General features: G+C 43.3%; 21 protein-coding genes, 1 long non-coding RNA gene and 3 other non-coding genes across 43 annotated transcripts; 14 read left to right on the top strand and 11 right to left on the bottom strand.

Annotated features, from left to right (window-relative positions):
• Window positions 1-5,384: 5,384 nt before the first annotated feature.
• LOC106571959 (vesicular inhibitory amino acid transporter-like) lies at window positions 5,385-9,192 on the bottom strand. Its single transcript, XM_014145571.2, has 2 exons — window positions 8,288-9,192; window positions 5,385-7,422 (listed from the first exon to the last, which is right to left on the bottom strand). Exons 1-2 carry the CDS (start codon window positions 8,681-8,683, stop codon window positions 6,235-6,237), a joined length of 1,584 nt encoding a protein of 527 aa, XP_014001046.1. The 5' UTR covers window positions 8,684-9,192; the 3' UTR covers window positions 5,385-6,234.
• An 8,970-nt stretch (window positions 9,193-18,162) lies between these two features.
• On the top strand, window positions 18,163-29,670 carry actr5 (actin related protein 5). The gene is made up of 9 exons (XM_014145570.2): window positions 18,163-18,584; window positions 18,751-18,989; window positions 25,313-25,482; window positions 25,621-25,838; window positions 25,990-26,127; window positions 26,298-26,396; window positions 26,538-26,677; window positions 26,822-26,954; window positions 29,001-29,670. Exons 1-9 carry the CDS (start codon window positions 18,201-18,203, stop codon window positions 29,292-29,294), a joined length of 1,815 nt encoding a protein of 604 aa, XP_014001045.1. The 5' UTR covers window positions 18,163-18,200; the 3' UTR covers window positions 29,295-29,670.
• An 11,131-nt stretch (window positions 29,671-40,801) lies between these two features.
• On the top strand, window positions 40,802-46,152 carry LOC123727294 (uncharacterized). The gene is made up of 3 exons (XR_006759227.1): window positions 40,802-41,143; window positions 41,591-41,867; window positions 45,605-46,152. It is a non-coding gene; the product is annotated as an uncharacterized lncRNA (long non-coding RNA).
• A 1,018-nt stretch (window positions 46,153-47,170) lies between these two features.
• LOC106571957 (NADH dehydrogenase [ubiquinone] 1 alpha subcomplex subunit 4-like 2) lies at window positions 47,171-51,907 on the top strand. Its single transcript, XM_014145569.2, has 4 exons — window positions 47,171-47,372; window positions 49,080-49,165; window positions 49,506-49,566; window positions 50,159-51,907. Exons 1-4 carry the CDS (start codon window positions 47,331-47,333, stop codon window positions 50,213-50,215), a joined length of 246 nt encoding a protein of 81 aa, XP_014001044.1. The 5' UTR covers window positions 47,171-47,330; the 3' UTR covers window positions 50,216-51,907.
• A 21,929-nt stretch (window positions 51,908-73,836) lies between these two features.
• LOC106571970 (neurexophilin-2-like) lies at window positions 73,837-82,875 on the bottom strand. The gene is made up of 2 exons (XM_014145588.2): window positions 82,611-82,875; window positions 73,837-75,732 (listed from the first exon to the last, which is right to left on the bottom strand). The coding sequence occupies exons 1-2, from the start codon at window positions 82,662-82,664 to the stop codon at window positions 74,935-74,937; spliced, it is 852 nt and encodes a 283-aa protein (XP_014001063.1). The 5' UTR covers window positions 82,665-82,875; the 3' UTR covers window positions 73,837-74,934.
• Window positions 82,876-96,138: 13,263 nt separating this feature from the next.
• LOC123727394 (U5 spliceosomal RNA) lies at window positions 96,139-96,254 on the top strand. Its single transcript, XR_006759390.1, has one exon. It is a non-coding gene; the product is annotated as a U5 spliceosomal RNA (small nuclear RNA).
• Window positions 96,255-101,210: 4,956 nt separating this feature from the next.
• Window positions 101,211-101,326, top strand: LOC123727610 (U5 spliceosomal RNA). The gene has a single exon (XR_006759604.1). It is a non-coding gene; the product is annotated as a U5 spliceosomal RNA (small nuclear RNA).
• A 2,161-nt stretch (window positions 101,327-103,487) lies between these two features.
• On the bottom strand, window positions 103,488-108,874 carry stac3 (STAC3 alpha; the record flags this gene model as incomplete). The annotated part of the gene is given in 13 exon segments (NM_001279090.1): window positions 103,488-103,521; window positions 104,907-105,044; window positions 105,176-105,227; window positions 105,349-105,443; window positions 105,574-105,626; window positions 106,398-106,461; window positions 106,583-106,680; window positions 106,774-106,834; window positions 106,966-107,063; window positions 107,169-107,322; window positions 107,754-107,832; window positions 108,102-108,160; window positions 108,652-108,874. Coding segments are annotated over 11 exon segments (909 nt in total), but the record flags the coding sequence as incomplete, so codon positions are not given.
• Window positions 108,875-110,466: 1,592 nt separating this feature from the next.
• On the top strand, window positions 110,467-123,551 carry LOC106571956 (methyl-CpG-binding domain protein 6). Of its 3 annotated transcripts, none has more exons than XM_014145568.2 (13): window positions 110,467-110,687; window positions 111,642-111,843; window positions 112,445-112,584; window positions 112,810-112,912; window positions 113,017-113,185; window positions 113,765-115,930; window positions 116,101-117,038; window positions 117,153-117,270; window positions 117,697-117,842; window positions 117,949-118,608; window positions 118,752-118,804; window positions 120,756-120,822; window positions 120,963-123,551. In XM_014145568.2, the coding sequence occupies exons 3-13, from the start codon at window positions 112,469-112,471 to the stop codon at window positions 121,032-121,034; spliced, it is 4,608 nt and encodes a 1,535-aa protein (XP_014001043.2). In that variant the 5' UTR covers window positions 110,467-110,687; window positions 111,642-111,843; window positions 112,445-112,468; the 3' UTR covers window positions 121,035-123,551. The 3 variants fall into 3 exon arrangements, with proteins under 3 accessions (XP_014001043.2, XP_014001040.2, XP_014001042.2); XM_014145565.2 differs by having other exon boundaries at window positions 110,586-110,787; XM_014145567.2 differs by having other exon boundaries at window positions 110,591-110,814.
• A 457-nt stretch (window positions 123,552-124,008) lies between these two features.
• On the top strand, window positions 124,009-151,236 carry LOC106571955 (kinesin heavy chain-like). 2 transcript variants are annotated; one of them, XM_014145563.2, is made up of 29 exons: window positions 124,009-124,631; window positions 132,206-132,293; window positions 132,562-132,635; window positions 132,922-133,026; window positions 137,571-137,619; window positions 137,733-137,788; window positions 137,922-138,009; window positions 139,245-139,369; window positions 139,654-139,758; window positions 140,245-140,393; window positions 140,903-141,051; window positions 141,373-141,557; window positions 142,179-142,247; window positions 144,115-144,321; window positions 144,572-144,718; window positions 144,914-145,102; window positions 145,547-145,664; window positions 145,764-145,825; window positions 145,920-146,050; window positions 146,196-146,297; window positions 146,419-146,479; window positions 146,675-146,746; window positions 146,864-146,968; window positions 148,064-148,280; window positions 148,440-148,605; window positions 148,717-148,799; window positions 148,956-148,983; window positions 149,144-149,229; window positions 149,358-151,236. In XM_014145563.2, the coding sequence occupies exons 1-28, from the start codon at window positions 124,503-124,505 to the stop codon at window positions 149,220-149,222; spliced, it is 3,138 nt and encodes a 1,045-aa protein (XP_014001038.1). In that variant the 5' UTR covers window positions 124,009-124,502; the 3' UTR covers window positions 149,223-149,229; window positions 149,358-151,236. The 2 variants fall into 2 exon arrangements, with proteins under 2 accessions (XP_014001038.1, XP_014001039.1); XM_014145564.2 differs by having other exon boundaries at window positions 124,010-124,631; window positions 145,920-146,029.
• Window positions 151,237-164,742: 13,506 nt separating this feature from the next.
• pcbp2 (poly(rC) binding protein 2) lies at window positions 164,743-187,988 on the top strand. Of its 4 annotated transcripts, none has more exons than XM_014145562.2 (13): window positions 164,743-164,949; window positions 166,042-166,159; window positions 173,860-173,883; window positions 173,979-174,011; window positions 174,265-174,381; window positions 174,623-174,754; window positions 174,905-175,033; window positions 175,199-175,273; window positions 177,531-177,572; window positions 186,092-186,164; window positions 186,275-186,330; window positions 186,545-186,714; window positions 186,843-187,988. In XM_014145562.2, exons 2-13 carry the CDS (start codon window positions 166,091-166,093, stop codon window positions 186,877-186,879), a joined length of 957 nt encoding a protein of 318 aa, XP_014001037.1. In that variant the 5' UTR covers window positions 164,743-164,949; window positions 166,042-166,090; the 3' UTR covers window positions 186,880-187,988. The 4 variants fall into 4 exon arrangements, with proteins under 4 accessions (XP_014001037.1, XP_045551910.1, XP_014001036.1 ...); XM_045695954.1 differs by having other exon boundaries at window positions 177,531-177,590; XM_014145561.2 differs by having other exon boundaries at window positions 174,905-175,036.
• A 248-nt stretch (window positions 187,989-188,236) lies between these two features.
• Window positions 188,237-203,082, bottom strand: LOC106571953 (mitogen-activated protein kinase kinase kinase 12-like). The gene is made up of 14 exons (XM_014145556.2): window positions 202,848-203,082; window positions 198,634-199,196; window positions 197,362-197,545; window positions 196,943-197,134; window positions 196,406-196,564; window positions 196,152-196,310; window positions 195,821-195,929; window positions 195,414-195,523; window positions 194,902-195,018; window positions 194,488-194,622; window positions 193,595-194,306; window positions 193,422-193,489; window positions 191,505-191,802; window positions 188,237-189,416 (listed from the first exon to the last, which is right to left on the bottom strand). The coding sequence occupies exons 2-14, from the start codon at window positions 199,133-199,135 to the stop codon at window positions 189,249-189,251; spliced, it is 2,913 nt and encodes a 970-aa protein (XP_014001031.2). The 5' UTR covers window positions 199,136-199,196; window positions 202,848-203,082; the 3' UTR covers window positions 188,237-189,248.
• Window positions 203,083-208,268: 5,186 nt separating this feature from the next.
• On the top strand, window positions 208,269-215,766 carry aaas (achalasia, adrenocortical insufficiency, alacrimia). Its single transcript, XM_014145555.1, has 17 exons — window positions 208,269-208,377; window positions 208,578-208,689; window positions 209,244-209,371; window positions 209,497-209,552; window positions 211,198-211,289; window positions 211,416-211,462; window positions 211,663-211,761; window positions 213,459-213,602; window positions 213,720-213,840; window positions 213,996-214,120; window positions 214,232-214,292; window positions 214,385-214,475; window positions 214,608-214,701; window positions 214,793-214,860; window positions 214,965-215,043; window positions 215,137-215,221; window positions 215,504-215,766. Exons 2-17 carry the CDS (start codon window positions 208,591-208,593, stop codon window positions 215,657-215,659), a joined length of 1,545 nt encoding a protein of 514 aa, XP_014001030.1. The 5' UTR covers window positions 208,269-208,377; window positions 208,578-208,590; the 3' UTR covers window positions 215,660-215,766.
• A 1,756-nt stretch (window positions 215,767-217,522) lies between these two features.
• On the bottom strand, window positions 217,523-247,030 carry LOC100286410 (collagen alpha-1(II) chain). Of its 2 annotated transcripts, XM_014145553.2 has the most exons (54): window positions 246,723-247,030; window positions 240,075-240,281; window positions 238,285-238,304; window positions 237,951-237,983; window positions 237,021-237,053; window positions 236,868-236,921; window positions 236,169-236,270; window positions 235,542-235,619; window positions 234,728-234,772; window positions 234,408-234,461; window positions 233,705-233,758; window positions 233,049-233,102; window positions 232,741-232,794; window positions 232,490-232,543; window positions 232,310-232,354; window positions 232,128-232,181; window positions 231,633-231,677; window positions 231,312-231,365; window positions 230,804-230,902; window positions 230,646-230,690; window positions 230,408-230,506; window positions 230,187-230,240; window positions 229,957-230,064; window positions 229,774-229,827; window positions 229,369-229,467; window positions 229,163-229,216; window positions 228,961-229,059; window positions 228,702-228,755; window positions 228,461-228,514; window positions 228,140-228,193; window positions 227,966-228,019; window positions 227,689-227,733; window positions 227,434-227,532; window positions 227,152-227,259; window positions 226,994-227,047; window positions 226,788-226,841; window positions 226,592-226,645; window positions 226,106-226,159; window positions 225,891-225,998; window positions 225,645-225,698; window positions 225,474-225,527; window positions 225,192-225,353; window positions 224,471-224,578; window positions 223,640-223,747; window positions 223,074-223,127; window positions 222,843-222,950; window positions 222,670-222,723; window positions 222,438-222,545; window positions 222,243-222,296; window positions 220,700-220,807; window positions 220,314-220,602; window positions 219,990-220,177; window positions 219,453-219,689; window positions 217,523-219,288 (listed from the first exon to the last, which is right to left on the bottom strand). In XM_014145553.2, exons 1-54 carry the CDS (start codon window positions 246,814-246,816, stop codon window positions 219,142-219,144), a joined length of 4,470 nt encoding a protein of 1,489 aa, XP_014001028.1. In that variant the 5' UTR covers window positions 246,817-247,030; the 3' UTR covers window positions 217,523-219,141. The 2 variants fall into 2 exon arrangements, with proteins under 2 accessions (XP_014001028.1, XP_014001029.1); XM_014145554.2 differs by lacking the exon at window positions 240,075-240,281.
• Window positions 247,031-257,638: 10,608 nt separating this feature from the next.
• Window positions 257,639-284,598, top strand: LOC106571948 (glutaminase liver isoform, mitochondrial). Of its 2 annotated transcripts, XM_014145547.2 has the most exons (18): window positions 257,639-258,118; window positions 262,705-262,792; window positions 269,227-269,348; window positions 273,440-273,569; window positions 273,950-274,029; window positions 274,293-274,456; window positions 277,155-277,213; window positions 279,643-279,675; window positions 280,199-280,257; window positions 280,375-280,441; window positions 280,560-280,610; window positions 280,962-281,138; window positions 281,585-281,716; window positions 281,952-282,044; window positions 282,232-282,293; window positions 282,648-282,724; window positions 282,935-282,998; window positions 283,285-284,598. In XM_014145547.2, exons 1-18 carry the CDS (start codon window positions 257,904-257,906, stop codon window positions 283,439-283,441), a joined length of 1,830 nt encoding a protein of 609 aa, XP_014001022.1. In that variant the 5' UTR covers window positions 257,639-257,903; the 3' UTR covers window positions 283,442-284,598. The 2 variants fall into 2 exon arrangements, with proteins under 2 accessions (XP_014001022.1, XP_045551909.1); XM_045695953.1 differs by lacking the exons at window positions 257,639-258,118; window positions 262,705-262,792; window positions 269,227-269,348; ... (1 more) ...; window positions 273,950-274,029; window positions 274,293-274,456 and adding an exon at window positions 274,761-275,515.
• Window positions 284,148-284,221, bottom strand: trnaa-ugc (transfer RNA alanine (anticodon UGC)). Its single transcript has one exon. It is a non-coding gene; the product is annotated as a tRNA-Ala (tRNA).
• Window positions 284,595-286,368, bottom strand: LOC106571951 (SPRY domain-containing protein 4). Its single transcript, XM_014145552.2, has 2 exons — window positions 286,147-286,368; window positions 284,595-285,659 (listed from the first exon to the last, which is right to left on the bottom strand). The coding sequence occupies exons 1-2, from the start codon at window positions 286,277-286,279 to the stop codon at window positions 285,118-285,120; spliced, it is 675 nt and encodes a 224-aa protein (XP_014001027.1). The 5' UTR covers window positions 286,280-286,368; the 3' UTR covers window positions 284,595-285,117.
• Window positions 286,369-289,506: 3,138 nt separating this feature from the next.
• Window positions 289,507-377,825, top strand: LOC106571949 (acid-sensing ion channel 1). The gene is made up of 11 exons (XM_014145549.2): window positions 289,507-290,820; window positions 295,495-295,690; window positions 372,462-372,612; window positions 372,797-372,924; window positions 373,161-373,311; window positions 373,406-373,462; window positions 373,563-373,716; window positions 373,941-374,032; window positions 374,156-374,235; window positions 374,492-374,590; window positions 376,420-377,825. Exons 1-11 carry the CDS (start codon window positions 290,459-290,461, stop codon window positions 376,513-376,515), a joined length of 1,566 nt encoding a protein of 521 aa, XP_014001024.1. The 5' UTR covers window positions 289,507-290,458; the 3' UTR covers window positions 376,516-377,825.
• Window positions 377,826-380,173: 2,348 nt separating this feature from the next.
• LOC106571950 (glycerol-3-phosphate dehydrogenase [NAD(+)], cytoplasmic) lies at window positions 380,174-391,309 on the top strand. 2 transcript variants are annotated; one of them, XM_014145550.2, is made up of 8 exons: window positions 380,174-380,310; window positions 383,281-383,458; window positions 385,517-385,657; window positions 388,012-388,150; window positions 388,865-388,977; window positions 389,328-389,564; window positions 389,973-390,079; window positions 390,302-391,309. In XM_014145550.2, the coding sequence occupies exons 1-8, from the start codon at window positions 380,267-380,269 to the stop codon at window positions 390,396-390,398; spliced, it is 1,056 nt and encodes a 351-aa protein (XP_014001025.1). In that variant the 5' UTR covers window positions 380,174-380,266; the 3' UTR covers window positions 390,399-391,309. The 2 variants fall into 2 exon arrangements, with proteins under 2 accessions (XP_014001025.1, XP_014001026.1); XM_014145551.2 differs by lacking the exon at window positions 383,281-383,458 and having other exon boundaries at window positions 380,193-380,310.
• A 1,750-nt stretch (window positions 391,310-393,059) lies between these two features.
• On the bottom strand, window positions 393,060-405,531 carry g6pd (glucose-6-phosphate dehydrogenase). Of its 7 annotated transcripts, none has more exons than XM_014145544.2 (14): window positions 405,425-405,531; window positions 404,605-404,643; window positions 403,568-403,689; window positions 400,005-400,042; window positions 399,805-399,913; window positions 399,456-399,673; window positions 399,055-399,213; window positions 398,825-398,950; window positions 398,617-398,710; window positions 398,247-398,433; window positions 395,758-395,993; window positions 395,555-395,631; window positions 394,851-394,943; window positions 393,060-394,747 (listed from the first exon to the last, which is right to left on the bottom strand). In XM_014145544.2, the coding sequence occupies exons 1-14, from the start codon at window positions 405,444-405,446 to the stop codon at window positions 394,657-394,659; spliced, it is 1,611 nt and encodes a 536-aa protein (XP_014001019.1). In that variant the 5' UTR covers window positions 405,447-405,531; the 3' UTR covers window positions 393,060-394,656. The 7 variants fall into 7 exon arrangements, with proteins under 7 accessions (XP_014001019.1, XP_045551905.1, XP_014001020.1 ...); XM_045695949.1 differs by having other exon boundaries at window positions 399,055-399,216; window positions 405,425-405,530; XM_014145545.2 differs by having other exon boundaries at window positions 399,055-399,216; window positions 405,238-405,434.
• A 6,308-nt stretch (window positions 405,532-411,839) lies between these two features.
• Window positions 411,840-413,577, top strand: spmip11 (sperm microtubule inner protein 11). Of its 2 annotated transcripts, XM_045695946.1 has the most exons (4): window positions 411,857-412,079; window positions 412,584-412,802; window positions 412,893-413,031; window positions 413,126-413,577. In XM_045695946.1, the coding sequence occupies exons 1-4, from the start codon at window positions 411,989-411,991 to the stop codon at window positions 413,172-413,174; spliced, it is 498 nt and encodes a 165-aa protein (XP_045551902.1). In that variant the 5' UTR covers window positions 411,857-411,988; the 3' UTR covers window positions 413,175-413,577. The 2 variants fall into 2 exon arrangements, with proteins under 2 accessions (XP_045551903.1, XP_045551902.1); XM_045695947.1 differs by lacking the exon at window positions 412,584-412,802 and having other exon boundaries at window positions 411,840-412,079.
• A 3,120-nt stretch (window positions 413,578-416,697) lies between these two features.
• adcy6a (adenylate cyclase 6a) lies at window positions 416,698-469,440 on the bottom strand. The gene is given in 25 exon segments (XM_014145539.2): window positions 416,698-417,659; window positions 419,490-419,614; window positions 419,836-420,040; window positions 420,236-420,499; window positions 420,611-420,743; window positions 420,921-420,974; window positions 421,076-421,251; window positions 421,388-421,546; window positions 421,633-421,749; window positions 421,845-421,932; window positions 422,047-422,144; window positions 422,274-422,421; window positions 422,618-422,646; window positions 422,943-423,071; window positions 423,548-423,689; window positions 423,821-423,979; window positions 424,140-424,267; window positions 424,389-424,500; window positions 426,675-426,796; window positions 426,967-427,116; window positions 462,653-463,190; window positions 463,192-463,397; window positions 463,399-463,567; window positions 463,803-464,027; window positions 469,154-469,440. Coding segments are annotated over 23 exon segments (3,579 nt in total). The 5' UTR covers window position 463,567; window positions 463,803-464,027; window positions 469,154-469,440; the 3' UTR covers window positions 416,698-417,530.
• Window positions 469,441-478,492: 9,052 nt separating this feature from the next.
• On the top strand, window positions 478,493-509,410 carry cacnb3a (calcium channel, voltage-dependent, beta 3a). Of its 2 annotated transcripts, XM_014145538.2 has the most exons (15): window positions 478,493-478,872; window positions 481,092-481,184; window positions 493,363-493,482; window positions 493,780-493,902; window positions 494,175-494,284; window positions 494,497-494,573; window positions 494,710-494,729; window positions 494,856-494,933; window positions 497,062-497,120; window positions 497,540-497,640; window positions 497,981-498,132; window positions 498,553-498,648; window positions 498,745-498,915; window positions 499,355-499,400; window positions 505,045-505,232. In XM_014145538.2, the coding sequence occupies exons 1-14, from the start codon at window positions 478,792-478,794 to the stop codon at window positions 499,382-499,384; spliced, it is 1,311 nt and encodes a 436-aa protein (XP_014001013.1). In that variant the 5' UTR covers window positions 478,493-478,791; the 3' UTR covers window positions 499,385-499,400; window positions 505,045-505,232. The 2 variants fall into 2 exon arrangements, with proteins under 2 accessions (XP_014001013.1, XP_014001012.1); XM_014145537.2 differs by lacking the exon at window positions 499,355-499,400 and having other exon boundaries at window positions 478,494-478,872; window positions 505,045-509,410.
• A 137-nt stretch (window positions 509,411-509,547) lies between these two features.
• On the bottom strand, window positions 509,548-521,593 carry ddx23 (DEAD (Asp-Glu-Ala-Asp) box polypeptide 23). 2 transcript variants are annotated; one of them, XM_045695942.1, is made up of 17 exons: window positions 521,552-521,593; window positions 518,141-518,316; window positions 517,004-517,129; window positions 516,620-516,713; window positions 516,441-516,506; window positions 516,161-516,299; window positions 514,933-515,066; window positions 514,324-514,436; window positions 513,648-513,791; window positions 513,287-513,512; window positions 513,022-513,167; window positions 512,728-512,905; window positions 512,328-512,570; window positions 512,026-512,177; window positions 511,820-511,928; window positions 511,380-511,554; window positions 509,548-510,363 (listed from the first exon to the last, which is right to left on the bottom strand). In XM_045695942.1, the coding sequence occupies exons 1-17, from the start codon at window positions 521,576-521,578 to the stop codon at window positions 510,140-510,142; spliced, it is 2,472 nt and encodes an 823-aa protein (XP_045551898.1). In that variant the 5' UTR covers window positions 521,579-521,593; the 3' UTR covers window positions 509,548-510,139. The 2 variants fall into 2 exon arrangements, with proteins under 2 accessions (XP_045551898.1, XP_014001011.1); XM_014145536.1 differs by lacking the exon at window positions 521,552-521,593 and adding an exon at window positions 520,081-520,233.
• A 14,656-nt stretch (window positions 521,594-536,249) lies between these two features.
• On the bottom strand, window positions 536,250-545,035 carry LOC106571943 (rho-related GTP-binding protein Rho6). The gene is made up of 5 exons (XM_014145535.2): window positions 544,594-545,035; window positions 543,595-543,682; window positions 539,396-539,505; window positions 539,079-539,213; window positions 536,250-538,972 (listed from the first exon to the last, which is right to left on the bottom strand). The coding sequence occupies exons 1-5, from the start codon at window positions 544,711-544,713 to the stop codon at window positions 538,727-538,729; spliced, it is 699 nt and encodes a 232-aa protein (XP_014001010.1). The 5' UTR covers window positions 544,714-545,035; the 3' UTR covers window positions 536,250-538,726.
• Window positions 545,036-546,108: the final 1,073 nt, after the last annotated feature.

Genomic DNA, 546,108 nt, shown 5'->3' with positions numbered 1-546,108 from the left:
ATCAAATATAGAGTAATGGTTTAAAATATACACAAATAGATATTAAGACTGAGATACAGACCTGCTGGACCTTCAGCATAGGGTTAACCATGTAATGCGTGGTGGGTAATCAACAATGCCCTCCAGTTTGGATGCCACAAACACCAGTGGTTCAGGGTAACTATTTCAGCAGGCCAGTCATTAGGCCTAGGCTTTCACAATGGTTTTGTAGGGTAAAGTAATTCCATGATGTGATTTGACGATGTACAGTATATATGGTCAATATGATCATAGTGGACTAGGGTTGTGGTTTTATTCCTGCATACATTACAGAACTTCCCGCTCAGTCTAGATAACACTGACATCTTCACGACATTTTCCAGGTCTGCAAAAGAGTGATGTCAACATTTAGCATCTCTTTATTTATCCATGCAGGGCTGGTTTCCCAGATACAGATTAAGCCTAGTCCTGGACTAACAACCATTGACTGTAGCAGTGTAGCTTCTGTCCCTCTCCTTGCCCCTACCTGGGCTCGAACCAGGGACCCTCTGCACACGTCGACAACAGTCACCCTCAAAGCACAAGAACTGTTTGTCGGTAGCTTCACGAAATAGATTTCCATGGCCGAGCAGCCGGACAGAAGCCTAATATCACAGTGCGCAATGCCAAGCATCGGCTGGAGTGGTGGAAACGCGTTCTCTGGAGTGATGAATCACACTCCATCTGGCAGTCCGACGGACAAATCTGGGTTTGCGGATGCCAGGAGAACGCTAGCTGCCCCAATGCATAGTGCCAACTGGAAAGTTTGGTGGAGGAGTAATAATGGTCTGGGACTGTTTTTGGGCTAGGCCCCTTAGTTCCAGTGAAGGGAAATGTTAACATTACAGCATAAAATGACATTCTAGACAATTCTGTGCTTCCAACAATGTGGCAACAGTTTGGGGAAGGCCCTTTCCTGTTTCAGCATGACAATGCCCCCGTGCACAAAGCTTGATACATACAGAAATGGTTTGTTGAGATCGGTGTGGAAGAACTTGACTGGCCTGCAGAGAGCCCTGACCTCAACCCCATCGAACAGCTTTGGGATGAATTGGAACGCCGACTTCAAACCAAGCCTAATTGCCCAACATCAGTGCCAGACTTCACTAATTATTTTGTGACTGAATGGAAGCAAATCCCCGCAGCAATGTTCCAACATCTTGTGGAAAGCCTTCCCAGAAAAGTGTTATAGCAGCAAAGGTGGACCAACTCCATATTAATGATCATGATTTTGGAATGAGAATGAAATGTTTGACGAGCAAGTGTCCACATACCTTTGGTCATGTAGTGTATGTCCTTTTGGTCATGTATTGTATGTCCGATTACTTTAAAATCACACACCTAGAAAGTTATAAAGACAATTTAGTTGCTAATGGCAGCCTGCAGTACTTAGGTTGGCCTTCAACTTGAGATACTCCTTGAGAGGGGGCAGCACTGAGCTAGCATGCAACATCACTTCCTGGAGTCGCTCAAACTGTGCATGCAATGTTTCCAATAACTCCTCCATGTAGCAAGATGGCGACACTGAAATTACATTTCTTAATCATCAAACGCACCACTGAGCCTTTTCATAGAAAACAATAGGGTGATGTCACTGATGGCTTCGTCCATATCCAATAGGCATCTAGTGTTGTTGGATGGATGCTTGGAAAGTCACAGTCATAGTTGAAAACACTTTATTTCAGATGCAGCAGGTTTAGCTATTTAGCTAGGCCTAATGTTTCATGTTGTTTGGACTGTTGTTTATAAGACAGCCGCTAAGATGAAACTTGGCTGTTATTGTTGCAAATACTATTATTTCGGATGTAGCAGTCAGGATAACTAGCATGCTAACTGGTTAGATACAGTAACTCTGTGTTATGCTTAGTGTAACTACCTACTTAGTATCTATCTGTATTGCAGTTAATTAATTGGTGACAATGACATTAACATGTATTTAGCATGACATTCATGCAAGATTTATAATATATTTACAACCCAAAAGTAATGTGAAATGCACTCATAACTTATGACATAAGCTTCATTTGGGCTAAGCTTCATTTTTAGACTAAGCTTCATTTGGGCTTCATAGCCAGCTAGCTAAGCTAATTGCAGGCTAACGAGGCAGAGCATTGCATAATGCGTGAAGAAATGCACCCTGGGAAACGTAATATGCTGTAGACAAGGGCAATAAAGAAGCTTCAAAATAACAAAAACAAGGAATCGTGCAGTATTACTAACAAAAACCATAAAACATAAAAATGTATCAAATCTTACGGTACTGCATATATACTAAAAGCATAATAACTGGTTATAAAGTGTCAGAATTATCCTTTAAATAGAACCATGAGGAAGCCTGCGGGAAATGTAATGCTGAAGAACTGAAATTTCCACAGAAGAATATTGTTTCTTAACGTTTTTGGAACAATTTCAGAACATGACTCTAAATAGAGCCATAAGGAAACGTTATGCTGAAGTACTGAAATTCCCTCAGAAGTATGTTGTTCCTTAACGTTCTCTGAAATATTTTAGAGCATTCCTAATGTCAAACCAGTTGGAGAACGTTCTTAGAGCATTGCCAAAATGTAAATGAAATGTAACCATGTTTGAACTTTTAGGAAACATTCTGTTAAAGTAATGAAATGCCAAGAAAATAATGTATTTTTGTTAAGTCCCTTAAATGTGCTGAAAATTTTTCAAAGCCAAACAACTATCCTGCACCATTCCGAGAAAGTTGTGGGAAGGTTGTATGCAAAAATAACTAACCATAGGACAACCACGGTCTCACCAAGGCCTAAGAAACATATGGTTCTCACAACGTTATGTGCCAGCTGGGTTGTTCCTCTGAAATAGCACTGCTTTCCTATAATGTCATGAACAACATTTTAGTTACAATAAAACTATATTCAGAGATCGCAAATAAAACATTATTTTGTTATCAGTGCTTTGCATAAGAGGTATGCTGTATGCAGTGCATTTACAAAGTATGCTCACCCCTTGACTTATTCCACATTTTATTGTGTTACAGCCTGAATTCAAAACGGATTAAATAAAATAAAGAAGCCCACCCATCTACACACAATATCCCGTAATGACAAAGTGAAAACATGTTTTTAGAAATTTTAGCAAATGTATTGAAAATGAAATACAGAAATATCTAATTTACATAAGAGTCAATACTTTATAGAAGCATCTTTGGCAGCAATTACAGCTGTGAGTCTTTCTGGGTAAGTCTCTAAAAGCTTTCCACATCTGGAGAAGAATGTAATTGCTTTGCCCCGTTTTTTGCAGTATTACTTTGGTGTCTTGTTGCAAACAGGATGAATGTTTTGGAATATTTGTTATTCTGTATAGGCTTCCTTCTTTATAGTACTGTGGAGTAATTATAATGTTGTCGATCCATCCTCAGTTTTCTCCTATCACATCCATTAAACTCTGTTACTGTTTATAAGTCAACATTGGCCCTAATGGTGAAATCCCTGAGTGGTATCCTTCTCTCCGGCAACTGAGTTAGGAAGGATGCCTTTATCTTTGTTGTGACTGGGTATATTGATACACCATTCAATGTGTAATTAATAACTTCACCATGCTCAAAGGGGTATTCAATGTTTTATTTTTCATGTTTTACCGATCTTGCAATAGATGCCCTTCTTTGCGAGGCATTGGAAAACCTCCCTGGTCTTTGTGGTTGAATCTGTGTTGGAAATTCACTGTTCGACTGAGGGACCTTACAGATAATTGCATGTGTGGGATACAGAGATGAGGTAGTCATTCAAAAGTCATGTTAAACACTATTATTGCACACAGAGTGAGTCCATGCAACTTATTATGTGACTTGTTAAGCACATGTTTACTCCTGAACTTATTTTGGCATGTCTCAACAAAAGGGTTGAATACTTATTGACTCAAGACATTTAAGCTTTTCATTTTTTATTAATTTGTAAAAAACAAAAAAGTTGAAAAACATAATTCCACTTTGACATGATGGGGTATTGTGTGTAAGCCAGTGCCAAAAAAAACGATTTAATCCATGTTAAATCCAGGCTGTTGATTAAGTTGATTCCTAGCTCTAGTCTAGATGGTTGTAGTTCTGATTTGGGACTCACACTGCGATCAAATCATGTGATATTTATACACTGAACACCTTCCTTATATTGAGTTGCACACCTTTTTTCCCCTCAGAACAGCCTCAATTCGTCAGGGCATGGACTCTACAAGGTGTTGAAAGTGTTCCACAGGGATGTTGGCCCATGTTGACTCCAATGCTTCCCACAGTTGTGTCAAGTTGTCTGGATGTCCTTTGGGTGGTGGACCATTTTTGATACACACGGGAAACTGTTGAGCGTGAATTACCCATCAGCTCTGCAGTTCTTGACACACTAATACCAGTGCGCCTGCACCTACTACCATACCCCGTTCAAAGGCACTTAAATTTTTTGTTTTGCCCATTCACCCTCTCCCACAATCCATGTTTCCATTGTCTCAAGGCTTAAAAATCCTTGTTTAACCTGTCTAATCCCCTTCATCTACACTGATTGAAGTGGATTTAACAGGTGACATCAATAAGGGATCATAGCTTCCTTTTTCATTGTAAAGTGAATCTGTTGAACACAACACCTATCCTCTTTGGTGAGTGGTATGAGAGAAAATGTGAGAGAAAATGTTGCAGTTTTAAAGCTAATTTCCTGCAATTCTACACCTTTTGGCATGAGGCCGAGAGAAATGTTTGCAGTTGTAAAGCTAATTTCCTGCAATTCTACACATTTTGCTATCATATGCTATCTGGGGGCATGTCTTTTAATTTTTGTATTTTTAAAATGTATGCTGATGACTCCTTGGGGTCCACTGAGGTCCCCAAAGTATCCAATGCTGGCCCCTAACTATAAGAGCATCAGAACTTTCACAAGCATCATGTGGGACCCATATCAGTACATCTTCATTCAGATTAGAATTGTTACTATTGTAACTTGCAGCGGTCTAAGGCACTGCATCTCAGTGCTAGAGGCGTCACTACAGATCCAAGTTCGATTCCAGGCTGTATCACAACCGGCCGTGATTGGGAGTCCCATAGGGCGGCGCACAATTGGCTCAGCGTCGTTCGGGTTAGGGTTTGACCGGGGTAGCCCGTCATTGTAAATAAGAATTTGTAAGACTTGCCTAGTTAAATAAATGTTAAATAAAATATATTGTGTGTTACGGCAAAAAAATTATTCAAGTAAATGTTGAATGCATGTTGAGTCTAAGCATACAGGCAGACAATGCACATGTGCATGTGGGGTGAGTGAGCCTATGTTAACTAGCAGAATCCTCCTCCACACAACATACCGCCTTCCTAATCCACAGACTGCTTTCATTTGACCGTTTTACAGAAAGCCCTCAAAACTGTCTATATTCATCCATAAAAACATAGATTTTATTCACCCATAGATTATTTTTTCGCACAAACACGAGCGTGCACAAATTATAGACATATAATGAATCCAAAGATATGAACATAACGCATAAAATATTCGATTAATTTCTCTACTAATTCAACACATACTCTTTTCTTATACGTCATGATTAATTCAATGAAAGCACAATTCACGTTCAACAGATAGGTAGACTACAGAAGACAGATGGTTTCATATAAACATTTAGAGCCACTGGTTTGCACTGGAATAATTCACTTAATCCATAATGACACTTGAAACACCAAAAACCAAGTACAGTTGAAAACGAATCGAAATGTTTGGATTAACCAACTACATTTATCCTATAGCTCCATCCCACGTGGGTGCCCCGAGCGTGTTTTATCTTTAAATCGACAGAATCTGGCATGAGATTGTTATCTAATTCTTTAGCAGCTAGAAACCGTATAATAAAACGCTAATAAACTCATTCTCAATGCAGATATCAACACATCCACACATAAGTGAGGCCTATGCACCGCTCATTTTCACATGGGTTGTGCAACCTTGCCTGATCAAACATTGCATGATATGCAGAGATGATCCATTCTCCAAGGACACTGCATTACCCCCTTCCTAGTTAACACAACATTTCAGCACTGGATACTCTACACTATGATCATAAAGTTTATTATTGCACATTGTCATCAAGAAGGCAAAACCAAAAAACGAAGTAAAACAATTACACAGTATCCCTTATGCGCGGTCAATCAGTCTGTCATTACGCGCCAATGATTGATGAGAGTATGACCAACTTTAAGGTATGGGCTACAGAGGGAGAATGTTCTTATTCTTCGACTCCATATTTGAATGCCTCGATGAGCCCTTCTACTGAGTGAATACCACCAGAAATGCTGCATATGCCTCCTATGACAAATATGGCGACGTCAAAGAACACGTGGTGCCATAAAAGTTTCCTCCACATCAGCTTTAGATGAAAGAGGGCTGGGAGAAGGAAGCACAACCCGGCGCCGGTAAGACTCCCGGTGAGGCCCATGAGGAGTGCGAAGTGAGGGACAAAGATGGCCATGATCAACGTGAACACCACCAGGAGGCACCGGAGGCCCAGTCCCCAGGACTTAATCCTTCCTCCCGGCCCGTAACAGTCAGGGAATATGGCGCGCCCTCCATCCTGGAAAAAAGACTTCTCCAAGACCTCTACAGCAGCGAAGAATGGCAGCGGATATGACAGCAAGGCCTTAGCCACAAGGAATAGGTTGACCACCGCTCTGATGGTGGACGGCAGGTTGTCCGTGATGACCTCTTTGGTGGCATCTGCCCAAGTCAAGTAGGCCACCAGAGCGAACAGGCCCTTCAGGACGCAGGCTCCAATGTGGGTCCAGTCCATCATGCAGTGGAACTCGCTTGGCCTCTGCATGTTCCCCTCCAGCGAGGGCAGGAAGATCTGGGACGTGTAGCTGAAGACGATGATGCCGATGGAGATGGGGAACTTCTTGACATCAATATAGAATTTGACTTTGTCCCAGGCCCAGTCGCGGGCTCTGGAGAGGCAGTAGGCTATTACCAGGATGTTGATGACGAAGTGCGCGATAGTGCAGAGCAAGCTGAACTTGGACACAGCCTTGAGGCTCTTGAGGAACGCGCAAGGCAGGAGGGCGGCCGTGGCGACTACAGACCAGGCCTTCTGCGAGACCGGCAGATTGGGGAAGCTGTTGACCATCAGGTTGCCACTGACCACCACGTACAGGATACAGGTCATGACCAACTCAATGATCTGAGCAACGTTAACGATATGCCCGCCCAGAGACGGGAACCGTGGCTGGCAGCACGCGTTGGCGATGTCCACGTAGGAGTCCCTCACGCGCACCAGAATTCCATCCTCGTTCTCTTCATACAGACACGCAATAAGAATCTTTCCGGTGTAACAACATACAACAGCCGCAAATATGATGAGAAAGAGTCCGAGGTATCCTCCGTGAAGAATGGCGTAGGGTAAGCCAAGGACGAACATCCCCTGCGGATACACAAGCACAGTTGAGTCATAAGGGTCATGGTCTTAACGAAGTGACAGGCTCCCCACCCCACATATACAACAAATGAATGACATTCAAAGTTGCATAATTATAACAAACAACATTTATTTGCATAATAATATGGCTACATGTGTGAAAACCCAAATTTAACGATTGGAGTTGAGAGAAAAAAGTGTAGATCGGTCAGGCCACTAAGCGTGCAGGCTCAGAATTAGAATTTGATTTGAAACGATGCTTATTTTTTGTTGATTTAATTTACAATGTAAAAACGAATATATTTCCTCACGAAGACCGGATTTATTTTATATAATCCACTGTGAAATGTTATCAAGAATAATGAAATGGTCCTTATTGTGCCTGAGGCTAATCCAAATAATTGTATTCATTCCAGATGGAGTTGGGTCTGTTTTTTACTGATAGGAAATAGGCTATCTAGAATAGATCCCTATTTCCCTTTAACATCTCAAATGCTTCGTATTTAATTGACATCCTCGTCTGATGAAATGAAGGCAACTGCCATTGTTTATGTTTAAAAAATATATATTTAGGAATCACTTGTTTTAAATTAGGGATTTTGAAATAAGAAGCCATAAAATAAGCCAATTCATTTATCTAGAAGAAATAAATGAAAGTCTATTTTTACATGTGAATGTGAAAAATTATAGTCGTTTTAAAGGTCTGTTTCGTTTTTTTGTAGAATGGAAATTGGGGTCTTCTGAATGATATAGCGTAATGCATTGCGCTCTGAAATGCTATGTATGGCGTATATTCCAAGGCGATTGTTGACAAAAGGCCTACATTGACATAGTGACAATATGTTCATGTCATTCTTCAAATCATTTCTACCTGAATGGCATTGGTGACGTTCCACCCCGCTTCCCAAGACGTAATTTTGGGTTTGACCTCTGACGCCAACTCGTTACACGCCCCAGTGCTCTTGATGGAGGAGGATGATGGGCCGGTGCCATCTCTCTGGTAGTGGCTGTCTCCCTCCGTCAACTCGTCTCCTCCGTCCATCTCTCCCCCTTCCTCGTCGCCCTGCATGATGTCCATCTGCATCCCCTGCCTGTAGTCATAGTCCAAGTCATCGCAGTCCGCGAACCCCAGACCCTCTTCATCTGTAGCGGCCTGGAAGCCCAATCTGGCGAACACTCCGCTGACCTTGGCCTGCGATTTATTGGACACTGTGTTGGCTGCATTGGTCAGCTTGTTGCCGAGCTTGTGTCGAATTAAGTGAGCCATTGTGAGATAAAATGTGAATCTTCAGATATCAATTGGATCAAATTTGAAAATTGTTGAATAAATACATGCAGTGTGGTTATGAGCTATTTTGGCTGCTGCTGCTGCTGCTGTGAGAGAAAGATAATCATGCCTGTTGCCAAGACGTATCGACGTTGCTCTTAACGGCTGCCCAACGGTTACATCCACACAGGCTGTCGTTTAAAATCCCGTCTGTTGGTCTTGATTATCCATGTCACTCTCAAATCCCTCCTGTCACTTTCTTGGCATCAGAAGAAACGAAGTAAAACAATTCCTCCTAATTCAAATTGATCATGTTGCTTAATGTGATCGAATGTCCCTGTTTGTGACCTCTCCATGCAGTTGTCAGTGTTGGTCTTGATGTTGCGCTCAGTTTTGCTATAGCCGTGACAAGTGCAAACCACAAGCGGTAGAATCTTAGAGGGGGACTAGGCACGTGTCCTCATAGACTGCCAATGCAATGACTTGCTCAGCATGCACAAACCCCTCATGGTTCTGAAGCGGTGTGTGTGTGTGAGAGAGAGAGAGAGAGTGAGTGAGTGAGAGAGAGAGAGAGATTACTTTGAGATTTTGGAAGGAGAAAAGGGTGTTTGTTACCAGAGGCATGGATGCTAGCTCTTACGCTTCATTTATACCAAATATTTAACTTATTCGATTAAGCAAATGTTGCATGTTTGATTAGGCTTAATTATTTTACTTTTTTTTCAAATTAGTTTTTCAATTTGATTCATAATTTGTTCCAATATTTTTCGTTATGATTGTATTGATTCGGCAGAGGTAATATACGTTTCATATAAGTCTAGTTTATAATTGCAGACACTTATGTTCGTTTCAAAATCAGACATTAGGGAGTTACACTGCGCACCATTCATAGGCCTATAACTCACACACACACTGTCTTAGTCTTTTTATTCCTAATGCAAAAACAAATATCAGAGGTGTAAAATCACTTTAATGTTTATGGAGTAAATATGAAATATTTAAATATCAAAGCCTAGTATATTCGTTAGATTATTTATTTTTGTGTTTTAGTTTATTCGCTATACGAATTTGGATCCAAAGTTGGTGTTTCATGCCCCTTTGACCCAAGTAGCCAATGCACTTAAAAAAATATATATTTAATGTAGCCTAATTTATAGCAAAACAAAACTTGTTTTTAATATTGTCTCTTATTTGTTGTCCAAGCATTTTCATTGATAATAGGCTACTTACTACCTGCTACACCTGCGTAGCCTAAGTACAGTTTTGTTCATGGAGTCAGATACTTAAAATGTAATAAATTCCATGTTTTTTCAGCTGCTAAATTAGAATGAGCCGCGTGCATCGGCATGAGAAAATTCAACTCGTTTCAACATTGCAGAACCTTGGACAGGCCTTGCTAGTACCATTCTTTTTAGGTAACGTTTCACTGACTCCTTCGGTGTCATATGCCAAAGAGTAGGCTACAAGGAGTGGAACGTTAGCTAAAAAGACTGGTAGGCCTACCCAGACTAGCGCTTTGCATTTGCGCATGTTTGCTTTAAACTGTCTGTAATAGCCTAGTACATTTTAAATGTACCCTGTAGTTGTACATTATATTTCCAATGTAGCCTACTCAGAATGACTCAATTCCTCATGGTTAGGTGGCCTGGAAACCAAATGGCTAATATATTATCTCGGGTGTCTGGAATACGCATGGCATTTTAGTTTGATTCAACACTCATGTCATGTGCGTCTGCTTTATAACTCCCAAATTACGATATGACATTAAAATGCTGAAATATTTAAGAAAATTAAGAAGAATAGATACATCTCTGAAACATTTGATGCCTCCAACAGTAATCCCACAGATGATAAGAGGCACCTCATATTTTCCTTCGTATTCAGTTCCGACATGTCACAACGCATTGCAGTATTACTGTCGTCAGGTTTTGGTGACTGCGTATGCAAAATGTGCTCTAGCACAGGGTTGAAGAAGAGGACTTCAAAGCATTTCTAATATTTCCTTCTGAAAGACGGAACTGCCATTTTGGTCGTGTTGAATTGGGCATAGGTAAAAGACAAAAAGAGACAAAAACGTGAAAGACAATGAAAGCTCTAAATTTAGCATCAACCCAGAGGACAGGGAAAGTTCCACATATTTTCATGCTTGGCATAGGCTGCTTTGCCATGCTGCCATTTGTGTTCAGGCATGCACAGTGTGTGTGTATGTGTATGTGTGTGCATGTGGCTCACCCATCCTTGTGAGATAGGGCTAATATCTATATGTGGGTGGAGGCACATGTGTGTGTGTGTGTGTGTGTGTGTGTGTGTGTGTGTGTGTGTGTGTTTAGTGGAGGATAGTGAGGAAAGAATATTCCCGGGAGAGTCCTTGGGGCATCTCAGTGACTAAGCCTCCCTCCCCCATCATGTGCAAAACCCTGGGCTAATACTGGGACAGAGGATAGGCTGCAAATGTCACACACACACACACACACACACACACACACACACACACACACACACACACACACACACACACACACACACACACACACACACACACACACACACACACACACACACACACACACACACCACCACCAACTGGATTCACATTAACAGCAACTGCATAATGGAACACGGGTTTGAATTCAGTGAAATGTGCAAACAAATCTGGACACAAAAACATTTTGTTCTCTATCCGTATTTGCACATTTGGAACTTCAGAAGAAATTGATCTTCAGACATATTATTACTGAGATGGCATCAAATTGGTTGTTGTGATGACCAATTTAGCTTTGGGTTACAGAGGCGAGGATTAATTCAGCAAAGATGAGAGAGGGATGTCTGAAGGGGGAAAGATACTGTCGGCGTATAGCCTGCTAACAGCCAACTGGGGGCAAAAGTCTCAGATAGTTGCCATGGCCACAATAATTGGGTGGCAAGACTCAAAAGGAACTCAGGTTGTCTGTCTGAAAATCCCACTGGATGAAGAGGGAAGCCACTCGAACCAATCTAGAGCCCTAACAACAGGGAGGGATCTAAGAAAAAAATATAGTCTCCTGGATTGAGAAAAAAAACAGCATTTTTGTTTAGAATTGAAAACTGCAATCTGCTGCTTATACAAAATGGTTGACAATGACATGCAATTCACATAGGAATAAATAAACACACAGACACACACACACACACACACACATATCATTTTTTATTATTTACTTGGATCCACTATGAAACATGAACACAACTTACACGTATGCACACAGACTCTACACAGCCAGGGACGCATGCAAAGTGACATGTGCATAAACACATTAATCACTCTACGGCCTAAAAATATCTGTTATGCTTACAGGGCTTCAGACTGAGAAGAGAGGTAGTGACAGTCTCTGTGTGTGTGGGGGAGCAGGGATGGAGGAGTGTTTAGGTTTGCTGCTGTGGCTCTGATATCAGAGGCAGCAGTTGGAATCTCCATGCAAGCCTCACCCTATTATGTAAACTGTGTTCCCTTCCACCTCATTCATTAATGTCACAGATAGTTGGAGGTTTTCTCTTTCTATTTCACCAGTCCTGAGTGCACAAAGATTCAAAATGACATTTCACCATTTCATCTCATGATCTGAGCAAAAAGAGTTGCAGCAGAAAACAAGTCTTTTAGCTATTTCTGCTATTGCTATTCTACTACCGCAACTATATTATAATACTGATAAGATTAACGTTGTAGTAACATGACAATAACCCAATAAATGTCATTAATGAGTCTTGCAGGAACACTTGAATATGACAGCCGATGACAAGCTAATTAGGATCTCTCTACCCTGTGCTGCCACTGAAAACTAGTCTTCTGCTCCGACAAAATGGAGGAGCTGCATCATGGCAGTCCCAAAGCGGATGTAGCATATTAATTCCTCTGCTGTTCATCACAGTATGACATGCACAACAAGCAAGAGCTCTCCGTGTTAGGGACAGCGGTACAATGTCACGTCTTGCCTTCTGGGAGCATGTGTGGGAGATGACCTAGATCTGCTCAGTAGCATCAGAGGATACTGCCTGTCTTCGAGCTTTGTGTCTGAGCAGTGAACTGTGCCTCTGATTCAGTGGCACAACATCAAGCTTCAGCCTTCCCTCCTCCCAAACCTGTGGTATCCCACCAATCAAGTCCCTGCCCTGAAATAAATATAAAATGTATCCACCATTTGTTTGATTACACAGAGAATATGCCTGTTGTCTCTAAATTAAATGATATTATGATGCATGCATGCTCTGATAGGTAAGACCCTTGAGCATAATTCTGTGGTTTTAGAACAATGGTGGCATGAAAAATGCATAGGTGAATGTGAAGTACCCCTCTTATTGACTAGCTCATGGTACGGTATTGCTGAAAGGATGCAGCATAGTATATGGGCTGATGCTGATTCAGAAGGGTAGAACGATAGAGGATCTTCATGTGACCCCTTACCATTGGAGTGATAGGGGCCAGAGCCTTTGGTGGTGGAGTGTCTCCTTTCAGTGCCAAGGGTGCCCTATATCACCAGCTGAGGCTCCACTTTGTCTAGTCAATTGACAGTAATACTGCCAGTGCCAGACCAGACTAAATCAAGGCCTTTTCAGAAATTGGGTTGATAGGGATAGTATATCATATCAACCTAAGAATAGATTGATAGGAGGAGCTCATGTCTACTTGGACTTAATTCTGAATGTCCAAAAGACAAATTCATGCTTTATTTGATGCTTATTCATTCAGACACTCTAATGCAGCAGACCAGCTTTCATTGCCCCCTCTGGTGGTAGACACTCATTCACGGAGTCCTTACTGCAGAAGGCCTACTGTAAAAATGAAATGTTATGGGTCATACAGTAGGTTATCAATGATGACTTGTAGACGCTAAATGACTGGTAGGAAGCACTGTGTTGAACCCTGCCTCCATCTTGGCACTCCCCCAAGTTTGTTTTATTCACTGCCTTAGCACACTCTTCCAACCTGGATGTCCTAGCCGTGTCTGAATCCTGGTTTAGGAAGACCACCAAAACCCTGAAATTTCCATCCCTAACTATAACATTTTCTGACAAAATAGAACTGCCAAAGGGGGCGGAGTGGCAATCTACTGCTGAGATAGCCTGCAGAGTTCTGTCATACTATCCAGGTCTGTGTCCAAACAATTCAAGCTTTTACTTCTTAAAAATCCACCTTTCCAGAAACAAGTCTTTCACCGTTGCCGCTTGCTATAGACCACCCTCTGCCCCCAGCTGTGCCCTGGACACCATACGTGAATTGATTGCCCCATCTATCGTCAGAGCTCGTGCAGCTAGGTGACCTAAACTGGGACATGCTTAACACCCCGGCCATCCTACAATCTAAGCTAGATGCCCTCAATCTCACACAAATTATCAATGAACCTACCAGGTACAGCCCCAAATCCGTAAACACGGGCACCCTCATAGATATCATCCTAACCAACTTGCCCTCTAAATACACCTCTGCTGTCTTCAACCAAGATCTCAGCGATCACTGCCTCATTGCTTGCATCCGCTATGAGTCTGCAGTCAAACGACCACCCCTCATCGCTGTCAAACGCTCCCTAAAACACTTCAGCGAGCAGGCCTTTCTAATTGATCTGGCCCGGGTATCCTGGAAGGATATTGACCTCATCAGTAGAGGATGCCTGGTTATTCTTTAAAAATGCCTTCCTCACCATCTTAAATAAGCATGCCCCATTCAAAAAATGTAGAACCAGGAACAGATATAGCCCTTGGTTCACTCCAGACCTGACTGCCCTTAACCAGCACAAAAACATCCCGTGGCGTACCGCATTAGCATCAAATAGCCCCCGTGATATGCAACTTTTCAGGGAAGTTAGGAACCAATATACACAAGCAGTTAGGAAAGCTTAGGCTAGCTTTTTCAAACAGAAATTTGTATCCTGTAGCACACACTCAAAAAGTTCTGGGGCACTGTAAAGTCCATGGAGAATAAGAGCACCTTCTCCCAGCTGCCCACTGCACTGAGGCTAGGAAACACTGTCACCACCGATAAATCCACGATAATTAAACATTTCACTAAGCATTTTTCTACGGCTGGCCCTGCTTTCCACCTGGCTACCCCTACCCCGGTCAACTGCCCTGCACCCCCCACAGCAACTCGCCCAAGCCTCCCCCATTTCTCCTTCACCGAAATCCAGAGAGCTGATGTTCTTAGAGAGCTGCAAAATCTGTACCCCTACAAATCAGCTGGGATAGACCCTCTCTTTCTAAAATTATCTGCCGAAATTGTTGCAACCCCTATTACTAGCCTGTTCAACCTCTCTTTCATCGTCTGAGATCCCCAAAGATTGGAAAGCTGCCGCGGTCATCCCCCTCTTCAAAGGGGGAGACACTCTAGACCCAAACTGCTACAGACCTATATCGATCCTACCCTGCCTTTCTATGGTCTTCGAAAGCCAAGTTAACAAACTGATCACCGACCATTTTGAATCCAACCGTACCTTCTCCGATATGCAATCTGGCTTCCGAGCTGGTCATGGGTGCACCTCAGCCACGCTCAAGGTCCTAAACGATATCATAACTGCCATCGATAAAAGACAATACTGTGCAGCCGTAATCAGCGACCTGGCTAAGGCTTTCGACTCTGTCAATCACCACATTCTTATCGGCAGACTCAACAGCCTTAGTTTCTCAAATGACTGCCTCGCCTGGTTCACCAACTACTTCTCTGACAGAGTTCAGTGTGTCAAATCGGAGGGCCTGTTGTCCGGACCTCTGGCAGGCTCTATGGGGGTGCCAAAGGGTTCAATTCTCGGGCCGACTTGCTTCTCTGTATCAATCAATGATGTCGCTCTTGCTGCTGGGGATTCTCTGATCCACCTCTACGCAGACGACACCATTCTGTATATTTCTGGTCCTTCTTTGGACACTGTGCTAACTAACCTCCAGACGAGCTTGAATGCTATACAACTCTCCTTCCGTGGCCTCCAACTGCTCTTAAATGCAAGTAAAACTAAACGCATGCTCTTCAACCGATTGCTGCCCGCACCTGCCTGCCCGTCCAGCATCACTACTCTGGACGGTTCTGACCTAGAATATGTGGACAACTGCAAATACCTAGGTGTCTGGCTAGACTGTAAACTCTCCTTCCAGACCCACATTAAGCATCTCCAATCCAAAATGAAATCTAGAATCGGCTTCTTATTTCGCAACAAAGCGTCCTTCACTCATGCTGCCAAACATACCCTCGTAAAACTGACCATCCTACCGATCCTCGACTTCGGCGATGTCATTTACAAAATAGCCTCCAACACTCTACTCAACAAATTGAATGCAGTCTATCACAGAGCCATACGTTTTGTCACCAAAGCCCCATATACTACCCACCACTGTGACCTGTACGCTCTCGTTGGCTGGCCCTCGCTTCATACTCGTCGCCAAACCCACTGGCTCCAGGTCATCTACAAGTCTTTGCTCGGTAAAGCCCTGCCTTATCTCAGTTCACTGGTCACCATAGCAGCACCCACCCTCATCACGCGCTCCAGCAAGTATATTTCACTGGTCACCCCCAAAGCCAATTCCTACTTTGGCCGCCTTTCCTTCCAGTTCTCTGCTGCCAATGACTGGAATGAACTGCCAAAATCACTGAAGCTGGAGGCTATCTCCCTCACTAACTTCAAGCACCAGCTGTCAGAGCAGCTCACAGATCATTTCACCTGTACATAGCCCATCCGTAAATAGCCCAACTACCTCATCCCCATACTGTATTTATTTATTTTGCTCCTTTGCACCCCAGTATCTCTACTTGCCCATTCGTCTTCTGCACATCTATCACTTCAGTGTTTAATTGCTATATCGTAATTACTTCGCCACTATGGCCCATTTTATTGCCCTACCTCCCTTATCTTACCTCATTTGCACACACTGTATATATACTTTTTTTATACTGTATTATTGACTGTATGTTTGTTTATTTCATGTGTAACTCTGTGTTGTTGTATGTGTCGAACTGCTTTGCTTTATCTTGGCCAGGTCGCAGTTGTAAATGAAAACTTGTTCTCAACTAGTCTACCTGGTTGAATAAAGGTTAAATAAAAAAGAAATAAATAAATAGTAAAAAATATTTTGGAAGCTATAGAAATGCATTTATTAATGTCTACATTAGTTTTTGCCACATGACACCTAATGCATACTTTTAAATTATATTAAATTATATTATGTGAGCTAAAATATATATCTATATTTTAAAATATATATACTACATTTTCCTTAAAGTATAATTGATTATTATTTATTGTTTTACCCCGTTTTGTCCCCAATTTCGTGTTATCCAATTGGTAGTTACAGTCTTGTCTCATCACTGCAACTTCCGTACAGACTCGGGAGAGGCAAAGTTTTGAGAGCCTTGCGTCCTCCGAAACACAGCCCAGCCAAGCCGCACTGCTTCTTGACACAATGCCCGCTTAACCCGGAAGCACCAATGTGTCGGAGGAAACACGGTACACCGGGCGACTGTGTCAGTGTGCATTGCGCACGGCCGCCACAGGAGTCGCTAGTGCACGATGGAACACGGACATCCCTGCCAGCTAAACCCTGACCCAAACGACGTTGGGCCAATTGTTCGCCGCGCCATGCATCTCCTGGTCGAGGCTGGATGCAGCAAAGCCTGGACTTGAACCAGGATCTCTAGTGACACAGCTAGAGCCTTAGACCACTGTGCCACTCGGGAGGCCAAAGTATAATTTTTTGAGATTGCTAATGTTACTGTTCCCACTACAACAACAAAGATACTTAAATACATGTATTGAAACATTTAATTGAAATACTGTACTGCACCGACTGGGGAGTGCCAATATGGCCGACTGTTGGTTTCAAAGCCTCTCAATGGCTAATATCAGTAATCCAAGGTTTATATACATAACTGGTTATCACACACAGGCTGTACTCACAGTAACCTGTTCTGGAGATAGAGGCAACAAAAAAAAGGTCTGCTGTAGATAAATTAAGCCATCCATATAAAACAATGAAATAAAAATATCAGGAAGTAGACTTCACAATTTATCATTAAATAGTAATATAACAATAGTTGTTAGGGGATCTACTATAATAGAGGATGTACTATATACATATTTTAACATTGAAGGGCCAATCAGCAGTTTAAACAATAACAGCAGGTACCCCGCCACTGTTTCAGTAGAAAACTAAGGGATGGGGCTGGAGAAATGTAATCACTCTCAAATTCATAGACAGGGCTATGGATGCATGGATCCATGATATCAAAAGTATAGTTTAACCATGTTTTTATGCTTTACAGTGTTTGTTTACAAACATTGGAGTAAAATAAGCTTATATTTTGGGTTCTGATGGGGTACAGCAGTTAAACTAAGCTCATGATATTCTTTAAGAATCAATTGGTACAATTATTTTATAAGTCAAAAAATTGATGTACCAACTTCTGACTGCCCCTTTAATAATTGTTACGTTGTCAAAACGTGAACTCTTGGTTTCTGGTACAAGCTTTCTAGTCGGACGTATTTTGTAGTAACACCCTTTCAAAATGACTTCCAAAATAGACACAACATGCAAAATATTTTCTTTTCAAGACTACAAATCCTCTCCCGATCCGATTTTCGAGATTTCTGCCGAATGCTTACAACCATCACCAGTTCCGATAATAATAGATAACGGCTCTTTTCAAACAAGGGCCGGTTGGGCATGCAAAGGGGACGAACTAGGCGCACCGCGGCTTCTGTTCAAGTCCGTGGCGGCGAGGAGCAGAGGGGCAGCGCGAAGTGAAACCCAAATCGGCAATGACATTTCTAATCTCGAGCCGGTGCGCTGGCTCCTGAAAAGCCAGTTTGACCGAAATGTGGTTGTAAACTTCGAGATACAGGAGCTGATGTTCGATTACATATTCAGCCACCTCGGAGTTGTGAATGAGGTAAGGTGTTCAAGTTATGTTGCACAATTTCCTATGTTGCATGTCCTGTTTAGACCGTTCTGCCTTCTCAGTCTTGAATATAACTGACTGATAAAGGTAGCCAGCTAGATAGTTGCTCCTTCAAGCACATCTGATGTGGTTTCTCTCCGTTCTCTCCCCTCTTTAGGGCAGTGTTGAACATCCTATAGTGCTCACAGAGGCGCCCTGCAACCCGCTGCACAGTCGCCAGATGATGTCAGAGCTGCTCTTTGAGTGCTACAGAGTTCCTCATGTGTCCTATGGCATAGACGGCCTGTACAGCCTCTACTACAACAATACTCTCAGCGACCTCACACCCCTACACACCGGCATTGTCCTTTCCTCTGGCTACCACTGCTCTCACATCCTACCCGTTATCAATGGAAGGTAAAACCACTATACAGCAAATCAAATTTTATTGGTCACATACACATGGTTAGCAGATGTTATTGCGAGTTTAGCGAAATGCTTGTGCTTCTAGTTCCGACAGTGCAGCAATATCTAACAAGTAATCTAACAATTCCACAACAACTACCTAGTACACACAAATCTAAGTAAAGGAATGGAATAAGAATATATACATATAAATATATGGATGAGCAATGACCGAGCTGTGTAGGCAAGATGGTATAAAATACAGCATGTACATATGAGATGAGTAATGCAAGATATGTAAACATTATTAAAGTGACTAGGGATCCATTTATTAAAGTGGCCAATGATTTCAAGTCTGTATGTAGGCAGCATCCTCACTGTGCTAGTGATGGCTTTTTAACAGTCTGATGGCCTTGAGATAGAAGCTATTTTTCAGTTTCTCTGTCCCAGCTTTGATGCACCTGTACTGACCTCGCCTTCTGGATGGTAGCGGGGTGAACAGGCAGTACGGGGCGGTACGCAAATTGAAGTGGGTCTAGGGTGACAGGTAAGGTGGAGGTGATATGATCCTTGACTAGTCTCTCAAAGCACTTCATGATGACAGAAGTGAGTGCTACGGGGCGATAGTCATTTAGTTACCTTTGCCTTCTTGGGTACAGGAACAATGGTGGCCAACTTGAAGCATGTGGGGACAGCAGACTGGGATAGGGAGAGATTGAATATGTCTGTTAACGCATCAGCCTGGTCTGTGCATGCTCTGAGGACGCGGCTAGGGATGCCATCTGGGCCGGCAGCCCTGCGGGGGTTAACACGTTTAAATGTCTTACTCACGTCAGCCACGGTGAAGGAGAGCCCACAGTCCTTGGTAGCAGGCCACGTCGGTAGCACTGTATTATCCTTAAAGCGGGCGAAGAAGGTGTTTAGTTTGTCTGGAAGCAAGACGTCGGTGTCCGTGACGTGACTGGTTTTCTTTTAGGAGTCCGTGATTGTCTGTAGACCCTGCCACATACGTCTCGTGTCTGAGCCGTTGAATTGCGACTCCACTTTGTCTCGATACTGACATTTCGCTTGTTTCATTGCCTTGCGGAGGGAATAACTACACTGTTTGTATTAGGCCATATTCCCAGTCAACTTTCCATGGTTAAATGCGGTGGTTCGCGCTTTCAGTTTTGTGCAGATGCTGCCATCTATCCACAGTTTCTGGTTAGGGTAGGTTTTAATAGTCACACTGGGTACAACATCTCCTATGCACTTCCTTATAAACTCACTCACCGAATCAGCATATAAATCGATATTATTCAATGAGGCTACCCGGAACATGTCCCAGTCCACGTGATCAGAATAATCTTGAAGTGTGGATTCCAATTGGTCAGACCAGCGTTGAATAGTCCTTGTCACATGTATATCCTGTTTGAGTTTCTGCCTATAGGAAGGGAGGAGCAAAATGGAGTTGTGGTCAGATTTGCTGAAGGGAGGGTGGGGGAGGGCCTTGTATGCATCACAGAAGTTAGTGACAGTGGTCTAGAGTTTTGCCAGCATGAGTACTGCAATCAATATGCTGGTAGAATTTAGGTAGCCTTGTTCTTTAATTTGCTTTGTTAAAATCCCCAGCTCCAATAAATGCAGTCTCAGGATATATGGTTTCCAGTTTGCATAAAGTCCAGTGAAGTTCTTTGAGGGCCGTCGTGGTATCGGCTTGAGGAGGGATATACACGGCTGTGACTAGATAATACAGTCGGCATTTCATTGTGAGGAATTCTAGGTCAGGTGAACAAAAGGACTTGAGTTTCTGTATGTTGTTACAATTACACCATGAGTCGTTAATCATGAAACATACACCCCCGCCCTTCTTCTTCCCGGAGAGATGTTTATATATGTCGACGCGATACCCAAAGAATCCCGGTGGCTGTATCGACTCCGACAGCATATCCCGAGAGAGCCATGTTTCCGTGAAACGGAGTATATTACCAGTCGATATTACTTACCAAGCCAAGCAGACAGACCCGGCGCCAGGATAAAGTGATTAAGGGTGCAGTTGAAATCGGTGAGGGGGGAAAACATTTTTTGGGGTCTTGCGTTGGAATTATATTGAATCCTGCTTATATCACGCTATACCACAATAACATAAAGTTCAAATTCCGAGAACATTGTGAGCTTTTGAAGTGACAGGTTGCTGCCAAATCTGTAGCCCATCTCCGCTATGCTGTATCAGCACAATGGACAGTGACCTACACACTAAAGAAAGGCCATTTTGGAAATTAATATAGGCTACCAGATAGGTAATTCACCTATTACAAACAGCCTATTGTGAATGCAGCCGTACACAGCTGTCTCACCAAAATAATGCAAACTAAATGCTGAAAGTAGAAACCTAGTTACTCATGCAAAACAAAAAATACTGAATAGCAGTTTGGCTTAGAATACCGACACAACTGCAAATGCAAACAAATGAATGTGAACAGAACAAAACAGGGGTAGGCCTACAATCGGCCTATAAACCAAATATCAGATCGATAAAGGCATAACACAATCTATATTTAGACTAGTTACATTAACAGTAAACAAAAAACACAGTAAACGAAAGGCAAATGCAAATAACCATAAACACAGCCTACCACAGTGAGACACAGTCATGCACTGCTGTCTTGCCAAATAAATAGACCTGTAGGCCTATTTCAAACATGGATGCAGCGGAGTTCAGCAACATGTTGCGATATGGCACAATACACTTCTGTGGATCAAATTCAACCCACCTACTCAATCAATTAAGCAATGCCGGCCCTACCACAAACATGTTTCCAATACGCACAGTTCCATTATCAACCACGAAAAGCAATAGGCTACCAAGAAAGCCTACATTCTATTTTTATGGTTATCTATTTCTATAATGAAACATGCCTATGCATTATAATTATATTGAATTCTGCTTATATCACCCTATACCACAATAAACAGAAAAGTTCAAATGCCGAGACCATTGAGTGCTTTTGACCAAGAAGTGAAAGGTTAGCACCATGACAAGGTTGGTTTTGGCAATGAAAATAAAAGGCTGGCTAAATAAGTCATTTAGCCATTCCTTACCCTAGGGTTTTGCTGAGAATGACACCACTGGCTTTATACTACCAAGATGTTGATCAATCTACCAGCTAAATTGTTTCGTACCTTTTCGGAAGAGTTGCAGCCTCCTTGACGATCTGTTGAACTTCCTGAGTAATTGATCATTCAATTCTCCCCCAAAATCTTCTTGTAAGATCCCCCTCAAATGCCAGTTGGATTAGTTGAGCTTTTCTGGGTGTAGCATGCTTCGTCTGTGCTGACTGGACACATTTGTCAAAGTGGAAAATGAATTCTTAACAGCTGCCTGTCATTAACATGTGCTCACACCTCAGTTTCCAATAGGGCTGTCCATGACCTAGAGCCAATTTATCTGACCATTTCTACCGATGTACATGCCAGTTAAGATTTTTATATGCACATTTAGGTGGAACAGTTTCATTTAATTTATAATAAAGTCTTTGTATCTCAAAATCATTATCATGTGGTTAATCAAAATTCTAAAAGTAACTTCCATTGACAACTTTGTTAAAATAGCCTACGTTAAGCTAACAAATAAAAACATTGCAGCCTGCAGGTAGAAACAATCCGGATTAAAAATAAATATCCTATAAATCACATTGTCTATGCATGGCCTGTCTGCAAGGAACTTGGGTCCAAACTTGCAACATTGCATAAAATATTCTGGAGTTTCCTGCTCCAGTGAGCTCAGGATAGACATAGCTGTAGGTTATTTGTGCAAGGGATAAGAAGAAACCAGGTAGGCCTATTTTATGACGTTTCCACCAGATCAAAGCATTACATTTTTTTCCTAAAATGGGTTGTTAATGAAAATGGGTTGTTTATTAATTACACTACATGACCAAATGTATGTGGACACCTGTTAGTTGAACATCTCATTCCAAAATCATGGGTATTAATATGTAGTTGGTCTCTCCGTTGCTGCTATAACAGCCTCCACTCTTCTGGGAAGGCTTTCCGCAAGACGTTGGAACATTGCTGCGGGGACTTGCTTCCATTCAGCCATAAGAGCATTAGTGAGGTCGGGCACTAGTGAGGCCGGGCACTGATGTTGGGCGATTAGGCCTGGCTCGCAGACGGCGTTCCAATTCATACCAAAGGTGTTAGAGGAGGTTGAGGTCAGGGCTCTGTGCAGTCCAGTCAAGTTCTTCCACACCGATCTCGACAAACCATTTCTGTGTGGACCTCGCTCTGTGCACAGGGGCATTGTCATGCTGAAACAGGAAAGGGCCTTCCCCATACTGTTGCCACAAAGTTTGAAGCACAGAATCGACTAGAATGTCATTGTATGCTGTAGCGTTATGATTTCCCTTCACTGGAATTACGGGGCCTAGCCCGAACTATGAAAAACAGCCCCAGACCATTAACTATCCTCCAAACTTTACAGTTGGCACTATGCATTGGGGCAGGTAGCGTTCTCCTGGCATCCACCAAACCCAGATTCGTCCGTCGGACTGCCAGATGGTGAAGCATTTCCACTGCTCCAGAGTTCATTGGCGTTGAGCTTAACACCACTCTAGCCGACACTTGGCATTGCGCATAGTAATCTTAGGCTTGTGTGCGGCTGCTCGGCCATGGTAACCCATTTCACGGAGCTCCCGACGAACAGTTCTTGTGCTGACGTCGCTTCCAGAGGCAGTTTGGAATTCGGTAGTGAGTGTTGCAACCAAGGACAGACGATTTTTACCCACTACGTGCTTCAGCACTCAGCGGTCTCGTTCTGTGAGCTTTGTGTGGCCTACCCATTCGCAACTGAGCCGTTGTTGCTCCTAGACGTTTCCACTTCACAATAACAGCACTTACAGTTGACTGGGGCAGCTCTAGCAAGGGAGAAATTATACAAACTGACGTGTTGGAAAGGTGGCATCCTATGACGGTGCCAAGTTGAAAGTCACTGGGCTCTTCAGTAAGGCAGTTCTTCTGCCAATGTTTGTGTATGGAGATTGCATGGCTGTGTGCTCGATTTTATACACATGTCAACAACGGGTGTGGTTGAAATAGCCGAATCCACTAATTTGAAGGAGTGTCCACATACTTTTGTATATAGAGTGTATTTAATCACAGTGTGCTTAAAGCATCAGACAAGCTCAGTAGCCTACATATAGTTGATTTTATTAAAACACATACAGTTGGGTGTGTTTATATAGTGAAAAATACACAAAAAATGTTGGTCGAAAGACCAAATGTTTTTTTTTTGTTGGGGACAGCCTTACACTCAATCATTAGAACCTTTTTGCTATTTTGATTTAGGGACACAAAACTTAAACTGAGATGGCACAAGTTTCAACGGAGGGGGCTAAGCCTCCTTTTGCCCCCTTGTGGAGCCCACCAACAGAGCTGTTTTTATCAAGATACAAATATCTTGTGCTTTTTCATTTGGTGCATACAGACACAGCTTGGCTACATTTTAACCGCGAAACATCCACGGTGCGCTCACATATGGAACTCAGCCAGGACTCTTACTTTTGAAACTAATTTGTAAACATTTTAACAATGTGATTTAACCGATTTGAAGTCGGGAAAATAGATGGTAAAAATGCAGAATGGTGTTAAATGCCTGCAAACAGCTTGGTGAGTTAAATTATTTCACAGATTTAATAATGTAATATTAGGCGTACTGATTATTTCTCATTATCTCCTTGCAAGCTACTCATTGACAGTCCATGAGCTACCGGACATGCAGTTTTCTGCTAATGTGCAACATTTGGTAGGCTGATGGAAGGCTACTCAGAGTCAGAGTCTGTGCTACAGAGACGCCTAATCTCAACATGCCGTGCTCATCATGGTTCGTACAGGAAAAGTGAAATGATGCAATGAATTTGCTGGTGGTGCACGCAGCTCAAATGATATCTAACAACACCACAGGACATGAAACAAAGATGCAACAACAGCACAACAAAACGTGTATTTTTCAGATGCCTTTTCAATTGAAAATGGTGCAACTAGTGCTTTCTAACTGCACTGAAACAACCATTCAGCTTGTGGTGATGGGGGGGAATGCGGTCTGTTAATTATCATATCATATATTAGATGGATGTATCTATTTTACTTTACCAATCATTTGACAATGACAAATTACCAAATGGATCATGATCATTTTCTGGTAAAAAAAAAATTGGAGGTGCAAAAACACAAGTTTGCATCCCTATTTTGAAAGTGGGGTGCAGCTGCTCTGTTTGCTCCATTGCTCAGGCGCCTACGTGCCATTTTTAACACATGCCACACACCTTGTAACATTCTTTCCTCTGGTGTTTCCCCAGGCTGGATGCGGGCAACTGTAAGCGTGTGAACGTGGGCGGGAGCCAGGCGGCCTCCTATCTCCAGCGTCTGCTCCAGCTGAAGTACCCTGGTCACCTGGCTGCCGTCACCCTCAGCCGCATGGAGGAGCTGCTCCACGAACACAGCTACACAGCCACAGACTACCACCAAGGTCTGCCTGCCATGAGGCCAGAGATGTAGTGCGACTATATGAAACAGTAATTGTGGTGCTTTACTTTATATGTGATTCATTTCCTGACTCTCTCTCTCTCTCTCTCTCTCTCTCTCTCGCTCTCTCGGTGTCTCTCAGAGCTGGAGAAGTGGCGCAGCGTAGAGTTCTATGAGCAGGAGGTGCACCGCATGCAGCTGCCCTTCTCTGCCAAGGGGCTGGGCGGCGTGGTGAGTGTGGAGGAGAGGCAGGAGAGACGCACCCAGCAGCTGCGCAGGCTACAGGAGATCAACGCCCGGCGCAGGGAGGAGAAGCTACAGCAGGACCAAGAGCGGTTGGATAAACTACTGACAGTGCAGGCAAGAACCATTACCCCTAAACCACCACGTTTCACTTGTAGACCTAAGCTTTCCTTAACATTTTAACCACCAGTCGTATCCATTGAGGTAAACCGTCAGTGTATGTTGCCTGTGTGTGTGCGTGTATGTGTGTGCTTGGTCACGTGCGTAGGAGCTGTTGGAGGACGGCTACCTGGAGCAGTTCCATAAGAACCTGGTACAGCTGAACATGGACTCTGCTGAGGAGCTGCAGTCCTACATCAACAAGCTGAGCCTGGTGGTGGAGCAGGGCAGGCAGCGACTCTTACAGGTGATCATAGGGGCTAGCAAACACGTGCGTTGAATTAGGATGACAACAATGTCCAACAAAATAGTTTTTTTTTCAAAACAGCCTAGACTATGGCAACATATCACAGTGTTTATGTTGGGAATAATGTTGGCGTTAAACTAATTGACAAGTAAGAAATCTCTCTCTGTCAGGCCTCGGAAATGGAGCAGCCAATGGACGAAGGGGACGGGGTGACAGAGATGGATCCAGACTTCAGCGAGGAAAACACAGAGACAGAAAAGCCTGTGCAAGTAAATAAATATTCTCTACTATTTTAATGGTATAAACACAACAGTCTGAACCACATTCACGCAGAACGAAATATGGATTTTGATTAAACGTCTTGTGATGGAGGCTCCACTAGCCCTGTTGACAACGTCCTCTCGCCACAGCCGGTGTTTAACATGGCAGAGTACCATCAGCTGTTTGTGGGTACGGAGCGTCTGCGAGTCTCAGAGATCCTCTTCCAGCCGTCGCTGATAGGAGAAGACCAGATGGGCATGATGGAGACTCTGCAGTATGTCTTAGCCAGGTAATCTACTGCACATTTCCTCGCTATACATTTTTGATTGTACATTTAATAAAAACAACACGCAGACGGCCACAATAACTAGAACCTGATTAACATAGTGGCTGAAGAGGTTGATCATAGTTTGCTTGACTTGACTGTGTGCAGGTATACTCCTGAGCAGCAGGAGGCACTGGCCCGTAATGTGTTCCTGACGGGAGGGAACCTACAGTATCCAGGTATGAAGGAGAGGATAGAGAGAGAGCTGCTGGCCATGAGGCCCTTCCAGTCGCACTTCCAGGTATAGTAAACGTCTGTGTATGTGGTAATTTACTGCTCCTAACGACACCGTTGTGTCATGCAACTTATATTGGTTCATGTTGAGACAAAGTTAGGGCAAGAATATTCTATACCAGCAGTATAAATACTCAGTGACCTTAATTTAAACAATATGGTGATAAGGAGAGAACTGTATTACAACTTACAGTACATTCGGAAAGTATTCAGACCCCTTGACTTTTTCCACATTTTGTTACGTTACTACTTTATTCTAAAATGGATATAAAAAAAGAAAATCCCTCTCAATCTACACACAATACCCCATAATGACAAATCAAAAGCAGGTTTTTAGAAATATCACATTTACATAAGTTAATCAGACGCTTTACTCTGTACTTTGTTGAAGCACCTTTGGCAGCGATTACAGCCTCGAGTCTTCTTGAGTATGACGCTACAAGCTTGGCACACCTGTATTTGGGGAATTTCTCACATTCTTCTCTGCAGATCCACTCAAGCTCTGTCAGGTTGGATAGGGAGCGTCGTTGCAAAGCTATTTTCAGGTCTCTCCAGAGATGTTCGATCGGGTTCAAGTCCGGGCTCTGGCTGGGCCACTCAAGGACATTGAGACTTGTCCCGAAGCCACTCCTGCGTTGTCTTGGCTGTGTGCTTAGGGTCGTTGTCCTGTTGGCAGGTGAACCTTCACCCCAGTCTGAGGTCCTGAGCGCTCTGAAGCAGGTTTTCATCAAGGATCTCCCTGTACTTTGCTCCGTTCATCTTTCCCTCGATCCTGACTAGTCTCCCAGTCCCTGCTGCTGAATAACATCCCCACAGCATGATGCTGCCACCACCATGCTTCACCATAGGGATGGTACCAGGTTTCCTCCAGACGTGACGCTTGGCATTCAGGCCAAAGAGTTCAATCTTGGTTTCATCAGACCAGAGAATCTTGTTTCTCATGGTCTGGGAGTCATTTAGGTGCCTTTTGGCAAAGTCCAAGTGGGCTGTCGTGACTTTAACTGAAGAGTGGCTTCCGTCTGGCCACTCTACCATAAAGGACTGATTGGTGGAGTGCTGCAGAGATGGTTGTCCTTCTGGAAGGTTCTCCCATCTCCACAGAGGAACTCTGGAGCTCTACTAGAGTGCCCATAGGGTTCTTGGTCACCTCCCTGACAAAGGCCCTTCTCCTCCGATTGCTCAGTTTGGCTGGGTGGCCAGCTCTAGGAAGAGTCTTGGTGGTTCCAAACTTCTTCCATTTAAGAATGATTGAGGCCACTGTGTTCTTGAGGACCTTCAATGCTGCAGAAATGTTTTGGTACCCTTCCCCAGATCTGTGCCTCGACACAATCCTGTCTCGGAGCTCTACGGACAATTCCTTCAACGTTATGGCTTAGTTTTCTGCTCTGACATGCACTGTCAACTGTGGGACCTTATAAAGACAGGTGTGTACCTTTTTCAAATCATGTCAAACAATTGAATTTACCGGACTCCAATGAAGTTGTAGAAACATCAAGGATAATCAATGAAAACAGGATGCACCTGACCTCAATTTTGAGTCTCATAGCAAAGGGTTTGAATACTTATGTAAATAAGTTATTTCTGTTTTAAATTTTTTTATACATTTGCAAATGTAAAATTATCTTGTTTTTGCTTTGTCATTATGAGGTATTGTGTGTTGGTAGATTTCTTTTATTTTGTTTTTTATTTAACCTTTTATTTAACTAGGCAAGTCAGTTAAGAACAAATTCTTATTTACAATGACGGCCTACACCAGCCAAACCCGGACGATGCTGGGCCAATTGTGCGCCGCCCTATGGGACTCCCAATCACGTCTGGTTGTGGTACAGCCTGGAATCGAACCAGGGTCTGTAGTGACGCCTCTAGCACTGAGAGGCAGTGCCTTAGACCCCTGCGCCACTCGGGAGCCCTGAGTGATTGAAAAAAATATTTGAATACATTTTAGGATAAGGTTGTAACGTAACAAAATGTGGAAAAACTGAAGTGGTCTGAATACTTTCTGAATGCACTGTAGTTGAGCAGCATAGTACACTGTTTTGACTCTGCTCTCCAGGTGATGATGGCGTCGCGGCCTGCGGTGGACGCCTGGTACGGGGCTCGGGACTGGGCCTTGGACCACCCCCCTGGCGGGGAGGGCTGGATCAGCCGGCAGGACTACGATGAGAAGGGCGGTGAGTATCTGAGCGAGCACTGTGCCTCCAACGTCTTCATCCCCATGAAGATCGCCAAACCAGTCCCGCGCCTTGCTGAACCTCTGTTGGTGCCCATTACCACGATGACAGCAGCTTCCCCTGACAGTGTTTCAGCTTCTCCATCAACCGTCACCTTGGCACCGACCCAAACGTGAACTCTTCCACTTTCTCTCATGAGCACGTATGGGAAAGAGAAAAACTAGGTCGGTGATAAACACTGTATAATTCATGGTGCTGTGCATTTTGGGATTTCAAATTAGCACAGATGATGATGGACCAATGGACCACTCATGTTGAATAGTTACAACTTTAGACCGGTCTGAAGGCATTGGGCTGTTTGGTTGTGTTAGTCCTTTTTATACTTCATCACATGAATGATTTGGGTTTTTACCTGTGGAGTTTTTCTAATACAATCAAGATATGTTTAAGATTCAGTCAAGGATATGTTGTCAACCAAACATCTAGATACCACAAGCTGGCATTTGCTGTCAAATATCACAATAAAAACATATACTTTTTGTAGAGCGACAATGTTTTGTGTAAGACTGTCAAGTTCCTCTTTGTTGTATGCTGTATCTAGAAGAGAGAAATCCATATCCACATGGGTATTACTGCAGTACACCATTATGCCACAGGGTGGTATTAGTCTACAGTACAGTAGATTTTTTTTCCCACACACACCTTTGACCAAACAACTGAATGCTCAGCCAATACAAGTTCTTCAGCAGCTTGTAAAGCACCATTGGCCACATTACTAGGATGTAGGAACATCCCCTTTTTACAGGTGTTTTGTTATAGAGAGAGTTTGATCTCTATTGTAGTATTGCCACACTGTGTCCTGTTAGATATACAGTGCCTTCAGAAAGTATTCATACCCCTTGACTTATAACCCTTGTATTATTATTTTTTTCTCACCCAACTACACACAATAACCCATAATGACAAAGTGAAAACATGTTTTTGGAAATGTTTGCAAATGTATTGAAAATGAAATACAGATATCTAATTTACATAAGTATTCACAGCCCTGAGTCAATACTTTGTAGAAGCACCTTTGCCAGCGATTACAGCTGTGAGTCTTACAGCTGTGAGTCTTTCTGGGTAAGTCTTTAAGAGCTTTCGAAACCTGGATTGTGCAACATTTGGCCATTATTCTTTTCAAAATTCTTCAAGCTCTGTCAAATGTATTGTTGAATCATTGCTAGACAACCATTTTCAGGTCTTGCCATAGATTTTAAAGTAGATTTAAGTCAAAACTGTAACTCAGCCACTCAGGAACATTAACTGTTTTCTTGGTAAGCAACTCCAGTTTATATGTGGCCTTGTGTTTTAAATAATTGTCCTGCTGAGAAGTGAATTCATCTCCCAGTGTTTGGTGGAAGGCAGACTGAACCAGGTTTTCCACTAGGATTTTGCCTGTGCTTAGCTCCATTCCGTTTCTTTTTTATCCTGACAAACTCCACAGTCCTTCACGATTACATACATACCCATAACATGATGCAGCCACTACTCTGCTTGAAATTATGGAGAGTGGTGTTCAGTAATGTGTTGTATTAGATTTGCCCCCAACATAACACCTTGTATTCAGGACAAAAAGTTAATTGCTTTGCCATATTCTTTGCAGTATTACTTTAGTGTATTGTTGCAAACAGGATGCATGTTTTGGAATATTATTATTTCTGTACAGGCTTCCTTCTTTTCACTCTATCAATACGGTTAGTAGTGTGGTGTAACTACAATGTTGTTGATTCATCCTCAGTTTTCTCCTTTCATAGTCATTAAACTTTGTAACTGTTTTAAAGTCACCGTTGGCCTCTTGGTGAAATCACTGAGCTGTTTCCTTCCTCTCCAGCAACTGAGTTAGGTATGGATGCCTGTATCTTTGTAGTGACTGTGTGTATTAGTACAACATCCAAAGTGTAATTTAATAACTTCACCATGCTCAAAGTGATATTCAATGTTAGCTTTTTCTTTTTTTACCCATCTACCAATAGGTGCCTTTCTTTGGGAGATATTGGAAAACCTCCCTGGTCTTTGTGGTTGAATCTGTGTTTGAAATTCATTGCTCGACTGAAGGACCTTACAGATAATTGAATGTGTGGGGTACAGAGATGAGGTAGTCATTAAAAAAATCATATTGCACACAGTGAGTCCATGCAACTTGTTAGGTGACGTGCAAATCTTTACTGAATGTATTTAGGCTTGTCATAAAAAAGGGGTTGAATACTTACTGAATCAAGACATTTCAGCTGTACATTTTTTTCTGAATTAGTAAAAATGTCAAAAAACATAATTTCACTTTGACATTTGGTATTGTATGTATGCCAGAGGCAAACATCTCAACTGAATCCATTTTAAATTCAGGCGATAACACAACAAAATGTGGACAAAGTAAAGGGGTATGAATATTTTCTGAAGGCAAGATAACACCCCTCAGTGTTGCTTTTCTGCCACAGCACGCTTCGAACATGTCAAAGGAGAGTGATAAATATATGATTGATTTGAATGGTTGGGTAAACCTTTGTAGTTATTGTAAAGCTGGCAGCATCATAGGGCAACTCCCCTAGGAGTAACTCCCGGTCTGTAAATACTCATTACACAGGGCATTGGCAGCCAGACATATAGAACCAGTCAAAAGTTTGGACACCTATTAATTCCAGGGTTTTTCTTCATTTTTACTATTTTCTACATTGTAGAATAATAGTGAAGACATATACTATTAAATATCACATATGGAATCATGTAGTAACCCAAAAAAAGTGTTAAACAAAATATATTTTATTTGAGATTCTTCAAAGTAACCACCCTTTGCCTTGATGACATCTTTGTACACTCTTGGCATTCTCTCAACCAACTTCATGAGGTAGTCACCTGTAATGCATTTTAATTAACAGGTGTGCCATGTTAAAAGTAAAGGTGTGGAATTTCTTTCCTTAATGCGTTTGAGCCAATCAGTTGTGTTGTGACAAGGTAGAGGTGGTATACAGAATATAGCCCTATTTGGTAAAAGACCAGGTCCATATTATGGCAAGAATAGCTCAAATAAGCAAAGAGAAACAACAGTCCATCATTGCTTTAAGACATGAAGGTCAGTCAATGCGGAAAATTAAGAACTTTTAAAGTTTCTTCAAGTGCAGTCGCAAAAACCATCAAGCACTGATCTAACTGGCTCTCATGAGGACCACCACAGCAAAGAAAGACCCAGAGTTACCTCTGCTGCAGAGGATACGTTCGTTAGTTACCAGCCTCAGAAAAAGCAGCCCAAATAAATGCTTCAGAGCTCAAGTAACAGACACATCAACATCAACTGTTCAGAGGAGACTGTGTAAATCAGGCCTTAATGGTCACATTGCTGCAAAGAAACCACTATTAAAGGACACCAATAATAATAATAAGAGACTTGCTTGGGCCAAGAAACACGAGCAATGGACATTAGACCGGTGGAAATCTGGCCTTTGGTCTGATGAGTACAAATTTGAGATTTTTGGTTCCAACCGCTGTGTCTTTGTGAGACGCAGAGTTGGTGAACGGATTATCTGCATGTGTGGTTCCCACTGTGAAGCATGGAGGAGGTGGTGTTGGGGTGCTTTGCTGGTGACACTGTGATTTATTTAGAATTCAAGGCACACTTAAACAGCATGGCTACCACAGCAATCTGCAGCGATACGCCATCCCATCTGGATTGCATTTAGTGGGACTATCATTTGTTTTTCAACAGGACATTGATCCAAAACACACCTCCAGGCTGTGTATGGGCAATTTGACCAAGAAGGAGAGTGATGGAGTGCTGCACCAGATGACCTGGCATCCACAATCACTGACCCAAAGCCAACTGAGATGGTTTGGGATGAGTTGGACCACAGAGTGTGGGAAAAGCAGCCAACAAGTGCTTAGCACATGTGGAAACTCATTCAAGACGGTTGGAAAAGCATTCCTCATGAAGCTGGTTGAGAGAATGCCAAGTGTGTGCAAAGCTGTCATCAAGGCAAAGGGAGGCTACTTTGAAGAATCTAAAATCTATTTTGATTTAACACTTATTTGGTTACTACATGATTGCATATGTGTTATTTCATAGTTTATGTCTTCACTATTACTCTATATTTATTATTTTCTACATTGTAAAGAAAAAAAACCTTGAATGAGTAGGTGTGTCCAAACTTTTGACTGGTTCTGTACATCTTCCTCAGCAGAGGATTTATGGGTATTAGCAGACACCAGTGTGTCCAGAGTTCCATGAGCATGGCCTTATTTCTATTACAGCATATTGGATGACTGTCATTCATATTCCATTCACCCAGTTCAATGTAACAATGATAGGTTTAGGCTACTACATGATGCTAGAATTTTCCCTATACCCATCGTGAGGTTGCTACAACCTAGCCTATGAATGAAAGTTTACAATGTAGGTGCACACAGGTCGAGATACAAATTTGAGGTGACAGTGACACATTCACTACCGCCTTGCACACTCTTGTCTGCATCTAGCTGATATAGGGTGTAATCATTAGTCCAACAGTTGCAAACAAGAGTTTCTATTGGTATGTATGGTATGTTTATTCCCGTTTTGTTCCGTTTGCTTCCGTTCATCAGAATCGGCAGAATGAATACACCCCTGATCAAGCATAAACACAGTTCACTTTCATAGCAGCCACGTTGTATTACTTCTTTTATCTATGCGCTCTACTTCTCTCACCTTTTGCTTGTGGACTTCAATGCACAAAACATCAGCTGTATGTGACCAGGCGAAAACAAAACTTTCCAAACCATATCATAACCGCTACACATAGCCTACATCGTTGTCACCATATTAGCTAAAGTAACGCCATAGGCAACATAGCTAATAGAAATAATGCGTTAGAAAACCAGCTACAATCATGCAATAACGTTAGTCAGTACGCAGTTTAGCAGTTACACGGGCAGGCCCGGTTGGCAATAAATTAGTAAAACCAAAAGCTTACCTTGACTTGGAAGAGTTCCAGTGTTGTGTTGGATAGTCATAGCCAGCTAGATAACATATTATCCCGCTGTTTGAGCAGGGTGCTTTGAGTAGGCTAAACTAGCTGGCTGCATTTGCTAGTAAGTGAAAATGAAAATGAAAAACAATTACAAAATCTCTCTCGCTACTCCTTCATTTTGGAAGAAATGTATTTGTTCAAAACTGTTCAACTATTGTCTTTCTCTCTCATTGAGTCAACTACTCACCACATTTTATGTACTGCAGTGCTAGCTAGCTGTAGCTTATGCTTTCAGTTCTAGATTCCTTCTCTGATCCTTTGATTGGGTGGACAACATGTCATTTCATCTGATAGGTTGGAGGACGTCCTCCGGAAGTTGTCATAATTACTGTGTAAGTCTATGGAAGGGGGTGAGAACCATGAGCGTCCCAGATTTTGTATTGAAGTCAATGTACCCAGAGGAGGGCGGAAGCTATCTGTACTGCGACACCACCATGGTGGTAACTACAGAGTGCTGTTGAGGCTACTCAATTATTTGGTGACGTGATTATATAGTATAGTTTTATCTAAGGATAACTTTTTAATGTTTTAAAATATATACTTTTATGAAATTCACTGAGGAGGATGGTCCTTCTTCCTCTGAGGAGCCTCCACTGGCAGACACAGACTGACTTGAATGAACCCAGCCCAAAAAGTGTGTATATGATAAGATTATCTGAGAGGACTGATCTATGGTGGGGAGGAGCAGGTGAAATTATATTTATATTGTCCTCAGAACACACCATGACCAACCTCAAACTATAGTTTTCCAGACTTTTTTTTGTAGAACAATTCCACAATCCCATAGCAAGACATAATCCACAATCTTATGCATGATTAACATTCTTAATCAGGGATATACATATGACATTGACTAGTAGTTCAACAGGAAGTATTACAAATGGCTTTGTCCTGACCTTTGCAGCAGCCGTAAAACCATTGATAATTTAATGTACAAGGCTTTCGGCCAGCCCCAAAGGAGACAGCAGGGAGTAATTTTACCCCATAGATACAGACAATAACAATGGAGCTGTTCCAAGGCAAACATGCCAATAATCCCATTAACAGGGGAGTGATGCAGCGCATCAAAACACTTGTTTCACTAAACTGCTTGATATGACTAAATCATATTCCCTCTGTACCCCCCCCCCCATTCAAAAGTATAAAAGAGAGCGCATTCATTCTATTTTCCCGTCAAGTGGGGAACACTGCAGCTATATTCGAGTGTCATTGGCCACCTGACAACTGGATCATCATCAGTCGGGAGAAAACAGCATTTCCTGCTGTGACCCTGGTGATAGAAAGACATTAACAGAACACATGCAGTGAATTATTTTTATTTATTTCACCTTTATTTAACCAGGTAGGCCAGTTGAGAACAAGTTCTCATTTACAACTGCGACCTGGCCAAGATAAAGCAAAGCAGTCCGACACAAACAACAGAATTACACATGGAGTAAACAAACGTACAGTCAATAACACAATATAAAAAAGTCTATATACAGTGTGTGCAAATGGCGTGAGGAGGTAAGGCAATAAATAGGCCATAGTGGTGAAGTAATTACAAATTAGCAAATTAACACTGGAGTGATAGATGTGCAGATGATGTGCAAGTAGAAATACTGGTGTGCAAAAAAGTAAATCAAAACAATATGGGGATGGGGTAGGTAGGTAGATTGAATGGGCTATTTACAGATGGGCTGTGTACAGCTGCAGCGATCGGTTAGCTGCTCAGATAATAGATGTTTAAAGTGAGTGAGGGAGATAAGTCTCCAACTTCAGAAATTTTTGCAATTCGTTCCAGTCATTGGCAGCAGAGAACTGGAAGGAAAGGCGGCCAAAGGAGGTGTTGGCTTCGGGGATGACCAGTGAGATGTACCTGCTGGAGCGCGTGCTACGGGTGGGTGTTGTTATCGTGACCAGTAAGCTGAGATAAGGCAGAGCTTTACCTAGCAAAGACTTATAGATGACCTGGAGCCAGTGTCTGGTGACGAATATGTAGCGAGGGCCAGCCGACGAGAGCATACAGTTCGCAGTGGTGGGTGGTATATGGGGCTTTGGTGACAAAACGGGTGGCACTGTGATAGACTGCATCCAGTTTGTTGAGTAGAGTGTTGGAGGCTATTTTGTAAATGACATCGCCGAAGTCGAGGATCGGTAGGATAGTCAGTTTTACGAGGGTATGTTTGGCGGCGTGAGTGAAGGAGGCTTTGTTTGCGAAATAGGAAGCCGATTCTAGACTTAATTTTGGATTGGAGATGTTTAATACAAGTCTGGAAGGAGAGTTTACAGTCTAGCCAGACACCTAGGTATTTGTAGTTGCCCACATATTCTAAGTCAGAACCATCCAGAGTGGTGATGCTAGTCGGGCGGGCGGGTGCGGGCAGCGATCGGTTGAAAAGCATGCATTTAGTTTTACTCGCGTTTAAGAGCAGTTGGAGGCCACGGAAGGAGTGTTGTATGGCATTGAAGCTCGTTTGGAGGTTTGTTAACCAAAGAAGGGCCAGATGTATACAGAATGGTGTCGTCTGCATAGAAGTGGATCAGGGAATCACCCGCAGCAAGAGCGACATCGTTGATATATACAGAGAAAAAAGTCGGCCCGAGAATTGAATCCTGTGGTACCCCCATAGAGACTGCCAGAGGTCCGGACAACAGGCCCTCCGATTTGACACACTGAACTCTATCTGAGAAGTAGTTGGTGAACCAGGCGAGGCAGTCATTTGAGAAACCAAGGCTGTTGAGTCTGCCGATAAGAATACGGTGATTGACAGAGTCGAAAGCCTTGGCAAGGTCAATGAAGACGACTGCACAGTACTGTCTTTTATCGATGGCAGTTATGATATTGTTAAATACCTTGAGCATGGCTGAGGTGCACCCGTGACCAGCTCGGAAACCGGATTGCACAGCGGAGAAGGTACGGTGGGATTCGAAATGGTCAGTGATCTGTTTATTAACTTGGCTTTCGAAGACTTTAGAAAGGCAGGGCAGGATGGATATAGGTCTGTAACAGTTTCGGTCTAGAGTGTCAACCCCTTTGAAGAGGGGGATGACCGCGGCAGCTTTCCAATCTTTGGGGATCTCGGACGATACGAAAGAGGGGTTGAACAGACTGGTAATAGGGGTTGCAACAATGGCGGTGGATAATTTTAGAAAGAGAGGGTCCAGATTGTCTAGCCCAGCTGATTTGTACGGGTCCAGGTTTTGCAGCTCTTTCAGAACATCTGCTATCTGGATTTGGGTGAAGGAGAAGCTGGGGAGGCTTGGGCAAGTAGCTGCGGGGGCGGAGCTGTTGGCCGGGGTTGGGGTAGCCAGGAGGAGAGCATGGCCAGCAGTAGAGAAATGCTTATTGAAATTCTCGATTATTGTGGATTTATCGGTGGTGACAGTGTTTCCTAGCCTCAGTGCAGTGGGCAGCTGGGAGGAAGCGCTCTTATTCGCCATGGACTTTACAGTGTCCCAAAACTTTTTGGAGTTAGAGATACAGGATGCAAATTTCTGTTTGAAAATGCTAGCCTTTGCTTTCCTGACTGACTGCGTGTATTGGTTCCTGACAAGTTGCATATTGCGGGGCCTATTCGATGCTAGTGCAGTCTGCCACAGGATGTTTTTGTGCTGGTCAAGGGCAGTCAGGTCTGGAGTGAACCAAGGGCTATATCGGTTCGTAGTTCTCAATTTTTTAAAAGGGGCATGCTTATTTAAAATGGTGAGGAAATGACTTTTAAAGAACGACCAGGCATCCTATACTGACGGGATGAGGTCAATATCCTTCCAGGATACCCGGGCCAGGTCAATTAGAAAGGCCTGCTCGCAGAAGTGTTTTAGGGAGCGTTTGACAGTGACGAGGGGTGGTCGTTTGACCGCAGACCCATAGCGGATGCAGGCAATGAGGCAGTGATCCTGATTGAAAATAGCAGAGGTGAATTTGGAGGGCAAGTTGGTCAGGATAATATCTATGAGGGTGCCCATGTTTACGGATTTAGGGTTGTACCTGGCGGGTTCCTTGATAATGTGTGTGAGATTGAGGGCATCTAGCTTAGATTGTAGGACTGCCGGGGTGTTAAGCATATCCCAGGTTAGGTCACCTAACAGAGCGAACTCTGAAGATAGATAGGGGGAAATCAATTCACATATGGTGTCCAGAGCATAGCTGGGAGCTGAGGGGTGTCTATAACAGGCGGCAACAGTGAGAGACTTATTTCTGGAGAGATAAAAAAATGTAAATCAGAAGCTCGAACTGTTTGGGCATAGACCTGGAAAGTATGACAGAACTCTGCAGGCTATCTCTGCAGTAGATTGCAACTCCTCCCCCTTTGGCAGTTCTATCTTGACGGAAAATGTTGTAGTTGGTGGCCTTCCTAAGCCAGGATCCAGACACAGCAAGGACATCAGGGTTGGCGGAGTGTGCTAAAGCAGTGAGTAAAACAAACTTAGGGAGGAGGCTTCTGATGTTAACATGCATGAAACCAAGGATTTTATGGTTACAGAAGTCAAGAAATGAGAGCGCCTGGGGACACGCAGGGCCTGGGTTAACCTCCACATCACCCGAGGAATAGAGGAGGAGTAGGATGAGGGTACGGCTAAAGGCTATCAAAACTGGTCGTCTAGTGCGTTAAGGCTTCACCTTCAGCCAGGGCCACCGGCAAACGTGTAGAGAGAAGACATTTACCGCAGCACTTTTCAGTTAAGCTTACACAGTATGCTTCTCAGTCTAAATAGTTCGAGCATATACAGTATTATGTCAAACTTTTATGACGTTTTTGTTCGTTTTGGTGTTCGGTAGGTTGTTTTTAGGCTGTTCATGCACACTTAATTTTTTTATTGAGTCAAGTCGAAGTTCGGTAGCCGATGTCTACGCCCCTTCATCAGTGATTGGTCAACAGTACTACAACTCCTGGTATGAGTGGGAACTATGGACGGGATTCTTCAAATAAGTGTTTGTTGTTGTCATTCAACGAGGTGCAACTAGTTTTCATGTACATTTTTTCACTTGAGAAATACTGGACCAAAAATCTTGATGTAAAATTGCGCGACTAATTCGAGATTATGATTTATCTTAGATGAATTCTGACTATTTTGAGGAAGTGATACTGGGTATGTTCTTCCTACGGCGTCTCAATAGGGAAAAACTAATATTGCCGTTTTTTTCAAATTTTTCAAGGAAAGTCTTAAGGGAGTGTGCGAGTCACAGACGTTTGCTTCGCCTAGCTTAGTTCTGCTAGGAGCAAACCGAACCTAGTTTTGCGGACATCTAAAGCTTACCGTATGCTTCCCAGTCGAAACAGTTTGTGCATACAGTATTTTATGATTACATTTGATGTTTTTGTTCATTTTGGTCATCGGCACCTTTTTTCCTCCAGCTGTTCTTTCACACACAAGTTTCTGATGGCAAATCGGAGTTCGGTAGCCAAAGTCTACGACCCTTCATCGTTGATTGGTCAACATTACTACTTCTAGTAGGAGTAGGAACATGTAGTGTTGGTTCTCATTCAATGAGAGACAAGTTTTCATGCACATACTTTTTTGCTTGAGAAATACTGTACCAAACATCTTAGTTCGATGTCAAATTGTGCAGCTAAGACCTCTGCAAAAAGGTCAAAATTATTGACAGATTTCTTGATCTACCTTAGATAAATTTTGACTATTTTGAGGAAGTGTATACTGGCTAAGATGTTGCAACGGTGTCTCGAGGCACAAACAGTAAAATTGAAAAAACATAAATCTTGTTTTTCAAGCGAATGTATTTTAAGGGAGTATTCGCCTAGCCTAGTCGAGTTCTGCTAGAAGCTAACCGAACCTAGTATGCGGACGCCTCACCACTTTTGATTTGGTTTATTTAAAAAAAAATTACGCAAAAGCATTGAAAACAGGGACAAAAAGTATGCCTATTGTTTTTTAGACTGACTTACCTCATAATTCGGCAACTCGAGTACAATTAAGCCACAGAGTTTCTAAACCCAAAGGCGCAACACCGCAAGACTTCCGGAACGCATGTGAAGCAGACCAGACCGGGGTTTGGGGTTTAAGAAGTCAATGAGAGAAGTAAAAATTATTTCTTAGTTGTTCATCTAAATACACAGCTTAGATTCAAGCCAATGTCTTAAGTAGTTGAACATGTTATTACTCCAACCTCGTGAAAATGACAAACTGACATGTTTTCATTTTCTTTAAAAACAGCTTAGCTAGCCAACATCACCATGACATCACCTACAAGTGTGATCAGAGATTTCTATTGTAGAAGCAGTTTCTGCCTGTCATCATACTGTACTGTTTTTGATTCAACCTTGTTCACATTGCCAGTTTGAAGTGACTCAAATCCAATTTTTTCGCATATCCAATTCGAATATGACTTTTTTCTGCAGTCTGAACAGCCAAAAGCACATGGAAATCGGATATTTCAAGCCACATCCGTAGGTGGTTTGAAATCAGATACAAATCTGATTCCTGGCCATGCAACTTGTGACTAAATGGTCAAATCTGATTTATTTGCCCTCAAGTGGATTTTAGACAGTTATTTGGCATATCTTGAGGCTTGCTAGCTACTCTGTTGACAGTTTGACAAGAACATGTGGTAGCTAACTAACTAGCTTATTAATTGTTTACAACAAAAAAATTATGAATGTGCTAGAAAGCTAAACAGCTACCTAGCTAGCTAGTTGACCGCTGTGGCTAGCCAAAAGGTTTTGAAAGTTGGATCATCTTATCCATCGAGGCTGTAAAAGTGTTCTTACACTATAATTTTGTAAGAAAGCATCAGGGAAACCTAGGCAGGCACATAGAATTAGGAATTAGAATACAAGGACTATTGAGAGTAAATATTAGTTCATCAGGAGAGCTGTAGCTCCCCCCACCGGTGATGTGGAGCAGAGCATGCTGGGCGATCTCTAACTGAGGAGAAGGAAGTAACTACAAAAAGTACACAAGCCGTGATAAGTTCCAGCCATCTCCTGTGATTACATTAAGTTAGCATTCTTTGTTTTAGCCAAGGCCAGTGTGCGTCCTTAAGAAATGTGAGTTCATATTTCTTACAATTCATGTGTTGTGGACGCACTCCTTTTGTTATGCTAATTCGCGTTTTTACCGCGAGCTAGCAACTGTAAGCTTGCTAACCCTGTTGTTTCTGTCATCTAATTTCAGACATTTAGCATTTCAGTGTATAGTCTTATATACTCTGTGGTTATATGGATGTATACTGTATAGATTATGTGGGTATTTTGTTAGCAATGAGCCTTGTGGATGCATAATACATTCAAGTTCATGCAGTTGTGTGAGGATGATGGTGCTGTGTAGTTGCACTCTGATTATTCATTAGTGAAGTCACAGCCATGTTGTTAGGTTGTGTTGCCCTGTGCAGCAGATAACCTATTGTAGCCATTTTATTTGTAGTTTATGTAATTGGAGGTTGTATTAAGCCTACACCTGCCATTTACTATTGTATTTCATTTCCCCCTTTTCAGAACCACACACTCTTGTTTAACACGATTGTCAAGCCATACGTTGTTCTGTGCCGTTACTGCTCTATGTGAATCATCGTCATTAAACAACCTCAACTGGAATCCTACCGGTCTGTCATCTGTGCCCTTACAAGCACCTGGAAGAGATATGGGAGAGATATAGTGCTAAGTTAAACCTAAACCTATAGAATATACAGTCCACCAAGTCTTCAACTACATTGTGGTCCATTCGAGATGGATCTTCAGAGCTTTTTCCCGGAGCAAAATGCAAGACCACTATGTGAGTAAAGCTTTCACACACCCAGCAGGTCGTCCGTAGCGTCAGACACGGCCACCACAGCATCTACAAGATAGGCTATGTGAGCCATAGACCGTACGCATCACCACACCATAGCACAGCACGGTATGATGTATATGGGCAGGGAGAGGAGTGGTATTCTCATCATGAAGGAGTGGCCAAGATGACCTCCTTCTCCTCGTCATGTGCAACCTCATCCACTCGCCAGGTTCAATGGGATGCTGCCCCAGAGAGGGTATGGTTCAGAACCCCAGCTAGCACACAGCCTGCAGAGAAAAAGAGAACACATGGAGGTAAGCAGAGAAGCCTCCACACCCTACGCTTACTGGGAACACAGGAATCTGCCAACAGCTTACCAAGCAGAGCTAGAGGAGATCCGGAAAGAGAACGAGAATCTGCGTATCTCTCAACTAGCCGTTCAGAGAGAATTCGCCAAGTTTGATGGAGTTAAACATGAGATGAGGAAGCTTGTGTATAAATAAGGTCTGCATTCTCCAGTCTCCCCTTGACCTGACTAATCAACAAGAGTCTGTCCCGGCTGTACGAATTGAATTGGTTCTCCCAGTCCACCACATTCCCCCACCTGAGCTAGAGGAAGAGTTCAGCGAGGAGTACAGTGAGGAGTACGATAACAATGAAGACGAATGCGATTATGTTGAGTGGACTGATTCACCACCATGGCCTACAGAGGGAAAATCAGAGCAGCCAGAGAAAGAGCAAGTAGTAGACCTCCTGGATAAGATGAGTGAGTTCAAAGTCATGAGGGATCAGCCTACTTCCGCTGCTGCTGAGCAGACCAGCATCAGTAGTCAAGACTCCAGGCCACCCTCCAAGAGAGGCTACACCTTCGCCGCGTCTCAGAGAGTCAAGTTATCACCCAGATGTGGACTATAGCCAACCTCCTCACCAGGCCAGTGCTGCACCTTCACAGCGCTACGTCGGTGCAGGGCTCACCTTCATGCAGCAGCCTATGAGCCACGAAGAGCCAGAGCACCCACTATGTCGCCGAGCAGGTCAGGTTCCATGGATACCTAGGCCAGACCGTTAACCCCATTCTCAGCCCAATAGAGGCTTCGCCGCAGCAGTGCAGACCTACAGCGGGCCTAGGCCAACGATCCCTAACTTCAACAGCCGTGACCCAAGTGAGTTCCCTCGCACTAGGCAACATCCTTCCAGCTGACGGGAACGAGCTCTTCAAGTATCAGATCCTACTACGGCGCACAATTGGCCCAGCGTCATCTGGGTTAGGGTTTGGCCGGTGTAGGCCGTCATTGTAAATAATAATTTATCCTTAACCGACTTGTCTAGTTAAATAAAGGTTAAATAGTGTGTCACTTAAAGCTAGAAGAAGCCTGCCTAGTGGCAGATTCATACCTCAACTCCCCCCACGCCTTACTCAGACACCATGGCAGCCCTGAACGAGATGTTTGGACAGCCACATCATGTTGCCCTGAAGAAGATAGCCAGTGTCATGGACTCTCTCGATGTACGCCGTGGAGAGACAGCTGCCTTCGGGAAGTTCGCACTACAGGTCCAGTCCTTAGTGGGCGTGCTCCGGATCACTGGGTCCAGGTGGCAACATAGAGCTGATGTGTGGGTCTCATGTGGCACGCCTACTCAGCAAGCTACCACCCGAGATGAGGTCAGTCTTCTGCCGTCACATGTTTCATCAGCCAGGTACCACATACACCTTACTTGAGTTCTCAGAGTGGTTACAGTACGAATCCTGGTGCCAAGGGCATAAAGACAGACTTGGGCAGAAGTCAGAAGGGCGCCACGGGAAATGTGCAACATCCATCCTTCACAGAGCTAAAGACACATCTTGGGTGCGTCACTCCTGGGAGTACTGTTGCGGTTCCACGAGCACGCCGTTGGGATCAGTGGCGACATCAAGGGGATGTTTCATCAGGTCTGCATCCTGCCTGAAGTTAGGCCTTCCTACGGTTTGTGTGGTGCGACATGAAGAGAGAAGAGCCCCCTGTTTTTTTGCAGATATTTCTAAAAATCTGTTTTTGCTTTGTCATTATGGGGTATTGTGTGTGGATTGATGAGGAAAAAATACTATATAATACATTTTAGAATAAGGTTGTAATGTAGCAAAATGTGGAAAAAGTGAAGGGGTCTGAATACTTGCCAAATGCACTGTATAGCGCCAGGAATGATTGGGTCTGTATGGAAGGTAGGGTTGTTACTGTACCATGGGGTGAAGAGGTACAAATTTGGGAAATATTAGGAAGAAGAGAGAGAGAGGAGGAAGATGGAAGGGTTGAAAGATGGCAAAGATGAGAGTGAGAGATGAGGAGAGGAAAATTTGAGAGAGGGAACAAAGAAGAAGATAGAGGATTGTATGAGGACCCTTCCGAAGAGGTGTGACTCTACATGGGGAAGCCTAAAACACACTGCATGCCAGTGTAGAGGTTGGGTTAGAGTACAGACGTTGGGGAAGGGTCGCGTCACCACCCCTCATGAATCATGGGTAACGTGGGTGAGTCGGAGTCCATCTCGTTCCCTCTCTGACAAACAAAAGCACTTTCCAGGTTAAATTCCAACCCTGGAAACCATGTGTGAGTCTTTCCCCCTTTGAGGGACCAGGGAACAGCACGCCAAACCACTCAACCACCCGATACAGCTCACCTCAAACACCCCATCCTGATCATTAGGTTCTTTTAAAACAAAATGCTATGGATTATTTTAAAATCACAAGGCCAGGGTGTTACCAAGAGTTGGGAAGTGCGCGATTTGGGCAGCACAAGCAGCATATATTTTTTTGGTACGATTTTATTTTTGTTTTTTTACATTAAAAAACATGCACACAAACAGCCACAACATCACCCATGCCCAGACCCACCTGCTCACACCCCCATCTCCAGCGCCCATATCACTCTCTGCCACATGGCCTCCTACTGCACTATTTTGGTGATCTCCATCGCCCACGAACTTTCAACATTTGGATAGGCCTAATAAACCATTTGACCTTTCCATTGTGTTAACGATAGAAGATTGGTTGATTTCCAGTTTTTCCCCCTCAAGATGATTGATGAGAAAAGTATCATCCAACCAATTGGGTATCTCACTGCACATATGCCAGGTAGCCTAGCGGTTAAGCGCTTGGGCCAGTACACCAAAAGGTCGCCGCTTCGAATCCCCAAGCCGGGAAGAAAATCTGCCGTTCTGTCCTTGAGCAAGGCAGTTAACCATCAACGACTGCTCTCGGGGAGCCGAGGACGTGGACATTGATTAGTAAGGCAAGCCCCGCACCTCTCTGATTCAGAGGGGTTGGGTTAAATGCAGTAGACTCATTTTGGTTGAATGCATTCAGTTGTGCCACTGACTTCGGTGTCCATCCCCTTTCCCATGTCTTGAAATATGCAGACAGACGGATTAAAAATACATTTACATTGTGATACTTCTGACAGCCAATTTTCTAACACCCCACCAATTGGACTTTATTGCATTCCCAGAGGCATGGATTATAGCCGATTTGTTGAGATGCAGTTAAATGCATCTAAAATAGACCTAGGTCTAAAATCTAAATACAAATCGCTGGAAAAACACAGAAGAGAGGAGACGAAGAAAAAAACCTGAATCTGTCTTTAGTTAAGCTATCAAAATTCTCAACTAGCAATAGGCTATTGAGCAAACAGTAGCCTTGTTTATTTTATTGGAACTATAGTGGAGAGTGCGCATATTCACTGTCTGTCTTTTATTTTCTCCCCCAGGCTAGATGGATGTCATAGCCTACAATATGTGTCTCACCTTTTCATAGGCATCGATTAGATGGTTGCATTCAAGACAAGGTCATTTTTGCCCTAAGACTTGTGTAAAGTTGATAGAATATTTTTCAAAAGGGTTCACAGCTGTAATGGCTGCCAAAGGTGCTTCCACCAAGTATTCTGGGGTATGAAGACATAGCCTACACAATCAAGACATCTTAGTTTTTATTTGTTCATTAATTAGGAACACGTTCTATAATTTGTCCTTCACTTTGGAAATGTGGAGTAGGTTGTTTGCATCGGTAGCAAAAAAAATGTAAGAAATGTCTAATTTTAAGGCAGCAAAATGTGAAGACTGCGCAAGGGTTGTGGAGACTTTCACTAGGCACGGTGACTATGGTTTCATACGTTTGTTTAGTTGATTTATAAGCATTTTTTGAATGGCGAGATAAATATTTTTCAATAAATAGGAATCAGTGAAATGTGCCTGAAAAACCAAGATATGATGTTGTCCAACATATTTGGGTTCTGTGAATAAAACGGGTTGAGAGCAACATTGGGTATTACAGTACTAATTTTGTGTTGAATTATTATTTACACCGCAACGTAGGTATTGACCAGCTATAAAAAGAGTGTTTTTGTTGACTATTTCAATGTTTCTAATACTGCAGGGAGGGAAATGCCGCAATGGCCCTAAGAGCAGCAGGAAGTGTGTTTTTGGTTCTCTTGCCTATGGCAAGCACAGCTTTTCATGAGTAGCTACGCTCTCTCTTATCATGATCTCTCATCTCTTAAGTATTTCTCTTAGGTAACAGTAAAAAAAAACTTGGTACACACACACAGAGGGAGAGAGTAGCATCATCGGTCAAATGACCTAAAGCATGACAGAGGTAAGTATTATGGATCCCTCCGTGTGTAATCAGCTTTATCAGCTGGTCATTGTTTACAAGGACACTGTATTGACCATGGTCATGTAAGAATGCTCACATTTCTATGCCTCCATTGTCTTTTTTTCAAATCAAGCTTGTTTAATCAATTTGCTCTAAACCCCAGTTGATGGGCTAGTACATGCTCAATATGTCCCAAGAGGTCAGATATAGTACGAGGACAAGATGACATCTACACCTTCCTGAACTCCTGAACCCTGCGCGCCCCTCCCGGGCAGAGAAGGCAACAGGTCTAATCTTGGATACCAAAAAGCTTGTTTGAGGCTGCCTTTATAACGCGTCCACAATGTTTTAAATTTCAAATGACTTGTTAAAATGTATATACTCATCTTGAAATTAACATAACAATCAAAAAGTAGAGCAACAGCAAATGCCTAATTATATCACACGTGTATTTGTTTGCCTCTGTTTTCGATGTTTGGCCCAAATGACAAGTTGATACTGAGGTTTAGCCTATATCTTATAAAACAACGGGAATTTTGTCATTTGAATTTTACGGTCGTTTTATAATTGAAATGTATATCAGGAATTGAATCATTGAAGTAAGTGTGTCCTGAAGTTGATGGGTCTATTGATCCCCTTGCCACTAGCCTATGTAAATCACCCTTGGGAGTTTCATCAGCAACATGTGACAACGGAGGGCCCTCCAAGCGAGTTTATAAGCTCAGTGGTTGAGGCAAGTGGCTGGTTTGGGATTCACTGCTAATATTGCTTAGTCACAATTAATATAAAATTAATATAATCATTTTGACCTTTATAATAAATTAGAGCAACTGCAATCAAATATGATTAGACTAGCGTTGGAACACGCAAAGAAGCATCCAGGGGTAAGAATACCTACTTTTTTTTTTGTTCTATGGTTTGCCTCAAGTGACTTAGTCGTCTATTGTGTATGTGCTACCAGTTGTTGCTCAATTAAATTATAAAACGACTTAATTGCAGTTTACAACATCAGTTGTCCACACAGACCGGCTGTCATTTGGGTACTTCAAATGAAAAGTTACTTCTCTAAATAAGCCTCACTACTGCATTTTTGGGGGTTGAAAATGTGATTTTTGTCCTCGACGTTGTTGGTGAATGGTTTGTTTAAAAGAGCGGCACAAAACTGTCTATTCGCTTCTGTGTAGCGACAGTGAGATTTAAAGACTGGAGATATGACCAAAATAGTAAGAGAACTTTACCATCTCATAGGCTGCATTAGCCTAGAGGTCCTCAACGCAGATCAGCAAGGATTTACATCGGGTTTCTGTCAAAATGGGAGCTTAGAAACAAGCTCGGTGGATCACGGGAGGTTGGTGGAATGGTATCAAACAGGATGCCATTCCATTTGCTTCGTTCCCGGACACGAACCGTCCTCCCCTCAGCAGCCTCCACTGCCAGGGATGCAAGTTAGCCTAACCACCTTGTACAGCGGGATCAACATTTGGACTGCGTCATAGGATTTGCTACCAGTGTCACGTCTGAGTATAGGCTAGATAGGGCAAACTAGGTCTGCATTTATTTGGCTACATTCACGCAGGCTTGCTAAAGTTATACCAACTTTTTGAGAAGGCAACAGACACGCTTTTTGTTAATGAACTTGTACAACTAATTGGGTCTCATTGTATCTAACGCTGTTGTGCATTATGGTTTCAGTTCCTCCTTAATTAATTAAAGCGCCATCATTAGGCCATGTGTGTCAAGTGAACATTAAGGAAAGCTAGAAAAACTCAAGACATTAGATTTAAGTCAATACAGTTTATCAACGGACTACATTCAGGGCTGCCCAATTCTGGTTGTCAAAAACTTCCGTTTTTTTTTGGTTTCTATCTGGTAGTTAATTGCACTCACCTGGTGTCCCAGGTCTGAATTAGTCCCCGACTAGAAGGGGATGAAAGCCAGAAGCGTTTCGGCCTTTCAGGATCAGATTTGGCAGCCTTAAGTCATAGCTATTTACACTTGATCTATAGCAGGGATGGCAACTCCAGTACCCAGGGCCTGAATTGACACTTTTGCCCCAGCACTAGCAGACACGCCTGACTCTAATCATGATCTCCAGTTTAGAATACAATTTGTTTAATTAGGTGTTTTAGCTAAGGCTGCATGGGTACCGTGTGGCTCAGTTGGTAGAGCATGGTGTTTGCAACGCCAGGGTTGTGGGTTCGATTCCCACGGGGGACCAGTATGGATTATTATTTTTTTTAAATGTATGAAAACGTATGAAATGTATGCCTTCACTACTGTAAGTCGGTCTGGATAAGAGCATCTGCTAAATGACTAAAATGTAATGTAAAATGAAAATGTATGACACCAATCGGGGCCCCTAGGACTGGAGTTGCCCACCCATATAATATGAAAAGGAATTTCCGTGTGTGTGTGACCTAAGGCATGACAGAGCAAAGTCTTATGGATCCCTCCATGTGTAATCAGCTTGATTAGCTGGTCATTGTTTACTGGAAACCTTTTGTCAATACAGTTATCTAAGAATGCTCAGATTTCTATGCCTCATGAATGACATGCTCATGTTATCTCCTTCTCTTCCTACCCTCTCATAGCTCATCCCCCAGTTCCTTGTCATCTTGTTGGGAATAGGAGGAGCCTCCACATATTTGTTCCGTCTTGCAAATGGGCCCCATGTTAAGTAAGACTCATTCACCCTTACTCTCATTCTCTTTTGAATCAATATTGGTTAAACCATTTCTTAATACTATCCAATTAAAACAAAGTAGTGGATCCCCTTTGACATCGTAAAGCCTTGGCTAAATCAGTTCATGATTGACAGCTCTTGGTAATCCCACCTCTTGTGCAGTTCTAGGGCATCAATTTCCAATTCACTACTAAAGGCCTATACCACTGTTGTAAGTGTTTGAAAACTATGCCTGGCTAATGAATAGTTGATCACAGGCAGACTAATACAGTTCCCTCTGATCCCATTTGTCTGTCCTACTTCGGCCTGCTTTGACTGCTGTGTCACTGTACAGCTGGAACAAGAAGAACAACCCTGAGCCCTGGAATCAACTTGACCCTACCTACCAGTACAAGGTACAGTACTGTTTACACTCTAGCACACTTTAGCTCCACAAAGTGAATTAATCACTATCTTAATCGATTCTTGTTTCACGTGACAACAATGTAATAGTAATGCAGCCTATCAATAGTATCAGTTAAGTCAATAATATATTTTTGATCAATATAAGTAGCCAAGAGCATTACTGTGCTTGCCTGGATCATAGACATGCAAATGAATAGAGCAGACTTGGAAGCTCTAACCATGGCATTTGATTGGTAAACTCATGGGTACACTCGCAATGGCTGCCTGTTATTTTGATACAATAATTTCAGTGGGATTTTGGAATGTTCTATCAACTGATGCTGGATTTTCATGGTAATGTAGAATGTTCATTCAAATGATCCTAACTGAATGTAATTTTAGTAATGTTAGTTGAGTTGACAAATCACAGCACAGATTGAAGGGTACACTTTCTGATTTTACTTCCTGGCATGGGTACGCTCAAAACTGCTGCCAGTCCACCCATTATGCCACAACTGACTTGAATGGCGCCACCCTTTCTTTCTATTCATTCTTATTTTTATGGCCTGATTTACATAAATCCTGCCATATTGTCTTCTGCAGTTTTTGGCCATAGACACAGACTACAAGAACCTGAAGAAGGAGGGACCTCAGTTCTGAGTATCTTTCCTCCTGTCCTAATGGCACAAGGTCCAGCCCACCTTACTGCAGTCAATGTAAAAAGCCTTCGGTCATATTGTGCCTATCAGACATGTGCATAGCAGCAGTAACACACATGTTAAACTGCTGTTGTAGTGGGAAAATAAAGTTAACGAAATGTGAACGTTGAAGGCCAGTGCTGAAGGTCCGTCTAACCACTTGCTGACGCCAGCCTGGCGTGTTGATTCAAAATTGTCTTGTTTGATTTGTTTCAATATTTTATAAAGAGCTGTGAATTTTGATTACGTGATTGTACTGTATGAGTTATGGATTTTTTGTTGTTACAGGGAAACTGTTATTCTGTCTGTTTTGACGTGGGGTGACTAGTTTAGAGAATGTGTGTGATGTTTTATGCCTTTTGATTACATGTTTTGGGCCATGCAAAGTGATGTTAATTATAGGCGCGTAGGCCTACTGATATTTGCCGCTCTGGAAATAATACAAGTTTGGTTGAAACCTATGTTAATGGCGACATTGTAAATCAAGCACCTGACAACCTCCAGTTTGTCAGTGTATTTGTATGCTTTTAGACTTACTATTTTGTATTGGTTTTACATTGAAGACTTCTAATATGTAGCCTCTGCCATTTGTATTCTTTATTGCTTAACTGTAATGAACCTGATTACTTTTAATTTTATATTTAGCCTACTGTAGTCCTCATATTTCAATGTTATATTGTATTTTTTTTTTGGTCGAACCGATAGTCGTTAAATACACTACACAGCATAAATGCCTGGCTTCTACTGTGCCTTCTCTGATAGACTCATTTAGTACAATGATAGAAATATGATTGTCAGGACCAGCTCAAGATAACGCTCTCCTTCGACAAATGTAGGTGTACTTAGTGTTTCGAGTGGTGATGCAAGCAAGGCTCGCTACCTTGGCTAGGTGATTTACATTTCCTCCTTTTAATGAGTTGAGATCTGTCGGACATTTTCCACCTGACCTAATTAAAGCGCCCCTGGCCCAGCTGAGCAAGTGGCAATAAATTAAAGGACGATTCCGCCAACTCCGTGGGCCTTTCTACAATTTCCGTCTGTTAACAAGCCTTTTTGTGGGGAGAAACTCATTCTGATTGGCTGGGCCTGGCTCACCAGTGGGTGGGCCTATGCCCAGTCATGTGAAAGCCATAGATTAGGGCCTAATTAATTTATTTCAATAGACGTATTTCCCGTGTAACTCAGTAAAATTGTTGCGTTTTATATTTTTGTTCAGTATAGATCAAAGCTGAATCAATGTCTTGGAAGATCACTTAATGATTAATTTTCACTGGGCACAGACATCAATTTAACATCTATTCCACATTGGTTCAACGCAATTTCATTTAAATGATGTAGAAACAACGTGAGATTTAACCAGTGTGTGCCCAGTGGGTTAGTATTTTACATAACATAACCAAATATAACAGCATAGTATAACAACACTTAAACCAAAGAACACCATGGAATTTCTTATGAGATTTTAGGATGATGAGCTGAATAGTAAAACAAAATGTCATGTGTCCAAAACTCAACAGCACCACTGGGCTTTGATAAAGATATACAGGAAGGCTATAGGCTATAATTTGTTAACACCATCTGCTGTAATTTGCCCACGAAACAGTAATTCAAGAAGATCTTAATGCATATTCCAATTAAAATGATTGAGATCAAATGATTGGCCTGCTTCACTGGTGAAACGAAGAATTATCCTAATTGTTCATGATTGAGCGTGATGATGCCTTGGCCTCTTTTTGAAATTAGGTTAGCCTAACATGGTGTTTGTCTTTTGAAGGTATTAAAAATACAAATGTTTCTTGAGACAATATGTGTGGGCATAGGCAGACGTTGCATTTTATGTATGGGATGTGCTGTGAAATGTTTGTATTCTCTAAAAATAAGTTCCTTTAGGGGTTCCTCAGATTGCAACACCAGCGGAACCACTAAAGGTGCCCCCAGGAACCTTTTCCCTGATGAACCTTTTAAAAAGGTTCCTCAAATATCTTTCTAGGGTTTTACGGTTCTTGTAGGAACCTTTTATGTCCCATGTATTATATTAATAATGCAAATAACATTGAGTGGCAAACTTGTAAAGTCACAAATTAATTTTATTGACTGAAAGTTAGTCATCAAGTATACCAATCAAAATCCCCATCTTACTGATAAAAAAAGCAATGTTTAGATACATGGAAAATATTTCACAGGGTCAATAATAAGATGCATGTAGAGACGCTAACAAAGCATTAGCACTTTCTAAGTGGTTTCTAATTTGAGTTACAACTGATCTCGCATTACTTTGTGCTCTGGTCTCCCTTATCCCTCACCGCAGCGAAAAGTCTGCCATTCAACATTTGTTGGTAATTTACACCCCCCATCAATTCCCACAACATGCATAGCGTAGTGCACAGTGTAGTACTTTTCACTAATGCTGCATACTAAATATTAAAAAAGAAATGGACTCCCATTGCCAATTCCATGGAGTTGTCCTCAGGCTCCTTAGTGAGTAGCTCCTCTCCATCTAGGAAGACTTGACTGTGGCTCTCATCCACAAAGGGATTCCCATCTATTATTATGGTAGGTGATGGGAACTTGAACCAAATAAAAATAAGATTAAGGTTACTTAAGTCATTTTCAAACAGTAAGTTAACAAATGAGCCCACCTTACACAGTATTACTTGTAACTTTGCATTTCTTTATTTGTCTGCTGGGAAATACATACCCTGTCTGTGACATACAGACGTATGGTACAGCCCACTTGGATCTTTGAGGAAGAGCAAAATGGCTCCAGTGACCTTGAGACCTTCAATTGGAGGGTGTGTAATAAAAAGGCTGGATTAGAATCAATAGAATTAGAATGGCTGCATACTGTAAAGGGTACATGCGAAATGTAATGACGGATTATTGGGACATAGGTTAGCGGAGCAGACTTAGTCAATTACATTCCTAGCGATTGTCTCATTATGCTGCTGGAAATGTGATGGAATAAACAATTTGAGAAGAAAATATCCAAGCCGGCACATTATGGTCTAGGTAGGCACAATGTGGTGTACAAAGGTTATTAGTGTGTGAATTAATGTGAGTAGGAAAATAGAATAATTCTTACATATCCCTTCCAAGTGTGGTCTCTCAACAAGGAGTACTTCAGAATGAGCGCTGTGCAGACATCCATGTATATTTGGGTAGTGGAGTACCTAAATCAAAATAGAAACGTACAAGACTACCTTTAGACTAACAATTAGGTTTGGAATACAAATTATGTTGATTGTTGGAGTTTATTATCAAGTAACAGTGGAGTATGTGCTATGCTATCAGTTGTAGTGGTTATGAAAATATATTATGGAGAGAGTATGGAGGACAGAGACAGGAGTAACAGAACACAATAATTACACTGTAAATACATTAATTCACCATTCAGTTAGTATTGGAAAATATAAAGAAATAACACAGAACACACTATAATCACACTTCAAATACATCAGAAGACTTTACAGAGGCTAACCTGTTTGTCGATCCACAGTGAGCTTTAATATTATCTTGCTTTGGTCTGAACTGCAGAGGACAGAACAGGCCGCCCCAATACACCAACCTGAAAGACATAAATTAGAAACAAACACAACTTAAACATGAGTATTCAAAATCAAATGTATCTAACTAATCTGATCTGTTTAATTTATTCTTATTTTTGTCAAGTTGAACATAACCTACATTGGGTCATCTCTCTCTATGTGTGTGTGTGTGTGTGTGTCTATTTTGTCTGTTTGTGGAGGTTGATACATTGCTCTATACATTTCCAAGCATTATGGGTTATTGTGTGTACATGTATTTAATACATTTTAGAATGAACTCTCCACCACTTAACTGGACAGGGGCAGGATGGAAAGAGAGAAAGTGTATCATGGATTTAAATCTTTTTGTCAAGTTTACAATCCTGGGTTGCAAGTTTAACATAACCTAGATTGGGTCATCTGTGTCTGTGTGTGTGTCTTACCTGTTTGTGAAGATTGAGTTTTTCTATGAATGCAGGCCACCCCGACACACCAGCCTGAAAGACATATGCTATACAGTGCATTCAGGAAAGTATTCAGACCCCTTGACTTTTCCCACATTTGCTTACGTTACAGCTTTATTCTAAAATGTATTAAATATATCTACACACTATAACCAATAATGCTTGGAAATGTATTAAAAATAGAAAACAGAAAACCTATTTACATAAGTATTCAGACCCTTTGCTATGAGACTCGAAATTGAGCTCAGGTGCATCCTGTTTCCAGTCATCATCCTTGAGATGTTTGTACAACTTGATTGGAGTCCAACTGTGGTAAATTCAATTGATTGGACATGATTTGGAACGGCACACATTTTGTCAGATGCGCCGAATACAACAGCTGTAGATCTTACTGTGAAATGCTTACTTACAAGCCCTTAACCAACAATGCAGTTCAAGAAATAGACTTAAGAAAATATTTACTAAATAAAGTATAAAATAAAAAGTTACACAAAAATATAACTATGTAAATTGTCCGGGTGGCCATTTTATTAATTGTTCAGCAGTCTTATGGCTTGGGGGTAGAAGCTGTTAAGGAGCCTTTTGGACCTAGACTTGGCACTCTGGTACTGCTTGCCGTGCGGTATCAGAGAGAACAGTCTATGACTTGGGTGACTGGAGTCTTTGAAACATTTTTGGGCCTTCCTCTGACACCGCCTAGTATATAGGTCCTGGATTGCAGGAAGCATGGCCCCAGTAATGTACTGGGCCGTACGCACTACCCTCTAGCGCCTTACGGTCGGATGTTGAGCAGTTGCCATACCAGGTGGTGATGCAACAGGTCAAGATGCTCTCGATGGTGCAGCTGTAGAACTTTTAGAGGATCTGGGGACCCATGCCAAATATTTCCTGTCTCCTGAGGGGGAAAAGGTGTTGTCATGCCCTCTTCACAACTGTCTTGGTGTGTTTGGACCATGATAGTTAGTTGGTGATGTGGACAGCAAGGAATGTGAAACTCTCAACGTGAATGGGGGCCTGTTCGGCCCTCCTTTTCCTGTAGTCCACAATCATCTCCTTTGTCTTGTTCACATTGAGGGAGAGGTTGTTGTCCTGACACCACACTGCCAGCTCTTCGACCCCCTCTCTATAAGCTGGCTCATCGTTATCGGTGATCAGGCCTACCACTGTTGTGTCGTCAGCAAACTTAATGATGGTGTTGGAGTCGTGCTTGGCCCACAGTTGTAGGTGAACAGGGAGTACAGGAAGGGTGGAAAAGGGCAGTGTGGAGTGCGATTGCGTCATCTGTGGATCTGTTGGGGCGGTATGTGAATTGGAGTGGATCTAGGGTTTCCGGGATGATGGTGTTGATTTGAGCCATGACCAGCCTTTAAAAGCACTTCATGGCTACCCACGTGAGTGCTGCTGGGCAGTAGTCATTTAGGCAGGTTACCTTCACTTTCTTGGGCACAGGGACTATGGTGGTCTGCTTGAAACATCTAGGTATTCGGTGGCAACCTGTCATTTTTGTTTTCTTGAGTAAGGCAGCGCCAGAAGGCAGTTGTTTCAGCCTAGCTCAGTGCTTTCTGTGGTGGTGGGGCAAGCCAGCAGAAAATGTCAGTGAAGACACTTGCCAATTGGTCTGCGCATGTTCTGAGTACACGTCCTGGTAATCCGTCTTGCCCCGCAGCCTTGTAAATGTTGACCTGTTTAAAGGTCTTGCTCACATCGGCTACGGAGAGCGTGATCACACAGTTGTCCGGAACAGCTGGTGATCTCATTAATGCTTCAGTGTTGCTTGCATCGAAGCCAGGATAGGCTCACGTCACTGGGCAGCTCGCGGCTGGTTTTCCCTTTGTAATCCGTAATAGTTTGCAAGCCCTGCCACATCCGACGAGCTTCAGAGCCGGTGTAGTAGGATTACATTTTAGTTCTGTATTGACGCTTTGCCTGTTTGATGGTTTGTCTGAGGGCATAGCGGGATTTCTTATAAGCATCCGGATTAGTGTCCTGCTCCTTTAATAAAGCTCTAAACTTTAGCTCGGTGTGGATGTTGCCTGTAATCCATGGCTTCTGGTTGGGATATGTACAGTACCAGTCAAAAGATGAAATCATGTAGTAACCAAAAAGGTGTTGTACAAATGAAAATATATTTGAGATTCTTGAAAGTAGACACCCTTTGCCTTGATGAGGGCTTTGCACACTCTTGGCATTCTCTCAATGAGCTTCATGACAATTCCAGATCATTGCTTCAGTCCAGGACAGCTGCTTTATTTCTGTACATTAGTTTGTTTTCCTTATTAATGTTGTTGTCCCTAACTCATTAGGAAACGTAGTGTGTGATGTATGAACTTAATAACACTTTTTTAAAAACTAGGCCTAATTTCTTTGAAGGTTATTTACACCCTAACACAGTGGTCTGAAACCCCTGGTTTACAAGCCACATCAAGCAAGCAAATCACATTATGCTCGCAAAGTGACATGATCCTATTGGAATACAGCCAGAGTGAGGTTATCCAACAATTTGAACTTTTAATAACCCGCAACCTGCATTGAAAAAAACTGCTGGGATAGTGAAGATGGATTATTGAGACTACCTAAATCATATAAACTAGAACAGCCATCTCAGTAATCTCCAGTGGACATATAAACATAACTGGCACTATAGAATCTGTATGCATGGCATAAATCCATGACTGTTGCATTTAACATGCCACCCACATAGACCTACACATAATAAACCATAGGCCAATACAGTGCATTCAGGAAAGTGTACAGACCCCTTGACTTTTTCCACATTTTGGTTCCGTTACAGCCTTATTCTAAAATGGATGAAATCATTTTTTACCCTCATCGATCTGCACACAATATCCCATAATAACATAGCAAAAACAGGTTTTTAAACATTTTAGCAAATTTATACAAAATTTAAAACAAATACCTTATTTACATAAGTATTCAGACCCTTTGCTATGAGACTCAAAATTAAGCTCAGGCGCATCCTGCTTCCATTGATCATCCTTGAGATGTTTCTACAACCTGACTGGAGTCCATCTGTGGTAAATTCAATTGATTGGACATGATTTGGAAAGGTACACACCTGTCTATATAAGGTCCCACAGTGCATGTCAGAGCAAAAACCAAGCCATGAGGTCAAAGGAATTGTCCGTAGAGCTGCGAGAAAGGATTGTGTCGAGGCACAGATCTGGGGAATGGTACCAAAACATTTCTGCAGCATTGAAGGTCCCCAAGAACACAGTGGCCTCAATCATTCTTAAATGGAAAAAGTTTGGAAACACCAAGACTCTTCCTAGAGCTGGCCGCCCGGCCAAATTTAGCAATTGGGGGAGAAGGGCCTTGGTCAGGGAGGTGACCAAGAACCCTATGGTCACTCTGACAGAGCTCCAGAGTTCCTCTGTGGAGTTGGGGGAACCTTCCAGAAGGACAACCATCTCTGCATCACTCCACGATCAGGCCCTTATGGTAGAGTGGCCAGATGGAAGCCACTCCTCAGTAAAAGGCACATGACAGCCCACTTGGAGTTTGCTAAAAGGCACCTAAAGGACTCTCAGACCATGAGAAACAAGTTTCTCTGGTCTGTTGAAACCAAGATTGAACTCTTTGGCCTGAATGCCATGCTTCACGTCTGGAGGAAACTTGGCACCATCCCTATGATGAAGCATGGTGGTGGCAGAATCGTGCCGTAGGGATGTTTTTCAGTGGCAGGGACTGGGAGACTAGTCAGGATCGAGGGAAAGATGAATGGAACAAAGTACAGAAAGGTCCTTGATGAAAACCTGCTCCAGAGCGGTCAGGACCTCAGATTGGGGCGAAGGTTCACCTGCCAACAGGATAATGACCCTAAGCACACAGCTAAGACAAAGCAGGAGTGGCTTAGGGACAAGTCTCTGAATGTCCTTGAGTGGCCCAGCCAGAGCCCAGACTTGAACCCAATCGAACATCTCTGGAGAGACCTGAAAATAGCTGTGAAGTGACGCTCCCTATCCAACCTGACAGCTTGAGAGGATCTGTAGAGAAGAATAGGAGAAATTCCCCAAATACATGTGTACCAAGCTTGTAGCGTCATACCCAAGAAGACTTGAGGCTGTAATCGCTGCCAAAGGTACTTCAACAAAGTACCCAGTAAAGGGCCTGAATACTTTTGTAAATGTGATATTTTTGTTTTTTATGTTTAATCAATTAGTAGAAATGTCTAAAAACCTGTTTTTTTTTATTTGTCATTATGGGATATTGTGTGTAGCTTGATGAGGGGGAAAAAATGAATTTAATCCATTTTAGAATAAGGATGTAAATTAACAAAATGTGGAAAAAGTCAGTGGTCTGAATACTTTCCGAATGCACTGTAATGAATAGACTATGAGACTAGAACATAATGCCTTGATTTAACAGTAATAATCACAATAGGCAGCCATAGCCTATATATACTAGAACGGTGGACACCAAGCCTTTCAAATCAAATCAAATTATTTTTATTTTATTTGTATTTATTTTCGTTAACCTTCATTTAACTAGGCAAGTCAGTTAAGAACAAATTCTTATTTACAATGATGGCCTACACCGGCCAAACCTGGACAATCTGGGTCAATTGTGCGCTGCCCTATGCGCCTCCCAATCATGGCCGGTTGTGATACAGCCTGGATACGAACCAAGGTCTGTAGTGACGCCTCAAGCACTGAGATGCAGTGCCTTAGACTGCTGCGCCACTCTTAGTCGAGATCATTTTGAGTCGAAAAGTGCAGTTCTCTGCTGGGCCTACAATGTATTGTGTGATTTCAATTAAATGATAAATAGACTGATTATAGGGCCTAACTCTAGTGCATGGGAGGAGAAGCACAGGCTAAAGTTATATTTCCAATTCCTAAAAATGGTAGGCTATTTACATTGATTGGAAATTGTTAAGGGATTTATATGTTTGAATGTAATGATTAAATAATTCTACCCTGAAACTTAACTAGTAGTGATATGGTCTATATAGCATGTAGAATGAGTAACTAAAGGGTTAAGCATAAGTCTAACTAGGTTGGACTAGGATAAGAGAGGAATGGGTGTCTGTGTGTTTAAGTAAACACCAAGAACTGTTAAACTGTGGTTGACCTGCCCTAGCTTGAACTCTGAGGGTTTAAGATATGAGAGGGAGTACCCCTCAAGGTTTCCCTAATCTCAGAGGAATGAAACTGTCGGCTGGGTAATGATGTACAGTGTTAAGAGATCTGTGGCCTTAATGTTTGTGGGTATGTGTGTGCGTAAATAAGGAGTGAATTATAAAAATGATGTCTCTGTACAATGGACTTCAGAACGTTCTCGTGAATAAACACTTCTGATTCTTGTAAGCTGGGCCTCCGTCTGTTTCATTCAACCAGAATCTTACACATTCTGGGTGTGTGACTGAGTATTTTAATTGAAGTTAACATTGAGAACATAATTCTCATAACAGAAATAAATATTGTTTCATACATCTGCTTATTTCCATATATAAAAAGAGAGGACCGATTTTTTTCAGTGTAGGCCTACCCTTTATTATAATTAACGTAGAGTCCCTTATTTCTAAACTCGAGTCTCAAGCTAAGCTATATGATAACTCTGGTAATAGGTCAGTTGTTATATTTAGCCATACTTTTTTATTTTTTTTAATGAACATTTATTTAAATAGGCAAGTCAGTTAAGAAAAAATTCTTATTTACAATGACGGCCTAGGAACAGTGGGTTAACTGCCTTGTTCAGGAGCAGAATGACAGATTTTATCCTTGTCAGCTCGGGGATCCGATCTAGCAACCTTTTGGGTTACTGGCCCAACACTAACCACTAGGCTACCTGCCGCCCTGATACTTGTGAGGCACATCGGAGCATAAATTGAAATAACTTGTTTTTTTATGTCACTGGACTGATAATCATGTCTCAGCGGAGGGAGGGAGAGCGTTTGCGTTCAAGTGGAGAAACATGTTTCATGATTTCTAAAAGTGTTGAAATAAAACATTGTTGTAATGCTGTAGTGTTGTCTCTTAATGTACTGAAACTGTCTTTAAGGCCCTCGATTAGGTCAATGCAATCAGTGTTTGATATAGAGGGGGACTGGAGGCCCATCATGGCCAAATCCCTGATATCAAATAACTTAGAATATTGTCCAACATCCTTTTCAATACACAGTCTCTTGGAAAAATGTTACAGTGAGCTTTGTTTGGCCATTTCACTTGTTTTTGCTAGCCAAGTTGACTAGTGAGTATTAGCTAGCTAGCTAACAGTGACTAGCCTACACAGTGTAGCCTAGCCTACACAGCGATAGCTGCTGTTTACTGAACATGGTATCAGTGCACATGTTTATTTTTACAATATGTTTTTATAGTTTTTTCCCCTGTAAATAATCAAGCATAATTCAAATTCATTAAATATGCCTACATGAAATGGATTTTACGTACAGCACTAGATTTTGTGAAAGATGTCGTTGAGTATCCTGAAAGGCATCTGCAAAATAAAATGTATTATTATTACTATTTATTAGTAATATGTCAGTATATATCCCTTTTGTTTTTCCACCCTCCTCCGTACTGTTTACTATGAATTCTATCTGATGGCCGGTGGTTGACTTGGAATGAAATAGGTGCCGGTACTCATTTTGGGTGCGGGTACTCATTTTGGGTGCATGTACCGTTTATAATTAGATGCAGGATCTCCTCAATAGTTTTGCGCTAATATTCTGTAGGAGGTGGCAGGAAGCCTAGGGGTTAAGAGCGTTCCTCCTGTAAGTCGCTATGGATAAGAGTGTACACGAAATATAAATGTAAAATGAGATGCAGGAACTAAAGCGGAAGAAAATTTGAGGTGCCATATTTAGTTCCGGTGAGCTCCTGACCAAGTCAAGTACTGTGCTTAGACAAAAAGACAAATAATGTCCCATTTGGAACACTCACAAGTAGAGCATCATTTATATACAGTTCAAGTATAGTTTTGGCAAGTCGGTTAGGACATCTACTTTGTGCATGACACAAGTCATTTTTCCAACAATTGTTTACAGACAGATTATTTCACTTATAATTCACTGTATCAGTGAAGATGCTGGAGGAAACAGGTACAAAAGTATCTATATCCGCAATAAAAACGAGTCCTATATCGACAGAACCTGAATGGCCGCTCAGCAAGGAAGAAGCCACTGTTCCAAAACCGCCATAAAAAAAGCCAGACTACGGTTTGCAACTGCACATGGGGACAAAGATCGTACTCTTTGGAGAAATGTCCTCTGGTCTGATGAAACAAAAATAGAACTGTTTGGCCATAATGACCATTGTTATGTTTGGAGGAAAAAGGGGGAGGCTTGCAAGCCGAAGAACGCCTTCCCAACCGTGAAGCACGGGGGTGGCAGCATCATGTTGTGGGGGTGCTTTGCAGCAGGAGGGACTGGTGCACTTCACAAAATGAAGGAAAATGATGTAGATATATTGAAGCAACATCTCAAGTCATCAGTCAGGAAGTTAAAGATTGGTTGCAAATGGGTCTTCCAAATGGACAATGACCCCAAGAATACTTCCAAAGTTGTGGCAAAATGGCTTAAGGACAACAAGGCCAATGTATTGGAGTGCCAGCACAAAGCCATGACCTCAATCCTATAGAAAATTAGTGGGCAGAACTGAAAAAGCGTGTGCGAACAAGGAGGCCTACAAACCTGACTCAGTTACACCAGCTCTGTCAGGAGAAATGGGCCAAAATTCACCCAACTTATTGTGGGAAGCTTGTGGAAGGCTACCTGTGAAGTTTGACCCAAGTTAAACAATTTAAAGGCAATGCTACCAAATACTAATTGAGTGTATGTAAACTTCTGACCCACTGGGAATGTGATGAAAGAAATAAAAGCTGTAATAAATCATTCTTTCTCCTATTATTCTGACATTTCACATTCTTAAAATAAAGTGGTGATCCTAACTGACCTAAGACAGAGAATTCTTACTAGTATTAAATGTCAGGAATTGTGAAAAACTCAGAAATATCCTCTCACTGTCAACTGCGTTTATTTTCAGCAAACTTAACATGTGTAAATATTTGTATGAACATAACAAGATTCAACAACTGAGACATAAACTGAACAAGTTCCACAGACATGTGACTAACAGAAATGGAATAATGTGTACCTGAACAAAGGGACACATTATTAACTGCTGCTGTGCATCTCCTCCTCATGGACTGCACCAGATTTACCAGCTCTGGCTGTGAGATGTTACCCCACTCTTCCACCAAGTCACCTGCAAGTTCCCGGACATTTCTGGGGAGAATGGCCCTAGCCCTCACCATCCGATCCAACAGGTTCCAGACGTGCTCAATGGGATTGAGATCTGGGCTCTTCGCTGGCCATGGCAGACCACTGACATTCCTGTCTTGCAGGAAATCATGCACAGAATGTGCAGTATGGCTGGTGACATTGTCATGCTGGAGGGTCATGTCAGGATGAGCCTGCAGGAAGGGTACCACATTAGGGAGGAGGATGTCTTCCCTGTAACGCACAGCGTTGTGATTGCCTGCAATGACAACAAGCTCAGTCCAATGATGCTGTGACACAACGCCCCAGATCATGACGGACCCTCCACCTCCAAATCGATCCCGCTCCAGAGTACAGGCCTCGGTGTAATGCTCATTCCTTTGACGATAAACGCGAATCCGACCACCCCTGGTGAGACAAAACTGCGACTCATCAATGAAGAGCACTTTTTGCCAGTCCTGTCTGGTCCAGCGACGGTGGGTTTGTGCCCCATAGCGACGTTGTTGCCGGTGATGTGGGGGTGTGGACCTGCATTACAACAGGCCTACAAGCCCTCAGTCCAGCCTCTCTCAGCCTATTGCGGACAGTCTGAGCACTGATGGAGGGATGGTGCGTTCCTGGTGTAACTCGGGCAGTTGTTGTTGCCATCCTTTACCTGTTGTCTTGGTAAATTGCTAGATTATGTTATAATGCTTGTATTGCATTATAATGGTTGTTTTATTCGACAGAATAGAGTATTCTGTTAACTATTGTGTGTGTGTGTGTGTGTGTGTGTGTGTGTGTGTGTGTGTGTGTGTGTGTGTGTGTGTGTGTGTGTGTGTGTGTGTGTTTTACTGAGGATGGGCCTTTATGAGATAGCACTGACAGAGGAGATTTACGATGTCTTTGGTTAATAAAGCCTAAAGAGCATTCCAGGGAACATGAGCTAATGGTTCTGTTCTATACCGTACCAGGGAGGGACGGTTCCAGTTTGGAGTAGGAGGACCAGAAACTGGTCTATACAATGAACACTGTTGATACAGCAGTTGCTGTCTGCTGTGTTTTATAGATATCTTTCATACAAATCTTAACCTTGTGACCATTCTATGTATCTGTGGTTCGTCATGCACGTTGAGAGGGGTGCATCTTGGCTATAAAAGATCTTTGTACTTTGTGTTGTAACTTTCAATGGTTCATTAGAGATAGCGCATCACTGAAAGTCATTGCTAATACAAAGCTATGAATTATTAAAAATGTAGTGTAAGTATAACTCTGACTGGTGTGTGAAGTTTGTTTCTCCTCATTTGGTAATACAGAAATTAGCCACCGCACTGTCCCGCAGGTGTGATGTTCGGATGTACTGATCCTGTGCAGGTGTTGTTACACGTGGTCCTGAAAAAGGGACATTTCTTTTTTTGGCTGAGTTTGTATACAGTACCAGTCAAAAGTATGGACACAACTACTCATTCAAGGGTTTTTCTTTATTTTTAATATTTTCTACATTGCAGAAGAAGACATCAAAACTATGAAATAACACACATGGAATCATGAGGTAACAAAAAATGTGTTAAACAAATCAAAATATATTTTATCTTTTAGATTCTTCAAAGTAGCCAACCTTTGCCTTGATGACAGCTTTGCACACTCTTGGCATTCTCTCAACCAGCTTCATCAGGAATGCTTTTCCAACAGTCTTGAAGAAGCTCCCACATATGCTGAGCACTTGTTGGGTGCTTTCCTTCACTGTGCGGTCCAACTCATCCCAAACCATCTCAATTGGGTTGAGGTCAGGTGATGGTGGAGGCCAGGCCATCTCATGCAGCACTCCATCACTCTCCTTCTTGGTCAAATATCCCTTACACAGCCTGGAGGTGTGTTTTGGGTCAATGTCCTGTGGAAAAGCAAATGATAGTCCCACTTATCGCAAACCAGGTGGGATGGTGTATCGCTGCAGAATGCTGTGGTAGCCATGCAGAAATGTATTTATCAGTTTCCACATGATCCTAAAAATACAATTAAGAGTAATGAGTGTTAATGAGGAATTGACAAAGACATTATTCAAATGATGGGATGATGCCACGAGCTCATGAAAATGTATTAAAAGATAGTTAATCTCATCGATCCATTATCCACTCCAAAAGACATTGGATACAGTCTCTTTGTTCTTGCCCCGAGCCGTTGTGGCCCAGGAGTGTGTAATTGGTAGGTTGATTGTAACATATAGTTGGAGAGTATAGACTGTGCTGCACTAAGTGCTCATGTAAATGGTGACTGTCAGACACAGCTGAGTGTGAAGTCAGCTTGGCTCCATGGCCTCTGCTGCAGCCATCTGTTATCTGTTTCATAGTTGTCAGCTACAGAAATATTACAGCAGCCAAGAGCAACACACATGTACGCACACACGTACGCACGCACACACACACATTTGTGATTTAGAAAAACGACATTGAAGGAGTTCTTGGCGATTTCGTGATCAGTGATCAAGATTAGGAAACAGATAAACTCATGGCCGTGGCATAATATGTCTCTTTTCTTTAAATTGGAACTGGCAACATTCCACCTCAATTATTTTCAGGCTTAAATAGAAAGGGAATAGTGTTCCTCAATTATCTTTGGATGAATCATTTATAATGACACTTACTGAGCTAGAAAGTCTACCACCTATTGACGTGTTCCATAAAAATCCATAAATACTAATAAACACATCAGTTATGAGGATTTTCTATCAATCCAATATTTCTGAGATTAAGTACACAACGGTGGGTTGTAACGTCTGCTACTGTGTACTATATGCCAAGCCCACAGGACCAATATTATACTGCATAGCATGATCCCAATCCCATCCATTGATGGCTAATATGATATATCCTTACTATATACCCAGCACATCTCACTGTATATTAGCCTACACTTCATCAACGTATAGTATAGCTTTAACTACATTGTGTTTTGGGTCATTGTCCTGTTGAAAAACAAATGATAGTCCCACAAAGCGCAAACCAGGTGGGATTACGTATCGCTGCAGAATGGTGTGGTAGCCATGCTGGTTAAGTGTGCCTTGAATTCTAAATAAATCACAGAGTGTCACAAGCAAAGCACCCCCACACCATCACACCACCTCCTCCGTGCTTCACAGTGGAAATCACAAATGCGAAGATCCTCCATTCACCTACTCTGTCTCACAAAGACACGGCGGTTCAAACCAAAAATCTCAAATTTGGACTCATCAGACCAAAGGACAGATTTCCACCGGTCTAATGTCCATTGCTTGTGTTTCTTGGCCTAAGCAAGTCTCTTCTTCTTATTGGTGTCCTTTAGTAGTGGTTTCTTTGCAGCAATTCAACCATTGAGGCCTGATTCACGCAGTCTCCTCTAAACAGTTGATGTTGAGACGTGTCTGTTACTTTAAATCTGTGAAGCATTCATTTGGGCTGCAATCTGAGGTGCACTTAAGACTAATGAATTTATTCTCTGCTGCAGAGGTTACTCTGGGTCTTCTTTTTCTGTGGCGGTCCTCATGAGAGCCAGTTTCATCATAGTGCTAGATGGTTTTTGCGACTGCACTTGAAGAAACGTTCAAAATTCTTGAAATGTTCCGCTTTGACTGACCTTCATGTCTTAAATTCATTAACTGTTGTTTCTCTTTTTGTAACCTTGATGAAGTAAATTAGATAGAAATTGATTGATCAGTTTCCACATGATCCTAAAAATACAATTAAGAGTAATGAGTGTTAATGAGGAATTGACAGACATTATTAAAATGATGGGATGATGCCACGAGCTCATGAAAATGTATAAAAAGATAGTTAATCTCATCGATCCATTATCCACTCCAAAAGACATTGGATACAGTCTCGTTGTTCTTGCCCCGAGCCGTTGTGGCCCAGGAGTGTTTAATTGGTAGGTTGATTGTAACATATAGTTGGAGAGTATAGACTGTGCTGCACTAAGTGCTCATGTAAATGGTGACTGTCAGACACAGCTGAGTGTGAAGTCAGCTTGGCTCCATGGCCTCTGCTGCAGCCATCTGTTATCTGTTTCATAGTTGTCAGCTACAGAAATATTACAGCAGCCAAGAGCAACACACATGTACGCACGCACACACACACATTTGTGATTTAGAAAAACGACATTGAAGGAGTTCTTGGCGATTTTGTGATCAGTGATCAAGATTAGGAAACAGATCAACTCATGGCAATGGCATAATATGTCTCTTTTCTTCTTTCAAAGTTCTTGAAATTTTCCGGATTGACTGACCTTCATGTCTTAAAGTAATGATGGACTGTCGTTTCTCTTTGCTTATTTCAGCTGTTCTTGCCATAATTTGGACTTGGTCTTTTACCAAATAGGGCTATCTGATTGGCTCAAACACATTCAGAAGGAAAGAAATTCCACAAAGGAACTTTTAACAAGGCACACCTGTTCATTGAAATGCATTCCAGGTGACTATCTCATGAAGCTGGGTGAGAGAATGCCAAGAGTGTGCAAAGCTGTCAGCAAGGCAAAGGGTGGTTACTTTGAAGAATCTGAAATATAAAGTGTATCTTGAATGGTTTAACACTTTTTTTGTTACTTTGTGATTCCATATGTTTTATTTCATCGTTTTGATGTCTTCACTATTTTTCTACAATGTAGAAAATAGTACAAATTATGAAAAACCCTTGAATGAGTAGGTGTGTCCAAACTGTTGACTGGTATTGTGTGTATACAGTGCCTTGCGAAAGTATTTGGCCCCCTTGAACTTTTCGACCTTTTGCCACATTTCAGGCTTCAAACATAAAGATATAAAACTGTAATTTTTTGTGAAGAATCAACAACAAGTGGGACACAATCATGAAGTGGAACGAAATTTATTGGATATTTCAAACTTTTTTAACAAATAAAAAACTGAAAAATTGGGCGTGCAAAATTATTCAGCCCCCTTAAGTTAATACTTTGTAGCGCCACCTTTTGCTGCGATTACAGCTGTAAGTTGCTTGGGGTATGTCTCTATCAGTTTTGCACATCGAGAGACTGACATTTTTGCCCATTCCTCCTTGCAAAACAGCTCGAGCTCAGTGAGGTTGGATGGAGAGTGTTTGTGAACAGCAGTTTTCAGTTCTTTCCACAGATTCTCGATTGGATTCAGGTCTGGACTTTGACTTGGCCATTCTAACACCTGGATATGTTTATTTGTGAACCATTCCATTGTAGATTTTGCTTTATGTTTTGGATCATTGCCTTGTTGGAAGACAAATCTCCGTCCCAGTCTCAGGTCTTTTGCAGACTCCATCAGGTTTTCTTCCAGAATGGTCCTGTATTTGGCTCCATCCATCTTCCCATCAATTTTAACCATCTTCCCTGCCCCTGCTGAAGAAAAGCAGGCCCAAACCATGATGCTGCCACCACCATGTTTGACAGTGGGGATGGTGTGTTCAGGGTGATGAGCTGTGTTGCTTTTACGCCAAACATAACGTTTTGCATTGTTGCCAAAAAGTTCGATTTTGGTTTCATCTGACCAGAGCACCTTCTTCCACATGTTTGGTGTGTCTCCCAGGTGGCTAGTGGCAAACTTTAAATGACACTTTTTATGGATATCTTTAAGAAATGGCTTTCTTCTTGCCACTCTTCCATAAAGGCCAGATTTGTGCAGTATACGACTGATTGTTGTCCTATGGACAGAGTCTCCCACCTCAGCTGTAGATCTCTGCAGTTCATCCAGAGTGATCATGGGCCTCTTGGCTGCATCTCTGATCAGTCTTCTCCTTGTATGAGCTGAAAGTTTAGAGGGATGGCCGGGTCTTCGTAGATTTGCAGTGGTCTGATACTCCTTCCATTTCAATATTATCGCTTGCACAGTGCTCCTTGGGATGTTTAAAGCTTGGGAAATCTTTTTGTATCCAAATCCGGCTTTAAACTTCTCCACAACAGTATCTCGGACCTGCCTGGTGTGTTCCTTGTTCTTCATGATGCTCTCTGCGCTTTAAACGGACCTCTGAGACTATCACAGAGCAGGTGCATTTATACGGAGACTTGATTACACACAGGTGGATTCTATTTATCATCATTAGTCATTTAGGTCAACATTGGATCATTCAGAGATCCTCACTGAACTTCTGGAGAGAGTTTGCTGCACTGAAAGTAAAGGGGCTGAATAATTTTGCACGGCCAATTTTTCAGTTTTGTATTTGTTAAAAAAGTTTGAAATATCCAATAAATTTCGTTCCACTTCATGATTGTGTCCCACTTGTTGTTGATTCTTCACAAAAAATTACAGTTTTATATCTTTATGTTTGAAGCCTGAAATGTGGCAAATGGTCGAAAAGTTCAAGGGGGCCGAATACTTTCGCAAGGCACTGTATATACTGTAAATCAAATGTTATTAGTCACATGCGCCGAATACAACAGAGTGAAAGAGGAGGAGGATGTTACAGTAAAAGGAGAGGTGGAAGAGAAAGAGGAGGAAGCAGTATATATACTGTAAATCAAATGTTATTAGTCACATGCGCCGAATACAACAGAGTGAAAGAGGAGGAGGATGTTACAGTAAAAGGAGAGGTGGTTAGTAACAATGTAACAATTAATTAAAGAGAAGCAGTAAAATAACAAAAGTGAGACTATATACAGGAGATTGCATCATCTGTGGATCTGTTGGGGCGGTATGCAAATTGGAGTGGGTCTAGGGTTTCTGGGATAAAGCATTTCATGGCTACAGATGTGAGTGCTACGGGTCGGTAGTCATTTAGGCAGGTTACCTTAGTGTTCTTGGGCACAGGCACTATGGTGGTCTGCTTAAAACATGTTGGTGTTACAGACTCGGACAGGGAGCACTTGAACATATCAGTGAAGACACTTGCCAGTTGGTTAGCGCATGCTGGCAGTACATGTCCTGGTAATCCATCTGGCCCTGCGGCCTTGTGAATGTTGACCTGTCTTACTCATATCGTAAGTGGAGAGGTTGATCACACAGTCTTCTGGAACAGCTGGTGCTCTCATGCATGTTTCAGTGTTATTTGCCTCGAAGCGAGCATAGAAGTAGTTTAGCTCGTCTGGTAGGCTCGTGTCACTGGGCAGCTCTTGGCTGTGCTTCCCTTTGTAGTCTGTAATGGTTTGCAAGTCCTGCTACATCTGATGAGCATCAGAGCCAGTGTAGTATGATTCGATCTTAGTTCTGTATTGATGCTTTGCCTGTTTGATGGTTCATCGGAGGGAATAGAGAGATTTCTTATAGGCTTCTGGGTTAGAGTCCCGCTCCTTGATAGCGGCAGCTCTAGCCTTTAGCTCAGTGCGAATGTTGCCTGTAATCCATGGCTTCTCAATGGGGTTTGTACGTACGGTCACTGGGGGGATGACGACATTAATGCACTTATTGATGAAGCCAATGACTGATGTGGTGTACTCCTCAATGCCATTTGAGGAATCCCGGAACATATTCCAGTCTGTGCTTGCAAAACGGTCATGTAGCTTAGCATCGGCTTCATCTGGCCACTTTTTTATTGATCTAGTCACTGGTGCTTCCTGCGTTCATTTTTGCTTGTAAGCAGGAATCAGGAGGATAGAATTATGGTCAGATTGCCAAATGAAGGGCGAGGGAGAGCTTTGTATGCATCTCTGTGTGTGGAGTTAAGATGGTCCAGAGTTTTTTTTCTCCCTCTGGTTGCACATTTAACATGCTGATAGAAATGTGGTAAAACGGATTTAAGATTCCCTGCATTTGTAAGGGTCCTGTGTGTAGCTGGTGTAGAGAGTCAGGCGCAGGACAGCAGAGTTGAGTAATCAACGTACTTTACTCAAAAAATGCAAATATACAAAGTAACATATGAGCCCACAAAGACGGACCGAATTACAAATAAACAATCACTCACAAACACAACATGGGGAACAGAGGGTTAAAATAATAAACAAGTAATTAGTTGAGTGAAGCCAGGTGTGTGAGATAAACACAGAACAAATGGAAAATGAAAAGTGGATCGACGGTGGCTAGAAAGCCGGTGACGTCGACCGCCGAACGCCGCCCGAACAAGGAGAGGGACCGACTTCGGCGGAAGTTGTGACAGCATTAAAGTCCCCGGCTACTAGGAGCGCCGCCTCTGAGTGAGCATTTTCTTGTTTGCTTATGGTGGAATACAGCTCATTCAATGCTGTCTTAGTGCCAACCTCACTCTGTGGTGATATGTAAACAGCTACAAAAAATACATATGAAAACTCTCTAGGTAGATAGTGTGGTCGACAGCTTATCATGAGATACTCTACCTCAGGTGAGCAATAGCTCGAGACTTCCTTAGATATCGTGCACCAGCAGTTATTTACAAAAATGCATAGGTAGAGAAATGAACATTTAATTACCTGGCAACAGCTCTGGTGGACATGCCTGCAGTCAGCATGCCACTTGCACACTAACTCAAAACTTGAGACATCTGTGGCATTGTGTTGTGTGACAAAACTGCACATTTTAGTGTGGCCTTTTATTTTCCCCAGGACAAGGTTCACCTGTGTAATGATCATGCTGTTTAATCATCACTGTATATATACACTGCTCAAAAAAATCAAGGGAACACTTAAACAACACAATGTAACTCCAAGTCAATCACACTTCTGTGAAATCTAACTGTCCACTTAGGAAGCAACACTGACTGACAATAAATTTCACATGCTGTTGTGCAAATGGAATAGACAACAGGTGGAAATTATAGGCAATTAGCAAGACACCCCCAATAAAGGAGTGGTTCTGCAGGTGGTGACCACAGACCACTTCTCAGTTCCTATGCTTCCTGGCTGATGTTTTGGTCACTTTTGAATGCTGGCGGTGCTTTCACTCTAGTGGTAGCATGAGACGGAGTCTACAACCCACGCAAGTGGCTCAGGTAGTGCAGCTCATCCAGGATGGCACATCAATGCGAGCTGTGGCAAGAAGGTTTGCTGTGTCTGTCAGCGTAGTGTCCAGAGCATGGAGGCGCTACCAGGAGACAGGCCAGTACATCAGGAGACGTGAAGGAGGCCGTAGGAGGGCAACAACCCAGCAGCAGGACCGCTACCTCTGCCTTTGTGCAAGGAGGAGCAGGAGGAGCACTGCCAGAGCCCTGCAAAATGACCTCCAGCAGGCCACAAATGTGCATGTGTCTGCTCAAACAGTCAGAAACAGACTCCATGAGGGTGGTATGAGGGCCCAACGTCCACAGGTGGGGGTTGTGCTTACAGCCCAACACCGTGCAGGACGTTTGGCATTTGCCAGAGAACACCAAGATTGGCAAAACTTGCCACTGGCGCCCTGTGCTCTTCACAGATGAAAGCAGGTTCACACTGAGTACGTGACAGACGTGACAGAGTCTGGAGACACCGTGGAGAACGTTCTGCTGCCTGCAACATCCTCCAGCATGACCGGTTTGGCGGTGGGTCAGTCATGGTGTGGGGTGGCATTTCTTTGGGGGGCCGCACAGCCCTCCATGTGCTCGCCAGAGGTAGCCTGACTGTCATTAGGTACCGAGATGAGATCCTCAGACAACTTGTGAGACCATATGCTGGTGTGGTTGGCCCTGGGTTCCTCCTAATGCAAGACAATGCTAGACCTCATGTGGCTGGAGTGTGTCAACAGTTCCTGCAAGAGGAAGGCATTGATGCTATGGACTGGCCCGCCCGTTCCCCAGACCTGAATCCAATTGAGCACATCTGGGACATCATGTCTCGTTCCATCCACCAACGCCACGTTGCACCACAGACTGTCCAGGAGTTGGCGGATGCTTTAGTCCAGGTCTGGGAGGAGATCCCTCAGGAGACCATCCGCCACCTCATCAGGAGCATGCGTTGTAGGGAGGTCATACAGGCACGTGGAGGCCACACACACTACTGAGCCTCATTTTGACTTGTTTTAAGGACATTACATCAAAGTTGGATCAGCCTGTAGTGTGGTTTTCCACTTTAATTTTGAGTGTGACTCCAAATCCAGACCTCCATGGGTTGATAAATTGGATTTCCATTGATTATTTTTGTGTGATTTTGTTGTCAGCACATTCAACTATGTAAAGAAAAAAGTATTTAATAAGATTATTTCATTCATTCAGATCTAGGATGTGTTATTTTAGTGTTCCCTTAATTTTTTTGAGCTGTGTATATAGAGAGAGATTTTACTGAGTTACAGTTCACATAAGGAAATCTGTCAATTCAAATAAATTCATTAGGCCCTAATCTATGGATTTCACATGACTGGGGAATAGATATGCATCTGTTGGTAGAGATACCTTAAAAAAAAAGTTGGGGTGTGGATAAGAAAACTAGTCAGTGTCTGGTATGACCATCATTTGCCTCATGCAGTGCGACATATCTTGTTCTCATAGAGTTGATCAATTTGTTGATTGTGGCCTGTGGAATGTTGTCCCACTCCTCTTCAATGGCTGTGCGAAGTTTCTGGATATTGGTGGGAATTGGAACACGCTGTCGTACATGTCGATCCAGAGCATCTCAAACATGCTCAATGGGTGACCTTTCTGGTGAGTATGCAGGCCATGGAAGAACTGGGACATTTTCAGTCTCCAGGAATTGTGTACAGATCCTTGCGACATGTGCATTATTATGCTGAAACATGAGGTGATGGTGGCGAATGAATGGCACGACAGTGGTTCTCAGGATCTCGTCACGGTATCTCTGTGAAATTGCAATTGTGTTTGTTGTCCGTAGCTTATACCTGCCCATAACATAAATCCACTGCCACAATGGGGTATTCTGTTCACAACGTTGACATCAGAAAACTGCTCACCCTACACGACACCATACCAGGGTCTGCCATCTGCCAGGTAAAGTTAAAACGTGATTCATACGTGAAGAGCATACTTCTCCAGCGTGCCAGTTGCCATCGAAGGTGAGCATTTGCCCACTGAGTTTCTTACAACGCCAGACTGCAGTCAGGTGAAGACCCTGGTGACGATGACGAGCACACAGATGAGCTTTCCTGAGATGGTTTCTGACAGTTAATGCAGATATTCTTCGGTTTTGCAAATGCAGTATCATCAGCTGTCCGGGTGGCTGGTCACAGACGATGCCGCAGGTGAAGAAACCGGATGTGGATGTCCTGGGCTGGCGTGATTACACGTGGTCTACAGTTGTGAGGCCGGTTGGATGTGCTGCCAAATTCCCTAAAACGATGTTGGAGATGGCTTATGGTAGAGAAATTAACATTTAATTACCTGACACGGATGAACATGCCTGCAGTCAGCATGCCACTTGCACACTAACTCAATACTTGAGACATCTGTGGCATTGTGTTGTGTGACAAAACTGCACATTTTAGTGTGGCCTTTTATTGTCCCCAGCACAAGGTTCACCTGTGTAATGATCATGCTGTTTAATCAGCTTCTTAATATGCCACACATGTCAGGGGGATGGATTATCTTGGCAAAAGAAAAATGCTTAATAACAGGGATGAAAACAAATGTGTGCACAAATTTGAGAGAAATAATGTTTTTGTTCATATGGAACATTTCTGGGATATTTTATTTCAGCTCATGAAACATGGGACCAACACTTTACATGTGTTCAAATTTTTGTTCAGTGTGTATATATATATATATATATATACATATTTTTGGTTGTTACTCAATCTGATTGGGTGGGCCTGGCTCTCCAATGGGTGGCTACGCCCTGGTTCTGGGTTAAATGAGATTAACATCTCAGTAAAGGGTGTAATAAACCCAACTACTAACAGGTTGGATTAGATTGGGAAAAAGTATGTTATTTATGTTTGTGTAGCGTACGATTAATCAACCAGTCAATGTACAAACAACACAGGTATTGAAGCAAACAATTCTGAAAATCAACCTGCAATAGAGCACCCTGGGAAATGTGATAACGATGAGCGTGATTTTAAGTGGTTTTGAGCAAACATACATTTGTAATTTACTCAACAAGCTTGTTGAAATTCAGCTAAAACAACCATCAAAATTAGCTCAAATTATTTTCCTTTTGAAGTCCACTCAACTCACAGACATTAAGCAGTTTGTTAGGTTGACATTTTCTTTGTGTAGATGCGTTGTCTTGCTTGCAATATGTCCCCAAATGAGTAGTGAAAAGGTTAATGTAAGGGCCATCACAGATGGGCAATGTGTGACAAAAAAAGCAGACAATTTACACAAACATAATTACAGTAGTAAAAAAGCAGGAATTATTGTTGTGCTAATACCAGCTGCTTTGGCATGCACATGGAGCATTACTCCAACCAAGTCAATATTTGACCCCAAATACAGTTAGCAAAATGACTAAATATCACACTTGTTCCCAATAACAACCACTACTTGATCTTCTGTAAATCTTCTACCCTTCAGTGGTGTATTTTCAAAATATTATCCAGGTGCTGACGACTTCCATTCTACCAAGCAAATCTCTCCATCTGAATGTCTGTGTTGGGCCACCCAAGAGGTTCATCATGACCTGTTCAAAACAAACCCCTTTCTCCAGTGATAAAGGAGATGAAGAAAAACATGCTTTAATAACCCGCCTAGTTCATCCACTATCCTCGTCTTCCAAAGTGCTGGAGATCAGCCTGGAAGTTGTAGTCTGGACAGACCTTCTGTGCCAGTTTGTAGTCGGTGCTGTGAAAAAAGATGAATACACAGATGACCTTGAAGGGCTTGGCACAGATCCAAGCGGCGTGAGACTGGGTGTGTTCTGAGTAGCAGGTCTGGGAGGGATCGTAGAGGCATGGCTTTGTTTTCTTGGCTCTGTTGGTCCTCTGGTACTCCACCACGCAGTTGAGGGCCTTCATCTCCTGCTGGTGCTCATTGGGGGTGGACTGCGGCTGACTCTGGAACTGGTGTTTCGGGCGTCCCACATCCTCCCATTCCACGGCTTTGGAGGGAGGAACGATGCTCACTGAGATATTCCCCAGGCGGGACGAGTTGTGGCGGAAGTACACACTGAAGGTGCCGTTGATGTGGTCCACTATCTTACCTGTCACCAGCAGGCTGAACTTGATGGTTTTGATGTTGAGGTAGAAATTGCCCCAGCCAAAGGTCTTCTTGACCTTGATAGGTGTTTTTATGGGGGGCTTGGATTTGGAGCGAAACGGTGACTGATCCAAGGGGAGGGAGAGGTTCTGTGACCAGCCATATGGGCCCACAGAGCTATAGCTGGAGGCCTTAGGCTTGGTGGATACATCTTTTGAAAGGTGTTTGACTTTCATTGCAGCTCCAAGGTTTCCTTCTTCCCCCCTCCTTCCTATTTCATAGGTAAGGGGCTGTGAGGTGTGGTCAACATTTGGGTTGAGGTTCAGATAGTCCAAGGTCTTCCCAGCATCCTCCTCCTGCACCTACGGATAGATGAATGAAGGATAAGTTTTTTGTATTTTTTCAGTCCGTCTCTCTCTTTGTCTCTAATGAATTGCTGTCAATCTTCACATGCCTGGGGGCTTGATATGGATGTAACCTTGATAAAGTAAAGGTAGAAATATATTGATCAGTTCCCACATGATCCTAAAAATACAATTAAGAGTACATGAGTGTTAATGAGGAATTGACAAAGACATTATTAAAATGATGGGATGATGCCACGAGCTCATGAAAATGTATAAAAAGATAGTTAATCTCATCGATCCATTATCCACTCCAAAAGACATTGGATACAGTCTCTTTGTTCTTGCCCCGAGCCGTTGTGGCCCAGGAGTGTGTAATTGGTAGGTTGATTGTAACATATAGTTGGAGAGTATAGACTCTGCTGCACTAAGTGCTCATGTAAATGGTGACTGTCAGACACAGCTGAGTGTGAAGTCAGCTTGGCTCCATGTCCTCTGCTGCAGCCATCTGTTATCTGTTTGATAGTTGTCAGCTACAGAAATATTACAGCAGCCAAGAGCAACACACATGTACGCACGCACGTACGCACGCACGCACACACACACACTTGTGATTTAGAAAAACGAAACATTGAAGGAGTTCTTGGCGATTTCGTGATCAGTGATCAAGATTAGGAAACAGATAAACTCATGGCCGTGGCATAATATGTCTCTTTTCTTTAAATTGGAACTGGCAACATTCCACCTCAATTATTTTCAGGCTTAAATAGAAAGGGAATAGTGTTCCTCAATTATCTTTGGATGAATCATTTATAATGACACTTACTGAGCTCATTTATAATGACACTTATTGACGTGTTCCATAAAAATCCATAAATACTAATAAACACATCAGTTATAAGGATTTTCTATCAATCCAATATTTCTGAGATTAAGTACACAACGGTGGGTTGTAACGTCTGCTACAGTGTACTATATGCCAAGCCCACAGGACCAATATTATACTGCATAGCATGATCCCAATCCCATCCATTGATGGCTAATATGATATATCCTTACTATATACCCAGCACATCTCACTGTATATTAGCCTACACTTCATCAACGTATAGTATAGCTTTAACTACATTTCTTTTCTCTGCATGCCTTCTCATAACTACTCTCCTGTCTGTAATCCACTGTCAAACCAATGATCCATTACAGAACCCTCATCAGGCTAATGAACTCTGAGCCACTGCATTCATCTCCTCCACTAGCAGGGTGGTAAGTCAGCCATGCTCCAGCTCTAATTGAGCACCACACACTGACAGTCATGTCCGTGGCTCTGTGTCCGGTTGTCTGTATGTCTGGCCGTGGCTGGGTTAGAATACAATCTTACATGGGGAACATCAGCTCATGGTAATGGGGATGGCAGTGAAAGATGGTGCATGTGTTACACACCACTCCATGGGCAATAATCATTAGTGTACTCACATGATCGTCATGTATGAGAATGGTGCTGGGGGAAAGAAAATAGAGGCTGCTTTTGGTAAATGGATAGATCATCAAAATGTTGTTGTTAAGGCTCACTGTGGTTCTTGCTGAGCCGCCAGAAGAAAACACTCAACCTGAGTTGCGCCATAACTGAGTTAGACCAACTCTACCGTGAACAATGAATGCACTGTATGTTTCTCCAGATTGTGTTTGCTGAGAAAATGATCAGTTTAACCTGGCACAGCTGTCAACCCTCAGGATGATGTATACTGTAAAGGCACATGGAGTTAATTTGCGACCGACGAGGCCAATTAAATGATAACATTTATAGTTATTATTGGTGCATGAATAAAAAAAAGTGATTTAATATAGCATTAATATGGAGACTGTAGAATCCGTAAATTCCGTCTGTCTAATGATCCCAATTCAATAAGAGTATGTGTTCTTCAACTTTTGATAGGATTATTTGAAATGAATACCTTATTCATCCAGTGCATTGATAACAAATCATTGCTAAATGTGGGTAACAGTGTCTTTATTGCAATCATCAGGAGGATTCATTCATGCTGTTACATAAGTGAACAACTTCAGAACTTACAACTGCATAGACACACATAGCATTTGGAATTATTTATCACCATGAGATAGTTTGAGGGAACCAGAGTCTTCTGGGGTATGTTGAATATAAGATCATAACTTAGATAAAGACAAATTAACTTTGAGGAAGTTCTACACTGTAATGGAAAACTGTCAATTATACTGTAATTTTCTTGTATTTTCAGCAGTAAAATACTCAAACGTTTTACTGCAGTATACTGAACATTATGGTGCATTGTGGGAAAATGTTGTCGGAAGGGAAAGATTGCTGTTTTTCGAATGGTGCTGTAATTCCACCCCACAGTTTACAGTACCTTACCATATTTTTGGAGCGCCAAAAACCTTTTGACCACTAGTGGGTGCATGGTTGTTGTTGTTTTTGGCTCAATAACATATTTTGAGGCGTGCCTTGTAATAGGCTACCTTTGTTGCACCCATGAGTGAGAGTGCTGTACCAATTTAACTCCTATCTGGTTATATTAAGTGATGGGCATTCCTGGCTCTATTCAGTGAGCTTGTTTGTTTGGCTCAGCTCAGGCTCCCAAATGGCTCTTTTAAAAAAAACATGTTTTGTATTTTTTTCAACTCAAACAGTTTACGATAGTTTTACTATGATTGGTGTTAAAACAATTCTAATTACATTATTAAATGAAATCATGCTTTACCTTAACCACAATGTATTTAAAAATGCATTGGTTTGTTATGAAAAATAATGCTATTAAACATTTGCATTTAAAGTATAACTTTTTAATGTATATAATCCAAGTGCATATAAATCTAACCATTCAAAATGAATACAATCTGAACAGCATAATAGAATATTGCACCATATCAAAGAAAAATAAATAACAATGTGCAAAACTGCAGCATCCCACTTAAAACTTTAAACTGGTCCCTTTTTTCTCTCTCTCCCTTATTGCCATGTTATAACCAGCAGCACACAGCAATGCTGACCATATTTTGGTTTTATGAGAGATTTGCATTCAGAAATGCAAGCTGCCTCACTTTCGAGGGGCTGATGCGGTTTCTTCTCTCAGTAATTATTTGTCCCGTTTTCGAGAAGACCCTCTCAGAGGGAACGGATGTGGCCACTATGCAGTCTCCCTGTCATGACTTTAGTAAGAGGTCATGTTCTTCCACCAGCTCAGAGGATCTGCAGATTTTTGGAGGAAGGGCTCCTCCAAATAGGATCGGACCTCCATTATGGCATCTGCTGAAGGATTCCTTCGTGCTGCATCCCCAGTTGCTCTCTCGTAAAACAGCATCCAAACAGCAGATGTTTGTGGCACTACTGCTGGTGCTTCTGCTCCATCTGATCCCTCTTCTTCCTGTTGCCCTGGTGCCTGAGCCAGCTGACTGCTGGGACTGTCCCTCCCTGCTGCTGAGGTTATTCTTTGAAGAGCCTCATCAATCGCTCTGGCATCACTGAAGGCTAACTTCTTAAACCTGGGGTCAAGTGCAGCGGTTTCTGATAGCACGTGATTATATTCCATTCTGTGGAACTTTCTGTCCATTGATGAACATAGGGTGTCCATCAACTCCCTGTGGCTCAGTTGATAGAGCATGGTGTTTGCAACACCAGGGTTGTGGGTTCGATTCCCACGGGGGACCAGTACGAAATGTATGAAATGAATTGAAATGTATGCATTCACTACTGTAAGTCGCTCTGGATAAGAGCATCTGCTAAATGACTAAAATTTAAATGTTCTGAGCAGGGAACTTAAACGTAACTCTGTCACATGTCCTGTGGTTACATTTGCTTCTCTCTGGTGGCTCTCTGGATTCGCTGCAGACCCTTACACAGGAGTATCATTTTTGAGGCTGTCACATAGCTGAAAAGAGAGAACAGTATTAGTTCAGGTTAATGTTTTGTCTACTGATACTACATTCTCATCTGCTGTTCATCTACATATATAATACTGGATTAAATAATGATGTAGTAATAACTGCTTACTGTACCTCTCTCCACTGATCTCCACAGTGACCTGCTCAAAGGGTTCCATGACTCTGCACACCTCCACCACCACCTCCCATTCCTCTTGGGTCAGAGCATCAACAGGTGCAATGGCCAGGGTAGAGATGATGGCATCCTTTGACTCAATAAACCGCTTCAACATATAAAATGTTGAATTCCACCTTGTAGTGCAGTCTTGTTTAGGCCTTAGCTCAGGTATCCCCATCTGGCAATGTGTAGACTTTAGTTTTTCAGCACCTACTGTTCTCCTGTGGATGTATTCCATGGCTACTTTCACTTTGTGCACGGTGGGCTTCATCACCTTCAAAGCATCTCTTACAATCAGATTGATTGTGTGGGCAAGACATGGATGATGGGTCCATTTATTAATTTTCATGGCTTTGGTTATGTTAGCTACATTGTCGCTAACACAACAGACCACTTTTCCATCTGCTTGCCATTCTCTGGCCACTCTCAACAGTTCTTCTGCCAAGTTCTCTGAGGTGTGTCTGTCGCTGAACTCAAAGCAGTCCAGAAGACAGCTAGACATCGAAAAATCTTCAATGAAGTGACATGTAACCGACATGTAAGAAGTGATTACCCTTGATGTCCAGCAGTCAGTGGTAAGGCAAACTGCAGTAGCTTTTTGGTCTCTTTCCCGCACTGTAGCCTGTGTGCTCTCGTACAGTTGTGGAATACGTGATTTTGAAAGGGTTTTCCCGCTTGGAATTGTGTACATTGGATTTAGACTATTGCTAGGTTTTAGAAATTATATGTCATCCATGAGCAAAAATGGCTGGAAATCGGTGGCAATCATTTTAGCCAATGCAATATCAATTTGGCCTTGTTTTGCTACAGACATAGACTTTGGCATAAACTGGTCCATAGAAGACTGCGTTGCTGTGGGTCGTGGAGTAGGCCTACTTGACTGAGTGGATACATCTCCACGTGTGGAGGTGCTGGCTCCACCACTATCACTAGCAGGCCTGATAGTTTCTCTAAGCTCTGCTACAGCTAGCTTCACAGTTGGGTGCACAATTCGTATATGCCAGTGTAAAGTTGTGCGTAGAACTGGCTTTATATGAGATTTTGTTTTGGCAAATTCTACACTGTGGTCTAACATTGTCTACATTATTAAAATGCATCCAAATGCTACAGTGCTTCTGACTCATTATCCAGCTGTTGTATTCACAGCTGTCCTTCCTCTCTCTCCTCGGCTGCTGTGTGTGACTGTGAGTGAGTTGGCTCGACCCTCCCTCACGCATCTTTGGTTCATTGGTTGACACTGTGTGTCTGATTGACAGGAACAACAGGTGAGGCTGTTAGTCTGAGCAGACAGTCTGAACAAATGTGTGTGCACTTGAGCATTTAGGCCGATATTTTATTTATTTGTTCATTCTTTGAATTAATTAATTCTATTCATTTAAATCTTTTGATTATTCATATTTTTATAAATAGATTCAGCTCTTCTGATGCGAGCCGGCTCCCAACGTTTACCTACAAGAGCCGACTGATTCGCAAACAACCCATCACTAGTTATATTCCCCGTCAATTTAACATGTATACAGTCGGGGACAGATTTGAGTGGCAGCATCTTTTAAACCTGTTTTTCCCAGTCCCCAGCACCAATCCTCCAGTCCCGGTCCCAGCATGACTTCCAGTCCTGGCCCCAACACCAGTACCAACCCAGGTTTTCCCGGTCCCAGCCACATCCAGCAACAACCCTGTACACCGCACCGACCTAGCACAACTGCCACCTGCTTTCAGCAACTGCCAGCCCAGACAAGACCCCCCCCCCAACACAAAGACACAGACACATTGTGGACTGACTGACAGATTTTTTCTGATTCCTTTTTGATTGATTGATTGCTTTAGTTTTTCTGTTTTCGTTTGATTGGATGACCATTTGGTTTTCCTAATTTGAATTGATTGCTTATTGTCGGAATTGTTTATTATTTGGCATTTGAAATTAATGATAGATTGAATTTGAACTTGAACTGTTTAAACTGTATGACTAAAAAAAAGGTTGGTCTGTTATGCCCTGTAGACGCTGCCCGTTTGGAAGTCTTTGTTAAGGCCTTTAGACGTTCAAGTGATATAAAACACCAAATATTCTGTAATATTCTGTAATATTTGTAAACTAAACACTTTACCAAGCAGCTAATCGGCTTGCACCAATCCCTTGTAAAATACAATTCTGTGAAATACAAACTACAATTGACAGTATAATAGTCCATTTTACAGTTGTGTACTGTGTGTCATTACACAGTACATGCTTTGGTACAATATTTATATTACAGGAAGTGTACTGTAATATGAAATACAGAATTTTCTTGCCACGAGCTGACAGTAAGCTACTTTACAATTCATGATAACCCCTTTACAGTGTACCCAAAGCCATTATTCTATGTTATCAACACATCTCTGCATAGCATACAACTTCATAACTATCAACCTCTACCATAGAGACAGAGAATGTCTTATCATTGATTTCCATCTGTAGCCTATGGCTTTGTGGTAGTGTGAGGACTGAAATACTCCCTCTATGTTCAGCAGAATAATTATTCAGATAATCAATATGATCCTGTTGTTTTCTTGCCCCAGGGATGGATTTGTTATATAATGGGAATTTAATATTTTATTTATAGTTATGCTTTCACTCTCCCTCTCAAATCCGCACCACAATCACAGATTTTTCTCTGCATGTGAATACACAAAATGAAGAAGGCATGAACAGGCACGAAGACGAACCACTTTTGAAATTTTACAAAAGCAACGTTTACTTAAACGGCTACTAAACGCTATACAGAGAGTTTATCTGAAAATTATTGCCAACCCTCATGTGAAAATAATGTCAAATACTGTAGCTTACCGTTGGTAGAAGCCACAGACAGAAGATGGCAAAGCTGATGAATAGTATCCTCATCTCGTCCCTGAATGTCAAACAAATCTGGACACCGTGGCAATCAAAGTCTGAGAGCAATTCACTTGGAAGAAAACTTCAGACTGATTAAAAAGTCATAGAAAATGTTGTTAGTGGCTTCAATGACACTCTGCCGTCAGGTCCATGGCTCTGTGAAAACAGGACAAACTGGGGGGAAGATAAAAGTGTTTGAGAGATTCACCTTACTGATGATATTAGACAGCCCCTGGGATTTAATTTGTGCTCTCTAGCTCTCCCTCGCACACACTCACTCTCTCTCTCTCTCACTCTCTCTCTCACTCTCTCTCTCTCTTTCTCTCTCTTTCTCTCTGTGTCATACATTCACACGTCTGTTTGCCTCTCATCATTTGTACAATGAGAGCAAATTAGAGCAAATGTGCATATGTACATAATTTCACTAACCCCCTACCCTGCACAATTTGCATTGTAGCGGACTTTCTTTTGAATTTGACCATGGTAAAAATAGACCATGGTCAAAGAATACACATTTTGAGGCTAATGATACTCCATGTAGGCTATGTAGCTGTAGGCAGAATGTGAGACCATTGAAATCATAAAGACCCTCTCATCACACTGGTGATAAATTCAAGAGGAAATCTGACAGAATGAAGAGTTGCTCTGCTACTGTCTATCTGTCACCAAACCTCCTGGCTCGTTAGAACTCATCCACAGGGAGGCTGACACAATGAGGAGAACACTCTCCCAGTGGAATATAAAGACAGTAGGCATATAGTGCCGGTATGTGTGGATGTAGTTTCTGTAGCCATTTTGGTTGCTGCTGACTATAGCCGTATGTGTGTGATGGTGTGTGGAAATAGAAAACATTTTTTTACCTGTTAACCGTAACTTTTCATCTGGTGTAGCAGGCCAGTAAATAGACCAATTTATTTGCAACATTTGTTTTTGCAAGATTTACAATGTGTTTTTATATGTCCTACTTTTACCAGATCAGGGCCCGGTTTCCCAACAGCAGTTTAAGGCTAAATGAATCGTTAGAACCTCTGTAGGAGCATCATTAAACCTCAGAGCTGTTTCTCCATACCACCGGTATTAACGTTACACTTGAAATGAATCTCATGCCTCGTACACGTCGTGACCTATTTCATTACACCGTACGTCATCTTTATGCAATCTCGTTCCGCTACTGGACGGTTTCCCGTACACATCGTGATGTATTTCATGACGCCATATGTCATCTTCACACAATCTCGTTCCGCTAACTGGACGGAAAGCATAGGCAAAGATGTGTATCACAAACCCAAGATAGACCACATTCTGTCGTTTCCAATGGGGGGAAAATGAGTCATAGTGGGCAGAACAAGCACGAGCTAGCAAGATCCTATTGGTGCATTCTAGCAGGTATTTTCATATTTCCATTAGAGAACACCTACTCTGTGGAATGTGCACGTGCAATAACTCAATTTGCCCTTGCACTCCTAAACAAAGCCATTTTTGTAAACTTTAGCAAAGGGTAAAGTCTAATAAACTTAGTCCACTCTGTTTGTAACAAATTCTAGTTTTGGGAACAGAAAACTTTATTGAGGACAAATGTTTCATCGATGAATGTCGGCCAAAATCCATCGTTCCATCTTCTCCCACTGCCGGCCGCTATATTTGGTAGTGAGTGGAAACGCCAGGTGGATGCTTCACATTTATACATCCAGTGAAATATCTGTCTCATTGTTCTATCTGGGGCAAAGAGTTTCACAAGACAAGATGGTGGAGAGCCTGACTGCTACTGTAACCAAGCTGCAAGGAATGCAGCTTGTTTGTGGATTGCAGAAGAAGTAAAAATGTTTTCATGAAAATAAATAACAAACGTGGGCCTCCCGAGTGGCGCACCAGTCTAAGGCACTGCATCACAGTGCTTGAGGCGTCACTACAGACCCGGGTTTGATCCCGGGCTGTGTCGTAGCCAGCCGCAACCGGGAGACCCATGAGGTGGCGCATAACTGGCCCAGTGTCATCTAGGGGAGGGTTCGGCCGGCCGGGATGTCGTTGACCCATCGCGCTTTAGCGAGTCCAGAGGCGGGCCGGGCATGTACACGCTGACACGGTCACCAGTTGTACGGTGTTTCCTCTGACACATTGGTGTGGCTGGCTTACGGGTTAAGCGAGCAGTGTGTCAAGGTTAAGCGAGCAGTGTGTCAAGAAGCAATGCGGCTTGGCAGGGCCGTGTTTCGGAGGACGCATGGCTCTTGACCTTCTTGTCTTTTATTGAAGAAGTGAGAAGAAGTCAAGGAGATAGTGCTGCTTCTTCATCCAAGGCAGACATTTCTGCACAAATACACTTACACTCCTCTGCTCTACCTTTTCTGCTCTACTCTACTCTGCTGTACTCTAAATGACTCTGCTCTGTTCTACCCTACTCGCCTCTGCTCTACTGAACTCTCCTCTGGGTGTGACCACTTGGGGAAACCTTAACAGCGACCACTAGCTTCAGCCTGGTCCTGCCTGTTAGCCATTCTTCTCTCCACATCCTCCTTCTCCTCCTACCTCCTTTTCATCATCCTCTCTCTCGTCTACCTCTTCTCCCTTCCTCTTCTCTAGGGAAGTGTTTCCCAACTCCAGTCCTCGAGTACAAGGTGTGCTTGTCCGGGGCTACAACAATAATGTTTCCCAAACTCGATCCTGGGCCCCCCGGTGCACGTTTAGTTTTTTGCCTCAGCACTACACAGCTGATTCAAATATTCTAAGCCTGATAATTAGTTGGTTATTTGAATCAGCTGTGTACTGCTAGTGTAAAAAACAAAACGTGCACGGGGGGGGCCTGTCATGCCAAATAGTGTCCCCCGGGCAAATAGCGTCCCTCTCTACGTCACAATGGGATTCGATGAGTTCTAGCTTCTTTTGCTACGGCTGTTGCTAGAACTTGCAACATTCTGACCGGATTACGTAATGAACCAAGCGTCCGAAGCTATGCTGGTTGCTTGGCTCTATTTCACCTCGTAGGAGGATGCGGGCAGTCCGTGCAAAATTATTACCTCAAAATTGCTCTCCAAGGATGGTGTTTTTGATGGTGACAACCTGCTGCTTACTTGCTGCTTCAGAGGACCGAAAAGACTGGAAAGAGAACACTTTCTTTACCGTGTATTTGTCTTAAGTACATATTGTTAAATAGGGATATGTAATTTAAGCTGTTTTTATAGATTGACGTCGCTAGCTACTGTACTTATATACCTCAGCCTGCCTAAGTTAGCTAGCAAGCAAGCTACTGTAACTGTTATTGCAGCTTTCTGTTTCTATGTAGCTTGCACTTCAATGGCATCCCTCGAGGAGATTTTGTTTTATCTTTCCAACCAGGCAAAGTACTATGAAGACACCACTGATCTCGACAAGAGGCGCAATATTCAGAGAAATTCACAATTCAGGGTAACGTTAAGCAGTTAACTTCAATTAGATAACTAGACAGATTTAGCTGTGTACAACCATTTTCCATTTAGCGAGTTGCTAGCTATACATATAGTTCAGTGGAGGCTGCTGAGGGGAGGATGGCTCATAATAATTTCTGGAATGGAGTAAATGGAATGGTATCAAACTATTGTAGCTGGAAACGGCAGATTTTTTTATGGAATATCTACATTAGCGTACAGAGGCTAACGTGGTTTCCGTGTGGTTTATACCATTCAATTTACTCCATTCCAGTCATTATTATGAGGCGTCCTCGCCTCAGCAGCCTCCACTGATATAATTATGTCTGTCATATTGAGGTGTCTAGCTATAAGTTAAACCTGATCGATCAAATGCATAGGTGTAAACTAGGTGTCTTTGCTTGACAGACAGAGGGGGGAGTGAGAAAGAAAGGATGAAAGTGAGAGAGGGAGAGAGAGGTGAGAAGAGAGTGGAAGACAGAGAAAGAGAGATGGAGAGAGAGAAGCAGAGAGAAAGACGGCAGTGCAAATATATTTAGACTTGAGTATTTCAACAACTCTTCTCTTCCAACTTGTTAGGCAATCATATGTACCTATGGGGGAAGGATGGCCAGCCACACAGGAGGGTGATTTTTACTAAGGAGGAGGAGGCCGTGCTGACCGAGATGCATGCTGGCCATTTCGGAGTGAAGAACATGAATGCCAAAATCAACCTTCTGACGGGGGAATTGTCAAGGAGGTGGACAGCTGGTCAAGTGAAATAACCTTTTGTTTATCAATCACATTCTATTATATCTGAAATTATTATGATTTCAATTAATGTCATATCAGAGGGCACACAATGTTTCAATTTGTCACTTTTTGCTTAAAGGTCAGTACCTTGTCTCGTCTGACAGAAGTTTGAAAGGGCGAAGACTGTGGCGCCGGAGTTGAAGCCCATCAAAGTTGTTTCACCATGTGTCCTATTTCAAATTTTGCCGTGATAAGTTGTTTTGTAATGGTTTCTTTATTTGACCACATCAGAGTTCAATATTATAGAGTGTGTGTGTGTGTGTGTGTGTGTGTGTGTGTGTGTGTGTGTGTGTGTGTGTGTGTGTGCGTGCGTGCGTGCGTGTGTGCGTGTGTGTGTGTTTAGAGCAGAGGTGGTTAGACACAGTGGGTTACCTGACATGGAAGATGAAGATACACTCAATTCCTCCAAAAATGGGGCAATCACCCATCAGCTGATGCAATCCATACATGATGATTTGCGAAAAACTTTTGTTTCCACAACTAATGACTGGGAGAGACAAAACTATGGTGACGTCATTGACATGTTGTCACGACTGGACAGAGACATCAATCAACATAATAAACCGGCTGTTATCAGAGTTGTGCAGTTTCCGAGTGAAACCAACAACATTATTCGTTCAGCAGAAGAGAAACCTGGTGTTCAACCTGGAGAATGTCTGAAAAGAAAATGTGTTTTTATGAGAAGTGGCCAGGAGAAGCAGGGTCCGTCTGAGGGAAAATGGATTCAAGACAACAGCCCCAATGACACAATGTTGATGCAGACATGTAAGAAGCTCTCTCTGTCTCAGCAGCAGAGTCTGCTGGATGCTGTGAAGGTAAACTAACAGACTCCCTCTTACGTCCCATCTCAGCTGGTGTACATATGAAATTGAATGGAATATATGTGAACATGATGTTTAACAACGTTGCAGTAGATGTTTTTGTAGATACGGGTGCTGAAGTCACTGTATTTCCCATATCTTATGCAAAACACATATGTCCTCAGTACACGGGCAAGAAGATGAGAGCAACAGGAGTGGGGGGAGACAGATATGAAACAAACCAAATCATTTTCAATTTCTATTGGTCTAATGAAGATTGATGCCGGAATCTAGAGTTCAGAACCATCCTATTTGGACTACGAAGAAAAATGTGTGTGGAACTTTGCATATGGAACCAGTGTGCTTGACAGGTGTTGCCCCACCTTGCACAAAACAATATCCCAATGGCAAGGAAGCTATGGCCGCTACTAAAGTAGTGATTAAAGATCTATGGTACATGGGTATAGTTGAAAATACACATTCTGCCTCTGATAACCCAGTATGGACAGTGAAAAAATCAAGTGGTGACTGGCGAGTGACTGTGGATTACAGGAATGCAAATGAAGCCATCTCCAAGCTCCTGCTCATTCTGTGCTCTCAGTCATTGATATGGCTAATGGGTTCTGGTCAGTATCCTTACATCCAGAGGTCCGTCCATGGCTTGCTTTTTCTGAGGATGGTCAACAGTATCAGTGGACTAGGACTCCTATGGGCCTTCATAATAGTCCTTCGATTTACCATCGGGCATTGCGGAGACATCTCCAAGCTCTCCCTCAGATGTCATCTGTTGTCATACAATATGTTGATGATATATTGTTGGCCTCAGAAGATGAGGAAACACATGATAAGGATCTAAAATCACTGTTAGACCACCTGCATGCCAAAGGCCATAAAGCTAGCCCTAAGAAGGCCCAACTCATGCAATCACAGGTTATCTACCTTGGTCAACTGGTCTCACAGGGGAAAAAGAGAGATGACACAAAGTCGTATGGCTGCCATACAAGCTGCCATAGAGCCCACTACTATTACAGAACTTCACTCCTTCATGGGCTTGTGTAATTACAAAAGATGCTGGGTGGACTCTTTTGCCGAAATTGCACAATCCCTTAACGACCTCCTCAAAGGAGAGCCTGATTCAAAAGACTATGTTGCCTTCAAAGGAAGAACAGAAAGAGGTTTTTGGCAAGCTCAAACTAGCTTTGTCATCAGTACCGGCTTTGGGCATTCCGGACTCAGGCTAACCATTCACCCTCTTTGTGGCTGAAAAAGATGGCTACATGACCTCAGTCCTGACACAATACCATGGTTATTGTCAGTGTTACGTTCCCCAGTTTCTGTGTTGTGGTTTTGTATGTATGTGTGTGTTTCAGGATGGCTTCCTGAAATTCCCCCAAGCAGCTGATTGGTCGGCCCCCATTGCTAATTGGAGAGCTGACCACGCCCCCTTGTCAGGAACAGCTGTCTTCAATTACCAACTCCTTCTGAAGATGTATAAGCCAGTGTTCTGTTGATCAGGAGAGAGATGATTAGTGTGTCCCGTTGTGGTTGTGGTTGTGGTTGTGGTTGTGGTTGTGGTTGTGGTTGTGGTTGTTGCTGAGATAATAGAGCTGAGGGTGATCGCCTGTGTTGGTTGTTTCTCAGAGAGAGATGAGCGTTATATCCTGTGTTAGTTTGTTGCTCAGAGAGAGAGAGCTTCTTTAATGTCCCGAGTTAGTTGTTTCTCAGAGTTTATTTTGTGAAGTATTTTGTAGTGGTTCTGCGGATATATGTTGATGTCCAAAGGTCTGTTTTGATTATTGAACTTGTTTATATTTTTCTGTTTCATTTGTTCCCAGGGGGGAAGGGGAAGGCACCTAGGGAGTGCTTAGGCAAGAGGCCTGCGGGCATACATAACCCGTAGTATTCAAAGTCTATGCACACTAGGTAAGACCTGAGTGGACCATCCCCTGTATTTTGGCTAGTGCGCCACGTGGTGCTAGTTAGGTATGTTGTGGGTAGGCAGGTAAGGTAGGAGAGGGGGCTTTGATATTTACTTTCTTTACTTTGGTTCCGTCCAGCCCCTTTTCCCAAAAATTACCGTGTGACGGAATAAATTCCCTGTAAACGGTAAATCCTCTGCCTTTGTCATCCTTACTCGCACCTACAGTCCCATACCTCTTTCGCTCCCCGGGGAGTTGAGTTGTAGCAGGGAGTTGTTTTCCCTCTTCCTAGAGGCGTACGTAACAGTCAGAAATCTGTAGGCTACTATTCGAAGAAATTGGATGATGTGGCGTTGGGATGGGGTCTCTGTCTCAGAGCTACGCAGGCTACTTACGTCGCTGTGTCAAGGGTGGCATCGCATGTTCTCGACCAACATCTTACCATCAAGTGTCCACATGCTGTTCATACTCTTTTGAAAATGAATCGAGCTGCATAGGTCACAGCTGCTTGTTGGAACAAATGGTCAACTGTGTTGGAGGCTTCTAACATCATCATACAATGTGGCACACCATGTAATCCAGCTACTCTGATGCTTCCTCCAGATACCACATTACTTGAACACGACTGTTGTGAGTTGGTTTTGGATCAGCTCACTGATGGGTTAATTAAGAGTCATCTGTTGGAAAACCCTGAGCTTATCTTATACACAGACGGTTCAAGCATTGTGGGGGGGGGGGGGGGTGAGGAAGGCAGGCTGGGCAGTTACTACAATGGACAATGTGATAGTGACAGGCACGTTGCCTGCAGGAACATCAGCACAGGTGACGGAATTGGTGGCTTTGACAGAAGCATGTAAACAGGCTGAAGGAAACGCAGCTAATATCTACATAGACTCAAGATATGCTTTTGGTGTTACCCATGATTTTGGAAAAATATGGAAAAACAGAGGATTCATGACATCACTGGGAGCTCCTATGAAGAATGGATCAGAGGTGATGCTCTACTGAATGCTCTCCAGTTACCTGGGCAACAATTTTTAAAATGAAAGCACATAGAAAAATCTTTACAGAGGAGAGTAAAGGTAATGATTTGACTGACAGAGCTGCCAAGGTGGCTGCCAAGAGAACACCTCTGTCACCTAAACTGATTAGGAGATACACCTTGGATACATTGCAACACATTAGAGATATGCAAAGCAGTGTACCAAAAGATGAAGTGTGGGAATGGATGGCTGCAGGATGCAAACTCAACCAAGAAGGTGTGGAAATACAACCTGAGATGTGTAGCTCCAAATGCACTCTTACCCTACTTGGTGACACAGATCCACTCTTTGGGACACATTGGTGTGGACAAGATAGTTTATCGTTTGTGGGCAAATGGTGGAATCCTTGTGTGCGGAAAGAGGCTGAGGCTGTTGTGGCAAATTGCAAGATTTGTATGGAAAACAACACCAAAGGACGAGTGAAAGTACAGACACGATGAGCGCCTGCCCCACCAGGACCCTTCAGACATCTACAGCTTGATTACATCACACTGCCAAAATGTAAAGGACATGAAGATGTGCTGGTCATTGTTGATCATTTCTCACGATGGGTTGAAACTTACCCTACTAAGAAAGGAACTGCACAACACACAGCTAAAATTCTGATTCAAGAAATCATTCCCAGCCGGAACAATTAGATTCTGACCAAGGCACTCATTTCACAGGAAAGGTGTGTCAGGAGGTAGCTCGTCTTCTGAACATTGATTGGAATCTACACTGCCTTATCATCCTCAATTGAGTGGACAGGTACAACGCACAAATCGAGTTTTGAAAGAGAGACTTTCAAAGATGCATCAAGAAGGGATAGCATGGATGACGGATGCATTGCCTACGGTATTATGTAGTATACGGGCAGCACATAACAAAACCACAGGGTTGAGTCCATTTGAGGTTGTCACAGGTCGACTCATGTCACTAACAGACACGTTAGACTTGAGAAAAGCAGACGTTCACTTTATGAGTGACACAATGCTTAACTATTGCATACAACCATCTAATGTAGTAGGGGAAGCAGACAGACAAGTTAGAGGCGTGGGGAATAACTCCCGAGGGGGGACATGACATAGTACCAGGACAGTGGGTAATGGTAAAGAAATATGTGACAGACACATTAGAGCCAAAATGGGAAGGTCCTTATCAAGTTTTGCTTATAACGAGGTCAGCAGTAAAAGTCCAGGGAAAATCACGATGGATACATGTCACTCATTGCAAGGTTGTCCATTTTTGATGACAAAGTGGAGCCTGGAGAAAAAAGAACTGATTGATTAGCAATCGGGGCCAATCTCGGGTGAAGAAGCATAGTAAGATGATCAGAACCTGATAAGCTTCTATGTTGTATACTGCAGTTGTCATATTAGGGATATCTAGGTGAAATGTCCAAAGTTATCCTGAAAATTGGGACATGCTTGCTTAGGGAAATCAATGTGAAATATCAATTTCTCTTGAAACCAGGACATGTTACTTTCACTTTTTGTTTCCTTTGTTACAGGTTATGAGAATCTATCGTCTGAGGCTGCAGCAATATCCTTCGATTCAAGGACTGTACCTGAAACGATACAAGATCACCGGTGAAGTGGAACGGAAGAAGAATTCCTCACTACCGGCAGACTGTCAGAACATAATTTCTAATAGTTATCTATTTGGGACTGATACAAGTGTGGAAGAGCTGGTCACTTTTAAAGGACTTGGTGAATGATTGCCTTGCCAATTGGACGATTGCATATTGTCTTGTAGACAATTACTATTATTTTTGGTGTGAGATTCCTCCTAATACAGGATGTGGTATGAATCGGGACATCATCATTACACCTGTTAATACTTATTTTTCTATAACTTTGTTTGGAATCTATTTCTTCTTCTTAATTTTTTTTATTTTATTTTACCTTTATTTAACCAGGTAGGCTAGGTAGGCTAGTTGAGAACAAGTTCTCATTTACAACTGCGACCTGGCCAAGATAAAGCACAGCAGTTCGACACATACAACAACACATGGAATAAACAAACAATAAACAAACAATAATAAGAAAAAAGAAAAGTCTATATACAGTGAGTGCAAATTAGGTAAGATAAGGGAGGTAAGGCAATATATAGGCCATGGTGGTGAAGAAATTACAATATAGCAATTAAACACTGGAATGGTAGATGTGCAGAAGATGAATGTGCAAGTAGAGATACTGGGGTGCAAAGGAGCAAGATAAATAAATACAGTAGGGGAAGTGGTAGTTGTTTGGGCTAAATTATAGATGGGCTATGTACAGGTGCAGTGATCTGTGAGCTGCTCTGACAGCTGGTGCTTAAAGCTAGTGAGGGAGGTAAGTGTTTCCAGTTTCAGAGATTTTTGTAGTTCGTTCCATTCATTGGCAGGAGAGAACTGGAAGGAGCGACGGCCAAAGGAGGAATTGGCTTTGGGGGTGACCAGAGAGATATACCTGCTGGAGCGCGTGCTACAGGTGGGTGCTGCTATGGTGACCAGTGAGCGGAGATAAGGGGGGACTTTACCTAGCAGGGTCTTGTAGATGACCTGGAGCCAGTGGGTTTGGCGACGAGTATGAAGCGGGGGCCGGCCAACGAGAGCGTACAGGTCGCAGTGGTGGGTAGTATATGGGGCTTTGGTGACAAAACGGATGGCACTGTGATAGACTGCATCCAGTTTATTGAGTAGGGTATTGGAGGCTATTTTGTAAATGACATCGCCGAAGTCGAGGATCGGTAGGATGGTCAGTTTTACGAGGGTGTGTTTGGCAGCATGAGTGAAGGATGCTTTGTTGCGAAATCGGAAGCCAATTATAGATTTAACTTTGGATTGGAGATGTTTGATGTCAGTTTGGAAGGAGAGTTTACAGTCTAACCAGACACCTAGGTATTTGTAGTTGTCCACATATTCTAAGTCAGAACCGTCCAGAGTAGTGATGCTGGACGGGCGGGCCGGTGCAGGCAGCGATCGGTTGAATAGCATGCATTTAGTTTTACTTGTATTTAAGAGCAGTTGGAGGCCACGGAAGGAGAGTTGTATGGCATTGAAGCTCGTCTGGAGGGTTGTTAACACAGTGTCCAAAGAAGGGCCAGAAGTATACAAAATGGCGTCGTCTGCATAGAGGTGGATCAGAGACTCACCAGCAGCAACAGCGACATCATTGATATATACAGAGAAAAGAGTTGACCCAAGAATTGAACCCTGTGGCACCCCCATAGAGACTACCAGAGGCCCGGACAACAGGCCATCCGATTTGACACATTGAACTCTATCAGAGAAGTAGTTGGTGAACCAGGCGAGGCAATCATTTGAGAAACCAAGGCTATTGAGTCTGCCAATGAGGATGTGGTGATTGACAGAATCGAAAGCCTTGGCCAGGTCAATGAATACGGCAGCACAGTATTGTTTCTTATCGATGGCGGTTACGATATCGTTTAGGACCTTGAGCGTGGCTGAGGTGCACCCATGACCAGCTCTGAAACCAGATTGCATAGCGGAGAAGGTGCGGTGGGATTCGAAATGGTCAGTAATCTGTTTGTTGACTTGGCTTTCGAAGACCTTAGAAAGGCAGGGTAGGATAGATATAGGTCTGTAGCAATTTGGGTCAAGAGTGTCCCCTCCTTTCAAGAGGGGGATGACAGCAGCTGCTTTCCAATCTTTGGGAATCTCAGACGACACGAAAGAGAGGTTGAACAGGCTAGTAATAGGGGTTGCAACAATTTCAGCAGATAATTTTAGAAAGAGAGGGTCCAGATTGTCTAGCCCGGCTGATTTGTAGGGGTCAAGAGTTTGCAGCTCTTTCAAAACATCAGCTGACTGGATTTGGGAGAAGGAGAAATGGGGAAGGCTTGGGCGAGTAGCTGTGGGGGGGGGGGTGGTAGCCAGTTGGAAAGCATGGCCATCTGTATAAAAATGCTTATTGAAATTTTCAATTATAGTGTATTTATCGGCGGTGACAGAGTTTCCTATCCTCAGTGCAGTGGGCAGCTGGGAGGAGGTGTTCTTATTCTCCATGGACTTTACTGTGTCCCAGAACTTTTTTGAGTTTATGTTGCAGGAAGCAAATTTCTGCTTGAAAAAACTAGCCTTGGCTTTTCTAACTGCCTGTGTATATTGGTTTCTAACTTCCCTGAAAAGTTGCATATCACGGGGGCTGTTCGATGCTAATGCAGAACGCCACAGGATGTTTTTGTGTTGGTTAAGGGCAGTCAGGTCTGGAGAGAACCAAGGGCTATATCTGTTCCTGGTTCTAAATTTCTTGAATGGGGCATGCTTATTTAAGATGGTGAGGAAGGCATTTAAAAAAAATAACCAGGCATCCTCTACTGACGGGATGAGGTCAATATCCTTCCAGGATACCCGGGCCAAGTCGATTAGAAAGGCCTGCTCGCTGAAATGTTTCAGGGAGCGTTTGACAGTGATGAGTGGAGGTTGTTTGACCACTGACCCATTACGGATGCAGGCAATGAGGCAGTGATCGCTGAGATCTTGGTTGAAAACAGCAGAGGTGTATTTAGAGGGCAAGTTGGTTAGGATGATATCTATGAGGGTGCCCGTGTTTACGGCTTTGGGGTGGTACCTGGTAGGTTCATTGATAATTTGTGTGAGATTGAGGGCATCAAGCTTAGATTGTAGGATGGCTGGGGTGTTAAGCATGTCCCAGTTTAGGTCACCTAGCAGCACGAGCTCTGAAGATAGATGGGGGGCAATCAGTTCACATATGGTGTCCAGAGCACAGCTGGGGGCAGAGGGTGGTCTATATATTTACTTATGTACTTATGATAGCATCAGTGTCAAAAAAGTGGCAATCCCATCTACTATATAAATGGTTTAGGCCAGCCCACGACCACCACCGTGTTCGCTGTGGGTTTCATGGGCTCTCATGGTGTGTAGTACTTAGTATGACCACAGCATGTCGCTAGAATCATTTTTATTATATCAAAACAGTTTGGAGCTAATCGATTTTGAATGTTGCAGTTGCGTAAATTACTATACACAGAATGATGCATTATACACAAAGACTTAGGGTCCAGAACTTATGAAGATGTCTACACAGAGTTTAGAAAACGTAGGCTTTGTTTGAGGACTGCACTGTGGGGATGTGGCAGAGATGTTAGCTGTACTACGAGTGCGTGTGAGTGTGTTGCACGGTGGATCAGTGAAATACAGACGTAAGGCATTTCAATTGATTTATTTTCCTTTTTGACTATGCTTTTTACTAATAGCTATAACATTATTCCCCAGGTATAATTCGATTAAATAAAAGTAGTGGAGTATGGCATATGGCACTCTACCTCGATATATAGATTGAGAAATTAGGAAGTGGTTGCAATAATCCCCAGCATGCATTTCGTGTGGAATTATAGGCTACTACATATATAAATATAATAATAATACAGCAAAATGTTTCCACTACGAATGTCGGATTATTTTCATTTCAATGTAATAAAAACTGTGATTTGCCAACTTTACAGTTTGGGTGATATTGCTATATAAAACGTTACCGGGACTTGTAAGGAATTGAATGCGTTGAGAGCCGGTTCCTTCAATCTACAGTACACTCTGGTTTCTCTTCAGATCGCATAAATCTTTCGCCTTTTACTAAAGATTTCCGTGGGGAGGAACATTATGAGTATCAACTAATTTTTTGATGCCCGGCCTCACGGCTGGGCTTCCTACTCTTGTGAAATAAATATTGAGGTAGTATGGTGAGAAGGTATGGCTTTGGCATAGAGAGGTACAGGTAGTCTGCTAAATCAAGTTGTGACTAGTGACGGGAAATTCGACTATTTGTACTTACTCTGGTTTTTTCTGTTCGTTTGTTCAAATAACAAATATTTCGACTCATTTCCTTCATTTTAGTCAGCAATGCCCAGAGCATTCAGGACCCCTACCGGCGAACGATGACTGAAAACTGAAAGAGATATTACGAGCCTACTGTTCACATGTCATTTACCATAGAGGGCTTATTGGCGCTGTCATTTGTGACTGAGACTTGTGCTTTAAACAATATAGATTTATTGATTGATAAACATGCAAATAAGATTATTTCTTGATACATTTCAAACGAGGTTTAACTGTGGCTGCTAAGGGTATAGTATAAATAGCCAAATCCACTAATTTGAAGGGGTACATACTTTTGTATATGTATAGTGTATGTCAACAATATATATTTATTTTTTATTTATTTTTATTTATTTCACCTTTATTTAACCAGGTAGGCAAGTTGAGAACAAGTTCTCTTTTACAATTGCAACCTGGCCAAGATAAAGCAAAGCAGTTTCACACATACAACAACACAGAGTTACACATGGAGTAAAACAAACATACAGTCAATAATACAGTAGAAAAATAAGTCTATATACAAAGTCAGCAAATGAGGTGAGATAAGGGAGGTAAAGGCAAAAAAGTCCATGGTGGCGAGGTAAATACAATATAGCAAGTAAAACACTGGAATGGTAGATTTGCAGTGGAAGAAAGTGCAAAGTAGAAATAGAAATAATGGGGTGCAAAGGAGCAAAATTAATAAATAAATACATTAGGGGAAGTGGTAGTTTGGGCTAAATTATAGATGGGCTATCTACAGGTGCAGTAATCTGTGAGCTTCTCTGACAGCTGGTGCTTAAAGCTAGTGAGTGAGATAAGTGTTTCCAGTTTTAGAGATTTTTCTGGTTCGTTCCAGTCATTGGCAGCAGAGAACTGGAAGGAGAGGCTGCCGAAGGAGGAATTGGCTTTGGGGGTGACCAGAGAGATATACCTGCTGCAGCGCGTGCTACAGGTGGGTGCTGCTATGGTGACCAGTGAGCTGAGATAAGGGGGAACTTTACCTAGCAGGGTCTTGTAGATGACCTGGAGCCAGTGGGTTTGGCGACGAGTATGAAGCAAGGGCCATCTAACGAGAGCGTACAGGTCGCAGTGGTGGGTAGTATATGGGGCTTTGGTGACAAAACGGATGGCACTGTGATAGATTGTGATATGTGATACACTGTGATATGCATCAAAGGTTTTATTGTATAGCCTGTTGGAGTTCCTGTGACTTTGTTGGCAGATTGTCACATGCCATTTGAACATTCAGGTTCAAATGAAACTAATCCAATCGGGTTTCAGTTGTAACAATAGAAGAGAAGCACGGAGAGGCAAGACATAGCCAGACTTGTAAATTGGGCTAAGGAACTGAAGTTTATGTTGGAGAAACGCCATCAGTGCGTGCTCTGCAAGCAATACAGGGGTATAGAGGGTATAGATTTTGAACGAAATGCATTGCTTGACTGCGGTGAGATTGATGCATTTTTGGAGCAGAGGCTGTGTATGTTTTTGTTCCACAAAGCTGTGTCCATCACATTCAATGATCAATCAGTTATAAACATGTATTTTTCTTCTCTTTGCTCAAGACATAGATAGTGGTCGGAGCACGTCTCTGGAGCCGCTGACCCTGAGGAGCGTGTATTAATCCTGCTGTATGGCTCTAGTGATGGGAATTCGGAGTCTTTTCTGTGAGACGGCTCATTTGGCTCCGTTCACGTAAAAGAGCCAGACCATTGGCTCCCAAACGGCTCTTCGTTCATAATGCTTCGAAATCGACCTAGAACAATGAACAAAATTTCAAATATCCAATGTTATGCCCAAAAAGTAGGCTACCATTATGTCTGATAGTAAAATGCACGTTCAAATAAATGTTTACCTGGCCAAATTATTTGATGGCCTGCAAAAGAATGAAGAAAATAAATCTGCCTGGACCTAATTGAGGCGCTCTCTCTTGTTTCTGCAGTGAAGATTCACCCTCTTTAGATAATTACTTTATGTCTTATCTGCAGAAAAACGTTATCTTGAGCTCAGAAAGCAGTAGTGGCAGCATGTTCACCAAAAATATCCGTTCAAAAACAGCCGTTCGTTAGCGAACGACCCATCACCATAGGACTCATTGCAGCCTGCAGTAACTAGCAGGTCAAACCAACGGTGTTGTTTTTAACACACTGATATCAATGGAATCTCATTTAGGATTTTGAAATGATTCATGCATTATGTTTCTTCCAGTGTGAGATAAAATGACATCATTGTTATCCATGATTGACACAGCAACATAACAACGTATAGCCAGTTCATAGTTATATTTCTAAGAAGAAGAGTAAACAAACAAGAATCAATTGGGAAAACACTATCGACAACACTACAGCAGATATTGAGAGTCTATTTACTTATTCAACATTTTAATTTAGGACAAGGAGTACAAATTTACAGTGCATTCGGAAAGTATTCAGACCCTTGACTTTTTCAAAGTTTTGTTTCAATGCAGCGTTATTCTAAAATTGATCAAATAATTTTCCCCTCATCAATCTACACACAATACCCCATAATGACAAAACAAAAACAGTTTTTTGAAATTTTTGCAAATTTATACAAATAAAAAAAACCGGAAATATCACATTTACATAAGTATTCAGACCCTTTATTCAGTACTTTGTTGAAGAACTTTTGGTAGCGATTACAGCCTTGTCTTCTTGGGTATGACGCTACAAGCTCGGCACACCTGTATTCTGGGAGTTTCTCCCATTCTTCTTTGCAGATCCTCTCAAGCTCTGTCAGGTTTGATGGGGAGCGTTGCTGCAGAGCTATTTTCAGGTCTCTCCAGTGTTCGATGGTGTTCAAGTCCGGGTTCTGGCTGGGCCACTCAAGGACATACAGAGACTTGTCCTGAAGCCACTCCTGCATTGTCTTGGCTGTGTGCTTGTCCTGTTGTCCAGTCTGAGGTCCTGAACGCTCTGGTTTTCAACAAGGATCTCTCTACTTTTCTCTATTCATCTTTCCTTTGATCCTGACTAGTCTCCCACTCCCTGCCGCTGAAAAACATCCCCACAGCATGATGCTGCCACCACCATGCTTCACCGTAGGGATGGTGCTAGGTTTCCTCCAGACTTGACACTTGGCATTGAGGCCAAAGATTTCCATCTTGGTTTCATCAGACCAGAGGATCTTGTTTCTCATGGTCTGAGAGTCCTTCAGGTGCCTTTTGGCAAACTCCAAGCGGGCTGTCATGTGCCTTTTACTGAGAAGTGGCTTCCGTCTAGCCACTCTTCCATAAAGGCCTGATTGGTGGAGTGCTGTAGAGATGGTTGTTTTCTGGAAGGCTCTCCCATCTCCACAGAGGAACTCTGGAGCTCTGTCAGAGTGACCATCGGGTTCCTGGTCATCTCCCTGACCAAGTCCCTTCTCCCCCGATTTGGTACCCTTACCCAGATCTGTGCCTCAACACAATTCTGTCTGAGCTCTACGGACAATTCCTTCGACCTCATGGCTTGGTTTTTGCTCTGACATGCACTGTCTACTGTGGGATCTTATATAGACAGCTGCGTGCCTTTTCAAATCATGTCCAATCAATATAATTTACCACAGGTGGACTCCATTCAAGTTGTAGAAACATCTCAAGGATGGTCAATGGAAACAGGATGCACCTGAGCTCAATTTCAAGTGTCATAGCAAAAATGTATAAAATCCAGTTTTTCCTTTGTCATTATTGGGTATTGTGTGGAGATTAATGAGGAAAAAATCTATTTAATCAATGTTAGAATAAGGCTGTAACGTAACAAAAATTTGGAAAAAGTCAAGGGGTCTGAATACTTTCCGAATGCACTGTACACTACATGACCAAATGTATGTGGACACCTGCTTGTGGAACATCTCATTCCAAAATGATGGGCATTAATATGGAGTTGGTCCACCCTTTGCTGCTTTAACAGCCTCCTCTCTTCTGGGAAGGCTTTCCACTAGATGTTGAACATTACTGCAGGGACGTTCTTCCATTCAGCCACAAGAGCATTAGTGAGGTTGGGCGATTAGGCCTGACTCGCAGTCTGTGTTGCATTTCATCCCAAAGGTGTTTGATGGAGGTTGAGGTCAGGGCTCTGTGAAGGCCAGTCAAGTTGGCATTGTGCATGGTGATCTTAGGCTTCTGTGCTGCTGCTCGGTCATGGAAACCCATTTCATGAAGCTCATGATGAACAGTTCTTGGACTGACGTTGCTTCCAGAGGCAGTTTGGAACACGGAAGTGAGTGTTGCAACCGAGGACAGACAATTGTTACGAGCTATGCGCTTCAGCACTCGGCGGTCCCGTTCTGTGAGATTGTGTGGCCTATCGCTTCGTGGCTGACCTGTTGTTACCACTAGATGTTTCCACTTCACAATAACAGCACTGACAGTTGACCGGGGCAGCTCTAGCAGGGCAGAAATTTGAGGAACTGACTGGTTGGAAAGGTGGCATCCTATGACGATGCCAAGTTGAAAGTCACTTAGCTCTTCAGTAAGGCCACTCTACTGCCATTGTTTGTCAATGGAGATTACATGGCTGTGTGCTCAATTTTATACACCTGTCAGCAACGGGTGTGGCTGAAAAAGGAAGTGGTTGTAATAATCCCCAGCATGCATTTCGTTCGGGAATTATAGGCTACTAAATGTTTAAATATAATAATAATACTGCAAAATATTTCCACTACGAATGTGGTATTCTTTTCATTTCAATGTAATAAAACTGGTGATTTGCCGACTTTACAGTTTGGGTGATATTGCTAAATAAAACGTTACCGGGACTTGTAATGAATTGAATGTGTTGAGAGCTGGTTCGTTTAGTCTGTAGTACACTCTGGTTTCTCTTCAGATCGCATAAATCTTTCGCCTTTTACTAAAGATTTCCGTGGGGAGGAACATTATGAGTATCAACTAATTTTTTGATGCCCGGCCTCACGGCTGGGCTTCCTACTCTTGTGAAATAAATATTGAGGTAGTATGGTGAGAAGGTGGTGTATGTAAGGCTTTGGCATAGAGAGGTACAGGTAGTCTGCTAAATCAAGTTGTGACTAGTGACGGGAAGTTGGACTATTTGTACTTTGATCTTTTCTGTTCGTTTGTTCAAAATACAAATATTTTGACTCATTTCGTTCACTTTAGTCAGCAATGCCCAGAGCATTCAGGACCCCTACCGGCGAACGATGAACTGAAAACTCGAAAGAGTCATGATTTTACGAGGCTCCTGTTCACATGTCGTTTACCATATAGGGCTTATTGGAGCTGTCATTTGTGACTGAGACTGGTAATGTGTGCTTTAAACAATGTAGATTTGTTGATTGATAGGCATACAAATAAGATGTTTTTTTTTTATACATTTGAAACGAGGTTTAACTGTGGCTGCTAAGGGTATAGTATAAATAGCCAAATCCACTAATTTGAAGGGTTGTCCACATACTTTTGTATATGTATAGTGTATGTGAACCATGTGCATCAAAGGTTTTATTGTATAGCCTATTGGAGTTCCTGTGACTTTGTTGGCAGATTGTCACATGCCATTTGAACATTCAGGTTCAAATGAAACTAATCCAATCGGGTTTCAGTTGTAACAATAGAAGAGAAGCATGGAGAGGCAAGACATAGCCAGACTTGTAAATTGGGCTAAGGAACTGAAGTTTATGTTGGAGAAATGGCATCAGTGCGTGCTCTGCAAGCAATACAGCTGTTGAAGGCATGGCAAGAGCGTGGTGAACAGATAGATGTGGTTATGGACAGCGAGGAAGAAGGAGAAGAGCTGAGTGTAGAGGGAAGAAGTGTGTTGAGGAAGAATGGCATCAAGTACAAACCGTATTCTGCTAGCTTTGATGGATCAGACATTTAACCTGAGGATGAATTACCTACCTGCTGTGGCAGGTGTGGTGAAGACCTCTGTCCAAGCTTCGCCCTGATGGTCATGCAAAGGATGATTCGGGCACAGTGGGATCGACATTTTTGAAGAAAGTGAATCCCTGCCTTTTAGCTGTTCTATATGTAGTCTCAGGCTGGGTAGGAAATAATTTGGGTACTGTTAAATTGGGGAAGGTAGCTTGAAGTGGACTTGTGAGGGTTTTCTGTGTTTCTTCAGTCCAGAGGGAACAGGCACTTCATGTCACATGACTAGTGACAAGACCTGTGACTTGCTTTGCTCTCCAGAGCAGGGTGCCTTTGAAAGGAGTGACAACGACACCCCAGTAAAGTGTTGAGGTGGAGCAACTGAAATTGAAAGTTCCCTGCGTCTGTGACGCCAACCGTTTGGTGCGACGCAGACACGGTGGTGAGCGTGGTGAAACTGAGAAGACAGTGTCTGTCCTTTAAGCAGAATCTTTACCTGATAAAGTCATGTTATGATATGTCAGTTATCCAGTGAGAGCTTTTGTGCCGAACCCACTAAGGTGTTTCAAATGCCAAGCTTATGGTCATATTGCAGCAGTGTGTAGGAAGGAGATTTGGAGATGTAAGAAGTGTGAAGGAGGGCATGGGACAAAGGAGCGTGTATATCTGACATTTTATTAGATATAAGGAGTAGACATGCTCCATATACACATTTCCTCAATTTCATATATGGAGCTAGGATATTCTCCATAATTGGACAGTTTTTACATGCATTTTTTATGATAAAAAATAGAGTGTTATACAAATAAGTGTAGGGTTAGTTGTTGGTGCAAATTTAGGTAGGTAGCGGCATTCACAAACAAAATGTGTGAACGACATGATACCGAAGAAGTAGAAGAGGGGGAAGGGGAAGAAGAAGAGGAAGAAAGTCAAATGAAGGACTAAAATTAACGAGTCACTCAACAACAACAAAAAGTCTCTCGAGTCGGTAAAAAGAGTAGTTAAAAAATAACGACATAAATAAATATAGTTTGCGAACTGCACATCACTAGTTGTCAACATCAGAGCCATGTATTTAGAATAAATATATGGCTCTGGTCCCCATCACTGGATCAAGATACATGACATGAGTACCTGTTATGACTATTTTGTAGACACAAGCTGAACTGATAAGGTCTAGCTGTTTAGGTTAGGCATATGAGTCCTGAATTATAGTAGACACACACAAATCAGTGAATACAAAATACTGCTACAAAAATAAAGTACATTATTTCTAATTGTGAATTGATTTCATGTTTACACAATGGTCAGTCATTCAAGTTTACTATGACGGTATCACAGAGTTCTATAGGTTTTGAAAGGATGCATATCAAGAAAGACAATACATGGGATTAGCCTGCACTTGGTACTGCACTGTTGGTATTTCAATAGAACATGAATTACAAATGGCTGTACTGTAATGTTACAATCTTGCATCAATGATAGGCCTACGTTAGTCTGGCAAAAGCATGTGGGTCTGTGTGTCAGCATACGCTATTGCTCTATATAAATTCCTCAAATACAAAGCACATTGTTTTGGCAATGATTATAAAAGACGGGCCCATGCAAAAAAAATGACAGCATGCACTTTAACAAGCTCCCTTTAACATTGACATCAAGGGGAAAATAAGGCACTAGTATTTCAGCAGCATATAAAAACAAGGAACTACTACAGGGACAGTAAGCAATAGCCTCTAAAAATATACATTTGTTTGAATGAATAACAAAAATGATGTAGAAATCCTAGCTGCTTACAGTAGTTACAGCCATTGCCTTTTGAACCTTGCTGAAGATCTAGTTTAAGGTTGTCCAGTTTTAATCACGTTAAAATGACACAAACATTTAACGTTTTAAATTCCCACCACACACATTTACGATCTTAGCTAACACATTTCTCCATCCAGCTCGGATTGCATGGCCAGCTGACCCAGTTCAACAGGCTGGGGAGGCTGCAGTATTAGGTTACACTCAATAACCTTGCCCTCTCTGAGCCTTTACAGCCCTCAAACAGCTTATAGACTCACCAGATCAGACCTAGGCGCCTACAGGTGGAAAATGATAGTGGTGCTAGATTGGTAGTATAAAAATGCGGTGCCTGGTCACGTGTGTTCACTGGAACTGGGTTTGATGAATTGTGTGATTATGGTCCTGGTGACGGTGTGACCCAAGTCCTATGGTTGTGGTTGCGATCCGGTAAGGTTCAGATCTCCTGGAGCAGGTCAGCGGGGAAGAAGCCCAGCTTGCGGCCGGTGCTGACCTTCAGATAGCCATTCACCTCCTCTCCCTTCTTCACCACGATCTGCAACACAACACAAAGAGGATGGAGGAAGGTGCTGTGGCTCCACAGAGGTACAGTAATCGTTGCAGAAGACCAGGCACACACACACACACACACACACACACACACACACACACACACACACACACACACAGTAGCAACCGTCATTACAGTCACTGTCCACATGCACACACCCATCCATACTGATCATGATCATAAAGCTGAAATCTGTTTCGTGTACAAAGAAAAACTCAACACGTTATTTTCATAGAAACATAAAGCACAGCTAAATTACAGTACTTTCAAGTATGTGATAGTATTTGACTCAGGTCTGACAAACAGCGACACATCTGTTTGTTACCTGGTCTTTTTTCAGAGTGATCTGTCCCATCTCTCTGTTTCCCACGACGGACCGTGTCACCTTGAACACCCTCTCCCCCGTTTTTATTCGAATGATGTAATTGGTGGGGAGGTAACCTGTCTTCTCACCAATCTTCCCCTGAGAATAGGAAATAGGCCTTATTTACGACGTCGACAACAAATTAGAAAGTACAGCCAAAGAGTTGGTCGAGCCATTGCTAGTTTTTATCGTTGTCAGCTTGCTTGTTCATTTTTTTCAGGAACCCTTACCCTCCACCATTCTTCATTGGCGTCATCAATTATAGTGATTCGATCACCAGGACTGAAAGACAAACAAAGGTTTGTCTATTTGCATGAAATTGGATTAAAAACGTTCACGAGACTGAAATATTGGACATAAAACGGCATTCATACAATATAAGGAAATATTTTTGTAAACTCACTGGAAGTCAAGGTCGTCTTTCTCAATGGCCTTGAAGCGGTACAGAGCCAGGTAGTAATGTGACTGATTTCCCATGTTTCCCATCTCCTTCTTTTTCTGCAACAAACATACACCGATGTTTGTCTACTAATTGTATTGATGTACCAAACAGGGTGTTATTGTTGATGTGGACGTGGTTAGTTGTATACATGACGTCAGGGAATGTCAGGCGGTTAAAGCCCCTTACCTTGTCATCTGCTTTGTCAGCCTTGTCTCCCTTCTTATCCCCCTCGGGCTTTCCTACGAACACATCACACCAGGTCTTTGTAGAGTGTTAATACAACAATGGTGAACTCCTCAACGTTAGACCCAGTATTACAAGTATTTTATGTAGCTCCTTGACATTCAGTGTAAGAATGTTTGGATTTGTTCTGTACTGTATGCCATTCTGTTTTGTCTGAGAAAAGGTTGACATACATACACAAAACATTAAGAACACCTGCTCTTTCCATGACATAGACTGACCAGGTGAATCCAGGTGAAAGCTGTGATCCCTTATGGATGGCACTTGTTAAATCTACTTCAATCAGTGTAGATGAAGGTAATGAGACCGGTTAAAGAAGGATTTTCAAGCCTTGAGACAATTGAGACATGGATTGTGTGCGTGTGCCATTCAGAGGGTGAATGGGCAAGACAACAGATTTAAGTGCCTTTGAACAGGGTATGGTAGTAGGTGCCTGGCGCATCGGTTTGTGGCAAGACTTCAACACTGCTAGATTTTTTTCACGCTCAACCGCTTCCCGTGTGTATCAAGAATGGTCCACCACCCAAAGGACATCCATCCAACTTGACACAACTGTGAGAAGCATTGGAATCAACATGAGTCAGGATGGTGCGACTCAATATTAGGAAGGTGTTCTTCATTTCAATTTTTTTTTTTATTGAACCTTTATTTAATGCTGCTTAACAACCGCACAGTTAGTTTACCATTCCCTTTTATGGGCTCCAATATCAAATCACCTTGAATTATCACATGCGTCAATATGGACATCCTTCATCCTCTTTCAATACCTTCTGCCTGCTCGTCTTCTTTGGGTTGTTGTGATTCCTCTTCCTCCATCATCATCATCATCATCTTGGAGGGGGAAAAATATGGTTAACATACAATTTATATTCCCTATGCAAATGTCTGTCAGTTAATGATCCCGTTATTGTGACTTATCATTTCTCTTTTGGCTAATGTGTGCCACACTCACATTCTTCTTGTCTTCAGACCCCTTCTTGCGCTCCTTGTTTGCCATGACAACCCCAACCCGCAGGGTGTCAAACACAGGGTCGTTACGGTTGGAGTGGGCTGGACAGGAGAAAGCAGCAGAGGGAACACACAGTTCAAAGTATGTTGAACACAAGTTGAACCCTTAGCTTGTTGAGATGTTTAGTGTCTTACCTGCATCTGTCTGGTCACTACTGTATAGAGGTGAACTGTATGCTCGTCTGAAACCTGGGGGCTATAGGATAGACAGCAATATCAATATGTAGAGGAATTGATGTGATTCTGGCAACCACACGCAACATGAACTTGATCACAATCCGACTTTATACAGATCATGGCCTAAATTATGAATAGAAAACGTCTTACAATTTTGCCAAAGCACTTCTGATACTCAACGTAGGACTGGCACGAGTGGTGGATGTTGGTCTTGCAGTTTTTGCACGTTAGAGCAAACTTGTTGTTGACTGAAAGGTTGAAAATATGTACAGTAAGAAGAGAGTCGGTATGATTAAGCTTTCCATGTGACATGAATCAATACAAGAGCGACTCCTGGTCAGTTTTAAACTTACGGACTATCATACGAGCACAGACGTCACAGAACTTGGGTGTCTTGCAGTAGTGGTCTTTGAACTTGTGTGGTTTGTCATTCACCAATATAACAACGGGCTCCGGCTCGGGCTCCTTCTCCTCTACTTCCACCTCCTCCTCGTAAACGAAGTATACCTGCAGAGAGAGTGGCTGTGTCTCAATACTATTAGTGGTAGACAGCTTTTCTGTCCTTCCCCCTAGTGACGACTGTTTGCATAGGTAAGAATCAGTCTAGTCGAAATAATACTTTCCTGTCATTGACAAGTCCACACGGTCGTTCTCTACAACGTGCAAATGTTTTTGCATCAGTTAAGTAAATCGGTGAAGTAAAAGTAGCTTTTCATTTAACAAGCATTTTAAATATTATTTTACTTCTGGCGAGTATGTGGTCAATGGAAGAAAAAAAAAGCTGTAGGTTTAGCCCATAGTGTCACCTAACTACAGAATAGAAATAGGGGACCGGAAAGCCTCACATATATTAAACTAATGAGCGTCCTAGTTGGCTGCTATTTGAATCTGTTTGGGGGATGGTGTTACCAACAGTGGCAGATTGACGTGCTACTCACAGTATTGTCTTCCTCTTTTACAATATTGTCAGGGGTGGTGGGGTTGTCGTGGATATCCACAGAATGTTTATCTTCCAGTCTAACGCAGACAAACAAACAGAGAACATTAAGCAACATCGAGCAACAAGGACATCTGAAATGTATTTAAGGGTGAACATTGCAGTAGAATTGTTATGGTGGCTGAGCTTTCAAATTTGACCAAGTTTAGCATGATTATTGCAATGAATAATATAGTTCCTAAAGCTTTGCCATATTGTGTTATTTAGAACCAGGGGTAACTGTTAAAAAGGACTATCCAAATTCTGTATATAGAGTGTATTGAGTTCAGCAACATGAGAATAGACTCACTGGTCATATTGGGCCATGGTGCTCTCACGCTCTCACACTCGTCCTGCAGTGCTACGCACCTGAGACATAAGACAGTTTAGAGAACAGAAACACTGGCTTTCAATATCACCTTCAATCTGAGAACCATTTGAATGGAACACTTGACTACTTTGGTGTACTCTGTGGGAGTTTTAAAATGAGTAACAGAACAGCTAGGTATGGGCAGGATGATTTACCCACACACACAAGCATACATGGACATACACACACATACCCCCCCCCTCAAAGATACACTCATCCACTTTACTATTTTGGGGAAGGGTAACTCAATCTCATCATAGCTACATTTGGGCATGAGCTGAGAAGTTCTGGGGAAAAGTACAACGACATAAGACCAGAAGTCTTCTTGAATATTTTACATTTCAGTCCCTTCTCAATGAAAACTTAAACAATTTGCTATCTAACTAAAAGCTGACTGAACAATTAAATATATGATGTCTAGTTAGAAAAAAACTGAACAGACCACACACTAAAAACAGAGAAATGCAATATAGTTGAAATTGAGACATACTTGGTCCCACTGGTTGCTAGTCCAGTCAATGAAGAAATTGAATCTGGTATGTGGATGAATGGCAAAGGCTTTCTTCACCAGTTTGGATTCAGAGATGTTCCTTTCGTGTGTGATGAGCAACCTGTCACACTGGAGACCTCCGAAACCCTTCCAACTCTTGATTGGTACTTCCCTTTTGAGCTATTCTTTATGCATGTCATTTCCTAGCAGTGATCCAATGGTTAGTGGTTAGAGCAGAGGGGTGCGTGAGTAAGGGACTGTGAGGGCAGGTGTCATTGTGAGTGAGTGAGACAGCTGGGTAACTTTCAGGGCGCCGATGACGAGGGGAAATCAGACCCCTCTCACAACCTGAGAGGGCAGGCCAAGACACACGGCCTGCTGTTGGCTTACTGTACAAACTGCAGGCATCATCAGAATTGCTGTAGTTTCTCGCATTTTCAATACACGGTGAACACCACCTTATACTATCCCATATAAAACCTTTAACAGTTAAAATCCTTATTGAATAGGAAAGAAATTGTAAAACAGAAAGAAAAAAAGTGTAGTTTTTATGTAAGAGAGGATCAAAATAATAGAATGAGAAAATGTATTCATATTGTGGAAGACTGATATGGGAGTAGCCAGAGATAGCTAATCCATAGATGAAAACATGAGATTTTACAAAGGCCTATTTTTGGCCCCAGCACAGTTGAACAACAAACTGGCTAGTTTATTGTATTTTTTGCGTCGGCTACCACAGAGAGATAGCGCGAAGCAAGAGGTTTTACTCCGCCCAAAATCTGTCCATTATATGGTGGTCAACGAGAGTGTCGAATTTGGTCCACAAAAAAATGTAATTGGTAATTTGCTACGTGTGGCTTATTTGATCAAATAAACGTTTCGTAATGTTTAGGTTGTTACAATGCACCGATGTAAGTGGACGCACGTGGCATTTCGATATACTTTGAAAAAACTACCTAATATTGAGTTGTGTTTATTGTCATAGAGATAGATGGAGGACTCATCAAGCATCTAACCTGTTTGAGCATGGACATTGCCACTGAGGGCTTCCACCATTTTAAAGTAGTCAACTGGGTGGGGATTCCTATGAGTTTGGAGCAATCAGTCAATGAGGAAGAAGAAAATGTACTACTTTAAATGGAGATGGCATTGGCACTGCCCATGCTGTCTCAGACACTATAATAGCACAGATACAAAGATGAGTCCTCTATCTCAGTAGTTCCCAAACGGTGGGTCGGGACTCACTTGTGGGTTGCGGCAGGGGTCCAGGTGGGTCGTGGGATTACATTTTTGGTAATAAAAAAATGAACATTTTAGGGATGTAAAAACGCTTTCAGTGTAAACTTCAACAACTAAAACCAAATAGAAATAGCCTAGAATCTTTAAATACTTACAATCATCAAAACAAAAACTAGACAATCAGGCCCCCATTGATTTTGTTATAATAAGAACATAGCATTAGCCATATGGCAAAAGGTATTGCAGACAAATGTGCTTTAAAACGGCAACATTTTATTTCAGCTCCATTACAAAATGTGTAGATTTGCATGAAATTACAGCTTTAAAACGGCAACATTTTCTCTCTGCTGCCAAGGTTGTATTTTTTTAAACTTATTGTATGGTCTGTGTATGTTTTTTCACCGCCCAACCCATATGGTGGGTCAGGACTCAAAAGACACCTCCATTGGTGGGTCACGAAGCAAAAAAGTTTGGCAAACACCGGCTCTATCTATCTCCATGGCTTGTTGTTCACACGTGTATCTGCCCTCTCATTGGCTGGAATGGTTCCACCCGATGTCGCTTCCTCCCGCCTGCCTTCCATCTTTGAGGACGTGTATTTCCATTGTTAGAGAGGTTACTTGACTATCTTGTCAATATAGTACACAATCTTTGGCTACCACTACAAAGGTCCCATTGCATTGTGGGTACAATAGTCTCTCGCATCCCAAGTGCGCATGCTCCTTAGAAAACTCCATTATTTTTTTTGCACGGAATCTGCAAGAAAAAAATTGAAACCGTGAAATAGGGATTAAAAGGTGCATCAGCTACGCTAACTTTTTGCTTAACATACACCGACCTGATCGAACAGTGTCTGGAGATAAGAACTGAATAATTTGACGACACGATCGGACATCGGTGGGTCTTGGGACACTACAGAATCAAGTAAATGTCTGTCAATGCTAGCGAGCTAGCTTCGCCCCAAGATCATAGGCGCAGTAAAATGAAGCATTATTGCCCTTTGTTTTTAACCCGATGGGCAGATGTAGCTATCTAATAGACAGACGGAGATTTGATTGGTGGCGAAAAGACTGCATTGAAAGATTGATCATCGTATTGGCTGTCTAGATAAGGTTAACATCCGAAATAGTTTAGCGTTACCAAGCCAGTTAACTATGTGTTCTCCCGCGAGCTTACTGGAGAAGACTCCAAAAACTTAGAGCTTGTTTTAGAACAGAACGGTTGAATGCAATTCGCTCAATTGTTCGTTATCTAGCTAGCATGCATGACTAGTTATAAACCACAATTTTTCCAAGTTCTCATTATTAAAATGCTGCTATTTCGCACTGTGTCTATCAAGCTGTCACGAAACATCAGACTGCAACATTGGCTAGTTTACGTTAGTTGGCTAGCTAGTTGGGATAAGGCTAGCCCAACGTTGGATATGGGACCTTCTTCGTTGTGCATGTGATTTCGCTACTTTGCGTGTCGCTTTCTCCTGTAATATATTAGATAAGTATAGTGTGCATTTAGCTATTTATTATCAGGTTACAAATGCTGGGTTTCCCCTTCTCATTTCAACATCCAGCTAGCTATTTGATAATTCGCCACTGACTCAATTGAAATACAACTAGGCATATCCAAATATGCATTCCCTTCTATGTTTGTGTGGGTTACTGTAGCGATCAGAATTGAAAGATTCCTTTTGCTCAACATTTCATGTGTTTATTTAAGGGCTAACTAACGAGGTATATCTTTATCTTCAATTGCAGACATACAGTGGGCCCTAGTGTGAGCTGCAGCGTTTTGGAGGGGCTGACTTCTTGAAGTAGGGTCAGAAGACTTAGTTCTTGGAGAGTTCTGCGAGGCGTTGGAAGGGAGGTTGGCAGAGTCTGTTCTTCTCAGCTGACACCATGGCCTTCAAACGGTGGATACCATAGCCAATACTATCTTTGGCTTTTCAAAGATGACAAGGTATACCGGAGAAAACATAATATCCTTCCTCACTCATCAGGCATTCTCTGTTAGACTTTATGTTGGTTTCTATGAGTTGGACCTCTGGTTGTGTTTTTGGTGGGGAAACATTTGAAATCAGAATCTCAGTACAGTTGTCGTAATAGTTGTTCATTAAAGCTCTCATGCATTCATACTAGGGCTGGGACAGTACCAGTATCGTGATACTCGTTAGTACCGTGGCAAGGAAACAAAACATGAAGAGGGTTTAACATTTCACCATTATTTAACCAGGTAGGATAGTTGAGAACAAGTTCTCATTTACAACTGCGACCTGGCCAAGATAAAGCAAAGCAATGCGACACAAACAACAACACAGAGTTACACATGGAATAAACAAGCGTACAGTCAATAACACAATAGGAAAGAAGTCTATATACAGAGTGTGTAAATGGCGTGAGGAGGTAAGGCAATAAATAGGTCATGTTGGAGGTTTATAAATGACTAAAGAGTTTGATCTGCTTCATGTTTCAATTTTTTTCCATGGAAGAAATATTGCCATTTTGGGATCGTCACAGCCCTAATTCATACGACATTTGTTCCCGCCACTTCTATCCCAAAGGTGCTGCAAGGCGGTTTTTACAAAATGATGGGAGGCAGTGAGAGTGGCAGTGGAGACACGGATGGAGTCCAAACTGTGGCAATACAAGTCCCCATTGGCTGGCAGAGGAGAGTGGAGGACGGGCTTGTGGTGTATGTCAGGTAAGCAAGTTCAGTAACCGTTATAGTACTTGCTTTATGAACATTTCATCCATTATTCTATGTCTTATGCTATGTTATTCCATATTATATATTCAGACTAGTCTGGGTGTGTGTTGTCTTCATTTCCCAAAAGCTGGGCTAGAGCAGGGAATTGTAAAACCTATCTGATTTCCCTTCTCTTTTATTTAAAAAACGAATCTCCTGCATCCCTGTCCATTCCCACAGTCCAAGTGGCACGGTCCTGTCTTCACTGGAGGAAGTTAAGTCTTATCTGTTGACCGATGGCACATGCAAGTGTGGCCTGGAATGTCCGCTGGTCATCCACAAGGTAAAGTAGACCCTAACTTTTCCCTCTGCATCTCACTTCCGTTGTGTCACGACTGATTTTTGACTGCGGTTTGCTGAAGGTATGTCCCTTTATTGTCTCGGCAGGTGTTTAACTTTAGCCTAGGGGTCAAAGTTCAGCAGCGCAGCCAGCTGGTGGGGAAGGCAGAGCAGGACATGACAAAGCTCTGTAACCATCGAAGGAAAGTGGTTGCCATGGCAGCGCTCTGTCGCAGTATGCAGGCTTCACAGCTGCCCTATGTTTCCTGTCACACAGGTAAATATGAAAAAAATTCTAGATCTAATGTAACAGAAGTACTTTTAGGATATTGTACTGCTATTACCGGTTTTCATGGTGCTTTTGAAAAATTGCTCTCAGAAATGTAACTAATCGTGTTGGCTAGTTCTGTGACAATTATGGGATTTTGGGTAGCGATTAATTGTCATGCCAATGACCACAGTTATTATCACAGTAGTTTTAGTTTCTAGTTTGTAACGTATTATAATGCATCTTTGAAAATTTGTTACGACAAACCTAATGATTACAACACAGCTTTTGTGAAACCGTCTTAAAAACGAATGGTTTTGACTGCTTGGGACTTATTCAAAATAATCTTCTCCTCCCGACCATGCCATTCTGCTCGTAAAATGATTAGGCCTGCCAACTTTACCCTCTACACTTAAAAATGAATGAAAAAAACAACAATTGCTTTTGGGTAAACTAAATCTACTTGAAAATAAAGTTGAATTGAGACCATTATGACAATGTGTTTTTGTTTTGTTCATGGTTATTGTCCGTCGTTGTCAACTATACGACTATTGTGCCAGCCCTAATGTAGGTTTTTTTTGTTTGCAGAGGTCACCAGTGCCATTATGGAGAACCGAGATCCAAAGAGGATGAGAGTGGACAGGGAAGAAGAAGAACGTGGCACTTATCCCTCTAAACACCATCTAGTCCAGTCCAGGCCCAACAATAATCTCAACCACAACCCTTGTGGCAGTCCTAAATATTCCACCCAACTTGTGTATTCTTACAATGGTTCCTCACCCCTCTCACACGCTAGCACTAACTCTCATCACTCTCCTGAGATTCTGAAGAGACTGCCCCCTCCTCTCCATTTCCCTCCCACCACCTCTCAATTCTCCAGCTATGGGGCACCTCAGAGGTCCCCATGCACCCCCACGCCTCAGAACTTCAGTCAGGGTCAGAGGACACCCCAGACTCCGGAAGCCCCCAGATCTCCTCATTTGGGGCCCCTCTCTCCCCTTCCTCCCTCCTCCCCTGGGACACTGGGAAGGGGAGGGCAGAGCCACCCACATGGTATCATCATTGGGTCTCTCCTGTCCCCCTCATGTTCCCCCTCTCCCCGCCAGCGCTTACGTCACCCCTCCGCCTCTTCCTCGCTTTCTGAACAGGGGGTGGGAGGGGTGGTGCTGGGCGGCTACCCCCCCAGAAGGATATCCTCTTCTTCCCCGCACTCTCCTCTACCCGGGGGGTCCCCTAACCTCCATTTCCCCAAATACAAGCTCGAGGACATCTTAGAGCAGTTCAGGAACTCAGGCAACGCTAGCACTAATAATCACATCCTTAACCCGAACTCACTGAGCAACCAAAGCAATCCTCAGATCCTCTCTCTAGCTCTTGAAAAGGGTGAGAAGCCCACAAAGGCACCTGCTTCCGCCACCGGCTCAGGCTCAGGCATGGGGATCAGTGCTGGTCCTTCTGGGTTGCCTCTTGGACAGTTCTTGAACCACCAGAAGCAACCACACACAGCCTCGTTTCCTGCCAGTAGCCTCCTCTCGGCAGCAGCTAAGGCTCAGCTGGCCAGCCAGATGACCCACGACCACAGTTCCAATTCGGCCAGCGTCCTTAGCTCGGCCACCTCTCTGGAGGTCTCGAAAGAGTCTCGGCAGTCAAAGGTAACAAACAGCACTTTACACAACAACAGCCATCCCTCCGTCACTAGGCCCCTCCCTACAGCCTCCCACCTGCTTCTCCACCCCTGCGACACCCTCTCTCAGCCCCTAGCCTCGAGTCCCCTGCACCTCTCCCCTACAGACCGGACGTCCCATAGGAAGCGGCAGCGCCGTTCGCCCACGGTGCTCAGCATGCTGAAGGACTCCCAGGTGAGCGCTCTCAGAACCCCCGGCGACGTGCTCAACCTCTCCGCCTTGCACTCTCAACCCTCCTCTACCTCAGGCTCGTCCCACTCTGCCACGTCGGAGAACCACCTCCAGGGTCTGAGGCTCTCAGTCCGGCACTCCTGCCCGCTCACAGGGCCCCAGAAGCAGCCTGACGGCACCCTGGACTTCACTACAATCGTGGCGGGTCAACCGGATCCTCCCACCCAGCCTCTCTCCGCTCTGCTTCACCTGCTCAGTATGCAGAACGCCCAAGCCGCCGGAGCCCAGCCCGGCTCTGGACACGGTACAGGAGGCACGAGGCAGAGCCCCAGACAGTCTCCCTCTCCCTCCCATTTAAACATTAGACCGTTCCCCATGCAGTCCCCCTCTCATCCCTGTACCATGCAAAGCCTGTCACAGCCCCTGTCTCCCTCTCAGTCATTGTCCAGGCTTGGTAGCGCTAGTGCACAGTCTCCACATACGAAGGCCAGTCCCAAACAGAGACTGTCTCCCTCTACGGCCCTGTCCAACGCTCAGTCAGCACACCATCGCAGTAGCCCCTCGCCCACCCCACACACCCCTGATGGGCTACGGCAGGCCCAAAACCAACCTATGGATGCTGCCACCACCACCACCATACAGTCTCCCATGTGCCAGGCCTTGCCCGACGTCAGTGCATCAGTGGAGATTGAGAGCATATCAACACTAGGCCCTGGTCTCAGCCTGGGTCATCCTCCCAACAGCAACCATAGCACCACCGTCACCAGCTGCAGCAGCACCACCACCTCCCCCAGACCCCTTGATCTTAGTAACCACGTGCTGGCCCTGCTGGCAGCCTCCTCCACCACGCCTCTGGAGGAAGGGGACCTGGACACAACCACCGGCAACAACACTGCAGGTGAGGATGAGCCTTCACAATCTGTCTCTAACTAGGTGGAATCCACAGAATAGGAAAATTGATTCATTGTTCATTCGACTTTATTCATGTTAGTTGTTGTTGAGCACTGTGCGTTTTGAACAGTCCTCTCCCTCGCTCCTTTCATCCTGGTTCTATTTTATCCTCTCTAGGGGTGCAAGAGCCTGAGAGTGTTGATCATCGTAGCTCTACAGTGAGCAAACCCCCAGGAGGTTGCAGCCCCGGGCCCTGCAACGCCCCTTCCCTAGGGGACTCCTCCGGCTCCCTACCCTTGGCCGAAGCCTTCCCCTTCATGAGCCAGGAGCAGCTCCTCCAGCTTCTGTCTGCCACAGCCGGCCTGCCCTCCCTCCTGGACCCCACCATCCTGGGCTCCCTGCCCCTGGGCCTGTGGCTTGGTGGTCAGCATGGTCACCTCCCCACCTCTAACACCTCACAGCAACACCATCAATTGCCCGATCATCATCAACAACAATCGGAACATCAGCAACTACTGTTACAGCATGAACAGCACCAAGAGCAACACCAGAAACAACAACAGACTGCCCATCTGAACCACAACTTTCCGTTTAGCTTGCTCCCCTCTCTAATGGGAGGTCAGGGAGAGCTGCCTCTCAATCTCCTGGGTCTGTTGAACCCACTTCTACCCCCCTCTGCCACCCTTACCCCAGGCCAGGAGGGTGATCTGGGTATAGGGGAGAAACTGGGCCTCCAGGCTCTCCTTATGGCCTCCCTGCTACTTGGCCAACAGCAGGCTGCCATGTTGCCCCTGTCTGGGCTGGGCCAGCTGAGCCTGGACCTCCCCCTGCAGCAGCAGCACATCCCAGCCTTGTTGGAGGGTTTGTCTCTGGATAAAGGCTCTGGACTCCTGGACCTGTCGTCCCTCCCCGGCCCTGGGCTCCTTGAGGCCCTCCAGGGCCTGCTGCCGCCAGCCGAGGGGCCCCTCCAGGCCCTGCAGTCGCTCCTGCTCCCCGCTCCTCTCCCTCCCCCGGGCTTCCTCTCCCTCAGCCCCACTCTGCTAACCGCTGCCCTGGGTTCTACTGACCTCCCTCCCACCCCTCAGCTCCCCCCACCCCAACAACCCCCACCTCAGGTAGGCTCCCTCCCTTATCTCAGTGCTCATACTCAGTAGTTTGCCCTTGTGAAAGAGTTAGCACTATCTGTATTAGAGAGGTCAGTTGATTGTTTTGGTCCCGTCTCCATCCAGGTCTCAGCTTCAGGCCCTGATGGAGGGGTGGACACCCTCATCCCCCTGTCTGTCCAGGGGAAGGACAACCCTGTCCTCCACCAGTTACTGCCCACTCTCCTCAACCCAAGCCTACTAGGTTAGTCACAGCACCGTTCATTTCCATTGCTGTTAATATCAAGCGGTTTTGTTGCCTATTGATTCTGAAATAATTGGCTTTAAAAGTTCTGAACCCTCACCGGTTTGAACAGTAATTTTTATCTTGGATTCTTTTGAACTTAACACCATTATTTTGGGGCTGTTTAGAGTACTATATAGTTAGAGAATATTGAACAGAACAAGGCTATGTCATTAACTCATTTTTGACAAAAATGTTAAAAGAACCTCATAGTCCCAAGCCCTCGCTATGCTGAATCATAGTTAGTATTGTCTATTACATGTAACTCTCTGAATAGGGAATTATGTCCAACTGTGGGGAACAGCTACAACAAAGCTATATCTTGTAGATTACCCACATATTGATCATTCGGAAACCGTTTTGGTGATGACCCATGTGCCTCTGTAGGAGACCTGTCTGCTCTGACTAGCCTCCACAGCCTGCTGGGGCTAGGTGCAGGCCCTCTCCTCCTCCCCACCGTACAGACCTCTGCCCTGGGCATGCCTCTACTCCAGGGCCCTGATGGGGCCATCAACCTCCTCAACAACATTCAGGTACTTGTTGTATTCCGCTCCTGTCACAAGCCTTGTCCTGTGATTTTTTTTTTTTAATATCACTATTGGATGTTGATCACATCATCCGTTCCTCTTCCTCCTTCAGCTCAACATGGCACCGCCCTCAGAGGGAGAAAAGCCAATCTCCTTACAGGAAAAAGACAGCCCCGCCCCTCAGGAGGATATTCCAGCCAATCGGCTTACCCCAGAGGCTGCGCCCAGCCCCTGTCCCGTCCGTACCCCCGTGTCCCAGCGTGGTGAGGGCTCCGTGGGGAGCGTTCTGGACCCCTATGCCTCCTTCATGGACACCATCTACACCTCTTTCCTCCAGGTCAGTGCTAAAGAGCAAGAAGCAGCTCAGACTGGGGCGGACGTCCTCTGTGCCTTACCCCCCTCCTACCCTGGGGAGCACCCTTCCCCCTCCGCCCCCCTGTCCCTGAGCCCTCGCCTGGCCTGCTCCCTGAGGAACCCGGAACTGTCCCGGCTCAACTTGGAGGTGGCCCACTCCCCGGCTCAGGGCACCCCCAAACCCAGCAACGACGGCTCGTCCACACCCCTGCAGAGCAAGCCAGGGGTCCCAGAGGGTCGCACTAACCCCCCTCTGCCTCCCATCTACCTTGAGGAAGCCAAGACCGAGTCGTACAGCCAGGCTGTCACAGATAGGAATGGGGACAGACCCCAGGCAGGGGATTACCTGAGCCCCAGAGATGGGGGCAGCTGCCCCAAAGAGGAGACTGTGGGTCTGCAGCACATGGAGCAGGGCAAGGTGAGCCATAAGGATGTATTGTTTTACCACTGCATTGCTAAAAATGCCCTTCCTCCACAATATTGCATATTACATAACATGCAGTGAAAGATTTGAGAGAGAATTTGTGCCTTATTGACTTCAGTGCCATTTTTCCCTTTCAGAACCAAACTGCACAAACGGTAGGAGCCAGGAGGGGCAGGAAGAGAAAACAAACGTGAGCTCATTTTGATTCTGTACATTAATCTTTGATAACGATGAGCACCGGCATTCTTTTCTGACTATCTTCTCAATGGTACTTATAACACTACCATTTTTTATTAGAACAATTAAATTGAATACCAGTAAATATGTATGTATGTGTGTGTATACAGTGCATTAGGGAAGTATTCAGAGCCCTTGACTTTTTCCACATTTTGTTACATTACAACCTTATTCAAAAATGGATTAAATATTTTTTTCCCTCATCAATCTACACACAATAGATAGACAAAGCAAAAACAGGTTTTTAGAAATTTGTGCAAATGTATTCAAAATTAAAAACAGATACCTTATTTACGTAAGTATTCAGACCCTTTGCTATGAGACTCGAAATTGAGCTGATGATCATCTCTAAGATGTTTCTACAACTTGAATGGTGTCCACCAGATTGTAAATTCAATTGATTGGACATGATTTGGTAGAGTGGCCAGATGGAAGCCACTCCTCAGTAAAAGGCACATGACAGCCCGCTTGGAGTTTGCCAAAAGCCACCTAAAGACTCTCAGTCCATTAGAAACCAGATTCTCTGGTCTGATGAAAATAAGATCGAACTCTTCGGCCTAAATGCCACGCATCACGTCTGGAGGAAACCTGGCACCATTCCTACAGTGAAACATGGTGGTGGCAGCATCATGCTGTGGGGATGTTTTTCAGGGACTGGGAGACCAGTCAGGATTGAGGGAAAGATGAACAGAGCAAAGTACAGAGAGATCCTTGATGAAAACCTGCTCCAGAGCGCTCAGGGCCTCAGACTGGGGTGAAGGTTCACCTTCCAACAGGACAATGACCCTAAGCACACAGTCAAGACAACGTAGGAGTGGCTTTGGGACAAGTCTCTGAATGTCCTTGAGTGGCCCAGCCAGAGCCCGGACTTGAACCCAATCAAACATCTCTGAAGAGACCTGAAAATAGCTGTGCAGCAACGTTCCCCATCCAACCTGACAGAGCTTGAGAGGATCTGCAGAGAAGAATGGGAGAAACACCCCAAATACAGTTGTGCCAAGCTTGTAGCGTCATATCCAAGAAGACTCAAGGCTGTAATCGCTGCCAAAGCTGCTTCATCAAGGTACTGAGTAAAGGGTCTGAATACTTATGTAAATGTGATATTTCAGTTTATTATTTTTAATAGATTTTCAAAAAAAAATGTTCTGAAGATTTCAAAAAAACAGTTTTTGCTTTGTCATTATGGGGTATTGTGTGTGTGTGTGTGTGTGTGTGTGTGTGTGGTGATGGGGGGGAAAAACAATTGAATCCATTTTAAAATAGCGCTGCAATGTAACAAAATGTGGATGAAGTCAAGGGGTCTGAATACTTTCCGTATGCACTATGTGTGTGTTCGACACCTTGTAGAGCATGCATCAATGAATTCAGGCTGTTCTGAGGGCAAAAGGGGGTGCCACTCAATATTAGGAAGTTGTTCCTAATATTGATTTGAACCCCCCCAGCCTCAGTTTGTCTGGGCATGTACTCTACAAGGTGTCGAAAGCGTTTCACAGGGATGCTGGACCATGTTGACTCCAATGCGTCCCACAGTTGTCAAGTATGACTGTATGTTCTTTGTGTGGTGGACTATTCTTTATACACACGGGAAACTGTCGAGCGTGAAAAACCCAGCAGCGCTGCGGCTTTTGACACGAACCGCTGCGCCTGGCACCTACTACCATACCCTGTTCAAAGGCACCTAAATCTTTTGTCTTGCACATTCACCCTCTGAATGGCGCACATGCGCATGCGGATTTAACAGGTGACGTCAAGGGATTGTATTGTAGCTTTCACCTGGTCAAGCCATGTCATGGAAAGAGCAGGTATCCTTAATGTTTTGTACACTCTCTGTGTGTGTGTGTGTGTGTGTGTGTGTGTGTGTGTGTGTATATATATAGTGATATTAATTTCTTTGTGTGTCTTAGGCTACAGAATGTGCTGGAGGATTTCCGAGATCTGGACGCTCCAGCCCTAGAGGAACCTAATCCCACGGTAAAGCACTAGACCTTCTCGCAACTCTCATTTAACACAATTGGACCTTTTTATATCCGTGTGCGTGATATCAACTCAGTTGCCACGGCCTGTTTCTAACAGCAGTGCAGTTGTAATGATGACGTGTGTCTGTGTTGTAGGTGGTGCTGCTGAAGCCTGAGAGGACGGTCCGGGGCAGGAGGCGGCGTGGGGCCAGGTCCCAGAGACAGTGACTGTTTCCCCCTCACTGCCAACACCACCCCCTATCACTGCTTTATATTCTCCTGGCTCCCCCACTGTTTTTCAACTGCACTACTATATCGTCATGCCAACCTCTTACCTTTTTGAACAGGAGTGATCTAGATAAAACAAAAAAAAAACAATTCTGTGGGTACTTTCACTTAGGAGAACGCCTATCTTAAGTCTGTGGTTGCTTGGCGTTATTGGTTGAGATCCGTTATGATGTAAGTGTTAGAATTATGTCTACAAAACAACTGTACTGTTTCTCAGTGTGTTTACTGTGAGTCAGGATAAGAGTATCTACTTGAATGACCTACGTTTGCTCTCTGTTTTGAGATTGTGTGGTTTGTGTACGTTCAAGAGTGTTTTTGAGACGCTAGATGTTGTCCCTGACCACAGATCTAGGATCTGATAACTTAACCCCAAATCCTTATGAGGATACAAAATATATCTAATCCTGGACCTGAGTTGTGGGGCAACTTATACCAACGCCTAGAGATGCCTGCTGTTGCTGAGCCCTTTCACTGTGGTAGTCATACAGTATGTGTACCCAGAGAGAGAGAGAGACCATGCATCTGTGCCAGACAGTCTCAGGCTTCTCTGCAGACAGACACACGATTACCCAACACATAGCCTAGGTGTGGAAACAATGCAATGGCAAAGTAATAATTCCCAATCAGGGGGTGTATCACAAAGCAGGATCAATGATTTAGCCAGCAAACTCTCCAGCCTAAATCGTATGAAGCCATATTTTCAAGTTCATGAAGATAATGTGAAATGGGCTTGACTTGACACTACTAACAACCCACATTCAAGATAAGCTTTCAGGGTAGGAGGCTTTTTTCCCCCCCCAGTTTTCTTCTAAAAATGACACACCCAAATCTATCTGCATGTAGCTCAGGCCCTGAAGCAAGGATATGCATATTATTGATACCATTTGAAAGGGAACACTTTGAAGTTTGTGGAAATGTGAAAGTAATGTAGGAAAATATAGCGCATTAGATCTGGTAAAAGATAATACAAAGGGAAAAAAACATGTTTGTATTTAATTGTTTTTGTCTTTGAAATGGAAGAGAAAGGCCAATAAATGACTTAGGAATCTAGGAGCAATTTAGATTTTGCCCACTAGATGACAGCAGTGCATGTGCAACATTTAGACTGATTCAATGAACTATTGCATTTCTGTTCAAAATGTTGTATCAAGACTGCCCAAATGTGCCTAATTGGTTTATTAATACATTTTCAAGTTCATAACTGTGCACTCTCCTCAAACAATAGAATGATATTATTTCATTGTAATAGCTACTTTAAATTGGACAGTGCAATTAGATTAACAAGAATTTAAGCTTTCTGCCCATATCGTATGTCGTGGGAAATGTTCTTGTTCCTTACAACCTCATGCTAATCACATTAGCCTATGTTAGCTTAACTGTCCCGCAGGGGCACACCGATCCTGTAGAGGTTTTAATGTATGAGCTCGATCTGGTGGTCATGTTTTGTGATACACTCCTCAACATATTCTCTGTGTGATGTTTAGCAAACAATGTACATTTCAATTATTTCCTTTCACGGGAATGACTGAAGAAATAGTGTGTTGAGATATACATCCAAGTCAACAATTATTGGCACCCTTGGTAAAGATATGACAAAAAAAAATCCTAATCCTAATACTGAGCTATTGTATGCTCCAAAATGTTTTAAAATTGTATTATTTTATACAATTGGAAACACAGAGATTTTGTTTGGTAAGAAATGTTTTTTCTCAAAGATATGGGTCAAACTTATTGGCACCTCGGAATTCAATTGCCTTTTTTAAAAAATATATATGTTTTTATGTGATTGGAGAACACATTGGTTTAGCCCATTTCTCCATACATAATCTTTCCAGATCTTTGATATCTTTTTGTCTGTTCTCATTGCCTACCCTCTTCAATTCAAACCACAGATTTTCAATGGGATTCAAGTCCGGAGACTGAGATGGCCATTACAATATGTTGTGACGTTTGTTCAACAAATTCTCTTTCTCTGAACAATTTGTATTAGTATAAAAGAAATATAATTTCCCATGTTTTTTAGCATACAATATTGCTCAGTATTTGTATTTATTTTATACCTTATTTTTTGCCCATCTTGTGTGGGTTTGTAACGCAGTGTTTTTTTGGTGGGATAGAGTTATACTTTCTTTGTCCTTCAAATCGCTTTGCTCTGTACACTATCTGCCAGCCCAGTAATACTGGCATCTCTTACTGTATTTAAATAAAATGAAAAGAAGCAGATTATGCAATTTCTACACTTGGAGATTTGTAAATATGTACAGTTAATGTGTTTTATTTTGATTTTATATTGTTAGAGAGACAACAACGAATTGTGAATTTTGGGGGGAATTGTAATTAAGTATTTTCTCATACCCTTGCTTTCAATACTTATGTTTAAAGATTAAATTGTGGACTGTGGCTTTCTTTTTATATGGGAGTCTTTTTTTTATTTAATATTAAACTATTTACAGAAAATGGGCCTTCTTTTGTGTTGGTATTTGCAACTAATAGTAGGCTTCATCTACTGAATTGTGTCTAGCAAACATCTTATTTGCAAATTCATGCTTGACACAAGTGGAAAAGGGCCAGGAGCCCAAACTCAGCATTTGATCAATAATTTCAATTGCTTCCCATCGGTGATGTGACGAGCTTACATTCCAGTAAGACTTCATGAGGGAGAAAATAAATGAAGGTGCTTTTAGGGCTACACTTCATTAATGCATGCAAGTGGGGGTAAACACGTTAACGTCAATGAAATTGTACGATTTAGGGAACATTATTCAGTCCTTTAATAAAAACATAGAAACAATTCAACCTTTCATCCATAAGACGTTATAGGCCTATGCAAAGAAGGTGGTGATGCTGATGATGCTGATAGGCTACATCCGGTGTCTGGATGATGTGGATGCTGAGGCGGGTACCATCAGGGAAGCGACAGACCACTCCCTACGCTCTACACAGTGAACCCAGCGCAAAACAGGCGATCCACTGGCTTACCTCAGTCTGCCTCACCTTCAACCGGCCCGACCGAGTGGTGCCATCATCTAAACAACGACAACATCTAAGAAAAACATCCGAGACTACGTCCATCTTTAAAGATTTGGCCAGAGGATGAATTCGACGTTATAATATATTCTTTCAATGATGTAACCCACTGCGATTTTAACTAGAGTTTCTATGCATAGGCAATTTTTGCTGCGACATGCTCGAAGCATCATTTTTGGTCTCTAAATTGTCATTCATCCGTAGTTAACTGTCAAGCTTTACCTCTGGGCTGCAATATTTTTCAGCCTTGGAGACATAAGAATTAAGGACGTATCTTTTAGTATCCAAGCAGATCTGTCATTACTTATTTTACAGTCGACTGGGCCTGCAAATTGTGATTCCCGACTAGTTTATTCCAACCCCGTCAATTGAATTTGCGCAATGGCGGATGCAACCTCCGAATGTAATATTAAGGTGTTGTGTCGCTTTCGCCCTCTGAATCAATCGGAGATTCTGCGTGGGGATCAATTTATTCCTACATTTCTGGGAGATGACAGTGTCAGCGTTGGGGTAAGGTACTTTGTTTCTGATGTGCTCATTAATAAATTATTAACTTTTTGTCTTTTCGATTGGACTGCCAATAGCAATAATTTGTGATTAAAAATGAGGCTACTTGACTGTAATAATTTCTGTAAAGTGCGTAGGCATCAGTTGAGCATTCAGTGCAGTAGGCTCTGATTTCCCCTCCAGTGTATAGGCCTACACGTTTTATTTACTGCGGCTACATATCAGGCCTCATATCCTATAACCTACCAATGTACATTAACCTTGTACTTGCTTAGGTTATTGATAACAGAAATGAACCCCTTTCAATGGAAATGGGCTCAAGATATTTATTTATTATTTATTACAGGCCTCCGCCTATATGGATAGTCTACATAGCCTGCCAATAGCTGATATTCCTCGAATGTTATTTTAGCAACAATGTGCTGTTGCTATTCTCATTGTAATGATTTGGTTCGTATATGTCATGGAAATGGTACTTTAAATGTATAGGCAGGGATTGTATTAGGCCTATGTAATAAATGCCACATACATATTGTACGCCACAGTATCACATAGTTTAATCATCCCCTCCTCAGACAGGCCTACTAGTCCGTCGGGTTCATCAGGGCCAGGACAGAGTGGAATGAGAGAGTGGATTTATTTAGAGTTTAACTGAGGACGTTAAGGGACACACCTTTGGCTGACCTTCTCTTCAGTCATAATTCTTTACAGCGGGCCAAGAATCTGTTCTCTAACTGCATATGGAGGAGAGGATCAATAATCATTCTCCTGTTTAGAACTGACTCACTCTACCTCTGTGCCAGACTGACACTCTGGACAATGATTTTTGTTCGCGATGATGCATCTGCATTGCTAGTGATGTGAATGGGTCAGCTTCAGGCTACCTTTGTTATGTTTTTCTAAAGGGAGTGATATTCAATGTTGGCCTATTGAGCAATGGACATGTGAACGATCATCCTTTAACTATTACAATGCATTCTGAATGATTTCCCCATTTCAAGACCAGCCATGTCAAGCTCTTGGCCACGTGTCATCTGCTTCAGAAAAGTAAAACGTAGTAATAGATACACAATGAGCAACGATAACGTGGCTACATACAAGGGGTGCCTGTACCGAGTCGATGTGCAGGGGTACGAGGTTAATGAAGTAGATACAGTGCCTTCAGAAAGTATCCACACGCCTTGACTTTTTCCACATTTTGGTGTGTTACAGCCTGAATTTAAAATGGATTAAATGTCGATTTTTTTGGTCAATGACCTACACACAATAACCTATAATGTCAAAGTGGAATTAGGTTTTAATTTATTTTTATTTTTACAAATTAATAAAAAATTAACCCCTTTGTTATGGCAAGCCTAAATAAATTCAGGAGTGAAGATTAGCTTAGCAAGTCTCATATTAAGTTGAATTGTCTCACTCTGTGTGCAATAAGAGTGTTTAACCTGATTTTTGAATGACTACCTCATCTCTGTACCCCACATATACAATTATCTGGAAGGTCCCTCAGTCGAGCAGAGAATTTCAAACACAGATTCAACCACAAAGACCAGGGAGGTTTTCCAATACCTCGCAAAGAAGGGCACATGTTGGTAGATGGGTAACAATAAAAAAAACAGACATTGAAAATCCCTTTGAACATGGTGAAGTTATTAATTACACTTTAGATGGTGTCTCAATACACCCAGCCTCTACAAAGATACATGCGTCCTTCCTAACTCAGTCACAGGAAAGGAAGGAAACCGCTCAGGGATTTCACTATGAGGCCAAACAGTTGCAGAGTTTAATGGCTGTCATAGGAGAAAACTGAGGATGGGTCAACAACATTGTAGTTACTCCACAATACTAACCTAAATGACAGAGTGAAAAGAAGGAAGCTTGTACAGAATACAAATATTCCAAAACATGCATCCTGTTTGCAACAAGGCACTAAAGTAATACTGCAAAAAAAAATGGAGCAAGCAATTCACTTTTTGTCCTGATTACAAAGTGTTATGTTTGGGGCAAATCCAATACAACACATTACTAAGTACAACACTCCATATTTTCAAGCATAGTGGTGGCTGCATTATGTTATAGGTATGCTTGTAATTGTTAAGGACTGGGACATTTTTCAGGATAAAAAAGAAACAGGATGCATCTAAGCTCAGGCAAAATCCTAGAGGAAAACCTGGTTCAGTCTGCTTTCCACCAGACACTGGGAGATTAATTCACCTTTCAGCAGGATAATAACCTAAAACACAAGACCAAATCTACACTGGAGTTGTTTACCAAGAAGACAGTGAATCTTTCTGAGTGTCCGGGTTACAGTTTTGACTTAAAACTATTTGAAAATCTAGGCAAGACTTGAACATGGTTGTCTAGCAATGATCAACAACCAATTTGACAGAGCTTGAATAATAAAAAAAAAATAGTAATGGGCAAATATTGTACAATCCAGGTGTGGAAAGCTCCTAGAGACTTACCCAGAAAGACTGCCAAAGGTGCATCTAACAAAGTATTGACTCAGAGATATGTCTGTATTTACTTTTCAATAAATATGCAAACATTTCTAAAAACACGTTTTAACGTTGTAATTATAGGATATTGTGTGTGGATTGATGAGAGAAAAAATCTATTTAATCCATTTCTAATTCAAGTTGTAACACAACAAAATGTGGAATAAGTCAAGGGGTACAAATACTTTCTGAAGGCACGGTATGTAGAGTGCATTCGGAAAGTATTCAGATCCCTTGACCTTTTCCACATTTTGATACATTACATGCTTATTCTAAAATGGATTACATAGTTTTTTTTCTCTCATAGATCTACACACAATTCCTCATAATGACAAAGCAAAAAATGTTTTTTAGAAATGTTTGCACATTAAAAAAAAAAAAAGAAATATTACATTTACATATGTTTTCAGACCCTTTACTCAGTACTTTGTTGAAGCATCTTTGGCAGCGATTACAGCCTCGTCTTCATGGGTATGATGCTACAAGCTTGGGACACCTGTATTTGGGGAGTTTCTCCCATTCTTCTCTCCAGATCCTCTCAAGCTCTGTCAGGTTGGATGGGGAGCGTCGCTGCACAGCTATTTTCAGGTCTCTCCAGAGATGTTTGATCGGGTTCAAGTCCGTGCTCTGGCTGGGCCACTCAAGGACATTCAGAGACTTGTCCCGAAGCAACTCTTGCGTTGTCTTGGCTGTGTGCTTAGGGTCGTTGTCCGGTTTGATGGTGAACCTTCGCCCCAGTCTGAGGTCCTGAACGCTCTGGAACAGGTTTTCATCAAGGATCTCTCTGTACTTTGCTCTGTTCATCTTTCCCTCGATCCCTGCCGCATGATGCTGCCACCACCATGTTTCACCGTAGGGATGGTGCCAGGTTTCCTCCATATGTGACACTTGGTTTTATCAGACCAGAGAATCTTGTTTGTCATGGTCTGGGAGTCATTTAGGTGCCTTTGGGCAAACTCCAAGAGGGCTGTCATGTGCCTTTTACTGAGGAGTGGCTTCCGTCTGGTCACTCTACCATAAAGGCCTGATTGGTGGAGTGCTGCAGAGATGGTTGTCCTTCTGGAAGGTTCTCCCATCTCCACAGAGGAATTCTGGAGCTCTGTCAGAGTGACCATCGGGTTCTTGGTCACCTCCCTGAGTAAGGCCCTTCTCCCTCGATTGCGGCCAGCTCTTGGTGGTTCCAAACTTGTTCCATTTAGGAATGATGGAGTCCACTGGGTTCTTGGGGACCTTCAATGCTGCAGACATTTTTTGCTACTCTTCCCCAGATCTGTTCCTCGACACAATTCTGTCTCGGAGCTCTATGGACAATTTCTTCGACCTCATGGCTTGGTTTTTGCTTTGACATGCACTGTTAACTGTGGGACCTTATATAGACAGGTGTGTGCCTTTCCAAATCATGTCCAATTGTCCAATTGACTCAATGGATCAATGGTAACAGGATGCACCTGAGTTCAATTTCGAATATCATAGCAAATAGTCTGAATACTTATGTAAATAAGGTATTTCTGTATTTTATTTTTGATAAATTTGATAAACTGTTTTTGCGTTGTCATTGTGGAGTATCGTGTGTAGATTTCTGGGGATTTTTTTTATTTTTTAATCCAGTTTAGAATAAGGCTGTAACGTAACAAAATGTCTGAAAAAATAAAGGGGTCTGAATACTTTCTGAAGGCACTGTACATATAACTAGGAATAAAGTGTCAGATAGTAAAGAGTAGCAGCAGTGTATGTGATGAGTTAATATGTAGTTTGTCAAAAAGGGTCAATGCATATAGTCTGGGTAGCTGTTTGGTTAAATATGTAGTTTGTGCAAAAAGGGTCAGTGCAGATTGTCTGGGTAGCTATTTGGTTAACTATATAGCTAACTATTTAGCAATCCTATGGCTTGGTGGTGGAAGATGTTCAGGGTCCTGTTGGTTCTGCTACCGCTTGCCGTGTGGTAGCAGAGAGAACAGTCTTAGTTGGCTGGAGTCTTTGACAACTTTTAGGGCCTTCCTCTGACACCGCCTGGTATAGAGGTCCTGAATGGCAGGGAGCTCGGCCCCAGTGATATACTGGTTGCCAAGCAGTTGCCATATCAAGCAGTGATGCAGCCAGTGAAGATGTTCTCAATGGTGCAGCTGTATAACTTTTTGAGGATCTGAGGGCCCATGCCAAATTTTTTCAGCCTTCTGAGGGGGCAGAGGCGTTGTCGTGCCCTCTTCACGACTGTATTGGTGCGTTTGGCACATGATAGATCCTTAGTGATGTGGACATCGAGGAACTTGAAGCTCTTGCCCTCCTCCACTACTGTCACGTCCTGACCAGTAAAGGGCCTATTTGTTATTGTAGTTTGGTCAGGACGTGGCAGAGGGTATTTATTGTACATGTTTTTAGTTATGTGTTTATATAGAGGGTTAAACACGAACCAAGCAGCGGAGAAGGGAGCAGCAACAGTGCCCAGTAGAATCATGGACATGGGAGGAAATTCTGGACAAGGCTGGACCATGGCACCAGGCTGGGGAATATTGTCGCCCACCTGAGGAGATAGAGGCAGCCAGGGCGGAGCGGCGCTGGTATGAAGCCTTGTACGCGCCGAAGGGGAAGCACGAGAGGCACCTCCAATAATTTTTTTGGGGTGGGCACACGGGTAGTTTGGCGAGGCCAGGATTGAGCCGCAAGCCAACTCCCCGTGCTTATTATGGGAAGCAACTGGAGGGGAGAGCGCCGGAGTATGCGGAAGTGCGCACGATCTCGCCTATGCGCACGCACAGTCCGGTGCGAGCAATCCCAGCCCCTCGCAAGTGCCGTGCTAGAGTAGGCATCCAGCCTGGAAGGAGGATGCCTGCACAACGCATCTGGCCACCAGTGCGCCTCCTAGTCCCAGGCTACCCTACGCCTGCTCGACGCACGGCAACCATCAGGCCTCTGCACAGCCCAGTTCGCCCTGTACCAGCACTCCGCTTGTGCAGGGCTGCTATTTCCATTCAGCCAGGACGGGTTGTGCAAGAGGTGCGCTCCAGACCTCCAGTGCTTACCCCTGTCCCGGTGTATCCAGTTCCTGCTTCTCGTGCTGACCCTGAGGTGTGTAGTCTGGTGTCTCCTGAACCAGCACCACGCACCAGGCTTCCAGTGCGTCAGCCCAGTCCAACTCGTCCTGTTCCTGCTCCCCGCACTAGCCCTGAGGTGCGTGTCCCCAGTCTGGTACCTCCACTACCAGCCCCACGCATTAGGCTTCCAGTGCGTCAGCCCAGTCCCAGTCCAGAGTGTCCGGCAACAGTACCTCGTCCAGAGTGTCCGGCAACAGTACCTCGTCCAGAGTGTCCGGCAACAGTACCTCGTCCAGAGTGTCCAGCAACAGTACCTCGTCCAGAGTGTCCGGCAACAGTACCTCGTCCAGAGTGTCCGGCAACAGTACCTCGTCCAGAGTATCCGGTAACAGTGTCTAGTCCGGAACAGAGTGAAACGGCCTACTGTCCGGAACCGAGTGAGACGGCCTACTGTCCGGAACCGAGTGAGACGGCCTACAGTCCGGCACCGAGTGCGACGGCCTACAGTCCGGCACCGAGTGCGACGGCCTACAGTCCGGCACCGAGTGAGACGGCCTACAGTCCGGAACCGAGTGAGTCTGCCTACAGTCCGGAACCGAGTGAGTCTGCCTTCAGTCCGGAACCGAGTGAGTCTGCCTACAGTCCGGAACCGAGTGAGTCTGCCTACAGTCCGGAACCGAGTGAGTCTGCCTACAGTCCGGAACCGAGTGAGTCTGCCTACAGTCCGGAACCGAGTGAGTCTGCCTACAGTCCGGAACCGAGTGAGTCTGCCTACAGTCCAGAGCTCCTAGAGTCGGTCTACAGTCCAGAGCTCCTAGAGTCGCCCTACAGTCCAGAGCTCCCAGAGCCCAGTCCAGGGTCTTCAGTGACTGGCCTCAGGCAGAGGTATGCAGTGGGGGTGGTTTGGTCCGGTAGGGGATTAAGGCCTGAGCCTAAGCCACCTCCACTGTAGGAGGTTTGGGGAGGGGGGTGTTAGCACAGGTGGTATTTGTTGTACATGTTTTTGGTTATGTGTTTATATAGAGGGTTATTTTGTGTAGAGTATTTCTGGGTTTAGTGGTGTATCTATGTAGAAAGGGTATTTGATTTAAGTGGTTCGGGGTATATTAGATATGTATTTATGTAAGATGGGGTGTTTGATTTAGGTGTTCCGGGTTGTTGGGTATGTTCTTGTATTGTATTTCTAGGGGGCTGGTCTAGTGTTGTATTTCTGTGTTGGCCTGGTGTGGCTCTCAATCAGGAACAGCTGTACATCGTTGTTGCTGATTGAGAGTCATACTTAGGTCGCCTATTTTCACCTGTTAGTTTGTGGGAGATTGTGCTGTGTATAGCTTTGTGCCTTACCGGCCTGTTATTCGTCGTTGTGTTTTCGTATACGTGTTTGTTTTGGGTTTTCCTTCTTCACCAAATAAAAGAAGATGAGTGTACATTTTCCCGCTGCGTCTTGGTCTTTACCCTACGACAACCATGACAACTACAGGCTGTTGATGTGGAAGGGGGCGTGCTCGGCCCTCCGTTTCCTGTTGTCCACGATCTGCTCCTTTGTCTTGCTGACTTTGAGGGAGAGGTTGTTGTCATGACACCACACTGCCAGGTCTCTGACCTCCTCCCTATAGGCTGTCTCATCATCGTCAGTGATCATGCATAGTGACTGTGTAAGCACTGGATGGATTAAACAGTATTACCTACACTCTATATCCTAGGTCACAGGATTATTTTGCTACAGTTTTGGTTTTTGTCCTTATTGTCTCTGAGCATATTTTTTCGTCTGTCCCATTAATTTATTCAGTGATTGACATACATAAATCATCTATCACTATCCATAAACAAGGAACTAAGAACAAACTTGATTGCATTTCCATGGTTTGTTTGTTTGGGATATATAAATGAAATGGCAATGCTAGTTGGAAAGACAATTGGAGACAAGAAAATGTCCCTCATTATTTTCCACTCCAGTATGTGTTTCATGGTTTATCTTGGTCTGTGTATTGTAAATAATAGCCACAGTATTTGGTTTACAAAACTGACCTAATGTCTTTGTGTCTCCCAGGGACGGTCATACGTGTTCGACCGGGTTTTCCCCACCAACACCACTCAGGAGCAGGTCTACAATACCTGTGCTAAACAGATTGTCAAGGGTAAGGAAAAAATACTGCCAACAATGGCAGAATGAACATCCACACACAGTCCGTGGAGGTGTATTAGAGAGACAAAAGAGAAGTCAATATGAAGTTCTGACTCATCAAGTGATTAAATCAGTCGGCGAAGTCACACGTTAGTAGCCTGCTTGCTGCCTTTGTTTCCCATAACTGTGTTCATGTTAAAGGTTATTGGTGTCTTTCTTATTTTCAAACTTGAAGGCCTGAAGACATTTTATCATTTCTGTCATTTCCTCAAATTATCTAGATGTTCTGGGTGGATACAATGGCACTATTTTCGCATATGGACAGACCGCCTCCGGCAAGACTCACACCATGGAGGTACTTGAAATGATATGCATAATACAGTATTTTGAAATACTTCTGAAAAATTGATGATCTCCCATTATGAAATAACTCTATAAATCAGCATAAATGTGGCTCCCGTTTGGTTTCAATCTAAATGTAATACCCCGGATGTTGCTTTGGGGGCATTTGCACCCCATCTAATACATGGTATTGGAAAAATACTGCTAGTGATGATATGAGGATTTTAATATTCATACAATATATAACAGGTATTAACATCTCAAACTCCTGAGACTGACTGTACAGTATGTCTTTATAGGGGAAGCTGCATGACCCCAATCAGATGGGCATCATCCCCAGGATTGCGGAAGACATCTTCAACCATATCTTTGGCATGGACGAGAACCTGGAGTTCCACATCAAGGTTTGGATTCATCTCCATCTCCTCATCCATATATAGGATGGTTCGTTTTTTTTTTAATCCCTTACACTTTTAGAAAAAAGGGTTCCAAAAGGCTTCTTTGGCTGTTCCCATAGGAGCACCCTTTTGGTTGCAGTTAGAACTACAGCTGTTGTGGTGACCATATTACTACCACACCAGTAAGATTCCATGTGACTATGGTCACGGTAATCTTTCATGCACTCTGGACATTGGTACTACCCAAACTCGCTAACAATCATCAGGTCGCTAATGGCCTGGTACTCAGGGTTCTGTTGTTTCCTCTAACCACTCTGACATCAATGCAAATGCATTTGAAAATCTCCTTAAACAATTATCATCAAAGCAGTATGTGCTTTTAAAAATCACTCCACTGTGATTAATCAATTTGAAGAAAGAAGTGCGGCAACATGGTCGTTGTGGACGTTGTTTCAAAGACTAACAACGAAATGGACCGCACTTTGATTCATTCAAAACACCCATACACAATATTAGAGCTTATGCATACGAGCCCAAGCTTGGAAAAAAAAGGATTGTGCTGTTATACAGTACATAGCCTACCAGATATTATGAATGGCAGAAAAACATACACAAAAACTGATTTAAGATTTAAGTCAAAACTGATTTGGTCTAGCCTATACTCCAAAATGTAACAAATTCTGGTAATCGCCTTTGAGTGTGGACTGTATTATTATGCATACTAGATGGACTGGTTACATGATGCCTTACTCCAAACTTTCTATCTAGTCTAGGAGAGAACGTAGGCTATTGGCCTAGGCGACGCTGTTGGTTCATTGATTGTGCAGTGCGGCTTACAGACTCCTACAATTATAGTGAATTTGTATTTGATTTTGAGTTTAGTTTGAGTTTATTTTATTTTTACAGGGACAGTGCACATTAATCAACGTTTCAGTAAAAGTGCCGGTTTTAGCCAGCCGGCTAATTTTCAACCGCAGTCCCTGGGCAGGTTATTAAAAACAATTACAATATAGACAATCATTGAACAGTGAGCACACGCAGAGTAACATAGGACAAGCAAGACATAGCATACAGACAGAGCAACATAGGACAAGCAAGATGTAGCATACAGACAGAGCAACATAGAACAAAAAGCAACAAGACAAAATCCATAAAAACAACAAAGTGTTTCCACACCTCACAAGCTACAGACAACAGACAACATGGAAAGTGGCAATACACAGCTAGGGATTATGTTCACAAGTCTGATTGACCTTTAGCCATGTCTTCATGCATTTTGTGAAAGTGTGATATGTGGTGCAGTTATGTGTGTCTGATGGCAGTGTATTCCAGACATGGGAAGCTCTCACAGAGAAAGCAGATTTACTAAAGGTGCTTTTCCTTAAGGGAACTATACAGTCACCTCTCATGGCAGACCTTGTGGATCTGCTGCCATATGTTTGGGTTTTCTGTTTTACAAAAATACTGAGTGGAGGGGGAGCTAGGCCATTTAGGATCTTGAATACAAGACATGCGTCGGTGTATTGCACAAGATTTTCCCAACTCAGGAGCTCATGCTTTCTGAGGATGTAACAGTGATGATGGCTATTGGGCTTTCTATCGAGCACTTTGAGAGCCTGTTTGTAGACAGACTGAATAGGTTTTAATGTTGTATAGCAAGCTTGGGTCCAACTAGTCAAGCAGTATGTTAAGTGGGGGAGTATTTTGAATAGCGTAGTAATAGGCTACACATTAGGCTACCGTTAGCTATAGAATATCTCATCACCGTGCGTTTCCATCTCCTCCCCTCTCTCCTTCATTACTTTCTCAAGCATGCAGAGAGAGGAGCTGTCAACAGTTTAATGAAATATGTTTAGTTGTGAAAACATTTTACTATCCATTTTCCAGGACAGATTTCACTTAGTTTCCCAAATTAAGCACAGGGTAGCTGCAGGAACAGGGTTGGAGAGCCCATGGCATACAGAGTTTGGGAGGAATATAACCTGTCATGCTGAAGTGAAATAACCGGAGTAGCTTACCCGGCATGAGTCAAAAACGAACCTGCACGAATGTGGGCTCCATTTGCTATTAGAGTGCATACAGATTACGTCTTTTTCCCCGGCCCATTTGATAACGGGCCATTCAAAATCGAAACAAATTTTACATATTAGTAAAGACGAAATTAAATTGAGACTAGACAGATGGGTGAAAATAGTATCACTTGATGAGAGAACAGCTTGCGCAGCCTGAGGCAAGGAACAGAGCGCAAGCTTTCTCAAATCAATGGCCTATAGTCGCATCATGCCCCCCATATATGTTTTGATTTCTAAAACATTCTAAGGTTTGCATCATTCACAACTAAAGTTGCCAAATAATTTGAAACTTATAGGACCTGTTTCAAATGATCATTTTTACGCTCAACACAGCCACTTCATATTCACATTCGCTACGGACTGGGAAAAATAACATTTCTATTTTATTCAGCTAAGCTCAATTATATTCTTCTTACTATAAAATCATATAATGTCAAATAACGACACGGGACTTAGAAGCATATCTTGTCTGCTAAAGGAACAAGCCTACAGCCTATGGCACGGCGTACAGCTGGATAACATACAGTAGGCCAACTCATATTCTGTTCATCTGAAATACATTCTCTTCATATCCTAATGTTTCTTTAGACCTGGAGATGCTAAACCTGTTTATGTTTATTAACGGCCAGTTACCATGACACCAGCAGTCTTTTGCAGTACAATAACTGGCTGACAAAATGTCATGACCGCCACAGCCCTAGGTAGAACCCTTTTGGATTCCATGTAGAACCCTTTCCATAGTGGGTTCTACATGGAACGCCAAAAGGTTCTACCTGGAACCAAAAAGGTTCTAACCGGGAACCAAAAAGGATTCTTCAAAAGGGTTCTCCTATGGGGACAGCCGAAGAACCCTTTTAGGTCCTAGATAGTACCTTTTTTTTTCTAAGAGTGTATGAGTAATCATCCATTTGTATACCGTGTCGTGTCTTTGGGGTACCATTAAACTGAAGACATGTTTATCAATTAACTCCCTGTAATTATTATCACGCGATTAAACTGATTAATCGTTTAACTATAAGTAACTAGGAGATCGGGGCACCAAGGAAAATATTCAGATTACAAAGTTATAATTTTCCTAATATAACTTTCCTATGTTATAACATTATATATTATATTCTATTATAGTATAGGCCGATTATCTTCTGGTTTAAATGGTGTATTTTACCTCGCGTCCAGTCTAATTCCAAACGTCGTAAATTGTTGTATCTGCACGAACCCAGTCTTTACTAAGAGTCATCCATACATCAATTGTCTTAAAATCATTTATTTACTAAACTAAGTAATTCACAGAAAGTATACAAACAGTAATTATTGTCACAAAGAATTGGTAGAGTAATGTGCCCTAGTGGGCTAACAGGCATGGCTGGTGTCTTGTTCAACAATGGGTCATAAAAGTTCAGCTGAGGAGGTACACAGAGTTCATTAATATTAACAATTGATATGCTAATCCTTTGCACATGAACGCTCACTCATTCGGGAACAATTGCAATCAATATATATTTATGCTCAGTGTGTCGTCGGGATCCTTGTTGGAGTGTCGTTCTGTTGGAGAGTTTTGTCCGCGTTCTCTCTGTCTCGCTCTCTCTCTCTCTCGGTTAGAATGGATCTTTCAAAGCGACATTCATTAATGTCGTCATAGAATAGATGTTTCGTCGGTCTTCGCGTACAATGATATAATTTCTAGCTGCAGACTATTAATTAATATCAAAGACTTGTTCTTATTCTGTCGGTATCAATAGTCTAAAAGTTAACCACGTGGCATAGTTCATTTTCAGTAGAGTACTTGGATGGTCAAACCTATTGGCCAACTCGCAATGGAGTGGAGGCCTGGTCTATTAGAAAGTAAATCAGGGTGGGGTTTTATAGTGAACATAGAACAGCTTGTCACATGACGCCTGGTCCTGTCTGTGTCCCTGGGGGCGTGCCGATGACTGAGTTAAGCTTGGTACGGAAATACAATTCTATCACATTAACATCAGTACATAGCATCTCAATGTATTACAAATAGCTTTATCCTTATTAATACATTCTATACAACCATTTGGATGCAAGTCCCATTGCTGAGGCTATTATATAAAAAGTTTTATGGAAATATGGCTATATTGTCTCTTCTGAGTATCACAAAATTGTACCAAGCGGACCAGTTCATAGCTGGATTCTTCACCAATCTTCCATACCTTCTCCAGAACATAAATGCCGTTCGGTTCCCCAATTCTGTGAGTTGGAAGAATTTCCTGTGTCTCTCTATGGGCCATGTGGCCAGAGATTCTTCTCTGGAATTTTACCACCCCTTCACACAGGGACTGGGTGGGGGAAGGTAGGTTGGGGGATGGTGCAAGGGGGAGGGGGTCAACTGTCCTCCCTGTACTCAAAGAGGCCAACGTCATGACAACCGCAATGACTTGGTGCTCTTACATGGAGCCACAGTATGTATGACTTGATTGAGGTTATCTTCTCTTTTCCCTTTCCTATGCTTAGGTTTCATATTTTGAAGTCTATATGGACAAAATTCGGGATCTGCTGGATGGTTTGTGCATAGTTCTTTCTTTATTCTCTTTATTTACCACATCTAATGCCATTACAAAGCCAAATCTTCTTCCAAAAATGGTCTGTCCTAAAGGTTGTTCGTGTATCTTTTAGTGACCAAGACTAACCTGGCTGTTCATGAGGACAAGAACAAGATCCCATATGTGAAGGTGGGTTCTGACGAGGCCCACTCGTCACTAACTACACCTACATCTGTTTCTAACGGTGCCTAACGTTTACCAAGAAAAAAAGAGTATGCATATTCATTATTAACCCTTTATCATCGCCCCCCCCGTGATGTAGGGCTGCACCGAGCGCTTTGTGTCCAGCCCTGATGAGGTCATGGATGTCATTGACGAGGGGAAGAACAACCGCCATGTTGCCGTGACCAGTAAGTCTTCAGAATGTTCTCTCCATTAGTCCGTTCCATTTCATTCCCACCGCTCTCCTTTTCAGCAGTGAATCCAGTGCCCTGTCTTTCAGCTAGCAGGAGAGTTGCACGGTTAGTCAAGTGTCTCATGACAGTTGGGTCATGTGGCTTGTTATATGGCTTATATAACAGGACTTCCTCTCACATGTATGCTGCTTACAAGCAGCATCTCTATTTGAAGGACGTTCACAATTACAATGGTCCAACTGGGTGTCTGCTGGCTGGTGTAATACTCTCACTGTAAAATAGTGATAACACAGTAACGGGCCCGGCCCAGGTCTGGTGCAATAAGATAGGAACACATAAGTAACATGAGCCCTTATTCTGGGGACTGTAGGTCACATCAGGTGTCACGTCCTGGCCAGTATAAGGGTTAATTAGTATTGTAGTTTGGTCAGGACGTGGCAGAGGGTATTAGTTTTATGTGGTTCGGGGTGGTGTGTTTGTTAAAAGGGTGTTTGATTTAGTATTTCCGGGTTTTGGTTTATGTTTAGGTCTTTCTATGTTTAGTCTAGTGTGTCTGGTTCTATGTTGAGTTAATTGGGGTTGGACTTCCAATTGAAGGCAGCTGTTTGGTGTTTCCTTTGATTGGAAGTCCTATATTAGTTGGGTGTGTTTGTCTTGTATTTTGTGGGTGATTGTTCTGTGTTTAGCCTAGTGCCTTACCAGACTGTCAGTTTGTCAATCGTTCGTGTTTTTTTTGTTATTTTTGTACGTTTGTGTTTTGGAAGTTAATAAACAAGATGAGCATACACATACCTGCTGCGTTTTGGTCCTCAATTTCCAACGACAAGCGTGACATCAGGAGAAGGATTCAGGCATGAGTTCTGTCCTGAAAAAGGTTCGGTAGGGTACATACCGATCATTTGAATCTTCTATTTTACATTTACATTTTAGTCATTTAGCAGACGCTCTTATCCAGAGCGACTTACAGTAGAGTGCATACATTTTATTAAAAACATTTTTAAATACTGGTCCCCCGTGGGAATCAAACCCACAACCCTGGCGTTGCAAGCACCATGCTCTACCAACTGAGCTACAGGGGCATTATATCAGTGAAATTCACCTTATGCGTCCGGAAAAAGCATTCATTAAACAATCCACATGTAAACCATCCCTGTAAACACTAGATTAGACGTTGTGCATATTGACATGAAGATGCTCATTCGTCTCCATGTTGTTCTGTCTCCTCGTAGACATGAATGAGCACAGCTCTCGCAGTCACAGCATCTTCCTGATCAACATCAAGCAGGAGCACGTGGAGACGGAGCAGAAGTTGTGTGGGAAACTCTACCTGGTGGACTTGGCTGGTAGTGAGAAGGTAAGACTTCATTTCCTTGTCTGACTGGTTTATCTAGCTGGGCTGAGGGAGTGACACTATGGGTCAGTCTACTCTGCATATGCCATTGTGACAGAGCTGACATTATAAGCACAGTGACACTGGGGTTTTTGACCTTTCCAAAGGTCATTGAGTCACAGTCAGTAATTTAGTCTCTCTCTCTCGCTTTTTTGTTCTCTCTCTCTCTCTCTCTCTCTCTGCACCTGTCTCTCTCTCTGCACCTGTCTCTCTCTCTGCACCTGTCTCTCTCTCTGCACCTGTCTCAGGTCAGCAAAACGGGCGCTGCGGGTGCCGTTCTTGATGAGGCCAAAAACATCAACAAGTCTCTGTCAGCCCTGGGCAACGTAATCTCTGCACTGGCTGAAGGGACGGTGGGTCCAGGACAGTGAAGCCTTACACACCTGTCACCCTAATGTCGATCCAGCCCCTACACACATCCATCAATACCAACTCACTGTACAATCATCTCCATGCCATCCATGCCATAACCCATCTGAAGCCTGGTCAATGCCAACTCACCACACACACACCTATCAATGCCAACCTTCTCCTGGCCTTACTCTGCCATCAACTGAAAAAAGGTGCTATCTGGAACCTAAAAGGGTTCTTCGGCTGTCCCCCATAGGAGAACCCTTTGAAGAACCCTGTTTGGTTCAAGGTAGATCCCTTTTGGTTCCAGACAGAACCCTTTTGGGTTCCATGTAGAACCCTTTCCACAGAGGGTGATCTGGGAGACCTGGAACAAAAAAAGGGTTCTCCTATGGGGACAGCCGAAGAACCCAATTTGGAACCCTTTTTTTTCTTCGAAAGAGTGCACTTACTCACTTCATCCCTTCTTCCTCTGTTTTGTTTGGTAGAAAACCCACGTGCCGTACCGTGACAGCAAGATGACCCGTATCCTGCAGGACTCTCTGGGTGGTAACTGTAGGACCACCATGTTCATCTGCTGCTCTCCGTCCAGCTTCAACGACGCTGAGACCAAGTCCACCCTGATGTTTGGACAACGGTAACAAACACTTTGCCCCCATCTTGTCTTCTCCCTGCATTGACAATGTACCATGTGAGCAGTGCCAGCTGTCAATTCTGCACAGAAAGGGCCAATGTACCAATATGTCCGTAGTCAAATGATTTTGCATGCAATATTTCCTTAACCCGTATTCATATTCACTTGTTCCAATATGAATATGCTGATATTACTGGCATGATGAGTATAAGCTGTTGAATATGCAGATATTACTGGTGCGATGAATAGAAGCTGTTGAATATGCAGATATTACTGGTGCGATGAATAGAAGCTGTTGAATATGCAGATATTACTGGTGCGATGAATAGAAGCTGTTGAATATGCAGATATTACTGGTATGATGAATAGAAGTTGTTGAATATGCAGATATTACTGGTATGATGAGTATAAGCTGTTGAATATGCCGATATTACTGGTGCGATGAATAGAAGCCGTCGAAGCCACCGCTTCAGCACGTCATGAATGTCATTAACGTTCCCCCTGCCCTCCAGTGCTAAGACCATCAGGAACACGGCCTCCGTCAATCTGGAGCTGACGGCTGATCAGTGGAAGAGGAAGTACGAGAAGGAGAAGGAGAAGAACAAAACCATGAAGGAAACGGTTCAGAGGCTGGAGGCTGAGCTCAACCGCTGGAGGAACGGTGAGATGTACTGTAAAACACAGAACTGGAGAGCATTTATCATGGTTGAGGATTCCTAATTTATTACTTTGCTTTATTGTTAATGACAGTTTTCTTTTCCTAAATGTTGATTGAATTTATACTCTTAACATACTTTAAAAAGAACATGCTTGCCATGCATATTCTTGATATGCCTTGAACTCTGCTTGAGGTTGGGAGCAAGGCACACGGACATTTCATTTCCTGGAAAAAGCTAGACCGATGAATAGGAAGTCAATTCTCTTAAGAGCTGACGTAGACCGCTGACACATCACCTCCTCTCCACTCCTCTTGCTCCTCCAGGGGAGAATGTTCCTGAGACGGAGAGGACCACTGCTGACGTGGTGCGTCTGGAGTCGGTGGAGGAGCGGAGCCCCGTGATGATCCTGGACAACGACACTTCCTCCATCGTGGTGCGCATCTCCGAGGAGGAGCGTCAGAAGTACGAGGAGGAGATCCGCAAGCTCTACAAGCAGCTGGACGACAAGGTCAGGGCCTGTTGAAACACACCGTACACCACACCATACACACACACATTGAAGGGTATTACATACACTGAGTGTACAAAACATCATGCTCTTTCCATGACATTGACTGACCAGGTGAATCCAGGTGAAAGCCATGATCCCTTATTGATGTCACTTGTTAAATCTACTTCCATCAGTGTAGATGAAGGGGAGAAGACAGTTTAAAGAAGGATTTTTCAGGCTTGAGACAATTGAGACATGGATTGTGTATGTGCGCCATTCAGAGGGTGAATGGGCAAGACAAGAGATTGAAGTGCCTTTGAACGGGGTACGGTAGTAGGTGCCAGGCGCACCGGTTGTGTCAAGAACTGCAACGCTGCTGAGTTTTTCACGCTCAACAGTTTCCCGTTTGATTCAAGAATGGTCCACCACCCAAAGGACATCCAGCCAACTTGACACAACTCTGCATTGGAATCAACATGGGCCAGCATCCCTGTGGAATGCTTTCGACACCTTGTAGAGTCCATGCTCGGAAAAAAATGGAGGCTGTTCTGAGGGCGAAAGGGGGTACAACTCAATATTAGGAAGGCGTCCATATTTCCACTAGCAGACCAAGTGACCATAGTGTGTGTGTCTCCACAGGATGATGAGATCAACCTGCAGTGCCAGTTGGTTGAGAAACTAAAGGAGCAGATGCTGGATCAGGATGAGGTGAGGACACTCACTCGGTTCCCCTCTCTGTATGAATCTCTGTCCCAGGCATCTCTTGTTCATGCAAAGGTCTTAATAACAAATATGTTTGCTTTTTATTGTGATACAAATCTTGATGATCCTGAATCTATAAGTGCTGGTATAATACTATCGTAGTATATAGTGCTTTTTGTGTTATGGGCACTAGTGGGAGTAGTGGTAGAGGCAGACCCCAGGAAAGAGGTCTCACCTTTGTATATCTGCCATTATAGCACGGGCAGCGCCGTGCTTCTTTCACATGCTTTGCTTGCTGTTTGGGGTTTTAGGCTGGGTTTCTGTACAGCACTTTGAGAATATCAGCTGATGTACGAAGGGCTATATAAAAATAAATTTGATTTGAAATTTGATTTGATTTAGGCAGTCATGGGTAGATGGCATACAGCTTATGTCAAAGTGACGTCAAAAGTTGCACGTTCAGCAAAAATGTGGGGATTTTCGCTAAGTGTAGCCATACCTCGAAAGCCTTGTCGTCACACCTCCTTGAGGTCTCGAGAATTGTTAATTAGCCGAAACGGCTACAATGGTCCGCCGGCTTCCAACGGTTGCATTTCTATTGGATGTTACATTTACCCTCCCCACACATGCCCGTAGAAGGGTTGCTGAGTGTTATGTTAGTCACTGTTTTCCGACCTCCAGTGTGTTGTCCGGTTGCAGTAATGACGATTAACCTCTCAAAAGGTTACATTTGTTTGCTGTTAGAGTCGTAGGGTTCGCCACAAAAATGATGAGGTTTTTCATCTGCGATTTCCTGGCCGTCCTCACGCGCCGTCGCTCCTACGATACTAATCTGCTGAGCACCTTTGGAGCTCCGCCCAAGCAAGGCGTTTGATTGGCTTGAAGTGTTGCGAAGCGTCACTGTTTTACACTGGGTTTTCCACCCCTTTGAGCCAATGATCTCACCAGGCTTCACCAGGCTTTCTGATTAGGGAAGACTGGTTCTCGACGAGGCTAACCCTAACTCTAACCCTTTTCCTAACCTTAACCTAATTCTGCTAGCCTGCTGCATAAGTTCTCCTAACCTGCTACGAAAAACTCACTTCTGACCGTAGCTGTATAATATCTAGTCAAAACCCATTGAGGCTATCTCCATTTTAAAGTAGGACATTTTCTTCTTTTGTGTTTGAAAAATGTGTACAGCTAATATTGGTGATGTACTGCCACCTGCAGTGCTAGAATCCTGAACCAGCTCTTGTGTGTCATTCATTTATTGTGACCCCCCAGATGGCAGTGATAAAGCTTAAAGCCATTTACAGACCATAGCACCCAATTTCAAGATGAAGACAATGCTCTGATCATTGGCTGATCTCTCCCAACCCATAGGAATCCCCACCCTGTTGACTACTTTAAAATGGTGGAAGCCCTCAATGGAACTGTCCATGCTACAACTTGGGTTATATGCAAGTAGAGCCCTTTAATTATCTTTATTGGTAGAGGTGACATCTTATGGGGATGTACAGTAGGCCTATACAGAAGATGTTGTAAAATTATAACCAAGCAAACAAATAACCTGGAATCCTCTATATATCTACCCTAAATATAGTTAATAATCTGATACATTTGGCTGTAGCTATAAGCCATTTCCTACCCTTTCAGTTAGGCAGCAGATCTCTTTCAATTGTGAACCGTTGTCATAGCAACAACAGGGGATGACTCAAATGCCAATTCTAAATCTAGGCCATCTGTGTGTGTCTTGTGTCTGGTTGTACTGTGTAAAATATGAATATTACAAATATTGTGTGTTGTCCGAGTATGTGTACTGTGTTCCTACATATGATCATGTTTGTGAACCTTGTGTTCACGTGATCGTCTCTCTCTCTCTGTCTTCTAGCTGCTGGCGTCATCCCGTGGGGATGGGGACAAGGTGCAGGCGGAGCTGGGCCGCCTGCAGGTGGAGAGCAACTGTGCCAAGACAGAGGTGAAGGAGGTGCTGCAGGCCCTGGAGGAGCTGGCCATCAACTATGACCAGAAGAGCCTGGAGGTGGAGGAGAAAGGCCTGCAGAACCAGCTGCTGGCCGACCAGTTGGCCCAGAAGATGGTGGGTTCAGCAGGGCATATAAATACAAGGCGTAGAACGGACATAAAGTCTACAATGCTTTTCTATGAAGTGTTGTATGAAGTCTATGTGGGCTTTATGGATTCATTGCTGTGCTTGAGATTACCAGCGCTTTGCCAATGTGGCGGCATCATTTTGATTCGATTTTTGCACAAGTAAATCTGTAGCCTATCATTTTTGTTTTTCTGCCCTCGTTCAATCATCTCGTCCCACTCTCCTGTCTGCTGTGCAGGCCAATCTGATGGAGCTGGAGGCGGAGCTATCCCACATGCAGGAAGTGAGTGGTCAGCAGAGGAAGCGCATCGCTGACGTCCTCAACGGCCTGATGAGGGACCTAAGTGAGTTCAGCACCATCGTGGGCAACGGGGAGATCAAGCTGGTGAGTTACTTCCATCTCCTACTGCCCCTCTGGAACCACTGAGATAGAATAGTTAGATAGATGGGCAGAGAGAGAGAGGTTTTATATACAGTATGCGCTTCATCCCCCTTCCCCTCATCCCTCCATCTCTCTCCCTCCCTGTGAGCCTTTCTCTCTCTCTCCCATCCTTCTCTAATCTCTCTCTCTCTGCTGTAGCCGGTGGAGATCAGCGGGGCGATCGAGGAGGAGTTCACGGTGGCCCGTCTCTACATCAGCAAGATCAAGTCGGAGGTCAAGTCCATGGTGAAGCGCTGTCGCCAGCTGGAGAACCTGCAGCTGGAGTGTCATCGCAAGATGGAGGAGACGGGCCGCGAGCTCTCCTCCTGCCAGCTCCTCATCTCACAGGTCAGCCTGGGCACCTCGGTGTACGCAAATGCAGACATCACAACCAGCTAGAATGACTATACTATACACAGCATATGTATATAAATACATATGGTATGTTGATACCATGTATACCAGAGGAGGCTGGTGGGAGGAGCTGTAGGAGGACGGGCTCATTGTAATGGCTGAAATGGAATCAATGGAACGGTATCAAACACGTCAAACATATGGAACCCACACATTTGCCTCCGTTCCATTTATTCCATCCCAGCCATTACAATGAGCCCGTCCTCCTACAGCTCCTCCCACCAGCCTCCTCTGATCTATACACAGACGCACTTTACCACCGCACACAATGAACACATTCGTCCGTCATGTCGTTGACAAAATGTGTCGACATTTTAGAAGCCGTGTAGACGGGAATGTGTTTGTGCGCTCAGTGGACTGTGTGTGGGCTGTTCGCAGCATGAAACGAAGATCCGCTCTCTGACGGAGTACATGCAGAGTGTTGAGCAGAAGAAGAGGATGCTGGAGGAGAGCCACGACTCCCTCAGCGAGGAGCTGGCCAAGCTGCAGGACCCGGGTAACGCACCTCCACACACCATCCACCCTCACATCAGCCAGGCTACAGGCCCCGGGTGGGAAACCAGATCTTACAGATCTCTCTCTCTGTGTGTTACAGATAACTCTCTGCTCGAGGAGAAGGATGGAGAGAAGGGTGAGACCGAGGAGGGTAACGTCAAGGTAAACATCGATTCCAATCATGCTAATTATGTCACCTGTTAATGAGCAAAATGGAATGAATCTGACCATGTTCTTTTTCCTTATGGTGGTTCAGAAGGTTCCTCGGCAGCAGGGGGAGTCTCACCGTGGCCTCCAACAAAGGCAGATGGCCCGTCTGCGGGATGAGATCAACGAGAAGCAGAGGATCATCGATGACCTCACTGAGTCAGTGTCATCAAGACTACTGTAACCCTCTCAGTTTAAGTGCCGTTGATGAGATAAAAAAATTCAATATTCACTTCACTTTAAAAAGCATTACATTTTTTGTCTCTCTCTCTCTCTCTCTCTCGCTCTCTCTTATTAAACATGATCCTCTCTCTCTCTCCCTCAGTCATAATCAGAAGCTGCAGATTGAGTTGGCTCAGGTGCTTGCCGACTTTGACCGTCTGAAGAGCGTGGACAGCAGCAAGAGCGAGCGGCTGGAGGAACTGTCGTAAGTCTGAACACAGACAACCACACACACACACACACTGACACAACGTGAAGTCACAAAGTTAAGAAATGTATTCTGATTTGGATGTTGCTGATGACGATGGGTTTTCTCTTCCTGTCAGATTCCTGCATGAACGCCATGAGCAGACCAAGCAGGACCTCAAAGGGCTGGAGGACACCGTCGTGAGTGGCCCTCTCTCTGTCTCGCTCTCAGAACCCTCCTCTCTTCCTCTTTCTCTCCCTCCATCGCCCCTTATACGTCTCTTTTCTCGCCCCATCTGCCTCGTTCTTCTCTCTGTGCTCTCTACCTCTCTTTTCTCCACTTTCTCCCTCTTTTTTTCCTTCCGTTGACTACTCTTCTCCATCTCTGTTTTTCAGGCCCGGGAGCTCCAGACCCTCCACAACCTGCGAAAGCTGTTCGTTCAAGACCTCACGTCGCGGGTTAAAAAAGTGAGCGAGAGATGGCGAAAGACAGAAGATGCCCCCTATTAATCACTACGCAGGCCACTAAACCCCCATCTCTCGTCTATTTATTTCTCTCTGTTCCAATTATTTTCTTTCTTCCAGAGTTCCGAAATGGAGCCTGATGACAGTGGGGGGTCTTGCACCCAGAAACAGAAGATTTCCTTTCTTGAGAATAACCTGGACCAGCTTACAAAGGTTCACAAACAGGTGAGAGCCTCACAGGATAGTTGTGTCGTTTTGACTTGTTTTGACGAAGTGAAACCTTACCGGTCGCACCAGGAACGTCTCTCCTGCTCCAAGTGTGAACACTCGCCGTGATCCTACGTCGCAGCCTAGCATCGCCCCTTTCCCTTCTCACCTTTCCCCCTCGCACACTCAGCTCTCTGCCCTGGGCTCCTCTTGTCTCTGTCTCGCTTCTGTTCCTTTTTCACCGCTTGTTCTTGTGCCTTTTAGTGTGTGTGAGCATGGATGTGTATGTGTATTGTGTTTCTGTTGTTGTTGTTGTGTGTTAAAGAGCACACCCTGCAGATGATGGAGTGCCACCGACAGGTACAGGACCTCACTTCTCCTTTGCTTCCATCTCCCAGCAGGCTTGGCATCCCCTTTTCTTCTGTATATTTTTTGTACCTAAAATGTCCCTCTGCTTTTGGCACTATGCATAAGGCTTCTAAAGGGACACACACGGCTCGATGCTTCCTTAACACTCTTTCTTGGCATGCAGTTTTGTTGTTGTTGTAAATCAGAGATGTTTGAAACAGAGAGAGATGTTTGAAAGAGAAAAAGAGCGAGCCGTATGTGTGTGTTTGTGTGATGCCATACTCACAGAGACGTTACCGCGTGTTATCTGACAGGTTCTGAGCGGTTTTAGTCTGGCATGAACCAAAAGAGGGAAGGCTACACCGTATATTTATCTTTGAATGTTTACATGATTTCATGCTATGGGTTATGAGAGAAGAAACATTTCCATTCAAAATACGTCCGTGATACAAGATATTCAGGGGACACAATAACATTGAAAGAAAACGGGCGTGTGTGGCTAAATGTCGCTTTTGATGAGTCATAAAACGCATCGTTTTATGTCAAGGTCAGTGTGCAGTCTCCTCTCCTTCCCTGTTGTTCATACAATCTCCCCTCATCTCTCTCAAAATGGCGTCACCCAGTCTCACCCCGCCCTCTCTTACCTTATCCACCCCTGATCAATCAGTATTCCCTGCTATAAATCTCTCTTCCCTTGTGTCACTCTTGTATTTCTTCTCTCTCTCCTCCCTTCCTCTCTCTCTCTCTCTTTGTATTTCTCTGTAGCTGGTTCGTGACAATGCAGATCTGCGTTGTGAGCTTCCAAAGCTGGAAAAACGTCTTCGGTCTACTGCTGAGAGAGTTAAGGCCCTGGAGACGGCACTGAGGGACGCCAAGGAGGGCGCCATGATCGACAGGCGTCGTTACCAGCAAGAGGTGGACCGCATCAAAGAAGCCATGAGGACCAAGAACGCTCTGAGGCGCCCCCATGCTGCACAGATCGGTAGCGCACCCACTCCCAATATAGTTCTACTGACTGTGATTATGCGCTATTTATTGGATGGAGAGCTACATAGGCAGTCATTGATAAACGGAATAATAAATGAGTAATGATCGGAATAGTTATTGATTGATTGACCTCAGCATTAATGTCATCCTGCAGCCAAACCAGTGCGACCGAAGCAGCTGCCGGTGTGCTCTCCCACCAACCCATTCTACATGCGTGTCAGTGAGCCAGCCAACACCTACAGTAATGCCCTGTTCCAGAGCTCCATCACAGAACAGACCACAGCATCTGTCTCTCAGATCAGCTCTGTCCCGACCAACACGTGAGTCCCATCTCACGCTCCTATTAAGTTCATTTGGCTTGGAATAGTTGACTTGTATCGGTGTGTTGTTAGACTTTGGAGTGACTGTGTCCTATTGTCTGTGTTGAGCAGAGTGTCCACAGCGCTGGGCTACAGAGCAGTCAATCCCGCAGACATGCTGGAGTCCTACCCGCTCAACATAGACAGGGATAACGGTGAGTCCCAGAGCCATTCAGTTCAACCAATCACCCACATCACCAGTTGTATTTTTTTTACTGTACATTATATGTTACACTAGCTAAGAGCTAGTGTAATTTTTTTTACATTTATCCACACCAATGTTCACTCTTCCCTGTTATATTCATGAACAGGAAACACCGTAGACGTCAATGACAACAGGTAAGCATATCGGCACCTCAGCTGTATATTGTACGAGCATTACAATGAGACTAATTGCTACTACTACTTCTAGCTTTTGTTACTCTATTAGTACTACTACCAGGGCTGTTTCTCCCACACTACAGTACTGAAGTGTGTGTGTGTGTGTGTGTGTGTGTAGGAGTGATGTGCACTGTGGCAGTAAGGTGGACGACCCAGGCAGACTCTACATCATTCAGCAGGAGACCGCCGCAAGTTAATGACATGGTAAACAACACACACGCACGCGTTATCTCGCAACAAATGATGTCATCAGTACACATGCCCGAAGGATGAATTACTATTCCCTGTTTGAAACATGTCTGCTAACGATCAATTTCCTTTTCTTTCCACAGATGGCCGAACACTGTGTTCAGTACCTCTCCCATATATATGCATGCAGCCGTCTAGCGTCCCTCCCCCTGCACCCGTACGTGGCCGACACCCCCCTGTAGCCCGAGTCTTACTGTATAGCTCAGCCCCATGCTCCCAATGGTGACCACCCACTCATACGCTCCTGTGATTAGAACACATAGTAGTGTATACTCCTGTATGGGTATTGACCAGCACTGTGTCTGTGTATGTACTGTCCCCACTTTACTCGACAGTGGCATCATAATGCTGACCTAGAGCGTCGTCATAACCATGCCCCGGGGCATCTCTCCTATAAGACGTTTTCTCAGCTTACGAACAAAAGGATCTCACTCTGCATGTTGCCCAGCTAGCCAATTAGCCAACCTAAATCTGCATGTTGCCCAGCTAGCCAATTAGCCAACCTAAATCTGCATGTTTCATGACAGCGTTGCTCCATTTTTCTATGAACTGGGAATAAAGCGCTACAGATGTCATGCACAGTTTATGATGCTTTTGTACTAGCTGTATGATGTCATTGTCCAGTCAGTACTGAGGCATGTGTAACTCAGCCGTGCTCTATGGCCTTTAGAGTCTAACCCAGCCTTAATGATAAATAACAACAGCTGATTTCACATGATCATAACATGCAGTCGTGTGTGTACACATCGATGTGTCTGTGTATTTCCTACCTCTCGTTCTACTGATACAACTTGGCGTCACTTCCAGAACTGATTCCAATATGTTGTTATATTCGTAGATTGTAGGCAGTGAAGCGAGCTGTTATGTTGTCCAGTGAACTCGTTTGTTTATACAAAGATTCCTCCCCATGAAGTAAAGCATGAGGTTATTGATCAGATATTTTAAAATAGTGGCCCTTCTACCTGCTCCTCAAAAATGCATTTTGACAAACGTTTCTCTCTGTATTCTGTTATAGGCAACACAATCATGCCAAACGTTTCTCAACCTCTATAAAGAAAAAAAAAAGTTATTCAGTGTACCACAAAACACCATCTGAATGTGTTTTCAAACTTCTCCCAACTGAGCTGCCACCAGAAATGGGTTTGAAAGCATTTCATTTTATAGTCATCGTGGCATGTTAGTAATATCAGCTTTACATTACTCTCCAGTGTTTAGCTGTGTTTTCTCAGTCAGAATCCCGATCAGCCAATCGGGACAGAGAAAACCAGCGGTTGCTGGAGCGGTGTTGGTCTTTTGATAAGTATTGCACTGCAGAGTCGGCAGACTGACTGTAGTCTGACTGTACAGTGTTGACTTCAGGTCTATCTAACAGACCCTTCGACCCACATCTTGGCCTACTAATATCAACAATATGACTGGAACCTACAGCATCTCAGGATCTCTGATTGATAACAGTGTGTAGTGGGGCCACCTATGTCTTATCTTTTGAACAACAAAATTGCTAAGTGATTGAAGACTCATAACCTCCTCCACTTGGATACATGAAAGACTGAATGATTTCGAACCAGGCTTGCCCCTGATGATTGTTTTGATTCCCGTTTGAGGTCGTTTTTGGATGTAACATGTTTGAGAAATTGTACTACAGTCTATAGTACAATAGTGTGTCACTGTCTTGACTTTAGCATATCTAACATATGTGATAATATTGTTCAACTTGTAAGTAGAACTGCATATCAGTATGATTTAATGAAAGGAAATTAGCCACTTAATATGACTTTGTTAGGGAACCATAATGTGTACTGTATGTATTCATTTCTGTAGGCCTATATGCTCGTTATGTGATTCATCGTGCGACATGCATATTTCTGTATATACTCATTAAAATGTGAATCATTGTGTTGTAGTTTGGCAGAAATAAACCCTTACCGAAATAAGTTATTAAAGACAATCATGTCCAAAGAATCATTGTGTTGTGAAATGTATTGTGTGAGTGAGGACTGTCCGAATAGTTACTGGTTACACAATATGTGCTGGGCATATAGTATGAGTGTACAGTGCATTAGGAAAGTATTCCATATTTTGTTACGTTACAGCCTTATTCTGAAATGATTAAATACATTTTTTCCCTCATCAATCTACACACTTTTTTGAAACTTTTTTTTGTGCAAATGTATTAAACATAAAAAACATAAATATTTTATTTACATAAGTATTCAGACCCTTTGCAATGAGACTTGAAATGGAACTCAGGTGCATCCTGTTTCCATTGATCAACCTTGAGATGTTTCTATAACTTGAGTCCACCTGTGGTAAATTCAATTGAATGGACATGATTTGGAAAGGCACACACCTGTCTTTATAAGGTTCCACAGTTGACAGTGCATGTCAGAGCAAAAACCAAGCCATGAGGTCTAAGGAATTGTCCGTAGAGCTCAGAGACAGGATTGTGTCAAGGCACCGATCTGGGGAAGGGTATCAAAAAATGTCTGCAGCATTGAAGGTCCCCAAGAACACTGGTCTCCATCATTCTTAGCTGGAAGAAGTTTGGAACCACAAAGACTCTTCCTAGAGCTGGCCGCCCGGCCAAACTGAGCAATCGGGGGAGAAGGGCCTTGGTCAGGGAGGTGACCAAGAACCCGATGGTTACTCTGACTGAGCCACAGAGTTCCTCTGTGGAGATGGGAGAATGTTCCACAAGGACAACCATCTCTGCAGCACTCCACCAATCAGTCCTTTATGGCTTTATGGTAGTGGCCAGAGGGAAGCCACCCTTCAGTAAAAGGCACATGACAGCCCGCTTGGAGTTTTCCAAAAGGCACCTAAAGGACTTTCAGACCATGAAAAACAAGATTCCCTGGTCTGATGAAACCAAGATTGAACTCTTTGGCCTGAATTCCAAGCGTCACATCTGGAGGAAACCTGGCACCATCGGAATGGTAAAGCAGCATCATGCTGTGGGGATGTTTTTCAGCAGCAGGGAATGGGAGACTAGTCATTATCGAGGGAAAGATGAACGGACCAAAGTACAGAAAGATCCAACAGGACAACGACCCTAAGCACACAGCCAACACATCGCAGGAGGGGCTTCGGGACAAGTCTCTGAATGTCCTTGAGTGGCCCAGCCAGAGCCGGACTTGAACCCGATCAAATGTCTCTGGAGAGATCTGAAAATAGCTGTGAAGTGACGCTCCCTATCCAACCTGACAGCTTGAGAGGATCTGTAGAGAAGAATGGGAGAAACTCCCCAAATACAGGTGTGCCAAGCTTCCCAAGAGGACTCGAGGCTGTAATCGCTGCCAAAGGTGCTTCAACAAAGTACTGAGTAAAGGGTCTGAATACTTATGTAAATGTGATATTTTAGAAACAAATGTATATATACATTTACAAAAAAATCTAAAATCTTGTTTTTGCTTTGTCATTATGGGGTATTGTGTGTAGATTGATGAGAAAAAACAAATGTTAATCAATTTTAGAATGAGGCTGTAACATAACAAAATGAGGTAAAAGTCAAGGGGTCTGAATACTTTCCAAATGCACTGTACATATTCCTTTTGCTGTGAAAAGGTATATGGTGGATATTGTGTGAAACTCTGTGAATTATTTGCTGTAGTCATTCTGCTAGTGCTGCTGCAATTGTTCTAAAGATGTCTTTACCTGCTGGTGCTCAAACAGGAAAAGGAAATTCTCAGAACTGCTCTGGAAAGCCAGATCTATAAGCTTTTAATTGGATTTTCAGGAACCATTTAAGGAACCCTAATACACTTCTGCATGGAATAACACACTGTAGGAATCAACCCATGTCCAGCCCTGACACCAAAGCAAACAGAGAGGGAAAGCCCTGTCATCTAAGTTTTTTAAACTACTGAGTGGCTGCGGGACCAGATTCTTTGGAGGCCTCCTTCCAACAGCTAAACAACCGTACCTTCTGCCCATGTGATAGTTAGGCTGCTCTGCAGCCTTGGCCTTTAAACTATTTACTTCCTCCTCTGTGACACCAGTGGAAATTACAGTTTGGAAGTAAATTAGGCTTAGAGCATGGGGCTGGAGTGAAAGTGGTATTTATTGGATGATGGTTGAGATAAGTATTTGTATTTTTGTATTTATTAGGGATCCCCATTGGCTGCTGCCGAGGCAGCAGCTACTCTTCATGGGGTCCAAACACATTAAGGCACTTACATTACATATAAAACAAAGATAAAGCAGTTCATTATATAACATTATTAAAGGGTTGTTTGATTGTTTTCAATGCTTTACTGGGATGCTTCAGTATATCACTTCTACACATCTCTAGCAAGCAGCAACTGTCCCCTGCCCATCCCGAGACAGAAGAGATGAGAACACACTCAATAACTCAAACTTCATCTTAGCTTCTCTTTAGATGTTTGTGCTGGGGTACACTACACACAGAGGATAGAAACCAGTTCCCTTGCTCTCTTCATGGATTGCACAACCAATCACTTTCAGTGAGTTGGTTTAGGACAGCGAATGGGTGGCAAGGCTTGTAAACCCCAGTGTCATATCCAAAATCACTGCAATAAAACACAGAGGTCAATTTTCCACCTCCAGCGCTCATGAAGTGCAGTGGCTCATCCCGAGCTAAATCACAGTGTTAACACGTCACAAACCAATGAGAATTTAGAAACTCTATCACAAGCGGCCTACTCCTTTCACCAGGGGAAAGGAAATAATACTACGATCTTGCCATGTATTGTCCACACATTGCTGCTCTCTAAGCTTCTAACCGCACCACACCATGTCCATTGATACCATTGATATGTTAGCTGATGCTGAAGTGTGTGAGCCCTTACCTGCGCGGAGCACAGTGCGGTGGCTCGGCTGTGGTTGATGTCCATCTCCATCAGCAGGGAAATGGAGAAGAGGTTGCAGGGGGGAGCGGACATCTTCTTGGTCACCTGCATGTTGTTCATGGTCAGATAACAATTCCATAGTTTCTGCAGCTGGCCCCGAAACAGCTCCCTGAGAGAGACAGAGCGCTGAGTTGCTGTATCTGTACCAACTAGGAAGAGAACGGAGAGTTGAGGCTGAACATTGCAGCATGGTACATGAATGCAGCAACGTGAAGGCTATTGTTTGAGTTCACAGTACTAGGGGTTTTACAGTGGGTTTCCCTGTACCTGACTCCACTCAGGGGTCTGGTCTCTGAAGCGGGCATCACCAGGTGGGTGGCCTCGGCTGGAGGGGGCAAGCGGCGGCGCTGGCGGACAGGGTTTTGCGACCACATCAGCTTGTGCGGCTCGATGGTCCGGAAGTGAAGGAGTCGCTGGAGCAAGGGAACGAGTTTAGCAGGTGCACGTTACAGTCTTGTCTTATCTGAGGAAATTTGGGGAATTTGGTTGATTTCTTTATTTTAAAGGTGCTGGATGGTAAGCATTTCGTGGCATTGTTTACTAATCTAACCATCTTAATGTCAAAGTATAGCATAAAGTATGGTTGTACAATACAAACAATACACTGTGAAGCCTGCCGAGCCAACCGAGGCAAGGAACCCTCTCAAGACAGCTAAGGCGTGGAAGCCCGACGAGCCAGCTGAGGCACCCCTGGTTCCATCGGCAGCGGCACCCGGACCTGACGTCACCAACAAAAACAAAAAACAAAAACTCCCTGATGCTTCAAATTGTGGTGTCAGCATTCTGTAAGGACAGATGCTTGGAGACGAGAAGCAAGTACAGGGAGTGAACATTTAATTAATAAACAGACATGAAACAGGACTTACAGCTGACACGGGGATGAAACAGACTAACAGAAAGACACAGGGAAAGCAATCAAAACGTGATGGAGTACAGGTGAGTCCAATGAATCACTGATGCGTGTAACGATGGGCAGCCTGGCACCCTCGAGCGCCAGGGAGGGGGAGCGGGAGCAGGCGTGACATGATGAAAATAGAGTTGATCTCTTTTAGCATGTCCCCTGGTGACTTGGTGGTGTTATCCCAGAACCCTGGCCTGTCCAGTTTGTCCTCCTCAAGCAGCATGCACAGGATGTTGGAGATTGGAGGTTATCTTGTTGAAGGAGTCTGATGGTTTTCTGAAGGACGATGTAGAGTTTGATGGCGTCGTTGTAGGTCCATCCTGTGGAGCTGGCCAGCCATCTCTAACCCCACTTGCCCCAGGTTTAACACTGAGGGACATTTCAATGATGTTGAACACAGATAACTGGAAGCTGGTTGGTGCTCTTCTTCTCCATGGCCTCAAAGATGTCCAATTCATCAGGTGAGGGTTCAGGCTTGATCTCCTCTTCAAACATAGGGAAAAGTGTGTGAGGTATCTCCTGTTCGTATGTCTCTTTTTCAACATACACCTCCTCATTGGGCTCATGCTCTGGCATTGGCTCTGGCCGTGGCTCTGGCTCGGCCACAGCCTTGGGTGTGCTCTTGGGTTGATCTGTTTCCACCACTGGTGGGGCTATCTTTGGCTTCTGCTCCTTCTTAGGCGGAGGGGGCCGTCTGGAATACTTAGGCTTGGATGGGGCTGGGCTGCTTTCTGGCTGGGGTTGGCTCTGAGGCATGGGGACTTCCATCACCTGCTCAATCACCTCAATTACAGGACCCTGTTGACCTGACCTGACCATCTTTTGCAGCTTGTGGATCTGGAACATGTGTGCTGCGATCTCATCCTGAAGGTATAGTTCTCTCTCTCCAGCTTGGTGATCCTCCTCTTGCCCCCTTCCAGTTCTGCTTTGGCATGGGCCAGGTTGGCACGGTAGTTGTCAGCCTTCATCTCTTCCAGCTGGACCCTGGGATTTGTGGGTGTCGCGTGTGCGCTCCTGCAGAGCCTCGTTCAGGTTGTGGAGCCCTGTCTGAAGGAATTTAAAGGCCATGCTCATGGCCTTGTTGTAGGACAGGGACCTGGCGATGTCGCCCAGCATGAAGGAAAGGCCAGTGGAAGACTTGGTGGCCAGGTTAGGGCCCACCAGCATGCCGTCCACTGTGGGCGGCTGAAGCTCCTGGATCTTCAGTATGCTCCTGGCGTCGACTTTTGTCTCCCGCTACCAGCGCCACACACCTCCCTTGTTGAGTGCTGCTTCTGTTTTGGTGGTTTTCTTCGTGTCGAGTTCGAAGAGAAATCCACAACGCTCTTGAAGACATATAATGCAACCTTGGATGTCCAACATGGACCTCTGAATCTTGTCTTGCATCTTCTCAACTCACTCCTCAATGATGTCATCCACCTCCCGGATGTCCTCATCCTCCTCCATCTCCACCTCCCCACCAGCTCCTGTTCTACAGCAATCAACCAATGAATCACGTTTTATTAATAAAGCCCTTTAAAAACCAATTGTCACAAAGTGTTTTACAGTATCTAGGCCTAGACTCCCAAAGAGCAAGCAGCAGAGAGAACAGCATCTGGTGACTTTGATTATAAAAATACATTGTATAGAACAGATTTCACCACTATGGTATCAGCATCAATTTCTGAAGCGCTTTGGTCCAATTATAAAGTACTTTGAAGAGCCTTTTGCATTGTGTTACTCACTCATGTTTCTGAGCCACTGGAGTACGGCACTGAGGTTGTTCTCCTTGTCCAGGTTGGACTGTAGGAATGCTTCAATAGCGATGAGCAGCTGGCCACGCTTCTGCTTCTCGTCCGGATGCTGTGATTGTGTTAGCAGGTCATCAGCCTCCTCCTCTACAGTGGAGGCCAACCGCATGCGGTACAGTGCCAAGTTAACAGTGTTCAGGATCACGTGCAGTCTCTCTGCCATGTCCTGTAGGCAGAGGGGAGATACTGAATATATGGAATACTACTACAAAGACTACAGAATGGACTATTGTGTACCAATTGAAGGGGGGAACAGCAGTAGAGGGACTTGAACTTGACTCTGAGGTTTCAGTGAGGCCAGTGCACTACTACCTGTGCCATAAAAGCCTGGGCCTCGTGGCAGAGGCAGTAGTACAGTACTCACATACAGGGATTCCACACTACTATGAAGTGATTAGATGAAGAAGTATAACACAGTAGGAAAAGTGCTTCTCTGCCATATGACCTACAGGAAGTGAGGGGATATTGGTAACTATGCTCATATCTCATATGCTCTTGTTAGAGACATATTTCTATGTCAATTCTTCAAAGCAATAATTGCAAATGGTGTGAGTTTCAAGAAGAACCCTTTCTGGAATGTGACTCACTCGTTTAGCCCGACCCATTTCAGCAATCTCCACTTTCCTCAGTACCACCTCAACGGAATATGGTACTTCTTGAGGTGTAGAAAGGATCTTGTCCAAATTGATATCAGTCATAGGTGGTTTCTCCTCCATTTTCCCCTATGATATATAACTCTTTCTCAGAACATTTTGTAAAAATAATTAACATTTTGAAAGAAAATAGAGGTTATATAATTGACTAACTATCTCATGGGCTCTTTAAATAAATAAAAAATTAAGTACCAAAAAATGTACATTTTTGAGGACGCCAAGGTGACCTCTCATTCTTCCAAAGCTGAGAACCAAAAACACACCAATAAAATAAAAATAAATTACATAATTTACTTTGTTACATCATAGACTCCCTTCAGTTCTGGAGAATGAAATTCGATTTTACAAGGGAAGCCGGTAACACTTTACAATAAGGTTCCATTTGTAAAGTGTTTATAAAGGGTTTATAATTATGTTCTTAACTGTTATTTAATCATTTGTAAATGCATTATAAACCATTAATAAATGGGTTATAACAAATTGGTCAAACTAGTGCGACAGCCAGTCAGTGCTTGCCAAATAGTGAGCCACTATTCACCTCCAGCTATTAATCATTTATAAATGCACTTACAAATGCATATAACATTGAACCCTTATGTAGCATCATGCAACCTTATTTTCAATGGTTGCACAGTTAAACTATAGTTATTTTCTTACTTTTTGTTGTGATGCATTGTTGCTCTGTCCCCAGAATAGAAATGGTTGGTTTTTAGACCATTGGTCAACTCCCATGATGTGTCTTGCCCCACATGTGAAACCCTCCAGATGCATTGGTACACATCTTTATTCTAGGAATGAAGGCTTCATCTTATGGAGGACCAAACCTGCCATAATTAGAAATAAATAAATGCACACATAAATAGATAAATAAATTAATGAGTAAATCCACACATAATTAAATAAATGAGCAAGGAAATACAAAAATACTGACTAAAATGAATTAATTTTCTCTACATATCTTTATGTATTTAATTATTTATCTATGTATTATCTAATTATTCAAACTTCAAATCAAAGTTTATTTGTCACGTGCGCCGAATACATCAGGTGAAATGCTTACTTACAGGCTCTAACCAATAGTGCAAAAAAGGTATTAGGTGAACAATAGGTAAGTAGAGAAATAAAACAACAGTGAAAAGACAGGCTATATACAGTAGTGAGACTATAAAAGTAACGAGGCTACAAACAGACACTGGTTAGTCAGGCTGATTGAGGTTTATGTACATGTACATATGGTTAAAGTGACTATGCATATATGATGAACAGAGAGTAGCAGTAGCGTAAAAGAGGGGTTGGCAGGTGGTGGGTGGGACACAATGCAGATAGCCCGGTTAGCCAATGTGTGGGAGCACTGGTTTGTCGGCCCAATTGAGGTAGTATGTACATGAATGTATAGTTAAAGTGACTATGCATATATGATAAACAGAGAGTAGCAGCAGCGTAAAAAGAGGGGTTGGGGGGGTTGGGGGGGGCACACAATGCAAATACTCCGGGTAGCCATTTGATTTCCTGTTCAGGAGTCTTATGGCTTGGGGGTAAAAACTGTTGAGAAGCCTTTTTGTCCTAGACTTGGCACTCCAGTACCGCTTGCCATGCGGTAGTAGAGAGAACAAACAGTCTATGACTGGGGTGGCTGGGGTCTTTGACAATTTTTAGGGCCTTCCTCTGACACCGCCTGGTGTAGAGGTCCTGGATGGCAGGCATGCTATATATACGATACCCATAAAATATATATATATATATATATATATATATATATATATATATATATATACATACTGCTCAAAAAAATAAAGGGAACACTTAAACAACACATCCTAGATCTGAATGAAAGAAATAATCTTATTAAATACTTTTTTCTTTACATAGTTGAATGTGCTGACAACAAAATCACACAAAAATAATCAATGGAAATCCAATTTATCAACCCATGGAGGTCTGGATTTGGAGTCACACTCAAAATTAAAGTGGAAAACCACACTACAGGCTGTTCCAACTTTGATGTAATGTCCTTAAAACAAGTCAAAATGAGGCTCAGTAGTGTGTGTGGCCTCCACGTGCCTGTATGACCTCCCTACAACGCCTGGGCATGCTCCTGATGAGGTGGCGGATGGTCTCCTGAGGGATCTCCTCCCAGACCTGGACTAAAGCATCCGCCAACTCCTGGACAGTCTGTGGTGCAACGTGGCGTTGGTGGATGGAGCGAGACATGATGTCCCAGATGTGCTCAATTGGATTCAGGTCTGGGGAACGGGCGGGCCAGTCCATAGCATCAATGCCTTCCTCTTGCAGGAACTGCTGACACACTCCAGCCACATGAGGTCTAGCATTGTCTTGCATTAGGAGGAACCCAGGGCCAACCGCACCAGCATATGGTCTCACAAGGGGTCTGAGGATCTCATCTCGGTACCTAATGGCAGTCAGGCTACCTCTGGCGAGCACATGGAGGGCTGTGCGGCCCCCCCAAAGAAATGCCACCCCACACCATGACTGACCCACCGCCAAACCGGTCATGCTGGAGGATGTTGCAGGCAGCAGAACGTTCTCCACGGCGTCTCCGGACTCTGTCACGTCTGTCACGTGTTCAGTGTGAACCTGCTTTCATCTGTGAAGAGCACTGGGCGCCAGTGGCGAATTTGCCAATCTTGGTGTTCTCTGGTGTCATGGGAATTCTGTTCCCAATGTTCATAAACCGAACTTCAATGAAACTACTCAGTCTGCCCCCCAGAGGGTGTAAGATTCTGGTTGAATGAAGCAGACGGAGAGCCAGCCTTTACAAATGCCCCTCCTCTTCTTTAACACTGTCAATGCTTATTTACAAGTCTTCTCCATCACATACATTGCTTATCATATCCTGCCCCATGTTACATAATCTACTGCAAGCCTAAAGGTTTCTCCCCTCCCTGGGTGGGGAGGGGAGAAAATAGGCCTACATTGCTAAATCATTAAGCTTAAACTTTTCCAACACACACACATTAGTACATTCATCTTATAATCACTCGGTTATACCTTTTCAGGGTGAAATCATTTAGTCAAACCTTTAATCATATAATTTCCATTACATCTGGCAAATGCCAAACATCCTGCACGGTGTTGGGCTGTAAGCACAACCCCCACCTGTGGACGTCGGGCCCTCATACCACCCTCATGGAGTCTGTTTCTGACTGTTTGAGCAGACACATGCACATTTGGGGCCTGCTGGAGGTCATTTTGCAGGGCTCTGGCAGTGCTCCTCCTGCTCCTCCTTGCACAAAGGCGGAGGTAGCGGTCCTGCTGCTGGGTTGTTGCCCTCCTACGGCCTCCTCCACGTCTCCTGATGTACTGGCCTGTCTCCTGGTAGCGCCTCCATGCTCTGGACACTACGCTGACAGACACAGCAAACCTTCTTGCCACAGCTCGCATTGATGTGCCATCCTGGATGAGCTGCACTACCTGAGCCACTTGTGTGGGTTGTAGACTCCGTCTCATGCTACCACTAGAGTGAAAGCACCGCCAGCATTCAAAAGTGACCAAAACATCAGCCAGGAAGCATAGGAACTGAGAAGTGGTCTGTGGTCCCCACCTGCAGAACCACTCCTTTATTGGGGGTGTCTTGCTAATTGCCTATAATTTCCACCTGTTGTCTATTCCATTTGCACAACAGCATATGAAATGTATTGTCAATCAGTGTTGCTTCCTAAGTGGACAGTTAGATTTCACAGAAGTGTGATTGACTTGGAGTTACATTGTGTTGTTTAAGTGTTCCCTTTATTTTTTTGAGCAGTGTATATATATATATATATATATATATATATATATATATATATATATATGTATGTATGTATGTATGTATGTATGTATGTATGTATTACGGGTATCGTCCCGTGTCGTTCAACGAGGTTTACCCTCACTCTTTTGTTTGAGTACAGCCCAGTATTTTTGTATACGTGTTTGTTTTGGGTGTATTAAAAAACCCTATTGTGTATTCCTGCACTGGTCTCCAAATCCTTTATAACAGCGTGACACTTAGGGCAAAAACCAATACGTACACCCCTTGGAGGACCGAGTTTGGGAAACGTATTAGTCAATGCTTATGAACTGAATATTGTATGTACATTTCCATATATCAATGACACTAACAAAAGGTTTGAATTGTTGTGCAGTAAATGCTAACATGACTGGTGAGGTACATAATGCATGTCATATCCTCATTAGGTCACTGCGTGCTGTGACATGGGCCTGGATAGTGACATCTTCAAGCTGCCTGACTGTGGCCTTCGGTGGTACCAGAAGCAAGGGCCTTACCTGCGACTACAGCAACACTCTTTCTGTCTCAGCCGTTCTGTCAACATGTATTGTTAACCACTCAAATTCATACAAACTGCTACGGATGCAATCACTTTGTCTACTTGTCCCAATCTTCAATCTTGTCTGGGATATATATTTTAGTTGACACATCTGTGTGATGTCTGATTTACATGAACAAAAATGTATTCGCCTGGACATGAGACTTCAATTTACTTTAGACCTTTTGAATCATAAGCTCTAAATGTTATCTTTAAGTTACCACAGAAGGTTGTCTGAAGACCACCTTGACATTAAAAAGTTATTGTTCTGTAATCTAACAAAAACATGAAAGAGTTTTATACAAAACTTTATTGCAATTGGTCATCCCCAGAATGTGGCCTTTGAAAGCCAAAATAGTTGCAGGGAACTGTCTGCAGATAGCTGACAACACAGTGGCAGGACTTTTGATGTGCTGCTCTAGAGTTCCATGGCCCAGCAGACTCACATGAGGATAAGAGGATGGACACATCCGTTTTGATAAAAGTCTAGGATACTTTTACAGAGAGGAGAGAGCATGAGTTTGAGTGTGTGAGTAAATCCAATCCAACCTGTGGCCCTGGATAATATGCTATGTCACGCAGGCAGACTGCATAGACTGAAAATATATATTAAACACTACACGTAAAGTGTTGGTCCCATGTTTCATGAGCTGAAAAAGATCCCAGAAATGTTCCATGCCCACAAAAAGCTTATTTCTCTAAAATGTTGTGCACAAATGTGTTTACATCCCTGATAGTGAGCATTTCTCCTTTGCCAAGATAATCCATCCACCTGAAAGGTATGGCATATCAAGAAGCTGATTAAATAGTATGATCATTACACAGGTGCTGGGGACAATAAAAGGCCACTCTAAAATGTGCAGTTTTGTCACACAACACAATGCCACAGATGTCTTAAGTTTTGAGGGTGTGTGCAATTGGCATGCTGACTGCAGGAATTTCCACCAGAGCTGTTGCCAGAGAATTGAATGTTAATACATCTTCCATAAGCCACCTCCAACATCGTTTTAGAGAGTTTGGCAGTACATTCAATTGGCCTCACAACCGCAGACCATGTGTATGGCGTTGTGTGGGCGAGCGGTTTGCTGATGTCAACGTTGTGAACAGAGTGCCCCATGGTGGCGATGAGGTTATGGTATGGGACAACGAACACAATTGCATTTTATCGATGGCAATTTCAATGCACAAAAATACAGTGAAGAGATCCTGAGGACCATTTTTTAAAGGTATTGGTGGCCAACAGATTCATATCTGTATTCCCAGTCATGTGAAATCCATAGATTAGGGCCTATTGAATTTATTTAAATTGACTGATTTCCTCATATGAACCTTAACTCAGTAAACTCTTTGAAATTGTTGCATGTTGCGTTTATATTTTTGTCAATGTATTAGTCTGGTGGACATTTGATTAATTGTTCAGCAGTCTTGTGGCTTGGGGGTAGAAGCTGTTAAGAAGCCTTTTGGTCCTAGACTTGGAGCTCCGGTATTGCTTGCCGTGCGGTAGCAGAGAAAACAGTATGAAAACAGGGTGACTGGAGTCTCTGACAATTTTATGGGCTTTCCTCTGACACCGCCTAGTATATAGGTTGTGGATGGCTGGAAGCTTGGCCCCAGTGATGTACTGGTCCGTACGCACTACCCTTTGTAACGCCTTACGGTCATATACCAAGCCGTTACCATACCAGGTGGTGATGCAACCAGTCGATGCTCTTGATGGTGCAGACAATAAAAAGCCACTCTAAAATGTTCCGTTTTGCCATACAACACAATGCCACAGATGTCTCAAGTTTTAAGGGGGTGTGCAATTGGCATGCAGACTGTAGGAAAAACTCATTCTGATTAGCTGGACCTGGCACCCCGGTGGGTGAAGCACTCCTGCCCAGTCATGTGAAATCTAAAGATTAGGGCCTAATGAATTTGTTTAAATTGACTGATTTCCTTATATGAACTGTAACTCAGTAAAATCTTTGAAATTGTAGCATGTTGCGTTTATATTTTTGTTCAGTATAATTTGAGTGTCCCGGATTTACATTTACTATGTTACGTCTAGTCTATGAAACCAGGCTGGGTAGTCTGGTAAGGGGTAATGATGATTGAAACATTTTCTGGATGTACATTTTGCCAGGGGATAAGGGTTTCAAACCAACCTCTTCTGTTCCTCGGACAACAACAATGCACCACACCCAAAAGTGAGAAAATAACTATTGTTCAACTGTGCAGCAATTGAAAATAAGGTTGCATGATGATACATAAGGGTTGATTTTATAAGCATTTGTAAGTGCATTTATAAATGGTTAATAACTGGAAGTAAATATCGGGTTACTATTTGGCACTGACCAGTTATTGCAATATACAACTGTTTATTCCTGGTTTATAAGGCATTTACAAATGATCAAATAACCGTTAATAACGTAATTATAACCTTTTATAAACCCTTTACAAATGGAACCTCATTGTAAAGTGTTACCTGGAAGCCTTTGTAGATTTTTGTCCAACACCATTCTGAATAACAGCTTTTGCCCAGACATACTCTGCTATTTTTCCAGTAATGAGCTAACTGTGCATGGCCATCTGGTGAAATTACTCTCACATCAGTGGCTTTGCTACATAAAGCCACAAACCTATATTATATTCCCTGCTCTCTTTTAACACAAATGTAAGACCCTTCTTTACTGTTAATTCACAACAAAATAATAAGATACCAAAAAAATGCAAGAAAAGTAAAAAATATATTTGTTAGCTAAATGTGTTTCTTGTTGTTCATATGGCCGTCATATAGTCACTCAGCACAGCCAAAATCTATATTTTATATTTTCAAAAATGGCTTGTAAAAACCTATCTATTTATCAGCACCAATGTGTGGGACTGTGCCCTTTACCTCAGTGTGTTTGCCAACTGAGAAATATTATGACGAGGGCCAAGGTTTTAGTAGGTGGGGTTAAATCGTGGGGGAGGATCGGGTTAAAGGTAAAAGTTGAACGATTTTCATTTTGTTGTCTTTTGTGCTAAGCAGGAGAGTGGAGCCCGATCAAGCAGCAGCGTCTCTTCCCTCTTCCCCGAATCCTTTTAAAATTCCCTCCCGAACCTCTCCCCTTCTACCCTACCCTCCCCCTAAACACACCTCACGGGACTGTTCAGGTAACGCTGCCCTAACTACTGAATTTTCTTTGGAGTGTGAAGGACAGAGCTAACTGCGCCTGAATGATTCAGGACCTAGGCCGCAGCATTCAGAATAGCGGATTATCGTCACATGCTAGGCTAGCTTGCTAGCATTGCGCTCATTCTGATTTGATTAGCTACGTTAGCTGCTACTATCCGTTTCTAGCTAGCTATTGAGCAGTAATATTGATGAAGCTATCCATATTCTACCAAGACTGAGTAGGGACCGTTTTCCATTCATTGGTTCATCAACTTTAGGTTTTCAAACTTTAGGCAACTAGCCAATGTTACTAGCTAGCAATGCTGCTAGCAGGCAAGCTAACGTTAGCTAACTAATTATCATATTACATACAGGCAACTGGAACTAAATAACGTCAGTTGGCTTTTTTTTTGACAATGTATTTCCGCTATAACGAGCAATCTGGTTATCCAAAAATAATGAACGTACAATTTTTTTTTGCTATGCTTAAGTAATTTGTTAGCGTTACGCTGTCTAGCAGTTACAGACTAGTACTAGCTAACTAGTAAGCAAACGTTAGCTTTGTTAAATCGGTGTTATGTATTTTCATGGTGTAAATAAATGTAGCTAACTAGTAACTACGTCTGGTTTCCTCGCTGCATAATCATTAGCTCCACTATATCTGAATCAATACACTGCAATATGAGCAGAGTTAGTGAACCTTGGGTTTAATGAATCAAGTTCAGCAATGGGATTCACTTATTCGATGAACTTAGTCTTAGGATGCTTTTATTAAGGAAACGATGCCCTGGTCAGCACTCTCAGTAGCTAGTTTCACTGTTTTTAGCAGAACCAATATAAGAAAATTAGCTAAATCTTGTAAAATGTACTTATTATGACTGAAATGTGGTTGTCTCACCTAGCTATTGTAAGATGAATGGACTAACTGCAAGTTGCTCTGGAATCTGTTAAATGGTAAATTACTACTTGTAAAAATGTGAGTCAGTAGTACTGGTTGGTTTCTTGCTTGAATAGATTTTTTAAATCAATTGTTTGCCATCTGTAACTTAACACTAATGTTTTTTTTCTCTCTGCTCCCTCTTGTCTTGAAGACCAAATACTACTTCTTGGCAAATATAGACTTCAGACACTACAACAACTATGGACACCGGTGTGATTGAAGGAGGGCTCAATGTCACCCTAACCATTAGACTCCTTATGCATGGAAAGGTGAGTGTGCACAGGAGATGGATGATAAGAGTTATGACCATTACACTGGTTGTTCCATTCACACACCTCATTAATTACTGTGTAGTCAGCATAAACAGCATCGTCATGAACCAGGCTTCCCTAAAACGGGAAGCTTGTGGAAGTTCCATTGCAAAAATCGGCTAGACGGGCCGGAACCCGGTGTATCAGACTCCTCGCAACACGTCAAACTAATGAAATGCCATTCTTGGGCGGAGCTCCAAAGGTGCGCACCAGATTAGTACCGTAGGAGCAACAGTACGTGAGGACTAAAAATATAAACAAAACAAGCACTGGTCACAAAACATTTTTGAACATTTGCAGCACGCTTGTTTTCACAGCATTTCTGTTATTTCGAGATGAGCTAAAGCTGCAACCAGAGCAGAGAAATGGTCTACAATGGCCATATCAGTATATTTACTATGGACTTTTCTGAAGTGATATATGGCTGTAAAGGCTAGCATGAGGGACAAGAAGTAGCTGGCCACAATGGGGTTAGTTTTGAGAAAAGTCAGTTAACCTTGTAAACTAGCTAGTTAAATTCCTCTTAAGATTATGAAGCCAACTACATTTTCATAAAAACGGCATATTATTGACCTAAAAGGTTAGTTGTGTTAGTAGAGTCGAAACCTTATCCAGGGTCAGTGATACATAGACTGTACATGGTTGCTCCATCTATGGGAACAACTGCAATCACGATGGTGTTCTCCGTTTAGCTCTATGACCCCTACGAGTGTCAGAGGACTCGTCTGAAGTCGGTATCGTTGATGTTAGAGGTCGACTGATTATGATTTTTCAACTCCGATATCGATTATTGGAGGACCCCAAAAAAATCCGATACCGATTATATATAAAAAATAATAATAATTAATAAAATAAATACTATAAGAAAAAACTAATATTATATAGATATTTAGCTTTTTTTTAAAGTGTGTGTGTGTGTATATATATATATACTGAATGAACACTTATTTTAACTTAATATAATACATCAATAAAATCAATTTAGTCTCAAATAAATAATGAAACATGTTCAATTTGGTTTAAATAATGCAAAAACAAAGTGTTGGAGAAGAAAGTAAAAGCGCAATATGTGCCATGTAAAAAAGCTAACGTTTAAGTTCCTTGCTTAGAACATATGAAAGCTGGTGGTTCCTTTTAACATGAGTCTTCAATATTCCCAGGTAAGAAGTTTTAGGTTGTAGTTATTATAGGACGATGCTCTCTATACCAGTTGTATTTCATATACCTTTGACTATTGGATGTTCTAAATATAGGTCGACCGATTAATTAGGGCCAATTTCAAGTTTTCATAACAATCGAAGTCGGTATTTTTGGACACCCATTTGGCCGATTTTTTTATTTATTTTTTGTTATTATTTTTTTACACCTTTATTTAACTAGGCAAGTCAGTTAAGAACACATTCTTATTTTCAATGACGGCCTAGGAACGGTGGGTTAACTGCCTTGTTCAGGGGCAGAACGACAGATTTTTAACTTGTCAGCTCAGGGATTCAATCTGGCAACCTTACGGTTAACTAGTCTAATGCTCTAACCACCTGCTTTACATTGCACTTCACGAGGAGCCTGCCTGTTACGCGAATGCAGTAAGAAGCCAAGGTAAGTTGCTAGCTAGCATTAAATTTATCGTATAAAAAGCAATCAATCAATCATAATCACTAGTTAACTACACATGGTTGATGATATTACTAGTTTATCTAGCCTGTCCTGCGTTGCATATAATCGCTTAGGTACACGTTGCTCCAACCATAAACATCAATGCCTTTCTTAAAATCAATACACAAGTATATATTTTTAAACCTGCATATTTAGTTAATATTGCCTGCTAACATGAATTTCTTTTAACTAGGGAAAATGTGTCACTTCTCTAGCAACAGAGTCAGGGTATATGCAGCAGTTTGGGCAGCCTGGCTCGTTGTGAACTGTGAAGACTATTTCTTCCTAACAAAGACAGCCGACTTCGTCAAACGGGGGATGATTTAACAAAAGCGCATTTGCGAAAAAAGCACAATCGTTGCACGAATGTACCTAACCATAAACATCAATGCCTTTCTTAAAATCAATACACAGAAGTATATATTTTTAAACCTGCATATTTAGCTAAAATAAATCCAGGTTAGCAGGCAATATTAACCAGGTGAAATTGTGTCACTTCATTGCACGCAGAGTCAGGGTATATGCAACAGTTTGGGCCGCCTGGCTCGTTGCGAACTAATTTGCCAGAATTTTACTTAATTATGACATAACATTGAAGGTTGTGCAATGTAACAGGAATATTTAGACTTATGGATGCCACCCGTTAGATAAAATACGGAACGGTTCCGTATTTCACTGAAAGAATAAACGTGATAGTTTCCGGATTCGACCATATTAATGACCTAAGGCTCATATTTCTGTGTGTTGTGTTATAATTAAGTCTATGATTTCATAGAGCAGTCTGACTGAGCGATGGTAGGCACCAGCAGGCTCGTAAGCATTCATTCAAACAGCACTTTTGTGCGTTTTGCCAGCAGCTCTTCGCAATGCTTCAAGCATTGCGCTGTTTATGACTCCTGAGATTACACTGGTGTAACCCATGTGAAATGGCTAGCTAGTTAGCGGGGTGCGTGCTAATAGCGTTTCAAACGTCACTTGCTCTGCATGGGTAACGCTGCTTCGAGGGTGGCTGTTGTCGATGTGTTCCTGGTTCGAGCCCAGGTAGGAGTGAGGAGAGGGACGGAAGCTATACTGTTACACTGGCAATACTAAAGTGCCTATAAGAACATCCAATAGTCAAAGGTATATGAAATACAAATCGTATAGAGAGAAATAGTCCTATAATTCCTATAATAACTACAACCTAAAACTTCTTACCTGGGAATATTGAAGACTCATGTTAAAAGGAACCACCAGCTTTCATATGTTCTCATGTTCTGAGCAAGGCACTTAAACGTTAGCTTTCTTACATGGCACTTATTGCACTTTTACTTTCTTCTCCAACACTTTGTTTTTGCATTATTTAAATGAAATTGAACATGTTTCATTATTTATTTGAGGCTAAATTGATTTTATTGATGTATTATATTGTTAAAATAAGTGTTCATTCAGTATTGTTGTAATTGTCATTATTACAAATAAAAAATAAAAAAAATCGGCGGATTAATCGGCATCTGCTTTTTTGGCCCTCCAATAATCGGTATCGGCGTTGAAAAATCATAATCGGTCGACCTCTAGTTCTAATAGGTACTTTAGTATTGCCAGCCTAATCTCAGGAGTTGACAGGCTTGAAGTCATAAACAGCGCAATGCTTGAAGCACAGCGAAGAGCTGCTGGCAAATGCAGGAAAGTGCTGTTTGGATGAATGCTTACGAGCCTGCTGCTGCCTACCACTGCTCAGTCAGACTGCTCTATCAAATCATAGCTTTTTTTTGTATAATTAAGTCTATCTAGCTCATGGATGCAAACAATGTTCTTCCCCAAAAACATGGCAAAACGACATGTTTTTGGGGAAGATCTGTTTCAGTAGCTATCGTTAGCTAGCTAATTATATAGCTAGGTGTCATCTAAAATAACCCTAATTTATAAAACAGTTGTTATTTGATTCATGGTGGTCGGAAACTAGCCACAATAAGGATTAGCCACAATAGTGGACTTTGCATTTAGCCTTCAAAATAAAAGTATGCCATTGACAGTGATGCAAATGAATACAAATAGTAGAATTATGCCATAATTGAATAGATCATGCTAAACGAGGTTGGAATGTTATATAAAATCAACAAAAGACAATCATTTGTTGAAATCATACTGGATGTATTATACTTTTGAATTGTGTTGGGGCCATACTTATTTCACTGTACAGCCTTACACCCAGAGAACATTGGCATCGTAGCTCTTATTGCGGGACTCTGAAACAGCTGTGACTTGAGCCACATTTATTTTCAACCTAAGTGTTTTGAACACTAATTCTGAGGAAAAACAATACTGGGGGGGTGGGGAGGATATATTGGGTATTGAGAAGACTGTTACCCCATATCATTGATCCCCAATCCTTAGGTAAAGCTGTACAGTGCAATATGAATGTCAATACACACAATAGGCTGACTGGGGAGGTGATTTCACACAGTCACAGTCCCGCGATAAGAGCTACAACACTAATATTTGCGTTAACTCTTCACAGTTGTGTTCTGTGGGTGTCACCGAGTAGACTGATACCCCATTTCATTGCTTCACATTCCAACCTTGTTTAACATTATCTCGTCTAAATATGGCATAATTCCACCAATTTGTAACCTTCTGTATCACTTTCAAAGAGGTACTTTTATTTTGAAGGCCAACCGCAAATTCCACTATTGTGCCTAATCCTTATTGTGGCTAGCTTCACAACACATAACCCGGTCAGGTCGAGTCTCACAAACCAGATGAAGCTAGCTGGCTGCTTATAACTTTCGCTTTGGGCAACAGGGTTAAGTAGCTGGTTAGCTATTTATTTTTCATGAACTGAAGATCAATTTCAATAGGCGAACAACAAGTGGCTACCTAGCTAATAATTACTCACAAGGATTCCTAAATCATGGCTAAGAATGGTGAAAATGACTGCCGGTTCTACTGGTTATTGTTTTCAGGCTGGTTGTATTGGTGCTAGCTAGGTACCCCAGAAGTTGCGGTCGAACAAATAATGCTTTATTACCGACACAGTATTGTAAACACATCGTTCGTGGCCGGTGGTTGCTTGTTTGCAGACTTTTTTTGTACAGCTTTGACAGTGCTACTGATAGTAGTGGTGGCGCTTGGCTTGCACGTTCAAATTCAGAACAAACAACATTCTATAATAGAACTGTTATTTGATGTGTCAAATTTAAAAGCTTATTTAATGCGTCAAATAGTGTTATTGTCAAATATTGTTATTTGAAGTGTCATTTTTGGCATGCAAAGACCCAAACGGCGTTCCATAGTAAACTCAGCACACACAAAAAGAAACGTCCCCCTTTCAGGACCCTGTCTTTCAAAGATAAACGCGTTTTTTACGAATTATCGTCCAAGGAATGAGCGTTAGACCGAGGCCTGTACTCAGGAGCGGGATCGAAGTGGAGGGTCCGTCATGGTCTGGGGCGGTGTGTCACAGCATCATCGGACTGAGCTTGTTGTCATTGCAGGCAATCTCAACGCTGTGCGTTACAGGGAAGACATCCTTCTCCCTCATGTGGTACCCTTCCTGCAGGCTCATCCTGACATGACCCTCCAGCATGACAATGCTACCAGCCATACTGCTCGTTCTGTGCGTGATTTCCTGCAAGACAGGAATGTCAGTGTTCTGCCATGGCCAGCAAAGAGCCCGGATCTCAATCCCATTGAGCACGTCTGGGACCTGTTGGATCGGAGGGTGAGGGCTAGGGCCATTCCCCCCCAGAAATGTCCGGTAACTTGCAGGTGCCTTGATGGAAGAGGGGGTAAAATCTCAAGAACTGGCAAATCTGGTGCAGTCCATGAGGAGGAGGTGCACTGCACCTCCTGACTGTTACTTTTGATTTTGACCCCCCCCCCCCCCCCTTTGTTCAGGGACACATTATTCCATTTCTGTTAGCCACGTCTGTGGAACTTGTTAAGGTTATGTCTCAGTTGTTGAATCTTATGTTCATACAAATATTTACACATGTTAAGTTTGCCCTACACAGTTGGCAGTGAGTTAATGTCGTGAAGCTAATAGCAGTGACGCTATTACTGTGTAACTCCGGTAGGGCATCATCTGAACAATAGCGCACTTGGTAACGTTAGTGTGTACTGGTGCTCGACCAGTCGCGAAAGCCAACGTCACCCACGACAGAGAACGGTTGATTGTCAAGGGCAATGAATCCCTTTAACTTGGCGTTTTAATGGATTTTGCCTTTGAGTTGTGTCGCTGAAATGTTCTTACTCTTTCAAATGAGTGCTCGACTTGTTGACGGCTTGATCCACATAGCAGACATTGTGGGCTAGGTTAGGAATGCTGTGTTGCACGTGTAGCGCTACATTTTACGTGGCGTCTTTACGTCGTCTACCTACGTTTATATAGGTATGCATGTCAGCTTTGACATCGGTTTTTCACATCGGCGTCAAACTAGACATCGGGCCGATACCGACGTTGGCATTTTTAGCTAATATCGGCTGATTCCGATATATCGTGCATCCCTAATAAATATATAATTTTTTTTACATTTTCATTTGAGAATGTAACACGGACGCATTACAGACAGAACCCCTTCCCCTCTTTATTGGGATTATGACTAAAGCCTCATTTCAGGTGAACAAAAAAAACTCCATACCAGCGGTGGCCGTGTGTTTGCTCCACTGATCCTGGGTGAGCAGATATCTATTCCATCCCAGCAATAGCACAATTGATTATCACATAACTAGATTTGATAAGTTGAGTCAGGTGTGTTATTGCTGGGCTGGGCCCTGTACACCCAACCCGAAAACATGACAAAGAAACGGGCTTCATTCTACTCAAATTAGACAACCCTGAATATTATGTTGCTTTTATCTCTCTGTCCTCAAAGGTTTCCCCCCTAGGGACTGGAACTGGAGAATCTTTTCATAATGTCTCCACAAAATGACCTGCCCTATCCAGTAGCCTACAATCTCTCTCTTCTGACAGCTGGAGCTGTAATTTCACCCTCTTCTGACAGCTGGAGCTGTGATTTCACCCTCTTCTGACAGCTGACAGCTGGAGCTGTAATTTCACCCTCTTCTATGTCTTTTTATCTACAAATGCAATTGGAGACAGTTAGCTAGCTGATGACATTTAATTCACTTAGCTAAACACTGTGTAAAGTTAGCAAGCTAGCAGCTCAGTTGAGTTAGCCTACAAAGTGGCCTACTGTCGCCAGCTAGCTTAGCTAATAATACGTGGTAAAACATTATTATTATTATTATTATTTTACATGTATTTGTTTATTGAATACGTTCAGCCGCCATGTGGACGAATGGCAGAAAAGGTCTGTCACCAGAGCACAATCCACTTGAAATTTCAATAAATATAAATCGCAGACAATCGGCCACCCTTGATAACTTTAAAACGAGCACTAGCGTAGGCAACAACTACCCGGGCGGAGAACGGTGACGCACATAACACACATCACCCCTTCTACGGGCGTGTGGGGGGAGGGTTTTTTATTTCTATTTTTAACCTTTTCTTTAACTACGCAAGTCGGTTAAGAACAAATTCTTATTTACAATGACGGCCAAACCCTAACCCGGACGACGCTGGGCCTATTGTACGCCACCCTATAGGAGTCCCAATCATGGCCGGTTGTGATACAGCCTGGAATCGAACCAGGGTCTAGTGACGCCTCTAGCACTGAGATATGCCACTCGGGAGCTTCTTGAAATGTAACGTCCAATCAAAATCTTCAAAAACATCAAATGTTTGAAATAAATTCTGTAGACCTTCAACGGCGGCATGACGACAACGTGATTTTGGAGGTATGGCAACGCGAGACTAATATAAACCTAATCTTTTGCTACAGCCACTGTCTTGAGTCGGTCACCCGGGACTAGCATAAACCTTACCTTGCACACTACATGGATGACTTGCATATAGTAGAAAATACTACAAAATGGGGTTATTTCAATCTTGAGTAAAGCTTTTGTAAAGTGAATATATATGGATTACTGATTTTAATGTGTTATGGTTTTCTTGTCTGCAGGAAGTTGGAAGCATTATTGGCAAGGTAAGTGTGCCTTCCTGATGTTTCTCACTGTGTTTGGCTTTGCACTTTTCATTCATGGCTGTGACTGTTGTTTAAACATTGTGCTTTCTGTGCAGAAAGGAGAGTCTGTGAAGAAGATGAGAGAGGAGGTGAGTTGTCCGTCATTGCATGGATTGACGTATTGAAAGGAGTTTGAGAGAAGTGGCCAATTCTAGACATTTTCTACTGATTCTGATGACTCATGCTTGAGGGTTGACAGATTGCAATTTTACAACCAAAATCAGGCCAGGGCTGAATGTGTAAATGCAATTAAATATATTGTCTTAATATTTTAGAGTAAGATTTTAATAAGCAAACACATGAATAACATGTCATGTCCACGTGACTGTTTGTCTTGTGCAGAGTGGCGCTCGTATCAACATCTCTGAGGGGAACTGCCCAGAGAGGATCATCACCCTGGCAGGCCCCACCACCGCCATCTTTAAAGCCTTCTCCATGATTATCGAGAAGCTGGAGGAGGTTTGACTCCTAACTACAGATTTCAAATAAGCCATAGAACATTTCAATCAGGCTGGAAACCTATTACTAAGAAACTGAAATATTTTTTGCGCACCCATGAACAGTACACCATTTTAGAGTAAGATGTGTAGCAATTCACATTTTGCGTAGTAAAGATCCTGAAAAAAATCTGTAAGTCCTAGTCTTTGGACTGAAGCCATCCTCAGCAGTGTATCTTGTTTTTCCGTTCGATTCCCTACAGGACATCAGCAGCTCGATGACTAACAGCACGGCCACCAGCAAACCGCCAGTCACCCTGCGCATCGTTGTGCCTGCCAGCCAGTGTGGCTCCCTCATTGGCAAGGGCGGCTGCAAGATCAAAGAGATCAGAGAGGTACGTGCAGTACACCCACACAAGTATGTTATTATGCTAATTAGAAACGATCACCCCCGGTCTCTAGATGAACTGTGCCACCAGATATTCTAAAGAGAACTCTGAACACTTAATGTTGACCCTCCCTCCTACCTGTCTCTCTTTCTCCAGTCGACAGGAGCTCAGGTACAGGTGGCAGGGGACATGCTGCCTAACTCCACAGAGCGTGCCATCACCATTGCAGGGACCCCCCAGTCCATCATCGAGTGTGTCAAGCAGATCTGTGTCGTCATGCTCGAGGTAGTAGTATGGGAACCATTTTTGTCTTGTCTTTCTATTTCATCAGAGATGTTGCTTAGCTTCCTGATTTTTTTAATTTTTTTGAATATATATATATATAAATAAATAAATACCGCTTATGTACATTTTCCAGTTCCTAATGGTTGATTTTGTTTCTCTCCTCAGTCTCCGCCTAAGGGTGTAACCATCCCTTACAGGCCCAAACCCTCAGGCTCTCCTGTCATATTTGCGGGAGGTCAGGTAAATAAACCAACCTCATTCATCTGTAATTAATCAATTAATTAGTCTGTAAGTCATGTGTCAGTTGTTTTCTAATTAAGTGTCCCTTTAAAAAAAAAAATGGTAGCATTGTCAGTTGTTTAAGGGAAGTGGAATAACACTGCATTTTTAAGTCTGTTTCTACATTTCAGTAGTGTGTTATTCTGCACTGTGCAGATGTCAGCACCATTGCCAAATGGCCTCCAGAGTTTCTATGTTAGGGGAGAGAAATCCCCTCCAGTAGTTGTAGAGTAGCTGAGCTGTCAGATGGGTTGAATACTAGCTGGAGGGCGCATATTTTTTATTTAACTAGGCAAGTCAGTTAAGAACAAATTCTTATTTACAATGATGGCCTAGGAACAGTGTGTTAACCTCTATGGGCTAGGTGGGACGCAAGCGTCCCACCCGTGGTGCACTCCATCAACAGCAGGTGCATTTCAAGAGCGGCAAATTTGAATCCAAATAAATGTCAAAATTCAAATTTTTCAAAAATACAACTATTTTACACCATTTGAAAGATAAACATCTCCTTAATCTAACCACGTTTTACGATTTCAAAAAGGTTTTACGGCGAAAGCATAAATTTAGAGTATGTTAGGACAGTACATTTACAAGAGTTGTGTGTAATGTTTTGTCAAGTCAAAGACAGGGTCACCAAAACCATAAAACCAGCTAAAATGATGCACTAACCTTTTACAATCTCCATCAGATGACACTCCTAGGACATTATGTTAGACAATGCATGCATTTTTAGTTCTATCAAGTTCATATTTATATCCAAAAACAGCGTTTTACTATGGCATTGATGTTGAGGAAATCGTTTCCCTCCAATAACCGGCAGTCAAGTCAGCGTCACAAATTAAATAATTAAAATTAGAAAACATTGGTAAAATATTATATTGTCATTTAAAGAATTATAGATTTACATCTCTTGAACGCAATCAACTTGCCAGATTTAAAAATAACCTTACTGGGAAATCACACTTTGCAATAATCTGAGCACTGCGCCCAGAAAAATACGGCGTTGCGATACAGACTAGACGTCATGTTGGGGAGATCTAAAATCGAAAATACTATGTAAATAATCCATTACCTTTGATTCTCTTCATCAGATGTCACTTCCAGGTATCACAGGTCCATAACGAATGTAGTTTTGTTCAAAAAAGCTCATCATTTATGTCCAAAAATCTCCGTCTTGTTCGCACATGATCTAAGCCAGCCGGACTTCTCGTCATGAACGAGGGGAAAAAATATATTTCCGTTCGTTCAAACATGTCAAACGTTGTATAGCATAAATCATTAGGGCCTTTTTTAACCAGAACATGAATAATATTCAAGGTGGACGAATGCATACTCTTTTATAACGTATTGGAACGAGGGTACCCAACATGAACTCGCGCGCCAGGTGTCTAATGGGACATCATCGTTCCATGGCTCTTGTTCGGTCAGATCTCCCTCCAGAAGACTCAAAACACTTTGTAAAGGCTGGTGACATCTAGTGGAAGCAATAGGAAGTGCCAAAATATTCCTAAACCCCTGTGTTTTTCAATGGGATAGGTTTAAAGTCAATACAACACATCAGGTATCCACTTCCTGTCAGAAAATGTCTCAGGGTTTTGCCTGCCAAATGAGTTCTGTTATACTCACAGACACCATTCAAACAGTTTTAGAAACTTTAGAGTGTTTTCTATCCATATATAATAAGTATATGCATATTCTAGTTACTGGGTAGGATTAGTAACCAGATTAAATCGGGTCCATTTTTTTTATCCAGACGTGCAAATGCTGCCCCCTAGCCCTAACAGGTTAACTGCCTTGTTCAGGGGCAGAACAACAGTCTTTTACCTCGTCAGCTCATGGATTCGATCTAGAAACCTTTCTGTTACTGGCCCAACGCTCTAACCACTAGGCTATATGCGTCACCTATATGTCCATATCCTTGTTGTGTATGGTGTTGTCTGAATTACCCCATAGCGTTCTCATTCCAGTCATCCAAGGACTTGGCTGCATTTAGACAGTAGCCCAATTCTGATATTTTTTGCCCCACTAATTGGTCTTTAGACCAATCACATCAGATCTTTGTCAGACCCGATCTGATTGGTCAAAAGCCCAATTAGTGCCCAAAAGATCATAATTGAGCTGCCTGTCTAAATGCAGCCATGGGTCTCCAGGATACTACAGCCTGTGAGTGTGCTTTTTGTGCCCATGCACCCTCTTAAGTGCTTTTCTCTCATTGCAGGCATACGCTGTCCAAGGACAGCACGCCATTCCACAGCCTGACGTAAGTGAAGGTCATTCTGTAAGTGAGCCCATATATCTACACATCAACCCTCCTGGGTAGTCATGGCACCCACCCTCTATTACATGCTGTACCTTCTTTCTTCCCCCCAACCACTCTAGTTCCATTTTTAAGTTTCAATCAGTAAATGCACTGCAGTGATGCATCGCTAAGGCCTACTGGTACTTTTACATTTTTGGTTTATTGCCATGTGTATCGTTTAATATCTTTGCAGCCTTGATTATATTTGGGAGAAATTCTGAAATTGGGCTTTGTCAAATTTGTTTGTGATGCTAGCCTTAACTGTCAATCAATCTATTGTTTTGTGTTGACGTGCACAATTTCTTTGGGACTGCACATTTTTTACTGTTGCTGTGAAGTAGGGCTGCACAGTATTTCAGCCTTTGTATCGGTTGATAATTGCCTAAAGAAATATATCAGTATAGGATGATTTCATAGCCAGTATTTTGTCCATATATTTCAGTGTTAAATCTGAGCCACAAATAATTTATCGGTGTTGGACAGAATTTGAAGTTGGAAGTTTACATACACCTTAGCCAAATACATTTAAACTCCGTTTTTCACAATTCCTGACATTTTAATCCTAGTACAAATTCCGTTTTAGGTCAGTTAGGATCACCACATTGTTTTAAGAATGTGAAATGTCAGAATAATAGTAGTGATTTATTTATTTCAGCTTTTATTTCTTTCATCACATTCCCAGTGGGTCAGAAGTTTACATACACTCAATTAGTATTTGGTAGCATTGCCTTTAAATTGTTTAACTTGGGTCAAACCTCACAGGTAGCCTTCCACAAGCTTCCCACAATAAGTTGGGTGAATTTTGGCCCATTCCTCCTGACAGAGCTGGTGTAACTGGGTCAGGTTTGTAGGCCTCCTTGCTCCCACACACTTTTTCAGTTCTGCCCACAAATGTTCTATAGGATTGAGGTCAGGGCTTTGTGATGGCCATTCCAATACCTTGACTTTGTCCTTAAGCCATTTTGCCACAACTTTGGAAGTATGCTTGGGGTCATTGTTCATTTGGAAGACCCATTTGCGACCAAGCTTTAACTTCCTGACTGATGTCTTGAGATGTTGCTTCAATATATCCACATAATTTTCTTCCTCATGATGCCATCTATTTTGTGAAGTGCACCAGTCCCTCCTGCCAACAAAGCACCCCCACAACATGATGCTACCCCCGTGCTTCACGGTTGGGATGGTGTTCTTCGGCTTGCAAGCCTCCCCTTTTTCCTCCAAACATAACAATGGTCATTACGGCCAAACAGTTTTATTTTTGTTTCATCAGACCAGAGGACATTTCTCCAAAAAGTACGATCTTTGTCCCCATGTGCAGTTGCAAACCGTAGTCTGGCTTTTTATGGTGGTTTTGGAGCAGTGGCTTCTTTCTTGCTGAGCAGCCTTTCAGGTTATGCCGATATAGGACTCGTTTTACTGTGGATATAGATACTTTTGTACCTGTTTCCTCCAGCATCTTCACAAGGTCCTTTGCTGTTGTTCTGGGATTGATTTGCACTTTTCGCACCAATGTACGTTCATCTCCAGGAGACAGAACGCGTATCCTTCCTGAGCGGTATGCCAGCTGCGTGGTCCCATAGTGTTTATACTTGCGTACTATTGTTTGTACAGATGAACGTGGTACCTTCAGGTGTTTGGAAATTGCTCCCAAGAATGAACCAGACTTGTGGAGGTCTCCGATTTTATTTTGCGAGGTCTTGGCTGATTTCTTTTGATTTTCCCATGATGTCAAGCAAAGAGGCACTGAGTTTGAAGGTAGGCCTTGAAATACATCCACAGGTACACCTCCAATTGACTCAAATAACGTCAATTAGCCTATCAGAAGCTTCTAAAGCATGACATAATTTGCTGGAATTTTCCAAGCTGTTTAAAGGCACAGTCAACTTAGTGTATGTAAACTTCTGACCCACTGGAATTGTGATACAGTGAATTATAAGTGAAATAATCTGTCTGTAAACAATTGTTGGAAAAATTACTTGTCATGCGCAAAGTAGATGTCCTAACCGACTTGCCAAAACTATAGTTTGTTTACAAGAAATTTGTGGAGTGGTTGAAAAAATGTGTTTTAATGACTCTAACCTAAGTGTATGTAAACTTCCGACGCTGATTATACAAAACATTAACACCTGCTCTTTCCATAACATAGACTGACCAGGTGAAACCATGATCCCATATTGATGTCACTTGTTAAATCCACTTCAATCAATGTAGATGAAGGTAATGAGACCAGTTAAAGAAGGATGTTTAAGCCTTGAGACAGTTGAGACAGAGATTGTGTATGTGTGCCATTGAGGGTAAATGGGCAAGACAATATTGAAGTGCCTTTAAAACGGGGTACGGTAGTAGGTGCCAGGCGCACCAGTTTGTGTCAAGAAGTACAGCGCTGTTTTTTTACGCTCAACAGTTTCCCGTTTTGCATCAAGAGTGGTCAATCACCCAAAGGACATCCAGCCATTGGGAAGCATTGGAGTCATGGACCAGCATCCTTGTGAACCGCTTTCGACACCTTGTAGAGCCATGTCCCGGCAAATTGAGGCTTTTCTGAGGGCAATATTAGGAATGTGTTCCTAATGTTTGGTATAGTGTATGTATCAGTCAAAGGTTTGGACACCTACTCGTTTAAGGGTTTTTCTTTATTTTCACTATTTTCTACATTGTAGAATAATAGTGGAGACATCAAAACTATGAAATAACACATGGAATCATGTAGTAACCAAAAAGGTATTAAACCAATCAGTTTTATATTTGACATTCTTCAAAGTAGCCACCTTTTGCCTCGATGTCAGCTTTGCACACTCTTGGCATTTGCTCAACCAGCTTCATGAGGTAGTCACATGGAATACATTTCAATGAACAGGTGTGCCTTGTTAAAAGTTAATTTGTGGAATTTCTTTCTTTCCTTAATGCGTTTGAGCCAATCAGTTGTGTTGTAACAAGGTAGGGGTGGTATACAGCAGATAGCCCTATTTGGTAAAAGACCAAATCCATATTATGGCAAGAACAGCTCAAATAAGCAAAGAGAAATGACAGTCCATCATTACTTTAAGACATGAAGGTCAGTCAATGCGGAACTTTTCAAGAACTTTGAAAGTTTCTTCAAGTGCAGTCACAAAAACCATCAAGTGCTGTAATGGAACTGGCTCTCATGAGGACCGCCTCAGGAAAGGAAGACCCAGAATTACCTCTGCTGCACAGGATACGTTTATTAGTTACCAGCCTCAGAAATTGCAGCCCAAATAAATGCTTCACAGAGTTCAAGTAACAGACACATCTCAACATCAACTGTTCAGAGGAGACTGCGTGAATCAGGACTTTATGGTTGAATTGCTGCAAAGAAACCACTACTAAAGTATACCAATATGAAGATGAGACTTGCTTGGGCCAAGAAACAAGCGCAATGGACATTAGGTCTGTGGAAATCTATCCTTTTGGTCTGATGAGTCCATATTTGATTACATTTTTTTATATATATATTATCTGCCTGCCCTGTCTTTATGAAATGCAGAGTAGGTGCTCTCTGCATGGAGGTGTAATGGTGTGCTTTACTAGTGACACTTTCTGTGATTTATTTAGAATTCAAGCCACAATTCAAGCCACACTTAACCAGCATGGCTACCACAGCATTCTGCAGCGATACGCCATCCCATCTGGTTTGCGCTTGGGACTATCATTTGTTTTTCAACAGGACATTGACCCAACACACCTCCAGGCTGTGTGAGGACTATTTGACCAAGAAGTGACAATCAGCCGACCTCAACCCATTTTGAGATGGTTTGGGATGAGTTGGACCGCAGAGTGAAGGAAAAGCAGCAAACTAGTGCTCAGCATATGTGGGAACTTCTTCAAAACGGTTTGAAAAGCATTCCTCGTGAAACTGGTTGAGAGAATTGCCAAGAGTGTGAATCTCAAATATATATTTTGATTTAACACTTTTTTTTTCATTACATGATTCCATGTGTTATTTCATAGTTTTGATGTCTTCACTATTATTCTACAATGTAGAAAATGTTAAAAAATAAAGGAAAACCCTTTAATGAGTAGGTGTTTCCAAACTTTTGACGTGTGTGTTTAAGCAATAAGGCCTGAGGGGTTGTTGTATGTGGCCAATATGCCACAACTAAGGGCTGTTCTTAGGCGCAAGGCGGAGTGCCTGGAAATATCCCTTAGCCGTGGTATATTGGCCATATACCACAAACCCCCGAGGTGCCTTATTGCTATTATAAACTGGTTACCAACATAATTTAAGGCAGTATTTTTGTCATACCCATGGGATGCGTCTGATATACCATGGCTGTCAGCCAATCAGCATTCCGGGCTCGAACCACCCAATTTATAAATATTTATCTATCACACACACAAATATATGGACACCCCTTCAAATAAGTTGATTCTGCTAGTTCAGCCATACCCGTTGCTGACAGGTGTATAAAATCGAGCACATGGCCATTCAATCGCCAAAGACCAACATTGGTAGTAGTATGGCCTTACTGAAGAGCTCAGTGACTTTCAACCCTGGCACCGTCATAGGATGCCACCTGTTAAGCTCTCCGCCATTGGACTCTGAAGCAGTGGAAACACATTTTCTTGAGTGAGGAATCACGCTTCATGATCTGGCAATCCAACGGACGAATCTGGGTTTGGCGGATGCCAGGAGAACGCTGCCTGCCCCTATGCATAGTGTCAACTGTAAAGTTTGGTGGTGGAGGAATAATGGTCTGGGGCTGTTTTTCATCGTTTGGGCTAGGCCCCTTAGTTCCAGTGAAGGGAAATCTTAACACATTTGGGTGAGGTTTTGTTTTCGCCCGAGTAGCCTCATTTCATTGCTAAAAATAAAATTAAACCATTCAGCGAAATAACAACCCAATGTCAAATACAGGTAGCCTAGTCAAATAAGTAACATCCAATCACATTAACCGTTACTCTCTCGCGGGAAACCTTCACTCTCGCGCAGACATTTAGAAACGAAACATGACAATTTGAAAAATAAGCCACGGGAGTTTTTTGATCAAGAATAAAGATGACTTTCGAGTAGTAAGACTTAGAAAAGCAACAGATACCATTAATAAGAAGGGACTAGAAGCATCTTATATGGTGAGCTACCGAGTGGCTAGGACAGGCAAGCCCATACTATTGTGGAAGACTTGATTCTTCCTGCTGCTGCTGATACAGCTGGGACAATGCTGGGGGGGAAAGGCCAGAAACTATACAGACAGTGTCTTCATCAAACACTGTTTCACGACGCATCAGTGACATGGCATGAGATGTTTTGAAACAATTTCTGCTTCGCATACAAGCGTTACAGCTGGATGAGTCAACATACGTGGCGGGCCTGGCACAGTATATGTCCGTTACGTTTATGGGGGGTCAATTAAGGAAGATATCCTCTTCTGGTAACCAGGACAACATGAGAGGATATTTTTAAAGTACTGGACAGCTTTCTGACATCAAATGGACTTTGGTGGTCAAGATGTGTTGGTATCTGTAATGATGGCGCAAAAGCCATGACAGGGAGACATAGTGGAGTGGTAATGTGCATGCAAGCAGTTGCTCCCGATGCCACTTGGATACTCTGCAGCATCCACTGAGAGGCTCTTGCTGCCAAGGGAATGCCTGACAGCTTGGAAGATGTTTTGGACACTACAGTGAAAATGATTAACTTTGTTAAAGCAAGGCCCGTGAACTCTTGTGTATTTTCTGCACTATGCAATGATATGGGCAGCGACCATGTAACGCTTTTACAACATACAGAAGTGCGCTGGTTATCAAGGGGAAAAGTATTGACACTTTTTTTAAATTGAGAGACAAGCTTAATTTTCTTTTACTGACAATTTTCACTTGTCTGACCGCTTGCATGATGACGAGTTTCTCACACGACTGGCCTATCTGTGTGATGTTTTTTCTCGCCTGAATGATCTGAATCTAGGATTATAGGGACTCTCACAACTATTTTCAATATGCGGGACAAAATTCAGGCTGATTAAGAAGCTCTTTTCTGTCTGCATTAACAAGGACAACACACAGGTCTTTCCATCATTGTATGATTTTTTTTTTTGTGTGCAAATGAACTCAAGCTTACGGACAATGTCAAATGTGATATAGTGACGCACCGGAGTGAGCTGGGTGCGCAAATACACAGGTACTTTCCCGGAACGGACGACACAAACAACTGGATTCGTTATCACTTTCATGCCCTGCCTCCAGTCCACTTACCAATATCTGAACAAGAGGGCCTCATCGAAATTGCAACAAGCGGTTCTGAAGCCACAGCCAGATTTCTGGATAGGGCTGCTCTGAGTTTCTTGCCTTGGGAAATCACGCTGTTAACCTCTCTGGGCTAGGTGGGACGTTTGCGTCCCACCCTAGTCAACAGCCAGTGGAATCCCGTGGCGCGATATTCAAATACCTTAGAAATGCTATTACTTCAATTTCTCAAACATATTACTATTTTACACCATTTTAAAGACAAGACTCTCGTTAATCTAACCACAGTGTCGGATTTCAAAAAGGCTTTACAACGAAAGCAAAACATTAGATTATGTCAGCAGAGTACCCAGCCAGAAATAATCAGACACCCATTTTTCAAGCTAGCATATAATGTCACAAAAACCACAGCTAAATGCAGCACTAACCTTTGATGATCTTCATCAGATGACACTCCTAGGACATTATGTTATACAATACATGCATGTTTTGTTCAATCAAGTTCATATTTATATCAAAAACCAGCTTTTTACATTAGCATGTGACTAGCATTCCCACCGAACACTTCCGGTGAATTTACTAAATTACTCACGATAAACGTTCACAAAAAACATAATTATTTTAAGAATTATAGATACAGAACTCCTTTATGCAATCGCGGTGTCCGATTTTAAAATAGCTTTTCGGTGAAAGCACATTTTGCAATATTCTGAGTAGATAGCCCGGCCATCACAGGCTAGCTATTTTGACACCCACCAAGTTTGGTACTCACCAAACTCAGATTTACTATAAGAAAAATTGGATTACCTTTGCTGTTCTTCGTCAGAATGCACTCCCAGGACTTCTACTTCAATAACAAATATTGGTTTGGTTCCAAATAATCCATAGTTATATCCAAATAGCGCCGTTTTGTTCGTGCGTTTAAGACCCTATCCGAAGGGTAAAGAAGGGTAACGCACCCGGCGCATTTCGTGACAAATTTCAAAATATTCCATTACCGTACTTCGAAGCATGTCAAACGCTGTTTAAAATCAATTTTTATGTGATTTTTCTCGTAAAAAAGCGATAATATTCCGACCGGGAGTCGTCGTTTTCGTTCAAAGACTGAAAATGTAAACATGGAGTCGTCTCGTACACGCGTGCGCCCGTCTCATTTGTTCTCAGATCGACCACTTACCAAATGCGCTACTGTTTTTCAGCCATGGCCTGCAAAGTCATCATTCAACGTTCTGGCGCCTTCTAAGAGCCTATGGGAGCGTTAGAAAATGTCACGTTACAGCAGAGATCATTTGTTTTGGATAGAGATGGCAAAGAAGGCCAAGAAATGGTCAGAGAGGGCGCTTCCTGTTTGGAATCTTCTCAGGTTTTGGCCTGCCAAATGAGTTCTGTTATACTCACAGACACCATTCAAACAGTTTTAGAAACTTTAGGGTGTTTTCTATCCAAATCAAACAATTATATGCATATTCTAGTTACTGGGCAGGAGTAGTAACCAGATTAAATCGGGTACGTTTTTTTTATCCGGCCATGCAAATACTGCCCCCTATCCCCAACAGGTTAAGACACGGATGCCCTTTGCAACCACGTACCTATGTGAGAGTGGATTCTCGGCCCTCACTAGCATAAAAACTAAATACAGGCACAGACTGTTATGTGCATCCTTTCAAGCACACCCTTCTCATTAACCAATGAGTTATTCACAATTTTTGATGAACAAATAAGGTTTTATATGTAAGATGGCTAAATAAAGAGCAAAATTATTGATTATTATTATTATTTGTGGCCTGGTCCTATAAGAGGTCTTTGTCACAACCCGGATTGTGGGAAGTGACAAACTCACACTCATTCTTATGTTTAATAAATGTATTGGTGTGTGTGTGTGGGGGGGGGGCAGGCTTACAATGATGGCAAAAAAACATTTGAGAGTGCTGACCCTGGTGCTAGAGAGGGTATGCAGCTGGAGGTTGAATGTTTTGAAGGGGTACGGGACTATAAAAAGTTAGGGAACCACTTATCTAGTGGAAAGCCTTCCCAGAAGAGTGGAAGCTGTTATAGCAGCAAAGGGGGTACCAACTATATTAATGCCCATGATTTTGGAATGAGATGTTTGACGAGCAGGTGTCCACATACTTTTGGCCATGTAGTGTATATGTGTGTTAATGCAGAACATAACCATGTGTATCTCCTGGCTTATAGTTCCTGTCTTTCTCCTTTCATCAACCCTCCTCTCTCTTCCTCTCCATCTCTCCCTCTCCATGTATCCATCTCTCTCTCCACAGCTTACTAAACTCCACCAGCTCGCCATGCAGCAGAGTCCTTTCCCCATCGCTCCCAACAACCAGGGTTTCCAGGGTAGGTCAACAGAGGAAGAATAGAGATGGGAAGCATTTTATTTATTTCTATGTTGCATTGTGTGCAACATTTTTTCTTTGTAGGCTCTGACTTGTGTTTTCTCTCTTTAGCTGGGATGGATGCTTCTGCACAAACTGGTTCCCATGAGTTGACCATTCCAAACGATGTAAGTGTCCCCGTCCACTCTGGAATTCTCTTCCTTACTTGTTCTCAATACTTCAGCCCAAGATTAATGTAAATCATTCAGGAATTTGTTTAGTGTTAGTTGTAGCATACTTGTCTTATCTGTGTTTTTAGTTTCAAATCCATTACACTCCTGAGAAGAGTGGTTGAAATGTCTTGTATTCTGAAACTTTCTCTCTTGCCTTCCTTGGCCTCAGTTGATTGGCTGCATCATTGGCCGTCAGGGGGCTAAGATCAATGAGATCCGCCAGATGTCCGGGGCTCAGATCAAGATCGCCAACCCAGTGGAGGGCTCTTCTGACAGGCAGGTGACCATCACCGGCTCCCCTGCCAGCATCAGCCTGGCTGAGTACCTGATCAACGCCAGGTGAGGGTCAACACGCTGGAATATGGTCTTGGTTCAGAATAAGAGGACTAATACGACTAGGAAATCAAAGCGGCTTGCATTTAAGGCTAGTTTTTGAATCTCCTCTTGTTTTTTTTATGTTGCTGTAGGCTGTCATCTGAAGCTACTGGACTGGCAGCCAACTAACCTGGAGGATCTTCATCAGCACCTGACGTAACCCCCCCTACTTTTTACCGAGAGGTCCCTCACTAAAGTTAATGCAAAAACCAATCCTTTGGTTAAACACCTACCTACTCAGCTGTAATTACATCAAGGTATTTTATTTATTTATTATGTTAAAATCCCTTTGCATATAGTTTTTTAAAGATATTTTTTTTGTGTGTATTTATGTTTTGACCTTAATAGCCGGGGAAGAAACATTTTGGAAAAATCTGAAAAGGAATATGTTTTTTTATGTCAGATTTTTCTTAGAAAATGTAAAAAGAAAAAAAAGACCCAATAATAGCAAGCTGTTGTGGACTGTTCCTTCCCTGTATTTGATGATTTGTATTTATTGTTTATTTAATACACACCAGTCCTCCTGTTAGAATTCACTGAGATTTACCATTCTTTAAAGCTGAACTTCCTAAATGAGGCATTGTGGGTAATGGGTATACGTGGGGTGTAAATGATGTACTCTTAAGATGTAACGAAAGACAAGATCAGGAATTAATTGAAACGTCTCTGAAGTGAGACTATGAGGAGTGTTTTTAACCGAATTCTGTCACCTCTTTTATTTGCTGTATAATTATTTTGTCATTCCTGTTTTCATCCGTTTTAATTTTTTCCTTATTCAGGACATTTGAGTGTTGTTATTGTGTACTGGATTCTGATAGGGTGGGTGGGGCATGGTAACCCAGAGACATCGGGCCAGAGGGATGAATTTCTTTTCTCTGAAATTATTAAGAAGATAAACATTGATAATGTTGGAATATTTGTTTTGAATATAGAAAATATTTTTTTTAACTGCAGGGGTGGGAGGGTGCTGCAAGGGGCAAAACAAAACAATTATTGTGTGTCTTTATATGATACGACTTGAGGTATTCATTTAAAAATAACTAGAAGGAAGATTCTAAAATTAACACTAGTTTCCTGCTATCTCCTTTGCCTGGATCAGATTTTATTTTGTATTATTCTTTGCAGGATGAAGAAACTCACGTTTTTGTGCACGTTTTCAAACTATTGTAGATTTGGGTGCAACTGAATTGTTGAAGAACTTCAATACATAAATAAAAAGATGTGAAATGCTAAAACTACCCCTGGATGTACGCTGTCATTTTTCCTGGGGTAAAAATGAGGAACTTTCCTACTACTAATGTAGAAATCAAATGGGATTAAAACAACTGCCTGAGCCCACTGAATGAGAATGGAAGAAAGCAGTTATACTGCACATTTCAGTTTGGTTTTCTTTTTCAACTGTATTTTACTTTTGTCATACAGGGCCCTCACCTAAGTTCTATAAGAAGTTTACAAGTTCACAATAGAACACACCAGTCACACCTCAGAAGATTTACCAATACAGTATTTATTTTCTTGCTCGTATTTTGATATAATTCCTATGTTACAGTACAATGTGCAATGCTGTATAAAAACAAAACCTTTTGAAATTCAAAGGATACTTACTATTCCACTACTACCACCAGAGAGCAGTATTCTATCTTTGTTCTGGCTAGTTTCTCTGTGATCTTAAAGGGTTGTGTATTCAAAACTCTGTGGTAGGAGAGTTAAGATAAAAGTATGACTTTAACATTACCAGCTGAGGGACCTATCCATGAAAGTTCAAACATTTTACTGAGCTATTCATTCACCTTTGACAACCTTTTAAGTGCCAACCTCAATTCATTAACAAAAAATCTTATGGAAATTAATACTTTCAGGGTAAAAAAGTGTAAACCTTCTCACAAAATATAAAACGGACACATCCAAAACTTAATATAAACGTGTAGTCATGCATTTGTTAATTGGGCTGCATACTGCTTTATTTTTTTTTTTATACATCAGTTCTTATCTTGCATGTAAAATATATTATTTTTGTAATGTGATATGTGAATATCTACATTATTTATTTGCATGGGAGAAATGAGTGAATCGGACATTAGGCTCCTCCAAGAGCTGTGATGGTAAAGTACCAGTTGGCAAGGGGACAGTGTGTGCGCATGTCTGTCGGTGTGCACGGGTTTTTTGCTGAACTGGAGCAGTGTCTAAAGGTACCTGTATTAACACTTGACCTAAACTCTCTATAAAATGAAATCTAAACAAGTCATATCACAAGCTGTCCTAACAACTGCTGTCAGTTTATAACAAATCATCTGTGTTATCTTATGAAGATATGCTAACTAACAAACCCAAATTGCTGCACGAGACACTGGTAGTTAACTTGTCATAGCCTGAGCTCAGTTGATGGGACCACTCATCACATTCAGTGAAGTCCTGCTTTAGATACTGGCGTAGGTAGGCTCTGTGATGGTTGTTTACTGTAAGGTAGCTGTAGTTCTATAGTGTCCAGTGTGTTGGCTCTATGGAGGCCCTGTCTGGGGCCCCTGAGGAGACCCTTGTTGGGGCCCAGAGGGGTACCCTGATGGAGGTGGCCAGGCCCCAGCGCTGGGTGGACGACTGGGCTCCCCACTTCCTGACTGGTCAAGCTCAGCGCTGTCGCAGTCCGAGTCGTCGCACAGGGCCCGACTCTGAGGTAGAGAGAGAGAAGAGAAACATTATACTAGAGGTTGAAGATAACAACTGAAACCTCAAAGTTATGGGAGGTGTTAATGGTTCTCATCCATGGAAGTAGTGGAGATTAGAACTAGTGGTGGGGAACAGATAAACTACACTGAACAAAAATATAAACGCAACATGTAAAGTGTTGGTCCCATGTTTCATGAGCTGAAATAAAAGATCATTTTCCATGTGCACAAAAAGCTTATTCCTCTCTAATTATGGTCACAAATTTGTTTACATCCCTGTTAGTGAGCATTTCTCCTTTGCCAACTACAGACCACGTGTCTGGCGTCATGTGGGCGAGTAGTTTGCTGTTGTCAACATTGTGAACAGAGTGCCCCATGGTGGCAGTGGGATTATGGTGTAAGGCATAAGCTATGCACAACGAACACAATTACATTTTATCGTTGACTATTTCAATGCTCAGAAATACCGTGATGAGATCCTGAGGCCCGTTTCTTTTAAGGTATATGTGACCAACAGATGAATATCTCTATTCCCCAGTCATGTGAAATCCATTCATTAGAGCCTAATGAATGTATTTAAATTGACAGATTTCCTCATATAAACTGTAACAAATTGTTGCATGTTGCCTTAATATTTTTCTTCACTGTAATTAAAAATAACACGAAGTATACAGTGCATTCGGAAAGTATTCAGACCCCATGACCTTTTCCACATTTTGTTACGTTAGTCTTATTCTAAAATGGATTAAATTTTCTTTTTTTCCTAATCAATCTACACTAATTACAAAGCGAAAACAGGTTTTTAATATTTTTTTGCAAATATATAAAACCCTAAATAAAAAAAATACCATATTTACATATGTATTCAGACCCTTTGCTATGAGACTCGAAATTGAGCTCAGGTGCATCCTGTTTCCAATGATCATCCTTGAGATGTTTCTACAATTTCATTGGAGTCTACCTGTGGTAAATTCATTTGATTGGACATGATTTGGAAAGTCACACACCTGTCTATATAATGTCCCACAGTTGACAGTGCATGTCAGAGCAAAAACTAAGCCATGAGGTCGAAGGAATTGTCCATAGAGCTCTGAGACAGGATTGTGTCGAGGCACAGATCTGGGGAAGGGTGCCCAAAAAATATTCTGCAGCATTGAAGGTCCCCAAGAACACAGTGGCCTCCATCATTCTTAAATGGAAGAAGTTTGGAACCACCAAAGACTCTTCTTAGAGCTGGCCGCCCAGCCAAACTGAGCAATCGGGGGAGAAGGGCCTTGGTCAGGGAGGTGACCAAGAACCCAATGGTCACTCTGACAGAGCTCCAGAGTTCCTCTGTGAAGATGGGAGAACCTCCCAGAATGACAACCATCTCTGTAGCACTCCACCAATCAGGCCTTTGTGGTAGAGTGGCCAGATGAAAGCCACTCCTCAGTAAAAGGCACATGACTGCCCGCTTGGAGTTTGCCAAAAGGCACCTAAAGACTCTCAGACCATGAGAAACAAGATTCTCTGGTCTGATGAAACCAAGATTGAACTTTTTGGACTAAATGCCAAGCGCCACGTCTGGAGGAAACGTGGCACCATCCCTAAACCTGCTCCAGACCGCTCAGGACCTCAGACTGGGGCGAAGGTTCTCCTTCCAACAGGACAACGACCCTAAGCACACAGCCAAGACAACACAGGAGTGGCTTTGGGACAAGTCTCTGAATGTCCTTGAGTGGCCCAGCCAGAGCCCGGACTTCTCTGGAATATCTCTGGCGAGACCTGAAAATAGCTGTGCAGCGACGCTCCCCATCCAACCTGACAGATCTTGAGAGTATCTGCAGAGAAGAATGGGAGAAACTCCCCAAATACAGGTGTGTCAAGCTTGTAGCGTCATACCCAAGAGGACTCGAGGCTGTAATCACTGCCAAAGGTGCTTCAACAAAGTACTCAACAAAGTACCGAGCAAAGGGTCTGAATACTTATGTGAACGTGATATTTCAGTTATTTCTATTTAATACGTTTGCAAAAAAATCTAAAAAGTCAAGGGGTCTGAATACTTTCCGAATGCACCGTATATCCAGTATCAGAGAGAGAGAATTGTGTTACCTCATTAGGATTCTGTGAAGCGTCCAGCAGGGCTTTGCCCTGGCCCAGGGCTCCCTCCCTCTCAGACAGCCCGCCAGAGGCCTGCACCGGGTCAGTGTTGTCTGCTGGGATCTCTGACCCCTGCGACAGGAGGTCATCGCTGCGGTCGCCCAGACGGTCGTCCGTGTTGGTGCTGACGACGTCCGGCGTGCCGCTGTGGGAGTGGTCGGTGGTGTGACCCTCTTCGCCATCCGACACAGAGAGGTTCTCCGAGCTGAAGGTAGACACCAACTGGCACTTGGTGATGCTGGTCGGACGTCTGGGGAGGATGAACGAGGGAGAAGAGGGAGATAAAAGAAGAGAGGAATCCAGTTTCGTTTCAGTTTTGATTCATTCATTTGATTGATATTGAATAGTCATATTTAATAGTCATATTGAATAGACACATTTGAAAGTCATATTGAATAGAAACATTTGAAAGTCATATTTAATAGTCATACTGTACAGTCATATTAAATAGTCATACTGAACAGTCATATTAAATAGTCATATTCAATAGTCATATTGAACAATCATACTGAACAGTCATATTGAATAGTCATACTGAACAGTCATATTGAATAGTCATATTGAACAGTCATACTGAACATTCATATTGAATAGTCATATTGAACAGTCATACTGAACAGTCACATTGAATAGTCATATTGAACATTCATATTGAATAGTCATATTGAACAATCATACTGAACCTTCATATTGAATAGTCATATTGAACAGTCAGTCATATTGAATAGTCATATTGAACAGTCATACTGAACAGTCATACTGAACAGTCATACTGAATAGTCATATTGAATAGTCATACTGAACAGTCATACTGAACAGTCATACTGAACAGTCATACTGAATAGTCATATTGAACAGTCATACTGAACAGTCATATTGAACAATCATACTGAACAGTCATACTGAATAGTCATATTGAACAGTCATACTGAATAGTCATACTGAACAGTCATACTGAATAGTCATATTGAACAGTCATACTGAATAGTCATATTGAACAGTCATATTGAACAGTCATACTGAACAGTCATACTGAACAGTCATACTGAACAGTCATACTGAACAGTCATACTGAACAGTCATACTGAACAGTCATACTGAATAGTCATACTGAACAGTCATACTGAATAGTCATATTGAACAGTCATACTGAATAGTCATACTGAACAGTCATATTGAATAGTCATATTGAACAGTCATACTGAACAGTCATATTGAACATTCATACTGAACAGTCATACTGAACAGTCATACTGAATAGTCATACTGAATAGTCATATTGAATATTCATTGAATAACCACCTATACCTGCTACACAGAATCTCTGATTAGAATAGTAATATTTTACAAATGTGCTGTACTCACCTTCAGTGTTGGGGAGTAGTGAACTACATATAATTCAACTAGTGATTTAACTACATTTTGCAGTAGCTTGGTGGTAGTTGAGCTACATTCTAATCTTGGTAGTGCTTTCATTACTTTTGACATATAGCAGTGTAGCTAACTACTGGAATTACACACTACCTTTTTTGCTAAAATAAAATATGGGTAGGCAAGAATTTTCTTTCTTTTTTGGCATCAGACCTGCGTAATTCTCACTTGAAACACAGTTTTCGTGTTTAATAGGCTAAATGACACATTCTGTTAACATCCGAGTCTAGAGTGATCTGTTCTTGCAATTTGTAATCTATGACGTTTCAGATTTACATATGAAAATGTATCATGATGTAGTGAACTACTTTTTCAATGTAACTTTAATTAAGTAAACTATATGTTTCTAGCTTTAGTGTTGCTTAACTTCTACCAGTGTGAAGTAATCGGTAGCTTGGTAAACTATATTTCCCGAGTAGCTTCCCCAACACTGCTCACCGTCTCCGTGGCAACTCCACCTCGCTGTCAACCTCCCCCTCCTCCTCCTCTGAAGACACGCCACGCCTCTGTGGACACAGCAGGGAAAACAGAAATGGGTTAGCTAACACATTCACAGAGATGAAAGGAGAGAGTACATACTGAACATGACTAGCTTTTCATTGGGACTGTACCTGTTTGCGTGCGATGGCCGCCCTGTACAGGATAGCTGAGGGGGTGAGATGCCCTGATGCCCCCCGGGGTAGCCTCACACCACTCACTCCCTCTTCCTTATCGTCCCCATCGTGGGGCAGGCGTGGGGCGCCCAGCACAGACCCCCTCCCGGCGGCCGCCCCCCTTCCACATGGCGAGTCCGGGCTGCTAGAGAAAGGGAACGAGGCCGCATCCTCGCTGGGCGTGTCGCTGCGTGGGGTGGTCTCTGTGAGGTCATCCAGACCCCCCGCGCCCCCCTCGGACCCCCCCAGGCCCGCGGAGGCGCTCAGGCTGCCGCCCCTCTCAAGCCCCCCAACGGTGGGTTCTCCTTTCCCTTGACCCTCAGCCGCCAGTGTGGTGCAGATGAGGTCCGGGCTGGAGGAGGACAGCTGCCTCTGCTGCTGCTCGTGGCCCAGGGCCCGCAGGGCCACGCTGGGGTCCTGGAGCTGCTTGGAGGGGCCCGTGCTGGAGCTGTTGGCCTGGGCAGGGTTGTCCCCGTCGGGAGAGGGTTGAGTGGCCTTCAGGCCGGCAAGGTCCCCGCTGCTGCCCTTACCAGGCTTGCGGTGGCGGGTCTTGACCCTACGCGAGCGGCTGGGAGACGTGGAGCCCCTGTTGGAGCAGGAGGGGATGGTGACCTGCATCACGGAGGAATCCATCTTGGGAATGATCACCTCTGACTTGAGGATGTCTGGCCTATGAGAACAGAATAGAATAGGAAATGATGGTCAGATGTGAAATAATTGGATAACAAATCTTCAGCTATTTATAATGGTTTCAATCGAGTATTTAGTTTTGCATGATCCACCTCCTTATAGGGTTCACATAAGAACTACGCTTGTCTCCTATGCTTTTGGCTCTCGGAATGAACTCTCACCTCTTTCCAGAGGGCAGTTTCTGTGGGACGTTTCTCTTCTTGATGAGTTTGTCCATGGAGTTGGAGGAGCTAGTCTGTCTGGAGCTGTGGTGCTTGAACAGTCCTGGGTACTTCTTATCTAAAGACTGCTCTCTCCTAGGAACACATCAATACCATTCATGTTGAATGCATAAGAAATCCAGAAACTAGTCTGTTCTACATATTCTATTTCTATGACTTGTATCCTCTATAAACTCAATTACCAGAGACTATTTATCAACTCATTTTCAAACACTGCATGTTCAGTATGTCTATATACTATAATAGCTGACATGATTCATGTGATAAATTTGACTTTTCTTTATGCAAATGATCTGAGAATTAGCTAAACAACTAAATAAGCATCGAAGTGCTTTGATTGAGAGAGCCACCTACTTCTGCAGCTCTTTCTCTTTGAGTTCCAGCTGCAGCATGACAGCGTTGAGCTCCATGTAGAGGTTGTTGGTCCTTTCCAGCTTCCTCTCATAGTGCTCCCGGATGTCCAGAGCGTGCCTGAATAGAAAAGAACGCACAAATGACATCATGCTCCGCATGAAAGGATGCAAGAAATGTGCCCTGAGACTATTATTTTCTATCTCTTTCTTTTTTCTGTCTTCAAAGATAGATAAAGGAAGGGCATTGGATAAAAAGGAATTAGACATTTGATGTTAGTGAAACTGCCTGTCGACATGACCATGCGATTACTGTATTATAGTTTCACAGCTCATAACAAGGCACTGCCCACTGGGCACACACTGGTTGAATCAATGCTGTGTCCATGTCATTTCAATGAATTGAGTCTGGGCCTAGTGGGTGGGGGTTTTCTCTTACACTATCCTGGCATAGCATCACTTCCTGCATCTCAAAGAGAAGAGTAACTCTGCCTGTCAGAGTGTCGTGGTACAGACCTTAGCTCCTCTCTGCGTCGGTTGATCAGTTCCTCGTCCAGTCGGTGCAGACAGGTCCCCTCAGACTTAATCTTCTCAAAGTGCTGCTTCACCTCCTCCCGCCACTCAGCCTGCGCAACACACACACACACAGACACACAGACACACACACACACACACACACACACACAGACACACACACAGACACAGACACAGACACAGACACACACACACACACACACACACACACACACACACACACACACACACACACACACACACACACACACACACACACACACACTGGGTATGTGTGCGAGTGTACACGTGCATGCACATATTTGTGCACTCATATGTGTCACCTGTGAATGTGTTTGCTTGTGTATAAGTTCATCAGGTTGTGTGAGACATAGTGTAGAGTGGGCTACCTGAGACTTGAAGTATGTCTCCTGTGGGGTGGAGAGTACATCAGCTGAGGCTATATCCAGATGGAGGAGGATCTGACGGAAAGAGGGTCTATTTCTGGGTTTACAGTTCCTGAAAAGCCAAGGAGATATTTTCAGTCAGAGACAACTTTTGTATATCTACTGTATAATCAATATGGTTCTAAGTGAGCCAAGTCTATCTGGGAAAGGTTTAAAAGGACACAATTTCCCGCTATCTATTTCCACCGCCACCTCTCACCTCTCTCTTCTCTTTTCCACCATCCCTCTCTTTCCCTCCCTCCCTCTTTCCCTCCCTCCCTCCCTCTCCACTCACCAGCACTGCCTCAGGAGGATTTTGAAGCCGTCTGGGCAGCTCTCTGGGATAGGGAGGTTCAGGCTGTTGTTGCCCACCCCCCAGATGATGGCAGAGGAGTCCACATCCTTATAGGGGACCTCCCCGGTCAGCATCTCCCACAGCACCACTCCGAAAGACCTGCAGTTCACAACACTCCTTATATTAGTGATCACTGAGATGGGATTGCATTGGTCATCTTTTATATGGCCAAGAAGTTGGAATCCTTCACTTACCAGATGTCCACCTTCTCTGATACGGGTTCATTCCGAATGACCTCTGGGGCCATCCAGGCCACCGTACCCGCGAAGGACATCTTCATGCTCTTATCAATGAGCTCCTTGGAGGTGCCGAAGTCAGAGATCTTCACTAGGTCATCATGGGTAATCAGCATACTGACAAGGATAGAAAGAAAACCACTATTATTGTAGATGTTCTTAAGCCAGAAATGGAAAAATATTTTTTCGAAAGAGCTCATTGATTCAATTTGGAGACTTCTAATCTCTATAAGCCAGGGGACATACAGCCCGCCGACCGGATTTGGTCCGCGAGCCCATTCAATCCAGCCCGCGGGTGGAATTATAATGTTTCGGGTTAAATAACACTCCGGGACACTCTTGAACGGACTTGGTTTTGACTAACAAATCGGTCATAAAAAAATATGTACGGCCCTCCGCTGAATTTGGAAATTGCGATGTGGCCCTTGAGCCAAATTGATTGCTCGCCTCTGACATAGGTGGATGGTTTTGATAATATCGAGCACATGGACTCACTTGGGGGACTTGAGGTCTCTGTGGATGATCTTGTGGAGGTGCAGGTAGTTCATGCCCCCGGCGATGCCCATGGCCCAGTCTATGAGCAGGGAGGGGGTGATCTTCCTGCCTGCTCTCAGCACCTCGTACAGCTGGCCCTGGGCACAGTACTCCATCAGGATACAGTAGCAGGGAGCCTGGGTGCAGATACCCCTGGGGGACAGAGAGGGAGGGAAGAAGGAATGGAGGGAGGGAGGGACAAAGGAGAAAGAGGAGAAAAATAGAGTCAATGTCTGATGATGTCATAGTCTTGATGGTTTGCTTGGTCTAGGCTACAATAGCTCGGACCAACAGTTGGGAATATGTTTATACGTTCTACTACTATCGTCATATACATCTCTACTGTTCTCTTGGGGTCAGGGTCAGGGAGTTTTTCTCACTTGAAGGTGATGATGTTGGGGTGCTTGAGTTTGCGTAGGTGCTTGATCTCCGTCTCCTTGATGTCCCGGACTTTCTTGACGGCCACATCCTCTCCGTGGAACTTCCCCAAGAAGACCGCCCCCTGGGCCCCGCTGCCAACCCACTGCAGGTCCGAGATCTCTTCAAATGGAACCTCCCAGGATTCTAAGAATGCAACATCAACACAAGGAAGCAGTAAGTGACAAGCCGTGGGTGGCAGACGGCTCTAAGCAAACCAGCTGAGATGTGTCATATAAACGACATCATCTGTTGCATTTTAATGGTCCACAAGGGAAAGACATCTACGTATATATGACTTTCCTATGGAAAAAGTACTTAATATCGACACATTAGTAGGTGTTTTCCCCGTTATAGCATCATAGCTCACGATTGGATCAATATGTGCAGTGTACAGTAAGATGGCAGTTGGAGAGACATGTAGAGGCAAACAGCTGCACATCTCCCCAAAGTTAATCTCTCATCTCCCATAATCTGTCATAAGAGCTGCCTTCTCATACAATGTGGTGTGGATCTGTTTTTTCTAAAGTATTTCTATTTACCTCGGAACTGGAAACCCTCAATCTGGAATCTGTCATAAGAGTACAGTAGATAGATGAATAACTGAGAGTTTGGTCACTGTGAGAAGACAGATGCCAGTAGGCGGAATAAGAGACACAAGCAGATTAATTCTGCATGAGGTCCACTAAAGTTTTGTGGTCTCAAGGGACCTGCTGCTGTAGAGGCAGCTGTTCTTGTTGTCTCGCTAACCAGCTGTGAATCCGCTACCGTAGATCAGACTGTGAATGAGGCTAGTGCAAAGGTAACATCAGCCGCATTATGGTGGAGAGTAGGGGATGGTGGCAGGAAGGCAGGAAGGCATAGTGAGAGATATAAAAAGAGAGAGAAATGTAAGCCATTTTAGTGAATACCCTCCAAAATGAAAAGTAGCAAGGAGGAGCAGCATCTCGAAGTTTAACCTTTTTATTGGATATATAATGCATCACCATGGTTACGGATTTACCTCAACACCTTTACACAGTGAATGACTAACATTTCAAGTGACAATAGATTCAGTATCCTACATGACATCTCCATGTATTTCTGTATTGGTTAAGGTATTCAGTATCCTACATGACATCTCCATGTATTTCTGTATTGGTTAAGGTATTCAGTATCCTAAAAGTATACAAAAGTTGTTATTAAACACAGAAGACCTTGTGCTGAAGTGACAAAGAACTGGCCGTTATACTCACTCCACACACCTTCCTGGTTATGCTTGTGTTCGGGGGAGTATGCTTTCCCGATCATGGTCCAGACGGGTTTCAGGCAGCCAAACAACCCCTCCAGGAACCCTCCACCTCCTTGCTGCATCCGGATGTTGTCTGATTGGCTACGGACGGCCCCAGCCTCCGAGCTAAGCCCCGCCTCTGCCCCGCCCCCACACTGGCAGGCCTCATGCTCGTGTAACTTCAGCACACTGTTGTCAAAGTGGGCCGGGGGCCCGTCACTAGGGGTGGGGCTGCTGCCACAGGTGTGGGGGCACCCCTCAACCCCGCCTGGCACCCCTGGTGCCCCACCGGTGTCGATGGACAACACGTTGCGGAGGACACACTGGGTGGGGGTCAGGTCGGTCTCTGGGGTGCAGGCGGGGGTGTCTGCATCCAACCTGCGGAAGGGGGGCTCTGAGATGGGGGTGCTGAAGCCTGAGAGAGAGGGGGAGGGGGCGCGGGGCTCATGGAGGCAGGTCCCACTCATCAGGGGGTCCCACAACACAGTAGCCAAGGATGGATGGGAGTACAGAGGGAGAAGGGGAGGCCTGGATGGGGAGAAACAAAAATGAAGAGGGAAGAAAAAATCTAATGAATCACTATAAATCAGCATAATCCATTAATACCTGCTCTTTTGGCTGTTTTGGAGCTGTCCAGTGCTGAAATATACCCGTATCTCGGTTTTTCATTCAAAACAGTGTTTTCTGAATGTTTGACCTTGTCAGTATGATACATATACTCTCAGAAAATAAGGTACAGTTAGGGTCAGTGGCGTACCACAGTTTTGCAAGCGCGCCCCCCCAAGGTTCGAGCAAGGCTATAAAATGTGCAGTTTTAAAACTAATTTCCTATAATTATAAACATTTTCCCATGTCTTATGTATTCATACAGTGCATTCTGAAAGTATTCAGACCACTTTACTTTTTCCACATTTTGTTACGTTACAGTCTTATTCTAAAATTGATTAAATTGTTTTTTTTTCTTCATCACTCAAAAACAGGTTTTAAGAAGAAAAAGAATGTCAGGTCTTAAAAATGAAAAACGGACATATCACATTTACATAAGTAATCAGACGCTTTACTCAGTACTTTGCTGAAGAACCTTTGGCAGAGATTACAGCCTTGAGTCTGACTTGAGTCTTACGCTACAAGCTTGGCACACCTGTATTTGGGGAGTTTCTCACATTCTTCTATGCAGATCATCTCAAGCTATGTCAGGTTGGATGGGGAGCGTCACTGAACAGCTATTTTCAGGTCTCTCATCAGATGTTAGATTGGGTTCAAGTCCGGGCTCTGCCTGGGCCACTCAAGGACATTCAGACTTGTCCTGAAGGAACTCCTGCATTGTGCTGGCTGTGTGCTTAGGGTCATTGGAAGGTCATTGCAAACTCCAAGCGGACTGTCATGTGCCTTTTACTGAGGAGTGTCTTCTATCTGGCAACTCTACCACAAAGGCCTGATTGGTGGAGTGCAGATTGATGGAGTGCAGAAGGAGTTGTCCTTCAGGAAGTTCTCCCATCTCCACAGGTGAACTCTGGAGTTCGGCCAGAGTGACCATCGGGTTCTTGGTCACCTCCCTGACCAAGGCTCTTCTCCCCCGATTGATCAGTTTGGCCAGGCGGCCAGCTCTAGGAAGAGTCTTGGTGGTTCCAAACTTCTTCCATTTAATAATGATTGAGGCTATTCTTCTTGAGGACCTTCAATGCTGCAGAAATGTTTTGGTACACTTCCCCAGATCTGTGCCTTGACATAATACTGTCTTGGAGCTCTACGGACAATTCCTTCGACCTCATGGCTTGGTTTTTGCTCTGGCATGCACTGTCAACTGTGGGACCTTATATAGACAGCTGTGTGCCTTTCCAAATCATGTCCAATCAATTGAATTTACCACAGGTGGACTCCAATCAAGCTGTAGAAACATCTCAAGTATGGTCAATCGAAACAGAATGCACCTGAGCTCAGTTTCGAGTCTCATAGCAAAGGGTCTGAATACTTATGTAAATAATGTTTGCAAAAATTTCTAAAAACCTGTTTTTGCTTTGTCATTATGGGGTATTGTGTGTAGATCGATGAGAGAATTTTTTTCAATAAGGCTGTACCGTAACAAAATGTGGAAAAATGGAAGTGGTCTGAATACTCTATCACTGACTGTATAATCTCACATGGTACTGTTCTGGACCTTTTAGGATACATTTGGGGATAATCTAGTATAATGTAAAAATACTGTACCCGATATTTGGAATATAAAGGTACAATCATAGGAGGCATGGCTGAGTCGGGGTGGCATTCAGTTAGTTATTTTTGGCCACCTGTGATTGAAAGTGGTGTACCAGTTTAAGTAGTCTATGGTTGTTAATTGTTGTTGTTAATTAAAGTTTGAGCATGTCTGCTGCTAGTTCTGAAGTCTTTATAAAGGCTTACATAAAAGCATGTGACAATAAAAAGCTGTAATTAATATTTTAGCAACATTAACCCAACACTGATCAAACTAGTCAAGAGGTATGGACCTCTTAGCGTAATGATTAACGTGTTGACTTGATAGTTGCTGGACCCAGGTTCGAGTCCCAGGCTACCCACACGAATTCCCTACACTGGTGTCCGAAGCGGGATGGCGGAGAGGTGTGAACTCATGAGGAGCTTGGTATAGAGAAGAGGTACATTTTTGTCACTTAAAAGGAACAAACGGCTTTGTCACTGTGGTGGTACTCTAAAAAGGGAAATTTGTACAAACTGCAAGGATATATGCCTATAACTAACGATACAATGGATTTCGCTTACAGGTACCACTACAGTGACAAGCGTTTGGAAGCCTTTAAGTACAATTCGGTACCTTTTTTAAGTTTAAGTAAAGTAGAAATGATTGTAATCAAGTCAACTACATAGGTGTTGTTCACTCAGCAGAAAGACTGTCTGTAACAGACGAAACATCAGACAGATGGGCCTTACTTTGTGGGAGAAGAGAGGGAGAGAGAGAGAGAAAAAAATGACTACAGGGAATCAATAAAATCTTGCTCTACCTTTCTTAAAAAAAAAACACTCCTGTGAAAACAAGTCAACCATTTCATGCAATTTCTCCTCAATAAAGACTCAATTATTCAGTGAACCACATTTTAATATTTATGAATCTATGAACGGGATTGAGGCAGTCAAACAGGGCCAAATCATCTGGAATGGGAAATAGTTTTATGAATGAACCAGGAAGATAGCACTGACTACAGAATAAACCTGACCTTTATCCCCAGGGTGATTCCCTTAGGAGTGTCACCATAGGGTAGGCAAGCCTATATATTTGTTACATTATGGATATGGATAGTACTCTGTTGGAATCAATAAGAATGAGTAAGCTACTATGTTTCTTCTGGTACTGTATGTATTGAATGGAACATACGGTCCTGTTACATGCTTGGCTTGACAGTGTTATGCTGCAACCTATTCATTTACAATACTGTACAAGTCATGGCATTGTATCTCTGTAGAATATGACGAAATTGCATAACTAACCCATTGAGGTGTGTGTGTGTGTGTGTGCGTGCGCGCGTGTCTGTGAGCGTGTGAGCGTGTGTGTGTGTGTGTGTGTGTGTGTGTGTGTGTGTGTGTGTGTGTGTGTGTGTGTGTGTGTGTGTGTGTGTGTGTGTGTGTGTGTGTGTGTGTGTGTGTGTGTAAGTAAGAGAGAGAGAGAGAACTGCCACATGTACCCAATTTACATTATACGGCAGCCCCTTACTCTGTACTGCACCACCGCATGAGAATCGCGACGCTCGAGCGAATAGAGAGCGTTAAATGGGAAAAACACTGGGCCACAGTGGGAAGGAGCACTTTCGCTCACAAATGCAGGGAGATCTATCTTTAAATAACCAAGGATGTGATGATGACACTCACTAGCATCACAGTCGACGTGCATGAATTAAAGCCCGAACCGTACGAGTCCATCCATGCCAAGTCTAACTGCCGCATCGTCTGTAGATTTACTTAATGTTGGCACCAACACAAACATATTTCGTAATAGATTATCACGCTGCTACACAAATATGATCTCTCGCATTAATCAGCGATTATGCTTTTTCTCCTAGATTGACGTGCTGGTACGCTACAATGTGAACAGAGTACACTGCATGAGGCAAAGGCAAACCTACATGAACATCTCATAATACCTGATTTCCTATTTGATCTATAACACTTGATAGCATGACATTCCCATACCTTTCTGCCTGGTTGATGTCGCGTTGTCAAGTACGGGATGGGTTCAGCTTGCTACATGCGATAATTAAGAACAATTGTCGTTTTTCCTCTCCGGACTTACAGTCGTTTTATTGCGTGAAAGTCCCTTTCCACGAGTTCACGTTATCAGAACGAATCCCAGCGGGCAAATTGTGTTATCAATAACCGGGGAACCATGGAACGTGAGTCGCGCGCTGGGTTGGGGGAGGGAGCTGTCTCCTTCCCAGTGCTGAATTGACGTCACGGAGTTGCAAGCTACCCACAAGGGGGCGCGAATATCGCCCCCATAAAATTATACAGTGGTTTCCATCTTTTCAGCAACGTTTCATAAACTGTCTTCGAGTCATGTGGGTCCCACTGACTTCTTTGTTCTTTGCTTGAGATGATGCCTTTGGAAATGTTTTGCACACACAATTAATGGTTCAGGTACGGAAGGATAACGTGGGGTGACTAGCCCTCCCCAAGAACGATGTCCAATTGCTGACACAAGAAAAGCAAAGTTCGGTAAAACATTTGGAATATGGATGATGGTCATGCTTAGAAAAACTAACTATGAAGGCAAATGAGTGGCTACAGTTTACACTTTTTTAATCAAATGTTTTTTTTTATTAAATCTTTTGGGGTAACTTATGTTAAAATCTATCTTTAAAAAATGTGTTGAGTGATTAACTAAATTAACTAGTGATTAAGTTAAAGTCTAAGTATCAAATATTCAAATAAAATGGCATTGTACATCTCACTATAAATATCCTCACTATGATGAGGTTTTGATGTAAGGTCCCTCTTTTCATTGTCCCATCAAATCATCTCCACATCATTCTAAAGTATCTAAAAAATGACTATGTAACTGATTTAAGTTATTTGTAGATGATTTGGACATGATTTGGAAAATGCTAATTTAGGCACTATTGACTTACATCGGATCTATCTTAATTAGATTATATATGTCACGTCCTGACCAGTAAAGGGGTCATTTGTCATTGTAATATGGTCAGGGCGTTGCAGGGGGTGTTGTTTTTGTGTGTTTTGGGGTTTGTTTGTTTCCTGGGGACATGTTCTAATTTTCATTTTCTATGTTCGTTTTTCTTTGTGTGGCCGAGTATGGTTTCCAATCAGAGGCAGGTGTCGTTAGTTGTCTCTGATTGGAAGCCATACTTAGGCAGCCTGTTTTTTCCTGTGGGTTGTGGGTGGTTGTTTCCTGTATAGTCTGAGAACCTTACGGAACTGTTGATTGTCGGTTTGTTATTTTTTAAGTGTTCACTTTATTACTATAATAAAAGAAGATGAGCACTATACCCGCTGCGCCTTGGTCTGTCCCTTTCGACGCCTATGACAATATATACACAGTACCAGTCAAACGTTTGGACACACCTACTCATTCAAGGATTTTTCTTGATTTTTTTCTATTTTCTACATTGTAGAATAATAGTGAAGACATCAAAACTATGAAATAACACATATGGAATTATGTAGTAAGCAAAAAAAGTGTTAAACAAATCAAAATATATGTTATATTTGAGATTCTTCAAAGTAGCCACTTTTGCCTTGAAGACAGCTTTGCACACTCTTGGCATCCTCTCAACCAGCTTCACCTGGAATGCTTTTCCAACAGTCTTGAAGGAGTTCCCACATAGGCTGAGCACTTGTAGGTTGCCTTTCCTTCACTCTGTAGTCCAACTCATCCCAAACTATCTAAATTGGGTGAGGTCAGGTGATTGTGGAGGCCAGGTCATCTGCTGCAGCAATTCATCACTCTCCTCCTTGATCAAATAGGCCTTACAAAGACTGGAAGGTTGTTGGGTTATTATCCTGTTGAAAAACAAATGATAGTCCCACTAAGCGCAAACCAGATAGTATGGCATATCGCTGCAGAATGCGGTAGTAGCCATGCTGGTTAAGTGTGCCTTGAATTCTAAATAAATCACAGACAGTGTCACCAGCAAAGCACCCCCACACCATCACACCACCTCCTCCATGCTTCACGGTGGGAACCACACATGCGGAGATCATCCGTTCACCTACTTTGCCTCTCAATAGGACACGGCGGTTGGAACCAAAAATCTCAAATTTAGATTCATGAGACCAAAGGACAGATTTACACCAGTCTATTGTCCATTGCTTGTGTTTCTTGGCCCAAGCCAGTCTCTTCTTATTATTGGTGTCCTTTAGTAGTGGTTTCTTTGCAGCAATTCGACCATGAATGCCAAATTCACGCAGTCTCCTCTGAACAGTTGATGTTGAGATGTGTCTGTTACTTGAACTCTGTGAAGCATTTATTTGGGCTGCAATTTCTGAGGCTGGTCACACTCTAATTAACTTATTCTCTGCAGCAGAGGTAACTCTGGGTCTTCCTTTCCTGTGGCGGTCCTCATGAGAGCCAGTTTCATCATAGCGCTTGATGGTTTTTGCAACTGCACTTTCCACGTATTTGAAATTTTCCCCATTGACTGACCTTCATGTCTTAAAGTAATGATGGACTGTCGTTTCTCTTTGCTTATTTGAGCTGTTCTTGCCATCATATTGACTTGGTATTTTACCAAATAGGACTATCTTCTGTATGCCACTCCTACCCTGTCACAACACAACTGATTGTCTCAAACGCATTAAGAAGGAAAGAAATTCCACAAATGAACTTTTAACAAGACACAACTGTTAATTGAAATGTATTCCATGTGACTACCTCATGAAGCTGATTGAGAGAATGCCAAGAGTGTGCAAAGCTGTCATCAAGGCAAAGGGTGGCTACTTTGAAGAATCTAAAATCTAAAATAGCTGGGTTGTTGTGCTGTGCTCACTTGAACAGGAAGGTGGCACGGCGGTCCTTCTTGTGCAAATTTTGTCTTCAAACTATCAGTCTGCCATTCTCTGGATTTATAACTTGAAAAAAAAGAATCATGGATGATGTCAGTGATCTTCAGGCCTTAGCTCTAGAAAGAGGCATGAATTACCGATTTACAATTCCGTTGGATGAAAGTTCAAAACGTATTTTCCCAGTCGTAGCTCGTTTTTCCCGAGTTCCCAGTTGTCTTGAACTCACCAAAGTCAGATTTTGCAGTTCCGAGTTAACTGTTTTTTTGAGCACGGCACAAATCATGCTTCATTGACAGCATGGCCAATGTTGAATGTTTATAATTTTAAACTAGGAAAAGAGACCCTTATTCTTAGACTTTGGACCATACGGACACTCCATTGAATAGCAGTTAGCCACTGATTCCTTCCCAACCACTCATTGTTGAATTTGCGATTTCCAACTTGTTGTGTAATGTTTATGTCCAATGGCCGATGAGCACCAATACATTTTATCTATAATTTCTCTTCATTATTTCCCTTCATATGACAAGGATTAAAAAGGATTTGCCAGTAGATTGTCGACTTGATTCATGATGATGACTGCTAGCTAAGATTTTGAAAGTATGATGTTGACATGATCAGTCCAATCAAAGCTACTGTAGATAAAAAGTGATTTGATGTCATTTTATCTGTGGCCAGTGACCTTGAGCCTTCTTGGATGGGCTCTTCTAATGTAACTCTGTGGCAGCACCCAAGGGGCTAGAATTTTTTATGTCTACCATTAGACTTGGCGGTGACGTAGTGTCCCCATGAGTGACAGAACACTGAGCCAATCACAGTGCAACTCTCTGCATTTTCTGCTGGCTTGCCCCACCACAACAGAAAACACTGAGCTAGGCTGAAACACCTGCATTTTGGAGCTGCCTTACTCAAGAAAACAAAAAAAAGACCATGTTTGTATGCAGCTTTATTAACTCAGTGATATATATATATTTTACATTGTTTGCAAACTGATATGTGATATGTATTAATGCCTAAATAACATGCAGAACAGGCAAAAAAAACATGTGGGGCTCAAAACCGGTGGGGCTCAAAACCGGTGGGGCTCTGCCCCACCTTCCCTGAATGACAAGTCGCCACTGCCAACATTACATTTCTACAATTCGTTTTTACAATTTGTTTGGTTCATCCAGGCCATGTAACAAACAGCATCAGTGTGAACCAGAGTATGTGAGCGGAGTTGAGCGGTTTGAAATACCGCACTGCTCAGGTGCTCCAGGTCCTTTTCAACGTCTCTGCTAAAAACCGCTCTGTGCTCACAGAAAAAAAAACTTCCGCTCGATATTTTCTCCATTCATTAATATCAAAATTTAACCAACACCCATCTATTTTTGTGACTACCTGGATCTACCATTTGGTTTTATGGTATTGAAACCAAATCATATGATTTGAATGAAAAGTATTTGAATAAACATGAAAAGGTGAATGTAAGAAGTGCACATGTCATATTAAACAGCATATAAACACTCCAAATAGGTCAGGAGCCAGACAGGAAGTCTAAGAAGGAACATAAAATCATTATTTAGGCTATATTATTTATATTATTTCAAAGCTATAGCCTACAAAGAAATACATTGTGAAGCATTTGCGAGTGTGACACAATAGGCTGGCAGGGACATAAAGCATTCAACATTTTGTTGTATTAAATCATTATAGTCTAAACATTTCGTATATATGCTGTGACTAACTTAGAATTAAATACAAATTAAACGAAAAATGACATTATGGCCTTTGAATTTATTTTTAGAATTCATTTTTAGGAACACGAGTTTGGCCAGTCTGTGGCTTCAGGCTCATGTGATGGTGCCTGGAGAGCAGGCCAGCAGCAGAGAATACCCTCTCTACACATGCAGAGCCACTGGGGATGTTAAACATTATTTTCGCCATTCTTGACAGGCTGGGCAGTGACCCTGAGTTTTGTATTTATTTATATAGGTAGGCCTAAAGGTTTTTAGGCAAAATAACCCAATCAAAACGGAAAGCTTCTTGAACATGGGCATATACCAGGCCTATTGGGCCAAAATCAACTATGGCCTATTGTATAGATAGATAATAGAACAAACATGAACGAAACGTTTAAGAGATCAGTTTTTTTGTTGTTGTATAGAAATACTTTGCTCAATGACAAAGTTATCTATCCATCCCATTCCTTTCTTTTAGCATGTGCATGAAGTACACCACCGTGCCTCAGGACACGTGTCCTTTCAGATTCCATTCTGATTATTTAGTTGTGGACAACTCCCTCTCTTGCTCTTGGCTCTCATCTTTGTAAGTCACCTTGATTTTGCACCTGTGTGTTTTAGCAGTTTCTTTATGAAAAATATTTTGCTAACTCCAGGTCAGTAGCGAAACCAAGGGGCTATAGCACTACAGAAGTAGACTACAAATACATGCTGGGCCGGGCGGGCCTAAAGTCGTGAAGTAAGCGCTACTTGGAGCGGGCGAAAAGGACGACTTCTGTGTGAACAGAAGTAGGATGTAATGCTGCTATTTTTCCGGTAGATGACAGCAGCGCATGCACCATTGGGCAAAGTAAGTCCGCGTTGTGGAAATTCTCCGTATTGTATGCCTTTTACAGGCCTCCGTAGTTTATTCAACTTTCCTGACGGACGTTGATCTGCGTTTTGAAGCAAACTTAGCTACATTTTACAGGAAAAGAAAGGTAGTTAAGAACAGCTACATGGGCAACTGAGTAATTGTATTTAGTAATTCTCCGTCTAGCTTGCTTGCATGGCTAAATTGCCAATCAAACTAAGCTTACTAGCTAACGTTTATGACTAGCTAGCAATCTGGCTAACTTCGCTAGCAGCTGCATGTGACGGCTGAATGTTGAGCTTGCTAAATGTGATGTGTCTTTTTCAGGAGGAATGTGGTTATGATGTGTTCTTTGGCTCTGTTCCCCCCACCGCTGTCCGGCGACGGAGAGACTTCTCAGTACGACGAGTCCAGCACAGATCCATCCGTCTGGTTTGGGGTGGGTGGGCGGGCTACCGTATCATTGTCAATCCCCTACTACTGTTAACCGGGTGGGTATAATTTGTGGAACGTTCTTACAGTAATCTGTTCCAAAAACGTCGCAAATAACAAGGTTGCCAACAAACAACGCATACAAAGTTGTATAGCGGCAGAATAAGATACCGGGTAGAGAGTGGGCTATTTCATAACGTTTTTCACTCACCACGTTTATTCCGAAAAATGTCTTTCCTCACTCTGTTAACCTATGGACAAACTTTAAGAATAAGCTACGTGGTGAGTTGATCATGCTACTTTGTATGCGTTGTTTGTTGGCAACCTTGTACTTTACGTTTTTGGAACAGATTCCTGTTGGAACGTTCCACAAATTATACCCACCCCTGTTAACCTACTAGTCACCACTAGCTATAGTGTAACTTACCGAGTTGCCACAAACTTTCTGTCACTGCATTGCTTGGATGTTTAATGTTGTCACCTAATATTAGGCAAAGGTGTGTGTGTGGAGAGCAAGACCTACAGTATGTATAATGTTGTATGTGTTTCCATTTGCTGTAGGATTCACCTGCTCTGAATCTGTACTTCCCGCGAGAGTCACTGAAGCCTCACAGCCGGCCAGAGAGCAGCAGCAAGTCAGCCTTTAGGGACCACTGTGAGACGCTGTACACAAGGAGTGCAGGGGCTTGGTGTGTCTCTCTCTCTCTCTCACTCACTCACTCACTCACTCACTCACTCACTCACTCACTCACCTCACACACACGCGATTCTGAAGCCCTGTTCACTAATCCCCACCTCTGTGTCTGTCTGCTAGGCGTGATGCAGGCCTGTCTGGACTCCTAAATGAGATTGCCAACTCCAGTGCAGAGGGTGAGTGCCATGTTATCGTCATTCTTCCACTGTCATGAAAGTGTTTACATGCAGCGTGCGCTTTAGATAAGAAACTGTCATGCAAGAGTTTGTCTTTTTAAAGATGATCTGAAACATTTTTGTAAGTCAAGGTCATTTTGATAACCAAATGTGATAAAGAAGCATATTCCTACACCTAAAACTGCTGAGAACAAATTTATGTTAAAACATTTAAACGTTGCCTCAGCTGACTACTGCATGCCGCCGTCTTGATAACTTATCATCAATGACATCACTTGAATGGTTGGTCTGACAAGCAGCCCAGATTACAATGCGTGTTAGTAGCCTCATTGAGAGTTTTTTTTAAATTTTGACAATAAAAACAGAAAAATAAGAGCCATTTTAGAAGGCTATTTCGTTAGAAACTAGTCAGGTAACGTGGCATGAATGATAAATTGACACAAATATACACCCTGTAAGGTGGGCTATCATAGCTAGCCAGCTAGTCCAAACCCCAGCAAGCACAGCTATCATTGATGGATATTTTGCTATCTAGTGATGTTAGCAGAACGTCTTGCTACAGTTATTTTACTATGGACATTGGCAGCATCATTTAAGTCTCACAACTAGCTGCCATTGATTTAATAGGAGTGGACACTGTTAACAACCCTGCTTATCTGTAGCTAACTCTTTCAGAACAGACAGACATCTAACTAGCCTGCATTGACTGATTACTCGTTTTTCTAGCCCAGGTATCTAGCTAGCCTCTCCTAGGTTTGGCACATCTGAAGTCCCTCACTAAAAACCATATTGAATACCGTTTTAATGCGTAATGTACATGATCTGCCAGCAAAAGTGACTTTGTTATTGTGGACTTTACCGTGCAGTTAGCCTGTTGGCTAGCTTTGGCTAACGCAGTACGATCCGTTACCCATGTCAAAACTACTGTAATCTTTAACACAGCTAGACCTTACCCTCTGAATGAACACAAAAACATGTGTAAGTGGGTTTTTGAATGGACACTAGTCGCTTATTCGATGCTAGCTACCTGCTTTGAATGTTATTGTGGACATCATGCATTTAGCTAGTTTACTAATGTCGGGTAACAGTAGATCAGATGCCTCTGCCCATGTAATGTAGCCAAGTTGAATGTGCTCATACATATGCAAATGCATTTTTGACCGGACTATACAGGCTTGTTAACGTGGTTGTGAGTATTTTGTTGTTTTTCGATCTCAAATTGGTTGTTTTAGCTTTTCGTTTATTCACTTGTTTGATTATGGCTGCTCCTGAGTGGCACAGCGGTCTAAGGCACTGCATCTCAGTGCAAGAGGCGTCACTGCAGTCCCTGGTTCGAATCCGGGCTGCGTCACATCCGGCCGTGATTGGGAGTCCCATAGGGCGGCGCACAATTGGGTCGTCTGGGGTTAGGCCCGGGGTAGGCCGTCATTGTAAATAAGAATTTGTTCTTAACTGATTTGCTTGGGTAAATAAAGGTTACATTTAAAAAATTAAAAAATAAAAAAAATTCTCGAAAAACGTATGTTCTAAAAGCATTTTCATACCATCACGTTCAACAAGGTTACCTAACCTGGACATGTAAACCAATGTTATAGGTTGATTTGAGCGTTTCAGTCCGTCACTTAATTGGTGTGTGTGTTCCCAGTGCCCAAGTGGCTAGGGGTGAGCTCGAGCTGTGTCCTGGCCTTGCTACGCTGGGTTTCCTCCTTCCACAGCTCTCTGTTCCCTCACCTCACAGTAAGTGGCCCAGCCTGTCGTTTCACCTGGCTAATTCTCAGGCAGTTCTAATCAAACAATACAGGGGTGGGTTTGGATTCTGCAGGCTTCTCTAATTGACTGTTGTTATCTACCCTTTGTCTTCAGTTGAGCAGCGAGGAAATGACCGCTGAGTTTTCCCAAGTGCTGGACTGGTAAGACTACCTTTTTTTCTTTTTGATGAATCCCAAATCGGATCCTTAAATATACACTTATGTTATGTATGTCCTTGTCAAATATGAGCTATTTGTTTACTTTAGGGATATATGCTCACAAATGCATACTCTCTGAAATCATGGCTGAAGTGGGATATGTATCTGTAATTGTCCTCCTGTTCTTGCTCCCTGTGTCTCAGGTCGGACTGTGCGGTGCGGAGCTTTGCCTGGCACCCACACACACAGAAGTGTGCTGTGGCCCTTTCAGACGATTCCATCAAGATCTACAACCCCAAGAGGTTAAGTCTGTCGCAATGGTCCTCTCTCTCTGTGTGTCATTGACTATCAAACTCTATGAGCTGGCTTCGGATGAAACCTACAGTGCATTCGGGAAGTATTCAGACCCCTTGACTTTTTCCACATTTTGTAACGTTAACAGCCTTATTCTAACATTTGATTAGGTAAAACATTTTCCTCATCAATCTACGTACAATACCCAATAATGAGAAAGTGAAAATGTTTGCTACTGTATAAAAAAACAGAAATACCTTATTTCCGTAAGTATTCAGACTGTTTGCTATGAGACTCGAAATTGAACTCGGGTGCATCCTGTTTTCATTGATCATCCTTGATATGTTTCTACAACTTGATTGGAGTCCACCTGTGGTTAATTCAATTGATTGGACATGATCTGGAAAGTCACACACCTGTCTATATGTTGCTCTGACAGTTGACAGTGCATGTCAGAGCAAAAACCAAGCCATAAGATTGAAGGAATTGTCCGTAGAGCTCTGAGACAGGATTGTGTCAAGGCACAGATCTGGGGAAGGTTACCAAAAAATGTCTGCAGCGTTGAAGGTCCCCAAGAACACAGTGGCCTCAATCATTCTTAAATGGAAGAAGTTTGGAACCACCAAGACTCTTCATAGAGCTGGCCAACCTGCCAAACTGAGCAATTTGGGAGAAGGGCCTTGGTCAGGAGGTCCAGAGTTCCACTGTGAAGATGGGAGAACCTTCCAGAAGGACAACCATCTCTGCAGCACTCCAATCAGGCCTTTATGGTAGAGTGGCCAGACGGAAGCCACTCCTCAGTAAAAGGCACATGACAGCCCGCTTGGAGTTTGCCAAAAGGCAACCAAAGACTCTCAGACCATGAGAAACAAGATTCTCTGGTCTGATGAACCCAAGATGGAACTCTTTGGACTGAATGCTAAGCATCATGTCTGGAGGAAACCTGGAACCATCCTTGCAATGAAGCATGGTGGTGGCAGCATCATGCTATGGGAATGTTTTCCAGTGGCATGGACTGGGAGACTAGTTAGAATCGAGGGAAAGATGAACAGAGGAAAGTACAGAGAGATCTTGGATGAAAACCTGCTCAGGACCTCAGACTGGGGCGAATGTTCACCTTCCAACAAGACAATGACCAAAGCACACAGCCAAGACAATGCAGGAGAGGCTTCTGGGACAAGTCTCTGAATGTCCTTGAGTGGCCCAGCCAGAGCTCGGATTTGAACCCGATCGAACATCTCTGGAGAGACCTGAAAATAGCTGTGCAGCAACGCTCCCCATCCAAACTGACAGCTTGAGAGGATCTGCAGAGAAGAATGGGAGAAACTCCCCAATTACAGGTGTGCCAAGCTTGTAGCGTCATACCCAAGAAGACTCAAGGCTGTAATCGCTGCCAAAGGTCCTGTTTTTACATTGTCATTATGGGGTATTGTGTGTAGATTGATGAGGACAAAAAAAACAATTGAATCCATTTTAGAATAAGGCTTTAACGTAACAATGTGGAAAAAGTCAAGGGGACATACATTCTGAATGCATTCTATGTCCTCAATCATATTGTCAGACCAGCCAAGTGCAGTGTTTAAACTATGGCACCATTCCTACAGTGTTTATGTACTGTTTGAGTGAAATTGTCTCTCTTCTCTGTCTCTCTGCCTTGGTCTCCCTGTCTCTCTCTCACACACACACACACTCTCTCTCTCCTCAGTGCTACTACTCCCACCCTGAAGCACCGTCTGCAGCGCAGTGTGGCGGCTCTGCAGTGGAAGCCTCTGTGTGCGTCTGCCCTGGCCGTCGCCTGTCACAACTGCCTGCTTGTCTGGCACGTGGACCCCACCTCACTCTCTACCAGGTATACACACACACCCTTGTGTACATTATTGAGTCATTTCTATGTCTTGAATGTTCCTTTTTTCTCTGCCCTCCCTATTTCTCTCTCAATCTTTTTGGGTCTCCCTCCCTCCCACAGGCCCTCCTCTGGCTGTGCCCAGGTCCTGTCCCACCCAGGCCATTCCCCCGTCACGTCCGTCGCATGGTCACCTAACGGACCTCTCCTGGTGTCGGCCTCCCCCAGGGACACTGCCATGCTGGTAGGAACCGTCTCAGTCCACACACACACACACACACACACACACAGCGCCTCTACTGCTACTTGGCTGTGAAAGTATTTTACTGTGACGTCGTAAGGGCTTTGTGACTCTTGTCTGTCTGTCTCTTTCTCGCCGTCTCCTCCTCTCTCTGTCAGGTGTGGGACGTAGCTGTTGAGAGCTGTGTGCCTCTCCACCGCGTGGGAGGGGGAGGAGTCACGCACCTGTCCTGGTCTCCCGATGGCAGTCGCGTGCTGGCTGCTACGCCCTCCTCCCTCTTCAGGTCAGAGACGGTAGTGCAGGAGAGCTTCATGCTTCGTGTAGTGTTGGTGGGCTTGATGTTTCTGTATTACTGTGTGTATGTGTGTTGTTCATGTGTTTTGTGTTGCTGCAGGGTTTGGGAAACCAGGATGTGGACTTGCGAGCGGTGGCCTAGTCTGAAGGGACGCTGTCAGGTGAGACCCCTGGTAACACTCTCTCTGTCTCTCTCTCTCTGTGTCTCTCTCTCTCTCTGTGTCTGGCTAACTTTCTCTCTGTAACTGTCTAGACTGGCTGTTGGAGTCCTGATGGGAGTCGCCTGCTCTTCAGTGTGCAAGGAGAGACTGTCATCTATGCCCTGACCTTCACTGACAACCCAGGTACACACACTCACTCACACACACACAATTCCATGTACAATATGAGGCACATCAACCTTTTTATAGTTGTTTACACTGTGCTGTGTGCTTGCGTTGTTTGTTTTGACATTAGTTCTCCTCTTTGTCCACTAGGGGTGCCCTTAATGATGTCAGGTGGGCCGAAGGCAGCAACAGTGGTGGCTGACCTGTCTGAGACCACCTTAAATACACCAGGCGGAGACATCACGTAAGAAAAGGCCCCGGGTTAATGAGTCATTTACTTCACTAGTTGTTGATTCCCCTCACTGATTGGATTGTTGCGTTTGTCTATGTGTCAGGGTCGGAGGAGAGATCCAGTCGTTGGCGTGGGATCCCCGAGGAGAGCGTCTGGCCGCGCTTGTCAAAGGTCAGGCTTGTTCTCTCTCCTCCTCTTTCTCCGAGTTGAGCGGGTTGTGTGGTTTGACGTCTTCTCTCCTCCTCTCACTTCCTCCCTCTCATCGGCTCCGTCAGGAGATGCTGGAGCGGGCCGCCCTGCCATGATCGCAGTGTTCAAGACTCAAATCAGCCCCGCTTTTAAGCTTCTGCCATGGTATGTGCTCTAGTATATTACATTGCCAGGAAAGTATCTCAGTGGTAATCAGTTGTGTGTGTCTCAGTGATAAAAACTGTGTGTGTGTGTCAGTGGTTTTGTTCAGGGGGAGGCCGGGACAGAGCCCAGACTGATGCAGTTTAACCCCAACTACCAGCACGGAGCCCAGCTGACTGTGGTTAGTCTACTCTTTACATTCGCGGGCCTCCAGTCATTTAGACGTTGTCTCACAGTGCTGCTTAAACCGGTCTTAATAACGCTAGAGTTCACTGATAAACTTGAAATTTAGAGCGGTTTTCAATGGGCAACATGGGCAACATAAAATGGTTCCTGGCCCACACACTAATTCCCCTTTTACATGGCTGTTGTTGTACAGTAGTGCATCAGTGACTAGAGCAACAGGTGTAGTGAGGCGTAACTTAACCCATCCTAGTGACTGTAGTGAATTCTCTCTCCACAGTGTTGGTCCAATGGGAAGATTACCCATGTGCCTTTCTGCTTTATGAGTGCTGGGAATCCCCAGCCTGGCCTAGGAGGCAGCCCATCTCTCCCCCTGTCCCAGGGCAGACCAGCAAACTACAACAACCAGACTCTCTACACAGAACTCATCTCCTGACCACACACTCAAAACTAACACAGAAACCATATTTCAGTACAATTTATACTTTTATTTTTGGAACGCTTTGTAAATAAACGTGCACAAAGTGTTACGCAAATTGTGAATGATTTGTGTCTTTTCGAATTCCTAGTCCAAGACATGGCAAGGGGGTTGGTGGAATGGGGTTAAGGTCTAGGCAGCGCCGGCCCGTTCTTTCAAAAGAGATAAATAAAGTGATTGGGAGTTTGGAGAGTGTCTTTTATTGGAGATTTTCATTTACTTACTTAAAGAATCTTCAGTTGGGAAACCCTGCCTTAGAGCATGGATAGTCTTTAAGTAAGACTAATGAAAATCTCCATTAAAACACTCCAAACTCCCAATCACCTTATTTATCTCTTGTAAAAACTGGCTGAATTATAATCCCACCAAGTTTTTTTGGACAACGGACGTAAAGGACTGTATAAACAAATCTGTTCAAAAGTATTCCCATGCACAATAGAAAGAGATATATTAAACTTTCAGGTGAGTGTAAGTACACCCATCTAGTACCGAGTCAGACTCCCCTTTGGCCCCAGAACAGCCTGACTTCTTCGGGGCATTCTACAAGGTGTCGGAAATGCTCCACAGGGATGATGGTCCGTGCTGACGCGATGACATCACGCAGATGCTGCAGATTGGACGGCGGTACATTCATGCGGCGAACAGCCGTTCAATCTCATCCCAAAGATTTTCTATTGAATTAATGCCAGGGGACTGACCAGGACACTCAAGTAAAGTGAACACGCTGTCATGTTCCAGGTGGTGTTTTTCCACTCCTCAATTGTCCAGTGTTGGTGATGGCATGCCCACTGGAGCCGCTTCTTGTTTTTAGCTGATAGGAGTGGAACCCGGTGTGTTCGTCTCCTGCAAGAGCCCATCCGTTACAAGGATCGATGAATTGTGTGTTCCGAGATGCCGTTCTGCACACCGTTGTACTGCGCCGTTATTTTTCTGTGTGGCCCGCCTGTTAGCTTGTGCGATTCCTGCCATTCTCCTTCGACCTCGCCTCAATAAGCTGTTTTCACCAACTGGACTGCCGCTGACTGGATGTTTTTTGTTTGTCGCACCATTCTCTGTAAACCCTCGACACTGTCATACGTGAAAAGCCCATGAGGGTGGCCACTTCTGAGATACTGGTTCCGATGCACCTTAGGTCACTCGTTTTGCCCATTTTAACATTAAATCGAACAGTAGCTGAATGCCCCGATGCCTGTCTGCCTGCTTTTATATAGCAAGCAACATGACTTACTGTCTGTAGGAGCGATCCATTTTTGTGAATGGGGTGGTGTACCTAATAAACTATCCGGTGAGTGTATATGATCGAATACAAATGGAATCAAGGTTTGAAATTATTCCGTTCTTGTCATACTGCATCTGTTTGGGGTTCTTGCGGTCAATTTGCAGTCTATAAATGATTTATAATAATGTTCTGGCCTCCTGACTTCGCTCAAGAAAAAATCATCCCGCGGCTGAATCTATTTGAGGATCCCTGTCTAAGGTAATTAAGTCTACTGTATATTCTCTTAATCTATGTTTATCTTGGCAATAATGTTTTCAATCTTAAGAAAAAAACAATCTGAAATGAATGGTATAGCTTTGCTTTAAATCGAAAAGATGTTAGGTCAACATAGATGATACTTGTGATTTTCAATGTAGGTTTGTAATAAGAATCATTTCCCATTAAATAAGAATATGTCACTGTTTAGTCTTCAGTCTAATTTGTATTTCTCAGCAGAAAGATATGGAAAGGTTTTGTGGAGAAAGCACACAACGGCAAACACCTATGTGAACGTGTTGATGCATCAATAAGACATTACTGTTAATAAACAAAATACTTCACAATTCCATTCAGCACATTTTCTTTATTTATGCTTATTAATTCAAACAAACAGAAGCCAACCCTGAAACCGGTGAATGATTACAGACTGTACTTTCATTCCTGTGTAATGAGATTTTCTCATAGCTAAAACACACACTCACACACAGTCTCGCATACTCACACACATACCATGCACTCACAAACATAAAAAAAAGTTAACTGAACTCCCAAGAAATACAACTACAACAAAAACCTTAAAGTATACAGACCTTGTGTTCAGTTAACAAAAAAAAGCCATTCAACTCCCATGCCATTTCCGTACTTACTCAAAAGAAACGCAATTAAAAATCAACTACATTGTTACTTGGTTTTTCCTTTTTTATTTCCAATTTACATCAATTAAAAGTGTAACAAAATAAAAACAAACAAAAAATGATCATGATCATAATAAAATTAATAACAACAAAAGAAATGACACACCCTCACACACACAGAGACAAGCCACCCTGGTTGTTTTGGGTAGCTCTCCTTGGACTCCCGTGATTCTATTTGTGGGGCGTAGACTCCATAGGAGAATATCCAGAGCCACTTGGTTCCCTGCCTTGATTGGCTGCACCTGTCGTCCAAGGTGGTGTGTGTGTGTGTGGTGTGAGGCTAGTGGGGGTTTGGAGGAACAATGGCAGAGACTGAATTCTAGAACTCATAGCACCTTCTGAAGACAGCAACCCAAAGCAAAGATGGCTGTTCAGCACCAGTTCCACCCGAAAGCAAAAATTTTTAAGGTCAACGTTTTCACTTTGTTTTTCAGCGTGAGGTAGCTTTAAACAATCAGGATGACTACAACAAAACAAAACTGATTTAATTTCCCAAATTTGATTAGATTTTTTGGGGGGTTGTTTGTCAACTGAGTAAGACATTTTCCTCTAATGGGCAATCAAGGGGTAAAGGACAATGAAAAACATATCCCAAATGTAACCTCACTTTCCAAAAAGTGTTGGTGTGCATATAGACACATGTACACACATAATGTGGAAATATATAGAAAAGCATCTGGTTGTTTATAAACACAGACTTTTACAACAATAGAACCAAGTATTTTTAATACACAGTTAAAGTTTAGCTCCTGGTCTTGATGGTAAAAAAAACCATTTTGAGCACCTTATAATTACTGAAAATATTTTTTTGGTCTACATTGATTCAAAATGGCGTATTTGTAGCTAGGTCGGAGAGGGAGGTGGTGTGGGAGGTTCTAGGTGTTCTGTAGTGGGAGGAGTTTGCGGTTCTTATGGTGAAGCCCCCCCCAGTCCCACTGTACCTCATCAATAAATAAGTGACATCGAGTCATGTTTCTGTTTCTCCATCACTCGTCCCTTGGCTTGGTCCCTTTTCCTTCTGGCTCAAACTCATTCCCGCCAACTGTGGGCCACAGGAAACATGACTGGGGAATGGTGTAATTACATACGGATATTGCTGGTGTCCTTCAGTGCTAACATCCAGGGAGTACAACTTGGAGAGCACTTCTTTGTAAGAGAAAGTATCAATTATTTATTTTTTTAGTTCCGGTCTTTTTTTTTGGAGTGTGTATTGTTTCATAGTTATTTCTTTCATGTTTTAGTTTCTTTGTCGTCTTGTTTATTCCACTTTACAAGAAGCAGACTGCGCCCACGTCCACACCGAACTCCTGGTCCGCTCCTCCGATGTCCATGGGAGCAATGTCCACGATGGGCAGACGGGAGGTCTTCTGTGTTTTGTACTCGAAGACAGTCTTGCCCCACTGGCCTGTGTGTTTCTGTGGGACGACAACGGATATGTGTTGAAACAGTGTACATTCCGATAGGCTACAATGACAGATTTTATTTCACTGTGTAACTGGACTGTGCCTTCCCCAATAGGTCATACTTTACTATGTCCATCTTTTCCCTGTCCCTACTTGACAGTGCCTATTCCCCTCACCTTGCAGCCGTCCTCCACCACGCTGTAAGTGAAGCGGCTGTTGCCCTCAGCTCTGATCTCCACGTCGTTGGAGCCCTGGAGCAGCAGAGCCTTCTTCAGGTTGCCAGTGGACGCGTCCATGTAAGCCACGCTGTCCTTGCAGTGGTAGGTGAGGTTCTGAGATGCTTCCGTGGACAGCAGCCTCAAGAAGGTCAGCTGGATACTGGCGGCGTTGGTACCGTCCTCAGCGTAGCTGAACTGTAGAGGGAGCCAGAGAGGAAGAGCGTAGGGTTAAATGAGACACGGGGTAAGGAAGGTGGCAGCAACACACATGGAGGTCACAGACAGGTTTATGGATGGTAGGATTTTATGTGATGTCTATAACTTATCTGCAAGGCCGAAATATATGTTCAGTCTGTAATTCATAAAAGGAAACACTGAGAGGAAGCGCTTTACTTGATGATCAGGGTAACCCTTGAAATGAAGTTATCCTACTAAAGCAGTAGCCATATTTCACTCAAATGTGCCAGTGAAATGATTATTCATGTAGAGACTCACGTGGAATCCTCCGTTCATGGTCTCTCCGAACCAGACGTGTTTGCGGTCCTTGCTCTTGCTTGTCCACCAGTTCTTGTGCGGTACATTGGCTATGCTGGGGTACACACAGGTCTCGCCAGTCTCCATGTTGCAGAAGACCTTGATGGCGTCAGCTGTGCTGCCAATGTTAGGATCCACCCAGTAGTCACCTGGTGAACAGGAAGGGGAGAGGACAAATGGTTCAAACCTTAGCATGGTTTGGACTGATCATGTTCTACACATCTGTGTTCTTTCCTTTCCATTCCCTCTCTCTTCTCCCTCTCCTCAAACCATTCCGCCACTCACCACTCTTCCACTCGGGGTGGGACAGTTTGATGTCTCTGCAGGTGCGGGCGGGGTTCTTCTGGCTACCGTCGGGGCTGCGCAGGTTCTCGATCTGGTAGTTGAGGGACTTGAGTGTGGAGTCCACCTCCACGTCATGCTGCCTCAGGGAGCTGGATGCCTCATCAGCCCTCATGTACCTCAAGGGATCCGGAGACTTCTCAGGCTGAGACAGGCCAGCGAAGGCAGACATGTCGATGCCAGGGCCGGGAGGACCAGGAGGACCAGGGGGTCCGGGGTTACCAGGAGGACCCTGAAGGAGAAGAGGAGACGATTGTTACATGGTGGGACAACATGAAGACTAACATATTTGCTGCTATATGTTATAAAGGTTGCCAAGCGTTACTCACAGCAGGACCAGTCTCTCCAGAACGACCACGAGGCCCAGAGGGTCCGAGGGGTCCAGGGGTACCGTTAGATCCATCCTTACCAGCGGGACCGACTGGGCCAGGGGGTCCCTGAGGAGATAGATAGAGTGGGGTCAGTCACAGCTCATAGACATTGATGTTATCATAGCACGTATGAATGGGAGTCTCTTTGTAGAGTGGCTGGATTCACAGTAAGTTTGAAACTTTTACCGGATGTAACATTGTTCATGTTCAATTGTCCTACAGTGTACACTCTTTAATTCAAAAACAACCTGCTTATCGGACATTACAAACCTAGCAGCTACACTACATGACCAAAAGTATGTGGACACCTGCTCGTTGAACATCTCATTCCAAAATCATGGGCATTAATATGGAGTTGGTCCGCCCTTTGCTGCAATAACAGCCTCCACTCTTCTGGGAAGACTTTCCTCTAAATGTTAGAAAATTGCTGTGGGGATTTGCTTCCATTTAGCCACAAGAGCCTCAGTGAGGAGGGGCACTGATGTTTATCACTTAGGCCTGGTTCGCAGTTTCCGTTTCAATTCATCCCAAAGGTGTTAGATGGAGTTGAGGTCAGGGCTCTGTGCAGGCCAGTCAAGTTCTTCCACACCGATCTTGACTAACCATTTCTGTATGGACCTCGCTTTGTGCACGGGGGCATTGACATTCCTGAAACGGGAAAGGCTGCTCGGCCATGGAAACCCATTTCATGAAGCTCTCGACAAACAGTTATTGTGCTGACGTTGCTTCCAGAGGCAGTTTGGAACTCGGTAGGGAGTGTTGTAACCGAGAAACAGACGATTATTATGTGCTACGCGCTTCAGCACTCGGCGGTCCTGTTCTGTGAGCTTGTGTGGCCTACCGCTTTGCCGTTGTTGCTCCTAGACTTTTCCACTTCACAATAACAGCACTTACAGTTGACCGGGGCAACTCTAGCAGGGCAGACATTTAATGAACTGACTTGTTGGAAAGGTGGCATCCTATAACGGTGCCACGTTGAAAATCCCTGAGCTCTTCAGTAAGGCCATTCTAATGGCAATGTTTGTCTATGGAGATTGGATGACTGTGCGCTCAATTTTATACAACTGTCATCAACGGGTGTGGCTGAAATAGCCAAATCCACTAATTTGAAGGGGTGTCCACATACCTTTGTATATATAGTGTATCTCTCTATGGGTGATAATTATTCACATCTCTTTCCTCTTCTTTATCATGTAATTAATCTTTATGGGAACAGGTTTTAAGTAGTAGCCTCTCCTGTCTTGTCTTCCTCTCTACCACAACATGTGGTCATCACAAAAGCATTAGCCTTCCCTGTTATCATAGGACAGACTAATTAAAACACAGTGGCCATTCTCATCCTCTATCTTATCACGGTGTTGGGGGATTATAAAAAAAAAAACTAGCCTTTGACCCTCATTATCATATCAAGGGATAACTACTGTATAGGGGTAATTCATTTGTCTTATCATAAGTCTGGAGGGATTAGAGAAGTGTTCTGTCCTCTCTCGTCTGGACTCACTTTAGCACCACTAGGTCCAGCAGGTCCAGCAGCTCCCTGGTCTCCAGCGGAGCCCTGTTAGTTTAGACAAAGACGACTGGAAGTCAGGGAACAGAACTTATTCCACGTGCAGAAGTGTCATGAATACAGTTCCATAAAGATGGAGAAGTATAATGGCTAGAGGTCCAGTGTGGCCAGAGGACTTGGGTGACTTACGGGTGGTCCGGGAAGACCCTGCAGACCAGTGAAGCCACGGTGTCCCTTCTGTCCCCTCTCTCCTGTCTCGCCAGCCTCTCCCTTGTCTCCACGGGGTCCTTGGGGTCCCTGATTTAGAGAGGCAGAGAGTGTCAATCAACTCAGCAAAAAAAATGGTGTGCCAATGCAGGTGCAGCTACTAAAATTGTATAGTTGGTGTGTGTGTTTCAAAATGAGGGATGTTGAAACTCACAGCCATTCCTCTAGCGCCAGCTGGTCCAGCGGGTCCGGCAGGTCCTTGAGCACCCTAAAAACAAGAGTGAGGTTCTTCCATTAGACAGGCTAACAACAACCAAACTAGTATGAATTACATAACACCAACATGTATCTCATTCATATTGCGTCTAGTTTTGTATGAGTACTCACTCCCTCTCCTCTGTCTCCCTGCTTGCCCAGGGGGCCGACAGGGCCGGGGGCACCGGGAGCGCCTGGGGCACCAGGAGCACCAGCAGGGCCAGTGTTACCACGCTCACCCTACAGGTGGAGAGAAGATCATAGGATATAAGGCCATCAAAGCGCATATGATATCTTATCCATCAATTGGATTGATTGGTTTGGACTGATTGGTTTGATTGGTGTATAATGCAGGTGTCTCACCTTGACTCCAGTGGATCCATCTCTACCAGGGGGTCCATCAGATCCAGCGTTGCCCTGTAAGGTAGAGACAGAGATTTAATCATTCATTGAAATGTATTGTTTCCAGTCATGAAGAAGTTGCCAAAGCAACACAATGTTTGGGATCCATGGGTTAATGGTGCTGTAGAAATGCAGATGGTTGTGATTGGCTATGGTAGTTGTGCTCATGTCTTCTGTTGCTGGTGTCGTTGTTGGTTGTGGTTGTTGTTGTTAGTGCTGTGGTCATTGTTTACAATTCTGCTTTGTGGTTATTGTGACTGTGTGGGGGAGGGAAGTTCTTGTTTTTGGAGGTTGCTGTTGTTGTGGTGATTATTGATATTTATGTTAATGTTGTTCTTGTTTATGCTGCTGCTGTCGTTGCTATGGTTCTTGCAGTGGCTCAATCCAGAGGTGTAATTATATTGGCCAGCAGGTGGCACTATTGTGCAGCTATGGCCTATACCTCTGTAATTGCTGTGTGCAGCCTCAGTGGCCTATATTTGTTGTTGTTGTTGTGGTGGCCTTTGCTGTTGTGGTTTAGTTCTGACCTCTCTTCCGGGCTCTCCTGCAGGTCCAGAAAGTCCAGGGGGTCCCACAGGGCCAGGGGGTCCACGGTCACCACCAGCACCAGAAGCTCCCTGCTTACCGGGCTCTCCCTGGGACACACAGAACGTGGACATCAGACTCACCATCAAGGAGTTAAGTGTCAGATGTCACCACAGTCCAATTATATATCTAATGTCTATAACTGCAACGATGTAACATGTGACTGACTAGTCAATGGACTCATGGACTTCATTATTGATCCGCATGGTAAGCAGGACACCAGCAACTGTCTAAAAGCCCCTAGGTGGTAAGAAAAGCATCAAAACCCCAATGTGAAGTAGTATGATGGACACTTAGTTCTGAATGCATCTCAGTTACAGCCAATTGGTCACTGAGTGATCGACTTCTTTGTGAGCGTTTTAAGGAGAAAGAAGTCTGGGTATAGATCTGTCATTATTGAATGTATGTGGATATCAGGACTCCGTGATATTACACAGGCAATCACTCCAGGCGTCCCATATATGATATTAGGGTAAATATGTTGTTTAGTTACCGCTCAATGGTGCATGAGTAGTGGGGGTTATATGAGCCTGGACTTAAAAGGTTCTTAGGCCAATTGTCATTCATATTTTCTATCAATATAGCTAGGTATTTCATCTTATAAAGAGACCTTAACTTACAACTGGACCAGTAAGGGCAATGGTTCTATAACACTGACCTGGCTTTCAAAGTTCAGCTCTCTTCATGATTCAGAAAATACAGTGACAATTTTTTTTCTTCTCACTAATCATAGCCTAATCCAAGTGTGTCACTATCAGGGGTGAGATACTCACAGAAGGTCCAGGAAGGCCTGGGAAGCCCCTCTCTCCACGCTGCCCAGGCAGACCAACAATACCACGAGACCCAGCCAGACCATGGGGACCTGAAGGACCATCTGGACCCTAGAAATGGAGGAGACAATTAGGTCAAAGTTTACTACATTGACTTTACAGCTCCAGCTCATCGAGTTCATAACTCCAGTTCCAGAAAATCAGGCACATTTTAAATGAAGTGATAGACTATCAAGGTGGCTGAGTTGGTGTTACTAGGCCTACCAGGTACGTCCATAAAGCTTAAAGTAACTGTTCAGTGAAAATCGCACTTTTAAAAGTTTCTATTCGGTTAACTCATACCCAAATAATGTTGCTGACTCGTATTTGTGGCCAAAGCATAAATTGGAGAAAAGACACTTCCAAAACCCCACCTCAAACTTGTATCGTAAACAGACCATTTAAAAAATGCTTGCTATTTCCTCGTAGAGAATGGCTCATTGGCTGAGCTGGCCAATCAGTGGTCTACTCGCATGAATATTTTTTTATGACCGGTATACGCCCACACCATTCCAAGAAAAGCTGCTTTTTAACATACTTAATAAAAAGTGTTTGGAAGGAAAGTATTCCACTCATTGTAACTAATTAAAGGTCCGATTTCATAGAAATCTGGAAACACTGGACAGTTACTTTAAGAGCTGGGTGGCATTATCTCCATGAGATTGAGTGGATGAGGAAGACTCACAGGGGGACCATCTTCTCCAGCATCTCCCTTCTCGCCAGGGGCTCCAGCAACTCCACGCAGCCCGGCGTCTCCCTGTCTTCCTGGGGTGCCAGCGTCACCGCGAACTCCCTTAGGACCGTCTTTACCAGCAGGACCAGCGGGGCCAGCAGCACCAGGGTTACCCTGAGAGAGGGAACAGAGAGATGCAGCATTTTTTTCAATCACACACATATACACAGGTCATCTGAATGAAAAGGTGACTTTCTGTTGTCTATGGAATACTTGTGAGGATGTGATACTCACGTTGGGACCGGGAGATCCAACTCTTCCAGCAGCACCAGGGAAACCAGTAGCACCCTACCAACAAGAAAGCGACAAGACCATATTTCAGTGAGAGCCATTACAGAACATAGCATGTGATATTTTCACTTACTATTGGGTAATAATCTCTTATCATTGGAACTGTTGACTTACAGCGCCACCCTGGGCACCACGGGTTCCTTTAGATCCAGAAACACCAGTGGGACCCTGGAACAAAAAGCAACAATAAACACAATTAGACAAAGAAACAAGAACAATGAAATAAGAAGTGCATCAATTGTATTCTCAAATACTCTCCATTTCTTTTTCTCCGAATGGTAATGTCTTAGGTCATAAGACATCTCTCTCAGGGACATACAGGTTTTTGGTATCTCAAAGTGCATTTCGATGGGTACCTACCACAGGTCCAGGGGCCCCAGAGGGTCCCTGAGGTCCAGGGGCACCACCATCTCCCTTCTGTCCAGCCTCGCCAAACTCTCCCTTGGCTCCAGGCTGACCATCTGCACCCTGGAGTTTGGTGGATGGAAGATACAGGTCAATAAAGATCCAACATTTTATATGGATGATAGGAATGTTTTCATTGAAACTTATGTGATTGCTGTGGTTCTACTCACAGGAGGCCCAGCGAAGCCAGCAGGCCCAGGAGGACCACCCTCACCACGGTCACCCTACAGGAAGAGAGAGATGGACTCAAAACAGGTGCAGATGTATGTGGCCCTGTCCGTCATGCTGCAGGTGGATGTGGAGGAGGCTGTACTCATCAGAGATCAAACCTTTAGTGGGATTTAGTTTACTGGTAATTTCCTTTATTATTTATAACTGTTGCCGGGCAACTTGGGAAGTGAGTGGTCTTGGAATCAAAATGAACAATATGTTGACATCAAAATATCTGGTGACTTTGAGTAAGTGATCTTATCCTTTGATATGTAGAGCTCATGACAGGGTCTGCTTCCTCTCTAGTTTCTTCCTGCTCTCTGTATTGGAGGGGAGTGAGTTTGCACGTTGTACATTTCAAACCTCAGCATGTCGACAACGTGGCTGATTCAATACAAATCTAAAAACGGACGATATGACACTGGAGGTGGAGAGACCCAACTTACAGGAGCACCACGGGCACCAGCAGCACCAGTTGGGCCAGAAGGTCCACCCTCACCCTGAGAAGGAAGGAGAGAGAAGAGTGAGAAACCCATACAGTACACACGTTTACCAGCACTACTACCTTACAACCATCTGTCAAATGAATATTAGACCGTACACATAATAACAGGTGTGTTTGATCAGTATGGTAATTCTTACCTTCACGCCGTTGGGACCAGCTGGGCCAGGAGGACCAATGGGACCAGACAAACCCTGAGTGGGAGGAGAGAAGAAAGATGGAAAGGAGAGAGATGGAGTTATTATCAACCTCACTTGGTCATTGGATCATTGTATTTCCATCGGGCCTTTGGTTCAGAGTTGCCACAGAAGAGTGTGTCTATTTTCTCTGCTTCGGCGGTACTCACTCTAGAACCGTCCTTTCCAGGAGCGCCCTCAGGTCCTTTCTCGCCGTTGTCACCCTGCAAAACACAGAAAACCATGACATGTATCATGATATAACCTTGCAATCCGCCGTCGAATTTTCTCCAACAGTGATTCAATATTTTTGACAGTTGTTACTCACTCTGTCACCTTTGGCTCCGAGGATACCACCAGCTCCTCTCTCTCCTGGCATACCCTGCAGGCCGGGGGGTCCCTGAGATCCAGCACCACCAGTTGGCCCAATGGCTCCCTGTCAGAGAGGAGGAACGTGGAGTTAGAAGATGGCCGATCACACTGTTTCTGATGTTTCTCTCTTCAGTAGTGGCACTGTGATTGCCAGACTATAGGAGCTCAGGACTCCGTATCCAATAGCAACGGAAACTCTTATTGAAGACGAGGTTGGCTGAGGGGAGGGGCTCCTAACCTTGGGTCCATCGGTTCCGGGAGTTCCAGGAAGTCCACGAGGTCCCTGCAGACCCTGAGTTCCTGCACCGCCCCTCTCACCAGGGAAACCACGCTCGCCCTATCAGGGAACAGAGAGACAGGAAGTGAGAGGCAGAAACAGGAAGGACTACAGACATAAAGGTTTGACAAGTAGATGGTGGTGGCTAACTACATGATTATGAAAGTAAGTGAGAAAATCATCTAAATCAGACTTATTGTAGAAATGAAAACTCACTCTGGGTCCCGTAACGCCAGCAGCACCAGCCTCTCCAGGAACACCCTACAGAGAGAGGAGAGAGACATTATAGCTGCGTACTTTTACAGTAGATAAATTATACCTTGAGAATACAGCAAGTTCTTGTGTTTGCTAGAATTACATGATCAGGATAAAGGCCTGAGGTGTGTGATGACAAATGTGATGTGAGTAGCAGGGTTAGATGTTCCTAATGTGTTCAATCAATAAGGGACCTGGACAGGCGACCTGGTGTGTTGCTGTGACAGTGGACACTCACCGCATCACCAGGCTTGCCTCCCTCTCCCGGGGGGCCAGCAGGTCCAGGCAGACCCTGCACAACAACAACAGGACAATCAGTGACTTCCTATGACATCATCAAAAATGGACATCAAGTTGTTCGGAATAGAATCCTTCCTGTTCCAGCCATTCCAGAAAAGTAAGGTGAACTCACCTGGAAGCCAGATGGCCCAGCAGCTCCCTGCTCTCCTCTCTCTCCAGCAGGTCCCTAAGATGAGAGCAAACACAGGTAATCAACACAGGTGATCAACACAGCAACAGCACTCTGTGGAGCTGTGTGGAAGTTTGGGAATGCCATTGCATCCTCAAGTGCTCAAAGGGAGACGCTAGCTTTTGCAAATACCATGGCTCCACGTATTCTGTTATAGGTGCATCACAGAAAGAGATTCTATTACTATGGGGTGCAGTTTCACTCCTTAAGAACTGTCTGCTGTATATTGTCTTTTACGACGTCTGTCAGAGGTTGAACACTTACAGCAGGGCCGTTAGGTCCAGCAGCGCCAGTCTCACCATCTTTACCAGACAGACCCTGTTCAGAGAGAGAAACATTTATCAGTTCATGGTGAACCACCGCTGCAAAGGGATGGCGATCGATATCCGGTTCTCTTTCCTTGAAATTTTGTGGAGCTGAAAATACCCAAATTGCACAGAGGTGAACTCAACTTTGCTAAGACCAAGGGTTACAGGAAGGTCATCTGAAAAGTTGATCAACTTACTATCAGACCTTGACGACCCACAAGACCCTTCTCTCCTGCCTTGCCAGGCTCACCCTGTTGAAGAAAAAACACACTGGTCAGTCACAGGGAAGAAGAAAAGACAAGTGCAAGGGGACTTAATGGGGACATTTCCATACACTTACTGTACTGTGTGTGTCTGCACTGTCAGATACTCTGTATCTAGAGCTGGAGGCAAATCTATTGGCAATATCTTCCCTCTGGGTATCACAACTTTATTGGAAACCCCTGTGACACTTACATTGGCTCCCTTTGGTCCGGGGAATCCCATCACACCAGGCTGGCCACGTGCTCCCTGAGGACCAGGTGGGCCGGGGCGACCGTCCTCACCAGCAGAACCCTACAGTACCACACACAGAGGATAGAAGGTTTAATTGTATGGCAAAATGTTTGGTAAGAGTGAAATACTAGACGGTGCTAGACGGTTAACGAGGCATACTTACACCAGGACCAACTTTGCCTTGAGGACCAGCATCTCCAGGGCGACCAGTGAGACCCTGTGAGCATCACACACAATGACAGTGTCAACATTATACATGTAGATGGACACCGATTTAAAGCCACGATGAGCCCCAGCTCGTATCGATGACTGTTTTGGCTGGTTGTGGTGGTGGTGGTGGTGGTGGACACCAGAGACACTACTACTCACTCTGGCTCCGGGAAGACCAGGCTCTCCTGCGCGGCCGGGGTCACCAGTGCCTCCCTTAGGCCCACCCACGCCGGGAACACCACGGTCACCAGGGGCTCCCTGAGGAGGAAGAGGGGAGAGAAAGAGAGAGATTAGTATGGTTTGCTTTCATCACTCACGTTTAAACAACATTGTTTATGAACTGTGACTAGCTAATTGTATTAATCATAGCCGGTATTGGACAATTTATTTGGATTAGTTTTTTACTCATTGGTCTACATGACCGTCTTCTTACAGTTAGGGACTCCTTTAGTAGAACTAGTTGTTATAGTGATTTCGCAACTACTCCTGTCCATTCCTGTCTCTCAGGAACGAGATGTGGCTTTGAGAACTGTAAAAGTGTCAAATCAGCATTGTGAGACCCACCTTAGCACCAGCAAGACCATCCTGACCCGGGAAACCACGGTTACCGGGAGCTCCCTAGAAACAAGGACAGAGAGGACATTTCCATGATGAGGAATAGGATGTGGGAAGAACTGATATGACCCAATGGCACAGAACAAAAACAGAACAAACTGCAGCGAGATCTGTGATGGTTCAGATCCTTACTCTCTCGCCAGGAGGTCCAAGTGGTCCAGCAGCACCCGGCTCTCCTCTTGCTCCTCTTTTGCCCTCCTCGCCAGCGGGGCCAGGGCCGCCTTGGGGACCAACAGGGCCCTACAGGGGGTGAGCAAGAAGATGCCAGATTAATCCCAAACATACTTCCAAGTCCAACTCAGTTAAGTGAAAATATCCATGTGTAGTTAAGATATTATATGACCCATCAAAACAGAACTCACAAGCTCTCCCTTGGGTCCAGCCTCTCCTTTGAAACCAGGAATACCGGGGTCTCCCTGTAACAAACACAGGGGCAAAGTCATTTTTCTAGAAATCACTCAGAACAGTTGAGATAGGAATGACATGACTCACAGCACATGGGTTTCCCCCTAAGTAAAACCAATAAGCACCATCAACATAATATTAGGGTGTCCAGGTTTTGGGGGGAACATGGGGGACCTACCGACTGGCCCTTGGGCCCAAGAGGTCCTGTTGCTCCCTGAGGTCCGGGGGGGCCACGGGGTCCTGGGAAACCAGGTGCACCAGCAATACCAGAAGCGCCCTACAGAGGGCGAGAGAGAGAACACAACTGAGCGTTACTGACTGAGTAGTAGACCGATAATGGTGACCAGGAGCACTGTTTATTTCATGCTGAGTGTAGAAGGTACTTTCTAAACCATATAGTGTAAGAGTATACTTACAGCAGATCCTTTAGCTCCGGGGATACCATCAGTACCAGGGTTGCCCTAAAGGAAGAAAGTGAAGAGATGAAAACAATGCATCAATTTAATTATGAGAGATAATCAGTATGAGATAATGCACTTCGGACTGTATCAAACAGAGCCCGGGTGTTACGTACAGAGGCGCCAGCGGGACCGGGAGATCCGGGTGTGCCAGCCTCTCCGCGGGGTCCCTGTGCGCCTTCAGCTCCACGGGCACCAGTGGGGCCAGCTTCTCCCTGTAGGATGGAAGCGATTCAGAGGACCATTAGGACTGCAGTTGGTTCTCCGTGTAACTGTTCTATCGAACTGCCCTCGGTGACGAAGTCAAATGGTATGGTGATTAGAGCTCATTGTCTCCCTGTGATAGACCGACATACAGTAACGGTTCAATGTGACTCTTCTGAGTCCTTGACGTAAAGTGACTGAGAATCTCACCTCGTCGCAGCTTATCATTATTGATCATCTCGTCAGAGTTTATCACCCGTGGTCTAGTGAAATGAAGTGTCTGAACGCCATGATTGGTGGGAATTGAATTCCTTTATCGCTCCAATAGGCTTCGATTTGGTTCATGGCTGACATGATGCATGGCAGAAAGAAATGAAGTATATCCAAATTGTACATACTATAATTGTAAATAGTACAAACCTTGGAACCAGGGGATCCAGGGAAACCAGGTGCTCCAGCAGGTCCAACAGGCCCCTGTAGGAATCACAGTTCAAAGGTCAGAGTTCACAAACTCACTAATTCCTGGTTTTGTTATTATCGCACAAATACAACATGGACTGGGAGAAACAGACAAAGCGGTCCAAATCTATTTGAAAGTATTTGAAAATATGCACAATTGTGATTGTGCTGTAATAAGTGAAGTGTATTATTGATTTCTGCATTATGGTATCTTGTACAACAATAATAAAAGCTATATGTCTTTGAAACAGTGAGGAACCAATATGAGGAGCTCATACGTACAGGAGGACCAGCAGGGCCAGGCAAGCCATCATTACCACGGGCACCCTGAGGAGAGAGCAGACACAGGAGACATTATGATGATGGTAGGACTATGAGGTGTTTATGGATGAACACATTTACACCATTGTGATTTAATATGCCGTCTTAAAATGCCTAAGGTCGGCTTCACGAGACTACCATTAGGCAGGTTTAACATAATTATAATTTTGACTGTAATTGATTTTGCTCTACAGCCAGATTGAGAAGGTCTTTATCGGGTGGCAACATTAACCAAAGAGAAAGTCCCAAACTTTAGGCTGGGATTGTCTGGTAGGCAAGTGTACAGAATATGATTGGGTCTGGTTAGGATTGATTGGGATTGGGGACATAAATGGTCGAAACTATATGGCATATCATTCAGGGCTATACTTAACTTTGGTGTATTACTAGCTTGTATTGTTCAGGAGTATATAGTTTAATCAGAGAGTGTTAAAGGTAAATGTCTGTGTTACTCACAGCAGAGCCAGAAGCTCCGGGACGGCCTCTCTCTCCGGGCAGACCACGTGGTCCCTACAGGAGACAAGTGATGAACACTCAGCTTGGTAACATCCAGGGAAAAGTTACAGTTGGCGAATAAAAGCTTTTTACTTTATACACCCTTTATATTCAGGTAATGCACAGGTGTAACGTTCTCTTACCATTGGTCCAGGGGCGCCATTCTCTCCGGGAGCGCCACCCTCACCCTATAGAGAGGAGACAGTCAGTCAGTTAGCCAATCAGACTGCTTCTCAGACAGTCCGTCAGATAGACAGACAAATAGACGCAGAAATAGAAACTCAAAGATTTGATGAATAGAAGATCTAGGCCAGAAGTCTTACCTTGGCTCCGGCAGCACCACCCTCTCCCTTAGCTCCATCAAGACCAGGATGACCCTACACACACATACGGACGGACAGACAGCAGTGAGCCACTTCATCAGGACTGATTAGTCCTACATCAGCCCCATTAGACTGATTAATGAACACTAATTAGCTAATCTATTGTGTTGCTAATCATGCTGGACGTGTAACATCATAATATCCTTGCTGATGGAGTTGTGATTGTAAATGAAGCACGATGAAGCACCCACTCTGTGTCCTTTGATTCCGGGAAGACCAGGAGTTCCGGGGAATCCACGAGCTCCCTGAAATAAAGAGATAAATGAGGAAGTTGGATGCTAAAGGATTCTGTGTGGGATTCATCTGTAAAAGGAACTCCTATCTTAAGATATTGAACGTTGAACTGATCCGTATATAGTAAGATGTAACAAAGGAAATTGATGATAAAAACCTGTCTGTAGTACATTAGAGATCGGTTATCCATGGCATTGTGCTCTGATGTTGTGGACATGGATTTCTGTATTTTTTTTCTACTTTAGTCTAATCTTTCAGTGTTTACCTGAGGTCCTGCAGGTCCACGTTCACCAGCCTTTCCAGGTTTGCCAGCCTCACCCTAGCAATAAAGAAAGGGAGACATTAATCATCATGATTGAAGATATGATTCAAATCAGGAGTTCATCAACTGAATAGTAAATGTCTTAACGTTTTACATTTTAGATTCTAATTAGTGGGGGGTTCAGTGTGGGAATGTAAATGGCTAGGAGTTTAGGATTTTCTAAAGGGACATTCAATGAAACAATTGTATTATAAGTTATAAATGGTAGGTAAGTGCTTTGTGGACTGCTTCGGTGGTACTGTGTCGAAGAGGATCATGCTTGTGTTTTTTAAACAGTGGGGGAAGAAAAAAGGTCCGCTCTTCATGATGGAACGAGGTGCACTGGAGTCTGGCCTGACTAACTCAATAAGATAATGATAGTTTGGGCAGGTGGCAAGAGTTTTTTTTTTCTATAGGAAAATACTCTCTATTTACATATGAGGAAATTGAAGTAACAAAGCATGTTCAGAGCTCTGCATCTGATAGAGCTCGCGCTCTACTTGAGCATGGCTTTGACAACAGAGCTCAGGCCTGAGCCGTGGATCTGGTTCAAGCCTGGCATGGTTCTGGTTCAAGCCTGGCATGGTTCTGGTTTTGTTGCTGAAGATGGCAATACTTACATCACTTCCTGGTTTGCCAGAAGGTCCAGGGGGTCCTTGGGGTCCCAGTGCACCCTGTCATGAGGGCAGAGAGTTTGTTGTCATTGATGTGTAGGCCTAATTGCTGTGACTAAGAACAGACTAGTGCAAGAAGCTACCTTCCCACAGTAAACTAAAATGAAATCATTGCAATTTCGCATTCACTTCATGATTTCAGGGCCTTTCACCTAGTCTTTGAATTCTCACTGCCAACGCTAATGAAAATGTTATGTCGCAGGCAGTCATGTTAAAAAGGTACCCTGTCTATTCCTGTCTATTTATATCTGACATTCACAGCATGTCGAGGAAGGGGGGATTTTCCTGTTGCTAGTGGTTTGATTTTAATGACGGGTAATGATGTTGGTGATTTTCACTTGAGCTCTGAGGGGGACGGAGCTCCATGTGATCCTCACATGGATAGACATTCCTACCACTTCTAGGGGTCAGGGGTTAGAGGTCAAACTGGGTTGAGTGGGTTTATGAGACACTTTCACAATAAACACTAATTTCTCTATACTTCATGTGGTTAGTACGCAATCATATAGCCCTCAATCGAATACGGCTCCCTAGGTAGCCAACACTAGAATGCTCTGGTGCTGCTGCCAAGCTCTACATAATATAGTTCTATATTGGCGTTGTAGCACAGAGATGTATGGTGCACCCTGGGATAGTTTTGGCTACTCACAGCAGGGCCTGGCTCTCCAGTCTCTCCGGGGTTACCTTGGAAACCTTGTGGGCCCTGGAATTGATTAGAAGGAACATCAAGTCAAAGACATCCTAATAGTCTGCATATTTCTATAGGCACATGGGTGTCCACATTACGGATCAACATAGTATATTAGGATACAGGTAGACCATAAATGTATCTCGTTTATCCATCCTATACAAAAGGTCAAAGGGTCAAGCACTATTCCACAGCACTGTCCACATTCTCCTTCTGTTGTGATTATTACTAGGGCTTAGAGAGGTGTCCAACCCACAGTTATGAAGGTGGTGTATACTTACAGGGGCTCCAGAAGGGCCAGGTGGACCACGGGGACCCATAGGGCCCTACAGAGGAAGAGGGAGAGAGATAATGAGAGGAAATGCATAATATTGATAGCAATTCATAGCTCAAAGACTGTTGGGGTAATTGCTATTTAGTCATGTCTTAGGCGGAAAAAAACACTTGAATTGTCAGATGTCCCATTGTAATTCAAATAACATGGCCTGTGGGTCTTCTGATGTTGTGCAATAATTAGTTAGAATTGTGGTGTAGAAAGGTTTTAGGCCATGGTTATCTGGTCGTATGAGAAAAAAGAAGGAAAAAAATAAATACAGTATATTTCAATGAGTCGTCGGGTAGCATAACAGACTGTAGGTTGACTCTTATTTGGGAATTGGGAGAGGGGTCATATGCTTCCAAATGCTGCAGGGCGTGTCCATAGATACGTCAGTTCATAGTCCATAGATAATATAAATAAAATATGTTTCATGATCATTTCTATGTCTTTGTTACCGACTGTCGTTATAATATACCTCATATCCCATACCAACAGGACAGCATTAGCTATCGATGTGCTGGCATACAAAAATCTATACTACATTATGTTCCATTCAGTGGTTCATTTCCAGCACAAGATTGCAGTCTGATGTCAATACTGTCTTCAAGTCTGTAACACAGCATTCTACTACCGACCTACATTTACCATATACCATTTATCTCTTTAGCTTACCACTATGATTTTATTTGTTTCAATAATTCATTTTGAGTCTTTTTAACCCCTCTGGATTCTGTTAAGTTCATGTAACGTTACAGTAACATCTCTTGTTCTCTAACCATAGGTCCTTGCATCACTCCCATCTGTGCGCCTCCAGCTTTCTCATCGAATCCACCGGCCATCTGAGCAGCGAAGTTCTGCAGAAACACAACACAGGTAAAGAGACATTGTTCGTGAGTTGACTGTGTCTACAGTAGATACACTGCCCCCTGGTGTCCACCAAAGCTTTCACAGCCTGTATTTCTGCTATACAGGATATATGACCTCACCAGGGCTCTGAGGAAACAAAAAATATGGTGGCACATTCACTTAGCAGTTGTCAGGAGGGATTACATTGGTGATATTGACTGTGGTACAGTAGCTTACCAATGTGTCGTCCGTTCTTCTCTCTCTATTCTCTCTCTACTCTACTAACTAACACATAGAGGAACAAATAGGCTTATGGCTTAGTCTCTTTCACACACGTGTGTGTGTGCGTGCGAATACACACACACACACACACACACACACACACACACACACACACACACACACATCTGACGATGAGAATATAGCGATACTGTACTGCTAGTGCATCAACAGGGAGTGCTTCTCTGCATCACAATGACATAAACAGAGATTATGTGTGGTGGTGACATCCTCTCTTATCTATTCTCCTGTCCTCTCCTCTGTTTTCTACCACATACCCCGCCAAGACCTGGGGGTCCGTTGGGTCCTGGAGGGCCAGGGGGTCCGGGGTTCCCGGGGGTTCCAGGCTCGCCATCTCTGCCTCTGGGGCCAACATTTCCCTAGGGAAAAGGCAAGAGGGACAAATGCATTCAACAACGGGTTCAATACATAAACATGTTCAGTATTATCAGCTTTTATTGGGAAAAGTGAGTGATCGCTATTGTTGCATGGCTTTGATGGTTTTGTCTGCCTTAGGAGACTATGTTACTGAATGTAATTCTGTTCTCAATCAATCAATCAATTAATCCATGAATCAATCAACCAACCAATCCATGAATCAATCAACCAACCAATCCATTAATCAATCAACCAACCAATCAACAAATCAGTCCATCACCCAAACAATCAACCAATTAACCAATCAATCAACTGGAATGCATCAATGAACCTTTCAATTTGCTGCTTTACGGAGCATGCCACTATTTCGTTACAATCTTATTGTATTATTTATAAATTGGAATATATTGGATTTTCCACAATAAGGTAGCGTATACTGTATATCTTACTATCGTGGATCTAAATTCAAAGTCTCATACATGATAAACTAGGCAACAATTGGAGCTGTTGAATGGTTAGCCCTTATTTCAGTCCATACCACAGACAGATTCCTAAGCATAACCTACCTGCACAAAGGTGACTGGGATTTACTGTCTTACCTTATCACCCTTAGCTCCAGCTTCTCCACGTGGTCCCTGCTCGCCCGAGGGGCCCTGCACAAACAAACATATTAGGATGAGCAAGATGCTTGACAAACAGAGTACATTATTCATAAAACAAATGAGCAAGTAAATATTTGAGAATATGTTTACCATAGGGCCTGCTGGTCCATTCGGTCCTACAACCTGGACAACAGAACAGAAAGAGAGCTTGTTCAGTTCTCAATACTTAGTGGGATGAAAGTAGCCTTTTCAAAGCCCTGATGTCTTTGATAAGGTTTCGGGTTGCACTGATTTGAATTGCTAAGATGCTGGGAAAGTACCTTCCTGAAATAGCAGGAAGTCTATTGACAATTTACTTTAGCTGAAAAAACATCTTCCGCTTGTCAGGGTTTGTTCATTTCCCAAGAAGCCTTGCATACCAATGAATAAAAAAGTTACTAAATGGATGTAAGAGGATTGGTTTCGGTCCATTATGTCCTAGGAATGTCGGCTTCCTTCCATGTTTTCACAACAACAAAAAAAATCTGTCTCAAACCACCAGGTTCAAAGCATGGTAGCTAAATCACTTATCATCTGGAGGCCTTGGCTCTCTTGGAATCATATGATTCCCCAAAAGAAGAAGAACAAAAATTGCCAAATTAATAGTCCGTTACACTCCAGAGAGTCAACCCTGATAATGACTTCAAACTGACTTGGATAACTATCCTGCATGTATGTGACTTTTAAGTAAGGCTATTATAAATACGTGTTAAAGTGTTATCATTCTAAGTAGACGTGCCATAGCCTCTTGTTGACTAATGCTTGGCAATGGCATGCATAGGTACCTAAAAAGGAGCGTCAGTGCCTTCATTGACCAAAGATCCCTATATCACTCTGATTTGATGGACAAACAAGTCTTCTGATCTCTTTCTGAGTGAGCGTGAGCTGTAGTGCACGCCTTTGCATATAGCAGCTCATAATTTACTGTATGCTTGAAGAAGACGGAGAAGAAATTAGTGCATGAGATAACAAACCCCCCGTGTCCCCTGAATACTAGCCCAATTATTTGACTATACAGTAAATCTGAGTGTGCATACTTACATCTGCAATCTCGCCTGGTTCCCCTTTCTGGCCCTAATAGGACAAAATGAAGGTCAGTGGTCTTAATGAAAGTCTGTGGTCCTAATGAAGACTTTACCAGTATAAAGACACATAATATTCACATCATGTAAGTCTGAAGTATTTTGGAGCCTGAGTGTGTGGATGGTTCTACACACTGTTTAGATGATCATGTGGATGATAGTCTGATAAGCATTGTCTGAATGACACATTGTTTGTCCAACAGAAAATATTATTGCATTTTGCCAAGTTATTGTTATTGGTTCATGACAGCTTTCAGGGTGGCATATCAGATCATCGTTTCCCATGGTCTCACCTTAGCACCAATCACCGCCTCTGATGTTGCATATGAGGTGGATGAGGAAGAGAGAGAAAACAACATTAAAAAGGGTGAACTTCAGACTGCTGATAGCTGTGTGGGGGGCTAAACCTCCAGAGTTTGAACACTCCAGATTAAAAGGAACACCTGTGGAAACCAATGGAAACCAAAGACCATACTCCAAACTCCAAGACCCTGCCAACCCATCCAGAGTGGGTTTGAGGTTTAGCTGTAGTTCCATGTTGAGGGGATGGGGCCAAAAGCAAGCAAAGCATGGGGGTGGGACAGATGTTTGGATCAAATCCTCTGTGTGTAAAAAAATATTTGTCAATATAGCATATTTTGGAGCTAACAACCGAGTTCATTGAATAAATGGCTTTAGCGAGGAGCATATCATGCTATGAAATGGCACATTGCATACATGGTTATTATGATAGCTTGAAGATGGATTGTTAGAACCAAAATGTAGATCTCCTCAAAAGTTTAAAGTTTAGTATATCTAACAGAATAAAACATGACGCATGGAAATGTTTCGTTTTTGAAGACACAATTTTCAAAAATGCGTGAAAATATCATGTCTCAGAATATATACGCATTGTTCATTCATAAAACATGAACAATGATTGAAATGTGAAAGCAGCTTTGGTTTATTTGTGTTGTTTGGAAAGCAAGTATGACTGTTCTATGTTCAAAGTGAATATAATGTATCTTTTGAATATTGATAGTAATAGTACATTGGCACTCTATATTATCATATGTTTGCCTTTCTTCTCTTTGCATATGTTATCTGCTGTGTGTTGAGCCTGGGAGTACGCTCTTAGAAAAAAAAGCTGCTCTCTAGAAGCTAAAAGGGTTCTTCAGCTGTCCCCATAGGAGAACCCTTTGTAGAACCATTTTTGGTACTAGGTAGAACACTTTTGATTCCAGGTAGAACCCTTCCCACAAGAGGGTTCTACCTGGAACCCAAAAGGGTTCTACCTGGAACCCAAAAGGGTTATCCTATGGGGACAGCCAAAGAACCCTTTTTTCAAAGAATGTAGGTTGGCGCAAGTCTGGTAAAGTGAAGTAGAATAATGACTCCCACATGCGTATGTCACTGGAAACAGGATCATATCCACACGTGATGGGAGTAAAGTGTGACCGGTGATGATAAAGAAGGCAAAGCAGTCAAAATGTTCACGTTTAGACACTAGTGATGGAGGAAATGAGACTTCAGAACCCCAAAGTGGGTGGGACTATCATGTCTTGTCAATCATTGTCTGATTTCACCCAATAGGATCGATTTGATGTGGTGGGAAAAGAGCTTCCATTTGGACAAAATGACACAGTGATTGGCAGCTCAGGATAGCTTCCTAGCCACCCGCCACTAGTTAAAGCAAACTAAGAAGTGTCTTGTTTTCAAGACTGACCGTGGTTGTTTTAAGTGGAAACCAGATGCTACAACTGTAGGATTAAACTCCTCATGAAGTGTACATCCATAGAGAGAGATTATCCAGAGGATGTTGCAGGTCTCCAACCCAAAACAAGCAGGGAAAAAGTGCACACTTTTGAATAGGGAACACCTAGCTACTTATAAATCCCTTTAATACCAATTTATGAGCCACAAAATCTGTCCTGACTCCTGTCCAGACTCATGTCTGCACACCAAAGTCATGAACATAAGCTGCTGAGGACCTGTTAAGCCCAGTGAACATCTTAACTACCATTTAGTTCCCCATTCAAAAGTGTTGGCATGATAAAAGGGCACAGTAATTTATTCATGATTGTGTGAATAAATAAATTACAACCAGTGGGGGCGCTGGCGTCCGCAGGGCAGATGGGGCAGCACTCTCTAGGTTGGATGATGGGGTTGGCACACTCTCTGATCTCCTCGCAGATGATCTCATCACACAGCACTGACCCGCTGTCACACACACAGATACGACATGGCTCCGGCTTCCACACATCCTTATCGTTATAGCGATGGGCATCCTGGATGCAGCTGCCTGCCTCCTCTGTGACCACCGGCAGGAGGTGGTACAGAGGGCAGGGGGCATGCAGGGGGCAGAGACGGGGTGGAGGGTGGTGGTGGATGTGAGAAGTGGCAAAAGAGGGATAAATAGGGATGGGTGGGCGTCAAAGAGGGCAAGACAGTGATCATAGTGTATAGGTGCGGGGGAGGAAGCATGAGGGGGCGCATGTGTAAATGGCAGGGTAGGGTGGAGGGCAAGCAGGAAGAGCATTGAGTGCAAGATGGGGTGGGGGTCAGAGTGAGACGGGTGAAGGTGAGTGGAGGCAGGTGGGAGGAGGGGGGGGAGAGACAAGTTATCAGCTTAGCATGAGGCCTCATTTACACCACATGCACAGCACATAGCATCACAGCACTCACACTCACGACTACACCCACAGCTTGGGACAATCAACAGGTTTCACATGTAATTTTTTATTTTATTTAACCTTTATTTATCCAGGTTAGTCTCATTGCGATAGAATCTATTTTTCCAGAGAGACCTGGTCAAACCAAGACAGCAACAGGGTGGAACAATATTTGAGACAAATGTCAGACAGACTGTAAGAACTTACACAGACACACCATACAAAGTATATACAGTACCAGTCAAATGTTTGGACACACCTACTCATTCAAGGGTTTTTCTTAATTTGTAAAATGTGTTAAATTGTAGAATAATATTAAAGACATCAAAACTATGAAATAACACATGAAATCATGTAGCAAGCAAAAAAGTGTTAAAAGAAATGACAGCTTTGCACACTCTTGGCATTCTCTCAACCAGCTTCATGAGGTAGTCACCTGGAATGCATTTCAATTAACAGGTGTGCTTTGTTACAAGTTAATTTGAGCCAATCAATTGTGTTGTGACAAGGTAGGGGTGGTATACAGATTTTACCCTATTTTGTAAACGACCAAGTCCATATTATTGCAAGAACAGCTCAAATAAGCAAAGAGAAACAACAGTCCATCATTACTTTAAGACATGAAGGTCAGTCAATGTGAAAACATTTCAAGAACTTTGAAAGTTTCTTCAAGTGCAGTCGCAAAAACCATCAAAAACCAAACTGGCTCTCATGAGGACCGCCACAAGAAAGGAAGACCCAGAGTTACCTCTGCTGCAGATGATAAGTTCACCAGCCTCAGAAATTGCAGCCCAGATAAATGTTTCACAGAGTTCAAGTAACAGACACATCACAACATCAACTGTTCAAAGGAGAGTGTGTTAATCAGGTGTTCATGGTCAAATTGCTGCAAAGAAACCACTACTAAAGGACATCAATAATAAGAAGAGAATTGCTTGGTCCAAGAAACACGAGGTGGAAATCTGACCTTTGGTTCCAACCACTGTGTCTTTGTGTGACGCAAAGTAGGTGAACGGATGATCTCCGCATGTGCGGTTCCCACCGTGAAGCATGGAGGAAGAGGTGTGATGGTGGGGGGGTGCTTTGCTGGTGACACTGTTGATGATTTATTTAGAATTCAAGGCACACTTAACCAGCATGGCTACCACCGCATTCTGCAGCGATATACCATACTATCTGGTTTGCGTGGGACTATCATTTGTTTTCAACAGGATAATGACCCAACACACCTCCAGGCTGTGTAAGGCCTATTTGACCAAGGAGAAGAGGGATGGATTGCTGCAGCAGATGACCTGGCCTCCACAATCACCTGACCTCACCCAATTGAGATGGTTTGGGATGAGTTGGACTGCAGAGTGAAGTAAAAGCAACCAACAAGTGCTCAGCATATGTGGGAACTCCTTCAAGACTGTTGGAAAAGCATTCCAGGCGAAGCTGGTTGAGAGAATGCCAAGAGTGTGCAAAGCTGTCATCAAGGAAAAGGGTGGCTACTTTGAAGAATCTCAAATATAAAATATATTTTGATTTGTTTAACACTTTTTTGCTTACTAAATGATTCCATATGTGTTATTTCGTAGTTGTGATGCCTTCACTATTATTCTAGAATGTAGAAAATAGTACAATTAAAGAAAAACCCTTGAATGAGTAGGTCTGTCCAAACTTTTGACTGGTACTCTATGTTTTGACGTTGACGCAAATACATTTCAATTACAGACATATACAAACGTCATAGATTTTTTTTATCTATCATATGTACAGTTGAAGTCGGAAGTTTACATACACTTAGGCTGGAGTCATTAAAATTCGTTTTTCAACCACTGCACAAATTTCTTGTTAACAAACTATAGTTTTGGCAAGTCGGTTAGGACATCTACTTTGTGCATGACATAAGTCATTTTTCCAACAGTTGTTTACAGACAGATTATTTCACTTATAATTCACTGTATCACAATTCCAGTGGGTCAGAAGTTTACCTACATTAAGTTGACTGTGCCTTTAAACAGCTTGGAAAATTCCAGAAAATGATGTCATGGCTTTAGAAGCTTCTGATAGACTAATTGACATAATTTGCATCAATTGGAGGTGTACCTGTGGATGTATTTCAAGGCCTACCTTCAAACTCAGTGCCTCTTTGCTTGACATCATGGGAAAATCAAAAGAAATCAGCGAAGACCTCAGAAAATAAATTGTAGACATCCACAAGTCTGGTTCATCCTTGGGAGCGATTTCCAAACGCCTGAAGGTACCACGTTCATCTGTACATACAATAGTACGCAAGTATAAACACCATGGGACCACGCAGCCGTCATACCGTTCAGGAAGAAGACGCGTTCTGTCTCCTAGAGATGAACGTACTTTGGTGCGAAAAGTGCAAATTATCCCAGAACAACAGCAAAGGACCGTGTGAAGATGCTGGAGGAAACAGGTACAAAAGTATCTATATCCACAGTAAAACGAGTCCTACATTGACATAATCTGAAAGGCCGCTCAGCAAGGAAGAAGCCACTGCTCCAAAACCGCCATAAAAAAGCCAGACTACGGTTTGCAACTGCACATGGGGACAAAGATTGTACTTTTTGGAAAAATGTCCTCTGGTCTGTTGAAACAAAAATAGAACTGTTTGGCCATAATGACCATCGTTATGTTTGGAGGAAAAAGGGGAAGGCTTGCAAGCTGAAGAACACCATCCCAACCGTGAAGCATGGGGGTGGCAGCATCATGTTGTGGGGTGCTTTGCTGCAGGAGGGACTGGTGCACTTCACAAAATAGATTGCATCATGAGGGGGGAAAATTATGTGGATATATTGAAGCAACATTTCAAGACATCAGTCAGGAAGTTAAAGCTTGGTCGCAAATGGGTCTTCCAAATGGACAATGACCCCAAGCATACTTCCAAAGTTGTGGCAAAATGGCTTAAGGACAGCAAAGTCAAGGTATTCGAGTGGCCATCACAAAGCCCTGACCTTAATCCTATAGAATATTTGTGGGCAGAACTGAAAAAGCGTGGAGAGGCCTACAAACCTGACTCGGTTACACCAGTTCTGTCAGGAGGAATGGGCCAAAATTCACCCAACTTATTGTGGGAAGCTTGTGGAAGGTTACCCGGAACGTTTGACCCAAGTTAAACAATTTAAAGGCAATGCTACCAAACACTTATTGAGTGTATGTAAACTTCTGACCCACTGGGAATGTGATGAAAGAAATAAAAGCTGAAATAAATAATTCTCTCTACTATTATTCTGACATTTCACATTCTTAAAATAAAGTGGTGATCCTAACTGACCTAAGATAGGGAATTTTTACCAGGATTAAATGTCAGGAATTGTGAAAAACTGAGTTTAAATGTATTTGGCTAAGGTGTATGTAAACTTCCGACTTCAACTGTACCACTGCATCAAGTCCTAATGACAATCACATTCCTCAATAGCATGTGAGCCAACCAAACTTTTAAACTCCTCCTAGCTAAGAGGATCCTGGAGTTTCAAGCTGGTCTGGAGAGAATTACAAGGCCACAGAGCCGAGTAGCTAAAACACTTTTTGCCATGATCCGATCTGCTCTTTAAAAGTAAGTAGGAGTGACCTTATCAAAGAAGAACAGAGATGTCCAGAATCACACGAAAGCATTTATAATTAACCACATTAAAGACAGAAGCATATCAGCATAATTTATAATGATGTATGGCATCATTATGTTCATCATATCCAGGTATTAGGCCTAATAGACTCATCTCAACACGATGCATCATGGATTGGCAGTATGGCAGACTGGATCATCCAAGGTACTGGTCTGGGTGGGTGATGATTCTACCTGTGGGCCGCAGTCTCACAAAATCTAACCACCGGTCTGTGGTTTAGTTTAACTTAGCAGCATACCACCATGCATCCCACTGCTGGATGGCTTCTGAAGCTAAGCAGGGTTAGTCCTGGTCAGTTTCTGGATGGGAGACCAGATGCCCTGTGTAGGGTGCTGACTTTCCAATGGCATGTTAAATGGGTGTCCTGACTCTCTGCGTCACTAAAGATCCCATGGCACTTATTGTAGGAGTAGGGGAGTTAACCTTGGTGTCCTGGCTAAATTCCCAATCTGGACTACATGGCCACCTAATTGTCTCATTCATCCCCTGTAACTATTCCCCAGGTCGTTGCTGTAAATGAGAATGTGTTCTCAGTCAACTTACCTGGTGAAAAATAAAAGCTCAACAAGCCTCACCCAGGTTTATTTCTCCTGCACTCAAACTGCTAGATTTGTGAACTCCAAAGGAAGATAAAGCGTCCATTCAGATCAAGGTAATCATATGCAGCCGGATTCTGAGGCAGCCGACCACGAATATATTTAACGGTGCCATTTCCAGTGGAAATAGGTCTTTTGCGTGGTGGAGTTAGTATATTTAACCTGTATGCCTACTGCGCTCCCTTGTGACCGGTGGACCTGTATGAATGAGTCCCTCACACTGGGGGACTGTGCCCAATTGACAAGCTGCTGCCTTAAGTAAACAGGGAGTCCTTCTAAAATTCTCCATCTGGATCGCATAGCTGTGTCGGGCGCCAGTTCAAACACATTGGACAATTGAGAATGGGTAGCTTTCATGCACAGGGTCTAAGGTTGGGCCTACTAGGCTAAATGCAGCTATTTCTTTATGTAACATTTATGTGAAAGTGGTTATTAGCACATACCTGCTACCAAACTATACTATATAACACGTGAGTAAACCATTTAAGCTTTCTCCACAAAAGGTGGGGTTGGTTGGTGGCATGTTGTTCCACAACTTTTCCTTGAGTTGTGGCAATATGTATACGGACGCACAATCCCTAATTCCTTACTAAATGCTTAAAACTACTAGCACAATGGACATGTGGCCCCTAAAATCTATTCTTTGGAGTACTTCAAGAGACATTTATCAAACATTTTAGGCTATGTAGAACAAGCCTATGAATATGGGGATTGTAAAGCAACACATGATACATTACACATTGCATAATGCGGTGTAGCTTATCTCTCTAGCGACATATCTTGTTCCATAGTTTCTTCATAAAATAAAATCTCTTATTGAGTGACCAACTGCCATTCACTTCCTGCTACCCTTTGAGCCTTCTAGTCTGGGGTCAAGCTGTGTCTGACCCTGTCTTTTTAAATTATGAATATAATTAACCATTTCAAATATTTCAGCCACAGCACGAAACACAAACAATTACACTTAATCACCCTAGTCTAACAAATAGTCACCTAAACAATACAACTATTCTTTTGACATCAGAATGTTTTCTCGGGGGGGGGGGGGTAAATGCCAAAGTAAACGTTTTCTAAATTGCCCAATAAGCTCTTGAACTTGCCAAAGCATCTCAAGTGAGCCACTGTGTCTCGTCTGTTGTCTCCACCAAATGGATTTGTGTTGTTAAACACTGGCACCACAGCTAGAGAGAGCACACTGAAGTGTGCTTGTTCAGAGACAGGATCCACAGTGAGTATCCAGGAGTGAAACAAACGGACACTTGTTCACCTGGTTCTCCATCCCACACAGGTGTGCCTTGATAGCCTCACCTATCCTCCCAAAAGGAAGGTCAACTCTTTCATAGGCCCCTTATATCTGCAAACACTTACAATCTAACCGAAATGTAGCCATGAACTATGTCAATATCAAACCAGTATTAGGATGGTAATGTTCAATTCAATACCATTATTTAAATAGTTAAATAGTCATTTCTTAAATTGATATCATGTACAGTATAACAGTCCAGATAATGAACATTTAATCTCTGAATTGTGTCTGCAAGAATTCTAATTCATAATTGTGCAATTCCTCCAATGACCGACAGATATATGTGTATGAGTTTGTGCCCCTCCATCAATGCTAATGTACCCAAGTGGTTCACAAAATCATATCCCATTCTCATATCTTGTTTGCTGCTGTTTTACCAACACTTGCCCTATTCGTTGTGAAGGTGAGAATTGCGCAGAAACTTTAGATGCCAAGGTAGTGTGCCACAGAAGCGCAGAATGTAAAATATAAGTTGATAAAAAGGCATCATCAGAAGAAACTAAACTTTTGCAAAAGACAATTCAACAGAATTATGTAACTTACGGTCATCCTCTTCCTGGCATCTGGCAATGGATATTAAAACAACTTGGGATGCTACAAGTAGCAGAACAGTCCGTGAATCCACAAAGCTAAACATGTCTAAATATTAGACATGCAGGACCTTGGGTGAGGAAAAAGATGGGACGGATCAGACGCAGCTCTCTTTTAATGGAGTGTATTTGTGTGTTCCCAGAGACTACAACCGAACCATGCAGTCAACCTTCCAAAATCGAAGTGGAATCCAACGCGGGGCCCTAGCCGGCACTTAACACCCACCGCGTCAGAGCAAGAACCGCGGTTTTATGTCCACGGTACCTTCTACGAATCTTCGTATATTCCAAAATACTAGACCTCCCCCAGACCCCCAGTCAAGCTTGAAACCCAACCCACATCTCCCTCCCCTCAGCACCACCAGAATCTATTCTCCCAGGGACCTCTTTCTCCTATTCCTCCCATGCGCTGCGAGGACGAGGTAGCCTACCTAAAAATTACACTTATTGGTTCTCTCTCTCTCGAACCCCCATTACAATAGCGTGGAGTATAGCCACTCACCACAATTTTGCATTACAATACTTGAAGTAGACCTTTTTAGAATGTTGCTCAATAGGCTACAATAACCAATAACAGATTTGCCATTTTACCATTTGTCAAGTGGATTTAGGCCTTCACTGATAGGCCTACATTCATATTCACCTCATGTTTATTCATATACTTTTTTTATTGGCACTTAAAATAGGCAACTCTTTTATATATGGGTTTATAACAACTGTGTAATGCAGTTACTGTATGGAAGTACATGGATTCCCCCAAGAGGAAACAGATCTCCTCATTGAGAGTGAATGACACTGTCGACCTGTCCACCTATACAGGTGCCCACACTTGGCAAATGTTGTAGGCCTATATTTAGAAAGTCTCTACAGTTCAATATTTCTCTCTCTCTCTCTCTCTCTCTCTCTCTCGCTCTTACTCTATCTGTCTGTCTCTCTCTCTCTCTCTCTCTCTCTCTCTCTCTCTCTCTCTCGCTCTTACTCTATCTCTCTGTCTGTCTCTCTCTCTCTCTCTCTCTCTCTCTTTCTCTATCTCTCTGTCTGTCTGTCTGTCTGTCTCTCTCTCTCTCTCTCTCTCTCTCTCTCTCTCTCTCTCTCTCTCTCTCAATTCAATTCAAAGGCTTTAAGTGGACCAAGTGGACCATGGTGTGAACTACTGTAGGGAGCACTGAGGGCATGGGAAACGGCCAGCCTGTCTCTGAGGATTAACTCAATCTAAACCTGTCTGACTCTACAGAGATTCTTGGATTATGGCTTTATGGGTGTCTAATTATTGCAGGATCTGAGGCTACTTCTGGGTGTGTAGAGCACTCCAGTCGATGACAGTGTTATGTCATGGTCACGTTGCATACTTAGGGTCAGTCAGAGTTTCGTCAAGAGGCCTGTCTGTTTGAGCAAAGACCAGTTGACATGAGACTGTGAGAACCAGCTAAAAGAAGATGTCTGCCATGACTGTTTGCAATGGATATTAAGGGGCTGGAAACTGAAGGCGTGTTGTAGGCATTTCCAGTAACTTTCCTGCATATGCAGTAATAGTATTGGCTTGATTCAATGTAACTGTGAACAGAAATACACACCAACTGTAATTACTCAGCAAGCAGCACCGCACTGTCTATTCTAAACCAACAATGTATCCCTTCAAATTACAGTAATGTCCACCGGTACATGGAGCTTGTTGCTATTGCTAATGTTATACTACTTACCTGTCACAACAGTTCAGATGCCCAACAGTCCCCTCCAGGCAAACAAAATGGGCTTTGACAGGGTTTCCTGTCTCTCCAGTACCATAACATTCCTGATCGAGACAAGACAACACTTATATCAGACTCTCTTCATTGTGAAGCTCAGAAGTTGTGAACCAGGGGATGAAATGCCTCTATGATCTTTATCGTGTATCTTTCTGAGGCAGATAGGGCCAGGTGAGAGGGTCTGAAAGCGGGTCTTTGTTGAGTGGAGAGGCACAGTCACACCGGGGCCATAACCTTTTAGAGAGCCCTGTCAAACAGGGAAGAAAGAGTCTGAACCCTCCATCACAACCCTGATCACTTTCTGCAGATACAGTAACAACTGGTCCAGGGACAATTGTATTATTTGTTGCATATTGGTTAAGGTTAGGATTGGGGAAGGGAAAGCTGATCCTAAATCAGTTGATTTGGAAGAACATAGGAAGCATCTTGACCGATGCAGTCCTCATATCTGTTCCTAAAGCAACTAGCGAGCTCTGAATGTCTGTCAGAGTGTTTTCTTAAATGACCATCATGCCTGTCCTAGCTGAACCAATAATATGTTCTATTGAGACAATAGACCACATCACACTCTCACCCTCTCCAATTTACAAGGTTAAGCTGGGTTAAAGTTGCCTGGTTATTTTATTTGACTTTTATTTAACTAGGCAAGTCAGTTAAGAACACATTCTTATTTTCAATGACAGCCTAGAAACAGTGATTTTTATATTTTATAAAAAAAATTGGGGGGGGGGTTAACTGTTCAGGGGCAGAACGAAATGATTTTTACCTTGTCAGCTCCGGGATTCGATCTTGCAACCTTTGGGTTACTAGGACAACACTCTAACCACTAGGCTACCTGCCGCCCCAGAAAATGGGAGATTAATAGATGGAAGATCTGACAGGTTTAAGAGGACCGTGTCTTGATTTAAGGGCCAATCTTATTGGGCAGTTACAACAAGAAGCTGGACTAAAGCAAAATGTGCATAGCCCCAAAGCATGTTTATTCTGCTTGAATAGAAAATTGGATGGTCAAACGCCCTTTTCTTGCAATATATCTCATTATACCACTGTACAATAACTTGCTCTTTGAACCTGTGTAGTAATTCAGTAATTACTCCAGTAACTGTAAATTAATTCTAGTAAATTGTTAGGTAAACTGATGAGGTACTGATCACTTCTTACCGTACTTCACAGCAGGGTTTTATGATACATGCAGTCATATATATAGGTGGTGGTCCACCTACACCGGCATCCCTCTATCGCTTAATATCCCATCAACAATATTCATCGATTTTTCTTCCTCTCAGAATACAACCCACACCCTCACATTACCATTCATGTAAAGCAGGTGGTTGATAAAGACTGCAACGGTGGTTTTAATCAGTTGCCTGTGACAGATTTCCAGGAGAAACATTGTAGGAGAAAATGGGAGATTGATAGATCCTAGGACCGACAGTAGGTACATACACTAAGTGTACAAAACATTAAGAACAGCTGCTCTTTCAATGACATAGACTGACCAGGTGAATCCAGGTGGAAGCTATGATCCCTTATTGATATCACCTGTTAAATCCACTTCAATCAGTGTAGATGAAGGGGAGGAGACCGGTTAAAGAAGGATTTTTAAGCCTTTAAACAATTGAGACATGGATTGTGTGTGTGTGTGTGTGCCATTCTGAGGGTGAATGGTCAAGACAAAATATTTAACGGGGTACGATAGTACATGTCAGGCGCACCGATTTGTGTCAAGAACTGCAACGCTGCTGGGTTTTTCACGCTCAGCAGTTTCCTGTGTGTGTCAAGAATGGTCCATCACCCAAAGGACATCCAGCCAACTTGACACAACTGTGGGAAGCATTGGAGTCTGCATGGGCCAGCATCCCTGTTGAATGCTTTCGACACCTTCTAGAGTCCATGCCCTGACGAACTGAGGCTGTTCTGAGGACAAAAGGGGTTGGGGGGGGCAACTCAATATTAGGAAGGTGTTCCTAATGTTTGGTGTACTCATTGTAGAACTGGAATATACTGGTAACTGACAAAATAAAGGAAATAGCAACATAAAGTGTCTTAATTGGGTGTAGGTGTCTGGAACTCTATCAGAGTAATGTGACATCATTCTTCCATGAGAAATTCCATCATTTGGTGTTTTGTTGATGGTGGTGGAAAACACTGTCTCAGGTGCCACTCCAGAATCTCCCATAAGTGTTCATTTGGGTTGAGATCTGGTGACTGAGACGGCCATGGCATATGGTTTACATCGTTTTCATGCTCATCAAACCATTTGGTGACCACTCTGTGATGCCCTGTGATGGCGGCATTGTCATGCTATTGGGGCATAGGCATGGTAGCCAAAATAATGGCCTGCCCAGCATTTTTATACATGACCCGAAGCATGATGGGATGTTAATTGTTTAATTAACTCAGGAACCACACCTGTGTGGAAGCACCTACTTTCAATATATTTTGTATCCCTCATTTACTCAAGTGTCTCCATTATTTTGGCAGTTACCTGTACATAGAACTGCAATCTGCGCCGAAAGCATCACTCAAATGCATGCCTACTAGACGGCCATCTTGGGGACTTATTTGGAATGTTCTGTTTTACTGATAACTTCTGCTGGATTACTCAGTGTACCATGCCTTATGATCACAACAGTAGATCAATTGAACTGCACCTTCACAATGGTAGCCAAGGTCCATAGAACTTAATGTGAGATAGAAAACTGTCCATTCTAGACATTTCTCTCGTTCCCCTGACTGTACGCTGCCTCCGTCTCCCTGAGCACACAATAGGCCTCTGTGTGCTGGGCCCACGGAATGCTGTGAGATGGCAGGGCAGTGGGGATCGCTGCCTGATGAGGATGGTGGCTGGGGGGGTTGAGGAATGGTGGGGAAGGTGGGAGGATGGAGGGGTTGGGGGGGGGTTGATCATTCAGGACTGTATGACTGCAAAGAGGCTCCATGGGTCTAGAGGGTGTCTAGGTTTCAGCACGGTGGCCACTGTGGAGGGGTGGCTGAGGTTTGCTGAGTACACAGAGCGGAAGGGGGGGGGGGTCTGCTTCAACGTGGGGAAGTCGAGCAAAGGACAGGGCCATTCTCAGTCTATAAAATATTTTTCTTATTGTATCCATTTTCTATTATAATTTCATAAATGGTGCAGGAGGTAATATTTGTAAAGTTGGACAGCTTACCCAGATTACCAAATAGTAGATAACACAGAGACCATGGGACCAGAAAGGTGATAGAATATAATCTACTTTTTTTTCTCAACGCTGTACAATTGCACTGTGTTTAACTAGAGGAACTCTAACTTCTGCTGAAGAGAATGAGGAGAATCTGTGGAATATTTGGATTTCAGTGCACATCTCTGGCGTAAAGATGTCTTGGTGAAAAAACTCCCCCCAGTGGAAGTAAGGTAGTACTGTCTGGCTACTTCAGCTTTAGCGGTGTGCCTTGTGTGTGTGTGTGTGTGTGTGTGTGTGTGTGTGTGTGTGTGCGTGCGTGTGTGCGCCTGTTTGCACTGTAAGGCCTGTATGTCTGTGTCATTATGGGGAGGAATGTGGGAGAGAGTAAAGTTGGCAATGAGTGAGAATTCCATTCACGCTGGGTGGTAGATGTTCTTTAATGAGAAGTGAAATGAATGATGCATCAAATCTCTACAATTCTCTAATTATGGAGTTTTGTTTCACCACTCCGCACACAATTAAAATGTTCCTCTCGCTATGATCAATATCAAATTAACGTCTAAGAAGTCATCTAAAATTGAAAGCAGAGGATATGTAGAGATTGGAAAGTAGCAATTCCCTTTGGATAGTAAAAGCATAAAATGAAGACGTCACAGACACTTCTTTCCTCATTGGCTTTTCTTCCAACATCATTCTAACCTTCTGTCCTACAAAGTAGAAAGCATGCCTCTCAGACCCAAGAGAGTTTAGTGAGGGTCAGAAAAACAAACCTTTCAAACCAAGACGTTTTTTCGCCAATTTTAGCATACCGGCAACTTTTTGCAGACTTTTCTTCATACTGTATTTGAACGATTTTGCCAACAGCAAAGCCTGTACTTGTATTTCCACCAACCGACGTAGTCATGATTGTGGTAATATGTTGAAAAGTCCCGCCAAACCCTCAGTATTAATACAAACAAACAACATCCCCCTCTTCCTCAGAGAACACCAGCGTAAATGGAGAAAGATGCCAGTGAGAAGTAGCCTGACTGTGGACAAAACACTTCTCTTTGTTCTCTTCTTTAGCACTTCATGAAGTAGTTGTGATACTGGGGTTGTGTGCACTCTGATATTGTCAGGCGTGTGCGTACTTGTGGTGAAGTCAGGTGCAGGAGAGCGGAGAATTGTGAACAGGCGCACACTTTATTACGGCAGGAGAGATATACAGATGGATGCAGCTGTGTCAAAAAAACCTCCTCCAGCCAACAAGGCAAAGTGTATAGCGCGCACAAATGTCACACAACATAAATGTATTGCAATACAAATAAGCTTTGTGAAAACACATGGAAAATAACAAACGCATAGCCTAGTGCGTAGAACACGTAACACACAAAAATGTCACACAAAGACATGAGGGGGAACAGAGGAATAAATACATGTAGTGTGATTGGGGAATGCAAACCAGGTGTGAATGGAACAAGACAAAACAAATGGATAATCGAAGAATGGAGCGGCGATGGCTAGAAAGCCGGTGACGTCGACCGCCGAACGCCGCCCGAACAAGGAGAGGGGCCGACTTCGGCGGAAGTCGTGACAGATATGTGCTTGTGTGAAATCGTCCAATGATATTAGCTGAGTACAAGGTTGTGTAGGTTACTTTCTAAATGTAATCCGTTACAGTTACTAGTTACCTGTCCAAAATTGTAATCAGTAATGTAACTTTTGTATTACCCAAACTCAGTAACGTAACCTGATTACTTTTTGTTACTTTTGGATTACTTTCCCTTTAACAGGCATTTTAGGTGAGTCTGTTAACTACTATATTTCACCAGAATACTTTTTCACCCATAATCCTGTCCAAATACAGAATCTCCAACCCCCAAGTCTTTCAAACTGACTGTCCATTGTAGATTCTTCTAAGCTCCAGGGCTTTATCCAGGCTCTCAGACTACTGAGGCTGAATCAAAGCAGCAGGCACCGGTATATTTCTTTTCCCATGTGAGACGACGGGGGGGAAGTTAAATTTGTGCAGGCAGGGAGGGTGGGGCATGGGGGCTTCTCACACAAGATGGAGGCTGAGGGGACAAAGCTGGCATTCATGGGCTGAGGAATGGAAAACATTTTCTCCTGAAAACAGAGAAGCTACAACCCGGGAGAGGTAGTGTAGGGAGACCATTGGTTAGCGTGTGGCCCTTTGGAGCAGTCACATTCCTAGCGAGGCAAATCCAAAGGCTCCACCAGTACCGGGTGAGGCCTCGTTTATTTGGTAATGCAGGTAATATTATGTCACCTCGTAGAGTCAACCTGGAAGTGGATACTATAGCATTCTACCCAACAGCTGTACAGACTACACAGTCTAAAACCCACGTAACCTTATACGGGTGGGTGCAGAAACGTTTCAACTACGAGGACGTTTGGATGGGGAGTCTGGGGACCATTGGGGGCCTTGACTGTCTGCATGACAATAATGTCTCCTGAAAGAATTCCTTGAAGTGCCTTGAAGTGAGCTCCTCTTGATAGAATCTTGGTAAATGTAATCCACCAATTTATTCCTCTCCGTAGTGAGGTTTTTCATACTACATGAGAGATAGATATCCGATAAGGTACACATTGTAACTGTTTAAAAATATGAGAAAAAGTTGATAAATGCACCTGTGTAGGTTCCTATTATCTTATGTTTACTGTAATAGCCCGTAATGTCTTAACCAGTCAAATAATTTCCCCTTAGCAGGAGAGGCTAATTTATACCAGTGTGCTGATAATGCTGAAGAAAAGGTCAGTTAGTGTGTTGCACACAAACACTGAGCACATGAAGGATCAGAGAGGTGAGGAGTGATGTGTGGGCAGGCTGCCCAGACAGAGACTGAAGAACAAGACAGGAAGCCTGTCCCCTCACTCAGAGGCTTGTGGGTAGGAACACTGGGCCTGTGTGTGTGCGTGCATGCGTGCGTGCGTGCGAGAGAGAGAGAGTGTGTTTGCGCGTGATGGACCCCTGACAGATGCCCTCTCATGGGATACAACAGACACACAGACAGTGACACAGCCCGGATGTGAGGCGCTAGATCTGGAGTGAGTCTGCCACCTGCAGGCAGAGACGTAAACAGACAGCAGAACAGGTCTTCTAGGTTTATGATGGAGTAGCATCGAGTTGCCTCAGCCTAGAAAGGTAAACCGCTACCTGCACTGCCCTACTGATCTTAAAACGGTTGTGTATTTACTGTTTTTCAAGGTTGTGGATTTGAAAGGGTTATTTTAAACAAACAATAGAGTAACAGTAATGACGTCTTTTTTAGGCACTAACTCCAGCATGGCTCATTGGCCAAAGCCTATGGCCAAAGCCTATGGGGAACTGGATAAACACAGAGAATAAGATCTGTGGTAAACACTGGCTTGGGCGTTCTTATACGTTTTGTTCTATGAGATTTTCATCAGCTAGCATCACTTTTTGGGACATTTATGTAATCAAAACAAGCACATGAATCACACGAAAGCTTCAAAATTCATAAAGGTTAAGTTAACTGACTAATATCAAATCAAATCAAATCAAATTTATTTGTATATAGCCCTTCGTACATCAGCTGATATTCTCAAAGTGCTGTACAGAAACCCAGCCTAAAACCCCAAACAGCAAGCAAAGCATGTGAAAGAAGCACGGTGGCTAGGAAAAACTCCCTAGGAAAAACTCCCTAGAAAGGCCAAAAACCTAGGAAGAAACCTAGAGAGGAACCAGGCTATGAGGGGTGGCCAGTCCTCTTCTGGCTGTGCAGGGTGGATATTATAACAGAACATGGTCAAGATGTTAAAATGTTCATAAATGACCAGCATGGTCAAATAATAATAATCATAGTAGTTGTCGAGGGTGCAACAAGCACGTCCGGTGAACAGGTCAGGGTTCCATAGCCGCAGGCAGAACAGTTGAAACTGGAGCAGCAGCACGGCCAGGTGGACTGGGGACAGCAAGGAGTCATCATACCAGGTAGTCCTGAGGCATGGTCCTAGGGCTCAGGTCCTCCGAGAGAAAGACAGAAAGAGAGAAAGAGAGAATTAGAGAGAGCATATTTAAATACACACAGGACACCGGATAAGACAAGAGAAATACTCCAGATGTAACAGACTGACCCTAGCACCCCGACACATAAACTACTGCAGCATAAATACTGGAGGCTGAGACAGGAGGGATCAGAAGACACTGTGGCCCCATCCGATGATACCCCCGGAGAGGGCCAAACAGGCAGGATATAACCCCACCCACTTTGCCAAAGCACAGCCCCCACACCACTAGAGGGATGTCTCCAACCACCAACTTACCGTCCTAAGACAAGGCCGAGTATAGCCCACAACGATCTCCGCCATGGCACAACCCAAGGGGGGGGCGCCAACCCAGACAGGAAGACCACGTCAGTGACTCAACCCACTCAAGTGACACACCCCTCCCATGGACGGCATGGAAGAACACCAGTAGGCCAGTGACTCAGCCCCTGTAAAAGGGTATACATACAATATTACATCATTGAACAAAACGTCTAAGATCTCCTAAGCGTGTGTTAACTTCAGACCTTATTTTCGGCGTTTATCCCAAAACCCCATTCTTTCCCCATTTATTTCCTGGGGCGGCAGGTAGCCTAGCGGTTAGAGTGTTGGGCCAGTAACTGAAAGGTTGCTAGATTGAGTCCCTGAGCTGACAAGGTAAAAATGTTGTTCTGCCCCTGAACAAGGCAGTTAACCCACTGTTAAAAGTACACATTGTTACAACTGTAGTTTCCATCTCATCCAAGGAACCCTGTAGTTCTGTCAGAGTGGTCATTGTGTTCTTGATCACCTCCCTAACAAGGTCCTGTTTGGTCAGACAGCCAGCTCTAGGCAGAGTCTGGGTAGTTCCATATTTTTACAATTTCCCAATGATGGAGACCACTGTGCTCTTGGAAACTTTCAACACTATAGAAATTGTTTTATACCCTTCCACAAATATATGCCTCATCACAATTCTGTCTCGTTGATCTACTGGAAGTTCCTTGGACTTCATGGTGTAGTTTCTGCTCTGACATCCACTGCCATCTGTGGGACCTTATATAGACAGGTGCGTTTCTTTCTAAATGAAGTCCACACAATTGAATTGGCCATAGGTGGACTCCAGTCAAGTTGTAGTGACGTCTCTAGGATTATCAATGAAAATTTGATGCAACTGAGCTCAATTTGGAGTGTCATAGCAAAGGGGTGTGAATACTTATGTAAATGAGATATTTCTGTATTTCATTTTCAATAGCCTACATTTGCAAAAATGTCTAAAAACATGTTTTCACTTTGTCATTGAGGGGTATCGTGTGTAGATTGGGGAGAAAAACAATTTAATCAATTTTCAATTCAGGCTGTAACACGAGAAAATGTGGAATAAATCAAGAATACTTTCTGAAAGCAATGCATGCTACGTGACACACTACCATATGGTGTCGCTACACAAGCTACAAATGACTAGAAAATCCACCAATGCCATCTCTGCTCATTGGTATGCTTCATTTCACCATAGCCAATGTAACCATGAAATTGTAAGTAGTTGAATTAAAAAAAAGGTAATTGTATTATTTATTTATTCACATTTATTCACAGGTTCACAGGTGACAATACAACTTCTTGTTCAACAGTTGCAAGAAGGTTAGATCATATTGCATCTTACAGCAAGGTATTTAAAGGTTTTGGCAACGTTTTCCATAGAAACTGCTCAGAAAAGTAGCCTATAATTAGATTTGTACTGTGCCCCTAGCCACTGAATCACGTAACTGAAATCATACCCATACGCGTGCCAAGGATCGTACATTTCTCACCCTCTTCCCGGGGAAGAGTCTAATCTGGATCCTCGGGACGTACAACTCTGACGTCACCCCATTGCGGTTGACAGCTCTACCCAGGTAAGAGTTAAGATTGGGTTTAGGTAAAGGTCGGGGTAATGGTAGGGGGTTATGTTAGGTTAGGTTAGGGGTTTAGGTTATGGACGTCCCAAGGATCCCGTAACAGCACAGCCATCTTCCCGTTTGGATTCACTTGTCATTGGTCACTGGCCCATTTCATCTGTCGACCAACTTCTGCCAGTCACAACTCCACCCCCCACGCGATAGTATCAAGTCCTCAAGTGCATGAAAACTGACATAAAGCCTCCGAGGAACGAAGCACTGGACACAGATCTGATTCCTCTACAGTGTTTATTATATTCTAAGTGTATTGTTGTTTTGGTTGCGATCCACACCTTTAATAATGCATTGTCTGAAACGTCTGCGGACTACTAATGCGGGAGTTTTACAACTGCTCAAACACGCTGTCAACTCCGCACGGGTTGGGAGCGACAGCAATGGCTTATCCAGGATCGAGCAACAATCTCAGCTGTTATGCACAAGCGCAGCGTCACACAGCCAGCGTCAGCAACCCTTCCATCATCAAGCTGTCAATGACACAGACGAAGCAGAGTGCAGGTAAATACATACTCTTTCCGTAATTGGTACTGTAGAATAATGTGACTATGCAGTGCCTACAGAAGGGTTGCCCAACTGGCGGCTCATAAGCCAAATTCGACCAGCAGGTGATTTTATTGAAACCCCCATTTATTAAAATACATTTTCATTGTTGGACATAAAATACTTTAAAATCACCAAGATATCAATTTCAATTGAAGAAATATTTTCCCAAGTATTCCCACCCATAAATATAGACATATGTTATCGTATCCTAATGTAATACAGGTTTGAAATTATAATTTTTTTGTCAATTACTATATCATTGTGCTTCTTGATGTCAAGCTGAAACAATTGATATAATTGTTCCAGCCCCCCGACCATCTGCTCAAGAAAGAATCGGCCCACATCTGAATTTAGTTGGGGAACCCTGGCCTACAGTGGTGACAAGTTGTCTCAAAGAGTGAAATGATATTCTTCAGTTGAGATCATATAGGGTCGTTCCATTTAATTTCAATCACTTTTTGACCGCACCCCTTTTTGATTTGAACGAAACTTTCTATACATATTTGCCCATGGTAAAGTGGACAGAAACTAACTTTTTGAACCTGAATGCCAAAACATTTCGAAAAAATGGAAGTGCACGAAGTTGACCCATTTTGCATACACTAACCTACCATGAGACATTCATGTGTTTATCACTGGAAAAGATCAACAGTCGAGTTTGATATCATTGAAAAGCTTACAAACAGGGTTGTCAAACTATTTAATCATTTATTGAAACATAAGACAAATATATATAATCATGTCCTTTTTAAACCTTTAACTTAAATTATCAAAAATAATCTAATTTTCGCATATGTCATAATTTTACATAATCGGCGGTGTTTGTGTTGTGTCCATCATCAGTTAAGACATAGCATGCTCTTGAATACAGGGTGGGTGTCATGTTGCTGTCTCGACCTCTGAATGCTCGGCTATGAAAAGCCAACTGACATTTACTCTTGAGGTACTGACCTGTTGCACCCTCTACAACCACTGTGATTATTTGACCCTGCTGGTTATCTATGAATTTGAACATCTTGAAGAACAATCTGGCCTTAATGGCTATGTACTGTTATAATCTCCACCCGGCACTGCCAGAAGAGGGCTGGCCACCCGTAGCTTGGTTCCTCTCTAGGTTTCTTCCTAGGTTCCCTGACTTTCTAGGGAGTTTTTCCTAGCCACCGTGATTCTACATCTCCATTGAGTACTCTCTAGGGTTTTAGGCTCGGTTTCTGTATAAGCACTTTGTCACAACTGCTGACCTAAAAAGGGCTTTATAAATACATTTGATTGGTTGGCTGAAATGGGAATGAAATGTACATTTTAACCTTAATATGGTAGCACAAAGATGGTTGGAGGTCCAAACATCAGAGAATGTTGAATTGAATGGGTTATATATATATATATATATATATATATATATATATATATATATATATATATATATATTATACTGTCAATCCTCCATAGGAAACCTAATGAAATCATAGAAAGATACATAATACAATAGACATTTGCATTTATGATGATATTCCACGATGAATTGTATTTATATGGTTGAATGACATGCACCCTTATTCAAGAGCATGCTGTGTCTCAACAGATGGTGGGCACAACACAAACACCTCAGATGTCAAATAGGGTCTAAGCTATAACATTTGCGAGAAAAATAAAATCAGTTAAAAAAAAAAGTACATAATTGTCATTAAAAGAATTACAATTCAAGAAATTCTAAAATAGTCTGTCAACCCTGTTTTGTAAGCTTTTAACTGATATCAAACTCAACCGTTTATTTTTTCCAGTAACGAAGACATGGATGTCTCATGGTCGGGTGGGGTATGCAAAATAGGTCAACTTTGAGCACCTTTATCACCTAAATGTTTTGGCATTCAGGGCACTTTCTTACCACTTCTCCCATAAGCAAATATGTATGGGAAGTGCTGTTCAAATTAAAAGGGGTGCGGAAAAAAAGGGATTGAAACCAAATGGAACGACCCTATAATAATGAGTTAGTGATTTTCAGTGATGGGGAGTAGTGAACTACATGGCCATCAGCTAGTCATTTAAATACATGTAGCTTGGTGGAGGAAGTTGAACTAACTTCAAATCTTGGTAGTGTTTTCAGTAGTTACCCACTGGGCACAGACGTCAATTCAATTGGTTCAACGTCATTTCATTGTAATAATGTGGAAGCGACATTGATTCAACCAGTGTGTCCAGTAGGTAAGAACTTGTTTTGCCATGTAGTGGTGTATCTAACTACTGGAACTACACACTAAATTTTTACAAAAATAACAGAAAATATGGCTAAAGTAGGCAAGATTTCCTTTCTTTTTCGCCATCAGACTTGCCTAATTTTCACTTCAAACAGTTTTTGTGTTTAATAGGCTAAATGACATTATGTTAACTTCTGACTCCAGAGTGATCTGTTCTTCCAATTTGTATTTGATGACGTTTCTGATTTAAATATAACTTTTCACGAAGTAGTTTGGATGTAGTAAACGACTTTTTCAAAGTAACTTTAAGTAAACTATATGTTTCTAGATTTAGTGTTGCTTAACTTCTTCCAGTGTGAAGTAATCGGAAGCTTGGTAAACCACACTGAGTGTACAAAACATTAGGAACACCTTCCTAATATTGAGTTGCACCCCATTTTGCCCTCAGAAAAGTCTCAATTGGTCGGCGCATGGACTCTACAAGGTGTCGTAAGAATTCCCCAGGGATGCTGGCCCATGTTGACTCCAATGCTTCCCACAGTTGTGTCAAGTAGGCTGGATGTCCTTTGAGTGGTGGACCATTCTTGATACACACAGGAAACTGTTGAGCGTGAAAAACCTAGCAGTGTTGCAGTTCAAATCGGCGTCATGAATTGTGTCTCAATTGTCTCAAGGCTTAAAAATCCTTCTTTAACCTGTCTCCTCCCCTTAATCTACACTGATCTGAAGTGGATTTAACAAGTGATATCAATAAGGGATCATAGCTTTCACCTGGATTCACCTGGTCAGTCTATATGTCAGGGAGAGAGCGGCTGTTCCTAATGTTTTTTACACTCAGGGTATATTTTCGGAGTACCATCCCTATAACTGCAGATTTTTTATTCAAATTAGGCTTGTCTACAGGAAATTAAATTAAGCTATTATTTTTGATTCAGACATTTTGTTATGCATACAAAGTGGACTTCAAACGAAATTCCCAATAATACTCCATCCAAACAACTACTTTAATCAATAATACTCCATCCAAACAACTACTTTAATCAATAATACTCCATCCAAACAACTACTGTAATCAATAATACTTCATCCAAACAACTACTTAATCAATAATACTCCATCCAAACAACTACTTTAATCAATAATACTCCATCCAAACAACTACTTTAATCAATAATACTCCATCCAAACAACTACTTTAATCAGACTAAATGTAGGAACATGGAGCTGAATAGTCAGTGGAATTGGTTTGAAAGCAGATGTTAAGATGAACTACACTTCTACACTACACTACTGTGCATTAGATCTTCACTACACTACTGTGCATTAGATTTTCACTACACTACTGTGCATTAGATTTTCACTACACTACTGTGCATTAGATTTTCACTACACTACTACTGTGCATTAGATTTTCACTACACTGCTACTGTGCATTAGATTTTCCCTACACTACTACTGTGCATTAGATTTTCACTACACTACTACTGTGCATTAGATTTTCACTACACTACTACTGTGCATTAGATTTTCACTACACTACTACTGTGCATTAGATTTTCACTACACTACTACTGTGCATTAGATTTTCACTACACTACTACTGTGCATTAGATTTTCACTACACTACTACTGTGCATTAGATTTTCACTACACTACTACTGTGCATTAGATTTTCACTACACTACTACTGTGCATTAGATTTTCACTACACTACTACTGTGCATTAGATCTTCACTACACTACTACTGTGCATTAGATCTTCACTACACTAGTGTACATTAGACCTACACTCCACACACTACTGTACATTAGGCCTACACTACACTACTGTACATTAGGCCTTACACTACTGTACATTAGGCCTTACACTACTGTACATTAGGCCTACACTACTGTACATTAGGCCTTACACAACTGTACATTAGACCTACACTACTGTACATTAGACCTACACTACAAACACTACTACACTCTCCTTCTGGTGCTGGGGAGAAAAGAAAAACAGAACATTGTTCATACACACTTGTCTTTAGTGGTTAAGTGCTCTTTTGCACATGTTGTATGTTTTGAGAAAAGTTATGCAGATGAGAGTGAACTATCAAAACACAGTGTACAACGTATATGCACTGGTAATCTTTAACAATGACCCTGTCAGACCTACAGTAGTATTGACATCACAGGAAGTGGTAATGGCTGGAGCGGAAAAAGGGGAATGGTATTAAATACATTGTTTCCATATGTTTGATGCCATTCCATTGGCTCCATCCCAGCCGTTATTATGAGTCATCCTCCCCTCAGCAGCCTCCACTGATTGATATGATGCACTGTGTTGTCTGGTCTTAACAGGAGCAGGTTGATCTCTGGGATGGAGGACCTTCTCTTCTACACCATTACAGAGGGCAAAGAGATGATCCCTGTCTCTCAGTTCATCTCTGTGAGTCTCCATCTCATCACATCCACCCTCACTGTGTGCCACCAAACAACACTAACCCATACAGTGTATTTTTTTATTTAACCTATTTATTCATTATTTTGCTGGAATGCGCATTGATAATATTGACAACTACTCCGGCTTTCCGTGAGGTCCTTTTAAAGTTGACCCAACATGTACTGTACCACAACACATTGTAGTTCCTAAAGCAGCCTTTGGGCTTGCTGTTTTCACTTGAGCTAAATGCACACCGAAGGAATCCCAGGAAGTGTAAGACGAGCCAAGGCAGGAATCCATCACACCATGTCACAAGCCCAGGCTCAGGTTTGAAAAGTGTTGGGGAAATGCCTTATGTAACTTTATGACTAATAGACAGGTGTAGCTGTTGTTAATGAGGCTAGAAGTGAATTCTCTTAACCCTTTACACTCGTGGCAATTGGCCTATATGGATAGGGCAAAATTGAAATGTTTCTTACAGAATAAATATGAAATGCATAAGCATTGTAGCAATTGAAAGGGAACCGTTTGGAGATTGTGGGAACATTATTAGACCAAAGTGGAGGACACAACAGTTCAGCTGACACATGACTTAATCCAAAAATGACACTGTTGATTTTATGTGCATTTTATATTTACTGTACCTTTCGCCGCATTTGTTGATAACGAAATCTAAAAATATTTTGGATCAGGAGCATCAAGGGGGTCCAATCCGGCCTGAGTAAAACATTTTTTTGGGGGGGGACTCAATTTACTTTAAAATGACTAAAACCAAATCAAAACTGTGTAGAAATAATAATGTGCCTATATTCATACAGTTTCTTGACTGTCCAGTTCATTAATACTCACTAGACAGTCAGGTCGCATCGATAATTCCATAAACTATGGTTATGGGACTATTATTAGCACATTTTGAAAGCAAGGAAATATAACACATTTTCAGTATGGCCCTCATGGGATTTTTTTATTTGTAATTCTCTTTTTTTTTTTTACACAATAGACAACAGGCAATTTCTGTTCAAAACAACCCAGGGTATGACACCATGTCAACTGTACATCAAACATAGTGATCATAAACACTGTATACAGTATGACATGGGCTTTTATGATATGGAAATGTGAAGTGCACATTTGGACTCATGGGCGTTTGGCTTGCTTTTATGACATCAAAGCGGTATTTGTTGTAATAATCAACGTCTCATCTTTCAAAAAATAAATAGAGCACTCAAAATGTACAGCATTTCCCTCACTCAGACAACAAAACATTTGCAAAAGTTTCCCAATTCGCGGGAGGGATGTAGGTCTCTTCTCGCCGCGTGCGGTGCTCAGGATCCGATGTAGTGCGTCTTATTTTGTGTGAAGTGGTCAAAGGTAATGCAGTAGCAGGGGAGTGCGCAGTGCTTCTCAAATGTACATTTCTATGCGTTCTCCACACTCTTGTTGTCACGTTCGTCGTAGGAAGGAGACCAAAGCGCAGCGTTGGTATCGTTCCACATCTTTTATTTTAATGTGAACCTTTGCAAAACAAACAAACTACAAACAAAACACAAACCGTGACGAAAGAGGTGCAACATGCACTCACTCAAAATAATCTCCCACAAACACAGGTGGGAAAAACAACTACTTAAATATGATCCCCAATTAGAGAAACGATAACCAGCTGCCTCTAATTGGGGATCATACAAAAACCCCAACATAGAAAAAAGAAACTAGAACCAAACAACATAGAACTAGATAACCCCCCCCCCAGTCACGCCCTGACCTACTCTACCATAAAAAATAAGAGCTCTCTATGGTCAGGACATGACACTTGTCCTCACCAGAACGTACTCAAGAGAACTTCTTCGAACTCGGAGCATGAGAGTGTGGAGCGCGGAAGTATGCATACTGAGAAACACCTGCTGTGTTCCCTCCCAGGGCTTTTACGACACAATTTAGAACAGGGATGGGCAACTCCAGTCCTCGAGGACTGAGTGGTCACACTTTTCCCCATCCCTAGCGAACACAGCTGATTAAACTAATTACATTATTAGTTGTTTTAGCTGGGGGCGAAAAGTGTGACACCAATCAGGCCCCCGAGGACTGGAGTTGCCCATCCCCTGATTTAGAACATCATAGAAGTCTCAGCGCAGTTGGTGAAGAAGTCATACAAGCACAGTCATCCATAGCACCATGCATGCTAAACTTGTGTGTGAAGAGACTCTGTGTCCCCTCCCAGTGCTTTTACACCATAATTCATACCTTCAGAGCCTTTCTTGGTGCCCCTCATATGCATATTCAAATGAACTCTGAACAGTACAGGGTACCGGGGTCTATTAAAAGATTGGGTGGTGTTGTGGCACGGCGTGACATTTGACAGGCCATTGTCTCATGAACTTTGAATCATCATCAGCATGGCTTTGAATCAAAGAAACACTGGTAATGGTTTTTAGATGGCTCTAACCAATGACTGTATATGAATAAACAAAGCCATCACTCACATGACACCATTCATTACCATGCGAAGACTCATATAGCGCATTTGAAGCCAAGGAAGTCGGTTAAAGGCCCAGTCCAGTCAAAAACGTGATTTTTCTCTGTTTTTATATACATTTCCACACTGTGAAATTTCAGCCTGTTTTGGTGGGATGGAGTTTTGGCCTGCCTGGTGACATCACCAGGTGGTAAAATTAGATAATAGACCAATAAGAAATAAAGTTCCAAACCTCTCTGCCAATAACAGCTAGTTTTCAGTTTTCTCTTACCCACTATGAACCACTCCCAGACAGTCCTAGCTAAATTCTTTGCTAAGAAGCTATTTTTAATTCTTTGTTTGAAAACAAGCACAGTAAGGTACTTAATTGTTACCCAGAAATGATTTGAGTGCTGCCACCATTCATTTAGAATCTCAAGTTGAAAGCCGACCGGGGTATGGCAGGCTGCCATTAGCGACTAAATTATCCTTAGGGATGGTTCTAAATATACAGAATGGTTACCTGGAGGAAAATGGCGGAGGGTCATGCTTTTTCAATTTCAGTCATGGGGAATGTTTAGTATTTTTTAAATCCAGTCCAGGGAAGGGACATGTCATTTTTAATTGATGACATTTCTATATTTCTCTGTGTTTTAGAACTAGTTGCTTATTAGGCTATATATTGATGTGTGCCCGATGCCGCCTCTCATTTCTGAATCTCCACTGGGCGCGCAATATCAAGCGCGCCTATAGGCCATTTTAGTGTGCTCTCAATCAAATGATCCATAGCCTTTAGGCTATGAAGTGCATGCTCGGAGAAGCACAGAGCAAAGTTACATTTCTATGATGATGATGTAAATAAAACTAATCTGCATTACACACTGCAATGGCTATTCCAACCCTGAGCCCCTGCTCTGATCTTGCTGATCCAAACCTTTTGTTGTGCTGTCTAACCAAGGGCTGTGCTGTGTAGGGCTATGGTGGCAGTTCAGGAGGAGAGTCAAAGGCTTCTTCCGAATGAATGAATGAATGAATGAATGAATGAATTATCTTGTGAGCGGACTAGCCTTATAGCCTATGTTCTGTTTGAGAAGCGGAGAGCGAAGGCGAGGAGGACCAGAGGTCAACTTTGATAGCTTGCCCATGATGTATTTATCAGAGTTATTGAATCTCACAGTAAAACCAGATTAGAGTAAATGACGTTGTGGTGCTGAAACTTGAAGCAGCAGCTACAGCATAATCAATGGGAAATGGACAGTTCATGGTGCTGAACGTAGGCAAATTATAGTAGGCGTAATTCATTTCAACGTCTTCATTTTAATTAGACTTTACTAACCACAAGGGGGCTTTGTGTTGGAGCCTATTTCTTCCTATTTAAGAGGTAGGCGTACCAGTTTGACAGATGAAATTAGGCAATAGGCTGCCATATTCATAATTCCTCCACCCACCATGTACTCTTTAAATAGGCTACCTCCGTGTCAGTGAATGGCTGTTAAGTTAAATCCAAGACTCGAATTGAGGAGGTATGAGAGGGTATTGCATAGGCCTACCTTTCATTTTTTTTAAAAGCACAGGCCTAACCCTTGTTAGCTTAAGATTTTGAAGAAAATAAAAACGCATCCGATTATATAAAGTGATCTGTAACCGTGCTTTGGTCAGCTAGCTTTGCTTTATGCTAGAAATAAGATTTAAAATACCTGGGAAAGGATGCAACACATTATCATAGCTTATTGTGAAATAGACACAAATTACTTATTTGAAATTCGTGACAGGCACACGAAAAGTAAACATTTTTGTTTGTATTATGCGATTTTCATCACAAAGCATTTCATGCATATTACACCATTTTCTTTCTTCATAACACATTTGTGTACATTACACAAATTCCAATATGTTGTGGCTAAAGTTAACTAGGCCAGCTAGTCGAGGTCCAGAACCCGATGGGTTAGGCCAGAGCCAGAACACACGTGGGTAAAGCGGCAGTTTGAAAATTCGTCACTGGCTTTCATACTCTAATTGTTTAGAGACGATCCAATCGCTAATGACTTTGTTTTGTACAACACCCATCGTGCCCCTCATCCCCACAAACAACTTTTATGATGGCAGTCGCGACTGAAGTATGTAGCGTGCGACAGAGCAGTGGAAGAATATACTGTGTGTCGTCAGGCTACACTTTCTCTGCTTCTCGCAGTTTTTTTTTTCGTGCTGACAGATTTTGGGGCAGAGTCAAGCCTCTCGCTTTGCCTCTTCCTCTCTGAGCACTGTATTATCTTTGTGCATGTCACATACCAACATGTCTTACCATCTTGTATTTTAATATGGTGCAATGCTTGATATTCTTACATAATGATGACATCTGCTTTGACCTTATATTGATCTGCCAGTTTAGAGGAGGGAGATGTGCCATTTTGTTATGTTATTCTGTATATGTTTGGCATGACAGGGAACAGTGACATGGCAGAGGACTTGGCTGTAACACACAGTGATCTGAAAGGACTGTCACTGAACTGTAGCTGTGGTTACCCCCCTTTTTCTCCCCAATTTCGTGATTACGATCTTGTCTCATCGCTGCAATTCCCCAACGGGCTCGGGAGAGGCGAATGTCGAGTCATCGAAACATGACTCGCCAAGCCGCGCTTCTTAACACCCGCTCGCTTAACCCGGAAACCAGCAGCACCAATGTGTCGGTGGATACACCATCAACTGACAACCGATGTCAGCCTGCAGGCGCCCGGCCCACCACAAGGAGTCGCTAGAGCGCGATGAGCCAAGTAAAGGTCCCCTCCCCTAACCCGGACGATGCTGGGCCAATTGTGCGCCGTCTGTGGGACTCCCGGTCACAGACGGTAATGACACAGCCCGTCACTACAACCCCAGGCTGTAGTGACACCTCAACACCGCGATGCAGTGCCTTAGACCGCTGTGCTACTCGGGAGGCCAGCAATTCTGTTTCTTAACTAGTTTCATTGAAGTACTTTCTCTCATTTAACTTCTCAGTATCTCAATAGCTGTACAATTCTGTCATCATTTCTTCTGCCATAAATTACAGATACACTGTACTTCCCCCAGTAAATATAGCTTTGAATGTTGCTGTCCTATACAGTATGTCTGAATATGATATCAGCCTCTCATGAAAGCCACTGCCCAATGTGAAGTATTGACATGTGATAATTAAACACAACAGTTCAGTGAAGCAGTGTGTGTGTTGCTCATTAATGCATTGATCAGACACTCAGGCTTGAAAATAACCTTCCGGACCCTCCCAGGAGGCAAGTCTGCTGTCACAGCATATGATGCCCCAGAAATAGGCACACTTGTTGCATATAGATGTCAGAATGACTTGAAGTTGGCTTAGGGGAGGGATTTCAATCAGTGATGTACTGGTGAAAAAAAATAAAGTAGGTGGATAAACTCTGATCGCTGGTTGCGGTGAAAAAAGTCATGCTCCCGTTTTAATGCATTTTTCCGCCAAAGGTGGGCAACGAAAACCTCTACACCACTGATTCCAATACAGCAGGGACAGTATGTGCCTTCCTCCATTACAGAGTCGTTTACAGGACTGCTTGAACCCTTGTGGCTGCTCACTTAATGGGAAACAGGGTTGGATCCAATTCAGGTATTGAATATGACACACTAAAACAATTATTGTAGTCCTGTATATCCTCAGTTTTCTCTAAAACGAAATAAAAGTAATTATATTATTATTAACCTTTTAATGTACTACACATGTCCTTATCATTATGTACAAATATATATATCGACTCTATTAGGCCCAGCATCTGCAAGACCAGCATGGGGGTTAGCTCAGCAGTCTACTGAGAGAGCTCAAATATGGACCTCCCTACCCTAGAGATGCTGTGTCAGTGTTGATCAGCTCACCACAATCCCATTCCCCTTTCTCCCCCCCCTCATTTCTTTCTCATTTCTCTCGGTCTAATTGTCTCTTTCTCACTCTCATTTTGTAAATGTTCCTCTCTCCTTCTTCCAGGCGTTGAGGAGCACAGGTTTATTGACATCGGATCCCAGGCTGAGTGACTGTATGCGTCAGCTGCGCCAGTCAATGCAGGACTCTGCCGGAACAGTCATGATGGACCAGAAGCTCTTCAGGAAGTGAGCAATGCTCTATTTTCACGTTAACCCCTTACACTCATGGAAATTGGCCTATATGGATAAGAATATGCATGAAATTGAAAGGGAACCCTTTGGAGATTATGGGGAAATGATCAGACCAAAGATGAGGACACAAGACTGAATCCCCCAAAAATTACACTGTTGATTGTATGTGCATTTTACACGTACGGTACTTTTCACAGCATTTGTCAATAACAAAATACTTTAGATGCATTCAGTAACATACATTTTGAAGTAGTTGCAAGATAAGGAAAAAAGATGACAAGGGTTTGAGTAAAAGGTCTAACTGGTGTGGCCACTCACCTCTCCAAACTTTGCACAGTTCCTTAGTAATTTCAATGCACTTTTATGACTCGAGGAAAGAGCCTTCAACTAGAAGGTGCTTGTTTGAGCTCTCCTAGCTTTGCCGTTGAGGAACTGAATCAAGCACACTTGTACTTTTTTATTTGTAATACAGCACTGCGTCCCCACTCTCACACAATTACTGTTGTTGTTTACACAATCCAAAAAACGGTCCATTTGAGTCAGGTGGGAATAATTTGAATGTTTATTCTATTGCCAACATGACTAGCTAAGTTATAAAATACGATCATACATGGTTAGGCTTTTAAAAGGCACTTCAGACTAACAGATTGTACCTTTTTTTTTGTGCATAGAATGGCGTGCGTTCAAGTGCGTGTTCTGCTGCAAATTTTCTTCACAGTACGACAAATGCCGGCCCATTCTGTCCAGGGTGTAACGCATGTCATCCTTGTAACTGTGGATCAAACCTAGCAATCATAAACGTTGATAGTGTAAATTACATGTTTTCAAATATAGAAATGTGAAGTGTACGTTTGGACCATATGGGTGTGCGGTTTGCTTGTGTGACATCAAAGTGATATATTTATTGAAATCTCATCTTTCAGAACACATCGACTCCTCTGCGTTTACAGCATTCCCCTCACTCAGACGACAACAAATGTGCAAAAGTTAGCCCAATTTAGCGGGAGGGATGGGGGAATCTTTTTGTTGTGCGCGGTGCTCAAGTTTAGAACCGCTCAGTCAAAACCCATACAACGCTGTTAACCGGAGAACCTAAGCTCTGACGTCATGTATAGTATTTTACTGTACAGCCACTGGGTTCCAATTTGGGTGCTTATCAATGGCAAAATCGTTTTCAACCCGTATACAGGATGACAGGAGCTGTGAGTGAAAAGGGCTACTATTCTTACCAATGTCCCAACCACTCTCTCTGAATGACCAACCAGTGGAGGTGGTTGAGAGTTTAAAATACCAAGGGACACAAATTGATAACAATCTGAGTTTTACAGAGAATGCAGGTTGTATTTTTATTTATTTTTTAAAGCAAGCCAACACCTGTTCTTAATCAGGAAATGAAATGGGTTTGGGGTCAGCCAGGATGTCCTGGAGAGGGTGTACAGCAGCTTGGTGGAGAGCATCCTCACATTCAATATGACAGTCTGGTATAGTCATCTGAGCGTGAGGGGCAAAAGCAAACTGACCAGCATAGTAAACACAGCCAGCAAAGTAATTGGTTGACCGCAGGCACATTGTGGAACATTCTGTTCCACAAGGCAACCAAAAAGAAGGCACTGGCTATCATTGGCGACCCCTCCCACCTTCTACACCCTCAGTTTGAGAGGCTTCCCTCTGGCCAGCGCTTCAGAATGCCCATGGCCAAGAAGAACGTGTTCAAACATTTATTTGTTCCTTGTGCTGTTGGACTACTAAATGTAAAGTAAATTGTATCGGTATATGTACTTATCTATCTAGTGCAGTTGGGACAGTGGCTGTTTGTGAGTGAATGTATTAATGTCCTCTGTTGTTAGTATACGCAACATGGTGGACTGACTGGTTTAAATGTGTATGATGTGAGAATGTATGTGATTCTTTTAATGGAAAAATGTCCATCCTGGATGGACAATAAAGTTTTTATTCTATTCTTTTCTCTAATGATTTGGGATAAGATGGAATGGATATATCCTTACTTTGCCATTTTATCATATATATTCTCTTGTGAGATGGTTTAGAGAGAGTATTTACTAGTAAACACTATGATTATTTAATTCAGAAAGTTTGAATGATGTATTGTGTCTCTCTATCCCACATCGAGTATTCTCATTCTTCTGGCTGATTTGGCAAAACACACACACACACACACCAAAGAAACTTCCAAGACTATTGTTTTCCACTCTCTCTGTCTGTATCTGTGTCTGCTCTTCATACCTCTACAGTGGACAGGTGGAGATTTGTTATGGAAGGGATGTTTTGATTGTGGGTGTATAGTAGTGTTTCTGTTGCGGTTAATGTAAGGCGAAGACAGATGGACCGCGTCTGTCGTTTTAATGGACGACAGCTGCCTCTGATCCTCACTGATGCACATGTAAACGTAAAAAATGCAGAGAGAGAGAGAGGGAGAGCGATAGTTCTGGAATTGTTGGCGAACAGAGTATGACATTTGTGCAGGGCTTAAGGCTAGACAGGAGCTAATGAAAGGCCAGCGCAGTGGGTGAACTGCAGACAGTGCTGGTTGTATTAGCTCAGCTTATCAGCGAGGTCTGATGGGCTCTAGACTGCTGTCCAAACAGTATTACTTCCTAAGTGGCAAAGCTAACTTAATGAATGCAGCGATGATTCAGACACTGGCCTGCTACAGTAGCGGGTCACTGAGTCCTGTCTGGTAGACTTCTTCTTACATTGAATTACTATATTCCAGTGATTGAATACTGCATATCTACAGTCCCTTTGTAAATCTTAGATTGCGATTTGGTATTGTGCTTGGTATTGTTTCTAAAGTAGGGCCAAAGACACAGACACACACACACACACACAGAGAGAATGTCATGTAGAACAGAATAAGAATGTGTTGTGATGAGACATTGGTCTTTCCTTCTGTGGAACACTCTGAGGTGGTCACTAGCGATAAGCCACAAAAAAAAATCCAATTTCTATAAATGATGCGATCCTTCTATTCGCCTCCCCAGTGGCCCAAACTCTAAACCAAGTTGCGTATTAACAAGCCCCGACGGATCTTTCAGCTCATCACAGCTATGAGAGCAATTTCAATGCCGTTCTTTGGGATCACGTCAGTGCTTACTAAACTTAGCGCAATGTTTGTCTAGTGCTAAAGGCAGGTGTGTATCTACAATATGATAGGCTGTCTATTCTCAGCGTCTAATTTGGTCACAGTTGGGGTCCAGTTTTTTATTAGGATTTCATCATAGGATCAGTAGTGTATCTGTTCCACAGTTACAGGTCACTTAGCCGTGATACATGGTTGTTGACTCCTAGACACTGCATAACAGTCAACAGCCTTGTATTAGTGCTATAGGTCACTGACACTGTGTGTGCTAATACAGTAGTTATACTATTAAAAAAATAATCTAAAGTGACTGATCATAGTGTGTGCATACATTTGTACGGCTGACCCCAGCAGGAATCGAACTCACAACTCTAGCGTTGCAAGCACCACGCTCCACCAACTGAGCCACAGTGAGTATAGAAATCAAATCAAATCAAATGTATTTATATAGCCCTTCTTACATCAGCTGATATCACAAAGTGCTGTACAGAAACCCAGCCTAAAACCCCAAACAGCAAGCAATGCATGTGAAAGAAGCACGGTGGCTAGGAAAAACTCCCTTGGAAAAACTCCCTAGAAAGGCCGAAAACCTAGGAAGAAACCTTGAGAGGAACCAGGCTATGAGGGGTGGCCAGTCCTCTTCTGGAAGGCCGGGTGGATATTATAACAGAACATGGTCAAGATGTTAAAATGTTCATAAATGACCAGCATGGTCAAATAATAATAATCATAGTAGTTGTCGAGGGTGCAACAAGCACGTCCGGTGAACAGGTCAGGGTTCCATAGCCGCAGGCAGAACAGTTGAAACTGGAGCAGCAGCACGGCCAGGTGGACTGGGGACAGCAAGGAGTCATAATGCCAGGTAGTCCTGAGGCATGGTCCTAGGGCTAAGGTCCTCCGAGAGAAAGAGAGAATTAGAGAGAGCATATTTAAATTCACACAAAGTGTATATATGTGATGTGTGATATTTATGTATGTGTTTCAGGTGTGTGGGCGCTAACATCCTGCTGCTGACCCAGGCGTTCAGGAGGAAGTTCATCATCCCAGACTTTGAGGCGTTTGCATCCAACATCAACCAGCTGTACTACAGCACTCAGAGGCAGATTGGGGGACACGTGAGTTCTGCTTTCAAACCTTTGGTCCGTGGGCTACACTATACACACATTAATTCCCACGTTAATAACGTTCTCTCACATACTGTACACATACACACCTTCACGTTCACATATGAGGACATGCTAAAATTAGCACACCACCAAACATTTGCTTGCACGCATTAAAAAAAACATTCGCTTGGACACTGTGAAAAGGTTACATCACTGCACCATGCTAAAGTAAGCTCACTGACAAGCGCGCACTGAATAAAAGCATGCACACATTGTACATTCGTAGATGCATGCATATACTGTACACACGTACTGTACATACCTGCCTTTGACATACATGACACGTGACTTATCCACTCCATTCCTTTGTCTGTGTGTCTTTTGCTCAGGTGGCAGATTATATTCCTCAACTGGCTAAATTCAGCCCTGATCTGTGGGGGGTGTCACTATGCACCGTGGATGGACAGAGGTGAGATTACAGCATTTGTGTTATCTGCTCTATGCACCGAGTCTCCTTTTATCCCCACTGGTTTCCATCTTAAGACACACATCCCATGTCACTGAAATGAAGAGCATTGTATAGGCAGTCCGCATGTCGTCGTCCCCCCCCTCTTGCCTTGTCAGTGTCTGCCTAACTTGTTCATGTAGAATCCTCCTCTGTATCTGCTTTCACCTCAGCCTCCCTCTCACTGTCCCATGATCTCTCCCCTGTGCCCTGCTGGCGTGATGCAGACATTCTGCAGGTGACACCAAGGTTCCATTCTGTCTTCAATCATGTGTGAAGCCTCTGGAGTACGCCATCGCTGTGCACGAGATTGGCACTGAGCATGTGCATCGCTACGTGGGCAAAGAGCCCAGCGGACTCAAATTCAACCAGCTGTCACTGGATGAGGAGGGTGAGAGACTGTTACCGTAACCCTGACCCTGACCCTGTCTGTCTACACTCTTAGAAAGGTGCTATCTAGAACCTAAAAGGATTCTTCGGCTGTCCTCGTAGGAGAACCCTTTTTGGTTCCAGGTAGAACCATTTGGGGTTGTATGTAGGGTTCTACATTGAACCCAAAAAGGATCCTACCCGGAACCAAAAAGGGTTTTTACCTGGAACCAAAAATGGTTCTGCTATGGGGACTCTTAGAGCGTATTGCTAGACTCAGACACCTAGAACGTGGATCTTTCAAAAAAATATTGGGGCCAATGTGTGACATTGGGATCAACCTTTTTAAATGCGTTGTTTTAAAGCAGTTCCACATGTGAACTTAGAGGAATAAAAGTGAAGATATTCAAATTGGCCCATAACTCCACCTATCCAACAACATAGGCCTAGGACTAAGGATCGTTTAAGCTGGGTTCATACAGACATTGGCAAGTCAAATTCAAGGACTTTCAGAGACTTTGTCAAGCACTTTCTTCTAATTTTCAAGGACCTCGATGTAATGCAGTTGTATAATGTGTATAATTGTACAAAAAAAGCGTTAAAAGACAATAGGCCTAGCATTGATATTCAAGCTACTATTACATTCTAAAATATGTGAGAATAATGTGGACATTGCCTGACTTAATAGATTGGATGTAAATTTGGCGATTTTTCTGTAGCTTATGTAGCAGTAGCATTCATCTCACCATTTGAATCTCACCATCGCTGTTTTTATAATGAGAAAGTTACCAAAAACCAGATTCCTTTTTTAATTGAAGGACTTGTATGGAAAGTCAAGTTGAATCCTACATTAGATGTTGTCGTTCTCATAATAACCGCACGTGGTTTTACCACAACAGTGTAGCGCGACACCCTTCAATTGAAGCCGCAGGAAACAAACGAAAGTGGCCACATCTCTCACAAAAACGGATACAAAATGAAATTACGGATAATTATAAGGGAGCAGGAGAACTTGTAAATTGGATACAATAATTACAAGGACTTTTCAATCACCAAATTGAGGAAATGTCTGATTTTCAAGGTAAGGCCTATTCCAGTACTTGCATTTCTGAGCTCCAAATTCAATTTCAAATAGGCAACATCAAGCCCCTGTGTTTAAAATTGCAGTTGTAACATGAATAAAAGTATGTATCTGTCATGTTATTTCATTACCAGATCATTTTGTCAATAAACCCACTAGGCTATGTCATTTGTTGTCATTATATCCAGAACAATCCATAGAACTAGTTTTGGGTGTTGCGCAATAGTCTATCCTACACGATTGCGCACAGTAGACTTGGTGTCCAAACCAAGGCACAAAAACGTGAACACATTACCTTGATGCTTTCCCTGTTAAATCTAACGAGACCCTGTTGTAAATCAAGCAGACGACAGATGATCAACCTCAATTCGCTAGAGATATTAGATCCAACGTGGATCCAGGCACAACTGTCTTCACCAATTGAACAAATGAGAACCAAAATATTCTGGACGTTCCTTGCGAACAGCTTTTTTTTTCCAGCACTTGGGCTGTTGCTGCATCGCATGCACTATCACAACAGCTGTTCGTCACTCGACTGTCATTCGGAAAATTCCTTCCTAGATCAGATGACGATGTTTGAAAATATCACAGCATATCTAATCACCAAATGCTCAAGAACCACGTGAATGACAGTACCGATTTTAGGTTTTAATTATCAGTGTAAGGGGACTTTCGGTTAGAAGGATTCGATTTCGCGACACATTTATTATTTTTGGACATGTGTACCCATGAAAACTGTTTTCAGCCCCATAACATGTAGTTACGCTGCATTTCGGAGATCTCCTATATTAACAACTGTGACAGCTAGATCCAGGATTCTTACAGGGTTCAAGTTCAATGTCAAATTTAACTGATTAATGCTTATATGTGATATAATGACAACTTACACTGTCATAACCCACTGTTCCTAGGCCTTCATTGTAAATAAGAAGTTGTTCTTAACTGACTTGCCTAGTTAAATAAAGGTTAAATATATATTTTTTAAAGCCATGATCCCCCTTATATCTCAATGAAATGACAAGAAAAAAAAAAGGAAATTATTATTAATGACTTATCAACAACTGTAACAAGTTGTCCAGTGTAGGAAATCCTCAGTGGTACCCTAGTTCATAGAAAGACCCATGTCTCTCTATCCACTTCTATGTAGATGCTCCACACTTGAATGCATCTGAGTACTGAGGGAAAAACTTCCTTACGTTGAACCCTCAAATGATAACATTGACTATCGCCTGATCTAACCTAACTCAGTTGTAAGGGTAGTAAGTAGTTAATTCCAATGTTACACCGTGGAAGCAAACAATTACACATTTCAGTAAACAATTGTGGCAAGACGAGAGCCAACCTCTCTGCAACTACAGGGGAAAATATCCATCAGCTTGACCAATGATTGCAACAAGCTGTAGGTACAGTCAATAGAGCAGGAACAAGCAAGAACAGGCCATCTGATCATAAGCAAGTCAATACATCTTATCTGCAGGTTCCCTCTCAGCTGGCTAGGTGCCGTTACATATGTTCATCTCTGGCACACACGTGCATGTGTTAACTTTCTTATTGGAAGTTATTTTAGTGGACATATCTTTAGGTTATATGGTGGTGGTGGAGTGTACGACAGTGACAACATTGTCCTCTCTCTGGACAGATAAACCACACAACCCTATGGTGAATGCCGGGGCTATTGTCATCAGTTCTCTGCTCAAGGTAAGAGGATTCCTGGGTGCACTGATGTTTATAATTAAGTGATAATGCCCTCGAAGCCGGTGTTTGGAGGATATATTGGCACTGGTGTTAGGCGTTTTACTCTAAAAGAAATGTGAGATAATGTCTTGATACTTTTTATAGTGGAGATCAAGTTTATAAATTGCCTGGCTGGGCTGATGAGACAGTAGATTGTGCAGTCAGATTGAACAGAGGAAATAGGCATTTTAACATCATAGATTTAGCCGGTGGTAACTTGTGGAATAGATACCGGCTGTAATGCGGTTTTAACCAATCAGCATTCAGGATTAGACCCACCCGTTGTATAATCTCTTATAAGATTTTCATGAGGTTTTGGAATTAGAGCTCTACTCTTTGCTCGCTAACTGAAACAAAATCAGTAGTACATTACATTCACACAGATTAAGCATTGCTTTGCATATACTGTATGAATGCAAACTGCTATACACCAAATCCAGTCCAACAAGAAATCAGGAAAACTGTCGTAACTCGTACAGCCAAGTATCACGGTCAGACTTTACAGTCAATCATTGACCAATTCCCCCAATTGCTCAATTTAGTGTGGACAGAGGTCAATAAGCTATCACCAGCGGACTCGCTATCAATCAGCATAGCCCTCATTCTAACAGCTAAAGCAGTGGGGAAAGAGGGCTGGCCTCTGCCTTATGTAGACATGTACCTCTATTCTACTGTGTTTTTCTCTCCCTGCCTGGCTGCCTGTCCTTACCAGCTGACTGGAGAGATATGCCTCTTGGCTATGCGGGTCACGTACAGTAGTGGGGGAGGGGGTTACTGTCGGGGGGAGTCGGGCCAATGAGACAGCTGGGAAGAGAAGGTGTGTTTGTTTATTTTTTATGTCTTTGACAATCATAGGGTTCTTTAATGGTCTGATGCAGACGGTTTTATCTCAATATCATATCATTTCTGGGTAACAATTACAGTGCCTTCAGAAAGTATTCATAACCCTTGATTTATTCCACATTTTGTTGTGTTACAGCCTGAATTCAAAGTTGATTAAATATTATTTATTTTTTCACCCATCTACACACAATACCCCATAATGACAAAGTGAAATTAAAATGTCTACATAGGGTCCTTTAAAGGTCCAATGCAGATGTTTTTATCTCAATATCATATCATTTCTGGGTAACAAATAAGTACCTTACTGTGATTGTTTTCAATTAAAATGGTCAAAAAGAGAAAGAAAATGCTTATTTTCAAAGGGCAATTGACCCTTCCCTAAGCCACGCCCCCCTTGTTTACTGTTGCAACCTCGGACAACACATCACCATTCAACCAATGGTGAAATCCCCTCACAATGATCTCAAACTGTGTTTCTAATAAACAATTAAATTAAACACAGACCACCCCTGGCTAATCAAGAAATGTTGGGCTGGGCTTAACGAAGAGTCAATTTCTCATGCAAGAAGTTTGCTAGGTTTGTCTGGGAGTGGTCTGAGTGGGGCGGGGAAAACTGAAAACTAGCTGTTATTGACTGAGAGGTTTGGAACTCTCTTTCTTATTGGTCTATTAACTAATTTACCACCTGGTGACGTCACCAGTCAGGCCAAAACTCCATCATACCAAAACAGGCTGAAATTTTAAGCGATCTTTTAAAATGTACACAATTTCACAGCATTATTCCAACCTCATAGTGTGGAAATATATATAAAAACAGAAACATCAACTTTTTGACTGCACTGGGCCTTTAAGTACATGAAGCAAGAACAGATAGAGATGGCTGAAAGTTATTTAATTGGCTAATAGTCGTTTACTCATACTGTACTACTTGTACTCTTCCAAGTCAGTGTAGCACCTCTAGCACGTTTTATTTAGAGTTTATTCAATTGATTTATAAATGTTGTGCAAATTTCAGTTGATCTTTCAGAGAGAGCAGAACTCTCAGAAGTTATGAGTGGAAAAACGTGTCCCTACTCATGAACACTTCATCAGAATATTACTAATCAGTAAGCCATGGGTTGCACCACATCAGAAGAAACCTATTCCTTGTGGACAACTCAACTAGTCACAGTAATGTTTCAGATCATCTCTGACCTTTCAGGACAGGGTGGCTCAGAGCAGTAAGGGGAAGTACCAGTCTGTGCCCTTTTTGGTGACTTAACGACTTGGCGCTGATTTTTCACTGGACCCTGAAACCTAAGCAGGGCAATAATCTGCCTCTGAGCTGCAAGCCCATGTCATACTCATCACATTACCACACGTGGACAGACAGGCGGACAGACAGACACCGTGACTAAATGTACCCCACACGCCCACCCAGAATCTGTCTGACAGGTGCCAGAATACACAAACACTGCCACCTAGGGGCCGAAAAGCTCTCTGCATAGTGTCAATACAGAAATGCTACAGCATAAGAACACTGTACTAAAATGTTTTTTTTTTTTTTACAGCCTAACTCGAACAAGGCAGAGAGGTTTGATTATGTGAGTATCCTTTAAGATTTCAGACTTCTGACATGTCTTATTAGTAACAATGTACATGTTATACACTGAGTGTACAAAACATTAAGAACACCTTCCTAATATTGAGTCGCACCCCCTTTTGCCATCTAAACAGCCTCAATTTGTCGGGGCACGGACTCTACAAGGTGTTGAAAGTATTCCACATGGATGCTGGCCCATGTTGACACCAATGCTTCCCACAGTTGTGTCAAGTTGGCTGGATGTCCTTTGGGTGGTGGACCATTCTTGATAGACACAGTAAACTGTTGAGCATGAAAAGCCCAGCAGTGTTGCAGTTCTTGACACAAACTGGTGCGCCTGGCACCTTTTCCTTCACCCTCTGAATGGCACACATACACAATCAATGTCTCCCAATCAATAAGGGATCGTAGCTTTCAGCTGGATTCACCTGGTCAGTCTATGTCATGGGAGGAGCAGGTGTTCTTAATGTTTTGTACACTCGGTGTATTCTTTCATCTCACAACTGACACATCTTTTACCGTAGGTAATGGAGTACTTAAAGAAGATGGCCGGCACAGAGTATGTGGGCTTCAGCAACGCTACGTGAGTGTCGAATTGAACGTTATAATATGCAAATGCAATTATCCATTATTGCAGCCCATACAGTAACTTCACTTTGTGGTGCGATAAACTGCTTGTAATATGTATTTGCCTTCACAGTTTCCAATCGGAGAAAGAGACCGGAGATAGGAATTTTGCTATTGGTTACTACCTGAAGGAGAAAAAAGTGAGTCTGGGTGTTTGAGCTTCACGGAGTCTTACCAATAGTTGTACCAATTCCTAAACTCTTAGACTATGTTGATTGTGATCTAAAACTGTGGCCTCTCTCTCATTTTGCCTGACAGTGCTTTCCTAAGAATGCAGATATGATTGCAGCCCTCGACTTCTACTTCCAGGTGAGACAAAACATTTTTAAAGAAGTTTGCTGTTGAATCCAAGAAGGTCTTTAGCTTTTTCCTAGGCTTAGATTCAATCCGTAGCGCTGAAGGTCTGTGCTGTAGCGCGATGGAAATTGAAAGGTGATTTTTCGATTGAACCTACATATGCAGCGTTTACCATGAATGCAGTCTCTGCAAACGCGGGAACATTGCCTTTAAATTTAAATCAAGCTATAGCGCAGACCTTCAGCGCTACGGATTGAATCTATCTCTGAGTTTCTGTCCCTGGTGGAAACACTCTGTATTCGACTAAAGTACTACCCTGTACAGTAAACCAGAGGTCTCAACTATTCTCTGTTTTCCTCTCAGCTGTGCTCCATCGAGGTGACGTGTGAGTCAGGCAGTGTCATGGCTGCCACACTGGCCAACGGGGGCATCTGTCCGATCACAGGCGAGCAGGTGCTGAGTGCGGAGGCCGTTCGGAACACCCTGAGCCTCATGCATTCCTGTGGAATGTACGACTTCTCTGGCCAGTTCGCTTTCCATGTGAGTTATTGAGAAACAGAGGTCAGAGGTCAATGACCCGAGGTGATCTTATTCTACTATAAAGTATGTGGTCAATTAGAACATTCCCCTTTATCTCAGATGTGCAATATTGCTTTCACCTATCCTATGTTGTCAGATAAGTAGTTAAATGAAAGGAGACAAGTTATTGTTATTTTTCAGAATTTATTGCTTTTGTTTTTTGTTTCTGTTATTGTTTATTTGTTTTGTACTGTCTTGGTGTGATGCGTTGGTGGGGTTGGGTGGGATGGGTGCCGTGGGTGTGGGTTGATTAAGGACTGGGGATGTTGTATTGTTTTCAATGTCTCTTATGTTCCCAACTGAATTGTATTGCTTTTCTTAAAGATAAGAATCTATTTTAGACTATTTGAGATGCACCTGGCTGTAAGTGTCCTACTAACCTTCATTCCACCTGTTATTTTTTCCAGGTGGGTTTACCTGCTAAGTCTGGCGTTTCTGGTGCAGTACTACTGGTGGTCCCTAATGTAATGGGAATAATGTGTTGGTCTCCTCCGTTAGACCGTGTCGGAAATAGTGTCCGAGGCATTCACTTCTGTCAGGTACACAGACAAGAACAATTTCTATCACCTATGACTTACGTTTTTGGCAAACCCAGCAGTCGACATTTATTCTCAGTGATGGCCTTGTTTGTTTTTTTTACATTTAGAAAGTATACTTTGTAACTGTATGAGACATTGTAGAAATGGAAGATTCAAATGGAATAGAATGTTGAATAGTAGAGTAATCGGTTATTTTCCTGTCTGAATTTTCCCATTCTATCTGCTGATTGATCAGGAGCTGGTTTCTCTCTTCAACTTCCATAACTATGACAACCTGAGACACTTTGCAAGGAAGCTGGACCCTCGCAGACAATCACTTGATGATAGAGTAAGTAAGGGATAGAGTACACACTAAATACTTATTTTCATTTTTTCTTATTTTAACATTTTAAACTCTTTGGAAAATTCATGTTTTCTGTTGTCTCCTTTACAACACTTGAAACACCTCTGCACTTCAATAGCCTTCTTCTATGTTGATCGCCCATCATTGAGATGTTTTCTTCTGCCCCCTTCAGAACAAGTCAGTGGTGAACCTGATGTTTGCAGCTTACAGTGGGGATGTCTCTGCCCTGAGGAGGTAAAGACTGCATCCTGGAAGACTAGTTATATAAATTCAAACCATTATAGTCGGTCCTAATGATTTTATAAGAAATTATAGTTTGCCTTTTCATGACCAAGTGCTGGGCGCCAGACAGACGAGAAGAAACTTGTGAAATGATTCCCATAATACATTTAAATGTATGTTCTGCATGGAACAGACGACCCCTCGTATCAAATCAATTTCGGTTAACTTCAATATAATTACTATAGAGCTTTTCAGAAAGTCATTTGTCTCAAATCCCTTATCTCTTAGTCTCAACCATCTGTCATTCCAATTAACCTTTTGCTATACTCTTCTTTTCTTCCTAATCTCGCTCCTGTCCTTCCCTAGGTTTGCTCTCTCGGCTGTGGACATGGAAGAGAAAGACTATGATTCTCGTACAGCCCTCCACGTGTCGTCAGCTGAAGGTGACACTATAATTTATGATAGTACTGTACTCCCACATAACATGTACTTCACCTTATCGTTCACATTTGGAATTCAAGTGTGGCTGATATGGTTTAATTTGAGTGGATGGCGTCGCTGTGTGGACAATAGATATGTAAATGCATCACTGGTTAGTTGCACAAACGCATTACCGTATATTGAAGTTGAATTCTTCCTTCCTGTTTCTTCAGGTAATGTGGAAGCGGTGATCTTCCTAACAGAGACGTGTAAAGTGAACCCCCATATAAAGGACAGGTAGGGACACCACTGCCTCTGCCTGACACTTTTAATAACTCACACGTCTCTGAGAAATGTTCCATAATAAAGGCCCTTTTGGCATGGATAATGGAGACTTTTTAAAGTGTCCAGATCATTAAAATCACTCTGCTACACCAGAATAGTTAAGGGCTAGAATGATATCTTCAACTGAGTCTCATTTGTCACTTGTTTCCCTTTGCCTCGCACCACATTTGCCTCAGTAGCTGTAAGCCCATTTCGAAAGCTTTTTCCTGGCCGCTCATATCTTTCTCTGTGTTATCAGGTGGGGAAACACACCCCTGGATGACGCCAGGCAGTTTGGTTGTGACGGGGTGGTGTCAGTCTTGACGGAGTACCAGCGGCTGTACCCACGCAGTAGTGAGTCCCAGTCAGAAACAGAAGACCAGAGAAAGTTAGACACATTGAAGGTGGTGGTTTAAGCCAGACGGACTGGATGTGTCTAACCATACGAAATGCAGCCATTAGTGAAGAGGTGTAAGCGAGTATATTTGATAGGGTCAAACATCACTGTGTATAAAGGTTGGGGTTTGCCGCAGCATATCGCACTCCGCTGTGAGAGATTGTGCTGTCCCAAGCACACTTTCTTTGTCCATGTTGCTGCACATAAAAGCTTCAGGAGTCTTCAGGAGTGGACAGAATCATTGTAGCACTGTTTTATGTTGACATGGCACCAACAAGTGATCAGTTGCTAGTTCAGGTGAACTTGGCAATTTTTTTTATAAGTACACACACACTTTGTCCTTACGCGTCACTTAAAAATGCCAGTGTGATGCACATGTTATGTATATATGCTGCCAGTGTTTGTAATGTATTTATTTATACAATGGTTTGTGATGGTTTAATTATGTATGAAGCTACAACGTTAGTATTTAGTTAGTGGATTTTATGCCACTATACATTCATTATAACTGCATAACGCACACAGCATTGTAACGTTACATATTGGCAGGTTATAAATATACTGTACAAATCTAGAAATATATTAATCTACCTCAATAGGAAGTTTCATAAGCAGGTCAGAAGATATTTACATTTTTACATTTTAGTCATTTTAGCAGACGCTCTTATCCAGAGCGACTTACAGTAGTGAATGCATACATTTCATACATTTTTTCCCCCTGTACTTGTCCCCCGTGGGAATCGAACCCACAACCCTGGCGTTGCAAACACCATGCTCTACCAACTGAGCCACACGGGACCAGATATGAGTGAACTATGCGCCACGACAATCATTTTGCTTCTGGTCTTTTCTCCTCTTTGGTGTGAATACTCATTGGCCCAACATAAGAGAAACACAACTGTTATGTAACTATAGAAATGGCATGTCTAAATGGGATCTTTTGAGTGATTGAGACTGATGAATATTCATGTATGACAGTGTCCCATCAGCGTTTCCTTTTTAAACATGTACATGAATCTACTGATTTCAGATGACTGTTGTTTTGATATGTTATAAAACCAAAGACACACACATCCAGGGGTTTCTTACTGGGAGTAAGTGATGCTGTTTTTAGACTGCTTCCTCAGGTTAAACTGTCAATGTAAGCTTGCTGCTGTCAATAAATGAGTGAAAATGTCTAACGGTTTTTATTTCAGCATGCAATCTCAGCACACAATTGGATTATATCAAAAGGTTCAAAAGGGCGTGGTTTTGGTTAAATTCAAGTTTGACAAGATAATGGAGGATGTCAAGACATTAAGCAATAGTAGCAACATTCCCAGTACCTAATGATCTCTTGTTACACACAGGATGGCTACATATTGTTGCCATTTATTCCACATAAAAATAAAAAAAGAACACGAGAGGTAATAAAAACACAACTTATTGTGCTGTGTCTGTATGGCAGTGAAATTACAGATTGGATCAACTCCTTGCTTCCCCTGTTGAAAATAAACTTCAGCTTTACATTCAGATGGAGAACATTGCTCTTCATGGGAGATTTGAAAGACATGTTCAAGTGCTGCCCGCTGTAAGTGTTCAGTTTACAAAAACCAAGTTGGAAGAGTTAATGCACATCGCCGCTCCTGGGCCCCCTCTCGCCTTGCCATCCACTTGCCTGCCATATTGCCATCAGAGTCCAGAGATCCTTCTGCTTCACTTCAAGCCTTCAGGCTCCTCCAGACCTGAGTGTGTAAGCAGCTCTCCATCCCACAAGCCAAACGCTGGGCAGAGAGGCCCCCTGAACGTGGCCCTCATGCTGTGGATCACCTTGGCCTTCGGGATATCCACCAGGCCTATAAGGCCGGCCTCATAGTCTAACAGGATGCCCACGCGATCAGGCTTACCCACCAGAGGCACCGGCACCCTCTGGTTGGTTGTCATGGCGAACCACTTGCGCTGTACGTAGCCGAACACCCAGGAGGAGCGGTTGGTGCCTACGCAGTCGTCCCGTGACATCGCCTCCTCAGCCACGCCTAAACGGAACTCTGAAGACTTCTTCACTGTCACCTCCCAGTAGTGGCGGCCACCTGTGATTCGCCCGTCTCCGAACACCACGGCCCAATCACGGAAGCGCTCAGGGTTCTGTTGGACATGGCTGGGGTCTAGGCCCAGGACCCGATAGATGACACCTGTATCCTTCTTAAAGAGGTCCAGACTGCTGTGGGCTGTCCTGTCGTCCAGCTTAAACTGCACGTCTTTAGCGAGAAGCAGAATAGAGAGCAAAAATGATTAATAGATATTGGCAACTGCAGAACGTTCTCTAGAGGGGCAAATACATATGCATGGTGAAAGTGGAGACATACATGACGTAAGACATGTTAAAACGTTGTGATTTACTAGCAAATCGATTTAAGCTACTAGGGTATTTAAGCTACTAAGGTAAGAAAGCTGAAATGCAGTTTACTAGTCCTTCCAAACACGATGTAACCAAACTTTTCAAAGCTTGTAAATTCTGTAAACTTGGTGAAATGTCAGATTTCAAAACAAAAGTTAATTTACGCATGGAAACTTTCAAAAATAGGTCTACACGTTAAGATTTACAACACAAGCAGCTGGTCGCGAGCGCACTCAGAATTCGTATTACGCAATCTCCCCTGCTCTGACCTCTAGTTTGCTATGAGCTGAAACTAAGGCAAAGGGCGCCTCACTCAGTGTCCACACGCAGTTCAAGTTTCTACTCACTATTGCCCGCCGTTTGGGTAATATACCATCTTATCGCTGGAAGAAGTGTCCCACGCGTTTGTCTGCGGGACAATGCGCCCCTAACTCGTCCTGCCAAGCGACAATAATGCCCCAAGCCAAGGGGCATCGCCATCTTTACTCACACAACAAAGCTATTTCCTTCGTGGTAAATCTTCAAACTATGATTCTTGCTAAATGGCGCCATCTATGGCACCGGAGAATGCATTGAACATAACCATACTGGACTTCATTTACCATTGAAACCTGGTTAGGCGCTGTCCATGGTGCTAATTTGACTTTTGACTGGCGAAGGAACACTCAACACGTGGGCTCTGTCCGGTGGTAGGACCTCCACTTTGTATTTTTAAATTATAGAGTACCACAGTATGAGTCATAATACCCATAAAACCTAACGGTCAAACAGGGAAATGGTTCCAATCGTTTTTCCACCATTCATTTTTCTCATAGGGGATTTCAGAAACACTTAAAATAATGTCTGTGTTTTGCGTAGGCTTACCCTGGCGTGACATTTTCATAACCGTGTAAATCTCTCTAGGACAAGGTAACTTTTATAAATATATTCGCCTGTATTTACCCCCCAAAAATGAAATGCTAATTAGCTGCTAATGTGGCTATCATAAAGAACTATAAATGCCATGATGATCTGGACGAGTCTGCCGAATGGCGGCAAAGGTAAGAATCTCTGGATTAACTATCTAATGTTAGATACATGTAGTAATGAATAAATTGTCTACATTTCTTTAAATTGACAATTCTGTGAACTGTCTTGTGCAAGTTTTAAATTGCCACAATATCTGTTTGCAAAGGTGTCAGCTGGAGATGACGTGCAGGAGCTTGCAGAGATTTGTAGATTTGCATGATGTCTACTTTGATGATAATTAGCAGTTTCGAATCTGAGAGTAATTAAAGCCGAATATATATATATATTGATAAAAGTCACCTTGTCCGAGAGAGATTTACATGGTTATCAAAACGTCATGAAACACAGCCCTTATTTGAAGTGTTTCTAAAATCCCCAATGGGAAAAAGTAATGGCGGAAAAACGACTGGAACCATTTCCCTGTTTGACTGCTAGGGTTTATGGGTATTATGATACTTCCACTGTGGGGCTCTATTATGGCTCTGACTATCTTGTTTCAAATGTTTGTTTAGTCATCCTACAGCCAACACATTCAAATGTTTGTTTAGTCATCCTACAGCCAACACATTCAAATGTTTGTTTAGCCATCCTACAGCCAACACATTCAAATGTTTGTTTAGTCATCCTACAGCCAACACATTCAAATGTTTGTTTAGCCATCCTACAGCCAACACATTCAAATGTTTGTTTAGTCATCCTACAGCCAACACATTAACATGAAATTAAATTTTTTCTAACTTTTCTTTGACTACCATGCGGCCTACGTCACAAAGGGGGACAGGTGTTTCATTCAAGGAAAAGAGGAAGATAACTATTGGCTTAATATAGGCCTAATGTTTTCTTGGTGTGAGGAAATTGTCTTTATTTTTAAGAATATGCAGCCAGTCAATGACTTACAGGTGACAGAAGAGCCTCCTAAAAACGTCTAATGTAGGGCAATATCTAACCTTAGGCTACTTTGAATACAGAAATAGCTAGTCTGTATTTTATTTTGAAACTCAAGCACCTAGTCCTGATGCCGATGATAGAGGTAGCTAGGACTGTCCCTTGATACTTTGTACCAGTGTCAAGTGAAACACTGATTGAGCAAGGTTTTAAAAAGTGCTTGTCCATATCCCCGAGCGACTCTCGCATATCTAATGACACATAATATATATTTTGTTCTATTAGTAAGGCCTGAATTACTCCCATGTTACATAACTAGATTCATTTTTTCATGCATAAACAGTGCCTTCAGAAAGTATTCATACTCCTTGACTTGTTCCATATTTGGTTGCGTTACAGCCTGAATTCCAAATGTTTTGTCACCATCTACACACAACACCCCATAATGACAAAGTGAAAAAAATGTTTGCAAATGTATTCAAAATGAAATGCAGAAATATCTCATTGACATAAGTATTCACACCCCTGAGTCAATACATGTTAGAATCAACTTTGGTAGCAATTACAGCTGTGAGTCTTTCGGGGTAAGTCGCTAAGATCTTTATACACCTGCATTGAACAATATTTGTACATTATTATTTTTTAAATTCTTCAAGCTCTGTCAAGTTGGTTGATGGTCATTGCTAGACAGGGATATTCAATGTCTGCTTTTTTTTTTACCCATCTACCCAGTGGTGGTTCTAGCTTGTATGGCTCCCTGGGCCAACCCCCCCCCCCCATTATGAATGATTTGTGGTTTATTTGGCTAATTGCATTAGTACTGTACAAAGTTAGAGGTGTGCTATTTGATAGATTCCTCCACTCCCCCTACCTCGGGCTTCCAGTGGGGAGACCCGAGGTCAACATACCCCCCCCCCATCTCATACTTCTGAGTGGGAGACCTTTCCAGGCAGTAGCCTGCCCAGCTCACAAACTAGAATCAGGGCGCCCACTCCGACAAGGTTAATTGACCCACAGTCCCACACGGTGACATGATATCATTGACATGACGTGCAAATGAGCGATAGAAAACCGATCGTGCAAATGTTACCATTCCAATTATTTTGTGCGGGCGCCCCCCGTGCCGCCCCCAGCAAGATGCCGCCTTGGGCGGCTGCCCTTGTCACCCATACCTAAATCCGCCACTGCATCTACCAATAGGTGCCCTTCTTTGCGAGGCATTGGAAAACATCCCTGGTCTTTGTGGTTGAATCTGTGTTTGAAATTCACTGCTCGACTGAGGGACCTTACAGATAATTGTATGTGTGGGGTACAGAGATGGGTTAGTCATTCTAAAATCATGTTAAACACTATTATTGCACACAGAGCCCATGTTTACTGCAGAATTTATTTAGGCTTGCCATAGAAAATGGGTTGAATACTTATTGACAAGACATTTTAGCTTTTCATTTTTAATTACACTTGTAAACATTTCGAAAAACATAATTCCACTTTGACATGTTGGGCTATTGTGTATAGGCCAGTGACCCAAAAATATGAACGTAATACATTTTAAATTCAGGCTATAACACAACAAAATGTTGAATACTTTCTGTAGGCACTGTACCCGTTGGGAGCTAAATGTGTCTTGGTTTATTGATGAACGCATACAATACATACAATGTAGGCCTACAGTTGATTTCTTTAGTGTGTATATCGTTAGAGAGAGATTATAATGTTGATATGGCGGGTGCGTTCTTTAGCGTTCTCCTATCATCTGTTTGCATGATTGGAGAGTTAACTCAGATCACAACTGCATGCCACAGTTCACATCTCTCAGTGTGGCGCAGGACTTGTTCTCTCGCTTGCACTCTGCTCTCACTGCCTCGCTGCGAGTGCTAGACAAATATGCATGAAGAAAAAAAACGCTCACGAGTCACGACCGACCAATGCAAAAGCGAAGCCCTCAGTCCCACAGAACATCCCTTCGGACCTCTCCCCTGCGGATATAACCGCGGTTCTGCCAAAAGACAGACACAAAGGAACGACGGGTATGAATTCGTTTTCAACAGGGAGCTGAAACTGGACAGTCAACACGGATGAGCCCTGTCTCACTCACTCCTCTTCATGCCTTCATGACGTGCGTTTCTCCTTTTGTTCAGTCAACAATTAATCTGAGACCAACGCTCGATGACCGAACGTGGTCCATATTTTTCACAGCTGTAATTGCTTTACACGTTTTGAGATCGGCTACCTGGACTTGACAAGACAGCACAGAAGCAGTGTTTCCGAACACCGTCCAATGATCGAGACTTTTCTTGGGGAAAAGAGAAGCATCTTGGTGACTCATAGGCTACTCTTGATTTATTTGCTTTATGTTGACTCTTACTGAGAATTCGTGCGCGCCTGACTTCAATGTGGGAATCCTGCGTTTTTTGCATTCCGCCTTTTGGATGGTGATAACCACGCGACAGCAAATCCCGCGCTGGTTTCCCGCACGTTTGGGCAGTTAGTCGTTAAATTGCTATTACTTGCTAATGCCAGGTGTATTGGAGATGCCACAGGTGCATGGTATGGGTTTTATATGAAGCAGATGCTCAAAGATCACATATTATTCAGTGTATGAATATGAACGAGTACATGATTCTTTTGCGTGTGTTTTTTAATCAGCTTGGATAGATAGTTGAATACGGTTGTGAGGTGAAGTAATTTACCTGCCTTCTGAACTGCAAACAACTTCAATGTCCCTCCGCATTCTGTATAGCTATTAACCCAGACTGTAACACAATGGACCTCAAAGTAGAATCTGAAGAAATGGACTGCAAAAAGCCACCCGCTATTGAGATTTTTGCTCACAACTCAACGCTGCACGGAATTTCGCACATCTTCACCTATGAGCGAGTCTGCGTCAAGCGCAGTCTGTGGGTCGTGTTCTTCCTGGGCTCCTTGACTTTATTACTGTTTGTGTGCGTGGACCGAATACACTTCTACCTGGAGTATCCGCATGTCACCAAACTGGACGAGATCTCGACCCCGATGATGGTATTCCCCGCTGTCACGTTCTGCAACCTAAACTTTTTCCGCTTCAGTCACGTGACGCGCAATGACCTGTACCACGCAGGGGAGCTGCTCGCGCTGCTCAACCAGAGGTGCGTTGAAACGTGTGACAAAATGGGGATTTGCAGTGGCACTCTATTCCCTATAAAAATGCACTAGGTTACGTTTTGTCTAGAGCCCTGAAATGCTACCTTATGCTCATGTGGCCCTGGACAAAACTACACAGGGAATAATGGTGCCGTTACAGATGCAGCCAAACATTTGAACTTATAACCATAGATCAGAGGGGAGTCATCAGTGGGAGTTTATTAGTCGTAGTTAGGCAGTAGCCCTAGTTCCCTTCGACTAATAATCACGTTCAGACTGATTTGCTATGTGTACTCAAGAAGAGGATGTGTAGTGTAGAGAGATGTGTGTGACATGATCTCCTGTGCAGAGCACATAGCCCACAGGTGTCACCAGTAGCCACCAGTTTGGTGTAAGACATGTAAGTTCAATTGAACAGTGCTGTAGTGCAGGTCTATATTGTTAGCTTATTGATTTACAGATCCTCTCTGTGAGACATTCAGCCTTTACAATAGTCATGACAAGTCAAAGGCAGAACCGAATCAGTCATAAGTAAGAAGAATGGTGAACCTGGCAAGGTGCTCCATTGTCTGTAACAGTGTTGTGCCTCACATCCTCAGGAAGCACTTTGTTTTCCCTCTGATGCTTTGATTTCCTTATTGTTGGTGAGTCATGCCAGCCCCGCTTAGAGAGAAATCCCCGATTTGTCTGCCTTGGATGGATGAGCCGAGAGGGCTTTACTGTCACAAAACCCCAGAGAAGAGCAGCTGCAGCAGCTGTGAGAGGACGGTATTACCGCCTCGCTCACTGGTGCACAGCTCCATGCCATCTCCAACTTGGAGTAATGTGTGGGGCTTAAGACGCTAGAGACAGGCTTTGCTTGCTCTGATTAACAGGAGCCACAAAACCATATTGTAAAGAATGCATTTTGCAGACTCTCCAGACTGCACTCCGTAGTCTTTACTAAGTATTGTAATATTAGTCCCTACATTCCATCAAACCCTTGGGATTCATTATTACCCAATTCCAAACCTACACTCCAAAAAGGGTTCTTCAGCTGTCCCCATTGAAAGCGTTCTACATAGAACCCAAAGGGTTCTACCTGGAACCAAAGATGATTCTTCAAAGGGTTCTCATATGGGGATAGCCAAAGAACCCTTTTAGGTTCAAGACATAACCTTTTTCCTAAGAGTGTGTGGTTCCTTATTGTTTCTACCAGGGATGACAGATAAGGTATAGTTATCTTAAATAAAAAAAACGGTTTATATTGTACAACACCGTGTGCAACCAGACATTGGCTTTCTAAGAGTGCGAGGAGGGAGTGGAGGAGGTGTATCATATTTCCATGCAGACAGAGTTTGACTAATACCTGCCGGAGACTGTGTGATTAACACACCGCTATCCCCCGTGGTGTTTTGATTTGATTTGATAAGGATCCCCATTGGCAACAGCTAGTCTTACTGGGGTCTGACACATAGTGAAAGAGACATTACAGACAACAATGCTTTACACTTTACATACAAAAACATAAATGTGTAAACATCACAGACTTAAAAAAAACAAAAAAGACAACTAAAGACACACACATTTAAATAAGAACAGTACAACTGGAGAATAATAATGTGTGGGTGTGTGTGGTGTCGGTATCGTCTCACAAATGTCAGGGCCGATGGCTGGTGAGACGATCACAGCAGGCATGTCTGGCTCTCCATCCCCTCCCTGTTTGATCGTGTTGCTGCCCTGCCGGACTCCGCAGCGACAGCTGATGCATTTCATCAACACACACAGCATCTGAGGTGGAGCTACGGGAAAGACACAAGTGGTGGCAGGAAGAGGAAGGACTGTCACTGGACCGAGAGAAAATACAGCAGAGAGACGGAGAAAAACCATGAGGGAGTGGAGCGAAGGGATAGAATGAGGGAGAAGATGAGAGATGGTTGCGAAAGTGGGAGAGAAACACAAGAACTGACATAATTAAGGATATAAAAGAGGAAATCCAAAATAGTATGTTATAGGGCCCCGTAGGCACCAGTGGGTTTGGTGGTCTGGTTTTCATTCAGGGGGAAACGTCCCATTTCATCATTTATGACAATTCCACGCTGTCACTAGAACTGGTATTTACGTCACGGTGGTATGACTGATGAATGCTTTGTACAATGTACCATCTGATATAGGTTTCTGCTTCTTGATTGAAATGGTCAGTCTTTGTGAATTAAGCTTTATGAATGAATACATTTCCTTGTCCTCGCTCTCAGGGGAAGAAACGTGTGTCACATTATCAAGAGGGCGCATTTCCATATAATATCACATGACAGCAGACCCAGTAGCTGTTTGAAATGGTAGACCGACATTATATAATCATGTGGGCACTTGTTCTGAGGCAACATTTATATTGTTATGTTAAACCCATAGTCTTCAGAAAAGAAAACGCTTGAGAGATTAGATTTTTTTTTTAAAGGCACGCTTTTCAATTTCAAACAGGGAGAATTTAAGAATTCTGTTTCCAAAAAGTATGAACTTTGTCTATTCAGGGAGTCAGTGAGAATGGCTGCTTAAGCAGAGAGGGAAATATCAGGTTTTCTTCCCCATTTCCACAACTTTAAAACCACTTGACTTGTTTGGCGAATTAGAGTCGGTGCTTATTCACTTATCCGGTCTCCCATGGTAGAGAGGCAATGTGGTTATTTCCTCATTTGTTAAGCCCTCATCCAGAAATGAAAGTGCTGGTGGTGTGAAATCCAATTGAGCGTCTCTCTCTCTCTCTCTCGCTCTCGCTCTTGCTCTCTCTGTCTCGCTCTCGCTTTCTCTCTCTCTCTCTCTCTCTCGCTCTCTCTCTCTCCCTTCCTCCCTCCCCTCTCTCTCTCCCTTCCTCCCTCCCCTCTCTCTCTCTCTCTCTCTCTCCCCGCCACCTCCAGTGTTTGCCATGGCTGCTCTGGGGAAATGTCTCGTGGCGGGATATTAAAACTCCATCCATACTGTGGGAAAAGTGTCAGCTCGTACTGATTCTGTCAGGCTTGTGTGCGTTTGGGATTTTTATCTCATAAGTACACACTTGACAGCTTTATCCACTGCAGCAACATTGGGGAGCAAAGGCCTCAACTCAATTAAGTCCTCCTTTAATCAATGGAAGGCTCTGTTTGAGATGGCACTTAGCAACAGCCGTAGAGAACATCTAAATTGGATCAGATAGGTACCTTCCGAGGTACTGGGCTGTACTCTCACCTCATTGGCATAATGAACCAAATGTGGGAGGTGGAATAGTAGGTGGGTAATTCAATGTTTAATGGCTTTCAGTTTGATGAGTCTGGCTTTCTATTAAACTTAGTTTACTCAGGTGATTTGATGGCTCTGTAACCCCTAGACTTTTTACATAGATTGGCCACAGACTTTAATGCAGCACATGTATTTTATGAGAATCATTGTGTGCCCGTTTACACTCTGCCAAGACCAATTGTTCCAGACCACACATCTGATTAAAAACCACTTCTTATGAGTCAAACCTAAAACGAAATCACACTCATTCCTTTAAAGTTTTGACGTGTTTGGTAAAGCCATGTAGTGATAGCACAACACGGCACCACCAAGTCAATATGGAGTGTGCCAGCGGACGTTATGCTGCTATTTATTCATGCTGGGCAGCAGGCAGACATCACGGTCAGATTTAGCCGGCCTCTCAGCTGCTCTATTACAAGAAGATCTCCCACTGATTATGTTGTGTGCAGTGAGTGGGTTGACTCTCCCTTCCCACTCTGTGACTCGCGCGCAATTATTATTGTGTAGATGGAATGAAAACATACACACATGAACACACATGCTTGTGCAAACACACGTGCACAATCCAACTCACATGGACACCCACAGATGCACGCACGCATGCGCACACACACACACAGTGTGTGTGTCGTGAGTGAGTGAGTGAGTGAGTGCATGGGTGCTAAGGTGCGGAGAGTCAGTGCAGGTGGTCAGTCCAGTTCAAGTGTTCAGCAGTCTGATGTCTTGCAGATAGAAACTGTCTCTGAGCCTGTTGGTATCAGACCTTATGTTTCGATACCGTCTGCCCGGCAGTAAGGGAGTGAACAGCTCGTGGCTGGGCTGTGTGGGGTTCTTGATGATGCTGCGGGACTTTCTCAGACACCGTTTCAAGTAGATGTCCTGGATGAGTGGGAACATGGCCCAAGTGAAGACAGTTGGTTTTCCCAATAGTTGATAGAATTCTCTTCTTATTAGTAAACCAAAACTAAAGGGATTCACAATAAATTTTTTCAATGTAAGATCACAATGTGACATTGTCTTAAAAAATATCTATATATATATTTATTTGTGTTATGCCATTTCCATAAATGTTTCACATCTTATTCTTAAAAGCTCACGTCTGCCCAAGCTAATTGTCATGCTTTGAAATATGTTTTTTTTTTGTGGGAAGAGGAATAGCAGGAGGAAGGGCATCAATTGACCTATTTTTGAATATGTTGAACAATTAAGTTTGTGACTAAACTATTTTTGATGCCTTCCTTCCTTCCTTCCTTCCTTCCTTCCTTCCTTCCTTCCTTCCTTCCTTCCTTCCTTCCTTCCTTCCTTCCTTCCTTCCTTCCTTCCTTCCTTCCTTCCTTCCTTCCTTCCTTCCTTCCTTCCTTCCTTCCTTCCTTCCTTCCTTCCTTCCTTCCTTCCTTCCTTCCTTCCTTCCTTCCTTATCTCTCTAGGTATGAGATTAGGGACACCCACCTGGTGGAGGACAGTGTTCTGGAGGCCCTGAAGGACAAAGCTGACTTCCACAACTTCAAGCCCCGCCCATTCAACATGCGCGAGTTCTATGACCGCACAGGACATGACATCAAGGACATGTTGCTGGCGTGTCACTTCCGGGGGGCCGAGTGCAGTGCCGAGGACTTCCAAGTGGTAAGTTACCTGAGGGCCTTGGATCATCTTTCAAGACAATAGTTGTATTTATGTACCAAAGACAAAAAAAAAAAACAGCATCTACTACTAATGCTTTCAAAAACGGTATGATCCAGTATGTGCATCTCTGCTCTGCTTCCTGAGTCTGTTTGTAGTACATCTGACTGCACCTCAAAGTCAAAATTGACCTATATCTAATTTAATGCTGTAATGAGCGTGGTGGCTCTACTGTGCTATTTGACTCAACCAGGCAGGAATGCCTTCTTGTGATCACCCACCATGCCCACATGTTTGAGAGCTCTGGCAACAAACAGAATCCTTTTTCGTAATTTGTTTGTTAATTTATTCAAACACCGTTTGTAGTGTAATCCCTCAAACTCAGGTTGGAAGCTAGTCTTTTATCTTTCATTATTTGGGATTTATCCCATCAAAACAAGAGAGCGGCTGGCATGGCATGCTGTGTGGAGCTATCCTCAGAGACTTGGTGTTCAACGCTGCATGTGGGAAGTAGATGTGGAATATGCGGTAGAGATGGGATGAAAGATTCATGTTTAAGGGAGACTGTGGGTGTCACGGTCGTTGTAATAACATGCAGACCAAAGCGCAGCGTGATATGGGTTCCACATGTTTATTGAATGAAACGCACAAAAAAACAATAAAGAACAAACGAAACGTGAAGCAAATGAAGTGCTCACAGGCAACTACACATAAACAAGGTCCCACAAAACACAGTGGGGAAATGGCTGCCCAAATATGATCCCCAATCAGAGACAACGAAAAAACAGCTGCCTCTGATTGGGAACCATACCAGGCCAACATAGACATAAAACAACCTAGATAACCCACCCTAGTCACACCCCGACCTAACCAACATAGAGAATGAAAAGGCTCTCTATGGTCAGGGCGTGACAGTGGGATACTGTATGTAATGGACAACATATGTGGCTGGCACTGTAAACGTTTGTTTTGTAGTTACTGCAGCTAGCTGATGCTACTTCATCATAGGGTCGCTGGTGGACTTACCATTAGGCAGAAGAGGCCATTTCCTTAGGCCTCACATTATCAAGGGGTCTGGGCATATAAAAAATACCTTGGCAAGAAAAAGTATGTGAACCCTTTGGAAATACCTGGATTTCTGCATAAATCGGTCATAAAAGTTGATCTGATCTTCAGCTAGGTCACAACAATAGACAAACACAGTCTGCTTAAACTAATAACACACAAACAATTACCCGTTTTCATGTCTTTGTTGAACACACCGTGTAAACATTCACAGCGCAGGGTGGGGAAAGTATGTGAACCCTTGGATTTAATAACTGGTTGACCCTTTTGACAACAATAACCTCAACCAAATGTTTTCTGTAGTTGCAGATCAGATGGTCAGGAGGAATTTTGGACCATAGATCTTTACTAAACTGTTTCAGTTCAGCAATATTATTGGGATGTCTGATGTGAACTGCTCTCTTGAGGTCATGCCACAGCATCTCAATCGGGTTGAGGTCAGGACTCTGACTGGGCCACTCCAGAAGGCGTATTTTCTTCTGTTGAAGCCATTCTGTTGTTGATTTATTTCTGTGTTTTGGGTCATTGTCCTGTTGCATCACCCAACTTCTGTTGAGCTTCAATTGGTGGACAGATAGCCTGACATTCTCCTGCAAAAATGTCTTGTTAAACTTGTGAATTCATTTTTCCGGCGATGATAGCAAGCTGTCCAGGCCCTGAAGCAGCAAAACAACCCCAAACCATGATGCTCCCTCCACCATAGCTATGTTAGCATGTTACAGTTGGGATGAGGTTTTGATGTTGGTGTGCTGTGCCTTTTTTTCTCCACACATAGTGTTGTGTGTTCCTTCCAAACAACTTAACTGTAGTTTCATCTGTCCACAGAATATTTTGCCAGTAGCGCTGTGGAACATCCAGGTGCACTTTTGCAAACTTCAGACGTGCAGCAATGTTTTTTTTGGACCACAGTGGCTTCATCCGTGGTGTCCTCCCATGAGCACCATTCTTGTTTAGTGTTTTACGTATCGTAGACTCGTCAACAGAAATGTTAGCATGTTCCAGAGATTTCTGTAAGTCTTTAGCTGACACTCTAGGATTCTTCTTAACCTCATTGAGCATTCTGCGCTGTGATCTTTGCAGGACGGCCACTCCTAGGGAGAGTAACAACAGTGCTGAACTTTATCCATTTATAGACAATTTGTCTTACCGTGGACTGATGAACATCAAAGCTTTTAGAGATACTTTTGTAACCCTTTCCTGCTTTATGCAAGTCAACAATTCTTAATATTAGGTCTTATGAGATCTCTTTTGTTCGAGTCATGGTTCACATCACACAATGCTTCTTGTGAATAGCAAACTCAAATTTTGTCAGTGTTTTTTATAGGGCAAGGTGGCTCTAACCAACATCTCCAATCTCGTCTCGTTTATTGCACTCCAGGTTAGCTGACCTCTGACTCCAATTAGCTTTTGGAGAAGTCATTAGCCTAGGGGTTCACATACTTTTTCCTACCTTCACTGTGAATGTTTAAATTATGTATTCAATATAGACAAGAAAAATACAATAATTTGTGTTATTAGTTTAAGCACACTATGTTTGTCTATTGTTGTGACTTAGATGAAGATCAGATCAAATTTGATGACCAATTTATGCAGAAATCCAAGTAATTCCAAAGGGTTCACATAATTTTTCTTGCCATTGTAAAAAATGGTTTAATTCATTTTTTCCACGGGGCGCTGTTGGAAACCAAGGATGTAGAACGCGTTTCCCTATCGCCCCTGAGTTAGTGACCAAATGTATATACACTGATCAAAAAAATAAAGGGAACACTATAACAACACATCCTAGATCTGAATGAAAGAAATAATCTTATTAAATACTTTTTTCTTTACATAGTTGAATGTGCTGACAACAAAATCACACAAAAATAATCAATGGAAATCCAATTTATCAACCCATGGAGGTCTGGATTTGGAGTCACACTCAAAATTAAAGTGGAAAACCACACTACAGGCTGATCCAACTTTGATGTAATGTCCTTAAAACAAGTCAAAATGAGGCTCAGTAGTGTGTGTGGCCTCCATGTGCCTGTATGACCTCCCTACAATGCCTGGGCATGCTCCTGATGAGGTGGCGGATGGTCTCCTGAGGGATCTCCTCCCAGACCTGGACAGTCTGTGGTGCAACGTGGCGTTGGTGGATGGAGCGAGACATGATGTCCCAGATGTGCTCAATTGGATTCAGGTCTAGGGAACGGGCGGGCCAGTCCATAGCATCAATGCCTTCCCCTTACAGGAACTGCTGACACACTCCAGCCACATGAGGTCTAGCATTGTCTTACATTAGGAGGAACCCAGGGCCAACCGCACCAGCATATGGTCTCACAAGGGGTCTGAGGATCTCATCTCGGTACCTAATGGCAGTCAGGCTACCTCTGGCGAGCACATGGAGGGCTGTGCGGCCCCCCAAAGAAATGCCACCCCACACCATGACTGACCCACCGCCAAACCGGTCATGCTGGAGGATGTTGCAGGCAGCAGAACGTTCTCCACGGCGTCTCCAGACTCTGTCACGTCTGTCACGTGCTCAGTGTGAACCTGCTTTCATCTGTGAAGAGCACAGGGCGCCAGTGGCGAATTTGCCAATCTTGGTGTTCTCTGGCAAATGCAAAACGTCCTGCACGGTGTTGGGCTGTAAGCACAACCCCCACCTGTGGACGTCGGGCCCTCATACCACACTCATGGAGTCTGTTTCTGACCGTTTGAGCAGACACATGCACATTTGTGGCCTGCTGGAGGTCATTTTGCAGGGCTCTGGCAGTGCTCCTCCTGCTCCTCCTTGCACAAAGGCGGAGGTAGCGGTCCTGCTGCTGGGTTGTTTCCCTCCTCCACGTCTCCTGATGTACTGGCCTGTCTCCTGGTAGTGCCTCCATGCTCTGGACACTACACTGACAGACACAGCAAACCTTCTTGCCACAGCTCGCATTGATGTGCCATCCTGGATGAGCTGCACTACCTGAGCCACTTGTGTGGGTTGTAAACTCCGTCTCATGCTACCACTAGAGTGCTAGCACCGCCAGCATTCAAAAGTGACCAAAACATCAGCCAGGAAGCATAGGAACTGAGAAGTGGTCTGTGGTCACCACCTGCAGAACCACTTCTTTATTGGGGGTGTCTTGCTTATTGCTTATAATTTCCACCTGTTGTCTATTCCATTTGCACAACAGCATGTGAAATTTATTGTCAATCAGTGTTGCTTCCTAAGTGGACAGTTTGATTTCACAGAAGTGTGATTGACTTGGAGTTACATTGTGTTGTTTAAGTGTTCCCTTTATTATTTTGAGCAGTATATTTAACCTTCCAAAATGGTATATATTTATGTTTGGTCAGGCGTCTGAAGAGGCTTCTAAACAATTCAGATCAAGTCTGAGAAATGTAAGTTTGTGATGTCGTCTACCTGGCCAAAAACGGAATCTGCAAGAGCAGGCCGCAGCAGATTCCGTTTTTGCCCTCTCCTGATTCACCCCCGCCACCGGATGCTGTGGCTAATGTCGGCCCCATGGGAACACTGATTGTGGAGCTGCTACAATCCTTGATGGGCACCCTCAAAACCGATATTTTCGGTAAAATTGACTCTCTACCAATTTCTGGTCAGAGATATCAATTGTCAAAGACAAGCTTAAAAAAATCTATTGAGAGTATACAGAATAAGCTCAATGCACACGGAGCAGCCTTGAGACCTGGAGCACAGTGCTACAGACCACAGCTCTCGCATTAGCGAGCTAGAGGCTAACATTGGCTCAAGAAACAACTACCTCAATAATAGATGCCAAGATATGGAAAGTAGAATGCAGAGGGAACAACATTCGTCTTCTGGAAATACCGGAGGGAGTGGAGGGCCCAAGACTGACAGAGTTCATGGCCCAGCTGCTTCAGGAGCTGCTCGGCCTGGAGGAGAAGCCGTTGCTAGACCGGGCCCACCGCACTCTGCGTAGCCGACCCCGGGATGGAGAACCCCTTGACCATTTGTCATCAGGGTGCATTTCTTTCACGTCCGCAATGACATACTGAGGAGATCAGGAGAAGCATCTCCTCTCCTCTACAAGGGTAAAAGAGTCTCGATATTTGCGGACTACACCATGGCTGTGGCTAAGAAGCGGGCTAGCTTCGGAGCTGTGAAGCGCCAGCTATGCGTCTACCCTGCGGTTCTGAGACTGACTTTATCGGACGGCTCCATGCACAGATTCGAGGACCCGGCTCTAGCCACAGATTTCATCAACAAGAACGTGAAAGCGGCTGTTGTACCGCATGGTGTGGAACAAATGGTTGGTTAGCTGGTCTTGTTAGCAGGCTAGTTAGCAGGCTGGCAGACTGGTTGGCTAGCGAAGCCAACTTTGCTGGGTTCATTGACCCTTGAATGTCATTATTTTTTTAATTTTCATTTCCAACCCATGTTGGTGAGTATACAGTTGACTCCCAACTATAATGTGATGCAGTGCAGATATGTATATATATATATATATATATATATATTCTTTATTCCACTCACATTGTTGATTTTTATTTGTATCATTACTATTTTATTTTGATCTAAGGCGCCTCTAATGTCAACATCTGTCTGTTTTCATGGTTCAGTCGCAGTTTTACCACTTTTATTGGTCTTAAACCTCTCTTAACTGAGGTTAGGTTTCCTTAGACTCTACTGGGGACCAATATGTGCATGTTTGGTTTACTCTGGTTAAATGGTCACACATCTCAGGTAGCACAGAGTAAGCGTTATCATGCTTTGCTCGAAACTTTTTTGTATTTAGGGTTTTGCTTACATCTCAGTTGAGGAGATGCTTCGGCAAGGGAGGGTGTGAGGGAAGGGGTTTTCCCCTCTTTATTTGTATATAGTTATATGTTTTTTGCACTTCGTCGCTTGTCTTTGTTTTTTAAATCTGTGCTATTAGGGTCAACTAAGATCTTTAGTTTACATTGTACCTTGTCCTTAACACATCCTCTCTCTCTTAAGACATGACTCAGCCTAGTGTAGCCCATCCAGCTGGAGGGAAAGGTTTGAATTTTCTTACTTGGAATTGCAGGGGCATCAAGAACCCAGTTAGTAGTAGTAGTAAGGTACTACACCACCTTCATCAATTGAAAGCTCACATCATCTTTCTCCAAGAAACTCATCTGAAGGTATCACAACACTCAAGTCTTAGGTGCAGATGGGTAGGTCAGATGTTCCATTCCTCAATTCAGAGTAAGGCAAGAGGGGTGGCTATTGTACTTCACAGATGTTCTAATGTGATCACAGATCCCCATGGTAGATACATCATTTTCAGTGGTAGGCTGGTTTTCTCTCCACTCCCTGATATGTCCTCCCATATGTTGATCTTAGGTGGTGACTTTAACTGTTGGTTAGATCCACATTTGGATCGATCCTCCACTAAACCTACTACCTTGTCAACCTCAGCTAGAGTTGTCCGAACCTTTGTCTGAATTCGCAGTTTCAGACCCTTGGAGAATGTTTAACCCATCTGGAAAAGCATCCTCTTTTTTGTCATCGGTTCACCACACTTTTAAACGCGTAGACTACTTCCTTGTAGATGACAGACTTCTCTATTCCATATCTTCATGTTCATATAATCCAATTGTTGTATCTGACCACGCCCCTGTTACTATGGAAGTGGTCTTTCAAACCGTTGACAACCTGTGACCGCCTTGGCGGCTAAATACTCAACTGCTCTGTAATGAACACTTTTGTCCATTTTGTTGTGGGTCAAATCGGCTTTTTCATGAGTACAAATAGAACCCCAAACATCTATGCGTCTACTCTCTGGGAAACTTTGAAAGCTTATATCAGAGGTTAAATTATTTCCTACACCGCACATGAGAGCAAACTGAAAAAAGATAGCATGTTAACATAGCCTGTATTGCCTAATTAGATGACATCTCCAGATATTTATAAGGAGCGTTTGACTTTGCAAGCAGAATTTGACACACTATTAACAGACCAGGTTGCTGAACTGCTTGTCAAGTCTAGGAGCACTTACTACGAACATATAGCGTTTCAGGTAAGACCCAAGTGCAGACTGTGTTGATGTACCAATGTTTATTACAGCAACAGGGGCAGGCAAACGACAGGTCAAGGCAGGCAGGGGTCAATAATCCAGAGTAGTGGGGCAAAGGTACAGGACGGCAGGCAGGCTCAGGGTCAAGTCAGGCAGAGGTTGGTAATCCAGAGTAGGGGCAACGGTACAGGACAGCAGGCAGGCTCAGGGGCAGGCAGAGTGGTCAGGCAGGCGGGCTCAGAGTCTGGACAGGCAAGGGTCAAAATCAGGAGGGCGAGAAAAAGAGTGGGGAAAAGTAGGAGATGAGAAAAACACTGGTTGACTTGACAAACTGGCAACAAACAAACAGAGAACACAGGTATAAATACACAGGGGATGATGGGGAAGATGGGCGACACCTGGAGGGGGGTGGAGACAATCACAAGGACAGGTGAAACAGATCAGGGTGTGACAGAACACGGAGATAAAGCCAGTAAATGATTAGCTCACAAGTTACGTCAACTATCATCATCACACCAGATTCCTAAAATTCGTACATCGTCTGGGATATCATTAGACCCTAGGGGGATCAATGAGGAGTTCAAGAGATTTTACCAGTCTTTATATACTTCTGAAAGTAAAGCGGATATATTGGAATTGGATAATTTCTTCCAAAAGCTTCTCTCCCCTATTCTAATTGAAATGTACTATGAGGCATTTGTAAATGGTGCTCTCCCACAGACTCTCACTCAGGCAACCATTTGTTTTATTCTTTAAAAAAAACAAAGACCCTCGTGACTGTGTATCATACCATCCAATTAGCCTGCTAAATGTCGACTATAATATTCCAGCCAAACTTCTGGAAACGTGTCTGGAAACAGTCCTCCCATCAATTATCAAACAGGATTTATTAAAAATAGACACTCATTCTTCAATCTTCGATGATCATTTAATAGTATATATAATCCCTCTGTCACCAATGCCTTTGAAGCCATTATATCCCTGGATGCGGAGAAAGCGTTTGACCGGGTGTAATGGAAATACCTTTTTTACACTCTAAATAAATGTGGCTTTGGATCCAAATTCATTACTTGGATAAGACTTCTGTACTCATCCCCTCAAGCCTCTGTCAGGACTAATAACACTCAATCAGGTTGCTTCCCTTTGCACTGATCGACACGCCAGGGTTGCCCTTTATGTCCCTTACTGTTTGCCCTCGCCATAAAACCCCTTGCAATAGCACTTCGCTCCAACCCCCTCATCAAATGTATAGTCAGATACGGACACCAACACAAACTGTCTTTATATGCAGAGGATTTATTATTATACACATCCAACCTTTCTGTTTCTGTTCCTGCTGCCCTTGCCACTTTCACATCTTTCAGTCACACATCCTTCAGTATAAACTGAATCTCAGTAAAAGCAAATTGATGCCGCTTAATGTGGCTGCAAAAAAAATCCCTTTACATAACTTGCCATTTAAAATTGCTCAGAGTAGTTTTATTTATCACAATCAGATTTGAAAACCTTTTTCAGGCCAACTTTGCTCCTCTTTTAACTCGTACTAAGGACGATTTGGAATGCTGGTCTTTTCTACACCTCTCCTTACAATGCTAGACTTCATGTGGCTGGAGTGTGTCAGCAGTTCCTGCAAGACTAAGGCATTGATGCTATGGACTGGCCCGCCCGTTCCCCAGACCTGAATCCAATTGAGCACATCTGGGACATCATGTCTCGCTCCATCCACCAACGCCACGTTGCACCACAGACTGTCCAGGAGTTGGCGGATGCTTTAGTCCAGGTCTGGGAGGAGATCCCTCAAGAGACCATCCGCCACCTCATCAGGAGCATGCCCAGGCGTTGTAGGGAGGTCATACAGGCACGTGGAGGCCACACACACTACTGAGCCTCATTTTGACTTGTTTTAAGGACATTACATCAAAGTTAGATCAGCCTGTAGTGTGGTTTTCCACTTTAATTTTGAGTGTGACTCCAAATCCAGACCTCCATGGGTTGATAAATTGGATTTCCATTGATTATTTTTGTGTGATTTTGTTGTCAGCACATTCAACTATGTAAAGAAAAAAGTATTTAATCAGGTTATTTCTTTCATTCAGATCTAGGATGTGTTGTTTAAGTGTTCCCTTTATTTTTTTGAGCAGTATATTTCTATCAGTGTCTACTGTTTTTTCTTCCCAATACGTTTTTCAAAAAGATCGACCGGCCTAATTCTACCTTTTATATGGTACAAAAAGATCGACCGGCCTAATTCTACCTTTTATATGGTACAAAAAGATTGACCGGCCTAATTCTACCTTTTATATGGTACAAAAAGATCGACCGGCCTAATTCTACCTTTTATATGGTACAAAAAGATCGACCGGCCTAATTCTACCTTTTATATGGTACAAAAAGATCGACCGGCCTAATTCTACCTTTTATATGGTACAAAAAGATCGACCGGCCTAATTCTACCTTTTATATGGTACAAAAAGCCCCATAGGATACGAACACAGCTTTTGCAGAGGCCCAAACATCATCTATACCGACATCTTCCCTCGCCCACTCCTCCGTTACGGTCCCTTACTCCTCCTTCACCAAAAATAAATGTCAAAACAACATTGAGTATCTGGAATCAATTTAGACGTGACTTTGGGTTTCAGACAACCTCTTCTTTGGCTCCGGTAGCCTCAAACCCAGCTTTTCCCCCATCTATGGTTGATGGTGCTTTCTCAACATGGTCTAGTCTCGGTATTAAAAGATTTATATTAACAATACATTTAGTACGTTTGAACAATTATCAGCTTAATTTGGTCTCCCCAGACATAATTTCTTTAGATTCTTACAAATCCGGATTTACGTCCACAGCATAGATATCCGATTCCCCATCCTTCCTGGTGAAACCCAGTTTGACACATTTCTTATCCCACTTCCTACTCTGAAAGGCACCTTGTCAATAATCTAGAGTCAAATTTGCTCACTACAAACCACCTCATTAAACAATATTAAATCCTCATGGAAGGAAGAACTGGGTGAGGAAATATCTGATGAACTATGGGAAGGGCCACTCAAAAGGGTACATACCATTTCTATTTGCGCTCGGCACGGACTCATTCAATGCAAACTCATTCATAGGGCTCACTGGATCAAAGCAAGATTATCCAAAATGTACATGGATGTGAACCCTAAATGTGTACGATGTAACCAGTCTCCTGCTAATTATGTACACGTTTCGGTGTTGCCCATCTCTTGTTGGTTTCTGGAAAGACATCTTTAACACACTCTCAGAATTAAGCAGCACATAGATCGAACCAGACCCTTTTATTGAATTATTTGGGGTTTCCTTATCCACAATACAACTGACCAAAATGAATACCGGTGTAATTGCCTTTGTCACTTTGTTAACGAGACGATTCATTTTACATAGATAGAAATCCTCTACACCCCCTTCTCATGCTCTTTGGATTAAATCCGTTTTGAATTGCATAAAGTTGGAAAAATTTAAACACACGCTCAATGTGGGCTCCCTTCTTTTCTTATGTTAAACGACTACATTTCCCTGCAGTTCCTGAGTGATGTTTATTTATATTTATATATCGGTGATGTAAGAGGCCTGGTATGTGTATACACGGCATCTCAGATGTTAAGGAGGACTGTATTATCTGTGCTAGTTGACCTGTAACAACTGTATCAAAATATATATATAATTTGTCTTTGTTTTTTTGGTGTTATATTTCTGCCTCACGCTTTGTTTTGCTGTATTGTTGTCTTTGATGTATTGTTTTATATTACTACCAAATAACTTACAAGTGCAATTATTTTTTAAATGCTGGTGTTGAAAACCCAATAAACAAAGTAAAATAATATATATTTTTTTTCTTCCGCTTGAGGCTCCCTCTTGAGGCATAATAAAGAAATAATAAAAAAATCCCCATCAAAATGTGTGTTTAAGCTAGAGATATCATTGTTTTGCATGGGCTGCGTCTCAATCCACCGCATCCACCGATGTCGGCCTTCCGCATCTGTGTTGGAAGGTGGCCGAGCTACAGCAGTGTTTGTCAGACCAGGAGACATCCCGAAAATCTGTCTTCTCACGAAAACATCTGTAGTGTCCAAACGGTTTGGGATACACACTAATATGACCCTATATGGAAAGATGAGACTCTCCATTTTGCTCTATGAAAAATGAATGGAAGTGAATAGGGCATTTCCACATAAAAGGCATACGGGGAATTCCACTATAAATTATTATACTTTTTTCCTGAGTTTTCTTATATCATATATCTCTCACATACTTCCTTTTTATTTTATTTTTGACTATCTGTTTTTCCATGTATGATTCTCTTATTAAATGCATGTCTATCTGCTAGTAGCAGTAAGGCCAAATTCAATGTTTCTTCAAATAATATTTTGAAATGTATATTGTTTATACCGACAGGGGTGCTAACATTCAAAATCAAATAGCCAATTGATCCTTGGTATGACCATCTTGAAACAATTCCATATGTTAGCTAAGGAGAAACAGCCCCGGGCCCTTAGACTAGCGGCAGGCACGTGCACAGATAGGGCTCTACCTCTACCTAGGGGCAGGCACGTGCACAGACTCCAGTCTTGCCCTTCCAGACTCCAAAGTGCCCTTTTGGGTGGTGGTATAATTTTCCCCCTAAATGATACTTTTTTGTATACATTTGTATTCATAGTTGTTCAGAGCCCACTGCCCTGTACGGGGCTCACGCACGACCGGTTGCGCCTTTTCCCCCCAGTCTGCCCTGTATGGAGATTGCGCGCGCCCGGTATCCAAACATGCATGGCTTGAGAGATGTGCTTACCGGTTGAGTCTGTGTAGCTACCTAGTTTAAAAATACACAGTACTGCCACAGCAGCATATCATTTGATTAACACTTTGATAACACGTGAGTTAGCCTACATCATCATCAATATTTGATCTGGTTGGCTGATACACGGAGCAGAGAGAGGCAGAAAGACAGAGAGGTAAATCACAATCAGTAAAAGAAATCGAGCTAGCCAACAAGCAGATGTACATCAATCATCCACATCAATGATCAGCTGATAGCCCACCCTCTTTTCCCGATGCCAATCATGCCTTTAAGATAAAACAGTAGTTTATCAATCCCCCAGAGGGGAAATTTGATTGCACCAGCCAAAACATACATTACCAGTAAATACACCATAAAAACAGAACATAGACACGTTAGACATTAAAAGCATCATCATCAATATTTATTACAAAAAATGAAGTGTCCGTGTTAAAAAGCCTCATATCTTATGGTAAGAAGGCTCTGTGGAAGGTCATCACACTGTCTGCCATCACACTGTGATGCTCCAGGCAGGTACTATGGAGTGTTGGCTTCTAAACTTCTACGCTTTATGAGGATTCTCTTATCCAACATGGTCTCTAATTTGTCCTGGTTGGTGCCGATGCTAGATCCAGCCTTTTATGATGATTTTGTTTAGCCTGTTTGCTTCCTCCCAGGAAGATTACACTGTAAAGCAGGACACTAGCCACAGAATGGGTGCATTTCTGAGCAGACATCGAAGGATCTGAGCTTCCTTAAAAAGAATAACCTTTGCTGAGCCTTTTTAAAAACCATGGAGGTGTTCTCTTTCCAGTGAGGCATATCGTCAGTCACATTTAGCTCCAGGTGGTTTTGGCTGCCCCATGCCACAAATTAGGATATGTCATCTCTGTATAGGGAATCATCATCCTTCATGATGCAGCCTACAATGGCTGAATTGGCTGAAAACTTTATGTAGGTGACAGGTGGCTTGGGAGTGTCGGCAGTCTGCTGTGTAGAGAGAAGAGGAATGGTGACAAAACCGTCCCTTGTGGGGGACACCTGTGTTAGTGATGATGTTGTCTGAGACCAAGTGGTTCAGTAGTCTGACGACCCACTGCAGCCTGTCGGTGAGGTAGTCCATGACCCAGGTGATGGTGAAAGGATGTACCTGCAAGACCTGGAGTTGGCCGGGCTCGAACATGGGGCTGGATGCAGGCACTGTAACTAGCTTGCTTACAGTTTGTGATGATGAGTGAGTGTGTCGTTGTTCCATTCATGTTCAGTCTTGGAGAGAACACAGCCTTTGTACTTTGCTCCATTGATTTAGTTTTGATGAAATGGTGATTTTCCTGGACACTGTCGTATCTCACCAGAGGACAGTTATGGAGGATTTTCTCTTTAATGCATCTTTGAAAGCCCTGTCCGGCCATCCCTCTCCTGTTCCACTCCCCTCCTGTCCACGCAGCACTCCTCAGAGAGAGAGAGAGAGAGAGAAAGAGAGAGAGAAAGAGAGAGAGAGAGAGCGAGAGAGAGAGAGAGATCTCCTCAGAGACTTGGCATTCAAAGCTGCATGTGGGAAGTAGATGTGGAATATGCGGTAGAGATGGGATGAAAGATTCATGTTCAAGGGAGACTGTGGGATACTGTATGTAATGGACGACATATGTGGGTGGCACAGTAAATGTTTGTTTTTTATTTTTCTGCCGCTAGCTGATGCTAATTCATCATATGGTTTTACTCTAAAATCTCCCACTGGGTTAAAGTCTCCTCGCCATCAATCTGCTGCGTTGGCTAATGATGGACACTCCGCCAGTTGCCAATAGTCTTAGCTGTCTTCCATTCATTTTCAGTCTTGGAGAGTACACTGCCTTTGTACTCTGCTTACTGCCCCATTGATTTAGTTTCAATTCAATTGGGATTTTCCAGGACACTATCATATCTCACCAGAGGACAGTTATGGAGGACAGAGAGGGAGCGAGAGAGAGAATTGAGTCAAGGTGTTAAGATATGAATTGTTAACTATTTACAATCTTTGGTCATACGCTGGCATGTGCAGGTGAGGCTGGAGGTGAGGTCTTTGCCAGCGCCCCATTGATGGGCATAGCAGCGTTGATCAGTTCCTGGCACGCACAAACACACACTGCAGGATCTACAAGCTCTAGATAAGTGGAAAATCTGTTTGCTTTGAAGATCTTCTGGTCTTTGATGTTTTGCAATACACTGTGAATGCTAGCTACCATATTTATATTTTTCACAAAGAGTTGTTGATTATTTTTCAGGTCAGCAGGTCAGCGTGTGTGGAGTAAGATTGTGTTTTCATATTGGTCTCATCGCGACAACGTCCGTTGAGATCAAGTAAGATTTTCTGATCGCATTATCCAATCATTACGGTGAGTAAGATGATGTCGAGGATGAGTTGGATGAGATGTTTCATGTAACAAGCCTCAGCCATTAATTCTGAATTATATATTCCATTATGATATGCCAACCAATGGGATGGAGATGATATATTGCAGAAAGTGCCTGGGGTGATGGATGCTTGTACAATTTAACAACCAATCCAATGATGTGGAATAAGTGGAAGGCCCAATTGCATCTGATTAAAAACTGATTGGTGAAAAAAAACACTAATTTAATTAAAAGATTCGAAAAACATCCTTCCTAGATTTCATTATGATATCGGCCTCATTCTTAGACCATTGCTTTTTTTAAAGGGTTGTCTTTAAAGCAGTAGCCCGATGTGCATGTAGGGAGAGAAATTACTGTCCACTTGATCTACACTGAGTACTTTTTGAATCATCTACTTTCGGCTGATTAGCGTTATTCAGGTACTGTACCAATACCCCTAGCGCAGAGACCCCTAGAGGGCGGAATTCTTCCTGATGTCGTATTACCTCTAGTTGTCAACGCAGTCAGCCCAGCCGGTAATACACCCGAGTCTCCCATGGACTGGCTCATATACACTGCTCAAAAAAATAAAGGGAACACTTAAACAACACAATGTAACTCCAAGTCAATCACACTTCTGTGAAATCAAACTGTCCACTTAGGAAGCAACACTGATTGACAATAAATTTCACACGATGTTGTGCAAATGGAATAGACAACTGGTGGAAATTATAGGCAATTAGCAAGACACCCCCAATAAATGAGTGGTTTTGCAGGTGGTAACCACAGACCACTTCTCAGTTCCTATGCTTCCTGGCTGATGTTTTGGTCACTTTTGAATGCTGGCGGTGCTAGCACTCTAGTGGTAGCATGAGACGGAGTTTACAACCCACACAAGTGGCTCAGGTAGTGCAGCTCATCCAGGATGGCACATCAATGCGAGCTGTGGCAAGAAGGTTTGCTGTGTCTGTCAGTGTAGTGTCCAGAGCATGGAGGCGCTACCAGGAGACAGGCCAGTACATCAGGAGACGTGGAGGAGGCCGTAGGAGGGCAACAACCCAGCAGCAGGACCGCTACCTCCGCCTTTGTGCAAGGAGGAGCAGGAGAAGCACTTCCAGAGCCCTGCAAAATGACCTCCAGCAGGCCACAAATGTGCATGTGTCTGCTCAAACGGTCAGAAACAGACTCCATGAGGGTGGTATGAGGGCCCGACGTCCACAGGTGGGGGTTGTGCTTACAGCCCAACACCGTGCAGGACGTTTGGCATTTGCCAGAGAACACCAAGATTGGCAAATTCGCCACTGGCGCCCTGTGCTCTTCACAGATGAAAGCAAGTTCACACTGAGCACATGTGACAGACGTGACAGAGTCTGGAGACGCCGTGGAGAACATTCTGCTGCCTGCAACATCCTCCAGCATGACCGGTTTGGCGGTGGGTCAGTCATGGTGTGGGGTGGCATTTCTTTGGGGGGCCGCACAGCCCTCCATGTGCTCGCCAGAGGTAGCCTGACTGCCATTAGGTACCGAGATGAGATCCTCAGACCCCTTGTGAGACCATATGCTGGTGCGGTTGGCCCTGGGTTCCTCCTAATGCAAGACAATGCTAGACCTCATGTGGCTGGAGTGTGTCAGCAGTTCCTGCAAGAGGAAGGCATTGATGCTATGGACCGCCCGTTCCCCAGACCTGAATCCAATTGAGCACATCTGGGACATCATGTCTCGCTCCATCCACCAACGCCACGTTGCACCACAGACTGTCCAGGAGTTGGCGGATGCTTTAGTCCAGGTCTGGGAGGAGATCCCTCAGGAGACCATCTGCCACCTCATCAGGAGCATGCCCAGGCATTGTAGGGAGGTCATACAGGCACGTGGAGGCCACACACACTACTGAGCCTCATTTTGACTTGTTTTAAGGACATTACATCAAAGTTGGATCAGCCTGTAGTGTGGTTTTCCACTTTAATTTTGAGTGTGACTCCAAATCCAGACCTCCATGGGTTGATAAATTGGATTTCCATTGATTATTTTTGTGTGATTTTGTTGTCAGCACATTCAACTATGTAAAGAAAAAAGTATTTAATAAGATTATTTCTTTCATTCAGATCTAGGATGTGTTGTTTAAGTGTTCCCTTTATTTTTTTGAGCAGTATATAAAACAACCTCCATTCAGTCTGAAAAGGAGTCAAGCTCCTCCATAACTCGATTTAAGTGCTCAACGGTGGGAAAAAACCCCGGAAAATATGCAAACCTTTTCACCACCATGCTTGAGTGGCAAATGCTACTTCCTGATGTTGCGGTGCGCTTTCAGCCAGGAGTAAACAACAGACTCACGGGGTGTGCAACATCCGGAAATTATGTAATTAACAGCCAATGTTTACTTTTTAATGTGGGGCTATTACAGTCAATTGCAAATTAGTCTGACATAATGTATCTTACCTCACCACCACCAATGAGATGGGTGTGGTTGATGCATGTCGAATCGGAGCTTCTCAAAGTTAGGGGGCGTGGTCGACAGTGCGGACCTCATCTTTGCTCTCACATCCAACCTGGATCAATATTTGGTTTTAATGCAGACGAGAGCACTTGATAGTGCTTTCAAGACAACTGGGAATTCAAAAAAAAAATTGTGGTCAAATCAGGACGTCTGTGATCTTCAGGTCGGAAAGTCGGAGCTCTAGAAAGTGGCCAGAGTTCCCGAGTTTGATTTCCAAGTTGGATGACCGTTAAACATTTTTTTTTATCCCAGTTGGAGCTGGATTTTTCTTAGTTCCCAGGCATCTTGAACGCACAGAAGTCTGAGATTTCACTTACCGGCATGTCAACTGAGCCAGGATCACAGTAAAATGGATTGGGAAGTAGGTCCCAAAGTGCTCTTCCAAGCGTTGGAGGTGAGCAGTCGTCACTCGTGTGGGACACTTACTGATGCTGTTTTCTGTTAGCAACATGCACAGCCGAAGAAAGGTGGCATGGTTCGCTTTTGTGAAAGATCTCTCCAATAAGAATTCTTCCCTCTGAATCCACTGATTCGGTCACTCATCTGTAGAATGTTTTTGTTACACAGGCAAGGAGACACATTTTATTTTCATTATCTAGAAAGTCAACCAAGTCTGTATTTTTTTTTTTACATCCATTGTGAATGACAACAGTTCCTCTCTCAATGTGAAAAATCTTTCCAACACATCCCCCTTGACAACCACCAAGCCTCTGTGTGAAATAGAACATTGTCATACTCTGATCCCATATCTCCACATAGTTTCACGAACAGGCGTGCACGCAGTGGATGTGGTTTGATGTAGTTTACAATCGGAGTTACCTGCTGCAGTATATCTCTGAGTTGTGTGCTCAGCTCTTTTGACGCCAGTTGCTCTTGCTGTATCATATGGCAGAGGCAAATACATTCACAACTAGAGTGCAGAGGCCTACCCGCCATAGATGGGGCCCCATCTGTGAAAAAGCCCACCATTCGATCCCATGGAATCTGTTTTTAGTCACTATAGCACACTGAACATCCTCTGTGCCGTTTCATGCTCGGGAATCTTGAGACAGAACAATAAGTCCTCATGAATAGCATCCCCCAACATGTATATCGAACAGAAGTCAAAGCATGGGCATCTCAGCCCTCGCAGCCAACGTCCATTTGGAGAGCATAAGCTGCGTAGTTTTTGATTCGTTCAGTCAAAGTTTACTCTTGATTGATAGCAATAGCATAAATTCCTAATTTAACAGTGGTATCTGACAGTTATTGATGTGAGTTTCTGTGCCTCTGCCTCCCCAATCATTGTTTTCACCATAGCAACTGCAGCCGGTAATATCAAGGCCTCTGCAACAGTGTGGGGTTTCATAGTGTAGCAGGCCCAGCCATTCACCGTGGGAATGATTCAAGTGCAACGGTCAAGGGCGGCCTTTTCCCACGATCTAAGGACATTCTCTAGTTGAATTTTATCTTTTAGATTTGAATAGCGAACCACATTACAATGGTTTTGAGATACAAAAGAAGATATTATAATATATCGTTTTTATTATTATTCTATTCAGGGTCCCACATGGGGTTGCGACCCTTAGTTTGGGAACCTCTCGGTTATGACACAATGACAGCGAGCTAGTGCAAGAAGCAACTAGGAAACATATTTGTCTGAGGTATTCGTATCAACAATTAAATCAAATGTTTTGAGAAAGAGGGAAAATGACGAAGTGATTGCCAAATGAATAAGCATAAATGATAAAGAGACAGCAATTACAGAGTCATTGAGTGAATCCTCCACCCCCTTGCTGCCTCTCAACGGCTGATGGATGGAGGGAATGATCAGGGATAATTGGCCTCTTTAAATATGGCTGTGGGACAAAGAGATGGAGCTGGTTCAAAAAGCCTCCCAAATGAACTGAGGGAGAGAGCTGCCGAAAAATTAGAAAAATGAGAGACAGAGAGAGATATACAGAGAGAGACAGACGGAGACAGAGAGGAATAGAAAGGGTGAGAAAACACCTCTAGGGACCTCTGCATCCTGCACTGATTTTCTGCCCCTCTTTCCTGTTTGTCAAATGCAGGCTTTGACAAGCCTACCCAGGGAACCGGGCACAGCAGCTGTTAGGTTACTGTGGGTTTCTTCTATGTTCCCTGCTGTACGCTGTGCCATGACAGCTGTGCTATTACTTCCTTCCTCTGATCACTGTCTGTCTGTCATGTCGACTCCGGCAACTTCCTTTTCCTTGCGGGGCTTGGTGATAGACAAATGCAAAGCAACAAATCGCCGGCTTCCTCACAAAAAAAAACTTTTGATCTTTGCACGTTGCTACCTCATTTTAGCTGTGAAGGCAATGGAAGATAGAAAGCATCAAATTGCATCTGAATTGGGCTGAAACAAAAGCACTCTGTGTGACGATTAGACGATTAATGATTAACAAAACGAAGTCAGGCTTAACTTCAACTTTGTGACCTGTGTGGGTGTTCTTTATTGGAGGCCTCTCCAACGTAATCTAGGAAGAATCAGGAATTGCCCAAGGCAACTGTCTAGGCCCCTTACTTTTCTCATTCTTTGCTAATGACATGCCACTGGCTTTGATTAAAGCCATTAAAGTGTGTCTATGTATGCGGATGACTCAACACTATACACGTCAGCTACTACAGCGACTGAAATGACTACAACACTCAACAAAGATCTGCAGTTAGTTTCAGAATGGGTGGCAAGGAATAAGTTAGTCGTAATTGTTTCAAAATGAATAGCATTGTTTTTGTGACAAGTCATTCACTAAACCCTAAACCTCAACTAAATCTTGTAATGAATAATGTGGAAATTGAGCAAGTTGAGGTGACTAAACTGCTTGGAGAAACGCTGGATTGTAAACTGTCATGGTCAAAACATGTTGATACAACAGTAGCTAAGATGGAGAGAAGTCTGTCCATAATAAAGCGCTGATCTGCCTTCTTAACAACACTATCAACAAGGCAGGTCCTCCAGGCCCGAGTTTTATCGCACCTGGACTACTGTGTGGTCCGGTGCCACAAAGAGGGACTTGGCTCAGAACAGGGCAGTACGGCTGGCCCTTAAATGCACATTAAGCGCTAACATTAATCCTATGCAGGTCAATCTCTCTCTTGACTTCATCACTACTTGTTATTGTAAGAAGTGTTAACAAGATGAATGTACCGAGATGTCTGTTTAAACTACTAGCACACAGCTCGAACACCCCATGCATACCCCACAAGACATGACACCAAAGGTCTCTTCACAATCCCCAAGTCAAGAACAGACTATGGGAGGCGCAAAGTACTACATAGAACCATGGCTACATGGAACTCTATTCCACATCAGGTAACTGATGCAAGGGGTAGAATCAGATTTAAAAAACAGATAAAAATACACCTCACGGAACAGCGGGGACTGTGAGGAGACACACACAGGTGCAGACACATGCAAACGCACACACACGCCTACACACGCACTCCACACACACATACATTGTAATATTGTTGTATGGTGGTATTATACATTTTGTATTGTAGATATGTACTGGTGTAATAATGTTATTTGATGTGCTGTTTTATCTTTTGTTTTTTGTGTGACGTAAATGCCTTAATGTATTTGGATACCAGAAAGAGTAGCTGCTGCCTTTGCATTAGCTAATGGGGATCACTAATAAATGCAAGTACAAATACCCTCAGGTCCTCGAGTGGTGTTTATCCAACCATTCTCCCGCTTTCTTTTTCTCTCTTTTTTTCTCTCTTTTCTCTCTTTTCCTTTCAACAATTTCTCTCATCTCTCCTTCATTTTGACCACAACATCTCCTTCGCACCACCCCCATGGGCATGACAATTCTCATTATCTTTTCATGCTGCACTCTCTCTATCCTCCACTCCTTTTCCCTTTCCCTCTTTCTCCCGTTCCCCCGGAATCCCTCTTCACCCCTTTTCTGTGAGTGTCAGGTTTTCTAGAAAAGACAAGAGAAGTGAGGCGGAAATTTAAGGAGCATGTGAAATCACTTAAAGGGCAGCGTTGAAGTTGATCCCTCATGCCGTTGTGATGAGGCATGCATGCTGTACCAAATGAGTTTCATTCCCTCTGCTGAATACAATGTATTTAGTGCTGACCATCTCAGAATTTTGATCAATGGTAAAGATAACCACTTTACCTAAAGCAGTGGGTGAATACTCGTAAAGCTTATGAAGAAGAGTGATACAGTAATGTTATAGGCTAGCCAATGCCCAGCTGTCAGCACTGGACCTTCCAAATAGAGCAGGAGACTGGAGGTGATGGGAGAGTACATTGTAGAATAATAGTGAAGACATCAAAACGATGAAATAACAAATATGGAGTCATATAGTAACCAAAAAAGTGTTAACCTCTTACATCTAGATGTTCCGCTAGCGGAACACCGCTCCAATATCCAATGATAGGGCGTGGTGCGAATTACAAACTCCTCAAAAATCCCAAAACTTCAATTTTTCAAACATATGACTATTTTACACCATTTTAAAGACAAGACTCTCCTTTATCTAACCACATTGTCCGATTTCAAAAAGGCTTTACAACGAAAGCAAAACATTAGATTATGTCAGGAGAGTACCCAGCCAGAAATAATCACACACCCATTTTTCAAGCTAGCATATAATGTCACAAAAACCAAAACCACAGCTAAATGCAGCACTAACCTTTGATGATCTTCATCAGATGACACTCCTAGGACATTATGTTATAAAATACATGCATGTTTTGTTCAATCAAGTTCATATTTATATCAAAAACCAACTTTTTACATTAGCATGTGACGTTCAGAACTAGCATACCCACCGAAACTTCCGGTGAATTTACTAAATTACTCACGATAAACGTTCACAAAAAACATAACAATTATTTTAAGAATTATAGATACAGAACTCCTTTATGCAATCGCTATGTCCGATTTTAAAATAGCTTTTCGGTGAAAGCACATTTTGCAATATTCTGAGTAGATAGCCCAGCCATCATGGCTAGCTATTTTGACACCCACCAAGTTTGGCACTCACCAAACTCAGATTTATTATAAGAAAAATTGGATTACCTTTGCTGTTCTCCGTCAGAATGCACTCCCAGGACTTCTACTTTACACCCAATGTTGTTTTGGTTCCAAATAATCCATAGTTATATCCAAATAGCGGCATTTTGTTCTTGCGTTCAAGACACTATCCGAAGGGTGACGCGCCGGCGCGTATCGTGACAAAAAAATTCTAAATATTCCATTACCGTACTTCGAAGCATGTCAAACGCTGTTTAAAATACATTTTTATGTGATTTTTCTCGTAAAATAGCGATAATATTCTGACCGGGAGACGTTGTTTTCGTTCAAAGACTGAAAATGTAAAAGGGACTCTTCACGTGCACGCGCACGCCCGTGTCATTGTTCTCAGATCGACCACTATCCAAATCCCCTACTGTTTTTCGCCCAGGGACTGCAGAGTCATCATTCCCCGTTCTGGCGCCTTCTGAGAGCCTATGGGAGTCTTAGAAAATGTCACGTTACAGCAGAGATCCTCTGTTTTCGATAAAGAGGCTATAGAAGGCCAAGAAATGGTCAGAGAGTGCACTTCCTGTATAGAATCTTCTCAGGTTTTGGCCTGCCATATGAGTTCTGTTATACTCACAGACACCATTCAAACAGTTTTAGAAACTTTAGGGTGTTTTCTATCCAAATCAAACAATTATATGCATATTCTAGTTTCTGGGCAGGAGTAATAACCAGATTAAATCGGGTACGTTTTTATCCGGCCGTGAAAATACTGCCCCCTATCCTAAACAGGTTAAACAAATCAAAATATATTTAAGATTTTAGATTCTTCAAAGTAGCCACCCTTTGCCTTGATGACAGCTTTGCACACTCTTGGCATTCTCTCAACCAACTTCACCTGGAATGCTTTTCCAACAGTCTTTAAGGAGTTCCCACATATGCAGAGCACTTGTTGGCTGCTTTTCCTTCACTCTGCGGTCCAACTCATCCCAAACCATCTCAATTGGGTTGAGGCCAGGTCATTTGATGCGCAGCACTCCATCATTTTCCTTCTTGGTCAAATAGCCCTTACACAGCCTGGAGGTGTGTTGGGTCAATGTCCTGTTGAAAACCAAATGATAGTCCCACTAAGCGCAAACCAGATGGGATGGCATATCGCAGCATAATGCTGTGATAGCCATGCTGGTAAAGTGTGCCTTGAATTCTAAATAAATCACAGACAGTGTCACCAGCAAAGCACCATCACACCACCTCCTCCATGCTTCACGGTGTGAACCACACAGCGGAGATCATGCATTCACCTACTCTGCGTCTCACAAAGACACAGCGGTTGGAAACAAAATTCTCAAATTTGGACTCATCAGACCAAAGGACAGATTTCCACTGGTCTAATGTATATTTCTCGTGTTTCTTTGCCCAAGCAAGTCTCTTCTTCTTATTTGTGTCCTTTCGTAGTGGTTTCTTTGCATCAATTCAACCACGAAGGCCTGATTCGCGCAGTCTCTGAACAGTTGATGTTGAGATGTGTCTGTTACTTGAACTCTGTGAAGCATTTATTTGGTCTGCAATTTCTGAGGCTGGTAACTCTACTGAACTTATCCTCTACAGCAGAGGTAACTCTGGGTCTTCCTTTCCTGAGGCGGTCCTCATGAGAGCCAGTTTCATCATTGCGCTTGATGGGTTTTGCGACTGCACTTGAAGAAACTTTCAAAGTTCTTGAAATTTTCCGCATTAACTGGCCTTCATGTCTTAAAGTAATGATGGACTGTCATTTCTCTTTGCTTATTTGAGCTGTTCTTGCCATAATATGGACTTGGTATTTTACCAAATAGGGCTATCTTCTGTATGCCACCTTGTAACAACACAACTGATTGGCTCAAACGTATTAAGAAGGAAAGAAATGCCACAAATTAACTTTAAAGAAATCACACCTGTTAATTGAAATGCATTCCAGGTGACTACCCCATGAAGCTGGTTGAAAGAATGCCAAGAGTATGAAAAGCTGTCATCAAGGCAAAGGGTGGCTACTTAGAAGAATCTCAAATATAAAATATATATTTTGATTTGCTTAACACTTTTTGGGTTACTACATGATTCCATATGTGTTATTTCATAGTTTATGTCTTCACTATTATTCTACAATGTAGAAAATTGTAAAAAATAAAGAAAAACCCTGGAATGTGTAGGTGTATCCAAATCTTTGACTGGTACTGTATGGGTGTACATGTTCACATACACTTAAGCTGACAGGCATGCACACACAAGCACACACAGGCAGACACCAGACGCATGGATACACACACACACACACACACACACACACACACACACACACACACACACACACACACACACACACACACACACACACACACACACACACACACACACACACACACACACACACACACACACACACACACACACACATATGCAAATGTGTACACACATTCACAGGCATATGCATACCACAGGAGGCTGCTGAGGGGAGGAGGGCTCATAATAATGGCTGGACTGGAGTGAATGGAATGGTATCAAACATATGGACACCAGGGGTTTGATGAGTTTCGAAACCATTCCATTTATTCCATTCCAGCTATTACTATGAGCCCTCCTCCCCAATTAAGGTGCCACAATCTCTTGTGATGCACACACAGGCATAGGCACACACACACACTTCATGGCTCACTCTCCACACAAAGCACATGATCTTGTCTGAGAAACCAACCCAGAGGGACAAGAGGAACTGACCCAAAATAAATATTTTATTTGTTTTGCCATTTCTCCACAAAATACAGCAAGATAGATTACAGGCGGCATAAAAAAATACATTGAATGAGATACAGAAGTTTAAAGTGGATGAATGCATTTCTCTACCATCAATTCTAAGCTTCCCATGTCTTAGTCCAGTCTGATAACCCTATCCAAACCCCTCATTGAAAGCGGCCTCCAGATGGGAGATAATGCATCTCCGATTGTTCTGGGAATGGAGCGTCACCGTGCATCACTGTGACTCCAGTTGGCTCCTAGACGGATCAGTGGCGTTGCTCAAACGCAACCTATTTGCCCAGACCTGAGAGAGAGAGCGAGGGAGGGAGAAATGCTCTTTATGAATACATTTCAGACGGTGTAGAAAAACATTGTGTCTGAAAATAGCTCTATGCTGGCTGCACAGCTTTTCTCTACGCATGGTTTATTTATCCTGAGGATTAGTGCAGGTGAATGGAGGGCTGGCTTTCTGTGCTGTGGGGGTTTGATGCAGGCTTGCATGGGCATGGACCGCCTCTGACTCAGACCCCTTTAATGCCGCTCTGAGGGAATGGCAGAGACAGGAGTGGGGAGTAGGGTTGAATATTTTCCCGGTATTTTACAGATGTTCCATCTAAGAATAAATCATTTTTCTCCCAGGTAACCCGGTATTTCCCGCCAAAACCGGAAGTGTCATTCAAAAGCATTATAAAGCGTATAAATAGGCCTATGTCTGGATTTGATTAGAGCTTGGATCAAAAATTCAAGCCCGATACTACCTGAGCCTGATGAGCCATACATTAAATACATTTGATGAGCCCTACAGTAAAGAAATGCACTGAGCCCAAGCCCAAAATAGCCCAAATTACATTTACATTACATTTAAGTCATTTAGCAGACGCTCTTATCCAGAGTGACTTACAAATTGGTGCATTCACCTTATGATATCCAGTGGAACAACCACTTTACAATAGTGCATCTAAATCTTTTAAGGGGGGGGGTTAGAAGGATTACTTTATCCTATCCTAGGTATTCCTTAAAGAGGTGGGGTTTCAGGTGTCTCCGGAAGGTGGTGATTGACTCCGCTGTCCTGGCGTCGTGAGGGAGCTTGTTTCACCATTGGGGTGCCAGAGCAGCGAACAGTTTTGACTGGGCTGAGCAGGAACTGTGCTTCCTCAGAGGTAGGGGGGCCAGCAGGCCAGAGGTCATTATCCAATACATATATGATATAGACTACTGCACATTACACACGACAGAAACACATTAAAGCCGATAGATGTAGCTAGCTATATGCTCTCTTTGGTAAATACTGTAATGAAACTAGCTCCAGTGGGCTAATCTTAATGAGTGTGAACTGTATTAATGTACTGTATTGTATTATGCTGTATTATATGGCTGGAATTATGAAACTCATTCAAACCATGATAAAGCAGGAAGATATCACGGGATTCTGGTGCAGCACATGCGGCCAACAAGTATAGGCTAGTAAATTTGATTTTAATTTTGAAATATAATCCAGCCTATAGGTATAATTAGTAGGCTGACACATATATACCTTTCATAATATTTCCCCTAATGTTATTAGCCTTCCTCCTCTTTATCTATTGTTGCTACATTCGTGGTTGTAGTTTTCTCCGCGGCTCTAGATTGTGTCTGTTCTAATGGATACGTCAGGTGTACAGATGGTCGTTGCATAGATAGATGCTTCCGCAGTTGTCGGTATTCTCGTACTAGACTTACGTAATTTCAAGCTGCAGACTAGTAATTCTACATCTAGGATTTGCTCTTATTCTGTAGTGATCGATTGTCTCAGAGTTGAACCATTTCCAGCCGTGTAGCCAACGCTACACGCTGTCTGGTCTCCGTGGCCTATGGAGTTGTAGTTCTTAACCATTTCAACATGTAGCGTGAGCTCTTCAACATGTAGCGTGAGCTCCTGTCCTTCATGAGATCACCGAATGAAGCAGACTCGTCATGACTGTCCCTTAAGTGTCCATGGACCACTCCCACATTCTCCAAAATAGAAATATTGTTTAATTATTCAAACTTTTGATGTCCAAGGGTCTCTCTGTGTTCCACAGTTTACATTCCAATCTGGAACACTACAGAGCATAGAGGCAGCGTATTTTATGACCGACCATAATACAGCCGACTTCCCGCTCTCCCCCTCTACAAGAGAGAGCATGCTGTAGAGCGGACCCACTGTAACCTGATCCTTCAGATTGTCACAGGAGAGTAATGACAAAATGTGGCCTACCTGTCACAAGAAAAAAAGTTACCATGATGAGATGATAGGTCTACATACATAGTGAACTGCGCTCCATACTGAGATGGGCTGTCTTTTCCCACCCTGAGAGTTGATGATTCATCATGCAGAGGTCGTGGAGAAGCCAGATTTAGACATTGCATATAATAATTTAACAGTTCCATTTCACACCATGCTGTTCATATAAATAATTTATTATAATTTACCGGTTTCTCACAGTTATTTATCCCATGAAAAGGGAGTGGTTTTGGGCGGTAAATCCTGGTAAACCTGCCATTCAAACCTAGTGGGGAGCTGTGGTGGTGGAATTTAGACTGGACTGTCCTGACCCCAAATGTGTGTCTCAGGGGGTTGTGATGGTAAATATGTCTGTAAGTGGGTGTGTGTTTGGATATTATTTAGTCGTTGACGCTGCCTTTGTTTCATTTCATCCAGTGTCACCCCTTTAAAGCCTCCCCAGGGAAAATGCAACATGAAAAACACAGACATAAACAGACACACAGACATGCACACACAGACACACACGCACAATCCCTTGTTAGGGAAAATACACAGAAAACAGGGCTAAATTTCAAATAATGGCAGACAAGGAACAGAACCTGTAAAACAGCAATTGTGTTGAAAAATAATCCAGGCACAAAAGCAAGGGAATGAGAGAGGAGAGAGAGAGAGAGAGAGAGAGAGAGACTGAGGAGGTAGAGCGGTGGGGAGAGGAAGGATAATGAGGCAGGTGCTGCAGGTTCTGGTTTGTGTCTGTGTGTCTTGGGTGTCTTTCATGTGAACCATTCCAAAGCCACAGTCTCTCTCCTATGCATATGAATGCAGGGGAATTGTAGAAGTAATGTACTGTAATCACAGCAGGAGGCTTTGAAGTCCTAATAAGTATTCACTTCATCTTCAGCACATCCTTTGGCAAGGTCGGACATGCGGACAACTCAATATTAACCCCATGCACTGTTACGTGTGTTTGGATGGGCAGGGACAGACTTCTTGAATAAATGTATCCACAGCACAAAGTGGGTCTGTGGCATGTCATTGTCACAGACTGCTTAAACTGTGTATTTAAATGTTTGGCATGGGCCTAATATCTAAAGATAAACTCTGAAGTATGCAAGCCCTCTGGGTGGAGGGAAGGGCGTAGGGCGGAGAGGGGGGTGGGTGCAGGGGACAAGGGAAGGGGAGAAATGAAACAGAACAGATGGACAAAGTGAGGGGAGAGAGAGGCTGTAGGCAGTGGAGCTGTCAGACACAGACACCCATTGACATCCCAGTATGGGCAGGAAGCTGATCTAAACTACACAAGCACACAGGGATGATGAGGGGAAAGGAGGGAGGAGGTAGGGGCAGAGTTAAATGAAAATAAAGATATAATAGCCTAGGAGAAGAAGGAGGCTAGGTTAGATTGAGGCGTAAATGGGGGGGTGAGATAGGACAGAAATATATAATAGTCTAGGAGAAGAAAGAGGCTAGGTTAGGTAGAGGTGTAAATGGGGGGGTGAGATAGGACAGAAAGATATAATAGCCGAGGAGAAGAAGGAGGCTAGGTTAGATAGAGGTGTAAATGGGGGGGTGAGATAGGACAGAAAGATATAATAGCCTAGGAGAAGAAGGAGGCTAGGTTAGATAGAGGTGTAAATGGGGGGGTGAGATAGGACAGAAAGATATAATAGCCTAGGAGAAGAAGGAGGCTAGGTTAGATAGAGGCGTAAATGAGATAGAAAGATATAATAGCTGAGGAGAAGAAGGAGGCTGGGTTAGATAGAGGCGGAAATGGGGGGGTGAGATAGGACAGAGTTAAAAGAAACAGAAAGAAAGATGACATACACAGTAATTGTTGAGAGAGGAGGTTGAGTCTAGGATAGATAGAGGCAGAGGGCACATGCAGGGACAAAGCAGGGGGATGTAGACTAGAGGAACAGGGGGATTTAGACTAGAGGAACAAAGGTTTGTAGACAAGAGGAGCAGAGGGGTATAGACTAGAGGAACAGAGGGATGTAGACTAGAGGAACAGAGGGGTATAGACTAGAGGAACAGAGAGATGTAGACTAGAGATATGTAGACTAGAGGAACAGAGGGATGTAGACTAGAGGAACAGAGGGGTATAGACTAGAGGAACAGAGGGATGTAGACTAGAGGAACAGAGGGATATAGACTAGAGGAACAGAGAGATGTAGACTAGAGATATGTAGACTAGAGGAACAGAGGGATGTAGACTAAAAATATGTAGACTAGAGGAACAGAGGGATGTAGACTAGAAATATGTAGACTAGAGGAACAGGGGGATGTAGACTAGATGAACAGAGGGATGTAGACTAGAGGGATGTAGACCAGAGAAACAGAGGGATGTAGACTAGAGGAACAGAGGGATGTAGACTAGTGTCACGACTTCCGCCGAAGTCGGCTCCTCTCCTTGTTCGGGCGGCGTTCGGCGGTCGACGTCATCAGTCTTCTAGCCATCGCCGCTCCACTGTTCATTGTTCCATTTGTTTTGTCTTGTTTCCCCGCACACCTGATTTACATTCCCTAATCACACTACATATATATTCCCTCTGTTCCCCCCATGTCTTTGGAATTGGTTTTGTTACATGTTTCGTGTTATGCGCCAGGCTGGTTTTTCCCCGGGTACCGTGTTGTACTCGAGTGTGTTTGATGTTTAACTTATGCATTATTGTGACTGTTGTCGCGCTTTGTACTTTTGCCATTTGGCTGGAGGTTTTTTGACGCAGTTGCGTCCGTCTGTTGTTACTTCTGCCAATTAAAATGTGCGCCTGATCACAACTCTCTGCTCTCCTGCACCTGACTTCTTACCAGTAGCGCACGCTTGACAGAATTCCACACCACCCATGGAGTCAGCAGGAGCAGGTTCCCCGGTCCGAGGGATTGAGGAGCGCGTCCGAGAACACTCGGCGATGCTGCAACATCTTGGCACCACGATGGATTGCGTTGTCCAGACCATGGACCACTGGGAGAGACAGGGAGTCTCTCCAGCGCCTCGACCAGCACAACCGGGGTTACCACTACCCGTCCCTCCTGTATCCGGTCCCAGTGGGATACGTCTCGCCCTTCCCAGGGAGTATGATGGGACGGCAGCACGGTGCCAGGGGTTCCTATTACAGCTGGACCTATACCTGGCCACCGTTCACCTGGCTCCCTCGGGAAGGGAGAGGGTGTCCGCCCTTGTCTCGTGCCTCTCGGGGAGAGCTCTGGAGTGGGCAAATGTCGTGTCGGGAGAAGGAGATGCGGCATTGGACCACTTCAACGAGTTCATCCGCCGCTTCCGGGCAGTCTTCGACCATCCGCCCGAGGGTAGAGCGGCGGGTGAACGTCTCTACCACCTGAGGCAGGGGACAAGGAGTGCCCAGGAGTTCGCCCTGGAATTTCGGACCTTGGCCGCCGGAGCAGGTTGGAACGACAGGGCCCTCATCAACCACTATCGATGCAGCGTGAGCGTGGACGTCCGTCGGGAGTTGGCCTGCAGGAATGCCACCATCCCCTTTGACCAGCTGGTGGATCTGTCCATCCGGTTGGATAACCTGCTGGTCATCCGCGGACGTCCACAGAGGGCTCTGTCGGTTTCAGCTTCCAACACCCCTGCTCCAGTGCCTATGGAGCTGGGAGGGGCTGCGCTCAGGGAGGCCGGAGGAGGGGCCTTCACGTGCACCACCTGTGGCTGCAGAGGGCACACTGCTGGTCGGTGCCGGGTTGGTGCCTCTGGGAGTCGAGGCAGCAGGCAGGGCTCTCTGGCGTCACCCCAGGTGAGTTTGCACCACTCTCATCCAGAGCCCTCTGTTGTCCACCTGTTTGTGCATGTTGTTTTTCCCGAGTTTTCCCCGCATTCCCAGCATAAGGTGCTCGTCGATTCAGGCGCGGCTGGGAATTTTATCGACAGAGCATTCGCCCTTAGTTTAGGGATCCCCATTGTTCCTGTGGTTAGACCCTTCCCGGTACACGCTCTGGATAGTCGACCGTTAGGGTCCGGGTTAATTAGGGAAGCCACCATCTCTCTGGGTGTGGTGACACAGGAGGGTCACGAGGAGCGAATCAGTCTCTTCCTCATTGACTCCTGCATTTCCCGTGGTACTAGGCCTTCCCTGGTTAGCTCGTCATGACCCCACTGTTTCATGGCAACGGAGGGCTCTCACGGAGTGGTCACGAGAGTGCTCAGGGAGGTGTGTAGGAGTTTCCGTTGGAGCTACCACAGTGGAAAGTCCAGACCAGGTCTCCACCGTGCGCATCCCCCCCGAATATGCCGATTTGGCTCTCGCATTCTCCAAAACGACTCAATACCACCCCATCGACGGGGGGATTGTGCGACAAATCTCCTGATAGACGCCGCACTTCCCAGGAGTCACGTGTATCCCCTGTCGCAAGCGGAGACGGCGGCTATGGAGACATATGTCTCCGAATCCCTGCGTCAGGGGTACATTCGGTCCTCCACTTCACCCGCCTCCTCGAGTTTCTTTTTTGTGAAGAAGAAGGAGGGAGGTCTGCGCCCGTGTATTGACTATCGAGGTCTAAATCAAATCACGGTGATTTGATAACCTCTACCTCTCATCGCCACGGCGATTGAGTCACTGCACGGGGCGCGCTTCTTCACTAAACTGGATCTCAGGAGCGCTTACAACCTGGTGCGTATCTGGGAGGGAGACGAATGGAAGACAGCGTTCAGTACCACCTCAGGGCATTATGAGTACCTCGTCATGCCTTACGGGTTGATGAATGCTCCATCAGTCTTCCAGTCCTTTGTAGATGAGATTTTCAGGGACCTGCACGGGCAGGGTGTAGTGGTGTATATCGATGACATTCTGATATATTCCGCTACACACGCCGAGCATGTGTCCCTGGTGCGCAGGGTGCTTGGACGACTGTTGGAGCATGACCTGTACGTCAAGGCTGAGAAATGCCTGTTCTTTCAGCAGGCCGTCTACTTCCTAGGGTATGCATTTCCACCTCAGAGGTGGAGATGGAGAGTGACCGCATTTCAGCTGTGCGTAATTGGCCGACTCCCACCACGGTAAAGGAGGTGCAGCGGTTTTTAGGGTTTGCCAATTACTACCGGAGATTTATCTGGGGTTTTGGCCAGGTGGCGGCTCACTGCTGAAGGGGGTGTCCTGTACGTTTGCAGTGGTCGGCTGAGGCGGACAGGGCATTTGGGCACCTAAAGGCTCTGTCTACCTCGGCTCCCATGCTGGCCCATCCGGATCCTTCTTTGGCGTTCATAGTGGAGGTGGACGCGTTCGAGGCTGGGATAGGAGCCGTGCTCTCTCAGCGCTCGGGCACGCCCCCAAAGCTCCGCCCCTGTGCCTTCTTCTTGAAGAAGCTCAGCCCGGCGGAGCGAAACTATGATGTGGGGGACCGGGAGCTGTTGGCTGTGGTTAAGGCTTTGAAGGCGTGGAGACATTGGCTTGAGGGGGCTAAACACCCTTTCCTCATCTGGACTGACCACCGCAACCTGGAGTACATCCGGGCAGCGAGGAGAATGAATCCTCGTCAGGCAAGGTGGGCCATGTTTTTTACTTGTTTTGTGTTCACCCTGTCCTACAGACCAGGTTCCCAAAATGTGAAGGGGGACGCACTGTCCCGGCTGTATGACACAGAGGAGCGGCCCATGGGTCAGACTCCCATACTCCCGGCCTCCTGCCTGGTAGCGCCGGTCGTATGGGAGCTGGACGCGGACATTGAGCAGGCGTTACGTACAGAGCCCGCTCCCCTCCAGTGTCCCGTGTTCCGTCTACTGTCCGTGACCAGTTGATCTATTGGGCCCACACATCACCCTCCTCTGGTCATCCGGGGATCGGTCGGACGGTGCGCTGTCTGAGTGGGAAATACTGGTGGCCTACCTTGGCAAAGGACGTGAGGGTTTATGTTTCCTCCTGCTCAGTGTGCGCCCAGTGTAAGGCTCCTAGACACCTGCCCAGAGGTAAGCTACATCCCTTACCCGTTCCACAATGGCCATGGTCACACCTGTCGGTGGATTTTCTGACCGATCTTCCTCTCTCACAGGGAAACACCACGATCCTGGTCGTTGTGGATCGTTTCTCTAAGTCCTGTCGTCTCCTCCCTCTGCCCGGTCTCCCTACGGCCCTACAGACTGCGGAGGCCTTGTTTACGCACGTCTTCCGGCACTACGGGTGCATGAGGATATAGTGTCTGATCGAGGTCCCCAGTTCATTTCGAGAGTCTGGAAGGCGTTCATGGAACGTCTGGGGGTCTCGATCAGCCTTACCTCAGGTTTTCACCCTGAGAGTAATGGGCAGGTGAAGAGAGTGAACCAGGATGTGGGCAGGTTTCTGCAGTCTTATTGCCAAGACCAGCCGGGGGAGTGGGCGGCGTTCGTGCCCTGGGCAGAGATGGCGCAGAACTCGCTCCGCCACCCCTCCACTAACCTCTCCCCCTTTCAGTGCGTATTGGGGTACCATCTGGTTCTGGCGCCTTGGCATCAGGGTCAGACTGAGGCTCCTGCGGTGGACGACTGGTTCAGGTGCGCGGAGGAGACATGGGAGGCCGCCCATGTTCACCTCCAGCGGGCCGCGCTGCGCCACAAAACCAGCGCGGACCGTCACCGCAGTGAGGCCCGACCGGGTCTGGCTCTTGACCCGAAACCTGCCCCTCCGCCTGCCTTGCTGGAATCTGGGTCCGCGGTTTGTGGGGCCGTTTAAAGTCCTGAGGAGAGTGAATGAGGTGTGTTACAGGTTACAGCTTCCCCCCGATTACCGAATTAACCCCTCGTTCCATGTGTCTCTCCTCAGGCCGGTAGTGGTTGGTCCGCTACAGGAATCTGAGGTACGGGAGGTTCCTCCGCCCCCTCTGGACATCGAGTGGGCCCCGGTGTACTCCGTTCGGTCCATCCTTGATTCGAGGCGTCGGGCGAGGGGCCTTCAATACCTTGTGGAGTGGAAGGGGTACCGTCCGGAGGAGAGGTGCTGGGTTCCGGTGGAGGACGTGTTGGACCCTGCAATGCTGCAGGAGTTCCACCGTCTCCGGCCGGATCGCCCTGCGCCTCGCCCTCCGGGTCGTTCCCGAGGCCGGTGTCGGCGCAGTGCTGGAGCCGCGCGTCAAGGGGGGGTACTGTCACGACTTCCACCGAAGACGGCTCCTCTCCTTGTTCGGGCAGCGTGCGTTTTTTGATGCAGTTGCGTCCGTCTGTTGTTACTTCTGCCGATTAAAGTGTGCGCCTGATCACAACTCTCTGCTCTACTGCACCTGACTTCTTACCAGTAGCGCACGCTTGACAACTAGAGGAACTTGAGGGATGTAGACTAGAGAAACAGAGAAATGTAGACTAGAGATATGTAGACTAGAGGAACATGAGGGATGTAGACTAGATGAACAGAGCGATGAAAACTAGAGGAACAGAAGGTTGTAGACTAGAGCGATGAAAACTAGAGGAACAGAGGGTTGTAGACTAGAGGGATGTAGACTAGAGGAACAGAATGATGTAGACTAGAGGAACATGAGGGATGTAGAATAGAGAAACAAAGGGATGTAGACTAGAGACACATGAGGGATGTAGACTAGAAGGATGTAGACTAGATGAACAGAGGGATATAGACTAGCGGGATGTAGACTAGAGGAACATGAGGGATGTAGACTAGAGGAACAGAGGGATGTAGACTAGAAGGATGTAGACTAGAGGAACAGAGGGATGTAGACTAGAGGCACTTGAGGGATGTAGACTAGAAGGATGTAGACTAGATGAACAGAGGGATATAGACTAGCGGGATAAAGACGAGAGGAACATGAGGGATGTAGACTAGAGAAACAGAGGGATGTAGACTAGAGGAACAGAGGGATATAGACTAGAGGAACAAAGGGATGTAGACTAGAGGAACAGAGCGATGTAGACTAGAGGAACAGAGCGATGTAGACTAGAAGGATGTAGACTAGAGGAACAGAGGGATGTAGACTAGAGGAACATGAGGGATATAGAATAGAGAAACAGAGGGATGTAGACTAGAGACACACGAGGGATGTAGACTAGAAGGATGTAGACTAGATGAACAGAGGGATATAGACTAGCGGGATGTAGACTAGAGGAACAGAGGATGTAGACTAGAGGCACTTGAGGGATGTAGACTAGAAGGATGTAGACTAGATGAACAGAGGGATATAGACTAGCGGGATGTAGACGAGAGGAACATGAGGGATGTAGACTAGAGAAACAGAGGGATATAGACTAGAGGAACAAAGGGATGTAGACTAGAGGAACAGAGCGATGTAGACTAGAGGAACAGAGGGATGTAGACTAGAAGGATGTAGACTAGAGGAACAGAGGGATGTAGACTAGAGGCACTTGAGGGATGTAGACTAGAGGATGTAGACTAGATGAACAGAGGGATATAGACTAGAGGGATGTAGACTAGAGGAACAGAGGGATATAGACTAGAGGAACAGAGGGATGTAGACTAGAGGAAGAGAGGGATGTAGACTAGAGGAACAGAGGGATATAGACTAGAGGGATGTAGACGAGAAATTTGGTCAAATGGATTAAAGTCCCCGGCTATTGGGAGCACCGCCTCTGGGTGAATGTTTTCTTGTTTGCTTATGGCAGAATACAGCTCATTCAATGCTGTCTTAGTGCCAGCCTCTGACTGTGGGGGTATGTAAACAGCTACGAAAAATAGTGTGGTCTACAGCTTATCATGAGATACTCTACCTCAGGTGAACAATAGCTGGAGACTTCCTTAGATATCGTGCACCAGCTGTTATTTACAAAAATACATAGTCCGCCGCCCCTTGTCTTACCAGACGCCACTGTTCTATCCTGCCGGTGTAGCGTTTAACCTCTCTAGTGGGTGTGGGACGCTACCGTCCCACCTGGCCAACATCCAGTGAAAGTGCAGAGCACCAAATTCAAAAACAGAAATACTCATTATAAAAATTCATGAAACGCACAAGTGTTATACATCGGTTTAAAGATTAACTTCTTGTTAATCCAACCATGGTGTCAAATTTCAAAAAGACTTTACGGCGAAAGCAACCTATGCGATTATCTGAGAACAGCGCCCAGCAGACAAATCATTACAAACAGTAACCAGCCAAGTAGACGAGTAACAAAAGTCAGAAATAGCGATAAAATTAATCCCTTACCTTTGATGATCTTCATATGGTTGCACTCCCAAGACTCCATGACACACAATAAATGTTTGTTTTGTTCGATAAAGTCCCTCTTTATATTCAAAAACCTCCGTTTTGTTGGTGCGTTTTGTTCAGTAATCCATTGGAACAAAGCGGTCACAACAGACAGACGAAAAATCTAAAAAGTACCATAAAGGTTCGTAGAAACATGTCAAACAATGTTTATAATCAATCCTTAGGTTGTTTTTGTCATAAATAATCGATCATATTTCAACCGGACAATAGCTTCGTCAATAGAAAAGGAAAAACAAGAAAGGCACGCTCCCGGTCACGCGCAAGACTCATGTCTGGAAATTTCCACTGTCCTCTCATTGAAAGTGGCCTTTCACAATGCCTAAAGACTGGCCACATGTAGTGGAAGCCATAGGGATCGTGAACTGGGTCATAAGTCTTTGTATGGTGGATAGGCTTTCAATGGAAAAACAGGCATTTGAAAATAATAGCACTTCCTGGATGGATTTTCCTCAGGTTTTCGCCTGCCATATCAGTTCTGTTATACTCACAGACATTATTTTAACAGTTTTGGAAACTTTAGAGTGTTGTCTATCCAAACCTACCAATTATAAGCATATCCTAGCTTCTGGACCTGAGTAGCAGGCAGTTTACTTTAGGCACGCTTTTCATCCAAAATTCCAAATGCTGCCCCCTACCCTAGTGAGGTTAACCAGCCAGCTGTATGTTGATAGTGTCGTCGTTCAGCCATGACTCCGTGAAGCATAAGATGTTACAGTTTTTAATGTCCCATTGGTAGTTTAATCTTCCCCGTAGCTCGTCGATTTTATTCTCCAAAGATTGCACATTTGCTAGCAGAATGGAGGAAAGTGGGGGTTTATTTGATCGCCTATGAATTCTCACATGGCAGCCCGCCCTTTGACCCCTTTTTCTCCGCCTCATCTTCGTGCAAATCGCGGGGATCTGGGCCTGTTCCTGAGAAAGCAGTATATCCTTCGTGTCAGGCTCGTCAGAGTCGTGAAAGGAAAAAAAGGATTCTGCTAGTCCATGGTGAGTAATCACAGTCCTGATGTCTAGAATTTATTTTGGGTCATAAGAGACGGTAGTGGAAACATTATGTACAAAATAAGTAAAAAAATAAGTTACAAACAACGCAAATAAACAAACAAAAAAAAAACAATAGGTTGGGGACACGTAAAACGTCTGGCTTCTCCCCGACGCCATCTTACATCATCTCCAGTGAATAATATACTGTGCTTTCTACTATACAGTGACAGCAGTGGTATATTCACTATATTGTAATGTGGTGGTAAATATGAAGTATACTTAGTATACAGTATTATGGATTTGATCAATATTCAGCAGACAACAAACCGTCTCCCACCCTGATGTACTCTACATGTAGTCTAATGTAATGACATGTTTTCCATCTTACATTAGCTAGTACTGTAGGCCCTTGGGGACCCAGTCATCCATACACACATTACACAGTACACAAACCCACAGATCCACAGTCACTGCATGGCTTAGCACAGTTTCTCTGGACCCCAGCAAAGTCGGAGGTTTCCTCCCCTCCCTAAAAGAAATGATCTAATGTGTCAGCCACTCACAAAGTATAGATTACTGATCGCTGTCCATGGTTGTGAAATTGCAACGTCTAGGCAGCTGCCTATCAATCGGCTTTCAGATTATGTGGTGCTAGTACTTGTAGTAGCCTATAGCTTTGATTTAATTACATTTACATTTAAGTCATTTAGCAGACGCTCTTATCCAGAGCGACTTACAAATTGGTGCATTCACCTTATGATATCCAGTGGAACAACCACTTTACAATAGTGCATCTAAATCTTTTAAGGGGGGGGGTTAGAAGGATTACTTTATCCTATCCTAGGTATTCCTTAAAGAGGTGGGGTTTCAGGTGTCTCCGGAAGGTGGTGATTGACTCCGCTGTCCTGGCGTCGTGAGGGAGCTTGTTTCACCATTGGGGTGCCAGAGCAGCGAACAGTTTTGACTGGGCTGAGCGGGAACTGTGCTTCCTCAGAGGTAGGGGGGCCAGCAGGCCAGAGGTGGATGAACGCAGTGCCCTTGTTTGGGTGTAGGGCCTGATCAGAGCCTGAAGGTATGGAGGTGCCGTTCCCTTCACAGCTCCGTAGGCAATCACCATGGTCTTGTAGCGGATGCGAGCTTCAACTGGAAGCCAGTGGAGAGAGCGGAGGAGCGGGGTGACGTGAGAGAACTTGGGAAGGTTGAACACCAGACGGGCTGCGGCGTTCTGGATGAGTTGTAGGGGTTTAATGGCACAGGCAGGGGAGCCCAGCCAACAGCGAGTTGCAGTAATCCAGACGGGAGATGACAAGTGCATGGATTAGGACCTGCGCCGCTTCCTGTGTGAGGCAGGGTCGTACTCTGCGAATGTTGTAGAGCATGAACCTACAGGATCGGGTCACCACCTTGATGTTAGTGGAGAACGACAGGGTGTTGTCCAGGATCACGCCAAGGTTCTTAGCACTCTGGGAGGAGGACACAAGGGAGTTGTCAACCGTGATGGTGAGATCATGGAACGGGCAGTCCTTCCCCGGGAGGAAGAGCAGCTCCGTCTTGCCGAGGTTCAGCTTGAGGTGGTGATCCGTCATCCACACTGATATGTCTGACAGACATGCAGAGATGCGATTCGCCGCCTGGTTATCAGAAGGGGGAAAGGAGAAGATTAATTGTGTGTCGTCTGCATAGCAATGATAGGAGAGACCATGTGAGGATATGACAGAGCCAAGTGACTTGGTGTATAGCGAGAATAGGAGAGGGCCTAGAACAGAGCCCTGGGGGACACCAGTGGTGAGAGCGCATGGTGCGGAGACAGATTCTCGCCACGCCACCTGGTAGGAGCGACCTGTCAGGTAGGACGCAATCCAAGCGTGGGCCGCGCCGGAGATGCCCAACTCGGAGAGGGTGGAGAGGAGGATCTGATGGTTCACAGTATCAAAGGCAGCAGATAGGTCTAGAAGGATGAGAGCAGAAGAGAGAGAGTTAGCTTTAGCAGTGCGGAGAGCCTCCGTGACACAGAGAAGAGCAGTCTCAGTTGAATGCCCAGTCTTGAAACCTGACTGATTAGGATCAAGAAGGTAATTCTGAGAGAGATAGCAGGAGAGCTGGCCAAGGACGGCACGTTCAAGAGTTTTGGAGAGAAAAGAAAGAAGGGATACTGGTCTGTAGTTGTTGACATCGGAGGGATCGAGTGTAGGTTTTTTCAGAAGGGGTGCAACTCTCGCTCTCTTGAAGACGGAAGGGACGTAGCCAGCGGTCAAGGATGAGTTGATGAGCGAGGTGAGGTAGGGGAGAAGGTCTCTGGAAATGGTCTGGAGAAGAGAGGAGGGGATAGGGTCAAGTGGGCAGGTTGTTGGGCGGCCGGCCGTCACAAGACGCGAGATTTCATCTGGAGAGAGAGGGGAGAAAGAGGTCAAAGCACAGGGTAGGGCACTGTGAGCAGGACCAGCGGTGTCGTTTGACTTAGCAAACGAGGATCGGATATCGTCAACCTTCTTTTCAAAATGGTTGACGAAGTCATCCGCAGAGAGGGAGGAGGGGGAGGGGGAGGAGGATTCAGGAGGGAGGAGAAGGTAGCAAAGAGCTTCCTAGGGTTAGAGGCAGATGCTTGGAATTTAGAGTGGTAGAAAGTGGCTTTAGCAGCAGAGACAGAAGAGGAGAATGTAGAGAGGAGGGAGTGAAAGGATGCCAGGTCCGCAGGGAGGCGAGTTTTCCTCCATTTCCGCTCGGCTGCCCGGAGCCCTGTTCTGTGAGCTCGTAGTGAGTCGTCGAGCCACGGAGCAGGAGGGGAGGACCGAGCCGGCCTGGAGGATAGGGGACAGAGAAAATCAAAGGATGCAGAAAGGGAGGAGAGGAGGGTTGAGGAGGCAGAATCAGGAGATAGGTTGGAGAAGGTTTGAGCAGAGGGAAGAGATGATAGGATGGAAGAGGAGAGAGTAGCGGGAGAGAGAGAGCGAAGGTTGGGACGGCGCAATACCATCCGAGTAGGGGCAGAGTGAGAAGTGTTGGATGAGAGCAAGAGGGAAAAGGATACAAGGTAGTGGTCAGAGATTTGGAGGGGAGTTGCAATGAGATTAGTGGAAGAACAGCATCTAGTAAAGATGAGGTCAAGCGTATTGCCTGCCTTGTGAGTAGGGGGGGAAGGTGAGAGGGTGAGGTCAAAAGAGGAGAGGAGAGGAAAGAAGGAGGCAGAGAAGAATGAGTCAAAGGTAGACGTGGGGAGGTTAAAGTCACCCAGAACTGTGAGAGGTGAGCCATCTTCAGGAAAGGAACTTATCAAGGCGTCAAGCTCATTGATGAACTCTCCAAGGGAACCTGGAGGGCGATAAATGATAAGGCTGTTAAGCTTGAAAGGGCTGGTAACTGTGACAGCATGGAATTCAAATGAGGAGATAGACAGATGGGTCAGGGGAGAAAGAGAGAATGTCCACTTGGGAGAGATGAGGATTCCAGTGCCAGCACCCCGCTGGCTCGATGCTCTAGGGGTATGCGAGAACACGTGGGCAGACGAAGAGAGAGCAGTAGGAGTAGCAGTGTTATCTGTGGTAATCCATGTTTCCGTCAGCGCCAGGAAGTCTAGGGACTGGAGGGTAGCATAGGCTGAGATGAACTCAGCCTTGTTGGCTGCAGACCGGCAGTTCCAGAGGCTGCCGGAGACCTGGAACTCCACGTGGGTCGTGCGCGCTGGGACCACCAGGTTAAAGTGGCAGCGGCCACGCGGTGTGAAGCGTTTGTATGGCCTGTGCAGAGGGGAGAGAACAGGGATAGACAGACACATAGTTGACAAGCTACAGAAGTGTTGTTTCTTGTATTATTGTCTCTTGTGTCTTTAGAGAACTGTTTCACTTTGATATCCTTTTTCTTCTGTCATGATTTTCTCTTTCTTTTCTTCTGTTAACTAGATATTCTTTGTTGTTCTTCGTTAGCTAGCTAGCTTCTTCCAAAAGAGTCCCTAGCAACTGCTTAGCAACTGGTAAACAATTCAGCTAGCTAAGATAACTACAATTTTATGAAAAATAGTTATTTTTCAAAAGCCTATCTTCTTTGTTTGTTGCTTGTTTTTTCTCCTCTTCATTCTTGCAGTTTTCTTTTGCTTTTTTCCGATGTACTTCACTCTAAAAACCATGTAAATTTCAATATTTGTAGGAGCTCATTTTTCAGCTGCTGCTGCTCAAATATTTAATATATATATATATATATATATATATTTTTTTTTATATTTGAGCAGCAGCAGCTGAAAAATGATATATATATATAATTTAATGGATACAGTGGCTTGTGAAAGTATTCACCCCCCTTGGCATTTTTCCTATTTTGTTGCCTTACAACCTGGAATTAAAATAGATTTTTTTGAGGGTTTGTATCATTTCATTTACACAACATGCCTACCACTTTGAAGATGCAAAATATTTTTTATTGTGAAACAAACAAGAAATAAGACAAAAAAAACAGAAAACTTGAGCGTGCATAACTATTCACCCCCCCCGAAGTCAATACTTGGTAGAGCCACCTTTTGCAGCAATTACAGCTGCCAGTCTAAGCTTGGCACATCAAGCCACTGGGTTTTTTGCCCATTCTTCAAGGCAAAACTGCTCCAGCTCCTTCAAGTTGGATGGGTTCTGCTGGTGTACTGCAATCTTTAAGTCATACCACAGATTCACAATTAGATTGAGGTCTGGGCTTTGACTAGGCCATTTAAAGACATTTAAAGGTTTTCCCCTTAAACCACTCGAGTGTTGCTTTAGCAGTATGCTTAGGGTCATTGTCCTGCTGGAAGGTGAACCTCCATCCCAGTCTCAAATCTCTGGAAGACTGAAACAGGTTTCCCTCAAGAATTTCCCTGTATTTAGCACCATCCATCATTCCTTCAATTCTGACCAGTTTCCCAGTTCCTGACAATGAAAAACATCCCCACAGCAATGATGCTGCCACCACCATGCTTCACTGTGGGGATGGTATTCTCGGGGTGATGAGAGGTGTTGGGTTTGCGCCAGACATAGCGTTTTCCTTGATGGCCAAAAAGCTCAATTTTAGTCTCATCTGACCAGAGTACCTTCTTCCATATGTTTGGGGAGTCTCCCACATGCCTTTTGGCGAACACCAAACGTGTTTGCTTATTTCTTTTCTTTAACCTCTTACATCTAGACTTTCCGCTAGCGGAACACCTGCTCCAATATCCAATGATGGGCGTGGCGCGAAATACAAACTCCTCTAAAATACAAAAACTTCAATTTTTCAAACATATGACTATTTCACAGCATTTTAAAGATAAGACTCTCCTTTATCTAACCACACTGTCCGATTTCAAAAAGGCTTTACAACGAAAGCAAAACATTAGATTATGTCAGCAGAGTACCAAGCCAGAAATAATCAGACACCCATTTTTCAAGCTAGCATATAATGTCACAAAAACCCAGAAGACAGCTAAATGCCTTCCCTGTAGCTCAGTTGGTAGAGCATGGTGTTTGCAACGCCAGGGTTGTGGGTTCGATTCCCACGGGGGGCCAGCACAGAGAAAAAAATAAATAAAAATAAAAAAAAATGGGAAAATAAAAAGTATGACATTATATGAAATGTATGCATTCACTACTGTAAGTCGCTCTGGATAAGAGCGTCTGCTAAATGACTAAAATGTAAGTGTAAATGCAGCACTAACCTTTTATGATCTTCATCAGATGACAACCCTAGGACATTATGTTATACAATACATGCATGTTTTGTTCAATCAAGTTCATATTTATATCAAAAACCAGCTTTTTACATTAGCATGTGACGTTCAGAACTAGCATACCCCCCGCAAACTTCCGGGGAATTCGCTAACATTTTACTAAATTACTCACGATAAACGTTCACAAAAAGCATAACAATTATTTTAAGAATTATAGATACAGACCTCCTCTATGCACTCGATATGTCCGATTTTAAAATAGCTTTTTGGTGAAAGCACATTTTGCAATATTCTAAGTACATAGCCCAGGCATCACGGGCTAGCTATTTAGACACCCGGCAAGTTTAGCACTCACCAATATCAGCTTTACTATTATAAAAGTTTCATTACCTTTTGTTGTCTTCGTCAGAATGCACTCCCAGGACTGCTACTTCAATAACAAATGTTGGTTTGGTCCAAAATAATCCATCGTTATATCCGAATAGCGGCGTTTTGTTCGTATGCGTTCCAGACACTATCCGAAATGGTAAAGAAGGGTCGCGCGCATGGCGCAATTCGTGACAAAAAAATTCTAAATATTCCATTACCGTATTTCGAAGCATGTCAACCGCTGTTTAAAATCAATTTTTACGCCATTTTTCTCGTAGAAAAGCGATAATATTCCGACAGGGAATCTCCTTTTCGGCAAACAGAGGAAAAAAATCACAAAGGCGGGGGCGGTCGGGTCACGCGCCTAAGCCCAGAGTCCCTTGATCGGCCACTTGAGAAAGGCGATAATGTGTTTCAGCCTGGGGCTGGGATGACGACATTCTGTTTTTTCCCGGGCTCTGAGCGCCTATGGACGACGTAGGAAGTGTCACGTTAGAGCAGAGATCCTTAGTAAAAGATAGAGATGGAAAAGAAGTTCAAGAAATGGTCAGACAGGCCACTTCCTGTAAAGGAATCTCTCAGGTTTTGACCTGCCATTTGAGTTCTGTTGTACTCACAGACACCATTCAAACAGTTTTAGAAACTTTAGGGTGTTTTCTATCCATATGTAATAAGTATATGCATATTCTAGTTACTGGGTAGGAGTGGTAACCAGATTAAATCGGGTATGTTTTTTATCCAGCTGTGAAAATACTGCCCCCTAGCCATAACAGGTTAAGCACTGGCTTTTTTTCTGGCCACTCTTCCGTAAAGCCCAGGTCTGTGGAGTGTACGACTTAAAGTGTTCCTATGGACAGATACTCCAATCTCCGCTGTGGAGCTTTGCAGCTCCTTCAGATTTATCTTTGGTCTCTTTGTTGCCTCTCTGATTAATGCCCTCCTTGCTTGGTCTGTGAGTTTTGGTGGGCGGTCCTCTCTTGGCAGGTTTGTTGTGGTGCCATATTCTTGAATTTTTTTACTAATGGATTTAATGGTGCTCCGTGGGATGTTCAAAGTTTCTGATATTTTTTTGTAACTCAACCCTGATCTGTACTTCTCCACAACTTTGTCCCTGACCTGTTTGGAGAGCTCCTTGGTCTTCATGGTGCCGCTTGCTTGGTGGTGCTCCTTGCTTAGTGGTGTTGCAGACTCTGGGGCCTTTCAGAACAGGTGTATATATACTGAGATCATGTGACACTTAGATTGCACACAGGTGGACTTTATTTAACTAATTATGTGACTTCTGAAGGTAATTGGTTGCAACAGATCTTATTTAGGGGCTTCATAGCAAAGGGGGTGAATACATATGCACGCACCACTTTTCCGGGGTTTTTTTCTCTAATTATCTGAAACAAGTTATTTTTTTCATTTCACTTCACCAATTTTGAATATTTTGTGTTCGTCCATGACATGAAATCCAAATAAAAATCCATTTAAATTACAGGTTGTAATGCAACAATATAGGAAAAACACCAAGGGGGCTGAATCCTTTTGCAAGGCAATGTACATGTTTAGTCTTCTCATGCTAAGCCTAAAGTTTATGTTCCACGAAACTATAAGCCTACGGTGTTGCAATGCTGCTATTTAGAATGCTGACTGGTGGTAATAATGTATTTACTTGTTCAGTAATTAAAGTGTGAAATTCAAACATTGCCGATTGTAAATTGAATTTTCGTGTCAACAGCATACTAATCAGTAACAAATAGATTTTTTGTCCTGTATTAGCCGTCCTGTCGCTCTCTTGCAGTTTGGATACAAAGTTTGTGCTGCTTAAAACCTGTTGAGGACAGACGTTCCGCTAGCGGAACCCCGTTCTGCCAGCGGGACCCCTAGCCAACAGCCAATGGAATAGCAGGGCGCGAAATACAAAACAACAAAAATACCATAATTCAATTTTCTCAAACAATCAACTATTTTACACCATTTTAAAGATAAGACTCTCGTTAATCCAACCACATTGTCCGATTTTAAAAAGGCTTTACAGCGAAAGCATAACATTAGATTATGTTAGGACATCAACTTGACAAGAAAACCACACAGCCATTTTCCAAGCAAGGAGAGGCATCGCAAAAATCAGAAATACAGCTAAAATTAATCACTAACCTTTGACGATCTTCATCAGATGACACTACCAGGACTCAATGTTAGACAATACATGTATGTTTTGTTCGATAAAGTTCATATTTATATCCAAAAACCCTATTTTACATTGGCGCGTGATGTTCAGAAAATATATTGCCTCCCAAAACTTCCAGTGAATGAGCACATCAATTTACAGAAATACTCATCATAAACGTTGATAAACTTTACGACAGTTATTGAAAGCATTATAGATACACTTCTCCTTAATGCAACCGCTGTGTCAGATTTCAAAATAGCTTTACGGCAAAAGCACATTTTTCAATATTCTGAGTCCAGAGCTCAGCCATCAAAGCAAGCTATACAGTTACCAGCCAAGTTATGGAGTCAACTAAACCCAAAAAAGGTATTATAAATCTTCCCTTACCTTTGCTGATCTTCGTCGGAATGCACTCCCAGGACTCCCACTTCAACAAGAAATGTTATTTTTGTTCGAAAAACTCCATATTTATGTCCAAATACCTCCTTTTGTTAGTGCGTTCAGATCACTATCCAAAGGCATAACGTGCGAGCGTAAAACCAGAGACATAAAGTCAAAATGTTCCATTTTTTCCAAACATGTCAAACGATATTTACAATCAATCCTTAGGGTCTTTTTATCATAAAACTTCGATAATATTCCAACTGGACAATAGCGTATTCATTACAGAGGAAAAAGAAGCAGCGGCGCGCCAGCGTGCTCGCGCAGTAAACAACTCACTGGTCCCAGGCAGTCCACTGATCGACTGAGCTCCTATTCTCTGCCCAGTAACAGTAGAAGCATGAAACAAGGTTCTAAAGACTGTTGACAGCCAATGGAAGCCTTAGGAAGTGCAATATGACCCCACAGACACTGTATGTTTTGATAGGGATTAGAAAGAAAAACTACAAGCCTCAGATTTCCCACTTCCTGGTTGGATTCTTCTTAGGTTTTTGCCTGCCATAGGAGTTCTGTTATACTCACAGACATCATTCAAACAGTTTTAGAAACTTCAGAGTGCTTTCTATCCAAATATAGTAATAATACGCAAATATTTGACTCTGGGCCCGAGTAGCAGGCAGTTTACTCTGGGCACGCTTTTCATCCGAACGTGAAAATACTGCCCCCTATCCCGAACAGGTTACTAAAACCAGTATTTAGCTGAAAACCTATTTATATTACACATTGGTACTCGGACTCCACCCAGTCGGGGCTATCCGCCTCATCACTCGCAGACTTCAATCCGTCTGCACGCTTCTTCTATAAAGTCTTTGTTGTCATTAAATGAGACGGCTCATTTTCATGCATTTTTTTGTTGTTGAAAAATGCTGCACCGAAGATCTTAGTCAGATGTAAAAATGCACGACTGAGATCTCTTTGGCAAAAACGTCAAAATTAATAACACATTTCTTATCTTAGATTAATTCTCAAAAAGGACAAACGGTACAATTGCCGCTTTTTTTCTAGTTTTTCAAGCAAAGGTCTTTTAAGGAAGTATGACTTTACCAGTGTTCACAGAAGGCGAGTCACGCTCATGAGCGCTGCTGGGTCTCTGCAGTCACCAGATTGTTTTCTGGGAGAGGACGGTGAGGAGAAGAGGGCCGGCACTCTCACTAGAGGAACTGTCACTATTCTCGTGGAGAGGAAGAAGAGGAGGAGCAGGGCCACTGTCATTGTCGGGCTCGTGCAGTGAGATCTGTGTCGGGACTGGGTGGCTGCCTACAGTACTAGCGTCCACCTGCGATGGTGTTTCGTCAGTCGAGGACAAGGTGGTAGCTTTGCTGATGTAGCCATCTTCGGTAATTTTGCACGAGCTTGATCAGATAAAGCTTTTTTGCATCGTTTTTGTGCACCTCTTGGTATGTTCTTTTGTTCGTCCATCTTGAACAACGCACTCACTCTCCATCCGAGTCCGACCTGATTTACCTAACTGTTTAAAAACTTGATAGCCCATTAGGTGAAGAGGCAGAGGAGGGCTGCATCCTGCGCCGCCGAGTAATAGGCTAATTAGATGCATGAAAACAATATTGTCTGTCTGACTCACCTACTACCCATGTAGATTGGACAACAAACACTTTACATTTACATTTACATTTAAGTCATTTAGCAGACGCTCTTATCCAGAGCGAGTTCACTTCCCTTGCTACATTTGGAAATGAAACAGGGCTACTGTCAAAATTATTTTTTTAAATAAAAAAAATTATAATTTAGACATAGGTGTGAGATGAAGGGCCCATGAGCCCGCCAGCCTTGCGGGGTCTGCGGGGTTCCCCTACTCCAGTGTCCACGGTCCTACAGGCTATAACAGGATGCAGTGACATTCTGCCAACAGTGTCTGGGGAATGGTAGCCTCATGCTACTGAGGCCCTGAAAGCTGATTCATATTTCCTCGATGTTCATGTGCAGTTTTATGTCAGACTCAGACTAGCATTTTCTCCACCTTCACTGAACTATTCAATTAACAACCGACGGCTCTGTCTTGGCCTGCAGGGCTGGGTCTCAGGATCATTTATTTGGTTTGACTTTATTTTGGTTTTGTTGGGTGATTTGTGAAGAATAACAGCCTCGGCATCCGAGGGGGTGGAAAGGGAGCAAGATGGTTTGTGTATGTGTGTGTGTGTGTGTGTGTGTGTGTGTGTGTGTGTGTGTGTGTGTGTGTGTGTGTGTGTGTGTGTGTGTGTGTGTGTGTGTGTGTGTGTGTGTGTGTGTGTGTGTGTGTGTGTGTGTGTGTGTGTGTGTGCGTCCTCCCTCCTCCTCAGGTTGCAGATGTTATGGAGATTTATGAGCCATCATCCTCCAGGTATTGATGAGGAATCACGTTGAATTAAGTGTGTCTGTGCGAGAATGTGTTTTTGTGTACGTGTGTGCACAAGTGTGTGTGTGAATGCATGCGGATTCGTGGGTAAGGAAGGATACAGTGAGTGTAAAGTGTGGGTGTGTGACATGTGAATCTAACTGTATGTGACGTCCTTTCGTACCTCATATCACTCATTCTGAGGATATGTCTCCTGTTGCATCCAAAACATTGCCAAACCGTGTCACCTGTGGCAATGCAAGCATTAACCCACAGAGAGCTGCACGGCTATAGTACTCATAAGTCAATGTGTCTTTTGAGTGGCCATTCCCCACTTGTACACCTGATGAGTGGACTCTTAAGCTGAACAAGGGCACAAAGCAGAAGACAGTGTTCCCCACCAACTGTGACTGTTCACCCCAACTCTAATGTGTTAACTGCTAGTGTTTACCACCCACACACACACTACAAGGGTAAATGTGATCCGTCTTTTCTCTTCATACAAAGGGATGAAATTAAACTCATCGCTCACATAGACCGAACCATTACACTCATTGATTACCAAACAGACCCAGAAAGGGGACATAATTCATCTCCCCAATCTGCAGCCTAAACTCTTGTTTCGGAATGACAGCTATATGTGAAATTTCTGATACAGAATCTTAATTTGACCAGTATTTTCTACTATACAGAAAAAAAGCAGGAAGGGAAAGGAAGTATCTAGTCAGTTTCACAACTTAATGCGTTCAACCGAAATTTGTCTTCCACATTTAACCCAACCCTTCTGAATCAGAGAGGTGCGGGGGGCTGCCTTAATCGACATCATCTGCGCTCGAGGAGCAGTTGTGGTGGGGGTTAACTGCCTTGCTCAAGGGCAGAATGGACCATTTGTCCACCTTGCTGGCTCAGTGATTTGAACAAGCAACCTTTCGGTTACTGTCCCAACACTCTAACCGCTAGGCTACCTGCCGCCCCCAAATTCAAACTTGTAGTGTATTTGAGTTTTGAAAAGGCTACTTAAGTTTGTAGTTTCTACTTTGAAACTTCAGACTTGATTTGCCCTTATGAAAAAATGTATCAACCTCTACAGAAATGTCCATTTAAAGAGACATTTCTAAAATGTTCAACTCCATATTCATCATCTCCAGCAACACCTCAACATCAACATATGTGAAAACTGCACGTTTCAATGTTTTGTAGTAAAAAAAAGATAAGAGGAAGATAAGTGTTTCCAATGGCATCATCGGTGTGCATTGTGTGATTTTAACCAGTTATGAGTAGGCGTTGGCTACTAATTGCCTGCTAATGATCTACTAATTGGTGATCACGTCATTGGACACACTTATCTTCCTCTTATCTCTTTTACTACAAAACATACTGTAGAAACACACCATTTTCACATATGTTGATGTTGGGGTAGTAATGGAGATGATGAATATGAAGTTGAACATTTTAGACATTTCAGTTGATAATAATCCACCTAATAATTCACATTTCCTGTTGCTGCAGGATTATTTCCTGCTGTAGCAAACTGGTTCAAATTAAGATTCTACATTTGTAAGATGTATTTTTCTTCTTCTTTATTTTTTCGTCATTGGTTTATTTCTTTATGCTATGCTGATAAGTCGAGTGGCGCTCCAGAGTTGGACGGCGTTGTTTTCTCCACCACATCTCTCTCTCTCTCTCTCTCTCTCTCTCTCTCTCTCTCTCTCTCTCTCATTGACCTTCAGATGACGGGGACACACCTGCGTAATGTGGCTGGCTGTGTTATCTCACTATGCTCCTCCAGCCGACAGCTTCTGCTTCCTCTCGCTGCTTATGGCCCTGCAGGAGCCGCCAGGCCCAGGCTCAACCACTTCATTCCCCTCCCCTTGTGCTCAATTAGGAAAGAGACTATTTGTTCACATCCAGAAGGGTACACACAACAGCAGCGTGGAGCTCTGGGAGGGAGAGACGAGCGAGGCCCACCGGACTGAGGAGAAGCTTAGCTCAGATCACATACCCTGCCTCGGGTCTTAATTAATCTGTCTCTTTATGAGGAATCTAGTTCCCCTCCTCTAGCCCTCTTATCATGCAGCCTTGAGCTTGGCAACATTAGGAGAGGACGGTGAGTGGTTGATGGTGTTTGGGTGGCTGGGGTTATTAAGACAACAAGCATCACCAGCTGTTCTCCAGATCGCAACTGTCTCCACTGTCTTAGGGTGTTTGTAGCACCCGCCGCGTTGCACAACCACAGTTACGACCGTCATCATAGCCCTCGTATCACAATGCAAACGCTCTCCATACGACATCTTCCCGATGGATCGTGTATACATCGTGCCTACGTTGAGCAGACGCGCGCGTGTGTGTGTGTGTGTTATCTGGGATGTAGAGATGCGACCTGCCCCATTTATTGAATGTGACTCAAACAATAGAGAGCATTCATTTCAGCCATAATCAAACGCACAATATGCAATATACTGTATGCAAATAAACGACGTCAAGAAATAACACAGAGGAATTACAAGGTGTATTACCAGCAGCTCGGCAGGCGTATTAAGAGACCTGTGTTGTTTTAATTACAGCCAGATAGCAGCAGGCAGAGATAACTTTGAGTGGCAGTCATCCCCTGTGTCTTATTACACTTCTGAGACTGACATTCACAAATGACTTCATGCTGTGGCCGCGGGCTGGATGGGTTCAGATTATGGATAGACGGGGGAAAGCTGGCATCCATTGACTTGCACAGAGAGTAGCGGAAGGAAGATAGCATTGAGAGAGGAAAGAGGGGGTTTACGACGCTGTGGTTTGGAATTAAAGAGAAAGTGATTGCTCTTACACTTGAACACTCCGGGAATGTAAATGATGTCTTTGTGAAGAATATGAGGGCATAAGTCTCAACGAATTATAAGGCTGCCAGTGGAGGCTGTGCAGTGATGGGAAATATTGATCCCATGGAGGATAACAGTATATTACTAGAACTGTGAAGTCATTGGTGGAAAACAACAGATTTGTTTGGGTCATTCATGGAAATTCATGCAGTTTCAGACAAAACTCTGTCTCTCTTTTTCACTGCTTGTCTTTTTCCTTGTTCCAGGAAACACGTAATAAAGCCATCCTATTCCCCAGTACTGCTCTATTCCCCAGTACTGTTCTATTCCCCAGTACTGCTCTATTCCCCAGTACTGTTCTATTCCCCAGTACTGCTCTATTCCCCAGTACTGCTTCCCCATTACTGCTCTATTCCCCAGTACTGCTCTATTCCCCAGTACTGCTCTATTCCCCATTACTGCTCTATTCCCCATTACTGCTCTATTCCCCAGTACTGCTATATTCCCGAGTACTGCTTCCCCATTACCGCTCTATTCCCCAGTCCTGCTCTATTCCCCTGTACTGCTCTATTCCCCATTACTGCTCTATTCCCCAGTACTGCTCTATTCCCCATTACTGCTCTATTCCCCTGTACTGCTCTATTCCCCAGTACTGCTCTATTCCCCATTACTGCTCTATTCCCCATTACTGCTCTATTCCCCATTACTGCTCTATTCCCCAGTACTGCTCTATTCCCCAGTACTGCTCTATTCCCCAGTACTGTTCTATTCCCCAGTTCTGCTCTATTCCCCAGTACTGCTCTATTCCCAAGTACTGCTCTATTCCCCAGTACTGCTTCCCCATTACTGCTCTATTCCCCAGTACTGTTCTATTCCCCAGTACTGCTCTATTCCCCAGTACTGCTCTATTCCCCAGTACTGCTTCCCCATTACTGCTCTATTCCCCATTACTGCTCTATTCCCCATTACTGCTCTATTCCCCAGTACTGCTCTATTCCCCAGTACTGCTATATTCCCCAGTACTGCTCTATTCCCCAGTACTGCTCTATTCCCCAGTACTGCTCTATTCCCCAGTACTGCTCTATTCCCCAGTACTGCTCTATTCCCCAGTACTGCTATATTCCCCAGTACTGCTTCCCCATTACCGCTCTATTCCCCAGTCCTGCTCTATTCCCCTGTACTGCTCTATTCCCCAGTACTGCTCTATTCCCCAGTACTGCTCTATTCCCCAGTACTGTTCTATTCCCCAGTACTGCTCTATTCCCCAGTACTGCTCTATTCCCCAGTACTGCTCTATTCCCAAGTACTGCTCTATTCCCAAGTACTGCTCTATTCCCCAGTACTGCTCTATTCCCCAGTACTGCTATATTCCCCAGTACTGCTCTATTCCCCAGTACTGCTTCCCCAGTACCGCTCTATTCCCCAGTACTGCTCTATTCCCCAGTACTGCCGTTCGCACTAAGCAGACCTCCTAACTCCTTCTCCTGTGGTATTGATGGTTGTCCTGTTTGATGCTAATGCCTTTTAAACCCAATGTCCACTTCAAATGTCCCCACTTTTCTTCAAATCCAGCTCCTCATTTCTCTTAATTACAATCATCACTGGATCGGCTACGTTCAGGTCTCAGTGTGTGCTTATGGTACTATGGTTGGTTTTCACCATAGCAACTGTTCCAATGAGTCAATTACTCCTGCACACACACACACAAGAGAGAGAGAGAGAGAGAGAGAGAGAGAGAGAGAGAGAGAGAGAGAGAGACCTGTAGGACTTGACACCTGTGATTTGTATTTGTATTTATTATGGATCCCCATTACTTCCTGCCAAGGCAGCAACTACTCTTCCTGGGGTCCGGCAAAATTAAGTCAGTTATACAATTTAAAAACATTACAATACATTCGTTCCATAATTCACAACACACTAATAAGTGTGTTAGTAGTGGGTCAGGTGCTGTTTGGATTCTAGTTACTCCCTCAGGCATCTGTGAATGAGCTGCTTCTCAGGTCAGTCTCCTCTTCAACTCTCACACCAGTCTGTGATCCACACTATCAAAACCAAATGGGACCTCACTATGATGCATTTCTGGGTTAATAGAGGAGTGAGATATTCTGTAGCTACTGACAATGTCAGTGTTCATTAAAGGTGTCGAGCAATTATGTTTCTACGGTTGAATTAGAAAAGAGGAGCGCATGTTCTCTAAGAGCCAGCCCATTATGAAGGCAGTGCTGCCAACTCACAGAAATCTATTTCATAATTATTTGCCATGGAGTGGTAGGCCTCAGTGTTGATCAGTGTTAACTCATAGACACTATTTTAATTGTTACATTTCTCAATCATGCAAAATGTGTTACGAATGGAACCGATTATCCAATTCCAAAAACCATTTTCATATTCATCTGTAATACAACAAAGAGAGATTGTTCACACTGCCTGCCCTATTAGTGTGACTTTCACAATGTGGCAGTTTTAAAGCTCAGAGCTACAACCCGTCTCAACCTTTTGGTCAAAAATGTGTGTTGCATAAAACTGTCCTAATTAATTTTTCACCCTGAACCCTTGGCCCTCTACCAACTATTAGAGCAGTGTTCTTTTGGGAGGGTTTGTCTCTATGTTTTTGAGGGCATACTTTTGTGTGTGTGTGTGTTAAGGCCCCTGTGGCGATCGTCATCCCCTGCTGTCCTTTTCTCTCTGGCAGAGCGCAGCAGAGAGGCTGGGGCTTCAGCCCTGAGCGTTCATTTCACTGGGCTGTCTGGACCAATCACAGCCAAACACCATCCCCCTAACCAAACACACGCACAGAGACAAAAAGAAAACAATCGATTCTCTATTCAAGCTGTGTCTGTGTTTAAACTGAAGCCTTGTGCACAAAGCAAAGCACTTTCCCTTAGCTTTAAACATAACAGTATGAATTATTCCCTGCAGAGTTATTAAAGAATTTTCGATTCACATTAAATCATCATAGCTGGCCAGTGGCTAGATACTGTATGAAATTGTACAATGATCCAGCTACTTCTGTCTGTTGAGGTGAGCACTTCAAGTGTTGTGTACTGAATCCGTTATGATGTCCGTTCTCACTCACACCTCCTGCTTGGTTCCCTGTGACCAGCCAAGCGTTGAGTTATCTTGAACTCCCAGCTTCCTGTCACTCTGCGGTTCAGCAGGAAGTGATGGTGTGAATGCCGCTCGTTGAGAAGTCAGAGTTGCTTACATGCGCTATCTGAGAAACGTATTAATCTCTATGTGCTCAGGAACGCCAAGCGACAGCCTGGGAAATCTGGAACCTCAGTGGATTTCCGTCAGCAGAGTGTAACATTTGTCACACGAGGGAGGGGGGTTCGCTGGTGGGGGAAACTGCCAGCGTTTCATTCCCCTCAGTCGGTCCTTTCCCTCCTGACTGCACCAAAGGCAACACGAGTCCCACGGATGATTAATTAGTTAATTTATGAGGCCATTCCCTAGTTCTCTAAAGAACTTTGTTGGAACCCTGTTTTTGGCTGATAATGGCTGATTTTGGAGTATCAAAATGATAGGTGTTACATTAAAGAGGACCTCGCTACTTAAATCTTAGTTTCAAGCTGACTGCTGCGAATCTGATGAAACAGAGACTTTCCTGATTAACATCTTATACAGAACAGAGCATGCAGATGAATAAAGAACCTTCTTATCCCTCACCCAAACCCTTTCTTGTCATTGCCCTTTGTTTTGAGCGTACACTATATCTAGGCCCGTAGAGACATCTACAGATGGGAAATGAGGATGAGGAGTGGAGAGTTAGACAGTAGGGAAGCAAATCTCAAACAGGATTTATCCACTACAGCAGTGGCTCTGCCCTGCATCTGCATCATGGCTTCTTCCACTTTCTCTGCCTCTTTTCCCAGTGGTCAAACAGCCCACTGCACAGAGCTCTGGGCAAACTGCCATGGAGCCTCACTGGAGGGAGTGTCAGAGGGCAGATCTACAGTATGTGACCTTCTACCCGAAATTTTTACACTGTCTTGACTAGGGAGGTACTCAGATGTTGTATAGTGGACCCCACTGTGTGTGTGTGTTAGTGTTGCGCGGGTCAGCTGTTTGTTCACCCGCACCCGTCCACAATTGCTCATGGCACATCCGTAACCGCCTCACTATGTGATTAAGTGAAAACCTGAGGCCTGCACTCGACCCTATGCGCTGTAGCCTATACAGTAAGAGACAACAGATTATTTTTTTATTTTTTTTACAGGGGTGCAGGAATTTTTTTTGCCTAATTTTGATATGTTTCTGCTTAATTTCCAACATTTTGGTAGGCTATTTGTTAGTTAACTTGCCCATAATTAGATACATGCAGCTTCTCTCTTTAATTGCTTGTTACCCTATAAGAATAAATAAACCCTTGCTCACAAGAATGTCATAAATCGAATGAATGCTTCAATCTAGTTGACATCGGTAAAGTTTTCGCTTTCATCTCGTCTTGCTCCTCTCTCGGAGCAAAGACATTTAGGGATTAGAGAGTGTTACGTGAATTAAGTTATCAATGTTCTTAAACCAAACTTCAATTGGACTACTCAGTCTACCCCACCAGAGTGTGTAAGATTCTGGTTGAATGAAGCAGACGGATAGCCAGCCTACAAGGGTCAAAATGTTTATTTATGAGAGCTCTGAAAATCCTTACAATGTACAAAGCCTTTTATATTAACACACACACACACACACACACACACACACACACACACACACACACACACACACACACACACACACACACACACACACACACACACACACACACTAGCTTACATCAGTAGAGAACTCCACCCAGCTTTAGGCAGCTGTATTTTTCCACAGTACCCAGACCACCTGTCTCCTTATCTTTTGCCAGCCTAGCTGTTCCCAGGCCGTTGTTTCTCTCCCTAACTTAAGGAGGCCTCTTCTCCTGTTCCTTTCCCAAGGTCGTCTTATCAACTCTGCCTCCCTCGTTTTGATGTGGTACCAGTGTCTTACTCACACACAGTATTGCAATATAGTTTTTAACCCATTATTATAGCCTTATTTCGAATACATTTCAACAGGTTATAAGGTTTCTGAGTGAAATCATTTAGTCAAACCTTTAATCATATAATATCATTACAGAGAGAAAATTCAATAACAAAAACAAAAATGGTAAGATTTTTGTGCAAATTGTCCAAATGAGTTTGACCGATTTTAAGGAAATTAAAAGCTGTGAAAATGACCCAACATTTTTCTGATAAGATTTCAGTTCAGCTTGGATGCATATTTGATGTAGTTTAAATACTATCAGCTTTAATGATGCTGATAAAGTTAGCACCTTTACAGACGATCCCTAGCCGTCAATTCATTCTCTCAAGATGCTAAAAGAAATCATATTTCTCCAGTCCTGTTTCCAAGTCAAATTAACATTTGGTGTATCATAATTCTTTCAGTTAGGCTACTATTTCATTTAACCCATCTGAACAGTACAGTTCCCTTGAAGTGTGTCATATTTGAAGTCCCCGTCTTGTGACTGTCGAATCTCTTTGTATGGCACCTCACAATCATCACACATACAGTGCCTTCAGAAAGTTGACTTTTTCCACATTTTGTTGTGTTACAGCCTGAATTTAAAACAGATTAAATTTAGACTTTTGGTCTCTAGCTACATAAAATACCCCATAATGTCAAAATATATATATATATATTTTTTTTACAAATTAAAAAGAAATGAAAAGCTAAAATGTCTTGAGTCAATATGTATTCAACCCCTTTGTTATGGCAAGCCTAAATAAGTTCTGGTGTAAAACATTTCTTAAATCTGCTATATTTAACTTTTTGGGCGACCCAATCGAATTCATATAGAATTGTGAGTTATAGATTTGTCATTCTCATTGAAAGCATGTCTAAGAAGCTATATATCTGTTCTGTGTGCTATTTTTATGCTTCCCGGTCTTAAGTTTAGTTTCTGCATCTTTTACTTTCAGTTTTGTACATCAACTACAAACAGCTAAGAAAACAATATTTTCGGTTAAGTAAAATATATTTCACAGCAGTTTCGATGGTAAAATGATTCTTTACACTATACTGTACATGCTTGTTTTGTCACAAATTAATATGAAGTGAATTACAGAAAGACTCACAGCTGTAATCACTGCCAAATGTGCTCAGGGGTGTCAATACTTATGTAAATGAGATATTTCTGTATTTCAAAAACATGTCTTCACATTGCCATTATGAGGTATTGTGTGTAGATGGGTGAGAATTATTTTATTTTTTTAACCATTTTGAATTCAGACTGAGTAACAACAAGATATGGAAAATGTAATGGGATAGGAATACATTCTGAAGGCACTGTAACAAAGCCGGCACTGCTATCATCCTCTTTTACCACTTCACCAAATCTTACCCAAACATTTCTGTCCCGGGCCTTCCCTTCTCTTTATTTTCAACTTTCCATTTAACCCTCCATCCAGGAAATGTTTTCTGCCCAAGTTCCCAAAAGTATTTGGCGATTGGCATGTATTTGACTGGCATATACCACACGGACACATGGTGAAAAGGGCGTGTCAGCGACTCTTCAACCTCAGGATGCTGGAGAAATTCGGTCTGTCCCAGAGGGCCCTAACAGTGTTCTACAGGAGTACTATTGAAAGCATAATGTCGGGCTGCGTCACGGCCTGGTACGGCAACTCCACTGCAAGGCACTACCCAGGGTGACTGAGCGCACCATTGGGTGCGCACTGCCTGCCCTCCAGGACAGGCCAATAAGATCATCAAGGACCCCAGCCACTTGAGCCATGGCCTGTTCTCCACACTTCCTTCACTCAGATGCGGGCAGTACAGGAGCATCGGGGCGATAACTGGAAGACTGGCCAATAGCTTCTACCCCCAGAACATCAGGCTGCTGAATAGCCGATAGGCAGCTACCTGCTCCCCCTGTCCCCCTCTTGCCCCCCCCATGGATATGCTACCCGCCCCCAACAAACATTTACCCTGCCCACACCCACCCCCCAATGGACATTAAATCCTTGTTACAGCGTAAATATGTTTATATTATATATTTTTTTATTAATGTTCCATTCACTTCTCACTTCCCCCCTGCTGCTCCCCCTATGGACATTCCACAATGGACTCTTCCCCTGCCCCCACCACCCAATGGTCATTTAACATTGCTACAGTTGTAAATGTAATAATATTAATAAATATTATTATTATTTTTGTTATTATTATTATTCTTACTATCCATATTTTATCTCATTCACTTCTCTTTTTATTTGATATTTTATTTTGACCTGCACTGTTGGAGCCCAGAGCATAAGATTTTCACTGTACCCTGCAATTACATCTGCGTCCCTGTACATGTGACTAATAAACTCAATCTAATCTAATCATAGGCTACAGTTAGGCCCTAAAGCTTATAGGCTTTCGCACTAATATCAGATACAAATAACGAAAGAAAAACCTCAATGCAGCCTATAGATATGAATTGCACAAGAATTACACATTCTATGCCTTTTATCTCCTTTCAATATGTATAGAGGCGTTTCTGTGGATGCATACAATATGTACATGGGCGTTTCTGTGGATACATACAGTATGTATATAGGCGTTTCTGTGGACGCATACAGTATGTATAGAGGCGTTTCTGTGGACGCATACAGTATGTATAGAGGCGTTTCTGTGGACGCATACAGTATGTATAGAGGCGTTTCTGTGGACGCATACAGTATGTATAGAGGCGTTTCCTCGCAGCCTGAAGGCTTGTCTGCCTGACTTAATGTGTCTCTTTTCTCCTGTTCTAGAGCGATGTCAGAGTGAAACAGGGAAAAGCACACATCAGCATTCCCTGGTGTAATACCCACTATGCGTTCCTCTATTTCCCCGACACTTCGCTATGGATGCACTGCAAGTAGCACAGAATGTCCTATGTGTTGTAAATTCAGGAAAATGGGATTTGAGTCTGCTTATTTACCTTTGTAACGGCCGTCGTGAGAGAGAGTAGACCAAGGTGCAGCAGAGTTAGTGTTCATCATTGCATTTAATAACAGAAAGAACACTATACAAAACAAAACAAGCAGACCGACAGCCAAACAGTCCTGTCAGGTGCAAAACACTAACAGAAACAACTACCCACAAAAGCCCAAAGGAAAACAGGCTGCCTAAGTATGATTCCTAATCAGAGACAACGATAGACAGCTGCACCTGATTAGGAACCCTACTCGACCCAAAACAAAGAAATACAAAAACATAGAAAAAGGAACATAGAACGCCCACCCAATGTAACACCCTGGCCTAACCAAAATAAAGAACAAAAAACCCCTCTCTATGGCCAGGGCGTTACAACCTTAGGTAGCATATCACAAGTAAATAAAATGCATGTAAGTAATTATATTATTAAAGAACTGAAAGGGCTACTGATTTGAGTATGCCCAAATTATTAGGATACAATGAAAACAGAGAGAAGGAAGTAAATTGAGTAGATTTCTCTATAATGTAGCTTTTCTTTTCTGTAATTGTCTTCTTTTCCATTTTTTAGGTGATTATGGTTGCTGCAGATATGCGTAGTTTTTTTCTGAGCGCTCCCAATTCACGTGCACATGCATGCACGCACACACACACACACACACACACACACACACACACACACACACACACACACACACACACACACACACACACACACACACACACCATTCCCCACATGGGGCCTTACCACACACAGACACACATAGGCTGACATACACTGACTAGACTGACCAGGTGAATTCAGGTGAAAGCTAGGATCCCTTATTGATGTCACTTGTTAAATCCACTTCAATCAGTGTATATATGTCACGACTTCCGCCGAAGTCGGTCCCTCTCCTTGTTCGGGCGGCGTTCGGCGGTCGACGTCACCGGTCTTCGAGCCATCGCCGCTCCACCTTTCATTTTCCATTTGTTTTGTCTTGTTTTCCTGCACACCTGCACACCTGGCCCTCTGTTCCCTCCATGTCTGTGTGGGGTATTGTTTATTGTCAAGGTTGGCACGCTTCCGGCTGGTTTGCGCCGGGTTTTGTTTTTGTACCCGTGCTTTGTGGCAGCCGGTGCTTTGTACTTGGTTGTTGTTCTTTGTGCTGCCTCACTTGTTCTGTGGGCATTTGTTTTTGTGACGCGGTTGCGTTCTGTTCTAATAATTGCGTCAGTAAAGTGCTTTGTCCACTCATCTCTGCTCTCCTGCGCCTGACTTCCATGCACCAGCTACACCCACCGTTTGACAATATAAGGATTCTTTTCGAGACATGGATTGTGTATGCGTGCCATTCAGAGGGTGAATAAGCAAAACAAAAGTGCCTTTGAACAGAGTATGGTAGTAGGTGCCAAGAACCGCAACACTACTGGGTGTTTCACGCTCAACAGTTTTCCTGTGTGTATCGAGAATGTTCCACCAGCCAACTTGACAAAATTGTGGGAAGCATTGGAGTCAACAATGGCCAGCATCCATGTGGAACCCTTTCAAAACCTTGTAGAGTCCATGTTCTGACGAATTGAGGCTGTTCTGAGGACAAAAGGGGTGCAACTTAATATTAGAAAGGCATTCCTAATGTTTTGTACACTCATATATATATATATATATATATATATATATATATATATATATGTGTGTGTGTTCTGATAGTTGGTATGGATGTGAACATATACACACTCATGCACACATACTGGCACACACACCCCTCTCCTCATTATCCTAAAATACATTGTCAACTCTGATCACTGATTAGTAGTAACTACGCAGTCTGCATTAATGAATGAACCTCTTCACTCCCTCTCAGCGGGGTGCAGGGTACCAGCTCGAGAGGCAATCAGCCAGATCTGAAGCACAACATGTACCTACTCACAACAGAGTCCCCCAAACCATTGATGAATATGTGTTTGGAGAACAGAATTCTCTAAAACACAAGCTACTGACTGAGCCTTGTTACAAAACAGACACATGCACGATCGTGATTGACAGCTCCTCAACTCAAGAGACAACAAAGCACCCTTTTAACAATACCGTGCCGCCCGAAACCAAACTGTGCTCAGTACAGCTTCGTTTGGCTCAGTAGTGTGTAAAGTCGAACATTTCCCTTATTAAAGCGGGCCCAAATAGACCTTTAAATGAATCTTCTCATGGCAAAGGTTTTTGAGAGAGCCAGGGTGTAAAACAGGATCCCATGTACCCACTTGATTCAGTCAAGCTCACAGATGAACTCTGCAGAGACTCTCGTAGCAATTATCTTCTAGAAACCCTTCTGCTACAGTAGGCGACATAAGGCCATTGACTTCCCTCAGGCTGGTTATCCATTGATGTTTACTCAGCTGTGTATGAGAGGACACAGCACTCTGGAGTTAACAGCTATCACCTCTGTGCCCAGCAGAGCTCTCACAGCACAGGGAGCGTGGGTATTGTAGGCGGCCGGCAGAACCAGTCGGCCGATTCGTAGTCGCTAAAAAAAAAAAGAAAGAAACTGACAGGTTGGGGTTGGAAGTCTGCTTGTGCATGTTTTTATGGTTGACTTTATTAACAAGATGAAGGGTATCACTGGAGGAGAGCTGGGGAAGCACAGCGGGAAACAGAAAGGCTGCCATTGGTCAATAGCTGTGCCTATCTGTGCATAGGTAGAGAATTCACTTTAATTGGATGAAATTACCAGATATAGCTGCCTTGCCTCACTGTTGATGATATCGTCTACGGTTTTGTCCACTAATATAGAGATTCAGGCACAGAAATTGAGTACTATGTACACTATATATACAAAAGTATGTGGACACCCCTTTAAATTTGTGGATTCGACTATTTCAGCCACACCCGTTGCTGACAGGTGTATAAAATCGAGCACACAGCCGTGCAATCTCGATAGACAAGCATTGGCAGTAGAATTGCCTTACTGATGAGCTCAGTGACTTTCAACGTGGCACCATCATAAGATACCACCTTTCTAACAAGTCTGTTCGTCAAATTTCTGCCCTGCTAGAGCTGCCCCGGTCAACTGTAAGTGCTGTTATTGTGAAGTGGAAACGTCTAGGAGCAACAACGGCTCAGCCGCGAAGTGATAGGCCACACAAGCTCACAGAACGGGACCGCCGAGTGCTGAAGCGTGTAACGCGTAAAAATCGCCTGTCTTCGGTTGCAACACTCACTACCGAGTTCCAAACTGCCTCTGGAAGCAACATCAGCACAAGAATTGTTCGTCGGGAGCTTCATGAAATGGGTTTCCATGGCCGAGCAGCCGCACACAAGCGTAAGATCACCATGTGCAATGTCAAGCATTGGCTGGAGTGGTGTAAAGCTCACCGCCATTGGACATTGGTAACGCGTTCTCTGGAGTGATGAAACACGCTTCACCATCTGGCAATCCAACGGATAAATCTGGGTTTGGCGGATGCCAGTTAAATGCTACCTGCCCGAATGCATAGTGCCAACTGTAAAATTTGGCGGAGGAGGAATAATGGTCTGAGGCTGTTTTTCATGGTTTTGGCTTGGCCCTTTAGTTCCAGTGAAGGGAAATCTTAACACTACAGCATAAAATGACATTCTAGACAATTCTGTGCTTCAAACTTTGTGGCAACAGTTTGGGGAAGGCCCTTTCCTGTTTCAGCATGACAATGCCCCCATGCACAAAGTGAGGTCCACATAGAAATGGTTTGTCGAGATCGGTGTGAAAGAACTTGTCTGGCCTTCACAGAGCCCTGACCTCAACCCCATCGAACACCTTCAAGATGAATTGGAACGCCGACTGCGAGCCAGGCCTAATCGCTCAACATCAGTGACCAACCTCACTAATGCTCTTGTGGCTGAATGGAAGCAAGCCCTCTCAGCAATGCTACAACATCTAGTGGAAAGCCTTTCCAGAAGAGTGGAGGCTGTTATAGCAGCAAAGGGGGGACCAACTCCAAATGAATGCACATGATTTTGGAATGAGATGTTCGACGAGCAGGTGTCCATCCACATACTGTTGGTCATGTGGTGTATCTTTATGGGTTCAGATCTATTTTGTATGTACTGTAGCTATGTAGAGTTACTTCCATATTCACTGTAGATACTACACATGGTTGGAAAATGGAAGTGTATAAACTAAGGCAGACTAACAGGGAATAGCCCAGTCTCCTTGCTGTTTTCCACCTCACTCAAGCCTTGTTTGGCTCACTCTGGGGGGGAATCATGGCTTTACTGCTGCCTGTGAGATTGTATAGCAAATTGCATGTCTCTGATAGAGAGATTGTCTGCAATCCAACCACATTCTGTATCTAGTGTTGATATCCAAATGCCCGCTTTCACCATTCACCAGGGGAGGACTATAAAAATGGCTGATAAAGTGCCCGTTTTCAATAGTTATTTAGTATGCCCTTGTTTAAATATGGAGTTATTTTCTTCTCCATTTAAGAAAAAGCCAGCAAGAGGGAGGGTAACTTTATTTTTCCCACCTGCTTTTTTTCTGTCTTGAAAAGGTCGTATTTTTTCAGCATTTTGGGCAGTTTTCCTCAAACCATAGACGACAGGCATGGCTTCAAACTACCAGTTTTAGTCTCCCCTGGAGAAATACCGTACAGCAGATTCTACCCAACAGTGTTATTCACCATTTGATTGGACCCCATGCAGTTTTTACTAGTAGTTTTGGATCTCAACACTGTTGTTTTTTTATGCCTGAGTACTAGAGGCTGAATACAAGAATTAATACATCAGGGAATGGCCAATCCAACTGCTGTTGTTCATTGCTTTTTAAATGCTTTTTTGCAATTATTCTCCAAATATGTATCACAAAAACATCATAATAATGCATCATCCAATAGATGCAGACATGCAGCCACCTAAACCCTGCTAACATCTGGCATATTTGGTTCCTATCCTAATCTGAATTCTGGTCTGATATATTCAACAAATTCAAATCCTAACCTTTGACACAAATCCACTCTCCGTAATATCATTAATGCCACCTGACATAAACTCACCCTAAAGTGAGGTCTGTTACTTTCCCTCCTAGCAACAGGCTTTTTACTTATTAAGTGGGAGCGTACTTCCCCTTCTTTATATGATACGCTTTCTCTACTCTCTCTCACTCCCTCCCTCCTTCTGTTCCCACTCTCTCCCTCTCTTTTTTAAAATATTTTTTAAAAATCTTTCTCTCTCTCTCTCTGTCGATGTCTTTCGCGCCCCATGCTATGATGCTATCGACTCTGAAGGTGATCGGTACTGAGAGTCCTGGCGGTGTCTGGGAGTGGGCTCATGAGGAGTGGGCTCATGAGGAGTGGTGGTGGCCTGTAAAATATTCATCAAACTGAGTGGGAGGAGGGGGAACGGAGGGAGGAGATGGAAAGGAGTCCACTGGGAATATCACGTCATAGCTCAGAGTAGACGGCGAGGAGAGGCAAGGAGGGATGGAGTGAGGAAAGAAGGGAGCAGTGAAGAGAAAGAAAAACTCATTGTGTGGGAGAATGTTTAAAACCCGGTGCTCGCGAATGAAAGGATGTGGGTTTGTGATGGAACGGTAAAAGAGAGGATTCGTCTCAAGGATATCATATAAACCACACAGCTAATGATTGTAGTAATAAATCATGTGATTCTGACAGGCAAAATGTATTTGAGGATTTAACTGAATTGCAGAGCATCAAGGCATGTAGTGCTGGATCTCCCCTGCGAATCCACTAAAGTGGAAAAATACAAGTCAACAGCGCCTGTTCTATTCACTCTCTTTCTCCGTCGTTGTTAATTATGTATGTCTTAGGTCTTGTTGTCCGTATATCCATTAACTGATCATTAGACAACTGCTTACAGGCCTGTCTGGCTCAGGGTGCTATCTGACAGGAAATCCATTGGAAGTGGATGGTATTGGGTGATCAATTCTGTCTCATTACTCTGAACTGTGTGGAGGTGGTTTAAAGGCCACACAGACATGTCTCCTTTCCTTACTGACAGTTGAATGTACAGTGTTTTATGATGTTGAAATAGAAACTGCAGTAGGTAGTTGACATCTTTATACACCTCTTCAAAAAGGCAGGGTGCACTGTAAACATTTTTTTCTTTGGATGAAAAAAAAACATTTTTAGCTGTTAGAATTTTTTACACCGTATTATCCACATCTTTTTTTGGGTTGTAGAATAACGATTGCTGGTGACAGTTTATGGATCTCTCTTTTTACTGCCTGAACACAAATTAAAGGAAAGACTTAGTGTGTGGCAGGCTTTCATTTAGCCATCTTCCCCGCAGAGGCCTGTGGTTTACTTCAGTTCACTTGTTCCCGACAGTTGTTTGTTTGTTTCGTGACAAAATTTGACAAGCATCTATTGAGCCGTCATGCTTTTCAGCCGTCATTAACACACTCAGCTTGACACACACAGGCACACGTACACATTTGAAATCCCCTAGCCTTGGTATTTGAAGTCCTCCCTCTGGGAAGACCTTCAGTTGAAGTTTGTCATTAGTTTGGTGAGTCAGCAGCCGTCGTCCAATCACACACAGTCAATAGCAGAACAGAGAGCCATGATGACAGAACAGGGTAGGACAGTGGATTGTTATTGTTCCATCCGGACTCGTTATCTATCTGTGTTCGGACATGACGGATTAGGGCTCCAAGAGCCTTTGAGCTGCAATCTCTCTCCCTCACAGAAGTCAGTAGTCGACAGTCTCCCTGTTCTTACTGTTCTTGGTTTGCCCTTCAGTTTGGGCGGGAAAGACAGATGTTAGCTAGATTAGGAGAGACAGGTCTCAGGTTGGTGAGACTCTGATCGGAACTATGGCATTAAAAAGCTGTGTCCTTTTTTTAATGAATTTGAATAGACATACTTTTTTTAATGAGCCCAATTAACAATGCGTAACTTTGTTTACCCTCTTCCCCGTTCAATCAAAGTATTTTAAAGTGTTCTGTCTACCGCATGACAACTACAGTTCAACAAAGTCAATTTGTCTGTAAAGTTGGCATGGGAGTTGTTACAGATTTTCCAGATGACTTAGAATGCCTGCTGCATCAACAAGCAAATAACAACATTAGCACGACAGGGCTAAAACCACTGTCTGGGAAAAAGATGATGGGTGCCGACTGGTCACTGATGCCTGTCGCATGGCTGCTACCACAGTTTAAATCACAATCTCTCTGCCAGTGCTATGGCTGTTTGAGACAGAAGATGAATAACTGAGCTGGTTTACGAAGGCTGTTCTAAGTCTCTGGAACATTCCCTCATATAACAATGTTAATGGGTTGAATTCACCCTGCAGAGGCATCCATTAGCCGATCAGGGACGGCTGGGGCATATTAGGGGTCCTCCAACAGCTAGGAGTGTGCGGATTAGTGATTTAGGACTTGTTCTCCACTGTCTGGCCTGGAAGGAAGGAAATGCACATTGATGTATGATTAAACACAGGAGAGCGTTAAGTGCTTTCTAATGGTGGGGAATGCACTATGACTGACTGTCAGTGATTGACTAGGGAGCTCCAAAGATTATAGAATGTACAAACTCTTTAAGATGTGTTTTTAATCATTAGGGTGGTTAAAGAGGATTGATTCCCTTAAGTGAAGTGGCAACAAAGAGACTAGAAAGTAAAAGGAAAGATGAGCCCAGCAACCCTGGAGGAAAACTAAGTGAAACATTTAGATACTGTATTCAAAAAGTAACTGTAACCTTTCTTCTTCTGGTATGGTGGTGTTCACCTGTCAATGAGTCCTGTCGTCTTATAGTCAACAGTGCATTAGGGGAGCCGTCCAAACCCACTGTCTGGTCACGTAGGCAAACTGCAATCTGAAGTAGATAGCAATGTACACAGACACAAACTGCACGCCACACCCAAATGCACTCATTCATCAGGAACATGCATTACATTGTAATACATCAAATCGAATTCCTAACTTCAGAAAAGAAAACATGTTCATTCATGACTGTATTCGTAAAGCACTTGCTGACATCACACACTCATTCATTGATTCATGTATTAATAACGAACATCTGGCACTCTAACCTTACACAGTCATTAAAAGGTTCAGTGGGAAGGTGGGAGGGTAGCATGACGGAGAAAGGAGTGGGGTAGTGTTTATGTGGGATAAATAAAGTAGGAAGGAAGTAGGAAAACACATTTCTGGGATCTTTTATTTCAGCTCATCAAACATGGGATCAATACTGTACATGTTGCGTTCATCGTTTTCAGACCCCTTGACTTTTTCCACATTTTGTTACGTTACAGCCTCAGTTTAAAATGTATAAAATACATTTTTTCCTCATCAATCTACACACAATACCCCATAATGACCAAGCAAAAACTTTTTTGGGGACATTTTTGCAAATGTATTAAAAATAAATCCAGAAGTATTCAGACCCTATACTCAGTACTTTGTTGAAGCATCTTTGGTAGCAATACAGCCTCGAGTCTTCTTGGGTATGATTCTACAATCTTGCCACACCTGTATTTGGGGAGTTTCTCCCATTTTTCTCTGCAGATCCACTCAAGCTCTGTCAGGTTGGATGGGGAGCGTCGCTGCACAGCTATTTTCAGGTCTCTTCAGAGATGTTAGATCGGGTATAAGTCCGGGCTCAGAGACTTGTCCCGAAGCCACTCCTGCGTTATCTTGGCAGTGTGCTTAGGGCCGTTGTCCTGTTGGAAGGTGAACCTTCGCCTGGAGCAGGTTTTTATCAAGGATCTCTCTGTACCTTGCTCCATTCATCTTTCCCTCGATCCTGACTAGTCTCCCAGTCCTTGTCGCTGAAAAACATCTCCACAGCATGATGCTGCCACCTGTCACGACTTCCGCCGAAGTCGGTCCCTCTCCTTGTTTGGGCGGCGTTCGGCGGTCGACGTCACCAGCTTTCTAGCTACCGCCGATCCACTTTTCATTTTCCATTTGTTCTGTCTTTGTCTTACACACCTGGCTTCACTCAACCAATTACTTGTTTATTATTTAACCCTCTGTTCCCCATGTTGTGTTTGTGAGGGATTCTTTATTGTAATTCGGTCCGTCTTTGTGGGCTCGTGATGTTACTTTGTAAATTTGTCTTTTAGAGTAAAGTATGTTGATTACTCATATCTGCTGTCCTGCGCCTGACTCTCTACACCAGCTACACACAGGACCCTTACACCACCACCATGCTTCACCGTAGGGATGGTGCCAGGTTTCCTCCAGACGTGACGCTTAGCATTCAGGCTGAAGAGTTCAATCTTGGTTTCATCAGACCAGAGAATCTTGTTTCTCATGGTCTGAGAGTTCTTTAGGTGCCTTTTAGCAAACTCCAAGTGGGCTGTCATGTGCCTTTTACTGAGGAGTGGCCTCTGTCTGGCCACTCTACCATAAAGGTCTAATTAGTGGAGTGCTGCAGAGATGGTTGTCCTTCTGGAAAGTTCTCCCATCTCCACAGAGGAACTCTGGAGCTCTGTCAGAGTGACCATCGGGTACTTGGTCACCTCCCTGACCAAGGCCCTTCTCCCCCGATTGCTCAGTTTGGCCAGGTGGCCAGCTTTAGGAAGAGTCTTGGTGGTTCCAAACTTCTTCCATCTAAGAATGATGGCCACTGTGTTCTTGGGGACCTTCAATGCTGCAGACATTTGTTGGTACCCTCCCCCAGATATGTGAATTAACACTGACGACACAATCCTGTCTCAGAGCTCTACAGACACTTCCTTTGACCTCATGGCTTAGTTTTTGCTTTGACATGCACTGTCAACTGTGGGACCTTATATAGAGAGGTGTGTGCCTTTAAAATCATGTCCAATCAATTGAATTTACAACAGGTGGTCTCCAATCAAGTTGTAGAAACATCTCAATGATGATTAATGGAAACAGGATGCACCTGAGCTCAATTTCCAGTCTCATAGCATAGGGTCTGAATACTTATGTAAATAGGATATTTAGCAGTACAAAACCATCCCTAGACTGGCACATTAGACAGCACATTCCTCACTAGCTAAATGCAGCAATTTACAGGTCAGATGCACAATTAAAGGGGAATTCTATATAAAAAATATATATATATTTTCTTCCAGACCCCCAAAAAAAGTATTCTGATGGGATTTAAGCATTGACAATGCCTCAGAGCATCCAGTCTTGCTGTTTCTCTATGAACAATTGTAATTTTGAGAGTGAAAAACTAGGAAAAATAAAACTGAGAAAACAGAATTTGGGATAATATAAAACATAATTTTTTGAAAAAATTACAGATTTTATTGGGGCCCCCTTAGAGTTGTAGGGGAAAGGGAAATAAGGTGCCTATTTGAATACTAGAAAAGGTTGGAGGCCCCCTGCTATAGCCTGTTCTGTTCAGTTTGAGAAGGAAAGCGCAAAGATGAGAAGGAGGACCGGAGGTTAACTTTGATAGCTTGCTACTACTAGGCTATAATTGATTTTATTGAAAACAATATGTTTCTTGCCCATGATGTATTGACCGACCTCACAATAAGCCAAATTCGCATAACTTACAATATGGTGCTGGAACAATCAATCGAAATGGACAGCTCATGGTGCTGAAAGTAGGCAAATTCGAGTAGACGTAATTCATTTAAACATATTTATTACAATTAGACTTTACTAACAAAAGAGGGCTTTGTGTTGGAGCCCATTTCTTCCTATTTAAGAAATTAAAGGTAGGCCTACCTGTTTGACAGACGAAATTAGGCTATTGGCTGCTATATCCATAGATTTGTTGGTCAATTCCTCCACCCACCATACAGTCTTTAAATAGCTTACCTCGTGTAAATAGTGTCGTGACTGTCCTGTGAGGATCACAATGGATCAGATCAACTTGGCAATGGCTGACAATAACCAGACCCTCTCCCAGGGGGGAAGGGGGGGAACTGCCCGTTAGACAGCTCACACTCGGTTGTAAATTAAGCCAGAGAGGGCTCTCTCTTGCTCTTAAGTATCAATCAAAGGAATGTCTTTGTTCACAGACACTTTTTCCCGCCCAACACTCTAACGTCCAAAAAGTGAATAATTAAACAATATTTCTAACATAACGATGTGGGAAATGGTCAGTGGGGAACTATGGGAAAAAAATGTAATATTGCTTTTCATTGTGTGATGTTATTAAAAACTGTATGGACCAAATACTGTAACTTGGAAAGGTTACCACCTATATCTGTGAAGTGTTCATCCAATATATCATGCATAGGATTTGATAAATGATGAACGTATTTTTGTTAAGATATGAATGTGATTTTAGGAGTCATACGAGATAACTTCTAATCATATCCTTTGCACATTAAGTAGCCGTGCCCCGAGTGAGGTCAGAGAGCTTGTTAGCATGATGGAATGCCCCTTTTGACTAAGAGTGCAAAAAGGCTTGGAAGAGGAATCAACCTTTAGACTGGGAAACGTGAGGCCAGAGAGCTACACGTTTGAAATGGTTGAAACTCTCAACCTCAACACGAGGTGAAGAAAATGAACTTACCAGACCAGGACATTGCCAGTCTGCAGCTGCGCGTGTAAAGTGTTTCAGACTCTGATTATCCACACGAGATGGAGAAAGGAGAAAACTCCCCTCTCAGACAATCACTGGTACGGCTAAGAGGAAGTTCTGAGGAAACATCCCATATAGACCGGACAACTAAGAAGAAGGACATTGTGACCTTTGGTGGACAATCAGAGCATGTACAAGTCACCCACAGGAAAGGCCCACCAAACCCTTTCCAAGAAGGCTTGGTTCCGACAGAGGAACGAACAAAGGCATTTCACACGTAAATACATTCATGATTTCCTACTCCAAACGGGCGGCAGTTCGTGAGCAAACTATATGATAAACATTACTGTAAGAATAGTTCTGAAATGTCTCGACGATAAGTCCATCTATGTTGTAACAAGCCGTCATATCTTGTCAGTCCACTAGGAACCTTTGTCTCATGTAAGTTTGTGTATTCTGTGTTATTATTTAGTTAGCTAGTAAATAAATGATTAAACCAATTTGTGTAGTACTGAATAATGCGCAAGGCTGGGGGTTTTGCAGATCCAAGAAGGTTAGGATTGTTCAGAATGAGCATTTGACAAGAGGTAATGATTAATAAGATGACTGTTTATCGATGAAATAGGTAAAGACCTCATAGAGTTGAATTCGGGAGATGGTAAGTCTCTTGACAACTTATTCTGTGGCGCCCCAAATCCTAATGAGTTAATTGCTACATGATGTCACGCCCTGACCATAGAGAGCCCTTGGTTCTCTATGGTGTAGTAGGTCAGGGCCTGACTAGGGGGTGATCTAGTATGTTTATTTCTATGTTGGTGCTAATATGGTTCCCAATTAGAGGCAGCTGTTTATCGTTGCCTCTGATTGGGGATCATATTTAAGTAGTTATTTCCCCATCTGTGTTTTGTGGGATAATGATTGTTAGTGTGTTTGGGCACTATGTCCTCATGGTCTTTTTAAGTTTTGTTATTCTCACTTAAATAAATATGTGGAACTTTACTCACGCTGCGCCTTGGTCCGATCATTTTCAAGAACGTGACACATGATTAATTTAATCAGGTAACAATTAAACATAGTTAGGGGATTAAATAAATAAGTCATCAGATTAATTAAAGTAAAGTCACAACAATAGAATGCCAGTGAATGGCTGTTAAGTTATAATCAAGACTGGAATTGAGAGTGTATGCCATAAACCTACCTTTAATTAAAGAAAATGGCAAAAAGCACAGGCCTAACCCTTGTTAGTTTAACATTTTGAAGAAAATAAAACAGATCTGATTTATATAAAGTGATCTAGAACTGCGCTTTGGTCCGCAATGCTTTATGCTAGAAATTGTTTTGTTTCTTTTACATTCAGAGGCTGACTTTGCATGGGAAGTAATCTAATTCTGCCACTATCAATTGATTAAGCTATTCACTTTCAGTACAATAGATGTTTAAACTCAGACAGCTTTTAGGGAAACACTTGTGACCTTGTCCCATTGGGTTAAGTTATGGAAGAAGAGCAGCCAGCAGTTAAGCTTACATTTTTCTGTGTCGGTAGGCCTACTGTCTGGGGTGGAACGGTACGCCTCACTTTTGAACGTACCATGCTCAGATTCATGATGACGTCTCAGTTTTAATTATTTACAAACAGGGACAGTTTAGTTGAAAACAAGACGCACTGATTTGGCATTGGAGAAATAGGATAAGAGGAACACATAGGCATATCAAGGGTTTAGGTAAATAAGATTTTGCTGAAGGGAGGGCCATCCATATTCATTTCAGAGAGTTCCGATTTTCTCCATGAAACCCCTGTTATAAATAAAGTTCACTCCCTTACTCCAATGTCTCTCGACCTGTGCATCTACGTTAGAAACGTTCATTTGTAGGCTAGGTTGTAGCAACCTCATGATGGGTATAGGGCAAGTATCGTGTAGTAGCCTAAACCTATTGATGTTACATTGAGCTGGGAGAATGGAATATGAATGACAGTCATCCAATATACTGTAATAGAAATAAGGCCGTGCTCATGATTTTATTTGACAAAAATTGTCCTCCCTAATCTAAAACAGTCCCGACCACCGCTGGTGTGTGTGCGTTGAAAGATGGCAAGGCTGAGCCATTTAATTGCCCTTAGCATGGCACAAATTCAGTCGTCAATCATTGTGTGTGTTTGTCAGCCCTCTCTCTAATCGCAGATGTGTCCTGTTGTACCATAGCGCCGAGCAATGGTCCGCTCCCAGCTTTGCACAGTGAGAATGGAGCTCTCTCTACTTCCTTTTCTCTCTTTACCTCGCTTAACTTCTCCCTCTCTTTCTATCTCGTTCTTTCCCTCGTTCCCTCTCTCACATTTGTTTCTCCCGTCCCCTCTCTCTCTTTCTTCATAAGTAGGCTGTGACTCAAATCGCACGCCTCAAGTTACTGTATAGTTAGCTATTTAAACACAGTGTCAGCCATGCTGATGTTTGTAGTTCTTTGAAACACTTACTGCCCTTTCTGTGCCCTGCATCACCAGATGTGCTCTTTCTTTACTCAATTGAGTTTCTCATAGCATTGCTTCACTCCTCCATCTTGGGGGGCCTAGCATGACTTCTGACATGCTGCGACAGCTTCTTTCTTAAGCCATCATAACAGCTGATGAGTTCATACAGCAACCATACCATTCTGTGTGATTCTTTCTGTGTTGTTTGTTCCCTTGACCAGAAGGCAGCTTCTTCACAGGCATGTTTGGTCTCCATGGTAACAGCAGGTCTATTTTTATTTTTTTATTTAACCTTTATTTTTAACAGGGAGTCATGCTGAGACCAAGTTCTCTTTCACAGATGAGCCCTGTATACACATAAATACACACTATACATACCAATATTCACATCAATACACGACAACCAAAACACAAATCATAGAAAACAAACACACTATTTAGTAAGAAATTGCCCTAAGAGGCCCCCAGTTCATTCTATTTTAGAGAGCCTTGGAGATCGTTCCACAAGTAAGGTGCAAAAAAAACTCAAAGCAGATTTACGTAACTCAGTGGCGATCGAAGGGATATCCAGAGTTAGCCAACCCTGAGACCAGGTCTGACATCTTGTACGTTTTTTTTTTCTTCTTTTTTTACGTCTGTAAGTAAACAATGAAGTAAGGTACAGCGTTTTTGAAGGAATGTTTTAGAAACAAAAAGCGTTCAGCGCATCGATCTACCAGACATCAAAGAGGGTCAGCCTACTTTCTGATACAGAATGCAGTGCTGGCTTTTTTTCAATCCAGATACCCCGATATTTCTAAGCGGGGACACGATCAACAAAGGCACCATCCAATGTATACTGAACAAAAAATAAACGCAACATGTAAAGTGTTGGTCCTGTGTTTCATGAGCTGAAATGAAAGATCCCGGGAATTTTCCATACACACAAAAATATTATCTCTCTCAAATGTTGTGCACAAATTTGTCTAGTGCACAAATTTGTCTACATCCCTATTAGTGAGCATTTTTCCTTTACCAAGATAATCCATCCACCTGACAAGGGTGGCATATCAAGAAGCTGATTAAACAACATGATCATTACACAGGTGCTTGGGACAGTAAAATGCCATTAAAATGTGCAGTTTTGTCACACAACACAATGCCACAGATGTCTCAAGTTTTGAGGGAGCGTGCAATTGGCATGCTGACTGCAGGAATGTCCACCAGAGCTCTTGCCAGAGAATTTAATTATAATTTCTCTACCATAAGCCGCCTCCAATGTTGTTTTAGAGAATTTGGCAGTACGTCCAACTGGCCTTATAACCGCAGACCATGTGTAACCACGCCCGCCCAGGACTTCCACATCTGGCTTCTTCACCTGCGGAATGGTCTGAGACAAGCCAACCAGACAGCTGATGAAACTGTGGGTTTGCACAACCAAAGAATTTCTGCACAAACTGTCAGAAACCATCTCAGGGAAGTTAATCTGCGTGCTTGTCATCCTCACCAGAGTCTTGACCTGACTGCAGTGGACAAATGCTCACCTTCGATAGCCACTGACACCCTGGAAAAGTGTGCTCTTCACGGATGAATCCCGGTTTCAACTGTACCGGACAGATGACAGCGTGTATGGCGTCGTGTGGGCAGGCGGTTTGCTGATGTCAACATTGTGAACAGATTGCCCCATAGTGGCGGTGGGATTATGGTATGGGCAGGCATGAGCTACAAACAATGAATACAATTGCATTTTATCGATGGTAATTTGAATGCACAGAGATACCTTAATAACGATATTGCACAGCCCCATGTCGCAAGGATATGTACACAATTCCTGGAAGCTGAAAATGTCCCAGTTCTTACATGGCCTGCATACTCACCAGACATGGCACCTGTTGAGCATGTTTGGGATGCTCTGGATCGACCTGTACGACAGCCCGTTCCAGTTCCCGCCAATATCCATCAACATCGCACAGCTATTGAAGAGGAGTGAGACAACATTCCACAGGCCACAGTCAACAGCCTGATCAACTCTATGCGAAGGAGATGTGTCGCGCTGCATGAGGCAAATGGTGGTCACAACAGATACTGACTGGTTTTCTAATCCACGCACCTACTTTTTTTAATCCACGCACCAACAGATGCATATGTATTCCCCGTCATGTGAAACCCATACATTAGGGCCTAATGAATTTATTTCAATTGACTGATTTCCTTATATGAACTGTAACTCAGTCAAATCTTTGAAATTGTTGCATGTTGTGTTTATATTTTGTTCAGTGTACATATGCATAAATTATACATCATATATTTTTACATGATTTGGAGAATATATAGTTGGTTTGACCTGCATTAACTACCAATTTCAGTTCAACAAAGGCTTTCTGCAAAGAAATGAAGGCAGATTGAAGCTCCGAAAAGAATCTGGTCAACCGTGGGGGCCAATAGCACACACAACAGTGTCATCTGCATACAGGTGTATGTTAAAAAGAATTGCAACTAGACCAACATTGTTAATATAGACAGTATTAAGTACAATACCTAAAATTGATCCCTGTGGGACACATTTCATAATATCAAGGAAAACTGACTTAACACCATCAGAAAATTCTATCGAGTCATTTCAAAACAATGGCACATGGTTCATACCGATTGCACACAATCTTCGAATCAACAGTATCGAAAAGTCAATAAAAAGGACAGCATAGTGCTTCCTCCTATCCATGAACTTTAACACCAAGGGCGCAGCAGAGATGAGGATATACCCTGCCTGAAACAAGACTGGTGAACACTTAGAAGACATTGCTAGGAAGGATCGAAGCTAAAAGGTGATTAATGATTTGAAAAGTTTTGCTAGGCAAGACAATTTTGAGATAGGAAGATAATTATTTAGGTCGGAAGGATCACCACCTTTGTGGAGCGGGAGCACATGGTCCGCCTTCCAAACCCTGGGATTAGCACCAGAGATAATCACAAGTAGGAAGTTGTTGAAATGAAAACAAAGATTCACTGATCTTCCATCGAGCCTGCAAGGGGAGAGCAGTCGACTGACTGACCAGGGTCAATACATTTTTTAATTTAACTAGGCAAGTCAGTTAAGAACAAATTCTTATTTACAATGACGGCCTACCGGGGAACAGTGGGTTAACTGCCTTGTTCAGGGGCAGAATGACAGATTTTTACCTTGTCAGCTCAGGGATTCAATCCAGCAACCTTTCGGTTACTAGCCCAACGCTCTAACCACTAGGCTACCTGCCGCCCCATTAAACCACCATTAAAATAAATAAAAATGTAAATCCTGCAGAGATAAAATCCTGATTAAAAGCATTACTTATCAAATGTTTCTCATGCATGATGTCAGAGTCTGATACAACGTGCTTAGGCAGGGAAGGAGAGGAATTTCCACGCTTCAGTGCATTAACTGTTTTCCAAAATGTAGAAGGATCACCAACAGTCTGAGATAGAACTCAGGAAGTAGCTTGATTTAGTGTTCTTAATTGAGGATGTACATCTATTTCGCTATTGCCTGAAACAATGCACAATCAGCTACCGAGACAGTTCTTCTAGGCTTGGCCCAGATCTGAAGGTTCTATAGAGAACCAAGCATTTGATCTATTTCTAACTCTAAGGCGTTCAAAGGGGACCTGTTTGCCTGCCAGAGATATACAAATATATGAGAAAAGTTCTAGAGCCAATTCAGGGTCAGACATGCAGCTGATAGAGGAAAGCTCAGAGGAATACATATAATGAAAAAACACCTGGGGAGAATTTTCAAAAAACATGTATCTTCATAATGTTTTTCTGTTTGTTACCTCTAATCCATGCAAAGGGACAGTGATCACTGATGTCATTATCAAAGACACCAGTCAACAAGTACTTGTGAGCGCTGTTTGTCAAAATTAGGTCAATCAGCGAGGAGTTAGCTAGGTTTCTTAAATTAATCCATGTAGGTTTGGAGATTAGTTGAGTCAGGTTAAAATAAAGACAAATATTCTTCAAATTATCAGAGCCCGGGGTAAACCAATCCAGTTTAAAATCTCCTAAAATAACTACTTCAGGTGACAGAAAAGGTTTTAAATATTCAGAAATAGTATCAACAGCATCCTATTATAGCTGCTATAGCAAAGAGGTTGTGAGGGAATGTTAAATCCCTGGCCCTTTAGTCTCCATCAGCCCCAAACCCAGAGGAATACCCTCATCACTCGTGGCACTGTGGTATCTAATGTAGATTAACACTGACCCCCAGTGGCAAGTTACATCTACTATGGCTCTGCTAGTGTGATGGATTGTTCCAGGACATCTGGTCTTGCTATCTATTCATATTTCATATTTTTCATCTTTCTCCTCAGGTGTTCACTCGCTATGGGAAGTGTTACACATTCAACGCGGGGGGTGAGGGCCGCACCCCTCTCATAACTACCAAGGGAGGGATGGGTAACGGGCTGGAGCTCATGCTGGACATTCAGCAGGATGAGTACCTCCCAGTGTGGGGAGAGACGGGTGAGGTCAAAAGTGTGTGTGTGTGTGTGTGTGTGGTTTGATTCCAGTTCATTACACAGCTCACACGTGTGTTGCTCTATCAAACAGACTACTCTAGCTGCTCGCTGGAGCCAGTGGGTTCATTAGTTAAATAAAACATGCATGGATGGTGCAGTGACCCCTGCCTCTGTTCCCCTCCCCACAGATGAGACCACGTTTGAGGCTGGGATCAAAGTTCAGATCCACAGTCAGGAGGAGCCTTCCTTCATCGACCAGCTGGGCTTCGGGGTGGCACCTGGGTTCCAGACCTTTGTTTCCTGCCAGGAACAACGGGTAGGGACGTTACCCTTATTTGTAAAACTTTATTTCGACAAAGAAGTCATCATTTTACAATATGCCGTCAGCACCACCTGTGTAACTGTTGTAGTGCTGAACACCTATGCAATTGTAGTTGTAGCTTATGTGTGTGTGTGTGTGTGTGTGTGTGTGTGTGTGTGTGTGTGTGTGTGTGTGTGTGTGTGTGTGTGTGTGTGTGTGTGTGTGTGTGTGTGTGTGTGTGTGTGTTCTAGCTGATATACTTGCCCCCACCCTGGGGGGACTGTAAGGTGACACGGATAGACTCAGAATTCTTTGAGTCCTACAGCATCACCGCCTGCCGTATCGACTGTGAGACGCGCTACCTGGTGGAGAACTGTAACTGTCGCATGGTACATATGCCTGGTAGGTGAACCCTCACATCCAGCCGTTTACCTAGTCTGGACTTTTTACCTTTTCAAGTTCAGCTTATATTGATTGATTTTCTCTCTGTGTGCAGGAGATGCCCCATACTGCACCCCTGAGCTGTACAAAGAGTGTGCTGATCCAGCTCTCGGTAAGGAATAGATCCAGACTGTTGTTTCTTAGACCATAGCAGCTCTATTTTGGTCCCTATATCACTATCACAATGCTGCGGCCTTTCTCTTTGCCCCCAGACTTCCTGGTGGAGAGAGACAATGATTTTTGTGTGTGTGAGACACCGTGCAACATGACCAGATACAGCAAAGAGCTGTCCTTTGTCAAGATCCCCAGCAAGGCCTCTGCCAAGTATCTGGCCAAGAAATACAACAAGTCAGAGCAATACATAGCGTGAGTCTTGTATTACAAACACCAGATAAAAACTTTACAGTGATTATGGAGTACCCCGGGCAAGAAATGGAAAATACATTTGCTTTGGGCTTTGGCCCTTGCATCTTTTACCCTCCAGTTCCATTTCCAATACACAGCAACAAAATAATGATTTTCTCTATCAGAACCTTCATATGTAAACTGTTTGCTGTTTAGATGTTGAATATGGTCTCTTTCTGTAACAGTGACAATATCCTTGTTCTGGACATCTTCTTTGAGGCTCTAAACTATGAGATGATCGAACAGAAGAAAGCCTATGAAGTAGCAGGACTTTTAGGTATTTCAATGATGATGGAAAAAAAACATGGATTTTCTTTTAAAGGACACTTTGTTGGAAATGTGTTATCTTTCGGAGAAGTTTATTATCTTTGATAATCTTGTCCTTCTCTGTTCTTCCCAGGTGATATTGGTGGTCAGATGGGTCTTTTCATTGGAGCCAGTCTCCTTACTATTCTGGAGTTGTTTGACTACATCTATGAGGTAATCTTTTAATTATTTCTAGTACTCTACAGTGACAGAAAACAACCACATGTCCATTATGCTTTCTGCCTGACTCATTATTGTAAGCTCTTAGAAAAGCAGAATGAAACATTTATGGTTGCTACACATAACTCTCAAAGAGAGAGGCACGCACACAGGAATGACTCTAAAAATGTCCACCTTTTCTCTTACCAGCCTTTGTCTCAAATCGAGAGCATCACTGACCTTCATATGGGGTATCTATGTTTCCTTACAGGTGATAAAGTACAAGCTCTGTCGAAGCTCAGAGAAGAAACACAAGCACAGCAACAACGACCAGGGAGCTGTTCTGAGCCTGGACGATGTGAAATGTCACGTCAGTAACTTTCACTAAGCATTTGTAGCTCTCAGAAGAAGGCAGCCATATTGCTTCATGTCTAAACATCTAAATTAAGAATTTCATGTGCATGAAGCCAGGTTGTTTTTGTAAAAGAAAATGTGTTCTAAATGAACGTACCTGGTAAGGTTCATGAATGTGTGTGGGGGGATATTCCTAGTTTAACCTTGCACACAGCAGGATACAAGACAACCAATCCAATGATCCACATGTATCCCTTAGATTTCATTGGCTAATGTAAATTGCTTTGCAACAGAACAATGGAATACCAAATCAAAGATCCAAATATAGAAAAGTATTATCTCCAAAACTTCAGTTGATATTTTTTTCTGAGCAACGGTATAGTTAAAATGGATATCAATGGAGGTTGTGGTGTTGTGTATCAGCTTGAGAAACATGTCTTCACCCCATCAATTTCCATCAAGTTGTCTCATCTATATTTTTTGAAAAATCGGAATCTTAAAATCTTAGTGTGTAATTTAAAAGGGTGCTTTCTAAAAATGTTTAAAGCATATCTACAAACGGATACACTTTTAAATGCATGACTATGTTGTCCCTTAACTCTGCCTAACCAGTAATCAAAATAATGTTAGCTATACAGTATGAAGTTATCTTAGCCAGCCAGGTAACGATAGCTATTAAGCCAACTAGCTATTAGCCCAGCCAGCCTAGCCAACCACCACAAACACATCACAACTATAACCGCAGATCAAAAGCAAAGAAAGAGCAGAGACTTACAGATTCATGGCTGGGGCCCATCCGATAGTAACACTTTTAAAAGAGTACAAGCTGAGTTAGCTACCAAAGCAAGGGGGAGGTGGGCACTTCACCAGGGAGGAAGAGTCAGGAAAATCCGATAGCTATATAGTAAGAAAAATCCAAAATAGATAGATTCCAGATGTCAGTCAGCTAGTGGGCTAGCACCAAGCCAAGGTGGAAAAAGTTACAAAACTCCTGTAGCCAGAGAACATGCCAAAAAGTTGACAAAACAAAAAGGAGAACAGATGCTGTACTACACAATTAGAGCAAGCAGGTATGATTTTCTCTTTCTTTTTGAGCCCACAGCAAGAAGGCACCATAACACAGTCACAAAGTCCATGGAGAGCATCATGATGCAGCATGGCCGCACAATCTGTTCATTGTTTACATCACACTTCCTTCTGATTGGTGGATTGTAGCTCACCACCATCAACACTTGGTCTGGAATGTAATTACATGCTAGCATGGCTAATGGCTAATGATAGCCAGTTTGAGAAATAGTGCATTGTGGGTAGTTTAGAAGATATCAGTAAATGAGTTTATAAACATGTAATAACCCAAATATATAACTATGTTTGTACTTATAGGTAACCAGATCGTGACTACAACTAAGTTACTTAAGCAATAAGACCCGAGGAGGTGTGGTATATGGCCAATATACCACGGCTAAGGGCTGTTCTTAATCACGACGCAACGCGGAGTGCCTGGACACAGCCCTTAGCCGTGGTATATTGGCCAAATATCACAACCACCGAGGTGCCTAATTGCTATTATAAACTGGTTACCTACATAATTAGAGCAGTAAAAATAAATGTTTTGTCATACCTGTGGTATACGGTCTGATATACCACAGCTGTCAGACAATCAGCATTCAGGGCTTGAACCACCCAGTTTACAATAAGTCTTTGATCACACTGTGTTGTTACATTGGTGAGTAAAAACTCATGCTTCCTACCCTTTAAGTTTAACTTGTCTTTTTGTTTTGTTATTGGCTCATACTCCCACTCTTTTTTTGTCACCAACTATCCATTTCACATTATCCAACCCAGTCTCTCCGTGACAATTCTCATCCACCTCCTCCATACTCTGCCAATATGCTACCTTATCACACAGAGCGGAGCAACTCAGAGGACTTCACCTGCTGAGCCAATTAGAACACAAGGTAGTAAGGAAGTGGAGCATTTCAGTTTCATTCAAAAGTAGACAGATGTCAGAGTATAAAGCTTATTTGTACAGAATCTTGATGATGGGTAATGCGTAACACTTCAATAGCACTTAGATCTCCACTGGTGCAAGATTAGTGATAGCCACGTGTAGCTTGCTTGATGATAATTACTGCAGCCCACAACGTCATGAAACTGGCTATTTCATCCCATGTATACTGAGCAAAAATATAAACTAAACATGCAACAATTTCAACGATTTTACTGAGTTACAGTTCATATAAGGAAATCAGTCAATTGAAATAAATTTATTAGGCCCTAATCTACAAATTTCACATGACTGGGCAGGGGAGCAGCCATGGGTGGGCATGGGAGGGCATAGACCACCAACTTGGGAGCAAGACCCAGCCAATCAGAATACAGAAATACTCCTCAGTTTCATCAGCTGTCTGGGTGGCTGGTGTCAGATCATCCTGCAGGTGAAGAAGCCGTATGTGAAGGTCCTGGGCTGGCGTGGTTGCACGTTGTCTGTGGTTGTGAGGCCAGTTGGTCGTACTGACAAATTCTCTTAAACAACGTTGGAGGCAGCTTATGGTTGAGAAATGAACATTCAATTCTCTCGCAACAGCTCTGGTGGACTTTCCTGCAATTAGCATGCCAATTGCATGCTCCCTCAAAACTTGAGACATCTGTGGCATTGTGTTATGTGACAAAACTGCACATTTTAGTGGCCTTTTATTGTCCGCAGCACAAGGTACACCTCTGTAATAACCATGCTTGTTTAATCTGCTTCTTGATATGCCACACCTGTCAGGTGGATGGATTATATTGGCAAATAAGAAATGCTCACTAAAAAGAATGTAAACAAATTGTGCACAAAATTTGAGAGAAGTACGCTTTTTGTGCATATGGAACATTACTGTGATTTTTTATTTCAGCTCATGAAACATGGGACCAACACTTTACATGTTGCATTATATTTTTGTTCAGTACAAAATACAATGGTTCTTGTATCTTCTGAGAATGTAATTTTACTCGGGCTACATGTAGATATAGAAACCAGGACTAAGGGATTTTGGCTTTGGGTGTGTGATGGTGGGAAATGTCCTCTGATCGACTTGTAGATATTGGTTGAATGTGTGATGAGATCTTCAGGCTCACCACTGGGTTGCATGTATGTCAACATAAACCGTGTGTTTTCTGTAAGCAGTATATTGGCATGTTTGTCCATGTTACATCTGTTGTCTGTTTATGTGTATGGTTGTGTGTGTGTGGGTGGGGGACGGGGGACGGGGGGATGCATGCTTTATTTGAGTCTGTCTGTTTGTGTTTTGAATGTACGTGTGTGTGATACTTCAAAAGTAATACACTTTCTCAAGTTGATGAATAGCAGTCATGAAATTGGCCCGTTTTCTAATTTACTCCCTCTGTCCAATTGGTCAAGTTGACACAATTCAATGAAGTTACATTTTCAGAATGTATTATAGTGTAAAAACCAATACATTTTTAAATTGAAAAGATTGTTCACCATTTTCTAAGAAATAAAAGTCCAAATGGTGCTTTCCTTGTTTAATAGTTTTAGAGCTAAATGAATAGACTAGCTAGAACTATGATGACAGATGTCAAACCAGCTCTTCGACAATGGTAATATTGCTTGATTCCCCAATGTTAAACAACTGGACCACTGTTACTACAATATATTTTAGTATGAACCATTGGAGGTAGTTAGGAACACCTACAAATGATGAAGCCAATCTCTTATCACTCATGCCTCATATAACCACGCTAGATGTCTTTCTCATAGGAAAAGGGGAGTTATATGATAGTGTGTAGCTGTGTGGTGTTATTCTCAAGCACAACAGTATCATCAACATGTAAATTGAATGTAAATAAAATGCCGCAAGTAAGGAATATGGATAATGTTCTGATCGTGATTACAGAGTCTTGCCTATTGTTGTTGATGTAATTAATGTAGCTACAGTATGTGTATGTGATCTTACCTTTGTTTTTCTATTAATACTATGCTTACCAGTTTACATGTTTTCAAATGTTTTATTTATCTCAAATGCAACAATAAAGTATAACGACATTTCAATTCAGCGGAATCTGGCTTCATTTTTGGCAAGATCGAAGACAGTCTTTATTATTTTTTATGATGGCCCAAACTCCTTACAACTGTTTCATATCCATGCCAGCTGTACCTTTCCTGTACTACAAAGAAACAGAAAAGCATGTACGATACTTCCCAGAACTTAATCTTAATAAAAGGAATTACCATACCAAAATATATGTTCACAACATGGGGTAAAGGAAGTTTACAACCAGGGTCTATGTAAACCATGTCTGAATAGGCACTTTCTGTGTAAAAAACAACTGAAAACTTCCTCTATTTGACCATATTGTAGAATCTAAACTGCTGAATATATTATTCTATTGGAATGTCTGCCTTCCCTTGTGACCAGTTCCTCCCCCCCAACAAGGTCCCCTTTTGTTACAACATTTCAATAGTGTCTCACACAAGACTCCCTCCTTCTGCCAGTTAGTGTTGGTTATGAGATTATGGTCTGTGAAATGTACAATTGACACAATGAACAACACCCATACCCATCTGAGGACAGCAGAGGAGATTAATGCTGCATGCACGACTTCTGCACGAGGCACACCAAACCCATTGAGATTAGTCACAGTTTTGGGAGGATAGTTAAAGATGGTTAAAATACAAATGGGCAGGGTAGTAAAAATGTAATTGAAGGAGAGATACATCCCTGCCTGAGGGAAAGGTGTAACAAAGTAAATATTTAGCCCTCTCCTTTTACATCTGCTGAGTTGCATATATGAAATCATTTGAATTGAGATCAGTGGAATGTTGAGTATGCCAGCCCTGCTAAACTATTCGGTTTAACAAAGGCAGATTTTTATTCAAGGTGTATATATATCCAAGGTCATCCAAGGTTATGATGCAAGTCTCAGCGTTGATTTAATAGTTTCTCAGTAAGAATAATGAAGAGCCTATGTCCATCACAGTTGTGTTTTTTCCAGATGGTGATGTGTTTACTTCATGAGAAAAAGAAATCATGAAGTGTGACTCTTAAATTTCATCAATTAAAATTGTCCCACATGGATCCGTTGGCCAAGTTACTTTTCAGCTAGGTTAGGTAACTTTTCAGCCTACTCGACAACGACTGACAGAGTTCGATTAAGCTGAACCGTGGAGCACCGGTCTATGGCCCGTGACGTGAACTGTGAGGGAAGTGCCGTTCTCAAATCGAACAGTATTCTGCGCCGCTCGGTCATGTTGTCAACAAGGGAGCATCGTTCAGAAACATAACATCTCTTTTCCATAAAATATATGTTCGAATTAAAGCATATTTATCATCAGCAAATCCTTTTGCATGAAAAACATAGAATCCTGCTCATCATTAATCAACGTGTTTAAGCGCTTAAGCTATGTCACTTTTGTTTTGAGACGACTTCGCCATGGCTCACGCCTAGTAGGCAGCCCGGTTACAAAACGAATGCAATTACTTTTCACCCGGTGTAATCTCCTTTCACCGGGGTAAAACGGACCAGATAATCGAATGCCCTCAGTGATAGTACTGGGCTGAAAATAGTGGGCGGGACTGTATCTACCTTAGACTAACCAATGAAATAAGAGCTAGATCTGCCAAGCCCTCTACGCTGCCTGTATTTACAGTTCACATGACAGTTTTGTTCGTCGGCAAGGGTCTTTTCAATGGCAACTCCCAAGAAAGTCTGCATTATTGGCTCTGGCAATTGGTAAGAAAATGTATCTATATCGAAGGCTTTGTGTGTGGGTGTACTGCAGCTAGCTAACATAGCTTGGCTTGACTGACCGGCTAATTCTAGCCGCATTTTCAAACAGGTCGCTCGAGCGATAACTTTAGCTAGAATGGATCATCGATAGTGCAGGGCGCCCCTGACCATCTGTGCGTTACGGTTTGGCCAAACTGGTTCTGCATGTTTAATTTTGGTTAATTGTCACCAGATGCGTTCATGACACACAGGTTAAAATACCAAAGCCAACTATATTAATTTGACGACCGGTCGAAACACATGAGACGTTCATGGGCATTGTATCTAGCTTTCTGTTGCTAGGTAATTTGTCCTGGAACTGGAGATAAACATTGGGTTGTTGTGTTACTTGCCAGAAAATACAGACCCTACCATTAAGCTTGTTTACACTGAGCTGCACTGAAGTCAGAACGCACAACGCACCATCACAACTTATTGTGAAATAGACACACGATTTATTCAAAATTCGTGACAGGCACATGGAAAAGTCCACTTTTTGTTTGTACTTGATTTATCACAATGCATTTTGTGTGTAAACACTTTTCTTTCTTCATAATTGAGGGCCTTATTACTGATGAATGTTTTTTTTTATGACCATGTTCTTTCTGCTTGCATTTTGAATTTATATTGATGTGTGTATTTTCTGTCTTTATGTAATTCAAGGCTCATCTGTAAATGAGATCTTGGTCTCCGTATGAATCCCTCAATAAAATAAATAACACATTTGTGTACATTACACAAATTCCAATTTTGTTGTGGTTAACTTTAGCTAGGCCAGCTAGGTGGCTAATGTTAGCTAGGCTAGGGGTTAGGGCTAGCTAAGTAGTTAAAGGGTTAAGGTTCGGGGAAGGGTTTGCTAACATGCTAAGTAGTTGCAAAGTATCTCAAAAGTAGTAGTTAATTAGTGAAAATGCTGAAGTTATCCATAATGAGATTCAAATATTCAACCTTTGGGTTGCTAGACATTAGCGGTATATGCTCACCGACTGGAGTGCGGACCTCGTTCATCTTTCAATTACCCACGTGGGTTAGTATGCTTGTAAAAATCAATGAGTCGATGGGAGAGGTGGGACTGCGGTGTCCAAGTTCTATTTTAGCACCTGGCTATGCAGACAGCTGTTGACGTGCGCGAGCAGGGTGGATGACATGATTTAATAACATGCATGTGTACATTTTATTTTGCAACACTTGTGCACACAATGCGGCTGGTTTAGTTAGCATGTTAGAGGTTGACAATGAATATGATGGGTCTAATCTTTAATGCTCAGGAAGCTGTGACTCAAACTCCCATTAGACACCTATGCAAGCTTTATGCCAAAATATGTTCCTTACTCACCAAATTGTTTTATTTAACCTTTTTAACTAGGCAAGTCAGTTAATAACTAATTCTTATTTACAATGACGGCCTAGGAACAGTGGATTAACTGCCTTGTTCAGGGGCAGAACAACAGATTTTTACCTTGTCAGCTCGGGGATTCGATCTAGCAACCTTTCGGTTACTGGCTACCTGCTATTGAGCAATTATCTTCATTTACTCCAGCTAAGGCCGATATGTACTTCCCAAAAAAGCATAAATAAATCTGCAAGCAACCGAGAGGAGAAAAAACAAACAATTTTTTTAATTTTTATTTTTATATTGGGTATTCTGGTTTTCTCTCGTAAATAGCTATTGAACCAAACATGCCATGACAATGAAAATGTTATATTCTGATTCAGGGGAGGATGGAGAACAATCAGCACCTTTTTTCGTGTGAATTATTATAAAACTATTTTAAAGATTGAAAACTGAATAAAAAATCCACACAAGAAAAGGTTGATTGTTCTCCATCCTCCCCTGATTCAGAATATCCAATGTTCATTGTCATGGCATGCTTGGTGAATGCAATTGACGAGAGAGAACCGACTATCCAATATGAAACAAATTTGACCTCTGTGCCGAACCAAGCCATACCTACCTTCTCTCTAAAAAGTCAGGTAATTAATACTTTCCTGTTGATATTTTGTCTGAAATTTCGAGCAGCTGACGAACAAACCGCACAGACAACCGGTAGAGTAAGTTTACATATTGTATTCCACCTTCTGAATTATAAGAAACATTTACACTAGTTTGCAGGCATTAGTTTCAGACTGTATATACCAGTTAATTGTGTATTACAGCCTGATTTATCAGACTAGAAGGACATTTTCTTTAAAACTGCAACATTTTCTCTCAGCCTCATGACAAAATGTGTTGAAATGCAGGAAGTTAGCCGTTTTCCCAAAAAATATAGATTTTGGGGGGGGGGCTGGAAATAATTATATTCGACCCTAGTGCCCCAAATGAGTTAGTCCAGCCCTGTTGTTCATGAATCCATCAGTCTCCAACTCTGTATTCCCCACCTTAACTTTTTTAAATATATATTTATATAAATGCAATTAATAAAAAATAAAAAAATCTAAACAAATAAATAAAAACTGTTGCTGTGCGATGTCTCATTACCAGGTGGATTATCATTAATCCAAAATTGCCATGCCAATTTTAAAAGTGAAGCTGCTTTTGGCTTGAAATGACATGCACAGTTTCAGGTGGAGTTTGCAACATTTGTAATCTTTCATGTATCACCACAGGTATTAATCCAGTTATGAGATGAATAGTGTTGTTGCATTATGTAATGTTAGCCATAATTGGCCATTGCATGCAAACAAACTTTAGCTGGGTGACCATCAATCCAATTACCCTTAACCATAAAATAGAGCAACTACCATTTGCCTAATTAATAGGATAATTAAGGGTCAATCTGGCAAGTTGTACATTTGCAATAAGATTAAGTTGTTTGGGCTCCTTTCTGTCAAGTATTTTTGGCACTTGCATTCTTCAGTCTAGGGTGCAATTGTTCTTGTAGAAAACCACAGAGCAAATATAATAATTTACATTGCAATTTCTCTACTACACAGGGGCTCTGCCATTGCCAAAATAGTAGGCGCCAATGTTGCTCACAACTCCAAGTTTGACAACACTGTGACCATGTGGGTGTTTGAGGAGATGGTGGACGGTCGCAAACTGACAGAGATCATCAACACTGACCATGAGAACGTCAAGTACCTGCCTGGACACAAGCTACCCCCCAATGTGGTGAGGAGCACATCGCATGCTGCTATGTGTTGTAATCCTGCTCAGAAATGTGAAGAAAAAAAAATATATATATATATATACAAATTCTATAATCCATTATTCACATAATGGAAATTGACCTACCCCTCAACCAATACCCTTCATGCCTGGTTAATTGTTACCCTCATCACATCTTTGCCTAATGCTATGTGACAGTTTGTTCTGTCACAACTAGGAGGTCCTAAACCGGCTGAGTAATAAACTGCTGTGGGGAATGGTGTCAGCTGCCTTCTGCTGGACTATATGTGTAAAGGTTCAGCCCTGGCTCAGTTATGTGTTGCAGCTGTCCTTGCAGCTCTCACTACAATCCACAGTACACCCCATAGCAATTTCCAGAGAGGAGTTCTCCAAGGATTAGAATGAAACTGAGAATGCTGTTTAATGACTACAGCTCAGGGTTCAACACCATAGTGCCCTCAAAGCTCATCACTAAGCTAAGAACCCTGGGACCAAACACCTCCCTCTGCAACTGGATCCTGGACTTCCTTACGGGCCACCCCCAGGTGGTAAGGGTAGGCGACAGCACGTCTGCCACGCTGATCCTCAACACTGGGGCCCCTCGGGTGTGTACTTAGTTCCCTCCTGTACTCCCTGTTCACCCACGACTGCGTGGCCAGACATGACTCCAACACCATCATTAAGTTTGCTGACGACAACAGTGACATGATCTCCGACAACAATGAGACAGCCTATAGGGAGGAGGTCAGAGACCTGGCAGTGTGGTGCCAGGACAACAACCTCTACCTCAATGTGAGCAAAAGAAAGGAGCTGATCGTGGACTACAGGAAAAGGCGGGCCGAACATGCCCCCATTCACATCGACTGGGTTGTAGTGGAGCGGGTCGAGAGTTTCAAGTTCCTTGGTGTCCACATCACTAACAAATTATCATGGTCCAAACACACAAACAGTTGTGAAGAGGGTACGACATCACCTTTTCCCCCTCAGGAGACTGAAAAGATTTGGCATGGGTCCCCAGATCCTCAAAGGTCTACAGCTGCACCATCGAGAGCATCCTGACCGGTTGCATCAACCGCCTGGTATGGCAACTGCTTGGCATCTGACCGTAAGGCTCTACAGAGGGTAGTGCGTACGACCCAGTACATCACTGGGGCCAAGCTTCCTGACATCCAGGACCAATATAATAGGCGATGTCAGAGGCAAGCCCAAAAATTGGTCAGAAACTCGTGTCACCCAAGTCATAGACTGTTCTCTGCTGCCGCATGGTACCGGAGCGCCAAGTCTAGGACCAAAAGGATCCTTAATAGCTTCTACCTCCAAGACTGCTGAACAATAAATCAAATGGCCACCGGACTATTTACATTGACACCCCCTCCCCCCCTCCATTTGTTCTGTACGCTGCTGCTCGCTGTTTATCTATGCATAGTCACTACACCCCTACCTATGTGTACAAATGACCTTGACTAACCTGTACCCCCGCACATTGACTCGGTATCGATACCCCCTGTATATAGCCTTGTTATTGTTATTTTGTTACTTTTTATTTAAAAAAAATTACTTTAGTTTATTTGGTGTATATATTATCTTAACTCTTGAACTGCACTGTTGGTTAAGGGCTTGTAAGTAAGCATTTCACGGTAAGGTCTACACTTGTTGTATTTGGCGCATGTGACAAGGTTTTGATTTGATTTGAACCCCTGGCTTGCAGTCAACAGATTTGGCAGAATGAGTCATGCTGTCTTAACTGATTTAGCACAGACCAAGCAATCACTACATTATGTTACACAATTATAAAATAACCGTTTTTTTTTTATACCTTTGATGTACTGTAGCTTTTTGGACCGTGGCACCCACTATTTAGAATCAATAACACATTAATTTGACAATGTACAACCTAACAAAGATCCTTGCAGGATCGAAATGTTGTTTGTGAATAAAGGTGCATGATGGAGCTTATGAGTGTGCAGGCTCTTTCTTTTATATTTACAATGTGCAAGGACTACATGAAACCAGCAGACCAAGACCAGTGCCTCTAACTATCCTCTCCTGTTTCTTCCCCAGTTGGCAGTTCCTGAGCTGGTGGATGCTGCCAAGGAAGCAGACATCCTAGTGTTTGTGATCCCCCACCAGTTCATTGGCAGAGTGTGTGACACCATGAAGGGGAAGATAAAGATTAATGCACTAGGGATGTCACTCATCAAGGTTTGGCTAATACCCATGCTCTCTTCAGCAGACCTATAACAGTAGCCCAGTTGGTAGAGCATGGCATCATAGAGTTTTGATTCCCGGGACCAACAATATGTTAAAGTAACAATAATACATTAAAATGTATGCACGCATGACACTAAGTCGCTTTGGTTAAAGGTGTCTGCTAAATGGCATGCATTACCTTCAGAATGTATTCACACCCCTTGACTTTTTCCACCTTGTGTTACAGCCTGAATTTAATGTGTATAAAATTGAGATTTTTTTTTGGGGGGGGGGGGTCACTGGTCTACACACAATACCCCATAATGTCAAAGTGGAATTATGTTCTGGAGTAAAAATGTGCTTAACAAATCACATAAGTTGCAATAATAGTGTTGCTTTTTGAATGACTACGTCATCTTTGTACCCCGCACACACACATATCTGGAAGGTCCCGCAAACACAGAATTCCAAACACCGATTCAACCACAAAGACCACAGAGGTTTTCCAATGCCTTGTAAAAGAAGGGGACCTATTGGTAGCTGGGTCAAAAAAATATCTAATATTAAGCAGACGTTGAGCATGGTGAAGTTATGAATTACACGTTGGGTGGTGTATCATTACACCCAGTCACTACAAAGATACAGGCATCCTTCCTAACTCTGCTGGAGAGGAAAGTAACCGCTCAGGGGTTTCACTGAGTCCAATGGTGACTTTAAAACAGAGTTGAATGGCTGTGGTAGAACTGAGGATGGCTCCACAACATTGTAGTTACTCCACAATACTAACCTAATTGTACAGAATACAAAGATTCCAAAACATGCATCCTGTTTGTAACAAGGCACTAAAGTAATACTGCAAAAAATGTGGCAAAAGCAATTTACTTTTTGTCCTGAATAAGGTGTGTTGGGTCAAATCCAATTCAACACATTACTGAGTACCACTCTCCATATTGGTGGTGGCTGCATCATGTTATGGATATGCTTTTAATCTTTAAAGACTAAGGACTTTTTCAGGATAAAAAAGAAACGGAATGGAGCTAAGCAAAGGCAAAATCCTAGAGGAAAACCTGGTTCAGTCTGTTTTCCATCAGACACTCGGAAATGAATTTGCCATTCAGCAGGACAATAACCTTAAACACTAGGCCACATCTATCAAGAAGACAGTGAATGTTCCTGAGTGGCTGAGTTAGTTTTGACTTAAATCTACTTAATCTACGGCAAGACCTAAAAATGGTTGTCTAGCAATGATCAACAACCAATTTGAGAGAGCTTGAAGAATTTTGAAAATAATACTTGGCAAATGTTGCACAATCCAGGTGTGGAAAGCTCTTAGACTTACCCAGAAATACTCAACAGCTGTAATTGCTGCCAAATGTTCTTCAAAGTATTGACTCGGGTGTGAATACTTAAGTAAATGAGATTTCATTTTCAATAAATTTGCCAACATTTCGAAAAACATGTTTTCACTTTGGCATTATGGGGTATAGTGTGTAGAACACATTTTGAATTCAGTCTGTAATACAACAAAATATGGAATGCGTCAAGGGGTATGAATACATTCTGAAGACACTGTATATTGTGATGTAGGTCATAGCTCCACTGTAATATATTGTGGGGTCTGAAATTATTGACAACCTTGGCCCTGATAAAGACGAGCAATAAATTCAAATACTGAGCTATATTGTCTGCCCAAAATAATTAGGAAATTATATTTTATACTAATACAATTTCACAGAGAAAGAGATTTGGTTTAACAAGTAATACTTTTTTCCCCCCTCAAAGGTAGGGGTCAAAATGATTGACACCCCTAAAGATTCTTATTAAATAAAGTAGTCAAGTTTAGTATTTTGTCCCATATTCCTAGCACGTACAAACTTGTTAAATGTATTTGCAGTTCGTTTTGGTTTTGTTTCAGATTATTTTGTGCCCAATATAAATGAATGGTAAATAATTTGTCATTTGGAGTCACTTCTATTATAAATAAGAATAGAATATGTTTCTAAACACTTCTACATTATTATGGATCCTACCATGATTATGGATAATCCTGAATGAATTGTGAATAATGATGAGTGAGAAAGTTACAAAGGGTCAATGTATGCTCACCTCTGTTATTGGTAATGATCAACAACAAAAAATACTTGTTTAACAAAATCTCTTTCTCTGAGCAATTGTATCAGTATAAAATCGTTTAAATTCCATTTTTTTTCAGCATACAATATAGCTCAGTATTTTGAATTATTTATTTTATACAGTCATTGTTGCTCATCATTATCAACGGTGTCAATAATTTCAGACCCCGCTGTACGTCTTTTGAATTGCTTTACTGTGTGTACTGTGTACTCGTGCTACGTATTCGACTCCAGGGTGTGGATGAGGGTCCTGACGGACTGAAGCTCATCTCTGATGTGATCCAGGAGAAGTTGGGCATCGCCATGAGTGTGTTGATGGGGGCCAACATCGCCAACGAGGTCGCCGATGAGAAGTTCTGTGAGACCACTATCGGTTAGATTCCACATTGTAATGGGCTTGAGTTATCATTGTCTTACATACTTCTGAATGGTGTGCTGTCCAGCATTTTTTATTTTTTTTCTTCCCCTTACTTTTCAGTTTGCACTGTATACATTTATCCAAACCAAATGTTCAGTAAGGCATTCATTTCATTCTATTTTGTCAATATGTGTGGAGACATTTAGTAAAGGTATTCACTCTCAACATATTTCCAACCTCCAAACAGTGGTGAATGGAAAGAGACCTCCGTTACATAAAAAACCCAAAAGTATAATGACGTTTTCCAATTGCCATTAGGCCAGAATTTATCTGTCTACTGCAGTTCGCGTGTGACTCTGCCTTTTCATAATGTCAGTGTTCTCGTTGAACCACATCACATTTTAGAGTGTAGGCTATACCACCCGTTTTCAAGTCCATTCGCTCGTTTCATGCCTCTGACATGTGGTAATGATAAAAAGTGGTGTAATAGCCAACTTTGAGGACCATTAGTGCTTTTTTTTTTGCATGTGACCTTACCATGAAAACCCTGTGCCCTAGCCAGTAACGAGAGCCTGGTAATTAGGCCTTTAATTAGGGCCTGTACCTTGAGTTTTCCTCGTTATGTCATATGGTAAGTGCTAGAGTTTTTCATTAAATATTTGAAAGATAAATATATGTTAGGATTGAAAAGGGTTAACTATTTCTCTCTCCAATTCTCCCTCTCCCAAGGATGTAAGGATAAAGAACATGGGGCTTTGCTGAAGGAACTCATGCAGACCAGTAACTTCCGGGTCACTGTAGTGGAGGAGTCCGATGTGGTTGAAATCTGTGGAGCACTGAAGGTGAGCGAGCACTCAACCATTAAGGCTGTGTTTACATAGGCGGCCCAATTCTGATTCCTTTTCCACTAATTGGTCTTTTGACCAAACAGAACAGCTCTTTTGCCAATAATTGGGCTACCTGTGTTAACGCAGCCTTATAGATTCTCCCTGGCCTCGCCTTGCTTAATGTCTAGTCATGTTGTCTCGACGTCTGAATCTCAACACTCCTCATTTCCAATTGTATACTTTCTACTTTCCCTTCATCGACTTCTTAGATGAAGGGCAGACTGGAGAAAGTGTGCTTGTAAGAAAAAGGGCTGTCCTTATGTGTTGAAGCCGTTAAACCCTGCCCTCCTCTCTGTGGCTGTCAGAACATTGTGGCGGTGGGGGCGGGCTTCTGTGACGGCCTGGGCTTCGGGGACAACACCAAGGCCGCTGTGATCCGACTGGGGCTGATGGAGATGATCGCCTTCGCACGCATCTTCTGCACCGCAGGACCCGTCTCCTCGGCAACCTTCCTGGAGAGTTGTGGCGTGGCCGACCTCATCACGACCTGCTATGGCGGCCGCAACCGTAAAGTGGCCGAAGCCTTTGCCAAGACGGGGAAGGTGAGACGGTGACTTAATTGGCTTTTAGATAAAGACAGGGCGACGTAAAAATGAAAAATGGTTTGAATTATAGCCTTTAAGATTGGAACGGGGAAAATACAGAAGATGAGAGCTTTAAATTGATTTTTTTAAAAGTTTTTTTTGTCAGATGACCTCATGGATAACGTTTGTATGTCTCTGCATCCAGTATCAAGGAAGTTGGAGGTAGTTCCGTTAGCCAACGCAGAGAACTGAAATGGTATCCATTATTTCATCTGATAAAGTGCATAATTGCCAAAAATATCGCACTATCCCTTTAATGATAAGCTTTGAAAATAAAAAGGGGGCCAGAGAGTGAATTTTAGTTCAAATGTAATTTTGGGGTGAGAGTGGCCTTGACTTCAACAGCCATGTTTTTATTCTGCTCAGTCAATTGAAGAGCTGGAGAAAGAGATGCTGAATGGACAAAAGCTCCAGGGACCAGCAACAGCAGCTGAAGTCCATGTCATCCTAAAGAGCAAAAATATGCTTGACAAGTAAGTTGGCACAGACATCAAACAGCTCTTTCACCCATGAAGAAACTGATGTTACTTTGCATGTGGTGATTCCCTTACAAATAACCTCTGGCTCTGTCGAGTGAATCACCTCGGTTATATGCAAATAAAAAGGATACATCTGAAATAGTTAAAACAATGGAGTTATTCTTAAAGGCCAAGGATAATGACTGTGACAACTCCCCCCCCCCTCTCTTGTCCCAGGTTCCCACTGTTCAACGCTGTGTACCAGATTTGCTACCAGGGTCATCCAGTCGCAGAGTTTATCAAGTGTTTGCAAAACCACCCGGAGCACATGTAGGCTAGCAGACTGGCCAAGTGACTGGAGAAGCAGGATCAACACCACTTTCACTTTGTACCTGTTAGAAAATAGATGGGAGAATACGCACAGTCCACAGCTCCGATGCAGCAATCAGACTCCAACGGACAACGTTGAAGTAAGGTTAGCTTGCATTGGACTTGTGGTGTATGCTGCAGCTATTCTACTGTGTACTGTCTTTCGGATTTGTACGTACCTCCTATATTATAGAAGTGGTTTCCTGTTCTTGTTTTCTACAGGAGTATGCTCACCCAGCATGTACTTGTTGGCGTCGAATCAAACGCCACTCTCCGTCCTCAGCTGTTGTTGGCACATCCATTGTGATACCTCACTTCGTTATCGTTTGGCTTATTCATGTTAATTGTGGTTAGGCTTTGTGGCAGATGCTAGGCTATTTGTGTCCTTTTTTTGCTTGTGTAATTCTGTTTTTCTCTGCATCCTTTGACGTTTGATTCTTGACTTGTATTGGTCGTTAGGCTAGTTGCTCGATTCAATCCATGTTGCGGATGTTCAGCTCTATAGCACGATTGGAATTTAAAGGCAATGTTCCTGCGTTCACTGCGTATGTCCGCTCAATCGGAAATGACCTTTAAATTTCAATCAAGCTATAGTGCTCAACTTCTGTAATACGGATTGAATCGAGCCCTAGATTTACATAGCAACGGGTAAGAGAAAAATGCAAGTGCCTTACAATGCCACATTGCTGAAAAGTCTTGGCTGTTGTGCTTTGTGAAACCAAATACCTTTTACCTCTTATCGTCCTTCCATTTAGCCATTCGTAACCATGACGCTGCCTTTGAATTGCACTAACATGTGGCTTATGTTTGAAAAGGGTGTATTTTAAAAATAAGATTTGCCTTTTGAAATAAATGTTTTATTCCAGTGCCGTCAAATGGCTGGCCTTTTCATTTGGCTGCTTGTTCACAGCTCTAGAGGGCAGTTCTATTTCAGTGATGTCAACTGGAATCTCAGCACTGTAGCTCGTGGTCAGAATAAATAGTTGCTATTTACATGGACAAGCACATGTCAGAGCCAGGGAATGGAGATTCGAAGAAAAATGGAAACTCTTTAGGTTAACAGCCAAGCCACTGTGAATAAAATGGGTCTACAGTTACTGGCTAGCTCCTGGCTGTGGGCTTTGCTCCAACCTAGCTGGAACTATCTTTTTTGAATGAAATCTTTGTACTTAAATATACGACAATTGTAATACAAAGCTTTTTCTTTGTGAATCATATATATATATTTATATATACATACGCACAGTGCCTTCAGAAAGTATTCAGAACCCTTTACTTTTTCCACCTCAATGTACACACAATACCCCATAATGACAAAGCAAAAATATTTTTTTGCTAATTTATTAAAAATAAAAAAAATTAAAGATTACATTTAGGTAAGTATTCAGACCCTTTACTCAGTACTTTGTTGAAGCACTTTTGACAGTGATTACATCCTTGAGTCTTCTTGGGTATGACGCTACAAGCTTGGCACACCTGTATTTGGGGAGTTTCTCCCATTCTTCTTTCCAGATCCTCTCAAGCTCTGTCAGGTTGGATGGGGAGCGTCGCTGCACAGCTATTTTCAGGTCTCTCCAGAGATGTTCGATCGGGTATAAGTCCGGGCTCAGAGACTTGTCCCGATGCCACTCCTGCGTTGTCTTGGCTGTGCGCTTAGGACCGTTGTCTTGTTGGAAGGTGAACCTTTGCCGGCACTTTGCTTCGTTCATCTTTCCCTCGATCCTGACCAGTCTCCCAGTCCTTGCCGCTGAAAAACATCCCCACAGTACGATGCTGCCACCACCATGCTTCACCGTAGAGATGGTGCCAGGTTTCCTCCAGATGTGACGCTTGGCATTCAGGCCAGAGTTCAATCTTGGTTTCATCAGACCAGAGAATCTTGTTCCTCATGGTCTAAGAGTTCTTTAGGTGCCTTTTAGCAAATTCCAAGCGGGCTGTCACGTGACTTTTACTGATGCGTGGCTTCTGTCTGGCCACTCTACTATAAAGGCCTAATTAGTGGAGTGTTGCAGAGATGGTTTTCCTTCTGGAAGGTTCTCCCATCTCCACCATCAGGTTCTTGGTCACCTCCCTGACCAAGGCCCTTCCCCCGATTGCTCAGTTTGGCCAGGCGGCCAGCTTTAGGAAGATTCTTGGTGGTTCCAAACTTCTTCCATTTAAGAATTATGGATGCCACTGTGTTCTTTGGGACCTTCAAATGCTGCAGACATTTTTTGGTACCCTTCCCCAGATCTGTGCCTCGACACAATCCTGTCTGTTTCTGAGTTCTACGGACAATTCCTTCGACCTCATGGCTTGATTTTTGCTCTGACATGCACTGTCGAAGTTGTCATCAAGGCAAAGGGTGGCTATTTGAAGAATCTCAAATAAAATATTGTGATTTGTTTAAACACTTAACTACATGATTCCATATGTTATTTCTTAGTTTTGATGTCTTCACTATTATTGTACAATGTAGAAAATAGTGAAAAGAAACCTTGGAATGAGTAGGTGTCCAAACTTGACTGGTAGTGTGTACACACACACACACACACACACACACACACACACACACACACACACACACACACACACTTCGAGACCAACCCCTTAACACAAAATACCTGCATCAATGGAGAATGCACACTGAAGAAATTACTGGTTTATTGCAAGTTGTGGAAATATAACATGAATGTTCGGTCTATAGCAATACAGTACGTCATTATAAAGATGGCATCATATGTTGACCCTGTGACAGACCTTGCTGTTTCTAAACGAACATCAGTAACTTAATAGGCCTGAAAAATGTAAACAAAAAGGAATGAAACAGCAGAAAGGTCACAGCTCTTTTCTTGGAATTAAGCACACTAAAGCCTTGTTCTAGTACAATTTTTGCTTTGTAAGAAATTGGAGAGGAAACTGCCTGCAGAAAATATTGACCCCTGCATTCAACCACCATGTTTTAAACCCACTTCAATACATCAATTATTATTATGCAATCATGATTTTGCTTGGTCCAAAATAGCATAAGAAAAACAAAGATTACATTCATAGAAAAAACCGTAATCTGTTAAAGGGATACTTTAGGATTTTAGCAATGAGGCACTTTATTTACTTCCCCAGAGTCAGATGGACTCATGGCTACCATTTGTGTCTGGGTCCAGTATGAAGGAAGTTAGAGGTAGTCAGGCAAGCAAATGTTAACTAGCGTTAGCGCAATGACTGGAAGTCTATAGGTATCTACTAGCATAATAGCAGATACCTGGTTGATCCTGCCAGTAGCATATGCCTGTCTCAAAGATTAAGCCATGCCAGTCATTCGTGCTAACACTACAGTAGTTAGCATGGTCTTGCGAAACTACCTCTGTCTCTGTGTCCAGTATGGAGGAAGTTAATGGTATCCACGAGTTTTGGCCTCATTGCCAAAATCTCAAAGTACCCCTTTAATACAGGTGGTAATAGCAGAGGATGGTAGACATTCATTGTAATTCCCACCATTAAACAGGTTATCCATGTTTTGTTCTCAGTCTCCATGTAAAAACACCCAGGTCTAACTTTTGGTAGCTATGATCACTAGCTGATCACAGAGCTGTAGAATGTTTTGTCTAAGATTAGCCAAATTCTGTTTCTCGCCCTTCTGCCTGAAGTGTGTACTGAAGTGGAAACCTCTCCAGCCCTCTGCTCAAACCTCTCTGCTTACACCCATTCAATGGTGCCAGTCCTATTCTCTACCACTCTCCCAGTCTGAAGTTTGCACTTGTACCCCCCCCCCCCCTTATGGGATGGACTGGTGTGATGAGTATGTTGGAAAGAAGTGCACACTTCTAGGTGAAGGGTAGAGAATCGGAGAATCGGATCAACTTTTGAATCCATGACGAGAAGTAAAAGCTGAAACAGAATTGGGCTAGTGTTCGCTCGCTCTTCCCTTGTTCCCCAGAGGTTAAGCACCTCCTCCCTCCCTAGTTAAGACCTGACGGATACAAGTGACACCAGGTCACTTGTACAGAGCATTAATGTAGTACCTGAGACCTAGGCTATGCTCCAATACTATTAAATAGCTACCTTTCCATATTTCCTTGTCTTTCTTGACTGTTGCCGTGACAGGTCTGGAAAGGAAAGAGCAATAGTAGGAACCGCCAGACCCAAAGAAGACATTCAAAAGTATTGCAACGTAACGCTACTCATTTACACCACTCTGCCTCCTTCCTCTACCCATCCCTCTTCTTCCTCTCCTCCTCCCTCTCTCACAGTCGGTGGGGGTTGACCCATTTGTATGTTCCTTCGTAACGGAAACCGACCCTCTTTGAGAGCTCGTCCGCTTCCGTTGGACCCCGGCTAGGAAGAAGGAAAGGAACAAATCCATCACAAAAATAACAATATCGCTGACAAATGAATGTGATTATATGAGATAGTTGTTAAACTGAATGGTAAATCTTACCTTCCATATTTGTAGGGTGTGGGGGGAGTCTTCTCGTTCTCTATCTGATGAAGGAGAGGCGTAAAGATCCTCCAGGCTTCCCTCAGCTCATCACTAAGAGAAAAGAGAAGATATAACGTAAGGGAGAGTACCACATGCAGCCAATGGGGGAAGCAACCCTATGGCACCATGTAGTGGACAGAATAATGCTTGTTAGGGTTTTTACCCTTAATACCGTATACTGTGATATTTCAAAATGCCAATGGTATGATTTTCAATACCACAAATTTGGGGGGGGGGTGAGGCTTGGTTTAATCCAATCGTTGCAGCAGGCTCAACCAACACCCTGCCCGTTTTCTTAAGACAGACCTTGACAATAGTTGTTAGGATCACACAGCGCTTCACACGGTTTGAGTGAGAGATGCGTGCTGGCAGCAGAAGATAACTTTTTTGCGATGACAGATAATTACAAAAAAAAATACTTGTCATAATCGTATTCGGAAAATTCGCCATATCTGTTACGATACTTGTTATGTCCGATTACTCTGCACACCCCTACCTGGAAGTGCATCCCCCTTGTGTACACTTCCAGTAATACTATAATACGGTACAGAAACAGGGTGGGAAATCTGGTTACGGCACAACCCTAATGCATGTTCATGGTCTTATTTGCATAACACAAACATTATGGCAACAGAGGGAACTTCCGAGACAGACGGACTGACCTTCTGACAAAGTGCATCTGGCTGCCACAGAAGACGTCCAGGATGAGACGCTCGTAGGCGTCTGGCAACTTCACATCCTGAGGAGAGAAGATTACAGTGAAAACGGGGCAAACATGTTTGAATGTTTGTGCCTGCATATGGGTTGCTAAAATGGGTGTACCTTTTCAAGGAATGATTGGGTGTGTGTTCATTCAGTATCTCACCTTGTATCTGCTCTTGTAGGTGAGGTCCAGCTCCGTCTCCTCGGGGTGGAAGTACACTCCTGGTTTCTTGCTCATCATCTTGGCGTAGACGGCCTCATTGGGCTGTACGCGCACCACCAGCTCATTCCTACGACACTGCGCACCAAAGATGTCCCCCGGGACGTCGGTGAACTGCAACCGCACCTCCGCTTTCCGCTCATTCAGGGCTTTGCCGCAACGCAGGATGAAGGGAACACCTTTGGATGAACAAATAGTTATTTAAAAATGTCCAATGCAGCCGTTTTTATCTCGATCAAATCATTTCTGGGTAACAATTAAGTACCGTACTGTTATTTTAATTGGAAAATGGTCAAAAAGAAAAAAAATGCTTCTTAGAAAAGAGCAATTTCTCAAGCAAGAATTTTGCGAGGACTTTTGGAGGGTTTTGAGCTGGGATGGAAAACTGAAAATGTGTTATTGGCAGAGAGGTTTGGAAGTCTTTATTATTGGTCTAACTAATTTACCACATGATGTGACATGGAAGGCCAAAACTCCCTCCCACCAAAACAGGCTGAAATTTCAGGCTGTCTTCTCAAATAGCTCTTATACTAAGGGCATTATCATAACTTTCAGTTTTATTTGAACCTCCGTGTGGAAATACAGTACTAATCAAGTTGACACCTACTCATTCCAGGGTTTTTATTTTTACTATTTTCTACATTGTACAATAATAGTGAAGATATCAAAACTATGAAATAACACGTATGGAATCATGTAGTAACCCAAAGAAAAGTGTTGAACAAATAAAAATATATTTTATATTTGAGATTCTTCAAAGTAGCCATCCTTTGCCTTGTTGACAGCTTTGCATTCTCTCAACCAGCTTCATGAGGTAGTCACCTGGAATGCATTTCAATTAACAGATGTGCCTTGTTAAGTTAATTTGTGGAATTTCTTTCCTTCTTAATGCGTTTGACCCAATCAGTTGTGTTGTAACAAGGTAGGGGTGGTATACAGAATATAGCCCTATTTGGTAAAAGACCAAGTCCATATTATGACAAGGACAGCTCAAATAAGCAAAGAGAAACGACAGTCCATCATTACTTTAAGACATGAAGGTCAGTCAATCTGGAAAATGTCAAGAACTTTGAACATTTCTTCAAGCGCAGTCACAAAAACCATCAAGCGCTATGATGAAACTGGCTCTCATGAGGACCGCCACAGGAAGGGAAGACCCAGAATTACCTCTGCTGCAGAGGATAAGTTTGAGTTATCAGCCTCAGAAATTGGAGCCCAAATAAATGCTTCAGAGTTCAAGTAAAAGACACATCTCAACATCAACTGTCCAGAGGAAACTGTGTGAATCAGGGTTTCATGGTCAAATTGTTGCAAAGAAACCACTACTAAAGGACACCATTAAGAAGAAGAGACTTTCTTGGGCGAAGAAGCATGAGCAATGGATCTTAGACTGTCGGGAATCTGTCCTTTGGTCTGAGGAGTCCAAATTTTTTATTTTTGGTTCCAACCAATGTGTCTTTTTGAGACGCTGAGTTGATGAATGGATGATCTCCGCATGTGTGGTTCCCACCGTGAAGCATGGAGGAGGTGGTGTGATGGTGCTTTGCTGGTGACACTGTCTGATTTATTTAGAATTCAAGGCACACTTAACAAGCATGGCTACCACAGCATTCTGCAGCGATAAGCCATCCCATCTGGTTTGCGCTTAGTGGGACTATCATTTGGCCTTCCCTGTGGCTCAGTTGGTAGAGCATGGTGTGTGCAACGCCAGGGTTGTGGGTTCGAGGGGGGCCAGTACAAAAAAAAAAAAATGCATGAAATGAAATGTATGCATTCACTACTGTAAGTCGCTCTGGATAAGAGCGTCTGCTAAATTACTAAAATGTAAATGTAAAATTTGTTTTTCAATAGAACAATGACCAAAGACACCTCCAGTCTGTATAAGGGCTATTTGACCAAGAAGGAGAAATGGAGTGCTGCATCAGATGACCCGACCTCCACAATCACCCAACCTCAACCCAATTGAGATGGTTTGGGATGAGTTGGACCGCAGAGTGAAGGAAACACAGCCAACAAGTGGGAACTCCTTCAAGACTGTTGGAAAAGCATTCCAGGTGAAGCTGGTTGAGAGAATACCAAGATTGTGCAAAGCTGTCAAGGCAAAGGGTGGCTACTTTGAAGAATCAAAAATATATTTAGATTTGTTTAACACTTTTGGTTACTACATGATTCCATATGTGTTATTTCACAGTTTTTATGTCTTCACTATGATTCTAAAGTCTCATAGTGAAAAGAAAGAAAAACCTTTGAATGAATAGGTGTCCCTAAACTTTTGACTGGTACAGTATAGATAAAACACAAAAAAATATAATCCTGTTTTTGACTGCACTGGGCCTTTAAGAGTTATCACTGAGTAGTGAGCTGGTTTGACCAGACAGTGAAAGCACAACAAGCAACACCATGCAATGGAGAGAGAAAGCAGAGGTTCTCACCATCCCAGCGCTCGTTGTGCACGTAGAGCACAGCTGTGGCAAAGGTGGCCTGGGTGGAGCCTTTGGGGACAGTGGGGTCATCAAGGTAACCCAGCTTGGCGTCCCCCTCTCCCTCTGGGTCGCCCACGTACTGCCCCAACACCACATCTGACATGGTAATGGGGGCGATGCACTTCAGCACCTTCACCTGCAGGGGGAGACAGTGGTCAGGGAGAGTAAGTAAGAAGTGATAGGTTTGAAGACTAATTGTTGATTCCGTTGTTTGTTTTTTTACTAATAAAGATATCAGTAGTTTTCTAGAGGAGCCAATGGTAAAGTCAAGTAAAGATGTGTTTTGGGCTTTAGCCAGGTTGTGCCCATGTTACTGTACCTTTTCATCCCTGACATCATCAGAGCTGGTGGAGGCCGGCTTCTCCATGGCAACCAGAGAGAGCATCTGGAGCAAGTGGTTCTGCATGACATCACTAAAGAAAATACGGAATTGGTGGTGAGAAGTTAGACGGACTAGTAGAACATGGCAAGAATAAATGCCTTCATTGAGGTTTGATTTCATTAAGCACTAAGCCAGTTCCCCTCACCGGATGATGCCAAAGTCGTCAAAGTAGCCGCCTCGGCCCTGGGTGCCGAAGGGTTCTTTGAAGGTGAGGACCACACACGCTATGCTGTCCCTGTTCCAGATTGGCCCAAAGATCCGGTTCCCAAACCTGGAACATTTACCACTGTTTAACCTCAGCCTTATTGACTTGGACATAGCTGAGAGACATAGCTGTCTGTGACAAGGTTTATTCATGTTCTCTCATCTCTGTACCTGAGGACCATGAGGTTCTGCACCATCTCCTTGCCCAGGTAGTGGTCTATGCGGTAGATCTGATCCTCAGTAAACAGGGAGGAGAGGTGGGTGGACAGCTCCTCAGAGCTCTGCAGGTCACGACCAAACGGCTTCTCCACAATCACCCTGTTCCAGCCCCTACTAAACACACAGATAGGAGGGGAGTTCAGCATGATTTGGTTATTTAACAGCAGAAGAGGGGAACTTTCATCTCATGACCAACCCTTCCCAGACAATACCAATTACATATATAGCAAGTGGATGAAATATGACCAGGCCTGTCCCAGTCCCTACCAATAGAGAAGGATTCAGAGGAGAGGGAGTCTGAGACTAAACAGTAAGACAGACAGAACTACAGTAGACATAACCGGCTCACTGACTTGGTGCTCATGCAGTGGTGCTTAATGTTCTTGGTGACATCGTGGTAGATGCTGGGCGGCAGGGCCAGGTAGAAGAGGCGGTTGGCCTCACCACCCCCGGGCAGGGACAACAGGTGGGTGTGGAGGTTGGAGAAGGCACTCTCATCCGCGTACTTCCCACTGACGTAAGAGTTACGGCTGAAGAACACAGACAACCGCTCCGCCTCAGAGTCTGCCACCTGGTACCACGGAGAGATAGGAATGTTGTCATATGATGTCATTGGTTTTAGCACATGCACAAACGCATTAACTGTGTCAAATGTGGGTCATTGTGTAATGCTAGATGATGTGTTAATGGGGAAAGTCTTACCTTCAGATAGGGCATGCAGGCAGTTTTGATGGCATCCACCGTGAGGTCAGAGCGGGCAAAGCCCACAAAGTGAGTCTGTTCAGGAAGGAGCCCATCTCTAAACAACCACCTGAGTGAGACGGGGGAGAAGAATAGAGAAAGGCTCATAATTAGTCTTATTACATGACACCTCACAACTGCCCTGGGCTACACATACTCACCATAGAGTTGGGTAGATTTTCTTTTTGGCTAGATCCCCCTAAAGAGCATCGTAAACACAAGACCAGATTAGTCACCTCTAAAATGTTAGTTGAAACAGAGGCTATAAATAAGGGTTCCTTACTTGATACTACTGCTGGTTGCAGTTTGGACAGTTAGTAGTAGGCTGTAGTGGCCTATTTAGGATTTATGCAATAGCAGTAATCCAACTGGGAGCACTGCTAACTACAGAGAGGCAGCAGCAGCGACACAGCTTGAAGAAAACTGGCAGAGTACAAAGCCAAAGAATATTCTGAACGCAATAACCCTTACGAAAGCTAGTATGGAATAAATGAGAGATTACCTATCATCACAGAGAATAATAAAAAAAACATAAATGACAGAGCTACACTGTTAAACATCTATACTGAGGAACATAAAAAAATGTTTTAAAAAAATCTAACAAAGCATTCCTCACTAGTTTCAGCACCACTATACCACGGGTCCCTCAATAATGTTTTTTTAGCAGATGCTGGGTTATCTGATGTTTGTCACTTGAGGAAATGCTTCAAAAATAAATCATTCATCCGAACGGCCTTATTGACTATTATTTGTGAGCTTATCTGTTTCCTATTCCAGTGAGGTGTGTTGGTTTGCTGTGTAATACTGAATCATTTGTTTAGTGTGCCTTTAAAATGACACATTGAGTTACACCTTTAAAACTGATGTGCTATGAAATGCTTGCCTACTGTCCCGCCTCAGCTGAGAGAAAAATGCAAATACAGGGTGACTCGACAAACATCTCTTCACTCTTCCGTTCATGATGAAGAGGCATAAACACCGATCCCACTATATTCCTCTCTCTCCCTTTCACAAAAGGAGACTCACACACACACCATCTCAATAACCACGTTTTCATCCACAGTTTTTATGCAAGTTAACTCATACCGTAGAAAAGAAAATCACGACAGCTGTGATGGAAACAGGAAGTTTCCGTACAATTATATAAATCGTAACAGATATTTTTTGGGTTCGACATGGTGGGATCTTTCTGTGTTAACGATGCAAGAAATGGTTGTGGAAACGTGTTTATGCACAAATATTGATATAATAACCCTCATATCGAAGTAAACTTGGAGTCACGTGATGAAACATAAGCCTTATTAGATAGTCATGGTGAGAGAAACCTAGGCTATGTTTTCATTGCTTCAGTGAAGTGAAAATAGAGATTACCTTCAATAATTGGAAATGTGACCATGTTCCTGTGCCATGTATCAACAGATGTATATTTGGCCTACAATCTTACATCACCATTAGGCTAAGTACAGTCCCATTTAGCAAGCCTGTATGGTGCCTTGTACCAAGGTAAGCGTGCAATATTTACTGAACCGTTTCATTGGCACAGCAACTGCAATGAGGCCATGTTGAGTGAGGTGGTGTGCACGTGCAACTCCAGCTGGTGATTGGTTTAGCTGGTGATTGGTTTGTGCTTGTGGAGTGACAAGGACAGACTGCAGCATTGGAAACAAAGCCTATTTTACAGTAGCCTATGCATAGCCTTTTGTAGTACAATCACTGTTCCTAAAAACCACAGCTCTGCCTTACCATTGCCCCATCCTGATTCCAGACTTGCCTCTATTGCTATGACAGGAAACTGCTGACAGACAGTGACACTGCACTATTCAGCCCTCGCTCCACTCCTTTCAAACAAAAGTAAATGGAGCAGGAGAAAGTAGATGGAAGAGAAGTGGGCGGAATAATTAAATATCAGAACTACTCTCCCACACTTTATCAGCAAACGAGGCAGGTCTTACAAGTCAGCAGAGAACAAGGAAACAGGAAATAAACCATGTAGTCCTAGAGAGGGTGTCATTCCTAGAGAAGGAAATAGTATAAGAAAATGCAACTTCAGAGTGACTGGACTTTGTCACTGGATTGATAATCCTAGTAGGTATTGAAAGGAGAATAAATTATTATAGGCTGTGGGAAATATGAAATTCTGGCTCGTTAAACTCGCTCTAAATGACTGGGTAACTTGGACATTATGCTGAGCTCTCAAAGCAATTGGTCAACAAAAGATCAGTTCTTAAACCATGATTGGCCAACAAACGGTCTGTGCCCAAATGATTGCCTAACAAATGGTCTGAGCTGACCATGATTGGCTAACAAACAGCCTGTGTCCAAACCATAACCAACAATCAGGAACCTTGACATGTTCTCTGTATCAAGGCCAGTCTACAGAAAGCTCAAGTGATTCTGGGGTTACTTAGTTACACAAGCGCAGTTATGTCTCAATGAAATTTAGACATTTCCGAAAAACAGGTCATGTGCAACCTCTCTTTTCCGTTTTAAATTTTCTACACACCTTTCTCACAAAATGTGTTCCCTTCTATGTCCACAAAAAATCTATTATTAAGTGTTTATAAAATAGGTATAACAGATTCTGCAATTTGGTAGCCTACATTTAGTAAATAGCTAGGCTAATCCAGTGCTTTACATTTATCTTGAACTTCCTCATTAAACAACCTTTTTATGCGAGTAAAGTACATGTCGGATTTGTTTTTAAAGTCATGACAAGCCTGATGGTAACAGAACATTCTTCGGTAAACTTTCCAAATGTCGACAAAACAAAACACGCTACACAAAGTCGGATATTTCTGTGTCGGTCAAATTAATATTGCAAGAAATGTTGGTGGAAACACTTTTACACGCAAACATCGATATAATAACCATCATATGGAAGTAAGCTTGGAGTCACACGATGACATGTTGTGTGGTCCTCCCACTACAACTCATCAGGAAAGCAGGCAGTTTATTAGGCTACTGATGAAATAAGTGATGAACTTCAGGGTGGTGAAAGTGCAAGGTGATGAGTTTGATGCTCCTTTTCAATAAATATCAAGGATCTTATTCTAATAATCGATGCTTGGCTGCCATGACATATAAAAATAATATTGCTCTTTTATCCATAATAACCTCATCATGTAGGCTATACATGTGCTCCAGCCAACAGAGTGCATGTGCAAATGACAGAGCAAATGACATTCGCTATATACAGTAACAAAACAAATTCGGTGACAAAACCATCAGTAGATTTGAAAATGCGTTGGAAACCTCTTTAACTTTATTTATTTGGTACATGGGAATTTAACCGCTAAATTAATTTTTATGTGCACTACGTCATCTCGCACAGCCTTTTATATGCAACAAGTACATTTTATGGAAACAACATTATGGAAAATATTGTTTTTATGCAGATTTTAGAATATTCGCATGAAAATCTGTCGCCAATATAACAGAAACCTAGCTAAAGAATGCATTACAGGTTTAATTTCATAATCACTCATACATTTTCTGAGCATTTCATAAATGTCCACAAAAAGGTTAGATGATGTTCACAATTTGATTCACTTATTTTGTCAGTCACTCTCTCCAGTAAGCATCCAACACACACACACACACTCACATCCATCATTCCATTTACTCAAACAACTTTTGTGACGATACAAATCATTTTGACAGTGCTTCAAAAGGTCTAAAACGTGCAGGGTCATTGATCAATTATCAAAGTACCCCCCCCCCTCACCGATGCTCCCATGATGATGAAGATGTGAGCGTCGGACTGACGGAACTCCTCATCCTCATGCAGCTCCTTCCGCAGCTCCCCGAACACCTCGGACCGAGAGAGGGGAATGGAGCTCATTTTTCCTTGGCAAAGGTAAATGTCAAAAGACAAGTTATTATCAAGAACAGGATTGATTGGCCTAACATTTATGAGAACACTTGTAGGAGGAACACACACATGTTCACACAATAACAATACAGTGTAGTCCGCTGTAATCTAGTTTAAAAGCATAGGCCTATTGATGGCGTGATTTCAAGTAAAAACTATTTGTAGAATATCACACTATTACGCAAATAGACTAGAGCACTGCCTGACACAATGATTCATACCAATGGAGTACAAACAGCCACAACCACTTTTCAAACACAAAACAAGTTAAACACTGCTTTCTTTCAAACAATGGACTTTCTAGACATTCAGAGAAACAGTCTTGGGATAAACAGAGGAGGCTGGCACCAATAAGTGAAAGAGAACAATAGATTGAAACATTCTTAGTTGTACCTCCTTGTGTGCTATAGGCAGTAAGATTGGACATAGAGGAACAGATATTTGGAAAATGTAGATCTACTTTCAGGAAGCACTTGTCGTTTTCTTTTCAGGAGAACAGTTTTAGCCCTAAATATTTTTGACAAATTTCACTTTATTTGAAAAGGACACTTAACAACACTGCCTATATAGAGAGTCTATAAAACTACCATAAACACAAATCATATAGTAAAGATATTACACCATTTTAGGCCAAACTTTTCTTCTCATAAGGCTGATAAGAAATCAAGACATTGTGTGCCACCTTCAAAAATAATAATACTCTTATCTTACCTACACGGAAATGGTGTAGACCTAAGTCCTTGTTTAGTACCTCTTCTAAATCGATAATTTGTCACATAATATGTAAGTAGAATAGACTAAATAAGTCCACTTAGAAATACACAAAATCTACATGCAAGACGACACAGTTACATCACTATTTCTGTATGCGCCAGTAGTCATAATCATACCGGGTCCTTGTTGTGCAATGGCACCACCGGCAGGTCTCTCTTGGGTCAGGGAGAGAGAGGACCCACAACAAGAGCAGGGAGAGAAGTCATTAAAACGGTCAATGTAATATTAGCTAGCTAGCTACAGTTTACAGAATGTGCAACTCTCTCGGATAAGCATTCTCCACTTTGCAGACACAAATAGTCACAACACACCATCCACTATAATGTTATTAGCAAAATCCTCAACCCAATCCCGTATTTAAAAGGGCTCAACCCACCTAGCTGTGACCACAAATAACACGGGGTACGTTTAGCTAGCCAAGCTAGCTAACAGACGAATTTGCACCTGTACGCGGTAACGTTAAGTTAGCTAGCTAGCAAACTAGTCGCGCTCTGTACAAAATATTTGGACCTTGGTTACCCACCAAAGTAACTAGCTAACTATAAATGACACCAGTTTCTTTAATAACAAAACACCAAACAGACACTAACGTTAGCTAAAACATCCCAGCATCATATTCGTGGCTGTTTTGACAAAATGACAAGCATGCAGTCAGCAGTAAAACGACCCGTTAGCGCGCAGCTAGCTGTCAATGTGTTCGTAGTAGGCAGAGGAATATCTTTATTTTATTTTTAAAAAACAACACTTACTTCCAGGCATTTCCAATTCAAACGATTAACTTTAACTGAGAATGCGGCGATTACAGCGCGAATCTTCGACTGACACTTCTGTAAATTACCAAGCTACTTGCAGCGCATCACTAACGCAGTTTCCTTCTTCCCTGTTAATATGACACAACCGAATTCAGTGATTTTATTGGTTTAAAGAGAAACTCACCGGCGCTCGATGCACTTCCCATTACTGATGGCTTCAATAACGGCACATTCCCAAAGACAAAAAAAGATGGGCGGAGATCTAGTGTGCACTCTTCAGAGAATAATACACCAATCAAAGTGAAGAACTAGCCCACTGACATGTACATTAAGTAGATCAGTAGTAGTAGGCTACTAGAGGCTAATACTGCCTGGGATTATCAATACAGTGATGTATTAAACCGCATGAACGAACATGGAAGAGATACCAAAAGGCAAACACTTCAAATTCTAAGTACTAAAGGTCAACAGGTCATCATCTGGTATGGAAGATGTCCTTAGTCCATTATCTGAAAATACTTCATTTCGGAGGGGAATATTAGAACGACGTATATGCTTATGCTTGATTTAATTCTTCGTGATATTGTAGAGAACGGCGGTTCAGGGAAGCGAATCCGCGTCGCTGGGGTGAAAAAAGCAAGCACCCTATGCATCGCGCAAATAGGGTTAAACCACTTGGTAGAAATTGTAACATAGCTCATATAGCGAGGATAGCTACAATATATACCACACACAGTACACAAAAACTTGAAGCAAAACAAATGTCGTTTGCGATGGTGAATTGTAAAGAATCTCACAAATTCAAATTTGTATTTTGAAAGTGTATAAAGCACTAGTGCCAAAACAGAAACTATCACACATTCCTCTAATTGGGATCCTCTACAAAAGATCTTCAAAAGCCTCAACATTTTCAACTTTTCCTTTTAATAAATAAATAATACAAAACATTAATTCAAACTGGGCAGTGTGCCATATTTCATAAATTCATGGGTTGTAATCAAAAAGTTCAGGGCTCCCAAATGTAATGCATAATGGAGATGTCCACCTTCCTCCATGGATCCCATTGCTCAGCTGGCTGAGTCACAGCTATTCATCACCACTTTATCTCTGTCTACTGTCAAGCATTTGCCCGGAAGAGGGATTCTACAGAAGAGAACACCATATACACACATATACAACATAATTAGAACAATGTTGAGCAGAATAAAAGGCTATTGTGCACTGCAAGTGACCACAATGCTCTGTTCTGCACTTGCCTCCTAAAATACTGTATATGGAACCAACCCATGGACAAGAACCACAGTAAGACTTCCAGAGCAGTGAAGAAGAGATGTATTTATTATCATTGTGTAACTGTGTAATAAACCAACCCTAATAAAAGATTTCTTGACAGGTTAGAATGTCATGGTTACGTACAGGTGTGAAATGCCACACTTGCGCAGGGTCCACCGCATTTCTAATCCCTACAGGCGAGAGAGTTCAGTGACAACCAGCGCTGCCCCAGGGGTCGCATGCAGACACAGCTTAGTGGGATGTGTACTCAAAAATACTACACACAGAAATGTTATGTTAGGAAAAGAAAACTGTGTGGCAATTATATGGAACCTGCATGCACATGGCTCTGTATATTGTACATGATTTAGACTAAAGTACCTGGTTTCCTCCCATGTTGTGGCATGTGTAAGATAACTGGTTTCCCACCCTTATTATTTTCTCCCACATCTAGGCAAGTCTTAGAGCCAGAGTTCTTGAGCTGATAAAATAGCTTTTTGGCAGAATATAGGTTAAAAAAGTAGATGAGTAATTATAAACTGCCAATCCAAATTCTAATGAAAGTGAAATAAATTGAACATAGACGTTGTGCAAGTACCATGTGACATTTTTGCAGTTTAGCTTCTCTTTAAGTTTGAGGCTTTCTGAGATGTCACCATATTTCTTCTGAGTGAACAGGAAGAAGAAAAATAAGGCAAAGATTGCTGTATCATTTTTTTGTTTTTTTTGTTACATACACCGGATAGCTGCAGTGAAATGTGTTGTTTTTTACAGGGTCAGCCATAGTGCAAGTTAGGGTTAAAGGGCAATTCCACCACTTTTCATCATCATTTTCACTATCTCCAGCACAATACGAGTGTCAACATATGTGAAATAGCACATTTCTAGAAAAAAATATAATGTGAAAAAGTTCTACCCTATGACATCACCAAAAGTTAACAGTGATTTTCAAAAAAGTTATTTTCAAACACCATGAGATTCGGGGTGAGCAAGAAAATACCCTCCCTTGGGCTAGAAACCCGTTGCAGGTTTTGAAAATGGCTGTTTTTTTGCTTTCAAGCCTACCCTGTAATGTCACAGAGAAGCATTTTAGGACCTTTTTTCTTATCTTTTTACCCACAGATCATAGAAACGCACTGTTTTCAAATAAGTAGACACTGGTTTGGTGTTGAAGATGAGGTTGAGAATTGAGAATTGCCCTTTAAGTGCCTTGCTCAAGGACACAGCGACATATTTTTCACCTTGACGACTCAGGTATTCAAACCTTTCGGTTACTGGCCCAACATTCAAAAATCTAAAATATATATTTTTTAAATTTGGTTACTACATGATTCCATATGTGTTATTTCATAGTTTTGATGTCTTCACTCTTATTCTACAATGTAGAAAATAGTAAAAAAGTAAAGAAAAACCCTTGAATGAGTAGATGTGTCCAAAATTTGGACTGGTACTGTATATATATATATATATTTAACTGAAACAATGATGAGACTGGTGGTGGGGAGAAGAGGGCAGCGCCGGAACCTTTGATGCATACAACTGACGACAACAAAGACAAGTGATCTGCTACATAAGCTTTGATTATACACATATCATCCATATAATATTTATATGGGCACACATTTGGACAGCCCATCCTGCTTCTCTTTAATCTCTGCAGGGGCCATCCTGCCCAACATAAAGGGTTGACCATAGGCCCCGGGGCCCTCAGGGTCCTGTAGGGGCCTCTCCAGGTGTAGAACCCATGTAGACAGCATCAGTCAGGGGGGTTAGTCCCAGGCTCTGAGGGAGGGGGCAGGGGACCACCGATCTGGAAGCCCATGTTTGACACGGCCCCTCTGACCACACCGATTTATCAAACAATAAAAAGAGTCTCCGAAGCACTAACCTTAAGACTTCCTTATGCTGAACTGGAGTCCAGAGCAATCTCACTCATATCTCTACATATCAGAGGATTAGGCTACGACGTCATGTCTCAGTACACAAGTTCCTCATTCATTTATTATAAATAGCTGGAACAAATATGTTTACTGTAAGAAAAACAGTTAAAGGAATGCATGCCAGTCATAATACTGCTCAGAGTCTGAAGACACTGATTTCTTTACAGACATAAAGCCAGTGTGTCTAACAGCATTATTGTAGGAAAAGAGACCCAAATGTCCCATTATGCACCAAGTTTGTATTGGAAACATCTGTTGTCTAGTTATTGTGTGCCTTCTGAACCACGATAAATCTTCTTAGGGCTAGGCGTCCCGCTACCGGGACAACTTCAGGTGAAACTGGATGTCGCGCAATTCAAATAAATAACCATAAATACTATGGATATTAAACATTTAGGTACATACAAGTGTCTTATATCGGTTGAAAGCTTACATTCTTGTTAATCTAACTGCACCGTCTGATTTACAGTAGCTATTACAGTGAAAGCATGCCATGCGATTGTTCGAGGACGGCGCCCCACATCAAAATATTTTTCCACCGGCACAGGTTTCATAAATTCACAAATAGCGATTAAATATTTGTTACTTTTTGAAAATCTTACTCTGATCTGTCATCTAAAGGGTCCCAGCTATAACACGTAGTGTCATTTTGCTTGATAAATCCTTCTTTATATCCCAAAAAGTCTGTTTAGTTGGTGCCATCGATTTGAGTAATCCACTCGTTTAACCTGCTGAGAAAGGAATCTACCAAAAATCTACCACTAAACATTGTTTCAACAAGTCAAATACGTTTCTATTTACTCCTCAGATACTCTAAAATGTAATCAAACTATAATATTTCTTACGGAAAGAAGTATGTTCAATAGGAAACCGATTTTAGCAGGTGTGTCTTGTCTTCATGGCGCGACCAAACACAAATTTCCAAGACTACTATTACTATTTCCCTGTACTAAAACTGATATTTGTTATTCGTTTTGGAAGTTACAAGCCTGAAACCTTGAACATAGACTGCTGACACCCTGTGGAAGCCATAGGAATTGCATCCTGGGAGCTCAAATTCAGTATGCCCCTATACTTTCCATTGTAAGAGCATGGTCTCTCAAAAAACAAAAAATCCGGTTGGTTTTTCTTTTGTGTTATATTTCATATCTATTTTGTTATATTCACCTACATTATTTTAACATTTCTACAAACTTCAAAGTGTTGTCTTTCCAATGGTACCAATTATATGCATATCCTGGCTTCAGGGCCTGAGCAACAGGCAGTTTACTTTGGGCATGTCATTCAGGTGGAAATTGAGAAAAAAGGGGCCTAGTTGGAAACATTTGTGGTCTATTTATTGTGTGCCTTCTGAACCACTATAAAGAACGTTTGTCACAGTGCCTACAATAAACACAGTACATGCATTATTTGAAATAAGATGTTAAACTGGCAAATAGAGCACAATGTTGATTTTTTTTCTTTATTTTCTCTTTCTTCTTCTTTTTTAAAATAGTAATATGTTTCCTTAGTCATTGTGGTCTTAGTTTAAATTTGTGTTGCTGTTCTTGTCCATTACTGTTCAGTATTTTGTCATGTTCTACACTGCTGCTTCTTCAACAGATGATTTTATTTAACTAGGCAAGCCAGTTAAGAACAAACTCTTATTTAGAATGACAGCCTAGGAACAGTGGGTTGTTCAGATTATTAACCTTGTCAGCTCATGGATTTGATCTGGCAACCTTTCAGTTACTGTTCCAACACTCTAACCACTAGACTACCTGCCGCCCCAGCTAATGGGGATCCGAATAAGAACTTCTCACCATATCATCATTCTTAATGTGCCTGTTGTTACATCTTCCCTGCTCACCTTTTGTCTCAAGCACATTGTTCGATTTTTTTCAATAACGGAGCTAGAAGAGCATCTGTCAAAATGCAATTATATCTGGACGTTTTGTAACGTCTCAACCTTTTGAACAGACCCCTGCTTCTTCGCCCAGGCTCCACGGCAAAGTCTAAATGGGATACGTGGGACGGTTAATGTAAGGGTTATGTAAGGGTAGGGTTGGTTAAAACCTATTAAGGATCCGCCCCTTTTTTCAATTTTTGCCTAAAATGACATACCCAAATCTAACTGTCTGTAGCTCAGGACCTGAAGCAAGGATATGCATATTCTTGATACCATTTCAAAGGAAACACTTTGAAGTTTGTGGAAATGTTAAATTAATGTAGGAGAATATAAAAGATTAGATCTGGTAAAAGATCATTCAAAGAAAAAAACATGAATTTTTTTGTACCATCATCTTTGAAATGCAAGAGAAAAGCCATAATGTATTATTCCAGCCCAGGAGCAATGTAGATTTTGGCCACTAGATGGAAGCAGTGTATGTGCAAATATTTAGACTGATCCAATGAACCATTGCATTTACGTTCAACATTTTGTATCAAGACTGCCCAAATGTGCCTAATTGGGTTATTAATACATTTTCAAGTTCATAACTGTGCACTCTCCTCAATAGCATGGTATTATTACACTGTAATAGCTACTGTAAATGTCTTGTTACCTACAACCTCATGCTCATGTGACAAAGCGAAAATGAAGAGTTTCCATCAACCTCACCCGCAATGTAGATATCGAAGAACTCCGCAGTTCGCGGGTAGAGTAGTGGGTCAAACCATTCACATCAGGAAAAGGTGTGATATAAATAAAGTTTCCTTTCATTATGTGTTGTTGAATTCATAAGAATATTTGCTGCCATTGTAGTAAGGTTGGCATACGAGAGGTCTTCAGACATCATTTATGTATTATTTTCTTTGAAAGAACAACTAGTGGGTTTTGAGTGCTTCTCCCTTATTTGGGAAGTTGGTCTGTCTGCTCCTCAGTCTGAGAGAGATATTCTGAGAGCAGGTTTGTGTCTCCTTTCTCTGTATATAAAAACTGTTTAAAACTGTCACAATAGTGTCTTTGGAAAACGGGTTCATATTTCCCAAAGTCAATAGCGAATGTGATTTTCTTACAACCTTTAAAGGTTTATATAAAAAGGGTTGTGCTTGTGCTCTGTATTTATGGATTAATATCACTTCACATTGAGGGCATATATCATTACTTTTGCTCATATCTAAAATATATATTGTGTCCTACCTAACCAGTGAACGTGTGGCTGTGACCGTCCTGTCATCACTGTTTGATATCTTTTACTGCAGATCAAAACCGAGTCAACCTGAAGTGTGGGTGTCCGTGTGCCTTTCTGAGGGGCTATGTGACGTTGGTTACACTAATCACATTAGCCGACGTTAGCTCAACCGTCCCGCGGGGGACTCACCGATCCTGTAGACTGGTTGGGTTTAGGGAGGATAGGGACGTGCCAAGGATTCAAAATAGCGCTAACCCCGGCTCCACCCACTGATAGCCGGAAGTCCAGCTGATGGGTGGCACTTGTTACCATGGTTCCGTGTAAAACAGAACACATTGTGATTTATTTACAGAGCGCTTGCTTGCCTTGCCCACGTTTTTATGCTATCCTGGACATTCAGACTGTTGCTGGCGACGGTACTTGATGGCTTTCTTCGGGATAACAAATTTGGGCTATCAAAATCCCATCGGAGACAAGATGCTAGTGAATCCACGAGCGTCTGCTTCCCACCGCGGTGAGTGACAAGTGCTTTGTTAATTCTATCTACGTTAACGTTAGCTAGCTATTTAGCTAAGAGCCTTTGGTTTGGGCAATTCCATAGTAACGGAATTACGCTGAGATTCAGACGTATCACTTTAAAATGTAGCCATACCAAACAAAAAACATTGATTTCAAAGTTTAACAAACATTATAACTCTACTATGCACAAGGATTACTTTTAACAATTTCCAAAGACATTTTTACAAAAACACATTTACCGGAAGAACTGTGCAGATAAATGTAGTAACAGAATAAAATTGAGGGACATTTTACCGTAATTCTGTTACCAAGCTGTGCATCTGCATTTATTTTTTTTACCTTACTTGGTTATTATTTCTAAATAGGAACATTTTAGCTAAATGTTCAATTATTATAACAAGCAAAATAATTCCACATTTGTCGGTCTGTAAATTGTGATATAAGCTTTTTTTCATAACTGTGTTAGTTAATATGTGCTGACATGGATAATCATTTGAAGGTAAAAGCACGCCAGACTCCCTGACCTTTACAGATGAGGTTGATTTAAGGAGCTGTACCAAACAGTCAAGACTGCCCCCTATACAAGCCCAGAGGGGACCCCCAAAATGCACTGATACCTGCAGCATCTACAACCAGCCACCTCCCTTCAGCTCAGACATACACCAGGGGAGCCAGGAGCGATACAGAGAGATGCTCAAACGGGTTCAGACACCCAGATGTCAGTTTATGTGACTTCTTTTTGCAGTAATTGAATACACTTATCATCCCTAGGATCAGTATTAACTGACATGGGCTCTCTCTTCCCTAGCCCCGAACCAGCTGTACTCAGTGCCCCTGACAGACAGCCAGCAGTGTGGATGGTGGATGCCCAATGGAGGCCAAGGAAATACGCAGGAACGCTGGACCCAAGTCAAACGATTCCCCCGCAAGAACAGTGAGATGACGAAGTGAGTGTCATGTCTGACTTTAGCTTTACAATTTGTTTCTTGAAGTCAGATGTGTCAGTGGCCTGTTCTCACTCTACCTACTGTTTTTCCTCAGGTTTGTGAAAGAGATGTCAATGACGGACCGGGAGTTCAGCTTATTCTGATTTCCTGTGGTTTCCTGTGGTTTGATAAACAGACACTTTTGTCATAGCATGCTATTTGTTTGGGAGCTACTGTATCATGTTGTCAATTGACGTCTGCCTTTCAACTGGTACAATTGAGCTGTTACCTCCCTCCAGAGGAATGAAATGGTAATACCCACAAGGAAAGAATAGAGAGTTTTGTTTCAGTAATTAGCTACTGTCACTCAGTAAGACCATTCAGTAGACCTTAGATCATTCAGGAGACCTTGGGGATAGTAACTGAATATCTGGGATCAGGTATATTGTTACTGAATAGTGTCTAGCTGCCAAATATTTGATAGTGTGTTTGTATTTTTGGTAAAACTGGTATTTTGCATAATTTCAGTACATTAACTAAAGCAATAAAATTATAACACAAGGAAAACATTTAGTTACCTTTAAAACTGTTTTCTAAATTAGCTAACGTTACAGTATCATTATTATAACATATGAGGTCAAAGGAATATCCAGATGTTTTTTTGATATTACTGGAACATTATTAGGCACAAGTCATTTTTTACTTTCTGTCAGTACACTTTTGGCAGCACAACTGGCCTTCAGACATTCATTATCTTTACCCTGTCCTAAATCCTCCCTCACGCAGTAGCATCCGTCCCAATTCTCTCGTATGCAGTGCGCTTTAACTTGCTAGTCCCTTTCCAATATGCACGTGTAAATGTAATGATCTGGGAGCGAGCCACTCTACCTGAGGAGCGATGCTGTTTCCGATTACAGGGTCATTGAGTGAGTCAGTCAACACACGCACCCATCTCAATGGTGGCCTTTAAAAATTCAGAGGACGTGGCTGTAGCTAGCAAGTTTCTGTATGTTTAGCACTGTAACTCCTTCATGATAGTGCATGGAGGAACAGAGCTATTAATCCTCTCATGTATGAAAGTTTGTGGGTATTTGTGGCTGCTCGCTCTCAACATCATCTAAGGCATCAACATCTGCTCAATGACAATCAGCCAATGGTAATCCCAGTTTTTACAGCAGGTAAAGACAGCTGCACTAATACCACATAAAACTAATTAAAACAGCCATTGATTTTAGATTTTTTTTTATTCAATGGGAAATATTATTTTTCTCTTTGTCAAAGTCCTCAACTCTTGTCCTTCAACTCAGTGGTAGAAAACAAACTAACAAAAAGCAAAGGGTTCGAAAAGGGTTCATTAGGCCTGAACAAACCACTGTTTCAGTAGTACTGGGACAACCCTCTTCCTCCCCTGTCCCCTAAAAACATCCCAAGAGTCAACAATCAACCTCCACCCAACCCAAAGACAGGACAGCCCATAGAAATAGAATGGACACAACGTGCATAATCTTACTTACCACATCCATTCTATGTATTATATTTCTATGTGAATCACTCTTAGTTGGTCACCTATGTCATTTATCGACCCCATGACCTTTACTGTTGCCTGGCGGTCCCACACGCTCAAAGCCAAATATCACCGCACTGGGAGGGACCAATAGCATGAGGCAGCATTAGCTTGCTTTGGTACGAACATGATCAACTGTTACTGTAGTTGCCATAGTTAAGTATGGTAGAGAGAGGAACGATGACTTGGGTGTTTTGAGGATGTTATGGGGAAACGTGAAGTCAAAATGAACTAAATGAAGTCAGTGTTGTGTCAATGCTAAGGTCAGTAAATGATTTATATTAGCTTTCACAGGCTCTCTCTACCCTTCCCTCTCTTTCTCTCCCTCACTCTCTGTATAACATCCTGTGAAACTCAGATGTAGCAATCAGGCACAGTTCCTGCTAACACTATTCTCCAGTGGCTTGTTCAATTAAGGCCGAGTTCAAGTAGGAAATACCACTCACACTGCTGATTGTGTCCCGTCTCTCTGCCCTGAAGTCCGATAGGAAGGGGATCAGCTCACAACCTGACTGAGTTGAGTCTTGAAGTAGTGTTTGCTCAATAAAAAGGTACAGTGTATAATTTGTTTATCTGCGTGTAAACACTTCAGTCCTTCGCGATTGGGGAATATGCACCACTTTGATGCAAAAGCGACAGCTAATGGGTATGTGTCAGCAGGTCTAGAGCCAGTGTTTGAATACTGTAGGGTGGTGAGGAAACAGCGCTGAGTGAGTTGGCTGCAGTTGATCAGTTGGTGCCAATGAGCCTGAGCTTACGTCTGGCATTTTAAAAGAAAGCGTTCTGCTCTTTGATCCTTATCGTTGGAATGGAAATATCATAATAAGCATAATAATGAATCATAATTCTAATCATAATAACAGCCATAAGAATAATGCAAATGATGAATACAGAGGTGATACAAGATACCCAACGTTAAAACAAAATGAAAAATGAAAAGAGGATAGTACAATCAGACATGCTTTAGAGAAGCTAAGTTTGGCAAGAAAGCAGTTTGTCGTATTATAAAAACCTCACAGCGAAAATAGTTATGGGCCTTCAACATGACAAAGCATAGTATTCAGTAATAATTATTTTCCTCATCAATCTACACACAACACCCCATACTGACAAAGCAAATACAGGTTTTATATTTTTTAAATGTATTACAAATTTAAAAAACGATCACATTTACATAAGTAATCAGACCCTTTACTCAGTACTTTGTTGAAGCACCTTTGGCAGTGATTACATCCTTGAGTCTTCTTTGGTATGACGCTACAAGCTTGGCACACCTGTATTTGGGGAGTTTCTCCCATTCTTCTTTGCAGATCCTCTCAAGCTCTGTCAGGTTGGATGGGGAGCGTCACTGCACAGGTATTTTCAGGTCTCTCCAGAGATGTTTAATCAGGTTCAAGTCCGGGCTCTGACTGGGCCACTCAAGAACATTCAGAGACTTGTCCCGAAGCCACTCCTGCGTTATCTTGGCTGTGTTCTTAGGGTCGTTGTCCTGTTGGAAGGTGAACCTTCACCCCAGTCTGAGGTCCTGAGCACTCTGGAGCAGGTTTTCAATCAAGGATCTCTCTGTACTTTGCTCCGTTCATCTTTCCCTCGATCCTGACTAGACTCCCACTCCCTGCCGCTGAAAAACAGGTGGACTCCAAGTTTGAGTCCATAGCAAAGGGCCTGAATACTTATGTAAATAAGGTATCTGTTTTTTTCTAATTACGAAATTTGCCATTATGGGGGATTGCGTGTTGCTTGATGAGGATTTTTATGTATTTAATACATTTTAGAATAAGGCTGTAATGTAACAAAATGTGGAAAAAGTGAAGGAGTCTGAATACTTTCTGAATGCACTGTATATATGCACCACTGCATCTAATGTCCAGATTTTCCCCTCGATGGTTCTGGGACATCTTTTTTTAGTTTTGAGTCTTTTCATTTCCACATACAGTTGACCGTATATGCCTTTATGGCCACGACGTATACAGCTGTGCCTTGGGTGCTCAAGCTCTGAGCTGTAATAGCTGGACTGAGCCATGGAGCGGGGAACCAATCTGACAAGGGTTTAGGAGGAGGGGGACCATCATCCTGGGTGGAACTGCTATTTCCTCTCATTTTGTTGAACCTTCTCCCCGGACTTAAAAATGGCTTCCAGGCCACTATTTACTATTGAATTACATGTTTTAGAGATGGGGCAGAGTAATCCTACAGATGTCATCGATGATAAACTGTGCTTGACCTCAAAATGAAAGTTGTTACACATTTTGCCCATACTGAGAAATAGCCTTTGACAGCACTGAAGTACAAAGACTGAGGGTATTGCCGTGCAACAGATTGAGTTAGTGATAATGGCAGACTTCTGCAAGAACATAACAGACAGGTCTTGCCTTGTTTTTTGTAAATACTTTGGTCTTTGGTCAATATTTTCCTTCTCAATTATACACACACAAATATGCATGTACATACACACTTGTAATAAACTGGATATTTGTGCACGTATGTATTCACACTTTTTCATAAAGGACTTTTTGCACAAAACATCAAGATTAAAATAAATAAGTAACCCAGAAATAAAACATGAGTACCTGTTTCATAGTTATCCTGAAATAAAAAATGACAAAAAAAAAATCACACAAAATGAATAAAATAAAAAAAGTTGTCTTATATACAGCTTTTTCCTTCTTTTGACACAGGCTAAAGGCGTTGCTTTAAATATACACACTTTGCAACTTTCAAGTAGCCTGAGAGAGAGGCTAGACATGAGAAAAACACTCGTCCTTCCAAAACATGGCTGCCACACAAGAACACTTTCCTTCTCAAGTCCTGGAGTCTCACAGTCTTTTCTCTTTGCTCGGGTTTCAAGTGATGGCGTCGCTAGTTGTTAGCCGCTAGCTCGCGGTGCGAGTCCTCCCTCAGTAGTGCTGCCGTGTCCTTGCAGTGGGAATGGTCCCGGCTAGCGCTGCCACGGCTGCTAACTATTGGGCGGTCCATCATTCAGGAAGTAGGTCGTCATTTCCCCTTTACCCTTGACCTTAACGACCCCACGACACTCCAGAACGTATCCTATATCTGAAAGCACCTGGTGGAGGTCCGTGGTCACCTGAGGAGAGAGTGGAAAAATAAATAACAGCAATAAAAAGTTGTTGGCTAAAATGCCAGGTGAGACATTTTTTTGTACTATGCCCATGTGACCTACTTGTTGTGTGTACAGTCATGGCCCAAAGTTTTGAGAATGATACAAATATTAATTTTCACAAAGTCTGTTGCCTCAGTTTCTTTGATGGCAATTTTCATATACTCCAGAATGTTATGAAGAGTGATCAGATGAATTGCAATTAAGTCCCTCCTTGCCATGCAAATGAACTGAATCCCCAACAAACATTTGCACTTCATTTCAGCCCTGCCACAAAAGGACCAGCTGACATCATGTCAGTGATTCTCTCGTTAACACAGGTGTGAGTGTTGACGAGGACAAGGCTGGAGATCACTCTGTCATGCTGATTGAGTTCGAATAACAGACTGGAATCTTCAAAAGGAGGGTGGTGCTTGGAATCATTGTTCTTCCTCTATCAACCATGGTTACCTGCAAGGAAACACATGCCGTCATCATTGCTTTGCACAAAAAGGGCTTCACAAGCAAGGATATTGCTGCCAGTAAGATTGCGCCTAAACCAACCATTTATCGGATCATCAAGAACTTCAAGGAGAGCGGTTCAATTGTTGTGAAGAAGGCTTCAGAGCGCCCAAGAAAGTCCAGCAAGTGCCAGGACCGTCTCCTAAAGTTGATTCAGCTGCGGGATCGGGACACCACCAGTACAGAGTTTTCTCAGGAATGGCAGCAGGCAGGTGTGAGTGCATCTGTACGCACAGTGAGGCGAAGACTTTTGGAGGATGGCCTGGTGTCAAGAAGGGCAGCAAAGAAGCCACTTCTCTCCAGGAAAAACATCAGGGACAGACTAATATTCTGTAAAAGGTACAGGGATTGGACTGCTGAGGACTGGGGTAAAGTCATTTTCTCTGATGAATCCCCTTTCCGATTGTTTGGGGCATCCGGAAAAAAGCTTGTCCGGAGAAGACAAGGTGAGCGCTACCATCAGTCCTGTGTCATGCCAACAGTAAAGCATCCTGAGACCATTCATGTGTGGGGTTGCTTCTCAGCCAAGGGAGTGGGCTCACTCACAATTTTGCCTAAGAACACAGCCATGAATAAAGGTTTTTCCAGCATGATGGAGTACCTTGCCATAAGGCAAAAGTCATAATTAAGTGGCTCGGGGAACAAAACATCGATATTTTGGGTCCATGGCCAGGAAACTCCCCAGACCTTAATCCCATTAAGAACTTATGGTCAATCCTCAAGAGGCAGGTGGACAAACAAAAACCCACAAATTCTGACAAACTCCAAGCATTGATTATGCAACAATGGGCTGCCATCAGTCAGGATGTGGCCCAGAAGTTAATTGACAGCATGCCAGGGCGGATTGCAGAGGTGTTGAAAAAGAAGGGTCAACACTGCAAATATTGACACTTTGCATCAACTTCATGTAATTGTCAATGCCTTTGACACTTAAGGAAATGCTTGTAATTATACTTCAGTATTCCATAGTAACATCTGACAAAAATATCTAAAGACATTGAAGCAGCAAACTTTGTGGAAATTAATATTTGAGTCATTCTCAAATATTTGGCCACGACTGTATGTACTCACATGTATATGTAACTGATTGATGCACACACACGCACACTACGTGTTTAATGATTATAAAAGTATGTAAATTGTAAAGTATTTTGTCTGTAATGTCTTTTTCGTTGTGTCGGACCCCAGTAAGACTAGCTGTCGCCATTGGCGTCGGCTAATGGGGATCTTAATGCAAAAAAACATTAGGGACTGAGTATGAGCTACTGAGTGTTAACTGATTGACATCCTCCATACCTGAATGCGGTCGGGGACTCCTGTGCTGTCCATGCGACTGGCCACGTTGACCGTGTTCCCCCAGATATCGTACTGTGGCTTCCGTGCTCCAATCACCCCTGCCACCACTGGCCCAATGTTCAGACCTGAGAAAAGAGAGCTGGTTATAAACATAGCGGTTATTCATACCAAACTCATGCACCCAACTATATTCTACTCCATGTACTATCAACCAACTCTCTCTTTAGTCTGCCACACCGGTTTCGATCCCACTCAATTCCTGTCTGTTTCAGAGGTTCATGTGAACTTCAACCTCACCTAGCTTGTTTAAAGCTTTGTTTCGCTTTTTCAGACTGTTTCCCCTTACCTATCTTCATCTGGAAGTTGTTGAAGGAATGCTCGTTGATGTACTTCATCTGCTCCCTCAGTCTCATGGCGTAGTCGGCCAGTGCTGTGATGTGGGAGCGACCCTTACGGTCGTAGGTGGAGTCGTTGAGACCTGAGGCGGCCATGTAGGTGCTGCCGATGGTCTTGATCTTCTCCAGCTGACGGAACTTCTCCTCACTGATGATCTTGGAGCAGGACAACACACACAGGCTCAGGTTTGAGACAGACCAAAAAAGTATCCTGTTTAAATGCATGAGGCCAAAGATGATAGCACCGAAAATTCACCAAAGGGCAAAAGACACTGAATGAACAATGATACTTAGCGTCTAAAATCCCATAGGCTACCCTCCCATATCCTCTCCTCTGCTCTCCCTCTTTACCTCGTCAAAGTCGGCGATGATCTCGTTGAGCAGCCGGAGACACTCCACTCCCTCGTTGTTGGCTTCCAGCTCCACGTAGAACTCAGAGAAGTTGGAGATGGAGGCGAACATGACGGCCACACACTCACAGGACTGGTAGTAGAGCTCGTCGTTCCTTCGCTCTCGCGCCAGGAAGTGAGCGGCCACGTCCTTGGGCAGGATGTTGTGGAGGAGGCGGCGGTTGTACGCCTGCAGCTCCTCCATCTCCTCCTTCTCTTCTGTGGCCTGGAAGGAGGACGTGAGGGAGCAATGTTAAGATAGGTGGGGGGGCATCTTACGTTACACTGCTCTGCTGTAGCCAAGGAAGTGGAGTGCTCCCCTGTAGGCTCATGGTACCTGTAGTTTCCAGAGGAAATCGAGGCGTGATGTGGACTCCACCTGCTGGGCGTGGAGGTAGAGCGCCAGCACAAACACAGTGAGAATCACAGGAGTCATGACCCTCAGGGATACTTTGGTCTCACTGAATGGGCTGCAGAGAGACGGAAGAGGAGGTCAGAGAGAAATTGCTAGAAAGAAAACAAAGAAAGACACAAACCAATCCGCAGACAGACGGAGTTAGTCAAAGATAGAGAAACTGGGTCATACACACATCCCTACACAGATCTAAAAAAAATGATTTCAGAAAAGCTTTTGAATCCAAACGTACCACTCGTCTGTAGTTTCATTGAAACTGGACCATTGAATAGTTTCATTGAAATCACTAGAGGTGAAAGATAAGAAAAGGGTTTAGTCAAATCCACATTCAAAAGAAAACATGTTACGACCACGTTGTGCCCTCCTGAATGCAGCCCCAGTACTCACAGGGCATTGGAGGTGACGAAGAGGTCAGCGTTGTCAAACAGCGCCACCTGTGGCCACTCCACCAGCAGCAGGAAGGTGAGCTGGATGAGCAGCATGAGGGCCAGCTTCCCTATACTGCTGATCTGTAGGAACACTGAACACGCCAGCAGGGTCAGCAGCACACTGTAGCTGAAATACTGAGGGAGAGAAGGACAGAGAGAATTTGTCAACTTTTCGTCTTCATTGATTGATTATCAGATTGATCTGTTATTACGAAGAACATAAAGGCAGTTTCTGGTCCATATAATCGGCATCAGTGACACACCCACTCACCTCTGGGAAGGGACATGAGGGGCCCTGGCTGGGACAGATCTCTAGACCCCCGTCTACAGACACAGACAGGTTGCGGATGAGACATGGCGTCACCATGGCAACAGAGATGTTCAGCTCCCGGGAGATACAGACCACCAAGCTCTCTGTGTCACAGGCAAACTACAACAGAGGAGACACACACAAACATGTTAATTTGTGTGTGTGTGTATATGTGTGTGCGTGTGTGTCAATCTGTTTAGTCTCACCATGTTGACAAAGGCAGAGATGAAGACGAGGATGATGGTGAACACCCCCATCAGAGTGCTGTTGGTACGAGACTGGACTATCTTCTTTGACACTGTCTGCATCGCAGCTGGAAACTGCTGCAAGAGAGGAGGAATAAAGGAAAGAAAGTTTAGTGTCCGGAATGCACGTGGGTGTGTACACGTGGTAACGTGTGTGTTGTGGAGGTTCCTACCTTAACGCAGGAATATATGGCACAGATGAAGAGAATGTTGGCGAGGATGATGAAGATACTGATGTAGATCCCTAGCATGACCGGGGTGCTGCAGGAGAAGACAGACAGACGGAGGACTCAGAAACGTGTACGCGTGTGAGTGTGTGTGTGTGTGTGTGTGTGTGTGTGTGTGTGTGTGTGTGCGTGTGTGTGTGTCACTCACTGTGGAAATATGACAATCTGGATGAAGGAGATGAAACAGAAGACCAGGAGAGTACAAGCTACGTAACCCCCAAAGCGATCGTCCACCTTCTTCGAATACTACCAGAGAGACGGATCAAAACCCATTTAAAAACGGACTCAGCAAAAAGCATCAGCAGACTTTGACTGTGGATAGGGACGACACAATGCTCCAGGGATTAACTAAATAAAGCCCAGAGGCGGACAAACCTTTTTTTCCAAGCTGGAGGTCTGGAAGGTGAGCAGGAACTTCTTGACGTGGTCCTTCCTCAGCTGGTCGATGCTGCGGGCGTCGATGGCTCGCCCCAGAAACTCGTCCACCTCGTCCTCGGGGTTCATTGCCTCCTGTGCACCACGGCTGGGAAGGGGGAGAGTAGCGAGGGAGGAGGAGCGGCGGGAGAGAGAGAGCGAGGGAGAGAAGAGATGGGTAAAATGGTAAGACCTTTAGAGTACGTGAAAGTGTATCTCGGCGCGTGAGCCTGTCTACCTGGGTGTGTATATAGGTGACTGTATGTGTGTGTATCCCAACAATCATCAGAGCAATAACCACTCACTTGTCTTTGCTGGATGACTCGTCAATCCCCTGAGAAAGAGAAAGGAAATGAGGATTAACCAACATACAAAAACCCAGAGGAGAGATGTAAAATAGAGGGATTAGGCAATAGATAAAACCCTGGCTGTGAGAGATGCAGCTGGCCCTCAGGAGACAGGAGAGGAGAGAGAGCAGAGACAATTGGTAGACACAGAGCAACATAACGGAGAGACCAGTGAGACACAGAGCTCTCTCAGGAGAGGTGACATTAATGGGTGAGACGATTGAGAGACTATAAGTAGAAGCAGGGGAGGTACAGATAAGCCGAGAGAGAGGTCTCGTCTCACCATCTGTCTGAAGACTTTGGAGTCCTTGGTCCTGGAGAACCTTGTGTCGGGCACCCAGCGAGGCATCAGGCCCTCGTTGGAGTTGGACCGCGTCCTCTGCATCTTGGCCATCATGGCCTTCTCGTCTTTCTACACATAGGAAAGCACACACAGAGAAAGAGGTTAGACAAATTGATCCGGTGAAACCCTGGTGTGGATTAAAGGGGTGCAACCCAACATAAAAAATACAAAGGTTATTCCTGCCCACTTTTTAAGGCATCCCCAAGAGTTTCTAACCCTGGTGGAAATGTAAAGCTGATTGGAATGGGTGAGAAACATTACTGATCTCTAGTGTCCTGTATAATGGTTGTGACTAAATAGAGTACAGCTACGGACCAAAAGATGAATGTTCAAGTCGCGTCGGGGACAACTGTAACATTTTAGCTAACCCTAACCCTTTTCCTAACCTTAACCTAATTCTCCTAACCAGCTATGTTAGTTGTCATAACCTGCTACATAGTCACTTTTGGTCCATAGCGGTACTCCATCTTGCCAAAACTCTGTATACTGTAACAGAACTGTATGTGTGGTGGTTGGCAGGTGTAGGAAATAGTTTTGTTACTAACCCTTTTCTGGCTGCAGCCCAGCACCAGGAAGGTCTCGATGCTGTTCTCCTTCAGGTAAGCATTCCTCTCCCCTCCGAACCCAGGCTCCACCTCATAATCCCCATTCAGATACTGCAGAGTGGCCTTGGTGATGTGGATCCTCCTGGAAAAGGGACACGAGGTCAGTCTCTGTGTGTGTGTGTGTGTGTGTGTGTGTGTGTGTGTGTGTGTGTGTGTGTGTGTGTGTGTGTGTGTGTGTGTGTGTGTGTGTGTGTGTGTGTGTTTTTCCCTCACCCTGCCTTGCCCCCAGCCTCCATATGGTTGGCTAGTGTGACATCATTGGACCACACATCAAACTGCCACTTCCTGAGTCCCAGCACCCCACAGTGCACACGGCCACTGTGGATACCCACACGCATGTTCACGTTGACTCCTGTCACCTCTCGCACCAGCCTGCACACACACACAGACACACACACAAGATGTATGTTCCATTTCTTTCCAAAAAACACATGATACAACAGGCCGAGGCAATACATTATATACATTTTCATGATTTTTCATGTCTAGAAAATATGCCATCTCCCCACACAAAGACGTTCCTCATACTCACGAGATGGCCTCTATCATGTCGACGCCCATCTCCACACAGCAGTGGGCGTGGTCAGCACGGGGCTCAGGAAGCCCAGACACACAGTAGTAACAGTCACCCAGGATCTTGATACGGAGACAGTGGTTCTCCTACAGAGAGAGAATCAGCAGTAATGACAGAGAGAGATTAACACAGGATACTGAATGGAGGAAAATGAACAAAATGGGGAGAAGGTGAAAAGAGAGAGGTGAAAGAGAAATGCTTATTTACCGATGCTAGTTTGTCGAAGCGGGCGAAGAGCTCGTTGAGTGTCATGACCAACTCCTGAGCCGTACACTGAGATGCCAAGCTGGTGAAGCCCTCAATGTCAGCAAACAGAATACTGAGGAAAAAGAGAAAGATAGGCTTGATTATTGATTGATTGAATTATCAGATGATCCTTTATCCGCCTGTCTCTGTCTGTTTGTCTGTCTGTCTGTCTGTCTCTGTGTGTGTGTGTGTGTGTGTGTGTGTGTGTGTGTGTGTGTGTGTGTGTGTGTGTGTGTGTATCTGAGACTTAGTGTGTATAATCAGTGCTTTAATTGAATCTGGGCTGGAGCTTCCTATCTTTGGGGATTATCTTATATTGGCTGCTGGTAATTAAGTATTCCCTTACTATCCTTAATTAGCCTGCTCTCTATCAAATCCTAAGTGTGTGTGTGTGTGTGTGTGTGTGTGTGTGTGTGTGTGTGTGTGTGTATGAGAATATTGATCTGCAAGTAACACTTCGTTTTTTAACTAATTATTCTGAGATCGATAGCACTAGAAAGACCATATTTTAGGACAAATAACTTATATATGTCCTCTACCATTAGCAACTATAATTTCATTTTTAGGGTAAATTAGTTGAAATTAAATAGACCAAGAACAGAAATACCACAATGTTACTTTTGTACTTGCTGGCGGGGCGGGAGTAACACAGTCTTGGGGCGGAATTAACAGCTGGCGAGAAGTGCACAATATCTGTCTTATCTCCCTGTTTCTGGTTTGTAATGCTTGTTACTTTCAACAAATGTACTATCAGCCATCATTTCATGTTTGTGTCGATTTTAATAATTAATGCTATCGAAATTTATGGAAATGAACCATGCATCAACATCGCAATGTTGCGCAACCACAATATTTTGCCTTAAAATATTAATCTGACTAAAATAGATGAAATAAATATTAACCATCATTTTCTCATCTCACTTTAATGGTATATGCAGTAGATGTTTTTCACAATTTTCAGTGACTATTCATGCTTAGCCCTACCAATCAGGTGCGCTACAGCTGTACTTGTCATGTGCGCTCCGTGTGTCTTGATAGAATAAACATTTGAATTCTCTTCACAAACTGATCATGCTTATCACATGTCCATGGCTTGACACAAGGTAACTGACCCCCAGAATCATAAATATATATATTTTGAACCACGAACCTGTTGATAAAAGCTTGTGAGAAGCTGATCCTTCAATTCAATTGATTAAGGCATAATTCTAAAAATGACATATATCATTTTCAAAAATTCAGTCACTTGTTGATATTTTGCTAACATTATAAAAGCAATATGAACTAGAGACAATGGCCTGTGCTTAAACGTTTATTTTATTCCAGGTCATCAGGTTCTTCGGCTGTCCCCAAAGAAGAACCCTTTGAAGAACCCTTTTTGGTTCCAGGTAGAACTCTTTTGGTTCCAGGTAGAACTTTTTGGGGTTCCATGTAGAACCCTTTCCACAGAGGGTTCTACCTGGAACCAAAAATGGTTCTAGCTGGAACCAAAGAGTTATCCTATAGGGACAGCCAAATAACCCTTTTGGAACCTTTTTTTCTAATAGTGTAGCTAGCATGATACTTGAAACCTATGCTGTCATTTAGTCACTAGATGGGTTAAGAAAATGACATATTTTTGGAACCTTAAACTACTAAATACTCTACAATCCTCAAAACCCCTTTTTGTTGATAACATGGTCGGACAGGGCTGCTTTTTTAGCAGGGAGCTCGTCCTCCGTATTAGGAACGAGCTGAGTTCACTACGTCATTCTAGCTTCTGTGTTAACTTAGAAAATGGGTGAGCTACTTTTGCCTGTGTTACTTTCATCCCTGCTCTCCCCTACTGTTGAATATGAGGCACAGAAATGCTAATAGTAGTTTGCCTAGAGCCATTTTTTTTAAACCTTTATTTAACTAGGAAAGTCAGTTAAGAACAAATTCTTATTTACAATGACGGCCTACACCGGCCAAACCCGGACGACGCTGGGCCAATTGTGCGCTGCCCTATGGGACGCCCAATCACAGCCGGTTGTGATACAGCCTGGATTCGAACCAGGGTGTCTGTAGTTACGCCTCAAGCACTGAGATGCAGTGACTTAGACCGCTGCGTCACTCGGGAGAGTGATAAAAGCGTGACAAAACCCATGAACATTGTGTTAAGACGTTAGAAGTCATAGCTCTTGTCAGTTTGGCTTGTTCAAGTAATGCTGTGATTACAGATGTGTTGTTGTCAGGGGTTATAAGGACGAAAGTGTCTATGCTGACCTGACGTTGTCATGTTTTTGGATGTAGATCTTATGGAACATCATGTCTTCCTTTTTAGCGTTGATGTCAGCCTTCATCTCCATGGCAACATGCCTTGGCAACACAGAGAGCAACAGGCGCTCCTGAAGTGTTGGGAGAGAAAAAAAAAAACTGTCTTGGTTAGCAGCTGCATGTAATACTTATGTCCTTCAAAATTCCTGCTTTCTGTCAGTCAATGGAGGTGTTTACAGTGTGTGTTTGTGTGTATCTGTATTAATATGTCTGTCTGTCTGTCTGTCTGTGTGTGGTGTACCTGCTGCTGGTTCTCTCTCTGCAGGTGCAGTCTGGCCTGAATGTATCCTCTGGTCTCCTGGAAAGCCTGTCTCTGAGACACCTCGGCAGGGTAGTGGGTACATATCCCAATGATGTTAGTGCACAGGAAGATCAGCACATTGGCGTTCAGCTAGAAGAGAAGAGGATAAAGAGAGGGGGGACATTTAGAGCCTTGACCCCACATTTAAAAATGATCTGTTTTTCCCGTAGCCCTTTACACTCGTACCTGTATACAGGTTGAAAATGGCAGATTTGGACACTGATAAGTTCCTAGGTTGGAACGTAGTGGCTGTACAGTAACACGCTGTACATGCTGTCAGAGCTCAGGGTCTCTGCTTCACAGAGCTGTATCGGTTTTGACTGACAGCCGTTCTAAACTTGAGCTGTAAATGAAGAGGATAATAAACACCGCTTTGATGTCATACAAGCAAGCCAAACGCCCGTGAGTCCAAATGTGCACTGCACATTTCCATATCATAAAACTCTGGGATGCAGGGCTGTGTTCCAAACAAAACAACTACAAAGTCTGCTTGCTCTAGCTCCTCAACGGCACAGCCTGGAGAGCTCAAAAAAAGCACCTTATTGTTGAAGACTCTTCTTTGAGTCATAAAAGCAAATTGAAATGACTTAGGATCTGTGCACACTGTGGAGAGGTGTGTGGTCACATGGAGACAGCAGTTTGACCTCTCACCCAAATTTTCCAAGGCTATTATTATCATGTTACTGAATGTATCCAGAGTATTTTCAGATGTAGTTATCAACAAATATTGCAAAAAGTACAGTAAATGTAAAATGGACCTAAAATCAACAATGTAATGTTTGGATTCAGTCGTGTCAGGTGAACTGTTGTGTCCTCACCTTTAGTCGAATCATTTTCCCATAATCACCAAACGGTTCACTTTTATTTGCTACCATGGTTATGCATACGCTTTCCATATGTCTTGTGTAAAACATTTTAATGTAGCCCTATCCATATAGGCCAATTCCCACTAGTGTAAAGGGTTAAAGGCCTAATGCGTTCAAACATTTGATTTCTCTGTGTTCTTTGAGAACACTATGAAAATGGGATAATACTGTGAAATTGTGAACATTATGAGTGTAAGAGCTGTTTGAAAAGGCCACCTGAAATTTCAGCCTGTTTTAGTGGGATGGAGTTTTCGTCTGCCTGGTAACATCACCAGGTTGCAAATAGTGTTAATAGCCCGATAAGAAAGAGCATTTCAAACCTCTCTGCCAATAACAGCTAGCTTTCAGACCACTCCCAGACAGTCCAAGCTAAATTTTTGCTTAAGAAATGTATCTTTGCTATGAAGCTATTTTTGCTATATTTGACCATTTTTATTGAAAACAATCACAGTACGGTACTTAATTGTTACCCAGAAATGATTTGATATGGAGATAAAAACAGCTGCATTGGACCTTTAACATTCTGTGCTAGGGGGCGGAGTAGAGTCCTGTTGTGGGTACCTGGATAGGGGTTCACAGTACAGAATCAATACAGTAATGAAATACACAAGGAATCTGATACTGAAATGGTATTTTCCTTGCCATGCATTAAAACAGTGGCACAGGGCTACTGACATTTCTACGGTTGACAACATCTCCAGGAAATGCACCTAATTCTCTAGTGGGAATTTAAAGTATACGGATACCTCACAGTGGCCAAAACTATACCGTAATGAACACGTACCGATATCATAAAATCTACCCTCCCCATCTTTATCTCTCTCCCTACTAGAGATGAAACAGTATGAACATTTCATATCACGATTAGTGACCAAAATTATCACGGTTATTAGTATTATCGTGGTATTGTTAAAATGTGCTGGAAATGTTCAAAAAGTACTGATACACACACTGAAATCATTTCACCAAATTTTATATTGAAAACCAACAAACAAATAAAATGAGCAGCACTATGCACTTTTTGTGGGCATAAACATTAAACTAATAACATTAAAGATGGCACCATGTGGCCATGAGAGGTAAAATTTTCCCTAGCACAGGTTTAAATGAGCACAACCTTAAGCAAATCAAATAAACAAACAACAAATACAATTAGCAGCACTCACTTTGTCGTGAGGCACGGCAACCTCCATCAGCCTCAGAAAGACAGTCCTCTCAACAATTTGAAATGGCATCATGTCCCTTGCAATGTAATATAAAAGGGGTCTTGAGCATTTTTTAATGGGTGCATAAGCAGCCTGCCTTTTTAAATGCTTGCTCGAGTGTCTGTGTCACAACTGTAGATGAGGGACCAGTAGCATCACTGGGTTTGCCTGCTGCACATCCACTCTGTAAACAAGGGAATAGCAAATGTATTATTACTACATTATAATTATTGCGCACACACACACGATTGTATATACTCACACAATAACCCCATGCACAATTGACAAATACAAATGAGTCTTAAGAAGACAGTGATAGTAATTGCAATGAGCCCAACAATTGACATAAATACAGGAGTCTTGTATAGGAGCCTATAGTGTTTCTCCTGCTGGAACAGTTGTAGAAACAAGTCGTCTACCGGATTTTAAATGAACAAAATATGTTGGTTGGGTGACTAAAACTACGTCACGTGTTATCGTGTGCAATGGGCGAATAGTGTCTGCAGACACGACGCATGTAGCAGCAGAACAACGTGTCGTGGTTTTACAAGAGTAGGTAACACTGACAGCTTCAGTTTACATCATTGACAAGCTATTAGCAAGTTAGACAGACAAACCATGACATGTTCCCCCATTCCGAAGTCCCCACATCATGCATTTAGCTAAAAGTTAACTTACCTTGCATTCGCTATAAAGTGGTGGGTGGTGGTCATGAAGATGACCCAAGAGATTTGAAGTGTCGCCCCCTTTCGCAGCGATTTTTGATTGTTGTTGCATGTTCTGCAGACAAGGTGATCATCTTCGATGAAGTTTCCCTCAGCACTCTTGTAAAAACCCAAAATACGACCACACTTCAGATATAGTCCTCTTGGAAGGCTGAAAAATCTCCCGAGCGCTGTCACTGCCTTCCTCCATGTTTTCACACAAAACAAAACCCACGTTGCATGCTGCGTCAGACTGTTGCTACATTTGGTTGATGCTGGATAGTATTTACCGTGAGTTTTTCAAACCGTGGTAATCAAACACGGTTTTAATGATAATTACAATTTGAAAGGGTAATACTAATCGTCGGGAGTTTTACTGTGGTTGATCGTGAAACCGGTAACCGTTTCATCCAGGGGCGAAAATCTGATATCCACTTTGGAGGGGACAATTACATTACATTTTCTCAAGAGCAATTCCTGAGGGGTACACCAAAAGTAGTGCTGTAACACATAGCCTACATTGTAATATGGTAAATGTATATTGAGGAACCAAAGAAATAAGGTGTTTGCCGTACTCCTAACTACCGGTACCCAAAACTACACAACTAATCACAACAGCAATACCATTGCCTTTAACAAATCTTAGTTCAGTCACCAGTTTAAGTTGAGAGTGGGGGTATCCATGGCATTTTCCAATTATGTTCCTATTTTACAAGTCAAAAAAATTAGAACTTTTCATAATGTTGCCAAACAAAGACTCAACAAACTTACCTGAGACTCCCTGTCTCTGCCAGTCTGTCCCTGCATATCTGTCCCCAACTCTGCTGTCTGTGTGCCATCTGTTGCCTGCTCTGCCTAATGACATCATTGTGAAACATACCATTAGCATTTCACTTCTTTCTTATGAACATTTTATCAACTAGTCTTTGAGATATTAGGCTACTAGGGTTCTTACTATGCGTTTTGGTGTACTGAAAAATACTCTGATGTCCGTCTTTTATTTTTCTGCCATTTTTCTACCTGGCTGGCTACACACACAGTGTGTAGGTTATTTACAGTAGGAGACGGGCTTCTATCATCTTCAATCATTCTATATGGGCTTCGATCTAAAAGGTAGCTAGCAAATGTGAAACGGATTAAAATGACAAGAGTTGACAGCTGTATGAGTTCACCATTTACACAACATATGCAGCAACCTTTTGTAATTTTAATAGTCTGTTTCATATTGGCTGGCTTCCAACAATAGCTGAATTTGCAAAGCTAGCGAGCACCAATTCAGTTTCAGTGGTGTTTGCTATAATCTTTGCTACCCGGGTTAAATAAAAGGTGAAATTAAATAAATAAAAGTTCCCTTGCGACAATTTAGCTTTTGCAACGAGACCATTAAATATATTTAAGACAATGGTAGATGAGAGTGTAGTTCTGTTCAGTTTGGACTTCAGTTTATCGCTAACCTTATCACAGGGACTTTGAAGCACTAACTTACATCATCTGCATGCTGATTCCATCTTTGACGACGCCACATAAATGGAATAGGTACTAGCTAGCTTAATAGTTAATATTTGCGCGCTAGCTCTGCATATTCAGCTAGTGTGTGTGTGCGCGATTGACTGGATGAACCTCACGGCAGTTACGTAGCAAGCTAAGGAACTGGCAGTGGATCAAACCATTGTGAGGCAAAGGGCGGGGGGATCGCAATCTTTTGAAACTTAAAAACGCGCTATTAAGTGTCTATAATCAGCACAATTGCTTTCATTGCGTATTATTAATATTATTTAAATGACATAGTTATGTTTCAGTGATATATTGGGGGGGGACAAATCATATTTTTCCCAGGATGGGGGGGTCGTGTCCCCCCCGTCCCCCCCCGGGATTTCCGCCCCTGGTTTCATCCCTACACAGCTCTCTTTCTTTTATTCTATGATGGCTTACATACAGATTCACAGGTCATACTGTGGTCAAAGACAAAGTGTCCTTCTCATGGGCTGAGATGTACAGGTACATCATTATAATACCTTACTTACACCTGACCTTGTATGGAAACACACAGTAGCCATGCATTCACACATACACTCCTGCAAACACACAAATTCACACCCACGCGCTTCCACACATGCACACGCACACCAACAACAGCAACATTAACATTCCCTTTGGAGGCATGTTGATCCTGTTTGTGAAATCGTGTTTCCTCCTGTTCTCATCCCCTCATTGACCACCTCATGTTTTACAGCTTGCTTTCTGAACTCGTTACACTTTAAACGAAACAGGCATTTTTTATGTGTCCTGTGCCTGTCACACTGTCCCCAGAGTGTCCCCGGCTGCAGTGTGGGAAAAACAGCTGCCCTTTGACCCGCCGAGAAGCAGTTTCCTTTTAAGATGGCCTCTTCTTTACAGTATGCTGCGTGAGAGAGAGTAGAAACCCTCCACTGCTTTTGGACACAAACACAGGCTGGCCGCATGCCAACAGGAAACACTGTGATGTCACACCCTATGTGGAGACCCTAAATTAGCACAGAAAAGTTGTTAAGGGGCTAATGTGCCAGAGAGGGTTAACCAAGGTCTTCCCAATCTATACCACATCTTTCCATGGAGGTATAAGATAATGTATTTTGCCAACCCTCACCGTCTTTCTTTCTCTCTTATGCTCTCCCTTTACTTAATATGAAAGTGATTCTACCCTTCTAAATATTTGAATCATCCTGAAATAGACAGTTGAGTGCCACATCATTATGCAGGTGAAGCCTGACTCCTACTGGGCAGAAACAGTAACACAGGTAGGATTGGTTTGAATGACTTCAATTGATTTCAGTTTACAGTTTACAGCAAACATACAACCGTATTATTTTCCACACTTGAAAATATTCCTCCTCCCAAGAATATCTGAGTTCCGAAGATACTCGCACTCAAACCAAAAAAGAACAAATCCAAGCAGGCCGAGATGCAAAGATATACTTAATTTAATCCATGCTCGAAACAATACAAAGCTGAAAGTGCACAGTGCTAAAAAGTACTACAAAAGTGAGAGAAAAAAAGCACCTTTAGCACTTTTTTGCAATGTGCACTTTCAGCTTTGTATTTTTTTAAGCACGGATTAAATTAAGTATATCTTTGCATCTCGGCCTCCTTGGATTTGTCCTTTTTATGGTTTTCTCACGCACCTGCTGCCATTCATTCTAACCCTCATACAGGCTTCCTCCCAAGATTATTACACAGAAAGGGATGAAATCCCACCAAGCCCATGATGTGTGCATTTCGTCAAAGAAAGTCAGTTGGTGGCTAATACCCCCTGATCTCCTAATCCACATCTGACCCATGAATGAACTTTGAACTCTCCCTGACTTGCACAGGTGGATATGCAGTTTTTACACCAAAGAGGGAAAAATAAAACAGGAAGAATAAAAGAAAAGAGAAATATACATGGGGCAAGGGGGGAGCAAGAGATATAGAATGAGAAACAGTAATAAAAAAATTGAGAGACAGGAATATATGTGACCTAAGGGAAGGGTTGGAGACTGGGAGGGGTGAAGGGGGGTGAGAATAGAAAATAGAATAGCATACAATGGACGACAACAGATAACATGGAAGACAGGGGGATGTTGAGGGGAGGAAGGATGTGGTGGTAGTGGAGTGAGAGAGGGAGAGAGAGATAGTAAGGGAGGGAGTGAGGGAGAGAGAGGGTGAGAGAGAGATAGTAAGAGAGGGAGAGAGGGGAAGGAGTGAGGGGGAGAGAGAGAGCTGGAGAGGACAGATATGGGCCACAGTGACATTAGGCAGATGGCTCCTAGCACTCAGCTCTGTTTACATTACTCTCACAGTTCAAGCAAAAACAGCCCAGAGAGAATAATGAAACCTGGTATGTGTGTGTGTGTGTATGTGTGTGTGTTTACTTAAGTGGTCTGTGTGTACAGGTGAATGTATGCTGCCTGTGTGTGTCTAGAGAGTACTGTATGCATATACGTGAGGGAGAGTTTACATTGCCTTTGTGTCTTCTTGCTTGTGACAGAGTGTTGTCTGTGTGTAGTTGTACTATACGGTATGTATGTAGGATCACAGGCCAAGCCTAATTGCTTGTTTTTCTCAAGAGGGAGAGAGCCTGCAGGTTTAGGCGACAGCACACACACGTACTGTTCAGGCGCTCCACTCAGCACCATCTACCTGTTGTGGGCCTACACCTGTCCCAGTCTACAGTCACACACACACAAACACTAGTAACCTTATATTGTCCACGCCACAATACAGTAGGACATACTACTATTGTCCATTAATAATTTCCTGTAGTCAAATGACCTAGTGGCCTCATGTTACTCATATTCTTCATAAGTTCATAATTAATAAACAATATGTCTTTTTTTTTTATGCCGAAAATCCAGTGTTTCTATGACAAACAGTTTTGTCATATTTCAGTCTTCTGTGATGTATTTAAAGTGTAATATTGGGGATGCAAACTCAACATTGAATACATTCCAACTCTATATCTGACATGGTTCAGGTGTCTGTTTCTGTTTTATAAAGCCCATCACGAGATCCATACTTTTGTTTGAAAGTAGATTTCTTCAAGGCGACCGAGAAACACTCTTTGTGAACGCGGATTTAGCCCACTGCGGTAAAAGGTTAAGTCTATTACATAGTGATTATGACGACCCTCTAAAACAATAATAGTTGTAGTATCTCAGGGGGTACAGTCCAGATTTCCCTCAGAGTGACACACTGGGGGCAGCCAGCCACTCTGTAGACAGAGAACCTAATCCTTGGTTATCAAAATGGAGTTACGTAAACCAGTAGTCCCTGATTTAGACAGGGAAAAGAACAGCAGCAGCAATGACAAAACAGCACAGGATAAATTAAAATGCATTTAAAAGACCTCTAAAAGGCTTAGAGTGGATGGGCAGGCTCCATCAATAAAATGACCAAATGACTCAATGAATACGCAGCGGAATAAAAGACTGACGGACTCACTCAGTGATGACCTGAGATGCCTAAGAGTCTACAGTCTATACTTGTCAATCTAAAACCATACAGAATCTGGTACAACTTTGTTCCTCACAGCAAGAGAACATTCCAATTGATATGCAGTTCTGTTTTGAATCAGTGCATATTGTTTTGTTGAGTAAACAAATCCAAAAATGCATTGTTGCAGCTCTCAAATATTATTTTTTAACTTATCCTGGAAACCTCTTAAATCTCGTTTGATTGAATTGCACCTAAATCTCTTTAAGCATCGTGGCATAAACAAGAATGTATTCTTATGTGGACACACTGAAACATACACAATCAACCACTAGCAATTTACCCCCAGTCCCCCAGCCCAGGCCATGCTCCACCAAGCTGAACTCCTCTCCTCTCCTGTCCTATCCTCCTTGAACCCCACCACAGCTCCCCCTGCTCTACATCTGCTCTCCCTAGCCATCATCACCCTGGAGGGCCAGATGAAGATGAGAGTGAGTTAATGGAATATCCAGGGGGTTTATTTATAAGTTCGGCTCCTTTATGATGGATTTAGCTCACCGGTCATTTACTTTAGCAGGAAGTCTATGCTCTGGCCCTGGTGTCTATAAACATTGTCTTTTAAGGCCAGAGGAGATCCTTTCAACACGTCAGTCCCACCAGGGAAACAATTGTGCTTAGAAGGAGAGAGAAAGTCAGAATGTATTTGGAGAAAAGAGACAGCTGGGAGAAGAGAAAGACACAGAAAGAGTGAGCTCCTTTACGTAGCATCATCTTATGCTAAATAGCATCTTCAAATAGTGCCACAGACCACATTTGTGTCCAACATACTTTGCTAATTTGTCTAGAATCCCTTTCTAGTTGCCCATTACAAGTCAACCAAGCATTTCCCAAGCCCAACATCTTATACCTTATATGATTTATATTCAAATAGGTTTCCTTTGGGGAACGCTGGCGGTGACCTAATCTCAGAACCCAGAACCAAATCTTACACACGCTAAAGCTAGTAGCTGACTATTCTTTTAACTTCTGTCACCAGAGATTATGTGTGACCTAAAACTGTCCTGAACTGAGAAGGAGGACAGGGTCTATGTGGGGCCTCGTGCTGCTTATAAAGGCTGTAGAAGCACATATAAGCATTGATATAAGCAGAGTTAGGAAGTAGTGCTGAGTGATAATGTTGTTTATTTTTTGGTTATTTAATAAATAAAACTAAACAACTAAACCACAACCGACCGACGTCCCCTCCATTTTTTCAAAAAAAAATTGTGAGCCCACGTGCCGTTTCTCTAGAGAGAAATCACATAATTAATGAGAGAAATCAAGTCAATAACTATGTGGGACGTTGGGCTTAAGCAAATATTTAACCTAGTTCAGCACAGAAATGTGGTAATGAACTACAATGACCATGATCCATTACGCCTGTTCTTTCCTGCTTGGACAGAGACGAACACAACTTTAGTAACTGATTACATGTAATCTGATTACAAAAACTGTAACTGTAATCTGTTACATTATCTGTTACAAAACATTGTAATCGGATTACAGATACTATAGAAAAACCAGATGATTACTTCTTGGATTACTTTTATATTCAGAAAGGATGTTTGCAAAAAAAATACATGACACCTTTATGTTTTCTCAATGACATTCAATTCATTCCACTTCTATTTTACATTTTAGCAGACACTCTTATCCAGAGCGATTTACAGTTCCCAGCAAGGACACATATGGTATAGTAGCACTGCAGCAGGCTCATTCCTCCCCTCTTCCTCCCATCCTGCCCTCCTTCTTCCCCCTTTACAATATTCAGCCAACACCCAACACTGACGAACCGATCACAGCAGGGTGCTAGGAGCTCAGAGTGCGTGTGTGTGTGTGTGTGTGTGTGTGTGTGTGTGTGTGCGCGTGTGGATGTGTTTGGACCAGAAGTCCCCACAAGAATAGTAAACTAACAAACATTTTATCAACTGGGGAAATGTTGTTAGTCCCCACAAGGTCAAATGCTATTTCTAGGGGGTTTAGGGTTAAGGTTAGAATTAGTGTTAGGGTTAGAATTACATTAAGGGTTAGGGTTAGGAGCTAGGGTTAGTTTTAGGGTTAGGAGCTAGGGTTAGGTCTAGGTTTAGGTTTAAGGTTAGGTTTTTGGGTTAAGGTTAGGGTTAAGGTTAGGGTTAGTGTAGGAGTACGGGTTAGGGTTAGGGGTTAGGGAAAATAGGATTTTGAATGGGACTGAATTGTGTGTCAAGGTTAGCTGTACAAGACTGTGTGTGTGAGTGTGAGTGTGTGTGTGAAACCAGCAACCAGTGGAATCATTTGACAATTGAGCTTGCTTCTCCGAGCATTCCATCTCACACCAACTTCCCTTGGGTTACTAGCTGTGACTGTGAGCATGTTTGATGTTGTTGTTTACCTTTCAGTTACAATCCCATACAGTAAATCCATTCATTAGCTCCTCCCATGCTCTTACACAGACTGAGGTATACAATATTCAAAACAAAGGCCAAAGAAACATGGAAATACTGTGTAGTTGACATTGGCAGGAACAGGTCCTTAATCATTAATTTAGGTCTAACAGATAATAGACCTTGATGATACTGATGATGAGGATTTTTAATCAATATCCCTCTGTCCTCTCCCCTTCTCTGTAACCCCAGGGCTAAAGGGTTGTGGTTAGCATTAGCCCTTGGTGTGTGCGAAGGCCAGTGCCTCACACCTTGGAAGACTCTGACCTGTCAGAGAGGCTGTCAGAGAGGCTAGCACCACACAAGGTGTTCACTTAGCGGGCATTGCCCACATTCCACCGGCTCCCTCCAAAGACCTGCCGTCCACTACCCAGGAGGGGTCACTGAGGGTACAGACCTGGACCTAGAGAGTTAGGGTGGAGGGTACACTGGAACAGGAAAACTGTCAACTATACGCTAATGCTGATTGTTATCAACAGTAACTTTGTTGCCAGGTATAAAACACAAAATATTCATTGATATGCTGTAATGTGTAAACACATTACTATAGCAACCAACCTGCTAGCACCAATCCCATTAAATTACGGTAAAACACTAAAATCTCCCATCAATGAATTTAATTAATTTATTGATTCATTACAATTACGGTAGCATGTACTTGTTTACAGTACAACACAGTCAATTATATGGTATAATACTTTGCGTCATTACACAGTACATGCTTTGATGCTATATTTAGATTACAGTAGTGTACTGCAATATGAAATACAATAACTTACTTGCCACTTTACTGTCAAAATTACAGCAACCCCTTTACAGGGTACAGGCTAGGGCCCGGAGAGGGAGGGTGGGTGATACAGACCTGGGTCTAGAGAGGGAGGGTGTAGGGGGCTCAGGCTAGCAGCTAGCTATCCCTGTTCGGGACCCAATCACTGACTTCCATTCACTGTTTGTTCACTGTACCCAGAACTAGAACTAATCACTGTAATCCAGAACCAATCCTTCTGGAACATCAGCTTCCTCAATCCAAAGCCACGATCATGCATTTTCGTACATTCTATCCACAACAATCTGTGCAACCAGGAAAACAACAGGGCTGTCTCCTACATGCAGAAACCTGAGGTGTCTTAGAAACCTAACAGCATGGCTTTACAGTAGGAATTCTATTACGATTGAGGTCATTTCAAGACATGGATTAAGACATGGTAGCACTAGGTGGGAAAAGTCATTTAGTGGGACATAACTATACAGGAAGCGGAGAGGAGAGCTGCAGTGAATTTATAAGTCAATTTTCCCAGTGGGAACCGTGACTGATGGGATATTATTGCTGAAATGGGGACAGGGAGAGAGCAGTCGGAGCGCTATGGCCTTTCTGAAGCTTCTGGAAGTCCTTCAAACATCTGTGTTAGATCAGTCTGAGAGGGAACTAGTGACAAAACAGAACATGAATCATTCTCTATGAGCTTTGCCTCATGTCTACCTGTATATGTGTGTGTGTGTGTGTGTGTGTGTGTGTGTGTGTGTGTGTGTGAGCGCGCACGCACGTGCACGTGTGTACGCGGGATTGTCTCTCTTTTTCTTCAGCTATTTCTCTCAGTTTTTCTGTTGCAGTTTCTTCATCTTCCCCTTCTTTTTTGTTTCTCATTGGCTCCCTTTTTCTCTCCCTCTCTCACTACCAGTCTCTCCCTTTCCCTACCTCCCTCCCTCCCGCTGTCGTGCTAGGAAGGCATCTGCTGGGTTTGTGTACTCAGCCTGGACTCCATGTCTACACAGTTCTCTCCCTGCCCTTATCTGAAATGACCAGAGCTGTATGGACAGATAGAGGGAGGACCTGCCTATTCCAGTTCTGCTAGCCTGCCTGTCTTCTAGTGATGGGGAGAACAAAATCGATACAGTTACATATCGGGATATTATGTTTAACAATATATTGTATTGTATCGTTTTGACAATATCGCAATATTATGTTTGCGCTAGTTGGCTGTAACTGCACCAAAACTCCTTTATAGCTTGTTCGCCATCTTCTTTTTAAATAGGGAGTCAATCTGTTTACAGCACTTATATTTCCATAACTGATCAAAACTCATTTTCTAATGGCTGTCTCATCGAATCGCAACAAAATCCCAGTATCAAATCACAATACCTATTGAATCGAGAGAATGGAAAATACATATTGTATCAGTATCGTGTCGTGAGGTGCCTGGCAATTCCCATCCCTACTGTATTCTGTACTACTGTTTATGGGTGCAGACTAATCTGTCCACAAGAGATTAGCTGCTGACTGACTAACTAGTTGTCACGTGTGCTCCCTCTCCGGCCTCTAGGTCACCAGGCTGCTCGTTATGGTGCACACCTGTCACCATTGTAACGCACACCGTGTGGCTCAGTTGGTAGAGCATGGTGTTTGCAACGCCAGGGTTGTGGGTTCGATTCCCACGGGGGACCAGTACGGAGAAAAAAAATGTATGAAACGTATGCATTCACTACTGTAAGTCGCTCTGGATAAGAGTGTCTGCTAAATGACTCAAATGTAAAATGTAATGTCATCAGACTCCATCACTCCCTAATTACCTTCGCTATATATATGTCACTCCCTTTGGTTCCTTCCCCCAGGCGTCATTGTTTCATGTCTGTGCGTTATTCGCGTTTTGTATTACGTTCCGCTTATTTTATTAAAATACTCACCCCCTGAACTTGCTTCCCGACTCTCAGCGCACATCGTTACAGCAGTTAATTATTACCCCTTTCTATCAAGGCCTCACAAACTCTCAGCACCATCATTCCGAATCTGAGCCATCAAACAGGTCTGATAATAATAATACTAATGGTGGAACGCCCAAACAAAACCCCAAGCCAAACCACTATCAGAGTGAGGGGATCGGGTTATAGGCTTACAGCCTCCCACACAGTTCCTACTCCTCGAGGCTTGAAAAAACAGTGAGCTTTCACTACGCCCGGAAGCATCCAAAACGTACAGCCTCACAAGCCCCTCAGCTGGCCGACCGCAGATAAGCTTCTCTGAACCAGACGGGTGACGGGCAACAACAAGAAAAAACACCCTGTGTTTCCCTCTCCCTCCCACACATTGCCCCCAATCTCCACTCAAGTGTCCTCTCTCCCAGCCATAGTCCATTCTACATTGGGACTGTGCCACATCGGCACAGGTTGTTTACAGCACAATGTACTGTTCCTATGGTCAGGCCTGTGGATGGCAGCCGCATTTAGCCGCCGTTTTGTAATTTGTGTTAGAGAACAAAGTCGTAGAACAGCCCGACCACTAACGTAAACCATTACCCTTGTCTTAACCTTAACTCCCTAATTCTGACATTCGGATGGTGAAAAACTGAGGTCACCAAACAAGAATGGTACAGGCTCAGAATTTGTCACCAGGCAGGTATGTCTATATGGTATCCTTTTCCACAATCTGATGGAAAGGGGAGAATTTTTTCCCCCCCATGCTAAAACGCAACAGCAACTCAACTGTATATACCGACACAGGCTACTGCGTCTTGAATACTTGAGTTGTAATTGTTTCCATGGCAACCGCGGGACTGAACTGAACACAAGCGCCGAGAGAGACACATGATTGGTTAGTGGTGGTGGTGCTTTTTTTTGTTTTGTTGTTCCAGTCATTCTCAGAAGTGATGCTAAAACGATGATTCCTTTCTCATGTTGCTCATTGGTTCTTGTCTGCTCTAGGGGGGTTGTTGCAAAGATCCTAGAAAACCTTGCTGCTCCAAAGGAAAGAAAACAACAACTTTCATAAACAGCAAATATAAAATGTGTGAAGTGTAAAAACGAGACACTAGGTGTATTCTCACCAGCAGAAACCCTGTATATCTGTGTATATGTATAGATCAGTGTGTAATATCTCTTGTAGAATCCCTCAACACCCCTCAAAATGACTAACCACAGTCAGCTCAGAATCCTGTCCAGGCAAAAGGAATTAAACCTTTTCCTCAAACCCTGATAAAACCCCACTGTTGTGTTCTTGTGATCCCAGAAGACGTGCTGGTAAGGATGACAATCTCAGTGTGACAGGTAGCCTTGTTAAAATGCCACTGTGGCGTTAAACGCACAAATAATTTATCAGGGTGGCTGCGTGGGAAGAATGTCGTATTCTCCTCCTTTGATTGCACAGCCTCGCTACCTTAACCTCCTCAACCTCCTCCTCTTCCTCATCCTCCTCCATCTCCACCTCCTCCTCACCCTCCTCCTCCTCTGCCTCCTCCACCTCCTCCTGCTCCTCTTCCTCCTCCTCTACCTCCTGCTCCTCACCCTATTCCTCCTCCTCTACCTCCTCCTCCACCTCCTCCTCTTGCTCCTATTCCTCCTCACACTCTACCTCCACCTCGTCCTCCTCCACCTCCTCACCCTCTTCCTCCTCTTCTTCCTCACCCTCCTCCTCTACCTCCACCCCGTCCTCCTCACCCTCTACCTCCTCCTCTACCTCCTCCATGAGGTATCTTGTTCTACACCCGAATGGCTGTTCAGGGGTTAACACCTCTGATGACCTGTTCTACACTGCTGAATAGGATGCCATGGGTTAAACAGTGTTTCCTTTAATGTTTCCCTTGTCTCAGGAAACATGGACCTTGGCTTCCCCGTCAAGGTCCAAGATCATACATGTAGGCCTGCTGCTCAAGACCCATTATCGAAAGCTTAATATGGGAATATTCAACAATATTTGTGGGTCATATATTATGAAACACTTAAAAAACACTCACTTATACAATATCTACAGAAAAACAATTACACTTGAGACATCCAGAAAGTTGTTTACACAGTGAGACGCTACAAGTACTCATTTTCCACTTCATTTGTCTAATGAAAGAAATATACTTTTTTTAACCATGTCGTGAGAAGTCAAACAGGCCTGAGAAACATTCTGTCTGTCTGTCCGTCCGGCTGTCTGTCCGTCTAAGTGCCACGGAAAAAATGACCAGCATGTTTGACTTTGTGTGTTTACGTGTAGTACCTGTGTATGTGTGTGTGTGTGTGTGTGTGTGTGTGTGTGTGTGTGTGTGTGTGTGTGTGTGCGTGTGCGTGTGCGTGTGTGTGTGTTTGTGCATGTGTGTGCTTGTGCTTGTGCATGAGGGAGAGTGTGTGTTAGTGCGTGTGTGGCGTGCGAACGCACACATTGCTGTGAGTGGGAGTATACAGAGCGGGATAGAGTGAGTGGCTGATATGACGCAGACTCTGATAAGACTGTTCCATGTGACGCAACACAACGGTTAGCAGAAACACCAGGGGCTGGTTATTTTTAGGAACCAGTCTCTGACCTCTCTCAAGCCCTATATCAACAATGTCCAACCGCTACAATACACCAAACCTGCTGTGTCATGGACTCCTGGACCATCAAGATATATGTATTACAGTTTCAACCACAACACCGTTCTTAAAAATAAATCAAAACTACAAAGACCAACAAATTAGCTTGTAAGGGGGCAAAAATGCACATGGCCAGTTTACAGTTCCACTTTGCCTGTGGTGGCGGACACACATTGACAAGAACCCTGCCAACTTTTCCAATGTTTACATCACAACAATGAATCACACAACTATTACGACAATGTCTCAGTGAGATGGTTCCCATTAATGAGCTCCAAGAGGTTACACACACCACACACACACTACACACACACACACACACAGAGGAAAATGTGTTGGCCGTCATGTTCCTAAGGAAAAACAAAGAACAGCATTTCTGACAAAGCCCTTAATGAGAGCCCTGAGGGAGGGTGTCAACCAACAGAAACCAGGGGTTGTGTTCTGTCCCTGTGTGTGTGTGTGTGTGTGTGTGTGTGTGTGTGTGTGTGTGTGTGTGTGTGTGTGTGTGTGTGTGTGTGTGTGTGTGTGTGTGTGCAGTTAATTGATTCCAGCTGGGAAAAGAGAAGACTGGGGATTACTGAGAGAGAGAGGGAAACGGGGGGGGGGTATTTTGTAATTGACTGAGGCTTACTTCCAAAATATTTTATTTGGTTGTTTACAATAAAAAACACAGAGAGAGGAGGAAGAAGTTTAGGCCTATTTCGCTGGTTTTGACACCAAAAATAGTCAAACATAAAAACCAGGCTACACTATACACAGAAGCGATAGATGCTATCCAAGTGACACTGCCGGCACGTACCGAAATGTTATCCATAGGAAATGTTTGGTTCTAAATGCAGCATCCTTCAGGTCTACATTTAGACCTCTTGCCCTGTTACACAATGTGGATTTACGATGCCCCACCGGTAGCAAATAGCATCAGTGGTTATAATGTGCTCTCTCTCTCTCACTGACGTCTCATTCACAGGAGGTTTGTCTTAGTTCATTTGAGTCTGCTATCAACAACAGCTGGCTACAGTGAGCTTTATGACCTACTACCCATAATACTATTAGTGAAGCTAGACTCTCTCGGACGGCCAGTCAGGTTACTGCGGTGGGCCTTTCACTCCGCTACAGTATGCTAGCTGTTACATCATGATCGGTTAGAAACTTAACTGATCAGTCGGGTCATCTTCAACTCCCAGAGTCTATGGGCCATGGTCACTTCATTGTAACAGTTTTTTGTGCTACAAGGTTCAAAGACTTAAGGGCCATATCCCATCCCTAAGCCTCAACCTTTGTCCTATGTCTCCGAGTCTGTCCAGACGATTAGCCCTGAATTTAGCGGCTATGATGCAGCTAAAGGTACTAGTCTAGCATAGGGTTGCAAAGCTACCTGTAACTTCAGATAATATATGGCAATGTACACTATATATAAAAGAGTCTGTGGACACCCCTTCAAATTAGTGGATTCAGCTATTTCAGCCACAGCCGTTGCTGACAGGTGTATAAAATTGAGCACAATCCCCATAGACGAACATTGGCAGTAGAATGGCCTTACTGAAGAGCTCAGTGACTTTCAACGTGGCACCGTCATAGGATGCCACCTTTCCAACAAGTCAGTTCATCAAATTTCTGCCCTGCTAGAGGTGTAACTGTAAGTGCTGTTATTGTGAAGTGGAAACGTCTAGGAGCAACAACGGCTCAGCTGTGAAGTGGTAGGCCACACAAGCTCACAGAACGGGACCGCCGGGGTTGCTGAAGCGTGTAGTGCAATAAAAAAATTGGGTGTCCTTGTTTTGCAACTCTCACTAACGAGTTCCAAACTGACTCTTTAAGCAACGTCAGCACAAGAACCTTTTGTCTGGAGATCCATGAAATGGGTTCCATGGCCGAGCAGCCTCACAGATCACCATGCGCAATGCAAAATGTCGGCTGGAGTGGTGTGAAGCTCGTTGCCGGTCTCTGGAGTGATGAATCACGTTTCACCATCTGGCAGTCCGACGGTCGAATCTCGGTTGGCGGATGCCAGGAGAACGCTACCTGCCCCAATGCATAATGCCAACTGTAAAGTTTGGTGGAGGAGGACTAATGGTCTGGGGCTGTTTTTTTATGGTTTCGGGCTAGGCCACTTAGTTCCAGTGAAGGGAAATCTTAACGCTATAGCATACAATGACATTCGAGACGATTCTGTGCTTTCAACTTTGTGGCCCTTTCCTGTTTCAGCAGGAAAGGTCCATACAGCAATGGTTTGTCGAGATCGGTGTGGAACAACTTGACTGGCCTGCACAGAACCATGACCTCAACCCCATAAAACACCAATGGGATGGCCTGCGAGCCAGGCCTAATCGCCCAACATCAGTGCCCGACCTCACTAATACTCTTGTGGCTGAATGGAAGCAAGTCCCCACAGCAATGTTCCAACATCTAGTGGAAAGCCTTCCCAGAAGAGTGGAGGCTGTTATAGCAGCAGAGGGGGGACCAACTCCATATTAATGCCCATGATTTTGGAATGAGATGCTCAACGAGCAGGTGTCCACATACACTACATGATCAAAAGTATCTTAACTTTGGTTTGTTTATATTTTATTAACTACAAAAATTGTATTTGTATTTAATATAATTGTTTTATATCAACAATGGCATTATTTTCAACTATACCGCTGCAACTCGTCCAACTATAAACTTTTTTCACAACGGCCACCAGCTTGATGGCAAAACATTTACAGCAAGTACACGTTGGCCTAGTAAGATAAATAAAAGTGTGTAAAAAATAAATAAAGGATATTTCATCCTGAAACCCTCATATTAAAACACCAATGGTATTCACTAAGTTGATGGTTTATATTTAGGATAATATTTTACAGCTTTGTCATTCCATTTGTTATTTAAAAATCATATTTTTATTATTATTTCATATATTTTACATGTGATAAGGCCACACAGAGGGCCAGAGATAATTACAGACACCTGTGATAATTGGATCCGGTCTGTAATACCAATTTGTTTCAAGCAGACCACCATAGTCCCCGTGCTCAAGAACGCCAATGACTATCACTCGCATTATATAGCCATGAAATGCTTTGAAAGACTGGTCATGGCTCACATCAACACCATCATCCCAGACACCCTGGACTCACTCCAATTCGCATACCGCCCCAACAGATCGACAGATGACGCAATCTCCATTAAAGGTCGACGGATTAATCGGCATGGCCGATTAATTAGGGCCGACTTCAAGTTTTCATAACAATAGGTAATCAGCCTTTTGGATGCCGATTATGGCCGATTACATAGCAATCCACGAGGAGACTGCTTGGCAGGCTGACCACCTGTTACGCGAGTGCAGGGTAAGTTGCCAAGGTAAGTTGCTAGCTAGCATTAAACTTATAAAAAACAATCTTAACATAATCACTAATTAACTGCACATGGATGATGATATTACTAGTTTAACTAGCTTGTCCTGTGTTGCATATAATCAATGCGGTGCCTGTTAATTTATCATTGAATCACAGCATACTTCACCAAACGGGTGATGATTTAACAAAAGCGCATTCATGCCAGGGTATATGCAGCAGTTTGGGCCGCCTGACTCGTTGCGAACTGTGTGAAGACCATTTCTTCCTAACAAAGACCGTAATTCATTTGCCAGAATTTGACATAATTATGACAAAACGTTTATTCTTTCAGTGAAATACAGAACCGTTCCGTATTTTATCGAACGGGTGGCAACCCTAAGTCTAAATTGTCACGACTTCCGCCGAAGTTGGTGCCTCCCCTTGTTCGGGCGGCGTTCGGCGGTCGACGTCACCGGCTTTCTAGCTGCCACCGATCTACGTTTCTTTTTCTATGTTGTTCTGTCTTGATTGTACACACCTGGTTCCCATTACGTTATAATTTATTCCCTATTTAACCCTCTGGTTCCCACATGGTTTTGTACGTGTTTGTTCTTTGTTTAGTGTTCAAGACTTCTGTGAGCTGGTGTGTTTTTCCCTGCGTGGAAATCATTGTTGTTTATTTTCGAGTAAAGTACGTCTTTTACTCAGTTATGTGTCCTGCGCCTGACTCTGTCCTAACCGCTGCACACTGACACTTGACAGAAACACGCACCCTAAAAATGGAGTCAGCAGGTGCACCCAGTCCTCCGTTACCAGTGGAGGAGCGCGTCCAGCAGCACGCGACGATGCTCCAAAATCTTGGTACAGCCATGGATCGCGTGCTGCACATCATGGAGTGATGAGATTGAGGGGGTTTTCCCACTCCCCCATCAACTTCACCCCAACCCACACCGCTATCCACCCCTCTGTCACCTGGACCCAGTGGGATTCGGCTCTCGCTCCCGAGGGCATATGATGGGACGGCTGCCGGGTGCCAGGGGTTCCTGCTCCAGTTGGAGCTCTACATGGCGACCGTCCACCCGGCTCCCTCGGGACACGAGAGCGTGTCCGCCCTCATCGCCTGTTTGTCGGGGAAAGCGCTTGAGTGGGCCAACGCCGAATGGAGAGGAATAGACACAGCGTTGGTCCGCTAAGAGGATTTCACCCTCCGCTTCAGGGCGATCTTCGATCATCCACCAGAGGGGAGAGCGGCGGGGGAACGCTTTTTCCATTTCAGACAGGGGATGAGGAGCATACAGGACTTCAGGACCCTGGCTGCCAGCGTGGGATGGAATGAGAGGGCCCTGATCGACCATTACCGGTGTAGTCTATGTGAGGACGTTCGTCGGGAGCTGGCCTGCAGGGACACCACCCTTACCCTCGACCAGCTGGTGGATTTATCCATCCGGCTGGATAACCTGTTGGCCACCCGCGGACATCTGGATCGGGGTCCGTCCATTCCATCCCCCAGCACCTCCGATCCTACACCTATGCAACTCGGAGGTGCTGCTCTAAGGGTGACTGGAGGGGGGGGCCGTTTCCTGCACCACTGCTGGTCGGTGCTGGAGAGGTTCCCCAGGGAGTCGAGGCAGCAGGCAGGGCACTGGTGGATCGCCCCAGGTGAGTAGGCACCCGACTCACCCAGAGCTCCCTGTTGCGCACATGTGTGTATGTATAGAATTTCCTGAATTTTCCCCGCATTCCCAGCATAAGGCGCTTGTAGATTTAGGCGCAGCTGGGAACTTTATTGACCGTTCATTTGCACTTAGATTAGGGACCCCTATTGTTCCTGTTGATGTGCCCTTCCCTGTACATGCCTTAGATAGTCGTCCTTTAGGGTCGGGCCTGATTAGGGAGGTCACAGCTCCACTATGTATGATAACGCAGGAGGGTCATGAGGAGAGAATTAGTCTCTTCCTGTTCGATTCTCCTGCGTTTCCTGTGGTGTTGGGGCTTCCCTGGTTGGCCTATCATGACCCCACTATTTCGTGGTAACAGAGGGCTCTCAAGGGATGGTCACGTCAGTGCTCAGGGAGGTGTATAGGTGTTTCCATAGGTGCAACTACGGTGGAGACTCCAAACCAGGTCTCCACCATGCACATCCCCCATGAATATGCCAACTACCACCCTATCGACAGGGGGATTGTGCGATAAATCTCCCGGTAGACGCAGCACTTCCCAGGAGTCACGTGTATCCTCTGTCACAGGAGGAGATATATGTCTCCGAATCTCTGGGACAGGGATACATTCGGCCTTCCACGTCACCTGCCTCCTCGAGTTTCATTTTTTGTGAAGAAGAAGGATGGAGGTTTACCCCGTGCATTGATTATAGAGGTATAAATCAGATCACGGTTAAGTACAGTTACCCACTGCCTCTCATAGCCAGTGTGACCGAGTCATTGCACGGGGCACGCTTCTTCACCAAATTGGATCTCAGGAGCACTTACAACCTGGTGCGTATGCGGGAGGGGGATGAGTGGAAGACGGCATTTAGTACCACCTCTGGGCACTATGAGTACCTCGTCATGCCATATGGGTTGATGAATGCTCCATCAGTCTTCCAATCCTTTGTAGACGAGATTTTCAGGGACCTGCACGGGCAGGGTGTAGTGGTGTATATAGATGACATTCTAATATACTCCGCTACATGCGCCGAGAATGTGTCCCTGGTGCGCAAGGTGCTTGGTCGACTGTTGGAGCATGACCTGTACGTCAAGGCTGAGAAATGTCTGTTCTTCCAACAGTCCATCTCCTTCCTAGGGTACCGCCTGTCCGCGTCAGGAGTGGAGATGGAGAATGACCACATTTCAGTCGTGCGTAATTGGCCGACTCCAACCACGGTAAAGGAGGTGCAGCGGTTCTTAGGGTTTGCCAACTACTACCAGAGGTTTATCCGGGGCTTTGGTCAGGTAGCGGCTCCCATTACGTCCTTGCTGAAGGGGGGACCGGTGCGACTGCAGTGGTCAGCTGGGGCGGACAGGGCTTTTGGTCACCTGAAGGCTCTGTTTACCTCGGCTCCCGTGCTGGCTCATCCTGATCCCTCCTTGGCATTCATAGTAGAGGTGGACGCGTCCGAGGCTGGGATATGAGCTGTGCTGTCTCAGCGCTCGGGTACGCCACCAAAGCACCACCCCTGTTCCTTCTTTTCAAAGAACCTCAGCCCGGCGGAGCGAAACTATGATGTGGGGGACCGGGAGCTGTTGGCTGTTGTCAAGGCTCTGAAGGGGTGGAGGCATTGGCTTGAGGGGGCTAAACACCCTTTCCTCATTTGGACTGACGACCGCAATCTGTAGTACATCCGGGCGGCAAGGAGAATGAACCCTCGCCAGGCAAGGTGGGCCATGTTTTTCACCCGCTTTGTTTTCACCCTCTCTTACAGACCAGGCTTCCAGAACGCTAAGGCAGACGCACTGTCCCGGATGTATGACACAGAGGAGCGGTCCACGGATCCCACTCCCATACTTCCGGCTTCTTGCCTGGTGGCACCGGTGGTACGGGAGGTTGAGGCGGACATCGAACAGGCGTTATGCGTTAATCAGTATTGGCTTTTTTTGGTCCTCCAATGAATCGGTATAGCACTCTCCATAGCACTCCACACTGCCCTCACCCACTTGGACAAAAGGAATACCTATGTAAGAAGGCTGTTAATTGACTGCAGCTCAGCATTCAACACCATAGTCCCCTCCAAGCTCATCACCAAGCTCAGGATCCAGCAACTAGATCCTGGACTTTGGGACGGGCCGCCCCCAGTCGATAAGGGTAGGCAACAAGACATCCACCACATCAACACGGGGGCCCCTCAGGGGTGTGTGCTTAGTCGCCTCCTGTACTTCCTGTTCACCCACGACTGCGTGGGTGAACGACTCCAACACCATCATCAAGTTTGCTGATTATACAACAGTAGTAGGACTGATCACTGATGACGATGAGACAGCCTATAGGGAGGATGTCAGAGACCTGGCAGTCTGGTGCCAGGACAACAACCTCTCTCTGTCAAGAGGTGAGTGTAGCTGGTGCATGGAAGTCAGGCGCAGGAGAGCAGAAATGAGTGGACAAAGCACTTTACTTAGGCAATCATGTTAACAGAACGCAACCGCGTAACAAAACAAATGCCCAAAGACCAAGTAAGGCAGCACAAAGTACTAAACCCAAGTATAAAGTACCGGCTGCCACAAAGCACGGGTAATAAAACAAAACCTGGCGCAAACCAGCCGGAAGCATGCCAACTTTAACAATAAACAATCTCACACACAGACATGGGTGGAACAGAGGGTTAAATACACGACAAGTAATGAGGCTAAATGAAAACCAGGTGTGTGGGAAAACAAGACAAAACAAATGAAAAATGAAAGGTGTATCGGCGATGGCTAGAAGACCGGTGACGTCAACAGCCGAACGCCAGCCCGAACAAGGAGAGGAAGCGACTTTGGCGGAAGTCATGACAGTACCCCCCCCCCCCCCTGATGCGCGGCTCCAGCAGCGCGCTGACATCGGCCTCGGGGACGACCCGGAGGGCGAGGTGCAGGGCGATCCGGACGGAGACGGTGGAACTCCCGCAGCATTGAAGGTTCCAACACGTCCTCCACCGGAACCCAGCATCTCTTCTCCGGACCGTACCCATCCCACTCCACGAAGTACTGAAGGCCCCTCGCCCGACGCCTTGAATCCAGTATGGAGCGAACGGAATACGCCGGGGCCCCCTCGATGTCCAGAGGGGGAGGAACCTCCCGCGCCTCAGACTCCTGGAGCGGGCCAGCCACCACCGGCCTGAGGAGAGACACATGGAACAAGGGGTTAATACGGTAATCGGGGGAAAGTTGTAACCTGTAACTAACCTTGTTCAGTCTCCTCAGGACTTTAAATGGCTCCACAAACCGCGGCCGCAGCTTCCAGCAGGGCAGGCAGAGGGGCAGGTTTCGGGTCGAGAGCCAGACCTGGTCCCCCGGTGCGAACACCGGGGCCTCACTGTGGTGACGGTCTGCGCTGGCTTTCTGGCGCAGCACGGCCCGCTGAAGGTGAACATGAGCAGCATCCCATGTCTCCTCCGCACGCCTGAACCAGTCGTCCACCGCAGGAGCCTCGATCTGACTCTGATGCCAAGTCGCCAGAACCGGCTGGTACCCCAGTACGCACTGGAAGGGGGAGAGGTTAGTAGAGGAGTGGCGGAGCGAGTTCTGGGCTATGTCTGCCCAGGGCACGAACGCCGCCCACTCTCCCGGCCGGTCCTGGCAATAAGACCTACCCACATCCTGGTTAACTCTCTCCACCTGCCTGTTACTCTCGGGGTGGAAACCCGAGGTGAGGCTGATCGAGACTCCCAGACATTCCATGAACGCCCTCCAGACCCTCGACGTGAACTGGGGACCCCGATCAGACACTATATCCTCAGGCACCCCGTAGTGCCGGAAGACGTGCGTAAACAAGGCCTCCGCAGTCTGTAGGGCCGTAGGCAGACCGGGCAGAGGGAGGAGACGGCAGGACTTAGAAAACCGGTCCACAACGACCAGGATCGTAGTGTTATCCTGTGAAGGAGGAAGATCGGTAAGGAAATCCCTCGACAGGTGCGACCAAGGCTGTGGAACGGGTAAGGGGTGTAGCTTACCTCTGGGCAGGTGCCTAGGAGCCTTACACTGGGCGCACACCGAGCAGGAGGAAAACAAAACCCGGCGCAAACCAGTCGGAAGCGTGCCAACCTTAACAATAAACAATCTCACACACAGACATGGGAGGAACAGAGGGTTAAATACACGACAAGTAATGAGGGAAATGAAAACCAGGTGTGTGGGAAAACAAGACAAAAGAAATGGAAAATGAAAGGTGGATTGGCGATGGCTAGAAGACCGGTAACGTCGACCGCCAAACGCCGCCCGAACAAGGAGAGGAACCGACTTTGGCGGAAGTTGTGACACTCCCTCAACGTCAGCAAGAAAAAGGAGCTGATCGTGGACTACAGGAAGCGGAGGGGAAGGCACACCCCCATCCACATCGATGGGGCTGTAGTGGAGCAGGTCAAGAGCTTTAAAATCCTCTGTGTCCACATTACCATTGTCCAAACACACCAACACAGTCGTGAAGTGGGAACAACAACGCTCCTTCCCCCTCAAGAGGCTGAAAAGATTCGGCATGGGCCTTGAGATCCTCCAAAAGTTATACAGCTGCACCATTGAGAGCATCTTGACTGGCTGCATCACCGCTTGGTACGGCAACTGCAAGGCATCCAACTGCAAGGCGCTACAGAGTGTGGTGAGTACAACTCAGTACATCACTGGGGCCGAGCTCCCTACCGTCCAGGACCTCTATACCAGGCGGTGTCAGAGTAAGGCCCCAAAAATTGTCAAAGACTCCAGCCACCCAAGCCATAGACTGTTCTCCGTGCTACCGCATGGCAAGCAGTACCAGTGCACCAAGTCTGGAACCAACAGGACCTTGAACAGCTTCAACCCCCTCAGGAGGCTGAAAAGATTTGGCATGGGCCCTCAGATCCACCAAAAGTTATACAGCTGCACCATTGAGAGCATCTTGACTGGCTGCATCAGCGCTTGGTATGGCAACTGCAAGGCATTCAACTGCAAGGCGCTACAGAGGGTGGTGAGTACAACCCAGTTACAGCTCCCTACAATCCAAGACCTCTATACCAGGCGGTGTCAGAGGAAGGCCCCTAAAATTGTCAAAGACTCCAGCCACCAAAGCCATAGACTGTTCTCTCTGCTACCGCAAGGCAAGCGGTACCAAGTCTGGAACCAACAGGACGCTGAACAGCTTCAACCCCCAACCCAGCAGACTTCTAAACAAGACTGCTAAATAGCTAATCAAATGGCTTCCCGGATTACCTTGCTTCAACCTTTTTTTGCACTGACTCTCTTGCACTAACTCTATGCACGCACACTGTATTCTACCCACACACTCACACACACTGACAACCCAACACACACATACGCAACATGTGCACACATGCATACTGTCGCCACACACAAACACACTTTCACACTCACCACATACGCTGCTGCTACTGTCTATTAGCTATCCTGTTACCTAGTTACTTTACCCCTACCTATATGTACAGTACATACAGTGCATTTGGAAAGTATTCAGACACCTTCACTTTTTCCACATTTTGTTACGTTACAGCCTTATTCTAAAATGGATTAAATAAATCAAATCTACACACAATACCCCAATAACGACAATGCGAAAACAGGTGTAGAAATTTTTGCAAATGTATCTAAAAAAAGAATACCTTATTTACATAAGTATTCAGACCCTTTGCTATGAGACTCGTAATTGAGCTCAGGCGCATCCTGTTTCCATTGATCATCCTTGAAATGTTTCTACAACTTGATTGGAGTCCACTTGTGTTAAATTCAATTGATTGGACATGATTTGGAAAGGTACAAACCTGTCTATATAAGGTCCCACAGTTGACAGTGCATGTCAGAGCAAAAACCAAGCCATGAGGTAGAGGGGAATTGTCCTTAGAGCTCAGAGACAGGGTTGTATCGAGGCACAGATTTGGGGAAGTGTACCAAAAAATGTCTGCATCATTGAAGGTCCCCAAGAACACAGTGGCCTCTATCATTCTTAATTGGAAGTTTGGGACCACCAAGACTCTTCCTAGAGCTGACCACCTGGCCAAACTGAGCAATCAGGGTGAAGGGCCTTGGTCAGAGAGGTAACCAAGAACCCAATGGTCACTCTGACAGAGCTCCAGAGTTCCTCTGTGGAGATGGGAGAACCTCCCAGAAGGACAATCATCTCTGCTGCACTCCACCAATCAGGCCTTTATGATAGGGTGGCCAGACGGAAGCCACCACTCAATAAAAGGCACATGACAGCCCGCTTGGAGGCACCTAAAGGACTCTCAGACCATGAGAAAAGATTCTCTGGTCTGATGAAACCAAGATTGTACTCTTTGGCCTGAATACCAAGTGCTATGTCTGGAGGAAACCAAGCACAGCTCATCACCTGGCCAATACCATCACTACGGTGAAGCATGGTGGTGGCAGCATCATGCTGTGGCAATGTTATTCAGCGGCAGGGACTGGGAGACTAGTCAGAATCAAGGGAAAGATGAACAGCGCAAAGTACAGAGAGATCCTTGATGAAAACCTGCACCAGAACGCACTGGACCTCAGACTGGGGTGAAGGTTCACCTTCTAACAGGACAACAACCCTAAGCACACAGCCAAGACAATGCAGGAGTGGCTTCAGGTAACCAAAAAAGTGTTAAACAAATCAAAATATATTTTTGATGACAGCCTTGATGACAGCTTTCAACACTCTTGGCATTATCACAACCAGCTTCATGAGGTAGTCACCTGGAATGCATTTCCATTAACAGGTGTGCCTTGTTAAAAGTTCATTTGTGGAATTTCTTTCCTTAATGAGTTTCAGCCAATCAGTTGTGTTGTGACAGGGTAGGGGTGGTACACAGAAGATAGCCTTATTTGGTAAAATACCAAGTCCATATTATGGCAAGAACAGCTTGAATAAGCAAAGAGAAACAACAGTCCATCATTAATTTAAAACATGAAGGTCAGTCAATCCATACAATTATTCTAGTGCAGTTGCAAAAACCATCAAGCAGCATGATGAAACTGGCTCTCATGAGGACCTCCACAGGAAAGGAAGACCCAGAGTTACCTCTGCTACAGAGGATAAGTTCATTAGAGTTAACTGCACCTCAGAAATTGCAGCCCAAATCAGAGTTCAAGTAACAGACACATCTCAACATCAACTGTTCAGAGGAGACCGTGTGAATCAGGCCTTTATGGTCAAATTGCTGCAAAGAAACCACCACTAAAGGACACCAATAAGAAGAAGAGACTTGCTTGGGCCACACCTCCAGGCTGTGTAAGGGCTATTTGACCAAGAAGGAGTGTGATGGAGTGCTGCATCAGATGACCTGGCCTCCACAATCACCCGACCTCAACCCAATTGAGATGGTTTGGGATGAGTTGGACCGCAGAGTGAAGTAAAAGCAGCCAACAAGTGCTCAGCATATGTGGAAACTCCTTCAAGACTGTTGGAAAAGCATTCCTCATGAAGCTGGGTGAGCATGCCATGAGTGTGCAAAGCTGTCATCAAGGAAGAAGAATCTAACATATAAAATATATTTTGATTTATTAAACACTTTTTTGATTACTGCATGATTCCATATGTGTTATTTCATTCTATAATATAAAAAAATTGTAAAAATAAAGAAAAACCCTTGAATGAGTAGGTGTGTCCAAACTTTTGACTGGTACTGTATGTAAATGGATAATTTCAGTTTTTTATTTTTAATACATTTGCAAAAATGTCTAAAAAACGGTTTTTGCTTTGTCGTTATGGGATATTGTGTGTAGATTGATAGGGGAAAACATAACAAAATGTGGAAAAAGTGAAGGGGTCTGAATACTTTGTGAATGCACTGTAGCTACCTTAATTACCTCGTACCCCTGCACATCGACTCGGTAGTGGTATATAGCGTTGTTGTTTTTACTCGTTATTGTTACTCGTTATTCACTGTGTATTTATTCCTTGTGTCATTATTTTGAGTATTATTATTTATTTATTTTCATCTTTAACTCTGCATAGTTGCATTTCACTGTTAGTCTACACCTGTTGTTTACGAAGCATGTGACAAATAAAATGTGATTTGATTTGCAGCACCCAAAAGGGCCACTAGATGTCTTGTGATAAATTACATAACATCTTTGAAAGATACCAAAATTCTGGTAGTTTATTGGTAAACTTCTAAAGTTTCCAGTAATATAACCCCCCTTTGTAACCGTAGTCTAGCATTTGGGGATAGGGTTTGGCCTGGAGATGCACACACACATTACATTTTTTTATCACTTTGGTACAAGTATGTGGTAAAATTTCACAACTCTTAGTACAAAACTCAAAACACATCATCAAAAAAGCCTGTATTTTCAAAACTCTAAGCCATTTTCAATTGACTAAGTACAACACACAAAATCACACAGTAACTTTTTCACCAAATCTAATCAGTGTTTCATCTAGAAATACCTTTCATATAAAAGAATTGCCTTTCACAATGCAATGCTCACAATGCTTTTCATATGATTTTCTTCTCATTTGTTTAAATACATTTGACCATCACTTAATCCAACTGTGCTTAATGGTTAACCACTTAACTGTTTGGTAAACCTATAGACTTTCAACTGGTTTGTCTACTATATATGGATTTTGAGAACTACAGAAATAGAATGCGTGTTTGTAAAGTTCTCTCCAAAACTCTTGAGCGTGCAGTCCTTGGCCAGCTCTCTTGCTATCTCTCTCAGAATTACCTTCTTGATCCAAATCAGTCAGGTTTCAAGACTGGTCATTCAACTGAGACTGCTCTTCTCTGTGTCACGGAGGCTCTCCGCACTGCTAAAGCTAACTCTCTCTCCTCTGCTCTCATCCTTCTAGACCTATCTGCTGCCTTTGATACTGTGAACCATCAGATCCTCCTCTCCACCCTCTCCGAGTTGGGCATCTCCAGCGCGGCTCACTCTTGGATTGCGTCCTACCTGACAGGTCGCTCCTACCAGGTGGCGTGGCGAGAATCCGTCTCCGCACCACGTGCTCTCAACACTGGTGTCCCCCAGGGCTCAGTTCTAGGCCCTCTCCTATTCTCGATATACACCAAGTCACTTGGCTCTGTCATATCCTCACATGGTCTCTCCTATCATTGCTACGCAGACGACACACAATTAATCTTCTCCTTTCCCCCTTCTGATAACCAGGTGGCGAATCGCATCTCTGCATGTCTGGCAGACATATCAGTGTGGATGACGGATCACCACCTCAAGATGAACCTCGGCAAGACGGAGCTGCTCTTCCTCCCGGGGAAGGACTGCCCGTTCCATGATCTCGCCATCACGGTTGACAACTCCATTGTGTCCTCCTCCCAGAGTGCTAAGAGCCTTGGCGTGACCCTGGACAACACCCTGTCGTTCTCCGCTAACATCAAGGCGGTGACCCGATCCTGTAGGTTCATGCTCTACAACATTCGCAGAGTACGACCCTGCCTCACACAGGAAGCGGCGCAGGTCCTAATTCAGGCACTTGTCATCTCCCGTCTGGATTACTGCAACTCGCTGTTGGCGGGGCTCCCTGCCTGTGCCATTAAACCCCTACAACTCATCCAGAATGCCGCAGCCCGTCTGGTGTTCAACCTTCCCAAGTTCTCTCACGTCACCCCGCTCCTCCGCACACTCCACTGGCTTCCAGTTGAAGCTCGCAACTGCTACAAGACCATGGTGCTTGCCTACGGAGCTGTGAGGGGAACGGCACCTCCGTACCTTCAGGCTCTGATCAGTCCCTACACTCAAAGAAGGGCACTGCGTTCATCCACCTCTGGCCTGCTCGCCTCCCTATCTCTGCGGAAGCACAGTTCCCGCTCAGCCCAGTCAAAACTGTTCGCTGCTCTGGCACCCCAATGGTGGAACAAGCTCCCTCATGACGCCAGGACAGCGGAGTCAATCACCACGTTCCGGAGACACCTGAAACCCCACCTCTTTAAGGAATACCTGGGATAGGATTAAGTAATCCTTCTACCCCCCCCCAAAGATATAAAGATATTGATGTACTATTGTAAAGTGGTTGTTCCACTGGATATCATAAGGTGAATGCACCAATTTGTAAGTCGCTCTGGATAAGAGCGTCTGCTAAATGACGTAATGTAAATGATTGCTAAATGATTTGGTCATCATATAAAAGAAGGTATGTGAACACTTGCAATTTCTTTCAACATGGAACAGGACAGACAGCATGGGAGAGGAGGAAATCAAAGAGCTCGTGTACAAGGGGCCCGTCAAAGAGGTGTGCATGGGTCCTGTCAAAGAGGTCAAAGAGGTGGGTATGGGCCCTGTCAAAGAGGTCAAAGAGGTGGGTATGGGCCCTTTCAAAGAGGTGGGCATCAGAGAGAGGGAGGCAAACGGCGTGGAACTGTTGTGTCTAATGAAGTCCGGGCCATCTTGGTTGACCATGGGGTAAACAGAGGGTGCCAGATTAGTTCCCCCCCCCCCAATCTGAAAAGATCATTTGTCAATTCGATCGTGAGAACATTTCACCAAGAAGTCTGCAGGATATGCACTATGCTTTACCATTATATTTACAGTAAATAACATACTGTAACGCATGTAAATTCCCAAAACATGTTACATTATTCTTCCAGTATGATCTATTGACAGTATACTCTGTTCTAACCTCAGAATTGACAGAAGAACCCATGTTGGTGTCCGTGGCCGTGTGCTGACCGACCAGCAGGAGTGGGCAGTGGTGAAAATGGTAAGGGCCAGGAATGACATATGGCTTCCGAAATAGAGCAGGCCATTGAGGAGAATGATGACACCTTAGGCCAATGTGACATCCCTCAGCCTACCAACAATCACCTGCCTTTTGAAGAGGCAGCAGGTATCTATGAAACACATTTACCTGGTGCCTTTTGAGAGAATCAACAACCGGGTGAAACAATTGCGGGCCGAGTATGTTCAGGTACACCACTATATACTGTATTACAGTTACTGTTTGATGCACATGCTACTTGACAACTCCATATTAGAACTATATTGTAAAAAATAAATAACCAAAATATATTTTTAGAAGGTGATGGTGCTTGATGCTGCTGTGAACCATCACAAGTATATCTTTGTCGATGGAGTGGGCTTCAACCTGGCCAAAACTCGTCGCCGTGGGCGGAACCACATCGGCCAACGGGCGACCGTCCAAGTGCCTGGACAACGTGGGGGAAACATCTCCATCTGCGCAGCTACCTCTGAAGATGGTGTGGTAGGACGTAGGCCACTACTTGGATCCTACAACGCTGCAAACCTCATTGTTTTTCTCAATGAAATTGAGCAGGCCTGTCAAGGTGAAGGGGTCACCTATGTCATTGTGTGGGAGAACGTCAGGTTCCATTATGGAGAGGTGGTTCACGCATGGTTTCGGACTCATCTCCGATCTGTAACCCAATCTATACCTGCCCCCATACTCTCCTTTCCTCAACCCTACTGAGGAATTTTTTCAGCATGGAGGTGGAAGGTATACAATCGCCATCCCCATGAGCGTGTCACCCTCCTTCTGGCCATGAAAGAGGCATGCAACGACATCAATGCAGACCAATGTCAATCTTGGATTCACCATTCCAAAAGGTTTATCCCGCAGTGCATGAACAATGAGGACATTCACTGTGAGGTGGATGAGAATTTATGGCTAAATGCTCAAGACAGGCTTGATGCAAATGTATGCGTGCTAAACATTGTTTAATTTTCATTAATTTCATTTGTTTCATTTAATTTCTTACATGTGATTACATACAGTACACCAATGTTGCAATTATATCTGAAAAATAACGTTTTTTTTGCATTAATGATTGAAGAGAATGTCTTCCTTGAGCACACTTTTGATTACACATTGGATAGATATTATTGGGTAATGTAAGTGTGTTGCCTAATGTGAAAACTGTGTAATTTACAGTACTGTAGCATATTACTTTCAGCACTTCTAAGGGCGATTTGCAACACGTACAGTATCTTACATTGTTTGCTATTGGATTAACTGGTAGTTAAAACGACTAAATTGAGAAGATATCCTTATGTTGTGTTTGGGTGATTAAACCCATGTTCTCATTACATTTCACAATAAACTTATGTTGAATAAACGGTGGTGTGGTGAGAAATGTTTACAATCCAAATTAATGCACAGTGACATGTTTTGAATGAAGGACTGGCTGCGTTACAAATGTGAACAGTTTGGAGTTTTGTACTAAGAGTTGTGAAAATGTACCACATACTTGTGAAAACACTGCCAAAGCGATTAAAAAAAATTGTAAAAAGGCTACAGTGCCAGTGAGTGAAGAAGAGGTCTTATTTCCACATAGACCATGGCAGAGCAAAGGCCCCAACACATCCTGGGTCTAGATTTCTAATCCAGCCCATGTTCTCAGCAGGGGGGGCTTGGATCAGTGACAGGCGGAGTGAGGCCAGCCACGCAAGTGGCAGGCAGGCAACATACCCTACATCCTAGTTATACCACAATGTCATTCCACTGTGTGTGTGTGTGTGTGTGTGTGTGTGTGTGTGTGTGTGTGTGCGTGCGTGCGTGCGTGCGTGCGTGCGTGTGTGTGCGTGCGTGTGTGTGCGCGTAACGATTTCACAAATTCATTATCTGTAGCTAACGACGCCAACAGAATCCCAGCAAGGTTAATGAGTTATCGGAGAAAGGGGAAATACTTGCATAAAAGTGATGGATGGCACTTTATTACTGTACAGCCATGTACACACATATACGATGACATTCAGAGGGAGCCTCGTTCACTTTAGCACAGCAAACAAAACACTATGTGCTTTGTGTCACATGCATGATGTGGGGGTCATTGAGAACACCATCCCATTACGCACATACCCAGTAGCCCAGTTCTCACCATATAGCACAATAGAGACGTTACACAGATGCTGGTGGGCTACCATATTCTTGAGCAGTGATCTTTCCTTACACTGGCTTGAGTAATACAATCAAACATCTGCCTCATCAATAATAGACATTCGTCTAGTCAGAGGTGACAGCTTAGTATATTTCAGCCTCAATATATGACAGGTTGTAAACTATCTCTTAGCTCTCTTTCATAGTAACCAAAGAGGTTCCCTTTTCCTCTTCCTAAATAACATCCTTTGGTAAACAATGACGCTTTCTACAAAATATAATGTGTATGGAGTCTATAGTGTCTATATATCAGGGCTGGGAATTGCCAGAGGACCTCATAATACGATATTATCACCATACTTAGGTGCGGATACAATGTATTGCGATTCTCATAATTCTATACGTATTGCAATTCGATACTGTGATTTTATTGCGTCTTCGTTGTTCCAAACATATCGCTCATCATGTTTGCTGCAGAGGGATAAGAGACAGCCAATTAGAAAATCAGTTTTGACGAGTCGTGGAAATCAAAGTGCTGAAAACAAATTGGCTTGCTATTTAAAAAGATGATGGAGAACAAGATCTGAAGGGAAAATACTAGAGTATTGAAGCAGGTACAGCTGACTAGCGCAAAAAAAAAGATATTGCGATATTGTCCCCAAAAATACTACGATATATCATCAAAAATAATACCCTGATATGTAACTGTATCGATTTCCCCCCCGTCACTAGTATATATAAAGCCTAGAATTCTGACATGAAGTCATTTCATGTACAATTGCCTTCTGAAAATGTGAACCTTTACAGAGGCTGAGCACTCTCCCAGTGGGAAGAAATCCTGTTGTTTTAAATCAAGGGGGGAAACAACATTGTAACGACTAATATTCCAACATGAACTAGGCCAAACATTCTTTTGTGTCCCCTTATTGTTTTCGTGGAATGGTCTCCCCATTATTCCTTTCCTATACCTTCCCCCAATGGTCATAAACAGTTACACAACAGTTACAGTAGTACAGAATGCACCCAGCCTCAGCCTCCATACAGCACCCCCACCCTTGTAAAAATGCACAAAGTGTCCCTTGTGTGGGAGCACAGAGACCTGAGTGATACGGCTTAATAGTATTATGGGCTATGGTATTCTCTCTCTGGCACACACACACACACACCCGCCAGTGTGAGCATGTGCACGCAGACACATACACACAAACACGCACACATCCGGCCGGCCGGCCGAGGTGGTTCATTCAGCCCATTGACCTTCAGCTAGCCCCTGGGTCCTTGGCATGACGCACAAACAACATACAGTAGGCCACACACACACACACACACACACACACACACACACACACATACACCGACTGCCTACAAAACATTCAGAAATCTACTGGCAACACAGCGACAAACACAGTGTTCCACCCACTGAGCAAAACACAGTGAAACACATTCATACAAGCTGCCAAAAAAACGATGTATTGTCAGTAGGGAGGGGCAGGGTTATTAGAATATTCCAATATCCGAACGGACTTTAGTATTGGATCTACTTTTGGAGAGTATTCATTTTTGAGATCATTATATAAAATGTTGCGTTTTATGAAGAAAAAAAAGTATGCGGTGGCCCATAAAAAAAGTTGCACAGGTAGCCTACACACGTTTCACTCATGTAGCTTGTTGTTATTGTTGGTCAATCAATGCGGCGCTACAGTCAGAGGCTCCATGTGTAGCAAGTGAAGTGAGTTGTAAGCAAGGACGCCTCAAAATAGCCTCAGTTAGCCTCAATTAGCCTTGCAAACTTTAGCTAGCTAGCTGGCTAACTTAGCTGGCGACTGTAGCTAGCTAGCTTCTTCACAACAAGTTGACGCAGTCAAGACAGTCACTACCAGATGGTGTGATAAGATAAAACTTGGCGGCAAAAAGTTTGTCTAACTAGCATGAGTCGGTTTGGCTACTTTCTATCTCTCTCTTTCCCTCCGTGCCACACACATAGTCACACACACCGGCCCCTGCTCCTCTCTCACCCTTCACCCACCCTTCCAAGCAGGTTCTCTCTTGAGTCGAGCGAGCAAGTCTCATATTTTTTTATACACATGTATTTCGACTATCCAGATATCCGAAAAACTACTGTGTTATTTTTCTAATAGTGAAATAATTTCCAAATGCCTATCTCTACTTGTCAGACTAGAACCACATGGTCGCCTGCACTGACACAATAATAATATTGTAGCCTGTGCTGTAGGCCCAAGAGGAAGGCCCAGATACCACAAAGTCTCAGCGTGCAGACACTCACTGCAGCCTTAGGAAAATCTTAATAAATGAATATAACACACTGTAGGCCAAGAAGCCTACCTGTTTCCAGAGGAACACGTCTTCCTGGTTGAACTGCCAGGTGGTGACCAGGTGAATGGTGGAGAGCACCCCTCCGCTCAGCACGGCTGCCCTCATCCTGACAGGCAGCAGCGTGTAGATGATGTAGATGAAGAACACAGACCACCAGATGCCCTCAGATGCGCTCCGAGGCGCCACCATCAGCACGCCGAACACCTGCATCAGCAACAGGACCCCGATAACCAGGTAGCTCACCATCCACATGTAGTCCTGGTGGAAGCCGTTCCGGTTACACACAACCATGAGTGCCATGAACAGCGCCATGGCCACGGAGAGGGCCGAGGAGTAGGCCACGTCCGGGGTTGCGTGGACACAGTGGAAGGTCAGCATCACGCCGCACACGATCACTAGCACCCCCATCAACATGGTGAGGGAGCTCTGGTTGAGCCTAAAGAAGTAGCGCTGGTACAGAAGCTCCAGCTTATGAGACTGGAACTTCTTGGACTGGAACACCCGCACCACCCGCAGCCAGCAGTCTGCCGCCGTCACCACCCCTCCCCCCATTGAGGCCCTCGTCACCCCCCTCCCCGCCACCCCCCCCATTCCTCCCCTTCAGGTCCCCGTCCTCAAAGCCCAGGTCGACAGATTTGAGCCCCACCCCTTCACCGGTGACGCCGCCTTTGCCGTAGTGATCCTCTTGCCAGATGCAGCGCACACCGAAGTTGCCCCCCCCGCCCCCCCCTCCGCAGTGGTGGGGGTTGAGGGGGGGCTCCAGAGGGGGGCTCCATGGCGTCCGGGTCCCTCAGGCAGCTCATGTAACGCGGGTTGCAGAGGGATGAGCCTCCCTTCTGCTTGGACTTCTTGCCATTGCGCTCCCCCCACACGGTCTTGCGGTTGTCGACTCTGGCCACTAGGAAGCCGCTGAACCAGGACATTCTGTGTAGGAGGGATGGGGGAGAAGCACAGCGTAGGGCAGGTGGGGCTGTTAAGAGTTTGAATAATCATTCATAAATCCGTCAACTTTAACTAGACATGCAACAGTCTTTCTGAAAATTCGACAGAAAAACCCCCACAAAAGACAACAATCTTGACTTGTCTTATCCTAACCTAATGTCCTATAAAAACAGTTCACCTGTTATTCTACGGACACCAGTATGACTGTGGACTTTACCTGTGTGGGTTCTGGTATATATCCCAGCCCTATCCTCTCCAGCAGGTCCACTCATTTATTCCAGTGGGCAGAGGTTTGAAGAAGTGAGGGGTTTCAGACGCTGTTCTGCAGGGGTGTGGTTGGGTGGGTGGGTGTGGTCCAGGGGTCTGTCAAACCAGAGCTTCGGACCTAGCAGGTGGTGTGAAAGGTTTAGGGGATACTCTATGATCTCCAGGGCTTCTGAGTCTGGGAGGAGAGACACAAAACACACACAAATAGAGGTGGAATTAGAAGGGCAGTAGAAGTAAGAGTTGTGTTTGTAAGAAAACCAGAAATCCAATTAACCCTACAATTATGTCATGAGTCAGTGCCAGCAGCAAAAAACAAGTCATACATGGAAGTTATATAATCATCATTTGGAGATGCAGAGCGACTCTCAACACATGTCTTCAAAGAAATGTCAGACAACAACACCACAATCATCACAAATTAAACCTTTGTCAAGGTTTAGTCTATCATTTCATCATAGACCAGTCTGGTGGCTTGACTCGTTAGATGTAAAGAGGAAGGAGATAACAGGTGGTGGGAGCCTGGCATCACTGGTAGGAAACACAGAAGACATTAATATTATCACTGACTCATTCTCTCACTGATGAAGACAAGATCACAGGAAACTAATCAGATTGGGCAACCATCATGGACATCCTGTATCACTACCCTCCTCCGTCTGTTTACCAATACAGATTAGGGTAGGACAAGCTGGACCTAGATCTGTGGTTTAGTGGCAACTTTGATTCCGAGCAACTAACCCCTTACAGTGGCTTGCGGAAGTATTCACCCCCCCTTGGCATTTTTCCTATTTTGTTGCCTTACAACCTGGAATTAAAATAGATTTTTTGGGGGGGTTGTATCATTTGATTTACACAACATGCCTACCACTTCGAAGATGCAAAATATTTTTTATTGTGAAACAAACAAGAAATAAGACAAAAAAAACTGAAAACTTGAGCGCGCACTATTCACCCCCCCCCCACTTGAACTATTCACCCCCCCCAAAGTCAATACTTTGTAGAGCCACCTTTGGCAGCAACTACAGCTGCAAGTCTCTTGGGGTATGTCTCTATAAGCTTGGCACATCTAGCCACTGGGTTTTTTTCCCATTATTCAAGGCAAAACTGCTCCAGCTCCTTCAAGTTGGATGGGTTCTGCTGGTGTACAGCAATCTTTAAGTCAATCCAATTGTGAATCTGTGGTATGAGGTTTGGGCTTCGACTAGGCCATTCCAAGACATTTAAAGGTTTCCCCTTGAACCACTCGAGTGTTGCTTTAGCAATATGTTTAGGGTCATTGTCCTGCTGGAAGGTGAACCTCCGTCCCAATCTCAAATCTCTGGAAGGAAAACTGAAACAGGTTTCCCTCAAGAATTTCCCTGTATTTAGCACCATCCATCATTCCTTCAATTCTGACCAGTTTCCCAGTCCCTGCCGATGAAAAACAACCCCACAGCATGATGCTGCCACCACCATGCTTCACTGTGGGAATGGTGTTCTCGGGATGATGAGAGGTGTTGGGTTTGCGCCACACATAGCGTTTTCCTTGATGGCCAAAAAGCTCAATTTTAGTCTCATCTGACCAGAGTACCTTCTTCCATATGTTGGGGGAGTCTCCCACATGCCTTTTGGCGAACACCAAACGTGTTTGCTTATTTCTTTCTTTAAGCAATGGCTTTTTCTGACCACTATTTCGTAAAGCCCAGCTCTGTGGAGTGTAAGGCTTAAAGTGGTCCTTTGGACAGATACTCCAATCTCTGCTGTGTTCTGGGTTATCTTTGGTCTCTTTGTTGCCGCTCTGATTATTTCCCTCCTTGCCTGGTCTGTGAGTTTTGGTGGGTGGTCCTCTCTTGGCAGGTTTGTTGTGGTGCCATGTTCTTTCCATTTTTTTATAATGGATTTAATGGTGCTCCGTGGGATGTTCATAGTTTCTGATATTTTTTTATAACCCAACCCTGATCTGTACTTCTCCAGAACTTTGTCCCTGACCTGTTTGGAGAGCTCCTTGGTCTTCATGGTGCCACTTTCTTGGTGGTGCCCCTTGCTTAGTGGTGTTGCAGACTCTGGGGCCTTTCAGAACAGCTGTATATATACTGAGATCATGTGACACTTAAATTACACACAGGTGGACCTTATTTATCTAATTATGTGACTTCTGAAGGTAATTGGCTGCACCATATCTTATTTTAGGGGATTCATAGCGAAGGGGGTGAATACATATGCATGCACCACTTTTCAGTTTTGTATTTTTATATAATTTTTTGAAACAAGTTATTTTTTTTCATTTCACTTCACCAATTTGGACTATTTTGTGTATGTCCATGACATGAAATCCAAATAAAAATCTATTTAAATTACAGGTTGTAATGCAACAAAATGGGAAAAACGCCAAGGGGGATGAATACTTTTGCAAGGCACTGTACACCATCAAGGCTAATGACCCATCAGACTTACATTTCCTGAATCAATTAGATAAAGAAGGGATTCTCCTCAATCCTGTAAATTGAGGTCTATTTGGGCACAAGCACAACAAATCTAGCCACTGATATAAATTGCACATTGAAAGAGAATCCCCATTATAGGCTTTTCTAACGTGTTAAAGGTGCTTTACCTTACAAATCACTACTAGTGATTTACCATCTGTGAAGAGCTATAGGCCTACCCATCCACGATAATAGTAAGACTAGTTCAACCTCTAGCTAAGGCATATATGCGTATGGTTTACATAATTATTTATTATTACTATATGGTTATATATAATTATTAGGCTACTGTATGTCTAGTTCTCCCTAAATCAGCAGAACAAAAGAACACATTGCCTTTAACATCATAAAAATGATCCGAATAATTAGATTGATCACCATCACGACTCTTCAGTATCAAAGCTGATGTCGTCCCATAAGTATTACCTACATTAGGCTAGCATCAGCTGAACATAGCAGGGACAGACAGGCCTCAAAAAAACCCGAGCTCTTGAATGTGCAGAACGGCTTCTATCAACTTAACGCAACGCTGATGTGCTGCTGTCGCCTATCGTTGCATATTTTTAGTGGGAACTGGGAACATGAGCAGGCGCTCATGTCGGAAGGCATGTTGTGTGGAAGGCATGTTGTGTTGTTGAAGCAAAAATAGAATTTATTCCTGATGGCTAGTATGCCTTCTCTGGCACGTATCCGTCCAGGCTGCTGATTGTGGCTTCTGGTGGATCAAGAGAGTTCAATGAGATTTGCCTTCAGTCAATGGACGCTACTACAGCCCCTCCAGCTCCGAAAACTCCGTTCTCTCCCGTGCACAAGGTCGTCCAGTGCCCCCATTGCAAATGTTTTGACTTTGCCAATCGTTACGGCGTTCAAGAACTACAATTATCTCTGATTTTATGTGGCTGTACACATACTGCGTGAATCCTTTCCCACCTCTCTAGCGCTTTTAGGACAGAATGTAGAGGGGGCTATGGGGGGGGCTATTCCTTAGGGACGTTTGCACGACATACCGACCGGACAGCGACACACTGGCGTTACATAATGCAAACAGCGTGTGCATTGAGATTGGCATCTATTCGTAATTGTTATTAATCAGATCCTTATTTCAGTTTTTCTATTACAGCTTATATTTCTATTCGCTTAGTCTACTGTGCTGTAGCCTATGAGGAGCGCATCAAAGTAAATACATATTTGATAATCGCATCATCAGCCATATTTAAGCAATAATGCACGAGGAGGTGTGATATATGGCCAATATACCACGGCTAAGGGGAGTGCCTGGATACAGCTCTTTGCCATATACCCCAACCCCCGAGGTGCCTTACTGCTATTATAAACTGGTTACCAACGTAATTAGAGCAGTAAAAATAAATGTTTTGCCATACCAGTGGTATACGTCTGATATACCACGGCTGTTAGCCAATCAGCAATCAGGGCTCGAACCACCCAGTTTATAATGTCTGTTATAGACTATTTTTTATTGCAGACTGGTTAAATGAATAGCCAATGTAAAATGTAAAATGTAATGTCAGCATAGACTAAATGTTTTATAAATGGTATCTAGGCCTAACATCCGTGTAGCCTAATAACATAGAATAAGAGTGTATCCAAAGGCTATGTGAGGGCTATATTATCGCCGGCATTCACACACTCGTTACATAACTGTCCAGTGTTGCCTATGTGACAACCATAACAGAGATCACAGCTATTACCATTTTGACGGTGTGTTTTGTACAGTAGCGGTGTGCGACTAGTTTACTTGTAGGCTACAGTGTTGCATGTCACACCCGCCCGCCAAGTAGTTTTATGTGTCTTGTTGTTCAACCAGAGAGGGGAGAGGAAATTCAAGCATGCCTCAGGCCCTGACAAAACAAATGCCATGAATCAATAAACACATGACAGGCAATACAAACTGTGGACTGTCATGCCCGAAGTCCATCAGATGCCTAAGTGTTTTGTTTTGCCGGATGTCTAGCCCACATTCGCCGTACTTGAAGCACGTGCTTCGCTTTTCAACTAGCTAAAACCAAGCTTCCGTTAGTACCACCGCACGGTAAAGCAGAGCACGAGTTGAAATTGTTGAGCGGCTGCGGTACAAGGAACACACTGCATCCATTGACAATGAATCACTTCTGCCAGAATGCAAAGAGTTTGATGGATCTGGTGGACTTGAGGGGCCACTATTCCACATTCCAACGCATCACATCACCTTATTTGTTGTTTTGTAGGGCTGGCTCATCAGTAGGCTAACCTACAAAAACATTAGCCTATCATTAATTTTTTTTTAACTTCCTACTATGATGACCTAGCCTATATTTCATTTTAAATAACTCGAACATGGCAACAAACAGAAGTGCTGCGGTTGGTAATTCATTCTAGACGTGTACCTCCTGCAGCTGCGACCTTTGAGTTAGTGGCTATGACAGCGATGCCTAGACGGCAGCAGTCATTTTAGTGTGCTTCTCTAACCTGCAAACTCATCGATTTTAAAAATCAAGATATTAGAGCCTATAACGTTAACTGTATGTTTTTTTTTTTTGAATATCAGTGCTTATACAGGGCTATTGACATTATTGAGCCGTAAGAAACACTGATCGATTAGCCCACTGGGCCACTACTGCGAAAAACAGAGGTATCAGGCGCACAACCCCTATATTAATAAAATACAATTCTGCCGACTCCCCTCAATTACGCACTGATGGAATTGCAATAATCCCGTTTCTCAAATCAAATGGGTGTACGATAGCATTAGTAAGGTCTGGCCTTCCCTAAACAGCATAAAGAAGCCTACATTATTAAACATGCGCATACTCGGCCGGATCACGCTGGAAAGAGGACTCACCGTGATCATCCTTCTCGCTTCTTTCCCTCCAAACTAGACCGCATGAGACAAACCAATATTGGGCAGGATAGGCCGAATTGAAGTCACTGGTACCGTTGACGGTTTGAGTGGTCAGAATGGGGGATCAGTCCAGTGATGACAAACAGACATAAACGCACAATATCGCTCTCGTTGCGCCTCTTCTGATGTTTTCTTTCTCCTTTGCCTGCCTCTCCCCCTCTCTCCAAGCTTAGAAGCACCACCGCTCACACTCTTCAGCTGTCTTCCGCTCAGCATCTCGCAACTCCCTCTAGAGGCGCAGCTCTGTATGAAACAGTGCTTGGCTCTGTAGGAACCATAACACAGACTACGAACTCCATTATTTTTCTCACCTGTTACTTTGTGTGTCGAGGAAAGGTCGTGATGGTTAGTTCCAAGCCAGATGCCAGATAAACCACCATCGGATGCCCAACACCAAATTATTTCAAAAACCCTGTACACCAGACAGGCCAATGCACATTTCAGAATTCCTAAAAGACAACAAGATTGTTGTTGGAATTGGATGCAAAACAGTGAATAATGTCTAAAATGTAGTTGGAAAAATGAAGCCTACTGTGATTTAGTCTACTGTGATGTAGCCTACCGTGATGTAGCCTACTGTGATGTAGCCTACTGTGATCTAGCCTACTGTGATCTAGCCTACTGTGATCTAGCTTACTGTGATGTAGTCCCTGTGATGTAGCCTGCTGTGGTACAATAGACTTTCTGTCATGACCAACCTGTTACCTAAGAGTTCTTACCAACAGATTACAAAGTGTGATAATTTACCAACAGAAGAGAAAGAGGGCGTATAAATCAAACCAAGTCGTGATGTTGGGCTGTGTAAGCATACAGTAATAAAGAGATAATAGCACACAACAGTATGACAGTAATAGGCAGTGTTACAGCAACCAATCACAAAGTCCTGATTGCAATGTTTATCTAATGATCATACCACACACCAAATTTTGTCTGGTTAAACTACAACAGGTCCGGTCCTTGGGGGCCGCAGTGTCTGCTGGTTTTCAGAGTCTGATTTTGACCTGGGTAGCCAGGTCTATCTCATGAAGATTTCTTCTCTTTCTCTCATATATATACACTGCTCAAAAAAATAAAGGGAACACTTAAACAACACAATGTAATTCCAAGTCAATCACACTTCTGTGAAATCAAACTGTCCACTTAGGAAGCAACACTGATTGACAATAAATTTCACATGCTGTTGTGCAAATGGAAAAGACAACAGGTGGAAATTATAGGCAATTAGCAAGACACCCCCAATAAAGGAGTGGTTCTGCAGGTGCGGACCACAGACCACTTCTCAGTTCCTATGCTTCCTGGCTGATGTTTTGGTCACTTTTGAATGCTGGCGGTGCTTTCACTCTAGTGGTAGCATGAGACGGAGTCTACAACCCACACAAGTGGCTCAGGTAGTGCAGCTCATCCAGGATGGCACATCAATGCGAGCTGTGGCAAGAAGGTTTGCTGTGTCTGTCAGCGTAGTGTCCAGAACATGGAGGCGCTACCAGGAGACAGGCCAGTACATCAGGAGATGTGGAGGAGGCCGTAGGAGGGCAACAACCCAGCAGCAGGACCGCTACCTCCGCCTTTGTGCAAGGAGGAGCAGGAGGAGCACTGCCAGAGCCCTGCAAAATGACCTCCAGCAGGCCACAAATGTGCATGTGTCTGCTCAAACGGTCAGAAACAGACTCCATGAGGGTGGTATTAGGGCCCGACGTCCACAGGTGGGGGTTGTGTTTACAGCCCATCACCGTGCAGGACGTTTGGCATTTGCCAGAGAACACCAAGATTGGCAAATTCGCCACTGGCGCCCTGTGCTCTTCACAGATGAAAGCAGGTTCACACTGAGCACGTGACAGACGTGACAGAGTCTGGAGACGTCGTGGAGAACGTTCTGCTGCCTGCAACATCCTCCAGCATGACCGGTTTGGCGGTGAGTCAGTCATGGTGTGGGGTGGCATTTCTTTGGGGGGCCGCACAGCCCTCCATGTGCTCGCCAGAGGTAGCCTGACTGCCATTAGGTACCGAGATGAGATCCTCAGACCCCTTGTGAGACCATATGCTGGTGTGGTTGGCCCTGGGTTCCTCCTAATGCAAGACAATGCTAGACCTCATGTGGCTGGAGTGTGTCAACAGTTCCTGCAAGAGGAAGGCATTGATGCTATGGACTGGCCCGCCCGTTCCCCAGACCTGAATCCAATTGAGCACATCTGGGACATCATGTCTCGCTCCATCCACCAACGCCACGTTGCACCACAGACTGTCCAGGAGTTGGCGGATGCTTTAGTCCAGGTCTGGGAGGAGATCCCTCAGGAGACCATCCGCCACCTCATCAGGAGCATGCCCAGGCATTGTAGGAGGTCATACAGGCACATGGAGGCCACACACACTACTGAGCCTCATTTTGACTTGTTTTAAGGACATTACATCAAAGTTGGATCAGCCTGTAGTGTGGTTTTCCACTTTAATTTTGAGTGTGACTCCAAATCTAGACCTCCATGGGTTGATAAATTGGATTTCCATTGATTATTTTTGTGTGATTTTGTTGTCAGCACATTCAACTATGTAAAGAAAAAAGTATTTAATAAGATTATTTCTTTCATTCAGATCTAGGATGTGTTGTTTAAGTGTTCCCTTTATTTTTTTTGAGCAGTGTATATATATATATATGACCCAACTCATCCCACGCTGTGTAAGGGCTATTTGACCAAGAAGGAGAGTGATGGAGTGCCTGATCAGATAACTTGGCCTCCAGAATCACCTGACCTCAACCCAATTGAAGGAAAAGCAGCCAACAAGTGCTCAGCATATGTGGGAACTCCTTCAAGACTGTTTGAAAAGCATTCCTCATGAAGCTGGTTGAGAGAATGCCAAGAGTATGCAAAGCTGTTATCAAGGCAAAGGGTGGCTACCTTGAAGAATCTCAAATATAAAATATATTTTGATTTGTTTAACACTTTTTTAGTTACTACATGATTCCATATGTGTTATTTCATAGTTTGATGTCTTCACTATTATTCTACAATGTAGAAAATAGTAAAAATAAAGAAAAACCCTTCAATGAATAGGTGTGTCCAAACTTTTGACTGGTAATGTATATACAGTGCATTCGTAAAGTATTCAGACCCCTTTACTTTTTCCACATTTTGTTACATTACAGCCTTATTCTAAAATGTATTAAATCAATTTTTGTTCCTCATCAATCTACACATAATACCCCATAATGACAGAGCGAAAACAGAAATACCTTATTTACATAAGTATTCAGACCCTTTGCTATGAGACTCGAAAGTCAGCTCAGGTGCGTCCTGTTTCATTGATCATCCTTGAGATGTTTCTTCAACTTGATTGGAGTACAACTGGGATAAATTCAATTGATTGCACATGATTTGGAAATACACATACCTGTCTATATAAGGTCCCACAGTTGAAAATGCATGTCAGAGCAAAGACCAAGCCATGAGGTCGAAGGAATTGTCTGTAGAGCTCTGAGACAGGATTGTGTCGAGACACAAATCTGGGAAAGGGTACCAAAACATTTCTGCAGAATTGAAGGTCCCCAATAAACCAGTGGCCTCCATCATTCTTAAATGGAAGAAGTTTGGAACCACCAACACTCTTCCTAGAGCTGGCCAAGAACGCAATGGTCACTCTGACAGAGCTCCAGAGTTCCTCTGTGGAGATGGGAGAACCTTCCAGAAGGACAACCATCTCTGCAGCACTCCACCAATCAGGTCTTTATGGTACGGAAGCCACTCCTCAGTAAAATACACATGACAGCTCGCTTGGAGTTTGCCAAAAGGCACCTAAAGGACTCTCAGACCATGAGAAACAAGATTCTCTGGTCTGATGAAACCAAGATTGAACTCCTTGTCCTGAATGCCAAGCGTCTCGTCTGGAGGAAACCTGGCACCATCCCTACAGGCTCCCGAATGGCGCAGCGGTCTAAGGCACTGCATCTCAGTGCAAGAGGTGTCATTCCAGTCCCTTTTTTGAATCCAGGCTGTATCACATCCGGCCGTGATTGGCAGTCCCATAGGATGGCGCACAATTGGCCCAGCGTTGTCCGGGTTTGGCTGGGGTAGGCCGCCATTGTAAATAAGAATGTGTTCTTAACTGACTTGCCTAGTTAAATAATGGTTAAATAAAAAAAATATTCTAATAAAATACGGCGAAGCATGGTGGTGGCAGAATTATGCCGTGGGGATGTTTTTCAGCGGCAGGGACTGGGAGACTAGTCAGGATCAAGGGAAAGATGAATGGATCAAAGTACGGAGAGATCCTTGATGAAAACCTGCTCCAGAGCGCTCAGGACTTCAAACTAGGGTGAAGGTTCACCTTCCAACAGGACAACGACTCTAAGCATACTGCCAAGACAACGCAGGAGTGACATCAGGACAAGTCTCTGAATGTCCTTGAGTGGCGCAGCCAGAGCTCGGACTTGAACCCAATCAAACATCTCTGGAGAGACCTGAAAATAGCTGTTAAATGTGTGCTATGAACTTAACAACAAATTAAACCAAACTTTTTTTTGTGCTATGAAAAAAACCAAGTGAAAAGAGAATGTATGTGCTCTGTAACTGAGCCAACGCCTGAGGTGGAGGGAAGTGAAACGTTAGAAGGTCAAAGTCAAAAGAGCTGTGTTTGCCTTGCGCTCAGCTGACTGATGGCTCTGCCTCTGCAGCCAACCTGGTGCCTTTGGCATGTTCACTGTTGCCTGATAGTAGGACTGAGCAGTGCCTGCCACCTTTTTCTGGTACTATTTGACTAGTTCCAAACAGTGCAAATTTACTGATAGGCTACACACATTTTCTCTCACAAATGACACACCTACCATCCAATGCACCATCCAATGCACAACGAGGTAAAAAAAAAATGCTTTTTGCAAGAAACAAAAAATAAAATGTGTGTGTGTGTGTGTGTGTGTGTGTGTATGTGTGTGTTTCTGTGTGTGTGGGTGCCTGCCTGGCTGTCTGTCTGTTGTAGGGCAGTGGGGGTTGAATAGAATAGATCATCATCATAACATTACTGTCAGTCAGGGATCAATTCAATCCAATGGCTGCTCATTGATGAAGAGAGCACAGTGCTCCCAATACTCAATGATTGACAATTCAAAGTTACCCACCAAGCATCCCTCTTCCTCCCTGCCAAAGAAACCATTCAGATCTGATTGCCAATACAAAGCATAGCCCAGCTGTAAATAAGCCACCACTGTCTCCTGCTGTCACATCCACATCACATGGGATCTGTTAACCACTGACATGTCAGGGCCTGGTGGCCTACAGTGCTCATCATCAGGTGATTGAAAGCTAGGCTGTTTGATTGTGACAGGCGTGAAACTCAGGAAATTGCCCCTGGATGTTCTTATACCACCAACCACTGATATGTATCCATCACTGAGGTTTGACTGCTGACCCATCTCTCTCTCTCTCTCTCTCTCTCTCTCTCTCTCTCTCTCTCTCTCTCTCTCTCTCTTTCTCTCCCCCCATCTTTTTCCCTCTCTCTATCTATCTGTCTCTCTTTCTCTCTCTATTTTATACATGAGACGTTATTTGTTTTACCATCGAGGACCTCTTTGGAAAGAAGTGTTTTAATTCCTACTTTCAACTGCTTTCCTCTGGGGATCCAACTTACATCTTGCTATACATGTTTTTACCCAAATAAATTCATATCAACTAACTCTCTCAATCTCTTTATCTCTCTCTCTCTCTCTCTCTCTCTCTCTCTGTTGAAGAGAACCAATTGGTTTTAGATGTTGCTATTGAAGAATCACTTTCTGCTCATTGCTGCTAGATGGTGCTGCAGGTCACAGATGTATTCAAACATCTTTAAGTTTCTTCTCACCTCGCTTATGGAACAATCTTCAGAATAGCAGTGAGGAATGTGATTGATTTTATTATTGTGTTTGTGTGTGTGTGTTTCCTATGCTCCTGCCTTGACTGTGTAATTGGATTTATATTTATTATGGATCCCCATTAGCTGCTGCCAAAGCAGCGACTACTCTTCCTGGGGTCCGGAAAAATTAAGGCAGTAATACAATTTTTAAACATTACAGAACATTCAAAATAGATTTCACAGCACACTAAGTGTGTGCCCTCAGGCCCCTACTCTACTACCACATATCTACAACACAAAATATATGTGTGCGTGTGTGTATAGTGCGTATGTTATCATGTGTGTATACATGTGCCTATGTTTGTGTTGCTGCACAGTCCCCGCTGTTCCATGAGGTGTATTTTTATCTGTTTTTTAAAATCTGATTCTACTGCTTGCATCAGTTACCTGATGTGGAATATAGTTCCATGTAGTCATGGCTCTATGTAGTACTGTGCACCTACCATAGTCTGTTCTGGACTTGGGGACTGTGAAGAGACCTCGGGTGGCATGTCTTGTGGGGTATGCATGGGTGTCTGAGCTGTGTGTTAGTTGTTTAAACAGAACAGCTTGGTGCTTTCAACATGTCAATACCTCTCACAAATACAAGTAGTGATGAAGTCAATCTCTCCTCCAATTTGGCCAGGAGAGATTTACATGCATATTATTAATGTTTGCTCTGTGTGTACATCCAAGGGCCAGCCGTGCTGCCCTGTTCTGAGCCAATTGCAATTTTCCTAAGTACCTCTTTGTGGCACCTGACCACACGACTGAACAATAGTCCAGGTGTGACAAAACTAGGGCCTGAAGGACCTGCCTTGTTGATAGTGTTGTTAAGAAAGTAGAGCAGCGCTTTATTATGGACGTACTTCTCCCCATCTTAGCTACTGTTGTATCAATATGTTTTGACCATGACAGTTTACAATCCAGGGTTAATCCAAGCAGTTTAGTCTCCTCAACTTGCTCAATCCCCACATTATTTATTACAATATTTAGTTGAGGTTTAGGGTTAAGTGAATGATTTGTCCCAAATACAATGCTTTTAGTTTTTGAAATATTTAGGACTAACTTATTCCTTGCCACCCATTCTGAAACTAACTGCAGCTCTTTGTTAAGTGTTTCAGTCATTTCGGTCGCTATTGTAGCTGACATGAATAGTGTTCTGTCATCCACATATATAGACACACTGGCTTTACTCAAAGCCAGTGGCATGATGTTAGTACAGATTAAAAAAATTAAGAGGCCAAGACAGCTGCCCTGGGGAATTGCTGATTCTACCTTGATTATGTTGGTGAGGCTTCCATTAAAGAACACCCTCTGTGTTCTGTTAGACAGGTAACTATTTATCCACAACATAGCAGGGGATGTAAAGCCATAACACATGCGTTTTTACAGCAGCAGACTATGATCGATAAAGTCAAAAGCCACATTGAATCATCAGTTATTTGTGTAAGCGCTGTGCTTGTTGAATATCCTTCCCTATAAGTGTGCTGAAAGTCTGTTGTCAATTTGTTTACTGTAAAATAGCATTGTATTTGGTCAAACACAATTTGGTTGGTAACAGGCTGATTGGTCAGCTATTTCAGGCAGTAAAGGGGGCTTTACTATTCTTGGGTAGCGGAATGACTTTTGCTTCCCTCCAGGCCTAAGGGCACACACTTTCTAGTAGGCTTAAATTGAAAATATGGCAATATCATCTGCTTTTATACTCAGTAATTTTCCATCCAAGCTTGTCATTGTTGAAAAAAAACTATCATTTGTTTGCCTCTTCCACACTCACTTACCGGAATTCTAATTTACAATTCTTGTCTTTCATAATTTGGTCAGATATACTTGGATGTGTAGTGTCAGTGTTTGTTGCTGGCATGTCATCCCTAAGTTTGCTTATCTTGCTGATGAAAAAAACATTAAAGTAGTTCGCAATATCAGTGGGTTTTGTGAAGAAGGAGCCATCTGATTCAATGAATGATGATGCTGAGTTCGTCTTTCCCCCCCCCCAAGACTTCATTGAAGGTGCTCCAAAGCTTTTATTATCATTCTTTATATCATTTATCTTTGTTTCATAGTGTAGTTGTAATTGCTTGGTCTTATCATGCAGGGCTGCCTTGGAAAATATACTTTGGTCTCAACTGGGACTTAATAATGGTTCCAGTAAATGGTCTTGTAATGTACATAATAGCCTAACTAAGGACCACAGTTTATCACCAGTCCATTGGATGCCAAAGAAGCAGTAGCTGCCATTATCTTCCATTTCTTTTCTAAACGTGAACTATTCTAAATCAGGGGAAAGGGAGCAATAGCAAAGATCATGGCAATCTTCCTTCTGCACAGAGCCACACCCGAGAGGACGAGGCAAAGTGAGAGGGTTTACTCCCGTCAAAATCTGTCCACGATATGCAGACCAATAAGCAGACAACTAGAACAAACCCCAGCACAGGTGAGCCGAATATCCTTATTACTAGCAGTGAGGTGGGCTGGATGCGGTAACATAGGTGCGGCGCTGACCGGCGACCGGAGGTGCTGAAATCCTCTCTGGTTTGATCGTGGCGCTGTCCATGGTGCTGAATGTTTGTACGGCGGTACAGGGCACCATGGATTCACGCAGACAACTTTAATATGTCGTTAGTAGGCCTTTTTTGGGCTACCTGCGGCTTTTGACATAGGTTACTCAAAAATGTACTGAAGAAAAAACATATAGGAATATTATGACCTACTGAAGAAAATATTATATTTTTAGATTGTATATTAAAAATTAAGAGGAGATGACAATACGGCTTCATTTTTACCATTAAAGAAAGTGCTACAACTGACCCATTGCATGGTTACCACCACCCTCGACTAATGTGGGCCTACTCGAAATTCTACCAATAGATTCATGTTATCATGGTAAATTTGAATACCTCTAACTGAAACGGAAATAGAAAAAAACTCAAATATGTTACACCTGTCCCCAGTGTCCACTTGACCTATAATAGATAACTAGTTTACATGGTATTCCAAATGATGAAACACATCATTCAACCATGAATCATATACAGTAGGAAACACTAATCCTTTACTTTTATTTAGCATACAGAATTGAAATGGTACTAAAACAATATTTATGTTGTTATTTATTAAAAAAGAACATTTGCTCAAATGAATAACCCACATTTTATAATACCAACTTGAAAAACAGAATCATTTCATTTCTGCACGGATTAGCTGTTATGCCAATTAAGCAGCCTTCTGTGAGACCCTCTCATAGCGAGCACAGAGAGAGACACAGAATGAAAGAGGGAGAGAGAAAGAGAGAGAGAGAGAGAGAGAGAGAGAGAGAGTGAGAGAGCGAGAGAGAGAGAGAGGGGAGAGAGAGAGAGAGAGAGAGAGAGAGAGAGAGAGAGAGAGAGAGAGAGAGAGAGAGAGAGAGAGAGAGAGAGAGAGAGAGAGAGAGAGAAAGAGAGAGGATGCGACGCAAATATACAGGGATACTCTATCGAGGGCTAGTATAGTATACATCTTGACCCGATATATATTTTTTTATAGTGATATATTTTTCCTTCCTTGATGCAGAAAATATATTGTGTTTATCATACATCCATGTAGCTCTCTCGCCCCACACCCTCACACTATTCTACTACGGTACACCCTCCCTCTTCCACTGCACATAGATGTAATGTTGGTATCAGCGTTTTTTCCAATAACCGATGTCTGTGTGCATCCCGCCTCCCTGCGCTCTCAAATAGATGGTGCAAGTCAAAATGTCCAAATCGTCCGCAGACCCACTGCCTGGTGTCGAAACAGGCTCACAGTCTCACCATTTTCAGGTAGGTCTCTTCTTTCTAGATGGCACTCAGCAAAGTAGAGCTTGAAAATGGTTAACGTTTTGCTACTTGTTGTTGAAATGAAAGCGTACAGCCTTGGCAATAGTTTCAACCTACGCCAGTGGAATATCGTTTTGAAACTGCCGATTGATGAAAATAAGCAAAAGGCGATGCCACACGATAGGATTATGTTATCGGTTTAATTCGATCGGTTATCTAGGCTATTTAATTGTCGTTATAAAGAAAGTAGATAAGATGATTGATAGGCCTACAATGTTCATTGCTGAAGTGTGTTCTTCACTCACTCTGATTTCTAACCGCAAATCAGGCCTCTATTCTTCTGATTTTCAATATGTATTGTGCAACGGTGTTTTATTATTTATTTTAATGCATTTCCTGCTTAAACTCTGCATACAATGCGTTATACTCAACCAAAAACAGATATCATGTGACTTGTGTTTAACTGTTTTAACGTTTCATCTGTGGCGGGTAAGAAACCGTGAATATCAAGCACTTCTTGACAGCTGTATGTTCGAGTAGATTAGCTCACCTGTAGCCTACTTATTTCAGCGCTTTTATTAAAACGCAATTGCAAAGGCACTCTACCATCAGGTTTTGGCATCAAAGTAACTGTTGTGTGGGAGCTAAATCCAATCCAACGAGACTTTATTGAGCCGGGAATTCGTATAGATCTACAGAGGGCTGGCTGTACGTATAACAGTCTGTCCATATTCTGTATTGTGAATGCATGTCCATTTTCACCCCCCCCCACCAAAAAAAAACTCGCACTCACAGGGCAGTCCAGAACAAGGTGTGCCTAATTCCCTGCATGGTTCATGACTATTTGCAGTTCTGCGTCAGCCTTTGTCCCCAATAAATACATTTAATCAATGGTTTGAGAAATATCATCCACTACTAGACACGTATTATTATCCAGACAGTCATTACATATGGGTCGTTCCACGAAATGAGTACCTTTTGTGCCCCTTTGATATTTGAAGTAGAAATTGTGCACACGTATTGTATTTTAAAAACCTCATATTAAATTAAATGCACTTTAATATAGTCCACATGGACATGTTTCAGAAATTCTGATTTTTAAAATGAATAAAGACTTGCTAAAGTACCAAAATTCAGCATTTTGATTTGACCCTCTGTGCATCCTCAGTGACTTGTAGGAAGATTTTAAACCACTTATCCCCAACGTTTATCTAAGTTTTCACCATCGTTGAAAAGCCCCAATTATTTTGTTGCTTTGACAAAGTCATTTCTGAAGATTATAATTTATTTAATGTAATTAGTGATTCATTTTAAGGGAAAAAAAACCTGTCTCTCATTTGTAGGTCAATCCCGTTACGTGAACTGAACTCTCGTTTTAATATGTTGAAACTATTCTTAAAAAAAAAAAAAAAAATCTGAAGGAACATTGAACATCTAATAGTCAAATGTGGTGGAAAACTGACCGGGTCGAGCATAACAATTACCACTTCCTGTTGCACACAACAAGCTTCCCTGTCACAAGGGGAAGAAATTGTCATCCCTGTTACTTAATTTGACACTTAATAGGCACTTAATATAGTCTTTAAAAAAAATCGAACCTCTTAAGATGCACCGAATTGGTGGAACGACCCATATATCCAGCCAGAAGAATAGTTTGTTTTAGACATTGATCTATTATACCATGTAATAGGATTTGAGAAATTGAGCTATTTGAAGATTTGAGAATGCACTTGACTTGTTCTAGTCTCTATCTATAGAAATACATGAGTAAACATGTACATGATATAACATATATATTGAAGCCACTCGTTTCAGGAAAGGGTACTAGGCTAGGTAAAAATGACCAATCTATAGCTCTGCGTTGCAGCCATAACACTGGTGAATGCTAGCAGGGTGAAGCAACAGCAAGGTTCGTTATAATGCTGCCAAAGCCTAATGTCTTGTACCGTTGACTATCCCCTCTCTTCCCCTCTCTTCCCATTTTCTCTTATTTTCTAATTTCTCTCTCTCTCTCTCTCTTTCATCCTTTATTCTCATTTCTCTCTCTTTCCTCTTAATTCTCTTTGTTCTTAATGCCCCTCTCTCTTTTTAAAACGTTGTCCTCATCTTACTTTATACCCCTTCTTTCCCCCTGTCTTTTTATGTTATTCTGATTCCTCTCTCATCTCTCGTTGCCTCCTCTCTCTTTCTTTCCTTTCTCATCCCTCTCTCCTCTGCAACAGCTGCCCAGGAAGTTGCCTAAGAGGAAAAGTCGGTTCAAACGTTCGGATGGCAGCACATCCTCAGACACCACCTCCAGCTTCATCAAAAGACAGGTAACTTTAGAGTTCTTCACTAGCTCCTGTTGCCATGGTCAGTGTGCAGTGTGAATGGCATAACCAAGGATTTTGTGTCAATTCAATACTGTCATACCACATTCCACAAGCACTAACGAAATGAAAGGGTGTCGAAATACTACAAGGTTTTTGGAATGCCTCCGGATTAAAAAGTGACCAGTGCCTTTGTTTTATTCTCAATCTTATAGTAACCAATCACTGTGATGTCTTTATTATGAGGCTTTTTATTTGGTTTAATTCACAGGAGGCTGCTGAGGGGAGGAGGGCTCATAATAACGGCTGGACTGGAGTGAATGGAACGGTACCAAACACAGGGACACCAGGTGTTTGATGAGTTTGATACCATTCCATTGATTCCGTTCCAGCCATTACTATGAGCCCATCCTCCCCGATTAAGGTGCCACCAACCTCCTGTGGTTTTAATTAGCTTTTACTAGTAAAACATTTTAATGGAATACTTAACATGTCCAATAGAGTGCAGTATTGGATTTGTAGCAGCAGTTTGTTACATGAAAGCCCATCCCAGCCTCAGTTTTTAATTAATGTTTTCAGGTCAAGCAAGCGCGAGTGGCAGGGGTGCAGATTTGATGTTATTTAAGAGAATCTCAATAGCTGGTGAAAAAAAAGGGAGAGAGAAATTAGGTTAAGATAACACTGCCCTTGAATTTAGATTTGTCACCACGCCAAACAGAACCTTTTTGGGTCTCTTGTCCCCTAATAATGTCCTGCAGTGAATTCAGGAAGTGTTTTTTTCATTCTGTATGTTTGATGTATGTTTGATAGCCTGGTTCTCCGTGCTCTGTATCTGCAGATGAATTTGACTTGGTAAGCGTGTCAGTGCAGTAACCATCCAGGCGGCTGCAGTGTAGCGTCTGGCCCAGTAGAGGGGACCTCTGAGCCCCTGTAGAAGCTCTATGTGGAGAAATCAAAGAGCTTCAATCAGGTTACACTGCATGAGTCCAAGACTGACAACAATGCTGTGAGTCAGAGGCCTCTTCTTCCCCATTATCATGGGAGCAGAGGGAATGCCAAAAGCCAGGGGTGGATCTTTACACCCCTCGGCAAATGGAATAATGTGTATGTGTACCAGACAGTTAACAGGGAGAGGCTAATGTGTCAGAGCGCTGAGTACACTGGGTGCTTGGTTTAGGTCTAGTTCTTCTTAAGGCCTCTGGGTTTTCACACAGGTTTTAAATCCATATGACACCCCTTTATCCTCTCTGGTTTGGGCCTGGTGGTTTTTTTGTTTGTTTTTTTAAACCTTATTTCTTTGTGCACGGAAGTAAAGACGAATCCACTCAATCAGTCACCAGAACATCTGTCAAAAAGGCATAACTGAAACATGCACTTAGAACAGTATAAGGAAATAAGTATGAAGAAAGAGTGAGAAGTGTAGCTAGTTGTCAGAAGCGTTGGTGCGAGCCAGGGAAGGAGGGAGGGAGGAGAAAAGGCTGAAACAGATGTTTTATTTAGGAGGGGACATTAGTTATACCGATTAGTGGCTCAGTGAAAACCTCCGCAAACCCTGAGAATATCGCAGGGTCTTCAATATGAATTGGACTCTTTTCCAGGTCCAGGGTGAGGTGGTGTGTTTAACCTTCTATATCTCACCAGCTTTGCACCTTACATCTATACAAATACAGTTGTATTGTTCCCTCTCATTTCATTGAGGTTTTGTGTTTTGTCTGTGTGCATACGTGTGCGTGTGTGTGTGTGTGTGTGTGTGTGTGTGTGTGTGTGTGTGTGTGTGTGTGTGTGTGTGTGTGTGTGTGTGTGTGTGTGTGTGTGTGTGTGTGTGTGTGTGTGTGTGTGTGTGTGTGCGCATGAGTGTCTCTGTATTTGGTGGATTGCTCGGTTGTTGTTGCTACTTACTAGCGCTTGATAATACCATAATATTACAAATTATTAAGCCTTTACCTCAGTGGGCTAAAACAGGGTCACACAGAGTGTTTCTGGGTAGTCTTAAACAAATCTACTTTAAAACAAAAGTATACACCTCACACACATGGTTATGGACTTAAGAAAAGAAGACACCTGTATCATGTCAGATATAGAGTTGAAATGTACTCCATTTAGAGTTTTCAGTCCAACATTACACTTTATATACATCACGGAAGACTGAAACATAACAAAACTGTTTGTCATAGAAACACCGGATTTTCATCAGTTTAAAAAAAATCTTTATTAAGGATGAAATTAGGAAAGATATGAATAACACTCCACCCACGAGGCCAAAGAGGGCGCTTTTGGTCATTGACTGCAGGAAAGGGTTCTACCAAAAGAACGGAAAATGACTTAAACAAGACAGGTACTTTGTACTTTCTTTGTTTAGATATGTTTTCCTTGTAACAGGGATGGATAGGGGTTCCACCCATAGCGGAGCAGTATGACTCATTACTGCAGACAGTAGAATACAATATACTGTTGCTATGTGTTTCCACAAGTGCTATGTGAAATATACACAACCTGATAGTAGTAATATGCATTCACAACAGCCTCATGGACATAGCTGTGGTAGAAATCTTGTTTATAATGCTGTGAAGTTAAATACTGATCTGTTCCCATTCTCAGATGCTGTAGTGACAGTGTGTGAGTGGAGGGAAGGGCTATGCTAACACGAGTAGCTTGACTTGATGAGACATGATCAAGTTTTCCTCTGACTACAGGACTGAGAAGACAGGAAGGGATCGAAGGCAAGAGAGGGAGAGAGAGAGAGAGAGAGAGAGAGAGAGAGCGATGAGAGAGAAAGGTGGATTTGATCAAGTGACGTACTTTAGCTCTTAGCAGAAGGTCTGTGCGTATGTGATTGGTGTGAGGGAGAGAGAGAGAGAGAGAGAGAGAAAGGGAGGGAGGTAGAAGGAGTAAGAGAGGGTGTCATAGGAGTATATTCCAGTGCATGTCCTCCCTGGTTCGGGGAAGGAGCACAGTCCAGTCTGACCGCATACAGCATGTAGCCTGGAGGAAGGACAGGCTGGCTCTATCACCACACTGAGTAAGTACACAGACTCCCTCAGAAGCCACCACCATCTCTTCCTCTCTCTGTTTCTTCCCCTCCTCTCCTCATTGTCTCTCCACGTCCTCTGTTCCTGTCAGCCGTTCTCCTCCTCATCTCCCCTGCTCTTTATGGCTTCAATGTTCTTCTCTCTCCCCCTCCTTCACATCTCTCTCCATCCTCTTCTCTCTTTCATTCCCTTCACATCTCTATTTCTCTGTGAAGCCCCCTAGTCGTTCTGTTTCCCTCTCTTCTCCGTTTCTCTCTTTTACTTCTTATTCTTCCTCTTCATTCTTCCCATTAAATCCAAGTACCACATTCATTAAAATGATGCTTCCTATGAGTTGCTTATTTCAGATAATTTCAGACCAGATCTTCATTGGTAGGGATTGTTGGGGCTGCGGTCTGTGATCTATGAGTGCATGTACGCCTCGTTGACTGTTAAAGGAGCAACTTGCCTTTACTTAACCACCCGTTTTACAACTAAAGTAAAGTATCCAGTTTGCATTTACATATTCCGGCGTCGTGCTTGGAATATTGGAACCAGTCATCATCTGTCATGATGGTGTGTGTGTGTGCTTGCATATATTAGTGTGTATGTGTGTGTGTGTGTGTGTGTGTGTGTGTGTGTGTGTGTGTGTGTGTGTGTGTGTGTGTGTGTGTGTGTGTGTGTGTGTGTGTGTGTGTGTGTGTGTGTGTATGATGTAGGGTTGACCCCATTTAGTCGACTGGTCAATTGTTTGGTCGATAGGCAGTTGTTCGACCGAGATTTCTTAAGTGAGCAGTAGCAAAAAAAGAAAAAAATATAATGGTGTACATCTGTCTGATTGGTGCCTGCCTGAATGGACTGATCCATTGTGGAGGCCGTGGGGATGGAACAGTCCACTCTAAGATGTGCTACTGAAATTGTATATGGCTATATTATGTAGGAACAATGGTGTAACACTAATCCAAATAATATTATTTTATAACAGATGCACTTCCTCCCTTGTTGGATAGCGGTCGCTGTCCGCGGTTCTGAAACACATCAGTGTGCTGTTGAATTGGCGTCTTTTCCTAGACAATGTTGCTATGTGCATAATAGCAAAGTAAACCAGCATATCGGCATTGAGAACAATGCAGTGGAGGCAGCAGCGGAGATAGGAGATGAGAAAACAGCCCTTGTCTTAATTGTTGACGAAAAGTGAGGAGAGAGGAAACCCCAGCTTAATTAGGTCTATAATCAATAACCTAAATGTTAAATGTGCCTGGCTTTACAGTCCATTCAGAAAGTATTCAGACCCCTTGACTTTTTCCATTTTTTGGTACGTTACAGCCTTATTCTAAAATTGATTAAATTGTTATTTTCCCTCATCAATCTACACGCAATACCCCATAATGACAAGGCAAACGGAAATATCACATTTACATAAGTATTCAGACCATTTACTCAGTACTTTGTTGAAGCACCTTTGGCAGCGATTACAGCCTCGAGTCTTCTTGGGTAGGACGCTACAAGCTTGGCACACCTGTATTTGGGGAGTTTCTCCCATTCCTTTCAGCAGATCCTCTCAAGCTCTGTCAGGTTGGATGGGGAGCGTTACAGCACAGCTATTTTCAGGTCTCTCCAGAGATGTTCGATCGGGTTCAAGCCACTCAAGGACATTCAGAGACTTGTCCCGAAGCCACTCCTGCATTGTCTTGCCTGTGCGCTTAGGGTCGTTGACCTGTTGGAAGGTGAACCTTCGCCCCAGTCTGAGGTCCTGAGCGCTCTGGAGCAGGTTTTCATCAAGGATCTCTCTGTACTTTGCTCCGTTCATCTTTGCCTCGATCCTGACTTGTCTCCCAGTCCATGCCGCTGAAAAACATCCCCACAGCATGATGCTGCCACCACCATGCTTCACCGTAGGGATGGTGCCAGGTTTCCTCCAGACGTGACGCGTGGCGTTCAGGCCAAAGAGTTCAATTTTGGTTTCATCAGACCAGAGAATCTTGTTTCTCATGGTCTGAGAGTCTTTTGGTGCCTTTTGGCAAACTCCAAGCGGGCTGTCATGTGTATTTTACTGAGGAGTGGCTTCTGTCTGGTGACTCTACCATAAAGGCCTGATTGGTGGAGTGCTGCAGAAATGGTTGTCCTTCTGAAAGGTTCTCCCATCGCCACAGAAGAACTCTAGAGCTCTGTCAGAGTGACCATCGGGTTCTTGGTCACCTCCCAGACCAAGGCCCTTCTCCCTCGATTGCTCAGTTTGGCCAGGCGGCCAGCTCTAGGAAGAGTCTTGGTGGTTCCAAATGTCTTCCATTTAAGAATGATGGAGGCCACTGTGTTCTTGGGGACCTTCAATGCTGCAGACATTTTTGGTACCCTTTCCTAGTTCTGTGCCTCAACACAATCCTGTCTCGGAGCTCTACGGACAATTCCTTCAACCTCATTGTTTGTTTTTTGCTCTGAAATGCACTGTCAACTGTGGGACCTTATATAGACAAGTGTGTGCCTTTCCAAATCATGTCCAATCAATTGAATTTACCACAGGTGGACTCCAATCAAGTTATAGAAACATCAAGGATGATCAATGGGAAAAGGATCCACCTGAGTTAAATTTCAAGTCTCATCGCAAAGGGTCTGAATACTCATGTAAATAAGGTCATTCTGTTTCTTATTTTTTAATAAATGAGCAAAAATGTCTAAAAACCTGTTTTCTTTGTCATTATGGGGTATTGTGTGTAGATTGCTGAGGAACATATTTTTGAAATCAATTTTAGAATAGGGCTGTAACTTAACAAATAGTGGAACATTTCAAGGGGTCTGAATACTTTCCAAAGGCACTGTATATCTACAGAAATAAGACAGATCCTGCTTCTGTTGCCTGTTTGAGTGTTTGTTTAGTAGACTACTGATTCCATGAGAACCAAGCCTCATGCAACCACAATATAAACACATTCGGCTGGTTTTGATCTTTGCTATACTGTAACAAAGGCTTTACACTTTTTCCCTTTAGAACAGCCTCCCTGGTATTATTTATAATTTATGTAGTGTTATTTACACGGTTCCAAATTGTCATAAAAAAGCATAGACTATTTAGAAAAATAATGACCCTCCTTTTTCTTGATATCATTATTGTTATTATTACTATTATTGTTATGATCATCATTATTATAATAAGTCATGTCATTATCATTAGTAGGCTTAGTAGAGTAGTCTTGCATAACCACCATCGAGCTGTAGGCCTAAGAGCACATCCTGTTTAGTCTCAATAGCGGAACTTACTTAGGCCTATATTTCAAAACGTATAAAGGCTACAGTACTGTATCAATCAATCATTCATGTATTAATATCATCACACAGCATACCCGTCGTTCATGAATTGACATGCATTCAAGCATTTTAGTTTTAAAATAAAATAACAATGCGACCCTTAAATAATTAGCATAAACAATAGATAAACCATTCCATGTTGGAAATTGCATTCATGAATGAATGCGACTGGTTTAGTCTTTACTTTAATAAAGGCTTTACATATTATTTTTTTAAATGTTACAACAGACTCTCTGGTATTACATTGTTCCAAATGGTTAGAGAACTTATATTGTAATCTAACGGCACCTGTTTGGTACACAATATGCACGCAGCACTTGCTCCTTACCTTCTTTTTCTTGAGCTCCAGTATTTTCCACAACTAGTCAAATTTATTCCACACATCTGACTTCCCCTTTCCACCTGAGCAACCAGTAAACATTTCCCCGTTTCGAGTTTATTTGTCACATCCTCTGAATTCTTCCAGATCAGGTATTCCCAAACTGGGGTAAGCAATGACGTCAGGGATACACCAAATAAAAATGTGATTCACATTAAAAAACAGACCGTTTATATTTTCCAATGGGGCTATATATTTGGGTGAGGTTTTTTCCTCGCCTGAGTAGCCTTGTTTCACTGCCAAAAATAAAATGAAACCATCTAGTGTTCAGCGAAACAACAACACAATGTCAAATACAGGTAGCCTAGTCAAATAATTAACATCCAATCACATTAACCGTTACTCTCTCGAGGGAATTCCACTAACGGTACGTATGTAGCCAAACATAGCTGCTCCTCATTCCGTTTGCTTGGAAATGGATAAATGGTTAAAAAAAGTAAGGCCCTAAGAGACACATAACAGCTCTACTGGTAGTACCAGCAGTACTACACCTGCACCTGTCGACGACAGAAGTTGTTCTGCTTCCACGAGCACATCCAATGCTAGCATCAGAAAATTCTACATTTGTTGTTAGCCCAGCTAGCATGGACACTGACAGTTGTGAATCTGATGCAGCCGAAGAGCTACTGCCCCCGGGAAAGCACCGAACAATAGGCAGGGACGTTGGACCATCGAAGAGGTGCAAATATGATGAGAACTACATTGATTTGGGGTTCACTTATATTGGGAGTTTTGCCTTTCCTCAGCCACGGTGTGTTAAATGTGCAAAAGTACACAACTCGATGAAACCTTGGAGTAGTAAGACGTGTATAAAAGCAACAGATACCATCAATAAAAAGGGTCTAGGAGCGTCTTATATGGTGAGCTACTGAGTGGCTAGGACAGGCAAGCCCCATACTATTGTGGAGGACTTAATTCTTCCTGCTGCCGCGGATATGGCTGGGACAATACTGGGGGAAAAGGCCCAAAAAACTATACAGACAATGTCTTCATCAAACAACACTGCTTCATGACGCATCAGTGACATGGCAGGAGATTTTTTTAAACAATTTCTGCTTCGCATACAAGCCAGTGAATTCTATGCGTTACAGCTGGATGAGTCAACAGACGTAGCGAGCCTGGCACAGCTCCTGGTATATGTCCGTTACGTTTATGGGGGGTCAATTAAGGAAGACATCCTCTTCTGCAAACCACTGGAAACCAGGACAACAGGAGAGGATATTTTTTAAGTACTTGACAGCTTTGTGACATCAAATGGACTTTGGTGGTCAAGATGTGTTGGTATCTGTACTGATGGCGCAAAAGCCATGACAGGGAGACATAGTGGAGTGGTAATGTGCATACAAGTAGTTGCTCCCGACTCCGCTTGGATACACTGCAGCATCCACCGAGAGGCTCTTGCTGCCAAGGGAATGCCTGACAGCTTGAAAGACGTTTTGGACACTACAGTGAAAATTGTTAACTTTGTTAAAGCAAGGCCCCTGAACTCTCGTGTATTTTCTGCACTATGCAATGATATGGGCAGCGACCATGTAACGCTTTTACAACATACAGAAGTGCACTGGTCATCAAGGGGCAAAGTATTGACATGGTTTTTTGAGAGACGAGCTTAAAGTTTCACTTGTCTGACCTCTTGCATGATGATGAGTTTCTCACATGACTGGCCTATCTGGGTGATGTTTTTTCTCGCCTGAATGATCTGAATCTAGGATTACAGGGACTCTCTGCAACTATATTCTATGTGCGGGACAAAATTGAGGCTACGATTAAGATGTTGGAGCTCTTCTCTGCCTGCATTAACAAGGACAACACACAGGTCTTCCCATCATTGTATGATTATTTAGTGTGCAAATGAACTCAAGCTTACGGATAATGTCAAATGTGATATAGCGAAGCACCTGAGTGAGCTGGGTGTGCAAATACGCAGGTACTTTCCCAAAGCGGATGACATAAACAACTGGATTCGTTATCCCTTTCATGCCCTGCCTCCAGTCCACTTACCGATATCTGAACAAGAGAGCCTCATCAAAATTGCAACAAGCAGTTGTGCAAAAATTGTATTTAATCAGAAGCCACTGCCAGATTTCTGGATTGGGCTGCGCTCAGAGTATCTTGCCTTGAAAAATCATGCTGTTAAAGACACTGATGCCCTTTGCAACCACGTACCTATGTGAGAGTGGATTCTTGGCCCTCGCTAGCATGACAACTAAATACAGGCACAGACTGTGTGGAAAAGGATTTAAGACTGAGACTCTCTCCAATACAACCCAACATTGCAGAGTTATGTGCATCCTTTCAAGCACACCCTTCTCATTAACCTGTGGTGAGTTATTCACAATTTTCAATGAACAAACAAGGTTTTATATGCAAGGTTAAATAAAGAGCAAAAGTATTGATTTTTATTATATTATTATTTGTGCCCTGGTCCTATAAGAGCTCTTTGTCACTTCCCACGAGCCGGGTTGTGACAAAATCTCACACTCATTCTTATGTTTAATAAATGTATCGTATTGTGTGTGTGTGGCAGGCTTACAAGGATGGCAAAAAACCACATTTGAGAGTGCGCTGACCCTGGTGCTAGAGGGGGTACGCAGCTTGAGGTTGAATGTTTGAAGGGGTACGGGACTATAAAAAGTTTGGGAACCACTGCTCTAGATGAATGAATATGAAAGAGATAGGGAAAGAAAGAGTAAGAGAAAGAGGGGGTGTGTCTGTGTATGTGTGTGTGTGTGTGTGTGTGTGTGTGTGTGTGTGTGTGTGTGTGTGTGTGTGTGTGTGTGTGTGTGTGTGTGTGTGTGTGTGTGTGTGTGTGTGATATGAAGCCAGGGGAGTAAGTGTGAGTGGAGGGATTCCAGCAGCAGGTGTGAGGTCACGTGCTCCAGTGCTCACTTTAATAATGGCTGGGCATCATGGCAGCCCAGGCGACTCTTTCAGAGCTGATCTCTACACTTTAATAATGGCTGGGCATCATGGCAGCCCAGGCGACTCTTTCAGAGCTGATCTCTACACTTTAATAATGGCTGGGCATCATGGCAGCCCAGGCGACTCTTTCAGAGCTGATCTCTACACTTTAATAATGGCTGGGCATCATGGCAGCCCAGGCGACTCTTTCAGAGCTGATCTCTACACTTTAATAATGGCTGGGCATCATGGCAGCCCAGGCGACTCTCTGAGAGCTGATCTCTACACTTTAATAATGGCTGGGCATGGCAGCCCAGGCGACTCTCTCAGCACGCTAACGTCATTAAGAAGCACTTAGACCCAGCTCTTTTCCCACTCCAGCCATGTACGGCTAGTAAACATGGCTCTGTGTGTGTCTGTGTTTGAGTGCATGTGTGTGTGTGCATTCGTGTGTTCGTTTAAGTACAGTATGTTCACATTGAATACAGCGCTGTTACAGAGCACAGGAATGCAGTTTCACGTCTGTGTCAGCATCCAGTGCTGCTTTCTTAATCAGTCAGGTATGGACAGCTTCTGTCTGTGTCTGTCTGTCTGTCTGTCTGTCTGTCTGTCTGTCTGTCTGTCTGTCTGTCTGTCTGTCTGTCTGTCTGTCTGTCTGTCTGTCTGTCTGTCTGTCTGTCTGTCTGTCTGTCTGTCTGTCCCTCCATCCATCCATCCAGCGCTTTCTGCACATCTCCTTTAGGCTTATCTTTGAATGCGTCTCTCTCTTTTCCCCTTTCCATTGCTCATCTCTGTGTCTTTCTCCTTTAATATATGCCTCTAACTCTATCCTCCCCCCCACCTCCTCTCTCTCTCTCTCTCTCTCTCTTTCTCTCTCTTTCTCTCTCTCTCTCTCTAAGGCACAGACCACTTGGTGCAGTGTTGGCTTGAAGAATGTGAAAATCTGATTCAGTTATACCTTAGAAACCTAGTGATAGAGCATTCTGTGTGTGCTTATACGTTCAAGGCTCCCCCTGTCGTCGTATTCAAATGACTGTATTGTGCTGTCTCAACATTATGTATATAGTATGATGCAGATAGGAAAATTCAAGATGGCGTCATACAGTATACTGTTGTTACGAGTTCTGAGGCTGGTCAGATGAATAGAGGTGTAGGTAATAGAAGTGTGTGTGTGTGTGTGTGTGTGTGTGTGTGTGTGTGTGTGTGTGTGTGTGTGTGTGTGTGTGTGTGTGTGTGTGTGTGTGTGTGTGTGTGTGTGTGTGTGTGTGTGTGTGTGTGTGTACATCAGCACAGGGAGGTTCATAAAGCCCCGGAGTGTTTTCTCTCCTCCCCTCAAGCCCCCCCCCCCCCCTCTCTATCTCTCTATCCACCCCTTTCTCTCTGCTCTAACTCTGTTCCCCTGTCCGGCCGGCTTTGTTCGCTGTAGTGTTGACAGAATCAGGGCTGAGTTTCTTCAGAGGAGCCAAATATAGGGGAGCAGAGATATACTGTACACCGCCCAGACTGCACCAAGCACAACACTTCTGTCTCTCTCTCCTCTGTTGAGAAGTACAAATATTATCATTTTTTTCTTTCCCTTTTCTGTTTTTGGCAAAGGATTTTCATTTTGCTCATGTATCCCTATCGTGGTTGATAGTTTTAATAACTCTTACAGCCTTGTGGTTTTCCACACTAATCCGGTGAATCATTTGACATCATTTGATAAATAGCCTACTAGATAGCACCTGTGTAGGACCATTAGCTACTCTGACCGAATAATGCATCTTAATGCCAGCAAGGAGTTTGTTTATCGACTCTATGAAGTCATTGTTTTCATCCACTTCTCTCACGATGCCATTGTGTTCCGCAGACTGGATCCTGGGGCGTGTCCTCATATTAGGCCACTCAATTATTAACGAGATGTATAGACGGTATATTTTACTAACAAGCAGAAGTCCATAGAGGATATGCAGGGAGGATAAGGGATGTATGTGTGCTGCACTGCATTGTTGGGGGATGGGGGGGGGGGGGCACTATATCCTTTGTGCTATATTTGGTGTACCAAGCAGAGAGCTAGTGTGGGGGAGAGGAAGCAGGAGACAAAGTGGATGATGATGAAGAGAGTAATCTCAAAGAAAGACAACATGATGTGTTAGAGTGTGTGTATATTGCCTCCAGTATGACACAACAGAAGAATAGGTTTCAGTGAGCAGGCTATTTTCTGTGTGATCTGTGACTGTCACCACACCACTCTTGAGATAACAGCAGGAAAGGGATGTAGCGGGTTGTGTGTGTGTGTGTGTGTGTGTGTGTGTGTGTGTGTGTGTGTGTGTGTGTGTGTGTGTGTGTGTGTGTGTGTGTGTGTGTGTGTGTGTGTGTGTGTGTGTGTGTGTGTGTGTGTGTGTGTGTGTGTGTGTGAAAGAGAGAGGCTGTCTTTGTGTACGGTTCTTCAGGCTCTTACCTCACCTCAGACCCCTGTCCTGAAATCAACCACCACCTCTATATTTGTCTCACAACCAATACAAGTAAATGTATAAAATATGTTGTATTGTCACATACACCAGATAGGTGCAGTGAAATGTGTTTTTAAGTAGCCTCTCCTCTCCCTCTCCAGGGGTCGGCTGATTCGTACACCAGTAGACCGTCGGATTCCGACCTGTCAGCGGAGGAGGACCGCGAGGCGTATCGGCGTGAAGCCGAGCGCCAGGCCCAGCTCCAACTCGACAGAGCTACGGTGTGTTTTGTTATGAAACACACACACACACACGCACACACACACACACACACTCACGCACGCACGCACACACACACACACACACACACACTCACAGATGAACGCACGCACGGACGCACACGCACGCACACGCACGCACGCACGCACGCACGCACGCACGCACGCACGCACACACACACACACACACACACACACACACACACACACACACACACACACACAGATGAACGCACGCACGGACGCACACACACTATTGGTAACACTAACTGAAATGTTGTTTGTTTTCTGTCCCTGCAGTCTAAACCTGTAGCATTTGCGGTGAAGACCAACCTGGCTTTCTGTGGCGCTCTGGATGAGGACTGTCCCGTTCAAGGAGCTGCAATCAACTTCGAAGCCAAAGACTTCCTGCACATTAAGGAGGTGAGGAACTGTGGAGGGAGGACAATACTCACTCTTCTCACCCCTCTCCCCTCTCCCCTCTGTTCCCCATGGAAACAACAGCAGCTGTGGAAAGCATCCACACAGTCGTTCCACGTAATTATGTTAATTGTGTGAGGTATTATCTGTTTTGTATCGTGCTGTGTTAGGTGATATTGAGACATATTGTTCATTTTACTTCCAGAAGTAGCTACAATAATGACCTGGATCAAGCGGTGCCCATGGTGTAATGTTGAGTTATGTTGTTGTAACAGAAGTACAACAATGATTGGTGGATTGGTCGTCTGGTGAAGGAGGGGGCAGACATCACCTTCATCCCCAGCCCTTTACGCCTGGAGGCTATGAGACTCAAACACGAGCAAAGGTGAACCAACATGTCCTGATGTTTGTAAGAATTTGGGACATCAAGGGAATATCGGGGGCATAATTTCATATTGTAACGTATCCTCGAACTAACATTGAACTGGGCTTCTTTATAATTAACCCTTAACACAATAACCATAACAGTAACCTCAAACCCCAACTATGACCCGTGCTGTAACCCGTCACCTTTGTTCTGAAATGTCTGTTGTGCAGGAAAAGAGGGGGGAACTCTTCCTCCAGTCTGGGTGACATGGTATCTGGGAGCTGGAGGACAACACCGCCACCTGGTGGTGAGTATAAGAATTACACCCTCAGACCTTTTTCTCAGGAATCGAATACTGTATTATAAATTCAACCGTGATTTTTCTTCTCACTCGCTGATATAATATCTTATGTCACTGATTGTACTGTTCTCGTTTTCAAAAGACAAACCGAAGCAAAAGCAGGTACGTTTTTATGTCGTCTTCTCTATAAAAAAAACATGAACCTGTTTCAAAGGGTGAAACGACGGGAACTTTGATTGGCACGCTCACTGTCTTTCTCTTGGTCTCTTTCTCTCTTGGTTCACACAGGAACACATTCCTCCATATGACGTGGTCCCGTCTATGCGGCCGGTGGTCTTAGTGGGGCCGTCACTGAAGGGGTATGAGGTAAGTGTCTCTCGCTCTCTCTCCGTTCTAGTAAGGCCAAGAACAATGTTTCTACTAGGGGAAGGCAACCTTAGGTCCTTCTACTTCGGAGGACTGAATTACACTTGTAAATGGCGGTCAGCTAAGCTAATCATCTGAAGGAGCGGTCGGTTGAGACACACTGTCCTAGAACCAGTTAAGAACCGCCTCTTGTCTGCTCCATCTAGTGATAATGATTCACATTTCTCTCTCGGCTCCACAGCTGAATAATAACATCCCCATTCAGACAGTGGAATGAACACCAAGCCTGGCTAATTCACTTGATCTATTTTTAGATGCTTCTTTCATCTGGGGTTCAGTTTCAATGAATTTCAAAGTACACTGAGTGTACAAAACATTAGTACACCTGCTCTTTCCACGACATAGACTGGCCAGGTGCATCCAGGGGAAAGATATGATCCCTTATTGATGTCACCTGTTAAATCCACTTCCATCAGTGTAGATGAAGGGGAGGCGACGGGTTAAAGAAGGATTTTTAAGCCTTGAGACAATTGAGACATGGATAGTGTATGTGCGCCATTCAGAGGGTGAATGGGCAAGACAAGAGATTGAAGTGCCTTTGAACGGGGTACGGTAGTAGGTGCCAGGCGCACCGGTTTGAGTCATGAACTACGCTGCAGGGTTCTTCACGCTCAACAGTTTCCCGTGTGTATTAAGAATGGTCCACCACCCAAAGGACATCAAGCTAACGGCAGGCCAGTGGTCGAAAACGGGTCATTGATAGAAGACGACAAAGGAGGCTGACATAAATTAAGCAGAGCAACAGACGAGCTATGGTTAGTCAACTGACAGTCCAGTACAACATTGGTGCCCAAAGACTCATAAAGGAATGCACAACTAATCGTACCTTGGCACGAATGGGCTTTGGCAGCCGACGACCTTATAGAGTTCCCACTTCTTTGAGCAAAAAAACAAGTAACTGCGGCTGCAGTGGGCTAAGGAGCGAAAAACACTGGACACTGGAGAATGTGAAAAACATTGGCTGGTCTGATGAATCCCGGTTTCTGCTGTTTCACGCTGATGGGAGGACTAGGGTATGGAGGAAACCACGAGTACATGCATCCTTCATGCATGCTGTTTCACGCTGATGGGAGGACTAGGGTATGGAGGAAACCACGAGTACATGCACCCTTCATGCATGCTGTTTCACGCTGATGGGAGGACTAGGGTATGCAGGAAACCACGAGTACATGCATCCTTCATGCATGCTGTTTCACGCTGATGGGAGGACTAGGGTATGGAGGAAACCACGAGTACATGCATCCTTCATGCATGCTGTTTCACGCTGATGGGAGGACTAGGGTATGGAGGAAACCACGAGTACATGCATCCTTCATGCATGCTGTTTCACGCTGATGGGAGGACTAGGGTATGCAGGAAACCACGAGTACATGTATCCATCATGACGTGTCTCAACATTGCAGGCTGGTGGTGTGATGTTGTGGGGTGTGTTTTCATGGCACACATTGGGCACCTTGATAAAAGTGGAGCAACTTTTGAATGCCACAGGATATCTGAACATCATTGCCAATCAGGTGCATCCTTTCATGGCAGCAGTTTATCCACCTGCAAATAAATGTATTTCAGCAGGGTAATGCTCCATGCCACGAGGCTAGGATTGTCTAGGAATGGTTCCACGAACATGACAGTGAATTCAGCTTACTGCAGTGGTCTGCCCAGTCACCAGATCTCAATCCAGTCGAGCATCTGTGGGATGAGACGGAACGAGCTATTCGGAGTAGAGATCCACTACCAGCAAACCAGACACAACTGTGGAAACATTGGAGTCAACATGGGCCAGCATCTCTGTGGAACGCTTTAGACACCATGCCCCGACGAATTGAGGCTGTTCTGAAGGCAAACTCAATATTAGGACGGTGTTCTTAATGTTTTGTACACTCAGTGTATGCTTCTTTAAGCAATAGGATTTCTCACACACTTGTTTATTGTCTTGCCAAGTGTGCATTTTGATGCTGGGGGCTTAGAAGTATGGTGGTTAAGTTTTAAGTTTGTTTCACTGATGCTGAGATAGTTTGATTGACAATGATATGTATCCAAGATCTCTTTGTCTTTCTCTACCCTCTCTCAGGTGACAGACATGATGCAGAAAGCTCTGTTTGACTTCCTGAAACACAGGTTCGACGGAAGGTTAGTACTGTATATACAGGCATCCTGATTAATTGTCAGCTGCCCATTAAAGTAGCTAGTTGTTTATTAACATTTGCGTCATTTAGCAGACGCTCTTATCCAGAGCGACTTACAGGAGCAATTAGGGTTAAGTGCCTTGCTCAAGGTCACAGACAGATTTTTCACTTAGTCGGATTGGAATTTGAACCAACGACCTTTCGGTTACTGGCCCAACGCTCTTAACCGCTAGGCTACTTCTCTCTTTTATGTACATCTATGACACAGGTGTTCTTTTGTTTGCTCGCCCTCTGTTTGATCTCGTTCTGAACCTCCATTGCATTCATCACTGTGATATTTTGTCTGCGGTGTGTATTAGCAGTGTATTTGTAGTTAGTGTTATTTAATGTGTGTTTATCCCGTTTTGTTTCTGACACCTGCAGAATCTCCATCACACGCGTTACGGCAGACCTTTCTCTTGCCAAGAGATCTGTGCTCAACAAGAGGCCCATCATGGAGAGATCCAATACTCGCTCCAGCCTGGGTGAGTACACACACACACACACAGAGTGGAGGCTGCTGAGGGGAGGAGAGCTCATAATAATGGCTGGACTGGAGTGAATGGAACGGATTCAAACCATGTGTTTGATGTATTTGATACCATTCCACTCATTCCGCTCCAGCCATTACCACGAGCCCGTCCTCCCCAAATAAGGTGCCACCAACCTCCTGTGATACACACACACATGCACGCACACACACACACATTCCCTTTAACATACACATTTGTTCATGTAAACACTATTAAGTGTGTAAGCATCCACAGTGCATGGATTGATCTCTAGGTCAGGTACTGTAATGTTATGTATCTCTCTCCCCTACAGCCGAGGTCCAGAGTGAGATAGAGAGGATATTTGAGCTGGCCAAAACCCTCCAGCTGGTGGTTCTGGATGCAGACACCATCAACCACCCAGCCCAGCTAGCCAAGACTTCCCTGGCCCCTATCATCGTCTACGTCAAAGTGTCCTCGCCAAAGGTACATAGCTAGACAACCTGACTTCGTACATGTCCTGTAGATGTAGTGTGAGTGGACTTACGTGAAGATGCCTTTTCATCGTTTGAATTTCTCTTCTTTATGAAGCCTTTATAAAGCCTTCTTTATAAAGCTACCCTCTCTCCCTGTCTCTTTCCTTCTCGCTTTCCCTCGCTCTCTCTCTCTCTTGCTCACTCTCTCTCTCCCGCCCCTTTTTTCTCTCTCCTCCCCTTTTTCTCTCTCCTCCCCTTTTTCTGTCTCTCCTCTCCTTTTTCTCTCTCCTCCCCTTTTTCTGTCTCTCCTCTCCTTTTTCTCTCTCTCCTCCCCTTGTTATCTCTCTCCTCCCCTTTTTCTCTCTCTCTCCTCCCCTTTTTCTCTCTCTCTCCTCCCCTTTTTCTGTCTCTCCTCCCCTCTCTCTCTCAGGTGCTCCAGAGGCTGATCAAGTCCCGGGGGAAGTCTCAGAGCAAACACCTGAACGTGCAGATGATGGCCGGGGACAAACTGTCTCAATGCCCCCCTGTACGTGGACACCCCACCATACAGTACTATTCACAGCTACTATTACAATTCAACCAACAGTCTGAAATTGATCTCCCTCCCACTGTTCCTTCATAGGAGATGTTTGATGTCATTTTGGATGAGAACCAATTGGAGGATGCGTGTGAGCACCTGGCTGAATACCTAGAGGTCTACTGGCGCGCCACTCATCTTCCCGACACCACCCCCATCAACCCGCTATTAGAGCAGAACCTCATGACCCCGCCCTCAGCCAACTCTAGCCTACAGGTGAGATGCTGCTATGTGGATGGAGGAGTGAAGGTGGAGGGGAACAGAGACAATTGGAGATGGGAGAATGGAAAGAGGACAGATAATGGGATAGTGAGGTTTTTGTAGGGCAGTGTTTCTTCATCCTGGTCCTGGGGAGCCAAAGGGGGTCACATTTTGTTTTTTTCCGTAGCATTACACACCTGGTTCAAATCGTCCAAGATGATGAGTTGATCATTCGAATCAGCTGTGTAGTGCTAGGGCAAAAACAAAATGTGCTCCCCTTTGAGTCCACAGGACCAGGATGATGAAACACTGCTTTAGTGGGAGGGGGATTGTTTATGTGGTTGTTGTGTGTTGCATCTGTCCTTACAGTACTATACCACATTCCCTCTATCCCCTTTCTCATGTCTGTCTGTTTGTCCGTCTTCTCACTCATCCCTGCTTAACGTTTTTGCAGTTTTCTGAAACACAGGAATTAATTGAATGATCGCTTACCATACGGGGTGAGTAGGAGGGTTTATGTATGTACATTACTTCTACACCCAATGACCCCTACCACCCCTTAACCCCCCCCACCCCACCCCACCCCCCCACCCCTCCACACCAACCACACTTGGTGGAATAAGATCAACCGATGTGTCTTATTTCCCTCTCACACAATAAACTCCCCCCCCCACACACACACAAGCCACTGATACCTACAGAATGTAGACCCAATTCCCATCTCTTATCCACCTGCCACCTCACAGTCCCTGCATATTTGATTGACACTGTGCTACAAACTTCAAAGATTGTATGATGAAATCCAAAAAGCAGCAGCAGGTTCAGGGCTTGATATAGAAAAAGTCATGTAACAGGCTATATGAATGTAATGAAGTCTGCTAAATGGCATACACAGGTAACTGCCAAGGTAAAAGGAAACACCAACATAGACTGTCTTAATGGGGGCGTTGGGCCACCACGAGCCAGAACAGCTTCAATGAATCTTAGCCTAGATTCTACAAGTATCTGGACCTCTATTGGAGGGATGCGACACAATTCTTCCACGAGAAATTCCAATCATTTGGTGTTTTGTGGTGGAAAATGCTTTCTCATTTGCCACTCCAGAATCTCCAATAAGTGTTCAATTGGGTTGAGATCTGGTGACTGGGACACACAGATGTACGCTCCCTTTAAGACCCCTTTAAAACCCCTTTAAGACCCCTCTTTCAAAGTCACTAAGATCTATTCTAGCCATGGAACCCAAAATAATGGGCAACTGGGCATTTTTATACATGACCCTAAGCATATTGGGAGGTTAATTGCTTAATTAACTCAGGAACCACACATGTGTGGAAGCACTTGCTTTCAATATACTTTGTATCCCTCATTTACTCAAGTGTTTCCATTATTTTGGCAGTTACCTGTACGCTATAATGCACAGTGGATGTACTATAAATCTGCAGTAAACAGATGGAGCCGTACCATGACCATACTCATGCTTTGTGAATGGCACACTCTCTCACGCTGGCACAGAATGCTACCCTGAATGAAACCTTTAGTGCGCATAAAAATATCGAAATGATTGTCAAATTGAAGCACGACGACACAATGCATAAACAACGCAATGGTTGATATTGCTCCAGTGCAAAGGATAGTGTTAAGAGATGATCTCAACGTGATTGGGTCAGAACATTCAACAACAACAAAAAATGCAAACCATGGCGATTTAAGTTAACAACGTTCTTAACACTGTAATACCATGTTATCCATTTAACTGTTCCACTGTCATTGGTGTAGAGTAGTGTCCATTTTAGGAGATTCGGAGCGCAAGAATTTCACTGTACCCTGTGATTACATCTGCAACCCTGTACATGTGACTATTAAACTCTCTAATCTAATTAGTTAGTCTTACGGTGCACTCGGAAAGTATTCAGACTCCTTGACTTTTTTCACATTTTGTTACGTTACAGCCTTATTCTAAAATGGATCAAATGAATCATCAATCTACACACAATACCCCATAATGACAAAATGAGAACAGGTTTTTAGAAAAAACAGAAATACCTTATTTACATAAGTATTCAGACCCTTTGCTATGAGACTCGAAATTTAGCTCAGGTGCATCCTGTTTCCATTGATCATCCTTGAGATGTTTCTACAACTTGATTGGAATCCACCTGTGGTAAATTCAATTGATAGGACAGGAACACACCTGTCTCTATAAAGTCCCACAGTTGACAGTGCATGTCAGAGCAAAAACCAAGCCATGAAGTCAAAGGAATTGTCCGGATAGCTCCGAGACAGGATTGTGTCGAGGCACAGATATGGGGAAGGGTACCAAAATATTTCTGCAGCATTGAAGGCCCCCAAGAACACAGTGGCCTCCATTGTTCTTAAATAGAAGAAGTTTAAAACCACCAAGACTCTTCCTAGAGCTGGCCGCCCGGCCAAACTGACCAAATGGGGGAGAAGGGCCTTGGTCAGGGAGGTGACCAAGAACCGATGGTCACTCTGACAGCCCGCTTTGAGTTTGCCAAAAGCCATCTAAAGGACTCAGACCATAAGAAACAAGACTCTCTGGTCTGATGAAACCAAGGTTGAACTCTTTGGCCTGAATGCCATGCATCACATCTGGAGGAAACCTGGCACCATCCCTACGGTGAAGCATGGTGGTGGCAGCATCATGCAGTGGGGATGTTTTTCAGCGGCAGGGACTGGGAGACTAGCCAGGATCAAGGGAAAGATGAATGGAGCAAAGTTGTATTTATTTTTATTTTATTTCACCTTTATTTAACCAAGTAGGCCAGTTGAGAACAAGTTCTCATTTACAACTGCGACCTAGCCAAGATAGAGCAAAGCAGTGCGACACAAACAACACAGAGTTACACATGGGATAAACAAACGTATAGTCATTAACACAATAGAAAAGTCTATATACAGTGTGTGCAAATATAGTAAGATTAGGGAGGTAAGGCAATAAATAGGCCATAGTGGCGAAATAATTACAATTGAGCAATTAAACACTGGAGTGATAGATGCGCAGAAGATGAATGTGCAAGTAGAGATACTGGAGTGCAAAGGAGCAAAAAACAACAACATGGGAATGAGGTAGTTGGACGGGCTATTTACAGATTGGCTCTGTACAGGTGCAATGATCGGTAAGCTGCTCTGACAGCTGATGCTTAAAGTTAGTGATGGAGATGTAAGTCTCCAGCTTCAGTGATTTTTGCAATGTGTTCCAGTCATTGGCAGCAGAGAACTGGAAGGAAAGGCGGCAAACAGAGGAGTTGGCTTTGGGGGTGACCAGTGAAATATACCTACTGGAGCGCATGCTACGGGTGGGTGCTGCTATGGTGACCAGTGAGCTGAGATATAGATGACCTGGAGCCAGAGGGTTTGGCAACGAATATGAAGCGAGGGCCAGCCAACGAGAGCATACAGGTCACAGTGGTGGGTAGTATATGGGGCTTTGGTGACAAAACGGATGGCACTGTGAGACTACATCCAGTTTGCTGTGTAGAGTGTTGGAGGCTATTTTGTAAATGACATTGCCGAAGTCAAGGATCGGTAAGATAGTCAGTTTTACGAGGACATGTTTGGCAGTGAAGGATGCTTTGTTGCGAAATAGGAAGCCGATTCTAGATGTAATTTTGGATTGTAGATGCTTAATGTGAGTCTGGAAGGAGAGTTTACAGTCTAACCAGACACCTAGGTATTTGTAGTTGTGCACATATTCTAAGTCAGAACCGTCCAGAGTAGTGATGCTGGACGGGCAGGTGGGTGAGGGCAGCGATCGATTGAAGAGCATGCATTTATTTTTTTTTGTATTCAAGAGCAGTTGGAGGCCACGGAAGGAATGTTGTATGGCATTGAAGCTCGTCTGGAGGTTTGTTAACACAGTGTCCAAAGATGGGCCAGAAGTATACAGAATGGTGTTGTCTACGTAGAGGTGGATCAGAGAATCACCAGCAGCAAGAGTGGCATCATTGATGTATACAGACAAAAGAGTGGGCCCGAGAATTGAACCCTGTGGCACCCCCATAGAGACTGCCAGAGGTCCGGACAACAGGCCCTCCGATTTGACACACTGGACTCCATCTGAGAAGTAGTTGGTGAACCAGGTGAGGCAGTCATTTGAGAAACCAAGGCTATTGAGTCTGCCGATAAGAATGCGGTGATTGACAGAGTCAAAAGCCTTGGCCAGGTTGATGAATACGGCTGCACAGTATTCTCTTTTATCGATGGCGGTTATGATATCGTTTAGGACCTTGAGCGTGGCTAAGGTGCACCCATGACCAGCTCGGAAACCAGATTGCATAGCGGAGAAGGTACAGTGGGAGTCAAAATGTTCGGTGATCTGTTCGTTAACTTGGCTTTCGAGGAGAAGGCAGGGTAGGATAGATATAGGTCTGTAACAGTTTGGGTCTAGAAAGCTGCCACGGGGGATGGTCGCGGCAGCTTTCCAATCTTTAGGGATCTCAGACGATACAAAAGAGAAGTTGAACAGGCTAGTAATATGGGTTGCAACAATTGCGGTGGATAATTTTAGAAAGAGAGGGTCCAGATTGTCTAGCCCAGCTGATTTGTAGGGGTCCAGATTTTGCAGCTCTTTCAGAACATTTCAGAACACTATCTGGATTTGGGTGAAGGAGAAATGGGGGAGGCTTGGGCAAGTTACTGTGGGGGGTGCAGAGCTGTTGACCGGGGTAGGGGTAGCCAGGTGGAAAGCATGGCCAGCCGTAGAAAAATGCTTTTCTCAATTATTGTAGATTTATCAGTGGTGACAGTGTTTCCTAGCGACAGTGCTGTGGGCAGCTGGGAGGAGGTGCTCTTATTCTCCATGGACTTTACAGTGTCCCAGAACTTTTTGGAGTTTGTGCTACAGGATGCAAATTTCTGTTCGAAAAAGCTAGCCTTTGCTTTCCTAACTACCTGTGTATATTGGTTCCTAACTTCCCTGAAAAGTTGCAGATCACGGGGGCTATTCGATGCTAATGCAGTATGCCACAGGATGTTTTTGTGCTGGTCAAGGGCAGTCAGGTCTGGAGTGAACCAAGGGCTATATCTGTTCTTAGTTCTACATTTTTTGAATGGCGTATGCTTATTTAAGATGGTGAGGAAAGCATTTTTAAAGAATAACTTGGCATCCTCTACTGACGGAATGAGGTCAATATCCTTCCAGGATACCCGGGCCAGGTCGATTAGAAAGGCCTGCTCGTTGAAGTGTTTTAGGGAGCGTTTGACAGTGATGAGTGGTGGTCGTTTGAACGCGGATCCATTACGGACGCAGGCAATGAGGCAATGATCGCTGAGATCCTGGTTGAAGACAGCGGAGGTGTATTTAGAGGGCAGGTTGGTTATGATGATATCAATGAGGGTGCCTGTGTTTACGGATTTAGGGTTGTACCTGGTGGGTCCCATGATAATTTGTGTGAGATTGAGGGCATCTAGCTTAGATTGTAGGACGGGCGGGGTGTTAAGCATATCCCAGTTTAGGTCACCTAACAGTGCAAACTCTGAAAAAAAGGTTCACCTTCGAACAGGACAACGACCCTAAGCACACAGCCAAGACAACACAGGAGTGGCTTCAGGACAAGTCTCTGAATGTCCTTGAGTGGCCCAGCCAAGAGCACGGACTTGAACCTGATCGAACATCTCTGGAGAGACCTGAAAATAGCTGTGTAGTGACGCTCCCCATCCAACCTGACAGAGCTTGACAGAATCTGCAGAGAAGAATGGGAGAAACTCCTCAAATACAGGTGTGCCAAGCTTGTAGCGTCATACCCAAGAAGACTCAAGGCTGTAATCGCTGCCAAAGGTGCTTCAACAAAGTACCGAGTAAAGGGTCTAAATACTTATGTAAATGTGATATTTCAGTTTTATTTTTAATAAATGTGCAAAAACGTGATTAATGAGGGGGGAAACTATTTAATCCATTTTAGAATATGGCTGTAATGTAACAAAATGTGGAAAAAGTCAAGGGGTCTGAATACTTTCCGAACGCACTGTATGTGTGATGTGTGCCCACATGTGGTAGCTTTAGCCATTTGTCTTTGGTGTGATGAGGATAGTAAAAAGAGCAGGTTACTTCAGGAATCTGTCTCAGATACTGTGATGGAGATCTTTTTTATTATCTCCCTCCTCCTCCCCCCTCTCCAACACCAGACCCAGAATAAGAACCAGGCCCCAGCGCAGCACAGCAGTGTGGGGGTGGAGGGTGAGGAGGTGGAGGCCCACTCCCCTCTGGAGCAGGACAGCCTGATGCCGTCTGAAGAAGGCAGCGACTCCCTGTCCCGCGGCCTCCTTGGGGGCCCACGCCTCCAGGGGGACGAGGAGGACGAGGAGCTGGTGGAGGAATTAGAAGAGGAACTAGATGAGGAGGATGAGTTTGAGTCCCCTTGCCACGCCCAAACTTACAGGGACAGGTACCCCCCTCACCGCGGTCACCGCGGGGGCATCCACAGCACCAACGGGCATGAATCACAGGACAGGCTGCTCCAGCGCGATGCCCAGCAGGGGCACAACCAGCGCAACAACTGCCAACGCAGCCGCCCCTGGCCCCGAGACAACTACTGACATTTCTAACGTACCCTTGACCCGAGTTAACTACTGACATCTCTAACGTACCCCTGGCCCTAAAACAACTACTGACATCTCTAACGTACCCCTGGCCCTCAGACAACTACTGACATCTCTAACGTACACCTGGCCCCAAGACAACTACTGACATCTCTAACGTACCCCTGGCCCCAAAACAACTACTGACATCTCTAACGTACCCCTGGCCCCAAGACAACTACTGACATCTCTAACATACCCCTGGCCCCAAAACAACTACTGACATCTCTAACGTACCCCTGGCCCCCAGACAACTACTGACATCTCTAACATACCCCTGGCCCCAAAACAACTACTGACATCTCTAACGTACCCCTGGCCCCAAGACAAATACTGACATCTCTAACGTACACCTGGCCCCAAAACAACTACTGACATCTCTAACGTACCCCTGGCCCCCAGACAACTACTGACATCTCTAACGTACCCCTGGCCCCCAGACAACTACTGACATCTCTAACGTACCCCTGGCCCCCAGACAACTACTGACATCTCTAACGTATCCCTGGCCCCAAGACAACTACTGACATTTCTAACGTATCCCTGGCCCCAAGACAACTACTGACATCTCTAACGTGCCCCGGGCCCCCAAGACAACTAGCTATACCCAAACTACAACTTTGGCCACAAGACACCCACTTGTACACAATAAGTGTGCTCCTTGTCCCCAACCACTCACCCCAACTATAAAAACAATGTAGTACCAATTGTCCCCATAACAATTACTGACTGCTGTGCACATTACCACCTTCTACAATCACACACTTCCAGGCTTACGGTTTTACTCATTCTGATTAGCTTGGGTCATGTTAATCAGATAAAAGGCTATAGGTCAACAGGGCTACTCACCTCCACAATAGCAAGCTATAACTACTGGCTGTAGGTCAAGTTAAATTTTAAGATTCTTTGCATAAGGTTTCTCTATTGTAGAATGACACATTTACTGGCCTTAAATCCCTAAGACGTTTATGTATCTTTATTATTGCATGTATGATTATTTTAGGACTATTTGCACATTATGGTCAGAACAGGAACCATAGGCTCTTTCTGGATAAACAAAAGTAGGAATGTCTACATTTTACTAATCTGCTATGGAAAATAGTAATGCATCCGAATATATATTGTACATATTGAATGGGCGCCTGGTTATAATCAACTTGGTCTCAGAGCATTTAGTATTATTCTGTATGTAAATCCTGGACACTCAATTTAGTATATGTTACGTTTCATATGGTATGTACTAATTTGTGAATGTCAATCAGCCATTTCATATGATATGTGTCAATTACAATTGATATGATATGTTACAAATCTGCAAAATGTACAATATGTTGAGAATTTGCAAAATGTACAATATGTTACGAAATTTGCTCTACGTATAATATGTTACGAATTCCAATTAGTTGTGGCTAACGTTAGCTAGGTGGCTAATGTTAGCTACACTAGGGGTTAGGGTTAGGAGATAGGTTAACGTGTTAGGGGAAGGGTTAGCTAAAAGAGTTAAGGTTAGGCTTATTGTTCAAGGAAGGGTTAGCTAAGTAGTTGGAAAGTAGCTAAAAAGCTGAAATTGTCAGTGATGAGATTCACCCATCCTTTGGGTTGCTAGACATTCGCGTTATACGCCCACTCATCCACTCCGCTCAATCACTCATCATCGTTTTTTGCCTTTAGTAACCTTCTGTCTTATGTAACCATACCAAACATAACATACTAATTTGAGTGTCCCGGATTTACATTGACTATGTTACGTCTAGTCTATGAGACCAGGCTGTTATAAGTATTTATATTTTTGGGTTTATTTAATTTTGTCAGTATGGACTTCTTCCTGTTTTCAGTTCAGATAGTTTTTACTGAGAAGATGCTGAATGTTTTGGGAGAGGCACAGGTACACAGGCCTCTATATGGTTATCTGTATGTTAGTGTTGTAAAGCTGCAATATATTCACATATCTTGTTTCTGTCATTACACATATCACACAGAATATCACCATGAGTTATGAAGGGAATGTGACAAATCAATATTATTCTTATTAACACACACGCACAGGCAAGCACACCTCCGTGGAGGCTGCTGAAGGGAGGAGGGCTCATAATAATGGCTGGAACGGAGCAAATGGAATGGCACCAAACACACGGAAACATTAAGGTGCCAGCAACCTCTTGTGGCACATGCAAGCAGACACACACACACAAATTCAGGCATCAAAATAATGCAATATCGCATGCCTTTTTTACGACTCCAGCTGCCCCTAGCGGTGGGCTAATCTCACTCCTTCCTCTATTGTCCTCCAGTTGTGTGGCACATTTTTTATTGTAGCATCTGCACAACGTCCCGTTCACACTCACTTATATGAGTCTCTGGAGCAGGAGAGAGAGCTCTTCATACCAAGCATAACCTATTCAGGCTGTTTGGAAGTGTTTGTCAGACACGTTCAGCACATAGCATCTCCTCTGAACCCCTTTGTTTTAACCGTCTCTATACTGTATGTGTACTGCAGTTTTACTGTCAACCTCACGAAGCAGATCCTCAAGTCTACCTATACCGGAAGGTTTTTGATCCAACCATTCGTGCTCAACTGATCACTTCATTCATTGGCTAATCATGTGTGGAACTTGTGACGTAGTCTCCTGGATTTCTCTTGCATTTCGAAAGGACTCACAGCTATAGCAACTGTGACATGATACCATATACCTGCATGGTTAGTCTATGAACCGATCAGTTGGGCATATTGTGGAACAAAGATCTGCATGAACAGGGTCCCTGCGGACCAAGTCTGGGGACTAACTGGTCTACTGCTTCCATGTCTAACAGGCAACTTTATAGGATTCCGTATTATTTTAAAAATCACAGCATGATTGAAAAAAAAGAAGAAAATAATTCTATGCAAGTGTTGCATGAAACCTGATTGTTTCTTTTTGCAGTTCTTCTACACTTTTAATGCATCGATTCTGATTCTCCTTGTTATTTCTATGTAATATTCTTGTCGACGATTCTGTTTGTAAAAAGGCAGTCACTCCTCTGAGTTAAAAATTAACCACAAGTATTAACCATTTAAAAAGCAGAATGCATCTTAAATATGGAGTAACCTGACTATAACGTCAGATTAAAATTACAACGTTAATGAATAAGGAGTAGTGTGGGTACAGGTGCCGACACTTGTATTCACTAGAAACGGAAAAGGGAAAACTGTTCAGTATTTTCTTCCCCCAGAATTCTCTCTCAACAATACAAAAAGAAAAATTAATATTTTTTTTTAATTGCACAAAATGTTTTACTTTAGTATATGTTCTATTGAGCACAATTTGGATTGGCTCTGAAGTTATCTATTCCCACCTGTTCCTCGACAACCTATCAGAGAGAGGGATTGAGCGACTTGCTAAATGCAGCCTTGCATGCTTTAGCTCACTTAGAGATTTTCACTGTACTTTGGAGGAATATGACTTTCAAAGCGGACCAATGTAGTAATTGATAATGAAAAGGTTTTTCGATTTATGAAGCACAATTTATACAAGGGTTATAGTTTAGTTTCCTGTCTTATATTCTGTATGCAATACAAAGCCTAACATTGAAAGACTTAAAACGCCTTAACCCATCTGGACTTCCTCTTTATGTGTAAGTAGAAAAAAAAAAAAAAAAATTGCACTAATTTTTTTGATGGTTGCTTTGTAATGCAATAACTGCACTAAATTATAACCATGTATTATCTATTCACCGGACTCAATCACAGTGTGCTAGCGTGACCCGACGCTCCTTTCCTCAATTTCTGAGACAAAACAAAAATGTTTAAAAATATATATATATTTCCTGCCTGTCGCTGTATAGAATGCTTTCTATTTAAGAATATATTAGTAAAAATGCTAAGTAAAATGAGACTAAGTGAAATAAACATTACATTTTATGTACTTTTAATGCTGCCATTGTCATGTGCTTTCTTGAACGTTGTAGTTCTTAGGACAGCGATCTTGTCAATCGAGTCCAGGGAATTGATATCAGAGAACCTTTGTAGGGCTCTGGTGAGATCAGTTTATGAAAGACTTATTTTAAACGGTGTCAGTCAAAAGTTGGTTTTATTCACTTCATAGATATCAATGTAGCAAACATCCCATTCCAAAATACTCATAACCAGCTGACTGATGAAAGAAAAAAAACACCACATCTACCAGCTTTCTCTGGGAGACAAAAGGTATTCAATGTATTGGTCTTTTTACACCATTTTAAAACTTGTCACAACAGGGCTAACTCCAATTTAAAAAGAAATTATACACAATCACACTACAACATTTCTGTCTTGGCCTTTTGGGACCGCTTGTGTGGTTACTGGGGCTCTTTGAAATAAGTGTAGGTTTGGCACTCACATGACCTTCCATACCTTCCCTTCCCCACACAGACCAAGAGGCCCTCTATTCTCCTGTAGCAAAACCAGACAGCTATATGAACCCCCAGGCCCTTACATCAACCTAACATTTTGTACAGTAGCCGGGCTAGAGAAGAGGATTCCGAACTATGGAGGAATGAGAAAGGAGGACTGAAGAGAGTGACAAGACGGCGAAAGAGAAGAAAAAACAGATGAAAACGAGTGAAAACACAGTGTGTGTGGTGGCAGGTCCTAGGGCGGCGTAACCATTTAACATGATCTGGCATGTCAGGCGAAGATGGTCTCCTCGCGTCTCTTCTTGGTGAGGATGGTACCAGGCTTGTGCTGGGCGTCGGGGTGGTTGGACAGCTCGGGGGGGCAGGTGGACACGGGGCTCTCCAGGAAGGCCTGCTTCAGGTCGTAGAACACTGACGAGTCCTCCTTGGTGAGGAAGGTCAGCGCCACGCCGCTCTTCCCAGCGCGACCCGTACGACCGATACGATGGATGTAGTCTGGAGGGGAGGGAGAAGGGGAAACGTCACAATAAATAGTAAGACAAAGGTCTACACAGCAGTTAAAGCATTAAAAACTAAATCCATGACTGAAACTTAAGTTGATCTCAGATCGACTGTCTGAGACCAAGTTAACCTTGCAGAATATACATGCGTAATAATCTGCATGCTAGTGTGTCAATTAGGGGAAAACACTGCATGAAACCTTTACTCTTCCACACACACACTGCGCCCAACTTTAAGAACATTAGGCACCAAACAGAATTGCAGGAGCACCAGAAAGAGATAGATTTTTAATATAGTTAGGCTTAGATCAATCTCATGAGTAGCAGAGCCTTTTCCTTTCTTCCGGTGCTCACCAAATTGGCCTAGACGTGCGTACTCTCAAGTTACCAGCTTATTATATAGCTAGGTAGGATGACTGAACAAGGTTGTTATCAAACCAATAATTAAACGGCCGGGATTACTTTAAAAAACGGCCCGCGAAACGGTTTGTGAAATTATAGAAAGTGCATGTGATTCCTCGATATAAAGGAGGAGAGGTCCCACAGGTAATATGGGTCATATTTTTTGGAATGGTTTGAGCTAGACACAAGCACTTTTCTTCGCTGTCAAGCGTAACTGTCGTGAAGATGTTGCTCCATTTGTCTTACCTGGCACTCTGGAGGCTCAAGACAGCGAACTTGCAGTCTACTCTAAATTATATACGTTATATCTTTTTTTTAACTGATGGAGGGATAGATAATCCATATGCCGCTGTGACGGAGAACTTTAACCCCGGTCTACAAATATGGAAGGCAGTACAAAGAGCTGGAACGATAAAACTGAAAATGATCAACACTGACCATACCAATCACTTATCGCAGGCATTTCACTAAAATCGTTTATTACGATAAGTAGCCTATACTAGAGAAATGTGATCGTTAAATGGGCAATTCAGGGAATTGATCGCGATACGGATCTCTCTCCACATCGCCCAGCTCGAGAGACCCCAGAGTCAAAGGTCATGGTCTTACCCTCGATGTTCTTGGCCATGTCGTAGTTGAGCACCATGGAGACGTCGTGGATGTCGATACCTCTCCCAGCCACGTCGGTGGCCACCAGGATGTCCTTGGCTCCAGCCTTCAGGTTGGACAGAGCAAACTCTCTCTGCTCCTGGCCCTTGCCACCGTGCAACGTGCAAGCATTGTACTGAAAGAGACAAGGCGAGAGAGGGAGAGAAAGATTATCAACCTCCTGGTTCCTAGAGAAGCCATAGTAGTGGTGAAAGGATGACAAATGGTCAAAATAGATGTATTTGAGGTGACCTTGATTTAGCACTGCGTTTGCACTTTTGGAGCTATTCCAGTCGTTACATTGTACCGGGAATACAAACCAGCACAGCTCAGGTATTAGAAAGTATTTGATCCAGTTCAGAGTGGTAAACATTTCCCACAATAAGAGCCTGCGGTCTCACCCCCATCTTCTCCAGAGACTTGGCCAGCACGTCGACACCCTTCTTCTGGTTGACGAAGATAATGATGGGCGGCTCGAACCCGCGTGCCAAAACATCCAGCAGCCTCTTCCTGGAAGACGAGACAACAAGGGAGACTCGGCATTAGCTACAGCTTCAGGGATAAAAGTGATGTGTGTGTGTCTCTCTCTCTCTCTCTCTCGTCTTACCTCTTCTCTCCCTCTCCCATGAGCAGAACCTTCTGTTCCACTCTCTCGTGGGGTTTACCAGCTGAACCGATGTACACCACGGCCGGACGACGCAGGTAGTTACGGGCCAACCGCTCTACCGCCGCGGGCATGGTAGCTGTGAACATGACCGTCTGAGAAACAGAGTGAGAAGGAGAGAGACGGATGGAAGGAGGAAAGGCAGGGGAAAGAGAATTCTCTTCTTAAAATTGTACAGCTAGCTATAAAAATTGATATTTTCTTCAGTGTGTGTTAATCTGCTAGGGCTTTAACAAATCTCTCACCTGTCTGTACTTGTGTTTTCCCATCTCGAAGTTCATCTTCATTTTCTCGGGGTCCTCTGCCTCGTCCGTGTCTGGTTTCTGATTGGTCACGGGGATGTACTCCAGGATCTTCTGCACGTCAGGCTCGAAGCCCATGTCTATCATGCGGTCAGCCTCATCCAGTACCACGTAAGTACAGCGGCCCAGGACCAGGTATCTGTTCTCCAACACGTCTATCAGACGACCCGGGGTGGCTATCACTATCTGGAACACACACACACACACACGTTTACTCAGACGTCACAAGCACGCGTCTTAATATTGGCAATAATATTGTGTGTGTGTGTGTGTGAATCTGCATGTTTGTGAATCTGCATGTTTGCGTGTCTGTGTGTGCGCATGTTGTTTTCTAGTGTCTGACCTCGCAGCCCATCCGGAGGCGGAAGCCCTGGTCCTCCCTGGAGATACCTCCGATGACAGCCACGGTCCGGATGCCCAGAGGTTTCCCAAACTTAAGGGTCTCCTCCTCAATCTGCTGCGCCAGCTCACGGGTGGGGGCCAGGATCACTGCATACGGACCCTGGTCCGAGTCCTCAATCCTACAGGGACAGGGGAAAGAGGGGGTGAGAAGGACATGTGGTTTGAATGAAGGACATGCAACTCTTGGGAGAGTAGTTTGAGGGTTAACCCTCTGGCTGGGGAGGTGACACCTCACCTTTCATCCTTAGGCAGGGTCGTGATCCAGACCAACAGGGGGATGAGGAAGGCAGCCGTTTTACCGCTACCCGTCTCAGCCACGCCGATGATGTCGCGGTTCTGTAAGCCAATGGGGATGGCTTGTCTCTGGATAGGCGTTGGATCCTGGACAACAAGGGAAACAAAGAGGAGGCCATTTTTTTATACAGCAAGTAACGGCTTCAGTGCTGGATCAGGGGAAAGGCCCAAAGGTGGCGTGTGCATGCGAAGTCCTCACAGCTGACCTTGTAGCCACAGTTGTCGATGACCTCCACGATGTGTGGGGGCAGGTTGTACTCCTTCCAGTTCCGGATGGGGTGGGGGATTTTGCCACCCTTGGTGGTGATACTGTAATCCTCCCTGAAGATACGCCAGTCCCTGTCCGCCATCTCCTCCAGCTTCTTCTGCGACCAGTGTCTGTCATCCCAACGCTGCTTGGCCTCCTTCTTATGAACCTTCTTCAGTCGCACCCTGAGGAGCAGGAAGGAGATGGATCAGAGGTTAGAGGACGACAATTACCCGTTTGAAGCCTTTTCAAAGACATCGATTCCAATGCGTTACAGCGGGCATGGTATTTTGCCAGGTGTGTTTGTGTGCGTGACTCACTCCTCCTGCTCCTTTTCCTCCAGTGTGCGTCTCGTCTCCATCATGTCCACGTAGAAATGGGACTGGTCTTTCTTCTGTTGCTTGAGGTCGATCCCAGCGATGAAGCCCCGGCCATACAGCTGGACCTGGTGCTTCTCCTTATAACTGAGAGACGGAGGCAGAGCGGGATATTAGATGAGAAGAGAGCAGGAGAGAGCCAAATGTCTATTGAAGGAGCAAAGTTGTTAAAGGTATGCGTCTAATTTGGTCAATATCACTTGTTTATTTATGGCACTGGCAGCGTTTGGATGGAGGTTTCTTTCCCTCTCCGATCTGAACACGTCTCAAATCCAAAACTGGCATGGGTCTGTTTTTCCACGGGTCTGACTGTCCTGTCAAACCCGTTTTGAAAAGGACCGTGGAAAAACAGACCTGTGCCAGTTTTGGATCTGAGACGTGTTCAGATCGGAGAGGGAAAGAAACCTCCATCCAAACGCTGCCAGTGCCATAAATAAACAAGTGATATTGACCAAATTAGCCAATTACGTGTCCTTAAAAACAGCCTATAACAAATTACTCCGAATTTCGTCTCTGTTGGACCCGTGAAGGCCTCTAATCCAAATGATACATCTAATTCGGACACATCATGTTGGTGAAACTGTGAATTTATCATCCCAGTGTTCATATGCAGACTCACATGGGGTTGTAGTCGGTAGACGTGTCTTCAGAGGCGTCCCACTCAAAGACAAACTTCCTGTCGTTCAGGTGACGTGTCCGCCGGCGCTTCTTGGTCCCGCCCAGGTAACGCTCCTGATTGGACAGAGACGTGAGATGGCACCGTACACCGGCTCAAACACTTAGTTCAACCAATCATATCAAAGCTCACTCCTCCTAGCCTGTACCACCGCACACTGACTCGGCACTGGTGCCCTGTATATAGCCTCGTTATTGTTATTCTTATTGGGTTACTTTTTATTATAACTTTTTAAGCATTTCACGGTAAAGTCTACACTTCTTGTATTCGGCGCATGAGACGAAAAGTTTGATTTGACAAAAAATGTATCTGAGAATCTCCAGTGAACATGTTTTTAGTCCAGGGTCATATTCACTAGGCACCAAACACAGGACGACAGACTCAAACAGGCAGGGACGACATTACGTTGTCCAATAAGAAACGTTGTTTCCATTTTCTGTTGCAAAAAGATTTAGCTATGTTTTGCTACAGTATCCATGAATGAATACAACCCAGAAATGAGCCTGTTTTCCTGAAACCGGCCCATGGCAGAACCTCAATCTCCAGACATACCTTGATGGCCTGGAGCTCCTTGCCCTTATCCTTCTCCTCTCTGATCTTCTGTCTTCCATCGTCCGCTTGGTCCCCGTTGTTCTCTCGCTCCATCCGCTCTCTCCGTTCTCGTCTGTCCCTCTCCTGGGGGTCCTCTGGGACACGGACAGATAGACACCTTGTGAGCCCGACAGCATTTTCAATGGAACCATGAAAACAACTTACACCCTAACTCCAAGCACTGTCAGAGACCGAACCAGATGTCTAACAGTGAGATACCTAACTTCAAGAAACCTAGGTCATGTTCAGTGGGGTGCAACGTTACTGAAAGTTCAGAGAGAAACACGTTAGGTAGAACAGACATCGTGTAGAATAGGGAATCAGTTAAGTTCTTTAGAAGACATTTCTATCAGCGACATTCAGAATATTGCGACCTGACTAACCCCATATAGAATAACTATCTTCAAAGTAATGACTCTGGACATCGAGTTGTGAAGTGAAAGCTTCTTTTAGTAATATTCCTTGTTCACGTTACATTTAACAACTTTAGATTCTACAAAACAAAGTTGCTAGCGAAAGTCAGGATAATCATTTGTCACTTGTACATAATGGCGCGTTCTTCGTTTTTCTACTACCTGTCGCAAGGCATTCTGGTACTTGCAGTCAATAGCGTAATCCAATACTAACCAATACAACATAAATATGAATGTAGTTCTCTCAATCTCCATCACATGAATTCTAATACAATTACATATGTAAATAACTAAAGAAAATATCTTTAGATACAGCTCAATGAATTAACTGTAAACATTAACTCTGTAACCCATTAAAAGTTACAACACCCCAAGCCCCTCCTACTCACCCACCAGCTTCCTCCTGACTAAGCCCAAGCCCCTCCTACTCACCCACCAGCTTCCTCCTGACTAACCCCAAGCCCCTCCTACTCACCCACCAGCTTCCTCCTGACTAACCCCAAGCCCCTCCTACTCACCCACCAGCTTCCTCCTGACTAAGCCCAAGCCCCTCCTACTCACCCACCAGCTTCCTCCTGACTAAGCCCAAGCCCCTCCTACTCACCCACCAGCTTCCTCCTGACTAAGCCCAAGCCCCTCCTACTCACCCACCAGCTTCCTCCTGACTAACCCCAAGCCCCTCCTACTCACCCACCAGCTTCCTCCTGACTAACCCCAAGCCCCTCCTACTCACCCACCAGCTTCCTCCTGACTAACCCCAAGCCCCTCCTATTCACCCATCATCTTCCTCCCGATGTCCTGGAACATCCTCCTCTTCTTCCTGTCCTCATCGATAGTCTTCTTCCTCTCCTCAGTCTGCTGCTGCCTCCTTTTCAGAGCCTCCGCCTCGCGCTCCGCCTTGGACAGGAACTTGGGCTGAGAGAGAGAAAGAGAGAGAAAGGCATTCAAATTCAGTAGGAGAAACCCAGCTTAACATTCTTAATTCTTACACTCCCATCTTGCTCCTCACTGCAACCCAACAGATTGACTACCAAATGAGCACTCTTAAGGTCTCACCTTTGCCTCCGCCTCCTCCTCTGCTTTCTTCTTGGCTAGAAGTTCCTCTAGAGACAGTGGCTGGACCTACGAGAGATACAGAGAAAAACTCATTATGAAACACAATGCAATTCAAGGTACATCACAACGTGCCAGTTAGCTGGGCTTTGGAGAATAGAGAGACTACTCCCCGGTCTTACCTTGCTTTTCTTCTTTTTCTCATCTTCCTCATCCTCCTCTTTCTTCAAATCCTTCTCCCTCTTTATCCTGTCCTTGGACTTGGGGGAGACGCTTCTGTAAGGAGAAGTAACCACTCGAGTTGAAAAGGTAAAGGAAAAAAAGATTTGAAAACGTCTCTGCATATTACATGATGTTTTAAAGACGCATAGCTCACACTCAGTTACTGAACGGAACAAAGTGGGAGTGTTCCAGATCAACATTCTGCTGAGAACATCAGATCTTTATAATGCCTAGAGACGTTTTTAACCGTATCGTTAGGACACCTTGATCTTGTTCTTCGGCTCAAGCCTGCACCGAATAGTCACCCTGTGACTAAAACACCAGTCTGATTCAAGCCTACAGACCTGGATTTCTTGCTGCAGTCTTTGTCTCTGCGGTGACCGTCCTTGTCTCGGTCCTTGCGACCCCTCTCTCTGTTCTTGTCCCGGTCGTGCTCCTTTTCTCTCTCCTTGTCCTTCAGACGGCGATCTCTGGAGGGGAAGGAAAGGTCAGATACATAGAAATATTACCAACCTGCGATAAACCCACTGGAAGTTAACTTGAAATGACACAAGGTTCCAGTTTAACAACGTTTACTAAACCGTATTAGCACACTACATGGTTGCCATTGCACTCAGGCCAGGTTCATCAATAACGAGACTGCTGCGCCCCGTAATAACAGAAATATAGGGATACTTTAAACATGAACTTAACACTGGACACCTTTCAAATACAGTGGAAAGACTGAGTCAGATACAGATGTGTTCTGGTTCGCCTAGCCAGAATAGTTTCGATCAGTCGGTCGCACATCTTCCCTACAGGTCGAACCGCACCGCTGCATGAAAAACGTACCTCACTCCAGGGATGGAAGATGTCGCTGTACTCCTAATATTCCCATTATACAAACTGATAAATCGAGAAGATTGAAATACTGCTCATTTTTAATTTAAACAGCCTTTTTCGTTCTCATGCTAGGTAGCAGAAGCCACACCAACCATTTTGGAACGGCACGTAGAACATCGCATTGAACAAAAAAGGATAGTCAGCCAATCAGGCTCAGAATGGACTACTTCGTTGCGCTCTGGAAATGTCAAAATAAAATTCCAAAATGGCTGCTATGGCTTCTGCTACCTAGCATGAGGACAAAGAAGGCTGTTTAATACAGTGTTTCCCAACCCTGGTCCTCAAGTACCACCAACAGTACACATTTTTATTGTAACCTGGATAAGCACACCTGATTCAACTTTTCAACTAATCATCAAGCCCTCAATGAGCTGAATGAAGTGTTTGGCCAGGACCAGGGCTGGTAAACACTCTTTTAGAGAATGGGAATATTAAAGGTACAGCAGTATCTTCCACCCCTGGATTCCACGCTGCCCTGATTATGGCAGCGGTGCATTTCAATCTGTAGGGAAGCTGTACAAAATGCATCCGAAAGGTTGACACTATTCTGGCAGGTTGTTCGCATTCACCCACTACCAATAACTACGCGTCATTCAAACCTTTCTGCGGATTTGGATCGGTTGCGTTCACGAGAGCGCTGGCGAGGTTTCCGGTCCTTGGACGGGGAGCCTTTGCGTTCACGCTCTCGTGAGCGACTGCGTTTCCGCTCCCGATCCTTATCCTTGACTCCTGAGGTCTCTGCTGCATTGTTCTTGTCGGTTGGATCACCAGCCATCTGTGAGGACAGAATGAGTATAGCTTTGAGTTGTAGGTCATCAAGTTCATGTTACCATCATCTCAGTGTTTTATGTCCCCAACCCCCACTATTAAGTTCTGATTGTCTCCATTTATCGATTTCATGTACAACGCTTAATGGTGTAACTATCGTCCTATCAACTAGCTAATCACAAAAAAAGACAACGATAATTTGATTCAAGTGTTTTAGTGCTGAGCTGGAATAAATAATTGCACGCTCAATAACTATCTAGCTAGCTCTCTCTAATGAGTTGTTGGCCACTGGCTTACATGGTTGGTTAGTGAACTAGCTAAATGTCAGGTAATTATCTACCTAGGTAGCTACTGAGGTAACTAGCAAGTATGATATTATCATCATGATTATTTTTTTGCAAGACTCAAAAACAATCTTTTGGTATTTTTTTTCATTAGTCCATTGTTAATGCAGTACCAAATGTTTTGCGTGTCAGCAGTCAAGTTTTCAAGATATTGGACTTCCAAGAAGAATATACCGAGTTCAAAACAACAGGGAACTCAGGGTGCAAAAAAAAAAACTTAAGACTGGGAAAAACAGTTTTGAACAGTCATCCTACTTGGAATCCCAAGTCGGAAACGTAGACATCTTTTTAGAGCTCGTACTTTCCGACCTGAAGTCCGCCCCCCCTCCCCCCCCAGAGTGCCCATGCTGTGTTCAAGACAACTGGGAACTCTGAAAATGTTGGTTAAATCATGGCCTTAGTGATCTTCAGGTCAGAAATGTCCATGTTCCCAGTTGTTTTGAACACAGTACCAGTTGCCTTGAAAGCACCACCTGTGTCACTTCCACATCATCATGATACAAAATGGAAGTGACACTTTTGCTGCATTCAAACAACAGAGCTCAGGGCTCTGAAATCTCCGATTTCAGTGCATTCAAAACAACTGGGAATTGAGGGGTAAAAAACGAGCTCCGACAGGGGAAACACGATTCTAACGGTCATCCAACTCGGAATTCCATCTCGGGTCTCTTTCTAGAGCTCTGACTTACTGACCTTTAGATCACAGACGTAATGATTTGACCTCCGAGTTCCCAGTTGTTTTGAACGCCGCATTTGCTTCTTGAAAATCCTATATCTTATGGTGCGTTCAAGACAACTGGGAATGTCAAATCATGACGTCAGCGATCTTTAGGTCAGAAAGTCAGCATTCTAGGAGGCCCGAGTTCCCAGATGGAATTCTGAGCAGGATGACCATTCAAATAGATTTTTACCAGTCTGAGGTCCCCCACCTAGAGTTGTCAGTTGTCTAAATGCCACGTTCAAAACAACTTGGAAAAACACGAGGTCAAATCATTACGTCAATGATCTTCAGGTCAGAAAGTCGGAGTTCTACAAAGAAGCCCGAGTTGGAATTCTGAGTTGGATGACCATTCAAATCTAAACTCGTTTTTTCCGAGTTCCCAGTTGTTTTGAACGCGGAATTAAAAACTTGACTGCTGACATGCAAAACATTCTGGGACAGTATCAACGCTGGGCTAATGAAGGAAAAAAAAGCGACTTAGTGGATTTTATCTTTAACTTCCTAACGTTACTTAGCTACTGGTAGCGAGATAGCTAACGTTAGATACTAGTTAGCAAGCAAGCTCGTTAACGACTGGGGGACAGATTATAGAAATAAAACACGTTTCATGGATTAAAGTCCAAACGTTATTTATAAACACTGCAACTAAGGTTTTACAGCATAACATAAGTAGGTAAAATGCATGTATATAACTTAAAATACGAACCATGGTCACTTAAAAATAAGACGCTTACGAACTATCTTCGTTTTACCAAGCCGCCATGTTGCACGACGCCACAAATGAAAAGAACAGCGGATTCTGAGTCTGGTAATTGTGGTTTTCTAGAGGCGTTGCACAGTGTAGGTTCAGCATGGTGTTAAAACCATTTTCACTACATTTCCCAAGAAACACCGGTACAAGATTAGGGCCCACATTGTTTAGAACAAGGATACCTAAATGCCTGCGTGGTAATTCTTTGAACTGTTATGCACGTTTGAAACGCAAGGTGGCGCAAACTTGCTTATGTGTTTTCAACAGAGAAGCAAGTCTGCTACTCTGATAGATAGTCGAGTCAATGATGTAGTAGCCTATGTAAACAACATAATACAGCCTATGGATACAGTAGGCCAGATATAAAGAGACTGTTCTACACATTTATTCATTGAAGATCTCCAAGTTTATGCAATAAACAAGAGAAGAGTCCTTATATTATGAGATGCATCCTGCAGAATGTTCTCATGAGTTACATGTATTGTAGCAAATTAGGTTTGCATTCTTTCTTTTATTTGTTTGGAACCTAGTTTACTTGTTAATCCCTGGTCCCCCATCTAAATGGAACAAACAGTACATGGAGTCTTCGAGTGTTGAGGAATCTTTAGCAAACTGGAATTTAAGCAGAGCCCCTCGGACAACTGAAATGAAGACTGCATTCTAATAATGCTTCTACTTATATAAATGGTGGTCATTTTATTCTTAGATAATGGATGTGATAATGGTTTAATAATCTGTGTTTCCCTTCCATTGAGAGAGGAACACTCCATTTGAGTTATCTTATTACAATGTTCCGGAGAAGAGAACGGAAACATTCTATCAATAGAATACCCATTTGGCTTACATTGGTTGAAATTCATTTCTATACTCAAATTTGATTTGATATTTCACTATGACTTTAGTATAACATTAAAAGGAAAGAAAATCCACCATGCAACATGGAAAATTTCCCCTAACTGTGTATTGCCTATTATTGAGAAGGGCCTCCCCATTTATCTGCAGTATCATGAAACAGTTAGGTGATAGAGAGATGGAGGGAAAGGGGAAAAGAGAAACTCAGTTCCATTTCACCAGGTGTGATTTAGTCAGCCATCTATTAATTATTCATGTAGAGACTATCAATCATGTTCCAGTCATTGAATAACAGGTGTTTCTCTCAGAACCAATTCCTGCCCGGCTGCCCCTCACCTTTCCCCCAATCTGTCCTTATTGTTCCCCTTTACCCGCTCTGTACAGTCCCTTGCAGCCGCCACTAGATTCCTGGGCCCGCCTCTCCCTATTCCACTATGAGCCACGTGCATTATATGCTCCTCACTCTACGGACTCTGACTCTATTCTGTAGTCAGCAGATTTTCAAAACAGAATGCCTCTCTATGAAATTGAGGATTGTTGTATCTGGAAGATCTGATTAAAGGATTTGCTTTACCTGCCATTTGGAGCCACAATCCCACATCCACAAGAGGACACACACGGACACAATACAACATCCCACAAGAGGACACACACGGACACAATCCAACATCCCACAAGAGGACACACACTTGTGCACAAAGACAAGCAGACAGGAGCAATAAGGCATAGCACAGTAGGCTACTACAGCGGAAGTATGGTTGGGTGATAGGGAATTTATGGCTTTTGTAGGATAGCTTATGTCAGAGTATCAGTCACTGTACTGTAACTGTCCTCATATCATATCTCAATATTGATATTCATATCTCAATCTCTACTGTAGTCTGTGCAAGGGTAAACACAGAGTTTAAGGACAGACAGCCTCGCCAGGAGCTGAGATGGGAGAGGAGCTGATTCTTATTCTGGGCCTGTCTTTGGCTCCAGGGGGACATTGAGAGAGAGGTGTGGAGCAGCTATGGATGAGAAAACTATATCAGCATGGAGACAGATCAAAGTTGATGCTAAACAGGGGTGAAACTGAAATACAAAAGGGGGAACAATACATTTTATTATTCACTCGGTTGCATAGTAACGGTGGATGCTGTTATGAATATGAAGTGAAGCTGTCAATGAGAATCTTTCTTTCTTTCTCTGGATTTTGTTTTGTCTTTTCTCATCTGTGATGAACAAGGTGAAAATGAGGCGCAACTGTAGACAGGGTTAATACTGTGTCATATTGATACACAGCTTCAGTGACAGTGTTGTGAAACAAAGCAATGCACGTCTATCAAACACTGTATTGATTTGAAATGGAATGGAATACAGGCTACGTAATAGATTTTTAAGGTTGATTGAATTACAAAATATGTCTTGAGGCAAAGGATTTTCTAACAAAGAATGTATGGACACACAAGGTCAACGGTATGATTGTGTATATTTTTGGTGTATGAAAAACGTCAGCCGACTGTTCTCACAGACACACACACACACATACACACACACACTTTATACCATCCTACTGTTGCTATGACAACAGTTATTGCCACAAAATAAATTGCCTGACAGACAGATTTGAGACAAAATGTAATGTTATCATGTGTTCTTTGCTTGCTCCTGGCTAAATCATAATAAGTATGGAGTGAAAATTCAACAAAACCCCCCAAATGCTCTAAACTGTACAAAAAAATCTAGTGGTTTCAACTAATTGTTATTAAGTAACTGGATATTTTTTTGGTTTACTTAACTTTTCGGTCCAAATGTTACCTGAACTAAAAACAATTAGTTGGCCCAAACTTACCTCCAACATGAGAAAACGTAGGTAAAAATTCTGTCACGTCCTGACCAGTAAAGGGGTCATTTTTCATTGTAGTATGGTCAGGGCGTTGCAGGGGGTGTTTGTTTTGTGTGTTTTGGGGTTTTTGGTTCTAGGGGATTTTGGTTCTAGTTTTCTATTTCTATGTTTCATTTTCCATGTTTGGCCGAGTATGGTTTCCAATCAGAGGCAGGTGTTTTTCGTTGTCTCTGATTGGAACCCATACTTAGGCAGCCTGTTTTCCTTTGGGTTTTGTGGGTGGTTGTTTTCGGCATAGCCTCTGTGCCTTACGGAACTGTTGATTGTCGGGTTGTTATTTTTGTTTAAGTGTTCACTTTATTAAAGAAGATGAGCACTTTACACACTGCGCTTTGGTCCCCTTTCATCGACGCTTGTGACAAATTCAACTTAAAATGATATGTTTGCTCAAGTTGTCTCAAGTTCAACTAGAAATGATTATTTGGGCATCTTACCTAAAAAAGGATGTGTAACTAGTTATACACACACACAGTGCTTTTAACATAAAATGTTTTAAATGTATGTATTTGACACAGGTTGTCATACATGATTTCATTGTGCATGTTCATTTATACAGTAATTCATATTCAACATGTCCTCACTTGGGATTTAAACTCACAACCTCTTGGTTCACAATATTCCAGTCATCCTGCAACGCCACCATGTCTGTGTCAATGACTGATTTCACCTGTATTGCTACACTTTGCACTTCATGTTAAATGTTAAAAGCTCTGTTAAAAGTACACTCAAGAAAAACTATTTTATTTATCATAGTGATTAAGGAGTAACATTAAAACAGATGAATATGCCCCACCAACATTAGACAACTATACAGAAAAAAAATAAAAAATAGCTGAAATCAGTAATAGTCAGATTAACTGATAATTGACACAGCCATTGAGATGTAGCAGGAAGATCAGAATGCCATGTTCCAAAGAACTGGGAACTCTGAAATATACGAGCTCCGACTGGGAAAAATCGATTTGAACGGTCATCCAACTCGGAATTCCAACTCGGGAACTCAGGTCTTTTCTAGAGCGCCGACTTTCGATCTGAAGATCACTGACGTCATGATTTGACCCCGTATTTTTTTGAGTTCCCAGTTGTTTTGAACGCGGCATAAGAGGTTGTGAGTTCAAATCCCAGATGAGGACATGTTGAATAATAATTACTGTATACATGAACATGCATAATGTAATCCTATGTCAACATATGCAAGTTGAAAACATCGTATGTTAAAAGCACTGTGTGTGTTATGAGTTTAACAGCCTTTTTTTCGATAAGATGAACAAATAATAATTTCTAGTTGAATGAACATACGAAACAAGTTGAGCAAACACATAATTTTAAGTTAACTGAATTTCTGCCTACGTTTTCGCAAGTTGGAGCTAAGTTTGGGCCAACAATTCTTTCAGTTCAGGTAACACTTGACTGAAAAGTTGACTAAATAAAAAAGGCTGTGGAAGCAGTTACTTAATAATATATTATTTACAGTGTATCATCGACCTGATACAATATGACGTGCTCTTACTGGATGGATGTTTCTTCCCGCTTCTCCTGTGTGAGGAAGGAATGCCTCAGTCCCAGAGGAATGTCCAGAGTTCATACAACTTGGCAGAGGGCTCAGCCTTTCTAAAGGCCACATAGTCATCAAACAGCAGAGTAGAACATTTGTTGTGCAGTGTACACCCATCCAATAACCACAGGGTAGCTGCAGTTGTCTGTTCTACAGTATAGCGTGCCTTCAGAAAATATTCACACCCGTTGACTTTTTTTGTGGAATTAAAATTGATTGAATTGTCATTTCAAGCCAATGTTCTAAACGAAATACTCTGTAATGACAAAGTGGAAGAAACATTCTAACATTTGTAAAATATTAATGAGAGAAAAAAAAACACTAATATATCTTGATTAGGTAAGTATTCAAACCCCTGAGTCAATTACATGTTAGAATTACCTTTGGCAGCTATTACAGCTGTGAGTCTTACTGGGCAAGTCTGTAAGAGCTTTCCACACCTGGATTTTGTAACATTTGCCCATTATTCTTTTCAAAATTCTTGAAGCTCTGTCAAATTGTTTGTTGATCATTGCTAGACAACCATTTTCAGGTCATGCCAAACTGTACCTCGGCCATTCAGGAACATTCAATGTCTTCTTGGTACGCAACTTCAGTGTAAATTTGGCCTTGGGTTTTAGGTTATTGTCCTGCTGAAAGGTGAATTCATCTCCCAGTGTGAACAGACTGAACCAGGTTTTCCTCTAGGATTTTGCCTGTGCTTAGCTCCATTCCATTTATTTGTTATCCTGAACTGTTTTAAAGTCACCATTGGGCTCATGGTGAAATCCCTGAGCGGTTTCCTTCCTCTCCGGCAACTGAGTTAGGAAGGACGCTTGTATCTTTGTAGTAACTGGGTGTATTGATACACCATCCAAAATGTAATTAAAAACTGTAATTAATAACTTTGCTCATAGGGATATTCAATGTCTGCTCTTTATTTTATTTTACCCATCTACCAATAGGTGCCCTTATTTGCGAGGCATTGGAAAACCTCCCTGGTCTTTGTGGTTGAATCTGTGTTTGAAATTCACCGCTTAACTGAGGGACCATACAGATAATTGTATGTGTTGGGTACAGAGATGAGGTAGTCATTCAAAAATCATGTTAAACACTATTATTGCACATACAGTGAGTCTATGCAATTTGTTATGTGACTTGTTATTTATTTAGGCTTGCCATAACAAAGGGGTTGAATACTTACTGACTCAAGACATTTCAGTTTTTAATTCTTAATTAATTTGTAAAAATGTATAGAAAAAAATGGCACTTTGACATTATAGGCCAGTGACCAAAACATCTCAATTTAATCAATTTTAAATTCAGGCTGTAACATAAAAAAATGTGGAAAAAGTAAAGGGGTGTGAATACTTTCTGGAAGCACTATATGTATTGTAGCCTATTCTGCAGTGAATGCAGTGAGTAGCCAACACAAGAACTGGCATGAGAACTGAATAGCGCACAGATGACTTACCATGAATATTCGAACGCGATTGGGAATTCTAACTGACCTAATTGGCTTTTGTTTATCCAGCAAGTTTAGTTAATCTCTGTTATGGTAGGTACATGGTTTGGTAGCTCTGCCATGTGAGATCATTGGTCATTTTGCATGATCGTTAGGAAGTTGAAGCACTTTTAGCAAATGTTGCGTAATACAAGCCACTACATTGTCTTAATGGCCCAGGGCTGTGTGTCGATACTATAGGCTTTGGAAGAAGACGTCAATGATTTCTTGTATAAAGCGATGTAGTGTTGCTTAGTGTTCATTTTGGTTTCAAAATCATTTGCTTGTTTCAGATTTTTTTTAGACTTTGAAATGCACACAAATGGTGGGTTGCTGATCTATCAGTTTGAGCCTACGCACAACCTTGTCTTGAGTCAAGGGAATGCAGGAAAGATAAGCCATGCTATTTGTTTCAAGGGAAATTAAGACTATAATGCAAACTAGACCAAACAAAACTTCCAATCAGCAGATGAGCTACAGTAACTTGACCTGACCTCCATATATCTATACACCTCAAACCTCCAACATAAACGTCCAGCACCACACCCCCTACCCACATCCAAAACCCCCATCGGAAACCCCAACACACCCAGCGCCCGATCCCCAACCCCTTATACCCCCGATGCCAAGCACCGTTGTCTAATTAAACAGCTAAATTGGAGCATTCACTGTGAACATGCCCACGGGGCAAGCCAAACTGGGGGGTTGGGACAGGCAGGGGGATGGGGAGGATGGCAAGGTGAGGGGGGGCAGGATGGGTAAACTTATGGGGTCTCTGTAGTAGGGCAGATGAGGGCTGGAAGGGGGAGAGGGTTTGGCTGGGGGGGGGCTGATAGTCACATAAGAGGACATCGCTCCAGCAGACGTGAAGAGAGTGCAGTCACGCGTGAGCGCCAACTGGGCCGCTGCTGCCTACGTCTATCAAATACACATGGGAATGAGAGATATGCAGAGCACACGGGATAAACTGCTTAGTAGTATACACAGGACAGATACACACGCACGCACGCACACAAACAGATAAAAGGAACCACATAGGACTGAACACAGGAACACATGGGTACGCACGCGTCAATGTTGTAGGGTTCAGGCCATAGCAAACATTCTAATAACCACTATTGCTCATCCCCACTCCTCCAATTACTATCGCCATAATATAAGTTGATTATGAATAAGAATTTGATCTTAACTAACTTACCTAGTTAAATAAAGGTTAAATAAATAAAATACAAATGATGATGAGCAATAGATGGTAAACAAGACAGAAGACTGATTGAATAATAGGAGCATCGTATTAAGAAAAGGGGGCTATACTATCAGTGGTAGACATTTTACAATAAATTAGGTACACATTGGATTTGATTGTGACCACATTGAGTATGATAAAATGGTTTAATATAGCTCATATTTACAGTATATGGCTATGTCGTGCGGGTGCGGGGACAACAGAAAGGCCCTGGCATATGCTGTCTGGGGAAGTCAACGTGATTCATTGGGAACCCCAGAGCACACAGCCATGCACAGACTGATGCTACAGGGCTGCCTGAAGTCATTACATCAAGATAGCTCTGGATAGAGAAATCGAACAGCAATGTCATGACTGAGGTTCACTTCTATGATGTCCTATGTGATCATCGAAGCGCTGCTTTATTTCTCTAATAAATACAAAAATAATAATTGTCACATGCGTCGAATACAACCGTTGTATACCTTACAATGAAATGCTTACTTACAAGCCCTTAACCAACAATGCAGTTTGAAGAAAAATAAGAGTTGAGAAAAATATTTACTGAATAAACTAAAGTAAAAAAGAAAAGAGCAACAATAAAATAACAATAACGAGGCTATATACGGGGGTTGGTACCAAATCAATAGGGGGTTACGCGTCTGTGTGTTCCTGTTTTATAAACCGGGGATGTTAAATTGGTCTAGAGAAACAGATCTGCGCGCGTGCATACAAACATCAAAAATACAAATAAACACAGTCCCCCCTCCTAGCTCTATCGAGTCTGTGTTTTAGAGTCCCGTTTCTACACCCCCACGGGACAGGAATTATGACCGTCACAGTGGCCGCAGCAGCGCTCGCTCAGAGCGAGGCAGAGGGAGGCTTTGTGCGTCTGTGTGTCACTGGGTGCAGATAGCCCATCTGTAATCATGCAGCATAGCTCTGAATCCCCTCCCTCACCCCGTCTCTCTCCGTGCGGTGTCTTGATAGAGGCGTTGTGTGCGTGCGTGCGTGTGTGCCACGTTTGATAGATTATGTACTTATTTGGTAACGAGCATCACTGCAGATCGGCCATTTTCCCCGTCTAATAGTTGAACAACCATAGCTCCTCAAGAGGATTTCAGACCAGTTGGGCAGAACTCTTCCCCTAAATCACCCTCTCTCCGCTCCTAATTCCCCCCTGCCAGCTCCCCCACCTCGGCTAACCCCTCACCGCCCCCCACCAACCTTCGCCTCTCGAAGAGAAAATGTCCCTTTGTCAAGACTTCATAGACCAGTTGCTGAAACATCCAGCCAATCCCTTTGTTTTATATTACTGTATATATATATGATCATTGTCATATACAGCTCTATTTGTTACAATGCATCCATCCATTCACAATAGCTGGGAATTTTTTTAATAAATTGCATATTTATGTCATGATGTCTGGGCCTTTCGCCAATGCTAATGACAGGTTTCAGAAATGTGCTAGATTCTTTTTTTTAATCAAACAGGTTTATTTATGTTACGATATTTTGTCATCATGTTTGGCTTTGTACTCATGAGTCTTATCCAGAAATACAATGCAAATTCCTTATTTACGGCTCCTAACCAACTGTGCTATTTAAAAAAATGTTTTCGCATTGTTTGGAACTTATTTTGTACATAAAGTTTCTGCTAGCGTCTCTTATGACCGAAAATAGCTTCTGGACACCAGAACAGCGATTACTCACCTCAAACTGGACAAATAATTTTTTTCTTTAATGAGTCCGGAGCAAAGGATATGCTGCTTTCCGGAGACCAGGCCCAAATCACAGTCATTTGCGTGAAGAAAAGGCGGAGATACAGAGGGAGAAGGTCGGGGTGCCTTGTGAGGATTCGGAAGCGAGTGAGTAAATCGCCACTACCATCAGTTCTATTGGCCAACGTGCAATCACTGGAAAACAAACTCGATGATCTACGGTCGAGACTATCCTACCAACGGGACATTAAAAACTGTAATATCTTATGTTTCACCGAGTCGTGGCTGAACGACGACACAGGTAATATAGAGCTGGATGGGTTTTCCGTGCATTGGCAGGACAGAGCAGCTACGTCTGTAAAGACGAGGAGCGGGGGTGTATGTCTATTTGTCAATAACTGCTGGTACGCAATGTCTAATATTAAAAAAGTCTAGAGGTATTGCTCGCCTGAGGTAGAGTACCTCATGATAAGCTGTAGACCACACTATCAACCAAGCGAGTTCTCATCTGTATTATTCGTAGCCATCTATTTACCACCACAAACCGATGCTGGCACTAAGACCCCACTCAACGAGCTGTATAAGGCCGTAAGCAAAAAAGAAAATGCTTTTTGACATTTTTTTTTTTGTTGACATTTTAGTCATTTTTAGCAGATGCTCTTATCCAGAGCGACTTACAGTAGTGAATGCATACATTTCATACATTTTTCATACATTTCATACATTTCTTATTTTTAATACATTTTTTTTTCCCGTACTGCGGGAAAAATGCTAATCCAGAAGTGGTGTTCCTAGTGTCTGGGGATTTTAATGCAGGCAAACTTAAATCTGTTTTACCTCATTTCTACCAGCATGTCATATGTACAACCAGAGGGAAAAATTTGCCCTCAATTTGGCAAATCTGACCATAATTCTATCCTCCTGATTCCTGCTTACAAGGAAAAACTAAAGCAGGAAGTACCAGTGACTCGCTCAATACGGAAGTGGCCAGATGACGCGGATGCTACGCTACAGGACTCTTTTGCTAGCACAGACTGGAATATGTTCCGTGATTCATCCAATGGCATTGAGGAGTATATCACCTCACCTCAGCTTCATCAATAAGTGCATGGACGACGTCATCCCCATGTTGACCGTACGTACATATCCCAACCAGAAGACTGTGCACTGACTTGTTATTGTTGTGTAATTTTATTCTATTACTTTTTATAAAAAATGTACTTTAGTTTATTTATCAAATATTTTCTTAACTCTATTTCTTGAACTGCATTGTTGGTTAATGGCTTGTAAGTAAGTATTTCACGGTAAGGTCTACACCTGTTGTATTTGGCGGATGTGACAAATACAATTTCATTTGATTTGAATAAATCACGAGGCAGATCCCTTCTGGGAACTTCTTCAACACCCAATTAGAGGTACTGTATTTGGATCCAAACATTTTATACAACAATTAACAACTGTGAAAACAAAATGTCCTCCTTATTAAACGGCTGCAGTCTATGGCAGAAGAGCTTCCATCAATTCACCATATGCATGGCCTGGAGCAACCTGCCACAGCTCACTGGCTAAATGAACATGCTGTGTCTGGCCAGATGTTTGCCTAATTTGCCAGGACTTCTATATGCTAGGCATTTTTTCCAACCCTGTGTGTGTGTGTGTGTGTGTGTGTGTGTGTGTGTGTGTGTGTGTGTGTGTGTGTGTGTGTGCGTGCGTGCGTGCGTGCGTGCGTGCGTGCGTGCGTGCGTGCGTGCGTGTGTGTGTGCATGCATGTGTGCTTTTGTGTGTGCATGCGTGCATGCATTATAATGAGTGCTAGGCCTATGTACTGCATATACTCTAGAAAGAGACAGATAGACATCAAATCAAATCAAATCAAAGTTTATTTGTCATGTGCGCCGAATACTTACAGTGAAATGCTTACTTACAGGCTCTAACCAATAGTGCAAAAAAGGTGTTAGGTGAACAATAGGTAAGTAAAGAAATAAAACAACAGTAAAAAGACAGGCTATATACAGTAGCGAGGCTATAAAAGTAGCGAGGCTACATACAGACACCAGTTAGTCAGGCTGATTGAGGTAGTATGTACATGTAGATATGGTTAAAGTGACTATGCATATATGATGAACAGAGAGTAGCAGTAGCGTAAAAGAGGGGTTGGCGGGTGGTGGGTGGCGGGACACAATACAGATAGCCCGGTTGGTCTGCCCAATTGAGGTAGTATGTACATGAATGTATAGTTAAAGTGACTATGCATATATGATAAACAGAGAATGTAGCAGCAGTGTAAAAAGAAGGGCTTGGGGGGGCACACAATGCAAATAGTCTGGGTAGCCATTTGATTACCTGTTCAGGAGTCTTATGGCTTGGGGATAAAAACTGTTGAGAAGCCTTTTTGTCCTAGACTGGGCACTCCGGTACTGCTTGCCATGCGGTAGTAGAGAGAACAGTCTATGACTGGGGTGGCTGGGGTCTTTGACAATTTTTAGGGTCTTCCTCTGACACCGCGTGGTGTAGAGGTCCTGGTTGGCAGGCAGCTTAGCCCCAGTGATGTACTGGGCCGTACGCACTACCCTCTGTAGTGCCTTGCGGTCAGAGGCCGAGCAATTGCCATACCACGCAGTGATGCAACCAGTCAGAATGCTCTCGATGTTGCAGCTGTAGAACCTTTTGAGGATCTCAGGACCCATGCCAAATCTTTTTAGTTTCCTGAGGGGGAATAGGCTTTGTCGTGCCCTCTTCACGACTGTCTTGGTGTGTTTGGACCGTTCTAGTTTGTTGGTGATGTGGACACCAAGGAACTTGAAGCTCTCAACCTGCTCCACTACAGCCCCGTCGATGAGAATGGGGGCGTGCTCGGTCCTCCTATTCCTGTAGTCCACAATCATCTCCTTAGTCTTGGTTACGTTGAGGGATAGGTTGTTATTCTGGCACCACCCGGCCAGGTCTCTGACCTCCTCCCTATAGGCTGTCTCGTCGTTGTCAGTGATCAGGCCTACCACTGTTGTGTCGTCTGCAAACTTAATGATGGTTTTGGAGTCGTACCTGGCCATGCAGTCGTGGGTGAACAGGGAGTACAGGAGGGGACTGAGCACGCACCCCTGTGGAGCTCCAGTGTTGAGGATCAGCGTGGCAGATGTGTTGCTACCTACCCTCACCACCTGGGGGCAGCCCATCAGGAAGTCCAGGATCCAGTTGCAGAGGGAGGTGTTTAGTCCCAGGATCCTTAGCTAGTGATGAGCTTTGAGGGTACTATGGTGTTGAACGCCGAGCTGTAGTCAATGAATAGTATTCTCACATAAGTGTTCCTTTTGTCCAGGGGGGAAAGGGCAGTGTGGAGTGCAATAGAGATTGCATCATCTGTGTATCTGTTTGGGCGGTATGCAAATTGGAGTGGGTCTAGGGTTTCTGGAATAATGGAGTTGATGTGAGCCATTACCAACCTTTCAAAGCACTTCATGGCTACGGACGTGAGTGCTATGGGTCTGTAGTCATTTAGGCAGGTTGCCTTTGTGTTCTTGGGCACAGGGACTATGGTGGTCTGCTTGAAACATGTTGGTATTACAGACTCAATCAGGGATATGTTGAAAATGTCAGTGAAGGCACCTGGTCAGCACATGCCCGGAGGACACGTCCTGGTAATCCGTCTGGCCCCTCAGCCTTGTGTATGTTGACCTGTTTAAATCTTTGGTGAATCACCACAAACGTTCTATTTTCACCACTCTGCCCATTAGCACTGAGGTAAATTGTAACGTAAAGAGTAAAAAAAAAAACTTGCAGGTGACTATCATGCTGTACAGGCTCTTCAGAAAGTATTCAGAACCCTTGACTTTTTCCACATTTTGTTACGTTACAGCCTTATTCTAGAATGAATTAAATATTTTTTCTTCCTCAGCAATCTACAGACAATAACCTATAATGACAAAGTGTGCACAGGTTTTTAGAAATGTTCGCAAATAAACAGAAATACCTTATTTACATAAGTATTCAGACCCTCTACTATGAGACTCAAAATTGGCCTCAGGTGCATCCTGTTTCCATTGATCATCCTTGAGACGTTTCTACAACTTGATTGGAGTCCACCTGTGGTAAATTCAATTGATTGGACAAGATTTGGAAAGGCACACACCTGTCTATCTAAGGTGCCACAAGTTGACAGCTCATGTCAGAGCAAAAACACAGCCATGAGGTCCAGGGAATTGTACACAGAGCTCCGAGACAGATCTGGGGAAGGGTCAAAAAGATGTCTGCAGCATTGATGGTCCCCAAAAACACAGTGGCCTCCATCATTCTTAAATGGAAGAAGTTTGGAACAACCAAGACTCTTCCTAGAGCTAGCCTCCCAGCCAAACTGAGCAATCGGGGGAAAAGGGCCTTGGTCAGGGAGGTGACCAAGAACCTGATGGCTACTCTGACAGAGCTCTAGAGTTCTTCTGTGGTGATGGGAGAACCATCCAGAAAGACAACCGTCTCTGCAACGCTCCACCAATCAGGCCTTTATGGTAAAATGGCCAGATGGAAGCCACTCCTCAGTAAAAGTCACATGACACCCCACTTGGAGTTTTCCAAAAGGCATCTAATGATTCTCAAACCATCAGAAACAAGATTATCTGGTCTGATGAAACCAAGATTGGCCTTTGGCCTGAATGCCAAGAGTCACGTCTGGAGGAAACCTGGCACCATCCCTACGGTGAAGCATGGTAGTGGCAGCATCATGCTGTGGGAATGTTTAGTCAGGATTGAGGCAAAGATGAACGGAGCAAAGTACAGAGAGATCCTTGATGAAAACCTGCTCCAGAGTGCTCAGGACCTCAGACTGGGGGCGAAGGTTCACCTTCGAACAGGACAACGACACAAAGCACACAGCCAAGACAAAACCAGAAGAGGCTTCGGGACAAGTCTCTGAATGTCTTTGAGTGGCCCAGCCAAAGCCTGGACTTGAACCCAATCAAACATCTCTGGAGAGACCTGAAAATAGCTGTGCAGCGATGCTCCCCATCCAACCTGACAGAGCTTGAGAGGATCTGCAGAGAGGAATGAGAGAAACTCCCCAAATACAGGTGTGCCAAGCTTGTAGCGTCATACCCAAGAAGACTCGATGCTGTAATCGGTGCTAAAGGTGCTTCAACAAAGTACTGAGTAAAGGGTCTGAATACTTATGTAAATGTGATATTTAAGTTTTTTATATTTAATAGATTTGCAAAAATCTCTAAAAACCTGTTTTTGCTTTGTCATTATGGAGTATTGTGTGTAGATTGATGAGGGGAAAAACCGATTTAATCAATTTTAGAATAAGTTTGTAATGTAACAAAATGTGGAAAAAGTCAAGGGGTCTGAATGATTTCCGAAGGCACTGTATATCTAGTGGGCAACATACAGTTGGAGATGCAACAGCTGTCCCCTGATCCACTGATCCAAGGATCATTGGCAGGATCTGGCAGAAGAGGAGATCTGTTGTAGATTGGTATCAGCAGAGTGTGTTCCCACCTCGGCCACTTTCTGCTGGCTTTCCCTGTGTCTCAGACACCCCCACAAGCACAGACACCACCCCAGCCCAGATGCTCTCTGAGCCTGGACAGATGTGCCCCTGCCACTCTGTCACTGTCAAGGAGATGGAAAAATGTGTGTTTGTTTGTACGTCTACGTGTATGCGAGAGTGTGTGTGTGTGTGTGTGTGTGTGTGTGTGTGTGTGTGTGTGTGTGTGTGTGTGTGTGTGTGTGTGTGTGTGTGTGTGTGTGTGTGTGTCACAAGATAAGGAATCCCAAACTTTCCTCTGCTCCTATGTGTCCATCATGGCACAGAGAGTGACAACAGGTCACAGACCGAGACACAGCGAAGTACAAAGATCATTAGAAGGAAATATATAAATACAGAGGGGGAGAAGGACAGCTTTAAGGGAAAAAGGGTGAGAGGAGGGAGCGACAGAGAGAGAAAGAGAGAGGCGAGAGTGAGCGAGAGAGTGAGAATGTGTGTGTGAGAATAAGAGAGAGAGAGAGAGAGAGAGAGAGAGAGAGAGAGAGAGAGAGAGAGAGAGAGAGAGAGAGAGAGAGAGAGAGAGAGAGAGAGAGAGAGAGAGAGAGAGAGTGTGTGTTACTGAGGTCGGACACTGACCAGGGCAGTTCAGAGATGCTTGGATGTTTTTTAGTGCCGGGTTTGCCCAATAGGTCACTTCTGCAGTGAGCATTACCACAGGGTAATGGTACATGACTAAAATACTCACCGTGTGTGTGCGCGTGTGTGTGTTTTGGGGGAGGGGTGGCACCAAGGCCATATGAGCTATACACATTTTGGTTACATTTAGTTTCCACCATTTCAATGTTCAAATAATCTCAATATTATTTCATATCAGTAGACGCAGAGGCCAAACATACAGCAGCAGACTATTGAACCCTGGAACCAGGGATAAAACAACCATGTCACTCTTCTTTGAAGACAAAACACACAAATAGCTGTATCACTATCTATCCTACATTCCTTCACTGTAAGAACCTTGAAGTAAGCTTAGTTGACCCAACACCACTTTAATGAATATGGTTAAGACACACAAGGATTAATTGCAATTGATTTACCCTACATCATAGCTCAAAGTAAAGCTGAAATACAATGCATCGATATACTTTCCTATTTACCAAACCGCATAATGTTATGAAGCTGCGATCTTACTTCGGGCAACTTGTGTCTGCCGTCACAGTATAGTAGAGCATGAAGTGTCTGAAGTGGTTTCTCTACTGGTGGATGTGATGCATTAACGCAATAGCCCTGTTAGCACTCTAAGAGCCAAAATGATGTCCTTCTGAGCTGCAGTGTGAGGATCATTCATATAATTACAGCTCTCAGTGTCACCGGTGCTCATGTTGTTTTTCGGTTAAAGATGATCAAATTGGGCATTTCATGTGGACTAAATTACAACACCCCTCAGCAATTTGATCACTTATGCCCTGGTGCTATTAGGCTGATCCTTCTAGTCCTAGCACGTGGGTATCATATCCATTAACAACTCAAAGTATGCCCAAAGGTAAGAGGCAATTAGTTATATTTGTGAATGGCTCTTAACTCTCATGTTATTCTAATAGGGCTCACGTTTTACTGCAACGTCTTCATTAACTTCAAGGACGTGATTTTAGCCAAAGACTCCTCAACAGAAGTAAGACGAGATGTTGACGAGCCCGAAAGGGCTGCTAGTGCCCGAGAGTCTTCCTCATCACAGGGAGTGTGATGGTGCCTTTGAGGGTGTAGCTACCTGTTCAAGTGTCATACTGTATGTTATGTTGATAACACTTTACTTATGGCACCACCATCACATGTTATAATGCCTCATAAACATTCAGACCAACTTTATAGATGTTGCTTTCCCCCATACGGCCCACCAAACCTTATAACCCCACAAAAACTCTGAAATGTCTGAGAGTATGACGAACGAAAGCAAACTTTATTCAGAACCCGACAGAAAAAGGATGGACCGAAATCTCAGTGTCCGTTCAAATAAAAAAAATTCCAAAATAAAAATGACAACATTGAGCAATACAGTATTTCATTAATAAGTGAAGGTCAAGCCATTTTACATATCCCAAACGGTTTGTTTCGTTTCAACAACATTCTTTTTGGAGCTTTCAAATGGCATATAAAGCAGGATACGGACAACCAGACATGGTGTGTTCTTAGTAAAGGAGTGGGAGCAGACCCCACTGTAACATGAAGGCTGGGTGTTCAGTCAAATTGACTTTTGTTTGAACAGTGTATCAGTAACCCCAGGCAAATTTGGAGCTTCGTCACTCCCTGCTAAAAAAATTGTGTTTTGGTTGGAACTCAGTTTGGAAAGGTACTCACATTGCTTTTTGAAAATCCCTGTGTTGTTCTTACACCTGCCACTGAGCTGCCACTGAGCTGTCACTGAGTTTGGAGGCTTCAAATGAGGTTTTTCAGAAGTGTACTACTGACTGAAGTGTCCAGCCGTCACCTTAGCAGTGGCCTCTGTCTGGTGCTACTAATTAATGGTGAAGAGCCCAGTTGAAAAGCCATCTTTCTTTTCTCCCAGAGACCGGAACTGCATCCCAGTCACCGCAGCCCTGCTCACGCCTGCCCCCTGCTCGCACTGTTGCTAAGCAACACATTCAATTCCAGTGTTCCGTATGTCCAAACAAGTCAGAGCTCCTGTCAGCGCAAACAAATCATGAAGTCCTCCGTTAGCTGAGCCGTAGACAGCTCCTAATACAAGACGACGTCAGTAAGTACAACAACAAAAACAACAAAAACAGCAGAGACAACAATAAACAGTTATAAAAGGACTGGGCAGAAAGCAGATTTCAAATGAGAAGAAAACAAAACAATTTAAATCAACTTATACTTAAAAGATTTGAATACAAAGCAGAAAAAAATGGGAAAATAACTTTCTTCAGACAGGACCAGCCTGTTAGTTCTGTTTCGGCTCATCCCAACCCATCCCACCCCCACCCCTTACCACACCCAGGACCCTTTACCCAATCTACATTTCTTAAGCTCTTCCTCACACAGTATGAATGAGATAGCCAGCTTTGTAAAGGCCTTGATCCTGTACTATCATGACTAGCCACACTACAAGAATGACGACTCCAGAGAGTCTCATCTCAGGTGACCAATCGCGGAGCAAGGAGACTTCTCTTTAAGCCCAGTGTTGACAATGACATGATCAGCTTATCCCTGCCACCGGTAAGCTTCTTGAGGCGTAGTGAGTAAGCTCTTGACTCTTTCAATGCTACGGTTAAAAGCTCATAGTGAAGGATGATTTACCTTTTATGTGTTACGTAAACGCAAGGTCAGAGGATTTAAGAATGATCAAAATGAGGCTTAGAGGAACCAGGGGGACTCTTCTCCTTCGGGTAAATGAAATATCAAAGACTATTGGACAGTATAAGCGGCCTTATAAATATCACCCCACTCAATCAACGTCTGAAGTTAAACACCTTGAGATGAAGAAGAGAGTGGTTGACTAAAGAAGGAAGAAAAAGTCTCTCATCCTCTATCATCCTCTCTATCATCCTCTATCATCCTCTCTATCATCCTCTAACATCCTCTCCATCATCCTCTCAGCACAGCATGTCCTCCGTCTTACTGTTAATGGCCCGTGTGAATGTTGAGTCACATAGCACTCCTTCGCTCAGTCTATCCTCCCCACTACCTCTTTTAAGAGCGGTGTGCTTGCCATATCCCTCCCCCAGGACCCTGTTTCATTGCTGACAGATTCAATGTCCTAAAAGAAATACTGTGGAGGTCGCCATGGAAATAATTCATTTAAGGCCCACTCTCTCAACCCCCCCCCCCCAGTTGCGTTACACTGGGTACTCTGGGTACTCTGGGTACCGTTCCCTCTCATTGCCAGGAATGTAGAGGTGGTCACCTAATCCTTTTTTTTTATAGCAAAGATCCCATTTTACCGTTAACATCTTCAAGTTTAATTAAGGGCGAGGATGATGGATGGATGGTACACACGTCAACATTACAAAGAGGTGAGATGCTGTGTTTACAATTGATATTTTCTTATATCATTTCGCTCTCACTGTCATTATAAAAGGAAGTCTGCACTAACCTATGCTGGTGAGGTGTGTGTGTGTCTGTGTGCGTGTGTGGGTCTGTTGTGTATGTGTTTGTGGGGGATGGGGGGGGGTCATGAAGAAGACCAGTATATACTACACAGAGTAAACCATGGAGGGGTAGCAGTCTTCTTTAAAGAGGGCTGTCAGTGGGGGTGGGGAGGATGTTTGGGGAGGCCAGAGGGATTAAAGAGAAACCCCTTCCTTCCCCCTTACTTTCCCTTCCCTTCCCCACCCCGCACCCCCCTTTATCCGCTGGACCGGTCAATGGAGTGCCTCTCTGGCCACCACTGTCTGGGTTCTACTCCCTTCCTCACATGATGGAGCAGCCCTTGGCCTTGTCCTTGCCGAAGGTGGAGGAGAGGAGGTCAGACTTGCCGGGCAGAAAGAGGAGTCTCTTGGAGAGGCGTCGGGCGGGGCTGGGCTTGGTGGAGGGCTGCAGCTTGTTGATGCAGGCCAGGGCTGCAGTACGGAACACACTGTGGATGCTCTTCTCTGAGGTGAAGGCTGAACACTCCAGGTAGGCCTCCGCACCTAGTTGCTTGGCCATGGAGGACCCCTGCAACACGATGGGAAAGAACAGGAGTGAGATGGAGGGGGGAGAGAGAGAGAGAGAGAGAGAGAGAGAGAGAGAGAGAGAGAGAGAGAAAGGGAGAAAGACTCACTTGCTCATGTGAGATGGGTGTCTGCTTCTGATTGGACAGCTCCATAAGCGTGCATACGTCTGTGCGCAGGTCTGTTTTACAGCCTATCAGGAGGATGCGTGTGCTGGGGCAGAAATCCAGGATCTCTGTCTTCCACTGCAATGAAAAGGACATATGACTGTTAAAAGGTTGTTATAATGTATCATAACCACAGCTGTAATGTACATGGTACACAGAGAGAATGATCACGATGATTGTGATGATGACAAGGAGGAGGAGGAAGAATAAATTGACAACAGCAACGATGATGATGACGATCACAATGACAAGATCCTTACCTTTTTCAGTGCACCGTCAAATGAGTCTGGACGGCTGATGTCGAAACAGAGGAGCACAGCGTCTGAGTCGCTGTAGCACAGGGGTCTGACGTTATCGTAGTATGGAGAGCCTGTAGGGTCAAACAGATCGGCTGGGGTCAGTCACAGGGCTTTCAAAAGGACGGTACCAAACGAATGAGATTCCATTAGTTGCAATAAGAATGATTTGTACCAGAACAGTATAAAGACTAGTGATGGGAAAAGAAAAAAAATTGATACAGTTACATATTGGGATATTATTTTTGACTAAATATCGTACCATTTTGACAATATTGCAATATTATTTTTGTGCTAGTTTGCTGTACCTGCACCAAAACTCAAGTATTTTTCCTTCATAGCTTGTTCTTCATCTTCTTTGTAAATAGGGAGCCAATTTGTTTTCAGCACTTTCCGTGACTGATCGTTTTCTCATGGATCTCTTGTCCCTCTGCAGCAGACATATGGTGTGCAATATATTTGGAACATCGAATCGCAATAAAATCAGTGTATCGAATTGCAATACACAAAGAATTGTGAGAATCGCAGTAAGCATCGTGTCCGGCACTTAAGTACCATGATAATATCGTATCGTGAGGTCCCTGGGGCAATTTTCATCCCTACTAAAGACCAAGAATGAGGAGTGTTAGGTGCTTGGTGTATTGTAGGGTTGGGTGCTGGGATGCTATAGTAAAGGCCAGGGCTGGGTGCATGGATGCTATAGGCTAACGATGGCTGCTGGGTGCTGTCAGACAAAGATGCTTGAGCACTGCTCTCAGACTATTAACACAAGGAGTCTGTCCCCCCACACAGCACAGGACACCACCCACTCCCCCCCGGTAACTACGGCAACAGCCTTGGTAGATAATGTTTGAATCCAACCCTCTATTATACCCCCCCTGCACCCGAACCATTCTCCGCACACACACACTCCAATTTTCTTCCTCCCTCACCCTCGGATCTACAGTAAGTCATTTCACTAAAGCCCCACGCCTTCCCACTCAGTAGAAGAACTCGCCAATAAATCAAATGAACACACAAGTAGACAAACACACACACACACACACACACACAGAGAAAGAGTAAGAGAGAGCCACAGTACACTATAACTGGATCCCAATCCCACCCCTGCGTTACCCAAAGGGGTTTATATTGAACTCTTTGTCTGTGCAGAAATCCCACTTGAAATCAGATAGAAGAAACAAAGATCTCTCTATCAAGGGAGACACTTTCATAGATTGTTGTTCTAAGAGTGTATCATGTATGAAGCAACACACTGACATGATTCCTAACACATACCGTATGTATGTGCAGCGTCGTTAGAATTATTATTATTTTTATTAATTAATTAAAAGCAACAACAACAAAAAAGGTAAAAGTGTTATAAATTGAAGACAATTGCGAAGAAAATCTGTGTGTGAGCGTTGGGTGTGTGTGCGTGCGCGCGCGTGTGTGCATGTGTGTGTGCGTATATGCTTGCGGGCCTATACGCCGAAGTGTAAAAGTATGTTAGTATGTTAGTGTTGCAAAGGGAGGCCCCTGTGCTAAAAACAGACTCTGACTGAATGTCCGTCCTCTGTCGTGTTCCCTCTTGGCTTACCACACCAGCAACAGATTCCGTTTCCTCTCCCTGCTTCTCAACCTACTCCGGAAACGTATTAAACGCGAACTCAACCAGGTAATAATGAATTAAGAAAAGCTTCATCTGTGGACGTATGACCTAGGTACGCCTCTATGGGTAGTGCCAAATGCATTTGGATGACACTAGGATTCCCTCCTGCTACTGCAAGCGTGACACCGTCTTCAGATCCAATCCGTTATTAAAAGCCTAACAAATGGTCTCCTGTGAGGGAGACAACTGTCAGACGTTCACAGGGAATGGCTGTATAAACAGTCAAGTGTGTAAAGGCAAGAAACGAGGCAACTGAATAGTAGCGATTTGACTTGTTTTTCCAGTAGGTGACAATGCCAGCATTTGGCAGAGAGGAGCCCAGGGTGATGTAACACTGGGGAAACAGACATGATGATGGCTCTGAGCCCTGGAGCTGAGAGAGGATACAAGCCATGATACACCTCCAACACACACACCTCACCTCCCTGGATGTGGACTCACACACACACACACACACACACACACACACACACACACACACACACACACACACACACACACACACACACACACACACACACACACACACACACACACACACACACACACACAACACTGGGAGAAGGAGGAGTATAAGAACCTAATGATAAACTATTTGCTTGTTGATGGAGGCTGGAGAGGCAACGGAAAAGAGAACTAACGGAGCATCTCACTTTGAGTCCGCTCACTGTGAGAGAGATGGTGAGAGCTTGATCATGAACTCAGAGAGGAGCGGCAGGGGGAATCGTTAGGCACAGCAACTCTGTTACACAACACAACACAGCACAGCCCACTCCACAGCAAAGCACAGACAGCAGCCTGACCCTAAGGGACCCTCTGCCTCTCTTCACACACCCTCAGCCAAGGAAGATAAAGAAATAACATGAGAATAAGATCTCAGAGAAAATTAAAAAAATCTCAGAGAAAATAATTACATGGCTGATCATGGTTTTATCATCAACAGCAAGTCTCTCTCTCTCTCTCTCTCTCTCTCTCTAACTTTAGTGATAGTACAATCAGAGAAAACCATGATATGGCCATGAACGACAAGAGCACTGCCAGGATAGGACGTTAGAGAGATAGATTCAGAGCTCAGAAAGATAGAAGCGACTAGACTGTTTTGTGGAAAAAAATAAAGGTGGGAAGAGCTGGGCAGAGCTTTAAAACAAGGTGTGAAAAATGTAAATGGTACTTATGTAATGGGACTTTCGCTATGGAGTGGACGAGCATCCAATTTGGTCCATCTCTTTTGAAGTGAAACAGACAAAATGAAAGAATGAAATCCTGTGATGTTTTCTATTATATACGGCATTTTGTACACGCTTCCCACTGGGCACAGACGTCAATTCAACGTCTATTCCACATTGGTTCGACATCAGCCGCCCAGACTCATTAGACGGTGCACTGAAAAAGGTAAGGACCTTGTCATTGTGATTGCATCATCATCATCATTGTTGCACGCACGCACGCACGCACACACACACACACACACACACACACACACACACTATTCCCACCACTCATGCAGAGGCAATCCCCTGGCCAATGAACCCCCCCCCCCCCGGCAGGTCAATTGCCACGACTGAACTCCACGGAGCCCAATCAGAAATCCCCGTGATAGAGGTTAATCATAGCAGCCCAACAACATGGAACTGGTCGTGTTCTGTTGATCACGTTCACCGGTTTCAAGATGTCAGTAGGTCACCACAACACTGTGTGTGTGTGTGTGGGCGCGACCGCTATAGGTGTCATATTTTATGTAGAGCCGACAAGTTATTAGACATTCCTCTAGTAAGGGGGTAGGTGGCGAGAGGGGGATATATTTGTCTCCCGGGAATGAGATCACTGTAGTGTCAAAATGAATTAGGCCTACATCATTCTATGCCTTCTAAACATAAATCGAAGGGAGAGGAGACCGAAACAGAGAACAGGCAGGCACGCAAATGGTCATTTGCATTAAAATGTTGTGTCACCTCTGTCTGAGAAAAAGGCCTTCCTCCACAAACTTCTCAGACCTCAGCAGCCTACCACATCACTACCTGTGATAGGCAGCAGGACAACAGTACTGTATAAAAGGTTCAACAGATCGCTATCTTAAAGGAAAACAATAAACAACTAACAACCATCCAGTATACACTACGATGCTAAATAAGACCACGAGACAATGGGCCTTTAGTTAGCCTACTGTTGTTTACGCAAACTCTCTGATTGCATTGTTTTCAGGGCGGGTGGGAAAGGAACTGTTACACTGGAAAGAAAATACAAGTCAGGTTTTACAGTACAATTAGTCTGAGAACTTGAATGTTGAGACAAATTTCAAATGGCGTGGTTTTGGACTTAATTTCACGCAGCATGAACCTCCTACACTATATCTACAGGTAGAGCATCTTGTATAGAGAGACAAGACAAACTATAACCTTTGTTATAAGACATTATTAAGGCATATTATACCTGGATATGCTCAAATCCATGCTTCAATTGCTGTAAGGGTATATTGGATGTATGCACGGAGAGCGCAGAGTGTAACACTCACCTGACGTGTCCCAGAGACTGAGCTCTACGCGCTGCTCCTCCAGCTCCAGACACGCTGTGTAGTTCTCAAATACCGTTGGAACGTATGTCTGTGGACACAGAAAGGCGCGAGTTCATTAGCGATGCATTATAATACGGTCAGTCATTGTGAAACAGTCACCCCTGTAATCATCAGCCGTATTAGATTGACACATAATGAGCATCCCAGTCTGTGGCTACTGCGCCATCTGTCTGACCGAATAAGGCATCTGAACAGTTTTACTGTTTAGAAAGGAAAGCATTTTATACATCTGGTCCTGCCCCTTGGTATTTTGGACCTATTCATTTATATGTGTATTGAAGTAGTCTAAAGCGTAGTATTTGGTCCCCATATTCCTAGCACTACATTAAGCAGGTGACTCTACAAACTTGTTGGATGCATTTTCAGTTGGTTTTGGTTGTGTTTAAGATTGTGTTGTTCCCAATAGAAATGAATGGTGATCAAATGATGCATTGTGTCATTTTGGAGTGACTTTTACTGTAAATAAGAATAGAATATGTTTCTGAACACTTCTACATTCATGTGGATGGTACCATTATTACGAATAATAATGAATGAATCGCGAATAATGCTTTCATGACTCCAACATGACACAATACATTATTTAATCACCATTCATTTCTATTGGGAACAACATAATCTGAAACACAGCCAAAGCAAACTGCAAATGCTTCCAACAACTTTGTGGAGTGAGCTCTACGCGCTAAGCACTCCATTGGAAATGAAGCACTCAATTTGAAATTTCTCTCAACATTGAAGTTCTCAGAGGAATTGTATTGACTTGCATTTCCTTTCCAGTTTACTCAATCTTTCCACAAGCCCAGAAAACAATGCAATATTAAACTTCTATTCGTTATTATCATAGAATTTGAATGACATTTCTATGGCTATTGTCATCTCTTTATAGTCTGTGTGGGTGTTATAATCCAGTCAAATGTGCAAGGTGTAGACATTGCATACCTCAGGATAGGAATCCTTGGCCAGGACTTGCAACATCGCCGTTTTTCCGCATTGAACATCCCCAACCAACACTAGTTTACATCTCGCCACCAGAGGCTGGGTAAGTCTCCTTTCCTTCATTGTAAATACGATTTGGTTGACGAACACAATAAATTGATATGCGAAAGAAAAACACGTGTAAATCCTCTGTCAGTTATCAGTGCATTCCGCCGGGATGCTGTACAGTACACCTTCGTTGAAGCTTGCTGCCAGCGGTATGCGCTGAGTTATGACACTGCTGAACTTTACATTGTCGCGCCAACCAATGAAAATGAGCGTTCTGCTCATTGTTGCGCAGAATGCGTTTCGACCGCATAGGCTACGCAAGATCAGGGTTGGTAGTCAGTCAACTTTGTTCTAAAGTATACAATTGCGTATAGTCTATCCCTGTCCAGTGCATGATGTGTAACAATGTTACTTCACCGCTTTACCAGCTTCAGTTCCATTTTATAGATTTCATTGACACCTTTATTTCACCCTAGCTCTCTATGTCTCTCTCACACACACACACACACACACACACACACACGCACGCACACACACACACACACACACACACACACACACACACACACACACACACACACACACACACACACACACACACACACACACACACACACACACACACACACACACACACACACACACACACACACACAGACCAAATCATCTGAAGGAACCCTTCCATGAATAAATCAATGGAAAGTACTTGCTCACTTCTTCATGTCAAGTGGTAGCTTTTTCTGCATAGATTTATACGAAAAATGCTGTTGTGTGGATTTCGGAAACAATGTTTCCTGACAGTAAAACGCTTATCTGAACTCAAAGTTCAAGGGATCACAGCCTTGGCAAGCAACTTTGGAAAGTGTTGCCTACCCACAGACATGTGGCCCCAATGTGTGGACCCAACTCCACTATTTATATTTCACCCCGATCTTGAACAGGATTTAAAAAATGAAGAAGAATTACACTTATTTGTCTTCTCATCAACTTCTATGCATTTGGCAGGAAACCAATCATCAGAACAGAGAAAATGCCCTATGTAACAGAGATGGAGTATGCAATGACTGACTGGGTGCAATGTGCAGGTGCAGCCAGTGTGTTGAAAAACATGTTTGTGTGGGAGTGTGTCATCAGTGTGTGTGTGTGTGGCATGCTAGTGTGCCTGTGAGTGAGCATATGGTCATGTAAGAGTTAGCGTGTGGTGACCGTAACACAGACAATCAGAGCACACTGACTGCCAAGCCCGAATAGATAAAAGATGGCTTCATGACTCTGAAACACCACAGAACCTGCAAAGTCTGCCATTTGGGGAGGAAGTGGAGCATGCCAAGTTATACAGAACATCAATGGATATACACACAAACAGCCACATACTGTTATGGCATGAAATGCCATAGTATAAATCAGCACATTATAGCAACGAGGATGCTCTTGTGCGCATGGAAATTTACAGCACAGCTCGAAAGACTG

This window comes from Salmo salar, chromosome ssa15 (genome assembly GCF_905237065.1).
Source record: "Salmo salar chromosome ssa15, Ssal_v3.1, whole genome shotgun sequence".
NCBI classification, from domain to species: domain Eukaryota; kingdom Metazoa; phylum Chordata; class Actinopteri; order Salmoniformes; family Salmonidae; genus Salmo; species Salmo salar.
Note: the sequence above shows the minus strand (reverse complement) of the source record. Positions and strands in the feature narration are given on the sequence as shown.

What these genes read in the sequence shown, in the direction of transcription:
- cacnb3a (XM_014145537.2), top strand. Translation starts at nt 478,792, where the DNA reads ATGGTGCAAGTCAAAATGTCCAAATCGTCCGCAGACCCACTGCCTGGT. An exon ending in CACAGTCTCACCATTTTCAG is followed by an intron (nt 478,873 to 481,091) that starts GTAGGTCTCTTC and finishes CCTCTGCAACAG; the next exon opens with CTGCCCAGGAAGTTGCCTAA. An exon ending in GACAACACCGCCACCTGGTG is followed by an intron (nt 494,574 to 494,709) that starts GTGAGTATAAGA and finishes CGTTTTCAAAAG; the next exon opens with ACAAACCGAAGCAAAAGCAG.
- LOC106571953 (XM_014145556.2), bottom strand. Translation starts at nt 199,135, where the DNA reads ATGAGTGGGACCTGCCTCCATGAGCCCCGCGCCCCCTCCCCCTCTCTC. An exon ending in AGACATACTTCAAGTCTCAG is followed by an intron (nt 195,524 to 195,820) that starts GTAGCCCACTCT and finishes TGTGTTGCGCAG; the next exon opens with GCTGAGTGGCGGGAGGAGGT. An exon ending in CTTCACAGAATCCTAATGAG is followed by an intron (nt 189,417 to 191,504) that starts GTAACACAATTC and finishes TCTCTACCTCAG; the next exon opens with AGTCGGGCCCTGTGCGACGA.
- LOC100286410 (XM_014145553.2), bottom strand. Translation starts at nt 246,816, where the DNA reads ATGTTTAGCTTTGTGGATTCACGGACTGTTCTGCTACTTGTAGCATCC. An exon ending in AACCAGGCGAGATTGCAGAT is followed by an intron (nt 237,054 to 237,950) that starts GTAAGTATGCAC and finishes TCTGTTGTCCAG; the next exon opens with GTTGTAGGACCGAATGGACC. An exon ending in CCATGAACGGAGGATTCCAC is followed by an intron (nt 219,690 to 219,989) that starts GTGAGTCTCTAC and finishes CTCCCTCTACAG; the next exon opens with TTCAGCTACGCTGAGGACGG.
- LOC106571948 (XM_014145547.2), top strand. Translation starts at nt 257,904, where the DNA reads ATGCATTGTCTGAAACGTCTGCGGACTACTAATGCGGGAGTTTTACAA. An exon ending in CTGTCTCTCAGTTCATCTCT is followed by an intron (nt 262,793 to 269,226) that starts GTGAGTCTCCAT and finishes TCCTTCTTCCAG; the next exon opens with GCGTTGAGGAGCACAGGTTT. An exon ending in ACTACCTGAAGGAGAAAAAA is followed by an intron (nt 280,442 to 280,559) that starts GTGAGTCTGGGT and finishes TTTGCCTGACAG; the next exon opens with TGCTTTCCTAAGAATGCAGA.
- LOC106571970 (XM_014145588.2), bottom strand. Translation starts at nt 82,664, where the DNA reads ATGAGGATACTATTCATCAGCTTTGCCATCTTCTGTCTGTGGCTTCTA. An exon ending in GTCTGTGGCTTCTACCAACG is followed by an intron (nt 75,733 to 82,610) that starts GTAAGCTACAGT and finishes ATCTATCCGTAG; the next exon opens with GTGCAGGAGGAGGATGCTGG.
- actr5 (XM_014145570.2), top strand. Translation starts at nt 18,201, where the DNA reads ATGACTTCCAAAATAGACACAACATGCAAAATATTTTCTTTTCAAGAC. An exon ending in CTGCAGTATGTCTTAGCCAG is followed by an intron (nt 26,678 to 26,821) that starts GTAATCTACTGC and finishes GACTGTGTGCAG; the next exon opens with GTATACTCCTGAGCAGCAGG. An exon ending in CCTTCCAGTCGCACTTCCAG is followed by an intron (nt 26,955 to 29,000) that starts GTATAGTAAACG and finishes TCTGCTCTCCAG; the next exon opens with GTGATGATGGCGTCGCGGCC.
- LOC106571943 (XM_014145535.2), bottom strand. Translation starts at nt 544,713, where the DNA reads ATGAAGGAAAGGAGACTTACCCAGCCTCTGGTGGCGAGATGTAAACTA. An exon ending in CCAAGGATTCCTATCCTGAG is followed by an intron (nt 543,683 to 544,593) that starts GTATGCAATGTC and finishes CTGTGTCCACAG; the next exon opens with ACATACGTTCCAACGGTATT. An exon ending in CAGTCTCTGGGACACGTCAG is followed by an intron (nt 539,506 to 543,594) that starts GTGAGTGTTACA and finishes TTGACCCTACAG; the next exon opens with GCTCTCCATACTACGATAAC.
- ddx23 (XM_045695942.1), bottom strand. Translation starts at nt 521,578, where the DNA reads ATGTGGGATTGTGGCTCCAAATGGCAG. An exon ending in ATGGGAGAGGGAGAGAAGAG is followed by an intron (nt 511,929 to 512,025) that starts GTAAGACGAGAG and finishes CTCGTCTTCCAG; the next exon opens with GAAGAGGCTGCTGGATGTTT. An exon ending in AGTCTCTGGAGAAGATGGGG is followed by an intron (nt 511,555 to 511,819) that starts GTGAGACCGCAG and finishes TGTCTCTTTCAG; the next exon opens with TACAATGCTTGCACGTTGCA.
- g6pd (XM_045695949.1), bottom strand. Translation starts at nt 405,446, where the DNA reads ATGGGAAGTGCATCGAGCGCCG. An exon ending in CATTGCACAACAAGGACCCG is followed by an intron (nt 403,690 to 404,604) that starts GTATGATTATGA and finishes ACCTTTGCCAAG; the next exon opens with GAAAAATGAGCTCCATTCCC. An exon ending in CCTGCATGCCCTATCTGAAG is followed by an intron (nt 399,674 to 399,804) that starts GTAAGACTTTCC and finishes CCGTGGTACCAG; the next exon opens with GTGGCAGACTCTGAGGCGGA.
- LOC106571957 (XM_014145569.2), top strand. Translation starts at nt 47,331, where the DNA reads ATGATTAGACTAGCGTTGGAACACGCAAAGAAGCATCCAGGG. An exon ending in ACGCAAAGAAGCATCCAGGG is followed by an intron (nt 47,373 to 49,079) that starts GTAAGAATACCT and finishes ACCCTCTCATAG; the next exon opens with CTCATCCCCCAGTTCCTTGT. An exon ending in GCAAATGGGCCCCATGTTAA is followed by an intron (nt 49,166 to 49,505) that starts GTAAGACTCATT and finishes GTCACTGTACAG; the next exon opens with CTGGAACAAGAAGAACAACC.
- LOC106571949 (XM_014145549.2), top strand. Translation starts at nt 290,459, where the DNA reads ATGGACCTCAAAGTAGAATCTGAAGAAATGGACTGCAAAAAGCCACCC. An exon ending in CCCAGTGTGGGGAGAGACGG is followed by an intron (nt 372,613 to 372,796) that starts GTGAGGTCAAAA and finishes CCCTCCCCACAG; the next exon opens with ATGAGACCACGTTTGAGGCT. An exon ending in GTGTGCTGATCCAGCTCTCG is followed by an intron (nt 373,463 to 373,562) that starts GTAAGGAATAGA and finishes CTTTGCCCCCAG; the next exon opens with ACTTCCTGGTGGAGAGAGAC.
- LOC106571956 (XM_014145568.2), top strand. Translation starts at nt 112,469, where the DNA reads ATGATGGGAGGCAGTGAGAGTGGCAGTGGAGACACGGATGGAGTCCAA. An exon ending in CACCGGCAACAACACTGCAG is followed by an intron (nt 115,931 to 116,100) that starts GTGAGGATGAGC and finishes TATCCTCTCTAG; the next exon opens with GGGTGCAAGAGCCTGAGAGT. An exon ending in AGCACATGGAGCAGGGCAAG is followed by an intron (nt 118,609 to 118,751) that starts GTGAGCCATAAG and finishes TTTCCCTTTCAG; the next exon opens with AACCAAACTGCACAAACGGT.
- LOC106571959 (XM_014145571.2), bottom strand. Translation starts at nt 8,683, where the DNA reads ATGGCTCACTTAATTCGACACAAGCTCGGCAACAAGCTGACCAATGCA. An exon ending in ACGTCACCAATGCCATTCAG is followed by an intron (nt 7,423 to 8,287) that starts GTAGAAATGATT and finishes GTGTATCCGCAG; the next exon opens with GGGATGTTCGTCCTTGGCTT.
- LOC106571950 (XM_014145550.2), top strand. Translation starts at nt 380,267, where the DNA reads ATGGCAACTCCCAAGAAAGTCTGCATTATTGGCTCTGGCAATTG. An exon ending in TAGGGATGTCACTCATCAAG is followed by an intron (nt 385,658 to 388,011) that starts GTTTGGCTAATA and finishes ATTCGACTCCAG; the next exon opens with GGTGTGGATGAGGGTCCTGA. An exon ending in CCTTTGCCAAGACGGGGAAG is followed by an intron (nt 389,565 to 389,972) that starts GTGAGACGGTGA and finishes TATTCTGCTCAG; the next exon opens with TCAATTGAAGAGCTGGAGAA.
- LOC106571955 (XM_014145563.2), top strand. Translation starts at nt 124,503, where the DNA reads ATGGCGGATGCAACCTCCGAATGTAATATTAAGGTGTTGTGTCGCTTT. An exon ending in ATGACAGTGTCAGCGTTGGG is followed by an intron (nt 124,632 to 132,205) that starts GTAAGGTACTTT and finishes TGTGTCTCCCAG; the next exon opens with GGACGGTCATACGTGTTCGA. An exon ending in ACAAGCAGCTGGACGACAAG is followed by an intron (nt 141,558 to 142,178) that starts GTCAGGGCCTGT and finishes GTGTCTCCACAG; the next exon opens with GATGATGAGATCAACCTGCA.
- spmip11 (XM_045695946.1), top strand. Translation starts at nt 411,989, where the DNA reads ATGGCTTTCTTCGGGATAACAAATTTGGGCTATCAAAATCCCATCGGA. An exon ending in AGCGTCTGCTTCCCACCGCG is followed by an intron (nt 412,080 to 412,583) that starts GTGAGTGACAAG and finishes AATCATTTGAAG; the next exon opens with GTAAAAGCACGCCAGACTCC. An exon ending in AAGAACAGTGAGATGACGAA is followed by an intron (nt 413,032 to 413,125) that starts GTGAGTGTCATG and finishes GTTTTTCCTCAG; the next exon opens with GTTTGTGAAAGAGATGTCAA.
- LOC106571951 (XM_014145552.2), bottom strand. Translation starts at nt 286,279, where the DNA reads ATGGCGATGCCCCTTGGCTTGGGGCATTATTGTCGCTTGGCAGGACGA. An exon ending in TACCCAAACGGCGGGCAATA is followed by an intron (nt 285,660 to 286,146) that starts GTGAGTAGAAAC and finishes TTCTCGCTAAAG; the next exon opens with ACGTGCAGTTTAAGCTGGAC.
- pcbp2 (XM_014145560.2), top strand. Translation starts at nt 166,091, where the DNA reads ATGGACACCGGTGTGATTGAAGGAGGGCTCAATGTCACCCTAACCATT. An exon ending in TTGGAAGCATTATTGGCAAG is followed by an intron (nt 173,884 to 173,978) that starts GTAAGTGTGCCT and finishes CTTTCTGTGCAG; the next exon opens with AAAGGAGAGTCTGTGAAGAA. An exon ending in GTGTCGTCATGCTCGAGGTA is followed by an intron (nt 175,037 to 175,198) that starts GTAGTATGGGAA and finishes TTCTCTCCTCAG; the next exon opens with TCTCCGCCTAAGGGTGTAAC.
- aaas (XM_014145555.1), top strand. Translation starts at nt 208,591, where the DNA reads ATGATGTGTTCTTTGGCTCTGTTCCCCCCACCGCTGTCCGGCGACGGA. An exon ending in CCCACCTCACTCTCTACCAG is followed by an intron (nt 213,603 to 213,719) that starts GTATACACACAC and finishes TCCCTCCCACAG; the next exon opens with GCCCTCCTCTGGCTGTGCCC. An exon ending in GACCTTCACTGACAACCCAG is followed by an intron (nt 214,476 to 214,607) that starts GTACACACACTC and finishes TTTGTCCACTAG; the next exon opens with GGGTGCCCTTAATGATGTCA.